A 487,587-nucleotide genomic window follows, 5' to 3' on the forward strand; every position below is an offset into this window, starting at 1 on the left:
TTATTCACCAAGTGAAGCAATCCAAGCTGCGTGTAACTGCACCTAGTTACAAAGCAGCGAACGAAATTGCTCAGCATGAGGCTTTTACTGTGGAATACTTTATCTACATTCCTGCACGAGAAGTCGAGGTGGAAGGGAAAATCATCGACGCGAGTCTGACATGTGAAGACATAAAGACTGGCAAAGGCGTTTTTGAGAACCGGTCAATTCCTGATGTGGCTATACTGGATTGCAAACAGTTGCAATCAGTTTCCATGGAAGGAAATAAGAAAGTTTTTTCGCCGTCCGCCTCGTTTCGAGTGACTTTTCCTGGTTCCGTCCTCCCGAAATTTGTTTGCATTGATAGTGTTTTTTACCCAGTGCGTCTTTACGTGCCGAAGGTATTCAATTGTACCAACTGCAAGCAGCTTGGCCACAGTGCTAGCTTTTGCGACAACAAGCCCCGTTGTGGCAAATGCAACCAAGCTCATTTAGAAGATGCCTGCACACAGGAAGCTGAAAAATGCAGCTACTGTAGCAAGGATCTGCATGACTTGCAGAAATGCCCGGCATACAAAAGACGCATTCGAAATGAGAGTCGCTCAATTGTGAAGCGCTCCAAGAAGACGTATGCGGAGATGGTGAAAGCTCTAAATCCGCCTGCAAAAGAGTCTTCATCAGCCATCCCAGTTGGTAACTCTTTTCAAGAGTTGTCTTCCGATGAAGCGAACGACGACGAAACCGATGGGGGAGATTCTTCGGAGGTACACGCACCCGGTAAAAGAAAGTCTCCATCTTCTCCGGGATTGCGCCGTAAGGTATTAAAATCTTCCCTCAGAAGTTTGCCTAATTCCAAAGGTGGTGGGGCAAATTTGAAAATCCCGAAGAAACAGGTCTTTGATGCTTCCGTTCCGTGCTGCAGCAAAGATCTGCCGCCCCCGCCTCCACAGATAAAATACACTTCGAAAAGAAGCTCTAGACAAGAAAGCAAAAGAAATGCTACTGAAGCTCCTCGCTCTTCCTCAAAAACCCCCAGGGCCAAGCGAGGTCTGATAACTTTTACGGCCCTTGTGGATCGCATATGTAATGCTCTCGGAGTTTCAGACTCATTCAGAGGCATACTCGACCTTTTTCTCCCCGCAATAGAAGAGTATCTCAAGGAATTGACTATTTCATGGCCCCTCCTAGCTTCGATCATATCTTTCGATGGCTAATTCATCAAGTGAGGTACAAGATATGATCACTGTGCTACAGTGGAACTGTCATAGTCTAAAACCTAAATTAGACACATTTAAGTTTTTACTTCACAATTCCGATTGTGATATATTTGCACTCTGTGAAACATGGCTTTCTTCTGAAGATGATCTTAACTTCTACGATTTTAACATTATACGCCAGGATCGAGATGATAATTACGGGGGTGTGCTTTTAGGGATCAAAAAGTGCCATTCATTCTACAGAATCCCCATCCCGACTCATCCAGGCATAGAAATCGTTGCTTGCCAAATAAACGTAAAGGGTAAAGATCTTTGCGTAGCTTCTGTTTATATTCCTCCAAGAGTTTCAATAAACCGCCGTCATCTTTGGAATGCAGTCTCTATGCTCTCATTCCCGGTTTTAATACTGGGTGATATGAACTCCCATGGTACTGGATGGGGCGAATCTTATGACGATTATAGAGCGGCTATTTTCTATGACTTATGCGACGATTTCAACTTGAATATTTTAAACACAGGTGAAGTGACACGTATTTCATCCGACGGCAAAGAAAGCCGTCTTGACCTGTCTTTGGGATCAAGTTCACTATCATTCGATTGCATGTGGAAGGTGATCGATGATCCCCATGGTAGTGATCACTTGCCCATAATAACCTCTATCAGAAATAATTGTGAAAGGTCAGAACAGTCAATTCAGGTTCCTTTTGACCTCACTAGGAATATCGATTGGCAAAAATTTGCATCAGCGGTAACTTTTGGTATCGAATCATTCAACACTCTCCCTCCGTTGGACGAGTATCGATTCCTAACAGAATTGATTTATAAAAGTGCATTAGAATCCCAAAAGCAACGAGTTCCAAGTGCATCCTTCAAAAGACGACCAGCCACACCTGGTTGGGATGATGAATGCACTCTGTTGCATCGAGAAAAATCTAATGCCTTTAAAGCTTTTCGCAGATATGGTACCTCAGAACTTTATTTAGAGTACTCGAAGCTCGAAAAAAGACTGAAGAATCTTGTAAAAGCGAAGAAGCGTAGCTATTGGCGACGTTTCATCGATGGTCTCTCACGAGAAACTTCAATGACGACGCTTTGGAGAGTGGCTCGCAACATGCGAAACCGCTCATCCTCAAATGAGAGTGACGAATACTCCAATCGTTGGATATTCAACTTCGCAAAAAAGGTCTGTCCAGACTCAGTTCCAGCTCAACCGCCATTCTGGGAAACCCAGAGTGACGATGCGTTGGACAGACCATTCACTATGCTGGATTTTTCTATGGCTCTTCTTTCATCAAACAATTCCTCTCCGGGACGCGATATGATTAAGTTTAATCTTCTTAAAAATCTCCCTGATATCGCTAAAAGACGGTTGCTTGACCTGTTCAACTCATTCATAGAGCATAACATTGTTCCACTTGAATGGAGACAGGTCAAAGTAATAGCTATTCAAAAGCCTGGGAAACCAGCGTCCGATCACAATTCATACCGCCCGATTGCTATGTTATCATGTTTAAGGAAATTGTTAGAAAAAATGATCCTTTTGCGACTTGACCACTGGGTCGAATCAAACAATATGCTTTCCAGTACTCAATTTGGCTTTCGCAAGGGTAAAGGAACAAACGATTGTCTAGCGTTGCTTTCATCAGATATTCAACTAGCCTTTGCGGACAAGGAGCAATTGGCTTCAGTTTTCTTGGATATCAAGGGCGCTTTTGATTCAGTTTCCATAGAAATATTGTCAGAAAACTTGCACAATAGTGGACTACCTGGAATATTGAATAATTTTTTGTACAATCTGTTGTCAGAAAAACACATGAGCTTCACTCTCGGTCAACTGACAACTTCCAGAATTAGCTATATGGGTCTGCCCCAAGGCTCATGTCTAAGTCCCTTGCTTTATAATTTTTATGTTAAAGATATTGACAACTGTTTGGAAGAACCATGCACGCTTAGACAACTTGCAGATGATGCTGTGGTCTCTATGAAGGGCCCACGAGCGGAAATCTTGCAAAGACCATTGCAAAATTCCCTTGATAATCTATCCACATGGGCTAGAAATTTAGGGATCGAGTTTGCTCCGCAAAAAACTCAACTGGTCGTATTTTCAAGGAAGCGGAATCCAGCCCAACTAAAGCTTAAGCTATTGGGAACAGACATCGATCAGTCTTTGACTTCAAAATACCTTGGGGTCTGGTTTGATTCAAAAGGCACTTGGCGAACCCATATTAGATATTTAACGGAAAAATGCCAACAAAGGATCAATTTTCTACGAACAATTACCGGAACATGGTGGGGTGCTCACCCGGAAGACCTCATAAAACTCTATAAAACAACCATTCTATCTGTTCTAGAGTATGGCTCTTTCTGTTTTCTCTCAGCAGCAAACTGCCACCTGATTAAATTGGAACGAATTCAATATCGTTGTTTGCGTATCGCCTTAGGGTGTATGCACTCAACACATAATGCGAGCCTAGAGGTTCTGGCAGGGGTTTTACCGCTACAGAACCGATTCTGGGAGCTCTCGCTAAGAATACTTATTAAGTGTGGAGTGAGCAACACACTCGTTATCGAAAACTTCGAAGAAATGCTCAAACTGAATACTCAGTCGAAATTCATGAGAGTTTATCTCTACTACATGTCATCTGACATTAGCCTTCCATGTTATAACCCTCCACGTGTACGCTTCACCAATGACAGTTCCTCTGTTGAATATGATCTGTCCATGAAACAAGCTATTCATGGAATTCCAGATCAACTTCGATGTATAACTATCCCACGTGTTTTTAACGCAAAGTACCAGAATGTCGATTCCTACAGGAGATATTTCACTGACGGGTCCCGTATAAATGGATCCACTGGCTTCGGTGTCTTCAATGAAAACTATTCCGCCTTCCGAAAACTTCAGGAACCTTGCACGGTTTATGTTGCTGAGCTGGCAGCAATCAACTTCGCTTTGGGGATGATCTCAAACATGCCCGCAGACCACTTCTTCATCTTCTCGGATAGTCTCAGTTCTATTGAGGCACTCCGATCGATGAAACCTGTTAAGCATGCATCTTACTTTCTTACAAAAATAAGAGAGCAGATGTGTGCACTGGTCGAAAGATCACATAAGATTACCTTTGTATGGGTCCCTCACATTGCCTAATTTATGGCAATGAGAAGGCGGACTCTCTCGCAAAGGTGGGCGCTGAGGAAGGTGAGATTTATGATAGACGAATTTCACACGATGAATTTTTTCATTTAGTACGTCAAAGTTCTCTTCGCGGTTGGCAAAGCGATTGGCTAAATGGCCAACTGGGACGGTGGTTACATTCCATAATTCCTAGAGTTTCCTTGCGAGCGTGGTGGAAAGGTTTGGAGGTAAGTCGAGATTTCATTCGCGTGATGTCAAGACTTATGTCCAACCATTACTCGCTAGATGCACATTTGCACAGGATTAACCTCGCGGTGAGCAATATTTGTAATAGGTGTGGTTCCGGTTATGATGACATCGATCACGTAGTTTGGCAGTGCCCGGATATGGACGCCTCCAGAGCGCAACTTTTGGATACCCTCGCGGCCCGAGGTAGACAACCCTATGTTTCAGTTAGAGATGTGTTGGGAACCCGTGATTACATGTATATGGTCGCAATTTACGATTTCCTTCGCTTGTGTGGTATAAAAGTTTAATTCTCTTGTATTTTCTTCCCCAGTTTTTTTTTTCTCTGTGTTGTCCCCTTTGTGTTGGATTGAGGATCCTGGCCATCCGGCAGACGAATACCGACAAGAAATTGGTACCAACGCCATGAGACGAAAGTTACGATATACCTCCCGGATGAGCTGCAGAGAACCCTAAACCCAATCCTTACCATGTCCTTCCTTCAACAATTGTGACCACTAACCTCGAGTTGCCACGAGTACCCTGGCTCCATCCCGTACTAATTTTGGCACTCAAAAAGTCAATACATTGTAAAAAATACAAAAGATGAATTTCGGCTCCGTAAAGCGTTAAACGCGATTGAGCCACAAATAAATGAACTAGATAAAAAAAAAAAAAAAGTGATTAGATTCAAACTTGGTGTCCTGGACAATGTTGATCAACTAAATGAGACGTATCCGCCTAAAATAAAGAGAGAGAGAGAGAGAGAGAGAGAGAGAGAGAGAGAGAGAGAGAGAGAGAGAGAGAGAGAGAGAGAGAGAGAGAGAGAGAGAGAGAGAGAGAGAGAGAGAGAGAGAGAGAGAGAGAGAGAGAGAGAGAGAGAGAGAGAGAGGAGAGAGAGAGAGAGAGAGAGAGGAGAGAGAGAGAGAGAGAGAGAGAGAGAGAGAGAGAGAGAGAGAGAGAGAGAGAGAGAGAGAGAGAGAGAGAGAGAGAGAGAGAGAGAGAGAGAGAGAGAGAGAGAGAGAGAGAGAGAGAGAGAGAGAGAGAGAGAGAGAGAGAGAGAGAGAGAGAGAGAGAGAGAGAGAGAGAGAGAGAGAGAGAGAGAGAGAGAGAGAGAGAGAGAGAGAGAGAGAGAGAGAGAGAGAGAGAGAGAGAGAGAGAGAGAGAGAGAGAGAGAGAGAGAGAGAGAGAGAGAGAGAGAGAGAGAGAGAGAGAGAGAGAGAGAGAGAGAGAGAGAGAGAGAGAGAGAGAGAGAGAGAGAGAGAGAGAGAGAGAGAGAGAGAGAGAGAGAGAGAGAGAGAGAGAGAGAGAGAGAGTGACAAATTTGTGTTCCTATCAATTAGATGTTTTTCTTGTGAACAAAAGTGTTTTAAATAATATAAACAAGTGTAAACGAAAATATATTACATCTATTTTCGATATGTGCAGCATGCAGACCAATTACGGATACTCAAAAGTGGAAACGAGTAAAAATTTTTTCGCGGTTCTGATTGTATCATCACCAATCGGTACTATGGCGGCATTTCTATTGCAGATAAGTATTAGTACTTTGTGAAACACCTTTGGACAATGCATTGAAACAATGTTTGACCACCATGAGACTCTCAAACAGCAACAGATTGTATTTTATTATTACACACAAACGAAGAGTTGCAACGGTGTATCGAAACAAGAGATTTATTTTCAAAAAGTTATCTCCTTATACAACTTGCACTTCGATTTGTTTCTCACACTATAATTAAAAATTCAATCACTGCTAAGTGTTGCATTTTATGTTTTTACTGTTAATAAATAATGACAACATGTGCCCTACTTAAAAGTATATGCATGCGCTTTTATTATTACGAACATTACGTTTCTTCGATTCTGTTGTGATAAAATCACGTTAGTACTGTACATATATACCTACATGTACACCATACACCAATTACTATACAGACACAATACGCGGAGTTGATTCGCAAGCTATGCTGTTCAACAGCATCCAGCAGTTGGAAACTATCCGTCGGGTGTATCACATTCTTTTGTGCACTTTTCAGTTGAGTCTATTGGCATTGTCTATTTTTATCGTAAGGTAGGCACAATTTTTTTTACAGATTGATTTCGTTCATTCTATAACATCATTGAATTTATTGCTTTTAGGATGATGGAACTTGAAGAAGACCTCTTGTTGCTGTCGCCGGTGGGAGATGTTCCTACGTATACGACGAAACGTGCAGCGGCTTCTCCGGCCTCTAACACCGACAAGAGAGGGCGTACGGACGATCCCAATGGTATGAGGTTGGTTGTTAAAAGACCAGAGAACGATGTGGACGGCGATTTTTATGATAAGCTGATGTCTGAGTTAGTGGCGCGACAAGTAGTAGTTTGGTTCACCGCTAAAGACCAATTCAGCTATGACTGGTTGAAAGCGACCTTGGCGACCATTTTGGTTAACAAAATAGTGCCCCCCTTTGAGATACTTGCTCAGTCAACACCTGATCCACTCCGTAGAATGATCATTTCAATTCCACTGATACCCAAACTTGGGAAGAATCCACAGGAAACAATATTGCAATTAATTTCAAAACTAAATAAGAATCTCAACACCAAGTACTGGCGTGTTTTCCGTTTGTTGCAGCCAACAAACGGCAAGCATTCAGTAATTCTTGGTGTTGATGAAGACTCAGTAACTAAAATAGAATCACAAAAGTGTAGTAGATATAGATTCTAATAATAATATTAAATAAAAATATGAGACATGACTTACACAATTTTAGCGTGTCTATGGTGAAACCGAAATCTGCTATAAAAAAAAGGAAATTATGCCTCGTAAAACAATTTTGGTAGCCATAGCACTGCCGAAATCGTTCCAATGTGTTTGCGTACATTATGTTCGGATCACTAAGTTAACAAAGCGTTCGGCTTCGTGAGGTTCGCAACAGCGATATCCATGTATGCCATGCGTCTATAGAGAATGTGAAATAGAAAGAGAGCGCATCAACTGTGACCACTCCGCGTCGGGAAGACGGTAGTCTACGAAGTTAATCGGTAGGGGAAGTGGTGTATCGGTATCTACCGGTTCGTAGCTGCTGCCATGATACGAAGAGATCAGTTTGTTGGAAAATGTTAAAGCGATTAGACGCACTTTTCGCTAGTTCGTTAGGGCCATCGTTTTTGGAGTCAGCGGATACCGGCCAAACACGCTTAGCGTTACTACAAAAAGAACAAGATATTTTACGCAATGTCTCAAATTTTTGTAAAATTCTACCCAAAGCAACAATAATGTAAATACAAATGTTTATCGTACGCACAACATTAACATGACAAATCATATATGGATAAAATTTTCTTGAATAAAAAAATTTGAACAAAATCAGATTCGTTTTACTTATTAGCAAACTGCAAGAAATTTAAAAACAGAATATATATATATATAAAAAAGAAAGAAAATTGTCATTTTAAACTAAAAAGGTTAAATACACATTTTTTTTCCTTTACCTATATGGAAACTATCTGGAAGCTTTAAGATACTGTTTTTGAGTTATGAAACCTTTAAGCTATCTTTTTGAAACCAATATGGAAACGGTGCGAACCAGGTAAGTGAAGACAATGGCTATGGATTGCGAGGTACAAATCTCCCAAATGAGGGGAACGTGCCGTTTGAGCCAATACTCTGATACCTGATATTTTGAAATTAAAAACACCTTGAATCGTGGAATACGCTTAAATCTAGGCAATTTCCTAAGGAAATTCTACGTTCTTCATGGCAATTCGTAAATTTTGCCGAATTAAAAAATATATATAAAAATTTTGACAACGAAATCGTTTTCGGCGATGCCAATTTTAGTAAACAATGCATTTCACTTGCTTATATAATTTACAAAACTAATATGAAACATGAATCTTTGTTAGTTTCTTTCATACTCATGGAAATCATTGTATCAAAAAGTTGAAAAATTTACCGATATTTTTAGATTACAGAAATGTTTTCATTATTAGGTGGCAAGTTTTATAATATCTTTTTGAAGACTTTTCTGAAACATTTGTAGGTTTTTTTATAATCAAAATTTTCGACCTAAGAGTTTGATTTATTTTTGATTTCAATGGTGTAAGCACAGACAAACAGACGTAACAATTAGAACAAATCGTGATAAAAATCTTAGTCACGAGAACATGTACGCTCAATGCTAAAATCACTGTATTTGGCTGATGGGCTAACAGGTGGCTGTAGTGTGTAAACGTCAAACATGAACAAAAACGATGCAAGCGCTGCGGTTGGTGGAATGGCCACCTACCATATGCACCCAACCTCTTTCTACGAGCGTTATCGGGGGTCGTAAAAAGAATCTGTCGTAAACAATATTAGGGTTTTTGAAAAATGCAACGTCTAGATGTGGATATATTAATACGAGATATTTGGCAAATTTGAAGCATGGATTGATAACTTTCCAAAATGGCCATTCAAGTTTTCATATTTTGGTAATAGATGGCAACACTGCTTGATTGTTATCAAAATATCCAAGCACAAATGTTTAAGTGGCTGGCAACACTGTTTAGGAAAAATAAAATAAAAAATCAAAACCATAAAACTTGAGTGGAATAGAAGAATAGAATGCTCAGCAACATAGAAATACTTTACAGCTTTAATCCAGTTTTTCATATAGGGTTCAAAATTTTGTCGTAGCTGGCAACACTGGTCAAGTGAAACTTTTGTTTTGTGGATATCTCAGGATCCTGACCACTTGGAAAGATGGCGTCTTCGGGAAGGTTGTTCAGTAGCTCAAGGACCATCATTATTTAAGCCAAGAGATTCGACATTTTGCCATCAGTCGACGCTAGTGTGCATAGAATTTTTGTTTTGCGGATATCTCAGGATCCTGACCACTTAGAAAGATGGCGTCTTCGGCGAAGTTGTTCAGTCGCTCAAGGGCTGTCATTATTTTAGTCAAGAGACTCGCGATTTTTCCACCAGGTGGCGCTAGTGAGCACGGTTTTTTTGTTTTGCGGATGTCTCATGATTCTGACCACTTAAATAAAGGCGTCTTCGGCAAAGTTGTTCAGTAGCTCAAGGGCTTGACTACCGGACCGCGGGGGGGAATTCTTTCGTATAAATAACCTCCAGAGCAAATGCGGTTTAGATCTGTATTGGGAGATTATAAATTTCCTACATGAGAGAGTTTGGAATACATGGGATGGAATGGTGTATACTTAAGTTTTGTAGCATAAATCCGCCACGAAACAGCATAAGTAGCACATAAGAGTTTCATTAGTCTAAAGTCTTAGTATTTGTCACTTACAAGACATTCTACATATTAAGTCTTGGAAAAAATAGCAGCTCACCAACTTTGCAATGCACGAAATCTACAATTCAGGTTTGGCACGCACTGTCACCTATTGCTCCCGAGTAGTTCGACTGCTATTCGTACTAAACAAACTATTTTCAATAATGCTAGGTTTTAATTCAAAAGATTACAAATTATCTGGTATTTTATATGATTTTAACCATTAGAATAATACATTTAGGTAGAATAATAAATTCGATAATATAATTCACTTGGAATGTTCTGATGCTGTATACATTCATCTGTTTCTTTCTTCAATCTCGCTACTCACGGTTTATGACACCTGTCACTGTCGCTCTAATCCTGGGCCGTTGTTGGTTTTATTCGGTTGACGTTCAAACTTACGGAAGGGCGCGTGCTGTCCAACAGGGGCTATCATTATTATAGTCAAGAGATTCGAGATTTTCCCAACAGGCGTCGCTTGTGAGCATAGAACTTTTGTTTTGCGGATATCTCGTGATCCTGATCACTTAGAAAGATGGCGCCTTCGGCGAAGTTGTTCAGTAGCTCAAGGGCTATCCTTATTCAAGCCAAGAGATTCACGATTTTTCTACCAGGCGGCGCTAGTGAGCACGATAGTTTTTGCGGATATTTCTGGATTATGACCACTTAGAAAGATGGCGTCTTCGGCAAAGTTCTTCAGTAGCTCGTGGGCTATCATTATTATAGTCAAGTGATTCGATATGTTTCCACCAGGCGGCGCTAGTGAGCATGAAACTTTTTTTTGCGTATTTCTCAGGATCCTGACCACTATAATTGTTTGAGCCATAAATTTCAAGATTAAATCACGAGGCGGCGCTAGTGAGCATGAAACTTTTGTTTTGCGGTTGTGTGACGTCTGTTTGTCTGTGGAGTGAGTGTGCATAATTGTGAATGTATGGTTATGTATGTATGTATGTATGTATAACTGTATCTTACTTGCGTGGTAGAGCAAAAAACTGAATTGAAGCCACTGAATGATTTAGCGCTGATGTGCATTTTTCGACTATGAATTTTTGATTCTTTATGTTTCAATTTCTTCATCAGTGTACGTTCATAAATTACGTCACGCATAGTTTTACCTATTCATTCTCCTCCTTTTTCCTCTATATCCGCTGTATCACACTTTTTTGCTGCGTTGCTTGCTCTGGCACGTCGGAATCGTAGCGGGGGCGCATTTGTTTGACGTGCGATATTACCAGGTTCGACCTCGTATTCATGTCCAGTGACACGACTTGGTGTTTCGGGAATGCTATTCAACATAGACCAGGTCATCTTCTTTGAAGTCCCGCTTGACTGCTGTTGAACTGGTCATTCTGCTTGGGGTTCTTGACTGCCGGTGTAAGTCCAACGTAGTACGTACCGGTCGTCCTAGGAACGCTTCTGCTGATGACACCGACTATGGTGTGTTTCGGTTTGGTGTTGAACGGTACACGAAAAGGAATGTCTGCAATTGCTCTAGTGTAAGCGGCAGATCGGAGAGGAGAACGGTCTTGAACTATTCGAAGGAATGCTGGCATCATTCTTGAGTTGATTGTCTAGGGGTGCCCGGCGCTTCTTCATCTGCTTGACGAACCGCCGGAGTAATTCACAGCGCTGAGGTAGGAACAGAGCTGTTGGACATCTTTCAGAGGCTGCATCTTCGTCGAATACCATCCTTATCCACGATGTGTCTGAGGAACTCAATCTGGGAGAGTGCGAAACGGCATTTTTCGAGACGTAAGTCAAAACTATACTCAAGAATACGCTCGAGAACGGCGTGGAGATTACGATCGTGTTCCTGCTTGGTACGACCAGCTCGGAGGATGTCATCCAGGTATGGCTTGACTCCACGGCCACCATGCCGTCGATGATGCGTTGGAAACTTGACTCCAGGGGGCAGCCGGTTGTACTGGAAAAGGCCACAATGAGTGTTCACAGTGAGCAGTTTTTTCGATTCCTCCTCCACCTCGACCTGCAGGTAAGCGTCGGATAATTCGAGACGTGTGAAGTAACGTGCCCCAGCCAGTTCCGCAAAGAGGTTATCAGGATGAGACAGTGAATGTCGGTCACATTCTAGCGCGTTGTTCAGCCCTGTCGAATAAATGATACCGTTTTTCTTCTATCGAGTTCTGCATCTACCTTTGGGAGTGCAGCGTACGCCACTGATCGCTTCAGGCAATAGGAAGGACGCGCGTAAGGCTTCAGGTACAGCTTCACTTGCGCTTTGGTGCCCTTACCCAGCGTTTAGTTCTGCGCTGTCCGAGATGAAAATGCGACTGGTTTTGGTAACATTCTTGATGGTAATCTCGACTTGGAACTATGCGAGCAGATCGAGGTTGCCATCAACAAGTGTGATAGCAGATTCATCCGTCGGTTGAGTGAGTGGCTGTCCGATGCTGATCAAAGCATATTTCGAAATGATGTTATTTTAGATGCTGAGTCAAACTGAACCTTTTTTTTAAGAGGTCTTTATTTCGCCTTTGGCTACACCATTGAGCTCGACCGGGATGATACTTCCAATGTGGCGAACCATGTGGATTAGGGTGCCCAGGGCTGATTGGGCACGTCAGGAGTTAATCATCAATGTTAACTTCCTTTTCCCGAACAGCCTAGATAGCCGTGTAGTGTCGGTAGCGGTTGTTTCAATTGGCTAAGAATTAACACTACGGACTGCCTGTTCCGGTGGTATAAGTCCATCTCACAGGTGACCCCTAATTCATGCCGCTTTAAGCTTACCGTGCCTAAGAATGAATGGTTAGGGGGGTCTAAAAAAACCTAACCGCAAACGGAGCCTGTGGAGTACCAGGGCGCCCTCTACAGTATTGTGCCCTTCCTGTGCTACCCGGAGCAATGGTGCAGGTGACCTTGTGTTTCTCCGAGACAGTCGGCTTCCCTTCTTCAGTCTCAAACCTGAGGCTAAATAAGGGTGGGATTATAAGGATGTTGTAAATTAGTTTAAATTTTTCACCCTTATGGCTTCGCATTATGCGTGTTTTTTTTGTTGGGGCAGCAGGGACGACAGTCCAGGGGCTTAACGGACCCCCCCCCCCCCCAGGATCTCTGCGAGTTGGGGAGTTGCCCAGGATGTGGTGAAGTTCGCAGTGGGCTCTGATGAACCTTCATAAAAACCACAAAAATCCGAATGCAACTATGTCACAGCGACCGGTGCCGCTTAAAGCACCCTAGCCCAAACTAACAGGAGTGCCAACCAGTGAGATCCTGATTATGGCATACTGGTCGCGATACAAACGGACAAGGCATGGAATTACGAGTAGGAGTGCTTCGAGCACATTGGGACCAACGCCAGTACGGCCCCAATTATGTATACTGGCAGCGTACGACAAAGGACAAGTAACGGTATATGTACTGGATAATATGCTTTGAGACTGACAGCGGCGACATTCTACTCCCTTAGTAGGGTCGGGTGACACTGGCCCGAAACGGCGAGTGGGTTAATGGCGCAGGCTGCCCCCGTCCCGTAAAACCGTGGCAGGCCTTAGAGTACGTTCCAAATCCGTCGCCTGGTTGTTCCAACTGGGCGGGAGTAGGCTCAGATGCCATTACCTGACCTGCGCCGATCCGGCTCTGAACATAGTACCCCATAAAGGACTATGTCAACCCTAGCATGGCCTCCCTGCTTGCATAGATAACCATGGGATTATAAAGGCGACTATTCCAGCGGAGATGGATAGCGGCTCTTAGGGGGACCCATAAGAGATGATCAACCAAAACAAACAACTAGCGGAATGTGAAGGAGAGGCTTCTGGACCTATCAGTAACCGGCTAAGGTTCCCGCCAAGGAAGGAGGCGACCAACTTTATTGAAAACAGTGTGGGCAAAAGCCTAGATACTGTGACGACGGCAGGCACTGGCCGCTCCAGTGCAACATGTGTGGTGACCGATGGCCCGGGACTAACCGAGGCCATGGATCGCAATAGGGAGTACCTCCCCAAAATGCAGGTAGCTGCTGAGCAACTTGATGTCATCATCGAATATGTTAAAAGCAAAACAAATATCAGCAAAGACTTGAAAACAAGTCTACTGAAATTGCGACAATCAGTCCTAGCTGCAAAGCAGGACTACGAGAAAGCCAAGGAACAGCTGGGCAAGGTAGAAGGCCAAAAAGACACTAGGTCGTGTCAGACCGAAGTGTTTTCCTTCACAGGCAACGCGAATATATCTGATGATATTATTCGATACGCGTTGCGGAAGAGGGAAGCTTCCGGGGATGAATACGTGGCGAAAAGACGTATGGTTGCTTAGGGAAAAGTGACCTACGCGGCCGTCCTCCAAAGCGGAAAAGCTGGCACGAGCCAAGCCCCGCGATCAAGAGGACATGGCAACAAAGGAGAGGCCAACACCAATCCTAAGGCCAAGAAAGCCAAGAAAAAGGAGCCACGGGTTAACCGGAACCAGGCAGTGCATCCACAGGAACCACGGGCGCAAGGCAACAGCAACCCGTGGATACGAGTTGGAAATAAGAAAAAACAGAGGAAACCGAAAACGGAGCCCAAGGAGAGCGCTAAACCGAAAACAGCGAAACGTAGGAATTTAGGCGAAGCCCTCGTTATCAAAACAGAGGAAGCAAAATACGCCGAGGTTCTGAAGGCGATGCGAAGCACAGAGAAGCTATCGCCATTGGGCGCAGACGTGCGAAGCATAAGGCGAACTAGGATTGGTGAAATGATCCTAGTCTTAAAGAAGGACGCCAAGGAAAAGGGTGCAGTCTATAAGCAACTGGCACAAGAAGTACTTGGTGACGAGGATGATGTAAGATCCCTTACTGCTGAAGCGACTCTCCAGTGTAAAAATCTGGATGAGGTCACCGATGCAGCGGAGGTCTCGGCTGCCCTCAAAGAGCAGTGTGACATCGACGTAGCCAGTAAGGCCATCCACCTTAGAAAGGGCCCGCAGGGCACCCAGGTGGCGGCGATCAGGCTGCCGGTCGCAGAGGCCAACAAAGCGAAGAACTTGGGCATACTCAAGGTAGGCTGGTCGGTTTGCCGGCTGAGCATACAACAGCCTCCTGAAGTTTGCTTCAAGTGTTTCGGGAAGGGCCATAAGTCGTGGAATTGCAATGGTCCCGACAGAAGTAAGATGTGCAGAAAATGCGGCGCTGAAGGCCATAGGGCAAGCGATTGTAAGCAAATCGCTAAGTGCCTAATATGTGTCGACAGAGCAGACAACGGACACTTAACGGGCGGACCCAAATGTCCGGGCACAAGCGGAGTATCAAAGCAGCCAAAACGGAAGTAACACAGTTAAATTTAAACCACTGTGATGCAGCCCAGCAGCTGCTTTGGCAGTCAGTCTCGGAAACCAAGACTGACGTGGTGTTATTATCGGACCCATACCGCATACCAGCCAACAACGGGAACTGGGTGGCGGATAGGTCTCAACAGCTAGCAGCTATAGGGACGACAGGACGATACCCAATCCAAGAAGTAGTCTCTAGCTCAAATGACGGTTTTGCGATAGCAAAAATCAACGGCGTGTTCTATTGCAGTTGTTACGCGCCCCCAAGGTGGTCGATTGAGGAATTTTCCCACATGGTTGACAGGATGATGGCCGAACTAGCTAATCGGCAGCCAGTAGTGATAGCTGGCGACTTTAATGCATGGGCAGTGGAGTGGGGTAGCCGCTGCACCAATCAAAGAGGCCAGCTATTGTTGGAATCCCTGGCCGCACTAAATGTAGAGCTGGCAAATGTGGGTACAGTGAGTACCTTCCGCAGAAATGGTGCAGAATCAATCATCGACGTGACGTTTTGTAGTCCTAACCTTTTAGGTACCATGAACTGGCGTGTTGATGACGGTTATACTCATAGCGATCATCAATCGATTCGCTATAGTATAATACCAGGCGGGCAGAAGGCAGCGCGATGTAACTCGACCCAAGCCCGAGGATGGAAAACAGCGCGCTTCGACGGCGAAGTATTCACTGAAGCCCTGAGGCGCGAACGAAACACTCTGGACCTAAACGGTGAAGAGCTAGTTGCTATGATATCACGAGCGTGTGATGCTTCCATGCCGAGAAAAGCCCCTCCTAGAGAGAACAGGCCGCCAGTGTATTGGTGGTGCGAATCAATTGCAAATCTTCGAGCAATCTGCCTTCGGGCTAGACGAAGAATGCAACGCGCACGCACAGAAGCACAAAGAGAGGAACGCGGTGCAGCATTCAGAGAGGCAAAGTTGGCTCTCAAAAAGAAAATTAAGAGTCGAAAACGGGCATGCTTTGAAAGTCTATGCGAGAGTGCCAATTCTAGTCCATGGGGTGACGCCTACAGAGTGGTAATGGCTAAGACCAAAGGAGCCATAGCACCCCAAGAGAAATCGCACGAGTTGCTGCGATCGATAATCGATGTACTCTTCCCGCACCATCCCATAAGCCCATGGCCCCCAGCGCCGTATGCGGCAGATGAAGGAGAAGAAGTGGCGAGAGTAACGAACGAAGAGCTGGCAGAAGTCGTGAAATCATTCGCGTCAAACAAGGCACCGGGACCCGATGGTATCCCGAATGTTGCCTTAAAAGCGGCAGTGAACACGGATCCGGACATGTTCAGAACCACGATGCAACGCTGCATTGATCAAGGAATCTTCCCGGATGTATGGAAGCGACAAAAATTGGTGCTACTACCAAAGGCGGGGAAACCACCAGGTGACCCGTCGGCGTATAGACCTATCTGTCTACTAGATACGACGGGCAAGTTATTGGAGAGGTTGATTCTCAACAGACTAGTACCGTATACGGAGAGTGCGGACGGCCTGTCCAACAACCAGTTTGGATTCAGAAAAGGTAAATCCACTCTGGACGCCATCCAGTCGGTCGTTCAAACAGCTGAGGTGGCAATCGAGCATAAAAGGAGCGGCATCCGTTACTGCGCGGTTGTCACTCTGGATGTGAAGAATGCGTTCAACAGCGCAAGCTGGGAAGCAATAGCACACGCGCTTCACCGCCTCAAGGTACCGGTGCAGTTGTGTAAGCTTCTAGAAAGCTATTTTGATGGTAGGATTCTACTGTATGACACAGAGGAGGGGCAGAAAAGCGTTCGAATTACCGCGGGAGTACCTCAAGGTTCAATCCTGGGCCCGCTGTTATGGAATGCGATGTACGATGACGTACTGAGGCTGCCCCTTCCGACGGGTGTTAAGATTGTTGGCTTCGCCGACGATATCACCCTAGTGGTCTATGGTGAATCGATGGAGGAAGTAGAGTTGACAGCAGCGCACTCTATTTCCCTGGTTGAGGAATGGATGAAGTCTAGGAAACTAGGACTGGCCCGTCACAAGACTGAGGTGGTGGTGGTCAACAACCGCAAGTCCGAGCAACGGGCGCTTATCTCGGTAGGTGATTGCACCATAGAGTCCAAGCGATCCCTTAGGCATCTTGGGGTAATGATCGACGACAAGCTGAGCTTCGCTAGCCACGTTGAATATGCCTGTAAAAGGGCATCTACGGCTATAGCGGCGCTTTCGAGGATGATGTCTAACAGCTCTGCAGTAATTGCCAGCAAACGCAAGCTGCTGGCAAGCGTGGCGCTATCCATACTAAGGTATGGAGGACCAATCTGGTCAAAAGCGCTTAGAACGAACAGAAACCTAAAGCGGTTGGAAAGCACGTACAGGATAATGTGCTTAAGAGTAGCAAGTGCATACCGGACGGTATCTAAAGAGGCCGTGTGCATCATAGCCGGGATGACGCCCATCGGGCTCATCATCAAGGAAGATGTTCAATGCTTCAACCAAAGGGGTATCAGAGGAGTCCGCGACACGTGTAAAGAGGAAACGCTCAGAAGCTGGCAGCAGGAATGGGATAACTCCACTAAGGGTAGATGGACCCATCGATTAATACCAAATGTGTCAGATTGGTATGGTAGAAGCCATGGGGAAGTGAACTTCCACCTGACGCAGTTTCTGTCAGGACATGGTTGCTATAGACAGTACCTGCATAGGTTCGGGCACTCAGAATCTCCTGCGTGCCCCAATTGTGCTGGTGTAGAGGAAACAGCGGAGCATGTCGTGTTCGATTGCCCCCGTTTCATTGTTGTGAGAGGTCGCATGCTCACTACATGCGGAGGGGACACGTCCCCCGACAATATTATAGAGAGAATGTGTGCGGATGCCGAGTGCTGGAATGCAGTAACTACGGCTGTCACTCACATTATGTTAGAATTGCAGCGTCTATGGCGCGCCGACCAAGAGTTGGCTGCAGAGGATTAGCCCTGCCGAGGCTGGTCCCTTGTAACATTGTTTAAGTCGGCTAGGAGAAGCAGTTTGCCTAGGCTACTTCTGCTACACGTGTTGTGCTATATGCACTGGTCCCTTCCCGAAGAAATACCGTAAGGTGGTTCCGGGGAGATGAGGGTCTGAGTCCAAGGGTCATGTCGATGCACTGTTCACCACTTGAGCAATTCTAAATGAATTGCTCAAGCACAGTGCATAGGCTGGTTTTAGCGGGTCGTCGTTGGTGCGTCATCCCCGCATTCCCTGAGTTATCTTCTCAGGGGATCTGTTTGCAGATTTCCCCCTTGTAAAAAACAAAAAAAAAAAAAAAAAAGGGTGCCAATGAAAATCGATTTTTCGAATTTCAAAAAATGGTAGTGCTCAAAAGTTTTGTCTCCTCGAAAAAAGTCCCCATGCAAAATTTGAGCTCAATCGGACTTCATTAAGTGGACCCCCAAAGCGGTCAAAGTTTGGCTGTTTTGACCCATGAAAAATGTCCGAAATCGAAATTTTTTTTTTTTGATGCCAGATGTCTTAGAAATGCATGAAACGTCGAGATCTGGTGTTATTTGGAAAAAAATTTTTTTTGAAAAAATCGACCATTGGGACTTAGTAAATTTTTGAGTTGGGAGAGTGAATTGAATTTGAAATGAACGATTTGAATTCAATTGCTGAGAAATTCAAGGCAATAGTATTGAAACATATCCTATATCATTGTTGGCCACTGAAAGCATATTATATGTGATATTTCATTAGGGTGGTTCATTTACTTTCCATTAGGGTGGTCCATTTTGTTGAAAAATTTAAAAAAAAATGAATTTTAATTGAATATTGAAGACAATAGTATTTGAACATCTCTCACATTATCGTAATCCATTTTCTACATTTAATATGTGGTATTTTATTAGAGTGGTTCACTTATTTTCCATTAGGGTGGCCCTTTCTGCCGAAAAATCATAATTTGAATGGGATATTAAAAACAAAAAAGTATTTTATCACCTCTTTCATCATCGTAGGGCATTTCCTTCATTAGATTCGTGATATTTTATTAGGGTGGCTCACTTATTTTCCATTGGTGTTTGCCGAAAATATAAAAAAAAAATCAAGAAATTTTGAATTTGATCTTTTTTTAGCACAATAGTATTTTAACACCTCTTTTATAATCGTAGGGCATTGTCTTCATTTTTGTTTAGAGAGGCTTTAAATTCCTCAGAATTCATGCGCCTCTAGTTCCATTTAATATGCGACATCATCGTAGGACACTGTTAACATATTTCATTAGGGAGTTTCTCTCATTTTCCATTAGGGTGCATCATTTTTCGTATAGTTTGAAACCATGATTTTTCGCAAAAGTCTCGTCCACTTTCCTTAATTATGGTGTCATTGTAAAAATTTCAACCTTAATATCTACAGACCAAAAGATTATGGTGTGGACTACTACATAATATTTGCGTAATGTTCAACGAAAAATGTAAAGGTAACTTAATTAACAACAAAAGAGTTTTCTAGAAAGCCTCTCATTGTTAGAAAGGTCCTTTTGAAAAGTTTTGCGTGATTTTCATTCGGAATGCAACACTTTACTAAGCTGAACCAGTTTGGAGTCTTCGTCTCATACAAAATCCGCTTGCTACTTCGTGATTTCAGATGCACTCATCTCAGAGATCAAGCATTGAGCCTCAGTGACCTTTCCAATTCAGTTTTGCAAGCTCAGATAAAAAAAAATCAGAGTGATTGGTGAGAAGACTCTGAACTGTAACCCCGGAGCGCTTAAGATGGGGAACTGTTAGATTTTGCAATAGTTGTAGTAGCAATAAGGTAAGCAACGAAAGGGAGAGGAAAGGAATTGTGATAATAAAAAAAATATCATGTTGGTTGTTTTTGGTACACACTTAAATTTTGTTCGCGAGCTCGGCATTTAAAAATGCTGAATCAACTCGGCTTCTGCACATTTTGCTGAAAACTCAGCTGAAAAATAATGTTAACCGAGGTTCGGCAACTTCTGAAACTGAAATCTCGGTTAATTCTACTTTTTACTCGTATCTCGGCAACTATGTAAGCCGAGCACCAACGTTAACAACGTTTTCACCGAATTCAGTTGTCTCGAGTGCTGATTAATCGGTTTCCACCTAAGTTTACCGAGATTCTCAGCATTTTGTTTTACCATCTGCCATCTTGTTTTCATTCACATCGGTTTTGTGTATACGTGGAAAAGTAGTGTAAATATCGTGGAAAAGTTCTTACAATAAACCAAGTGCTGGAAATTATGAAGCAGGAGGGAGTTAGATTATACAAACTCTTAAGTAAGTACGATCAAAGTTGTTGTTTTCATGAAATTTAGTGCTCAATATTGGATATTACGTGCTTTTTCTGCCGAAAAGTAATTATGGAATAACTAGTCGAATTTTATAGACACGTCATTAACCATTTCCATTTTTGATTTATGGACAGCTCCAATGTTGATATTGCTTAAAAACACCCCAGAAATCGCATGAAAGTTCATGTTACAACTCGTTTATTCATACTAATTACATCAAACTCGCAAAACACCGTTGATAAACTCGTCAGATTGATGAGCTTCCTCGCATAAAACACTTCTTTTCTGAGTTCATTTGTACATTTTGTTTCGTCCCGTACACTCGTACAAAGTAAGTCGAATCAATCCGTAGCAGCTGTCAAATCGACATTTGTTATCATAAGTTAAGTCGCATAAGATCACAGGTTAGGTCGGTGGAATATTTATACACTCGCATTGTATGTTATTATTCATCACATAATATATGCACGCATATCGCCTCCACTTTTGTACGTAGAAGGCCGTTTCGCGACATCTTATAAGTGAAATTTTTTTTTTTTTTTTTTTTTAATTTCTTTATTAGTATCATTCCAAACATTACATTCATTTCTTATATCTAGGTGTTCTGTGTTATTAGACAACACTATCATCCTAATTTGGTAAAATAAATTTAAGATTTAATTAACATTTTGTTAACAACATATTACATTTCATTTGCCGTAGCAGTTCAGTTTTTTTTACAGGTGGGTTGATTTCACCTGCTTATAAGAGAAAAAAAAACGCTTTGAATATACTTAACCTACCTTAACCTAAACATATAACGCATTAATCGTGGCAATAGAAGATTGTAACGATTTTTGCCTGAAATTATTAATGATTGTATTTGACATTTGTTCCAATGTTTCAACATTGGATATTCTATGTAACTCATTGGTACTATACCAGGGAGGAAGCCTCAGAATCATTTTCAAAATTTTATTTTGAATTCTCTGCAGAGCTTTCTTCCTGGTATTACAACAGCTAGTCCATATTGGTACAGCATACAACATGGCTGGCCTGAAAATTTGTTTGAATATCAAAAGCTTGTTCTTAAGACAATGTTTTGATTTTCTATTAATAAGGGGATAGAGACATTTTACATATTTATTACATTTGGCTTGAATGCCCTCAATGTGATTTTTGAAAGTTAAATTCTTATCTAGCATGAGCCCTAGATACTTAACTTCATCTGACCAATTTATTGGAACCCCTCTCATCGTGACAACATGTCTACTTGAAGGTTTCAAATAAAGAGCTTTTGGTTTATGTGGGAATATTATTAGTTGAGTTTTGGAAGCATTAGGAGAAATCTTCCATTTTTGCAAGTATGAAGAAAAAATATCCAAACTTTTTTGCAATCGACTACAGATGACACGCAGGCTTCGACCTTTGGTGGAGAGGCCTGTGTCATCCGCAAACAAAGATTTTTGACATCCCTGAGGTAGCTCAGGTAAGTCAGATGTGAAAATATTGTATAATATTGGTCCCAAAATGCTGCCTTGAGGAACACCAGCTCTTACAGGAAGTCTTTCAGATCTGGAGTTCTGATAATTAACCTGAAGTGTACGATTTGACAGATAACTTTGAATTATTCTAACAATGTATGTTGGAAAATTAAAAATTTTCAATTTTACAATCAAACCTTCATGCCAAACACTGTCGAATGCTTTTTCTATGTCTAGAAGAGCAAGACCAGTAGAATAGCCTTCAGATTTGTTGGAACGGATCAAATTTGTTACACGTAAAAGTTGATGAGTGGTCGAATGTCCATGGCGGAATCCGAACTGTTCATTGGCAAAAATTGAATTTTCGTTGATGTGGGCCATCATTCTGTTCAAAATAACCTTTTCAAAAAGTTTACTGATGGAGGAAAGCAAACTGATTGGACTGATTTGTCTGGTTTTAAAATTGGAACAACCTTAGCATTTTTCCATTTGTCAGGAAAATATGCTAATTGAAAACATTTGTTAAATATATCAACTAAAAATGATAAGCTACTTTCTGGAAGTTTCTTGATGAGGATGTAGAAAATTCCATCATCGCCAGGAGCTTTCATGTTTTTGAATTTTTTAATAGTAGTTCTCACTTCTTCCAAATCAGTCTCCCAGGCATTTTCGAAAACGTTCTCTTGATTGATAATATTTTCGAACTCCTGAGTAACTTCATTTTCAATTGGACTAGTAAGTCCTAAATTAAAATTGTGCGCACTTTCAAACTGCATAGCAAGTTTTTGAGCTTTTTCGCAATTAGTTAGTAATAATTTGTTTTCCTCTTTCAATGCCGGTATTGGCTTCTGAGGTTTTTTCAAGATTTTCGATAATTTCCAAAAGGGCTTAGAGCCAGGGTCCAATTGAGAAATTTTATTTTCAAAATTTTTGTTTCTTAATTGAGCAAAACGTTTCTTGATTTCTTTCTGCAAATCCTGCCATATAATTTTCATAACAGGATCGCGAGTGCGTTGAAATTGCCTTCTCCTCACGTTTTTAAGACGGATCAAGAGTTTAAGATCATCGTCTATAATCACGGATTCAAATTTCACATTTTGGAATTGCAATGCTCCGGGCTTCAACAATGGAATTTGTTAAAGTTTCAAGAGCATTGTCAATATCAAGTTTAGTTTCTAAAGAAATGTTAACATCAAGATTGGAGTCAACATACGTTTTATATATATTCCAGTCGGCTCGTAAATAATTGAAAGTGGAGCTGATAGGATTGAGAATCGCTTCTTGGGATATTTGAAATGTAACAGGAACATGATCAGAATCAAAATCAGCATGAGTTATCAGTTGGCTACAAAGATGACTAGAGTCGGTTAAGACCAAATCAATCGTAGATGGATTTCTAGAAGAGGAAAAACATGTGGGGCTATCAGGGTATTGAATTGAGAAATATCCTGAAGAGCACTCATCAAATAAAATTCTGCCGTTGGAATTACTTTGAGAATTATTCCATGACCGATGTTTGGCATTAAAGTCACCAATGACAAAAAATTTTGACTTATTGCGAGTCAATTTACGCAAGTCAGTTTGGAGCAAATTAACTTGCTGCCCAGAGCATTGAAAAGGCAAATAGGCAGCTATGAAAGTATATTTACCAAACTGTGTTTCAACAGAAACACCTAAAGTTTCAAAAACTTTAGTTTCAAATGATGAAAACAGTTGATGTTTTATACGCCTATGAATGATGATTGCAACTCCCCCACATGACCCATCAAGTCGATCATTACGATAAACAAAAAAGTTAGGATCTCTTTTGAGTTTAGATCCAGGTTTTAAATACGTTTCGGTAATAACTGCTATATGCACGTTATTAACCGTAAGAAAATTAAACAGCTCGTCCTCTTTACCATTCAGAGAACGAGCATTCCAATTTAAAATATTTAAATTATTATTTGGATCCATTAGAAAAACGTAATCCAATAACAATTTGATTTGTAAATTTTACACCTACTTGGACTGCTTCAGTCATAGTGGTGGCTTTGAACATTGCATCAATCATTAGATTCAATTGTTCAGTTAGAAAATTAAAATCAGAGCAGACATGTGATTTCCCATTGGAATTTCCGGTAGCCGAAGAAGCGGAGTTACCTGTGGCGGTAGGGTTTTTTCAATTTGATTTGAAACAAGTAGAATGGGTACTCATGGATCGAACAGGGGAGGAGTTCGAATTTCCTGCTACGATATCGGCAAAGGATTTACCGTGGGTAGATACATTCGAAATTGAAAGATTCGAACGGCTACCCGACGGATTAAAATTAGTTTGTGAATGAGCATCCTGATGGGTATGATTCATGATCAAGCGATCGTTAACTGAAAAATGAGCATTGTTCGATACTCTACCAGGCAAATTCCGGAAACGACCGTTATCGTAACGGATATTATCTTTCATCTGCCTGGCACGAGCCTCAATGACCCTTTTGCGTGAAGGACAATTCCAAAAATTGGACTTATGGTTAGCCCCGCAATTACAGCATATGAATTTGGTGGTATCTTCCTTCACTGGACAGACGTCCTTAGCGTGAGAAGAACCTCCGCAAATCATGCATTTAGCATCCATGCGACAATTTTTTGTACCATGACCCCACTTTTGGCACCGACGGCACTGAGTGGGGTTCTGGTAATTTCCTCCAGGTTTCTGGAAATGTTCCCATGTCACACGGACATCAAACAAAAGTTTTGCTTTTTCTAAAGCTTTAATATTATTTAGTTCTTTTTTGTTAAAGTGAACTAAATAAAATTCTTGAGAAAGCCCTTTCCGAGCAATGCCAGATTGGGTTCTCTTTTTCATAATGATTACTTGGACTGGGGAAAATCCAAGTATATCATTTATTCCATTTTTGATCTCTTCAGGTGACTTATAGTCACTTGAGAGACCTTTCAAGACAACTTTGAACAAACGTTCAGTTTTGTCGTCATAAGTAAAAAATTTGTGCTTCTTCTCTTCAAGATGTTTGAGAAGAAGCTCACGATCTTTAAGAGTTTCCGGCAAAACGCGACAGTCTCCTTTCTTTGCGATTTGGAAGGAAACCTTGATTCCCCTAATGGAGTTCAAGATCTCCTGCCTAAATCCCGCAAATTCGGAACAACTAACCACGATAGGCGGCACTCTTTGCTTCCTCACTTGAATCAAAGAGCCTGGGCTAGAGGCTGCTTCGATTTGGTGTTCGGAAAATTTGTCTAGAGCATCGAACTGATTGCTCATTTCGATACAATTATTCATTTCACCCTTGGAAGAAAGTTCGCATTCCGGGGAAACGTCCTTTCTTCCATTCTTGCCACGTGTAGTGACAGTTTTAAAACCCACTTTTTTGGAAGGAAGTAGTGAATTCAGAGACTCACCCTTCCTTTTGTTAGTTGTTGATACCATGTTTAATTAATAAACGAGAAAGACGTGACCTTCGAGAGGTTTTTTCCCTAGACGGTGTCCAAGAAGGATTACCACCGCTAGCTTTCGCCAACGGGTCCAACGAAAAATCGAAGGCACGGGTCCAAACAAGGATCGTAAAGGGATCAATAGTAGAAAAAATAGTACTGAAAAGTACTGTTTTAGTAGCACTGAAAAGTACCGTTTTTAATTTTAGCACTGAAAAGTACTGTTTTTGTAGCACTGAAAAGTACTGTTTTATTGCTTTAGGTAGTTTTTAAGAAAACTTCCAAGAGCAGAGAGAATTCGTGTACGCACAGCACGAAGGTACGATGCGCACTGATAAGTGAAATGTTGCACATACAAAGCCTCCAGGTGATTTCGTTATACGTACATTTCGGTTGTCTGGGACTAATGTAAACCTATGTAAACTAAATAATATTCTGCGTCTAAAAGCGCCTCAACAAAGATTGTTTTTCATTTTTGCTGAGATTTCAGTTTGTGAGATGCCGAGATTTTCGGTTAAACACGGTAGCTAAAACCTTTCACAGAAACCGAGTTAATCAGTTAAAACTATTAAGCCGAGATGACTGCCGAGCGCTCGGCTGTGCGGATCTCGGTTTCGAAAAGCCGAGATTCAGCATATTATTCTAAGTGTGTACATTACATCGCATATATTTCCTAAATTACATCTGATTTGTTTGGACGTTTATACATTTTTCGATATTCTTCGACTAATTGCAAAATGAACTGTTTCTGATTTTCATCGGTTGACAATTTCGAATTATATGTTTTTATTAATGCAATACCTCGTTCCGCATTGTCATTTACTACTTTTGGCATCTTCATATTCTTTTTTGCAATTCCACTGCGTAATATCAGTTTCCAACAAGGATTCCGGAATCTCTAGAGCATGGAACAATTTTTTAGTATCCTGACATCCTTGTACAAACGAGTGTAGCTCGAGTGTTGAAACGTCGTTTGATTCGATTATGGATTTAGCAGGTACAATTTTTTGGGTATCTGAAAATCAAAATATTGTTAGAAAAATAATAATCTCGGTACAACAAATTAAACAAAGTATTTACCTGATGTATGTAAGGCTTCCATAATTCTTTTTTTATCTGCTACATCCAACTTTTCGTCAAACAAACACAATCCGATGAGATTGCTATCCAAATACTGCAGATGATTCAAGAACCCTTTATGTACTGCTTTGGCAACTTCTTTGTCAACAGCCTCGTAAATTTTAAGCGATTTTAACAAATTGAGATCATTGTTTGCAGACATTGCAGCACACAAAGAAAGAAACCAGTTTTTTAGATATACTTTCACAATGAATACATTAAATCGTGCTAATCCATCTTTAGTTGCCTTAGGTAACGCAAAAGTGTATCGGTAAAGGAATATTTTTAAAGAATAAATAATTTTAGCCATTCATCTTGCATTATGGAAAGCACCAGGAGCTCTTATTTTCAAATTTTCATTAATTTTTCCACCCAAAAATATAATCGTAAGCTGAATAACTTCACGATAATCTTCGCGGTGATGATGTTCTATTAGTTGTCGCTCAAAAAATTCTAATAGAATCACCTTCTCGTTGTCTGTTATTGATGATTTAACGAACGCATCATTTAAACCAGAATGGTATTAACTCTTTTCTAAGCGGTGCCATTCCATCTGAAACCGCCTAAAGATCTCAACATTTGGAGATTGTGCTGTTTCAAATTGCAGTACCTTGAATGCCTTGCCAACTAACAGCTCGTGTATGTGATGTCTACAGGGAAGTCCAATAAGCTGTCTTATAAACATATTGTTTAGATGTTGACACGCTCCTTTCTTTCGACCAGTGTTTGATGCAGTGGTATCAAATGATGTAAACATAACCCTAAAAAACGAACGTTATATTTTAGAAATTATCAATAATTTGTTTGAAGCTAAAAAAACTTACCTGTCTTCAAGACCCAAATCGACAACTGCATTATAAACTGCTACTGCTTGTTCTATTCCTGTTGAATTTTGGATGGGGGGAACAGCTAACAACTTACGGATGCCATCACCAGATACAACTATAGCCAATCGTTCAGTTTTGGGGATGGCTTTAGACGACAATATACTAGGAAGCAGCTTTGAATCCCAGTTAACTGTTAAGTTAACCTGTGGCTTAAATGTTGTTTTCAGCTCATGGTGCTTTTGCTCACGAATTTTTTTTCTTGAACATCTAATGGACTCCTTGTTCAACAATAATGTTGAAACGTCGTGCCCCAAAGATTTCGCTATAGATGAAATTAGAAATACCGCATTTCGATCACTCACTTTGCAGCGGTCCAAAGCAGCAGCCACATCGACAGTAATAACATTTTTAATTGAGGTTTAAGAGTTGAAGATGATTTTGAGGAACCTAGAAGAAAATATAAAAATCAAAAATATTAGAATCCATGAAAAACATTTTAAAACATATTTGCAATGTATTCAATTCACACTTACCTGGTATCTGTAAATCTTCGCCGATAGTACCGATCGAAGTAAAGGACTCACTCTGGGTTTGAGATGAGGACTCAAAATCACTACCAGTCAATGTTTTCTTTTGTTGTAGACTTGCTTTTTTCTGCTCACTAGTTGGTGGATTAGTCTCTTCTGTTGCCTGTAGATTAGCTTCCTCCTTAAAATCACTACATGAGATACAGTGAGAGGCAAAATAAAGTGCCCACCTTACCAGTTTTCGAATTTCTCTCATTGATTTGGTTCAAATTAAAGTTAACACACCTAAATCTTTTGTGATATTTTATTTTTAATGTTCTTTTAAAGTTGCACTTACGAAATTTTGATTAAAAAAAGAATTTTACTTAAAGAAAAAGAAAATCAATTTGTATTGAAAAAAAAGTAGTGACAAAAATAAGTGCCCACTTCCTTCTTGGCCCCAGAAAAGATGATTTAAGAAAAATAAAAAGCAATTTAATAGTTAATGTGTCCTCCTTTGGCCTTAAGGACTTGCTGGAGGCTCTTCGGCATGCTTTTCACCAGGTTTTGTAGGTGTTGTGGATCTAGTTCTTCCCAGGCGCGCTCCAAGGCTTCAAAATAATTATTTTTGTTGGTAACACCAGTTTTTTCAACCCTAGCATCGAGAATCGCCCACAAATTCTCGATGGGGTTGAGGTCTGGGCTTTGTGGAGGCCATTCCAGCGGTTTAATCCGACAAGACCGGAAGAAAGACTTGGTCTTCTTTCCAGTATGCTTCGGGTCGTTGTTCTAGAGAAATATGAATTTCTCTTCAAGGCCCGTCTGGATCAGCGAAACCTCCAGATTTTCCAGCAAGATGTTAATGTAGGAATCTGCCGTCATTATTCCGTCGATTTTCACGACGCTTCCTACTCCACTCCATGAAAAACACCCCCAGACCATCACATTTCATCACATCACACTTCCATGCGTCACCGTTCCTTGGATGTGGCGCTCCTGAAGCTCGAGCTGTCTAACCGAGAGCGGCGGGCTCGTGTGTGATGCAGAGCACCACATCCAAGGAACGGTGAAGCATGGAGGAGGAAATGTGATGGTCTGGGGGTGTTTTTCATGGAGTGGAGTAGAAAACCTCGTGAAAATCGACGGAATAATGATGGCAGATTCCTACATTAACATCTTGCTGGAAAATCTGGAGGTTTCGCTGATCCAGACGGGCCTTGAAGAGAAATTCATATTTCTCTAGAACAACGACCCGAAGCATACTGGAAAGAAGACCAAGTCTTTTTTCCGGTCTTGTCGGATTAAACCGCTGGAATGGCCTCCACAAAGCCCAGACCTCAACCCCATCGAGAATTTGTGGGCGATTCTCGATGCCAGGGTTGAAAAAACTGGTGTTACCAACAAAAATAATTATTTTGAAGCCTTGGAGCGCGCCTGGGAAGAACTAGATCCACAACACCTACAAAACCTGGTGAAAAGCATGCCGAAGAGCCTCCAGCAAGTCCTTAAGGCCAAAGGAGGACACATTAACTATTAAATTGCTTTTTATTTTTCTTAAATCATCTTTTCTGGGGCCAAGAAGGAAGTGGGCACTTATTTTTGTCACTACTTTTTTTTCAATACAAATTGATTTTCTTTTTCTTTAAGTAAAATTCTTTTTTTTTATCAAAATTTCGTAAGTGCAACTTTAAAAGAACATCAAAAATAAAATATCACAAAAGATTTAGGTGTGTTAACTTTAATTTGAACCAAATCAATGAGAGAAATTCGAAAACTGGTAAGGTGGGCACTTTATTTTGCCTCTCACTGTAGTTTCCGTTGAACCAGTCTCAGTTGTTGTTGGAAGAGCGGATTGTTCTCGTTGTTCTTGCAAATAGATGAAGATGATTTTTCCTCCTCTTTAGTTTTTGGTTTATACTTCTTCGCGAAAAGGTTCCGCAATGAATGAGAGAATTCATTTCTCTTTTCAGTTTCTTTCGCCGACATCCTTAGTAGGGGAACTTACGTATTGTCGGCAGCCTAAGCAGCTGAACTTTTTAAAATGCAATTTTACGCAACAATAGAGCACTACAATTAGCAGGAGACACCTGAACTACACTTGAGCACTCTTCGTTTAATAATTATTATACAGCAAACACTATTTTGTTCTCTTAATCTTCTATTTTTCCTCACCAAAGTCACGAGGCACTTGTTCTTTTATCGGCAATGCAATTACTATTGTCGGCAACAAAAATATTCACTTCGGCAATCCAAAACTGCGCAAAAACTAGTTTATGTATTGGTAACATTTCGTATTTGTTGACAATTTCTGAAATTAAACGTCACTCATTATGTTCTACTCGTTGAAAGGGCCAATGCAGAAAAATACAGACTACACTGAATAAAGAATTGCAGTTAATGAGCCATTTTACGAGACGTTTCGGAACAGCTGATCGCCGCAACGGCGTCAATTGACAGGAGACCTGGGATTAAATCCAGCGTGATTTTCAATAACGCCTCATCTTACCAAACGAGGACATGGAGAAAATGACAAAAATGAGATCCAAAAATGTTCGTTACTGCAACATTACACCTAGTTATTGTATCAGCTACCTCTTTGTTACCCATATTGCACATAAAAAAGCACTTTTGTGATCAGAAATATTTTAATATTTTTTCTCCATTTAAGTTTTTGCCTGGATGAAAAGCTACGCTAGAAATGCGCACAGTCATCAATCATCATCATCGCGAAAACTGACGCCGATGATTGAAAAATCCCAGGTCTCCTGTCATTTGACCAGGCTTCGTAAAATGGCTTATAGAATAGCGGAGAGTCAACGCCACTAAATATAGTGGTTATCACGCCCAATGGTATGAGTGCCCTAGTGTAGATGTAGTTGTGAACCTTAGAGGAAAACATTATGCACTCTGTCTCGAAAAACACCCAGAATCCGGGTAAAAAATTTTCAAATGGGTAATATTCCCATATGCATTTTGATGAGTCTGGAAAGCGTGTGCAAGTTTCTTTGAGGAAAACAAAAACAAACTGTGTATGACGAGCCTATGCTAGTCTACGTGTGTTCAAATGTCACTAAGCTCTATATGCAGACTAAGGCGCCGTCCACAAATTACGTAACGCTCTAGGGGAAGAGGGAGTAGGCTCAAACACAAAATTTATTATTTTTTTTCATGCAAAGACCGTTGCGGAGGGAGAAAGGTCGAAAATTGTACATATTAACGTTATGTCATAAATAGACGCTGCCTAATTTCGTTTTCATTTATTTTTTTGAATAGTTTTTGTATTTAATCTCACTATGGCAGCATTTCGGCTGTATAAATTGCCATGTCATGATTATAAACTTGCAGCAGGTGCGAATCCAACCTAGAAGTTGCAGCGTGACGTCATGGTTAATTGATTCATAATTTTGGGCTCTGCAAGAAAAATCCACGGAATGCGATTATCGGATTACTTGAATTTCAGAGTTGCGTTTGAATGGGTTACATCCATGCTCCTATTTGCTATTTGCACATGCGCTACTGTCTATTAGGGTGCGGTTTATTTTTCAAAAGTTCTGAAAGCCAAAAATTCGTGTACTCTTATGAATTTGAATCATGTTAGTGAGGAATCTCAAAGTTTGAGCCAAAAATATTAAGATTTAGAGGTGGCGCAAGCGTCTTGAAGGTGAATTTTCAAGTTATAAAAAATGGCCTTCAGTGAAGTCACCATAGCTTCGGTAATTTCAGCACTATTACCTTAAAAATTATTTTTTTGAAAACTTTGTAGAACATCAAATTTGTGTAAAATCAAAACTAGTTGCAATAAAAAGTAGTTTACTCAAAAAAAAAATCTCATTTTACTAATAAAATATCTTTGTTTGACCATAACTTCATGAATACTTAATCGATTCCAAATCTTTTGGCATGGTTTAGAAGCTTATTTAATTGTGTTCAAACTTTTCATACGCCACATTTCACTGTTTTGACCAAGTTATTCAACAAAAACCGCACAAAAACATGATTTTTAACGAAAAACGCTAGTTTTATTTTTATTTTTGTCAGTTAAACAATATTTTTAAAGCTGAAACTGGTTTTCCTCATTTGCCAAACCTTTGAAAAGGAGTTAGCAACAATTTTTAAATAATTTTGAAACAATAATATATTTGCACATGTTAAAAAATATATGCACTATTCAACTTGTAATGGATCATTGAAATAACCAGAACGGCCGCTATGGAAAGCATAGATAGCGACACCGTAGCCTTGTGTGTTTGACAGAACAGCAATGCAGTCAGAATGTTAAATCCCATATATAGTGGCGCCTTTGTTTTGATGCGGTGAGCACTGTCAAAACTACCTTCAATGATCTATTAAAACCAAATGCTTTATAAACATAAGTTTTAAATGAAATATGTAATATGTGGCAAAAAACTTAAATAATCCAAAGAAATTCGATTTTTACTATAAAAAAAATCATGTTTTTAGGCAGTTTTTGTTACAAAACTAAGCCAAAACTATTTTTTAGAAAAATGTGTTGTATGAAAAGTTTGTAACAATTATTTTTTGCTTCAAAAACATATACAAATATTTAAAATCGCTTGAGTATTTATGAAGTTATGGTCAAATAAATATGATTTTTTTCAGTAAAATGAAGAAAAATTTGGAGAAAACTACTTTTAAGAAAGATTTGTTTCGATTTAGAACAAATTTGATGTTGTACAAAGTTTTCATAAATTTAATCCATATAAATAAAAAAGGAATGATTTTTGTATGTCACGAAATGGCTTGGGAACGGGTGATTGGACTTACATGATTCTTTCACTGTTGAATTCGTCCAGAGCTCCGACGTGTTTGTGCGAAGAAAAAAATTAAGAAAGTCTTCGGAATAGTGGGAGAACGGGAGAAAACTAATCTGACATTTTCTACATGGGACTTGCATAGCGTTTTTCAACAGCCTACTTGATGGCAAGACGGAGTTTGCCGGGATCACTAGTTTTGAATATAATTTAGCATAATTATATTCAAAACTAAATTTTCAAAATTGGTTAGAAATAACCGATGTTACTTCACTGAAGGCCATTTTTGTAACTTGAAAATTCGCCTTCAAAACGCTTGCGCCACCCCTAAATCTCCTTATTTTTGGATCAAACTTTGAGGTTTCTCTTCTTATGTTATTTGAATTTATAACAGCACACGAATTTTTGGTTTTGAGAACTTTGTTTATGCACAAAAAATGGCTAAAAGATAGCGCGAAAAATATTTGTAAGACGAAAAACATATAACGAATTGTTTCTCAAAATTGGGAACTATTTTCGAAAAAAATATTTGGTACCGGTTGTACGTGATGATAATGACTATCACACCTACCAAATGTTTTTTAGATTAATGCTTTTATTTACGAAAAAAATGTAGTAAGATTCCTTCCCCCATACAAAATGAAACGAATAAACTTCTGCTAATCAACTGTGGACAAGAGCAAAACAGGTAATCCATTGCGCATAAGGGCGCGGTCAGAGTAGACGCGAAAATTGCACGGGAAGGAATAACAATTATTAATAATGAAATGTCAAACTGCAAAGGATTTTCGCTAGATTCTGGATGCGTTCGAATGCGCCCTAGTAGTAGCTTTGCTGAAAGAAATAAACAAAACAAGTTCAAAAAGCAAGAAATGTTGGGTGGAAAATATTCAAAAAGTCAAAATAAGTAGTTTTTTAGAAGTCACTTGACATTAGCTGACATGCAACCATGATACAGTTTGTTGAATTGTTTTTGTATTGTACAACAATACACGAATTGCTTATCAAGACAATACATGAACAATATATCATATTGTGTTTTCAAAAAATTTGTATGAGAAAATATCTATATTTGTATTGTTACGATACTTAACCACCCATACATTATATTGCAAAAATCTCATATACCATACAGTGAACTGTTGAAAACAATATATTGTACTGTAATTGTATTGTCATTTCACAAAACACTGTATTGTATTTCCAATATATTGAATGGTACTGTTTTAATACGTTATATTGTTTTTGTATTGTATTTTTTATCCGGGCTACTTCCGAAGTAAAGTATCTTGCATAGATTCTGAGAAAGATCCAGCTTCGGCGAAATGCATTTTCTAACAACTTAAATACAATATTATCCTTTTTACCCGCTCCTGATCCACACCATCCGTCCCCATTCAAACAACACTCATGACTTATGTCGTTCAAGGGTGGATGGCGGCTGTCAAATGGGAGTAAAATTGAAAAACCTCCAACCAAAGTCCAGAACCAGTTTTAAGGCTTAACGCAGAAAAGGGAAAATCATTATTCGAAAAATTGTAGTCAATCAATGCGCTTGAAAAATATTGTTTGCAAGCAGTTATTTGTTACGTGCTGCTACAGAGCGCTGTTGGCAATTTAATCAGCAAAATTCCTAAAATGGATGCTTTCGAGAAAATTTATTACGCTTTTACCATTGTTTGGTCGTAATATTGTATGGCTATTTACATTTTAGAACCAGCGACACGTTGGGATAGCAATAAAGAGCCGCCAGTACCTCCGTTGATGTCGTTAGTTTTTTAATAAATCATCGAAAAAACCTTGAAAAAGGCCTTTTTAAATTGTCACTTTTGAGGTTTCATGGATAATCTTGCTTATTGAAAAGCTCTAGAAAACTTGAGAGGAACACGATTCTCTTGATTTGTTCTTATTGCGAATCAATTCTACACGCAGCGAGCATGACTATCGAAATTCATAAATTTTTCCTTAAAAAAGATGGAACGATAATTGCAATACGAAGCTTTATGTATCGTTTTAGCATCATCCCACATCAAGACGTCGATAGACGAGGAGTGTGCGCACGAGCCTATCGATTGCAAGGTCCTTGATTCGATTTCAGGTTGCCGCGAAAACTATATTTGTTTTCAAATTTCGGTTCCATAACGTAAATTTATGAATTTCGATCCGATTACTTGTGGCGAATTTTCATAAGGGGTTCCTATGTTTATCGATAGTTCATTTTCCTGAGTGTAGTTTGTTTGGCCCAATGTCACCTTCTCGAAGGGGTGAGTTTTGGGAAATTTTCAAATGATTCATCTAAGCCATTTTATGAGACGTTTCGAATCATCTGTTTTTTGTTTGTTTACCAGCTTTGAAACTTGCTGGCGGGCCCATTTATTTACGTTTCTTCTAGCGCCACATTTGGGAGGAGCTCATCCATTAATGGCGTGCAACGAGCTTTTCAATCTTCCCTAGTAAAATTAAAATCAGCAGGCAGGGAAAAAAATATTTTATTTACTGGTAACATCAGACATGTAACCACGTAGAAAAATAGCCAGCAAGAGAACGAAAATGTCATCACCAACAAAAATGTTACCAGCGCCATTCATATATAATTCATGTTTTGAAAACAATAACAATAAGCGGCCCGCCAGAAAACGTCAACCGACTGTCTCGTAAAATGGCTTATTAAATTTCAATTATTTGTTCAGCATTTGCAACGTATTCTTATATTTAACCGAACATATCAAGTCATATTGCGAAAATTATTGAAAAATTACTGAAGAGTTGCGCATTTTTGGCCAAATCTCACCCCCACATGCACATTATTTTTAAATGCGAAAAGTCAAGAATTTCACCGTGAATTGAACTATTCGCTGACAAGCTGAATGGCTCGATATGGTTTTGGTCTGTAAAGGTTGCTACTCTTGAACGCTCTATCACCAAGTTATTACCGAGGGAATGAATGGTATTATTAAAAAAATATCCGATTGCGATGTCCCACGATTTTTTTTTTGGTTCATGAATAGCACTCTCCGAATATGTTTCGATCAGCTAATTCGGATCAAAATCCAAACCTTGCCAGTAATTTTCAAGGTTCATATTGTTCTCAGTGTATAAGAAAATCAGAATAGACCCTTTTTAAATCTACTCACTTTTGACTTGACACAATTACATCATCCACTGATTGCCTGTAGAACAACAGGAGTGTTGCCAAAATAGATAACATATTAAAAGACGTATATTTTATATGTTTCTCAGTATATTGAAGTTTATGCGCTACAAACTTCAAATAAGGAAGGTATTGAAAGGCTCAATTATTACCCATGCATGCTTTGTTGCCTAATTCCAATAAATTAATTAGTTGTGTTCGATATTTTCTGTGAATTTAAATCGTGAATAATAAATACACCGCAATTGAATATGGTTCTCTGGCAACCTGGTGCAGTAATAAAAAGTGATTGCCGAGGAAAACAAAGTTCATTAATTTTAACTAGTGATTTGAAGCATAAAAATTAAGTATTTACGAGTGCTTTATAGACCAATCGAAAGTCTAATTGTGCATAAATGATCGGTGCGTAGATTTTGTGAAAAAATTGGCATTGGAGCGGAGAATTGGACCTTTCGAAGTGGTGAGTTTTTCTTAAGCTGTTCTTTTGTTGTTCTATTCGGCAGCTCACGAATGACGATAATTTCGTAAGCATTTATTTCATTTAATGATAAAACCCATGTCATATCATATTTTTTGTGAAGGATGTGATTTATATGGAAGATTATTGTTCAAGGAACATGTTGAGTACATTGAAGGTAACCCTTGTTCCGTAGATAAATTCTAACAAGGACGAGAAGTTAGTGTTGCCGAAAATACCCTCAGGGTGCCGAAGCCATCATTTACCCTATGTGCTTCTGCAAGCTTTTCCAAGTTTCATAGTATCGCAAGATTTTTTGTTCCACTGTCACGTCGTCGATCAAATGGTTCAAATGCTTTTTGTTCCATGATGTCTTTAAAGCTTGTGTTGTTAACTGTGCGCTAGCTCTAGGCTTTTGCTTCTCTGCTCGCAAATGAAACATGAAATTCCGGAATACTTCACTGTATGTCGGCAAATTTGCAGATTCGGGGAACAAAGGTAGATATTTTCCAACTAGCCGAATATCCTCCATTTTTAACAAAAAACGCTTGCACACGCCTTGATATTTTTTTGACACATGAATTGCTTTTCTTATTCACAACTGAAATATAATTTATTTGGAGCTTCTATTTTGAACACGCTTAGGTATCTATCGATTTGATTTGCTTCACTTTAGGTATAACTTATATTCTATGTAGGTAGAAAAAGCAGGAGCTTTTAGCTACATCTTTGAAGAATAAACGAGAACTGATTGTTAAAACTGGAATTCCCTACGTTGTCACAACCGAATCGCGTGTACTATAGCAATCAGAAGGCATCATTTTGTTTCGGGAATGAAGGAGCCCAAGACTGAGAGTTGCATGCCAATAAAGAATCATGATTCAAAACTATACAAAGTTGATTTGTTAGATCCGTTGAGAATATTTTTTTTTAATTTACAAATTAAATGATTACCCTTATGCAAAACTGAGGACAATAGCCCTAATGAAATATTACATATTATATATTAACAGTGGCCTACGATGACATAGGAATTTTTTTATTACTCTTGTATTTACTGTTCCATTCAAATTCTCAATTTTTTTAAAGGACCACCGTAATGGAGTATAAGTGAGCCTTCCCAATGAAATATCACGAATCTAATGAAGGAAATGGCCTACGATGATGAAAGAGGTGATAAAATACTTTTTTGTTTTTAATATCCCATTCAAATTATGATTTTTCGACAGAAAGGGCCACCCTAATGGAAAATAAGTGAACCACTCTAATAAAATACCACATATTAAATGTAGAAAATGGATTACGATAATGTGAGAGATGTTCCAATACTATCCAGCTTTTTACGCTCGTCATGCTATAAAATATTTGACACAAGCACACTACAGGGTGTCCGCAAATTATCCGTACAAACTTTGAAGACATGGCTCTATACAATCAAGCATAATAAATTCAATATTCTTGCATGGTTTTCAACATTAGCTTATTATATTCTTAAGAAGTAAGTTTGACACATTTCTGATTTCAAATAATTGCACAACCAACCCAAATGTATTGAGGTGTCTTAAAGGGAGCTGTTTTCCAAGCTTTATGACAGAAGAGAAATGTCCATACAACTCACTGGATTTGAACCGTACAATTTTCTATTTCCAGTCTAACTTGAAGCCACTTATCTGTAAATTACTTCAAATAATAATAGGACATTTGGATTCATCTCTTTTAGGTTTTAGGGATAACACATCTCCAGCATGACTAGCGGCCCTCAGGAAAAACGTCTCCGAAAAATTTGAATTTGCCTTTCTCAGTAACAAGCAATTATTTCGAAATTTTTTAAAATTGTTTTTAGAGTTAACATATAGATATATTATAAAAGGTACATGGACATTGACTTTTCATTGTTTTCAATGTGAGATCATCTTTCCAATATTTTGCTGTTCGGATAATTTGCGGACACCCTGTACCACCACTGAACTGAAACTCGAAAATAAATCCTTAGTAACCCATCAATAATAACGATAATTTTCATTGCTAAGTGACAACTCAAACTAAAATCTAATTCCGATTCGCATGTAGGTATAACTCTTTAATCGCCTTTTGCTTTTTTAGGTTTCATTTAGATCAAGTCCTCTTTGAGCTCCCATCGGAACTGACGCACAAGGAACATAGTACCTATTCCCCACAATTCCCAACAGACTGTCCGAGCAGCCAGGGCCCAACGGTGTGGAAGTCTTGGTCGTACCGGAACCGGTGGACAACCTCTGGCTCAACAAAAATATATAAACAATGACATACATATATACTATCTTTTTTATTTAAAAGCAAATGACGATCTCTCCCGGGATTGGAAACTCTAGTGTTGCTTCTTTCAAAGGGCAAATCTTCCACTAGAAGCATGAACGTGTCGGTGTCTTTAACTGTGACAAAAAAAATCTATGTAAAAAATTGCTGTAGGAAGTTCATAGTGAAACACCAAACGAATTTATTAAGACTTTCATGAGACAGTTCTGTAGGAATTCCTGGAAGACCTCAAGCAATAATGCTTGAAGTAATCGGCTAAAAATCGAGGAACTATCCGAGGATTCCTTGAAGGTTTTTGTGAAACAATTCCTCTAGGGTAAAATTGGCAGAAGAATTACCGGTGGCATCTGTGGAGGAAATTATGGAACGATCCCTGGGGTATCAGATATCAGCGTTGCTGCGTGAAGCGTTTTCTGGAGGAATCTGTGGATGCATTTCCTCAGAACTCATGGAAATATAACATTGCTTTTTATATGATTTTCCCAAGAAAAATCGTAGACCGATTTCCTACATGGATTCAACAATGATCAATCAGTATCCGACCTTTGGAACAGGGTTAATAGCATTCAAGGGAAAAGGCATGGCACTCAAAATCGATGGTATTACCACAAAAGACCGAAAACTCATTGCAGATGTTTTCGCGGATCACTTTCACGATCACTTTTCAATTCTCTAGTCGCTTCATCGCCCGCAACCCAAATCCACAATCTGCAATTTAGCGTTTCGTAGTTCCACCCAATCAGGGACAAAAAAAAATGAAGACTATAAAAATTAACTGTTTGTCATGGCTTGTTGAGGACATATTTCCAAGTTACAGTTCAGTGGTGGTTGCAAGCTTCTGTCAAATATTTTATAGCATATTGTTTTTATGGCGAGCGTAAAAAGCTGGATTGTCTTCGATATTCAATTAAAATTCATTTTTTTTTAAATTTTTCAACAAAATGGACCACCCTAATGGAAAGTAAATGAACCACCCTAATGAAATATCACATATAATATGCTTTCAGTGGCCAACAATGATATAGGATATGTTTCAATACTATTGCCTTGAATTTCTCAGCAATTGAATTCAAATCGTTCATTTCAAATTCAATTCACTCTCCCAACTCAAAAATTTACTAAGTCCCAATGGTCGATTTTTTCAAAAAAAAAATTTTTCCAAATAACACCAGATCTCGACGTTTCATGCATTTCTAAGACATCTGGCATCAAAAAAAAAAATTTCGATTTCGGACATTTTTCATGGGTCAAAACAGCCAAACTTTGACCGCTTTGGGGGTCCACTTAATGAAGTCCGATTGAGCTCAAATTTTGCATGGGGACTTTTTTCGAGGAGACAAAACTTTTGAGCACTACCATTTTTTGAAATTCGATTGCAAAAATTTTCCCATACATTCCATTGGCACCCTAATGTGGATACTTTTCGTCTTGACGTTCTCTTCGGGCTTCGAATGCTTGAATGACTTCGAAGGTGTGGCCTTGTTGCTGGAACAGTACACTTCCTTGTGTCCCTGATGCTTGCATCTTGAACGAGTGTGCGGATCGAACGGACACTAACGGACATAGTGCTGGTCATCACATTTCCGGCATTACATTTTGGATACTTTTTCGCTTTTCAGAGGATTCTTCAGATTGCGAGAGACAATGTTGATGTTACGTGATTCTTTGTCCTCCACCATCAGTGTGTCCTGCTTGTGGTTGGCCACGCGATGCCATTCTTCCACGAGATTCTCCAGGGTAACCTTGCTGAAGGCTTCTCCTAGTTCGTTGACTGCGGTTTCGTTAGCTTCCAGCTTCGAAATCAATCTGGCTCAGATGTCCCCATCCCATAGGAGTCCACAGACGAAACGGAGCGCTTTGAATTCACAGAAAAAAATCCGTTCTCGTATCCGTGAACAGCAGGCGTGAACTCGTCAACAACAAAAATACACCGTGAACTAGATCATGTATACGAGACCAATCATGGTAGTTCACGGTGTATTTTTGACAGTTCACGTTTTCCAGAACGCTTTTTTGAGCGTGTTGATCCGCAGTGAGTTTGGAAATTTAAAGCGCTTCACAGTGTCTGTTCACCGTGGCAGCATACGAGGTGAAGTCGTTCGCGCCACTTTTTGCGTACTGAAGACACTGATAACGGGAATGAAAGACTGACTTCGGTCGACCAAGCGGTTTCTTCAGCTTCAAGACGGTTCCCGCCAGCGAGTAGTCCCGGGGGTGCTTGGAAAGGTTTACTTAGCTTGTGACGAAGCAACCTCCCATGGGCGACATGATCCAGAGATCGGCCGTACTGCGTGACCTCATACCTTGCGTACCAGCCATCGAAGTAAACGTCTTCGTCCGGATCGTACTGAAAATCCTGAATTCCGCTTGCCAATGACTCGATGATCTGCTGCCATTGGTGGGCTCTTCAGATCCGCATCTGCAATTTTTTTGATTGGCGCTTGAGTATAAAATCTTGAGGGTCTTCGAGTTGCTTCCAAACTTTTTATCGTCGCCAGCTGTTATAGCCGTAACCAAGGCCGTAACCAAGGAAAGATGATTTTGTTGGTACGAGCTAATGTTTTACTGAACTGCATGGTTTATTTCAGATATTGATGCTACTGTATATTACGAAAGAAATTCCTTCAACGACTTATTCAGAATTTCTGCAAACAATTTCTCAAAGGATTTTTTGACAAGTTTCAGTAAATTTACGGCTCTTGAAATTTGATGATACCATAAATTTATATGAAGACTTTTTCAAGAATTTATTTAAGAAATCGTCCAGCTCTTGTTTTGTGAATTCCACTGCAAGGGATTAATACAAACATATTCCAAAAAGGAGACACGCTCCAGAGATTAACATTTACAGTGAACTCTCCGTTACTTGGTATTGAAGGGACCACAGATTTAGGATGGTATCGAGTTACAGCACACAAAACCCACAAAACCAGTGTAACTGCGATTCAAAGAACCATCGAGGTAGCCATGAAAACCAATTTTTACTGTGATTCTCTAATTCGATATCGAGATACTGAACAACGAGTAAGGGAAAGTTGACTGTATATCTAAAAACAATTATATTGAAAAAGTACAAAAAAGTAGCTTCAGAAAACATTATGTTTGAAAAACAGACCATGAAGACCTTCCATTTAAAATAGAGACTCATTAGAGACATCAAAATAGTGACAAAAACTCAAAAAAAGAGACCGGCTACCAGCCCTGCCCTTGCGACCAAAGCATTCGTGAACATGTGTACGAAACATCTATCCCCCGCTATAAAAAGGGCACTAATTTCTCAGCACTTTTGATCGGCTTTGATAAATCTGATTCGCGGAAAGAGTGCCCAAACAGCATCATTATCATCATCAACAACAACAATCGGGAATGATCTCAGCAGTCTGCAAGCCGTTAAATCAAATTTGCTTCAGGAGAAAATTTACATATTCATCAGGTTTCTTGGTTTCCCCGCCACTGACTGGCTCCAAAACCGCAGCAATCGAGTCCAGAGCCGAGAGAAGCCGGTTGTCACGACGACGACGGCGACCACAACGATTTAACAATGAATGAAAAACAGGCTCGAAAATGGCGTCGTCGTCGTTGTCTTGAATGGAGGAAGACCAGAAATCGCGAAGACGGCGACGACGGTGACATTTTCTGCGTGGGCGAACTCGAACCAATCTGTTGGGCTTCGGACTGTGTTCGAGTCGAGTGGGAAATGAGCGGATCGGAGAGAGGAAATTATTGAATTCATTGATAAAAGAGCTACAACCGATCGAGAGGTTCGGTTGGTGGGTGGGCAAAACGAACGAGTAGATGCAGAACCGTAGGCGGTTTTCTTTTTGAACTTTGATCAAAGCAAGCGTTTTGGGATTCATGATGAATGCTAGTATGATTACAAGATGCTAGGCGACTTGCATGCAAGTGGCTAGCGAAGTTTGAAGAAAAATCAATGATGATAACGACACCACGTGTTTTCGAATGTGAACTTCCTTTCATTACAAGATGTTTGACAAAGAAAATTGCTTTTATGCAAATTTGTGTTAACTGTAATTAATTCGTACAGTTTCCATCCAACCCGCAGAAACAAAGACATTATCATCTCCTATTCTTGTTGCAATAATTTTATTCTGCAATAAGAGTTTATCACCACTTGAGCAGAATATAACAAAGATCGATCACCACGTGCGCAGTGATTTTCTGAGCTTCACATTGGGGGTCGTCCATAAATGACGTAGCTTTTCAGGGGGGAGGAGGGGCTTCACGGATTTGTGGCGATGTGTGACGAGGGGGAGGGAGGGGTCCTAGCTAGTGGACGTAGCATTTTGTCGGTAAAAAGAAAGGCGATAAAAAAATAGCATACAAATATTTTTTATCAAACTTTTTTTTTGGTTGGCTTATAGATTTGGGTTATAAAATGATGATTGAGCTTCAAAACATTCATGACAATGAATCTAAATTTAATGATTATTGAAAAAAATCTATGAAATTTTAGATTTTCTTGATAAATGCAATCAAACAGATTCTTTAAAGCTTTAAATAATTATGGCAATATTATATTATATTCGTGTCTAAATTATTGAATTTTTAAATGAACAAAATAGAAGTTTAATAAATTAATTAAAAATCAATGCTTCAACGACTTGGAGAACGTTGTTTTGCCATTTATTTACAAGACATAATGTCAATCGTTTTAGTTTTATTCATATTTTCTTTTGGGGCTTTATGTCTTGAAGAGAATAAAATATGCCCTTTTTGGCAAATATTACATTAAAACAAGATATTTATTCCGTGAATTATGCATTCAATGTTGCAGGAGTTCTCCACCCAATCAACTCATTTATTTGTTTTGATATATCAATGTTCTTGATGGAAAAGCCTGAATACTAATGAGGACAACAGATTCGAGTGTTATCGAAATTGCCCTGTCATTTAATTTTCTTCATAACTCGGTAATTTGAAGAGAGATTATTTTTATTATATTTCATTATAGGTTGTGCAAGATTATTTCAATTTGGGAAACTATAATGAAGTTCAGCTGAAGTTTTAATAGAGATGAATAATTTATATAATAATCGCAAAATTTTTCTATACTTGGCCAGTGATTGCCAAATGGATTTGAATTTGGATAATAAAGATCCATTTCAAATCAATATATTTTGTTGATCATTTTCATTGAAATGTATTTCCTAACAACGAATAATTAAAAAAAAAATCCTCTAATATAACAAAATTTCTGTTCAATTTATTATAAAATATATTGTACGCTAACTCTTAACTGTTAACTTCATCAATCCAATCAAACATTTTTATTTTTCACTTTTTTTGTTGTACACTTGTTTTTTTATGGTAACAAAAGCAAAAGTAATACAATTTAGCCTATATGAAATTGGAAACCAAAATTATGAAACTTTAACAGGATATAAGTTCATTTAAAACTGTTTTCCAAATTACTTATGTCCGCTACTGTATATCTAACTGTTATTCGTTAGATTATCTTTACATTTTAGTCAGTAATTAACATCAAACTTTGCATAGAACTTCTGAATTCCGATTTTTTGCTTCAGCCCAGTTGCTAAGGAAAACAAATAAAAAAAATGTAGGGGGAAGAGGGTGCTTGATATGCTACGTATTTTCCAAGGGGGAGTATCAGCATTCGTGACAATATGCTACGAGGGGGGACGGGGGTGTAAAAAATCAGTGAAAAAATGCTACGTCATTTATGGACGGCCCCTTGCTATTTTCGAAAACTTTCTCCGTATTGGTAAACATTGACACTTTATCGAACAGCATCCATAAAACAAATTTAATTGTGAGTTTAATATAATTGATTAATCGCGAGTTGAAAAGGTTACAACAATGTTGTACTCTGTGATTGTCATGACAATTTCGCTTTTGATTGTATCCCAATCCGCAAAAGTTGGGACAAAGGGTTGTGAGCGAGCTTGCTTTGCTGTTTGTTTGTCATCTGTTCTGATGACAATTTGATTCACTGATTATGACAGTGAAATATTGAAGCTTTTGGGAAGTTTTTCACGGTAGATCGAAAGACAATGTTCTTGGCTAGCGGATCACACAAAAAAACGCAACATAAGAGGTTAATGTGCCTTTGTTATTAATTGAATAGAAAGTAAACAAAGAGAGCCTCTCAATCTTAAATAGGTCCTTCTGAAAAGTTACGCGAGGATTATAAACTAGTGACTTCTCCTTAAATGTCAAAAGTGACAGTTTTGTATTTTTGATCTCTCTTCCTTTAATGTTCTTATTCTCTGGAATGGTCAACCATTATTTGCATCATTGTATAAATTCATCTTTCTTTAAAATTTCGAGTATCAAAATATTATTTCTCCAGTTTTTTCCCCGTTCCGCCTTAAGTCGTTCGGTTTTATGGCTTGCAATCTTTCTTCATGTTTTCAGTATTGGATTACATAAAATAATCGGTTCGTATATGACTCTGTCTGTATCTTCCTATTCTTTTCTTGGTCGCTATTCCTTTCTCCTAATTGCTATTCTATCTCTCTTGATTTCTCCCTTTCTTTATCTCTCTATATTTTTGTTACTTCCTATTTCTATCTTTCGGTTTATGTCTCTTTCGGTCTGTATCTCTCTCTGTATTGTTCGCTCTCCGACTTTTTATATTTTCGTCTTCCATTCTCTCTATTTCATTTTCTTCATATGCTTTCCTCGTTATTTTTCTATTTTTTTCCATCCTCAGACACTTTCTCAATATTCTTTTCCAATTGTTTGCTCTTTATTAAACTTATCCTCTTTTTGTATTCTGCTTACACCATAAAGCAGGGTATGAATACCGCTTTTAAGAATAATAATCGCTTTTTCTCTGACTATATCCGATTTTTTCTCCAAGTACCTTTTGGCTGGCTTTGTCTGTACCCGAGTAACAAACATAATACAGTTGAGCCGAAGCATCTTATTCACAACCGCATCCGGTCATATGCCAGTTGCTACGGCTAAATAAATATGCGTGCTGCTCGAGTAAGATTTCTTTTAGATCTTGTCGGAAAGTCTTTCACGCTCTTTACTTAAACTCGTTCTCGCTTTTCTCCCATTGTTTATCTTGCACTTTCCTCATACTTCCTTTCGTTTTTTCCAGATCTTTCATGCAATACCCTCAAACTCTTTCTTGTTTCTATGTAATTCTTGTAACCCTGTCCAGATTTTCAAAAAAAAATCCTCTCAGAAATTCCGAAGAAATCCTCTCAGGATTTCCGAATAAACTCTCTAAGTATTTCCGGAGAAATCCTCTCAGGCTTTCCGGAGAAATCCTCATAGAATTTCCAGCAAAATCCTCATAGGATTTCCGGAGAAATCCTCTCAGGATTTCCAGAGAAATCCTCTCAGGATTTCCAGAGAAATCCTCTCAAGATTTCTGGAGAAATCCTCTCAGGATTTCTGGAGAAATCCTCTCAGGATTTTCAGAGAAATCCTCTCAGGATTTTCGGAGAAATCCTCTCAGGATTTCCGGAGAAATCCTCTCAGGATTTCCGGAGAAATCCTCTCAGGATATCCGGAGAAATCCTCTCAGGATTTCCGGAGAAATCCTCTCAGGATTTCTGGAGAAATCCTCTCAGGATTTTCAGAGAAATCCTCTCAGGATTTTCAGAGAAATCCTCTCAGGATTTCCAGAGAAATCCTCTCAGGATTTCCGGAGAAATCCTCTCAGGATTTCCGGAGAAATCCTCTCAGGATTTCCGGAGAAATCCTCTCAGGATTTCCGGAGAAATCCTCTCAGGATTTTCAGAGAAATCCTCTCAGGATTTCCAGAGAAATCCTCTCAGGATTTCCGGAGAAATCCTCTCAGGATTTCCGGAGAAATCCTCTCAGGATTTCCGGAGAAATCCTCTCAGGATTTCCGGAGAAATCCTCTCAGGATTTCCGGAGAAATCCTCTCAGGATTTCCGGAGAAATCCTCTCAGGATTTCCGGAGAAATCCTCTCAGGATTTCCGGAGAAATCCTCTCAGGATTTCCGGAGAAATTCTCTCAGAATTTCCGGAGAAATTCTCTCAGAATTTCCGGAGAAATCCACTCAGGATTTCCGGAGAAATCCTCTCAGGATTTCCGGAGAAATTCTCTCAGAATTTCCGGAGAAATCCACTCAGGATTTCCGGAGAAATCCTCTCAGGATTTCCGGAGAAATCCTCTCAGGATTTCCGGAGAAATCCTCTCAGGATTTCCGGAGAAATCCTCTCAGGATTTCCGGAGAAATCCTCTCAGGATTTCCGGAGAAATCCTCTCAGGATTTCCGGAGAAATTCTCTCAGGATTTCCGGAGAAATCCTCTCAGGATTTCCGGAGAAATCCTCTCAGGATTTCCGGAGAAATCCTCTCAGGATTTCCGGAGAAATCCTCTCAGGATTTCCGGAGAAATCCTCTCAGGATTTCTTGAGAAATCCTCTCAGGATTACCGGAGAAATCCTCTCAGGATTTCCGGAGAAATCCTCTCAGGATTTCCGGAGAAATCCTCTCAGGATTTCTAGAGAAACCATATCAGGATTTCCGGAGAAATGCTCTCAGGATTTCCGGAGAAATCCTCTCAAAGTTTCCAGAGAAATCCTCGCAGCATTTCCTCTCACGATTTCCGGAGAAATCCTCTCAAGATTTTCGTAGAAACCCTCTCAAGATTTTCGGAGAAACCCTCTCAGGATTTCCGGAGAAACCCTCTCAGGATTTCCGGAGAAATCCTCTCAGGATTTCCGGAAAAATCCTCTCAGGATTTCCGGAGAAATCCTCTCAGGATTTCCGGAGAAATCCTCTCAGGATTTCCGGAGAAATCCTCTCAGGATTTCCGAAGAAATCCTCTCAGGATTTCCAGAGAAATCCTCTCAGGATTTCCAGAGAAATCCTCTCAGGATTTTCAGAGAAATCCTCTCAGGATTTCCGGAGAAATCCTCTCAGGATTTTCAGAGAAATCCTCTCAGGATTTCCGGAGAAATCCTCTCAGGATTTCCGGAGAAATCCTCTCAGGATTTCCGGAGAAATCCTCTCAGGATTTCCGGAGAAATCCTCTCAGGATTTCCGGAGAAATCCTCTCAGGATTTCCGGAGAAATCCTCTCAGGATTTCCGGAGAAATCCTCTCAGGATTTCCGGAGAAATCCTCTCAGGATTTCTTGAGAAATCCTCTCAGGATTACCGGAGAAATCCTCTCAGGATTTCCGGAGAAATCCTCTCAGGATTTTCGGAGAAATGCACTCAGGATTTTCGGAGAAATCCTCTCAGGATTTCCGGAGAAATCCTCTCAGGATTTCCGAAGAAATCCTCTCAGGATTTCCGAAGAAATCCTCTCAGGATTTCCGAAGAAATCCTCTCAGGATTTCCGAAGAAATCCTCTCAGGATTTTCGGAGAAATCCTCTCAGGATTTTCGGAGAAATCCTCTCAGGATTTCCGGAGAAATTCTTTCAGGATTTCCGAAGAAATGCTCTCAGGATTTCCAAAGAAATCCTCTCAGGATTTCCGGAAAAATCCTCTGAGGATTTTCGGAGAAATCCTCTCAGGATTTCAGGAGAAATCCTCTCAGGATTTCAGGAGAAATCCTCTCAGGATTTCAGGAGAAATCCTCTCAGGATTTCAGGAGAAATCCTCTCAGGATTTCAGGAGAAATCCTCTCAGAATTTCCGGAGAAATTCTTTCAGGATTTCCGAAGAAATCCTCTCAGGATTTCCGAAGAAAGCCTTTCAGGAATTCCGAAGAAATCCTCTCAGGATTTCCGGAGAAATCCTCTCAGGATTTCCGGAGAAATCCTCTCAGGATATCCGGAAAAATCCTCTGAGGATTTTCGGAGAAATCCTCTCAGAATTTCCGAAGAAATCCTCTCAGGATTTCCGAAGAAATCCTCTCAGGGTTTCCGGAGAAACTCTCTCAGGATTTCCGGAGAAATCCTCTCAGGATTTCCGGAGAAATCCTCTCAGGATTTCCGGAGAAATCCTCTCAGGATTTCCGGAGAAATCCCCTCAGGATTTCCGGAGAAATCCTCTCAGGATTTCCGGAGAAATCCCCTCAGGATTTCTGGAGAAATCCTCTCAGAATTTCCGGAGAAATCCTCTCAGGATTTCCGGAGAAATTCTCTCAGGATTTTCGGAGAAATCCTCTCAGGATTTCCGAAGAAATCCTCTCAGGATTTCCGAAGAAATCCTCTCAGGATTTCCGAAATCCGCTCAGGATTTCAGAAGAAATCTTCTCAGGATTTCCGAAGAAATCCTCTCAGGATTTCCGGAGAAATTCTCTCTGGAAGTCCGGAGAAATCCTCTCAGGATTTCCGAAGAAATCCTCTCCGGAATTCCGGAGAAATCCTCTCCGGATTTCCGAAGAAAGCCTTTCAGGATGTTGATGCCATTTTGAGATTCGAATCAATAAGATATACCCTTACCTTTTCGAATAGTAGAAAAGAGTTTCCAATAAGATTCAATATATGCAGATCACGATAATAGTTTTTTATAGAACTTCGGCATTATTTCGGGTTTCCCTCTCAAATTATATTGTTCAAAAGAGTATAAATACCCGCCAAGTTTGTTATATGAGAGCATTAGCGTATTGGTCGATTGTAAATTACTGATCGTTAATATAGAGTAACTGTTACGTACCTCTTGACAATAAATGTATGTTTCGTGTGCAATAAACTATCCGCCATCAAAAGAATAATGTTCGAGTTACTGTGTCAGTGAAGAAAATCCGTGATACTTGTTCAGTTCCCAGTTAGAGGTCCATCATAACCAATTCCATCAAGTGAATCGCAGTTTGATCAGTTATAGCACCGACCTAACAGACGCTGGAATGTGCGCGAACACAGGATTTCCGAAGAAATCCTCTCAGGATTTCCGGAGAAATTTCTGAAGAATTTTTTTCCGGAGAAATCCTCTCCGGATTTCCGGAGAAATCCTCTCAGGATATCCGGAAAAATCCTCTGAGGATTTCCGGAGAAATCCTTCCAGGATTTCAGAAGAAATCCTCTTAGGATTTTCGGAGAAATCCTCTCATGATTTCCGGAGAAATGCTCTCAGGAATTCCGGAGAAATCCTCTCAGGGTTTCTGGAGAAATCCTCTAATGATTTCCGAAGAAATTCTCTCAGGATTTCCGGAGAAATGCTCTCAGGAATTCCGGAGAAATCCTCTCAGGAATTCTAGAGAAAACCTCTCAGGATTTCTGGAGAAATCCTCTCAGGATTTCCGGTGAAATCCTCTCAGGATTTCCGAAGAAATCCTCTCAGGATTTCCAGAGGAATCCTCTCTGGATTTCTGGAGAAATCCTCTCAGGATTTCCGGAGAAATCCTCTCAGGATTTCCGGAGAAATCCTCTCAGGATTACCGGAGAAATCCTCTCAAGATTTCCGGAGAAATCCTTTCAGGATTTCCGGAGAAATCCTCTCATGATTTCCGGAGAAATCCTCTCAGGATTTCCGGAGAAATCCTCTCAAGATTTTCGAAGAAATTATCTCAAGATGTCCTTAGAAATCTTCTCAGGATTTCAGAAAAAATCCTCTCAGGATTTACGGAAAAATCTTCTCAAAATTTCCGGAGTAATTCTCTAATAATATCTGGAGCATTCCTCTCAGGATTTCTGAAGAAATCATCTCAGGATTTAAGTAGAAATCTTCTCAGGATTTCCAAAGAAGTTCTCTCGGAGTTACCAAAAAAATCCTCTCAGGATTTTTGAAGAATTGTAAAACTTAAAGATAGCTCTAGTACTGCACTGCACACTGGTCCAAGAAGCTAATTTAGGTGGACATGAGGTTTTCGTCAAGATTTATTGATTTTAGAGCCATAGTTTATTCTGAGAATATGTTCAGAATTTTCAGTACTACAAAATGTACGGAACAAATTTTTTTTACGTATACGTCAACTTTTTTATTTTAACGATTCGAAAGTTGGTATGTTCAGCAAAGTTGTAGCAAATGATCATAGAAACAACTTTGCCGAACAAACTTTTTCTCGGTTTTGCTTCAGAGCTGAGATAATTAAGTATTTTTAATAAAAAATCGTTTTTTGCTCTTAAGTGTTTTATTTTTTTATTGGCCTACTATGTTCTACAAAGTTTTTATACTTATCATTTGCTACAACTTTGCTGAACATACCAAAGTTGTATTTCTTATGGTTTTCATGTTATTTAAGTTTTTCATCTTAAAATTAGCTATTTTGTATGCCTTGTATCTCAACTATGAGCACCTCAAAAAAATATATCTTTCCACCAAATGATTTTGCAGTCTTTCAAGTACCTGTGAGCAAAATTAGGAGAAGATGATATTTTTCTATCTCGTTTAAAATCGATTTTACTAATAGACGTTATGAGATAAACCCATATTTATTGAATATTCATACATGCTCAACTCACAAAAGTCATGGCTACCTAAGCATATCAAACCAAAGGTAACACGTGTATTTATATAGAAATATAAAGTACATCGTTTTTCAGTTGTTTTCGATTAACTTGGAAGCTTCTGCAAGATATTCATCGTCTTTTCCTCTACCAGTATTTAATCTATTCCTAAGCAAGATCACCAGGTTGGAAGCCAACATAAGCCGTATAAAGTACATATACAAAATTTACAGTCCGATTGAATTCTGTGGCATGATTTTCCCAGAATCTTCTGATGTATTTATTCCGCATTTTTTATGCTTCTTCGGCGGCATGCCGGACAACATTACTACATGCGAAAGTAGTTTTTGCACCGTAGGAGAGAGTACGTACCAATCGTAGAACTGGCGATACTAACAGTACGTTTCTGACAAAAACTGTTCAAATGCCTCCTAGTTTATCTTCCGATTAAAGTTGACTACTTTTAAAATGATTGAGATCCGTGAAAAGAAGTTATTACAAGTGCGGAAACGCTAACAAAAGTAAGCAATTGGATCAAATCGGGTAGGTGTCTTCGGGGGACTTATTCTTCGTAAATCAAAGAATAAGTGCTCTGAAGACACCAACAGGATTCAATGCAATCCCTCACTTTTATTCACACTTTCGGACTTATGAGGCCGCACTTCGCAGTCCAGTAGTGAAAGAAATACACAATTTCTACTTCCCGTAAAAAGCGGCATGCCGTGTTACGACCATTTGAGTTCCTACCAGCTGGAAGAGGTAGAGGAAAAGACGATGAATTTCTTGCAGAAGCTTCCAAGTTAATCGAAAACAGCTGAAAAACGATGTACTTTATATTTCTATATAAATACACGTGTTACCTTTGGTTTGATATGCTTAGGTAGCCATGACTTTTGTGAGTTGAGCATGTATTAATATTCAATAAATATGGATTTATCTCATATCGTCTATTAGTAAAATCGATTTTAAACGAGATAGAAAAATATCATCTTCTCCTAATTTTGCTCACAGGTACTTGAAAGACTGCAAAATCATTTGGTGGAAAGATATATTTTTTTGAGGTGCTCATAGTTGAGATACAAGGCATACAAAATAGCTAATTTTAGGATGAAAAACTTAAATAACATGAAAACCATAAGAAATACAACTTTGGTATGTTCAGCAAAGTTGTAGCAAATGATAAGTATAAAAACTTTGTAGAACATAGTAGGCCAATAAAACTAAAAAATAAAACACTTAAGAGCAAAAAACGATTTTTTATTAAAAATACTGGATTATCTCAGCTCTGAAGCAAAACCGAGAAAAAGTTTGTTCGGCAAAGTTGTTTCTATGATCATTTGCTACAACTTTGCTGAACATACCAACTTTCGATTCGTTAAAATAAAAAAGTTGACGTATACGTCACTCTTGCGATCACCGTAAAAAAAAATTTGTTCCGTACATTTTGTAGTACTGAAAATTCTGAACATATTCTCAGAATAAACTATGGCTATAAAATCAATAAATCTTGACGAAAACCTCATGTCCGCCTAAATTAGCTTCCTGGACCAGTGTGCACTGTTATAATCGAAAAAGAGCGAGAGAGGTGAGAATGCCAAATTGTTACATAGGTCCTTTAGTAAAGTTCAGCAAGAAATCTCGTCATGAATTCAAATTCTTAAACAATTGTATTGAGTGACAAAGACCGAGACATAATTGCAATGCGAACATCTATAAATAGATCTTCGAAGCTGACTACAATCCAAAAAATCTCCCCATCAACACTCGATGCTATCGTCTTTCCTGCAAATTCCCCACTAAGCCCCAAGTGACACATCAATCGACCAAAGAAAGAAGCCGATAAGCTGCACCCGCCGCTCTTATCTGCCCAGTACTGATAGACGACTCTAAATGAACAAATTCATTTGGAAGTCCGTGGGGGCTCATCCTCCAGAGAGAGAGAGCGAAAAAAATCCGCTTATCAGCAGTGGCACGAGCGCCGAAAAAATCCTGTTTACAAACAACTTGACAATGTACGCGTGTAACTAAGTCACGTAATTGACCGGGAGCCGTTATCACTCTCGACAATCGCATAAGTACGCACAAGTGACCAAATTTAGAGTGCATTAATTATCGGGTGACATTTGAAAAGGGCCTATCCGAGATGATCGTTCATATCATTCAGAAAGTAAGGACACTTGTCTAACGGTGATCGATATGGAAAGAGAATCAAGAGGACCAAGAGGATCAATCATCAATGATAAGCCCTTTGGAAACGTAAACTGAGAAATTCTGTCCAACAGGTGAAAACATCGCATGTCACGAATCTAAAAAATGCGATGTTCTCAGAAAGTGATTTTTTGTTTCAAGAATCCGTTGAACTCGAACTTTAATATCGATTTCCTCCGTTCATGAGTTTTGTGACATAGAGTGTTTTCAAATGTTGGTCTAGAAATATTCACGAGTCACGTCGCCTGATTCAGCGGAAGACACAGAACCAAAGCATGTTTTGATGGAAAATAACTTGTTGCTTTCACAGAAATGGAAAACTACGCACGCGGTACACAGATTAGATGCACCCCCGGTCAACAACGCGTGATGTGCGTGTTTTGTCTTGCCTAGGATGTTTTTCGTGAATGAACTTGAATAGACCGTTTTTACGAATCGCTTTAAAACAGCTGTTTCGTTTTACATGATCTATTGGATTGTCAGTATCTCAGTAATGATTCTTATTAAAACAATGAATTTATTCATCGAAAAATCTCTTAAAAATCTACTATCATACAATCTAAAATACTTTTAATCCTATCAGACTTTGTACAAAATTTACAATCAACATACTCGCGAGCTCCCATCAACCGATCACTTCTCAACCTTCCCCGCCCTCCTGCTGCCCTTCTTCATCAGAATATTGCCCAGCGGCTGTCCGAACTTCTCCTCCTGCCTGTAAACCGGCGAGCCGCGGATGAAACTCGCGTGAACCACCCCATGCAACTTCCGATCCATGTACGGATTGGCCTTATTCTGGAACTCGATGATATCGCTTGTCACCGTAAAAGTACCCTCCGGATCCCACACGCAAACATCTCCATCGTATCCGATCTCCAGCCGTCCCTTGACCAGATCCAGCCCGCACATCTTGGCCGGTTCCGTGCAGAGTAGCCTCACCACATCTGGAATTTCCAAACCGTACCGCTGGCAGTTGGTCCAGAACAGCGGCAGCCCAAACTGAACCGATGAAATGCCGCCCCAGGCTTTGAGGAAGTTGCCACGATCCTTACCGGACGTCAGCAGCTTCATACCGGGAGTGCTGGGCGAATGGTCGGACACAACCATGTCGATGTCCCCGTCGCAGACCGCTTGCCACAGGAGTTCCTGGTTGCTTTTGGCGCGAATCGGTGGACAACACTTGTACTCGGTGTGGGCATCGGGAATCTCTTCGGCGGCGATCGACAGATAATGGTGGCACGTTTCCACCGTTAACTGAGCTCCGTTGGAACGGGCTTCTCGGATTGTGGGCAGGGCTCGTGCCGAAGAGAGGTGGACGATGTGACACGGGACGTCATACTGCTGGGACAGGCGTGAAACCAACTTGATGGCATCGGCTTCCATCTGATCCGGACGAGCCTGGAGGAATGTCTGGTACTGTTTTGGGTTGTCCTCGCGGGAGTGGCTGTGGTTGTGCGAGTTGCACTCGACCTCGGCGTGGAACTGAAATTTGAAACGGGTTTAGAACAATCGGAAGATTTCAAAGCGAGTCTGAACACTTACTGCCAGCACCGATCCGGATCCTTCCATCGTCTGCAGAGCTTTGTGTAGATCCTCATCCCCAACGTGCTGGAACTCGTCCACCCCACTCGGACACAAAAAACACTTGAATCCGACGACTCCGGCCTGTATCATATCGCACAGCTCGTGGCTATTACCAGGAACAACACCTCCCCAAAAAGCCACGTCCACAAAGATCTTCCCACGGGCGGCGTTGATCTTGGTGCGCAGATTGGCCATGGTGGTCGTCGGCGGGATCGAATTCAGCGGCATGTCGCAGATCGTGGTGAAACCGCCGGCCGCAGCCGCCTTGGTGGCCGTGTGGAAACCCTCCCACTCCGTCCGGCCCGGTTCGTTGATGTGAACGTGCGAGTCGATCAGGCCCGGCATCACGACCAGGTCACCGAAATCGTATACCTGCGAGGTTTGAGTGGTGGAATTTCCGGTCAACAGGGTTTCATGTGGGTGATTCGATGAGGTGAGATGAATGGATGACGATCACAAGACGGTTACGCATGCATTAACTGGATCCCAGAACTATTCACCTTTCATAACACGTGCACAATTATTTGAAGATATTGCTGTTTGCATTTGAGGTGCAAATCTTGACTAAATGTCCTCCAAATGCGGTAACACAATAGAAATATTAGTAGTAGAACGCTAATGGCGCTGTTCTCACAAAACTGAATTAGTTTATTATCACCTTTAACTGTATCTTTTCATTGTTTGTTCGATGCCATGTTGTAATGGATGATTTTAAAATTTATTTGACACTTTGAGGACCGGTACTCAAGCTTGTAGGGATAGTGAAAGGCAAGGAATAAAATAATTCAAATTTAATAAGGATTTGCTCGATGTTGAAGAAAAGATACTGATTCAGATCATAGTAGGCAGTTGTTTCCGAGTATGAAAAGCAGATGTCAGTTTGTTGGTTTGTTTTGGGGAAAATAAACGTGTTTCTGTAAAACGAGTGAACATTGGTGTTTGAAATATAAAAAGTATTACCGAAACCGTGTGAAAAATTGGCCTGAGAAAAAGACAGTTCACCACATGGCGCAGCTGCTCCCACAACAAATAATGTATCAAGAAGAGCGGGTGGCTAAATCGTTTATTGGTATAGTTTTCCTTAATTGGTGTGAATTACATCAACAAGTGTTCCGAATCGCCTTATCAGACAATTTATGCTGCTTCTTTTTCCGAACTGGAAGTGAGTTATGAGTTTGGACAGAAATACTTCAACAATCTTTCATTTGCAAGTGCAGAAACGCGTGGATTTTTATGGAGTTCCAACGTCGGTAATGAAACGACAAAAAGGTGATCGTTGCATAGCAACCATTGATGCATAATAATTCTAAGGTAGGTGACACACAGAGCGTTGAATGTATGGAGACGCGGGTCAACAATCAAAACTGGAAGATCTAGCCACATCAGCACCTCGGTATGTAAGGAACAGTTGTTCTTGGTCAAAGGATCTATAATTTGCATAAATGACATATGTTGTACACATAATCGCAAAACTGCATCATGCGCCAATTTGATTATTTTCCATGAAAAAATACGAATTGTACCTAATTTACTGACGTAAGAAGTTTTATGCAAATATGTCACTTTTTACTCGTAACTGCAAAAGTGGCTTTTACGCCGTAATGATTTACATAAATATAATGATAATAATAAAAATAAAGATGAAATACATACATTATGAAGCAAAACTGGTTCAAGCAGTGTTTATGCAATGTTATGCATCCTTTTATATTGGAATGTGAGTATAACATGAAGTTGAAAAAGAAGTAGGAAAAAAAGAAAGCAGAAAATGTATGTATTCTTGGTTTTAATAATATAGTTCATCAATATGAAGCATTTATAATATATCAATACCTTTGGATACGAGTTAAATATGAAAGTAGTAATTATAGTGAACGTCAAAAAATATATTTAAAAATAAACAATTATGCTCTTTATATATTTACTAATTGGTGAATAAGAAATTTTGAACACTTATTTGGCCAATGTGGTATCAAAGAATGCATCTAAAAAAAATGAAAACAGTCAAAGTAAAGGCCAAAATCATAACATCTGTAAAAGTAGGTTCCTTAGCCGAGTGGTTACAGTCCGCGGCTACAAAACAAAGTCATGTTAAAGGTGCCTGGGTTCGATTCCCAGTCGGTCCAGGATCTTTTCGTAATGGAAATTTCCTTGACTTCCCTGGGCATAGAGTATCATCGTACCTGCCACACGATATACGAATGCGAAAAATTACAACTTTGGCAAAGAAAGCTCTCAGTTAATAACTGTGGAAGTGCTCATAAGAACTCTATGTTGAGAATCAGGCTCTGTCCCAGTGAAGACGTAATGCCAAGAAGAGGAGATTATAAACTAAAAAAAAAAGTCTCAAGAAATCTAAATATTGTAAAAGTTGAAACTGTTTCAGAACATGTCCCCTGAGAATGTAGAATATAAAAACCTTGAGATGGTAGCTCATAAAATGTGCATCTCCTGAGTATGTAGACAATGCATCAAAAAGGGACTGCCCTGAGAGCATAGCTAAAAAAACAAGTCACCTGATAGGGTAAAAAAAAACGAGTCCCCTGAGATGGTAGATTAGTAGATAAAGTGAGCCCAAGTAGTTGACTAGTAAGTGAGTTCCCTGATAGATTACCTCACAAGAAAAACGAGTCATTTGAGAGAGTGATTACTCAAAGAACCAAGTCCCTTGAGAGTGTAATTAATGAAAACAGCTAGGGTAACTAATAAAAAACCCGAATCCCTTTTGAGGGTTCCTAATAAAAAGCAAGTCCCCTGAAAGGGGAGGCTAATAAAAAAGCGAGTCACCTAAGAGAGTAGGCTACAAGAAGTGAGTCCCCTGAGAGGGTAGGTAATAAAAACGAGTTCCCTGAGAGGGTATCTAATAAAGAAGTGAGTCCCCTGAGAGGGTAGTCTGCACAAAGTGAGTCCCCTGAGAGAATAAGATGAAAAGCGAGTCCCCTGAGAAAGTAGGTAATAAAAAGTGAGTCCCCTGAGAGGGTAGTCTTCATAAAGTGAGTCCCCTGAGAGGGTAGTTTACAAAAAGTGAGTCCCCTGAGAGGGTAGGTAATTTAAAGCAAGTCCCCTGAGAGGGTAGTCTTCATACAGTGAGTCCCCTGAGAGGGTAGGTAATAAAAACGAGTCTTCTGAGAGGGTATCCAATAAAAAAAGAGCCCCTGAGAGGGTAGGTAATAAAAAAGTGAGTCCCCTGAGAGAGTAGTCTTCATAAAGTGAGTCCCCTGAGAGAATAGGTAATAGAAACGAGTCCCCTGAGAGGGTATCCAATAAAAAGTGAGTACCCTGAGAGGGTAGTCTTCATAAAGTGAGTCCCCTGAGAGGGTAGGTAATAGAAACGAGTCCTCTGATAGGGTATCCAATAAAAAGTGAGTCCCCTGAGAAAGTAGGTAATAAAAAAGTGAGTCCCCTGAGAGAGTAGTCTTCATAAAGTGAGTCCCCTGAGAGGGTAGGTAATAGAAGCGAGTCCCCTGAGAGGGTATCCAATAAAAAGTGAGTCCCCTGAGAGGGTAGTCTTCATAAAGTGAGTCCCCTGAGAAAGTAGGTAATAGAAACGAGTCCCCTGAGAGGGTATCCAATAAAAAGTGAGTCCCCTGAGAGGGTAGTCTACAAAAAGTGAGTCCCCTGAGAGGGTAGGTAATTAAAAGCAAGTCCCCTGAGAGGATAGTTTTCATAAAGTGAGTCCCCTGAAAGGGTAGAATAAAAACAAGTCCCCTGAGAGGGTAGTCTACAAGAAGTGAGTCCCCTGTGAGGGTATCCAATAAAAAGTGAGTCCCCAGAGAGGGTAGTCTACAAAAAGCAAGTCCCCTGAGAGGGTAGTCTTCATAAAGTGCGTCCCCTGAGAGGGTATCTAATAAAACAGTGAGTGAAGGATTTTTGATTGGATTACTGAAAGAATGAATCTTTTCCGTAGCGAAAATTGAAATTTATCAATATCACTGATGTGCCGCGAACTGAGACAAAGTAACAATTGAAAAAAAACCATGATTATTGCGACCGACACTTTTGAAAACAAGAATTTTCCAGGCCCCCCCTAGGCCCCCTCCAGAAAAATATCCTAGCTACGCCAATGGATGCGACGATTTCTTCAGTAGATACGAGTAACTGACACTGAAGAAGACTGCAAGTGGTAGTCGAAATACGCGTATCTGTCAAAGATAAGCATTTAGGAGCGGAATTAAAAGGATACACGGTACTCCATCTACTTTTAAGTTTCTCTATTTGAGATTCTGCTCAGAGGATTCGAACATTCATTAAAAAGAGATAGCATAGTATTCAGAACTTAGCATGACGTGCATTTTTTTATGGAAATATTTACATCTACAATTCCAAAAACTATTAGAACAGCAAGAATCCACAAAACAGCATATTATTGGAAGAAGGTGATTTTTGAACAGCCTTCTCTTCCAGATATTAAATTAAACGTATAATTGTAAAGAAGAGCCTATGATTCAAAGAAGGGATAATTTATGATGGAAGTATTAAGAGTAATGATGACATTAATTACTGAATAAGTATGTCTCGAAAGAACAGTTTAATTATAAAAGAAAAAAAATGCTGATTAAAACATTAGCAGCACTAACTCCAGTAATTTTGGCGACAGTATAACTATGAAGAACAGCCTTCAATTTAAAGAAGGGATAACCTCTGATGAAAAAATTGCCAATAATATGTGTACAACCAAACTCAAAAGATGAGCAGCAGTTCTTATTCTTGGCATTACGCCCCAACCCAAGTTCTTAGTTAAGTGTTCTAGGAGCACTTCCACAGTTAGGGGTCATGTACAAATTATGTAATGCTCCAAGGGGAAGAGGGGGTCAAGCCAAGAGTGACAAGCCTTACAAAATTTTCGATGGACTCATACAAATAACGTGACAAAAAAGGTGAGGGGATCGAAAAAGTCGAAATTTAAAGTGACATAATTTGTGTACCATCTCTTATTAAGCAAAAGTTTGCTCTGGCAAAGTAATAATTTTTCATTCTTATTTGTGCACGATACATGAGCACGATTATTCATGGCCAAGGATCATGGATCTATTTGGAACCGAACTAAAATACCTTCAGCATGGTTTGACTCTATGGTAACAGAAGTTACCACATGCTAATCATTTAATCAAGTGTTTTCCTAGAAATTGACCTCAAAGGATTCACAACTATGGGACGACTGCAAGACAATCGCATTTCAAAGGACACACTGTTATCGTTGGAGCCCTCTACAATTACCAAAAAAGTCAGCTCACATTTTTTACCAATTTCAGTTTTCATTTTGGAAATTATGCCTATCGTCCATTATGCCTAATGACCATTATGCCAAACATCCATTATGCCTATCGTATTTATGCCTATCGTACTTATGCCTAACGTCCTTATGCCTAACGTATTTATGCCTAACGTCGTGCACCCTCATTATTCTAGCCAAGAGATTCGAGATTTTGCCACCAGACGGCGCTAGTGAGCATAGAATTTTTGGTTTCCGGGTAGCTCAGGATCCTGACCACTTAGAAAGATGGCGTCTTCGGCAAAGTTGTTTAGTAGCTCAAAGATTATCATTATAAGAGCTATGAGACTTAAAATTTTGCCACCAGGTGGCGCTAGTGAGTATGAAACTTTTGTTTTGCGGATATCTCAGGATCCTGACCACTAAAAAAGATGGAGTCTTCGGTAAATTTGTTGAGTTGCTCAACTTTGCTTAAGACGCCATGTCTTTGTTGTCAAGATTCTGATACATCCGCAAAATAAAAGTTTCATGCTCACTAGCGCCACCTGGTGGCAAAATTTTGAATCTCATAGCGTTTATAATGATAGTCCTTTAGCTGATGAACAACTTTGCCCAAGACTCCACCTTTTTGAATGGTCATAATCAAGAGCTATTCGCAAAACAAAAACTATATGCTCACTAGCGCCACCTGGTGGCAGAACTTTGAATCTCATAGCTTCTATAATGATAGTCCTTGAGCTACTGAACAACTCTGCCGAAGGCGCCATCTTTCTAAGTAGCTAGGATCCTTAGATAACCGCAAAACAAAAGTTTCATGCTCACTAGCGCCGTTTGGTGGCAAAATTTTAAATCTCATAGCTTTTATAATGATAGCCCTTGAGCTACTGAACAACTTTGTCGAAGACGCCATCTCTCTAAATGCTCAGGATCCTGAGCTATCGGGAAAACTAAAAATCTATGCTCACTAGCGCCGCCTGGTGGCATAATCTTGAATTTCTTGGCTAGAATAATGATAAACCTTGAGTAACTGAACAACTTTGCCGAAGACGCCATCTTTCTAAGTGGCCAGGATCCTAAGCTATCCGCAAAACAAAAATTCTATGCTCACTAGCGCCGCCTGGTGGCAAAATCTCGAATCTCTTGGCTGGAATAATGATAGTCCTTGAGCAACTGAACAACTTTGCCGAAGACGCCATCTTTCTAAGTGGCCAGGATCCTAAGCTATCCGCAAAACAAAAATTCTATGCTCACTAGCGCCGCCTGGTGGCAAAATCTCGAATCTCTTGGCAGAATAATGATAGTCCTTAAGCTGCTGAACAACTTTGCCGAAGACGCCATCTCTCTAAGTGGTCAGGATCGTGAGCTATCAGGAAAACAAAAATTCTATGCTCACTAGCGCCACCTGAAGGCAAAATTTAGAATCTCATAACTTTTATAATGATAGCGCTTGAGCTACTGAACAACTTTGCCGAAGGCGCCATCTTTCTAAGTGGCCACGATCCTGAGATATCTGCAAAACAAAGGTTTCATACTCACTAGCGCCGCCTGGTGGCAAAATTTTGAACCTCATAGCATTTATAATAATAGCGCTTAAGCTACTGAACAACTTTGCCGAAGACGCCATCTCTCTAAGTGGTCAGGATCCTGAGCTATCGGGAAAACAAAAATTCTATGCTCACTAGCGCCGCCTGGTGGCCAAATCTCGAATCTCTTGGCTAGAATAATGATAGTCCTTGAGCTACAGAATAACTTTGCCGAAGACGCCATCTTTCTAAGTGGCCAGGATCCTGAGCTATCCGCAAAACAAACATTTTATGCTCACTAGCGCCACCTGGTGGCAAAATTTTGTTGTTGCATGAAAGTCATGGTAGTCTATGTGTGATTGTCACGCTCACTACAGTTTTTGACGGTACATTTCGGTTCACTGTAGTCGTTACTATGGCTACATAAATAACACGGCTCCGCTCAAACGTCAAATAACGAACACGTGCACAGGCTTGACAATTCTCCTCAACATCATCAGAGTTCGGTGACATACTCTAGAGCAGCGTGCTGCCAATGCCTCTCTGCGAGGGAGCCAAAAAATGCTAAGCAGCGAGGCAACGAAAAATGAGCGAGGAAGATGCAGCACAAAAAAAAACCGAGTTAAATTCCATCAAAAAAGGGTGCTCTCACAACTCCCCGAGGACTGTCTGTTCGGGCGGCAGACTCGAGAGTTCGTTTGAAGTGTGAGTGATGGTGAGCATCGCAACGAGAGAGAGAGAGTGTCTGAAAAAAATCCTCGCATTTTTCTGCACTCTCACTCGAATCGCTTGAGGATCTGTGTTGAAAATTTTGAGTTTATTTTTTTCTCCTCAGAAAAACGGCAAAATCGCCTCCTCTTTGCCTCGCAGAGGAGTTTCTATCAAGCCTGCTCGTGCATAGGCCCATTGGTGGTAGTTCATGGTGTATTTTTGACAGTTCACGTTTTCCAGAACTCTTTTTGAGCGTGTAGGTTTTTCTTGAACATTCATTGAATGGTTTGAGAGGTATTCCCATACAGTCTTTACACCCGAACTGGAAAACTCTGCATCGTCAATTTTTGGAATGTGCGGAAGCTGAACTGGCTTTGCTAACCAGTCGGAGTTTTGCTACACGAAGAATTTGTATGATCTTCCACATTTAGCCGATTTTTGGTTTATTTTGCTACAATAAAATTTGCAAAACGTCTCTAGCTCGTTCTCGAATATGTGAGATAAAGAACCAGTGCCATAACAACTGTACATGAAATTTAGAACATGATTTTTTTTTTCGATTGGGTTGATCGTCGGAACACCACGGCTCGAAACAATCTTTATTGATGATTGTGGCAGCATAAATTCGTCAAATTTTATTTTAAAGTAGATTCCAGAAAGGTACTTTGAGGTACTTTTTTGTACGGGCTAGAAGAAGAGAGAGGTTTAAATTTATTCTTCATTGAAGAGCTTATAGTTCAGAAGCATCTTTTTCTACAATTGTTAAAGTATATCACACAAAATTAAATGGAATGACTCCACTCACTTGTTTCAACACGGTCCATAACGATTTTCACTTTTAAAATGTAATTAGGATAGAGGAATTGAATTGATACGAAAAAAATAATGCATAATATATAACGATGAATCAGCTTGTCAACACGTTTTAGTTTGTTTTGATAAGCACACGAACATTCTGTTCTGTACTACACGCCAAAAACATATGTTAACATCATGGCCTACTTGAAACGATCAAATATGAAAGTTAATTTTTTCACTCTTGTCCAAGGGACGAAGCACTGTGAAAAATATGTAGCTCTAAAAATAGCTAAACCTTACTCCGTTTGGCGCAGATTCCAGGCCTTAAAGCCCGACCAATTTTAGTTTCCAGCTAAGATTCATTAAATTCATGAGATGACCATTCTTTTGAGTATAAAAACATGTAGAAATTTGATTTTTTGCCGAAAAATATATTCCAGGAAAGACAAAAAGTCAAGAAGTTTCAGATCGCTAGGTGGTCCCGGTCAAAAGTTTGGATTGGAAACAAAAAAGGTAAAAAATTCCAATTGATCAAAGTAGTCCCTTTTCGGTTAATTTGTGTCCTATCCTGTGTTAGATACGATTGCAGTCAATTCGATTTCTGACTTGCTTTGATTACACCGCTTCGACAATTTCTTGGTCCACGTTTTCTTATAGTGTTTGGTCGGCTCTTCTGACATTTCCAAACTCCGCATTGCCAGATCAGAGAAAACAAAGGAATACAACTAGGTCGAACATATCAATCGTTCTTCCGATGATAATTTTATTCCTTGAAGTAGCAACGAATCCCCCGAGTGCTTAAAATATCCCCCAAGAAAGCGACCTATGGACCTGCATTCACTGATGGTCTATTTTTACCCACCAGGCTTCCTTAAGGGGTCACGAGGGGTCCGTCAATGGTTTGCAATCAATCACAAAAAACAAATCCATTTCATGGATCACTTGATCGGTGTGTGGCGTCTTCTCAGTTGGTGGCGTCGAGCTGTTTTTTTTTTTGCACACTGAATTGCTAAATTGGGTGAATCAGAAGTCGAGCGATGATAACAACTGCCAACGTCCAATCTCATCCAAGCAACCGCGAGTCGGGGCAAGTTCAATAGCATTTGCGATTTCACCTACATACATTACTAGTCCCCAATCTTGGTACTATACGTGGTGGAATTTTTACTTATTTTACTTTTTTTTGCAATCAATGTTGTTTGTTGTCCAACGAGGATGATTCTATCTGTTCCCGGTGTACTATCTGTTCCTCGGTGTATGTTCATGTGAGCGTCCCGTGACCATTTGATGAGATAACCAGGCATCCGATGTGACCCCTTGTCAGAAACAAAACTGCCCTGCAATTTGTGTTTTGATGCGACAATGGCTTCGGAAACAGAAGTGCGAATCAATTCTAAGTCTATAAGGGAGATAAGAACCCGAAGAAGAGTCAGTCAGGTGCGGTGAAAGTCAAATTGCGAAATCTTATCGCGTTTAATTGGGTGTATTCGGCCGTTGGTTGGTTTATGGTTGCGCTGACGTCATTCGATGATTATTATCTTTCTGATAATGGTCATTGGATGGACATGGTCTTGACTATCTCGTTTCCCGAATTGTTGCGAATGGTTGCAAGATATTTCTAGGGTGTTCTGGGACCAGGGATTGAAATGGTGATAATTGATAATATCGATCACCAGAAGTCTTCTGCTTCTTTGTTTTAACATTTTCTTTTTCGATAATCGGGTTCTAAAGTTTTTAATGAAATCTTGTATTTATTTAATAACACGAAAGAGCATGTTACTGCAACTACTTAAGTAATTTTTCCCGCTCAAATAACGGCTATATCATGATTAAACTTCAATTCATAAATTGGATCCATAAATGAACCTTGACACTTTTGATCATGTTTGACGTTCGCTTAGTCGACAAAAACACCACAGGGGTTTTAGTTTGAACACTGGGGTTGTTCCTCTCTGACATTTCTGAAGGGACACGGAAAACAAAATACACCCAGAATTTGAGTTTAAGCCAAGGGGCGTGACAAAATCTTAAAAAAAAACATAAAAAATATGTTTTGGACTTAAACCAACGGAAAACATTAGAAAATTGAGTAAACATGTATTTTTGGCCTAAAGTTAAGCGTTTGGCACTAAAATTGGGACAGCGCTTCAGGACCCCATTGGACATGTTTTTAGTGAGTTTATCACAAAATGTCGACAGACAAACATCGAAAGGAAATGGTCGAAGGGCAGAAGGTCGAAGAGTAAAATAAAAAAAAATCCTAACGAAGCAAATCATTCCCGACATTTTTTTTCTTTCAAGCAGACTTCAAGGTAGCTGCGAATCTTTCATTATGTCTCTCTGTAGGGCCAACGCTTTCACTTTGGCCTGTACGGGTTAAGTGTCATTTTGGCATACTTTCAGTAAATGTACAGCAAAAGCTTGTTATTCGTGATCAAACGTCAACATTCCACCGCAAAATCGCTAGTGTTTGGAGGTGATTTTAACCTCCAAATTACCAAATAACCTCCAAATCATCACCTCCAAGTTAGTTCTAATAACCTCCGTTATATGAAATATGGTGGCGCGTCGATCGTCGCAAGTTTATCGTTAAACAGTCAATACAGCCATTCCATGAAAAACCGATCTATTGGGTCATCGAATTCCGTAAAAATATTTTGAGCCTTAGCCGGAATAAGGATACATGTGTTTTTTGGATTTTTCCGAAAAAGGGTGACCAAAAAAACGCGATTTTGCAAAATAACATTTTTTTTAATTAAAACTTTTGAGCTGTTTAACCGATTTTCAATTTTCTGGGACGAAAGGACAGCTATAGATTTTGACTTTTCAAAAAAATATATTATAAAATTCCACAAAAAATGTTTTTTACATGAAAAACAAAATTAAAAACTCCGTTTTTTCCTGAAGGCCTCGGGAAAAAGGGGCTATTACTGTTCTCTTTTTCTCATGAAAGTTCAGAAAATTTTACGTTTACTGTCAAATTTTCAGCAATGTGTGTTTTTTAGTTTTTGAGATATATTTTTTTGAAAATAAAACATTAGGCGCACAAGCTTTTTTTTTTAATCATAACTTTTGAACAGTTTAACCGATTTCCAATCTTTTTTATGGAATGAAGCTTAAGCTTAAGATTTCATTTTTGTCAGAACAAATATAAAACAATGAAAAAAAAATTACATGAAAAACTGTAAAAATGTATAGTTTTTTAGGAAATTTTTATATTTTTTCATGTAAAAAAAAGTTCATTCCATAAAAAAAAGATTGGAAATCGGTTGAGCTGTTCAAAAGTTATGATTTTTTTAAATAAAAAATCTAATGCGCTGAAACCTTCAGTGTGTGCCAATAAAAAAATGACTGATTTTTTATTTTCAAAAAAAATATATCTCAAAAACTAAAAAACATACATCGCTGAAAATTTAACAAAAAATATAAAATTTTCTGAACTTTCAAGAAAAAATGAGAACAGCAATAGCCCCTTATGTACCGAGGCCTTACTTGATATCGAGTTAGAGAACCGTAGTAAAAACTGATTATCATGGCTACCTCGATGGTGCCTTGGATCGCATTTGCATTACATTTGTGTTCAATAACTCGATACCTTCCTAACTCGATGGGCCCTTCAATATCGTGTTATGTAGAGTTAACTGTATTAATTAAACATGAGATATTCCGGTGTAATTTTAAGGTCAAATTTACTGCAAAGTCTGCTAGTTTTTCTACTGCAAATTCTGCTCTAATTTGCGAAATTCTTCGGGGATCTGCCAGATTTTTTGAGGAAATTTTTTAGTTGTTCTCAAAAGAAATTGTGCTAGAATTTTCGAGGGGAATTTTGCTGCAATTGAAAAGGGACATTCTTCTGCAATTTACAAGGAATATTCTGGTACAATCTCTGAGGATTTCTGTTTAAATTTCGAAAAGATTTTATGCTAGGATAGTGAAAGAAATTTATACCTATATGATATGCTAGAATTTTCAAGGAAAATTCGACATGAATTTCTTCGCAAAATTCAGCAGCATGAGAGCATAATTAACACTAGAAAGTTATCAGAATTTTCTTCAGAAATTCTAGCACAATTTTTCTTTAACATCCTAGCAGTATTTTTTTAGAAACTCAAACATAAAATTACTCGAAAATTCAAGAAGAACTTCCTTTGAAAATTATATAAAAATTTCACATAGAAAGCTTAGTTGAACTCCTCCAAAAAGCTCTAGAAAAAAATCCCTTGGAATCTAGGATAATTCTTCTTGGAAATTTAAGAATAATTTCCATTGGAAAGTCCAGATAAATAGTCCTATGAAATTCTAGAAGAATTTCCCTTGAAATTTTTTAGAAAAAATTTCTTTTGATTGTTCTAGAAGAATTTCCTTTGATAATTCTAGAATTCTTTTGGTAATTGCAGAAGAATTTCATTTGGAAACTGTAAAAAATCCATTGGAAATTCTAGTAGATGTTCCCTTGGAAGTCATATATCAAGCATGTGCTAGAATAAGGGCGTAAGTCTTCTATGCATAAAGGTGACAAGATGCAAGTTGGTCGGGAATTTTTCTTTTCAGCATGCAAGATTGCATAGTTGCCAAGCAGTCTGAAGTGAAAAATGCTAGCAAACCCGCATCTTGTCACTTTTATTCACAGAAGAGAACCTAAGTAACAATGAAAGCTGAACAGTAAGAGTATTTGCTGAACAATGGCTGAATAATGGTGTACAAGGCTGAACACCGTGACAGCTGAACAACAATTTGAAGAAAAGCTTATTAAACACTCTTATTCAGCAGTATTCTCAAAGCTGAATATCAAGTTGAACAAGCTATTTTCCATCTACAATTTTAACCTTTGTTCAGCCATCCTGAATGATATTGATTAAAGGTTATTTAAAGCTTTAATCAAATCAACAGCCATTGTAGAAAGTGTCCAGCTGTAAGTTGACAAAAATATACACACCAACATTTGGCTAAAACACTAAATTAATGATTTAAAAACTGTTCCATCGAACTCACCGAACAACAAATTTTCACATCCCGTAGCGGACATGCCGTAAATACACATGGGCCTAGCGTTTGTCGAAAAAGAAAACGCCTGAATTCGGCATCCATGAGCTTGCACAACAACAAGATAGAACAATACACTCGCTCATGAAGATTTCTTCATCACATTTGTAATTAATTGTACAGAATCGTAATAATTACCAACTTTCGTTGACAACAATTAAACAGCAGTAATTGAAGGTTATCGAGAATTCAATTTCAAAACAAAAATCACAACACACAAAACACTAACTTTAGTGTTTTTGCATAGCACTGATATCCCTTCTCCAGCCGCAATGCAACCTTTAACATAGCCCTTATTCAGACAAGTCAATAAGTTATTCCCTTGCTTTTAATAATGCTCACACAGTCTCATGTAGAGCAGATGTCAAGGTAAGTGGTTATAAATCAGTGGATCCCAGTTCAATTCTCAATTGTTAATATTTACAAATCTTCATCTTTAAAATCCAGCATACATCTCCCCTATGTGTTTGAAATTGTAAGTTGCGTTTATAAAATCCAAAGCTATGAACCTGTAAATATTTTAACAGTTTTTGGTTTATCGTTGAATAATGGATGAATAAGCGATTGTTAAGCTTTCGAAGGCTGCCATCTGTTCTAAAAATAGAATTATCGTTATTGAAAGGAGGTTGAATAAGCGCATGATAGACTTTTATTCAGCCTTCCATCGAGCTTCAATTAAGCTTAAGGCTGAATAAAATCGCCAGAATTAGATGTTTAACAGCTGTACAACAGTGTATGCAGGCTATGAACAGATTTTGTTCAAACAAAGGCTGAATTGAATTAGTTATAGAAGCGTTTGTTTAGCTTCAAATTGTTACCTGGGAAGATCGATGAAGATAAACTGATCATGCGACTTACGCCCTTATTCTAACACACGCTTGATATATAAAATTCCGGTTAACGTTATAAAGTAAACAGATAAAGCAACAGATAATAAAGTAATAGATTCTAAAGCAACAGATAAAGTTGTCTGCTGCCTGTCAGTGACGCTTTGAAATGTTTCATAGAAAAGTTTCACATGAAGCGCTACAACAGCAGTTTAAGAGCTATTTGACAGAATACCGTGTACGCACCTAACTTTGCGCAGCTCCAAACTTTGCGCATTTTTAAGAAGCACGAAAAAATGATAATGAATCATTGATTTTTTTAACAATTCAGTTTCAGCAACATGTTCGTTTATGTAAAATAAGTATTTGACATTCATTTGTTTACTAAGAAACCCTCGTTAATGTTAGTAAATAAACAAAAAACCTTATCGTCATACGCATAAACGTCAACTTTTACACCGTCTTAGAACAAGCGCTAAGGAGTGGCTCTGCAAAAAATCAACATTTTTATGAACAAAACTGTGTTGTGAAAAGTATATTTGCGGTGTATTTGCAAGAAAGGTAATATTCTAGTAATTCAATTTATTTTCCATATGATATGTTGAATTTTTATTTGAAAAAAGCGATGCGCAATGTTAGGACCCATTTTTTACACGAGGGTCTTAATTTTTCTTAAAATTCTAGAGTAAGTTAAGATAAAAACTGAGGGATAAAAGTTGACTTACAGTTAAAAAGTAATTTTACGAAATTAATTTAGTTCTCATCTTATTTGACTGTAACAATAAAAGTAAAAAAATTCAGAAACCATTTTGAATGTCCAAGATGGTTTATTTTGATTTTATTTAGTAGGAAGCATTGATTTAATGCAATATTAAACAAGAAAAATAAAAGTTCATGTGATTTTATATGAGAAAATTGCGGTGTCCCTCTTGCCCCATAAGACATACTGTTTCTATATATGTAAAACTTAATGTCAAAAGATTTTTTTCGAAAAAATATCCTAACAGCTATATTAAACAATTGAAAATCATCAATACTGTGCGGAAAAACAAATATGTTTTGTATTTATTGGGAGTCAAACCTTGTTTTCCAGTCCTACATTCTTATAATATTTCGTATTTTTGCGTTGGTGAGTTAAATACATTTTTCTTATTTTTTGTACTAAACATTTTTAACTGTCCCCGGCACTGTAGACGTAGTGCCGTAAGGAATTGGTTAAATGAGGCGTCGTCCCTCTTTGACGGCAATCGATACGGCCCAGGACGGTACCGGAGAGACCGTGCCGAGAGGGGAAAGCTCTTTTACGGTTAGGGGTGAGTACCCCGAGCTGTGGACCTCCTTAACAGTTATGACTAAAATGGGCAGAGGTCAGCGATGATCCTTGACGGGTTAGGCTTAGCAGACTTCCGTCTACTAGGCCGAAACGTGTGCTGCTGGTAGGTCACGCCACACCAGCCAGAATGGCGATATTTTAGCGGTAATGAGAAAGGTCCTGAAGAAATAAACTTCCTCTCCCAATTTAGACAGTTACCACTCACTTTTTCTTACAACTTTGAGGACATTTTGAATAATGTACTTTAGCACACGAACGCCTTTTTCAGAATGAAGCGATAGCGATTCTTAAATTTGGCCTAATCTTCTTGTCTAGTTTTTCCTCTCCTCCCCAATTTCCTCAATAATGGGTTGGGGGTTGTTACCACCTGTTGCGTGTAATACGCCTACTGGCCTACTTATCATTTATGTTGTACCCACAGCTTGCATGCAATTTTTCCATGTTTGTAATTCAAATTTAATAATTCTACTAATCTACTAACAATCATATTTTATACATTTTGACAATCGACTAACATTGATAACATTTACTAACCCTTTATCTACTAACCCTGTACTAATTCAACACTACTGAACACTAGAAACGTGACAGTATACAAATAAAAAATAGCACGAATTAAAAAAAAGACTAACAATTTCTAACAAACGGTTACAGCTACGCAGGCCTAATTTTTTTTTTTGTTTTTGTTTATAGAGACTTTACCCAGAAGGGGCATTTGTCTCTTAATCAAAAGGTTTTTATTATCAAAAATTATTTTGTTTTACAATTTGACTTATATACTACTGAACAATCCAATCATTTTTACAAATCTTATTACTTTGCCTTCTGCGTCTTTTTCATTGCTAAGAATTTCAGCCAAATTGTTGTTTATTCCTAGCTTTTGTCTTTCAGCATCGTATCGCTGACAGGCAGCAAGCACATGATGAACTGTTACTTTTCTATTACATAACGTACACACTTCAGATTCATTTTTCTCAAAAATATTCTTCTTATTAAAAATTGAATGACCTAATCGGTGCTCCTTTCTGTCCGTTCTATCTGTCAATTTTCCAACACCGCTTTTAACTATTTTCAAGGTAGTCCTGGGATTTTGACTCCATGTGTTTTGGTGGGCCTTCCAGATCATCTTTTGTATCCATTTGCTGGTATCCTGACAAGGAACTTCTTCAGTTGCAATTGATCGGTTTCTCCCACATCGTGCTGCGTCGTCGGCTTTTTCGTTTCCTGGGATTCCTGAACGTCCGGGTATCCAACAAAAACGAATGTCCTTCCCTTCAATATCAGCTTCAATAAGTTGGATGTAACGGTTCTTCGATTTTCCAGATTCCAATGCTGCTAGGCAACTAGCTGAGTCACTAAAGATGACTGATCTGTTTCTGGCATGTTTGGTTGCTTGTGATAGTGCCTTAGCTTCCGCAGTGAACACCGAACACTGTTTCGCTAGGCTGGCTTCTAATCTCGTGTCTGGTCCTACAACTCCGTACCCAACTTTTCCTTCGGCGAGGGATCCATCCGTGTACCAGTGAGCATATCCTTGGTATTTTCTTCCTATCACCCCTCTGAAAGCAATAAGTCCTAACATAGGGGGCTGTCCAGCTCTTACCTTCGCTTTTACGGACCAATCGATGCAAGGGACCACTTTATTCCACGCTCTTGGGTGTATTGTTGCGAGCTTGCATATTTTTGGTATTTCTTCGCCTGTTAGGTTTTGAAACGCATCTTGAGCTCTCCTCCAAATTTGATTAGAATCGTCATCAGATTTTTCTATCAATGCGCATGCTTTTTTGCTAATTTTCATTATAGCCATGAGTTCAAATGGTAGACATCCTGACTCTACCACTAGGGAAAGAATTGGGGTAGTTCGAAGTGCACCAGAAGCTATTCTAATAATTTGGTTGTATATTGGTGCAAGTTTCTCGATGTTTTCTTGCGAAGTATCTCTAACCCGTAGAAAAGTTTTGACGTAACTATGGAGTTTCCTATATACAATAGAGTCTTACGGTCTGCTTTTCTAGATATTGCTCTAAGAAGATTTAATCTGCTTCTACAGTCTTCTTTCAGTTTTTTAGTATGTTGGTTGAAGTTGCATTTTCTGTCAAAGGTGACTCCGAGGATTCGGGTTGTCTTATTTTTTGCTATTTCCTTTCCGTCTAGAAGAATTTAAGGTCCTTCGAGGTGCCAATTACGATGCTTTTTGAGCTTGCAGCAATGCATACTGGATGATTTGCCGGTGACAATTGAAAACCAATACTTGAGGCCCAATTTTCTACACTCTCTACAGCCTTCTAAAGTCTGCGTCGCAGGTAGCTTACGCGTTTGCCAGATGCAATGAAGACAATATCATCGGCATAGAGAAAAACTTTTACATTTTTCGGGGCAAACTTGAATACTGAATTCATTGCTAGAAGAAAAAGAGACACTGAGAGCACGGAGCCCTGTGGGACACCGTTTTCTAGATGCACTAATTTTGAGAGGACTCCAGAAAAGCTAACCCTCGCCGATCGTTGTTGCAGGAAGTTATTGGTGAATTTATTCATGTTCGTACCAAGATCACAGTCAATGACGGTTTCCATGATGTGCCTATGCCATACCCGATCATAAGCTTTGCTGATATCAAGGGTGACAATTTCACAATGTTCTCCTCTTTCGGCTGCCTCGGCGATAGTTTCATATAGATCTGCTAGATAGTGTGTTGTTCTTTTTCCTTTCCGGAACGCGTATTGTTGTTGGTTAAGTATTCCATTGACTTCTAGATGGTTCATCAGTCGGCGATTTACCATTCGCTCCATTGTTTTGGCAACGCAGCTAATTAAAGATATTGGTCGGAAGCTATTGGATTCACAAGTGCTTTCGCCAGGTTTTGAAATCGGAATTATGATACTCTCTTTCCAAACAGAAGGGATATTGCCACTTTCCCAAATGTGGTTGAACGTACGATAACAAATAGGCATAAGCTGCGGCTGTAAACTATATTGCTCAGATTGTAATCTTGTGAATATATGTATTATAAAAAATAAGAACAGAGTAAATCACTATTCGTGGGCACTCTATGTTTGAGGTGATTGAATAAATTAAATTGAAATTCACGGAAAAAAACTCTTGATGAAACTCATATTAGTTGACACCTTTTTATTTAATACGAAACCAGTAAAAAAGTAAAATTATTTAGAGTAAACGAGCAATTTAAGGCATGTGCAAAGTTAGGCACATCATGCGCAAAGTTAGGAACAATTCAGATATTGTGCGCAATGTTAGGCACAAGGTATTGCATCACCTTTTGTATTTTTTTAATTTTTTGTGAATCATTTTTATTTTTTTTCAAACACGCGTTCTACTGAAGGGTTGAAAGCCTATCGTTGGCAGAAGTTTGAATAAAAAGATACATATTTTAGCCTTATTTGAAGCAAAAATACGATGATAATTTCTTAACTGCGCAAAGTTTGGTGCGTACACAGTACTCTAGAGCTTTCTGGAACTTTGTACGTCGCAATTTGTAGAATGTTCTCGAACTTTTCTTCATTGTCGTTTTCGTTTGCAGGAACTTGATGGATGATCAAAACGTAAACAAACTAATTTCAAGCAAATTGTAGTTCGATCGAACTTGAATCGGGTGGGGATTGTATACGTTATTCAGAACGGGTTTTGCCAATTCAAGTCTAGGTTTGAAAACGAATTCGGCATATGCAAGAGCAAGATACACATGAATAAGATGAATGAGCGCTAAATACTCGAGTTTTATTTTTCAAATTTACAGTAAAACCGCCATGAATCGATGATCCATGACTCGATATCGACTCATGGAAGCATATTTCTATGAGTCGATGGTCCCTTTAATATCGACTCATGGAGGTTTGACTGTATGACAAAAACTGTAGAACCCTGCAATAGCTATTTAGCTGAATCTTCACGAATTTTTGGTATTGTTCGTTTCTCTAATTCATAGAATTTCCTTAAGCTTTTGAAATGTTTCACACAGAAGAAACACTACAACAACATTTAAGGCTGTAATTATTTCAGATCAGTACATTACAACAGTATTAAGTCCACGTGCTCAATGGAAAGAGAGATACATTTAGTTGATTTTTCGATTATTAGTACCGTAATCCGGGGCAAATTGATCAGTGGGGTCAATTTTATCAAGTCGGTACCGTTGGCATCACAGACATTCTATTTTTTTTTTAGTTCATAGATATCTAATGACGATTTTGAACTATTTCATTTTTATTAAGGTCAGTTTTTCATACAAATATTCACACACACCTTCAAATGTAAGCAATACTCTTCGAAATTTCGGTACCAAAAAATCTGCTGATGTTAAGCCTATGTAAAATAATTTCCCTTGCAAAGTCTAGAAAAGAAATCAAAGAATTTCCTTTGAATTTCTTTAAAATTTTATTTTGGTAATTCTAGAAGAATATCCTTCGGTAATTCTAGAAGACTTCCTGAAGTAATTCTAGCAGAAATTTTTGAATTTCCCTAGGAAATTTTAGAAGAATTTTCTTTTAAAATTTTAGCCATTTTTCAATAACTTTCCTTGAAAATTGTAGAAGATTTGCCTTGGAAATTCTGGCAGAATCCTTCAAAATTGAAAATTCTAGAGGAATTTCCATAGGTAATTCTTAAAGAATGTCACTTGGAAATTCTCCTTTGTAATTTTAAAGGATAAATATATATTTCTTTATCAGTAAATGGAGAAATCCACTCTAGGGTTTTAAAACACTCTAGTTGTGAAACTCCCAAGAGCCTACGAAATTTCGATTATTATTTATTGTACGACAGCCAACTTTGATCACTCTCCGCTAACAAAAATGACACATTTTGTAATCCCTGACTACATCGGAAACTCTTGTTTTCTAACTCTGAACAAATGAAAATGAAAATGGTTGCTTAACCTAAACCGAACTCCGTCGCTCACTCGATCGCCATACCTCAGCTTCATTGTACTCCAGATATTGATCCACGTCTTTTGGCGACTCCAGAATCAACGTCACTTTTCCATCAACGCCGGACACCAAAATTCCTCCAGCAAAAAAATCCGGATACTGTTCCGAATTGACAAATATTCGGTTACCGATGTATAAAGTGTCCATATTTGCTCAATAAATGTTTCGATAGATTCTCACTGAAGCCCAATAACTAACGAATTTCACTTTTTTTTGTAGAATAACTCTTAAGCGTTCTTGGCGCAACAATTGCTAGCAGCGTACTAAGGATTTCACCCGCGAAAGCACCCACTTATAAGTGAAATGCTCCGCGCGGAAAAATCCACCCAACGGCTATTGCGCTTGCTACAATACACATAACCTCTAGCACCACTATCAGCAACGATTCGAACATCTGCGGCTTGGCGCACATCTCTCCGCATGTCCTGCGCGCAACACACACAATACAACATCCACCGCAATACAACCGCACGCATCACTCACACCTCAACCCAAGTAGCCCGCACCGCCAGGAGATAGTAGCAGCCCGAGTCGAGTCAACAGAGCGCAGCATGCCATGACAACGGCTGTCGAACAAGGAGTTCGCAACACGGCGTAAATTTTTGGGCAATTTCGGACTGAGATATTGCAACACTCAGTCAGTGCCTGGCCGACGCCGTTTTTCGTCGGCAGATAACCAATTCATGTGGCGCAGCAAAACAAGCTCCTTCCCGTGCCCAGCACAGCGCTCATTGCCCTCGCTTCGCCGCTTCGTCGCCCGAAAAGATAGGCCAATAATAAGGTGCATCTTATCATGCCCGAGTGCCCGAACCAAAAAAAAAAAAGCGTGGTCATCGGGTCACCCGACTCTCATTGGGCGCACGATTTCCTGCCGACAGGGGGTTAATACTTGAGATATTGCGGAACAATTCAGCTGGGCTCGACGCAAACAAACAACGTAGGCTGTGCTGACCCGCCATAATTGCGTCTATTCTTCGGCTTCATTGGCGTCACCACAATCCAAAGCCCGCAGCGTCTCTATGTTTGTTGTTATTTTCGCGCAAAGACTTCGTCCTCGCAGCTGACGATCGTCTTGTCTTAGGCATCCGCCTCTATTTAAGCGATTAGTTTAAAATAGTATCAAGCGATCCCGGAGCGTAGTTGGCGAGCAAAACATGCCTTACCCTCGTACGTTTCTATGACGACAGAACGGAGATGTTGTTTGCAGGGAAACGCCCATTTGATCCTTCTATTTGTGGCGGCGAATATCTCTGTCCACACACTCTGGACGCATGTGAGAATCCCTTCCGTCAGACATCGTGTCGCATAAGATCTGGGTGTTATCACGGCTTAGAGAGACGGTGCGCTTCCTAATCTCTAATCATCTGACGAGAGCGCCGCCAAGATATTGTGGGATGTTTGTTTGCATACTTTCGCATTGTTCAACGGCGCCGCCGTCCAGTACAGCCTTATCGGACCGGATATATTATTCAATGGTTTCGGAGTGAACATTTTGATTAAAAGTCGAACGATCGATACGGATTTCAGGAATTTTGTAATAGATGCTGCAACAAAGTGCGAAATCACATCGTCGTTTCATGACAAAAGTCATGACCTCTTCATGTTTAAACGCATACCTAGTTTACAATCAGCCAACTTTGATGGGCTCATACCGGATCGAAGGAAGCGATGAAATCAAAACACCATATTAGCTTCACTATCAGCATCATGATTGTTGATAATGTCCACAACGGGATCGTAATCAATGTCTGGGGCTCGTGTTCGAAATTCCGCCTTTACCGGATCGATCCGGGACCGGGGAAAGGCAAGGCACATGCGTTGTTTGCCCGTAACGTAGGTCGCCGACGATGACGATGGCTCTCTCGCTATCAGCATTCAGCTATATGGCGGTTATCAGGTGAATACCAAACAGAGAGTAAACTGTAAGCAAAAGGGATGACTGCGTAAGTGTGGTAAAATGGGAAAGAAGACATGGCAATTTATTGATAATAAACAACAATAGGTGAATATTGCTGATTCATGTGAAGTTCAAGTTCAAGCTTCTATGGAAATCAATATGTATGTAGCCCAAAAACCCGTTTTCTTCGGAATAGGTATTCGTAGCAAAAAAAAACAAAAAAGAAAGACATAATAGTGGGACTCAGAAAGGGTACCAATTCTAGTACTACTTTCGGTCCCTTGGTACCTAAGTTTAACAGAACGCAGTATACTTTGATCATCATTTTAGATTTTGCTCTATCATCTCACGTGCTATATGTTGGGCAGCCACGGTGCTCCCCTGACCATTATTTTCAGAAAAAAAATCTCCATCAAATCTGCGCTCACTAGTCGTTTTCTATAGCTAAGTTGCATGTCTGTGCAAAATTTCAAAAAAATCGTAGGGCCCGTTTTGAAGTTACGCCCTTTTGTTTGTATAAGTCTATTAATTCAAAGGAAATCTGAGATATTTGATCGGATTTTCATTGGCCCTGATTATCACATGAAAAATACTATCAAAATTAGGTTCATATTTGGTTTGTTTAGTTATTTGTTACCTCTTGGTGGAGATTTGAATGAGAAAAAAGACGAAATTTGGAGTTACGTTATAATTTATAAGTTATAATTTTAAATGAAATTATTTGGCATTATAATACCGTTGAGCATGTTCAAATGTTTTCAATTACACATTGCACTTACATGCCACAAAAGTCTTTAACTATCAACTGATTGTTCATAGGCTCAAGTGATTTAAGGCATTACGGAGCCGATTTCATCATCTGGCTAGGTTGGTGAACCCATATACTTACGATTCAGATTTTTTTACATGCTACTTTATGAGTTGAGATTTCGATTATGGGTAGCAATGTATGGAATAAAATAAAATTAACGACGTAGAAAGCAGTGATACAAAATGGAAGAAAATAATGCAAAGTTTAGAACATCCGTTATTATTTTGTTTATTGGAATTCAAAATCGTAGCATTTACAGAGGTTAATTTTAAGTGTTTATCTTTGTCAGTTTGAAAACTTTGTGTAGCTTCCAAAGTTTGATTTTGTTTTTCGTTTGTAAAGGGTCTTAGCAGCTGGTGTATCTTTACTTCATAAGCACAGCTCGCGATCGAAAAAAAAGTTTACAAATTAATCTTCAGTTTGTGTAGGATTTAAACCATACTATGGTAAGTAGACCAGCAGGTTATCAACAGGGTCACAGAATAATTTACAACTTTTCGGTAACTAAAACAGGAATTCACGTAGAATTCATGAACAACTCTGTTTTTATCAATATATATATTTTTTAATTATACCCTTTAACTTTGAATTCCATTACCCCTAATACCTGAGGACTGTAAGTTTCGGTCAGCCAATCGGGAGCGTCTCGGAGACTCTCCGACTCAACTGCCTCAGGGTCGGCACGCTCACCTAAGTCTACCGCGGACAGGGAATCTTCGCACTAGAAATTTAGGAAAACCCAAGCACTTCCCTTAGCAAAACTCCTACTTTATTTCCTTCACTAGGTACAGTTTTATTGGGCTATAACCTTCCCCTCTCTAACCACTTCTTTTCCACTTTCTTATAAGCTAATCTGACCTTTGTTTCCTGATAGGGGCCCCTTCTTCTCGCAGCTACCACCACACTTCAGGCTGCTGTCCGGCTTGCTAATGGCCTTCGGTATTCTCCTACCGCTCTCGAATTCCTCGGCCACGTCTGGCCACGCACTCTTCGGGTTGGCTTAGGGGATTTCGGCTGCAGCCTTCCGGGACCCTTCTACGCGTCCTAGCTGCCGATATGTCGACGGATCGGTCTGCGGCCAACGACGAAGCCGGAATGTACCCGGAATAGGGCTCTAGGACGGTAATAGAAATTCGTGGTTCTATACCAAAAACGGCGGGGTCCTGGTGGAATGCAAAATGGTTTCAAACCACAGTAATAGAAATTGCGGTTTGGTAGATACCTGGTGTCCACTCTCCGCTCACTACTTTCACACAAAATCTTCCGTCTAACTTTGTAACTTTTAATATCCAAACTGTAGCTTTACGACTATTTTCTTCAGCTGTATTCGGCAAGTGAACGACCAGTCATCTGCATTTTTCCCAAGAGGTTCTTGACCTAGGTCGTCGGTCATTACCCTTTTTCGTACGGGATATCTACGATGGGCGCCAACCCTCATGGCCGCCCGAACGCCATGCTACCAGACATCTGGTGGTGGGTTTTGGGAGCTCGGTGGGTGGTAGCCTGCATGGTTATGGTTAGCTGACATACATTTGCCCTAGTTGTATGCCTATTGCTACTGGGGAAAAACCTGTACAACTACTACGAACATTTCCTGTCGTTTAAACGTACAAACAAAATACAAAATCACCTTAACACTATCAACTGACAAACCCAACACTTACAAGGCCATCACCGAGAAATCCAGTTCATATAATGGCATTACTTCGAATTTCTTTATCACGGGACAAAGTCATTCATTCATATATTGGAGACAATATCATTCAGAGTAATAGTACGTTCAGTGTGATGACACTCTTGTTAATGAAATTCGGAATTATGAAATCCGGGGTTAAGATTTATAATCTTTTCAAAAGAGCTTTGATACTTAAGAAAGACATGTTACATTAAGCTCTACAAGTTTTACGATTTAAAAATCAATGAAAACAAATAATAAAGCATGTTTCTTAGTTCTTTTAAGCGTATGTCAAGTACTGAGGCTTTCTCTTCACGAGTTAGCTTGAGAATGAGTTAATTGATTTATTTAATTCTTTCACTATTGTATACATCCATGTGTTTGTAGTGGTTTAGAGTTTTATAGTTTGGCCAATATCGTATTACACAGCGATTGAAGTTTAAGTTCTAGGGCAGTATAAAGATAGCCGGAACAGCCGGAGGGGTAGCTAGTTGGGCTTTAATAATATTTTTTTAGTAATAATATTGTCACAAACAATGGCTCCGTAATGTCTTACAGCGCTTGAGCCTTTGAAAAATTAATCAATTGTGAAAGACTTTGACGACACGTAAGTGCAATGTGTCATTGAAATTATTTGAACATGCTTATCGGTATTAGAATGCCTAATTAATCTATTTGAAACTATTTGTCCCGGCAAACTTCGTCCTGCCATCAAGTAGGCTGCTGAAAAACGCTATGAACGTCGCATACAAAATGACAGTTCCGTTCACTTCTGGTTTTTCAACTTTCCCGCCGACTATCCTAAGCTTTTTACACACAAAAACACGTCGAAACACTTCAGGAACATAACTAAGAGATAATCTTCAAAATCCGATAGTCCGTTCTCAAACCATTTCGTGACATACAAACACCATTTCATTTTATTTATATAGAAGATAGATAGATTAGTGTTTTTAATGGATACACCCCAAAAAGGGCGTAGCTCAAAATTTCATCTATTTTTTCATTCAAAACTCAAACATGAGGTTACAAATAACTAAACAAACAAACTTTGAATCAAATATTGATAGTTTATTTCTTCTAATAACCATGGCTAATGAAAATCCGTTTAAATATTTCAGAATTTTTTTGAATTAGTAGGCTTATACATTCAAAAGGGCGTAACTTCAAAATGGACCCTACGATTTTTTTTTTGTAATTTCGCCCAGACATACAACTGGTGAGCACAGAACTAATTGAGATTTTTTTCTGATAATAACGGTCAGGGGAGCACCGTGGCAGCTGGTAGGAACATAAATTTCAGGTATACGTCTTTGATAAGTCAGGAAAACGTAGAGCATCATCTTCATCGATCGTAAGCGATGTTCTTTCTTCAAGCGCACTACAGCCCATACATATAGTCAGTCCTCATGTCACAATCGTTTATAGATTCCACAAAAAACTTTTAACACATCCCTCGGTCTGATTGTATCTCTACCCGTCACCTCGTACTTTGTTTTCGTATAAACAATGGTCAAACGTATTCTTGGCATCTCACAAAGCCAAGAAGCACTATTTGAGCATTCCCCACTAGATAGTTGAACAGGAATTTCGACTTAATTAGAAGCTGAATACTGAATTTTCAAACACCAGTCAAATAAGTTTTGTCGGAAAACCATGTTTGAACCATGGCTATTTTTGACAGAATTCCCATACACCGACAACGTTTAATATGTTTAGATTTCATCCGCTGAGATCTCAGTTAAAATTTCAATTGCTGATATCTCGGTAAAATAAGTGCCAAGATTCACAATTGAAAATTTTAGCTATTGGGTTCTGAACAGTTTGTTTTCCTGAGGTCGGGGAATAAATGTATATCATACGGAAAACCGAAATGGATACGTGAAATCTCGGAGGAAAGCATGGACATTTTCTGCAGAAATTCCTGGAGATATCCCCAATTTGATTGCAAAATTAATCAATGCGTATTAAAAAATAAAATAAAAATAGATATTGATAGACTATTCCTGTAAACATTCACTCAGAAATTGCTCGAACAATTCTTTCAAAAATTCTTTCAGAATTTTTCACAAGTAATAGGAACTACTATGAGTTCTATCGACAAATGCTCAAGGATTGATGTTTTCGATGGATTCTGCAGTAATTAATTTGTACCGCTCCATCGGGCACACAGGATCAGAACATCGTCGTAATGTACACCCAAGCGTATGACCAAAGCACACAACCAGTAACAACAACAGCAGTTGAAAACGCCCCCAGCTAACATATGGTACCTCGAAGAAGTGCAGGATGCATCTAAGTCCACAGCTGTTACCATGAAGACGAAACTTCACAAGCATCGAAGCAACCCTCGGAAAAAGCCTCGGAAAAGGACACCGAGCACATGGAGGTTGATCACGAGGGCAGCCAGCATGAGACTGATTTGAGTGAATCAGTCGATGTCGATGACTCTAAACATGCAGAAGATGAAGATGAGCAAAAAGCTGCCAAGGAACGAGAGACACAAAAATTGATATTCGAGCTAGAAGGCGACTGGTCTGAGGATACGGAGGAACAACCAGCTACTAACAAAAGGAAGAAAAGAAGAAATTATCGCTACCTCCAAAAAGCACTGAAGCATCAACAAAAACCACAGGAAAGGAAGCAGCTAGCAAAACAGTCGCTGATGCAGAAGCAGTCACAGAAACGCCAAGTGAGAAGGAAATCAACCAACTGTTGGACGATTGGAACAGTGAAGGCGAACTGAACGAGGCAGAATCGGACGTTGATCTGAAAAAAAAGCTGGAAAAGGTCGACTGACACTGCAGAGAGCATCACATAATTTGGAGCACCTCTGCAGTGTCAGTCGTCTTGTCTTCGGTCGCTAAGGTCTCCATGGCGGTGGATCATCAGTGGGCTCTGTTGAATCTCTACAAAAAACCACATATCTGCAAGGAGCTCTGAACAAGCGACCTGGTACCGCTTTCAAAGTGCTTTAGCCATCTGGCGTGCCAACCGGCATCAGGATGCATGTCAGTAAAATCCTGATTAAGGTATATTGGCACTAACCAACTTGGACACGATGACGGTATACGTATAGAAACCGATGATTCAGAGCTGACAGTCATGCTATTCCACTTCCCTAGTAAGGATGGATGACACCTCCCCGAAACCGCGAGTGGACTAATAGTGCGGTTGCCCCGTCCCGTAACAAACAAATTGACAGGTCTCCAAATACCGTTTTGATTCATATTACGGACAGCTTCAAATTCACTCTCGTTTGTATGGGAGATTGTGCGATATTTGCCAGAAAACCATTCGCCAGAAAACTATTCGCCAGAATGACATCTGCCAGAAAACCATTTGCCAGAATGTACCATTCGCCAGAAAGTACCATTCCCCAGAATTATTTTTCTTGTCGATTTTGATCAATTAATGCAAGGTGAAATATCTCGGAATCCAAAGATGGCCGTCACAGTATTCGACTCGTGTCACTTTTCACATCTTCAAGAGCTTTGAATTGAACTAGTAGTATGGTAACAATCTCGTTCTTCTCATTTTAAGCTGTTTGCTACTGCACAGAATGGAGACAATATAAAATAAGTGGGTTCTATCCTAATACCACAATTTTGGGTCATTCGGGAGAATAGATTGCGGGGAATAGTGTCATTCTGATAGCTGGCGTTCGGGGAAATGATATTCGGGGGTACAACATTCGGGTAAAAATAAACCAAAATTTTTTTAGTGATAATGGTCACTTACATTTCAGTACATGAAAAAGTATTCAAAAAAGAGTCATTGTCTATAGCTACTTGATATGGTTTGGGGCAAATCAGAATTCTCCATTCTTCATATAGGGTAATTTGCCCATTATTGCGGTATTCCCTATTATTGCGGTATAAGAATTAAACCCTCATTATCAATCGAAAACTCTATTTTCTTTGGATATTATTGGTGATGATGAAAGCTAATAGTATTCCCAAGCTGTACCAGATGAATGCTTTAAAAATTAAACGATTTTGATCGTTGGAAGAACAGTTTTAAATGATGCATCAAGAAAAGCCTATATTTTTAACCAGTCTCTCTATCTACGGGTGGGTTTACATAAGCTTAGTTTTTTTAAGTTTAGAACCAAAACAATTATATGTAGCGGGTATATCAGTTCAATATGGATGTAGTTACATGATAGATATTGAATTTTGAATAAAAATTCTATATTTTTGAGAAAAAGCATATACCGCAATAATAGGACAATGAAAATAGCGTTTTGCGTATTATTGCGGTATCTGTAAATCTCATTCAAAAATTCGATATTTCAATAGTAATTTTAAATGCAATTGCTGGAAACATTAATTACATTATTAGGGTACTAATTAGGGACATAATTTTGAGTTATTCATACATTTATTTAGTCAAACAAAAGATTTATGTATATCTTTACCCTGTAGTTCCTCTTATTTAGAAATATTTTGCAAATAAGCACAATGTTTTACCAAAAAATCACGTAAACTGACTGAAAATCGGAACACATGCCAAAAATACGTTGAAAAACTGAGATATAAGATGATCGCAAGGAAGCAATCCTTTAAAATTGTGTAGCTAGTGGAAAATATGTTTATACTTAAGTCAACAAATTCATTTCTTATATAGCGACTAATGGTCTCAGATAGTAGAAGCATTAACCTAAGAATGCTAATGTCGCTGCTGTTCGTGTTACCAACATCTAGTTTGCCATGAACTGACAGCGTGAGTACCGGGCATCAAAGTGTCAAATTAATTATAAAAGCATAAACAACGACAAGGCATTGAACAAACAATGAAAAACCATAATTTAAGGTAATAATAATTAAAATCAGTTTTGTGACAATAGCGCCACTAGCGTTCTATTACTAATATTTATATTTCTCAGATGGAAGAACCTTTTCTATTCACTTTAACATTGTCCACCTATGACGAAAGTGGAGACGAAACCGGCAGAAAATCATTCGATTCTGTTGATTTGTTTTCAAATCGTGATATAAAGTAATGAATTAGTTTTCCTCATAGATATGTCCAAAGTCACACAAACTGACAGTACCGTGCAGTGTCATTAAAATGGAGGGAGCATAATTTCAATGCTCGAGCATTGTGTGGTATTGAATGTATATTGAATGTAATAAAATCTATGGTTTTTGGTATACCGCAATAATAGGACGGCACTACCGCAATAATAGGACAAAATACCGCAATAATAGGACAGAGAAAGAGCTTCAGATTTATATCCAGAAAATGTATGTATAATTCCAAAAAATACTTTTTTACTTCACTATACTCCAGATAAAGGATAGTTTTAACACTTAACATTGCAAAATACTATAATATTTAGATTTTAGACACTGCAATACGATTTTAATTTCAACACCTTGCTTAAGTCCTCCATAATAGGACGGATACCCTATGTCTTATTTGTCAGAAAGTTCCTGAAAGTTGTAAATGTAACTTTGGTTTACGAGTGGAGGCATTAATTACTTCATAGAACAGACGGCACAATTAGTTGCAACGTATATCGAAATCTTGTAAATATCCAATGAACTAGCCCTTAAGACGCAACAAAACTTTAAAGAACAGCTTATGGTGAAAAGAAGAGAGAACCACTTGTGAAATATTCCAAATCATTGATAATAAATCTTCGAGCTGTTTAGTAGAATACCTATAAGTAGATGAAAAAACCGAATTTAGTACTATACCATTTAATTCCACTAGAGTTTGTATCCTTTGACAGATACGCGTATTTCGACCTCAACTGTAAGGCCGTCTTCAGTGTCGTGTACTAGACTCGACTGTTTGCAAATTTCCAGACTCTCCGCCACATCCAGTTTCCAAGGAGAAGAAACATTTCTCAAAATTTTGATATCGGCCGTCGTAATTGTATGTCCTTCTGAAAAGATATGTTCTGCCACCTTAGATTTGAAATCGTATGTCATCCCCTTGTCTATCGTCTTCTGAGCTTTTCCTATTTCCGCTAAGTGTTCCTTGAATCTAACCTCGAGAGACCGCTTTGTTTGACCAACGTAGACCTTGCTGCAGTGGGAACAGCTGATTTTGTAAACACCAGCCTTGTTTAGTGTGTTTACCGGATCCTTGGTAGAGCCTAACGAAGTTCTAAGTTGGTTGTCTCTGCTGGAAAATACCAAATCGATTCCAAAATTCCTTAGCTTTGGGCGGAGCTGTTTGCTGATGTGTACGTCGTATGGGATGGAGACTCTCTTCATGGGTTCGGTGATAGGGGTTAGTGTCGTCAAAGCATTCCGAATTCGCTGTCTTTCCTTTTTGTCGATGATAGCTTTTATCGTCCTTTCCTTGTATCCGTTGATTCTTGCCGTCTCGTAGATATATTCCAGTTCCTTGGTCTTTCCGTGTTCGCTGAGAGGTAGAGTCTGCATCCTGTGGAAACAGCAATCATCCAAAACATACCAATAAAGGACCAGAACACAACGAGGAACATCGTAGCAAAGGCCATTACAACAGGACAACGAAGCAAGGCAGACAAGGACGAGACGAGGATCGTGAAAGAACTCAAGGATAAACCAGTATTCTACATCAAGGCGGATAAAGGCAACGCAGTCGTCATCATGGACAAGACGGATTACGACGAACAAATGGCGAAAAAGATCAACGAAGGCCCCTACCGACATTTGAGAGTGGATCCACTACCCGGACTCATCAAGCTCACGGACAAAACCCTGAAGGACTGCAAGGCAATTATTGGCGAGGCTCGTTTGAAAGAGTCAAACCCCATTCTTCCACGGATTAAAGGACTACCGAAGATTCACAAACCAGGAAAGGAAATGCGAGAAATCATCTCGGCCGACGGATCCCCCACTCATAAACTGGCGAAATGGTTAGTCAAGGAATTCCAGAGTATGCCGAATCCATTCCCCACTAGGTCAGTTAAAAACACCCAGGAGTTCTCCCAGAAACTATTAGAGTCAGGACACATCGAGGATGACGAGATGATGGTTTCTTTCGACGTAGCGGCTCTTTTCCCCAGCGTTCCAGTAAAGGATTCCCTAAATCTTCTCGAGGACTGGTTATTACCCCAAAGGACGGATGCAGCATGGAAAGGAAAGGTCAGGACATACATGAGGTTGGCAAGATTGTGCATGGACGAAAACTACTTTCAATTTCGAGGAAATTTCTACAAACAGACGAAAGGAGCCCCCATGGGAAACCCTCTCTCCCCGTTTTTGTGCGAACTATTCATGGCGAATTTTGAGGAAAATTTAAAGAAACAAGGAGTATTACCGGATAAATGGTGGAGATATGTCGACGACATTTTCAGCGTTATCAAGCGGAACGATCTGGCTAAAATTTTGGATACAATCAACAGCGTACACAAGGATATCAAGTTCACCCACGAGGAGGAGAAGGATGGAAAACTATCATTTTTGGATCTACTTGTCACCAAGGAAGAAAGTTCAACTTACAATTTCGAAATCTACAGGAAGCCTACAAACACCCAGCGAGTTATCCCTTACACATCGAATCATTCGTTCCAGCATAAGATGGCAGCGTTTCACCACATGATCCACAGGATGCAGACTCTACCTCTCAGCGAACACGGAAAGACCAAGGAACTGGAATATATCTACGAGACGGCAAGAATCAACGGATACAAGGAAAGGACGATAAAAGCTATCATCGACATAAAGGAAAGACAGCGAATTCGGAATGCTTTGACGACACTAACCCCTATCACCGAACCCATGAAGAGAGTCTCCATCCCATACGACGTACACATCAGCAAACAGCTCCGCCCAAAGCTAAGGAATTTTGGAATCGATTTGGTATTTTCCAGCAGAGACAACCAACTTAGAACTTCGTTAGGCTCTACCAAGGATCCGGTAAACACACTAAACAAGGCTGGTGTTTACAAAATCAGCTGTTCCCACTGCAGCAAGGTCTACGTTGGTCAAACAAAGCGGTCTCTCGAGGTTAGATTCAAGGAACACTTAGCGGAAATAGGAAAAGCTCAGAAGACGATAGACAAGGGGATGACATACGATTTCAAATCTAAGGTGGCAGAACATATCTTTTCAGAAGGACATACAATTACGACGGCCGATATCAAAATTTTGAGAAATGTTTCTTCTCCTTGGAAACTGGATGTGGCGGAGAGTCTGGAAATTTGCAAACAGGTACCTACGACGCTACTCAACAGAGACAACGGCAACGGCAATACATGGCTATTCAACTTGGTACCTACTAATCGTTCCCGTGATGTACCTTTCAGCATTTAAAGTTTCAACAAAAGAGGGATGGAATGTACCTAAAGCTCATAAATTTTAAGTTAAAAAATAATAATGGGTAGGGAAATACGTTTATACCTAGTGTTAATATATAATGTGTGCATACGATGGTTTTCTTCAAGTCGAGTCTAGTACACGACACTGAAGACGGCCTTACAGTTGAGGTCGAAATACGCGTATCTGTCAAAGGATACAAACTCTAGTGGAATTAAATGGTATAGTACTAAATTCGGTTTTTTCATCTACTTATTCCAAATCATATTCCCCTGTAAAACTTAAAAATATTAGAATGGAAAAATATTTAATTGAAACTGAAAAAATCAGAAAGAAAATCGTATGGAATTTACTAATTATAAAATAACAATCTCATGCTATAACATTTGTATAACAATAGTTGCAACGCATATAAAAATCTCGTAAATATTGAATGAATTCGTCCATGAGAAGCCACAAAACTTTGAAGAACAACATAGGTTGAAAAGAAGGGAAAAGAATCTCTTGTGATGTCTTCCAAACCATAATACATCTTTACATCAGTAAGCAGTATCTTTCATGCATAGTGAAACAGCTTCCAATGAATGGAATTGTGATTCTATTGTATGTTTTCTTCTTTCTAGTTCCACGGTCCCAAAGGATTAAGTGCTGTCTTTTCAATTCATATTTATAAAGCTTCAAATGTTGATGTTGATCGTTGAATGCACGAGAAAACGATATTTTTTTATGAACCGTAAGGAAGTCATGTGTACCTAGTCCAACAATTAGAATACTAGAACCACAATACTCAAAACGGATATTCTAAGCTGGCTCACTAAGTCAACTGGAGATGGTGTCCAAAATACCCTGTACTTTTTTAAGTAACTAACAAACACAATCTCACAAATTTGTTAACGCTCCGGCTCGATTATTTCTCCTACAATTGGTTAATCTGAAAAAATAAATAAATTTAGGGGATGGTCTATTCTGGGGAATGGTACATTCTGGCGAATGGTTTTCTGGCGAATGGTACTTTCTGGCAAATGGCTTTCTGGCATATGGTACTTTCTGGCGGATGTCATTCTGGCGAATAGTTTTCTGGCAAATGGTTTTCTGGCAAATATCGCACAATCGTATGGGAAACATATCACACGAAATGTTTCAATTTTCGCTGTCCAAAAGTTCTCATTTTCGAGGCTCGTTTTATTAGGTATTTGTCCATAAATATCATTGCAAATTTATAATGCCCAACTACCTTAGACGTCTCTCAAGTGGTTGAACGATTTGAATTGATGATTTGACTGTTCCATTAATGATTATCATGCGCTGTCCGTAATTCGAATCAAAGCGTCCGGAATATGAGGCAAAAGTGAGGGAGCATCCGGAATAAGAATCATGAAAAGGCCAAACGTTTTGATTTATTTAAAATAATTCAAGTTGCGGACGCGTATTCTTTACCCACCATCCGAAAGTTAAGGGCTTCCGACGCTCGATAACGCTAAAAAATCATACAGAATGATTTATTTTGTATGGTCCAAGATGGGTTATACTTCACTGAGGCCTTAAGTGTCCGTAATAGGGTAACCAATATATTTTGGACCCCCTTGGCCATTTTTCTGCAAATTTCCCAGTTTAAATCGAAAGACCAACTCAATTTGCATGCCATTTGGAAAGATAGGACTATTCCGCACTTGCATCAACCGTTTGTACAAAAAAAGTGTTTATTTTATCTGAAATTAATTTAATTTAATCGGTGCATCCATGCAACCGTTACAACTCGTTACACACAGAAATTGAAGCCGTCAGAAATTTTTCAAATGTAAACAAAAACTTTTTTCAAATTTCTGGACAAAAAGCGTAGAATTTGTTCGGTTTTCCATTGTCGATTGATTGATTAGACTATGGGCAAGCATATTATACATCCAGTGTCATGGACTTTGCCGCCAAACGATAAAAAAAAATGCCGGGGGTCCAAAATATATACTTTGAGGGTCCAACATGTATTGGTGTGTCCAAAATAATGAAAAAAACAGTGCTTCAAAATTCAATAATTTTCGCGGTTTTTTGGATCCTACATGACTGTTTGTGCATTTTTATCTCGTAGAAGAAGTTTTTCTTTACATTTTTACATGTTCTTTGACTTGATGACGCTGTGCAATTAATTAATTGGGACACAAAACTAAAATCACTTCCTTAGGGGGTCCAAAATACGACCGTTACCCTATGAATCAAAACGGTACATTCTGTTGGCGCGTTAACCGTGGCCAACTCCGGTCGGGTCGGGGTGGACTGTATTTTTCGGGATGAAGGGAATCAACACCACTGATTCTGTTAGTCCACTATAAAGTACACTACACTACACTACTTTTCGCTATTTATACTGTTCACTTCACTATACTCGAATTGTATTCGCGGCGGGTTAAAACAAGACTGACTCACTACGCGAAGGTGTCGCGTGTTTATAGCACCGCGCCACGTGTTCTAGGAGCACGCGGAAGCCTCTAGAAGCACGTGGAATAGTCGCGAGGCGCGCAGCTCGGTCACTCACTCGTGGTAATGGATCTCAAGGGTGGTCACTCGGTCACTCACGGAGTTCATTCATTCAAAGTCAATTAACTCAAAACAAAATGCTAATGAACAAACAGTTGCTGACGCGCTTAAAACCCTTAAGGCACATGCCAACAAGCCGTCGAAGAAGCGTGAAAGAAACGAGCAGGGTAACTACCTGCCGAACGGAGCAGGAAACGATGAAGAATGGCAAACGGCAAACACGGCGAAGGAAGTGAAAAGAAAAAGGAGGGTACGAAGAAAGTGAGTAACCGCCCGCGGCGAGAGTGGTCGAAGGGGGACGCCATACTTGTTAAGGAATACTCAGTGATTCTTCGTAAGGTCAGAGCTGATCCGAAGCTGAAAGACCTCGGAGAGAACCTGGTCAGAGCGTGGCGTACTGCTCTTCGGGCTGAAGAACGATCCGGTGATCAAGAGCTCGGCCTACCGAGAGTTGATTCGGATTCGGCTACCAGAGGACGCAGCTAACAAACTGGTAGACGAAGGAAAAAGTGAAAATTGGATGGTCAGTTTGCCCGATGAGACTCGTCTCCCGAGCCAAGAGGCCACCAATATTTTTTATTTGTCTTTTTTTACAGGGAGATAATCTGCAAACAAATCCCCTGAGAAGGTAACTCAGAGAATGTAAAGATGCCGCACCAACGACGACCCACTAAAACCAGCCCATGCAATTCTGACTAAATTGCTCAAGTGGTGTACAGAGTGCACCGACATTACCCTTGGCCTCAGACCCTCATCTCCCCGGAACCACCTTACGGTATTTCTTCGGGGAGGGGCCATGGCATATAGCACTTAACACATGCAGCAGAAGCACCCTAGGTGATCTGCTTCTCCTAGCCGACTTGAACAATATTACAAGGGACCAGCCTCGGAAGGGCTAATCCTCTGCAGTCAACTCTTGGTCGGCGCGCCATAGGCGCTGCAATTCTAGCACAATGTGAGTGACAGCCATAGTTACTGCAATTCAGCACTCGGCATCCGCATACATTCTCTCTTATATATTGTCGGGGGACGTGTCCCCTCCGTATGTATCGAGCATGCGATCTCTCATAACAATGAAACGGGGGCAATCGAAAACCATCTTCTTCTTCTTGGCATTAACGTCCCGTGTAATGTAAGTGTTCTTTTGAGCACTTCCACAGTTATTAACTGATAGCTTTCTATGGCAAGGTTGCCATTTTCGCATTCGTATATCGTGTGGCAGGTACGATGATACTCTATGCCCAGGGAAGTCAAGGAAATTTCCATTACGAAAAGATCCTGGACCGACCGGGATTCGAACTCAGACACCTTCAGCATGGCTTTGCTTTGTAGCCACGGACCCTAAACACTCGGCTAAGGAAGGCCTGAATCGAAAACCATACGCTTAGCTGTTTCCTCCACACCAGTACAATAGGGGCCGTACCACTAGGATTGTGCGGAATTAAGCGGACTACATATGTTTCGGAAGAAAGGTTGCTAATGGCACCGGTTTCCATAGGTTAACGTGTTGCTTTGCTATGCGCCAGACGCTAGATAGAAGGCATGATAATTGATCGAGTGAAAGAGGATTTCTTGTTCGTCTACTACAAGTTCATAGGCTTAGATATCAATCAATACACAGATTTCACAAACCCATTGTATCATTCATCATTTGTTTCCAAAATTTCGCAATGAAACCCTCATTCATCTGGTAATCTATCATTTTTCGAAACAAACACGTCTTTGCCAGATGAACAAAAAAATCTTCCTGTGTGATAAGTTCCCCAAAACGCAGTCCAACAAAACAAGCCGACCTACTGATACGGTTATTGTTGTTTGCTAAGTTATCTCTCGGCGACAGCCCAAAGAGCCGCCTGGCTGCACAACCTTGGTCAAATGTTACGAAAACGATTGTCAAAAGAAAGTGTTCGCAAACAAGTATCAAAGAGCAGGACCCTTCTCTCTCTCGCGTCTCGCGCTGATAACATAGAAAAACATTTTCGCTATTTAGTAGGTAAGAAGATTTCCAGCCCGAGGTAAACATTTTCATTGTTGACCAACCTGACGACTCCGGATGAACCTCTCCGAATCTACGTGGATAGGTCCGTGATGGTGGATGAGGATATCGCCACTACCAGACCCTGACATCGGGAATCCCTGCAATGAAATTACAGCGCAGATGCATTTCCTCAATATTCCGGTATCAACCGAATCACTTGTGCTTCACGTGATTGCACTCTATGTCTAGTTGCCCTCTCGTCGTCCGTACCTCCTTTCATCTACGCTGCACGTTACGACTCCCATACGCCACTTCTACGACCCGCACGTTTTTCAATGACCAAACAAAAACGTGGAATCTTCCTCCTCTTGTGCATTATCGCTCTTGCTAACCGGCGGCGTGCTCCAAACTGGATCGATCTGGCCACCATCAAATGCGGAGGCGCAAATCTACTTTGCGCAAAGTGTCATGACAGCTGTTGGAGTGTCTGCCGCGCCGACGCTAATCGGGAGCAAAGCCAGTAAAATCTCGGTTTTTCTCTGCGATAGTATTTACGGGGTGATCCATTCGTGCTACAAAGGCGGAGGCGATGGATGAGAGGAGTAGAGCAGCACTGATTCAGTTATGAATGCGGTCGAAGGATTATGTAAGTCACCACGGTTGATAGCAAATCTACGATGGAATTGTAGTGTACATACATTGTTGAGTTTTATGAATGGAGCCTGAAGGAATGGAAGGGAAAGTAGAGCAATGATTCCAGTGGACTTTATCTACTGGTAGAAGAAAGAATAGTGTTTGATGCATTACTTGCTCCTACGGGCGAGCGTTGAACACTGGTTCGAGTAGTATCGCGAATCCGGTAACAGGGTGTCTACTCGTTTACCGAAAGGAAATTCCCTGATATTTCCAGGTTTAAAAAAAAATGCATGTTCAAGAAATACTCTAATTTTATATGCTTACAACAAACTAATGACAAATTTAATAAACCTCTATCCAGAATATAAGAGACTAAGAAGTAACCAAAAAGAGACCGGAAAGAGACAAAACAGTAATCAAAAAACAAAATGAAACCTTACAGGAACCAGTATGAAATAGTTTGATCAGACAGGCATTTCTCTGAGAATATTTTTTTTATTTCTCGTGACATTATGACAACATATCAGCAAATCTGGTATATGTCAGTACTGGACAAACATTCATTGATCTATTATGACGACATTACGAGAGAGATGAACTGATATATTTATTTGAGATTTTCACTTTCCAAAAAAATTCCTAAGGAATTCCTTTAAAAATTTTGTTTTGGATATCTCGAAATAAAACCAGGATTTTTTCCAAAAAAATATCACAAAAAATACCTCAGGGCTTCCATCAAAAATTCCTTCATATATTATTTCAGATATTTTTCGAAAAAGCCCTTAGTCCTCTAGGATTTTATCGATTTTATCTGGGATTTCAATTCGGCTGGTGCGGTAGAATTATAAATCGGCTGATGTGAAATTCAAAAAGGCTGATTCGAGTAAAGCTGAGATTCTTTTTTCTAATATTATCGTATACAAGATTAAACCAAAGACAAACAGACGTAACACTTAGAACAAATCTTGATCAAAATCATAGTCACGAGGGCATGTACGACCAATTCTAAAATTAGTGTGTTTGGCCGACAGGCCAACAGATGGCGGTAGTGTGTAAACGTCAAACGCGAACAAAAACGATGCGAGCGCTGCAGGTGGCGGATTGGCCACCTACCATATTTTTGAATCGAACGTTAAAGAGGTGGTCGATGGACAATGATGAGAGTGTGACGTCTGTTTGTCTGTTAAACGTAGTGACGTGGTGTTCTAGCTTTTGTACGGCGAAACCAGAAAAACTGCAAATCCTCGCGTCGTACAAGTGTTGTACATTGAAAGCAGAAAAAGCGAATGTTTGCAGTTTCAAGAACAACTAATAGTATTTTTATTGAAGAAATGGTCGGCGTTAAGTCAGAGTGGACCAAGTGACATTTTTATTTTTTTGAGAAAAATGAGCTTGAAGTCTAACGCTTTGTAATTTTTTACCTCGTTAAAATTTTGGTTAAATATTTCTACACATCTTTTTGTTACTTTCAAGCAATAGAATGTGAAATGATAATCACGAAAAATCATAATCCAAACCTCTGATAGAACAATTTTTCGATGGACTATGTGTACTTGGTCCACTCTGACTGAACCAAAGACCACCGTTCATTGAGTTGGTTCACTCTGACTGAAGAATTCCTTGAAAAATAACAATCATTTAATAGTTGCATGGCCAATTTGGGTGCATATCTCTTAGATAAACAGATTATCAAGACCCTTCGACATTAAGATACTTCAATTCTTCAATAATCCATATCGTCAGTCAAAAAATCAGTGGCATTACGATAGCTTGAAAATTAAAGTTTTGCAGGGTCAGGGCATTGAAGACCAGAAATATTCAAATATGCGTTCAGTCAGAGTGGACCAAGTGAAAATCTTGAGTACCGACCAAAATATACTGGTCCAATAAGCGGGTTCTAGGACATTCCATACATACACCATAGAACTACAATAAACTTCTATCGGACTCTAAAATTGACTCAAAAATGTAATAATAAATCCAGGGTTGCGATGGATCTTCTTCGTGAACAATGATCGACGCATCTTCGCGATCCAACATTCGCCAAAATTCATTTTTCATTTTTGCGTCACGAAGAGCATCGCAAAAAGCGAACGGATGCAACGTCGAAGAAGCAAAATGAACACACCGATAAATGGTTCGCGAAGCCTCTCCCCTCGTAGGATTCATTTATCCACGTGCTGTTCATTCTCGTGATTCATTGCAAGGTTGCTTCTTCTCGTAGAGTCAAGCAAACACTCCACGCTAAGCCAGCTCCACGCAGCGCATGTGATAAAACTACACAGAATGAGGCAACCAATGCAGAACTGGCTGACTGAGTGAAAATTCTGAGTAGGTCGCACTAATTCTGTAAGTTGCCGACGTTTTCGCCTTCGGCTGTCCGAGATCGATGGAAAGGGAACTGTCAATGATATCCCGCGTGGCAGCAAACAGTTGGCCGTTGGTAAGATGGGGAGTTTTCTGAGATGTTTTCTAGCGAAAAGCCGGAAGGTGGTCGCAAATGCGAAAGTTTTTTCCCCATTTGCTTCCGCTTCGGCTATTCAAATGAAAAAATCTCTGAAAATCTTTAAAATTGGAATGTTTTTTCAATGTTTTCAGAAGCAAAACGAAAATGTAAACGAGTTCCGCATTCCAAGCGCTCCTCCACTGTGCGCAATTCACTCATTCAGTTTTGTTTACCACCGTTTGCACAAAACTGTGTACAGCCCCTTTGCACAGAATCTGTGCTGCACGAAAAGAGGCCAATTTTGTGCGCTCGGTACTCATTTTTGAGCGGAGCAAGTTTAGCGTGATTGTTGCAAGCCCACATGAAGATGATCGAAATGAATATTTTTCTGTTCTTCGCGAAGAGCAGGCGGCGTGGATCGTACCGTTCACATTACCAAGCGATGGAAAATCACCCGATGATAGCGTCGGGAGAAACAGCGATCCGAAAATGAAACACGAACGAATGAAGCGCCCGAACGGTTGTTTGTGTTTATTCGCAGATTCTGTTTTGATGCCTACGAAAACTCATCGTGCCTCGCGTTTCCGATCGTTGTTCAGCAACATTGAATAAATCAATTTATTGCTTTTCAAAACTTGGTCCGCTCTGTCCGCACAGAAATTGTTGCAATTGCTCACCACCCATCCAAATATGATAAATGGTCAAAAACCAAAATCGAATGCATTGAATTAAATAAAATTTATGAATTCCTATTGATGGATTAACAGAAGAATCATTGGATGTTGAAAAATCTGACAAATCTCTTGAAATGTTTTTAATCTCATCGCATTCCTCTGCGCGCTGATCATTTTCGCTGTTATGGTAATAAGCATTTGGTCCACTCTGACTGCATACTTTTATCGATTTTTATTGATCATACAATGTAAATTTATCACATATATCTCGCAGTTTACAGCATTCGTCAAATCTGATCAAAGTGAAATGGAGGTAATGTAATTTCGCATCTAATGGAAGAATAATCCAATTTTCCCAAGTTTTGTACTTGGTCCGCTCTGACTTAACGCCGACCAAATGAAGATTATACCTCTAATTTTGGTGAGATTGTTCCCTGCTTTATAATGCATTATATTTAAAAATATTTCAATTCACAACCAATTCTTTTTTTGCACGTGCAAACAAGTTTTCCGTTTGAATTTCAAAACATCAAGCAAGGCCTATGAAAGCAGTGTAAAAAGAGAATCGAGTGGAATTCCAACATGTAGAGTTTGGTAAGTTTCTTGCAAATCAGTAGAGATCAAGATGTTTATCAATTTGTTGTATGACGGCAAAGGACGGAATGAGTTTTTATCTCTTTTCAGAGAGCGAGCAAAGGCGCTTGAGCCAAGGCTCTAGAGCCAAGACATGAGGAAGAAATGCCTGTGTCCCATCACAGGAGAACTAAAGCTTGCAACGATGGAGTGTGTATTAACTTTCTTGGCTACGCCACTCCCAACGATTTGGTAATCCTTGAATCGAAACGGTTGGTACGGTTGTCCCCGTTTCTTCCTTCTTAAAATTGAAAATATTTCGCCTATCATATTATTCATTCGTGAATAACCTGATCGTCTTATTTTTTTTTTAGATTATCTTCAACCCCAAAGTGGCCATTTTAATATTTGTATCATACCGTTTATATTCTGCAAATATTAATTCTATAAGGAAATACCTAGGTATTTTCGGGATGCTTTTCAATGTTGGCTGTGCAAGCATTTAGAATAGAATAGAATAGAATAGTCCTAGGATTTTATCTGGTGATTCTCCACTCAGTTTTTGTAGAACATCCTCCAAGACTCCCGTTTAAAACATATTGTAATATTCAACCAGAAACTTCTCCAGATGTCCCAAGGATTTTTTTATGATCTTGACTATATTTTTTTCTGAGGATACCTTCAGGAATTACTTCAGAGATTTCTTCTAAGATTTCTTAAGAAATTCCTCCATTAGTTCTAAGAGATTTCCCAAAAATGACTTCAAAACTTTTGTTTAAGCATTCTTCCAGGAGTTTTCATTAAGGAAGTTTGAATGAAATTTTCCAGAAAGCTGAGAGATTGCCACGAAAAATTCGTGACGTATTCCTAAAGCAAATTTTAGGCTACCATCTGTTACAGTTACTTATGTAATTTCTTAGGTCACCCTTGATGAAAGAGGATTTTCAGGAAGACTCACTCTTGAAGAACTTTTAGAAGATTTCCAAGATTACTGCTAAAATAATTGAGAAAAAAAGAAAAAAAAAATCATAAGATATCGCAGAATATTGTGAAGGAAATCCTGGCAAAAAACAGGACGAAATTCCCATAAAAATGTGTAGGAATAATTATTCATACAATCGGAGGAATTCATAAAAAGGTGTGGAACATTAAACGAACTTTTTAATATTCACTGGGGTTTTTTTGAGAAATTCATTGAAAAATGTTTGGATGAGCTCCAGTTATCCTTGGACGATATGTTGGACAAATTCCTATTAAAAAATCTAAAGAAACTTAATAATAAAACACCGGTCGAATTTCAGGAATTATTTGAAATGTTCTTAATAGATTCACTCGAATAAACGCTCGAGGAACTTTTGGAGCTATTCTTTGGAATAACAGTAGATAAAATGGCGTTGAAATTCTTGTCGGCTCTTGTAAGAAATTCTGTGGGAAACTTTGGATATCTCTTAGATTAACAACTGTAGAATTCGGTTGATAAGTTAGTGAACAAATATCTGGAGGAAGTCCTAGGATAGCCTTTGTTCAAAGCACTCCCTGAGAAAATTACTAGAGGTAATAACGTTGAAATGGCCAAGGATTTCTTGAAGCAAGAGTAGAGGAAGTTCTTGCAGAATTTCTGATAAAATCTCGAGTTCGATAAATTTCATAGTACTTTTGATGCGGAAAAGTTATTTTTTGATGGTTTATAAAAGTATTATATTTCCCCATACAAGAGAAACGAAGAATTTTGTATGGAGACAGCAAGCATGTCGAAAAAATCGATTTATTCTCAATTGAATCGTGCAATTTCAACCAAATTATATCTAAAATGAAAGTTTAAGTGTAAAATAGCATGCTTGGCGGATTAGATCACTGAAAAAAATTGATAAATTATATTTAAAATTTTATGTAAACATCAATAAAACCAGTGTTTTATACAACTTTTACGACCTGTAGCAATAAATTGTGACGTGCTGGAACATTTCTGAAAATGGCATCAGATACAGCAACCCCAAATCTACGCGAGACACATAATATGATCCTTAAGACACGCAAAAATGTCATTTTTGTTACGCTGTGTTATGAATCGTGGTTTTACTGCTAACCAGCCGAGTGGAAGTTTAACTACTACCGAAAAGCTAAACATTACATATAATTTTAATCTAATCCAATTGCAAATTATATGTAATGTTTAGCTTTTCGGTATCAATCATGTGTTGGTAAGCTGATACAAATTCATACTCGAAAGGATCCTCACTGAGGATCAAAAAAGCTTATATAGTGTTTTGAAAGCATTTTTTTTGGAATGAAGAGAGTTTTCTATAATTATAGTAATAATGGTAGCTCTGGGTTATGACCCAAAACTCCGTTGTCGTGAACATCATGAATCTCTGTCTCAAAATAATTTCCCTGATCGTGGTCGAAATTCCCTGAGAATTCCAGGTTTTTTCCAGGTTGAATAAAATGCCCTGATAATTCCAGGTTTTCCAGGTTTTTCCAGGTAGTAGACACCCTGGGTAAGGCGTGAATGGATTATGGATCGCACCACCAGCTACAGGTGACTCCCAGATCCTTACCTTATCCCACTAACCCAATATCCTTTCCATGACAACTGTGGATATGCAGCGGCATACTCGGTATCTAGTAACAACAGTTGTCTAGCTAACATTCCTTCCCTTTCCCTGAGGACGTGGCCGGCGCCGTTATTGACTTTTATATGTTGAGCTCTCGATTTGTGCACATTGAGAACGGTAATCTAAGTCCATTTCCCATTCATTAAATCTCTGTGCAACTTCGATTGTTCTGGAGTAGGAACTACGAATTGTATGGTCATCTATGGTCATGTTCATTATCAGTTTTCCCTCGGAATTAAGACACTATTTTCAAATAAATCGTTTTGAACTTTATTAAGATATTCTAGAGCATCCAAACATACGCCTAATCTACTAGAAAGGTCATAGACTGGAGGCGCTAATTTCAGAGAGATTGCCCTGCTCAATATAAAATACTGTCACGCACTCTGTTCAACAGACTGAGACCCCCGGGGAGTCCTTTGTCAGCGAATACCAGGCTTGTTTTCGTTAGGGGCGATCGACAATGGACCAGATGTTTACCTTGTGAAATATATTTCGGGAGTATCATCATCTATTTATAAATTTAAAGGCACAATTCAGATAAAAGAAATGAGCTTTGGCCGATAATGTCTGAACATGGTTCTCCGGCGAAACTAACTAGGCTGATACGTGCAACGCTGGATTGTTTGAAACTCTCTTTTGATTGTGTAGCTCATCAGAGTGTCTGTTCTCCATGTTAGGGGCGACTCAAAACAGCGTCTGTTCTCCATGATAGGAGCGGCTGATCATCGTCCTAGCGTCAGCGTGGGATTCTAAGCGATTGGAAAACATCAGATCATGGAACTGTAAGTCTCTCAATTTCTTGAGAAGTACTCGCATTCTTTCCGATTTATTGAGGGTCCGCAAGCTCGACATCGTTGCACTACAGGAGATTTGCTGGAAAGGATCAACGGTACATACGTATAGGGATGGTTATATCATCTACCAGATTTGCAGTAACAGACAGTAACAGCTAGGCACAGCTTTTAGCGTGATGGGCGAAATGCAAAGGCGTGTGATTGGGTGGTGGCCAATCGACAACTGAATGTGCAAGTTGAGGATCAAAGGCCGTTTCTTCAATATCTGCATAATAAACGTGCACATTCCTTACCTAGTAAGTGAGGATAACGATAAGCACACTTTCTACGCGCAGCTGAAACATGAATACGACAGCTGCTCACGCCATGACGTCAACATCGTTATCGGTGAACTCAACGCTCAGGTTGGGCAGGAGGAGGAATCTAAGGAACGAAAACGGCCTTAGACTGATTGATTTCACCGTCTCCAAGAACATGGCCACACGTAGTACCTACTACCAAAAGTCTCCCGTATCGGTACACCTGGAAATCACCACAATAGACTGAATCGCAAATCGATCATGTTTTGATTGGATGGTAGACACTTCTCAGACATCATCGACGTCAGAACCTATAACCTACCTTGTGATGGTGGAAGTGCGCCAAAGACATGCAGTACCGACGCCTGCAACGGTACAATCTAAAAAGACTCAAGCTTCCCGAAGTCGCACCTGATTACCTCTTGAAGACTTCATGGAAGGAAATCGAGCGAACGGTTGGTTCGACGAGGAATGTCAGACGGTTTTGTACGATAAGAATGCAGCGCGGGCGATGATGCTGCAGCAAGGTACCCATCAAAATGGAGAACGATACAGAAACGAAGACATCAAATCCGTTTATTGCGGGATAAGAAGCACTGCCTGAAATAATTAGAGTGCGAAGAGATGGAACTTCTACAAGAAGCTCAATACATCCCGCAGATGCTTTGTGCCGCGAGCCGAAATGTGCCGATATAAGGATGACTTAACGGACGAACGTGAGGTGGAAGCAGCACTACGATGAACACCTGAATGGTGCAGATGCGGAAAACCAAGGCAGCAGGAGGAATGACAAAAGGCGATTTTAAGGATGCTTACAAACAGCTCAAGACCAACAAAGCAACTGGAAAGGATGGTATTGGATTTGTGGGAAGTTATCAAGCCGGTTTCGTGGACGGGCGATCGACAACGGAATATCTACTGGCTGGAGATTCTAGAGCGCACTAGAGCTCGCTTTGGCAGACGCGTGATGATCGACGGAGATGGATTCCAGGTGGTGGATGATTTTGTCTACCTCTGATCATTGGTAACGTCGGATAACAACTGCATGCAGAGTCTCATTATCGGAAGTCGTGCTCACTAATATACACTCCACAAGACCTTGCGGTCTGGTAAACATCACCTCCGTACTAAGAGCGCGCAACTCTACAGTGAACCCAGTATCCAGAATATCGCCATAACTGGAAGAGTACGATGAGCCGGGTACGTTGTTAGAATGCCGGACAACAATCCCGCAAAAATGGTGTACAGCTCGAATCCGGCCGGTACAAGAAGAACAGGGGAGCAACGTGCTAGTTGGTTTGACCAAGTGGGGCAGGACCTTGGATGTGTCGGGCGATCGAGAAACTGGAGGCAAGCAGCCATCGACCGAGTTTATTAGCGTAACATTGTGGTGCTGGACATGTTTTGAAGGTCGTAGCGCCATCAAATATAAAATACAGTAGAGTAAGTAACAGTTATCTTTTCGGGTAGGAAATTTTCTCGACTTCCCAGGGCATAGAGTATCTTCGTACCTGCCACACGATATACACATGCAAAAATGGTCATTGGCATAGTAAGCTCTCAGTTAATAACTGTGGAAGTGCTCATAAGAACACTAAGCTGAGAAGCAGGCTCTGTCCCAGTGGGGACGTAACGCCAGCAAGAAGAAGAAGAAGTAACAGGCTTCGCATTATGCGTTTTTTTGTTGGGGCAGCAGGGACGACAGTCCAGGGGCTTAACGGACCCCCCCCCCCCCCCAGGACCTCTGCGAGTTGGGGAGTTGCCCAGGATGTGGTGAAGTTCGCAGTGGGCTCTGATGAACCTTCATAAAAACCACAAAAATCCGAATGCAACTCTGTCACAGCGACCGGTGCCGCTTAAAGTACCCTAGCCCAAACTAACAGGAGTGCCAACCGGCACATCAGGATTGATACCAGTGAGATCCTGATTATGGCATACTGGTCGCGATACAAACGGACAAGGCATGGAATTACGAGTAGGAGTGCTTCGAGCACATTGGGACCAACGCCAGTACGGCCCCAATTATGTATACTGGCAGCGCACGACAAAGGACAAGTAACGGTATATGTACTGGATAATATGCTTTGAGGCTGACAGCGGCGACATTCTACTCCCTTAGTAGGGTTGGGTGACACTGGCCCGAAACGGCGAGTGGGTTAATGGCGCAGGCTGCCCCCGTCCCGTAAAACCGTGGCAGGCCTTAGAGTACGTTCCAAATCCGTCGCCTGGTTGTTCCAACTGGGCGGGAGTAGGCTCAGATGCCATTACCTGACCTGCGCCGATCCGGCTCTGAACATAGTACCCCATAAAGGACTATGTCAACCCTAGCATGGCCTCCCTGCTTGCATAGATAACCATGGGATTATAAAGGCGACTATTCCAGCGGAGATGGATAGCGGCTCTTAGGGGGACCCATAAGAGATGATCAACCAAAACAAACAACTAGCGGAATATGAAGGAGAGGCTTCTGGACCTATCAGTAACCGGCTAAGGTTCCCGCCAAGGAAGGAGGCGACCAACTTTATTGTAAACAGTGTGGGCAAAAGCCTAGATACTGTGACGACGGCAGGCACTGGCCGCTCCAGTGCAACATGTGTGGTGACCGATGGCCCGGGACTAATCGAGGCCATGGATCGCAATAGGGAGTACCTCCCTAAAATGCAGGTAGCTGCTGAGCAACTTGATGTCATCATCGAATATGTTAAAAGCAAAACAAATATCAGCAAAGACTTGAAAACAAGTCTACTGAAATTGCGACAATCAGTCCTAGCTGCAAAGCAGGACTACGAGAAAGCCAAGGAACAACTGGGCAAGGTAGAAGGCCAAAAAGACACTAGGTCGTGTCAGACCGAAGTGTTTTTCTTCACAGGCAACGCGAATATATCTGATGATATTATTCGATACGCGATGCGGAAGAGGGAAGCTTCCGGGGATGAATACGTGGCGAAAAGACGTATGGTTGCTAAGGGAAAAGTGACCTACGCGGCCGTCCTCCAAAGCGGAAAAGCTGGCACGAGCCAAGCCCCGCGATCAAGAGGACATGGCAACAAAGGAGAGGCCAACACCAATCCTAAGGCCAAGAAAGCCAAGAAAAAGGAGCCACGGGTTAACCGGAACCAGGCAGTGCATCCACAGGAACCACGGGCGCAAGGCAACAGCAACCCGTGGATACGAGTTGGAAATAAGAAAAAACAGAGGAAACCGAAAACGGAGCCCAAGGAGAGCGCTAAACCGAAAACAGCGAAACGTAGGAATTTAGGCGAAGCCCTCGTTATCAAAACGGAGGAAGCAAAATACGCCGAGGTTCTGAAGGCGATGCGAAGCACAGAGAAGCTATCGCCATTGGGCGCAGACGTGCGAAGCATAAGGCGAACTAGGATTGGTGAAATGATCCTAGTCTTAAAGAAGGACGCCAAGGAAAAGGGTGCAGTCTATAAGCAACTGGCACAAGAAGTACTTGGTGACGAGGTTGATGTAAGATCCCTTACTGCTGAAGCGACTCTCCAGTGTAAAAATCTGGATGAGGTCACCGATGCAGCGGAGGTCTCGGCTGCCCTCAAAGAGCAGTGTGACATCGACGTAGCCAGTAAGGCCATCCACCTTAGAAAGGGCCCGCAGGGCACCCAGGTGGCGGCGATCAGGCTGCCGGTCGCAGAGGCCAACAAAGCGAAGAACTTGGGCATACTCAAGGTAGGCTGGTCGGTTTGCCGGCTGAGCATACAACAGCCTCCTGAAGTTTGCTTCAAGTGTTTCGGGAAGGGCCATAAGTCGTGGAATTGCAATGGTCCCGACAGAAGTAAGATGTGCAGAAAATGCGGCGCTGAAGGCCATAGGGCAAGCGATTGTAAGCAAATCGCTAAGTGCCTAATATGTGTCGACAGAGCAGACAACGGACACTTAACGGGCGGACCCAAATGTCCGGGCACAAGCGGAGTATCAAATCAGCCAAAACGGAAGTAACACAGTTAAATTTAAACCACTGTGATGCAGCCCAGCAGCTGCTTTGGCAGTCAGTCTCGGAAACCAAGACTGACGTGGTGTTATTATCGGACCCATACCGCATACCAGCCAACAACGGGAACTGGGTGGCGGATAGGTCTCAACAGCTAGCAGCTATAGGGACGACAGGACGATACCCAATCCAAGAAGTAGTCTCTAGCTCAAATGACGGTTTTGCGATAGCAAAAATCAACGGCGTGTTCTATTGCAGTTGTTACGCGCCCCCAAGGTGGTCGATTGAGGAATTTTCCCACATGGTTGACAGGATGATGGCCGAACTAGCTAATCGGCAGCCAGTAGTGATAGCTGGCGACTTTAATGCATGGGCAGTGGAGTGGGGTAGCCGCTGCACCAATCAAAGAGGCCAGCTATTGTTGGAATCCCTGGCCGCATTAAATGTAGAGCTGGCAAATGTGGGTACAGTGAGTACCTTCCGCAGAAATGGTGCAGAATCGATCATCGACGTGACGTTTTGTAGTCCTAACCTTTTAGGTACCATGAACTGGCGCGTTGATGACGGTTATACTCATAGCGATCATCAATCGATTCGCTATAGTATAATACCAGGCGGGCAGAAGGCAGCGCGATGAAACTCGACCCAAGCCCGAGGATGGAAAACAGCGCGCTTCGATGGCGAAGTATTCACTGAAGCTCTGAGGCGCGAACGGAACACTCTGGACCTAAACGGTGAAGAGCTAGTTGCTGTGATATCACGAGCGTGTGATGCTTCCATGCCGAGAAAAGCCCCTCCTAGAGAGAACAGGCCGCCAGTGTATTGGTGGTGCGAATCAATTGCAAATCTTCGAGCAATCTGCCTTCGGGCTAGACGAAGAATGCAACGCGCACGCACAGAAGCACAAAGAGAGGAACGCGGTGCAGCATTCAGAGAGGCAAAGTTGGCTCTCAAAAAGGAAATCAAGAGTCGAAAACGGGCATGCTTTGAAAGTCTATGTGAGAGTGCCAATTCTAGTCCATGGGGTGACGCCTACAGAGTGGTAATGGCTAAGACCAAAGGAGCCATAGCGCCCCAAGAGAAATCGCCCGAGTTGCTGCGATCGATAATCGATGTACTCTTCCCGCACCATCCCATAAGCCCATGGCCCCCAGCGCCGTATGCGGCAGATGAAGGAGAAGAAGTGGCGAGAGTGACGAACGAAGAGCTGGCAGAAGTCGTGAAATCATTCGCGTCAAACAAGGCACCGGGACCCGATGGTATCCCGAATGTTGCCTTAAAAGCGGCAGTGAACACGGATCCGGACATGTTCAGAACCACGATGCAACGCTGCATTGATCAAGGAATCTTCCCGGATGTATGGAAGCGACAGAAATTGGTGCTACTACCAAAGGCGGGGAAACCACCAGGTGACCCGTCGGCGTATAGACCTATCTGTCTACTAGATACGACGGGCAAGTTATTGGAGAGGTTGATTCTCAACAGACTAGTACCGTATACGGAGAGTGCGGACGGCCTGTCCAACAACCAGTTTGGATTCAGAAAAGGTAAATCTACTCTGGACGCCATCCAGTCGGTCGTTCAAACAGCTGAGGTGGCAATCGAGCATAAAAGGAGCGGCATCCGTTACTGCGCGGTTGTCACTCTGGATGTGAAGAATGCGTTCAACAGCGCAAGCTGGGAAGCAATAGCACACGCGCTTCACCGCCTCAAGGTACCGGTGCAGTTGTGTAAGCTTCTAGAAAGCTATTTTGATGGTAGGATTCTACTGTATGACACAGAGGAGGGGCAGAAAAGCGTTCGAATTACCGCGGGAGTACCTCAAGGTTCAATCCTGGGCCCGCTGTTATGGAATGCGATGTACGATGACGTACTGAGGCTGCCCCTTCCGACGGGTGTTAAGATTGTTGGCTTCGCCGACGATATCACCCTAGTGGTCTATGGTGAATCGATGGAGGAAGTAGAGTTGACAGCAGCGCACTCTATTTCCCTGGTTGAGGAATGGATGAAGTCTAGGAAACTAGGACTGGCCCGTCACAAGACTGAGGTGGTGGTGGTCAACAACCGCAAGTCCGAGCAACGGGCGCTTATCTCGGTAGGTGATTGCACCATAGAGTCCAAGCGATCCCTTAGGCATCTTGGGGTAATGATCGATGACAAGCTGAGCTTCGCTAGCCACGTTGAATATGCCTGTAAAAGGGCATCTACGGCTATAGCGGCGCTTTCGAGGATGATGTCTAACAGCTCTGCTGTAATTGCCAGCAAACGCAAGCTGCTGGCAAGCGTGGCGCTATCCATACTAAGGTATGGAGGACCAATCTGGTCAAAAGCGCTTAGAACGAACAGTAACCTAAAGCGGTTGGAAAGCACGTACAGGATAATGTGCTTAAGAGTAGCAAGTGCATACCGGACGGTATCTAAAGAGGCCGTGTGCATCATAGCCGGGATGACGCCCATCGGGCTCATCATCAAGGAAGATGTTCAATGCTTCAACCAAAGGGGTACCAGAGGAGTCCGCGACACGTGTAAAGAGGAAACGCTCAGAAGCTGGCAGCAGGAATGGGATAACTCCACTAAGGGTAGATGGACCCATCGACTAATACCAAATGTGTCAGATTGGTATGGTAGAAGCCATGGGAAAGTGAACTTCCACCTGACGCAGTTTCTGTCAGGACATGGTTGCTACAGACAGTACCTGCATAGGTTCGGGCACTCAGAATCTCCTGCGTGCCCCAATTGTGCTGGTGTAGAGGAAACAGCGGAGCATGTCGTGTTCGATTGCCCCCGTTTCATTGTTGTGAGAGGTCGCATGCTCACTACATGCGGAGGGGACACGTCCCCCGACAATATTATAGAGAGAATGTGTGCGGATGCCGAGTGCTGGAATGCAGTAACTACGGCTGTCACTCACATTATGTTAGAATTGCAGCGTCTATGGCGCGCCGACCAAGAGTTGGCTGCAGAGGATTAGCCCTGCCGAGGCTGGTCCCTTGTAACATTGTTTAAGTCGGCTAGGAGAAGCAGTTTGCCTAGGCTACTTCTGCTACACGTCCCTTCCCGAAGAAATACCGTAAGGTGGTTCCGGGAAGATGAGGGTCTGAGTCCAAGGGTCATGTCGATGCACTGTTCACCACTTGAGCAATTCTAAATGAATTGCTCATGCACAGTGCATAGGCTGGTTTTAGCGGGTCGTCGTTGGTGCGTCATCCCCGCATTCCCTGAGTTATCTTCTCAGGGGATCTGTTTGCAGATTTCCCCCTTGTAAAAAACAAAAAAAAAAAAAAAAGCGCCCCTCGAACGCATGGGAGAAATGTCAAGTGGGGGAATGAGAATTGAAAAAAATACCTTCTCATTGTTGATTGATCAATGTGAATGCAAAATCGTTTATTAAGTGAATTATAATTTATATATTATTACTATATGCTTATTAAGGGGTCTATTTTATAACTCGAGTCGATCAAAATGACTCGAGTTCTCGACAGTTGTCACTCTATGTGACTGAGTTACTGTGGGAATCAACGGGTGACATCTGTAATAGACATGCTTACTTTGATCGACAGTGGGTACAGACGAGTCACATGAATCAGTTCGATTTACAAAATAGACCCCTAAAACTGAATAATTACAGATAGCGACCTGAATTACCCTATATTAAATTTAAAAATTTGAATTTCTTTGCCTAGTAAGAGACCAAATGTAAGTAATAAAAATATGCTATACGATTATCTCTAACCAACAAATTTATACCTTTGAGCTGATCTCATCTGGGACATTGATGAGTTTGTTGAACAGACCTCCGAAAGGCCAATACGTCGTAATAACTACAAAAACAGCTATTTTTTCATTCAATATAGTTGTATAAATGTTATCAATTTGGCATTTTATTGGTAAATATTATCAGAGTGTCCGGATATTGGTACCGTCCGAATTTTGATTCACTACGGTACACCGCGAATCAAAGCTCCTGAGTTTCCCTACAAAACTTCATATTTAGTTGTTTGAACTAGTTCGGTTGACAAAAATATAAGTCGACTTGAAAAAAAAAACTAATTTTATTAAAAAAAAATAAATAAAACAGATTTTTTTATCAATTTGAAACATTTTTCTAATCCAAATACCATGTTTATTTTGAAGTTCATATAACGTTAATTAAACATGCCAAATTTCATGCAAATTCGTTTATTTTTACTATCGCTATTATAGCACTTTAATTGATTTTGTATGTTTTTAAATATTAAGTCATTAGTGGTTATTTTGTACCACTTCTCCCTAATATAAAAATCTGAAATTTTGCGGAATATATTCTTTTATATACGAAAACAACTCCTGTAAATTTCAGCTCGATCAGAGAACATCAATACTACCTCTCTAGACAAGGCGGTTTCGGTACTCGCAAAATGGCTCAAGTTCAAACACTACCCCGAAAAAAATTTTTTTTTCGAAAATTTTTGAAACGGCATATCTGGATTACACCTCAAATGAAAGCCCATGAGTTACCCTACAAAACGTCATATTTAGTTTTTTGACCTAGTTCGGTTGGTAAGAAAAAAATCGACTTGAAAATCACTAATTTTTTTATGAAAAACTCATTTTTCTCGATTTGAAGTACTTTCAAAATCCATATACCATGCCAATCTCAAAGTTCATATAACGTAGAGTATTCATGCCAAATTTCAACATAATCCGTGCACTTTTACTATAGTTATATCAGTTTTTGTGATTTTGCATGTTTAGTGACATGAAATCATTGGGGGTCATTTTGTCCCACTTCCCCCAAATATAAAAATCTAAAATTTTGCAAAACATCATCTTTTATATAGTAGAACAATCCCTGAAAATTTCAGCTTGATCGGAGAACATCAATACAAGAAGGGGTTGCGGCTCTCGCGAACTAGCTCTTAATGTGTTGGCTGCCAAAAATCTGGAGCGTTGGTGAGCTTTGAGCTTGAGGTAATCAAAATTCATTATTTTTATCATCCAAAAATACTTACCAAAAATCATCTGAATTTATTCTCAGATGGCCTTAAATAATAATTCAGGATGTTAATTAAAAAAAATCACCTGATAATTTATATGAAATTATGTCATGGGTTTTACCACTTTTTTTGTTAATCTTATTTTAAGATTCCTCCAAGGTTTCGTTGAAAAAAGGGAAGATTTTTTCAAGAATTCGTTTAGGTAGAAATTTCAGGATTTTTTTTCAGAAATTTTAATTGAATTTCTTCAGAATAAACATTTGCAACAAATTTAGGGATCTTTTTCCAGTGCTTTCGTGTAAAGAACATTATGAGCAATGCTACCTAAAAAATTTCAATTAATTTCTGAGAAGAAATGCTTCGGGCGTAAAACCGCTATAAAATAGCTAGTAATAATCGATTTAACATTCCGATATGGACGGGTTTTAAAATAATGCCACAGAGCTTCCGACAATGATTACCCTGATTTTTTTCAACGATCCTTGAAGATTGCATACGAGAATAGGGTCCGAAAGGCTTTTCCCAATTTTGATACCAAACGCACGAGTTTAGGCCAAAAACACATGTTAACTAAATTTATAAATGATTTTTGTTGGTTAAAGTCAATAAAACATTTTTTGTCGTTTTTAAGATTTTGTCACACCCCTTGGTTTAAATTAAAATTTTTGGGTATGTTTTGTTTTCCGTGTCCCTTCCGAAATGTTAGATGGGAACAATTCCAGTGTTAAAACTAAAAGCCCTGTGGCATTTTTGTCGACAAAGTGAATGTCAATCATGATCAAAAGTGTCAAGATTCATGTTTGGAACAATTATTAAAATTAAATTTTCAATATCTTATAGTCGTTATTTGAGCTGAAAAAATTGCTAAAGTAGTTACAAGAACATGTATGAATTCATTAAACATTTTAGGACCCAATTGTTCTAGGAATTTATCAAGGTTTCAAGCAAGAATTTCATTGAGGGGACTTCTAAACATTTGCCCCTGAAAACCACTGAAGGAATTTCTTGGCGTACCCTTGGTCAAGTCCGACATTTTTCAGATTATTGGAAATCTTTTTGGATTCGACGTTAATTTTTCACTGGGAGCCTTTCTTGAATTTGTTAATTACTACAGGATTTCCGTAAATTACAAAACAACAAATTATGTAAAAGATTATCTCTCATTTAAAACAATAAAAAATCTATGTAGATGTATGGTTTTTAATACTTCTATGAAATAGCGAAAGATACGATGATTGATGGTTTCAAAATTCATGCTTCTTACTGAGATAATCAAATTTAAATTTATTGGAGCCGTTTTCTTCGTAGCGGCGCTAGCCATATTATATATAATTTCTATAAGATGCATTCAAATATTATATTTATTTTTGAAGTTATCAACAGAATATTGGCTTTAAGATAGACTGGAAAATTATTCAGTTCAAATCCATCAAGTACGAAGGGCATTTCTCTTCCATCATAAAGCTCGAAAAAGGCGTTTGTTAAGACAGTCCAACACGATTGGGATGGATTTCACAAATATTTGACATAAAAAATGGGTCAAATTTGTTGCTTGAGAATATAATATTAAACCATGTAAGAATGCTCAATGTATCTATTTCGGTTGCATAGAGGCATGTCTTAAAATTTAGTACGGACAATATGCGGATATCCTGTACGAGAAGATCTTCAAGTGATAAAATCAAAAATTTCCCCAGTAACTTCTGCCATTTTTTTTTATCAACAATTCTTCCAAATATTCCTGCAAAATGTCTTCTAAGACTTCTTTTACAAAGAGTTTTTTTTATCCAAGAATTTGAAGAATTTCGGTAGAGTTCCAGCAGTGCCAGATGTTCCAGAGGTTTACCTCAGAAGAATCTGTCCATGTTTTTTTCTTCAAGGGCGATCCATTAATTACGTAAGACAATTTTCGGGATTTTTCACCTCTGTCTTAAATATAAATTGTATGGCGCGTAATAAAAAACACATAAAAAATCAAGCATAATCTGCACAAAAAACCACAACAACAAAAATTTCAGTGGTTTGCGCAATACTATACTTTGTCCAGTGATTGCACCATGTATTTACCTATGAATTGCTCCAATTTTTTCACGAGTTTTCAAAGAAATCAAATAGGAATAACTGTAAACATACTACTAAATACCGTACAACATACAGGAAGGTATCCAATAATATCTTTAAAGATCTTTTTAAATAGAAACATATAGAAGCTTCTGAAGCAATCGCTTTATATACACTTAAATTATTTCGTCAACCTCAGCAAAATGAATAGCCGAGAATCCAACAGCTGCTATTTCGGTACTTTTCAATACAGAATCTCGGTTATTAGTTTACTTATTTTTCCGCAATCCAAGTTTTTTATTGAGATTTCGGCAATCGCTACCGATATTCGGTAAACACGAGATCTCAGTAAAAATATATATTTTTTTAAGATCCACAAGACGTAGCAACAAAAACTATTTCTTGGCGGAAATAATGATCTAGTGACAATTTTCAATCCGATATGTTGTACTGAAGCCTTCAGCAAGAAGTTATTAAACGTTGAGTCCAAAACTGATAAAGAAAAGTCGAAAAAACTTTCCTCCTTTTTTTCGACTTTTCTAGTACACGACACTGACGACGGCCTTACAGTTGAGGTCGAAATACGCGTATCTGTCAAAGGTTACAAACTCTAGTGGAATCGAATGGTATAGTACCAAATTCGGGTTTTCATCACTTTAGAAAAAGATTGGCAATTACAGTAAAAGGAATCCAAAATATTGGTGACCATTGAAAATGAATAAACATTTTGAAGAAATATAGTGTTGCAAACTAGAAATCGAATCAATGTTTAATGCATTCCATTGCAAGTTATTTGTCCAAAAACAGTTGCTCAATGACATTAAAACCAACCACCGGGTTGGTGGTCTAATGGTTACCGCTTCTGCTCCGTAAGCAGTTTCCCCTAACGCTTCCATTCTTCCACGCGCACGCCTGCCCGGATAAAAAATACAATACAAAAACAATATAACGTATTGAAACAGTACCATTCAATATATTGGAAATACAATACAGTATAATGTAAAATGACAATACAATTACAGTACAATATATTGTTTTGAACAGTTCACTGTATTGTATATGAGATGTTGCCAATATAATGTATGGGTGGTTAAGTATCGTAACAATACAAATATAGATATTTTCTCATACATACATTTTGAAAATACAATACGATATATTGTTCATGTATTGTCTTGATTAGCAATTCGTGTATTGTTGTACAATACCAAAACAGTTCAACGAACTGTATTTCAATTAGTGGTGAAAAGCATAGAATATGTATTTTGAATGGATTGTCCCCCAACTAACCGGATATTCGTGCCAACAATAGTAGAATAATTTAACTCCTATAGAAGTTAAGATATTTATCATGGTTACATTCGTCGTTACAGCTAATGTCAAGTGACTTCTACAAAACTACTTATTTTTATATTTTAATTATTTTTCAGCCAACATTTCTTGCTTTCTGAACTTGTTTTGTTTACTTCTTTCAGACAAGCTACACAGAAAAAAGCAACAGTTGTTTTAGGCAAAAATAAGAATTTGACCAAAATTGAAAGGTATAAAACCAACAAAAAACAATACAGTGTTCTGTTACAATATATTATATTGTTTTTGAATTGTATATTCAAACAAGAATAATGTTGCTTCGACATTCAATTACAATACGCTGTGTTGTATCCAATACGTTATATTGTACATTAATGGTTTATTCCATTCGCTGAATGGTACGTTTTTATCCGGGTGATACATAGGCAGTCTGCTAACCACAACAGGAAACCTCTCTGCCATGCTTTCCTCCAATCCATACACTCCCGCATGAACTGGCGTAGATGCAGTCGGACTCCACGGTCTACAGTGGGCCAGTATAAGTGCACCATCATTTCCACCCCCTTCCCCACATTGGTCTGTATTCTGACGTGGCAGGCGCCATCGTTGCCTAAAAATAGAAGATCACCAGCACTTCTACAGTGAGGGTGTCTGTTAGTCTCAAGCAGTCATTCGGTTGGTTCCTTGTGTAAGTGCAACTGATATGGCGATACTGGAGTAGCATCCACGGGCGGCCAATCAAGCTCAAGCTCAAGGCAAATTGTACACAATTCAAGATAAAATGATATACAAATCCCCAAACTAGGGCATTTTGTATGGCAAAACAGCATTTATCTCCGGTTATCTCCGAGAAAAGTGTAATTTTTTATAGAAATTTCTAATGTTCTTCAGCCCACAGATGTCGATCAGTTGGAAAGAAGAGTCCTTATTATAAATCAAATCGACTCATATTATGGATCAGAACACTACAACAGCAAACTATCTGCGAGGTAAACGAATGGTGTGTTTGGCCTTTCTTTCGGCCTTTCGTTTTGGCCTTTCTTTCGGAATCATCTTATCTTTGATTCATAACTGTTTAGTATGGTTTCTAATGCCCCACAGTTATGAACCAACGGTTCCCAATATGATTTAAATTTTATTTTCTATAATATTTAAGCATATTATAAATAATTGCGAGGCATGTATAGATTTATGGTTCACGTAGGTAAAATGTGTACTGCGTAATTGCAACTCCGTTTGATGAGATGTTCTCTGACCCTGATCCATATCTGAGTGCATAACTGTGAAGCACTTGTATTTGAAAGATTTTCTAGGACTTAGTAGGAAATTTCAGGAGATATTTCAGGAAGTTTCAGGAAAATTTTAAAATCGATTTCCTAAAAAAAAACTGAGAAGAATTTCAAAATACATTCTTGGATGAAATACAAATACATTATGAAAACCTTGTCAGAAAATGAATAAATCAAGATAGCATAGGTTCACGTTAAGAGAAATAAGTTGTGACATGTCTCAACACGGTTTTCCGGTGAAACTGATTAGGCTGATATATGTAATTTCAGTTTGGCGGAGAAACAAAGTGATAAGAAACTTATTATAGGTTTAACCACTTAAACTGAAAAACTTGGATTAAATCATGGCTATGATGAGCGAAGTTATCGCGTTTAAAAACATGCGTGCCTATTCTGCGCGGCGTGTGAGGTGACACGAGTCGAATGAGGTGACAATTGTCGACTCGCTCCCATTTGATTAACATTAGTCGTCTCACGTCACTCGCGGTGAGAGCGACTCGTCTCTACTCACACGCCGCGCAGAATAAGCACGATGATATTTCAAGTTTTTGCAAGTTCTGCGGAAAACACAGCGAATTGCGGTCACAATATTCATAACCAATAAATTTAAAAATTATCAAACTGGGTGACCTTTTTTACATTCATACAGGCAGGCATCGCCTTAAGGTGAAACATGTCAGTCTCTAAACATGACTGTCACAATGGCCGGCTTATACTGCCCATAAACAGTCCCATGCTCTATGGGATTTCCTATAAACATGGGACTGTTATGCAAATATGGGCAGTATACCTCTACAGCGATTTCAAAGGCACTAGTCTGCATAAATATTGAACGAACGAAATCGATCTTCTTAATTTGAACTTCTGCTAGTGCACAACACTTAAATAGAAATTACAGTGTTTTTCGATGTTTCTTTCGTGAGATTTGTGCCTATAACTCAATCCAGTAAGCTCTGACTCCAGTTTAAGAATCTGCTAATCTACTAATATCTGCTAAGGCCTGACTTCAGTTCCGAAAATCGTCTAAAATTTAAGCAATGTCATCATGTTATGTCATCATTTAAAACCAAAAACATGGGCTATAAATCGATTGAACCATCTGATTACGATACCTTTCGGTTTATCACTTATTTCGACCATCGAAATAAAAGACAATTAAGCGGCCTTTTCGGATGATGGAGGAATAAAGCTCTCAAAATGTTTAGATGCTTGACGCAGCATTTGGAAACAAATAAACGCTATCACTTCGAGGCCATATTGCAGATAATCAAATTAATTTATTTGTTTTGGTCGCACAGCTCATCTGATACCTCAATTGCACTGCAAGCAGACAAGCAGAGATAGCTTTGAAAAACACGCAATCGCTCTATGTATTTATTGCTGGATGTACTTCCTGACCTATGGAAGCAGCCTCAAAAATCCTGACCTTCTGGGAAGTTTGGAACACAGGCCATCTTTTGGAAACATGTTTCATAATTTTCTAGGCTTTCTTTTTGTTCCATCATAGATTAGTTTATACAAATCCAAGGTACTTTCAAGATTTAATTTCAATCAGAATCCCAGAATCGTTACGCAAGATAGTGCTACTGCTCGCCGCCGAGGCAAGGACGATGATACTCTATGCCCAGGGAAGTCAAGGAAATTTCCATTACGAAAAGATCCTGAACCGACCGGGAATCGAACCCAGACACCTTCAGCATGGCTTTGCTTTGTAGCCGCGGACTCTAATCACTCGGCTAAGAAAGGCCCCACGGTTGCAGTTATGTCAGTTATGATTGCCCAAAACCATTTTGAGAAAATAGGCTATTCGAGGAAATGGGCTATTCAGGGGAAACGGGCCATTCAAGAGAAACAGAGAATTTGGGGAAGTGTCTTTCGGGGAAACGACATTGGGGAAAGTAACACAAACATTTCGCAAGGAATCGTTCTTTTGGTTCTATCGCATAATACCACCCTCCGCTCGTTTTAGTAATTATTACTTTCATGCATTTCTCGGCGCCTTTATAATACTTTACAAAGATTCTTCGATCCCGCAGCAGCTTAGCTCTGGTTGCTGCACTAATTATGAGTTGTCTGTATGTAACAGTGTATTTTCATACCGTATGATTCAATAATTATATACTTTTTGATATAAATGTTAACATCTGTGTCGTCCCTAACAACGATTTAAGGCAACTATAATTAAGTAGATAACCGCTGGCCGTGGCGGCAGCGGTAAAGCACAGTGCGCCTTTTCCTAGCGATTTATATTGGTGTGTGTGTGTATGTAATCTGAGTTAAGTACCTTTATATTTTTCCCGGAGAAATCGCAATGGAATGTATGAGACATTCGGATTCGTCCGATCGACGATCCAGGGTTTCTCGATGTTAAGTAGCTTTGGAACGGGAGTGTTCCAAATTTCGATAATATTTACACGGTTGGAGCTTTTCTCGCTATAACATCTTTTCTAATCGGGTTGAGAACATTCGATTTCGTTAATATATGGGCTTTGTTACATACATGATAACAATAAAGCACTTTTCGTTTCGCGAGCTATAATAAATATGTACAGGCTGAACAATCGGATAATTTACAAGCGGTTCGTCGAATTCTAGTTTTTTTACATAACTTAGATGTGTAAAAAGATGGACGTTGAAAATCGTTCTGCGATTTTTAATCTAAAAATATGATCATATTACAGAATATCCAATCTGAGTCGAAAGATGGTTTGTTCATTTCGCTTAAAAAAAACAGATCGGGACAGTTGGAAACTTAGGCGGTAGTGGTAACTAAAAAAATGATCTAAAACATCACTTTTTTAATCGAATCGGATTTCTTCGGAAACGCGCGAAAGTCTAGTGAGTAAACCTAATTTTCTACACGGACCAATAATAATACAAAAAAAATAGCAAACGATGATGGCTTATATACTTTCGGTGAATGAGACGTTGCAATCATCACAGAACGTTTTTTTAGATTTCCCTAATTGGAGGATCACGCGTCGAGGAAACTGGCAGCACTAGTAGCTCTGGTGGTTGCCAGATTTCCTCTCGTCGTTCACTGATAGGACAGCTGGTTCTGAATTTGGACCTGGGTCACGAAGGGACCCCGGCTGCGAATCGAACCGTGATTTTGGTACCCCGGACCGGTTCCGGACGAGGAAGTCACGGTTCCGTTCCAATTGGCCGCCTGCTGATGTTGTTGTTGTTGTTGCTGCTGCAGTTTCGAAGGGGACGACGACGGTTTCCGCTGGGAACCTCCGAGGCCGTTGTGCTGGATGGTTTCGTACATGGCTCCGCCGTCGTAATAGCTGGACACGGGACGCGACTGCTTCAGTTTCGGATGCTGCTGATGAAGGGTGATGTCCACCGGGGCAGTGTTCCTGGTCGATCTTTGGGAATGATAATGATGATGACGTCGGCTGGTTTTTTTGGTGGAATGGTTTTTGGTTCGGGTTTTGTACATTTACACAGTTGGTTTTTTGTTTGGTTGTTGGTGGGACGAAAAGCAGAGAGAAAACAGATTCGAAACGTTTGATTTCCGGTTTGAAGCATGTTACAGAGCGGTTCGAAAATTTACACAGTGCAACGTTTTTGAGGTTATGTAAACAAAAATCTACCTTTAGATCCTGAAAGCACAGATCCATACCAGCAAAACCCAATTTGGGGTTTTAGAGATTAATTCAAAATTTGGAGTTAAGCCCTTTTCAATTTTTCAGCTTGATTTTCCTTAATACTGCTATATTATACAAACTATTGGGAATTTCTCAATGCAACCTTCGGACGAAATGTTCTTCACACAAAAAAGCACAACATTTGTGAAAATGTCGTAGTGGTATTATAATTGTTTCGTGGTGTTTTAGTTCTTCCGAAAAAATATCATTTATGTATTTTAATGTAACATATCAGCTTTTTAAACATTTGGCAGCGTTTTTTTTTTATTACGTGACGGTGTTTTTTTCTCTTTAACGGCACGTATGGGACATGTATGTTTACTGTATGTACCATTAGACTGATGCAAATTTTAAAGTTTTTCCTCCCCTATGCTTAAACGGTGTCAATTATGATGGAAATCATTCTCCCAAAATTTGAAGTGATTTGGAAGAAATTTGGTTGTGCACACGCCATTTGAAGTTTATATGAGAATTACTATGGAAAAGCCAAACCTTTTGTGTTCAGTCCTCTAACTGCTCGTCATAATAATATATGAAAAAGTGAACACACTCTTCTCATGTGAAATTCTTCCAGCTACAACTTTGCCGAAGACCACATTTTGATGGGACGTAAGGATAATTTGTTATTCTTGATTCCAAAGTTTAAACCATGTTGATATGATCATTCAATTACTTTCAGAGCAACACTGCTTTTTTGCTGTAGAACATAGTAGCCTGGATTACTTTGATCTATTCTTCCCGCCAGGAGCACCACTGTTGCCTGCCGAATAGTTAGTGAAGCTTACTAAAGGCAAACCCACTTTATGATGATAAATAACATTTTTTCCTGACGTCCAATCAAAATGTGATCTTCGGCAAAGTTGTAGCTGGAAGAATTTCACATGAGAAGAGTGTGTTCACTTTTCCATAAAATATTATGACGAAGAGATAGAGGGCTGAACACAAAAGAATGGCGTTTTCCATAGTAATCACCATATAAACTTCAAATTGCGTGTGCACAGTCAAATTTCTTCCAAATCATTTCAAATTTTGGGAGGATGCTTTTTACCATAATTTTAATCGTTTAAGCATAAGGGAGCAAAAATTTCGAAATTTGCATCACTCTAATGTACCATAGATGCAGGAAGATTGTCTTAAATTTGTGTTTAGTCATTAAACATCCATGTCGCTGACCTGATATTGAAAAATCGACATGTGCTTTTTCACAGGATTCATTTTTGGCTCAATATTACATAAACCTTTGCTTGTCAAAAAGATCAAAATCAAGCTCATATTGATTGGTTAATATAAATGTTGGGAAAGTCCAATCGTGAAGCTTTAAAAGGTACATTTTTTTTAAATTTGTCTATCTCAAAAGCTATCGAACAATCAAAATTAATCTTCTGTATGTGCAGAAAAAAGTTATGTTGTCATATTGAATCATATTGACCCTAAATTTGAATTGCGAAAAAAGGTGAAAAAGCGAAATTTTGAAAAATTGGACGCTAATATCTCAGAAACAATTTTATGTAAAATCATACTTTCTTCAGTGAAGTTTTTCAGCAGAGAAAAGGGCCACTATATTACCCATTTATTAGTTGAGAATTTTACCGCATGATGGAGCTAGCTCAGAGAACATTGTTTCTGATTCCCCTAAGCAACTATGACGTTCTGTAACTCTTAGGTTCTTAGGAAGGTTCTGATGATTTGAAAAATTGATATATTCGGCAATATTTCTTAGTTGTCTAAAGGCTGTATGTTTGCTTAGTTCAACATTCTACAACTATGAGGCGCCAGTGAGCTACAAATATTTCAAACTCACATATCTCATGATGCAGAACAGCTAGAAAGTCGGTGTTTTGGGCAAACTTGTTCGTTAGGTTTAGGATTTTGTGCTGTATGCTTGATAACTTCGAGACCAGGGCTGCCTAGTATCATGACCGACTTGCGACACTGACGAAACGATTCTTCTCACTTGCGAAGCTATATTTCATGCGCTCACTTCATCACGTCGCAATGACAGAGCTCTCACGAGAGCCATTTTAATGTTATTTTGCTATTAAAATTTCTATCTCATTTTGGAGAATTTTGGGAAGTGAATATGTTTGATAAGTTAAGTCGATATCCTTCCATGATTCCAGCAATTAAAATAACAATTATGCCCGATAATGAATTAAAAATTCTGTAAAAAGTTTACGATTCCATCACAAGCCGTAGCTACGAAAAAATGATAGAGATATTGGAAAAAAATCTCTGTCATTGTCTCGCCGTCTGATGACAGTGAGGGAAGCATCTATGTAAAAGTTGCACGACACTCTCGTTTTTTTTTTTGGATCGTTTCCTTTCTAGAATGATAAATGTCATGCGTGTTGTGTGAATGGAGGCGGAGAAATGGGAGTAAAATTATGGCTTGCGTGTTTCCGAAGCCTGAGTTCGAGATTCTACCACAAGGAGGCGCTAGTGAGAATATAAAATTTAAAATTTAAATATTGACCTTTGCAGTTTGTTTTTGGCAAATTTGTGCGGTGCGCTGCGTGTTTAATTATGGAAAATATTCTGCCGCTAGGAGGCGCTAGAGAAATCAAATATTTTCAACTCACGATGCAGAATTGATGGATGGATTTCGATGACACAAACGGACAGACAGAAAACAGTTAATATCCACGCTTAGCAATTTCTACTTATCGTATCGTGTATGATATAGTAAATTCCTTGGTTTTCTCATAAAGTTACCGCTTAATGTTGTTCAAAGTATTTATCTTAGTTGATCCGATTAAATAAATCATTTATTCAAGCCTCAAATGTCTTGCAATTTGAACCAAGAATTTCCATATATGATCGTAAAAATTTATCCGCGTAGATTTAAACCGTTCCCCGTTTGTCTGCTTTGTGCCATTATTTAAACCTAAGTTTGAACCGAAGTAACATGTAACGGGTTCGGTTTGAAAAACAATGTTACAGAGACGAAGCGCGTTTGCGGTTCAACACAAGTTGCAAGGTTGCAACCAAAGTTGCACATCGGTTCTGTTCATGGGAAAACGGTAGATTTCCAGTTGCCGATAATAGAACAACAGATTAACCCGCAGTTCTTATGGGAAGGACTGCCGAAGAAAACGAGGCAGCTGACAACAGGGCAACGGACATGAGAAGTTCAAAGCGTTGATAAAACTTTCTCGGAAAAAACATTGACAACTCTATCGGGTTGAATCGATAGAGGATTTGGCAACAAATAACTTTAAATCGGAAGACACGTTATTCGTTTGCGTATGTCCGACAAAACTTCAAAAGAAACACGTCATCGGCTTAGACTGCCGAGAATACGTGAATTCCTCTAATTAAAGTCCAAATTTAATCAATTTTGTAAACCGTGCGATTTTGGTACGGTGAATGTTGCCAAAATCGTTGCCTGAGTCAAATAGGCTAGAGAAATTTATAATTTATAAATTTAACAAATACCAGAAGTTCCGAAAACAAGCCATATAGGTTACGCAAGAACTGGGAGATGATTAAGATAGTGCTCCTCGGATTTTACGAAGCAAATCGAGCATAAAACCTTGGAACGTGCCTACTCAGTTGGGAACCATTGATTTTGTGTTTTCGGTTTTAGAAACACCTGTAATATTGCTTACTTCATCACATTTTCGTAATTTCCGATTATGGAGAAACCTAATATGAACTCGAAGTATATGAAGTGAAAAATTAAAGTGAAAAATTAAAGTGCAAATTTTCCGAAAACTCCAGCCTTCAAGAGTGAGTTAAGAATTTTGAAGCATATGGGTTTGAAAGATTTGATGGTCATTACTGCCTTCTAGTGGCACTATTCCGTACTAATCAGGTAAGCTAATCATTGCTTTTGGCTTAAACAGCATCATTACTGGACACACTAGCCTGCTATTTAATCCTGAGATATACAGTCAAACCTGCATGAGTCGATATCTGAAGGGACCATCGACTCGTGGAAATATCGAGTCATGGAACAGAAATGCTTTAGAAAGCTGTTTGAAAGCTATTCACGTGAATCGCAAGTCAGTCCCATCTGTAAGAAATAGGCATTGAGAAAATGGGCTGTGAAGTTTCCAAAATCGTTTTCCATACGAATATTCGAAAAATTTCAGAGGATTTGAACATGTTCAAATCTTAATGAAACTTTCTCAATTTGCGTTTCAAGACTATATCTTTCCGACAAAAATATAAAGATGACTGAAACATGTTTTTTTTTGTGTTACACGTTGCGGAAATCTGTAGTGGGACTCATATGCAGTTAATTTTCATTATGGGACAATTTGATTTGCTGTTTTTTTTTCCTAATTTTTCCGAATCAATCGTATTATCTCATTAGTGCAGCTGAATGAGCAATGAAAGATATGTTAAAAACTGAACTCAGCTCAATTTTGACGAAAATGCAGATGGGACTGACTACACGGCAGTATGGTTCAATGAGTCGATATCGAGGCATGGAACATCGACACATGGAGGTTTCACTGTATGTGTTTTTAGTTTTAATGCTCACTAGCGCCGCCTACACACAAAATCATTGAAATGTACGTCATGTGTGCCCGACATATTGAATCAAGTAAAATGACGTAAATTTAAATCACAAGTGACGTAATTTTCCGTCATATTGAACTGAATATTGTACGGATCACAATTTTTTCAGTCATATTCGAAGTAATTTTACAAGAATAACGTATTTTTAAGTTGAAATGCCATCAAATTTATGTCATCTCATGTTATACTTCGAAAATTTTGCTTACTCTGAAATTTACGTCATATGTAACACAAGTTTTTTTTAGTGTGTACTGGCAAAATACAGAACCAACTAAACAAGCAATTTGTAGCCGTCGGCAGCATCCGTTCAGTATGTAACGCCAAAATTGAAAACTTTTCATCCCCCTCTGTAACGGTTTTTGTATGAAAATTTTCAAAATAAGTATCAGTCGTAACGCTTGAACCTATCTGCTTTCCCTACCCTTCGAGCGTTACATAATTTGTGGACGGCACCTATAAACAAATGAAAAACTTAGCCAAAGACACTGTAACATAAAATTAAGTACCGAAAAGCTAAACATTACATATAATTTGCAATTGAATTAGATGGACAAATTGATGTGAAGATTTGCGAAAAAGTTACACGTTTTCTCAGTGAGAATCGAACTCACGACTCCCTGATCTCTAGTTAGGGCGCGTTACCACTACGCCATGAGAGGACTCATGAACGCAGAAGTTAACCTGAATTCGATTTCAGCTCAATAATCACGTGGTCCTCTTTCGCAAAGTGCACCTCTTTCGGAAGAATTAGATGCCAAGTATTTATCGAGCAACGGACTCATGTTCCGTAACCGGTCGTTTGAGAACGTCGCGACCCATTGGAAGCCCACACAATAGAAACCTCAGCCAGTACAGTTGATGGCTAGTGTTGTGTGCTATTTCATTACCTAAAAAATAATACGCTCTCGGGCTAGGCATTGGATATAAATAGAAAGCGTTGTGTTTGAATGGGCATCTAATTCTTCCGAAAAAAGTGCACTTTGCGAAAGAGGACCACGTGATTATTGAGCTGAAATCGAATTCAGGTTAACTTCTGCGTTCATGAGTCCTCTCATGGCGCAGTGGTAACGCGCCCTAACTAGAGATCAGGGAGTCGTGAGTTCGATTCTCACTGAGAAGACGTGTAACTTTTTCGCAAATCTTCACATCAATTTGTCCATCTAATCTAATTGCAAATTATATGTAATGTTTAGCTTTTCGGTAGTTGTTAAACTTCCACTAATTAAAAACAAGTATAAAATTAAGGATAAACACAAAAATACACAAATTGACATTTGTAACGTTCCCTATGTCTTCGGTGTATGGAAGGTAGATGTTTGAACCTAATGAATATTATGGGTCCTCAAGTCATTCCCGTAAATATTTATTTTTCAAAGCTAGATTGCTTCTAGTCACCAGCTTATGAGTTACTGTCTTTATAGCACAAATTTTAATCTGGGATTCCGATTCCAACAGGGTTCCTTTAATGTAATTTAACCGTTTGGCATCAGCAATATCCAATATGATGTCTGTAGTCGGAAGGTATCATACTGCACTAACATGTATCAGTACGACTAAATATTTTCTTAATTTCATTGCCTATTTTCCGGTTTTGCGACCATGGCTAAACCAAGTGGCTAAATACCTGGGTAGGATTCGGTCTTCCATTGTCCTACCCATAATTCAACAAGAACAAAAAAAAACATCGATCAAAATTTTGAATTGAGCTATTGATCAGTAAACTCGGTCAAGATAACATAAACAGCCTATAACATACGATAAGGCTTTGCATACTATTTTTTTATTTCAATTTCCCTCTTGATGCGTGACATAATTTGTACATGACTCACAAGTTTTCAAAAATGGGACCTGTTTGAAGAATAATTGAGGATTTATATCAAGAAAATACTATAGCTGAATATAATTTTCCGCTCAAGCAAAGTAAATTTTTTAACAAGAATGGTGAAAGAGTTTTCTACACCGCACTCCATTTTCAATGACGTTTCTTTTCAATTGAGTACTGTGAGGAAAAAGAGAAATGATTTTCTTGGCCATTTTTGACAAGAAATTTCCCACGCATCGAGATGGGCGGTTATTTTTCTGTTCAAATGCAAAATATAGGAATTTTTGCAGAAAAACCAGGAACCACGGAAAGTCCTCTAGAGAATTTTGCTCAGAATTTGTGCAGCCAACCATTAAGATTTTCTTGATATAATTGTTGTGAGTATTCCTAATTGTATTTCTCGAAAAAATAAAATAATATCCGTGGAAAAAAATCAGGAGATCTTTGAAGATTCGTTGGAAGAATAAATGGATTGGTAAGACCTGTTACATTATGTAATGAGTATACGCATTTCGAACCAAATTCACATGTTATGCACATCACGAAAGAGTGCTGCTGGCGATAGATAAGGGCGCGACGCTCTAGATACAATCTCTTGTGGCATTCCTGGTCATATCTCTTGACAATTTTTCGAGAAATTCCTACAGAACTCACCCTACAGAAGTTTTTGGCTGAATTGCCTTAGGAAATTCAGGAAGTAACACTCTGTTTACTCCAGATAAAACATTTGATCAAGTTTTCTCTGATGTTTTGGGGAATGATTTGTACATTTCTTATTTATGGCATTACGTCCCATTTTGGGACAGAGCCTGCTTCTCAGCTTACCAACCAAGAGCTTTTTATGCCAACTGACTATTTTTACATTCGCATATCGTGTGGCAAGTACGATTATACTCTATGGCCTGGCGAAAAAATCGGACGAGGTGAGATTCGAACCCACGACCCTCAGCTTGGTTTTGCTGAATAGCTGCGCGTTACTCTAGAAAACTTTTTTTCAAGATAATTGGAAAAAAATCCCCGGGCAAATAAAAACGGTGGAAACGCACAAACGTGTGAAAAAAAAATCACAAATCGGTTCACTAACAAAAAAATTACAGCTTTTCAAAGGGGTCTGACGTCATATTTACTCCATAGAACCGGCAAAGGTATAAAAAGCTGAAATATAACTTTGAAATGCATTAATTGAATACAGTCAACTCTTCCTAACTCCGTATCTCGAGTTAGAGTTAGAGAACTATAGTAAAAGTTGGGTTTCATGGCTAACTTGATGGTCCCTTTGATCGCAGTTGCACTGGTTTTGTGTTCAGTAACTCGACCCAGTAACCTAACTCGACCCCTCCTGTATGACTGAATCAAGAATTTTGACCAACAAATTTGAAGGTTTTACATTAAACACTACGGTCACGTTAACAAACGATGTGCCTTTTGGTATGAAGAACATTCCGTCCGAATATTGCATTGAGGAATTCCCAATAGGTAATGAGATATAGCCGTACTACGGAAAAATCTAGCTAAAAGCTGAAAAGGGTTTAACTCCAAATTTCCATCCAATCTTCCAAAATCAAAATTACGGTTTTGCTAGAATGGGAGTCTACGTTCAAGAACTGCATGCAGCCAGACTCTTGTTTGCATGTTGTGTGTTGCACTGTGTATTATGAGTATCAGTGTTCAAATGCGACTCTTATCGATCTAGTACTCTACTACTGAATGTTCGATCTAAGCGTGCGTTGAGATTTTTTTACGGTTTACGCCTACGGATAGGCAAGCATGCGTGCAACATTTAAAGCTACTACTACAGCGAATGTGAAGCGGCAAGGCATTAATCTAATGCTAATCTGAAGCGAATCTCTATCGAAATGGAAATACGTGCAGAAGAAGAAGAAGAAGAAGAAGCAGGACGACTCGGTCGCGCGGCCGGTTTTACCTTTCCTGTTCCACCTTTTCCCGCTGGTGGCGCACCTGTTGGCGCATCTGTTCCAGCGTGGATTCCGACAGGGAATCCACCGGACTGTGACTAGGACCACTGCTGGCATCGTACGACGGTGTCGTCGTACGTGAGACTGCTGGCCTTTCTCCAGGAGGGCTGCTTGGGTCGTTGGGGTTGTGACCGGTGGTGGTCATACGGGTTCGGCGGCTCACGTACCGACAGTAGTCGCTGCTTAGTTGACGTTGGTGCTGCTGTGGCTGGGGAGGTGGCGCCATCTGCAATCGCCGCAGAGTTCGCAACAAATCGATGGAAATAAGCTCTTCCAGCGTTGTTGCTTCCGGGGATTGGTGGCTGCTGCTGCTGCTGGGGCAGGTGAGTGGTACTGGTGGATCGGGAGAGGTCGAACGGGATCTTGGATCGGCTGGCGGCAAGGTTGCTGTAGCGTTAGGGTTAGCTTGATTGTTACTTGATTGGCATTGGCTGATAAGGGCATAGATATGGTTAGCGGAACCACTACCACCACTAGCGAGATTACCGTGGGATGACGACCGGGAGGCCAGCGTTAGTCGGTTACTGTGGAAGGAATCGGGTCAGTTCGATAGTTGGTTTTTGTTTGCTGTACAGTATTAGGGCCTATTTACAGTGGAAGTTTGTGGTGCTTTTGTCGTGTGCGGTTGGTTTAACTCTTGAATATCCAATAATACATTCGTCTGAATTTTCAAGATAAATTCGTCTGAGCTTCCAAAGGAAATTGGTCCAACTGAATTTCCAAATAAAATTTGTTTGAATTTCAAAAGGAATTTCGTCCGAATTTTCAAGAGAAGTTAGTCCGAATTTTCAAGGGAAGTTAGTCCGAATTTATTAATGAAATTCGTCTGAATTTTCAAGAAAAATTCGTCTCATTTTACTAAGGGTAATTCGTCTGAACTTCCAAGCGAAATTTGTCTGATTTTCCGTGCTTTTTTTCTGAATTTACAAACAAAATTCATTTGAACTTCCTAGGGAAATTCGGCCGAATTTACAAGGGACATTCATCTGAATTTCCAAGAGAAATTCGTCTGAACGTTTAAAAATTACTAATGAAAAACATGATATTCGGAAAGAATCGACAATGTTATTACACCCGATTCTGTTTTTGCACGGATTTTTTTTACACGGCCGTGCAAAAAAAGTTTCCATACATTTTTTTTCGGTCAAAACCTTATTTTTGCATGAAACTTCGAGAAACGGTGTTACTTTTTTTGCACGGTTTTTGAAATTTTGAACTGAAAACTTTTTTTGCACGGTACGCATCCCCCGTGCAAAAACAGAATCGGGTGTAAACAGATCAGTTAACGAAACGTCATACCCTTGTATGAAGGGCCAAAAACGAATGAGCAAACCCATCCCACATGGTCACTTACGCAAATGTTATGAAAATTAAAGAAATATTCTTCCCTGATGTTTTGTGATTTGCGTGACTGTTATACGAAGAGCCAAAAAGGATGACAAAACCAACGGGGACGGATTTTTTTGCGCGAGGCACCCATTGAGAAGGATTAAGAAATCAATTGTATACCAAAATATCTAAGAGAAAAAGGGCCTTGTAGGAAACTAAACTCAATGAATTTTAGCGATCATCCAGAAGTTTTATAGAAGTGTTTGCAGGATATTTCACTCTGCAAGGTTTTGCGATGACATTAACAATCCCTTTTACCAAGAAATTTTAAACCGTGATATCAATAAAAAAATTAAATAATTACTAGCTTGATACTCTAATTGATATAAAAAACAGCTATCGGGAGTGATAGTCAATAAATATAAAAGATGATAACAACATTTCTTATCTCCAAATTAAGCTCCAAATCCTGTTCGTAGGAAATTGCGAAGGATCCGTCGAATGTAATCCAACAATTGTTTAAACCAACATCTGAAAATATGTTTGAGAGAACTTTTAAAGCTGAAAGTAAGGCCTCCCTTCCCAATTATCACACATTCTAGCATACTAATGAGGGTCTGGAGCAGTATTAGAGGGTGATACGTAAAAAAAATCAAAGCATACCCCTCAGGAAAAAATCTTTGTTGAATCCCGGCTCCACAAGTTTGGTTAGAAATTCAGTGACGAAAGCATTTTGTTAAGATGGAAGCTGCGCTCGATGAGACAAAACCGACAAAAAATAGATGAAAGTATTAGAGACAAACGGAAGGTTGAGTTGATTAGCACAGATCCCGCCACATAGAACCACCATATTGGACGTAAAACGTACTTCTTCCAACTCTAGAGCTTAAAGGACTTACCTGATCTGTTGCTGCAGTTCCTCGTAGTTGACGTAGTGCGAATACCGGTGGTTGAACACGTCCGTGTGATGGATGGCGGATCCGTTCTGCTGCGGCGGCGGTGGAGGAGGTTGATACATGGGCGGATGGCTTACCACCACTCCGGAGCTGGCCGATCGCTCGATGGAGTTGGTTCGGGCATGGGTGGAAGTTCCATTCGTCAGACCGCCACCCAGCGAAGAAGGCCCATTGGTGGAGGAAGCACCCGGTGCGGAACCCTTGGAACTACTCTGCTTCACGGTCAGGGTTTGACCCTTCTGCTGGGAAGTGATACCGCCATTCGAGAGGGTTCGATCATCACCGGGAGCGCTTCCCCAGCCAGCGGTGTAATCCGCCGGAACGTTGTCACTGATGGGAGCGATTCCGTCCTTGCGGTGCTTGCCGAATCGGAACATGTGGCCGATTCCTCGGAAGAGGCCGCTCTTCTTCTGCCGGTTCTTGTGCTTGCCATCGTTGAGCGACGACTGGAAGGGTGACCCACGGGGGACGAATCCTCCGGAATCCCCCTCCGGTGCGGCGTCCTCCAACAGCCAGTGCTTCTTGGCTTCTGTGGATGGGAATAAATACAGTACAGTTGGGTCTTCTAGTAAACGCATTCCTTTAAGACACATTTGAGCATTGTAGGAGACCCTTTTATAGGATTTCATCAATTTAGGAATATTGATGAACTTCTGGTATGCGTTAAGAGATAGTACAGTATTATCTTCGACGAAGTTTTAGTTCTTAGTACGATCTAAGTTCATAAGATGAAGATCATCCTTTTAGTTGAGAATTGGGCCGGAAAGGCGCTTTTTTGAACTAACACTATTGACGAACAAAAGTTGGGTTTTGTTTCTGAAAATTTGGATATTGAATTAGCTAATTCTGACTTTCTGTCGCTTACATGATGAAAACGGGATCTTCCTTAGCCGAGTGGTTGGAGTCCGCGGCTACAAAGCAAAGCCATGTTGAAGGTGTCTCGGTTCGATTCCCTGTCGGTTCAGGATCTTTTCGTAATGGAAATTTTCTTGACTTCCCTGAGCATAGAGTATCATCGTACCTGCCACACGATATACGAATGCGAAAATGGTAACTTTGGAAACGAATGCTCTCAGTTAGTGTGGAAGAAGAAGAAGAAATTATGGAAAATTTGTCAATAAATAAAAACATTTTACTACATATTCATCACAACTAAAGTTATCTGGCATACGCCAATTTTGAGTTTTGAAAATAGATTTTGCAAAATTTAACCTGACTTTTATTCGTTAATATAAACAGTGAGGGATACGAATGTAATTATTTGGACACGGAGCCACAAACTAACCCCAATAGATCCTATAGCATTTCACCGAAAACCAAGGCCCCGAAATTCATTACCCCATGTACCATTTCCCTGAATGGACCATAACCCCGAATTTTCTTGCCACACAAAATCCAAAATGAGAATTCGACAAATAAACACCATATCATATGGAATAACAAGAAGTCAAGCATGTTCGTTGGAGGTTATAGTCCATCGAATTGTCTCGAACACATATGACAATGAAAATCTTAACTTCCGGGTATAGAAAACTTCCCTTGAGTAGGAGCAAGATTGCGCTAAACTTCTCCAGTCTTCGATTCCAGACTCAAGGTCTGTGACAGCAACGTTGACGTGAACTTGTTACTATGGACATATGCACGGGTTCACTATTTGACGTTTGAGCGGTGCCGTGTTATTTATGTCGATTTTTGGAGGTTATCAAAATTAATCATTGTTAGAAATTGGCTGGAAAATTCGACAGGATACAAACATACAATTTGTTCATAAATATGAAGATTTTTGTTTTGCGAAAAATAATGTTAAACTTTGATGATTTGCTTTTCTTAGGAGTTTTTGGAAGAACTATTTAGATCTTCAACCAAAAGCATTTTCTAAGGTCTTATATTTTCATAGCATTGTAGAATAATAGTTGAACGATGCACTGAAAACCAATTACGACTTTATTAATAAATAAAAAAGAGCGAAGGGTCGTAATGGGTGGGGAGTAGATCTCACTGAAGAACGTGTTTGATGTTGATGAAAGCTTGTTGGCAATCGGCAGTCCAAACGAACTTTGCCTCTTTTAGGGTTTTGTTCTACTTCGTCGTAAGCGCTACTATTCGTCGTATCAAACTTTAAATGTTCCACTACGGCGGATATTCAAACTTACCTGCAACATAGATTCATTATCCAAGTGTAATTTTGAAAAAGCTGTTATGGTTTGTACACTTGTACACCAAAAATGCAATAAAACTACTGTATTTCGGTAAAAAAAACTTCAGTTCAATTATCCACTTTGCACTTTTTCACCGAAATCGCATGGACGAACACGATTGGATAGAAATGCTTAGCGATCGACCATTGGCGTAAATAGGGAGGGGCCAGGGGGGGGGGCCTGGCCCCCCTGAATCATGGGATTGACCCCCCCCCCCCCCCCCCCCCGAAACAAAATGGAGAAGAAATGAGAATATAGTTAAAACAAGTTTTTAGTATAAAACTTGCACTTATGAAACTAAACGCGTTAAATGCATTTTGAATATAAATTTCTGGATAATCATTGTTTGACAGGCAATAGCAATATGTAATTTTAAAACGTCACATACTGCCATACTGTTTCCTTTTTGCCCTTTCCCGGTTTTGAAATTCATTGAAGCATGTTTTAGAATTAGCAGAACTGGCTTGATCTATTTGTAGTGGTATTATTGATTAGAAAACCAAAGTCTCTTCATATTTTAAAACTAGCTGCGATATTTTGTGATCAATTATCTAGAATGAATTGTTGCTACTAGGAAATGTTTATGTATGAGAATTGTGGTAAAGTTTTACAATAAAAATCTCAAAAATAAACAATGGTGCAGCAAGCGAACTATAGTTTCTTCACATTTTTCGCGAACCTTCAAATGTTTCATATTAAAATTTATGAGTCATTCGATGTATTTGTCTACAAAACGTCGGGAACAGATATGAACTGCTAGTAAGTTGACGACAGTGAAGCAGTTGCATTCAATAGTGACAGCTAAACTGTTAACATTGAAATTCCTTTACGTATAGTAAGATAGTGGTGGATTCGTATAAAAAACAACATCCAACCGTGTAAAGGCGTAGATTTCGCAACATTTTTTTTTTATTTTCAATTGACAAAAATGTTCTGAAGTGTTCAGATTGAAAAAATAATAAGACCATGTTACTATTTGTTTCTGTACAACAAGCGTAAAACCGTAAGAAAAATAGAAAAAAAAACTTGTTTCTAGAATAATTAGGAGATATCGATGATGTACTGCTTTTTTTTTATATGTTTTTATTGTAAGTATAAACAAATCTAGAAAGCCTAACTGCAATCAATTTTTTTAAGTCAAACTAACATTAGAATTTTATACGTGTAAAATCAAAAAACATTCTTAAATATGTCTTGGCTAAGATTGCTTATTTTACCAAGTCCAATGAAACAGCCGTTTGTTAGGCGACCTTTACTAACATCTATGTCAATCTACTGTATGAAAACTGATTGTTTTCCAAGCATGAGCTCACGATTTTTCAGTAAATATGTATTTCTCAGTCGTACATTTATATTTTAAGACCGGCCGGATTTGTTTTTAGATTTTTAGTAGCCCAAAATTAAACATTACTAGAGAGACTGGGACAAAAGTGCGAGTGAGACAAGATTTTGTTTTTAAGATTTCTAGCTCGATTCAAATCAAAGCTAAAAAAAAAACCATAGTGTACAAGAATAGATTGAGATTTGGAAAAATTATGGCTATTTGTTGTTTTTTAACGTAAAAATTAAATCTTGGTCAAACTTTCATTGCATGGAAATGAATAAGGATAAAATCATCTTTTATTATTTATGTAAGGCCGTTTTTAGGCATCATAAGGATGCTTTGAGGTGTATTGATTGCTACATAATTGCTTGGAATCAATTTTTGGCCCATAGTGTGGCAAAAGCTCGAATCAGCGGGGCAAAAGTTCAACTCATATAAGCTTACAGAGAAATTTACAAATTACTCCAAATTCACATATTATCTTTAAGTTTAACGAAATTTGTCTGATCGTGCAAAAAAAGTCATTTCACATTTTCATTTAATTTTGCAAAAAATTGCTTTTTTGGGCTTTGGGCAATTTTTCTTTTCAACTGCTATTGTTTTCCATCTTGCTTTCTTCAAACAACTGTTATCGTACGAATTTGCTGACAACAGCTTTATTTGAATACAAAAAAAACTTTCAATTCTTCAATATGATGGTAGCCAAGCAGCTTTAGATTTTGAAGTTTTTAACTCTAAAAAGGTATTATTCAATCCTATGTTCAAATTTTGGTTTCGTGAGGTTTAGAGAAATGAATCGTTCGCTACAGAAATTCTGAGCAACAATAATCCATATTTCAAACTAGCAAGCGTTATTTTTTTTCAAAGGCTTGGTTTTTTTGACTTGTCTGCTTCAAAAGGTTTGAATTTCACATTGATCTTGAACCTTAATTGAACTGATACATTTAAATCTTTATCTTGTTTTAAAACTTTGAAAAAGTTCTAGTTCAAATCTAATTGGAAAGGTAAATCCTGATTATAGTCTGTTTTTTAATTCTTGTACCGTAAATTCGGGTCAAATTGATCAGTAGGGTGAAATTGATCACCGTGTCACACGAAGTTATTTCTTCCTAATGGAGCACAAATATCATTGCAACCTGCAGTGAATTAATGTTGTTTGTCGGAACTATTGTCGAATTGTGTGCTGTGATGTTTTTTTGCGTTAAAGAATGCTTATTTCTATAAAAATACTGTAAAATTCAAAAATCATGTACGGTGCAGTATTTACAAACATCCATAAACTTCTTGTTCTAAACAAGGTTATGAACATGGTATAAACCTGAAAGTTTGTAAGGATGCTTAAAATATATTCCTAAACCAGATTTCAACATCAAAATTCGTACCAATTTGCTCATTCGTTTGAAATAATTGAATTTCTGTTCAATAACTGAAAATTCCTTAGGAAATTGCCTACATTTTGGCGTATTCCGCGTAAATCTTAAAATTTAATCATTCATTATTTATATAAATATTGTATTGTTTAGAATTTGGCAAGCATATTCGGATTCAGAGAACTCAATTTCAGTATGTAGAGTTGTTTTAAAAACTAACAATAATCATATTGATAAGTGATCAATTTCACCCCGAAACGGAATCGGCCGATTTTTTATTGTGGAGATGATTTTTAGCACCAAAATCACATTTGTTAGAAAATTTCGGTACACGAGTTAATTAACCTCACCGTCGTACTTTTTTCCATATACTTAGTTGTCTGGCAATGTCTACATTTTGGAAAATAGACAAGGAAAACCGGGAAAAATGATCAATTTCACCCGAAATTACGGTATTCTATTCGAGATCATTAGATTGGGTTGAAATCGTCATCTTGGAAATATAAAACGATAAAATAGATTTAAAGATGAAAGTGACATTTGGTATGTAAGAAAGTTGATCAATCGGTTTTGGACGATTTTTAGGTTTTGATCTACCTCTGTATGAAAGTGTGCGACTCGGTTCACAAATATGATCGAAACAAGCATTGTTAAGTTATCTAAATCCCTTATGACTTCTATCTCTCATAAGAAGGGGCCGTGGCCCCCCTCAAGTCTGATGGCTATTTACGCCCATGCGATCGACTGAGCCACACCACTTTCCAACACAAGTTTCTTTCCGCCCCCGTGGGTGACTTACTTCGCCGGGCACTTATTTTCACTATGGAAAACCTTCGTACTTCTTCACTTAAGGATTTCATTCCAATCACACGCCGTAAAACTTCAATAAATCACCAAATTTTACGAAATGTTCTCAACCGCCGCGTATAATTGAGAATGTAAACAAAGTTCAATCCGTCGTACTGAGAAAATAAAGCTTGTGCGCATCAATGTGTGCGCGCGCGACGCTCGACGTAAAAATACGGTTCCTTTGATTGTATTGTTTTCGCTATACTGTGAGCAAATGCCATAATTGTACGGTCAAAAAGTATTGTGTTCATATGTTTGGGCTAAATTATGATGACGAACAATTAATTTTAAAGGAAATTAGCATATTCCATCATGCTGAAGGAATGGAGGGAGATGCCCGTAGATCTATATATTCTAGTAAAACATTTTATTATAGCGTTGATATGTTGTGTTTTAACCATTTAATACACACAGTGAGCCGTAAGTTGTGAGACGAATCTGGAAACTGATTGCGACGGAGTTGAAAACGATACGACGGACTGAGAATATGGTAAGATGCATTTTCTGTGCATTATTTCCAAAAAGAGATCAAGATTTATCAAAATGTTATTGTACAGCCGTTTTGAGAAAGAATTGTTTGGCATCGATTTGTATCAGCATCATTCACCGCAATACTGGGAAAATTGCAGTTCTCACTGACCAATGCTTAATACGATAGATACTAGCACATCACCCTATCAGCAATTGATCCAGCGGTCTTCGAAGCTGATGCATTTCACGGATGAATTTCCCGTAAAAGTTAACCGCGCCCAGGAATGACCGCAGTGTGGAAGCATCAGTTGGACGTAGCATCGAAGAAATGGCAGTTGTTTTCTTCGGGTCTGGACGTAGTCCATGTTCATCTACTATGTATCCCAGATACTTGATTTTTTGCTGATAGAAAATGCATTAGTCTAGTTTCAGGTGGAATCCCTATTCCTGCAGACGGTCAAAGAGAATGCAGAGCGTTTGATAGTGTTTCTTTTCGGTTTCGCTGAATACTACGAAGTAATCCAGCAATACTTCGACGCCAGGAATTCCAGCAATTATGGTACCCATCAGTCATCGACTTCTACCTGTAAGTAGGCATCCGATAGATCGATGATACTGAACACCTTGCTACTGGCCAACTTGGAGAAGATGTCTTCCGGCGTTGGAAGAGGATAGTTGTGCGCTTCCAGCATGGCATTCAACCCGATCGATTAGTCGGCACAAATTCGAATTTTACCACCAGGCTTCCGAACCGCAACGATTGGTGCTGCCCAGTCGGACTACTTTACAGGTGAGATGATACCCTACTGCTGCAGACGATCGAGCTCGGCGTCGACTAATGGTATGGCGTTGTACGGTATAGGACGTTTGGGTTGGAAGACAAGCCTGGCATCTGGTTTCAGGTGAAGGCTGACTTTCGCTTTCTGGCAGTGTACAAAAGTATCCTGAAAAACTTCGGGGAACCGCATGAGGAAGTGCTTTCCGGAAAAGGAATTTGAGTTGGATGGTTTCAACCTGGGAGGGAGGCACCGATACTAAACACGAAATATATGACAACGTTATTTTGAACTGCAAGATAACTCCAGTATGCCAACAACAATCAAGGCAGGCTTCGAGAAAATCGGTAGTTTCCTTTTGTTGTGCACCTTCGATCTTTCCTGACAAACATGAAAAAAGGGCCACAGTTTTCTATGCACTAAATATTCATTTTCATTGGAAAAAGTAGAACGATGCGTTTTTCAATGCTTTATGTTCAATCAGATTAAATGGTGCTCACGTGACATTACTTGCATTATGTGCATGAATTGATTTATATTCGATTTTTATCACTTCTGAAGAAATACGAAAATGTGTTTTAATCAGTTACGCGCTTTTTTCATGTTAGTCCAATGTTTGAGATCTGGGCTCACAGTGACAGTTCGTGACAGCGGCTCACTATGACGTACAGAAATTTTGTATTGGTTTCTCCCTCCCAGGTTTCAACTGGTTGACGAACGATGACAATGGTTTCGTCCACATGTCGAAGCGTTAATGTGACGTACCGGTGTGATTCCTTTGTGAACGACGGTGGCTTGGTACTTGGTCTTCTTCTGTTGCTTCTCAACCCTTTCTCTGGTTTGTTTGCTCGATGGCTTGGTGAAACAATCTTGTGTTCCTCGGTTGCATGATATGCACAGATGGCTGCTGTATGTGCAATCCTTGACGAAGTGCATTTGCCCGCATTTCCAGCATGGCGTCTTCGGGGATTTGACTTCCGGCTTCAACGAAGATTTGGAAACTGTTAGGTGTTCAATCAAAGCAACCTGCGCGTTGCCCGAGCATAACTCGGTCTCTTTTGCCGTGAACCGTAGATTGGTGAAGACGTAATAAAATTTGCTCTGGTTAAGTTAATCAAATCCACGTTTTTCACTGTTTCGTCTGATCCCGAAACACAACATTTTTTGGCGACGAGGTGAAAAGTGAAGAAGACTGCCCTACCAAGGGGGTGGTCACTCTACGCAGTGTGCCTTGCGCAGCTATAGCAAATTTCGGCGCACTGATTGGCACAGCTTTCCAAAATGGGTCGCTATAAAAATCCCAGTGAACTGAAACTCCCGTCTCAGCAAACATTGAGTTTTCTGAGTTGTTTACCATCTATCAAATCGAAAGAATTTCACATTGGTTTCGGCTTCAGAAGGACCTCCTAGCAATATTTAATGCTCAATATCAATACCCTTTTCGCTTCCACCGCGCCCCCGTACATAATCATATACACTCCGTATCGCAATTCCCGTGGTGTCTTGCATTTAGTGTGGGCAAGGGGTGGATCAAGGTATCTAGAAGGGAGGTAGTCCAATGTGTCAGATTTCCCATTCCGCCATTTTGAAATACCAAGTGACAGCTTGCGAGTTTGTTTTGGTTGTTTGGATATCAGATGCATGGCATGACATAGTTGGTATAGAATGTTTCTTTTACACCCACATCTGTGCGGTATACGCGGCAAAGTATCTGAATTTACTTCACTGTGTAATGCACTGATAGTAGAATGACTTAACTTACGAGATAAAGTTACAAGAATACAACCGTCATCGTCAGACGGTGACAGCGTGGCGCATCCTCTCTTTCATCGTAGACCATCGGTGGTGGGTGGCTCTCACCCGCTGCATTATTCGAAATTTCCACATTTACATGCATTACATGCAATTGTAAACAAATTTTTCAAGTAATCTGCTTTTCTTCGACACAAAACACCGGAATACTACATTAAAGACGAAAATTTGATTCGCGACAAAATGCTGGAGAAAATTTTCACTTCACTTTGTTTATGTTTGTTGGAGTAAACATTCCCTAACAACCCCATAGAAACGGTTGAGTACACAAACCCGCCAGCTAGCCAAATCGCCAGCTGTCACTTCAGCCTTCCCCGCAGCTCACCACACCACGCACCCACTGACTGCTAAGATCGGTAAACCTGTCCTTATAATAATCTTGGGGTGGATCACTTCTGATGCATCTGATAAATTTGAATTATTTCATGCATTCAAATGCATTTAAATGCATACTCAACAAATTCGCATTTCATGGCATGCTCCAATGTTTATTTGCTATCCTAGTCTGAACGTCAAACTCATTTTTCTACAAGCTCAAGAAAAGCTGCTGCTCACCCAAGAAAATCACTACCTGTAAATAATCCTTCGATCTGATAGACAAAGGACTGACCCACTTAGGACCCGCAGTGAGGAAAACTACAATAACCTTACACTAACGGGATGGACGCTTCTGATCAGCTGCTGGCACTCCTCGGATTCTTTGGAACACCAGATATTATCATTTTTGGCTTCACTCTCCTATGTGAAATAAATATAATCCTAATCCTCTATCCGCTTATGACCTTAGAGTTTAATATTCAGTACCGTTGTCTCCAATCAGTCTGTAAGTTAGACCTCACAGTGCCAGGGTACGAATTTTATAGTGAGAGTTGTGATTTTGAAGATAGGTATGTTACTGGACGACCTATACACTATTTAATCCCTTTACCTACACTCGTGCCCCTTAATTTAATCCAAGCGTTGCAGTGATTCAACGCTCCGATAAGAAATATTCATTCTGCAAGAGATACTTGAAGGAGGAGAATACCAAGCTTAAGAGCTTATAGTTCTTTTCCTAACCCTAAGATTCTAGACCTACATTAAAGGAAATAAAACAAGTTATTAGTACAAATAATGTTATATTTGTTTTATTTTGTTGTCCTTTATTTAAGAATAGATGCGGATTTCTATTAGCCCCCAGTAAGCCAAAGACTAGAATTATCGGGAAGGAAATTCCGAGGGTTCCAATTAATCCTGATTAGTTTACAGGAGTTGGAACAATGTACTCCTGCACTGCCCATAACTGCATAACAGTCACATTCGACATTTTTGACAAATTGGAGTTAATACCGGGGAGAGTCATCTAATGATACATACTTTCGATCAACTTACTAAAATCTGTGAGTTTGTTCTAGAAAATTCGAAAAAAATACCAAGTTGTTTTGTCACACTGGCAAATGTAACCGCATAACAGTCACATTGAGATTATACATGAGCCTTATAATGTAGTAGCAACGAAATTTATATCAGAATAATTTTCTGTCTATTCACCCAATATGCGGTATGAGTTGTGCAAAATTTCAGCCTCAAATAAGCTGTTTTGAATTATTAATGATTTTTTGGAATTTTAGTTTCCTCCCATACTGCTGTAAAATACAATCTTGGTACCCCATTTACTCAATGCCTACTTTTGTCGAATGTGACTGTTATGCAGTTATGGGCAGTGCAGTCAATCATCATTTTCTGTACATCTAGCATATCCATAGATCGTTATTGAACTTCTTAGAGAACCAGATGGTTAGTGACCTAGATCTAGACTTTTAACTATAAACAGCTCTAATTAGGTTTCTGAATTGAAAATATTTTCTCGCTTCAAAGCTACATCTTGATCTTGATCTGAAATGAAGTGAATTTGTAAATATTTGAATAAAATGAGTGTAGAGTAAAACAATGATCAAACTTCCAAAACAAACAATGACGCGTTGCTATAGTCCGATACAATGGTCTGGTTCAGGGCTCAGTTGATGAATTTATTGAAAAAATGCATTTAATGCAAATCGATGTACATTAGATGTGCACCGAACAAGTGATCCACCCCTTGAGTGTGGGACATTTTCTAAATCTTCCCATTGAAATGTTACATATACATTACTTGTCATTCCCGTGTTCCCCTGCAATAATGTAAAACGCATAATCGAATACCACCGCCCCATTAGAAGCACTTTCTGACGAATGAGTAAGAGATAAACAAGAAGAAAATTATTGAAAATTAAATAAAATGTCAATGCTTGCTGAGAACGTTTTTCCATAATTTCAGTTCATTGAATTTTATGGCGTGTAGTATTACAGCATGTTTGGCGCACTTGGCACACGTTGGCGCTCTAAAGGCGCATCTGTGCCGACTGAAGTGTGTAGAGTGACCACCCCCTTGTGCCCTATGCAATGAGCTCCAGCAGACGCGGAAACGGAAATGGCGACAAATTCGGTGAGCCACTGGGGCTCATTGGTGAGTTCCAATGCGAAGTCACGCTCAACGGCACAACGAAACGTGACAAATGCTTTGTCACGTCATCCCCCAATCTCAACGTCTTCGGCATCGATTGGATCGGTATGTTCGATTTGTGGTCGTTGCCATTCGACTCGATCTGCAACAGCATCGCTTCGACTTCCAAGCCAGCGTTCGATGGCGAGGTCCAGAAGCTTCAAAGCGAACATCCGAAAGTTTTCGACGACTCGCAGGTTGAAGTGGACGACGAGTCGAAGAAGCTACTAACCATCAACCTAGGTGTTGAGGAATTAATGGAGAATCAATTGTTGAGAGAATCTGGCTCAGAGGACCAATCGTGTTCCTCTTCCATTCTCGATACCCCTAAACGTGTCGATCAAATCGATAGTGAAAGTGATGACGATATAAATGTCACTATCAGGCCTGCAGTAGCAGATAAGATAGATAGAGCATCATTGGAAAATGAAGAAGGCGTTAAAATTAAATGGCGAAAAAATCTGACTAATGGTCAACGGAACAAAATGAAGAAACTACTCAAATCTGGGCTATCCATAGAGGAAGCTCGGATGAAAGTACTTTCAAAAGATGCTCCTGAGACTCCAAATGTTGGTAAACGATCAAGAGATGGCGATCAAGGTGGTAGTGGCGAAAAGCCTGAGGCCAAAAGGACGAAATCTCATCTCTGTCCGAAGGAACGTGCTGGATTGACCAACTATGATAACCGGGCTTCGTCTAGAAAGCAGAATGACCGGAGTGTCAATGAAGCTGTACGAACTAAGGAAGTTAATGAACGTCCTAGAAGTTCAAAGGCTGACTCGAACTCAAGAGGTCACTCTTTCAGGGACGTGGCGAGCCTGGTTAAAGTTGGGATAATCTTGAACGGATTCCCTAGCAGGCAAATGTCGACAGCTCAACTCGATGCTGTACAAGACGCTCTGCTTCTAAAAATTGAAGAGCAAAGACACGCAACAGTGAAACCGAAGTTTACAAAATGTAGCTACAAACAAGGGCATTTGATCCTTGCTTGCAAGGATCAAGCAACGGCGTTGTGGCTTAAAGATGTTACTCGGTCACTGACTCCCTGGGAAAATGCGGAGCTACTTGCTTTGGATGAGAAGGATATTCCTCGCCCGGAGCTGTTCCATGCATTTTTTCCCGTGAGTGCGAACTTCAGTGATGAAAGACTAAAAGGGCTCATAGAGAGCCAGAACGATGGGATTAATACAAATGGCTGGAATATTCTTAATCGAACAAATGCGAACAAACATGCAGAATGGAAGTTGTACTTGGACGAAGAATCGCTAAGAACGTTAGCTGATCGCAACTTTGTCCTTAACTTTCGTTTTGGCGAAACGCAGTTGAGGAAAGTCAAAACCCAAGGCCGTAGCCAAGACGATGGCAATACGAACGGGAATGAGCCGGAACTAAATGTAGAGCAGGAAACAACGCCCAACGACTTGAAAACAGAAACAAGTGGAGCCAAAATAGAGGCCTTAACTGAAGCGGTAAACTACAAAAGATCCCAACTGGAAGTACACGATAGGCCTATCGCTCCCCCAAAAGGAAAACAGGAGCGTATAACTGGGAAAAATGAAGCTAATTAAGTTCCTGCAGGTGAACCTCCATCATGCTAAAGGCGCTTCTGCCGTATTAAGCCGGAGGTTCAAAAAGGAGGGACTGGACATGGCCCTACTACAAGAGCCATGGTCCAACAAAGGAAAAATTCTTGGAATTCAAATACAAAAATGTAAGTTGTTTTATGACGAGAATCAAAGTTCACCGAGAACTGCGATTCTTGTTAATAATACAATGAAATGCTACCCTATTACAGAGTTCATCAAACGTGACATAGTGGCGGTTGTGGTTGAGGTACCAACCTCCAGGGGAAAGACGGAAATCATCGTGGCTTCAGCGTATTTCCCTGGCGATGTTCCTGAGGTACCTTCTCCTGAAATTACATCTTTCATTTGATACTGCCGGGAAGTCAACAAGTCGTTCATCATCGGCTGCGATGCCAACGCTCATCACACTGTGTGGGGTAGCACCGACATCAACGGTCGAGGTGAGTGTCTATTAGAATTCCTATCATCGAATGGTATTGATATATGCAACAAGGGTAATAAACCAACAGTTCTAAATGCAATCAGAGAAGAGGTTTTAGATTTGACGTTGTGTAACTCTGCAATTTCTGAGAAAATTCGGAATTGGCATGTCTCAGATGAAACTTCATTATCGGATCATAAACACATTGTTTTTGAGTGGGGTGGAGGCGACTTATCACCAACAGCATATCGTAATCCTAGAAAAACGAACTGGGGTCATTATGCTAATCACTTGAAATCTGACACTTTTACAAATGAAATTAGTATTAAGACAATACAACAACTTGAATCATTTTCGCAAGAGGTAAACGAAGTGATTCTAAAAGCATATAATAATAGTTATCCTATCAGGCAATCGTCCTCTAGTAGGGACGTACTATGGTGGAACTCAAAATTGGAAAGCCTTAGAAAAACATCTCGGAAATTGTTTAATAAAGCAAAACGAACCTCAGATTGGGCTCAGTATAGAAGAGCTCTAACTGAATACAATAACGAATTAAGGAAATCAAAGAGAAGAACTTGGATTCATATGTGCGAGAGTATAGATAATACACCAATTGTTGCTAGATTACAGAAAACTCTTGCTAAAAACCATACTTCTGAACTTGGCAACCTTAAACGCCAAGATGGGGTGTATACTAAAACTTGTAATGAGACACTTGATTTGATGATGGATACTCATTTTCCGGGAGCGGCTTCAGGCGAGGATATACAGTATACTGGAGTGCAAGGAGGCTCTATGCAGACCATACCGGAGGTCTGCAGTATAGAAAATCCAACACCAGATAAAGCTGATAAAATCTTCACGTTTGCAAGAGTGGAAAATGCAGTGAGATCTTTCCAGCCTTATAAATCTGCAGGTGTGGACGGAATATTTCCAGCACTACTTCAAAACGGAGAAGCGGTTCTGATTCCGTCTCTTATGAAGATTTTCAAGGCAAGTTTAAGATTGAACTATATTCCATCAGAATGGAGGTTGGTAAGAGTCATATTCATACCTAAGCCTGGGAAACAAGATAAAACGAACCCAAAATCTTTTAGACCCATTAGTTTGTCATCAGTTCTGTTGAAAACTATGGAAAAAGTATTGAAGGATTACGTAAACTCAACTTACATGCAGACATATCCATTGTCTAAATATCAGTATGCGTATCAAGCTGGAAAGTCGACAGTCACAGCGCTTCATACGCTGGTAGATAAAGTCGAAAGATCTCTTTCAGTGAAGGAAATCGCACTCTGTTCTTTCTTGGACATTGAAGGTGCTTTTGACAACACTTCATATTCTTCAATAGCAAATGCTATGAAAAAACGAAATTTCAACACATGCATTGTCGACTGGATTCATACTATGCTAGAAAAAAGAGAAATCACTTCAGAACTGGGTGGTTCGTCTGTAACCATAAGGGCGACGAAAGGATGTCCGCAAGGTGGAGTACTTTCGCCACTTTTATGGTCTTTGGTTGTAGACGACCTTCTCAGAAGCTTAGAAGCTAAAGGTTTCGAGGTTGTAGGCTTTGCGGATGATATAGTCATCGTAGTAAGAGAAAGTTTGACAGCATAATATCGGAAAGAATGCAGCAGGCCCTAAAGTATACCCAATCATGGTGTATAAAGGAGGGTCTAAGCATTAACCCGTCAAAAATCGTGATTGTCCCATTCACTAAAAAGAGGAAAGTCAACTTAAAATCTTTTAAGATTGGAGAAGTTGAAATTCAAGTTAGCAGTCAGGTAAAATACTTGGGAGTAATCTTAGATGCCAAGCTTAGCTGGAATGCGCATCTTGACTCTACGATTAATAAAGCGATCAACGCATTATGGTTATGCTCCAAAACTGTCGGGAGGAAGTGGGGCTTGAGGCCAAAAATGATTATGTGGATTTACACATCTATTAAACGACCAAAAATTACCTACGCTTCATTAGTGTGGTGGCCTAAAACCAGGGAGGCTACTGCAGGAATGAAACTAGCTAAGCTTCAAAGACTTGCGTGCATTGCTATAACGGGAGCAATGCGCAGCACTCCATCGAAAGCGTTAGATGCTATTCTCAATCTGCTGCCTTTGCACGAATATGTGCAATTAGAAGCGGAAAGAAGTGCTCTAAGGCTTAAGAGGTCTAAAAATGTTTTGCCAGGTGATCTTATTGGCCACTTGAGCATTTTGCAACACTTTAAAAGAGGACCGGTGATGAGTATGAACGGAGACTGGATGAGACCTGAGGACAACTATGATTTTCTCTACAAGGTAAGCGAAATGACGCGTACAAGTTGGGATGTCGGAGGTCCCACGGTTCGTGAAGGCTCAATCATATTCTTTACTGACGGCTCAAAAATTGGAACAAATACAGGGGCTGGGATCTTTGGACCCGGAGTAAATATTTCAGTTGCAATGGGACATTGGCCAACAGTGTTTCAAGCTGAGATTTTTGCAATACTTGAATGTGTGAATGTCTGTCTGAAAAGAAAATACAGATATGCAAATATATGTATTTTCTCTGATAGTCAAGCAGCTCTAAACGCATTAAGTGCATATAAATGTACATCAAAACTCGTCTGGGAATGTATTCTCTCGTTGCGACAGTTGTGTGAATCAAACTCGGTAAATTTGTACTGGGTTCCAGGACACTGTGGCATTGAAGGGAATGAAATGGCAGATGATCTTGCAAAACGGGGCTCAAATTCACAGTTTGTTGGCCCGGAACCATTCTGTGGTATACCAAACTGTGCAGTAAAAATGGAACTTAAGTGCTGGGAAGAACAAAAGGTGATGACCAACTGGATGGATGTCAAAAAGTGTACCCAGTCTAAAAGATTTATAACTCCAAACGCAAATAAAACTAAAAAGATTTTAGAGCTCAACAAGAGGGCTCTTTGTACATACACTGGCCTAGTAACTGGGCACTGTCCGAGCAAATATCATTTGAAGAACATTGGCCAGGTTCAGAATGATATTTGTCGCTTTTGTAATATTGAAAGTGAAACCTCGGAACATCTGCTTTGCAGTTGTGGTGCATTATACAGGCGCAGATCAAAGTTTCTCGATAGCGGCTGTTTACAGCCCAGTGAGATCTGGTCTGCTGATCCGAGAAAGGTGATTGGTTTCATAAACCATATCATACCTGATTGGGAACGTGTCATGGTAAGCAGCTGATCGTCTAATCAATGGTGTTCGGCTAGCGTGACATGTACAGTAACCTGGGACATACTACAATAGTTCTAAATATTGGACGCAGTAGTTTCAACCCCCAACAAAAAAAAATGAACCATCAATACGCACGAGGGGCTGTTCCAATTCAACCGCCTCGCTCCGGGGGGGGGGGGAATCCGTGCCAGGAGTATTCCAACGGCTGATCGACGGAATGATTGCCGACATCCCAGACATTCGCTCCTTCATCGATGACGTCATAGTCTTCGGTCCCACCTGGGAGGCACACGCAGAGTCACTCAGCAAACTGCTGATTCGGCTGGAGCAGTACGGGTTCCACGTCAAGGCGGAAAAGTGCAAGTTTTTTCAAACCGAGCTTGGTTACCGTGGATCGCCATGGTATTCGTCCGGATCCAGAAAAGCTTCGAGCCATCGCCAACGTCCCAGGTTCTCTCGTGTCTTACAAGCGGATTGGTTCTCACTCCAGTTCATGTGTTTTTTTGATTTTCGGTTTGTCTCAATCGTTTGCGATTCATCGGGATTGCGCTCACCCTAGTTGCGTTCGGCTGTCAGCAGATATTTTGCTATTTTTATTGGTAGCGTTCAGGCTGAGTTAGTGAATTGTTCCATGCTTGATTATGGGATGATAATACGTGGACTGGTGGATAAGACACCACGAATCTCCGGCTGATCAACAAACTCACGGAAAACAGTATACTTTTCCATGCTGTAAAAGTTTGTCAAAGTGTCCCATGCTTCAGCGTAATTGGCATTTGAAATAGGAAACGAATTGATCAATTGTTTCGCGTCCTGATCGTAGGAAGTTTTAGGTTTAGCGATGCTCGGTTCAACAATTGTTCGTCACCACAGGCTGCGTTCATGTTGTCTCGATTCTGCATAACCAGCATCTGACACTCCTCGATTTCATTCTGCGTCTGCCGGAAGCTTTCAGCAAATTCCGCTAACTGCTGTAATCGATTGGCCGAAGCTTCTCTGCTGCTGAAATCTCCCGCTTCACTTGTGCCATGCCTGAAGAGCTTTTCTGTGACCGTATAATTTCGACATTTTACCGCGGTTTGTGAACAACTATCCGGGTTCAAAGAACTATATATTAGACCTTGAACTTAAAAACCGACGAACACCACAGATTACCGCGGAGGAAACCAAAAAAAATTAGGTACGAACTTTGTTTCTAGAGATATCATTTGTTACAAAGGTTTTATTCTTCCCTCAGGGTTCATATAGCACAAATTAGAAAAATCGGCCAAGTTCTCAACTAAAAGGGTGATTTACTCATAGGGTGCAGAGCTGCTTGGGCACTTCCATGACTTACTTTGACATAAGGGGGTTTCCCGTCCGAATTGTCTGAAACTTTGCAAAAAGAAGCACTTCAATACGACGCATATTGTGGCCAAATATGAGTTTAGTAGCTTTCAAAAAAACCTACTGCCGAAGTCAAAAAACGATCGATCAAAATCAACGATCAACTGATGGAACATACACTTCGTAGTTGCTACTTAGTGATCAATCAGGATAGTGATATTGCACAGAGAACCACTCACACGCTCAAAAAAGCGTTCTGGAAAACGTGAACTGTCAAAAATACACCGTGAACTACTATGATTGGTCTCGTATACATGATCTAGTTCACGGTGTATTTTTGTTGTTGACGAGTTCACGCCTGCTGTTCACGGATACGAGAACGGATTTTTTTCTGTGCAGATGAAGCTTGGGTTTTAGGTTTTTTTTCCATCTTCAATATACAATCACACTACCCTTGATATTTCTCGATTGATAACGGCGCCGGCCACCAGGGTTGCCACATATACAGATTTATCTGTATTTTACAGATTTTCTCGAATATTTTGTGACCAAGAATCTGTATGTACAGATTACAGATATTTTGGAGAAATACAGATATACAGATTTTGTATACAGAATTTTGTCAAAATTATACAGATTTGTACAGATTTTTGAACATAAATGAAAACATATTTCTGAAAACTTCAAAATTCATGCTGAGTTATGACAATTTACCATTGCAGCTACAAATGATTGGTATTTTCTTGAATTTCTTGTTATATTCTAGTGATTATATCAATTTTTTAGCGATACAGATTTTAAATACAGATATTTTGCTTCAGGATACAGAAATACAGATATTCCAAGAAAAAAAATACAGATTTTAATGTGGCAACCCTGCCGGCCACGTCCTTATGTCCACCGGAGAGAGGAAGGAAGTTAATTAGTTAGCTGTTGTTACTAGAAAACCGGAGAATCTCCTGCATTTCCCACAGCTACCTTGGAGGTAGGAGTGTTTTGTTAGTGATGGATGAGGTACTCGACCGTATGTATGGATACCACTGTGGTAAGCGGTTAAGTCGATATATTCAATTCTAGCGATAGATAGAACTGATGATGTTTGCGCCATAATGACGCAGAGAGGTAGAAAAAGACAGCTATTAGAAAGAGTGTTACAAATATGTGAAAGGGACGGGCCTGGGATTGAACCCACGACGATAGCCATTAGACCACCAACCCCATCTTCAAAAAAACCTACTGCCGAAGTGAATCAAAAGTGCCAAAATAGGATTCGACTTCCTATATGTAGGCTGTACTGAGAACTGAAATTAAGCTGTTTTATCTCTTAGCGCAAACGAGATATTCAACTGCACCCTCAAATTTATGGAATCCCATAAGTTCTGGGTCTCCTATAATGCCCCTCAACCATGTGTCTGAAAGGGCACCTGACGGTATTCAGGAAATAGACGAACTTTAAAAATACTTACGCGTCACCGGTGGCCGTTCGACGGCAGCCCTGAGCACCTCCTCCCGTCCTCGGCCGCGAGGCGTCCGCAGCGCATTCGGTCCCCTCGGTTCGTCGGCCATCTGAATCTCCTGCACCATGGTTTGCAACGACTCCAAACTTGAAGATTTTTTCATTCCCAGCGAAGGCCCAAGTTCCCCGAGCCGATCAAGCGCTTCCGCTCGCAGTTCGGACTTAGCCTTCAGACTGCTCATCCGGCCCATTTGGGTGACGGATTCTACGGAGCCAGCCGCCACGCCTGAGGTTAGCTGCCTCTCGCGTTCGCGTTCCTCACGAAGTTTCTTGTTGCGCTGATAGGTGCCCGTTTCCCGGGCATCCAACGCCGCGTGGTGTTTCTCCGACATCGAACGCCTGCCGATGGCGTCCCGGCTGAAAGCATCCGACGCTGGTGGATTCGTGTCCAGCGATAGCTGACTCGCGTACGTCACGTCTCCGTTGGGAGTGGAGGTTGAGTTACCGCCGTCCGATGGCCGCGTCAGATGGAATGTTCTGCGGGAAGATAGAAGAAGATTTGTTAGATAGTTCAGAGGGAAGGGATCAGTTGCGATCAGTTCATGACTTGTGTAACTCACGGTGAGGTCGGTTCCGGATCTTCCTCGATGAGAACGGCGTTGCTGCCGTTCAGATTGACCGCCGCCGGACTCCAGTTGTCGTTGGTGGCCATGTAGTAGCTTTCGTTGCGCAGGCCATGGCCCGCCAGAGGAGAAGGTCTTTGGTTGATGGTGGGACTTCCATTGGCACTCGTGGGATGATGATTCAGGCTGCCGTTGCTTCCGCCGACGGTTTGGCCAGTGCCACCCGTCAGCCTGTCCAGCACCGGATTGCTGTAGCGTTTGTGTTGCTGCTGTTGTTGCTGTTTTTCGCTGGATGACTGCTGTTGAGATTGCTGCTTGTCGGGACTTAGATAGATAACCGTGGCCCCGGATTGTTCACTGGAGTTGGAGTTGTCGATCGTTTCCAACAGTTCGCCTGTGCTGATCGGTCGACCAATACGACGCGCCACAGTTAGGATGATCTTTCCCGGATGATTGGTTCCACCTGAAAATTTGACAAAATCTACATGAACTAGCCCTGGAGAGCTGTCCAACTCGAAGTTCGACCTACCTGTCTGCAGCATGGCTCTCCTCAGCGTATCCATCGCTTCTGCGTTGGACTGCCCAAGCAGAGAAACCCCATTCACACTCAACAGCTGATCGTTCATCTTCAGCCTTCCATCCCTGCTGGCCGCTCCTCCGTGCAGCACACTCTTCACGAAGATCCCCAAGTCTCCATCGTGCTTACCGCCGCTTCCACCACTTCCCCCGCTACTGTTCCCGGATCCCGTCTTACCCTTCACACTAACCCCAAGACCCGCCTTCTCCGTGTCGTGAACCGGAATGTGCAGCGTCAGAATCTCCCGATTCTTCCATTGTATTCCTCCGGCGCCCGGCATCGACGAGAACTGGGACGGTTGATCCTGCAGAAGCTCCGAAACTTGATTGGTCGACGCAGACTTCAGTATCGACGTCAGGGGTTTCTTCTGGATCGGGGGTGGCACTGATGAAGAGTTGGTGTTCTTGGAAACGGTCGATCGTACATTGGTCACGGCTGAATCATGCGTGTCGAGCATCTCCTCTGATCGAGCCCGGGTTCCCTGCTTGAGCGATGACTTCGGCAGTACTGGCGGCGGAGGTTTCGGCGGCGTACTCTTCTGTTCGCTCTCCACACCACAACCCTGAAAATTGAACACAGAAGACTGACCAAGGTGTTCAGAAGACCTTTCCCCATTCAAACCACTTACAATCTCCCGCTCTTCAACCTCAGCCAACTCCTGTTGCCGCGAGACGACTATCCGTACGGTGGCTCCGTACTCCGTCGCCCGCAGAATCGCTACCACCTCACTCTGCGACTTGCCGGTCATCGGAACCCCATCTACCTCCAGCAACCGGTCGCCCGGTTTCAGTCTTCCGTCCTCAACTGCCGCCCCCTTGGACAAAATATTCTTGATGTAGATCGGACACTGCCCGCCGGCCTGATTGTCCCGGGTCGTCACCGAAAACCCAAGCCCATTCATTCCCTTCTTGAGGGAAATCTCGATGCGCTTGCCCAGCTTCCGGGTGTTGGCCGCCTGCAGGCTGATCCCCGTAGGCGCTCCCGGTACCTTCCTCGTGGGCGAAACCGTTGCCACTTTGGCTCCACCTACCGCAGTTGGCTTCTCCTCCGCTTCGATCATTTGCGAAACCCGGTTGTCTCGCTTGTACTTGGTGCCGACTCCGGCCCGGATTACCCGCAACCGCAACTCCGGCGACGAAAGGCTCTTCTTGAGATGTTCCTGCACGGAGCTCTCCGAGAGCCCCACCAGTTTGATGTTGTTGATTTCGAGAATGCGATCGCCCCGGCGCAACCGACCTCGATCTGCACGGCTGTCCGGTTCCACGCTCTGCACCAGCAGTCCTCCGTAGTCCGGGTCTGGGAGCGCCGTTAGACCCAGGGGACCACCGTTTTCGTTGACCACCAGGAGCATTTCACTGTGGGGTCAAAATGGATTATAAAATGCAAAATCCAACAAAATGGGTTTCAAGGATATATCACGATTGGGTCTTGGAATAATCAAGAAATCAGTAGATATATGAATATCCCGAAAAAGCTTAAGCTCTATAATACATTGCGGAAGATCTAAAGGATTATAAAACAATCTCAAATATGTCGCGGTGCAGATATGAAGTTTGGACATGAGTTCCCGAAAAAATTCAAATTTCCAAGGAAATTCGAAGGAATTTTCCAAGTAAATTTGGAAGAATTTTCCGAGAAAATTCGAAAGAATATCATTTTTCATTTTCATTTTGCAGCGTTTGGTGGGGCAATGAGAGCGCAAGTCAGTCCAAAGCCGGGGGAAGGGATAGGTAATGGCCGTAATAGTCTATGCGGACCACTTGAACACCATCGGAAATGATAGGAAGGGTTGGGGTAGGGTATAGGAAATTGGAGAAGACTTGACACAGTAATGCGATTAATGCTGCAAAATGTAAATGTGCTGAGAGCAATTTAATTTGAGTTTTGGAGTTTGGTTTGATTTATTAAAATTCCAAACAATTGTACAAGTAAGAAAGAATTAGCTCATCGCTTTATAGAAATTTATAACAATATGAGAGTGATGCTAAGAACTGCTGATGGCACGATGCGACGCTTTAGAAGCTTTTGCTAATGATTGAACATTACTAAAAAGAACGCAATTCAATCGATGGTGACAACTTTACAAACTTTGTCTGTTTTTATCATGTACAGATATAAAATTATAATTCAGTTCACTGATTGGCGGTGCTGATTTATATAAAAATATTTGATATTATTAACATGAAATGTGTTACTTACTCATGATGTTTATACTTCCCTGACCAGAATTATTCTGATTTGAGCACCATTTTCGAAGCTATTCTATCCAGTTATCCATTGACTGCTTACAATTCTGAAATTATTCTTATTGTGCATGCTCATGCATTATATTAGTAATTATCATAATCATGCAACAGATAAGAAGGTGAGAAAGAGAGAATATAGGAACAGTGATTAGTAATGAGTAATTATGCAGTTTTGTTAGAATAATAAACAATTAAACAGCAGTAATGAATAGCTTAAAAAATGACATTACAGCATAGCTGAGCCTTTCGGATCATAAGACCGATGTATAAAAATAATTTGTTTCGAAATTGTCCGCGTGGTCTTCTAGTGCCCCTATTAGAAAAGAATCAATCATAGACATACATACCGAATGCTCGTCATGACCCTATGACCAACATTTGTATATGTATAGCCTTAGCTGATGTGGCCTTTCTAATAGGTAGTTCTTTCACTCATTGATTGTCTTCAAAACCTTGTCAAGTATAGAAAATTGATTTTATTTCATTTATGATTACATTGAAGCTACATTGTACTTATTGAGTATTAGGTATTATTGTATGTTTTTATCACTATTGATATTGTCAAGGCCAGAATTCCTAGTGAGTGAAGAATTTCATAGTACTAGAACACCATAGAAGATCACTAAACAGTACCTAATCATGGAACGGCTTTTTGCTCTATTATTTTAAGTAGATGCTATTGATCTCCCTTTGCTCCTATCCGCAACCCGGTGCGCGCGCCCTGTTGGTTTTCGAAAACCTCGTAGAAGATTACAAACCGTCAATGGCATTCCCAATTACTACCCCACATTGCACATTCAAGGGTCTGATTGTGCTCATAACCCACCCTCAGTCTGTAATCTTCTCGCCAGTTTGAAATTATATTTTCCCGAAGTGAAAGTAATTTTGATGAGTGATAGCCGTACTATGCAGTAGTTTAACCAGAATCTTTAGGTCAGAAGACAAAATTTAATTTTTTTAATAAAAAGGTTGCCATTGCTTTGAAATTCACCAACATCTAATCAAAGCTACTAACAACAGCGATCAATTATCAAAACTCATCGCTCCCTGGAAAATATAATCCCAAGCCCAGGGGAGAAAATTCGAAAGAATATCCCAAGAATATTCGAAAGAATTTCCCGAGGAAATTTAAAGCAATTTTCTGAAGAAATTTGAAGGACTTTTCCGAGGAAATTCTAAAAAATTTCTCGAAGAATTTCAAAAAAAATTCTCGAGGAAATGGGAAGGAATTTTCCGAGGAAATGGAAAGCAACTTCCCGAGGAAATTCGAAGGAATTTCCCGAGGGGATTCGAAGGAATTTCCCGAGGGAATTCGAAGGAATTTCCCGAGGAAATTCAAAGGAATTTCCCGAGGAAATTCAAAGGAATTTCCCGAGGAAATTCAAAGGAATTTTCCGAGGAAAATCAAAGGAATTTCCCGAAGAAAATCAAAGGAATTTCCCGAGGGAATTCAAAGGAATTTCCCGAGAAAATTCAAAGGAATTTCCCGAAGAAAATCAAAGGAATTTCCCGAAGAAAATCAAAGGAATTTCCCGAGGAAATTCAAAGGAATTTCCCGAGGAAATTCAAAGGAATTTCCCGAGAAAATTCAAAGGAATTTCCCGAAAAAATTCGAAGCAATTTCCCGAGGAAATTCGAAACAATTTCCCGAGGAAATTCGAAGCAATTTCCCGAGGAAATTCGAAGGAATTTCCCTCGGAAATTCGAAGGAATTTCCCTCGGAAGTTCGAAGGAATTTCCCTCGGAAGTTCGAAGGAATTTCCCTCGAAAGTTCGAAGGAATTTCCCCTGGAAATTCGAAGGAATTTCCCCTGGAAATTCGAAGGAATTTCCCCTGGAAATTCGAAGGAATTTCCCCTGGAAATTCGAAGGAATTTCCCCTGGAAATTCGAAGGAATTTCCCCTGGAAATTCGAAGGAATTTCCCCTGGAAATTCGAAGGAATTTCCCCTGGAAATTCGAAGGAATTTCCCCTGGAAATTCGAAGGAATTTCCCCTGGAAATTCGAAGGAATTTCCCCTGGAAATTCGAAGGAATTTCCCCTGGAAATTCGAAGGAATTTCCCCTGGAAATTCGAAGGAATTTCCCCTGGAAATTCGAAGGAATTTCCCCTGGAAATTCGAAGGAATTTCCCCTGGAAATTCGAAGGAATTTCCCCTGGAAATTCGAAGGAATTTCCCCTGGAAATTCGAAGGAATTTCCCCTGGAAATTCGAAGGAATTTCCCCTGGAAATTCGAAGGAATTTCCCCTGGAAATTCGAAGGAATTTCCCCTGGAAATTCGAAGGAATTTCCCCTGGAAATTCGAAAGAATTTTCCCTGGAAATTCGAAGGAATTTCCCCTGGAAATTCGAAGGAATTTTCCCTGGAAATTCGAAGGAATTTCCCCTGGAAATTCGAAGGAATTTCCCGAGGAAATTCGAAGGAATTTCCCTTGAAAATTCGAAGGAATTTCCCCTGGAAATTCGAAGGAATTTCCCCTGGAAATTCGAAGGAATTTCCCCTGGAAATTCGAAGGATTTTCCCCTGGAAATTCGAAGGATTTTCCCCTGGAAATTCGAAGGAATTTCCCCTGGAAATTCGAAGGAATTTCCCCTGGAAATTCGAAGGAATTTCCCCTGGAAATTCGAAGGAATTTTCCCTGGAAATTCGAAGAAATTTCCCCTGGAAATTCGAAGGAATTTCCCCTGGAAATTCGAAGGAATTTCCCCTGGAAATTCGAAGGAATTCCCCTGGAAATTCGAAGGAATTCCCCTGGAAATTCGAAGGAATTCCCCTGGAAATTCGAAGGAATTTTCCCTGGAAATTCGAAGGAATTTCCCCAGAAAATTCGAAGGAATTTCCCCTGGAAATTCGAAGGAACCTCCCCAGGAAACTCGCGGGAATTTCCTCAGGAAATGCGAGGGAATTTCCCCTGGAACTTCAAGGGAATTTCCCCAGGAAATTCAAGATAATTGCTCCTGGAATTTCAACGGAATTTCCCCTGGAAATTCGATGGAATTTCCCCTGGAAATTCGATGGAATTTCCCTTGGAAATTCGATGGAATTTGCCCTGGAAATTTGTCGGAATTGCCCCTGGAAATTCGGGGGAATTTCCCGAGGAAATTCAAAGGAATTTTCCGAGGAAATTCCTAGGAAATTTCCGAGGGAATTCAAAGGAATTTCCCGAGGAAATTCGGAGCAATTTCTCGAGGAAATTCGAAACAATTTCCCGAGGATATACGAAGCAATTTCCCGAGCAAATTCAAAGCAATTTCCCGAGGAAATTCGAAGCAATTTTCCGAGGAAATTCGAAGCAATTTCCCGAGGAAATTCGAAGCAATTTCCCGGTTAAATTCGAAGCAATTTCCCGAGGAAATTCGAAGAAATTTCCCGAAGAAATCCGAAGAAATTTCCCGAGTAAATTCGGAGGAATTTCCCGAGTAAATTCGAAGGAATTTCCAGAGTAAATTCGAAAGAATTTACCTAGAGAATTTGAAAGAATTTCCCGAGGTATTCGGAGGAATTTTCCCTGGAAATTCGAGGGAATTTCTCCTGGAAATTCGAGAGAATTTTCCCTGGAAATTCGAGGGAATTTCCGCTGGAAATTCGAGGGAATTTCCGCTGGAAATTCGAGGGAATTTCCGCTGGAAATTCGAGGGAATTTACGCTGGAAATTCGAGGGAATTTCCGCTGGAAATTCGAGGGAATTTCCCCAGGAAATTCGAGGGAATTTCCCCTGGAAATTCGAAGGAATTTCCCCTGGAAATTCGAAAGAATTTACCCTGGAAATTCGAAGGAATTTCCCCTGGAAATTCGAAGGAATTTTCCCTGGAAATTCGAAGGAATTTCCCCTGGAAGTTCGAAGGAATTTCCCCTGGAAATTCGAAGGAACCTCCCCAGGAAACTCGCGGTAATTTCCTCAGGAAATGCGAGGGAATTTTCCCTGGAACTTCAAGGGAATTTCCCCAGGAAATTCAAGATAATTGCTCCTGGAATTTCGACGGAATTTCCCCTGGAAATTCGATGGAATTTCCCCTGGAAATTCGATGGAATTTCCCCTGGAAATTTGTCGGAATTGCCCCTGGAAATTCGGGGGAAAATCCCCTGGAAATTCGAGGGGAATTTCCCCTGTAAATTCGGGGGAATTTCCCTTGGGAAATGCGAGGAAATTCCACTCGGAAAGGCGAGGGAATATCCCTTGGAAATTTAAGGGAATGTGCTTTGCAAATTCGAGGGAATATCCCTTGGAAATTCGAAGGAATTTCCCTTGGAAATTCTAGGGTTTTTCTCTGAAGTTAGGAGGGAATTTTCCCTGGAAATTAGATGGAATTTTCCCTTGGAAATTCGAGGGAATTTTGCCCTGAAAATCAAGGGAACTAATGAAAATATCACTTGAATAGAGACATTGGGACTTGGAGCAACTATTTGAAGCTTTTAATTTGGATTACGTTAATAACGGCATCTCATCTCGTACTCACCCATCTTTCTCCCTCAGCGACTCGTACACGGAAGCATTGGCCTGCCCGAGGGGTTCCTTCCGCTTCGACTCCCTCGGCAGCGACTTGGAGCTAAAGCTACTATTCGCACTCGTTCCATTGTAGGCCGCAGTCGTAGCGACCCTCTCCGCCGCATCCATCCATCGGTACCCGTTGGCGGCTTCGGCCCCGAGAAACTGCATCGAAAGCCGCCCCGATCGGGAGAACTGCTGCGGAAGACTGTCGTGAGATTCCTCCTCCGGAAGGACATTCCACTCGGGTGAGAGATACGGCACTCCGTTCGAGGGCGACAGCAGCCGTTCCGGTGGTTCCGTGTCGCTTCGGCACACCGGCGCCGCCGACCACCGTTTTGTGTCCTGGTGCCCATTGGGACTGACGTTGTACAGCGGACTTCGCTGGTCCGTTACACCGATCTGGTGTAGAGATGGCTCGCTTCCTCGTCGAACCTGCAGTCCCAGTCCCATCGGAGGTTGCTCCGTCGAGGTGACCTCGATGTGTGGCGTTGAACTTTCCGGACCGTATTTGCCCGGTTCGGAGCGGAATATGTCGGGACTGCCGGTTCCTACGGAACTCCCACTAGCACCATCGCCTCCTCCTTGCGGCACTCCCGGATCGGGTCCTCCCGGGCAGTCATCGTAGCTGGCTATGATCTCCTCCCGGTCGTCCGCTACGTCGCCAATGTGATCGTCCGGATCGAGGATGCCGGACTGTGACTGGAGGTGGTGCACCACGACCCACGAATCGGGATTCTGGAAGAAGGGAAAGAAAACCAGGGAAAGGTGAGAAACTATTTGAAACATGGAAGGTAATCTGGAATTCGGAAATGATCGATTCTGAAGAGGTAATTCTTCTTGGACACCGTCTTGAGAAGAACCCTCTTAGAAGGTCTCTTATTATTTTGTTTACTCACTAAACAAGGTTACGATAACGAACAATGGGAAGGGTGAAAATCTGACTTTACAACTTTCTTCCAAAAAAGTGGGTTTAAAAACTGTCACTAAACTTGACAAAATTGGAAGAAAGGAAGCTTCTTCGGAATTGGCGCTTTCTTCCAAGTGTGAAATGGTTAATGTTGACTGTAATGTTTGAAATGGTACTAATAAAAAAGAATTAAAAACAGAAAAAAGAGAAATGCGAGAAACCATTCAATTAGGGTTTGTTAGGATTTTCACTTTTAGATAATTGCCGGTGTCGGAGCCGGCTCATCAGCTGGAAAGCAACTGGAGTGGAAATTGTGGGTAAACCAGCCGAGCACGAAAACCCATAATTAAGCAATTGCTGATATCAACCTAAATCTGGGATGCGTTTTCACCCACAGATTACATCACCATTCCAGATCTGGATGCGGTCAATTCTCCATAACTCTTCTGGAGTTACGTTCTATATCTAGTTATGAAGATTTGAATGTAATTAAACATTTTTCGGTAATACGATGTGACATGGAGCACCTGTTTGCGTCGTCGTCGCCTCTGTCGAATTCTCCGCAATTGACGAGCAATCAAACCGAGCGGCACTTTTTCCCATTTGATTGATAACGGCGAAGGTGATGGCGATGACGTCATTAGCCCCGCCGATATATTGCACGACTTTTGAACAAGCTTTGATTTTTATAGATGGGGGGGAGGGGACCGGCTCCAGCAAAACCACAAACCACACTAATGAGAAGCTCAAATAGAAGTGCCAATTCAAGGGGATCTATCTGTTTTTTTTTTTTTTTGGGTGGATCGTGCTGTGCCGGATTGCGGAGATAAGATAAGCGATGGAGAGCAGCTTTTTCATTTGGTATCGCGATTGTTTGTATGGATTTTATGGAACCTGGCACGTACGCGATGCACTTCATGAGCTATTGACTCAGAAACGCCGCAGTGCGAGGGTGGTTTGTTTGTTGGACGATTTGTTTCGAAGGGTCGTGAAATCACATGGATTTGTGATGAGCTAAGTTGGTTTAGCCTGTCATATTAAAGAAATCAGTCAAAGCAACGATTTGAAATTGATGAGCTCTTCCATATTTATGTGGTGAATACAGCTGTGTCAGGTCGATAACTGAAGGATTAATCAGTGAAATCATTGGTGAATGAATTTTATTAGATCTCCATTTCTTGGAATACCTAGGTAGGGGCGGTCCATTAATTACGTAAGACATTTCTCGGGATTTTTCAACCCCCCCTCCCCCCATGATAAGATTTTTTGTATGAAAATCCAAAATAAATTGTATGGCGCGTAAGAAATCTCAAACCCCCCCTCCCCCCATAAACCCTTACGTAATTAATGGATAGCCCCGTAGGACGCTAATATTTATATCGTATGTTCTAGCTCCTGGACAGGGTGTCTACTCGTTTAGCAAAATGAAATTCCATAATATTTCCAGGTTTTTTCCAGGTTTTATAAAAATAATTCCAGGTTCAAGAAATACTGTAATTTTATATGTCTAAAACAAATTAATGAACGGAACTTTCAAGTGCATCAGTATGTGTCTTCTTGAAATTATTTTTTGTACAAATTATGTACCATTCATTTCCATCGGTCGTTTGAATAACTTAGACAGCTTCATGAGCGCTAAATTAAACTTTATTTGGATATGTGGCAATATATCTACAGTCTAAATTAACACAAATAATTCGTAAAACTTTTGGATCCCGGATCCATTTTTTTTATGATAGAAACACGGATTATCAAGCCCCTGGGTAATCGCGTTCGACCGTATAACATTTGACTGTGGTAATATGATTAAATTATAAATGTTTGCATTTCATTCGGAAAAGTTCTAAATTAGTCATTATTGTTACGAAATTTCGAATTGATTGTTGTTCAAGTTCCAGTTTACTTTTCGAATTTTTGTTTCTGATGTTAAATATTTTCCAATAATTTAAAAAATGAATGAGTTTTTTGAAAATATGAGATTTAGAAACCTCTTTCCAGAAAAAAAAGATTAAAAAGAGACAAAACAGTAATCAAAAACCGAAACCTAACAGGAATCAGGACAAAATAGTTTAATCAGACCAGACATTTATCTGAAAATATGTTTAAAACTTTTTTTTTCAAATAATTTTTCGCGACATTACGACGACATACCAGCACATCTGGTATATGCCAGTAAAGGACAAACATTCATTGATGTATTACGACGACATTACGAAAGGGATGGATTCATATCTATATTTAAGATATTCACTCTCCAAAAATTTTCCTAAGGATTTCCTCCAAAAATTTTCTTTTTTTATATCTCAAAATAGAACCAAGATTTTTCCAAACATTATTACAAAAAATACCACAAGGCTTTCATCAGAAATTCCTTCAGATATTTTTTGTGAAAAATCCCTTAGTCCTCGAGGATTTTATCCGGTGATTCTCCAATTAGTTTTTTCTAGAACATCCTCCAAGACTCCCGTTTAAAACATGTTGTAATATTCAACTAGAAACTTCTCCAGATGCCTCCAAGGATTTCTCAGGATTTTCTACAAAATTGTTCTTTAGAGTTTTTATAAGATTTTGACTACAAATTTCTCTGAGGATTCCTTCAGGATTGCGCCTAGGATTTCTTCTCGGAAATTCTTCTATTAATTCTAAGATATTTCTCAAGGAAGTTTTCAAAACCTTTTTCTCAAGCATTCTTCCAGGAGTTCACCAAGGAAATTTGAATGTAATTTCCCAGAGAGCTGAGAATTAAAAAAAAAATCCTTGACGTAAATTTATGGCTATCTTCTGTTACAGTTACTTATATAATTTCTTAGGCCACCCTTGATTAAAGAGGATTTTCAGGAAGACTTACTCTTGAAGAACTTTTAGAAGATTTCCAAGATTATTGCTACGATAATAAAAAAAAAAAGAAAAATCATAATATCTCGCAGGATATTGCGCAGGATCTCCTGCAACACTGGACGAAATTACTAGAAAATTGTGTAGGAATAATCGTTTCTACAGTCGAAGGATTTCATAGAAAAAATTGCTGTGGTGTTAAAATGTGTGGAACCTTAAAAGAACTTTTCAATATTCCATGGGGATTTTTTGAGAAATTCATTTCAAAATGTTTGGATGAACTCCAGTGATCCTTGGATGAAATGCTGGAGAAATTCCTAGAAAAAAAAAACTCTAAAGAAACTTAATAATGAAACACAGGTCGAATTGAGGAAATTATTTGAAATGTTCTCAATATATTGACTCGAATAACCCCTCGAGGAACTTTTGGATCTATTCTTTGGAATAACCGAAGACGAAATGGCGTTGAAATTCTTGTCAAGTTTTCTTGGGAGAAATTCTGTGGGAAACTTTGGATATCTCTTTGATTAACGACTGTAGAATTCGGTTGGATTGTTAGTGAAAAAATATCTGGAGGAAGTCCTAAGATAGTCTTTGTTCAAAGTACTGCTTGAGAAAAATTTCTAGAGGTATTAACGTTGAAATGTTCAAGGATTTCCTGAAGCAAATTATGGAGGAACTCCTGTAAGCATCCTATGAAAAAAATGCTGAAGCAATTTCTTGAAAAATTCATCATAAAATCTTTGAAGAAACCACAAGGATATTTCCTGAGGCTGTTCTCGAGAAATACGAGAAGAAATTTTGCATCTCAGTTATCTGCAAGCAAGATAAGGAAAGAAAAGAGACTTTAGATACTATTTTGGTTAAAATAGAGACTTCAGACACCTTTTATCAAAAATAGAGACTTTTTAGAGACTTGCAAAAAAATTGTATGTAAAAAGAAACCTGCTACCAGCCCTAGATATGTTAATCCTTTACCGAATAAATTTAGATACATTTAAAACATCAAACATGTTTAAGCTGATGAAATTTCATACTCGAAAGAATTCTCACTGAACAGCTCATATAGTTTTTGGAGAGCGGCGCACAGTATTTCGATCGGCCGAAATCGTGAACTTATTTCTGTAGCACCTTTAAAAGTGATTTTTTCGGGATGGTGTCTTCGGACGAAAATTTTCTAAAATTATAGCGCATATATTGACGGTAAATGTTAGTTCGCAACTTTGCCACGGGTGGCGCTGCGAAACTATTTTTTTTTTTTAAATGACGATCTTTAAATATGATGTCTTCGGCATAGTTGTAGATAATTAAAATACAAACAACTTTGCCAAAGACACCTAGTGTGTATTCAGCCTCATTTCCAAAACTAGCTTTTATCGTATATTTTGAAAATGCGAAGTTTTCGGTAGCAACAATGTTCTACAAAATTGTGTAAACAGTCAAAATGAATCATTCTATAGAAGACACTAGGTTTCTAAAGATCAAGGAAAAGCAGTTACAACCATTTAAGTGCAAAAATCAGTCATTTTTGGGGTCCGTGTATTTATTCGGGTGGCGGGTGGTGGCAGATGTAACCTAGAAGGGTTCATAATACATCATTAGTAGTTGTAAATGTCGATAGTGTTATTAGTATCCACGAGTATCCCTTTTACTTAGAGGAAGTTTCATCAATGACTCTTATTACCATGTAGTACTTAGTTATATGATAGGTAGAGGGCTATGTGGCTCCATACTTCTTCTTTTTCTTCTTTTTGACACATTCTTCATCATTACGCATAACCAATAGGTTCCAAATACATTTTTGAAGAAAGCTCTTAGTCTCGAGAAATGACGCTTTACGAAATGGCTCGCCCCACAACTATTTTTTACTTGAGATTTTTGCGTTTTTTCGTACATTTCAAGTAACCAAATAGCACTTTAATCCGTTTAAAGGTGCTACAGAATTAAGTTCACGATTTCGGCCGATCGAAATACTGTGCGGCGCAGCCGAATTTTTTTCGAATGAAGATAGTTTTCTGGCAATTAATGATAGCTCTAGGTTATAACGCAAAAATTCTTTGTCGTGAACATATTCTATCATGAATTACTGCTTCAAAATAATTTCCCTGATTGTGATCGAAATTCCCTGAGAATTCCAGGTTTTTTCCAGGTTGAATAAAATTCCCTGATAATTCCAGGTTTTCCAGGTTTTTTCAGGTAGTAGACACCCTGCTGGAATCTATGACCGCTACTGGATTCTAGCGATCGGTTTTAAAAGGGTCTAGGGATACCAAGCGGAACTTCATGGATTCCTCCAGAAGAAGAAGAATTACTACTGAAATTGCAACAGTTCTTGCTCCAGGAATACCATACTTTCAGAAATTCCACCAGTTATTCTATCAGGTATTCCAAAAAAAAATCATTCAAAAATATTTCCAGGAACAACATGAGAAACTCCTCCAGAAATTTTTCCGAGAATACCACCATGGATTCCTCCACAATTCCACCAGGGATGCTTCCAGCCATTACCCCAGGTATGGCTCCAAGAATTGAACAAGAGGTTACTTCGGGAATTTTACCAGATATTCCTCTAGGATTAATTCCACCAGAAATTCTTCCAAGATTTCCACCACGGGTTGCTACAGAAATTCCACGAAAAATGCTTCAGAGATTTCTTCAATGATTTCTACAAAAAATCACACGCAGAGTCGACGGTGATCTAGCAAACATGCGCTCTTGAGTTGTTTCTATATACTTTACTAGCGTTTTCCCACAATCTTTGACCTATTTGTTTAGTAAATCCACCAGCAGTTCTAACAGTGATTCCATCTAAAGTTCAACAAGGAATTCCTCCAGGGATTGTACCAGGAATTCCTACAAGAATTCCAGCAGGAATTTCACCAGTAATTCCTTCAGGTGAAGCTGCAGGAATGTCCTTATCGGTACATCCTTAATGATTCCACCAGGTGTTCCTCCAGAAATCTAATCTAGATATTGCCAAGTGATTTAATTAGGAATACTTGTAAGGATTCCTTTAGAAATTCCTTCTGAAAGATATTCCTCCAGGAACTCCCATCGATATTTCCTACAGGGATTCCATCAGTACTTTCTCTAGGAATCAGGAGTTACTCTGGGGTTAAATTCCATCAGGAGTACTCCTAAAGATTCTATCATGAATTCCACGAACGGTTCCATCAGGGGTTCCTTCAGGGTTTCTATCAGGAGCCCTTCTAGGAATTCCATTGGTAGACCTCCTAAGATTTCTATCGGAAGGTCCTCTAGAGTTTCCATCGGAAGTTCCTCTAGGGGTTCTATCGGAAATTTCTCTAGAGATTCCATCAAGAGTTCTTCTTGGGAATTCAACAGAAAATCATCTAGGGATCCTACCAGGAGTTTCTTCAGGGATTCCACCTCTAGGGATTCTATCAGAAGTTCCTCTAGCATTTCTACAGGAGTTTCTCTGGGGATTCCATCAGGAGTTCCTTCACAGATTCGACGGGATTCTATCAGGAGTTCTTCTAGGGATCTCATAATGAGTTTCTCCAATGATTCCATCAGAACTTCCTTCAAGAATATCTTTTGAAATTCCTCTGAGAATTCCATCAGGAGCTCTTCCAGGGATTCCATCAGGAGTACTTTTAGGGCTTTCATCTGAGTCCTTCTGGGGATTCAATCGGGAGTTCCTTCAGGGATTCCATCAAGAGTTGCTTTAGAGATATCACGTGGAATTCCTCCAGAGATGTCATCAAAAATTCTTCTAGAAATTCCATCAGAAGTTCCTTCAGAGATTCCACCTGGAATTCTTCCAAAGATCAGGAGTTCCTCAAATACTTCTTTCTTCTTAGGGATTTTATAAGGAGTTCCTCAAAGGATTACCCTCCCCTTGGTTATGTGACCTTGCCGCGATGGGAGGGCATAATCCATTAGCCCATATGACCAAAGGCGTAACCTGTAGTGGTGGTATCACATTTTGGCATTTTTTGCTTAAAGCCGCGTCATAATTCATATGGCATAGACGCAATAATATCTCGGATGTGATCCAACGGACATTCTGCGTCATTGATAGAATTGATGCCCATTTCAAATAATTAATCTATTCGAAGTGGACATTAATACTATTGGTGACGTTCAGTTTGCCTTTTGCTAACCAGAATGATCCGTAGCCACTCTTACTATTAGCTAGCTAGACACATCTTTATCATATACGACGTAGGGAATGCTTAGGAACTCTTAAGAAAATGACTAGTAGATTCACTGAGTAGAAATAAGTGGCGACAATCTTATTTTAATATGGTTTTTACATTGCCATAATAAGAAATATTTCTTTTGTAACAACGGTTTAAATAATCTAATTTCATCTTCATTTTCACAAAATTTACAAGTAGAAAGTAGGCGTTGTGAAGCATTGCATTTGCCACCGAAAAGTGAATCTTGTACGAGACTGTAATAGAAGCCTAAGGTAACTTTACTCTTGCTAGTTTCGAGAAATTGAACAGACAAGGAAAGTGATTTTTTTCTTTAAGGATATATGAACGTAATGACCAATAAATACTTTTAACAACAAAAAATGAAATTAACTTGAACTACTACTAAATAGCCTAATTTTGTTAAAACTTGACGACCTAATCTTACGAAAAAGACAGGAGTAATCAGAATAGCACTTAAATGACAAATTATTCAAAACAATTTCGACTTGACAGTATAAGTAATGACAAACAAATTCTGATGGAGCTGCTGATTTTCACAATGCTTTCTTTTCTCAGAAGCAAGGGAATATGGGTATTTTACAAAAACTATCACGTCACAATACGAATAAAAAAACAGTGTTCATGTGGGCACCATACACAGAAAGAAAAATCCATGTGAATTTCAACGCAAAATCATGCACATGAAGGGAATGCCAGATATGTCGCAAATTTACATGACACATCGTGTAAAATTACATCAACATCATGTAAATTTATGCGAATTGTCGCGTAATCGGTTAGAGTCCATGCTAGATTACACGATGTGTAGCGGAAACTTACATTATGTTATTGTAATTTTACACGATGTGACATGTAAACTTGCGACATATCTGGCATTCCCTTTCTTCTTTCTGGCATTACGTCCCCACTAGGACAGAGCCTGCTTCTCAACTTAGTGTTCTTATGAGCACTTCCACAGTTATTAACTGAGAGCTTACTATTCCAATGACCATTTTTGCATGCGTATATCGTGTGGCAAGTACGAAGATACTCTATGCCCCGCTACGGCTATCTGGGCCCCCTTTATGGCATTCCCTTTATGTGCATGATTTTACGCTGAAATTTAAATACATGGTTTTTTTTTCTGTGTAGCCTAGTCCAACTGAGTATTGGTCCTGGTAGAGAGGAAACTTGGCAAAAGCCAGACCGAGGGTTCAGCCTTGACAAGTTAAGCTGTCAGGCAGCTTCAACTGGATACCATACAAAAAAAGAGTTCCTCAAAGGATTCCATCAGGGATTCCTTCAGGAATCTTATCAGGAATAACTCCAGAAATTTAAACAGGAGTCGCTATGAGGATTCCATCAGGAGTTCTTCTATAGGGGGAGATCCCCCAGTGCCGGACAGCACCCAATACCGGACAAAGTCGAAACATTGAGAAATCATGGTCCAATCAAGATGGTGTATTAGTAGAAAAGAAAGCTCTTATGTAGACTAATGTTTGCGTAGAATAACACATCCTTGAAATATACATGCCTTTTTAAATAAGTAGAAAAGTTTGAAAATATTTTAAAAATTGACGTATTTTCTTAATTTTGACCCTGTTTTATAATTATTTTGAGTATGAAAAATCCTAATTTGATAGTATGAATGTATTTTGTACCATAATTGAAGTAAATATGGCCAAATTACAATTTCGGTTAAGAATTTCCTGTCCCTCAGCTTCGGACAGCTTGATTTGTTATATGATATCTTTGTAATTATTACATCAGTGTCTCAAAATAAGGTACCCCGGGGCAAGTGAGAATACGGGGTAAGTGGGACCTTCCGTCATAGCTCGTTTAGGAAAAGTTTTCCAAGCAGGTATTCTTCTAGAAAGTTGAAGATACAATAAAAAGGAATGTATTTAGTACAAAAAATATTGTTATTTTTTTACCATGAGCTCTTTGTAACAGTTGTCAGTTCAGTGCCATTTACAACTTGCATGATAAATTGTGACACGTTTCACGTTCTGCATTGGCTAGCAAAAAATAATTGTGTCATACATCGAATTACCAACGGTAACGTACAACTTTAAGTATTATTCCAAGCCACTTATGATAAACAGGTATTTTCTTTTCATTTCATATGAAAATTTCTATGGTCTAACTTGTCCCAAAATATCTTAATACCCGGGGTAAGCGGGACCTATCGTGTCCGGTATTGGGTGCCACCTTTCAAGATCGATAAATTTAGTACTATAATTCATCATTAAAATGCAGTGTCAAAATTCATATTTATGTTTTCAAATTTATTTTTATACACTATAAAAATGATAATATTTATCATAAATGGGTAACACAAGCCCATTAAATTCAATATTTTTCGAATTATGAATTTAGTGGCTTAATAAGTGTCCGGTACTGTGGGATCTCCCCCTATAGATAATACAACATAGCCACCTGACTAATTTTATAGTACTTATTTAAATGATATTAGCGTAATTCTGGCACTATTTGTGGAAGATTGCATATTTTAGCTCCTAGAATTCCAAAAACATCCATTTGCAGGCTCAAAACTTTAAAAAGGAGCAGCAAAATTAACAGATGGTAGGGGAGGTGTACCAGTTTTGGCCACCTTAAGGAAAAATATTGTTTATACATAAATCAAAAGACCTTCGGTTACTATCAATACATTGAACAAACGAACACTTTCAATCCATGCTCAGTAAACTAATCAGAAACTTTGTTTTTGTATTAAAAATGGGGGTGGCGAATACTGGACCACTTGTACCAGTATTCGCCACAATTTTAATTTCGGTTCCTGAATTTGCCACCTACGTTGATTTTTTATGGAGGGTGGCGAATCAGGAACTTCATGGCGAAAAATAGGTGCAAAGGAGCAAACATTTTAAGGAAAATGATTTTTTTCAATTATTTTCTGAGAAAATTTTGCAGTTTCCAAGAATGTTTCCGTATCATTTAAAAGCAATTTAGCGAACACTAAGCAATTGGGCACCATATATGTCGTAAAACGGTAAATAATTCGGGGTGGCGAATAACTGGTACATGGCGAATACCGGTACACCTTCCCAATTTACAACGAATAATATTTTGAAAGCAATTTGTTTGTATTGCTCCAAATAAAAAAAAAAAAGATGCGGATAGCGTCTTCAGCCATTTAGCTGCACAGACTATAACTTAACACAAGACAACGGACAAGGGTGCTATTATGGCACAGCCGATTAACATTCTTGACGAAAAGCTTCAATGGCTGAAGCGGGAATCGAGCACTTTGCGTATTTTCTATCGAAACGTCTCAAAATTCCACAACTCGGGGATTCGAATATGTAAAATCGAACTTGATATTAAAATTTGCTTCGATGGCTTTCAGTTTCCATACAGTTGTGTTCGAAATAATAGTAGCTCTACTTTAGCATACTTGCAATCCGCATGTACTTTAGACAGATAAGTCCAAATGTGCTCAATTTCATGCCAAAGTTAAGCATTTTGTAAGAAAATTGTCTTTTACTACTATTATTCTGAACACAACTGTAGCAAATATTGGATCAAAACCCTTCAGGTCGTGGAGCTTTTCGAGGTAGGATTGTTTTGGCTTCCCAGGGCATACAATATACAGTCAGGTTTAGTATAATATTATGACAGCAACTTTCCTGTATTATATCAAACAATAGAAGTTTGTGCCATATTTTAATGAAAAAAAACCTTGTTAACTTTTGAAAGAAAAGAGATAGCTTAAAAAAACGGCAAATGAAATACATTCGACTTCAAAAAGTCATCCATAGACTAGTAGTACAAAGAATTTGAAGTTTAAGAAATGCTCTCTGGACGACCATTGTCATGGAAGTAATATGGAAGTTCATTTTTAAAAATTTGTCAAGATCGAAAGTTTTTCTGTGAGTTTAAAAGAAACTTATGCTTTATTGAATGCGAAAATTGTTTCATGAATGACATGAGATTGAAAAACTCTTCTTGGTTTACACCAGAAATAACAATCGATGTTTTGTAGTATGTACATCCTTCCATCCTTGTGCCTAGAAGTTTTACAATCCGGTTCCATCAAAAATTACTAAGAGAACCACGTTGTAAAGGAGATTCTAAAAAAATCATCAAACAATTTCTTTACATCTTACGTCCACGTTTTTTTCATGAGCTACTCCTGAGATTGATTTTATGGCACAAATCTCCCAATTGGTGGGGAACGTACCTTTGGAGCCGGTCTTCCATCAGAATTGTTGCCAAAAATCGTCAAGCAATTCTGCATAAAAATCTACTGGAGCCCTACCTAAAACTTCCAGACCAAGGGATTACTTCAGGATTGGAATTTTACTGGAAATTCTTCCACAAACTCTACCAAATTTTTCAGGGTAACATCTTTCAGAAATTTGTTAAACATTTTCGTATGTAATTTGTCGTAGAATTCCCCCTGGCCTGTCACCAGAAATTTCACATGTTTTGTCATCCACCTGTTATAAGAATTGTAATTGAACGATTAACTAATAAAATATACATACATATGTTTAAAACAAAAAAAGAAAAAAATCCTGAAATTCATACAAAATGGTTATGTTTGGAGGCCTGTAGTTCTGTGTAATTATCCGAATGACATAAAATTTTGGTGGAGAACTGACATGAATTTACCATGTTTGATGGATTTTAGCAATTGTATACAAGCCTTCACGTTTTAGACGGTTTCGAATCAATATGAATAAGAATGGAATGTTGTTTCTATGACTTAAGAACGGGTCAGTATTGCATTCATCCAAAACATACAATAATAATCTTGGTGAATTTTTATATTCCTAATATGTAATCCGGCCCAGTCCTAACACAAACAAATATAAGATGTATGATTTTGTAATATATTTTCGTTAAGCTTGCAGCAAACAAAAGTGTGCCCAACGGCCCCTTTTGTTTTTGCTGGGTAACGGTTTGAAACGGGAAACACGTTACGAAACGTTTCCTAGCAAAATCAAAGAGTTCCGTTGGGCACACTAAACAAAGGCTGCAAGTGCCCTATTTTAAATTGTCAAAACTTTGAAACATGTAATATATAGTATAAAAATATTAAAATCCAAGAAATGTAGTACAATTACGTTATTTTTTGCTCCCCGCCAAAATTTCATTCGGATCGTCACACACAAAACTACAGGTCTCCAAATATGGCCATTTTATATGAAAGTTAGCAATTTTTTCCTTTTTGATTACCAATCAATCACAGAAAACCAGCTTGGTGGCTCTTGGAGTAGACGTTGCACCTTCAATGTACAATCACAGTAGCCCTATTTATAATGGCGCTGGCCACGTCCTTGAATCTATTGAGGATAGAACTTTGATTATACTTCCACAGTATTCACATATACACACTCTTATGACGTAAGTGATGGAACGACATACAAACGCGTCCTTGTAGCTGTATTGAACAGAAAAAAATGTAACTTTCTGTGTTAAATGACGCGAAAGCGATGGAACTGTGATTAACATTATCCGAAGCAGATACTAACGTATTTTAAATTCGGCACAAAATTACGACATTTGACTCGCTTCTTCTATGTGCATCCAATTGACGTAAAATCACATAATTTTTCGGAAATGTGCTTAAGTCAAGTGAATGGTTTTGCTAGCGATGGATAGACTGTGTTACGCGGTTTGGTTGAATGTTTAGACCTGTATGTAAAAGAAACAACGATAATTCGTTTTTTTCCACTTCTAGCGATTGATAGAAATGATAATTATCAGAACAACCGAATTAACATGAATAAATCAAATCATGAAGGATGACAGAGAATGGATAGAGATAGTAGGGTTTTGATGCTAGTAATGGACTCCTTAGTAGCTGAAATTCGTTCTCGACGCTTTTCCGCAATTATATCTCAGATGGATATACAGTATTGGACAAAACATTTGCAACTTTTTCAATTTTCCATACAAAATAACCAACTTTGGTAAGCTAGAACTCAGTTATTTATCGTCCGATTTGAATGAAATTTTCACAGAACATCAGAGATAACTTGAATTTTAACATATATTTTTGAGTGATTTTTCCAATTACGGGTTTATAAATTATAACGGTTTATCTAAAGTGTAATTTTCGACGAAAAATTCAAAACTATTTATCTCAAAATCTGATAGCCCTACACAAAAACTGTCTTCAGCAAACTTGTTCACCTCGTTAAAACCTACAACTTTGCTGAAGATACCATGAAGCTATTCCTTCAATATGTTTAGTTACGTCATTTATAAAAAATCGACAAAAAATTGACTTTAGTCAAACCGTTACTGCTTTTGAACTTGTGATTGGAAAAATTACTCAAAAATATATGTTAAAATTCAAGTTATGTCTGATGTTCTGTCAAAATTTCATTCAAATCGGTCTATAAATAACTGAGATATAGCTTACCAAAGTTGGTCATTTTGTATGGAAAATCGAAAAAGTTGCAAATGTTTTGTCCAATACTGTACGTTTTGAGCAGACTAACATCAAGCTCCATGTTTTTACTTTTTAGTACGCCTCTAAAATATACAAAATCATTCGATTTTCCAATGAAATATGCACTCTTGTGTTGTTTCATTTACAAAACTGTTCAAATATCTGTATTTATGAACCTGAGATCAAATATTTTGTATGAAACTGCTGCCTAATACGCAAAGGGTCCATAACTGGCAACGACTCCCTACATTAGTATAAGGAGAATCACAAATAAAAAGAAGAAACGGACCAGGGATTTAACTCATGCCTTCCTGCTTCAGACGCTGAAGCAATAGTTATTACACTATCAGCACCGTTCGTTGTGAATATGGTAAGGCCATGTACATTTGTGATTCTGAGAAAAGTTTCTGCTGAATTATTGATTATGTAACAACATTATACCTTCTAGAGTTGACTATTCTGTATGAAATTTATACATACTGCTATTTGTTAGTGTAAGATTTTTATCGAGAACATTATTGTGTATGTCATCAAACAGCTGGCATCAAAATCAATACTCAACGTAAAAAATAACACCTCATACACTTCCAGAAGTTGATCTTACCGTCTTCCGCGGCAGGTTCAGCGAGTACGTCTTGTGCAGGTACTGGTGGCAGTGCGGGATGCCCTTCTGCTTCTGCGACACCCGGTAGGTGTGCCGCCAGCCGAAGATGCCGGTAATTTTATCCGCCAGGGCCGGACACTTGGGCGGCAGCTCGAACACGCTACTGGTTTTCTTTTTCATCGCACGGTGCTGCACACTTCCGGAAGTTTTGTTCAACACAACAGCAATTGATTAGGGGGGAGGGTCTCTCTCACGCGATCGAGGAAGTCACGCGCGCATGTTACCTTTTTTTTTGTTAGCTTTTAGCTACACTCACTCATTGGCTGCTGCATTTTTCTTTCTCCAACGTGAAAACAAACGAAAATGTGCCGATCTGTGTTTGTCTTGTTGTGCCACTACTCTACACTACCAGTGCTGCACTGCGCTGCGCTGAGCTGAAGGTATGGATCGAATTAATTTAACACTTTTTTCAACACTTCTTTCTCTCTTGTCGGAGTGAATGACGGTGGCCCGGCTGTCAGGGCAGGCTGTTTAATTCACCAATAAAAAAGGGAATATGCTCCATAGAAACTTAAAATCTGCTCCATAAGAAACAAAAGTTATCAAAATAAAAACTTCTCCATTTCCAGAAATTGTGGTAAATATCTTCATTTATCATAAAACAGTGTTTGCTCTTCTATTGAGCATTTTTATTTTTTCATGGTGCCAAAAACCTTTCGCCTGCTCTCAGGGGAAGCCCGGTTTTTCAATCAACAACTTCCTCATATCACATCACACACCACACAACCAACACAACACGATCGTGGACCAACTCCTTATATCGATGCACTGCTCATTTGGTTGGCTAGACCGGTTTTCGGTCGCAGTAGTGTCTTCGAGTTTGAGAGTAGACGAACAGCTGATTTGCCCGCTCATTACCGTACGACGAAGATAGTTGGAGTGACACACGCCTCCTCACTTCTGCACAACTCAGCCCCCTCAGAAAGTGTACTCGATCGCGGTGGACATTCTCTTCTTTCTTCGACTCTATAGCGTAGTAGCTAGTAGCTGGGGACCTGAACGAGAAACATGAATCAACCCTCCTTTCAAATTTCACAAACTATTTTGCCGACATTCCTCCCCCAACTAAAATGATTGCGGCTGTTTACGCTGGCACTACTTAAAACTATGAACGGGGAAAAGTGATCGTTGTTGGATATCGTTTTAGTTGGCGTATAGGTAATGTGTGGACACGCGTTCGCTAGCTGGGATCTTGAAAAGTCGTCGTTCGCGGCGGCGTAATTGGTTTCGACTTTCGAGTGCCAAGCTTGGTTCGAGTTACGAATGAATGCTGCGAATGTTTTCGTTATAGGTTTCCGTGTAAACATTAGTCTCTTTAATCTACACAGCCATTATCGTCGTCGAGACGTACGGGGAAATTAATGACGTGTTGAGAAAGATTCGAAAAATTAATAAGCTGACAAGTATTGATGCAAGTCTTGCCATTAACCTGATTCTTCTAGAAATTATATTCAAGATTATGTATTTGTAAATGATTATGTTTGAAATTTTGAATAACAGGAATTGATTGACGATGTGAATAGACAAGAAGCTGGTCTACCAAGACCAGAAACTTCCAAGACCAAATGGTGGTCCTTCATAACCAAAAGGTGGACTTCCAAGACCTAAAGGTTTTCCAGGACTTAAATGTGGTCTTCGAAGAGCAAAAGGTTGTCTTCCAATATCAGAAGCTGGTCTTCCAAGACCAGAAGCTGGTCTTCCAATATCAGAAGCTGATCTTCCTTGACCAGAAGCTGGTTTTCCAAGACCAGAAGCTGATCTTCTCCAAGACCAGAAGCTGGTCTTCTCCAAGACCAGAAGCTGGTCTTCTCCAAGACCAGAAGCTGGTCTTCTCCAAGACCAGAAGCTGGTCTTCTCCAAGACCAGAAGCTGGTCTTCCAAGACCAGAAGCTGGTCTTCCAAGACCAGAAACTGGTCTTCCAAGATTAGAAACTGGTCTTCCAAGACCAGAAACTGGTCTTCCAAGACCAGAAGCTGGTCTTCCAAGACCAGAAGCTGGTTTTCAAAGACTAGAATCTGGTCTTCTCCAAGACCAGAAGCTGTTCTTCTCTATGACCAGAAACTGTTCTTCTCCAAGACAAGAAACTGGTCTTCCCAGGCCAGAAGCTGCTCTTCCAAGCCCAGAAGCTGGTCTTCCAAGACCAGAAGCTGGTCTTTTCCATAAACAGAAACTGTTCTTCTCCAAGACCAGAAGCTGGTCTTCTCCAAGACCAGAAGCTGGACTTCACCAAGACCAGAAACTGGTCTTCCAAGGCCAGAAGCTGATCTTCCTAGACCAGAAGCTGATCTTCCTAGACCAGAAGCTGGTCTTCTCCAAGACCAGAAGCTGGTCTTCTCCAAGACCAGAAGCTGGTCTTCTCCAAGACAAGAAACTGGTCTTCCCAGGCCAAAAGCTAGTCTTCCAAGACCAGAAGCTGGTCTTCCAAGACCAGAAGCTGGTCTTCCAAGACCAGAAACTGGTCTTTCAAGATTAGAAACTGGTCTTCCAAGACCAGAAACTGGTCTTCCAAGACCAGAAACTGGTCTTCCAAGACCAGAAGCTGGTCTTCCAAGACCAGAAGCTGGTCTTTTCCATAAACAGAAACTGTTCTTCTCCAAGACCAGAAGCTGGTCTTCTCCAAGACCAGAAGCTGGACTTCACCAAGACCAGAAACTGGTCTTCCAAGGCCAGAAGCTGATCTTCCTAGACCAGAAGCTGATCTTCCTAGACCAGAAGCTGGTCTTCCAAGACCAGAAGCTGTTCTTCCAAGCCCAGAAGCTGTTCTTCCAAGCCCAGAAGCTGGTCTTCTCCAAGACCAGAAGCTGGTCTTCCAAGACCAGAAGCTGGTCTTCCAAGACCAGAAACTGGTCTTCCAAGACCAGAAACTGGTCTTCCAAGACCAGAAGCTGGTCTTCCAAGACCAGAAGCTGGTTTTCAAAGACTAGAAGCTGGTCTTCTCCAAGACCAGAAGCTGTTCTTCTCTATGACCAGAAACTGTTCTTCTCCAAGACAAGAAACTGGTCTTCCCAGGCCAGAAGCTGGTCTTCCAAGCCCAGAAGCTGGTCTTCCAAGACCAGAAGCTGGTCTTTTCCATAAACAGAAACTGTTCTTCTCCAAGACCAGAAGCTGGTCTTCTCCAAGACCAGAAGCTGGACTTCACCAAGACCAGAAACTGGTCTTCCAAGGCCAGAAGCTGATCTTCCTAGACCAGAAGCTGATCTTCCTAGACCAGAAGCTGGTCTTCCAAGACCAGAAGCTGTTCTTCCAAGCCCAGAAGCTGGTCTTCTCCAAGACCAGAAGCTGGTCTTCTCCAAGACCAGAAGCTGGTCTTCTCCAAGATCAGAAGCTGGTTTTCTCCAAGACCAGAAACTGGTCTTCCAAGACCAGAAGCTGGTCTTCCAAGACCAGAAGCTGGTCTTCCAAGCACAGAAGCTAGTTTTCCTTGACCAGAAGCTGGTTTTACAAGACCAGAAGCTGGTCTTCAAATACCAGAAGCTGTTCATCTCCAAGACCAGATACTGTTCTTCTCCAAGACCAGAAACTGGACTTCTTCAAGACCAGAAGCTGGTCTTCTCCAAGATCAGAAGCTGGTTTTCTCCAAGACCAGAAACTGGTCTTCCAAGACCAGAAGCTGGTCTTCCAAGCCCAGAAGCTGGTCTTCTCCAAGACCAGAAGCTGGTCTTCCAAGACCAGAAGCTGGTCTTCCAAGACCAGAAACTGGTCTTCCAAGACCAGAAGCTGGTCTTCCAAGACCAGAAGCTGGTTTTCCAAGATCAGAAGCTGGTCTTCCTACACCAGAGGCTGATCTTCCTAGACCAGAAGCTGGTCTTCCAAGACCAGAAGTTGGTCTTCCAAGACCAGAAGCTGTTCTTCCAAGCCCAGAAGCTAGTTTTCCTTGACCAGAAGCTGGTTTTCCAAGAACAGAAGCTGGTCTTCAAATACCAGAAGCTGTTCTTCTTCAAGACCAGATACTGTTCTTCTCCAAGACCAGAAACTGGACTTCTTCAAGACCAGAAACTGGTCTTCCAAGGCCAGAAGCTGGTCATCCAAGACCAGAAGCTGGTCTTCTCCAAGACCAGAAGCTGGTCTTCTCCAAGACCAGAAGCTGGTCTTCCAAGACCAGAAGCTGGTCTTCCAAGACCAGAAACTGGTCTTCCAAGACCAGAAACTGGTCTTCCAAGACCAGAAACTGGTCTTCCAAGACCAGAAACTGGTCTTCCAAGACCAGAAGCTGGTCTTCCAAGACCAGAAGCTGGTCTTCCAAGACCAGAAGCTGTTCTTCCAAGCCCAGAAGCTAGTTTTCCTTGACCAGAAGCTGGTTTTCCAAGAACAGAAGCTGGTCTTCAAATACCAGAAGCTGTTCTTCTTCAAGACCAGATACTGTTCTTCTCCAAGACCAGAAACTGGACTTCTTCAAGACCAGAAACTGGTCTTCCAAGGCCAGAAGCTGGTCATCCAAGACCAGAAGCTGGTCTTCTCCAAGACCAGAAGCTGGTCTTCTCCAAGACCAGAAGCTGTTCTTCTCTATGACCAGAAACTGTTCTTCTCCAAGACAAGAAACTGGTCTTCCCAGGCCAGAAGCTGGTCTTCCAAGCCCAGAAGCTGGTCTTCCAAGACCAGAAACTGGTCTTCCAAGACCAGAAACTGGTCTTCCAAGACCAGAAACTGGTCTTCCAAGACCAGAAACTGGTCTTCCAAGACCATAAACTGGTCTTCCAAGACCAGAAGCTGGTCTTCCAAGACCAGAAGCTGGTTTTCAAAGACTAGAAGCTGGTCTTCTCCAAGACCAGAAGCTGGTCTTCTCCAAGACCAGAAGCTGTTCTTCTCTATGACCAGAAACTGTTCTTCTCCAAGACAAGAAACTGGTCTTCCCAGGCCAGAAGCTGGTCTTCCAAGCCCAGAAGCTGGTCTTCCAAGACCAGAAGCTGGTCTTTTCCATAAACAGAAACTGTTCTTCTCCAAGACCAGAAGCTGGTCTTCTCCAAGACCAGAAGCTGGACTTCACCAAGACCAGAAACTGGTCTTCCAAGGCCAGAAGCTGATCTTCCTAGACCAGAAGCTGATCTTCCTAGACCAGAAGCTGGTCTTCCAAGACCAGAAGCTGTTCTTCCAAGCCCAGAAGCTGGTCTTCTCCAAGACCAGAAGCTGGTCTTCTCCAAGACCAGAAGCTGGACTTCTCTAATACCAGAAACTGGTCATCCAGAAAGCTGGTCTTTCAAGCCCAGAAGCTGGTCTTCCTAGACCAGAAGCTGATCTTCCAAGACCAGAAGCTGGTCTTCTCCAAGACCAGAAGCTGGTCTTCTCCAAGACCAGAAGCTGGTCTTCTCCAAGACCAGAAGCTGGTCTTCTCCAAGATCAGAAGCTGGTTTTCTCCAAGACCAGAAACTGGTCTTCCAAGACCAGAAGCTGGTCTTCCAAGACCAGAAGCTGGTCTTCCAAAACCGGAAGCTGTTCTTCCAAGCACAGAAGCTAGTTTTCCTTGACCAGAAGCTGGTTTTCCAAGACCAGAAGCTGGTCTTCAAATACCAGAAGCTGTTCATCTCCAAGACCAGATACTGTTCTTCTCCAAGACCAGAAACTGGACTTCTTCAAGACCAGAAGCTGGTCTTCCAAGGCCAGAAGCTGGTCTTTCAAGCCCAGAAGCTGGTCTTCCTAGACCAGAAGCTGATCTTCCAAGACCAGAAGCTGGTCTTCTCCAAGACCAGAAGCTGGTCTTCTCCAAGACCAGAAGCTGGGCTTCTCCAAGATCAGAAGCTGGTTTTCTCCAAGACCAGAAACTGGTCTTCCAAGACCAGAAGCTGGTCTTCCAAGACCAGAAGCTGGTCTTCCAAGACCAGAAGCTGGTCTTCCAAGACCAGAAGCTGGTCTTCCAAGACCAGAAGCTGGTCTTCCAAGACCAGAAGCTGGTCTTCCAAGACCAGAAGCTGGTTTTCCAAGACCAGAAGCTGGTCTTTTCCATAAACAGAAACTGTTCTTCTCCAAGACCAGAAGCTGGTCTTCTCCAAGACCAGAAGCTGGACTTCACCAAGACCAGAAACTGGTCTTCCAAGGCCAGAAGCTGATCTTCCTAGACCAGAAGCTGATCTTCCTAGACCAGAAGCTGGTCTTCCAAGACCAGAAGCTGTTCTTCCAAGCCCAGAAGCTGGTCTTCTCCAAGACCAGAAGCTGGTCTTCTCCAAGACCAGAAGCTGGTCTTCTCCAAGACCAGAAGCTGGACTTCTCCAAGATCAGAAGCTGGTTTTCTCCAAGACCAGAAGCTGGTCTTCAAATACCAGAAGCTGTTCTTCTTCAAGACCAGATACTGTTCTTCTCCAAGACCAGAAACTGGACTTCTTCAAGACCAGAAACTGGTCTTCCAAGGCCAGAAGCTGGTCATCCAAGACCAGAAGCTGGTCTTCTCCAAGACCAGAAGCTGGTCTTCTCCAAGACCAGAAGCTGGTCTTCTCCAAGATCAGAAGCTGGTTTTCTCCAAGACCAGAAACTGGTCTTCCAAGACCAGAAGCTGGTCTTCCAAGACCAGAAGCTGGTCTTCCAAAACCGGAAGCTGTTCTTCCAAGCACAGAAGCTAGTTTTCCTTGACCAGAAGCTGGTTTTCCAAGACCAGAAGCTGGTCTTCAAATACCAGAAGCTGTTCTTCTTCAAGACCAGATACTGTTCTTCTCCAAGACCAGAAACTGGACTTCTTCAAGACCAGAAACTGGTCTTCCAAGGCCAGAAGCTGGTCATCCAAGACCAGAAGCTGGTCTTCTCCAAGACCAGAAGCTGGTCTTCTCCAAGACCAGAAGCTGGTCTTCTCCAAGACCAGAAGCTGGTCTTCTCCAAGACCAGAAGCTGGTCTACTCCAAGACCAGAAGCTGGTCTTCCTAGACCAGAAGCTGATCTTCCTAGACCAGAAGCTAGTCTTCCTGGACCAGAAGGTGGTCATCCAAGCTCAACAAGTGGTTTTCAATGACAAGTATCTCTATATTTCAACTAGTTAATCTCTTCAAATCTCTTCTTCTAGTCTTTTCATATTGAGCTTCATCATCAATTAATCGAAAGCTTCGATTCGATCGCGGTCAACCTGCAACCTATTGAGGCACCTGCAACCTATTGAGCGTGTTACTCAGTTCAATTAGATCCCCAATGTCTATTGCCATTGCGTGTCAATTTATTCCACTTCTTTTATGGCCTGTTGCGACTTTCCTCTCACCTGAAGGCTTCGAGCAGTTGTCACCCATCCCCCTCGGGGATGTCTACCAATTGTGACACACTGACGACTACTGCAGCTCCAGTGAACTGTACACGAGAAAAAAAGACAATTGCATTCACCTGTGCACCCCTCGATTACCTAATCGACGAGACCAGCTCAATGACCGCTTTTGATCTTTGCGCGCAGATTCAACCCCTAGTTGCGTCATCATCATCATCGGACACTGAGGCGAAAAGTGCGCGTACGCGCTTGATCGCCTCGAATCAACTGCGACGACTTTATAAGCTTCGTCGCTTCTTTTTATCTTTGGCGACGGACCATAAATGAGTTAATTTCAGTTCGCTTGCTGGGTGTGAGCTTAAGCATCTTCAGTGCGCCTTTTTCCTTGCGACACTTGCGATGAATTCAACTGTGTAGAGAAGCACCAGATAATTACCGTTTTCCCATCATTAATCATGGTGGATTTCCAAGGAACAACTTTGAATTCATTCAAAGTGTATGACTTATAAAAATGTCATCGTGTCAGATGACACTCATTCTACAGTTTTTATCCAAACCATTTTGAAGTCTTGGTTCTGAGTTATAAAAATGGAAAGATTAATATAGAACGAGCTCACCACTTAAATTGATATTATTTTATATCGGTCGAAGTCATCTTATGGACAACTTGTTTTTAGCAATACTCTGTTCCCGATAGACAGAACAGTAATTAAATCTTATGGAAACTCTTATATTGGCATTCTTTTTGTTTTCTTGTATCCGATTTATCCTCTTTGACATCTCTTCGGTCTCGTTTGATCTTTAGTGATTCCTCTTTGGCCTCTTTTTGTTCTTATTTTTCAGGCATGAGGTCTCTAAACCTTTTGTTTTTGAAACACTCAGTCACAATCTGCCCTCAGATATAGAATCATAGTTAAAGTTTGTTTTCATGGCTACTCTTATGTTCACTTCAACCGTATTTGCACTCATTTCGTATTCCATACCTTGTCATTTTACATTTTCACATCTCGAGAAGAATAGACTGTATTTGCCTTTTCTGGACAACTTTTGCAGATTTTCTATGAAGGGTTTTCAAAGATATGTTCCAATCTAGACCATCCAATCCATTCAAAGTGTTGATTCTGAGTTATAAAATTTGAAATTAAAAATAGAACGAGCTCACCATTTAAATTGGTATCATTTTATATCGGTACATGTCGTCTTATGAGCGCATATTTTAGCAATAATCTTTTCCCGGCTTAGGACAGAGGACAGAAAAGTTCACACAATGTTCCACCAGTCCCCAGCTTAGAAATGTATCCTAAATAAACATAAATAACTCTTATGAAAACTCTTATATTAGCTTTTTTTGTTATCTTGAATCTTGTTTAGCCTCTTTTTGTCTTCTCTTTGGCCTCTTTTCAGTATCGTATAATCTTTTTTATTCCTCTTTAACCTCTTTATGGTCTTATTTTCCAGTCTCTAAAGCTTTTATTTTTAAAACATTCAGTCGCAAAAGTTGGATTTCATGACTACTCTTATGTTCACTTCAACCGTATTTGTGCTGATTTCGTATGCCGTTCCTCGATTATCATTTTACATTTTTATATCTCGGGATCCTTTTATGAACAACTTTTGCAAATTGTCTAAGAAGAGTTTTCCAATGGATTTTCCAATCTAGCCCATCCAAACCATTTTGAAGTGTTTATTCTGAGTAAAAAAAATAAAAGATGAAATAGAACGAGCTCACCATTTAAATTGGTACTATTTTACGTAGGTACATGTTGTCTTATGGAAACATATTTTAGCAATAATCTGTTCCCGGTTCCACAGTTATTGTCTGAGAGCTCTCTTTGTCAAAGTTGACATTTTCTGCATTCTGCAAAGATCTTGAACTGTACTGGGAAGTTAAGCAAAACAACTCAATTTCCAGCGAGTTTGTAAAATTTCCACTTTTGTTACTAATCCTAATTCACAAAATTGCCAGCTCACCTTCAGCAAAAACGACCACCACCGGGCCAGTAAAATCATCAATTTGCAACCCGGCTCAATCGCATTTTGCACAAAAATTTGCTTTGCCTCGAGAGAGGAAATTGATTCGATTCGAAAGCGCGCCCCCTTGAAAAACCGCAACCCAGTTGCAGCCGAATTGCAAATTTTCAAATGTGTTGCATTGGATTGGAACCGGTGGTCAAATTCTGCACTGAAACTGAGTTACATCGTGATCGCGAACTCGGGCTAAGAGCTGAGCTGCGTAACCGTCGTTTAGTGCACCATTTTTTTTGTTGTTGTCTTCCTCTGAAGTTTATTTTGCTGCGTTGAACAACAACCTCACATTTTCGTGGTAATTGCGTGGCGTAGAGCGATCCGTGCTGTTGTTGCTACGCTTTCGATTAAGTTTTTTTTAGCAGAGGTTTTGACCTTTTTGTGGGTTTCATAATTTGCCGATGATGCGTGCATAACTCCACAAGTAATGGAACGGGAAACGGTCGATGCAAATTTTGGCGGCAGCTGCGTCCGGAGAAAACGGGGTTTAATGGGGTTTGCGTGATGGTTTAGAGTTGAATAATGAATTACATGGTGATTATGTTGGAATAGTTGCATAGAAGCCATAACCGGAAGCTTCTATGAATTTTGTCTTCAGCAGACTCCAAACTTTTTCAATTCTTAAATCTTTCACACGTCACGTGTGTTATGCTTGATGTTGATGAAAATAGAAAAAAAAGTTTGAAACATATATCTGATCTGTCATAAGCACCAGAGACAGAAAATTATGAATGTTGAATGTCCATAAAAATTATGAAATTTAGTATTTATAAAAATATAATAAAACGAGCTCACCAAACAATGTAAAATCAGCAATTTTATCGATTTCTAAATGATTTGGATTTAATTGTAACTATTGAATATAAGAACATCAAAATAAAAATTGCCGCATGTAGCTAACTTTTGCAGGATGATCTTTCATTATTATTTTGATTATTGAAAAAAACAAATACTGAAAGAATTCTTAGAAGGAACTCAGTTAGTATTTCTTTTGTTAATTTTTGAAATTATGTTACATTATTTATGGAATGGTATTCGAAAAACTAATGCTACAATTTATAGTCCTAAGCAGAAGCTTTCCGAGCTTGAACCTTTGAGGGGAAATTTCCCGAAATCTGAGGAGAAGCTCTCTAAGATTCAGAAGAGAACATTCTAAACTTCTGATGAAATGCACTCCAAACTTCAAATATGTTTTCCAAGCTACGGGAACGAAGCTTTCTGAAGAGAAGGTTTCCAAATTCTGCTGGGGGGAGCTGCTGAAGAGAAGCCTACCTGACCATTTTTTATAAGAAGATTTTTTGATTTCTAAGTTTATGGAAGAAGTAAAGCTGCCCACGCTTCAGAGAAAAAGTTTTACAATCTTATAAGAAAAAATACTAGAGCTTCTAAAAAATAGTTTACCAAGCTGTTTAGAAGCTTCTCAAGTTTTAAAGGACAAACTATACAAGCTTCTCAAGCTTCTTAAGCTTCTATAAAGCTGCTAGGAGAAGCTTCCTATGCTTTTGGGAGTACTTTCTCCATTTAATGCGAGAATCTTGCAGGGCAAGTTCCGAAAGCTTCCAAACTTGTGAGAAGAAGTCTTCTATGTTCTTCTTCAATCTTTTGAGAGAAGCGATTCAAGCTTCTGAAAGATTCTTTCAAGCTTCTAGTAAAAACCTCTCAAGTTTCTAGAAGGAGCCTTCCAAGCTTCGAAGGAGAAGCTTCCCAAGTTTCTGGGAGAAGCTTCCAAAGATTCTGGGAAAAGCTTCCCAAGCTTCTGGGAGAAGCTTCCCAAGCTTCTGGGAGAAGCTTTCCAATCTTCTGGGACAAGCTTCCCAAGCTTCTGGGAGAAAGCTTCCAAAGCTTCTGGGAGAAGCTTCCCAGACTGCTGGAATAAGCTTTCCAAACTTCTGGGACAAGCTTTTCAAGCTTCTGATGGAAGCTTCCCAAACTTCTAGGACAAGCTTCCCAAGCTTCTGGAAAAGTCTTTCCAAGCTTCTGGGAGAAGCTTCCCAAACTTCTGGGACAAGCTTCACAAACTTCTGGCTCAAGCTTTCCAAGCTTCTGGGAAAAGCTTTCCAAGCTTCTGATAGAAGCTTTACACTTCTGGAAAAATCTTTGCAAGCTTCTGGGAGAAGCTTCCCAAACTTCTGTAATAAGCTTCCCAAATTTCTGGGACAAGCTTTCCAAGCTTCTGGGATAAGCTTTCCAAGCTTCCCAAACTTCTGGTAGAAGCTTTCCAAGTTTTTGAGAGTAGCTTCCCAAGCTTCTGGAAAAAAGCTCTCCAAACATTTTCAAGAAACTTCGGAGAAAATTTCTGAGGAAAAGCTTCTGTAGCTTCTGGAAGAAATTCAAAATTTTCTGTGAGAAGCTTTCCAAGTTTTGGAGGAAAAGCTTTACAGGGAAAACTATCCAAGTCAAGATTCCCAAGCTTCTGGGACAAGCTTTCCAAGCATCTATCAAGCTGCTATGGAAAGCTTTTTAAGCCCTTGGGAATACTTTCTCCATTGTATGCGACAATCTTACCTAACTTCCAAGGAAAATTTTTGATAGCTTCTGAAAGCTTTCAAACATGCGATGAGAAGTTTTCTATGATTCGGGGAAAATACTTTTAAGCTTCTGAGAGAGTTCTTCAAGCTTCTAGGAAGAACCTGGGTGGAGCCGGAATGTCTAGGAGGAGCCTTCCAAGCATCGGAGGAGAAGCTTCCCAACCAACTGAAGAAAAGTTTCTCCAGCTTCTGGAGAAGAGCTTCTGAAAAGCTTTACAATTGGGTCAGTGAATTAAGTTTGATCCTCATTTTTGGGGATAGAATTGCCCACAAGTAAAATAAGTGGACTTTGTAAAGCTCAACGCAAGAGGGGTTCGTCTTTTTTTGTATCGTCGGAGTGGAAATTTTGTTTCATTGTTGCGTCTCGGTGGGCAGCTTTTTGTTGGACAGTCGAGGATGAAATATCAACTGGTGAGCTCGTTTCATGTTTTTGTTTCAAATGTTTTGGGTCTGTGTGACCAATGAAAATAATTCTAATCATTCACATTTCCAAACTCCCAGTGTTTTCTCGTGGAAGTGCAGAAGACTCATCGGCTTCCATAAAGCGAGTAACATGCCAACATCTTCTACCCATCCCAAATTGCCATTTATTTTGGAGCAACATTTTGAAATCTACGTCAGAATTTAATATAGCTTCTCCCATAAGCTCGAGAAACTTTTCCTAAAGCTTGAAGTTTTTAAATGTTTGAATGGCCATGAATGCTTTATTTTCTGAAACTTATAAGGTTCTATCAGAACTTTGGAAACTCAGGATTCCATTCAATCCCGTCATATTTCAAAATACTTCAACCACACTAAACAAATCCGGACCAATTGCAACAATTGCAAGTTGCAAGCTGTCATTGAACTTCCCCCGGAACCGAACCGACCATCAGAGGGCACGCCAAATCAAACACAACATATGTGGTCCGTCTGACCATCGGCCATAAATCGAAAGTGACTGGGCATCAACGTTTTCTCTCTTGTTTTGGGCTTGCTTTACAGTGCCTCTACACTGTGCAACCGAAGCACACAAGGCACGGGTTTCGAATAAAATGTAGCCCCGAGTTGGATATGGCGGCTCTCGGTTCTGTCATAATATGTAGTGTAGGCAGTCGCCGCCGCCGCATAGCTAAGGCGGCGATTGACTGACTGATGATCAGCGAAAAAAGCGGTCCTACATTTTAATGGCCTGCAGTCGCGCGCGATCAAAAACAGCTGTTTCAGTACATCGACTTCGCTCGCCGCGACCAAAAACCGGACCAATTTCCCTCTATGGATACCCCGCTCTAGGACTTCGGCGACTTGTGGGAAAAATCGGCGCAAATATTTTATCGAGCGTTGAATTCCACGGTCCCATCTGGGCATAGGCCTATGAACTCAATCGCCGTGCGGAGGTTCAATGGTCTTTTGGTTTGACCATATTGCATTGTGATGTAAGAATTGGTCCGATCTGCGCCGGCTGGGGTCTTATGGGTCAGCAATCAGCGCATGATTGGAAATTGGGACTGACTGCAGCTGCCAAGGACTGTAGATGCTTCGTCGATTAGTCATTCGGGCCCCCTTGGTGGTGACGAATAACGGACTTTAAAGTGAATGGGGTGACCCCAAAAAAATAACGACACGACTTGATTGGAGATTTGCCGGGGCTCCATGCTGGTTAATATATTGATAATACACGTTGAAGTACTAATTTTTGTTGAATGGCTCGGAATACCAGTGTTACTGCTGTGCAGCCAAGGTTCTTTGAAAAGTATCTCTTCTTTCATATTGAGTTCAAAGCTTGTTAATTCTTTTTATCACGAGGGCATCACTGTTTTGCAGATTCAGATCATTGACGTGAAAAAGATTAGATACTTCTCAAAAAAATTTTAAACACTTCTGTTTCTATAGCATATCGAGTGATCTTAGATCAATTGGTGAGCTCGTTTTATACTATTATTTTTATACTAGTCACGTACCAACGGAATTGGGAAGCGTAAAACTATGTAAGGGCTTAAAAAAGTTTATACGTTTCATTTGAGTATTTTTTAATTCTCTTAACATACGCAGTATGGTGTCCCAAAATTTAACTTTGTCAAAAAAATTGGAGGCTCTAGCTAAGGGAGTTATAATCAAACTGTTGCTTGAGAGGAAATCTAAAACATAACGTTTAGATTTTGCCCCGTTCAAATTATTGAAAATAAAAACGATTTTCGTGACTTTGAAATAGAATTTTGAGGAAGCTTGGAAGCTTCTCTCGCAGAAGCTTGGAAGCTTCTCTCGCAGAAGCTTGGAAGCTTCTCTCGCAGAAGCTTGGAAGCTTCTCTCGCAGAAGCTTGGAAGCTTCTCTCGGAGAAGCTTGGAAGCTTCTCTCGCAGAAGCTTGGAAGCTTCTCTCGCAGAAGCTTGGAAGCTTCTCTCGCAGAAGCTTGGAAGCTTGTCTCGCAGAAGCTTGGAAGCTTGTCTCGCAGAAGCTTGGAAGCTTGTCTCGCAGAAGCTTGGAAGCTTCTCTCGCAGAAGCTTGGAAGCTTCTCTCGCAGAAGCTTGGAAGCTTCTCTCGCAGAAGCTTGGAAGCTTCTCTCGCAGAAGCTTGGAAGCTTCTCTCGCAGAAGCTTGGGAGCTTCTCTCCAGAAGCTTGGGAGCTTCTCTCCAGAAGCTTGGAACCTTCTCTCCAGAAGCTTGGGAGCTTCTCTCCAGAAGCTTGGAACCTTCTCTCCAGAAGCTTGGGAGCTTCTCTCCAGAAGCTTGGGAGCTTCTCTCCAGAAGCTTGGGAGCTTCTCTCCAGAAGCTTGGAACCTTCTCTCCAGAAGCTTGGAACCTTCTCTCCAGAAGCTTGGGAGCTTCTCTCCAGAAGCTTGGGAGCTTCTCTCCAGAAGATTGGGAGCTTCTCTCCAGAAGCTTGGGAGCTTCTCTCCAGAAGCTTGGGAGCTTCTCTCCAGAAGCTTGGGAGCTTCTCTCGCAGAAGCTTGGGAGCCTCTCTCCAGAAGCTTGGGAGCATCTCTCCAGAAGCTTGGGAGCTTCTCTCCAGAAGCTTGGGAGCTTCTCTCCAGAAGCTTGGGAGCTTCTCTCCAGAAGCTTGGGAGCTTCTCTCCAGAAGCTTGGGAGCTTCTCTCCAGAAGCTTGGGAGCTTCTCTCCAGAAGCTTGGGAGCTTCTCTCCAGAAGCTTGGAACCTTCTCTCCAGAAGCTTGGAACCTTCTCTCCAGAAGCTTGGGAGCTTCTCTCCAGAAGCTTGGGAGCCTCTCTCCAGAAGCTTGGGAGCATCTCTCCAGAAGCTTGGGAGCTTCTCTCCAGAAGCTTGGGAGCTTCTCTCCAGAAGCTTGGGAGCTTCTCTCCAGAAGCTTGGGAGCTTCTCTCCAGAAGCTTGGGAGCTTCTCTCCAGAAGCTTGGGAGCTTCTCTCCAGAAGCTTGGGAGCTTCTCTCCAGAAGCTTGGAACCTTCTCTCCAGAAGCTTGGAACCTTCTCTCCAGAAGCTTGGGAGCTTCTCTCCAGAAGCTTGGGAGCTTCTCTCCAGAAGATTGGGAGCTTCTCTCTAGAAGCTTGGGAGCTTCTCTCCAGAAGCTTGGGAGCTTCTCTCCAGAAGCTTGGGAGCTTCTCTCCAGAAGCTTGGGAGCTTCTCTCCAGAAGCTTGGGAGCTTCTCTCGCAGAAGCTTGGGAGCCTCTCTCCAGAAGCTTGGGAGCTTCTCTCCAGAAGCTTGGGAGCTTCTCTCCAGAAGCTTGGGAGCTTCTCTCCAGAAGCTTGGGAGCTTCTCTCCAGAAGCTTGGGAGCTTCTCTCGCAGAAGCTTGGGAGCCTCTCTCCAGAAGCTTGGGAGCTTCTCTCCAGAAGCTTGGGAGCTTCTCTCGCAGAAGCTTGGGAGCTTCTCTCCAGAAGCTTGGGAGCTTCTCTCCAGAAGCTTGGAACCTTCTCTCCAGAAGCTTGGAACCTTCTCTCCAGAAGCTTGGAACCTTCTCTCCAGAAGCTTGGAACCTTCTCTCCAGAAGCTTGGAACCTTCTCTCCAGAAGCTTGGAACCTTCTCTCCAGAAGCTTGGGAGCTTCTCTCGAGAAGCTTGGGAGCTTCTCTCCAGAAGTTTGGGAGCTTCTCTCCAGAAGCTTGGGAGCTTCTCTCCAGAAGCTTGGGAGCTTCTCTCCAGAAGCTTGGGAGCTTCTCTCCAGAAGCTTGGGAGCTTCTCTCCAGAAGCTTGGGAGCTTCTCTCCAGAAGCTGGGATGCTTCCCTCGCAGAAGCTTGGAAGCTTCTGTTGCAGAAGCTAGGAAGCTTCTCTCGCAGAAGCCTGGAAGCTTCTCTCGCAGAAGCCTGGAAGCTTCTCTCGCAGAAGCTTGGAAGCTTCTCTCACAGAAGCTGGGATGCTTCCCTCGCAGAAGCTTGGAAGCTTCTGTTGCAGAAGCTTGGAAGCTTCTCTCACAGAAGCTGGAAGCTTCTCTCACAGAAGCTGGAAGCTTCTCTCACAGAAGCTTGAAAGCTTCTACCACAGAAGCTTGAAAGCTTCTCTCGCAGAAGCTGAGAAGCTTCTCTCACAGAAGCTTGGGAGCTTCTCTCCAGAAGCTTAGGAGCTTCTCTCCAGAAGCTTAGGAGCTTCTCTCCAGAAGTTTGGGAGCTTCTCTCCAGAAGCTTAGGAGCTTCTCTCCAGAAGCTTGGAAGCTTCTCTCCAGAAGCTTGGGAGCTTCTCTCGCAGAAGCTGGGAAGCTTCTCTCCAGAAGCTGGGAAGCTTATCTCCAGAAGCTGGGAAGCTTCTCTCCAGAAGCTGGGAAGCTTCTCTCCAGAAGCTTGGGAGCTTCTCTCCAGAAGCTTGGGAGCTTCTCTCCAGAAGCTTGGGAGCTTCTCTCCAGAAGCTTGGGAGCTTCTCTCCAGAATCTTGGGAGCTTCTCTCCAGAAGCTTGGGAGCTTCTCTCACAGAAGCTTGGAAGCTTCTCTCACAGAAGCTTGGTAGCTTGGAAGCTTCTCTCACAGAAGCTTGGGAGCTTCTCTCGCAGAAGCTCCAGAAACTTGGAAGCTTCTCTCGCAGAAGCTGGGAAGCTTCTTTCCAGAAGCTGGGAAGCTTCTTTCCAGATGCTGGCAGATGCTGGGAGCTTCTCTCCAGAAGCTAGGGAGCTTCTCTCCATCTGGAGCTGGGAAGCTTCTCTCCATCTGGAGCTGGGAAGCTTCCCTCCAGAAGCTGGGAAGCTTCTCTCCAGAAGCTTGGGAGCTTCTCTCCAGAATCTGGGAATCTTCTCTCCAGAAGCTCCAGAGAAAAAAAAAACCAACAGTGCGTCGGTGCTTTCCAACGACCTATTTTACTGAAATTGCGGTAAATTGTCATTTTTACGAGTTGGAAACAATGCCGCAGTTTTCCATCATCAGTCTCACCATTAGAAGTTTCGCCATTAAAACCTCTAATTGATGCACCTTTTCTAGTACAAATTATCTATATTCTACATGACCGACCATCAAACGACCCCTTGATATCTCATCAAGGAAACAGTTTTCATCGTTACTTAACGAGCCGCTTCCGTCTTGGTTTTTTGCCCTTTCCCGAAAAAAAAAATCTGACTGCCTCGAAAATTCATTCAAAATTTGGCACTAAACTCCCGGAATAATGAGCCACCACTCATTTTGGTTTGGTCTTTTTTTCCCTTCCTCGTCAACTGTCTATGATAGTCGTCGTCTTCGCCATAATTAATTCGCGCTTTATGTAGCAGCACGATGCCCACAATAAAAGTAAAAAGTAACAGTAATCTCCACCGCTATCGGGTTTCTTTTTGGAGAAGATCTCCCCGTAGGCTTTCGCTTTGGACTCGAATTAGAGCTGGGGCGCTCCCTTTGGCAGTTTCAGTTCGGTTTGAAATCGTTGCTCAGTTTGGTTGGGATAATAGTGGGTTTCTATTTTTTGTGGATTTGCTTGACTTACGAGTGACAATGACGACCATTGCTTATTTTTTGTAAAATTTTTGAATGGGAAAGATTAGATAATTCATCGAGATGAGTTGATGGTCCATTTGTATTAATTGACTTTAATTTTCTTCTTTAAATTCCCAATTCAAATTCAAGTTTGCTAAGCGTTAATTAAGAGTGACATGGCGCTTCACTATTCTGAATTATTGAAGGTTAACTTCGTAAAATATTATCAGAAGTTTCTCTTCAGTATGTTGAAAAGCTTTTCCTAAGAAGCTTCAAAAGCCTTTCCACAGTAGCTTGAAAAACTCTTTCTCAAAAGCTTAAAAATGTTTTTTTTTACAAAGTTTGGGTGTTTCCGCAAAAGCTTAAAAAACTTCTTCTCACAAACTTAGGAAGCTTATTGTTAGAAGATTGGGAAGCTTCTCCCAGAAGTTTGGGAAGTTTCTCCTCACAAGCTCGACAATACTGCTCAAAAACTTTGAAAGCTTTTCCTCAGAAACTTGGAAAGCTTCAGAAGCTACTCTCCAGAAGCTTGCATTGCTTTTCCCAGATGATTCGAAAGCTTCTCCTAAGAAACTTCAAATGGTTCTCCACAGAAGCTTGGAAATCCCCTACTTGAAAGTTTGAGAAGCTTTAATTCAAAATATAGGGAATCTTGTCTCAGAAGCGTGGGAGGTATCCCCCCGAGGCTTGGAAAGGCTTCTACACAAGCTTGACAAGCTCAGAAAATTGGAAAGTTTCTCCAAAGATACTTGGGAACCCTCTCCTCAGAAGATTGGAAAACTTCTCCTTAGAAGCTCTGAAAACTTTATCTTAAAAACCTTTGAAGCACATCCTCAGACGTTCGGGAGGCATCTCCTCGGATATTTGGGAAGCCTCTCCTCCTTGGAATTTTCTCTTCAGATCGTTGAGAAGCTTTTCCTCAGAAAGAAGTGAACTTTCTCTTTAGTAGTTTGAGAAATCTTTTCTCAGAAGTTTGATAAGCTTTCTCTCTAGAGCTTGGGGGTTTCTTTCCAGAACTTCGGAAAAGCTCTCCCAGAAGCTGCAAAAGGGCTTCTTCAGAAGCTTGGGAATCTTATCTTTCAAGGATCAAGAAAATTCCCAGAATCTTCAATTTCAAAATGCTCCTTTGGCTTCTTTTCAGAAACCTCTTCAGGTATCTTGTCAGTATCCTCTTCAGAATCCTAATTCAGGATTCATTTCAGAATCTGCTTAGAATTCTTATCGGGATTCTCTTCGAACTGCTCTTGATGATCCTCTTCAAGACTTCCATTAGAAACTAGGATTCTCTTTAAAATCCCCGTCAAGCTTCTCTTTGGAATCCTCCCCTAGATACTTTTCAGAATCTTCTTCAGAATCCTCTCCATAATTCTTTTCAGAGTCTTCTTCATAACTCTTTCAATGATCCTTCTCAGGATTCTCTTCAGAATCCCGTTCAGGAATCTTTTTAGATCCTGTAGATGGATTTCCGATTGCTCTCATGTCTAGCATGTTTTCTCTGTCGGATGAAGAGTCACGAGTAATTCAAGCATCTTTTGAGTAATTAGAACAAGTATAATTCATATCCAACTGGTAAACCTAGTATTGTTTTGAAATCCACAGTGATTAATTAAATCAATTCCATACACCCAGACAACAATCTGCCCTACAATCAGCGCAAAAGTTATGTCTCATCACCCGAAGATAAATCGATTCCTCTTTTTCCTAACGCTCAATATCAATTCGCAGCTTCGGTATCTGTGTCGCTACTTCTGTCAACAATGAACCTCTCTGTGTATCCACTTGACTTCCAATCGAGTTCCCTAGTTTTCAGTTTTTTGCTCGTTCACTAGTGATGCTAATCCGATACGGTGTCGTCGTTGCAACTAGACTATGCGAACATCATTTATTGCAGAACAGCTCCCGCACCTGCACCGAAAGCGACCGGATTCTGCGAGAATTGGTGAACCCTTGCGGGATAGAGGAAGGGAGCAAAACGCGCAAATTGGATTCATTCAAATGTCAATCATGACACGACAAGCGAAATAGGGCCAGATCTTGATCAATAACCGTCGCGCACTTTTTTTGCATCGCCTTCGTCAGTTGACCGACCGTATCTACGACGACGACGACGATGGGACGCGGATGAATGCATTTTTCCCTGCTAGATGAGGCTTAGATCTAGGCAACAGCATCAATCATCGCAAATGGAACCTGTTGTCGTCGTCGTCGTCGTAGGGTTCAACAAAAGAAAAGCCCTCGGAGTGAAAGATGCCCAATCACCTGTTGTTCAGATCTTGAGTGGTGGTGCTCTAGCTGCTGTTGCACATTTGGTTGCATGCTTCGACTCACATGACACCTTAGGCCGTAGATGCCAAGGACAGGGCTGGTAGCGGCTGAGTGTCTTCAAAAGTTAAACTTTTCGACTGATGCCTGAAAAAACAGACCTTATCGAGACTTAACAAGAACCATAAAGAGACCAAAAAGTAACTAAGACAAAAAAAACTGAAGCTACTGGAGCCAAGATATTAGTTTTCATAATGATTCCTCTGAGATTCGGACCAGAAATATCTGTAAAAATGGAATGGTGTTTGTATGTCACGAGTTGGCTTGAGGAAGGGTTTCGAATTTCAAAAAATCTCTCTTGGTTGTGTTCCTGAAGTACTCCGACGTGTTTGTCAGTATAAAAGGCTCAGGATATTTACCGGGAATGTCGAACAAACGAGAGTGAATGGAACTGTCGGTTTTTCATGGAAATTTTCAAGGCATTTTTCAACAGCCTACTTGATGGCAAGACGAAGTTGGTCGGAACCACTAGTGTAAATAGGGTACGACCGCGGCAAAGACGAAAAATTTTGGTTTCATCATCTTGGTTAACCGCGAAATTTGCCTCGAGTTTCCATTGTCCGCAATTATCAGGTATCTGCCCAATTTTCTTCGAGGCCGTATTCCAAATATTTCTTAAAAGTTCATTGAGTGATTCATTTACGAACTTTTTTGAGCAATTTCTCTGAGAATTTCGTTCAAGATATCATCATGAAATAAACCTTTTTTTTTTTTTTTTTCAAAAAATTCATTCACAAATTTTCTCAAGAAAGACCATCTATTTGTACAAGGTTTTCGTATGAGACATATTCAAGAATTTAACTAGCTACAGTCGTTCAGAAATTCTTTATCTTTCAACATGGACTTTCTCCAAGGATACTTTAAGATAATGGTCCAGGGATTCCTTCTAGAATTTCTTCGAACCCCAAGTAAATTCTTAATATTTGCTTTGTGCGTAAAAACTGTGGAAATACAAGCCAATGAGTCAAATGGATGAGCCAACTCATGCATGATTTTTTGGCTACTGAGTTGCGTGAGTTACAACTCAAGCGTGAGAAATCTCAAGCATGAGAAATGAGAAATTGAGATTTTTGCAACGTTTTTCTTCGAAAATCCGGCCAGACAAATTTCTATGAACATTTTTCATTGTACACCACCGTATTTCCATCGGTTCATGGGAACATATGTAGAAAATTAAAACAAATTTGTATGAGTAAGTAGATGAAAAAACCGAATTTAGTACTATACCATTTAATTCCACTAGAGTTTGTATCCTTTGACAGATACGCGTATTTCGACCTCAACTGTAAGGCCGTCTTCAGTGTCGTGTACTAGACTCGACTTGAAGAAAACCATCGTATGCACACATTATATATTAACACTAGGTATAAACGTATTTCCCTACCCATTATTATTTTTTAACTTAAAATTTATGAGCTTTAGGTACATTCCATCCCTCTTTTGTTGAAACTTTAAATGCTGAAAGGTACATCACGGGAACGATTAGTAGGTACCAAGTTGAATAGCCATGTATTGCCGTTGCCGTTGTCTCTGTTGAGTAGCGTCGTAGGTACCTGTTTGCAAATTTCCAGATTCTCCGCCACATCCAGTTTCCAAGGAGAAGAAACATTTCTCAAAATTTTGATATCGGCCGTCGTAATTGTATGTCCTTCTGAAAAGATGTGTTCTGCCACCTTAGATTTGAAATCGTATGTCATCCCCTTGTCTATACGATTTCAAATCTAAGGTGGCAGAACACATCTTTTCAGAAGGACATACAATTACGACGGCCGATATCAAAATTTTGAGAAATGTTTCTTCTCCTTGGAAACTGGATGTGGCGGAGAGTCTGGAAATTTGCAAACAGGTACCTACGACGCTACTCAACAGAGACAACGGCAACGGCAATACATGGCTATTCAACTTGGTACCTACTAATCGTTCCCGTGATGTACCTTTCAGCATTTAAAGTTTCAACAAAAGAGGGATGGAATGTACCTAAAGCTCATAAATTTTAAGTTAAAAAATAATAATGGGTAGGGAAATACGTTTATACCTAGTGTTAATATATAATGTGTGCATACGATGGTTTTCTTCAAGTCGAGTCTAGTACACGACACTGAAGACGGCCTTACAGTTGAGGTCGAAATACGCGTATCTGTCAAAGGATACAAACTCCAGTGGAATTAAATGGTATAGTACTAAATTCGGTTTTTTCATCTACTTATAGGTATTCTACTAAACAGCTCGAAGATTTATTATTAAATTTGTATGATTTTCAAAAATATATAAAAAAGTCACATTTCTGCCCTCAGTAAATCGTGCTTAACTCTAAAATGCATAGAGTAAAAGGTTTGCTGTCTTTGGCAAAGTTTTTCCTTACAAAATTCGTTTCTTTTCATAGGTAAAGGAATTGTACTCCCGTTTGATTTTCAAAGGTCAAGGAATCTTACTAGTTTGATACCCACTTTTAGTGATTTAAAATAATAATGTACTGAAAAAAACATAGTTTTCGAATATTCGAAAAATCGATTTGCAAAATTTTCGTGCAAAACATTCTGTGAATATGTTTTCTAGATGATAGGTTTATCACAAAAGTTGGACTTTTTTCATAAATCTCAACGGGACAACCTCTATATGTCATTTCTCAGAGATCCTCCCATACAAAAGTTTGTTTGTAACATCCTTAGCTACCATTTGGAGGTTTTTTAACAAGGTGATATTTGTGGACACTCTACTCTCTAGACTCCATTATAAATTTATTCGAGAATTTCTCTAAAGATTCTTTAACAAATTTCCCAAGAAAATTGTAGAGTGTTTTTGAGTGGTTCCTCGAAAGATTTTGCTAGAAATTCGTCTAAGATTTCCGTATTGGACATTTTTTTTTTTTTTTTTTTTTGAAAAGACACCAACAGGTTAAAGCTTCCAGTGGTCGATTATGTCCTTTGAAGGAAGCACCACACTAGACAACGGACTAGCAATTTTAAGGGCTATAGCTATAATTCTAGAAATCGTCTAGAAATATCTCTACTGATCTTTCAGGATTTGCTCCAGAATTGTCGTTCAGTTTTTCAAAGATTTCATTCAAGAATTTCGCAAGGGATACTTTGAGAGGTTAGTACATAGATTTCTCTAAGAGTTTATTCATAAAAATCATAACACCAAAAATGGTCATTTTCGACACCCATCCACCCCCTGGCAAGGCTTTTTGTATTAACATTCTACAAATTTTGTATGAGCTGTAACACCTCAAGGACACCCACCCACCCCCTAGAGCGTTATGAAATTTGTGAATGGGCCCTAATAATTTCTTCAGAAAGCCCAAAATTCTTCGATTTTCCAAAAAAGTTTTCAACTAAATTATCCAGAGATTAGTGAAAGACAATCTTAAGGACAGTATTGAAGAAATCCCTGAACATAAGCCTGGAAGTATCGCTATAACAATTCCTATAGTAATATCTGAACAATCTTCTGTTAAATACCTAGATAAACTTCTTCTATAGTTTTCATTCCTTGAAAAACATTGAACAGAATTCACAAAGAAACTTATAAAAAAATGGTCGGAATCAGGGCTGTTATATGTCATCACGATGGGCCTTCCTTAGTCGAGTGGTTAGAGTCCGCGGCTACAAAGCAAAGCCATGCTGAAGGTGTCTGGGTTCGATTCCCGGTCGGTCCAGGATCTTTTCGTAATGGAAATTTCCTTGACTTCCCTGGGCATAGAGTATAATCGCACCTGCCACACGAGATACGAATGCTGAAATGGCAACTTTGGCAAAGAATGCTCTCAGTTAACAACTGTCACTAAGAAGACGCCAATTCCTAAAATAATAATGAGTTCACAAAGGAATGCATAAGAAAATGGGTGGAAAAATAACTACATTGAAATATACTTTACTGAATTTTTTTTAAAGAATTTCTTCAAAAAATCGAAAATAAATTATTGGGGATTTTTTTTCGGAAGAACTTCTGAAGAGATTCTGAAGAAAGGAAATTCAAGAATAGGATTTCTTAAAGGTAATAAGTGAATATTAAATAAGTAAAATTTCTTGGTTAGGTATTTCGTATCAGTATTCACTGCAGTGAGAAGAAAAACAGTAACTGTAGATACCATTTTGATAAAAAAGAGACTTTAGAGAACTTTAGAACAGAGACTGTTTACAGACTTGCATTGAAATAGAAACCAAGTCTTTTAAAAAAAGACCTGTGACCAGCCCTGTTATTGAAAAAACTCAAACAAGTCGCTGAAAAAAAAGGAGGAAATCACTGGAGATAGTAGCAATAGAGAACTCAAGGATTTCCTGGGCGAACTCTGAGGAAATTCCTCTAAGCTCTACCTTTCCTTAAGAATCTTTAGAAAAATTAACAACTACCGAAAAGCTAAACATTACATATAATTTGCAATTGGATTAGATGGACAAATTGATGTGAAGATTTGCGAAAAAGTTACACGTCTTCTCAGTGAGAATCGAACTCACGACTCCCCGATCTCTAGTTGGGGCGCGTTAACCACTACGCCATGAGAGGACTCATGAACGCAGAAGTTAACCTGAATTCGATTTCAGCTCAATAATCACGTGGTCCTCTTTCGCAAAGTGCACCTCTTTCGGAAGAATTAGATGCCCATCCAAACACAACGCTTTCTATATATATCCAATGCCTAGCCCGAGAGCGCATTGTTTTTAGATATAGGAATAGCACACTACACTAGCCAGCAACTGCGCTGGCTGAGGTTTCTATTGTGTGGGCTTCCAATGGGTCGCGACGTTCTCAAACGACCGGTTACGGAACATGAGTCCGTTGCTCGATAAATATTTGTTTTAATTATGAATCGTGGTTTACGGCCAGTCCTCTCATGGCGTAGTGGTTAACGCGCCCCAACTAGAGATCGGGGAGTCGTGAGTTCGATTCTCACTGAGAAGACGTGTAACTTTTTCGCAAATCTTCACATCAATTTGTCCATCTAATCCAATTGCAAATTATATGTAATGTTTAGCTTTTCGGTAGTTGTTAAACTTCCACTCGGCTGGTTGGCCGTAAACCACGATTCATAATTAAAACAAATATTTATCGAGCAACGGACTCATGTTCCGTAACCGGTCGTTTGAGAACGTCGCGACCCATTGGAAGCCCACACAATAGAAACCTCAGCCAGCGCAGTTGCTGGCTAGTGTAGTGTGCTATTCCTATATCTAAAAACAATGCGCTCTCGGGCTAGGCATTGGATATATATAGAAAGCGTTGTGTTTGGATGGGCATCTAATTCTTCCGAAAGAGGTGCACTTTGCGAAAGAGGACCACGTGATTATTGAGCTGAAATCGAATTCAGGTTAACTTCTGCGTTCATGAGTCCTCTCATGGCGTAGTGGTTAACGCGCCCCAACTAGAGATCGGGGAGTCGTGAGTTCGATTCTCACTGAGAAGACGTGTAACTTTTTCGCAAATCTTCACATCAATTTGTCCATCTAATCCAATTGCAAATTATATGTAATGTTTAGCTTTTCGGTAGTTGTTAAACTTCCACTCGGCTGGTTGGCCGTAAACCACGATTCATAATTAAAACAAATATTTATCGAGCAACGGACTCATGTTCCGTAACCGGTCGTTTGAGAACGTCGCGACCCATTGGAAGCCCACACAATAGAAACCTCAGCCAGCGCAGTTGCTGGCTAGTGTAGTGTGCTATTCCTATATCTAAAAACAATGCGCTCTCGGGCTAGGCATTGGATATATATAGAAAGCGTTGTGTTTGGATGGGCATCTAATTCTTCCGAAAGAGGTGCACTTTGCGAAAGAGGACCACGTGATTATTGAGCTGAAATCGAATTCAGGTTAACTTCTGCGTTCATGAGTCCTCTCATGGCGTAGTGGTTAACGCGCCCCAACTAGAGATCGGGGAGTCGTGAGTTCGATTCTCACTGAGAAGACGTGTAACTTTTTCGCAAATCTTCACATCAATTTGTCCATCTAATCCAATTGCAAATTATATGTAATGTTTAGCTTTTCGGTAGTTGTTAAACTTCCACTCGGCTGGTTGGCCGTAAACCACGATTCATAATTAAAACAAATATTTATCGAGCAACGGACTCATGTTCCGTAACCGGTCGTTTGAGAACGTCGCGACCCATTGGAAGCCCACACAATAGAAACCTCAGCCAGCGCAGTTGCTGGCTAGTGTAGTGTGCTATTCCTATATCTAAAAACAATGCGCTCTCGGGCTAGGCATTGGATATATATAGAAAGCGTTGTGTTTGGATGGGCATCTAATTCTTCCGAAAGAGGTGCACTTTGCGAAAGAGGACCACGTGATTATTGAGCTGAAATCGAATTCAGGTTAACTTCTGCGTTCATGAGTCCTCTCATGGCGTAGTGGTTAACGCGCCCCAACTAGAGATCGGGGAGTCGTGAGTTCGATTCTCACTGAGAAGACGTGTAACTTTTTCGCAAATCTTCACATCAATTTGTCCATCTAATCCAATTGCAAATTATATGTAATGTTTAGCTTTTCGGTAGTTGTTAAACTTCCACTCGGCTGGTTGGCCGTAAACCACGATTCATAATTAAAACAAATATTAGAAAAATTTCTGGGGGGATTCATGGAAGTATGCCTAAAAGGAGAAGATATATTTGAAAAAATCACTAGAAGAGATGCTGGAACTTTTCCTTAAAGAACCTGGGAAGAATTTCCGGAAGAACCAGTGGAATAATTGGGCCAGCAGTTTTTTTAGTAGCTGCTAAAATTTTGCACCAGCTATCACTGTGATCGCAGGAAAGAAAACAGTGACTTAAGTGACCATTAGGGTGCGGCTTACTTTTCGAAAGTTTTCAAAACCGAACATTGGTGCGCTCTTCTAAATTCAAATCACGTAAAAAGGCAAACCTCAATTTTCGAGGCCAAAAATTTCAAATTTTAGAGGTGGCGCAAGTTGAATTTTCAAGTTATGAAATATGATCTTCAGTGAAGTCTTAGTAACTTTGTTGTTTGTCAACCAATTCTGAAACTCCTAGTGCTATTCTCTTCAAAATTAATTTTTTGAAAAGTTTGTAGAATTTCAAGTTTGTCTAAAGCAAAACTAGTTTTAGTTAAAAGTAGTTTTCGCCAGAATTGTTCTCTTTTTACCGAACAATGTATGTATTTTCTCATTTGCTAAACCTTCAAAAAGGTCTTAGAAGCATTTTTTTTATAAATGTTATAACAAAAACATTTTTAAAATTTTTGAAAAATGTGTGCGCTATTCAACTTGTAGTTATAACGATTGTACCCCGTTTGGCAAAAAGTCGTTTAGCATAAGGTCGTTTGGCATAAAGCCGTTTGGCATAAAGTCATTTGGCATAATGGTCGTTTGGCATAATGGTCATTTGGCATAATGGCCGTTTGGCAAAATGATTGCCTTAAAATAAATATCAGCATTTTTAAAGCTTTTACCGAGATCAACACCACCGAGCCCATAGCAAAAAAAATGATATGTTCTAAACAAGCGTGGTGATCGTTCAGAGATTTTCCAAGCTAAGAATTTAAAAACTTGTTGTGAAATTAGAGAGCATTACTAACTAAAACTCGTGACGGGTCTCTACATCTCAGAAAAAAGAGTATCTTTGAGCTTGTTGCGATATACATATTTGAAAACAGTAAATTGGCAAAGAAAGTTCGCAGTTATTCATCAAGGGAACGCTCATAGAATATTTCACTGTAGATCAAGCTCTGTCCCAGTTTGGACGTAACACTCAATGATAATTACTTGATAAAAGAATGTTTTTTTTTTTTGCAAAATATCAAAAGCTCTAATCCAAAGATCTATCAATGCGACTTAATGCAAAAATAGCCTTTACACGAGAGCAGATTATTTTTCGTGTAAAATGTTTGAGGCTTTAACGCAAAAAAATCTTTTCACAGCATAGATCAAATCAACAACACATCTTTTAAACAAAATATATGTGGCAAAACTTTTGAACGGTTCAATATTAATTTTATGAATAGGAATATGAAACACCAAAAACATCGTCTATTTTCGAGAGAAGGGAAATTTTGTGATTTAAAAAAAACAACAAAGTATAATAATGGTTAACATTTAGCTTTACAAAATAATAAAATTTGAAACAGTATATATATATATAGAACAGCCTATTTTTAAAAGAAGGCAGGATTTATAATTAAACTAATAGAAGAATGGACGCCAGAAATTATTGCGGCATAATAAAACGAAAAGACATAAAAAGTGCGTTCAGAATCATCAAAGTGATTGTGCTACTTTTCCCCGAAAAGTGGTGACGAGAAAGAACGATAAACAGTCAAAAGAAGGAAGTATTTTGTCATTCTCGGTTATACCCATGTTGGCAAAAAAGCTTAGGACGGTAAAACTCGAAAGAACCGCCAATTAAATAAAGAAGGGTGCATATTAGATGGTCAGTTCGTTAACCACCTCGAAATGTATAAAGTTACGACAATTATGAGTGCTAAAAACTTTTCGGAAAACGCGATATTCGGGGAACTGGCATTCGGAAAAACGACATTTGGGGAAAAGTAGCACAACCCATCGAAGTAACTGCAGTAATCGATTTCTCATTTCGCTGATAATTTGAGCAGATCAGTTGTCAGTTGGAAACAAAAAAATACTTAAAAAATATATCTCCAAAGAACAACCTATACATAAAAGAAGGAAAATTTATTGAAATTTTAAATCAACAGTTTTCATACCTATAATTATGGTTAACATCATATTTATAAAAAAAAGAACAATTAAAAGAAGGGTAAATTTGTGCTAAATGTATATACATCTTCAGTGCAAAATTTTTTTCCAATAGCGAAACTCAAAAGAAGAATTAATATTTGAAAGAAGGGTAATATGTGGATAAATAATAAAATTTATTCAAGAGCAAATGATTGTTGAATAAAGTGTATTTCTGTATCAATTGACTCCAAAACAAAACTGATGCCATCAGAAAGATTCAATAGAAACGTAAAAACGAATGTCGTCTTAAGAAATTCTTGGTTTCAGACTCATTATGTCAAACGACTATTATGCCAAACGACCATTATGCCAAACGACCATTATGCCAAACGACTTTATGCCAAATGACCATTATGCCAAACGACTCTATGCCAAACGGCTTTATGCCAAACGACTTTATGCCAAATGACCTACCACCGTTTGTGACATATTCAAGAATTCAACCAACAATTGGTCGGTGTTCAGACAGACAGGACTAGATGATATTTCGACGTTATAAAGATACGGTAAGGACAATTTCGATTTTTGTGATGCTATTTAGATATAGACGTATCAAATATATAAGTTTGTATGTTGATATTTGGAATACCTAGGGCACGTTTTCCTGAAACTATGAAAAAGCACTTGATCTAGTCTGTCTGAACAACGACAAATTGTCGTTTAAAAAATCTTCAATATAGGAATTTCTCTAAAGATACCTTGAGAAATTGCTCCAGGGATTCCTTCTGGAATTTATCCGAAAAATTCCCAAGGAAGTTCTCAAAACAATTATCCAAAGATGTATTCATAAAAGTGTCAGACATATTTCAGAAATTTCAGAAAAAAATCCAGGAGGTATTTCTAAAAAAAATCGTGATGTAATCTTTGACAAAAATTCTGATAAACTCCTGCAAGAAAGTCACGAAAAAACACCCTGAAGAAGTCGTGAACGGTGTAGATAAATTATTAAAGCAACTATTATAGAGCTGTAAGCGACTATTCTCAAGGCATTTTAGAGCCCTTATGCTTGAAAAAAGGAACACAAAAGAGTTCGAATGAGAATTAAAATAAAAAACGTACAGGGATAAAAAAAAAATAAAAATAATCTAAACAGGAATCAAGAGATAAAGGTATTTAAAGATTTTTTAAGAAAACCTGGCCAGTTATGCTATGAATATTTTTTGCGAATTACAAGGGTTACTGCTCGTATTTTAGTATGTATTTTTTTCAAGATTCGTTTTCCAGGAATTTCATCAGAAGCTTTTTCACCCAAAGAATTTATAAATTAGTTTAAGATAGGGAGCCAGATCCTATTCTTGGCACTTTTGATTTACTTGGGCAGTGTCCTTTTTTTTTTTGGAAGCTACGGAGGTCATATTTGGCCACCATATGCTTTGTACTGAAGCGCTTCTTACTGCAAAGTTTCAGACAATTCGGCCGGAAAAAAACCCCATTCCAAATGAATTATGGAAGTGCCCAAGTGGTTCTGCACCCTACCTTCAAGCCTGCATTTCTTTAAGGATAACCCTACTCTGTGGATTCTATTATGATTTTTTTTTCGGGAATTTCTATAAAGATTCTTTCACAAATTTCCCTAGAAAATCCTGTAGTTCATCCAGTCATTCTTCAAACAATTTCGATAGAAATTCGATAGAACTCTAGCATTAATTTCTCCAGAGATATCTCGACTGATTTCTTCCAGAATTTTCTTTCGGGTTTTCAAAGCTTTCAATCAAGAATTGCTTGAAGTATACATTTAGAATTTTTATAGAAGTTTCTATAATTCTACAGAAAATTTAGCATAAATTCTCAACGATATTGTTGGGACATTGTTGAAGAAATCTCTGAAAAAAATCTTTGAACTATCGCTATAACGAATTGTATAGTAATATCTGATGAATTTTCTGATGAACTCTTACGAGGATTCCTGAAAAAAAAATCCTAACTTGTGATAAATTGAATCCCTGAATAAAATCCTATAGAATTATCTGGAGTTATTCCTTGAAAAACATTGAACAGAATTAACACAGAAACTTGTAAAAAATGGTCCGAATAACTTCTGTAGTATTTGGTAATAAGAACCTAAAATAAAATATTGAATAATCTATGGAGATTTTGCTTGATTTTCTTAGAGTATTTTCGAAGAAATCTGTGGATAAAATGAGTGAAAAGAATTTTCTAGATAAATTTCTGAAGGAACTTAATGATGAATCACTAGCCGAATTTATTAAGTTGTGCATAGATTTCATGGAATAATCGCTTGAAGAATTAAGGATCATTTTTTTAGATAAACCGTACATGAATTCACGAAGGAGTTCATTAGTTCATATGAAAATGGTTGAAGAAATAACTAAAAAAACGGCATTGGAATTCCTTGGGAAATTCATGTAAGAGTTTCTGGATTTTTTAAAGAAATTTCTTCAAAAACTCAGGAATAAACCCTTAGCGATTTTTTCGCAATAACTTCTGTAAAAATTTTTGGATGATCTTTAAAGTTACTTAATAAAAAATCAGAGGAAAACTTGATCTTGTAGAAAAATCTCCAAAGGAAATCCATGAATAGCAAATCGATTTTTTTTAAAGTAATAAGTATTAGTGAAATAAGTAAAATTTCTTGGTTAGGTATTTCGTATCAGAATTCACTGCAAGGAGAAGGAAAATAGTGATTTTGAGAACTTCCATTAAAAATAGAGACTTGCTTTAAAATACACAGAAAGGTAATTTCATGTATATTTCAGTGTAAAATTATGAAAATAAAGGGAATGTCAGATTTGTCGCAAATTTACATTACAAATCGCGCAAAACTTCATGAACATCATGTAAATATCCATCATACATCGCGTAATCCACTATGGACTCTAACCGATTACACGACAATTCGCATAAATTTACATGACGTTGGTGTAATTTTACACGTCGTGTAATGAATATTTACGACAATTCTGGCATTCTTTGTATGTCCATGATTTAAAGCTCAATTTTACATGGAACGTTTTTTCTGTGTAGAGACCAAGTCTCTTAAAAGAGATTTGCTACCAGCCCAATCGAATCGTTGACAAAAAAATCCAGGAAAGCTCTTTGGAAATCACTGGAGATAGTTGCAATAGAGAGTTCAAAGATACCTTAGGGCGAATTCTGGAGAAATCCCTCTAAACTCTTAATTTCCTTGAGAATTTTTAGAGGAATTTTTGAGAGGTTTCATGGAAGATTCCCTGAAAGTAGAAGAACTATCTGGATAAATCACTAGAAGAAGCTTGTTCCCGAGGAATCTGGTGAGAAATTTCGGAAGAACCTTTGCACAGAAAGAAAAATCCATGTAAATTTCAGCGTAAAATCATGCACATGAAGGGAATGCCAGATATGTCGCAAATTTACACGTCATATCGTGTAAAATTACAATAACATCATGTAAGTTTCCACTATACATCGTGTAATCTAGCATGGGCTCTAACCGGTTACACTATGATTCGCATAAATTTACATGATGTTGATGTAATTTTACACGATGTGTCATGTAAATTTGCGACGAATCTAGCATTCCCTTTATGTGCATGATTTGACGCTGAAATTTACATGGATTTTTCTTTCTGTGTGGAATAATTGGGATGCTTCAGAGTCCTGTCCATCCTTCTCATATCCATTAACTGTTCTACCAACTTGAAATTATAATATATCAGGTTTAATTATTTCAACTTTTGATTCAACTTCATGCACGGAGAACAGTCGATCTGGATCGAAAATACAAGAATGTTTGTTGAATATCAAACTGAAAAAAAGTTGTCTTCTAAACGTTGGTTGGCTTTGAAACAATCAGCTCTTGCTGAACTTACACACTGTTACAGATGAACAGATTAGGACGAAACTAAACTGATTTTTTCTAGTTTGTTGGAAGTATAAACAGGAAAAAAATGGTTTAAAGTAAACCAACTTTTTTGTTTGTTTCTTTTCGTCGTCATATTTCCAACTCAGATAAGTTCAGATTAACGAGCAACGAGTAATAAAAATGCTTCATGAACATTTTTTATGTGTTTTCTTTTTTGATTTGATAAAGAAAACAAGAATGCAAGGGTAAAAAGAAGCTATTGTACTCAACCGATGTGGTACCTATTTAGAAGTGCGGTCGAAGTATCAAATTAGTATGTGTGATAACATCAGTTTTGAAGTGGCAGTTTTGCAATGCCATCTTCGGCGGACCGACAGATCACGAAGTTACCGAAAATGACTAACTTTGGTATTCAACGAACTAATTGTTTTATTTCAACTAACTTGTTTGTTGTTTCAAATCAAACAAGTTAGCAGAATACAAAATAATTTGTTGAAACAACAAAACGATATTTCAAGTGTTGAGAAACACCCACTTCATTTCACTTTGATTTCCCAAGAAAGTTCTCAATGATATATCCAGGGATCAGCCAAGAACAATTTTTAGTACATTACTAAAGAAATCCCTGACAAATTCTGAGAGTATCGCTCTAACAGATCCTATGGTAATATCTGATTAATCTTTTGTAGAAAATTCTGATGAACTCTTGCGAGGATCTCTGAAAAACTCCCTTACTTCTGATAAACTGAGCCCCTGAATAATATCCTGCAATTTCCTATAATTATTCCTTGAAAAACAAGAAAACTTGCAAAAAAATGGTTGGAATAATTGCTGTAGTACACTCCAACCTCTTTTAATGACCGTTATTTTTACTACCATTTTTTTACGGCCGAAATTCAAATTAACGTCCGTTTTTTTTGAATGATCAATATGTTAAAAAGTGATCAAAATAGAAGGTCATAATATTCAACAAAACTGTTCAGCAGATAACGGGCCAACAAGCTGTAATCATTGAGATGCGGAATTTTGCCACTAGGCGGCGGTAGTGGGCATCAAAATTTTTTTTTTGAAGATATCTCAGGATCCTGACCTTTTAGAAAGATGGCGTCTTTCACAAAGTTGTTCAGCAACTCAAGCGCTATGATTATAAAAGTTATGAGATTCGGAATTTTGCCACTAGGTGGCGCTAATGAGCTTGAAACTTTCGTTTTGTGAATATCTCATGAACCTGACAACTTAGAATAATGTCGCCTTCGGTTAAAGTTGTTAAGCAGCTCTAGCGATAACTTCATAAAAGTCATCAGATTCGGAATTTTGCCACCAGGCGGCGCTAATGAGCTTGAAACTTATGTTTTGCGGATATCTGACGATCCTGACTACTTTGATAGATGGCATCTTCGGCAAACTTGTTTATTTGGTCAAGGACAATCATTGTTCGAATCATGAGATTTAAGATTTTGCCACCAGGGTGCGCTAGTTAGTATACAGCTTTTGTTTTCATATCTCAGAATCCTGATCAATCAGAAATATGACGTTTTCGGCAAAGTTTTTCAGTAGCTCAAAGGTTATCTTTATTGTAGCCGAGAAATTCGAGTTTTTACCACCAGGTGGCATTAGTTAGTACTTTTGTTTCGCAAATATCTCCGGATCTATACTAATTAAAAATATGGGATCTTCAGCAAAGGGCTAACATTATATGAGTCAAAAGCTTCGAGATTTTGTCACCATGGGCGCTAGTGAGCATGAAACTTTTGTTTTGCGGATATTTCAGTAGTTTGAACACTTAGGGTTCATTCACAAATTTCATAACGCAGAAAAAGTCCATTTTTGACACCCACGCGCCTCTCGTAACGCATTTTGTATGAATATTAAAAAAAAATCCCGGAGCTGTAACATATTGAGGACACCCACCCCTTTCAGCGTTATGAAATTTGTGAATGGGACATTAGAAAGATGGCGTCTCCGACAAAGTTGTTTAGTAGCTGAAAGGTTATCATTGTTTGAACCATTTGATTCAAAGTTTTACCACCAGGCGGCGCTAGTGACCAGGAAACTGTTTGTTTTGTCCTGACTACTAAGAAAAATGGCGTCTTCAGAAGAGTTGTTCAGTAGCACAAGGGCTAACATTATTCTATCTTTATTTTAGCCGAGATGTTCTAGATTTTTGCTAGCAGGCGGTGCTAGTGAGCATCAAAGTTTTGTTCTGCGAATATCTCAGGATTCTGATCACTTAGAAAACTTGCGTCTTCGGTAAAGTTGTCCAGTAGCTCACAATCGCCGTCTGGTGGCAGTACATAGAATTTCTTGGCTTCAAAAATAATAGCTCTGTAGCTACTGAATAATTTTGCAGAAGACGCCATCTTTTTAGCTGGTCAGGATAATAGAAATAGGGTGTTCAAAGATTTCCTGGGGCAAATTCTGGGTAAATCCCTCTAAGGCCTAAATTTTCTTGAGAATCTTTAGGAAAATTTCTGGGAGGATTCATGGAAGAATCCCTGAAATTAGAAGAACTATCTGGAGAAATCACTAGAAGAAGCTTTTTCTCGAGGAATCTGGGCAGAAATTTCGGAAGAAGCTGTGAATAATCGAGTAAAAGATTTTGAAGGTTGATTGGTAGCCGCTTAATTTTGCTAAAGGATTCACTGCGATAAGGAAAAAAGTGACTTTAGAGACCATTATGGTTCAAAAAGAGACTTCAGAGACCTGTCCATGAGTTTGAAGTTTTCTTATATCCATTGACTATTCTTCCAACTTCCAACTGATTCAATTTCATCAACTGAGAAGGTTCGAAACCACAAAAATGTTTGTTCAATTTCAAACTGAAAAAAATGGTTGTTTCAAAACGTTGGTTGGCTTTGAAATAAGCATTAGCTCTTGCAGTTTCTACATACTAGTCACATTAAGATAAACAGGTCGGACAGAAGCACAACAACTTTCTTCTAGTTTTTTTGGAAACAAAAACGGAAAAAAAATGTTTAAAGTAAACCATTTTTTTTGTTTATTTCTTTGTCGTCATATTTACAACTCGGATTAGTTTAGATTAACGAGTAATGATAATAATGCTTCATGCACATTTTTGATGCGATTTCTTCTCTAATTTTTGATACAGAAAACTGGGAACTGAACGAACTTTTCGTTTGATTTCAACCAACTTGTTTGTTGTTTCAATAGAAAATAATTAGTTAAAACAACAAACGTTTTGATATATTTCAAGTGTTGACAAACAACCACTTAATTTGTTAACCTCTCTACCGGCAGACCGCAAGAAAAAGATTCAAATCACGATAACTTTTTTTTGTTTCTCGGTATTTTTGCATCATGTTTTAACAAGTTCTCAAAAAACTCTTCTAGTTTAAGAATCTGTGTCAACATTGATCATTGATCATCTGGATCCAGAGATATTCCGAAATTCCTTGGGGGACCGTCGCGTAAAAAAAATCTCGTATCGTAATTTTTAGATATCTCTGAGAATACTTTACTAATTTGTATTATTATTTCAGAGTACCTCCTTATTACATTACATTGCATAGTTTACATTTTATTTTTTCGATAAATTGCCTAATACATTTTATATGTAAAATGTCGGTCCCTCAAGGAACATTGTAATATCTTTGAAATCAGATCACCAATCATCAATATCGATACGGATTCTTAAATTAGAATAGTTTTTTGAGAACTTGAGAAAAAATGGTGCAAAAAGACCGAGAAACAGAAAAGTTATAGCGATTTGAATTTTTTTTCTTGTGATGAAAAATGAAGCTGACGGTAGAGGGGTTAAATCATCAATGTTTGTTGAACTGAAGGCTAAATGTTCAAATCCAACAGTTGAAGGGTTTGTTTTAACGAGGAGTTGGCCAAATTTAACTAAAATGAAAATTGTGTTTGTGTCAAATTCAACCCGAAATGGTGATAGAATCAAACAAAAATTTGCTTGTGTTTACAATTTGTTTTGTTTTTCTCTATGTGCCAATGTTTAAACCTAAATTTTCTTGTTTTGGCTTGAAGTTTGAATATTCGTTGGAACTGTTATACCTACAGTTGAATCTAGCTGGCGATGATCTGTGCGAGGTTCAGAATAAGAAAAAATTAGGGTATTTAAATATTTGGATTAATTATTTCAGAGCATCAAAACAACGTCTCGTATATGTTTCACTGCACTATTTGACAAATAAAATTACACTCCTATCATGCTTCATTTCTCATGAACAAAAGTATGCACGAGAATCTTTAATTCAAAGAACAGTCTCACACAGTCTCACTAAATCATGAGCTGGATTGTCACACAATACTGGGCGCAAGTCTAGGGAGGAATTTATACAGACTCTATCACAAAGCATTGGGTCTAATTTTTCCAGGATCTTGGATATGATTGTTACGGAATACTTGGGCAAAATTTTCACAGAATTTTGCCCAGATCTTTCACAGAATATTTCACATGATTCCACAGAATCTAATAGAATAACATCATCGAATCTGGGACATCATTAAAATAAATCCTGAGCAGGGTTTTTGCATAATTTAAGTCAGGTTTTTAACACAGAGCGTCTACTCGTTTACATAAATGAAATTCCCTGATATTTTCAGGTTTTTTCCAGGTTCTACAAAATAATTCCAGGTTTACGAAATACTCCAATTTCAGATATACAAAAAATATTGACAAAATAATTTGATTCAAAAGCTTTCAAATTTTTCAATGCATTTTGAAGCTATTTCAAAGTGGAACAATATCAAAGCTTAAGTTTTTTTTTTTCAACTGAATTGTATTTGATACAAAGCCCTAATTATATTTGATAAGAAGACTCATTTTTATATCGCTTGTGAGAACTCTGCTCATCATAGTGAACTGAACGGAACTTTAAAGTGCTTCAGTATGCTTAACCCTTAAAGTTTATTGATTATAGCGTACTTATGCAAAAACAGATAATGTACTATTCATTTTTGGCCCGCGTTTAGTGAAGAAATCTCAAATGGTATTCATGGACAGTTTGGATATTTAAGACAGCTAAATGGGCGAAAATACTTACAGATGTTTGTCACAATATTTCACAATTAAATTTACATGTTTTACAGTTTTTCGACATTTTCTCAATTATTTTCTCAAGGAATTTTACCAGAAATGATTTCAAGTATTTGCCCAAAGATCCAGATGTTACTCCGAAAATTTACTTAGGCTAGAAAAGGTGGATTTGTGAGATTTGCAGCACGAGGCTAGCTGACATCTTATATGTCTTCATGAGTTCATGTAGTAATTATTATCCATGGAATCCACTCGAGAATTTTCCTAATAAATTCGTAAAATAATTTTGTTTTAGATTTCTCAAAAACACAACCTGTTTTTTTGAAAAATATAACCGCAGAAATTAACTCAGAGATCGTCAGGAATGTCTTTACTGATTCTTTCGGATGTTTTTCAAGAAAGCCCTAAGTGCTTCAAGATTTTATCCCGTGATTCTTCCATCGATTTTCTTAGGGCATTCTCTAAGACTTCATCTAGGGATTTTTTAAATATTATCCTTCATAATTTCTTTAAGATTTCAACTTCAAATTTCTCTAAGGATAACTCTAGGAATTACTCAGATTTCTTTAGGAATTCCTACAGTAATTCTTTAAGGTTTCAAAAGGAAGTCTTCAAAGATTTATCCAAGTATTCTTCCAGGAATTTTACTAGGCATTTCTGCATGGAAATGTGAATGAAATTTTTCAGAAATTTGAGAAAATGTTCAATTTATGAGGTATTTCTAAAGCAATCTCTGATGAAACTCGTTTAAGTTTTTAAGTCACCCGATTACTAGAAGAACTCATAGACCCTTGAGGATTTTCTTGATAAATTGTTGGGATAATTGAATAAAAAGCAAAAAAAATGTGTATAATTTTCTGGCAAAATGCTACAATGTTAATCAGTATGAAACCTAAACTTTTATCAATTTTGTAAGTTCCATGGGATTTTTGAAAAAAATGTTTGGAAGAACTGCAGTTGTAAGTGAATGAAAAACTGAATTTAGTACTATACCATTTAATTCCACTAGAGTTTGTATCCTTTGACAGATACGTGTATTTCGACCTCAACTGTAAGCTCGTCTTTGGTATCGTGTACTAGATTCGACTGCAGTTGTAATTATTCGGTGAAATTCTGGAGTAATTTATAGAAAAAAGTCTAGAAGAACTCCACGATGAAACACAGGATCAAGTTTGAGGAATTCTTTGAAAAGTCCTCAATTTTTTTGAGGTACCGTGGATAAAATGACGAAGAAATTCTTGTCGGGTTTCTTGAAAAAAAAAAGCCTTCGAACTATTTCTTTCAAAAACTCTGGAATTGACCTTTGCGGTTTTTCTTGAAAAAAAATACAGTAAACGCTCAGGTCGGAAGAGAGGATTTTTTCCGCCCTATAATTGGTACGGAGAGCCTTCACTCCGCCACCAATGACAACGGCCTAAGGCTAATAACTTTTGCTGCAGCTAGAGGGATGGCCATCAGCAGCACCTACTTTGCACGCAAAGACATCCGAAAGCACACCTGGATGCACCCAAATGGCGAGCTCTGCAACCAAATAGACCACGTTTTGGTGGACGGTCGGCATTTCTCGGATGTCATCGATGTGAGGACCTTTAGAGGCCCAAACATCAACTCTGATCACTATCTCGTTGTAAGTAAAATTCGTGCACGGTTGTCTACCGTGGCGAACACAAGAACACAGCGACCGTTGCGTTTCAATATCCAGCGCTTATCAACAGAAGGTGTAGCAGACGAGTACCGCCGGAAGCTTGATGAGCGGATAAGGGGATACAACGTAGGCGAAAACCTCAACAATCTGTGGGAGTCTATCCACGGTGCGATGAGCACAGCAGCGCGAGAGGTGATAGGTACTGCTCAGAGACGACCCAGAAACGGTTGGTTTGATGAGGAGTGCCAGAATGTGACGGATGAGAAGAATGTTGCCAGAAGTCGGATGTTAGTGTCTGGTACCCGGCAGAATAGAGAGCGGTACAAGGAAGCTAGAGCAGCCGAGAAACGAATTCACCGCAGAAAGAAAAGGCAGTATGAAGAAGACATCATTACTGAGGCGCAAAACAGCATCGAACAAAACGATATGCGGAGATTTTACGAAACTGTCAATGGCGTACGGAGAAAAACTGCGCCGTCTCCCGTCATGTGCAATGACCGCGAAGGTAACTTGCTGACAGACAAAATCTTGGTGGCTGCCAGGTGGAAAGAACACTTCGAGCAATTGTTGAATGGAGAGGACACGAGCGCGTCTGAGAACAGATTAATCATCAGCAAAGATGGACAAGCTGTGGAGCCCCCGACGCTAGATGAGGTTAGAAGAGCGATTAAGGAGTTGAAGAACTGTAAGGCTGCTGGAAAAGACGAGCTCCCGGCCGAACTTTTCAAGCACGGTAGTGAGCAGCTGTACGAAATGCTGCACCGTACTCTGTTAAGGATATGGGAGGAAGAAGAATTGCCTACTAGCTGGCTGGAGGGCCTCATCCGCCCTCTGTATAAGAAGGGCCACAGATTGGAGTGCGCCAATTACCGAGGAATAACGCTCCTCAATTCGGCGTACAAAATAATGTCACGTGTTCTGTTCAACAGATTGAGACCGCTGGAGGAGTCCTTCGTCGGCGAACACCAAGCTGGTTTTCGTGAGGGCCGATCAACGACGGATCAAATGTTTACCTTGCGACAAATCCTTGATAAGTTCCGGGAATACAACTTGCAGACACATCATCTGTTCATTGATTTCAAGGTGGCGTACGATTCAGTAAAGAGAAATGAGTTATGGCAGATAATGGTAGAACACGGTTTTCCGGCGAAACTGATTAGACTGATTCGTGCAACGTTGGATGGATCGAAATCAAGTGTGCGGGTTGCGGATGAGACTTCAACCTCCTTCGTAACCTTAGATGGATTGAAGCAAGGAGATGCGCTTTCGAATCTTTTGTTCAACATTGCTCTCGAAGGAGCTATAAGGAGAGCGGGCGTGCAAAGAAGCGGTACCATCGTCACCCGGTCGCATATGCTCCTGGGTTTTGCGGACGATATCGATATAATCGGAATTGATCGTCGAGCCGTAGAAGAGGCATTCGTGCCTTTTCAAAGGGAGACAGCGAGAATTGGACTTACCGTCAACACCAGCAAAACTAAGTACATGATCGCTGGTAGACAGCGTGGTTCCAATCGTGACGTTGGTAGTGAAGTGGTGCTAGGTGGTGAAAAATTTGAAGTAGTGGAAGAATTTGTGTATCTTGGTACTTTAGTGACTTGCGATAATGATGTTACCCGCGAGGTGAAAAGGCGTCTTGCAGCTGCGAATAGGGCTTTTTACGGGCTCTGTAACCAGCTTAAGTCCCGTAGCCTGCAGACGAAAACAAAATTCGCGCTATATAAGACTCTTATCCTTCCGGTTGCTCTATACGGCCATGAATCCTGGACGTTAAAAGAGGTCGACCGGAAAGCATTTGGAGTTTTTGAGCGTAAAGTGCTGCGAACAATACTCGGCGGTAAACAAGAAAATGGCATCTGGCGGCGTCGCATGAATCATGAGTTGTACCAAGTATATAAAGAAGTGGATATTATCAAGCTCATAAAACACGGCAGGCTGCGTTGGGCTGGTCACGTGGTACGAATGCCGGAAGAACGACAAGCAAAAATAATATTCAGTAGAGAACCCGGACGAGGCCGTCGGCTTCGTGGTAGGCCGCGCACACGTTGGCTTTTTGCAGTTGAAGAGGACTTAAGGGCACTTAACGTTCAGGGCGACTGGAAGCGATTGGCTCAGGACCGAGACCAGTGGAGAAGAATTATCCATTCGGCGTAGATTCAACGTAGCGGATTGTAGCCCATCAAGTATCAAACATCCTCTGAAGATCTCCTAGAGTAACAACTAGAAAATTCGGTTGGAGGATTGATAAAAAAATATCGAGAGAAATTTCTAATATAGTGTTTCCTGGAGCAAATTCTGCATAAACTACTCAAGGTATTCTATAAAAATCTCTGGGAGAATATCCAAGAGAATTGTTTGAGGAATCTCTAGAAGAATGTTGCGGCCAGGATTTCTTTCCCTACGTTGTGATAATGTTTACTTCATGAACGGACAACGACTCAAACGCACTTTCGATTATTTCTAATGTTATCTCTAGAAGAATTTCTGGAGAGATCCCGATAGGAATTCCTGGAAGTATTCCAGATGAAAGCTCCGGAGAAACAATTAGGATTATTCCTGAAGGTTTTCCTCCAGAAATCTGAGATTAAAATTTAAAAGAATTAGTTGAAGTCTCGTAACAGTCTCTGAAGGTTTCTCGGTACTTACATAATTTTGCATCATAATTTACTGCAAGCAAGATATGGTAAAAAGAGACATTAGAGACCATTTTGATTAAAAAAGTACTTCGAAGGCCCTTCATCAAAAATAGAGACAATCATGTCTTCAGAAGTCGATAAGATTCACTGAGCAGCTGAAAAAGCGTTTTGATAGCGGCGCAGCCGAAATTTTTTGGGGAGTTTCGACGTGAAAATCCACGGTCATATACACATTCCTACCATGAATTACTGCCTCAAAGAAATTTCCTTGATTGTTAGTGAAAATCCCTGAGAATTCCAGGTTTAACAAAATTCCCTGATAATTCCAGGTTTTCCAGGTTTTTCCAGGTAGCAGACACCCTGAGAATCCTTAGCGTCTAACAAGATTCAAAATGAAATTTTTAAACGACTCAGTCGAAGTTTTAGGCACTATTCTCACATAATTCTGGGCTAGGTTGCTAACATAATCAAGAATAGGATTCTTACGTAATATATTTGAATTCTGACATAGCTCTATGTACCTATAACATCATGATTTTTGGTAATGTTTTAATCATTTTTTTTAAAGAATCCTAGGTTACATTCTTCCTAAAAAGTATTCTTACAGAACAGTTTCGTTAGAGAATACGAAAATATTGACATTGATTGTGAACTAGCTAGGCTAGCCACACATTATCGTTTCTGAGATTTGGTCCGAGATGGTAAAAAGTTGAGCTACCGCTACCAGCCCTGCGAGGAGAGTGAGTGCTTGCGCGGACCACTTTTCTGGACCAGTGAGCCGGAATGGAAAGCACTACTCCCCGATGGCGGCAAATGGCGAATGACGACGACGACCTGAAGGGGCTAATTTCCCTACTTCACAAAATAATGTTAATTTCCTATCCCGAGCGAGAGGGAGGGGAGATTGAGAGAGCGAGTCGTGTGCTTCCTAAACCGTGTCATGTTGGCGTTGGGCGCACAAATTGCAACCTGGCCATCAGAGAGCCCAGGAGGAACTCGATGATAAGGAAGACATTACAGAAAAATAACTCAATTATATCAGAATTTGTTATTTAGATTAATGTTTGATATAGTTAGATATTTCCAGAGTACCAATCTGAAAAAATACCATTATTGCTTGGGTTGTTATAATTTTGAGAAGTGTACTATTAATAAATTCACATCAAAATTGTGTATCTAATTTGTAACAATCATTGTTCTAAATCATTGCCTTTTATAATTGTAATATCATTGCTCGAATTGTAGCTATATTTTTTGGCCATAATTTTAAACATATTTCTTCTCAAAATCCGTTTGAAATCTATTGAAAATCTGTTATCTTAAATTGTGATAACTTTGATATTCCTTTCTGATCGGGAAGTGGGAAACACGAAAAGTGGTCCAAGCCTCTTCGGGGAGGTGCTGCTGCTGTGGCTGATGGAACAACGACGCCGCGGGGGGTGCAGCAACTTGCATCGAGAGTTTCTGATAAGCGAAGCCCAGCCCGGCGCGCGCGGGCTGATGTACAAATTTGAGAAACTGGATTAGCTCGGCGGTGCGTGAACTTCCAGTTTTAGTAAAACCCATGTAGGAACATCGCGCCGGTTTGTTAGCACGACCACCTTTGGAAGGAAAGTGAATTAAATACGTATCGGCGGCTTAGGTAGGCGAGATAGAAACTCATTCAACACTCGTATGATCGTTTGGTGGTCGCTGGTTGAGCGCGTCTAATCAGCGGCGTCGAACCGCCGAGTTGCCTTCCAAAGTGCTGTATTTGCTGTTAGTTTGAAGTTACATGGAGGGAGGAGTGCTAACTGGTTAAGTGGAGTTGCCGCAGTGGCTACATTCCGTGCTGAAATGGAAAGGAAGGTCAGCCAAAGTGGGAAAGTTAGCTCGAGATTGTGAGTTTGCTGCAAAACTAGTTTCTCTACGGTGTTCTGAACAGAGTATCAGAACCTTTGAGCCACAACCCGAACTTCAATTGGTTTGAAACTGATCTTATCATACGTCAACTGACTAGACAACCAAATAAAAACGTTGAAATTAAAAAAAAAAACTTCAAGAGAAGTGCCTAACGATGAAACTTTACTTAGAATCTTGAAAGCTTCTCTTAGAAGCTTGAAAAGCTTCTCTTAGAAGCTTGAAAAGCTTCTCTTAGAATATTGGAAAGTTTCTCACAGAATCTTGTGAAGCTTATACTAGAAACTTGGGAAGCTTCTCCTAGAAGCCTGGGAAGCTTCTCCCAAGAGATTGGAAAGCTTCTCTCAGAAGCTTGGAAAGCTTACTCTAGAAGCTTGGGAAGTTTATATCAGAAGCTTGGGAAGCTTCTCCCAGAAGCTTGAGAAGCTTCTCCCAGAAACTTAGGAAGCTTCTCCTAGAAGCATGGAAAAATTCTCCCAGAAGCTTGGAAAGCTTCTCCTAGAAGCCTGGGAAGCTTTTCCCAGAAGCTTGGAAAGCTTTTCCTGCTCGACCAAATTGCCTGAAAGTTGACAACAAAAAGCATTTCAGTGCGACGATAATGTGCGTCAAATATAAACCTTAAAGCTTTCGAAAAACCCCCTGCCGAAGTAAATCAAAAGTGTCAAGAATAGTATCCGGCTTCCTATCTGGACCGTAACTCGAATCCCTCATTAGCAAACAATATTTTCACACCCACAACGGAATGCGTCCCTTACCCAAAATGTTAATTTCCACCCACCCTCGGACGAAACGACGACGATCAATTGTAGTTTCTTTTCCTCCACCAGCAATGGAAACTGTGCTCTTCTCTGCACTACTTAAAATCCCATCGGACACACCTCTTCGGAGTTTCTCGAGTGCAATGATGGGATCCATTTTACACCTCCACTTCCACTGCAATGAGCCGACGCAATGTTTACCGACCGAATGGAGATTCCAATGAAAATGGCATGTTTTGCATAAAACCCCCATTGAGCATTAGCAATTCAATCAAGGTGCTTTCATCTAACGAACAACGCCCATCATCAATGTATGGCTGGCTGGCTGACTGGCTGGCTGGAGAGGTTATCATCTGCGGAACGCAGAATGGAAATTCTTCCCGCAAACGATGAGTTCTACCCTTGACATACGCACACGCTCTCGGTTCCAGCCTCGACCGTTGAAAAGGTGTTATTTTCCTCGTCGAATTAGCACTCTGAGCTTTTGTTGGACTGTTTACATTTCAGTAAATTTAAAAAAAATCTCGCGCAATAATTAGAAAGGGCCAATGATGAAATGAAAATATTTTGAATTTTGAAACCATTTTACAACATATTACTCCAAAATCCACTAACCGTGCAAACATTGTCAACATAATCATAAAACTTACCGCTATAAACCTAATTTTCAAAACGGCCAATATTCGCTTTTATTCCAAATCATACATAGGCCTCTTGCTCAAAACTACCAACCAATGAACGCATCTCTTCTCATCCAGAGGGCCTTTTATCGAAATATTTCGTAGACTATCATTGGCCTTGGCATGGAGAGAGAAATTCTTGCTCCGAAAGACGGCCAATAACTCTCTTTTGTCTATTCGTTTCAAACAAAAGGGCCAAGCCTTTGACCAATGCACGCTAACAAAAATCAAGCTGCCCTTAAAAAAAAAGACCGATGACCTATGGGGCCTTCCTTAGCCGACCGAGTGGTTAGAGTCCGAGGCTACAAAGCAAAGCCTTGCTGAAGGTGTCTGAGTTCGATTCCCGGTCGGTCCACGATCTTTTCGTAATAGAAATTTCCTTGACTTCCTTGGGCATAGAGTATCATCGTAATTGCCACCGATATACGAATGCTAAAATGGAAACTTAGGCATAGAAAGCTCTCAGTTAATAACTGTTGAAGTACTCTTATGGTGGTAAGCTCCATCGAAGTTAATACGCCAATCGCGTATTAACTTCGATGGAGCTTACCACCATTAGAACACTACGCTAAGTAGCCGGCTCTGTCCGAGTGGGGACGTTAATGCCAAAAAGAAGAAAAAGACCGGTTGAAAATCGAAAACTCATTTTTTTTTGTTCCACAATTTTGGCAGTTGTCAGGACAAATTCGATTATTCACGTGTAATTACACTGGGAAATACGAATTGAAAATGTGATGAACAATATTGACATCGGATTTTTTATCGTTCTCAGGATTGGCCCTTTCTCATTGTGACACGAGAAGTAGTCTCATAGTTGCAATCGAGTGTCGCGACCGACGCAGCGAGCATTCGGAGCGATGCTAACGGAATCGGTTATCAGAGTAGGCCGCGAAGCGAACGTCGTCGTCGTCGTCGTCGTCATGCCCGAGACAATAGAAGTCATTCATCGCGATTACCTGCGGCTGTCCATCATAACCCCTCCTGGAGGAGAGTGAGGCCATTGTGTCACGTCGCCAACGTCGTGCACAGTGGTCGAATTTAGAACAAAAGGTGGCCAAAAGTACAAATATTTCTCGAGCCGTGTGAAAACATTAACTAATCGACAAGACATGATTTTTTAGTGTTGAAATTGCGACAAGAAACCACGTTCACAGGCGAGGATCGAACGCACGACTCCCTATTCGATAGATGGGCACTTCAACGTATGAGCTGCGGAGCCCTTTATCCCACTAATACCCAACCCCGCCTTTAGGTACCCCTTTAAAATTTTGTGTATTTTTTCTTAGCTTGGAATACAAATTGATTTTGTTTTTGGCTTAAGCCATAACACGCATATAAGGAAAGTTTAATACGACTTTTGAGATATTTTTGTATTTTTGAAAAATATTTGGAAAATTTTATTATTTCATAACCTACAATTTTATGGGTCTAATTTAACGTGTAATACAAGAAAAAGACATTTTATATTTTTCTATAATTCTATTCTGTGATAGGTTGCACAGAAGAAGATCCTGGTAAAATTGTAATAATTTCAAATCGATTTTTCCGTTAGTTAGGGGAAAATCACCAATTTTCGACCCAGCTTTAATTTTCGACCTATCCATACAATTTTGGCCTACTTTGTATGGAAATCTGAAAATCGGCACAGAATTCTTGTAGGTCGAAAATTGGTGGTTTTCCCCTACATGGAAATAAAATATGTTCCAGAAAAACATTAGAAATTTTATATTTTCAAAAGTACTGCAAAAACTCAAATTTTTATTTTTGTCAAATATCGATACCAAGAAGAGGCTTTAAGAAAAAAATGAAAAGGGATAGAGACATCTCTTAAAAATAAAAAATATAAAAATCAAAAACCAAACTTCATAACTTTGCAAATAAAAATAAATGAGTGTCCAAAACGTGTAGATTGAAAATAAAAAAAATGGATATTAAAGGATTGAAAGACTCCGTCGTTCGAAGGTGTACTGAATTCGTGCTTTGGAGTTGTGGAACTCAGTTCGCCTTCATACAGCGGAATCTCCACAACATGTCGGTTTGTACTCCATACCAAACATTTGTTTGACATTATCAGAATTTCGCTACAGTCAGTCCTCCTGAGATTCTATCAGGTATCATTTAAAACATTTTATTCAGAAATGAGCGTGGTAAATCAACGTTTCCAGGAACTTCTGGAAGAATTCCTAAAAAACAAAACCTATTTCTATAGGAAACATTTGAAGCTTCGTTGATAAAACACATGATATAAAAATACCCGGTAAATTCCTGTAGTATCTTCACGCATTTTTTATGTTTTCTCGATCGTAATCCCTGTAGAAATTTATGTATACCTACACCTCAATAAACTTCTGAAGAATTAATGAAGGATTCATTTGAGAAATACCATGTCGGAAGAAATCTCAGGAGTAAATAATCATGAGAACTTTATAAAGAATGCTTGGACGATTTTTTGAGGAATAGAGTTCCAGACAGAATTTCTAGACTAATTCATTTGAGAATTCTGAAAGTTGCAAAAAACGTCTTAGGAGACCATGTTAGAATTTTTGTAGGATTTTCTGGAAAGCCTCCTAAACGAGTTCCTTCAAAAACCCTTAAGTAACAACTGAAAATGTCTCTGGATGAAATTCTGGAAGAATTTTCAGAGCTCCACAGGGATGGATACCCCAGTAGGTTCTTTTCTTCTTCTTCTTTCTGGCGTTACATCCAAACTGGGATAGAGCCTGCTTCTCAGCTTTTCATGAGCACTTCCACAGTTATTCTTTTCTCTATACCCGGGGAAGTCGAGAAAATTCCCAACCCAAAAAGATCGTTAACCGGTACCGGATTCGAACTCACGACCTTCGGCTTGGTCTTGTTTAATAGCTGCGCGTTTGCCACCACGGGTACCTCCAGGACTGGTAGGAAATGAGTGTCTTGAAAATAGGAAAGAGACTCAAAAAAGACCAAACTGGAATTAGGAAAACAAAACGAAACCTAACTGGGACCAGAGGAGATAAGAGCATAGAAGAATCAGACCGGACAGTTCTCTAAATAATGTTTAATACCTATTTTGAAAACTGTTCGTGACATATTGACAAGTTATACTGCTCGTATTACTGGATGCATTTTTCATGATTTTCTTTACGAATTTCATCAGAAATTTCTTCAGGAGTTCATTAAGTTATTATTTCTCATGGTATTCATCCAAGAATTTTTCTAAGGAACTCCTCCAATAATTTTGTGTCGGATATCTTAAGAATACAACCTGAATTTTCCCGAGGATAAACACAGGATTTACCTCAGAAACTTCATCAGGAATTCCTTCAAAGATTCCTTTTGATATTTTTCAAGGAAGGGCTGTGTCCTCCAGGATTTAATCCGGTGATCCTTCAGGAGTCCCGTTTAGATCATTTTCAAAAATCCAACCACAAACTTCGCCAGAGGTGCCAGAGATTCCAGACTTTCCTCATAAGATTCAAATATTTCTCAGGTAAGTCTTCAAAGATTTTTCAGACATTCTTCCAGGAGCTTTTCCAGGCATTCAAAGAAACGAAAAAATTGAAATTTTGGAAAAAAAAATCTGTGACGTATTTCTAAAAACTGTTCTCAAGTACCATCTAACGAAATTTGTTGAAGTTCTAGAGTCACCCTTAAATAATAAGAATTTCTGAAAGAACCCATGGACTCTTGGAGTTTTAGAAACTTTTCTGGATATTCCCCGTAGGATTTTCTGAAGGATATCTTTGAACAACATCAGACGGAATCCCTTAAAGGGTTTTTTCGTAGGATTTTCTAAGAAAAAAAACGCAGAAGTGTTGCAATTTCTGGGAGTAACCGTGGATGAAAAGGCGTATGATAGAATTAGAATTGGTGGTAATATATCTGGACTAATTGTTCAACCGAATTCGCTAGTTGTTGCTCTAGGCAATCCACAGAAATTCTTTCAAAAGAATTTACAAGGGTTATCCCAGTTGCAGAATTTCTTTTTTTTTTTCAAAAGGATAGTCCTTGGAAAAATGTTCAAAGCATACCCTGATGAAATTACTGGAGGTAGTAGTATTATAGTGCTCAAGGATTGCCTGGAAGAATTCTGAAAAAAAAAACATATAATTTCAATATATCATTTCTGAAGGATCAAGGTAGGAGTTTTTGAAATCATTTCTAATGGAACTTCTGGAGAAATCACAATGATAACTCCCGAAGCTTTTTCTCGAATAATCTGAGAGAAATTATGGAAGAATCAGTTGAATCGTCGCATAATAGTCTCTGATGGTTTCAATTAGAGACCAAGTGAAGTCACTAAAACAAAACCTGCTACCAGACCCGCTATCTGGGTCCATTACGATGGTTTACTATTTGTTTTGATGTATGTATTTTTGTCCAGAAATTTGTGGTATTGGTTCAAATCTTCAGCTACTACAAAGATTTATTCAGTAGTTCAATCAATGTTTGACAGAGGCTGTTTCTTTAAGAATACCTTTAGTAATTATTCCATGGATTCTTCCTAAATTTCACTCAGGTAGTATTCCAGAAAACCAATCAGAAATGGTCATAGCAAAATCTCAAAGAATTTATCCCGGAATATCAACGCTAATTTTTAGAAATTATTGGAAGAGTTCCCAAATCCAGGAGGTATTTCCAAAAGGAGTGCTGCACTAATATCTGCTGACACTTCTTTAGAAATTCCTGATGAACTCCTGTGAGGATCTCTGAAAGCATCTCCTGGACTGCTTTTGAAATCTTGGTGTATTTTCTAGATGGCATAGATGATCCTTTAATGAAACGTTTTTCAGTTTCCCTTCAAAGTTACGCAGTTTATCAAAGTCTTTCTTTCCTATGTTGTACGCTTCTACGATATCTTTAATAGGATTGAAACATATTTAGAGAAGACTTGATTGGACTTGATTAAAGAACGGTGACAATAAACAGATCTTCACAAAAAGTGGCTGACAAAATCAGGTCAGTACTGTAGTTGGGAAGATGATTATTGAAAAGACACTCAATTGAATCCCTGGATAATATAAAGCAGAATTTCTTGATTATTTTTTTTTACATTGGGTGGAATTTCTGATGAAATTTGGAATGATCAGAGGAACTACTGGAATAATTGCTGTATAATTTGCTTGTTTGAAATCATAAAGTGAATTTTTGACAATCCGCGGTGTTTAACTCGAGAAATTACCCGAGCAATGTTGAAAAAGCTGCCGAAATAATCCTACATGAAATGCTAGTGAAATTCCAATAAAACTTATGGAGGAATTTCTTGAAGAATTCCTAATATTTTTCTGGATTACGTACCAGATTAACAAAGCGAGGAATAATTTGAAAAAAAAAATGTTATTAACCTGTTGTGATCTTCGATCCACTGTGCGGTCGTGTCCGCAGTGATGGACATGACAGCAACGCAAAAAAGAGCTGTATGGAAAACTATCAACCATCCATATCTGATTGTGTTCGAGTCGTATGTCAAGAATTTTAATAAATGCTCGAATCTGTATGCATGCATCTATCCACCATTATTGGCGGGTGTCAGTTTGTTGCTGCTGGCGTCAGCCGTGAATCAATAAACAGGTTTTGCACACACCTTTTTCCAATCTTGGAGCGCGGTGGATCGTTCGGTTTCTGATTAATTCTGGGTGCATCGACGACCGATTCCCGGCTCCAATTCCAATTTAGAAGATTGGAAATATGGCCACCGCCTAAGCTGACGACAATCGGCTTGCGCGCTTTCTCAAAGCGATCCGTTTTTGGGTGCCGGCTTAACTCGGTTGGAATACTTGAACCAGACTCTTACCGGAATAAAGAGAAATCAATTTCTGGACTTTCGGAGGAATATCCAAGAAGGCTTCGCCAAAAGTAAGAGATGTTCAATCGAAGCAAACCGGTTATGCCCGTGGTCATCCTTCAGAAGGTCAAGTCGAATACGAACAAGACCCAGCAGGTGCGCCTACTTGGCTTAAATACTTGTTGAACGTAAAATCCTCCCATTCTCTTCCGCTTCCACGATTTCACTAGAAACCCAGCAGGCTGTTAATTGCGTTTCCCGAAGCTGATGAGCTCTCTGATTGCTTGGTGTGATAGCAAATTTAGCAAAACTGATTCATCCGCCTCCACTTCTTCTTGTTCTTCTCCTTGGGACAGAGACAGAGCCTGCTTCTCAGCTTTTCAATGGGTACTTCCACAGTTATTAACTGAGATATTTGTTTGTCCATTACGAAAAGATTATGGACTGATCGGGAAACGAACCTAGCATGGCTTTGCTTGGTAGCCGCGGACGTTACCACTAGGCTAAGAAGGCCCCCACTCTACTTCTACTTTCGAAGGTAAATATCCAATTGCCTTGTCTCCATACTCATTTATGATTCACCTAACCAAACACCCAAGAGAAGGAAAAGCCTTTTCTGCCGATTAATGTTTGTATAAATTTAATTTTGGAAATCTGTGCCACCAGAGGCACTTGCCAGGCATAAATTGGTGGCCATCGTTTGGATCTCCGAAGCGCGCACTGGAAATCCGAAAACCAATCAACATCACACTAGCTACGGCAAAGGCGAAAGAAGCGCGAAGCAAAGAAGATGATGCTGCATTTTATTGGCCTTGCATCGCTGGTCGACCGGTAGAGAGAAGGCATCAGCTTGGGCTTCGCTACGATCCGATCGGATATAAATATGTAGGACAGTAGGTCTGTCCGTTTTCGGTGCAGCGCGTCAGGTGTTAATTTCGGGGATTGTAGATTTTTTGTTGCGAGAAACTCGGAACAATCGTTTTCTTCTTATCGGTGACTCAAGGTTTCAGTGGGAGCTTTGTCAATACATTTCCAAAGCTTTTGAGTGAAGCTTTCCGAGATGTAGGAAAAACTTGTCAATCTTGCCAGGCTTCTAGGTGAAACTATCCAAACCACTAGAAAAAACATCCCTAGCTACTGAGAGAAGCTACCCAAGTTTCTGGGAGAAGTTTTCCAAGCTTCTGGAATAAATTTTTCTAACTTCTAGGAGAAGTTCCCAAGCTTCTAGGAGAAGCTTTCCAAGCTTCACGGAGATGCTTCCAAAGCTTCAGGGAGAAGCTTCCTAAGCATTTGGGAGAAGCTTCTCAAGCTTCTGGGAAAAGCTTCCCAAGCTTCTAGAAAAAGCTTCCCAAGATTATGGGATAAGCTTGTGGTAGAAGCTTCCCAAGATTCTAGGACAAGCTTCTGGGAAAAGCTTCTCTAGTCTCTGGGACAAGCTTCTTAAGCTTTAGGAAGAAGCTTCCCAAGCTTCTAGGAGAAGCTTCCCAAGCTTCTAGGAGAAGCTTCCCAAGCTTCTAGGAGAACCTTCCCAAGCTTCTAGGAGAAGCTTCCCAAGCTTCTAAGAGAAGCCTCTCAAGCTTCTGGGAGAAGCCTCCCAAGCTTCTGGGAGAAGCTTCCCAAGCTTCTGGGAGAAGCTTCCCGAGCACCTAGAAGAAACTTCGCAAGCTTTCGGAAGAAGCTTCCCAAGCTTCTGGGAGAAGCTTCCCAAGCTTCTGGGAGAAGCTTCCAAAACTTCTGGGAGAAGCTTCCCAAGCTTCTGGTAGAAGCTTCCCAAGCTTCTGGTAGAAGTATCCCAAGCTTCTGGTAGAAGCTTCCCAAGCTTCTGGGAAAAGCTTCCCAAGCTTCTGGGAAAAGTTTCCCAAGCTTCTGGGAAAAGCTTCCCAAGATTATGAGAGAAGGTTGCTTATCTTGTGGTAGAAGCTTGGCTTGGCTTCCCAAGCCTCTGAGAGAAGTTTCCTAAGCTTCTGGGAGAAGCTTGTCAACCATCTTAGAAAAGCTTCCCAAACGTTTTCGAGAAAAGCTTTGTGAGCTTCTAGGAAAAGCTTTTCAAACATAAGATATAAGCTTCTTGACAAAGCTTTTTAAATATCCGAGACAAGCTTTCAAAGCTTCTTTCCAAATTTCTGGGGAAAACATCTCATACTTCTGTATGATATTCTTCCCACGTTTCTGACAAAAGTTTCTCAAATTTCTGAGAGTGGCATTCCAAGCTTCTTGAGCTTCAGAGGGAAGCTTCCTAAGTTTCTGAGGGAAAGCTTCCCGAGTTCCATTTTTCTGCAAGAAGCTTCCAAATCATTTTGGATAAATTTCATAATTTTCTGAGAGAAGTATTTCAAGCTTTTGAAAAAATTTTCACATGTTTCTTGAGCTCCTGGGAGATACTTCCCATGAGAAGCAGCAACAAACAAAAAAAAGATCATACAGGAATGAAGGAACACTATAAAAGATCTTTTCATAATGATTCCTTAGATTATCATCCAATCAGACAATTCTCTGAGGGCAATTCTGAGATTTTCGTTAGGCAATTTTCAGGATTTTTTCAAGGATTTCAACCATAAATTAATTCAAGCTTCCTCTAGGTATTATGTCAAAGATTACTTCTAGTGATTCTTTCAGAAAGCTAAGATTCGCAAGAAATTCATCCATTTTCGACTATCATGGAAATTTCCTTTGAAAATTTCACTTTAAAAATTAAAACAGTAATTTCTTTGAAGCCATCTTCAAAACAATCTCCAGAGAGTTCTTAAGAATTTCTACAGAGATACTTCCAGATATTTTTGGTTTTATTTTCAGGAATTCTACTTGGAATTTCTCCATAATTTCATCTAGTTTAACACCGAATTTCTAAGAATTTCCTAGAATACACTTGATCAGATTTTTTTCATGATTCAACTAGGAATATCTCCAAAGTACCTCCAGGAGTTTTTTAATAGATTCTTATTTAATTCCTTCGGAAATTTTCACGAAAAGTATGAATAAGAAAGTTCTTAAACAATTTATTTAGAAATTATTCCTAGAATATTGTTTTGATTTTTTTCAAACAAGGGAAGTTTACAGAAAGAAGGAGAAGAGTACCAATTTTAGACTCATCACTGGTTTTCGCTACGATTCATACGATTTTGGCCTATTGTGCATAGAAAACCGAAATTAACACATTGAAGTCTGTCGAAAACTAGTACTTTTCCACAAAAGTAACTAAGAAAAAATAACAGGAGGTGTTTCTTAAATAAATCTTTATATTATCTCTGATGGGGCTCCTTGAGAAGTACACGATGATTTCATGCAGGAGAGACGAGACATCTGGAAAAGATTCTGAAGGAACTTTTGGACCCTCTTTGATAAATTCCTAAAATATTTGTTTATTTATTTTTGAAATAGTCAGAAATCATGGAAAAATGTTAGATAAGAATAAACAGAGGAATAGGGTAGAAGCACCGGTTTTGGCCAACCTAAGATGAAATATGTTCAAAAAATAAATGGAAAGCCCTACACTGCAAATACGCCATATGAAAGCTTTCAATTCATGTTATGTACTAAAAATATAAAAACTGAGCATAAAATTCATTTTCGCAATAAAACACGGATTGGTTAATATAGGACACTAGAACCAGTTTTCGTTAAATTCTTATTTCCGTTCCCTAAATTGCTCAATCACATTGATTTCTTATGAGAGCGGCCAAATTAGGAATACCCTGGTCAAATTAGGTGGACGGAAGTTACAATCATAAGAATAAGAAAAATTACTTTTGGTATAATTTTCAAAAAATGTTGAACAAAAAAATAGTATTGCTCTCTCATGTGAATGTGTTCTTCTACTCACGAAATGTTTCATGCAAATTTTCTGTATAAAACGGTGTATAATCCACTATGGCTACAATTGGCCAAAACCGGTGCTTCTAGCCTAATTGTAGCTCTTCCTGGTGGAAACCAAAGATTTTTCATGGGTTCCCTCTTTGGGAAGAACCCATTGGAAAATTTACCAGTGTGATCCATCAAGAAACCTTTGGAAGAGTCTGCTGGAGTAATCCCTGGATGATGGAAAAAATCTTACAGAAATATCTGGAAGAAATTCCTGGACAAATTTTATGAGACGAACTGGACCACATTTAAAGATCTCCTAGGGGATTTCTTGGTGTAATTACTTAAAGATATGGTGGTAAAATTCCTGGAAGAGTTCCTCGATGATTCGCTGGAAAAATTCTTGGAACAAAACCGGTGCATCTAGCCTAATTACAGAATTTCGACAAAAGATATCTGAATATCTAGCCAAAACAAGTCTGATATTAGTCTCCGAAACAACGTTGTCAAGAATGATTAATATACTACAGCATCAGCTATGCTCTACTATCTTCCCTCTCACTTGCATTTTACATTGATTTCTGACAGCACGAAAAGCATAGAAAAGGAAGAAGAGTGATAACAAGAAGCCAATTCAAGTTTCTGTCTCCTTGGGAACTTCTGCCTGTGTTTTCTTAAGTCAGAAAGCTGGAAAGCTTGTGGATTTTTTCAAAACCCATCCCTGTAGGAAATGTTTGAAGATTTCATGGAGTAACAACTAAAGAAATTGAAGGAAGGATTAGCTGGATAAATATATGAGAGAATCTATGGGGAAAATTCTGGGGGAAAATAGTGTAGGAAAAATTCCTCCAAGGTCCCATTAGAAATCGCTGGAAGAATGTTTGACAAATCTCTTGCATAATAAGTGAAAAAACCTCTAGAGGAACTGCTGGAATGAACTATGAAACATATTTGGAGTAGCTTCCAGTACTTCATTATAAAATTCTTGAATGATTCCATAAATTTATATAAAGTCTTCTTTCGTAATTTATCTAAGGATTATATAGAAATGCGTCCAAATGTTGCTTTTTAATTTACACTCAGATATCTGCAGGAATTGCTTTAGAAATGATTCCAAGAACATTCATTCAGTGGTTATTCTAAGAACGTTTTCCAAATATTTACTGAGGTAAAAATTTCTTCAGGACTTTCTGAAGGTTTACTTTTAGCAAAACCTGGAAGGAACTGTCGAACAACTCCATGAATAAAAATTGAAGAATCTTCACAAATATTCTTTGAGAACTCCTTGAATAATATCTGGAGATGTAATGTTCTCTCATACATTTCAATAGTTATACATCATATCAAATTCTGATTGAGCTCGGGCCTCTGTTTGTCCAGAACGGTTGCACTGGTCTAGGACTTTGACCAAACCAAACTCTACGGGCAGATTCTAGGTAACTCCTTCCCCTTCCATCACGCTTTTTTGAATACCTATTACATACACTGAAGGACTTCTAAAGATATTTCCAGAAATCACTCAAGGGATTCTTCCAAGGATTCTCCAAAGATTCTTCTACAATTGTTTGAGTAACTGTTCGGTGAAACTATCTAGGGATTGTTGGAATTTATTTCATAAATGAATTCCCCGGACTTTTTTTTAGGATTAACTCCAGTTTCCGCCCGGGATTTCATTAAGATTACAACTAAAAAAATTTTCAGAAATCATTCCAGGGCTTAATAAAGGATTAATTCAGGAATTGCAACAATGATTCTTCCAGAAATTTTCAAATGAAGTCTTAAAGGAATTTATGAAGTCATGCCAAGTCATGAAGATTTTTCAAACATTTTTGAAGGATTTCCTTTAAAAATCCAGGAGATCTTTTTAAAGGAAATTCTAGAATAAACTGTTAGAGAAATGTCTGCTGAACATCGAAAAGGTTGGAACTTTTGAGTGAAAAATTAGCGTAGAAATAATCGGAGAAATTTCTAGTCCGAATACGCTTTTTGATAGATCTTTGGAAAATTTACTTGAGGAAATGAGATATCTTTAGAAGAGACTGCAAGAGTAATTCATAGATTATTTTTTGAATAGCCTTAGTGAAATCCGTAAAGGAAAATTCCATCAGAAATTTGAAAAAAGTTAAATTCCATTAAAAATAGAAACTTTTTATTCCAAATTTTTTTTATGAGTTAGGATATGTGTTGAAGTCATGTAGATTCATTATCACCTTGCTAGAAACAACATTGAAATAATTGAAGTATATTTGAAGCAAACCTCGATTTTTGTAGTTTTGAATTGAGAAACACATACTGGACGTTTAGATTAATGTTTACACTTTTGAAACCCCCATTTACATCTGAAGTATCCAGACAACTCTGCAGACATTACACACATACAGTAGCGTAGCTAGGGGGGTGCGGTGGGTGCGGTCCGCACCGGGCCCCGAGTTCATAGGGGCCCCCAAATCGTGGTAAGTGTTTCATTTACTATAAAGAATTTGATTCCTGGAAAACTAACAGGTTACAAGCAGATGAAAACTCAGTTTGACGGTGACCTTGATCGGCAATGTGTAAGGCCCCATAATCAATGGTACTAGTGATTAAAAAAGCTTAAATACCTCAAAATTAATTCTCGATAACTCGGTTCAATTTTGAAATTCATACAGATCTACCTAAATGTGCGGGGCCCATAACCGTATCTGACACTAATTTGGAGGTATGTTACAGACCTCACCGTATTTCATTTTAATTATAATTTAGAATAGAAATCAGTAACTATCTTCGGGACATGGTTTGTACATATTCAAGGCTGGTAGAAGATCTCTTTTTAGAGGCTTAGCCTCAATTTTAATGCAAGGCTTTATTTTTAAAGGCTCTATTTTTAAAAGATCTTAAAAATAGAGACTTTTTTAAGAACATTTTTTCACTGGTTCTTTAGGAATTTCTTTTCAGATTCCTCGAGAAAAAACTTCATAAATTCTGATAGTGATTTTTTTCCATAGATTCTATACAAATTTACAATACCCAGATGCCTCAGATGTCTATTCAATAGTTTGTCGATTTAAATTGATGATTTGACCGTTCTAACTACGATTTCCATGAGCTGTCCGGAATTCGAATCAAAGTGTCCGGAATACGAGGCAAAAACGAAGAGGCGTCCGGAATAAGAATCATGAAAAGGCCACACATTTCCATTTAAATAAAATTATTCCTGTTGCGGAATCAAAATCTTCACCCAACATTCGAAAGTTAAGTGTTTTGAAGGCTCGATAACGCAGAAGAATCATACATAATGATTTATTTTATATGCTTTCTGATGAGTTATACTTCACTGAGGCCTTAAGTGTCCGTAATATGAATCAGAACGGTATAGGAGATCTTTCCTAGGGGCTCTTTAAAAAATACTATACTGTTCATTTGCATTTGACGATTTTTCAAAGAATTCCTAAGAGAATTCCTATGCCAGTTTCTCCAGTTTGCCATACAGGACTTTTTACAGATATACTTCGATATAACATAACTCCATTTTTTTATTCGGTACGTTATATCGAAGCAAGTTTTTTTGTACCTAAATTTCGTTCAACATTTTTTTTTATTGTTACGTCTCTATTGCTGCAATCTTTGAAGAAATGTATTCCAGAAATATCTTTGGAGGAATCCTTGAACACTCAGAAAAACTCTGAAAGAAATTCATAAACGAGATCTTTCAGAAACCCTTAAAAAGTTAATGTTGAGCCGTCCATAACAGTTCTAGTAGGGTCGATGTACCAATAACCGCATGGCTAAGAACAAAAATTCGTATAAAATCGAAAAATAACGCTAGCGTCATTATTTTTACATCATCAGAAAGCTTTTTATCTTGGTTTTATGGGAAAAATATGAAAACTACGAAAACTCAAATGTTTGTATTTATTATCGCGTGTGCCACTATAGGAATACATGTGCCTATAGTAGCACTATTTCCAATTTCTGTTCCTATAGTAGCACTAGGATGACGTCGTTGGCAAAATACTTATCAAAACAGTGTTTTCACAAATCTTCTATATTTTTCCTACAAAGTGTAAATCAAAAGCTATCGTTTTATGTAAAAAAAATTTAATTCATCAATAATTTCGTAAAATAAAAAAATAGTTTCTCTCAGTAGTGCTACTTTAGGAACAATAGGTTCACTATAGGCGCAAGGGAGCTCAAATTTTAGGCAAAACTAATTATTTCGATTATTTTTTGGAACAAATTCAATCTGTGTATCAATGGTACTTAGATAAATGGCTCCTGACCTTCATGTCAAAAAATGTTTTGAAAAGATTTATATCAAAATGGCCGTAAAAAGCCACTAGTGCGACTATAGGGGACTGTCCACTAAGAGAACACCGACCCTAGGCAATTATGGGACTTGAAGAATTTTGTTATAAGGAACTCTTGAAATAAATCCTTTTGTTATTTCTTGACAGAATTTTAGAATAAATTCCCCAAGAATTCTTTAAAAAAACGTATCAGTAAATTGATGAAGGAATCACTAGAAAACTCCATTCAAAAAAGAACTAACGTTGAGAGATTTTTCATGGAAAATTTTCAGAACGAATACGTTGTGAGAGTATCGGCATTATTCCAGGAGAATTCTCTGGGGGATCTGGAGATCTTGATAAGTTTTTGGACGAATTCAGTAGGATATTCTATAGACGAAAACTTTAAAGATTACTTGGAGAACCTACTGAAAAAAAAATCCTAAAGAACTTTCGTAAGAAATTCCTGATGGAATCAAATGGAAGGATTTCGTAATGAATTTACTGACGATATTTCGAGAAGATTGTTTTTAAGGTTTTTGGACGAATACCTGTACAAGTTTTTAGAATAATTGCAAAGGCATTTCAAGAATCATTACTGGATAGTTCATCGAAAGAGTCGCTGAAAGAATTCATGATAAACTGCTGGAATAATTTATGAATTTCTATACTCCGGAAAAATTAAAGTATCATAGGCAGAATGGTTTGAAGAATTTATAGTTGAATCTTCTTTATATCCTGGAGAAATCACTTGGTGAAATTCTTGATCAAAGGCATAGAAGAATTCATAGATATATTTGAAAAAGAAACTATTGGGGAAATTCAAAATCCTTGAATTCAAAATCCCTAGAATCCGGCATTCTTTGGAAACATTTCTTGGACATATTCTGGATAAAATCTTGGAGGAAATTAATTACAATTTTCTTATGAAATTTCTCTAGAAATCCTTGGGACGGGAATCCGTAAAGTCAATACTGATCAAATGTTTCTAGAAACTCTTGGAGCAATCTCTGAAATCGTTTTGAAAAACAAAATCTGGTGGAATCCCTGGAATTATGTTTGAGGAATATCTCAGAAGTTTTTATGCATGAATATCATGAGGATTAACTAGTGGAATTCCTACAAGATCTCTGTCGCAATTAAAAAAATCTCTAAGAACTCTATATTCTTTAATTCCCGAAGTAATCTTAGGGACAATCTCTGGAGTAATTCCTGAAAGAATTCATTGGGTAAAATCTGAACGATAATTTGAAAAAAAAATTCTAGAAAATCCTATGAGAAAATACTATTTGAAATTATTAAAACGGGAAACTTGGTGGAAGATATGAGGAAACGTAAAACCATTGTAAACATTCCTGGAGTACTTTTTTTCTTGAACAATTTCAGGAAGGTTTTTTGAAGAAATTTATGCTGGAATCTCTAAGGTAACTTTTATGGTTATCCTAGGGAGAATTCTACATTGGATTTTTTAGGGTTTATTAATTTTTAGGAAGTTCGTGAAGATCACAAAATGAACTCTTGAGAAAATCTTTGGTGTTCATTTTGTAATTAGTTAGCATAATTTAAGGCTTTTCTACCATCAAGAATTTCAAAATCGAACAAAATTAGGGAATGTCAACATTACGCTAGAATTCCCAATTTAAGCTGTATATGGATCATTGCTTTCCAGAGCTACTCCGCCAGCTAATATATCAACTTACATGGCAATTCACTGGAAGTCCTCTTGATAATTTTAAGTAAACTAATGTATTTTTGAACAAGAATTAAAAGAGAAGAACTTTAGGCTCATTAACTGACATTTGTGTCATTTAACGACTACAGCAACATTATCAACATATCAACATAAGTTCCATCATTTTAGTCATAATACTATAAAAGCTATTTGGTCATCGTTTATTTCAACAGTTGATTTCACATTAGCGTTCGCATTTGAACGCATAGCTACGCCACTGCACACATAGTTGACAGTCTTGTCCGACGATTCTACGATTCTATCTCATCAATCTGATTCTCATCAAAGCAGCTCGTTGATACCTAACAGTTCATGAAAACTCGACCAACGTCCGATCTGCACACAGCATAGTTAACAGATTGCAGAACTTGGAAATAAACCGTACCACGACGACGACGATGCAAATTGTATGGCCCCTACACTCTGTTGCTATTGCTGTAGCTGGATGTTGTCGTTGATGTTCTGTTCATTCAACGGACCGCGACGATTCAACGGCCCCAGCCGCGCGTAATTACATTTATCAAAGCCACCAACAACCACAACCACTAACTCTCGGCAACCGTTCAGCAGCAACAAGTTGTTCTCTCTGCCCCTCAACACAGCGCACTATTCTACATTATTGCATATATTTTTTTCCAACAAGATTGCCGAGGGCCACACATAGCACACAATCCATCATTAGAGACTCCGAGACTACACTGCTCTAGGAGAGCACACGATCATTCCGTTCTTCGGCCGTTTTGCCAGTTGTTGGTCACAAAAACCGACTCGCCTTCAACACAAATCCCCAGCAGCTAGCTCTAGCTTGTTGTTCTGTTTGATTTTTTCGCGCACAGACACAAAACCGAGAACACACACTCCAGAGGGCGACGTCAGCAATTTTTGCCATTCGCGTTGCATTCCAAAAAATTATAAGCAATAACCCCAAGACCTTAGAACCGTTCCTTGCATTGAAGAGCTTCAACAGTTCACAAAACAACGATCACTTTCCATTCCTACCCATTGAGGGCAGCGAAATTCAGGTATCTTCCGAACCAAAATACGCACCAAATTCCAACCAATCAATTTCGATTTTATCACAACGCCAAACTTTCTACCCAATCGCAACTACTCGCGCTTCTGCCAATTTTCTGTCGCCGTTCGAGAGAAATCCACGAAAATCCGAAACGCAACTACGCGAATGACCACGAGCAACACACTACACAGCGACAACGACGACGACGACGTCTACGGACAGGTAGATAGTTTAGGGCCGAAGCAAAAGTCCAACCGCCACGACGATTTGTAAACAACTGAGCCAAACTTCCCATCGACCACGACGACGGCGGATGAATCGAAGAAGGGGGACCGGGGAGAAACGATGCACCCATACCAGCGCAGCTCAGCTGTTGAGCCATCGACGGACGGAAGGCCGTATTTCTCACACCCATACCAGGCACTGTGGGCTAGGAATAGAAATTTCGCGATATAAGTCCATTTTTTTTCGTAGAATTCGATGAACTGTTATAAACGACATAAATAACAATGAGAGATTCTCTTCTCTCTCGTTCTCTATCGATTACAACAGGGCAATACTAAAACTTTTAGTTTTAGTTTTTTATTCGTACAAAAAGCGCATCGATAGATGCCAATGCTGCTTAAACATTGATGGAAGAGAAAGTAAGCAATGGATAGGGTGTTTAGAAAAGTTCAGCGGGAATTTTATTAGATCTTCTTCTTCTTCTTCTTTCTGGCGTTACGTCCCAACTGGGACAGAGCCTGCTTGTCAGCTGAAGAATTTTATGAGATCAGAGGTTGAATTCTGAGAAAATTGAGAGTATCTTTCATTTATCGCTCTCTGTAAAAATCATGATCCGCAACACATCACGAGAGTCTGTTACAGTAAATCAATTGTCACCCAACACGCAGCAACAAAGACATTGTCATCTCCTATTCTTGTTGCAACAATTTCATTCCGCAACATCATTTTATCACCACTTGAACAGAATATGACAATGATCGATTACCACGTGCGCATCGATTTTCTGGGCTTCGCATCACAATTTCCGAGAACTTTCTCTGTATTGGTAATCATTTACACATTATCAAACAGGATCCATAAACAAATTTGGTTTTGTGTTTAAAATAACTGATTAATCGCGAGTTGAAAAGGTTGCAACAATGTTGCGCCCTGCGATTATCATGACAATTTTGCTTTTGATTGTATCCCTATCCGTAAAAGTAGGGACAAACGGTTGTGAGCGTGCTTGCATTGTTGTTTGTTTTTCGTCTGGTCTGGTGACAATTTGATTCTCAGGTCTGTTAACAGTGCATGGTAAAACCCATCTAAACAAATTTCAAATCTGGGGGACACTACTGCTATAGAATGTTCGGGTATTGTTTATCATGCCAGTAAAGTAGAACACCTCCCACAATGGTAAATGAGCGAGAGAAATGGATTTTATCATCGCTCTCACTCTTCGGGGCTCTCCTTCGCTGCTTGTTACAGCTTGCGAAACATTGCCAATCATGGACTGATACAGATGTGATGTTTTTCTTCGCTTGCTTTGATCGTTCTTCGAAATCAATAATTGAGAACGCATTCCTGGTTCTGTCAGTCGGCGTGTTGAATTGTATGTTATGGATACAAATGAGTTGATGCAAAGCTCTCCACTTAGTGTTGTCACTTTGGATGTTACACGCTAATGAGAGTCATGATTATGACTCCAGAAATCATGGTTTATCTTATAGCCATGATATCATGACCTAACATATTTATAAATTCCATAATTTCCTTAGATTTTTTCATCCGTGTATATATTATTCATGCTACCAGTAGTAAGGTGGAAGCGGATTGCCGAGATCTGTGTGTGATAGGTGACGGTAGCGGATGAGTTGAGAAAAATCATTTAACTGCTGACCATGGAAGTGAAACGAAAATCGGGAAAAATATGTCGAATGTTTACAGCACTGGTCGAGATCGGTTCAAGTGTAAACTAAAATTTAATCGTTTTTTTAGCTTATTTTTTTAACATCGCTGCTGTCATTAACCTTTCCATACAGATGAATTTATCAACACCAAATGTTCGTGGTCTTTTGTCTCCAATTTTCAATAACGCCGTCGTCGAATGAATCATACACACTTAAATTATTTTACGGATTCCTGTAAAACCTCAACAGCTGAACGGTTCGGTTAAATGAATTAACGGAGTACGGCAAATTTTCACTGTATTCGGTAAAAATTCACCGGAATCCGTAAAATTCCGACGAAATTACGGTGTTTTTTTTCACCGAACTGTTCAGCTGTCGAGATTACGGTGAAATTTACCGTAGGAGCTTAGTATGTATAGACTGCGTGTCATACGCTGATCAGCATAACGCCACCGATTTTGTGTTTTAACGCCGATAAATAACTTTAGGAAATATTTAAGCTATGTTTAAAATGATTGTTACAGGAATCCATCAAGAAGTCCTTAAAAAATCTAGGGGATTTGTTGGAAACTCGTTCAGAAACTCGTTAGGGATTTGTTAGAAATTACGTTACGAATTCCATCGAAAATCCTTCCGAAGACTCTTCCATATGTAGCTTATGGGTCGTCCAATAATTTCTCCAGGGATTCATCCTAGTATACCTTCGCCAAATTTTCTGTTATTATTCCTTCAGAAATTCTATAAGAGCTCCTTTATAAGTTATTCCAGCGAATCTTCCAATAATATTTTAAATTGTTCAGCCAAATATGCTTTACGGTATGTTTGCTTCCCGCAAGATTTCATAGAGGATTTCTTTAAATTATTCCAAGATTACCCCAAAGTATCCTCCATTAGTTTTCCCAACAATTTTCCCAAGAAGATCCCTTGAAGAAATTGTTCAAGTATGCGTTCAAAAGTTTCTCTATAAGATTTTTCCTATTCTGGAGTTCAATGACGATTTTTTTTCCAGGGTTTTGGAAGATGATCTTGGTATTACTTCAGGAATCCCTCCAGTTAGTGCGCTATGTCACCTGTATACATTTAGAAGTTTCTTAAGAATTTACTCCCACAGTATATCCATGAATTCCTTTTTGGACTTCTGCGGGGACTTCTCCAAACATTTCTGCTAGATTTTTCTTGAGCCTCTTCAAGGATTTTTCTAGAAAGAAATCCACCAGGAAATCCTCTATTTTTAACAGTTCTCATCCAGGAGATTCTAACAAGAATTTCTTCAAAAATACTTTCAAGAAATTAAAAAAATACCCATCAGAAATGATTTTAAAATTTAACTAGCGATTTTTTCATACATTTAGAAAAAACATTTTTTTTAAGAATTTTATTCCGGCAAACCAAGGTAAAACTTTTTTCCACGGCTTCAGATTTGTTTCCGTGGTATATCGGATGTATCGTTTTGGCTATCCTCTGGAAACTTGGTCAAAACTGATCAAATCTAGTGCCTTTTGGTTTGAAAACTACTAGAGATGGTCGGGTTTCACATTTTTCAAACCCGAACCCGACCCGTACCCGACTTATTTTATTTCTTCAAACCCGGACCCGACCCGAACCCGGGAAAATAATTCAAAGCAAACCCGGACCCGACCCGAACCCGAAATTATTCCACTGTTTAAACCCGAACCCGACCCGAAACCCGATTTTTTTGTAAGAAAAACCCGAATAAAACCAGAGCTCGAAAAGATGGTAATTCATCGTTTCTGATGCATAGGGAAGCTTTCAAGTTGCTATTCCGTTTACAATTCTCACGAAACCCGACCCAAACCCGACTCAACCCGACTTTTTTCAAGCCCGAACCCGACCCGTACCCGATAATTTTGTAGCCTTCAAACCCGAACCCGAACATTTTAAAATTTTCAAAATCGAACCCGACCCGAACCCGTCGGGTTCGGGTCGGGTTTCGGGTTTCAAAACCCGAGACCCGACCATCTCTAAAAACTACCTACTGAACATCATATTTTTTAAAAGATGAATGAACAAATTTTGTTTGGCACTTTCTTAATTAGAATTTATCGTTTACGGCTAACAAACCGAGAAAGGTTTTTTAAATTTTAATAAAGTATTCTTTCACGGATCCTACGAGGATTTTTTTGAGGAATTTTGCCGGTGAATTTCTCCAGAGGTTCGTTCAAGATTCATTCCAGGGATTCTTACACCGATTTATATTCTGAGATATTTCAGTACATTTCTTCAGGGATAACTCCAGTTCTGCGCAACAGTCATTCGGTGCAGACGAGTAAATGTGTTCGCTCTTTTGATAGTTTTGTTTGCCTTCAGCTTGTACCGCGTAGGTAGAGAAAAAACAAGCGCCCTTGATTTTGCTGTGTTTCTGCACGAGCAAGTTGTCGATCGTTGGTAGTTCTCGAACATAACATCCACTATGAATCCAAGTGAGATGTTTGTTAATACTGTCCAATTAAAGTTTTCAATCCCGGGAATATTTCCCGGGAAATGAGATTTTCCGGGATTCCCGTTTCCCGGGGAACCCATATTTGTCGGGAAATTCTACTTCATTAAAGAATTAACCATCTGTATTCTGAGAAAACTATCCCAGAATTAACTTTTCATAAGTAAATGAAAACTGAATTTAGTAGGGAGACTTACGGCTTCAGCACCTTGCGACTATTATCGGCAACCTAATTTCAAACGCCAAATACACAGTATTTTACTATCAAAACACACCATTCAGATGATTTTTCGTTCTGTCTACCCGCTACCCGCTAACCAGATTTCCGAGACGGAACAAACAATTTCGCCAAAGATGTAGGGGTCCTGGGGTAATATGCACCACTTAAGGAAAATGTGCCGAAATGAATACTAAACAACATGTATGTAGTGTTTTAATACACGAATCTAGTTGGTTTGGGTTCACCCTACATGGTGTTGAGCGAATTTTCATCATAATTAATTTACATTGTTGGGAAATTTAACTTTTTTCAAACACTACTTTTGCGTGAATTAGGATTTATGTGGGACACGATGCACCGCTTTTTGGGGCAAAACGCACCACAACATTGAGGCAAGACGCACCTAAACAAAGGGGCATGATGCACCACAACAATGGGGCAAGATGCACCATCGTGTTTTAAACGTAATTTTATTTATCGTAAAAACACGAGTTTTTGATAGTTTTCGTGTATAAGCTCTGGTTCCGGATCAGGATCACGCCCAAAGAAAAAGTGCGCGCGTAGAACTCTTTATTAAATACAATTGAGCTTATTGAATTGTTTGTTAACTATGATATCGGCTTCGTAAAGTTTTTTATTAAACAAATGAGCCTAAAAAATAAACCAGTGGCAAAAAAAAACTCCAAAAAATAGTCCAAATATTGATCTGTGTCCTGAAATTCCATCAAGAGCTCCTCAAGGTATCATCAATCTAATTATTTTACGTTTACGAACCCTCTGAGCACTCAGTTGAGGAAATCAAAAAAATAGATTTGAGTATTGTACCTTTCAATTTCACCCTAATTGCTTATATTTTGAAAAATACGCCTATTTCGACTACCACTTGTAGCCTTCTTCAGTGTCAGTTATAGACAGTGGATACGAGTAACTTACACTGACGAAGGCAACGAGTGACAGTCAAAATACGCGTATCTGTCAAAAGATAAGCAAATAGGGTGGAATTAAAAGGTACAATACTCAAATCTTTTTTGATACTCTTTACCAATCTAATGTCCAATCCAATCAAATTTTTGCAGTAATCAGGACTCGTTGCTCAACAATTTTCGAAAGGACTCAAGGAACAAGTAAATAATAATGATGCTGCAACAAGTAATCTATTTTGCATTATGTTCTCATAGGAAAAATTTAAAGATTGATGTGTCGCAAAACAAAATTAATCATAAAATTTCATATTTTTTTACGTTTCAATATCGGTTTAAATATTCAAGTTAGTTTAAGAAAAAGTTTTAAGAATATGAAAACAATTTGAACCTTTTTTAGAGTAAAAATATTTTAGGATTAAAGTGCTTATATTAAAAGCGGAATAGAAAAAAAGGGTGATTTTCAATCGTGAGCTCAATCCAAATTTCAACGGATATTTGGAATTTGTTGAAATACTATTTCATCACGTCCAGCTAAAAAGTAACCTTTTTCAGAAGTTCAATAGTATGTATGTACAGAGAACTGTTTGGTATATCATTAAAGAATAAAAAGTGTATAAATAAACAAGGCATCCACTAAGGTGTTTCAAAATTTTAAAAAGATTGAAACTTCAATTTCCCATATCTTTCTTACTATCCCTACCATAAAAAATTCTGTGAAATTTTCAGGTGACTTAAAGGTGTCCCACAGATGATGAAATTTTTTATGGAAATAAGTATTGAGAAATTTTAAAAAATAATCCCAACACGTTTGTACTGGGTCTACGTACAAACTTATCATCTCATAGTGAAAACTCATTCTTCAAACCATAATAAAGAAATTTGCTGAAGAGAGCAATTCAATCCGATGGATAGAAGAAGTGATATGCATGAGTTTGTTTCTTATTATTTAGCTCCATATGGGATTATAGCCCTGCAAACTTCTACAAAATGCCTTAACAAAATTAGCTCAGAAGGGATTTGTGTCTTCAGCAACATCCTTCATTGAAGTTTGAAGAATAAGTTTTCACTATGAGGTGATAAGTTTGTTGTTACATTACAGTACTAACGTATTTGGAACATTTAAAAATATCATAGTAATTTCCATTTAAACCTAATCTGAGCTAACTTTAAATCACCACCTTTATATGCATATTCCTGAAATATGCATCCAATGTAAAAAAAAAAATAATATTTTGATCTCTTCAAATCAGTGTTGATAGACTCACACTCAAAATCTCAATCAATACGCTCTCCCGTGAGAGCAAACTCATCTGAGATCTGCTTCGCAAATCTCACGCATGAGATTTTGATGCAAAATCAACTCAATCAACTCAAACCGTAAAAAATGATTCAGTCGCAAAACCCGGCAAAAACTCGTGAAACCCGAATTACTATAATTTTACCAGACTAACAAGAAATTATTTCCGTGTGTGAGTGAACTGTGGAAATACGAGACAATGAGTCAAAAAGGTGAGCCAACTCACCCATGATTTTTTGACTGCTGAGTTGCATGATTGACAACTCACGCATGAAAAATCTCAAGCGTGAGTTGTGAGAAATTGAGTTTTTCACAACACTGCTTCAAATACGACGTTTTAATGTACGTTTAAGTTTCTATCAAATGAATTTGTTGCTGACTGAATTTTTGTTCATCATGAAAGCACTTGCAATTTTACCGTCAAATTTTGATCTCTGGCCCACAGTGTCAGGTAAAGAGAGCTTCGACTGCTTGGCCAATGCGAGGGAAGCGACGCGGTGAAGGTGAGGGTGGTTGTACTGTGTGCTATCCACTGAATACGACCACCACCGATGAAACAAAATTGCATTATCTAGGTGCTGAGCAGATAGAGGTACGACGTCGTTTCGCGTCGTCGTCGTCGTCGTCGTCGTGACGGTTGGATGGTGATTCAGCAGGCAGCACCACTCACTGTAAAAAGGGTCGCCTCGTCCCCACTTGAATCGTCGTTCGTAACGAAATGCAATTTCAAAACGGAATTCCTTCAGCCCGATTGTGGATTCTTCTTCTATGACGAGGGCGAAATCCAGGAATTCCCACGGCGAATGGTGCAAGGCTGGTGGGTGCTCATCAGGATGGAAGGAATTTCAACGGAAGCATTCAAGTCTTTCGACGATTGTTTGGAATTATCTACATGAAAAGGTGAATAAGAGTAGGGGTCGCAGAAGTATTATCCGAGTTTTATCTGACAGGAAAAAGAACGATCGGTAATTCAGTAGACTTAATAGTTTACGTTTGACTGCGGTTGAAATTAAGCTTTCTGGTAACGAAACGTTATTTATGAAATTACTTATCATATCATATTCTATTCTTTACGCTTTTAGAATTCTAATTTCATTCACAAGTCTCTAAAGAATCTTCTTCAAAATTATCTAAAGAATCCTCTCCTCTGGAGATACCGTTTACCTCAGAATTTTGATAATAATCCCTTATGGATTCTCGTCATAATCAGGGTTTTCATGAGAGTCCTCACGACATTCTCTTTGAAATCCTCTCTGGATTATTATTACAAGCCTCACGTGGTTCGCATGAGAAACTTCTCAGGATTCTTTTCGAAATCCTATCAACATTCTCGTCAGAATCTTCCCAGTGTTCTCGTCAGAATCCTCTCAGGATCCTCTCAAGATTCTTTTTTGGAGCCTCTATGTGAATTATTTTCAAAATTCTCTCAGGATTCTCCTAAGAATCCTCTCATGCAAGAAATAATAGAATTCTTGTTTGATTTTGAAGCACGATCAACAAGCGAAGAAAACCATCCCATCCATATCGGTCCATGATTGGAGATGTTTCGCAAGTTGTAACAAGATTGATAAATAAGAGCAGCGAACGAGAGCCCCAAAGAGAGAGCAATGATAAAACTCGTTTTTCTCGCTTATTTACCGCCTATTTCCCGAACATCCTATAGCAATACTGTTCCTCAGGATTGGAGCTTGTTTAGATGGATTTTATCATGCAATGTTATCCCCTCGATTTAATAAGAGAAGCAGCAGAAGACGATAAACAGACTCTCATGATGAGTTGCGGATCATGATTGTTACAGAGAGCGATGGATGAAAGATATTCTAAATTCTCTCCGAATCCAATCCCTGCCCTCATGATAATCTCTAGAATCTTCGCTGGATCCGTTTCAAAATCCTTTCAGGATTCTCGTCAGAATCCTCTGAGGATCCACTTCAGAATCCTCCCAAGATTCTTCTCTGAATGCTAACACGATCTCATGAGAATCCTCGCCGCATTCTGTTCAGAATCTCTCCACAATCCAACCAGAATCTCCGAAGGATCCCTTTCAGCATCCTCTCTGTACTCCGTTCAGAATACACTCTGAATTCCTGTATGGATTTCAAATCATCTCTGAATTCTGATTTCACGCGTAACTTTTCAAAACGACCAATGTAATAATGAGAGATTCTATCCTCTCTCGCTCTCTTTATATTATAACAGTGCACAATACAGCTTTTGAGACAATTTTCTCTACAGATCTAAAGACAATGTTACAAATCTAGAGACGCTGTTATCAAAAGATTTTTTTGCCAGAGACATTTTTTTACGCAGAAAATCGTGTTTCAAAAGACATTGTTTTCCATTTCAAAGTGTTGTTCGAAAGTTTTCTGCGCCTGAGATTATTTTCCCTAAAGTCTTCAGTAACTATGAGACTGTTTCATATAGAGATTTAGTTTTTAGGTATCTTGGACCGCAACATATCGAGGGTTGAATAGATTCTATAATCTGTGGACTTCGATTTTTTGAGTCTTAGATGTTTGGTTCTTTATTCTGTTTTAAAAAAACTTTGTTATAGACTTGTCTAAAGTCTAATGGTAAACAATTCGTTTGTTCTCTAATTAATTATCTGTAATTATTTCAGATTACCATAATAAACTGATCCCAATCGAGAAACACCAACCTTACTTACTTCAGCGTTAACAAAACATGTCGAAATATAGCTTGGCAAGCTCACCTGTAAGAAAAAAAAAGAGGAGAAAAATGAATTAGACTTGGTGACATTTGAAATTGTTGGATAAAGAAATTCGACAGGAATATTCGACACAAAATCATTAAGTTCCTCGAGATCGTTTAACTTGGAAACAGAGTCAATGTTAACAAAAAATAATAATAAAAATCTTCGTTTGATGAGATCGTTCCAAAAATGGTTTATGCGTTTTCTATTCAAATTATTAACGCATCTTGTATTGTCCAATTCAACGGCTTGAACCCTTGCATTCGAAGATTTCGTAAGAACTTTGAACTAAAACTCCTTTTAGATGCAATTTAAAACGATTTTTCAACACTCTTTAAAAAAAACTGTTTTATTTTGCGAAATCTAAACCCTTATATAAACATAAGCTTCAGGGTATTAGAGCGGTTCCACGCCAAATCGGTAAACGATGAAACTCGACTACCTTGGATTCAAATGGAATTTTGCACATAGTTTCGATATAATAGAGTAAGTTTTTTCCACTGGTGGAGAGACCATTTAAAATCAAGAGTAACTTCTGATAAGGGCGCAAGTAATTTTAGCATCACCATTTAAAAAAAAATGTCCCTCGGAAAACGTTTGTTATAGAGAAAAAGTATCTGAGGAGGGATGGTAGACAATCAAATAGGCTTTGTAAAAAAAATATACACTGAAAAAAATACTTTCATTTTCATGAAAAAATCGAAATTAAACCTTAAAACACAAATTGCAAAAAATAGGTATCTTCGATTTTTTTTTTCAAATTTTTTCTGTAAAATTTCAATGTAAAACCAGATGTTTTAAGCACAGTTTCAACATGGTGCAATCTAAAATAAAAAAGTTTTTGTAAGAGCAACTTTTGGTGCATTTCTGAAAATTCAATTTCTGGCCGTAGAAAAAGACGTTTTGATGCTGTAATATGATTCTTCACTCAAAAAAAAATCAAAATGCTAATAACAATGATCTTTCTAAAACTAGCCGTTTTCTAGATATTTAGGATTCAATTATATTAATATCATAAAACTTAAGAAAATACGCCCGTTTCATAAGTTACTCCAGATGCTCCACCAACAATGTTACGTTTATCTCTTTCCACATTAATATCCCATGTTTTAAGGGCAGTTTCAACATGGTGCAATTTAAAATAAAAAAGTTTTTCTAAGGGCAACTTTTGATGTATTTCTGAAAATTAAATTTCTGGTTATTGAAAAGGCGTTTTGATGCTGCAATACGATTCTTTATCCAAAAACAATTAAAAATTCTAATATCAATGATCTACCTATAAGTAACCGCTTCAAGATATTTGGGATTGAATTATATTAATATCATAAAACTTTCTTAAGTTATACGCCCGTTTCTTGCATTATTCCAGATGCTCCATCAACAATGTTACGTTAATCTCTTCCCACATTATTGGGTATTTCGTTCACCACTGGACTGCGCAGTCAGTTTTCATAAGTGCGAGAATGTAAATAAAAGTGCGATCCTGCATCATATCTTGTTGGTGCACTTATTCTACGATTTATAATGAATGAGTGCGCTGAAGACATCAACAAGATTGGATGCAGAATCGCACTTTTATTTTCCTTCCCTCACTTATAAAAACTAACTGCGGAGCTCAGTGGTGAATGAAATGCGCAATAATATCCCATCAACTTTATCTTTGACACTTACACATCATTCATATTATCATCTTCCATCGTAATACCACAGACAAACAGAAGTAACACCTAGAACATTTTTCACCAAATTTTCTCGGCCACAAATACTACCACCATCTAGTGAGCTTATTGAACGAAATAACTTTTTGTGCCACAAGTCCAACAGGTGGCGGTAGTGTAAAATGTCAAAAACGAAGGAAAGCGACGCGCGCGCCTCTGGTTGTAAACTTGACAACTGTTGCATTTTAAACTGCACGTTAAATTCGTGGGCGATGGAAATTTATCCAGTGTTACGTCTGTTTGCATGTGGTAATACTTATATTAATTCTCAACAATATTCCAACAATCATCCTGTATCTTTCGAACAGTTCATCCAACCGTCTAAATGTCAAAGAAAAAGTAGATGGGATATTAATGTGGGAAGAGATTAACGTAACATTGTTGATGGAGCATCTGGAATAATACAAGAAACGGGCGTATAACTTAAGAAAGTTTTATGATATTAATATAATTCAATCCCAAATATCTTGAAGCGGTAACTTATAGGAAGATTATTGATATTAGAATTTTGAATTGTTTTTGAATAAAAAATCATATTGTAGCATCAAAACGCCTTTTCTATAATTAGAAATTGAATTTTCAGAAATACACCAAAAGTTTCCCTTAGAAAATTTTTTTTATTTTAAATTGCACCATGTTGAAACTGCCCTTAAAACATGGGATATTAATGTGGAAAGAGATAAACCTAACATTGTTGGTGAAGCATCTGGAGTAACTTATGAAACGGGCGTATTTTCTTAAGTTTTATGATATTAATATAATTGAATCCTAAATATCTAGAAAACGGCTAGTTTTAGGAAGATCATTGTTATTAGCATTTTGAATTGTTTTTGGATAAAGAATCATATTACAGCATCAAAATTTTGGATTGCACCATGTTGAAACTGTGCTTAAAAAATCTGGTTTTACATTGAAATTTTACAGAAAAACTTTGAAAAAAATCGAAGATAGGGAAAGTGTACCAGTTATGGCCATAGTGGTGCCCTATTTGGCTATACGTGAAATTCCGATAACTTTCACATTTTAAATCTTTTTGAATGTTTGAACATCAAGATAAATCTTAAATCTTACTACTACTACACAAAAAACCTTTCAAAATGTGGAGACATTCGAGTAATCCCGTATGACGAAAAAGGGAACTACTATGTCCATAAGTGGTACATCTACCCTACCTTTTTTTGCAATTTGTGTTTTAAGGTTTAATTTCGATTTTTTCATGAAAATAAAAGTATTTTTTTTTTTCAGTGTATATTTTTTTCACAAAGCCTATTTGATTGTCTACCATCCCTCCTCAGACACTATTTCTCTATAACAAACGGTTTCCGAGGTACAATTTTTTTTAAATGATGGTGCCAAAAATACATACGCCCTTATCAGAAGTTACCCTCGATTCTAAACGATCCCCAATTATATGAGATAATTTTCGTCTCATATACTTAATACATCTGCGCAGTTTCATTCAAATCGGAATGATACATGTCAGATTTCAGCATTTTATGGACGATTTCGCGTGGAATCGCTCATTATTAAACTTAGATTTTGAAGAAAATGTGTTGTGTTCCACAAAATATCGGATTAATACAGAAATACTACTACCCAGTTCATCGCCATTCTTCTCACAACTTATGTAAGCATTCCCGTCGAATTCCTTCATCCTACACCGTATTTCCTTTCAATTAGCAATAAACGCCATCCTGTCAGAACCCCTTTTCAAATACGTACCTTCGCTCTCGATCAGTGTCAATTGCGGTTCATATATCGCCTGCTCTCTACCCATAGATATGCATTTTGATCGGCCTTTACGTGTGCGATCGCATGGGTACTTGCATATATGAATGAATCGCACCGCACCTCAAAAACTGTCTGTGTTGGGTCGATTCTTGAACGAACACCCCCAGCTCCCCCCTCAAATTACACACAGACACAAGGGGGCGACCTCACCTCTACCAACGACGACGATCGAGCTTTAGATTGCTGTATAATTTATTTATATTTATTCGAATTAGGGTTCGCTACGTTGTTCTGGCTCAACTGAAACTCAAAAGGGATAAGCGTGCTCCCGTAATTTCTTCACGATGACACGAAGCTCGAAAAATGATGTGTTGAAATGATCTTCGGTCACACAAGACAGACAGAGGCGGTGCAGCCTCTTTGTGATCATCAATCCACGTCCCGAACGATGGTTTAAAACAGAATTGTAACTGATATCATGATTCAGTTGGCACTTTTTTAGAAACAGCCTTATAATAATATAACTGATTTTGTTTCAATTGTGTCATTATTCCTTCTCAGGCATTGCAGAATTCGTTCTCAATTGATTTCGAAGCACGATTAAAGCAAACGAAGAAAAACATCGCATCAGTATTGGTCTATGATCGGCCATGTTTCGCAAGTTGTAACAAGCTTGATGAACAGCAGCAGCGAAGGAGAGCCCCAAAGAGAGAGCGACGACAAATTTTTCTCGCTTATTTACCATTTTTACTTCACTGGCATGACACACAATCCCTGAGCATCCTATAGCAATATTGATCCCAGGTATGGAGCTTGTTTAAATGGGTTTTATCATGCACTGTTATCCCCCAGAAATAATCAGAGCTGTAGCAGAAGACGATAAACAGACTCTCATGATGTGTTACGGATCATGATTATTACAGAGAGCGATAAGCGAGAGATATTCTCAATTTTCTCAGTATTCAACCCCTGTTCCACCCATTTACTAGAAAGGCTTCTAACCAAAATCAAACAATATTTGTAATTTTTAACACATTTTGATCTTATTGGGATAGAACTTTGTTGTAATCCACTAGTCGGCTCAACCACCCGAAAGAAAAAAGCCGACTGCGAGATGGCTGACTGAGTAAATAATGTCAGAGCCCCGTTGAAATCTTCCGTTCTTCTGACGTCGGTCCGCTCGTCGTCACCCGGAAAAGATTTGAACGGCCGGGGTTACGGTAACCGACTCCACTACAATGTCGCATTTTGCTCGCAATTGTTCGAGTTTACATCGAGGGTGGATGGGTTTCGCGTGTCGGAGGTCTCCATCATTGCGTGCGGTTTGGGATGGGTTCGTGATTTGGACCAATTACACTAGGGAGCAGTGTTTCATGCATTTGGACTGATTTCGAATCTGTTCTCAGGACTTTCATAAGACGTAAGTTTTTGAGAAAAAAAAATTGGTATTTTGTTTACTAAATTGAACAATTTCATGAAATTTCAACTATTTTGTGCCACATCAATGTATTACATCTGCTTATCCAAATAGCATATTTTTTCACAAAAACTCCGTATTTGTATGTAAATTTAAAAGCTTGTTTTATAACTATAGATTCCAAATGTTTTTTATTGAACATACTTTGTGTACACTGCAGTGATGTGAAGTGCGAGCATGTCCGCTGAACAAGACCAAAAAAAAAAAAACAAAACAAAATTCTCGCGAGCATCAGAATGCTGATTTACTCGCAAATGTCGTGCTCGCGAGTAAACGAAGCTGAAGTGATTAGTGAACGTGTTCGAAGCTGTTCAGAGTCGCAATTTCACTTTTCGGCCAAAAAAGCTATTTACCCTCCGAGATTTTTTTTTTTTGGTTAGGACTACAAACTGATAGTTGACTGTCGATTCGATTAACAGGGTGTCTACTCATTTACAGAAATAGAATTCCCTGATATTTCCAGGTTTTTCCAGGTTCTGGAAAAAAATTCCAGGTTCAAGAAATCCTTTAAAATCCATAAGTGTTTGATGATTAAATATTTATTTTCAAAGATAGGAGTTTGGCTTTGAAACATTTAAAAAAAGTATAACGAAAAGAATTTTCAAAAAAAATATCTATTTGTTTTACGTGTGTAAACAACTCAAGAAAAAAATTGGTTATTTTGTAATAATTCCATGAAAACCAAGAATTATTATCAAATGATCTGAAAGTGCCCGTCATCGCCAAAGTCAGATATTAACAACGATCTATTTGAACTTAAGAAAAAAAAGACTTCCCTAAAATGGTATTCAGTTTTATGAACATCAAAAAACGTACTCGTGCCATTACGATTGCTCGTTGTGCTGTAAATTTTATTCACATATTATACCGATAATATTTCCAGGAGTATGATTTGTGATGTTTAGCGAATTTTGTGAGTAATTCTGCCAAGAATTTCGTTTTAGATACCTTCATGAACTCGATCTGGAATTTTTCTAAGGATCAGGAATCCGTCCAATAATCGTTTCATAATTCAATGAATCTACAAGTTTTCCAAAAAATTGATTTAGATCATCTTCAAGAATTCTAACCTCCTTCAGAAATTCCTCCAAGTTTTTTGATAAAGTATTTATAGATCAAGGGATGTCTCCAGGAAAGAATCAAAGAAATTTGTCAGATTTATTGTAGAAAATTTTGAGAAATCCACAAGGAATGTCAAAATTTTTGATTCTTGATGAAGCGCTTTCTAGGATTCTCCTCATAAATTGCTAATATAACTGAAAAAAAAAAAACATTTCAATCTCTGAATAAAGTCTTACAGTCTTGTTTTTGAAGAAATTCGGAAAGGAAATAATTTTAATAATTACTATAGTGTTAACTGGTGATGAAGTTGAGAAGAATCCATTGAGACTTGAAAATTTCATTTGAAAAATTATTCAAGAAATGGAACCACAGGAATCATATTTTGATGAAATGATGGAGAAATGCCGAGAGAATTTCTGGAGAAATTTTATAAGAAATCCCAAGTTATATTTATCAAGAAATTCTTGGAAAATTTATAAGTTTATAACTCCGATTTCACTGAACAATGCCTGAAGGATTTTTGGAGCAATTCTTGAGTGTAATCGTGAATGAATTAAAAAGGGTCCTTATGAAAATGCTTGAATAAATGAAAAAAAAAAAATGATGTAGAAATTATTAAAGGGTTTCTTGGAAAAATGTCGAAACATTTTTTTTCCAAAAACTCTGAATAAATCTTAGTGGAAGAGCTCCTGTAGGATCTGTGCGAAATTTTCTAGAAGTTACAAAAAATCAGTGGAAAAACATCTGGAGGAATTCATGTGATAAACGCTAGGTTTTTTTCAGGATAATCTTTGTGAAAATTACTGCAAGTTTTTTTTTGTTAAACTCTAGAATAAACCTTTGGAAAGCTCTAGCAATTTCTTAAGAAATTCTTCTAAGCATCCATTGAAAAATTGTTCGTAGCATTCCTGGAAGTATTCCAGAAGAAATCACTGGAAAAATTACTAGAATTCCTGAAGCATTCCTCGGGATCTGAGAAAAATATCATTAAGAACTTGTGGAATAATAGTATAATAGTCTTTTTAGGTTTCTCTTGAGTCTCTAGAATTTTGCATCAGGATTTACTGCCAGCAGATTAAATGTGAGTTTAGTGTTCATTTTGATCAATATAGAGACTTTAGAGACCTTAATCAAAAATAGAGACTTGCATTAAAATAGTGAGACTAAAATAGACAAGACTATAAAAAAATCTGCTAACCTTCAAAATATAGTATTTTTGTCCTTTTTTTCTCTTTACCTACAAAGTTTATTATTTTTGTATAACAAACGAAAAACTTTTTTTTGAAAAAATTGGAATGTTTTCAACTAGGTTTCATATGCTCATGAATGAAACCCAACTAGAACTGTACTAGTCTTTATCAACTTAGCAATCTTAAATTTTGCTTCATTGCCTAAACATTAGGGTGCGGCTTATTTTTCAAAAGTTCTCAAAACCAAAAATTCGTGAGCTCTACTAATTTTAAATTACATTAAAAGAGAAACCTCAAAATTTGAGCCAAAAATATTAACATTCAAAGGTCGCCACCAAGCGTTTTGAAGGTGAATTTTCAGGTTATAAAAAATGACCTTGAGTGAAGTAAACATAAAGTTGTCATTTATCAACCGACTTTAAAACTTTTAGCATCAACACCTTCCAAATTAAATTAATGAAACCTTTGTAGAACACCAAATTTGTCTTAAATCAAAACAAGTTTAAGTTAAAAATAATTTATTCCAAATTTTTCCTCATTTTAATAAAAATCTCAATTTTGTTTGACCATAATTTCATGATTACTCAACCGATTCTAAATCTTTTTACATGCTTTTGAAGCTAAATCAATTGTTTTCAAACCTTTCATCCATAACATTTCAGCGAAAACATATTTTTTTAACGAAAAATGCCAGTTAAATATTATCTCTAAAGCTGAAACTAGTATTTCTCATTTGTTAAACCTTTAAAAATTGTTGCAAAGCCTATTTTTAAATAATTTTGAAACAAACATATGTCTGCATATAGGGGCCCAGATAGCCGTAGCGGTAAACGCGCAGCTATTCAGCAAGACTAAGCTGAGGGTTGTGGGTTCGAATCCCATCGGTCGAGGATCTTTTCGGGTTGGAAATTTTCTCGACTTCCCAGGGCATAGAGTATCTTCGTACCTGCCACACGATATACGCATGCAAAAATGGTCATTGGCATAGTAAGCTCTCAGTTAATAACTGTGGAAGTGCTCATAAGAACACTAAGCTGAGAAGCAGGCTCTGTCCCAGTGGGGACGTAGCGCCAGAAAAGAAGAAGAAGATATGTCTGCATATGTTAAAAAACATATGAAGTTTTCATCTCGTAATTAAGGCAAGATGCTTTATATATTTAAGTTTTATAGAAAAAAAAACAATTTCCTGCGAAAAAATTAAGGTAATCCAAAGATATTTGATTTTTTCATTAAAAAATCATGTTTTTGTTGAATAGCTAAGTCAAAACCATTTTTTAGGAAAATGTGTTGTATGAACAGTTTGAAAACAACTAAATTTGCTTTGAAAACATGTGAAAATATTCGGAATCGATTTATAATTTTTAGTAAAATGAGGAAAAATTTGGATAAAAATATTTTTAACTTAGACTATTTTAGATTTTAGACAAATTCGGTGCTCTACAAAGTTTTTATAAATTTCATTCGAAAGATAATGGTGCTAAAAGTTTCAAAATTGGTTGAAAAATAACAAAGTTATGTTTACTTCACTGAAGGTCATTTTTTATAACTTGAAAATTCACCTTCATAACGCTTGCGCCACCTTTAAATGTTAATATTTTTGGTTCAGATTTTGAGGTTTCTCTTATAATGTGATTTGAATTCAGTAGAGCACACGAATTTTTGGTTTTGAGAGCTTTTGAAGAATAAGCCGCGCCCTACTAAACATGTTTATGTTGAATAAATAAAAATCGTTAAAAGGACTAAACGTGTCAACTAGCGTTTTGATAGCGGAAAATTTTTTGATTGAAAAGATTTTGTTTCACAAAAACGACATATTCTACCATGCACTATTGCTTCAAAATAATTTCCCTGAGTGTAGCCAAAATTCCCTGAGAATTCCAGGTTTTTTCCAGGGTGAATAAAATTCCCTGATAATTCCAGGTTTTCCAGGTTTTTCCAGGTAATAGACACCCTGATTAATATACAATTGATTTGTCTGGCAAAACCGTAAAAATCAGACCTTGTTCGGTTACTCGCGAGTAAATGTTCGCGAACTTTTTCGCAAATGTCAATGTTTAGGGAGCCGGATCCTATTCTTGGCACTTTTGATTCACTTCGGCAGGGTTTTTTTTTAAAGCTACAGAACTCATATTTGGCCAAAACATGCGTCGTACTGGAGCGCTTGTAATTGCAAAGTTTCAGACAATGCGACCGAGAAAACCACCCATGCCAAAGTGAATCATGGAAGTGCCCAAATAGATCTGCACCCTACTTGGTAAAATAAAAAAATAGTAATGGTAATAGTTTTAAAATGATTTGCATTGGATTGTAAATATGGTAAAATATCAGGTTTTAATACCGTAGAACAGGTGAAAAGTGAGGTTACGAGTCACCCCTGGTATCTAGTATTCTTACAAGTAATTTAAAACAGTTTGTGGATGTGTGGTTTTTGTCTGTTCTTTTTGAGTTATTTATAGTGATTATTACAGTTATTCTTCAATTATTCCTGACTTTGTCTGAAATTTTCAGGGATTCATCCAGAATGATTTCCATTATTTGCTGAAATTTCAAATATTCCAGAAATTTGACAACAGAATCATTCAAGAATTTGTCAACGGCTCAGAAATCTTATCAATGATCCTTGCAAAGATCTACTCTGCAAGACATTCATACCTATATCTTTTTTTTTTAAATCTACGAATAATCAGCATGATAACTAATTTAAATTTCATTGATAAATCAATTGTATGGTTTATTTTTCGAAAATTTTGCTGGTTTTTCAGTCTATTTTGGCTATTGGAAACGACCGTATGGTTTTTTTTTTTCAACGTTTCGGTCCTTATTGGACCTTTATCAAAGACTCTGAAATGGTTTATTTGTTAAAATAGTTGCAGTGTGACAAAGATTTATAAACTTTACCGAAATTGTATTTTAAATGACCCGGATTTTTTTTTTTATTAGAATTCGGTCTACCGTTCTACGTACTGGCGCAATTTTTCAAAATGACGGTTAATATTCAGTATGTCCCATTAGTGTTACGTTTGGTATTGTATGTGTGTGAGTTTGGGCTACTGTGTTGATATGAAATTCGCTCTATTTTTCTCTGTTTTATAAGTTTTTGACTGTGTGTCAATGACGATTAATTGTTCCAACATATCGACCAGAAACAACATAAAATTTCGGTAAAGTTTAAAAAAATCTTTGAGACACTGCAACTATTTAAATAGATAAACTATTTCAGAGTCCTTGATAAAGGTCCAATCAGGACCGAAACGTTGGAAAAAGAAAGCTTACAGTTGTTAAAAATTGCCAAAATTGCCTGAAAAGCCAGCAAAATTGTCCAGAAAGGAGTTCGCTTCAGTGAACTCTGCATAAAATGCTGGAAAGTCTTGATATTAATTTCTGTAGGAAACTCAAGGAGGAACCTCATTAGGTAGCGATAAACGAATTATTTGAGACACCCTGGAATTATTTCTGTAGTAAATCATGAAACATCTCTTGGAGTAATTGCTACGGCTCAAACATTTATGGAATGATTACTGGACAATTTCTCTAAATCTCTTATTCTGATAATGAAGGGGGCATTTCGGAAGAAACTTTTGTGGGATTAGTTTGAACAATTACTGGAAAATCCGCATAGAAACTCCTGTGGACATTTCGTTGAAGTTTTCGGAGGTTTTTCTGGAAGATTTTCTGTAAGAATCGAATAGAGAATCTGGTTGAAGTGTTTCACTAAGCGTTCCTTGAGCAATTGTAGGAGGAATTTCTTAACGAATCCACAGGATCTGTAAAGATATCTCTGGACGTATTCCTTTCACTAATTGTTGCCGAAATTCAATTTTGATCACTCAGGACACTTTTCCATTATTGTCCATCAAATTCTTTGAAAATTTCTCCAAGATTCTCCGCCAGGTCAGCTGCATTTACACAAGGAACCACCTAGATGACTGCTTGGGACTAAAAACCATACTCAGTGTATAAGTGCTGGTTATCTATTTTAGACAACAATGGCGCCTGCAACGTTAGGTTGCAGACCAATGAAGAGATGAAATAGTAATTGACGCTTTTTTTTTTGTATGGTATTCAGTTGGAGCTGCCTGACAGCTTAACTTGTCAAGGCTGAACCCTCGGTCTGGCTTTTGCCAAGTTTCCCCTCTACCAGGACCAATACTCAGACGGACTAGGCAATGGCGCCCACATGAACACTGCTTTTTTTTTATTAGTATTGTGACGTGGTAGTTTTTGAAAAGTACCCATATTCCCTTGCTTCTGAGAAAAGGAAGCATTGTGAAAATCAGCAGCTCCATCAGAATTTGTTTGAAATAGTAGTGTAGTAGTGTCATTACTAATACTGTCTAGTCGAAATGGTTTTGAATAATTTGTCATTCAAGTGCTATTCTGATTACTCCTGTCTTTTACGTAAGATTAGAGTCTTAAATGTCAATTGTCGTCAAGTCTTAACAAAATTAGGCTGTTTACTAAGAATTCCAGTTAATTTCATTTTTTGTTGTTAAAAGTATTTATTGGTCATTACGTTCATATATCCTTAAAAAAAAGTCGCTTTCCTAGTCTGTTCAACAATTTTTCGAAACTACAGTCGCCTCTCCACATCTCGATATCGAAGGGACCATCGAGATAGAGAGAGATCGAGACAAAGAACAAATTTTTGATGAATACTAGATTGAAAAACAGTCCGTTGCCAAGAAAGTAATACACAAACAGACGTCATTTAGCGCTTTTATTTTGTTTTGAATCCCAAAACTTTGGTCTAGTAACCTTCGATATTGGTCATATCGACATACGGAGAGAAAATTGAGAACAAACAATCAACAGAAACACATCGAGATATGGAGATATCGAGATAAGGAGGATATCGAGATATGGAGAGTGAAAATGTATGCAGACTGAAGGGACTTATGAAATCATCGACATAGGGAGAGATATCGAGATGTAGAACATTGAGATGTGGAGAGTTGACTGTAGCAAGTGTACCCTAATGATCGATCTCAGCGTCTTACTTTCCATAGTCATTTTTATAGTGAATATTGAAGACTAAAGTTACCTTGGGCTTCTATAACAGTCTCCTACAAGATTCACTTTTCGGTGGCAAATGCAATGCTTCACAACGCCTATTTTCTACTTGTAAATTTTGCAAAAATGAAGCTGGAATTAGATTATTTATACCGTTGTTACAAAAGTGGTATTTTTTTCTATGGCAATGTGAAAACCATATTAAAATAAGATTGTCGCCACTTATTTCTACTCAGTGAATGTACTAGTCATTTTCCTCAGAGTAATATTCCCTACGTCGTACATGATAACAATGAGTCTATCAAGCTAATAGTAAGAGTGGCTACGGATTATTCTGGTTAGCAAAAGGCAAACTGATCGTCACCAATAGTATTAATGTCCACTTCGAATAGATTAATTATTTGAAATGGGCATCAATTCTATCAATGACGCAGAATGTCCGTTGGATCACATCCGAGATATTAGTGCGTCTATGCCATATGAATTATGACGCGGCTTTAAGCAAAAAATGCCAAAATGTGAAACCACCACTACAGGTTACGCCTTTGGTTTCCATCATATGGGCTAATGGATTATGCGCTCCCATCGCGGCAAGGTCGCATAACCAAGAGGAGGGAAATTTCAGGAAAATTTGAAATTTCAGCTAATAATGCAAATCATTCTGGAGGAGTCCCTGAAAACCTCAGATAGAGTCTCTAAAGAAATTTGTTTTTCGAATAATTGAAGACATAACTGGAATAGCTATTTTAACATTTCTAGGTGGGAGGCTCATATGTGTTTTTTTTTTTAATCCATGAGAAATCAATATGATAACGATTAATTTTTCAAACAAACATATAAACAAAATCCAACATAAAAATTCGGTAAGGTATATAAATCTTTGTGACACTGCAACTATTTTAAACAAATAAACCATTTCAGAGTCCTTGATAAAGGAGGTCCATTAAGGACCGAAACGTTGGAAAAAGAAACTATACAGTTGTTTTAAATTGCCAAAATAGACTGAAAAGCCAGCAAAATTTTTCTGCATAGAATGCTGGAAAGTCTTGAAATTAATGTCTGCAGGAAACTCAAGGAGGAACCTCATGAGGTAGCAATAAACGAATTAATTATGACACCCTGGAAACATTTCTGTAGAAAACCATGAAACATCTCTTGGAGTAATTGCTACGGCTCAAACATTTATGGAATGATTTTTGGACCATTTTACAAAATCTCTTATTCTAACAATGAGCGGGCATTTTGCAAGAAACTTAAGTGGGAGTAGTTTGAACAATTTCTGTAAAATCTGCGTAGAAACTCCTGTGGACATTTCGTAGAAGTCTGCAGAGGTTTTCCTGAAAGATGTCCTGTAAGAATCAAATAGAGAATCTGGAAGAAGAGTTCCACTAAGCATGCCTTGAGACATTGTAGGAGGAATTTCTCAACGAATCCACAGGATCTGTAGAAATATCTCTCAACTAATCTGCAGGATCTTTCACTAATTGTTGCAAACAATTAATTTTGATCATTCAGGACATTTTTCCACAATTGTCCATCAAATTTAAGAATTTCTCTATGATTCCAGGCAGCTAATTTCGTTGGAATTTCTACATTAGTTCTTGAATGTTTCTTGGTCGCAAAACTAGAACGAATAACTTTGAACTTGAGCTTGATTGGCCGCCCGTGGTTGCTACTCCAGTATCACCAGATCAGCTGCACTTACACAAAGAACCTACCAGATGATTGCTTGGGACTACCAGACTGACTACATTAAGGGAGTGTATACGTGCTGGTGATCTTCTATTTTTAAAACAACAATGGTGCCTGCAACGTTGTGTTGCAGACCAGAAGAGAAGAAAGAGGAATTGGTGCTGCATCAATAACTGGTTCACTGTAGACCCGATATACCCTTACATCTACGCCAATTCATGCGGGAGGTTATGGGTAAGGAAACTTCATGGCAGAACGGCTTGCTTTTTGTTAGAAGATTGCCTATGTATCAGGCGTAAGCACAGGCGTGCTATAATGATGGAGAAATGGAAGCGTAGGGAAATAATTACTTGTCCGTCTCTGATTCTAGCGATGGCATTGAACGAAGATTTTAAATGTGATAGAAGAGTGGAAGCCTTCCTCAGCCGAGTGATTAGAGTCCGCAAAGCAAAGCCATGCTGAAGGTGTCTGGGTTCGATTCCCGGTCGGTCCAGGATCTTTTCGTAATGGAAATTTCCTTGACTTCCCTGGGCAAAGAGTATAATCGTACCTGCCACACGAGATACGAATGCGAAAATGGCTCTGTCCCAGTGGGGACGATAATGCCAATAAGAAGAAGAAGAGTGGAAGATAGAAGCAAGTGAAAGATACTACTACAAGGTACGTGGAAAAAGACGGGTCTGGGATTCAACCGATGATCTTATGCTTATAAAGCAGAAGCGGTGGTCATTGGACAACCAACACCGTCGAGGATAATGCAAGATTTTCGGAATTAATTTCTTGGGGAAAATAGAATGGAAACACCGAAGATATTGGATGAGTAATTGTTAGAATTCATAATCTAAGGTCAGCTTCAACGGTCACGGTTAATTCCAAATTTTGACAATTAAATAGACCAAACCAAAGTTTTGCTTTTCCACCGGGGCGCTCCAAATTCCATTTTAGAACAGTTTCGTTCCAAATAAAATTAAACTAACAAACTTTTTGTTTAATGTTGTGCAAAGTTCGGAACTAGCGCCAGTCCCTTCCAAATTGGTTGTGGATTGTTGTCATATCATTCCAGGAAAAAAAAACGGTGACAAATTCTTCTGTGATATTGACTGATTTTGTACGTTTTATCGTTGTATATGGTGATTAAAGAGAATTTTATTTATTCTCCATCGGAAGTGTTACAGGGAATGCAAGCGGATCGAGTGTGCCGGTAATAATTATATCAAAAAAATGTTTAAAAATCGATTGAGAAATTTTTAAGGAAGGCCATTCACGGTGCCCCGACAGACCGTTATTATGCAAAAAAATTGTCCATCAAATCTGAGCACAGGGCTCGATTCCTGAGGTCATTCTGCACCTCTGGGCCAATTTTTAAAAAAATCCCTAGGAGGAATCTCAAGAAATGTCGATTTGAAGTTTTTGACTAAAAATTTCAATATAATCCATATTAAAATTTTGCAATAGCACTGAAAAAAACTACAAAAACGCTAAAAAAGTTGGCCAAACTGTTCTCAACTAGTATAACATTGTTACCGTTATTATAATTAGAAATATTTACAGCTTTTCCGGCATTCGTATTAAATGACCAGCTCACTGAAGTTTGCCTATTTTATTCGCTCAATAGTTTTCGCTCCTGTTCTAAAAAAAAATGAGCTTAGAGAGCCAATAACAAGCGTTTTATACAGGGCAAATTGACAATGATGTTTCATTTAGGCAAGCTTGCATTAATCGTTGCTCTCTTTGCATTATTATTAAAAAACTGCTTTAGTTTTCTAAACACTTTTCAGTGTTCACGATAAAGGACCGCGAGGTGTATTGGCGAAGTTGTTAACGAAATAATGGATCTTTGAAGTCAGATAAGCCTTTATCAAGCAACAGTGTAGAAATGTCGTCTCCATTTGCAAGTTGCGGGTCCCTAAGCTTAAGGTTACGTAATCCATAAAAGAAGATATTCGCAGCTAGAACACGTGTTTTTACTGCACGGGAAACGTTATTATCATACGTCACAAATGTTATATGGCTCAGCACCAACACATCTGAACCTGTTTTTTTTCTCTATATGCGACCATATACGTTTGGGTACCCGAGGAGGGACAAATAACTCCCAAATAACTTATTAATACCATATTTAGGTATCATACCAAAATTAGGTATTGTTCAGTTGTCAATACCTCAATTTAGTATTAAAATGGAATTGAAAAAAAAACTTTAAAACAATTAAAAATACCTCATTAGACAGCTATTGAGGTCTGCTGAAGGTATTGAACTACTATTGAAAAATTTCACTTTTATATGAAAATCCATCAAGTATTATTTAGGTATTACAATACCTAATCTAATTATCAGTTTGGTATTCGTAGAATATGCTTGAGATATTATTTGAGGTATTTTACCTCTTATGCAGGGCTCATTCATACTTCGTTCAGGTTGTAAGTATTGGAAATTATCTGGTATGGAATACCTTAGTTTGGTATTCAGAAGTTTTTTTCTTCTGCTCGGGTAGAGTAAATCGTATTACAAGCTTATCTTAGTTGTCCATCTTTAAAATAGTGAAACCCTGCTTTACTGAACTGCGATCGATTCCAATAAAGTCATTGTCTTCAAAATCAAGGAATATAAGCAAGACAGACAAACATCAGATTCATAACCGACGAAATAAAAAAAATCATCGTCATCCAGTATAACAACACTGGCAGGTCGTCGTCTCGTCATCGACGAAAGAACGCACGACTAACTTTAACCCATAATCGTCAACGAGCAAATGTTTCTTCATTCCGCTTGCTACCCTTACATACATGAAGAAAGCGTTTACTGTATATTCGGTTGCTACGCACCAAACAACGAAAGGTATCACATAATTGTGATTCTACAATAGTTCTGTTGGTAAGCGCGTGGAGTTGACGATTGAGAGATCGTTTGTTCGATTCCAGACGCGTTTTGTTGTTTTGTTTTTGGTTTATTTTTGCAAAAAATACTCATAATCTGTCGAAGACACGATTCATATTTTTAGTCGGTTTGGTGCTCCCGAACGAAGAAATCGCATTTGTTCGTCATGGCGCCGAGCCTATGTGACTGGATCTCTGCGGCAAATCGTCATCCGATGCTGGTTGAGTGACGATGACAACGCTTTTTTTAGTTTCGTCGTCGACTTTTTCTATTTGACGGCGACGATTGTCTACGCTGAGTATAAGCGACAAAACGTTATATTAAACAGTAAATTCGGAAACTCATCTCTTTTCATTCCATGTAATTTACAAATAAAAGCTCCTCGTCTACAATTCTTACACTTGATTGTATTTGCAACAGCTAGATTTTTGTTACTGAGCCGAACGCGACCTAGAAATCAATAAACAGATTGAAGATGAATCTCGAAAAAAAACGAAGTAAATAGTTGCAGATATATAGAGTACAAGTCCTAGTGAAGTTGATACTTAAGTAGTACTCAATGTAAGAACGATAAGTGTTATGTCTTGTCTAGATTTGTAAGAACGATAAGTGTTATGTCTTGTATCCGTCGCGTCTCGTGAATGTCGTGTAGTTCTTACGTTAGTGCAAACTATAAAAATGAGTAGTACTTAATGGGGATTTGTTTGAAGTTGTTAAAGACTTTGTTAATCTTCAAACACTTGTGACATATGACAATCATGTTTCCCGTGTGGTTAGAATCCTGTTGAGGCTGAGAATGTTAAACAGGATATTTTACGTAAAGTGCTGAGGGCAATACTCGGTGGAAAACTAGACGTATACATCAAGAGTAATACCAGATGAACAAAGAAGAAAATTTTATTAATCAAAATAAATACGGCAGACTTTGGTGGGCTGGTCATTTAGTGTGAAAGTCGAAAAATAAGCTGTTAATTATTTATATTCAGCATTGAATGTTTCACGTTTATCGAACGTAACATCAATAGTATAATGAAATTTATTTATTGATTTTATTTTATTAAACTAAGCTAACTGGTTTACGCCATGTAAAAGCATACTTAAGCCACTCTGGTAAGTTAAGTCAGTTGTAAATAATTGTAATTATAACAACGGTAACAATGTTATACTAGTTGAGAACAGTGTGGCTAACTTTTTTAGCGTTTTTGTAGTTTTTTTTTTCAGTGCTATTGCAAAATAATAATATGGATTATATTGAAATTTTAAGTCAAAAACTTCAAATCGACATTTCTCGAGATTCCTCCTAGGGATTTTTTTAAAAATTGGCCCAGAGGTGCAGAATGTCCTCAGGAATCGAGCCCTGTGCTCAGATTTGATGGACAATTTTTTTGCATAATAACGGTCTGTCGGGGCACCGTGCCATTCTCTGGAGTAATCATTGAAGGATTTTTTTGGAGAAATCCCTGGAGAAATTGCAGAGTGCCTACTGGAGGAATCCCTGGCGGAATTATTGGCGAAAGTCTAGGAGAAACTCTGGAGGAATCTCAGGAAGAATTCTCGGAGGAATCCCTGGAAGAGCCTCTAGAAGAATCTTTGAAGAAATTTTTGAAAAAATGTGAAGATGAAATCTGTGGAAGAATTACTGAAATCCTTGTAGAAGTTTTCGAAATAAAATCTTTGAATTATTTAACAGTGAGCAACTGATTGAAAAATCCCTGGACAATCTCTTATGGAACCGTTGGTGAGTTCCTTTGGCATTCTTAGAAAGAATCCCTGAGGAAATCTGTGGATGAATTCTTGGAAAAGTCTCTGGAGGTATCCTTTCTGGAAAATAATAAGGTCTCTGTGGATATCCTTTCTTGAAAATCCTATTCGTTTGAATGCATCGCGTACTTGATTCTTCTGACATACACAGGAATGAAAAACGGTTTTCGATCGGAAGTGCATTTGAACATAACAAAAATAGGGGTGAATATTTTATGATGAAATTTCAAACAAATTTTCTGAAGGATCTACTGCATTCTCTGGAGGAGTTTTCGAAAAACAAAATCATCATATTATTTTCTGTTGAAATGTTTCTAAAGAAATTCGTTGAGAAATCCCTGAAGGAGCTTCTGAAGTAACTCCTGGGTAAATTCCAGGACAAATTCCTACAGGAATCCCTAGAAAAAATGCAGAAGGTATTCCTGGAGAAATCCCTTTTGGAACTTTTGAAGAATCTTATGGAAAATTCTCGAAAAAATTTCTGGATGAATTGGTCGGTGTTCAGAGAGACTGAGCCAAGTGTTTTTTAATGGTATCAGAAAAACGTACCCCAGGTATTCGAAATATCAAAACATTTGCATTATTTGCTGTAATAATGGAATTTATCTATTTGATGATACAGCTCTATCAAAAGAGCATCGGAAAAATTAGAATTCATGGAGTTCTAAACGTATCTTTAGAACGCCAAACATCATCTAGTCCGGTCTGTCTGAACACCGAACAATTCATGAATGAATTTTTAAAAGATGAATTCAAACACCTGTCCAGATTAAATCTTTGAAAGAATAACTGAAAAGCCAGAAGTATTTCGAGAAATTCTTGTAGGAGTTCTGAAGGAAATCTGTAGAGGAATTGCTTTGAAGAAATCTTTGAAAGAATTACTGGAGGTTTCTTTAGAGGAATTTCTGAAAAACATCTGAAATATGCCTTGAAAGTCTTTTTAATGAAATCCTTGAAGAAAGTACTATAATACCTGGAGAAGTTTTAGAAAATATCTCTGATTCGTTCGTAAATCTCTGAATGAGGTTTTGTAGGAATTTCAGGGCTGGTAGCGACAAGTAGTGCCAAAAACAGATATTTTAGTGACCAGATTTGAGAAAAAATGTGACCAAAAAGTTTCCTGAGCGAATCACTGAACCAATTCCTGGAAGAATCCTTTTGAGAAATTCTTTAGAGCAGTCTCTGGAGAAAGTGCAGATGGAACTCTTGGAGAAATCTTTGGAGGAACTCTGTAGTAATTCTTGAAGAAATCCTTTGAGAAATTTCTGGAAAATATCTGAATTGTGTCTAGGTGAAATCTTCGGAAGAATTACTGAAATCTTTGGATGAGTTTTCAAAACTATCTTAGATTTATTTCGTGACGAAATTTCCCTAGACAACTTGCGTGAGGAATTCCTGAAGAAAGCCTTGGTGATTCCCTAGGGGAATCTCGGTGGGAATTTTCGGAAGAATCTGTGATAGAATTTGTTGATTATTCTTCGGAGGAATTCTGGGTGGATTTCTGGAAAATATCTGAATTATTTTTTAATGAAACCTTTGCAGGAATGCTTGGAGGAATTACTGGAATACCCTGAAAAATTCTCGAAAACATCTTTTACTTCGTATGTTGTCACGATCTTGGAAAAACTCTCCGAGATATCCTTGAAGTGAATTTTGGACAAAATCCGCGTCTGTGCAGGTGCTATGCGACAACTCCTATCTACCTGCGCTCTCAAATATCTAAAGCACAACTTTTTTTGAAAATACACCATGAATTTTGTACAAAATGCTGGTACGCTAGATTAAACCGTAATTAAGACTTATGATTTCAAGAATAAAAATTAGAAAACAGAACATTTGTTCGTCTCCTGCACATTTGTTTGTTGCATTATTTTATTAGTTTTTGTAACAGTTTTGTTCACTTTTACAAGCATGGAGTTACATTTTCAGGGAATTTTTGAACAAATTTATAAATATCTCGCTACAAAACACTCGCTCAGTGTGTCGAACTAAAACTAAAGTAAGAAAGTTTCTAAACAACCGGGAAACGCAAAAGTTTGATTGTTGAATTGTCAAAATTCAAACGTGTAATAAAGCATCTTGTCAATCGGATAGAGCACAATTTTTTTTCAGATAAGTATTAATTGTTTTTTGGGCCCAGATAGCCGTAGAGGTAAACGCGCAGCTATTCAGCAAGACCAAGTTGAGGGTAGGTTCGAATCCTTCCGGTCGAGGATCTGTTCGGGTTTGAAATTTTCTTGATTTCCCAGGGCATAACAGTATCTTAGTGCCTGTCACACGATAAACGAATGCAACATTGGTCAATTAACAAATACAGCGATCAGTTAAAAACTGTGGAAGTGGTAATAAGAACACTTATCTGAGAAGCAGCCTCTATTAAAAAAAGTGTTTGACTAGGGCTTACATAATAGTTTTGATATCAAAGGTAGTAGCGATAATAAACAGGTGCTCCGCGAGCTGAAGACTCTGAAAACCCCTGCTCTAGAGGAATCCCTAGATAAAATATAGATAGTAAATCTTTTAAGAGTCTCTGGAGGAATATCAGAGGGAATTCTCGAAGGAATTGTTGAAGCTTCGGGAAAATATCTAAATTATATCAAGGTGAAATCTATGAAGAAACTACTAAAATCCTTGGAGGATAAAAAACAATCTCAGCATTATTTCGTGGTGAAATTTTTCTACACAAATTATTTGAGAAATAGTCGTAAAGAAATCTCTGGAGGAGTTTTTGGAAAGATATTTCGAAATAATCTAGCAGGAGGTATCCCTGTTGGAATGCTGGAGGAGTCCCTTTAAGGATTCTCAGAAGAATCTTTTGGGGAATCTGTAGAAGAATTCTTAGAGGAGTCTCTGGATGTGTGATAGTTAGAATTGCTGAAAAATATCTCACATATTTCTTGGTGCAATTTTTGAAGAAATCTCTGAAGAGCTCAATTTCCATGAAAATGTGGATTTTTGTGAACTGACAATTTTTCTCAAAAACTTTGAAAGATTCAGGAAAAGACTGGAAAAGAACAGGACAAAATCTAGTAGATCCAATCCAAGTGGTCAAATTGCGTGCAAACAGTTCTAATTTTGTCAACTAGTGTTACGGATCAGAGTTTGAGCTAAGTAGATTACAATCTACCGGTCGCGTGGGTTCGGGAAGATCGTTCTTTCGTTGGGTGGGGCCTCAAAAATCTGAGAAAAGACATTCCACAGAGTTTCCAGTCGAGTGAAATTTCCCCCCGCCGCCCGTAAGTGGATCAATTAAGCTCTCAACACTTTTGAGCTTCGAGGTATCACGTAACACCAGCCAACCGCCTGCTCCGGAATCCACCGAACGACTCCATCATGAAAGAAACACCTCGTTTCGTTACGCTTGGCTGAGGGCCTACACGGTTTTGCTCTAAAGGCGGAGGGCTCGGTGTTGACTCAAGGTGTTCCACGACCAAACCGAACCACGCACCGAAAACACAATAGAAGGTCAGGGGCCTCGAGGGCATTAGTTGCAGGGCGTCGTCATCGTTGTTAATTTATTTTCGACCAAGATTTGGATGTTTTTTTAGACGACGAACTCGAACTCTTCGTTTGTCAATTTTAGCGGCGGCCGTAAAATGCGACGTGTGAGTAAGCGCAGTCTCGGTTCGTGCCTTCTAAGAAAAAAAAAAAAAGCCGACCATCTCTGACGAATGGCTCCAACTTGGGTCGATGAAAAAAAGCGAGAAAATCTCCACTCAGTTCATGGGAGGCCTAATTGCAAAATGGTTTGTGATCTGATACTTTGGGCAATAAATTGTCCTAGGACTTTGTCAGCCGTCACGGTGAATTCCAATATAATCGTACACCAAATGGAACCGATGGAACAAATTAAAAGTGCGATCGATTGAGCTTGAGGATGGTTGAGACCCCCAAGTATTGATTGAACGGTGAGATGCAATTTAGGAGTGATGAATCGATCGATGAAATTGGTGTGGTTTGAAATAATGAAATTGGACGTTTCGGCAACAGATTCATTCATTATAACAAAATGTTAATTATTGTAATTCAATCAACAATTTTCACTGAAACTGGGTCACTAGTTTAGTACGATATCTTCAAGATAAATTTATTTCAGAGAGCTCAAACAACTTCTCCGAGAAGCAGAGAAAGCTTACTCTAGATTTCTTCTTCTTCTTCTTGGCACGTCCTCACTGGGACAGAGCCTGCTTCTCAGCTTAGTGTTCTTATGAGCACTTCCACAGTTACTAACTGAGAGCTTTCTTTGTCAAAGATGCCATTTTCGCATTCGTATACCGTGTGGCAGGTACAATGATACTCTATGCCCAGGGAAGTCAAGGAAATTTCCATTACTAAAAGATCCTGGACCGATCGGAAATCGAATCCAGTCACCTTCAGTATGGCTTTGCTTTGTAGCCGCGGACTCGAAATCTTTACACGATTCTGCGGAAATCTCTCCACGATTCTGCGAGAATCGATTCAAAATGTGTAAAAATCTTTACAAGGTTCCGCGGAAACTTCTCCAAAAATCTTCATGAATCTTTTTAAGATTCTGCGAGAATCTCTTCAAGATTCAGCGTAAATTACTCAAGGACTCTGCGAGAATACCTCTGTAAGATTCTGCGGAAAGATTTCGCTAGAATCTCTCCAATACTCTAGAAGAAGGTCTCCTACATTATACGAGAAATTCTCCAAGATTCTGGAGAATTTCTACAAAGTTCTGCAAATAAATATCTCCAAGATTTTGCAAGTATCTCTCCGGGATTTTGCAATAATCTCTCCAAAATTCTGCGAGATTCTCTCCAAGACTTTGCGATAATATCTCCAAGATTCTGCAAGAATCTCTCCAAGGTACTGCGTGTATCTCTCCGAGTTTTTGCGAGACTCTCTTCAAGTTTTTTTTTGCGAGAATCTCTCCAATAGTCTGCGAGAATCTCTTCTACAGTCGGTAAGCATCGTCCAAAAATACGTTAAATTACATCATGAAATTATCATCCAAATAGGTCCCTTCTACCGACAGCATATTCACATCGTCCAAATCGGTCATCATGCAAATTATGACAATCTCTGAAAACCCCTCCAAATAAAACACACCCTTCCCATTTATGCCGAAACTCAAAATATCCCGAGGCGTCGCCGTCATTTCAGCCACAATCTTCAAACGACCTTCACACAAAAAAAGATCGAACATCACTCAATCAATCAATCGACGCATAATCAAATCCCAATCACACGCTTTATCGACGGGGATTGCTACCGCAGAGAGATAGTGAGCGGTATGAATAAAAAGCATTGAACTTTACTACATGTAGCATCTACTCAAAAACAAAATCCACAAAGTTTACTACACTTTTGGTATGAATAAAAAACCTTTCGAACATGTAGTATCTACTACTTTCGAACATGAGCAGTGGCTGATGCTGCACGTTGAGAAAATTCTATTCAGAGTGCAGAGTGATCATGCACGTTAAGAAAATTCCATTCAGAGTGACACTTAAAATCAATAAAATCATGCATATATGCCAAATTTGTCACTTATTCACACGACAAAACATGTGAAAATATGTATAGTACTACATTCCCGCTATGCATCGAACACAAATTCATGTAGGTTATGTAACTTTACACGATTTGAAGTGTAAATTTGCGATAACCATTCCCTTTATGTTCATGTGAATTTTATAATGATTTGACAACAAGGATTTTTCTGAGAATTTTGGAATTTTAGCTAGAAATCTGCATCCTATGAAGGAATCTTGAGATTACAGAAATTATGGAATTATAAAGGTTTGGAACTTTTCAAGATTACAGTACTGAGAATTTGATGAAATAGCGGTAGAATTTTGAGCTTCCTCTGTGAATTAAAAAAAAAACAGCATGTTGAACTCCGATGATGGATATGGAATTCTTAGTATTTCTGTGAGATTCTCGTTATTTTGGTAGGTTCCCTGGTAGTATCCCTGGAATTCTTAGAAATAAAAATAAATTCCCACAATAGGGGTTGAATTAAGGATTTTCATTTTTACATTTCTACATTCAGACATTCAAAGCGTTATACTACAATTCAAGATTTCTTCTGAAATCCCCACCGAACTTGAAATCAAAGGGGTCTAATGTTTACAAGAATTCCAAATATACGGACTAGAGTTTGCAGGAATTTCACTGAAATCTCAGAAATCCTTACAGAAATACCATCTTGAAGATACCCGAATAATTTCAAAAGATTAATAGCCAGATCAAATACCGGATTTAAAATATCCCAAAAGAATCCCAGAATGGCTTCCAGAATCCCAGGATTGTTATAAAAAATCTAAAATGCCTATCGGACAACCCAGAATTACTATAGGGATTCCAGAATCAGTCATTCTTACATAAAATTAAGAATTACTGCCACACGATATTCACATGCAAAATGATCAATTGACATTGAAAGCTCTCACTTAAAAACTGTGTAAGTACTCATAAGAACACTGAGAAGCTGAAAATTAGGCTCTGCCCCAGTTGGGACGTAACGCCAGAAAGAATACCATATCTCTCAAATAAATTCAATATTTCTTACCGGAATCTCAAAATTCTTTTCGAAATATCAAAATTTCTACGGAAATCACAAAATACCTTTCGAAATATCAAAACTGACATCGTCTTCCCATGATATTTACTCAAATTTTAATTATTCCATTCATTTCAACAATCTCAAAGCATGAATAGCAACCTCTGAAGCTAACTACCAGTAGCTTTGTAGTAAATGCTACCTTTATTCATAGCAACGCGTTGTTTGTAGTATGTTCGAAAGGTGTAGAAAGAGAAATGACACAAACATGTTCCACTCGTGTTCCACATATAGCGTATACTACCGAGAATGTAGTAAACTCAACTTTACTAAATTTTATTCATACGGCCCAGTATGTGCAATGAGCTCCCCTGCTGCTGCCCTGCTAGGTGGCAAATTGCAACCATTCGCATCGATGGACGATCAATTCATCAATCACCTCCATCGTCGTCGTGCGATGCGAAAAAAACTTGTTTTCAAAAAATGGGGCATTAAAATTCTTTCGATTCGCCGGTGAACCACACTACTGGCTGACTGGATGCGACGACGGTCGACAATTATCATTGTGGCGTGACAGGGAGAGGCATGGGCGTAGCCAGGAGGGGCACCAAAACACCAGGCTCCCGCCATTTTTTTGCTTCAATTTGTTTTAGGGATTTTTTTAATATTGCTTATGATTCTTCTAAGAGTTCAACTGAAAATTACTCTAAAAAAAATATTTGAATTATTCCAGATATACTTGAAACAGAAAATTGTCGAAAAACAGCTCTAAATATTCATCAAAAACATATGTTTCTGTACAACTTGTAACGACAAGAAGTTGCTCTAGAATTTACTACAGAGTGTACTTTAATTTCTTTTTCAAATTAAAATAAATCATTTCAGAATTTTTTTTCTCGATTTCCAAAGAATTACCTTAGTATTTATTCCAGATTCCAAGCATCAATTTCTCTAACAACTTTTCCAGAAGTTTCTCTCAAAATTTATGGATAGAATGGATTACTCCAGTTACGTCTCCGTCAGGAAACTGAAACTCAGTTTAGGATACGCCATTCGCGAATTAACTTCGATGGAGCTTACCACCATAAGAGATAGTAATATGAACTCGTGTAATGATTTTAAGGGATAAGTCCTTCAATACCTTCAGGAATAATTGCAGATATTCATCCATCGATGCTTTTTACTAGAATTACTCGTAATTCGTAATTCTGCAAACCAAGATTTTTTTTAAAAATTACCTTCAGGTTCAGGTAATCCTTTATCAAGTCATTTAAAAGTTTGTTTTTAGAAAATTCACATTTTTTTTGTTCGGAAATCCTGGTAGAAATTTTCTGGGGACATTCCTGAGGTATTTTCTGTTGTACTTATGGACGATTTTTTGTAGGAATTGATTCAAGGAATTTCTTCCAAAATAGTCCGAGATTTTTTACCAATGTTTCTGGAATAATCTCTAGAGAAGTTATGAGCGTAATTTCTGCACGAATTTAATTCGTAACATCTGAAGGAATCTCTTCAAGAATATTATGAAGATATCAACAATGATGAATAATTCGAAGAATATTTAAAAACTTTCAGGTACAATCCGCAAAGACAACTATAATGAAAGTTTGTCAATGACACATATAGAGTTGTTTGGAAATCCAATCCGCATGCTTTTCAAATTAATTAACTCATTGCGCGTGGTAAAGATGGATAAATTATGAGTGAAATCATGAGAAAAATCCACGTGCACATGTGGGATTCGAACCCACGACCCATGTATGCAAGACACGTGCTTAGCCAACTAAGCTACCGAGCCACTTGGTGACTAGATAACTCAGAAGGTTACAAGTTTCGAATCCATGCGTCAAGAGCCTTCCACCATCTATACACTTTTATAATACAGTTTTTGGGACCGATGTGGATTTGATATTGACAAACAGTTTGAACACTTAAAAAATCGCACTCGATGTATACATGGGATGGATGGATGCGGGTTATGAGAAGGGTCTGCGTGAACTGTTGGGATTTGAATACGAAACTTGTAACCTTCTGAGTTATCGGGTCACCAAGTGACTCGGTAGCTTGGTTGGTGAAGCACTCGTCTAGCATACAAGAATCGTGGGTTCGAATTCCACCTGAGCACGTGGATTGCTTCTACCACGCGGAATATGTTAATTAGTTATTTAGTTTTTTTTTTTTTCAAATCTCTAGTTATTTTTTGGTAAAAAATCCTATTGATTTCTTGCAATACTGCTCCAAAAATCTTCAAGAGGAATGCCTAGTGAAATCAGAAGATTTATTATCGGAATAGAAAAAAAATGAGTACCTTAAATAGAGAATGCATAGGGTGATCAAAATAGTCATTTTCACTTGAAATATCTTTGCCAACCGTTGATGTTTTCGGACCATATTTGATGGGGTACCTATAGGGTGTCCCAAAAAGTATGGGCACGACTTTGATAACGAGAATCACAATATTTTTCCAAACAATTCAAATTTTTTATGTTTTTGTATTTTTTCTTGGAGCATTTTAAGTGCTTTCAAATTTTAAATTTAAATTTTTAATTTTTACGTTGAAATTTTTGATTAAAATTTCTAAAAACCATTTCTTATCTAGCCAGAAGAGACCCTTCTTTTGTGTTTTGTTGGAACTTAACTAGTAATGAATGTTTTTTTTTTTTTAAATCCTTCGATGTGGTGAGTTTAAGTACATTGTATCTATCTAAGACGTTCCACAAGATTTTTGTATAAAATTTTATTTAGCTTTGCTAGAAAACATTTGACAAAATGGTGAAATTCTAAAAAAAATCTCTAGTTTTCTCCTCACATACAATGATTTCACGAAATCATAGCTTTTCAGATATTTTCAATATAAATAAAATAATTTAATTTCAAATTTACTTATGTTAAATGCCTATACTTTTGAATATGCAACAAAAATTTTAGATTTTTACATGTTTTATTGGATATACACTGACTTGGTTTTCACCCTTTCAAAAATCGACCACAGCTGAAATCGGATTTCTAGTTTCTATTCACATTTCATATACTTAAGTTTAAAATTTTCAGTGAAATAATTGATAGTCTGATTATTTATCGTTTCGACAACGATAAATATATTTTGTCAGATTTTTATTGTATGTACTTTATGACCCAGCACAAATTTCGTACAACAAAGTCGCTCAGAAATAACGCGATTTGTGCAAAACTGATAAGAAGAGCTTCCAAAAATGTAACACCATCAACAAACAGGTAACAAAACAAATCGCTAAAAATTGTTAATCTCTTCTTAATAAACAATTTTAATTAAAAAAATGTATTATTGATATGTAAAAGAATAAACTGTGTGAAAATCAGATTTTTATCTGCATTAGTCTCGAAATGGCAGTATGGTAAGGTCGTGCCCATACTTTCTGGGACACCCTATATGGTATTTTGAAATTGAAATGATGGAAGAAATGTATGATCAGAAACTTTAGACCTACCAAGAATGCTTCAAGGTCATTAATGTCGAAACACTTGTAAAACACCAAGCTGGGAAGCAGGCTCTGTACCAGTTGGGATGTAACGCCAGAAAGAATAAAAATGATATGAGATGATGTCTATTCACTTCTGTGTGAAACAAATGATGCAATTCAAACTTGGAGCCCTATCGGTAATTATCATTGAGTATCAGAAAATGATCAGAGCCACTTCATAATTTATATCATGAAATTTATTCACTCATGGGAAAAAATTTGACTTTTGAGCCATCGAAAGATATCAACGCATGATATTCTGGAAATATCCCTTAAGGGCCCCTTACCGATATCGGGAGAGCATGTTTTCAGACTAGTCTCCCAACTGAAGCAAATGATACATTCTGCCATGTAAATCAATAGTACATAGATTTTTTGAAGCCCATCTAAAGATATCTTGCATTTATCCAATAATTTCCATTATAAAAGCTCTAGCTACCTAAGGCCTAGAAGGAATTCAAAATGTTTAATGCATGAAACAAAAATATTACTCATTTGTGATTTTTCATGAAAATTTCAACAATGGTGGAGTTAAATAATTTTGAAATTTGGATTTCAATCGAGGTTGGATTGTGAACTGGTGAGCTCGTTCCATGATTTTTTTCAATGAAGTGTTCAGATGGAGCTGCATGACAGCTTGTTTGTCAGTGCTGGACCCCGTAGTGCAAATTTACCTCTACCGCCCGCTTTAACACCATTTTGTTTAAATATTATGAGGAAGTAGTTTTATTAAATTGTTTAGTTTCTCTCCCGTAGTCATGTTTGTATAGTTAGCCTTTAGTCTTGAACAATTCTGTCTTCATAGAAGTTGTTCGTAATCAAGATTTACATCCTCCTAGAAACAAATGTAATATGGTTAGGTGTCTATTTTGAACCAAACTTTTTTGTTCGATGAAATTTGTGATTACGTTCTCCAGCAAAGTTATGAAAAACGTTATTATGAACAGCTTTGGTGAAAACACAAAAGCTGTTATGTGGGGGAGGGAGGGGGTCTGAAATAGGAAAATTTTTCGTTACGTAATATTTGAATGAACCCTTACGATATACTTCGTAGATTGGATACTAGCAATATTCATGTTTCTTTGTTTCTCTTAAGTAATCTCATCCAGGCTGCTTTCAGGAACAAGGCAGGGCAGTATACCTTGTTCTAATCATGAACAAGAATACTTAAAGCATGAATAACGCTTTTCCCGGCCACGGTCATCTTTACCGTAAAGTGGGATAGTGGAAGGATATCAGATATCAGATCTTGATGTTGCTACATATTTAGATGTCCATAGCTCATGAAGTTGACTCGAAAAAATTTTTCTTTAAACGGCATTCGAAAAGCAATACATTATGGAATTTGTGCTGCTAAAACTGTTTGTACCTAATTTTTGTTTCTAGTTGAAACAATTCACTACAAAAACAAACACTTGTAATGTGTTATTTTATTGATACTGTTGATAGTTTTAGCTTTTACATACAGTAGTGTTATAGGGTACTGAACTGTGACATCGGTGGAATAATCTAACATCATTGAAGAAGCAATAACTTTGGCTGGATAGGAATTATTGAAACCGTATAGATGCCACAGTAATAAGCGTATCGATCGATTTATTCAATGCAATGCAATGCAATGCAATGCAATGATGACGCAGAGAGATAAAGAAAGATAGCTATTAGAATGTTACAAATATGAGAAAGGGACGGGCCTGCAATTGAACCCACGACCTCCTGCTTAGGAAGCAGAAGCGATATCCATTAGACCAGTGCTTCCCAAACTTTTTCAACTTTCGCCCCCTTGAGGCCAATATTTATCTGGAATCGCCCCCCTGATATGTGATTCATATATTTTAATTAGGTGCTGTACGCCAAAAAAATGCCCTCGACTCGCACATCCATTAATCCATAATACAATAACTTTTATGTACATTTGAAAATATTTTTTTAATATCGATAACCCACAATTGCTATGAATGATTTATTGGACTGAAATTTATAATATGAATTTTAACAATATCTTGCGTGCATTACAGGCTACTGAATCAGTCGATAAAAGTTCGCTCCAATTTCAACTTATGTAATGTATGCATTGAAGCCTTATGAGGTAGTTGGGGGCAAAGTTCCCCACAACTGAACCAAATGCAATATTTTCCGAGTAAACGTCCGTGAATTGTGATTTCATACTGATGTATCTGCCATTTCTAAAATAACTGCAGTAATTTTCTGAAATTGTGAATAATAAATGTTCGATGTTTCTGAGAACGCATTTTTATCCAATCCAAAAACCGTGAAACATAAATGAAAATCCAGGATATTTTTCAACTCATTGTTAAATGCAATTTATTGGAAGGGTATTTTTTCTAACACCAAGAAAACTCGATTTATTCGGACATTCTGAAAGTTCAAATCTGACGTATCTCTGAAATTTCTTCAAATGTATTTCTAAAACATTATTGAAAAATACATTTGAAGAAAGTACGTTTTTGGCATCGTTGGAATCCGAAATTTGTCTGCTCAATTTTTCAAAATTTGTTTCTAAAATTATTTGTACCATAATAACTAATAAAAAACTAAAACAATAAACCGGAACATCAAAACGGGTTCATTAGATTTTTTTTTAAAGCTAGCGTCTGCAAAATTTTGTGAAAATCTCAAGTGCTGAATTCTTAAAACTCACATGATATTTAAAAACCTGAATATATAACACAAAAATTTTGTGTTTGACAATCATCAAGACACTTAGTGTTGTCTGTCATAATTTTAAAATGACCATGATTAGAGATATAACGGTTTAAGGTAAAATAGTCCTGGAAATAGATAAGTTTGGAATTGATTAACCATCAAATATATGTCCTCCAAAGAATATGAGTAATTATCCTCACATGCTCCCGTGCTAGCTTTTTCGCCCCCTTTCTGGATTTTTCGCCCCCCAAATTCTGTTTTATAAATTTTCGCCCCCTTGAGCCTGAAAATCGCCCCCAGGGGGGCGAATTCACCCACTTTGGGAATCACTGGATTAGACTATCAACTCCGTCTTTCTAAATATTTCATAGTTTTTAGAAATAAATGTCTATCATTACATAAAAAATGATTCTTCGGGTCCACCCTAAGTTAAAAATTTTCAAAATTAATTTACTAAGCTCAAATGAGGAGTTAGATCAAAAAAAGTCTTAAGCAAAGTTGTTGATAAAAACATTTTCTAAAAGATTGCTTAAGAACGCCACCACAAATTTCACCAAACAAAAAAGTTTGGTTCAAAATTTAAACCTAAATAAGGGTTATAATATTATTATTTTTTTCTAAGAATATGCCAATCTCAATTACGAACAATTTCTCTGAATACGTCTAAAATCAACGAGGACGGAGAAAAACATTTTTTTTTCCTGCTAAATAGTCGATTTGGACCATTGTGCAGCGGCGTTATTGGCTTTATCATTTAGAATTCTCGAGCCAAAAATGAAAGGTTATTCCCCAATCGAATCTATGACATTTGGTCGAATGACATTTAGTCGAAAGTACGTTTGATCGAATGGACATTTGGTCGAAAAAGATTTATTGCAGTAGAAAGCTTATTGCATTTGGTCAAATCGACATTTCTTCGAAAGGACATTTGGTCGAATCCAAATAGTATGAAAACGAAGTTTTACGGTTAGTTCGATTATCTTTGACAGTATAATTTTATCGATAACAAATTTTTTGACGCTTGTTCTGCTAGTCAAAATGCTACTCAAATGGAAGCAAGCCAAGTTTCCTCTGTCAATTCATCTGATCTCACCCGATATGAAGAATAAGCACAATTTTCACAATGGCACAAATCATCCAATTGGCGGGAAACTTGCCTGTGTCTTCGAAATGTTACAGCTCATACAAAATGCGTAGCATATTCATTCAAAAAGCTTTACGAAGGGATGGGTGGATGGTATAGGGAGAAAATGTCGAAAGCCAAAACGTCGAATACCAAAAAGTCGAATCCCAAAATGTCGGAAGGGACAAAACGTCGAAAGCGTCGAATTTTCAACATTGTTTGCCAGACATTTTTTTCACAACGGGGTCGATTAAATATGCTATAAATAAAGTTTGGCACATAATGAATTATTTATTCTTTCGGAAAATAATCATTCTTCCAAGAAATTTCGTTTCCTTCAATTCACTTTTCGACGTTTTGTCCTTTCGACGTTTTGTCTTTCGACGTTTTGTCTTTCGACGTTTTGTCACCCAACCTGGGTGGGTGTGAAAATGGCCATTTTCGGCGATATGAAATTCGAAAATGGCCTATAAATTTTTGTATGCAACTTATTTGAAAAATTCTAACTCCGAAACTGTTGATTTTAGAGAAAAATGTTCTATGAAGAAGTTGTAGTAAACCATTTGGACTATAAGAAAAAATATACACTGAAAAAATATTTTATTTATTTTCATAAAAAAGTCAAAAATAAAACTTAAGTTTTAAATTACACAAAAACCCCATTTTTAATATTTTTTTAAATTTTCACCATAGAATATTGATAGTAAACAGATGTTTGGGACAAAGTTTCATGATTGAGAAATTTTTAATAAGAAAGTTTTTCTAAGAACAACTTTTGGTCGATTTTCAAAATTTTGATTTTATGTCAAAATAAATACGTTCTGATGATACAGTAAGCATCTTGAAATGATTCTAAGCCATAATGATTACATAAATAATTTCTCTAGAAGTAGCCATTTTCGAATTATATGAAGTTTAACGGAAAAGTTGCTTAACGACTGGATATTATAGCTGGTAAACAAGATGTTTTCGGCCGTTTCAGTCTTAGAGAGCAGCGAGAACAGTATTACTTCACTATCCGACGGTTTCGGTAATTTATTTTACCTTTTTCAAGGATTAGAAACTACGTTCTCTTGTGTGTATATGGTAGTGCCCTACATACGATAGTCCATACATAATATTGTAATGGCGCCCGCTTTGGTGCATGTGTCGCAATAATTTTGTGTTTCACTGTATCGTGGGAGGCTTTTGCTATAAACTTAGACGCTTTTAAATTTTCGCTTTATGCTATAATCGCACTGCTTTTCGCCTACGCTTTTAATACGTGACAGCTTCTTCGCTGATTTACGCTAACTTAGCGTAAATCAGCGAAGAAGCTGTCACGTATTAAAAGCGTAGGCGAAAAGCAGTGCGATTATAGCATAAAGCGAAAATTTAAAAGCGTCTAAGTTTATAGCAAAAGCCTCCCACGATACAGTGAAACACAAAATTATTGCGACACATGCACCAAAGCGGGCGCCATTACAATATTATGTATGGACTATCGTATGTAGGGCACTACCATATACACACAAGAGAACGTAGTTTCTAATCCTTGAAAAAGGTAAAATAAATTACCGAAACCGTCGGATAGTGAAGTAATACTGTTCTCGCTGCTCTCTAAGACTGAAACGGCCGAAAACATCTTGTTTACCATATATGAAGTTTAATACAAAAAATATTGTTTAAATATTAAAATAGGCCATTTTCATAAGTTATTCGCGTTTGTTCATCAATAATAATACGATTTCGAGATCAAAGACCATATTTCTTTCCACTTACTTATTTTCCTTGATGGAGAATCGCGAATATCTAATGAAAATGGCCTAATTTAATATTTAAATAATATTTTATGCATTAAACTCGATATAATTCGAAAATAACTACTTCTAGAGAAATTATTTATGTAATCATCATGGCTTAGAATCATTTCAAGATGCTTACTGTATTATCAGAACGTATTTATTTTGACAAAAAATCAAAATTATGAAAATCGACTAAAAGTTGTTCTTAGAAAAACTTTTTTATTAAAAATTTCTCCATCATAAAACTTTGTACCAAACATCTGTTTACTATCAAGATTCTATGGTGAAAATTTAAAAAATATTAAAAATGCGGTTTTTGTGTAATTTAAAATTTAAGTTTTATTTTTTAATGTTTTATGAAAATAAATAAAATATTTTTTCAGTGTATATTTTTTTCTTATAGTTCAAATAGTTTACTGCAACTTCTTCATAGAATATTTTTCTCTAAAATCAACAGTTTCGGAGTTAGAATTTTTCAAATAAGTTGCATGCAAAAATTTATAGGCCATTTTCAAAAGTTACACTTGAGTCAAAATGATCAATTTTTCTATAGAAAACATTTATTCTACCATACCAAAAACATGTGCAAAATTTAATCCAAATCAAAGACTATCGAGCACGATTTTCATTTTTTTTCGACTCATTCTAGATGGAATTCGTCATATATGTCTTATTTATCAAATGATCTTTCAATAAGCCATTTTAAAATAAGCTCTCAACCAAAGTTTCGTTAGACCAAACTGCTTTAGACCAAATATCATCTGACGAAATGTTCTAAAGGTGTTTGATCAAATGTCCATTCGACCAAATGTCCGAAAGCCCCCTAATCACATCTATTTATACCTTGTTCAGTTTCGATTATTCTAGTCAATCGCGGAGTAACAACTTTCGCATAAGGACATTAAGTATAAGAACATTCGGCATAATGGACATTTCGCATAAGCTGTTTCATACAATAACAGGTAGCGTTTTGAAGAAGGCATTAAGTTTCCATTGTGAAAAATATCCATTATGCGAAACGTCTATACTTAAAATTATGCATAGAGGCAGAGGCGTCGCGTGCTCAAATAAGCCACTTGTGCAACAACAAGAAAAATATATTTTATAATTGGGTAAATAACGCCTATGTAAACGGTAAACTGGTGATTAACTGGATTTTGCACGTTTCAGCTACAAAACATATCAGAAATAACAAAATGTATGAATGTGCGCGTATTTGCATATATTCTTGCATTTAGTAAAATAACTGCAGTGTGCATTTTTTTACGATTTATTGGTACGTTTTACTTGATTTGCAAATGTTTTCATCTGCATATTAATCTCGTGTATCCGGCAGAAATATAGAAAAAAAACACTATTTTTTTAAATAAGGGACCAACCTTAGGCATTACAACTAATATGTGAATATGTGCGTATTGTGCTCTGCAAAAAAAATCCACGGAATGCGATCAGCAGAAAATGGTGGTATATCGTCGCAGTGATTCAGATTTAGATAATTACAAACATTCGCGTACTTGAAGAACGAAAAAAATCAAACCTACTTGAATGTTGACGTTGCGCGCATATCTGCGCGTTATCGCCGCCGCTGGATGTGGATTTAAAATGAGCAATACCGTCGTCTTTGGTCCATAAGGGTGACTTTGGGCCAAGATTTTTACAGCAAACTATAACCAGAATAATGAAAACAATGTGGCAAGCTTCAAGAATACGTTATTTATTTATTTATTTATTTATTTATTTATTTATTCGATTCTACCTAATGTTGTTACAAATTCGTTTATTTTTGGCAGAGATTTGTGTCACTTACAGCTGCGAGTAATGTCAAAAACTATTTCAGGAGGTCGAATACGTTATAAATAGCCACTAGATGGTCATGGATTAGTTTTTTGCCTCCCGTGCAATTCAAGAGATGCATGAAAAAGGGCGGTCAAAGTCAACCCCTAGCACCAATGTCACCCCACAAGGCGGTACTTGAATTGTATGAATGCAGCGTAAGAACACATCGCGAATGATTTGTACGCTGTCCGCTTCGGTGGCAAGCCGAAAATCCCGTTAGAAAGGTTAATCCTTCTTTAAAAACAACATGAATCCCACAATAAACTATAGAGAAAACAGATATGGAATCATCTATTATTAAAATATGGAAATTGGAGCAGTCTACGGAGCAAAAATAAATGCGCTAATTCCATTGATAATACATTCTTCCTGAGCTTTTATCATCTTCTTCAGCTTGTTCAAATCGGCTGGTTGAACCTGTCGAGAGAAACCGATTTCGTATTGCATGAAAGTTAGCACCGTACAGCAGGCAATTTGCACTCTAAGAACACTCTATTTCCATATTGACTGCGCTAACTTCACCAAAGACCAGAAATGATTAGTTTAACATTGGATTAATCGAATTTACGTATGCTTGGTATGCATTCGAATTGTTATAAATTTGATTTTAATTATTAAAACCTCTCATTTTATAATGTGGATATCCTTCTAAGTTGATGTAAATATGTCTGGATGGACATTGGACATCCGATCTATTCCGAACAAAATGCATTCTATTAGGAAACTGCTTAGCGTGCACCAATATTTCGGAAGGAGAAAAAGTAAAATCTGTTCAACTTCTTTCGTTGAACGGGTTGTTTCCACACATGTATGCTTTTGAGCGTGTACAGATTACTAAGCTGTGAATGTATGTGGGACCTTAGTTATATGGGATTTGGTTCAACAGCAGCAGTTGAACAGGCACAGTAGTTTCTCTTCAACTTTTGCGCTGCTGTCTTTGGTGAAATACCACGCTTGTGCTGTGGACGTCAAGCGAGCTTTTTACATGGTGCGTGAACTCAGCACACTACGCGATCGTTCTTGGTGCCTTGGGACAATTATTATGCTACTTTCTATGTAGTACGTATGAACCCACACTCATGCTATTTTAAAATTTGTTGAATTTGATTTACTTTTTTATATTAGTTGTACGATTTTGATTCAAATGGTCTACCTGTTCAATGAACAGGATGAACAGGCTGACCAGACGCCTCTGCATAGAGGTATTATGCGAAATGGCCCACCGTCATCAATGCTCATGCTAAAGTTTCTGCTCATTCACTAGGTGGGCTCAAGTGCAGTATAACTTGACAAAACCAAAATCATATGTTGATATCATAAAACTCTGATACACTCCAAACAATTCGATTAAGATATTCAAGGGACCATCGATTTATACATTCGTCGAGTTAAAGAGCATGTGTTGAAGAGTTAAGAGTCGAGTTAAAGAACGTTACATCGGGTTCAAATCAAGCGAATATCAGGGTGTCCATTCATAATCAGTTTTCCAAATCCCGGATTTTTCCCGGACGTCCGATAAATTGAAAACACGGTTGACAATCCTGCGGATGATCATCCTGCGACTTGCATAAAATGTGAATAAATTTGGAAGACTTGATCTAACTTATTTTTGAATTATTTTTAATCAAATTTATCAAATACTGTGAATTTTGAAAGAGTTCTGGACAAAGAGATTTAAACTATTTGTTGAAGTATCTAAAAGACCGTTCACTTCTTACAATTCATAGGAAGTTTAGAAAGATTTAGGAATTATACACACATTTCTGCTCTGTGTATCTGAACTACCACAAAAGAGCAAAGTTTAACAGCCAAGCCATTTAACTTTTAAGAATGCCTTCGGAAATGCGTTAAACATGAACCAGGGCTAGTTCCTGGAAAAAAATTGATGTAGTAAAATTCATGTTTTGAATTTATTTATCGGCATATCGGTCTATTTTGCTCGAAGTAAGAGGGAGCATGGAGAAGAAAGCAATGAATACTAGATGGATAGGTACCGTAAGGGAACGGCGAAAGAAATTGGATTAGATGTTGAAGAGGGCATACCATATAAAACAGTATTACTTGAAACGTCACTTCCATGTGGCTAACGTCCCCTATGGGAACGGCTTGGGTGTGTTTTGAGAATGACACTACCAAGACAGCCAAAAGGAAGGAGGTTTCAAGCGCCCTAATACTGTTTGGCGATCAAGCAGGTTCTATCGATCGATGGCTTATATTATTGGGGAATCATTACACAATCATGGATGGTTTGTCCATATCATGTGTATTTCTCCCCGATAAGCCACACACATGATCATTTATTTATGAACTGCGTTTTTTGTTTTTAGCCGGTTGTTATTATTTTACATACAAAGGTATCGACCGTGATAATTTTTATTTTGAATTTATTTATCGGCATATCGGTCTATTTTGCTCGAAGTAAGAGGGAGCATGGAGACTCGAAGTAAGAGGGAGCATAGGGGACGTTAGCCACAAGGAAGTGACGTTTCAAGTAATACTGTTTCATATGGTATGCCCTCTTCAACATCTAATCCAATTTCTCTCGCCGTTCCCTTACGGTACCTATCCATCTAGTATTCATTGCTTTCTTCTCCATGCTCCCTCTTACTTCGAGCAAAATAGACCGATATGCCGATAAATAAATTCAAAATAAAATTATCACGTTCGATACCTTTGTATGTAAAGTAAAATTCATGTTGGATTCAAAGAATGCCTTTTAACAGAAACGATATCATCAAACACATTGTTATCCAGTTTCATAACGAAACGGTTGACATAAATCTAAGATTGCATCTTCAAGTTATTTTTAAAAGTTTTGGTCAAGAATCTAGTCAAAAAATTAACAAGAATACATGAAAAGCCTTGCTGTTTATTTATTCATCGAAGATGCCAAGGAATTTGTTGAGCGAATTTGAGAAATTCGTTGTGAATCTCAAGGCTGGTAGCGGCCATATAGCTGAATAATAGTGACTTTACTGACTAAAATTATCAAAAAAATTACCTAATAACCACAAACATTAGTTCAAAATTGAAGTTTAAACACAAAACATAGTCTTCATAACCAAGAATATTACCAAGACTACACAGTATATAAAATAAAAATGAAATTACCTTTAATAATTCGAAATAGACATTTCGACATTGCCTTAAACAACAGTTAGTTGCTGATAATTTCACCGAATTACAGTAGATATTAAACATCATCAAGGGGCAGAGAGTGCCTATAAAAACTGGTCGTAGAGCTAGGCATACGCAGCAAATTTAAATTTCCAGTCGGTAGAGAAAATCTCCTGGAAATTCAAAATGCATCAACTCTGAAGAAAAAAAATCTGGCAAAATGCTTTCATTGAAACTGTTTTACATGCCTGAGTTGTGGAACAAATATCTAGAAACAATAAATGCTTTATTAATTTTTTGGGGGATTTCAGGAAGCGTTCGGGAGTAAGTTTACGATGATAAAGGAAGATTGTTTAACAGAAAAAATTCAGATAAGTTCCTAGATGTTCTTGTGGAAATTCCAGTAGAATCGAGAATTGGAAATAGAAGATGAAAAATACCAGTAAAAATATATTAAAACTTTACCCTCTCTCACTAACAAGGTAGCCTTATCTGTTTTCGATGAACTCGAGAAAAACTAAATGAGGTGATTATTAGGCTATAATAATTAGATATTTTTCAATACTTGAAGTATCCAAAACAACCGTATCATTAACGCCTCTACCAGCAGCTTCAACTTTTTATCATAGAAAAATATTCAAATCGCTATAACTTCTTTGTTTCTCGATATGTTTGCAACCTCAATGATTAAAATCAACACAGATTCCAAAAGTAGAAGAGTTTTTTTTAACTTGTGGAAAAATAATGCAAAAATATTGAAAAACGTTGTCGGAGTCGTAGAGATACAAGGGTAGGCTTGATCCGCGATTGAATGCCTGGCGGATTGGATCAAATTTCATGCACAATTTTTGAATCTATTTTTTTAATAAATTACTGAACTAGTTTCTTGGTTAATTATTATAGGACTAATTCCTGAACAAATTCCTTACAAATTTGAAAAAAGGGTGGTTGAAATTTCAGAGATGTATAGGTTTCTTTGTTGAGCTTCTTTCAAAAGTTAGGTCAAAGATCCCTTGAGGCTATTCTCCGTAGATTTCTCCAGAAACCCATCTAAATAAACTCAGCAGGTCTGTCAGGAATTATACTGACATTTTTAAACTTTATCAGAATATTTATCACAAAACCCAGCAAATAAATTCCAGTTATTCTGTTAGAAATGTCTGTACACTATTAATCTCTCCAGACCAAGCATGGGAAAATTCACTCACTCACCCGAACGCTACCGATAAAATATCTGCAAAGTATCTGCTGCCACCGAATGTTCAATGACTGCCGAACGCTACTAGGGTGAGCGCAATCCCGACGAATCGTAAACGATTGAGATAAACCGAAAATGAAAAGATATACGGAGCGGAGAGAGCACCTATCCTCTCTTAAATTGGAGACACGAAAGAACGCGTTCGCCATTCGATCACTGAAAGCTTTCTGCGAAATGTACAGGTTTTGCGTTCACTGAAACATTTCGCCTTGTGTATTACCAGTCAGTGAACGCTCTTCAGCTCTCAAATACGAATGCCACTCGTGCGGAATCGGAATGTAAAGAATCATTCGCTACAGCAATCGGATGCCATCGGCACAAGGAGTCGGTAGTGAATCATTCTGTTGCCGTTTTTGTCTAACTTGTCGCGAATATGCCATGTATTTTTTTTAGCTTAGCTTTTCATCAACAACTACGAATCTACTAGAAGTTACAAGCAGAATCAGCCAAGGATCTTTTCTACAATCCACTAAAAACCTTATTAGCAATCTACTAATAACAATTTCAGTGATCTTTCAGAAAGATCTTTCAAGAAACTGGTCAATTATCGATTCGAATCCCATTAGGATTCCAGGAAACAATCTCATTAAAAATTTACTATGAATTTGAACAGAAAAAAATTGCCAAGGGCCTTTTTATGAATCACTAAGTACCCCAATAAGTTAGGCAGTTGTGCACCTTCTGGAAGATATTTCGCCCACAGTGCTTAAAATTTAAAGAAACCGGTAGTCCTACGTTTGAAATACAAATTTTCCCGGGATGTTCTTTAAATTCCCGGGAATTTCCCGTATTTTCCCGGTCATTTGTAATTCCCGGTTTTCCCGGCTTTCCCGGATGGATGGACACCCTGGAATATCAGCTCAGTGATGCTAGTCCAGTGTCGGATCAAATGTCATCAATGTCGACTGTATTTCCAAACCACATAACACCACTCATTCGAATGAGACATTTTACCCTTCAGGTCTTTCGTAGCTCTCGACTGAAACAAGGACTATTTCACTTGAATACTTAAACGCTTTTTCTTAACAAATCCAATTTGCAAATGAGCGATTGCTTTCTACAATGTCAAGAAACAAAAAATCAATTGATTTTTAGAGATAGCAGCTCTGCATTAAATTAAAGATTTTTTTATCAGATTTGTATGGAGAGGAATCACTGTGCAACCCCCCTGATGGAAATCCTGACTACGCCCATGGCGAGAGCTGGTAGGTATGCATTTAATCGACGCTACGAAGCCGTGTACCGCTCGCGATCGCAAGGTTGAGTCGTGCCGAGTTGTGTCAATTGCGCGAAAAGATTCACGTAACATCATAATCATCATCATCAACAACAACAGCAGCAGCAACAGAAACGACAACAACTCCGAAGATCGTCGCCTGTGGCGATGAAAACCGCTTTTGGACGCTGTCCCCAGTCACAATGTTATGGATTGTGGCGAGTGTGCTCGCGCGAAGAACAATTTTTCAACGTCTAGGTACTTGGGATCTTGGGATGGGATGATGGATCGTTCAGTTCAACCCATTCGTCATGCTTCAATGAGTGTTTGTCTACTCGCCAGAGAATCAAAAGACTCGATTCAAAGGGATCGATCTAATTGCGCATTCCTCAGGAGATTAGGATCCACTCGGGTCGACTCCTAGGAATAGAATCCTCTATTCAACCGAAAGAGGTCATGTTGTCTTCCCAAACCGGCTTTTTAAGCTCTCGAAAAAAAAAAACAAAGTCTTTTGACGACTACCTGACCGAGTTTGGCCGTGAAGGTGAAGGTGCTGCGATTAGGAAGAGCATCCATGCAGTTAGGTTTGAAAAAAAAAAGCGGAACTCAACAGTTATCGCAATAAAGTTTGACCCTGGCCGTTGTCGTCGTTGACGGAAACTACGCCAAGCCATTGACGAAGCAGGGGACCGAGGGGAAGAAAAGTCTAATGCGATGGAACGATGAAACACAAAACACGGTAGAGAGGCATCGTTCCGGAAACTGAGCCCGGAAGCGTTTTTCGGTCGGATGGTTAGGTGAACAGGTCATTTCGGGTGGAGTGTAAACAAAACCGATTGTTTTTTCGGAGGGGAAATGATCGTTGGGATGAGCGTTTGCTGTAATTGTCAAATGATTCTTATGATGATCATGTGATCGATCCGTCCACACAATAGGATCGGGTAGAATTCCAACAAGATAAATGTTTTGAAAGGGAACTTTCTCGAACGCTTTATAAAACATATATCAAATTTTCAGTCGACAATGGTAGCGTCGATCAGGATAGTGATATGACAATGGAAGTGAGAGCCTTACTACATAGAAGAAGAAAAAAAAGGTATTGCATTTTTGTTCTCATAATCTATTGTCATTACTTTTCTTGTCCACCGAATAGCTGAGAGCTCAACAAAGAATGTGACTTGGAGACCAGGGGTTGAATTCTGAGAAAATTATGAGTATTTCTCACTTATCGCTCTCTGTAACGATCATGATCCGCAACACATCTTGAGAGTCCGTTTATCGTCTACTGCACAGCTCTGATAAAACCCATCTAAACAAGTTCCAAACTTTGAGACCTCTATTGGCTTATCATCGCTCTCTCTTTAGGGCTCTCCTTCGCTGCTGCTATTCATCGAGCTTGTTACAACTTGCGAAATATTGCGATCATGAATCGATACAGATGTGATGTTTTCCTTCGCTTGCTTTGATCGTGCGTCGAAATCAATTGAGAATGAATTCTACAATGCCTGTTAGACCCTCGTGCGTTAAAATACACTCAAATAAAGATTAAAAAAAAAAAAAAAAAAAAAAATGCCTGTTAGAGATCAAAATATCTTAATAAGGGCAAACCAGTTCTTCATTTTGATTCACGGTTTTATCAAGGCTTTTAAAGAGTTTTAAAATTGAAATAATGGTGATTGCTATTTAGGGTCGTGGGTTCGAATACTTTTGGTCGAGGATCTTTTTGTAAAGTAAATTCTCTCGACTTCCCAGGGCATCGAGTATCATCGTACCTGTCATACGATATACAAAATAATGCGAAAATAGTAAATTGGCAAACAAAACTCTTAGTTAATAACTGTTGATGTGCTCATAAGAACACTAAGCAGCAGGCTCTATCCCAATGGAGACGTAACGCCACAAAGAAGAGATTATTTATAATGTAAAGAAAATCTTCACCACTCTACTAGTGAAATCAATCAAGTTTTTTCCCTGCCATCACCGACGAATCGTAAATATTTAGCACCGCATATCGAATTACCTATTTGGCCGGGTCTACTCGGTATTATCGTTCCACATTTCTGAAAAAAAAGCACATTTCCCTCGCTTGTGCTCTAGGTTCGTCGTTTGTTTTGTCTGCGATGAGCCCGGACGACGGCCGATGGATACGGGATAATTCATTTGTTTATGGTGTGGTTTAAAGTTCTTATCGCTTGAAAGTGATCCGGCGCACTTGCTACGCTGTACAGGGCTTTGCTTAGCCGGGCGATTTGAATGAATTTTCTAAATGGAATTGGAAGCGCATTTCATTTGAAATTCTATGTCCCAAAAGAAACATAAGATGAGATTGTTAGAAGAAGCAAAGAACCTATCGCTGAATGATATATTCTCTCTTGGAGGTTTTGCTGGCAAACCAAATAAAAAAGTGTAAGTCGAATAAATTTCAATTTTAAATCGAAAATTCATCACCATATGCAAGCATTGGTGAGCTCGTTTCATACTATTTTTTAACGTTTATAAACGTTCATAACTAAACATCAATTCACATCAAATCAAATTATTGGGGTCTTCCTAGGCCGAGTGGTTAGAGTCCGCGGCTACAAAGCAAAGCCATGCTGAAGGTTTCTGGGTTCGATTCCCGGTCGGTCCACGATCTTTTCATAATGGAAATTTCCTTGACTTCCCTGGGCATAGAATATTATCGTACCTGCCACACGATATACGAATGCGAAAATGGCAATTTTGGCAAAGAAAGCTCTCAGTTAATAACTGTGGAAGTGCTCATAAGAACACTAAGCTGAGAAGCAGACTTTTTCCCAGTGAGGACGTAATGCCAAGAAAAAGAAGAAGAAAAACTACACATATTTTTTTTTTGTAAACATCATCCTCTACAATCGTCCGAGAGCATATTAAATTCATCAACAGTTGATGATTATAATGTAGTTGAAAAGTAAAACAAAAACTTGAAGGTTTCTTATCAGAAGCTGGAAAGTTTCTCAACAAAAGCTGGGAAGCTTCCCAATAGGAGCAGGAGAGCTTCTCAACAGAAGCAGAAAAGCTTCTCAACAAAAGCAGAAAAGCTTCTCAACAAAAGCAGAAAAGCTTCTCAACAGAAGCTAAAAAGCTTCTCAACAGAAGATGGAAAGCTTCTCAACAGAAGCTGGAAAGGTTCTCAACAGAAGCTGGAAAGCTTCTCAACAGAAGCTGGACAGCTTCTCAACAGAAGCTTGAAAGCTTCTGAACAGAAGCTGGAAAGCTTCTCAATAGAAGTTAGAACGATTCTGCGCAGAAGCTGGAAAGCTTCTCAGCAGAAGCTGGAAAGCTTCTCAGCAGAAGTTGGAAAGCTTCTCAGCAGGAGTTGGAAAGCTTCTCAGCAGAAGCTGGAAAGCTTCTCAGCAGAAGCTCGAAAGCTTCTCAGCAGAAGCTCGAAAGCTTCTCAGCAGAAGCTCGAAAGCTTCTCAGCAGAAGCTGGAAAGCTTCTCAGCAGAAGCTGGAAAGCTTCTCAGCAGAAGCTGGAAAACTTCTCAGCAGAAGCTCGAAAGCTTCTCAGCAGAAGCTGGAAAGCTTCTCAGCAGAAGCTGGAAAGCTTCTCAGTAGAAGCTAGAACGATTCTCAACAGAAGATGGAAAGCTTCTCAACAGAAGATGGAAACCTTCTCAGCAGAAGCTAAAAATCTTCTCAAAAGAAGCTAAAAAACTTCTCAACAGAAGCTGGAAAACTTCTCAACAGAAGCTGGAAAGCTTCTCAATAGAAGCTAGAACGATTCTCAGCAGAAGCTGGAAAGTTTCTCAGCAGAAGTTGGAAAGCTTCTCAGCAGAAGCTGGAAAACTTCTCAGCAGAAGCTGGAAAACTTCTCAGCAGAAGCTCGAAAGCTTCTCAGCAGAAGCTGGAAAGCTTCTCAGCAGAAGCTGAAAAGCTTCTCAGCAGAAGCTAGAAAGCTTCTCAGCAGAAGCTCGAAAGCTTCTCAGCAGAAGCTCGAAAGCTTCTCAGCAGAAGCTAGAAAGCTTCTCAGCAGAAGCTCGAAAGCTTCTCAGCAGAAGCTCCAAAGCTTCTCAGCAGAAGCTGGAAAGCTTCTCAGCAGAAGCTGGAAAGCTTCTCAGCAGAAGCTGGAAAGCTTCTCAGCAGAAGCTGGAAAGCTTCTCAGCAGAAGCTGGAAAGCTTCTCAGCAGAAGCTGGAAAGCTTCTCAGCAGAAGCTGGAAAGCTTCTCAGCAGAAGCTGGAAAGCTTCTCAGCAGAAGCTGGAAAGCTTCTCAGCAGAAGCTGGAAAGCTTCTCAGCAGAAGCTGGAAAGCTTCTCAGCAGAAGCTGGAAAGCTTCTCAGCAGAAGCTGGAAAGCTTCTCAGCAGAAGCTGGAAAGCTTCTCAGCAGAAGCTGGAAAGCTTCTCACAGAAGCTGGAAAGCATCTCAGCAGAAGCTGGAAAGCTTCTCAGCAGAAGCTGGAAAGCTTCTCAGCAGAAGCTGGAAAGCTTCTCAGTAGAAGCTAGAACGATTCTCAACAGAAGATGGAAAGCTTCTCAACAGAAGATGGAAACCTTCTCAGCAGAAGCTAAAAATCTTCTCAAAAGAAGCTAAAAAACTTCTCAACAGAAGCTGGAAAACTTCTCAACAGAAGCTGGAAAGCTTCTCAATAGAAGCTGGAAAACTTCTCAACAGAAGCTGGAAAGCTTCTCAATAGAAGCTAGAACGATTCTCAGCAGAAGCTGGAAAGTTTCTCAGCAGAAGTTGGAAAGCTTCTCAGCAGAAGCTGGAAAGCTTCTCAGCAGAAGCTGGAAAGCTTCTCAGCAGAAGCTGGAAAGCTTCTCAGCAGAAGCTGGAAAGCTTCTCAGCAGAAGCTGGAAAGCTTCTCAGCAGAAGCTGGAAAGCTTCTCAGCAGAAGCTGGAAAGCTTCTCAGCAGAAGCTGGAAAGCTTCTCAGCAGAAGCTGGAAAGCTTCTCAGCAGAAGCTGGAAAGCATCTCAGCAGAAGCTGGAAAGCTTCTCAGCAAACTCGAAAGCTTCTCAGCAGAAGCTGGAAAGCTTCTCAGCAGAAGCTCGAAAGCTTCTCAGCAGAAGCTGGAAAGCTTCTCAGCAGAAGCTGGAAAGCTTCTCAGTAGAAGCTAGAACGATTCTCAACAGAAGATGGAAAGCTTCTCAACAGAAGATGGAAACCTTCTCAGCAGAAGCTAAAAATCTTCTCAAAAGAAGCTAAAAAACTTCTCAACAGAAGCTGGAAAACTTCTCAACAGAAGCTGGAAAGCTTCTTAATAGAAGCTAGAACGATTCTCAGCAGAAGCTGGAAAGTTTCTCAGCAGAAGTTGGAAAGCTTCTCAGCAGAAGCTGGAAAGCTTCTCAGCAGAAGCTGGAAAGCTTCTCAGCAGAAGCTGGAAAGCTTCTCAGCAGAAGCTGGAAAGCATCTCAGCAGAAGCTGGAAAGCTTCTCAGCAAACTCGAAAGCTTCTCAGCAGAAGCTGGAAAGCTTCTCAGCAGAAGCTGGAAAGCTTCTCAGCAGAAGCTGGAAAGCTTCTCAGTAGAAGCTAGAACGATTCTCAACAGAAGATGGAAAGCTTCTCAACAGAAGATGGAAACCTTCTCAGCAGAAGCTAAAAATCTTCTCAAAAGAAGCTAAAAAACTTCTCAACAGAAGCTGGAAAACTTCTCAACAGAAGCTGGAAAGCTTCTTAATAGAAGCTAGAACGATTCTCAGCAGAAGCTGGAAAGTTTCTCAGCAGAAGTTGGAAAGCTTCTCAGCAGAAGCTGGAAAGCTTCTCAGCAGAAGCTGGAAAGCTTCTCAGCAGAAGCTGGAAAGCTTCTCAGCAGAAGCTAGAAAGCTTCTCAGCAGAAGCTAGAAAGCTTCTCAGCAGAAGCTGGAAAGCTTCTCAGCAGAAGCTGGAAAGCATCTCAGCAGAAGCTGGAAAGCTTCTCAGCAGAAGCTGGAAAGCTTCTCAGTAGAAGCTAGAACGATTCTCAACAGAAGATGGAAAGCTTCTCAACAGAAGATGGAAACCTTCTCAGCAGAAGCTAAAAATCTTCTCAAAAGAAGCTAAAAAACTTCTCAACAGAAGCTGGAAAACTTCTCAACAGAAGCTGGAAAGCTTCTTAATAGAAGCTAGAACGATTCTCAGCAGAAGCTGGAAAGTTTCTCAGCAGAAGTTGGAAAGCTTCTCAGCAGAAGCTGGAAAGCTTCTCAGCAGAAGCTGGAAAGCTTCTCAGCAGAAGCTGGAAAGCTTCACAGCAGAAGCTAGAAAGCTTCTCAGCAGAAGCTGGAAAGCTTCTCAGCAGAAGCTGGAAAGCATCTCAGCAGAAGCTGGAAAGCTTCTCAGCAGAAGCTGGAAAGCTTCTCAGCAGAAGCTGGAAAGCTTCTCAGCAGAAGCTGGAAAGCTTCTCAGCAGAAGCTGGAAAGCTTCTCAGCAGAAGCTGGAAAGCTTCTCAGCAGAAGCTGGAAAGCTTCTCAGCAGAAGCTGGAAAGCTTCTCAGCAGAAGCTGGAAAGCTTCTCAGCAGAAGCTGGAAAGCTTCTCAGCAGAAGCTGGAAAGCTTCTCAGCAGAAGCTGGAAAGCTTCTCAGCAGAAGCTGGAAAGCTTCTCAGCAGAAGCTGGAAAGCTTCTCAGCAGAAGCTGGAAAGCTTCTCAGCAGAAGCTGGAAAGCTTCTCAGCAGAAGCTGGAAAGCTTCTCACAGAAGCTGGAAAGCATCTCAGCAGAAGCTGGAAAGCTTCTCAGCAGAAGCTGGAAAGCTTCTCAGCAGAAGCTGGAAAGCTTCTCAGCAGAAGCTGGAAAGCTTCTCAGTAGAAGCTAGAACGATTCTCAACAGAAGATGGAAAGCTTCTCAACAGAAGATGGAAACCTTCTCAGCAGAAGCTAAAAATCTTCTCAAAAGAAGCTAAAAAACTTCTCAACAGAAGCTGGAAAACTTCTCAACAGAAGCTGGAAAGCTTCTCAATAGAAGCTGGAAAACTTCTCAACAGAAGCTGGAAAGCTTCTCAATAGAAGCTAGAACGATTCTCAGCAGAAGCTGGAAAGTTTCTCAGCAGAAGTTGGAAAGCTTCTCAGCAGAAGCTGGAAAGCTTCTCAGCAGAAGCTGGAAAGCTTCTCAGCAGAAGCTGGAAAGCTTCTCAGCAGAAGCTGGAAAGCTTCTCAGCAGAAGCTGGAAAGCTTCTCAGCAGAAGCTGGAAAGCTTCTCAGCAGAAGCTGGAAAGCTTCTCAGCAGAAGCTGGAAAGCTTCTCAGCAGAAGCTGGAAAGCTTCTCAGCAGAAGCTGGAAAGCTTCTCAGCAGAAGCTGGAAAGCTTCTCAGCAGAAGCTGGAAAGCATCTCAGCAGAAGCTGGAAAGCTTCTCAGCAGAAGCTGGAAAGCTTCTCAGCAGAAGCTCGAAAGCTTCTCAGCAGAAGCTGGAAAGCTTCTCAGCAGAAGCTCGAAAGCTTCTCAGCAGAAGCTGGAAAGCTTCTCAGCAGATGCTGGAAAGCTTCTCAGCAGAAGCTAGAAAGCTTCTCAGCAGAAGCTGGAAAGCTTCTCAGCAGAAGCTGGAAAGCTTCTCAGCAGAAGCTGGAAAGCTTCTCCCAGAAGCTGGAAAGCTTCAAAGCAGAAGCTGGAAAGCTTCTCAGCAGAAGCTGGAAAGCTTCTCAGCAGAAGCTGGAAAGCTTCTCAGCAGAAGCTGGAAAGCTTCTCAGCAGATGCTGGAAAGCTTCTCAGCAGAAGCTAGAAAGCTTCTCAGCAGAAGCTGGAAAGCTTCTCAGCAGAAGCTGGAAAGCTTCTCAGCAGAAGCTGGAAAGCTTCTCAGCAGAAGCTGGAAAGCTTCTCCCAGAAGCTGGAAAGCTTCAAAGCAGAAGCTGGAAAGCTTCTCAGCAGAAGCTGGAAAGCTTCTCAGCAGAAGCTGGAAAGCTTCTCAGCAGAAGCTGGAAAGCTTCTCAGCAGAAGCTGGAAAGCTTCTCAGCAGAAGCTGGAAAGCTTCTCAGCAGAAGCTGGAAAGCTTCTCAGCAGAAGCTGGAAAGCTTCTCAGCAGAAGCTGGAAAGCTTCTCAGCAGAAGCTGGAAAGCTTCTCAGCAGAAGCTGGAAAGCTTCTCAGCAGAAGCTGGAAAGCTTCTCAGCAGAAGCTGGAAAGCTTCTCAGCAGAAGCTGGAAAGCTTCTCAGCAGAAGCTGGAAAGCTTCTCAGCAGAAGCTGGAAAGCTTCTCAGCAGAAGCTGGAAAGCTTCTCAGCAGAAGCTGGAAAGCTTCTCAGCAGAAGCTGGAAAGCTTCTCAGCAGAAGCTGGAAAGCTTCTCAGCAGAAGCTGGAAAGCTTCTCAGCAGAAGCTGGAAAGCTTCTCAGCAGAAGCTGGAAAGCTTCTCAGCAGAAGCTGGAAAGCTTCTCAGCAGAAGCTGGAAAGCTTCTCAGCAGAAGCTGGAAAGCTTCTCAGCAGAAGCTGGAAAGCTTCTCAGCAGAAGCTGGAAAGCTTCTCAGCAGAAGCTGGAAAGCTTCTCAGCAGAAGCTGGAAAGCTTCTCAGCAGAAGCTGGAAAGCTTCTCAGCAGAAGCTGGAAAGCTGCTCAACATAAGCTGGAAAGCTGCTCGGCAGAAGCTGGAAAGCTGCTCAGCAGGAGCTGGAAAACTTCTCAGCAGAAGCTGGAAAGCTTCTCAGCAGAAGCTGGAAAGCTTCTCAGCAGGAGCTGGAAAACTTCTCAGCAGAAGCTGGAAAGCTTCTCAGCAGAAGCTGGAAAGCTTCTCAGCAGAAGCTGGAAAGCTTCTCAGCAGAAGCGTGATAGCTTATCGGCAGAAGCTAAAAAGCATCTTAGCAGAAGCTGGAAAGCTTCTCAGCAGAAGTTGGAAAGCTTCTCAGCAGAAGCGTGATAGCTTATCGGCAGAAGCGTGATAGCTAATGAACAGAAGCTAAAAAGCTTCTTAGCAGAAGCTGGAGAGCTTCTGAGCAGAAGCTGAAAAGCTTCTCAGCAGAAGCTGGAAAACTTCTTAGCAGAAGCTGGAAAGCTTCTTAGCAGAAGCTGGAAAGCTTCTCAGCAGAAGCTGGAAAGCTTCTCAGCAGAAGCTGGAAAACTTCTCAGGAGACGCTGGGGAACTTCTCAGCAGAAGCTGAAACGCTTCTCATCAGAAGCTGGAACGCTTCTCAGCAGTACCTGGAATACTTCTCAGCAGAAGCTGAAACGCATCTCATCAGAAGCTCGAGCGCTTCTTATCAGAAGATGGAAAGTTTCTCATCAGAAGCTAAAAAGCTTCTCAACGAAAGTTAAATAGATTTTCAATGATAAGCTTTCTCGACATAATCTTAGAATCTTCTCATCAGAAACTAGACGGTTCTAAACAGAATTCAATACACTTCACCACTTATCCTCCTAGAGTAATTGGTAAGCTCGTTTTATATCAATATTGTTTGTTCAGATTCCATGTGAAGCGTAACTCCGCGGAAGCGTCTTTCACAAATAATTGTAACAATCTCCAAATAATCATATTTGAAATAATTCCATGAAACCGATCAAACCTATCAAATCAAGCTGCACAATTTCGACAACGTGACATAACTGGACAAAGCCCGATCCGAACAATCCAGCCAATCAAATTGCTTCATTATTCGCGTATTTTCCAATTACTTGCTCCGTTCGGCCCGGGCAGCAATCGAATTAGTTACGACGACCATAACCCTGTCTAAAGCTATCATCAGCATCAGCCGCGGGGTTGGATTAATCCGGCGGCTAAAACACTCTCACTCTCGGTGTGTTACTCCCCAAGAAAATGAGGCCAGAAAAGCGCAACACCTTTTGCTATGGTTCCCGCATTATTTCCAACCTCCCCGTTCCCCACTCCCAAAGAAAGGTTCAATGTTTTACTTCCCAAACGATATGTAAACATCAATCTCTTTCGACGTAAGATTTTCCCTTCGCCCCAACACCCCCCTCTAACAGAAAGGGGTTTATATGGCTCATTAGTTGCACTTTTCCGTTTTCCGTTCGGTCGGGTCCAATTCAAATTCCATCATCTTTGGCATCAAGGTAGATGGAGCCGCAGTGGGGTAATCAAACCTATCATTATTTCCATGTGCATGCCCTCGTTGGACGAGTGAATTACTTTCCTCGAGCGTGTGCGCTCCACAATTGTGTTGTTGCTTGAAAAATTTCCCGTTTGCAAAGGGTTGCAAGTTCCTAAACTCATCAACATTGGATGAGTGCAAAATTTCTCATTTTACTCTTACGATTGCACCCGTGTGTATTTTTGCCTTCCTGCATACTTTGCTCGCTGCATTACGAAAACAAACACTTAGCGAGAGGATCCGGGGTGCACTCGAATGACGAAAGGGGCCGCAAATGGATCGAACACGTCAAGCTCTCCTCAACTAAATCTTACGTGAGTTTCCGAGAGCAACTGGGTGGACTACCGTAGCCCAGAGTTTTTCAAGATGATGTTTGCTAAAATAAACCACCCCTAAAACTACCCTTCGCAACAGCAGAGATATGTTTGCCAATAATGATGAGTATGGCACAGGTGAAAATATCTATGGAAAATCACTTCTTCAATCACGCAATCAGATCTTAAGCAATTGCTAGATATAACACGTGAATTTACATGACTTCAACGTAATGTTACACGAATTTATTGCGAAGTCTGCACTTTTGTGCTCTGTCAAATATGAAAGCTGAACTTTTCGAATATTTTTATCTGTGTAAAAAACGTTCATCAATGAGGTTTGGAGAAAGTTTCAAAACCAAACGAATGGAAGCGTTAAATTTTGCGAAACAGAATCAGCCACAGAGATTGAGCAGATTTATAATCGATTAGGTACTATGTTCTACGATATTGTAGCAGTGTAGGAAGATTGGTGGCCGATGGATACTATATCAGGGTGACTACTAATTTACAGAAATTTAATTCCCTGATATTTCCAGAATTTAAAAAATAATTCTAAGTTTAAGAAATTCTCCAAAATGCATTAATGATTGACGAATAGTTAATTTTACACGCATAAAAAATTATTTTAAGAGATAGGCGTCTTTGAAAAAAAAAATATTACGATGCATTCTGAAATTATTTGAAAGTGCTAAAATTAAAAACGATACTTTTCAGTGCTACTAAAACAGTACTTTTTCCTTCTTGGACACCTCTTAGGAGGTCTCGTCTTCTTTCGTTTATTCCCTAAACATGGTTGCAACTACCAACAAAATGAAGGGTGAATCTCTGACTTCACAACTTCCTTCCAAAAAAGTGGGTTTTCAAACTGTGACTTAACGTGGCAAGAATGGAAGAAAGCACGTTACTCCGGAATGCGAACTTTCTTCCAAGGGTGAAATAAATAATGTTGACAATTGCATCGATTTGAGCAATCAGTTCGACGCTCTAGACAAATTTTCCGAACACCAAATCGAAGCAATCTCTAGCCCAGGCTCTTTGATTCAAGTGAGGAAGCAAAGAGTGCCACCTAACGTGGTCAGTTGTTCCGAATTTGGGGGATATAGGCAGGAGATCTTGAACTCCATTAGGGAAATCAAGGTCTCCTTCCAAATCGCAAAGAAAGAAGACTCTTAAAGATTGCGAACTTCTTCTCAAACATCTTGAAGAGAAAAAGCAAAAAAAAAAAAATGCCGCATGGATGCTAAATGCATGATTTGCGGAGGTTCTTCTCACGCTAAGGACGTCTGTCCAGTGAAGGAAGATACCGATAAGTTCATGCGTGCCAATTGCGGAAGCAATCATAAGTCCAATTTTTGGGTTTGCCCTTCGCGTAAGTGAGTCGTCGAGGCTCGTGCCAGGCAGATGAATAGTAATATTCGTTACGATAACGGTCGTTTCCGGGATTTTCCTGGTAGAGTATCGAACAATGTTCATTTTTCAGTTAACGATTGCTTGATTAGGAATCATACCCATGAGGTAGATCATTATTATTAATTTATTTAGTTGGTATTACATCAATTAATTTGATAAAACCTCGTTAACGATGTTACGCCAATTCACTCGGTCCATGGCTGTGTCTCTCCAACTTCGATTTTGGCCCACGTTCTCCAGATCTTGTTGCACCTGATCAAGCCACCTCGCTCGCTGTGTTCCTCGCCTTCTTGTGCCAACCGGATTCGACGCGAACACCATCTTTGCAGGATTGTTGTCCGGTAGTCTTGCAACATGCCCTGCCCAGCGCACCCTTCCGGCTTTCGCAACCTTCTGGATACTGGGTTCGCCGTAGAGCCTAGCGAGCTCGTGGTTCATTCTCTGTACTCCACCAAAGATCGTCCTAAGCACCTTTCGTTCGAACACTCCAAGTGCTTGCAGGTCCTCTTCTAGCATGGTCCATGCTTCATGTCCATAGAGGATCACCGGTCTTATAAGCGTTTTGTACATGGTACATTTGGTGCGAGGGTGAATCTTTCTCGTCCGCAGCTTCTTCTGGAGCCCATAGTAGGCGCGTCTTCCACTGATGATGCGTCTCCGTATTTCACGACTAACTTTGTTATCAGCCGTTAATAAGGATCCGAGGTAGACGAACTCATCAACCACCTCAAAAGTATCGCCGTCTATCGTAACACTGCTTCCCAGGCGGGCTCTGTCGCGCTCGGTTCCGCCTATCAGCATGTACTTTGTTTTTGACGCATTCACCACCAGGCCGACTTTTGTCGCTTCACGTTTCAGGCGGGTGTACAGGTCTGCCACCGTTCCAAATGTTATGCCGACAATATACATATCATCCGCGAAGCAAACAAATTGGCTGGATCTTGTGAAAATCGTACCTCGGTTATTGAACCCGGCTCTCCGCATAACACCTTCTAGCGCAATATTGAACAACAGGCACGAAAGTCCATCACCTTGTCGTAGTCCCCGGTGGGATCCAAACGAACTGGAGTGTTCGCCTGAAACCTTCACTCAATTTTGCACACCTTCCATCGTCGCTCTTATCAGTCTCGTGAGCTTCCCGGGAAAGCTGTTCTCATCCATGATTTTCCATAGCTCTACGCGGTCGATACTGTCGTATGCCGCCTTTAAATCGATGAAAAGGTGATGCGTTGGGACCTGGTATTCACGACATTTTTGGAGGATTTGCCGTACAGTAAAGATCTGGTCCGTTGTCGATCGGCCGTTAACGAAGCCGGCTTGATAACTTCCCACGAACTCGTTTACTACAGGTGACAGACGACGGAAGATGATCTGGGATAATACTTTGTAGGCCGCATTTAGAATTGTGATCGCTCGAAAGTTCTCACAATCTAACTTGTCGCCTTTCTTGTAGATGGGGCAGATTACCCCTTCCTTCCACTCCTCTGGTAGCTGTTCTGTTTCCCAGATTGTGCCTATCAGCCGGTGCAGACAAATGGCCAGCCTTTCCGGACCCATCTTTATGAGTTCAGCTCCGATACCATCCTTACCAGCAGCTTTATTGTTCTTGAGCTGGTGAATGGCATCCTTAACCTCCCTCAAAGTGGGGGCTGGTTGGTTTCCATCTTCCGCAGTACTGACGAAGGCATTTCCTCCGTTGTCCCGTCCTTCATTGCCTGTGCTCTCAGCACCATTCAGGTGCTCGTCGAAGTGCTGCTTCCACCTTTCGATCACCTCACGCTCGTCCGTCAGAATGCTCCCATCCTTATCCCTGCACATCTCGGCTCGCGGCACGAAGCCGTTGCGGGATGCGTTGAGCTTCTGATAGAACCTACGCGTTTCCTGAGACCGGCACCGGCTTGTTGTGGAGGTCATAATTGATACAAAATGTCACTTTATTCTACAATCATATGCTCTTGAATAAACTAAAGCATATTAGGAAAGTTATTGTAAATAATATTTTATAATTTATGCAGAAATTATCCTTCTCTCAAATATTAATTCTTCTTTTGAGTTCCGCTATAATTTTTTGCACTGAAGATTTTGATATATTTAGCACTAATCTACCCTTCTTTCAAACATTGGATTTTTATTTAAATATGATGTAATCAAAATATAGGCATAAAAACTGTTGATTTGAAATTGCAACTAATTTCACCTTCTGTTCTTTTAAGATTTCTTTGTTTTTTAGATATTTTGTTGTTGCCAACTGACAAATGGCGGCAATTGATAACATTGATCTGCTCAAGTTATCAGCGAAAAGATAAATCGATTACTGCAGTTACTTTGATGGGTTGTGCTACTTTTCCCGTAATGTCGGTTCCCCGAATGTCGCTACTCCGAACGCCTTCAACAAAAAAGTCCACTTCCCCGAAAAGTTTGTGGCACTCATACTTTTCGTAACTTTAAACATTTCAGGGTGGTGAACGAATCGGCCATCTGATATGCACCCTTCTTTATTTAATTGGCGATTCTTTCGAGTTTTACCGTCCTCAATATGTTTGCCAACATGTGTATAGCCAAGAATGACAGAATACAGCTTCGGGGAGCCGACATTCAGAAAAACGACATTCGAGGAAAAGTAGGACAAGAGCTATGACTCTTAACGCAATTTTTTATGTCTTTTCGTTTTATTATGCCGCAATAGTTTTTGATCTAATCTTCTATTGATTTAATCATAAATTTTGCCTTTTTCTAAAAATAGGCTGTTCTTTATATTTATACTGTTTTAAATTTTATTAATGAGTCAAGCTAAATGTTCACCATTTATATATTTCGCAATTCTTGCAAGATGTGCTGTTAGAATGATAATTACTTTGAAACCTGTAAATATTCAACATATTTTTTGCAAACAGAAGATCTCCTTTCAAGATATGCTAGAAAGATATTATTTCAATCACAAATTTTCCCTCCTTTCGATAATAGATAGTGTTTTTGATGTACACTTTCAAAATTCAAATGTATATTGAATCTTTCAAAAGTTTTGCCACATACATTTTCTTTCAAAAATGTGTTGTTCTTTTGAGTTATGTTGTGAGAAGATATTTAGTTGATTATTTATTTATTTCGTCAATCAATAGTAGACTACATGTTTGCTTAATTCTATGTATTATTATATCTTAAGGAATTAAAATATTGTCATAGCTTTGTTCGCGACATGGTCAGATCAATTTCTGTGCAATGCAGATTATAAAGAGACATCATTCGATTCAGTGGGCCGAATTTTGCATAGTTAGTTCGACGATTATTTGATGCAAACAAATTCCGATTTCTTAACTGTCTAGCGGGCGTGTAGAAATTCAAACATGATAAAAGATTGGTGGAATCAATACGCTGCGATACAATATCATTGACAAATGAAATCATGGCTATTTCGCGACGCTCATTTAAGGTTTGAATATCGATAAGCATGCATCGAGCCTCGTAAGATGGCAGTGGAAACGTTGTTCAGCCTAATTTGCGTAAGGCATATGAAAGAAATTGCTTATGTACTGATTCGATTCTATCACCATGTGTTTTTATATGTGAAGACCACACAATACTACAATATTCTAGAACTGGTTTTAATCGTATATGGATCCCGAAAATTGTAGCTAAAACGCCTAATAAAGCTCAACATATTGGTAGCTTTATGGATAATCGTATTATAATGATCAGTAAAGTTAAGTGTAGAATCTAATATGACACCTAAATCTCTAATCTTATCGCACTTTTGAACAATTTGATTTCCTAAAGAGGCAGTAATCTGTGGTGTGTTCTGTTTTCTGCTATATGTGATTAAATTACATTTTTTGACGTTTAATTGAAGTAAGCTTTTGCTACACCATTTATCAAATATACTTATTTCATTCAGATAAATGTCGCTATCTTTGTTGCTATTGATTTCCATATAAAGTTTCATATCGTCGGCACAAATAAGAATTTTAAGATGTTCAAGCACATATGAAATATCGTTAACAAATAATATAAATAACAATGGACCTAAATGTGAACCTTGGGGAATTCCTGATGTAACGTGAACAGGTTTAGATATTTTACCCTCATATCTAACTATTTGTTGGCGATCTGTTAAATACGATTCAATCCAGTTGAGGAGTCTCATCGCAATTCCCATTTTATTGAGCTTGAAAATCAACATAGGAATGTCTATTCTGTCCTTACTAAAATCGGTGTAAAGTGCCTCTACGTGGTTACCTCTATCTATTGCATTCAAAGTGTAATTTACAAATTTCAAAAGGTTTGTTGTAGTAGAACGACCTTTATAGAAACCATGTTGTGTATTCATTATTCTATGTTTTATTTGGCTAAACACATTTTTATTTATAACTGATTCAAATAGTTTTGGAATGGATGAAATAATAGCAATTCCACGATAATTTCGAACATCAGATTTTCTACCAGACTTGTAAATGGGTATGAGATACGATCTTTTCCTTTTTAGTGTTAGAGCCTTAAACATTTTGAACGAAAAATAATCTGCTCTCGTATATAGGCTATTTTTGAATTATGCTGCAATAGTAGATCTTTGGATAAGAGCTTTTAAAATTTTGCAAATATTTTTTTCCTTCTTCTATCAAGCAATTTTCATCAAGTTATACGTACAAACTGGGACAGAGCTTGATCTGCAGCAAAATATGTGCGTTCTCTTTATTAATAACTGCGAACTTTCTTTGCCAATTTACTATTTTCAAATATGTGTATCGCAACAACTCAACGATACTTTAAGTTCTGGGATGTGGAGAAAATTATTATTCCGAAAAGATCTTCCACCAGACCCGTCACGAGTTTTATTTAGTTATGCTTTCTAATGTCACTACAATTTTTGACATTCATAGCTTGGATTATCTCTGAACGACCACCACGCTTATTGAGAAACTTCGAAAAAAAAATTGCTATGGGCTCAGTGGTGTTGATCTCGGTAAAAGCTTCGAAAATGCCGATATTCATTCTAACTCAATCATTATGCCAAACGGCCATTATGCCAAACGGCCATTATGCCAAACGACCATTACGCCAAACGGCCATTATGCCAAACGACCATTATACCAAACGGCTTTATGCCAAACGACCTTATGCCAAACGACTTTATGCCAAACGGGGTACAATCGTTTCCGTTTATAGCGTTCCACGTCCTGCCGGGTCCCTTGCTGCAGCATGACCGCCCGCGCTGCATTCTTCTCCTTCAAAACCTCCTGGCACTCCTCGTCGAACCAATCGTTTCGTCGACTCCGTCCCACGTACCCGACGTTGCTCTCAGCTGCATCGTTGATGGCTGCTTTTACTGTTCTCCAGCAGTCCTCAAGAGGGGCTTCGTCCAGCTCACCCTCTTCCGGTAATGCAGCCTCGAGTTGCTGCGCGTATGCCGCTGCGACATCCGGTTGCTTGAGCCGCTCTAGGTCATACCGGGGCGGCCGTCGGTACCGTACGTTGTGAACGACGGAGAGTTTTGGGCGCAGTTTGACCAGCACCAGATAGTGGTCAGAGTCGATGTTAGCTCCACGATAGGTCCTGACGTCGATAATGTCGGAGAAGTGCCGACCATCAATCAGAACGTGGTCGATTTGCGATTCTGTCTGCTGTGGTGATCTCCAGTTGTGATCTCTATTTGTAACGATATTATATAATTTTTGTGTTAGGTCTTGTTTTGGATGTGGATTCCATTCAAAAAGAGGACCGCGTTTTTTCGTAATGGAAACCACACGACAGATAGCGAGCAGTTATCTAAAAAATAGGGATTTTAGAGAAACCAAATGCTTGAAATACGAGGAGCCAAAAAGAGGTCTTAAGTTTTCCAAGAACTTGTTCAGTAATTTCTGCATAAGTTTTTTTTCTTGAATTTCTTTCGCAACTTGCGCTCAAGACTCCTTAAAGATTTCAACCAGTAGTTTATCTAGACATATCTCCAGAAACCCAGATATCCTCCTCGAATTTAGAATTTTAGCATTAAAAAAATGCACAAATTCGCAGGTGGTACAGTCCTAGACCGTTGTTCGAGGGTTGCCTTCTTCCCGTCCGTTACCAAAGTCAGAGACTTGGGTCTAACCTTCGACTCTTAGACAAGATGGACGCATCATCCGAATCAGTCCGAATGTTGAAGAATGGGAAGATTTTTGTATAATTACATAATCATAGAAATTACTGAAATCAATTGCTGTAGCATTTTTTGGTGGAATCCCTTGATGATCTTTGTAAAGAATAAATGTAAAAATTACTAGAGAAATAACTCGATTGTTGTTTAGAAGAGTCTGCTGGAGCAATTCCTCAATGACATGGTGTAGAAATTACTGGAAGAAAATGCTGGAGGAACTTCATGGGGAATGTATGGACCAATGAATTGAAAAATCCTGCAGAAAATTTCTTCACAATTTTTTCATCGAATTTACTTCAGAAAATTTACCAGGAATCTACCCATGATTATTTGCAATATACTATCAATTTCTTCTGAAATTCTATAAATAACTGCCCTAAATCAATGACATTTGATTTTCCAGAAATGAAAAGTCTCAAAAATTAACGTAACATCAATGTTGGAAAACATTAATGATTGAAATCATTTATATAATCTATTCTTTACGTAGTAAACCTGCATTTGGTAGAAAGTTCTTCATCCAAGTCTTTTGCCTGATGGAAGAAGGTTTACCTTCTTTCAGATATGTCCTTACTTGAATTTCTTACCGTGATCAATGATTTAGACCTAATATCACGTCAATTTTAGATAAGCTGGACCAATTAGCAACAATTTTCGAAATACTTTTCTAAAGAAGACTTCATTTGTCATACATGACCCAGTATTATATCCTACTACAAAAGGAAGCAATAAATTAAACCTTGATCTGTAAATGAATCCAGAAAAAAATGAATAAGTGGCTCTACTTCTTCTACAGCATATATCATCGTTTCTACTCGCTACGGAGCTAGGGTAATTTGCCCATTGTTGCGGTATTCGATATTATTGCGGTATAAGAATTAAACGCTCATTGTTAATCGAAAACTCTATTTATCATGGATATTATTGATGATTATGAAAGTTTATAATATTCCCATGCCGTACTAGATAAATGCTTTGAAAATTAAACGATTTTGATCGTTGGAAGAACAGTTTTAAATGATGCATCAAGAAAAGCCTATATTTTTAACCAGTCCCTCTATCTACGGACGGGTTTTAATAAGCGTGATTTTTTAAGTTTAGAACCAAAGCAATTATATGCAGCAGGTGTTCCCGCGGATACGATCCGGTAGGGAATAAATACACGAAGAGAGATACGTTCGAATTCACGGTTTATTTCAGACTGATTTTCTATAGCTAATGATGTCCTATTTATACTCCACTCTTCCCTATTTACTTGCATGGAATATTCTAGAAGTGTATTGTTGTATACAAGAATGTGTTGTGTCTAAACTGTTATACAACCTATTTGTACTGCAGAATCTTCTGGAACTGTCAGAGAATGATACAATGCGAAGGTAAACAATAATAATGCTTTTCAATGTTGTGATGAGGAATGATCTCTATTGTAAGTATAAAGTTGATTGAATAACTATGCTATGTCTAATAATGTATGTTTGTTTTAGGTATGAATATGAACGAATACATGAGGGATAAATTCAGGTGAGTAAAGTGTTGCCAGTATGGCAGATTTGCGGTGTGTTTGTGGCCTCAACATGAGGCATGATCGTCCACCGGTGTGGTGCGGCATGATGCACCCCGGTGGCTTGTTGTTGGCCACAACATTCCGCCCACCGAATTGGGTACCAATTCTATTTGGTCATGATGATGACTGATGGAACATCTGATAGTTGTTTTTGATGTGTCGCTGCTCATTCTTGTAGGACGAAGGGATGAGTTGTTTCATTGATGATGATAGTAGTGATGATCTTATTTATAATTGAATGGTGACGTGCCGCCCACCTTGGTAGAATGGCGGTCGAAGATGATGAAACGATGATGATATGCCGCCCACCTTGAGCAATCGTGTAGAGGCGATGATGATGAGATGAATGAATGACGAAGTTTGCATGCAAGTACCGGTAGTTGTCGGCGTGGCGTAGATCTCTGATGAATGATGTTGGGTTTGGACGTTATCGATGTTGATGTACGTTGATGAATGGGTTGTAGTTGACGTAGAATCGGTTTCGTTTGCGTTGTTTTGCCGCCCACCGTGTGGCGATCGCATAGGCAGCATGATACGATGTTGAAGCGATGAATTGATGTTTGTATGCTAAGAATGTACTCGTGTATCCCGAAGGCAATAGACACTGGCTGGCAGTGGCCGCTTCGGCGATATGGGGTGTTGAAGAGAATGACGTTAATCCCGAAGCAATAGTCGCTGTCTGGCAGGGACCGTTCGGCGATTTGAATTATAGATGACGTTGACGCACACCTCGAAAGCAATAATCGCTGGCTGGCAGGGATCGTTTCGGCGATGTGAGTACGTGGAGGATGAAGTGAATCCCAAAGCAATAGTCGCTGGTTGGCAGGGACCGTTCGGCGATTCTTGTGTATTTGTGCAACGGATTGTTGCACGATACGAAACGTGACGGTATCCAACTCGAAGGCACTAGCGCTTATTGAGGCCGCTCCGACGTTGAAATACACCGTGAATGTAGTGATGCGCCTTTCAGAGGCAATAGTTTCGGCAACGGATTGTTGCGCACTGGGAAACTGCTCCGACAAAGGTTGATGAAGAAAGAACATCCAACTCGAAGGCAATAACGGATTGTTGCGATTACCGTAGCCGCTTCGACGATGGGAGATGCAACGGATTGTTGCGATCGAAGATGTGCCGATTGATGCGATGTGCAGAGTTCTCGGCGGCACGAGTTCCACGCAACGGGTTGTTGCGCACAGCGAAACGGCTCCGACGAACATATGAAGAAGCGATGTACACGTTGTTCACAGCAAATTGTTGTCGTTGACGATTACGAAATGTTACCGCCGACATGGTCGTGAAGATGTCCAAGTAGAGTAGGCAATGGTCGTAGCGAAGCCATAGGGTATCAACGGCAGTCGAAGTATTAGCATGTTGGATCACACGGCGGATTCACGCAGTAACACTACTCGCAATAACTGTGTCGAACTATTCTTTACATTTCACTACTATTCACCAAGATACTAGTTAAGAACTAGTATCCTGTCTACAGCGCCAAACTGTTCCCGCGGATACGATCCGGTAGGGAATAAATACACGAAGAGAGATACGTTCGAATTCACGGTTTATTTCAGACTGATTTTCTATAGCTAATGATGTCCTATTTATACTCCACTCTTCCCTATTTCCTTGTTGGAATATTCTAGAAGTGTATTGTTGTATACAAGAATGTGTTGTGTCTAAACTGTTATACAACCTATTTGTACTGCAGAATCTTCTGGAACTGTCAGAGAATGATACAATGCGAAGGTAAACAATAATAATGCTTTTCAATGTTGTGATGAGGAATGATCTCTATTGTAAGTATAAAGTTGATTGAATAACTATGCTATGTCTAATAATGTATGTTTGTTTTAGGTATGAATATGAACGAATACATGAGGGATAAATTCAGGTGAGTAAAGTGTTGCCAGTATGGCAGATTTGCGGTGTGTTTGTGGCCTCAACATGAGGCATGATCGTCCACCGGTGTGGTGCGGCATGATGCACCCCGGTGGCTTGTTGTTGGCCACAACAGCAGGTATATCAGTTCAGTATGGATGTAGTTACATGATAGATATTGAATTTTGAATAAAAGATCAATATTTTAAAGAAAAAACATATACCGCAATAATAGGACAATGAAAATAGCTTCCTGCCTATTATTGCGGCATCTGTAAATCAAATTCAAAAATTCGATTTTTCAATAGTCATTTTGAATGTTACTGCTGGAAACATTAATTATATTATAAGGATACTATTTTGTGACATAATTTTGTGTCATTCATACATTTATTTAGTTAAATGAAAGATTTATGTTCATCTTTACCCTGTAGTTGCTCTTATCTACACATATATTACAAATAAACGCAATGTTTTACCGAAAAATCACATACACTGATTGAAAATCGGAACACATGCCAAAAATGCGTTGAAAAACCAAGATACAAGATGATCGCAAGGAACCAATCTTTCAAAATTGCATTGGATTTGTGAAAACTAGTGAAAAATATGTTTAAAAGTATCAAAGTTGTGGCTATACTTAAGTCAAAAAAAATAATTTCTTATATTGCGACTAGTGGTCTCAGATGGACGAACCTTGTCTAATGTGAATAACATTGTCCAACAACGACGAAAAAGGAGACGAAACCGGCAGAAAACCATTCGATCCTGTTGATTTGTTTTCGAATCGTGACATAAAGTAATGGATTAGTTTTTTGTTTTATGTCCAAAGTCACACAAATTGACAGTACCGTGCAGTGTCATTAGCAAAGAGGGAGCATATTATCAATGCTACAACATTGTGTGGCATTGAATGTATACTGAATGTAATAAAATCTATGATTTTTGGTATACCGCAATAATAGGACAGCACTACCGCAGTAATAGGACGAAATACCGCAATAATAGGACAGAGGAAGAGCTTCAGACTTATGTTAAAAAATGTATGTATGATTCCAAAATTTACTTTTTTACTTCACTGTACTCCAGTTAAAGGATAGTTTTAACACTTCACGTTGCAAAATACTATCATATTTAAGTTTTGGACACTGAAATACGATTTAAATTTTAACACCGTGCTTAAGTCCTCCATAATAGGACGGATACCCTACTGTTGAAACAAAAAACTACAACAACACAAATAAGCCACGCGTATCAAAATATGAAGCATAGAAAACCCCACAAACGATAATGCAACGCCACCATTCCATTACTGTGAGAGAAAAGAAAACCCAGAAGGTACGACCAGAAGTTGTAAATATCAAAAGCCAGCCCATGGACCATAAAATCTGGGTCACCTTCTCAGAGTCAGCGGCAGAAAAGGTTCGCTTGGCCTAGCGGACATGGACACGGTTTGACCGTCGTCGTCGTGATTTATCAATTTCGGTGAATTCCGACCGGTGGCTGACGAAGCCCGATAGATCTCTTGAACAGCGAAACGGCGATAAGGTCATGGTCTGACGATTCTGCGAAAGCTTGCTGCTATAATGAATCGACGCCATGTTTCTTTATTGTTATGATGAAGCTGTAATACGTGGTAAGCTTTATAGCAATGAGAGTCGAAACAGGGAGCTAGTTTCGCTATCGCCCGGCAGGGCGCTAAAAGCGCTTCGATTATCTAATGATTCGACCAACTCACCCGAACCCATTCAAAGCTTTCGGAAAAGCTTATCGAGCGAATTCTCTCACGGTTCTTCGTTCGAAAAAGCTCTCTCACTTCTCTCTCCGCTGTTCGTTCACTCGCTACTCTCACCAGCAGTCAACGACGGTTTGAAAACGGTCGTAACTTGTAGGTAAATCGCTCACCGAAGCACATTTCCTCACACACAAAGCCCACGAACAACTCCATGTGCGATTGCGGCGATGCACGGAGCGAGAACGAAACAGCATCATCGTCGAAAACTTGTTAAACCAGTTTCCAGCACACTGGCAATCGGCTTCGGCATCATCATGTGCTTCTTGTATCTACCCCCTCATTCTCCCGCTCCGCTCCGGATCCACAAGCAGAACGACCGATACTTGACTTTTGTCTTCTGTTTTGTATACTCCACTTGATGATCTCGACGAGGAGAGACGAAGAGCACCTTGGGGAGAATAAGGTGTCTCAAAATATCTAATTGTCAGATTTTAGAACAAAAAAGTCCTATTTTCGTAGCTAACATTAAAAATATCTCTAGTTCTGCAAAATTCTATGATACCCATTATTTTTATTATTTTGTGTATTTTTCAGATTACAAACTATCTGGGTCCTGTGATTTATAGCTACAATCGACATAGGATAAATTCGACCCGATATTGACTGGACATCGGCTCAACAACATTTTATCACTGACCCAACTTTAACCCGATGTCAACATGGCATGGGTCCGACATCGGGTACCATACAGATAGACTTGGACCCGACAACTGGTAGACATATCAGGTGGGAATCAGCCTGTAAACTAATCGGCCCTCCACCTATCAGTGTACGATCGTCTAAACCGCGGACAGACATGCTGAGCGGGGGAACTGTAGATGACTGAATCAGAAACAGTTGTAAAATCTTCTATTCTTATCAGTTCCTCATTTCTTTGCGTTAATAGCCTCAATGGTTGAAGCAGTGTAGGACATGTCGCAAACCCGAGTTCAATTCCCGTCTTGGTCACGTTTTAAAAGTCGGATTTTGTAACTATTGTGATATTCTAAAAATAGAATAAAATAGCACCACGGAATTTAGCTGAATTAGATTTTTTTTATATTAGTCACAAAATCGAACTTTTGTTTTAATCTCACGGGCATCCTCTAAACGTAAATTTTCAGAGTTCCACCTATACAAAAGTTTGTTCGTAACATTCTTACTTACTGTTTGGATGTTGAGTCCCTATGTTTTCTGACAAAGTTGGATGTTGGGATACCCTAGCGAGGAACCAAGGAGACGGCGACTGGCTCTCGAAAAGAACGCGCCGCGATGGATTCCTCTTGGTCTTGCGGCCACCACCGCAACGAAAGAAGAAGCGAAGGAACCGGGAATGTTGTGTTCACGTTGTGTTTCGTTGCGACGTAGAATATTTCCAGTATCGGTACGAGAGATGCGAGGGTGTAGCATGAGCGCACTTCTGAATCCGACGATGAAGCGACCCGAGGGGAAAAACAAGCAATCATGACGGTTGATTTGATGATTCGATGGCTCTCTTTTGGGCGGGTGACTGCTGATCTGGATTTGTTACGGTCGTTGATTGGGGTTTTTGGATGGAAATTGTTCTAGATCCTCAGCGGTAGGAGAGTTGATCCCATTATGACTTCGACTGAGACGATACACGGGAGAAGAAAGTTGGATGCTGTGATAGGAGGCGAACCGGGTTTCAACATTGTGATGATTCTCGAGATGAGATTTGGGGAAAAGACTTGAATGATTCGATAGGGAATGAATTCTGATAATGTCTTCCTATAAGCAGACATAATTCATATGTATCGAAAAAACCAAAACCAAAGAATCTCTTAATTATAAATTAAGAGGTTTCAGTTTTGTGATAGTGACCTTCTTTAGCCTGGTGGTTACTTTTTTTTTCTATCTCGGGACCAACAATTGTACTTCTCTTCCGAAGGAAGTTGTCACTATAAATCTCCGGGGTGGGATTCGATCCCAGGTCCTCGGCGTGTGGGGCGAGTGTTCTAACCACAACACCAGGTCCGTCCCATCCTAGTTGTTACGTCAGCGACTATAGTCCTGCTAAATGTGTGTCCCGGCCGGTTCATGATCTTTTTGAAATGGAAATTTCATTGACTTTCCTGGGCAAAGAATATAGAAAGCTTTCCGTTTAATAACTGTGGAAGTGTTCAGTGAACAATTAGCTAAGAAGGAGGTTCTATTCCAGGGAGAATGTTAATGTCAAGAAGAAGGAGAAGAAGAAGAAGAATGATAGTTCTGTCTTTGGGACCGTCTATAAATGACGTAGCATTTTAGGGAGAGGGGGGAGTCTACGAATTTGCTACGAACCATGTGTTGAGTATGGGAAAATAGGCTACGATGTGGGAGGGAGGTGTCGAAAATTGGCCAAAATATGCTACGTCATTTATGGACGCTGTTTCATAGAGACTTTTTCCAGAAAGTCCTCCATTTCTTTCGACATACTTATATACTAACTTACGTTCAGGATATCTTCAAGAATACATCTGTCATTTTTTCTAAGGATACCTTCAGAAATTCCTCGAGGAAGTCCTCAGTCCTCCAAGAATATAGCACTGGTAGCGACTAAGTGTCTTCAAAATAGAGAACTTAGAGACCATTAAATGGCAAATTTTGCCTGAAAAACGAGACCGAATAGGCTTCAAAAGGGGTCCAAACACGGATCAAGGGAACAAAATCAAATGTAACAGGGACTCAGAGATACAAATTTTATTCCTCAAAGAATCGGATTAGACATTTCTTTAAAAATATTTCCAAGACCACTGTTCAAACCCGAACCTGACCCGAAACCCGAACAGTTTTTGTAAGAAAACCCCGAAGAAAACCCGAGTTCAATAAGATGATAAATTCATCGTTTCTGATGCATAAGAAAGCTTTCACGTTGTTACTCTATTCTCAATTTTTACCAAACCCGATGAAAACCCGAATAAACCCGACTTTTTTCAAGCCCGAACTCGACCCGTACCCGATCATTTTGTAGCCTTCAAACCCGACCCGAACCCGAAAAAATTCAAATTTTCAAACCCGAACCCGACCATCTCTAATTTGTGACATAGCGGCAAGTAATATTGCTCGTATTACTACTTGCATTTTTCATGATTGTCTCTAGGAGTTTGCCCAAAGATTCAGATAGTACTCCGAGAATTTCTTCAAAGACTCCAAAAAATCCAACCACAAACTTCTCCAGAGATGCTTTAAGTATTTTCTTGGGATTACCTTCGAAATTGTTGCTCTGGATCTTTTTAAGATTTCAACTAGGCATTTCTCTAAGGATACCTTCAGGAATTACACCAGAGATTTCTTTTAAGATTTTTTCAGGATTTCCTCCAGTAGTTCATTCAAATATTTCCTATGGAACTCTTCAAAGATTTTTGCAGGCATCCTTCCAAAAGCTTTACCACGCATGTCTTCAGAGAAATGTTCAGGAAAATGTTTGGAAATTATGAGAGAAATTTTGAAAAAAAAAATCGTGAGGTATTTTAAAGAAAATTCAAAAGTAACCAAACTTCGTTGAAGTTCTAATGTCATCATTAAAGAATAAACATTTCTGAAACCAACTCATGGACTCCTCAGGATGTTTTAGAAAATCTCTTAAAACTCTCGGTTTTCATTTACTAACAGAAACTCTTTAGTGAAAGAAGACTCAAAAATTTATTATTTAGATCAGCTGCTAAGATAATTTGAAAAAAAAATGAATCGAATCTCTGGATAATATCCCGTAGGATTTTCTGAAAGAAATCCTTGACAAACGTTGGACGGAATCCCTTGAAAAAATTTTGTAGGGATGATCGGAGTACTTCCTGGAAAATTACTGTAATGTGAACAGGTTGGGAACTTCGAATAAACTTTTTAAGATTCCATGGAGATTTTTATAAGGAATTTGAGACATTTTTGGAAGAACTGCAGAAATAATCCTTGGATGGAATACTGGAGAATTCCATACAAAAAAAAAATCTAGAGGAACCAACTGATGAATCACAAGTAGAATTAATGAAGGAATTCATGGAAAAGTTCTCAAGAGATTTTTTCGAATAACATTTCGAAGAAATTTCTGAGCTATTCCTGGGAATAGCCATGGAAATATCTGGTGGATCCACTAATCGAAAAAAAAACTTCATCCGAATTCTCTAGTTGTTAGTCTAGGAGATCTTCCAAAGATATCTACAGAATTTCTTTTAAGGGAAGAACAAGGGACTACTCCAAAGATTTTGAAGAAATTAGTACAGGGATATAGTTTTTTAATCCTTGTATACTCTTTGAAATTTTTTTTAAAGTAATCCTTGAGAAAATTACTGCAGGTAGTAGCATTGGAGTGCTCAAGGATTCCCTAGAAAGCATTTCTGGGAGAATCTCTAGAAGAATTTCTGAATCGCCGCGATACCTGTAGGAGTTGCTCAAACTATTACTGATGAAGCCTCTAGAGAAATCACTACGATAATTTCTGAAGTTTTTCCTAGACAAATCTGGGTAGAAATTGTTGAACAGGGTGTCCATTCGAAACCAGTTTTCCAATTCCCGGATTTTTCCCGTATGCTTGAAAGTTTATAGCCGGGTGATATCATGGTTCTACGACTTCATATTGTTTGAACATATTTATCAGAAAGTTTTGAGACATTTTCCTTTTGACTTTCAAAGTATTTGTTTTCAATTTATGGATTATGAAACAATATTCTCGAATTCATAGTTTTTTTACCCTTCATAAACCATATGCAGTTTGATAATATCAGAACACTATTTCATTTGTATGCTATAAATTGTTAAATATTGGAAAATATTATAAATGCCATTGCAGTTTCATAAATATTGAATTTATTCAGAATAGTACTCTTTGAAGGATATCATAAATTCTCAATTTGCTTGCTTTTCTATGTCAAATATTAAAATATACAGAAATAATCAAAACATATGTAATTTTTTCGTTTAGTCATACAAAATTGTCAAATATCGACTTGATTTGGGTGCTTCGGGTAAGCACATTTTACGCAAACTCCCATAAACAGTCAGAACTAAAAGTTTGCTGCAGTTATCTTATATAACTTATTCTCTAATAAGAATACCTCCAAAATTATGCATAACACTTTGTCATAGCTACTTCCTTTGGAAATTCTTGATCTGGTGCAACTTTCGTCCAAAATGAGACCTTTATAACAGAAACGTTATCTTGCCCAAAAAAAGTTAATAGTTTGCTTGCGAAGAATAATGATATAACTCCAAACAAGCATATTCCCAGGAATACATTGAATATTTGCCAAGAAACAGAAATAAGACCAAGAATATTTAAAGGACATTAAGTAGATTAAAAGCCGAATTTAGCACTATGCATACCATTTAATTCTACTAGAGTTTGTATCCTTTGATAGATACGCGGTCCAAAATTGGTCAAGGTCGAGGGCTGTCTGGCGATGAATAATCTGATTGAGAATTCAACCGCTAGGTGGCGCTAGTGACAAATTTTACTCAATCGTCTGTATCTCAATATCCTTATCAGCTAAAAGGTTGATGTATTCGGCAATGTTTTTCAGCAGATCAACGGTTATCTGGCGGTGAAGAGTCTGATTGGGAATTCATTCGCTAGGTGGCACTAGTAAAAAGAAATCTGTAATCTTCTCTACGTCAAGGTGTCTTCGGCTAATATATTCAACTGATTGAGGACTATCTGGAGGTGGAAAAAATGACGCCAATGTATGGTCGATCGCAAATTATTACCAATGTGTTATTCAAACAATCATGAAGTGTGTCACAGGCTAAAGCTAACTAACTGTTCAAAACCTGATAGGACACATGACCATCGCAAATCAGAAACAATATGCAAACGTATTGTTGCTCAAGATCCTTGTCAACTAGAAGGTTTGAGTCTTCGGAAAAGATTGACATTCAGTGTTTTGACTGTGAAGAGTCTGATTGGGAATTCGTCGGCTAGGTGGCGCTAGTAAAAAGAAATCTTCAATCTCAAGATCCTTATCAGCTAGGAGGTTGGTGTCTTCAGCCAAGCCGTTCAACAGATTAAGGGCTATCTTGTGGTGGAAAATCTGATTAGAAACACATCCACTAGGTGGTGCTAGTAACACATTTTCTTCAATCTTTTGTATCTCAAGATCCTTATCAAGGGCTATCTGGTCATGAAAAGTCTGATTGAAGATTCAACCGCTAGGTGACGCTAGTAACACATTTTCTTCAATCTCCATCTCAATATACTGGAAAAATAAAGGATCGTGTCTAACGGTGGAACCTAATTGAAGAATAATCCGATAGATGGCGTTACAGTCATCTCTCCATAACTTTATATTCATAAACTTTATATTGAGTTATAGAACCCGATTATTATGAGTTATATAACCCTTATCTCTTGGAGCGCAGTTTCATTGATTTTGTACACTGAATACTGTTTCAAACGCTTTCAAATTTCTAGTTGGCCATACATTGGTGCCAATATTATTCACCTACAGATAGCCCTCAGTCTGCTGAACATCTTTACCGAAGACACCAACCTTCTATCTGATACGGATCTTAAGGTAGAGAAGATTAAAAGTTTCTTTTTATTAGGGTCGCCTAGCAAATAAATTCCCAATCAGACTCTTCACCGTCAGATAGCCTTGATCTGCTTTAAAATAGTGAACAGATTTTCCTACTACGGACGTTTAATTTTTTCATGAAGTTCTAAGTTTTCCAGAAACTTATCCATTGATTTCCCTTGGACCTTCACAAACATTTCTGTTTAGAGCTTGGAGATGCTCTTCAATATTCTTCCATTTTGTTAAATTTCCAAGCAAGTTTTCAAAGATTTTTTTACAATCATTCATAATGGGATGTCTCCTAGGAAGTTTTCCTGATTATTTTTGGAGAACATTTTTAAAAAATCCGGGAGGAATTTCTAAAGAAAATCATACAGTAATATCTGATAAAACTTGTGTGAATTCTAAGTATGCCTTGATGAATTCCTAGATTCTTGATGGAATTCTTTCTAGGTTTTTCTTAATGCATTGCTAAATTAACTGAAAAAGAACATTCGAAGCTCTGAATAATGTCCTACAACAAATTTTGAGGCGATTCGGAAACAATTACCGAAGAAATTACTGTAGATCGTACTGTAATAAATGCTATATTATTGACTGGTGTTGAACCTTGAAAAAAGTTGTGATGAATACAAAGAGATTTGCAAATTTTATTGAAGAAAGTTGGTAGCAATAATATATCGATGAAATGCTGGAGCAATGCCGAGAGTGGGAAACTTAATGATAAATACCAGGTCGAATTTATTAAAGAATTTTTTGAAAAGTTTATAATAGATTTTATCGAATAATGCCTGGAGAAACTTTTGGAGCAATGCATGAGAGTAATTGTAAATTAATTTTTATAATAACCCTTATGAAAATGCCTGTAATAAATGAAAAATTTACGTAGTAATTATTATAGGGTCTGTTGAAAAAAATGTCAATACGTTTTTTTTTTCAAAAACTCTGGCAGAAATACTGTAGGATCCGTGGGAAACTGGAAAAAATCGGTAACAGAGCCAGTAAGAAACCATGTGGAGGAAATCCTTGGATAATCTAGAGGATTTTTTCAAAGTAATCTCTGTGAAAATTACTGGAGGTGGTAGCGTTTGAGCAGAGTTTCTGAACCAAATTCTGAAGAAATTTCTGTAAGCAGCCCTTGAGAAATCACTGGTAACATTTCTGAATGGATACCTGAAAAGGTATTCCAGAAGAAGCTCTTAAGGAACCACTAGAATTGTTGAACCATTCCTCGGGATCTGAGCACAAATCATTAAAAACTTGTGTAATACTCGCGTAATAATCTTTGAATGTATCCTTTCGAATTTTGCATCAGTATTCACTTACAAGTATATTGATGCAAAAAAGTGACCTCAGAGGCCATTTTAATTAAAATATGTCGCTAAACCTTACATCAAAAACATACGTTTTAGAGACTTGCCATAATATAGTGAACAAGACTCTAAAAAAACACCTGCTAACCTAAAAAAAGGATTATTTTTCGTACTTAATGTAATTTTTGCTCTTTCCCTACATACTTATTCTGTAGAATCGACAAACAAAAAAATGCAAGAAAATTTGGAATTTTCTCAACAATGTTCTATAATATCATCAATGACACTCAATCGGAACTGGGAACAGTACATGTCTTCAAACTTGACAACCTTAAAATCTGATTCATTATCTAAACATGTTTTATGCTGAATAAATAAAAATGCTTAAGCAAATAAAGGACTGAACATCGTAAGAAAGATGTTTTTGAGTTTGTGTTTCCAGGTTCAATAAAATTCTCTGATAATTCCAAGTTTTCCAGGTTTGTCCAGGTAGTAGACACCCTGCCAAGGATATTCTTCAATATTATACTTTAAGATCTCTTGGAAACTACATCCAAATAAGTACATTAAATTCGTCCATTTTTAATTCAATGAGAAACGTATCAACATAGGCAACTTTGACATGACTGTGAGATCTCAAAATAGTATGAATTCACCTAAAAGTGAGATTTTCTATAAAACCTAAAAAATTGAAATTTGAGAATGACTCCTTTTTAAGATTTTTAAAACTACAAAGGACAGTATTTATGAAAAAAAAAATATCTGACAAAAAATCGGGCGGAACCCCTGGAAAAAAATGTATATTCAAAAATAATATTAAAAAAAACTTTTCAAACAATCAATTTACAATTTTTTGAAAATATTCGAAAAGTCTTTGTAAGAGTCTGTTATAGTAATCGTTGGGATCAATTCTGGGGAACTTTTGGAGTTTTTTTTTTTGTAGAAATTCCTGGAAGATCTTCTGGAGTAGAGTAAGGTGGGGCAAAAGTTCGACCTTAGTGGTATAATCAAAGTTTCCAGGAAAACAATAGCAATTAAAACAAAGCAAATACCATACAGTGAACCTTCAACATATTGGCTATAATTTTGCTGAACAAACTTATGCCAAAATATTTACCCTTTTTTAGTTATAACAGTTTCAAAATTGATTGTCTTATTCGAACTTTTGCCCCACCGGTGGGGCAAGAGTTCGAATCTAGTGTGGGGCAAAAGTTCGCTAGCTAAAACACAAAATATCGATCCTTTTATGACAGACATACTCTACACCAGCCGTAAACTTAAGTTTGACGAAAAATACACACTAAATTTTCATCAAAAAATTGCCCTAAACCGGGTTAATTGTAATATACTCAAAAATAGCAGTTTTTCGCAAAACTAAGTGGAAATGTAAAATTTTGGTGACAGTTTTTACACGATCAGACAAATTTAACTTAATTTGAAGATAATATGTGGATTTTAGGCATTTTGCAAATTTTTCCGTGATTTTATACATGGGTCGAACTTTTGCCCCGCTGATTCGAACTTTTGCCCCACTATGGGCCAAAAACTGTTTACAAGCATTTATGCAAAAACTAATACACCTCAAAGCAACCTTATGACAGGTCTAGAAACGCCCTTACATAAAATATTGAAAAAGATTTTATCTTCAATTGGTTCCATGCTACGAAAGTTTGACCAAAAATTACAATATTCACGTCGAAAAACAACAAATAGCCATAACTTTTCCAAATCATAATCGATTTTTATGATATTTGGATTGAAAGTCTCTTACTTGAATAGCATTCGAACCACCATGACATTTATAAGATTTGTTTTGAATTGAGCTAGAAATCTTAAAAAGAAACTCTTACCCCACTCGAACTTTTGCCCCACTTTACTCTAATTGGTAGAAAAATAGTTTGTATTAGTCAGGATTAATAGTAGAAGCATTAACCTAAGAATGCTAATGTCGCTACTGTTCGTGTTACCAACATCTAGTTTGCCACGCGCTGACAGCCTGAGTACCGGGCCTCAAAGTGTCAAACCAATTTTAAAAACCAAAACAAACCATTGGCATTAAAAAAACAGCGAAAACCCATAACTGAACGTAAAAATAATTAAAATCAGTTTTGTGATAACAGCGCCACTAGCGTTCTACAACTAATATTTCTATTGGATTAATACATGGAGAAGCTTCTGTAGAATTTCTGGAGGAATTCGTAGGAAAACCCTCGAATCAATCTCTGTGAAAATGGTTTAAAGATAATGTACTCTTCAAACCAGGAATTTAAAAACAAATCATCGAAGGAAAATCTTATCAGAATTCCGAGAATTCTGAAATAACCATACAGAAGAATTTCTGTAGGGATCGCTGGATAATCATCTGGACAATTGGTTGAAGAGTATGCGAAAGAATCTGTGGAGGAATTTCATAAGAAAATCTTTGGAAAATCCCTGGGGAAATTTCCCATCGTTCACTGTTGAATTCATGGAGGAATTCCTTAAAGCATTGCTTAAACAAAATATTAACCTTCGGGCTGTCGCGCTGTTGTACTTTGTACAACAGTTGTGATTTATATGCTATCATTTTGCAACAAAGATATCTATCGACACCAAACTAAAATGTATTCCTCAAGAATCTTCTTAAGAACAATACTCGACAGTTTTTATTTACAGTTTGGCCCTTTATAATACGGTAAAATCAACAAATGTACATGGAAGTCGCATAATAATGAACGCACTATGTACGGTTCGAGGAAACCACAGTTTGAAATCGTTATATCTTAAAATCCAGATAATACAGTAACTTGGGGCCTTTATTAAAGTTGTTCTGGAGGTGAAGCGCTATCTGATGGTACCTCATTTAATTCGGAATTTGACCGCTAGGTGGCACTGTGGGCATGGAAGTTTTACTTTTGTTTTGCAGATATTTCAGGATCCTGACTATTTAGAAGGATGTCGTCTTCGGCAAAGTTGTTTAGTAAGTTGAGGACTATAATTTTTCAAGCTAGTTGATTCAAAATTTTGCCACTAGGCGTCGCTAGTGAGCATGAAACTTTTGATTGCAGATATCTCAGGAGCCTGACCACTTAGAAAGATAGTGTATTCGGCAAAGTAGTTCAGTAGCTCAAGGGCTGTCATTATTTGAGCCAAGAAATAGGGTATTTTGCCACCAGACGGCGCTAGTGAGCATGACATTTTTGTTTTGCGGATACTTGCAGGATCTCGATTTTTTAGACAGGCACCTTCGGCAAAGTTGTTCAAAAGCTCAGGAACTAGCATTATTTTGCAAAATCTTGAACTTGAAGGATTAAACAAAGAAAGAATTTGAGCTACTGAACAACTCTGCCGAAGACACCATCTTTCTAAGTGATCAGGCTCCAGAGATATTTTCGAAATAAATGTTTTATGCTCACTAGCACCGCCTAGTGGCAAAATTTTGAATCAACTAGCTCAAACAATGATAGTCCTTGAGTTACCGAACAACTTTGCCGAAGTCGTCATCTTTCTAAGTGGTCAGGATCATGAGATCTGAGAAACAAAAGTTTCATGCTCACTAGCGCCGCTTGATGGCAATATCCCGAATTTCTTGGCTATAATAATAATAGCCCTTATGCTACTGAACAATTTTGCCGAAGACGTCATCTTTCTAAGTGGTCAGACTCCTGGGATATTCGCAAAACCAAGATGTTGTACAAAGTACAACGCACGACTACTCGCGTTACAAAAATTCGCGCGACGACCGAAAGGTTAAGAGGAATTTTTGGACGAACATCTGGGAGAATCGCTCAAGGAAGAATTATTGAAAGAATCCATGAAATGATCGTTATACTTAGATTCCGCTAGGGAGATGCTCCAAAAAGTAATGTTTTTTACTTCATGTAATTTATTTAACATAGAACATTTCATTTCATATCAAAATTATTTAACTTACGATTATGACATAGGACACTGGAAGTTTTCGTCAAATTTTACCTGAAAAAATAAAAAAACATAAAGCTTAATACAATTGTCAATGGTTATGAATCCAAACAGAAAGTTTTAATATTCGAGGAAATATTCGGTTCAAAAACATTCAATAAATTTGTGCAATGAGCATGGTCCAGAACGTCGCTCAGAAGGCAGAACATTTCTTCTTGTCTTGACCAACGACCACGCGCTGACCACCAGTCACAATCGCTGCTCCAAAACGAAGAATAAAACAAACCCGACACCGAGTGGCCAACTGGTCGAACGGGAAAACGAGTTGACTTTTTATGGTCAGCTATACTGCGCCATACAAGCATAGCTGTCCCATGTGTAACGAGTAGGAATTGAGAAAAGAGCACTTGAAGTTTGTCTTCTCATACAAATATACATAATTTTCTTATACATTTCTTTTTTTTTAATTGAACATGGCTGTTGCTATTTCTCGATTACATTTTCTAATCGACGTAACTAACTTTCACACATGAGAAGATTGATTAATCTTGTTTCTAAATCTATTTTAACATAAATCTACATTTTGACATTTTCACGACACTTTCGATGTTTTTGTACCAGTGTAAGATTGACTCAAATAATTGTTTAATACGTGGTTAAGTCACTTTGTCTCCCCATATAATAGAGCGGTAAAAGTAGCAGTTAGGTTGTGAAAGTTGAAAATCTTACTTACGTCGTTTTGTAATTCCAAAAATTAAACGTTCTATAAGTGAAAATCGATTTTGTTCAAAGTCAAACATCAATAAAATAAGTTGGTTTACTCTTCTGACTGACGACTGTTTTAATAAGTTTTCGAGATTTGGGTTTGAAGTTCTTAAAAAGACTGTTTTATCTTTATTTTCCAATGTGGGAGTACACCAAATTAAATGTTTTCCAACGTTTTCAAACAAAGAGCGTTAATTTTTGTATGCGTAGTAAATTATGTACATGAAAACATGAATGTTGAATCGAAAATCCACATGGGACAGATATGCGTCAATGGCCACTTCACAGCACAGCACCGCAGAACCTAATACTCCTCCACTACTGCTTGTTAGAACACACAGAACAAGCAAGCACCCGGCTCGAAAGAATCCGAGTTGTTCTAGTACTGATGCTGGAAAACTAGGATCTCAAAATGGAGTTGATCTCGTCGTGTCCATCCATGGCAGCGTGGTGGCAACTTGGATCGAATCCTGCTTCTTTGTTCCCTTATACTTACTTAGGTTCAAATCGGAAGCCCAATACACCTATGTCGAAATTGATTGATTGATGATGGATGCGCGGTTTCGATTTCATTGATTTTGAGAAACTTCATTACCCGCAAGAATCAGGAAGGATTATGCGCATCTATGGGAAAACATCTATTAATTCGTATGACTCACAGGAGATCACCGCCAGAGCTGCGCAATTTTTGAACTTGTATGAATACGAACACAGCTGAAAAGCTGACTCACTCGTATGATTGGCTAAATGGAATAACAACGAACATGCGAACAATCATAGGTGGACATGGCGTTATGTTCAGCTTTTTGATGAAGCACGTGAATCAACAGCTGGCTAGTGGATTAGATCTGAGGCTGATGGCTGAGAAGCAGGATTTGTCCCAATGGGGACGTAATGCCAAGAAGATGATGACGATCTAGAGCGGTTCCTTGTCAATATGCTTATCGGTTCAATCATCAGTCAGTCTGGGAATCCTAAGAATTTTTTTGTTGTTGCTTTGAAGAAGTTTATGACAGCTCCAAGGATTCTAATAGGGATCCTACTGCCCGTAGTGTTCTTCTTCCTAGAACTTTCGTAGACTCTGGGATTTATGGAAACATCGTTGATGGATTCCTAATAAGCCACACCTCAAATTTTCAAGAGCGCAAGGCTTGAGAACCAAACAGCGCTCCGCGTTGAAAATTTATCCCATTGGTCACCACCAGCAAGCAAGTAATTGGATTGATTTTCAACACGAACTGTCGTCAGATTCTCCAGTCTTATGCACTTGAAAATTCAAAGTTTGGCTTCGTTTTATAATCATCTTAACGAGATCAAAAATCTATTCCGGCTTAATATTAATTTCATGAGGATCCTTTGACGGAATCCGGTAAGATCCTTAGAATTATTTATAAGATTAAGAGAGGATTCTTGAAACAAATCTGTATGGCGGATTTCTGACGATTTTTGGAGGATTCCTTACGTTATCTTGATCAACTACCAACTATGCAAGATGGAATCCTTAAAGTATTTCTCACAAGTTTCTTGGCGAGACCTTTCGTCGATTTATGAAGAGGTCTGGCCGAGTCAGCTGTTACTTTTTAAACGGATTTTTTATATTCGTGTGATTCTAGGTAAATTTGCGATAAGAAAATCTACGGAAAACAGACAAAATTTGGGACAAACTTTTGACTGAGATCCAGGCTTCTGCAGGGCTGGTAGCGACTGAGTGCCTTAAAAATAAGAGCCAAACAGGAACCAAAAAATAAAACGAAACTTAAAAGGAGTCAGGCGATGAAAATTTTTGTTTTTCATAGAATCAGACCACACGTTTATCGCAGATCTAAGACTTTCTTGGAAATTCCTTGTGATATTACGACAAGAATTACTGCTCGCATTACTGTAATGTGGTTTATTCATTATGTTCTCTAGAAATTTCATCAGGAATTAATTTAGGTATTTTCCCAAAGTTGCAGTTTCCGAAAGTTTCTTCAAATGTTCATTTCGAGATTATTTTCCAAGGTATACTTCCAAGGGCTTTCTTGAGAAATTCTTCCGAGAATTTTGGTTCTGGATAATTTAAAAATTTCACCCGGAACTACCTCAGAACAACCGCAGAAATGACCTTAGGGATAATGATCATCAGAAATTTGTCCGAAAATTATTTCAGAAATCATCAGAGCCAGGAATTCCTACAATTCTTTAATTTTTTTCTCTCAAGAACTCTACCTTAGGAGGGTTTTTAGAATTTTACCCAGTGATTCTTCCATCGATTTCCCTAGGAAATCCTCCAAGAATTCCATTTAAAACTTCTTTGGAATTCAATCAATAAATTTCTTGGAGATGTCTCCAGAAATTTCTTAGGATTTATCATAAAAATGTTTGTTTTTCAGGATTTCTTTAAGATTTTAGCTGACAGTTTCTAGGTTAGGGATACTTCTAGAAATAATTCCTTCAAGGTTTTTTTTCAGGAGTTCCTCCAGTAACTCTTTGAAATTTTCTCAAGGAAATCTTCAAAGATACTTTCCAGACATTCTTCTTGAATGCCAAGCATTTTTTCCAGAATAAATTGCTAAGATAATCAAAAAAAAAAGCTCGAGATTGTATCTCTCAGCATTTTTTTAAGGAATTGTTCTAAACATATGGGACGCTCCTTAACAAAATTTGTGTAGGAATGATCGGTGGAATAGTTGGAAAATTTGCTGTTGTGGAACCATAAATAAACTCTTGAACTTTTTGTCATTTTTTGAGAAAATCGTTGAAAAATGTTTGGAATAACATAAGACATAAGGAAATTACTAGAGATAGTAGCTTTTGAATGCTCAAGGATTTCCTGGAACAAATTCTGAATAATTTCCTTCAAACATCCTTCGAAGAATCGCAAAAAAGAAATTTTGGGAGAATAGGGTCCTAAAGCCCTGTCCCAATTTCAGTACCAAACGCTTAAGTTTAGGCTAGAAACATATGATTGTACCCCGTTTGGCATAAAGTCAGTTTGGCATAATGATTGACTTAAATGAATATCGGTATTTTCGAAGCTTTTACCGAGATCACCAAATCGATGGTTGTCCATAGCAAGAATTTTTGGTAGGTTCTCAACAAACGTGGTGTTCCAAGCTATGAATGTCAAAATTTGTTGTGACATTAGAGAGAATAACTAAACAAAACTCGTGACGGGTCTGGTGAAAGATCTTTTCCCAATAGTAATTTTCTCTACATCCCAGAACATAGAGTATCTTTTAGCTTGTGGCGATATACTTATTTGAAAATAGTAAATTGGCAAAGAAAGTTTGCAGTTATTAATAAAGGGATCGCTCATAGAATATTTCGCTGCAGATGCTCTGTCCCAGTTTGGACGTTACAATTGATGAAATTTACTTGGTAAAGGAAGTGAAATTTTATTTGCAAAATATTAAAAGCTCTTATCCAAAGATCTATTATTGCAGCATAATGCAAAAGCAGCCTATATACGAGAGCATATTATTTTTCGTTTAAAACAATTGGGAAAGTTTTTGAACGGTTTAATATAAAATTTAATTTTGGAAGTATACGTCAAAAACACCGTCTACTATCGAAAGAGAGGAAAATTTGTGATTGAAATAGTATTTTTTCCAGCATATCTCAAAAGAAGATCATGCGTTTGCAAAAAAAAATGTATTGAATATTGGCAGGTTCGGAAGTAATTATCATTCTAACGACGTGCTTTTCATTCTGCAAGACGTGTTTTGCAAGAATTGATAAAACAACGAAATATAAAAATTGTTAACATTTAGATTTAGTAAATAATAAAATTTAAAACAGTATAAATATAAAGAACAGTCTATTTTTAAAAGAAGGTCAAATTCATGATTAAACCAATAGAAGATTGGATGCCAAATATTATTGCGGCATCATAAAACGAGAAGACATAGAAAATTGCGTTCAGAATCAGCGAAGTAATTGTGCTACTTTTCCACGAATGTCGGTTCCCTGAAAGCCATTTACCCGAATGAACCGTTTCCCCGAAAAATGGTGCAGTTTGAATAGGTGCTATAATAGTCTTCAGTGGCTGGATGGTGAGCGAGAAAAAACGATAACCAATCAAAAGATGGAGGTATTCTGTCAGTCTCGGCTATACACATGTTGGCAATAATGCTGAGGACGGTAAAACTCGAAAGAATAGCCAATTAAGTAAAGAAGGGTGCATATTAGATGGCCAGTTCATTCACCACCCTGAAATGTATGACGTGTTATGTTATGAGTGCCAAAACTGTTCGGGGAAATGGGCTATTCGGGGAAACGGGATATTCTTGGAACTTGCATCCGGGGAACTGGCGTTCGGTGAAACGACATTTGGGGAAAAGTAGCATAATCCATCGAAGTAACTGCAGTAATCGCTTTCTCTTTTCGCTGATAACTTGAGCAATGTTATCGATTGCCGCCCTTTTGTCAGTTGGAAACAAAAAAAAAATATCTAAAAAATATAGCTCTAAAGAACAGTCTATATATAAAAGAAGGTGACATTTATTTAAATTTTAAGGTGAAGATGAATCGAAGCCAAAGTTCAAATTTTCAAGAGCACGGATCTGGAGAACCAAACATCCGTTTGATCTGAAAATCTAATCGATTGGTCACCACCAGCTAGTGACCAATCGATTAAGGTTTTAAGCTTGAACGGATGTTTGGTTCTCCAGATCCGTGCTCTTGAAAATTTGAACTTTGGCTTCGATTTATCTTCACCTTAAATCAACAGATTTTATTTGCCGTTATTTGAGCGGGAAAGTAAAGTAGTTGCAAGAACATGCTCGTTTTAATAATTACAAACAAGGTTATGTTAGAAATTTTAGGACCCAATCAGTAGAGGAATCTTAAGAAGAATTTCTGCATATAGCAGCCCCTGAAAGATGAAATTGCTGAATAGATCATTAAGATAAGTTATGAAGCTTCCCATCGAATTAGAGATGAAATTCTATGGGAACCTGTCGAATAGTCAAATTATAGTCTTTGAAAGTTTCCCTTGAGCCTGTAGAATTTTGCATCAGGATTCCTTGCCAGATTCTTCTTTTTTCTTGGCATTACGTTCGCACTGGAACAAAGCCTGCTTCTCAGTTAACTGTTCTTATTGGCACAGTTATTAACTGAGAGCTATCTTTGGCACTGTATGCCCTGAGAAGCCGAGGGAATATCCTTAACGAAAAGATACTTAACCCGCGATGTTCGATCCCACGACCCTCAGCTTGGTCTTGCTGAATAGCTGCGCGTTTACCCTACGGCTATATGGGACCCTTGCAATCAGAATAAGTAAAAAAGAGACTTTTCTGGTTAGAATAGAAACTTTGGGGACTTTCCATTGAACATATCCAAATCCATATGACTTGCATTAAAATAGAGACCAATACTTCAAAAAGGAACCTGCTACCAGCCCTGGTTTTGTTCATTGCGATCTCAAAAGTAATCCACTCGATATGCATAACGAATTCCTTTCAAGATTTTCAACAGACCCCTTACCAATTTATGGAAGAATCAAGATTAAAAATACCAACAGAATCCTATATTGCTAGCGGGATCTTCAATGGATTCCTGGAGCTATCGGGACTAGCTTTGGGTGATTTGGGTTCGATTCCCGCATCAACCATTAAAACTTTTCGTCAGGAATGTCTCTTGGGTGTGCCATTGGAGCATGCTGATCCGTTGTCTAGATTGAGTTGGGGTCTTTGCAGCTGAGAGGCTGCAGACGGTGTCTGTGTCTTTTTTTTAAAGATTCTTTATAAATTAATGGTGAGATTCAGGGGTAACTATTAGGAATATGTTTAGCAGACTGCAGACGATATTTTGACGAGATCCTAGGCAGGTTTTTAGTAAAATTATCTACGGAGTCCAGAAGAGATGCTTGAAATACGTTCAGCGCATTTCTGGTAACCTTTTACGTTGCTTGAATAGCATCTAAGAAGTCGCCGAAATCCTCAGCAAAAGTTTATACAGAATCTAACAAGGAACCCCTGAGCTTGTGCTCATGTGGCCGTGCTTCAGTATCGTCAGATCAGCTGCAAGGAACTAATCAGATCACTGCTTGGGACTAACAGACACCCTCAGTGTGCAGGTGATCTTACATGTTTAGGCAACAATGACGCCTGCCACGTCAGAATGCAGACCAATGAGAGGAAGCGGGAGGAATTCATGTTGCATTTAAAACTGAACCGCTGTTGACCGGATAGACCCCTGCATCTACGCCCGTCCATGCGGGAAGTTATGGCGGTAAGGGTAATTTTATGACAGTGAGTCTTGCCTTTAGTTAGCAAACTGCTTATGTATCAGGCGTGAGAAAAGGCGCGCTATAGTGATGGTAGAATGGAAGCTCTGGAAGATTGAGAGTGGAAGATAAAAATTAGTGAAAGATACGACTACAAAGTACGAGGAAAGGAACGGGCCTGGGATTGAACCTATGACCTTCTGCTTACGAAGCAGAAGCGGTAGCCATTAGACCACCAACCCGTCTAGAATCTCACCAGGAATCTCTGAAAGTCAAAGTGCTTTCCCAGAATTTACGCGACAATTCTGTAGACTAGACCATAATTTCGAAAATGACTCAAAGGGAATATCGAATTACCGATAATTTCAATTCCTTCCATATCCACATACATTGTAAGCTCTCCCGGATCGCTATCTCGTCGCAAATAAAGTTCTAACCAGTCAGGATTAATTTGCAATTCATTAGTCGCTACCAGTCTCGTGCGATGCGACGCCAGACGAGCCTGACAAAAAAAATTCTAAAAGAAGAAGCATCCAAAGCTCGAGTGCAGCCTGTGATAAATCCAGCTGTACCACCAAAGTGCATCCAACTGGGGAAACGAACCGATCGACCAAAGACTACCGGGCTTTTCGCGGCCCAAAATATACAGATTAGCATTTTTTTTTTCTCGCAGCAAATGCGTGGTAGCAGCACCGACCAAACACCATCATCAATCATGCTTCTCTCGGACCACGCAACTTCTTGGCTGGAAATTTGGCGTTTGAGCTTATTTTTTCCATGTTTTGAATTCGTTCGAGCATAAAAAATGAGGCAAACAGAATCAACACGAAAAAATGGGCTCGAAGGCGAAGGGAAATAAGCGAAGGAGAAAAAAAACCGAACTGCTGAAGGTAGACAACCGATGATTACCTACAAACCTGAACTAACCTGAAAGCCTGAGTGAAGGTTTTCGCGAGAAGGTGAAACTTTTGTTTTAATGCAAAAAAAAAACAACTGAGGCGAAAATGTGATTTTTCCGGTGATCGGATTCGCTTAAATGGGGCTTTTGCTATTGTTGCAAGCATCAAAAAGAGAGAAATGGTAATTTCGGTGGACGTCACCTTCACGGTGCGACGCGAAAATTATGCAATGTCCAGTTGATTTTCGGGGGAGAGAGAGAAGAATGGGAAAGTACTGTCCCTTCAACTTTCAGGTGTAGATTTTAAAAGATTGTAATTATTTGTGAATGAAATGGAATGCGATCAAGCATCAACTGCGACAAGGCATGTAATTAAATGACTGAGTTTGACAAAAACTTGATGTTTCCAGTCAGATCTAAGAAATTTTCAATTTCAAATCACTGCAAAACTAAGCAAATTACCTAGAACCCGCTACAAATTTACATACTGAGCAATTTTGCACTTGCAAATCAATTCAATGTGTCATTTATTACCAACACTGACCCAGATTCCATCGCTAGAACTCAAATAAAAGAAACCATTTCGCAACCAATTCCCACCACGATTTTCGGTTAGGCAATTCTCAAGAATCTAGTTCAATCGAACTTCTTGCTTACTAATGTACCTTAATCCCCTCAGCAGCAACGGTTCCTTCCAGCATAAATCACCGTCACCGTTTTCTGTTCGTCGCCATGGACAATTTTACATACTTTATCCATGGTAGTAGCTCACTTTATTATCTCACACAAAAAAACTGACACCGCCAAGAATCGGTCAGGTTGCTCGGCGTAATATTTCAGCTGGGAATTCGCAAACAGCATCATAAAACAACGAATCGTGCCCACTTGATCCTCCAAACTCCGCAAACGTGATCGGGTTGCCTGATAGAGGAAGCAGAAACCCGGAGTGTTCTCGGACGAGATTCGAACGCGCAGGGGTTTGTTTATGCAAATGCGCGCCTAAATAGAGCAAACTCGGTAAACTTCTGGTTCTCGACTGATGGCTGGCCGTTTGGATGGATGACTCAAGTTTCCAGGCGTGCAGAAAAATGCTACCGGTTGGAGGACCAGGAGCGGTCCCCGGTGTGCCGCCTCGTAACCATTTCTACCACATCCCGATCGGAATCACAGAACAAGATGGTAACACATTTCTATCAACAGCAGTTAAAATAACATAAGTTGATAAAATTTTGTTAAAAACATGACTCTGTTGCTAATTTGTTATAAAAAAATGGAATGGTGTTTGTATGACGAGTATCACGAGTTGGCTTGTGAGTTATATTTTTGACGTTTATCATAGGAATATCCGAAGTTATGGACAGTAACATAGTTTGCAATAATTTTGTTATTGTGTAACATCCTTGAAACACATTCTGCAATAATCTCGTTTCATCCGTCTGGTCGGGATGGTCTACATCCACAGTCCATAGTCAGTTTGGGACGAAATTGTGAGAGCACGTGTGCTGGCTGTCGTCGATTGAAGCGGCGAAGCTGCAGGCAGACCTGTGGCGCAGGACGCGGTTCGTCAAGTTTCGCGACAGTCAACAACTTTTAAGGCTTCCTTGTCGTTGGACATCGTCGTCAGCTGGTTGGTTGTTGGTGTGACAATTTTATAGGTTACCTACTACTGTGGATTGATAGCCGGTGTGGACTACGAACTTTGTACCAGTGGTTCTCAATCACTTTACTAGCTCAAGCTTATCTTCACGTTGCCGTTAAATCACCAATCGTTAAAGTTCAGGAAGTTTTTATTTTTTAATTTCAAAATTTTTAATATTATCGAATTACAGCACTCTTCAATCATAACTTCAAGTTCGTTTTAAAAACCAAACATTTTCGGATAAAGTTCAAATAAAGCCAAACGAAAGATAACACTATCGAACATTAAAAATAATATAAAACGAGCTCACCATCAGGCTTGATAGGAACTCATCTGCGATGCAAAGAGGAGGCAATTTTTCCGATTTTCTGAGGAGAAAAAAAAAATGAACTCAAAATGCTCAACACAGATCCCAAGTGATTCGAGTGAGAGTGCGAAAAAATGCGAGGATTTTTCAAGTACCTACTCTTTCTCTTGTTGTGATACTCACCATTACTCACGCTTCAAAAGAACTCTTGAGCGTCGCGCCCGAACAAGACAGTCCTCGCTCATTTTTCGTTACCTCTCTGGCAGCACGCTGCTCTAGAATATGTCACCGAACTCTGATGATGTTGAGGAGTATTATCGAGCCTGCTCACCACACCAGTGACATTACACCAGGTTTACTTATAAATATTTTTTCATGATTTTGCCCGGAATTTCATTAAAAATTAAATCAGGCTTCCATCTAAAAAATTTTTCGAGAATTTCGCTAGAGATTCCTCCAAAATGTTCTTTAACTATTCAAACGGCAGTTTTTCTTAGAATACTTCCATACATTTCACCAAAGATTTATCCATATTCACTCAATGAAGTTCTCAAAGAGTTCATCCAATGACTCTTCCGAAGAGAATCATAGATACCACTTTAAAAGTTTTCGTGCAGATTTTTCTCAATAATGAGAAAAATGTTTTAAGCGCTTTTATCGACAAACACAATTTTTGTGGTCAAAAAACATGCTAAAACTTCCATATATGTGAGTGTTCGGCCAATAGATGACAATTGATAGATATGATGTGTTATGATGCTCAAGATTCAAAACTGCTTTCGGCTTCTGAAAAACGTCCTGTGTCCGAGTATAGTGGCTGTCCGACCATATATGACACTCTCCTGCCTTAGAAAGTCATTCAGTAATTTCTCAGTAGATTCTTCCATAAATTTCTTGATCAGTTTTTACAGGATTCTTCCAGAGATCTCTGCATAATCCATCTACCGTCGATGGGGGTGACAATGGATCTAGGGGGTGAGATTGGGTCAAAACGGAAAAATATGTTTTGCGAAATATTTCAGCTAAAAACGCTGATATTACAAAAAATAATAATTCACATGTTAGGAAACATATTATTACACATAATTCACAACAATATGCATTTTTAGAAATAGTAGTTTTTGTTTACTACATCAATAAACTTGCATGTTGAAACTAAATAAAATTTACAACTTTAAATTTCTCCTGTACAAAGTATCACGCATGTACTCTAGCCTCTATCGTTGTATTAGTAGAATGTTGAAAGTCTTTTCATTACACATCACAGGTATTTTCCGGAATCTGTTTGATTTTCCCCCTAAAAAATCATTTTTTTCGGTACGATGTCTAAAACATTGAAAATGGGGGTGACATTGGGTCATGCAAGAACAATAGTAAATGAAGCTCCAAGTCAACTTTTTTGACATTTTACGATGCCGGGTGATCTCTTTTTTTATTAAGATGTGTTTATTCTTTCTAAATACAGCATGTCTGAAACACCAAACAAGTCTACTTGAGTATTCCGTGCATTGAATAATAATACAACGCATTTTGACAACTTCTCAAACCAGCAACTGTGTTTCGTGCGCAGCAACATCGTAAATTTTTATAAAAAGGGTGTTTTATTCTCAATTTGATTATTTATCAGTGTTTTCATATTATAGAAACATCTCACGGAAGTACAAATGAGTTGGATCGCTGAAATACTGGGATTATGACGTCAACTTCTGCCTGAAATTTATTGATCGTGGAATGTCGCACCGAAATTTAACTATTTGCCAAGGTTTAAAATAATCACTGTTTCAGTACACCTTTGGGGAAACTGAATGGGCTTTATAGCAATGGGGATGAGACTTTGAAGACAATTTGAGGGGAAACACCAAGAAAATTTATGTAAACTTGACGATAAATGTTGGGTTTACATATTTTTCTCATAGCTCTTCAATTTTCAGTATAATCTTTCTTTTAAGCGGGTTTATCATACTTGTGAAACATCTTAGATATCTTTTTGTCTTGTTTGCATCTTTTTTTATCAATATTTTTCAGTTGTGAATGGTTTTGCAATCATATTCTCAAAAACAAGTTATTTCAATTACAGTGACCCAATGTCACCCCCTCTATGGGGTGAGATTGGGTCATTTTTCATTCACTTTTGGTGCCGCTGTGAATATATATTTGTCTTTAATTTTTTGAACAGTTGTTAATGTACCATCAAAGTACATACACACCAAATTTGAAGTTTATTGGAGTTAAATTGCGATAGTTATTCAAAAAATAAATCGCACATTTCCCTTTTTGACCCATTGTCACCCCCAACGACGGTAGTTTATCTTTTCCGGAAAAATAAGGATATCCTTCAAAATTTTCGTTTAAGTTTCCATAAAGACTTCAAGTTGGGATTTCTCCATTAATTGTTGCACAGAATTTTGTAAGGCTTCTTTACAGATTTCCCTTAGTAGTTCCTCCTGATTCTTTCAGAATTTTCCTTTGCTTTTCCTTTCCTCCTTCAAGGAATTCCTTCATAGGATTATCAAGGATTGACTTCAGAAAGTATTGGGAGGATTTCCTGACAAAATACGAGAGGTAATTCTAAAGACGTTACATCCGAACACCATCAGGACGAACGGATAAGTGGAGATCAACTTGAGGGAAAACTTTTCAAGATTCAAAACTGCTTTCGGCTTCTGAAAAACGTCTAGTGACACTCTCCTGCTTAAGAAAGTCCTTCAGTAATTTCTCAGTAGATTCTTCCATAAATTTCTTGATCAGTTTTTACAGGATTCTTCCAGAGATTTCTGCATAATCCATCTAATTTATCTTTTCCGGAAAAATAAGGATATCCTTCAAAATTTTCGTTTAGGTTTTCAAAAAGACTTCAAGTTGGGATTTCTCCATTAATTGTTGCACAGAATTCTGTAAGGCTTCTTTACAGATTTCCCTTAGTAGTTCCTCCTGATTCTTTCAGAATTTTCTTTTGATTTTCCTTTCCTTCTTCAAGGAATTCCTTCATAGGACTATCAAGGATTTACTTCAGAAAGTATTGGGAGGATTTCCTGACAAAACACGAGAGGTAATTCTAAAGACGTTACATCCGAACACCATCAGGACGAGCGGATAAGTGGAGATCAACTTGAGGGAAAACTTCAAAGACTTCTGATATTCGATCAATGGAGTGGTGAGTGAAACAAAGCTCACAACAATACAGCGCATAATCAAACTCTATGGATTAGAACAATCGTATATTACAAGAATCACAAAAGTATAGACTATAGTAGAATTGGTAAAACATTAGGACCCAAACTCTAGGTAGATTTGAATGACCAATATCCGATCTTATGTAGTTGATACCTCTTTTGAAACTTTGCAAATATTATAAAAAGATAGCAATTCGTTTCTTAATTATAAAAAAAATAAGAGTAGGGAAGTTTATCTGATTTTTACCTTACCTGACCTAGTGATGTTCTGGAATGACATTGTCTACAATGATTCAAATCTAGGATTTCCCATCACTCATGAAAATCACAACATATAGTGACAAAAACCTAAAGATTTTATGAAAAAGAAAAAAAACATTGATTCATGCTCAACTACAAGAAATTTAACACTTCAGTCGGCGCGCTGTTGTATTTTGTACAACACTGGTGGAAAAACCTCGCAATACAATACATAGCATCAGCGTGATGGTTTTGACGGTGACAAACCACGCGACGACTGAAAGGTTAAAGTTTTCATATCAGCCTCGTAGCTTTCGGGTCAATGATATCAAGATTTTTTGCAAAAAACTCTTACGAATTACCAGGAAATTTCATCTTGTTTACTGTAGAGATAATGTAGGAATTTCTATGTAACTTTTGAGGAATTTCTCTAATTGGAAAATATCTGGAAAAAATATTCATCAATGTCTGGAGATGGAGGTATCACAATTTTTTATGAATTGCAGCAAAAATTAATCCGAAGATTACTTAAGGAATTTCTACTTCTACTTAGATTTCAGCAATTTCTTTAAACAATTCGAAACACTTTCTAGCATTTTTTAATGTTTACACCAAATATTCCACCACGAAACTGTCGATATTTTTTCAAGGATAAGAATTTTACAAAGCACATTGCTGCGTATTTCTGTAGAGTCTGCCCATTTTTTAACAATTTTTAACAATTTTGCAGATAATTCGACCAGGAAGAATTCTTCAGCTTTCACCTCTGAAATGTGTCTAATGTCTTTCAGAGATATTTTCCAGGATTAATCTAAGAAATACATCAAAAATTCTTCATCGAACCCGCCCAGACATTTTTCTAGGGGAATCTCTTGGAATAACTTCGAAATCTTTGACAGGGTGTCTATTAGGGCGGTTCAAAATTTAAATTTTTTTGAGAATCCAATCTCCTATATGTTCCTTACCATCCTTACCATAAAAATAGTGTTCTGTGAAATTTTCAGCTTTCTAGGTGGTGATTTAAAGGTGGCCCAAAGACAATTTAGTTTTATATGGAAATTACTATGGAGAAATTTTGAGATATGTTCCAAACACGCTAATACTGTAATGTAAGTACAAATTAATTATCCCCTAGTAAAAACTCATTCTTCAAACCATAATAAATAAATTTGCTGAAGAGAGAAATTCAATCCGACAGACAGCAGAAGAGATATTCATGAGTTTGTTAGCTATTATTTAGCTTAAGGACTGTTCATTTTATAAAGTGGACACCTTGTGCATGCTGTATCTTTCTTATTAATCAATGAAATTTCAATCGGTTTTGTGCACATCGTTCGACTAGTATTGTACAATGTTGTGATAATAAAAATTCTCCAAAATAATTAAATTTCACACGAATATGGAACAACGATTAGATCGGTCGATTTTTTGAGGTTATCAAAATCAATGATTGTAAGAAATTGGCTGGAAAATTCGATAATTTATATTTTCTATTTTCAAAAAAGGCTTGTTCTTCGAAAGCATCATCAATCAGAAGCCTGATGGAAAAAATCAAGTTATTTTTGGAGCAACAATTTTACAGATATAATAAAATCAATTTTCCCGTATATTTTTAAAGAATTTTTTTTAAAATTTGATGGGAATATCAATTCCCATCAAATTTTAAAAAAAATTCTTTAAAAATATAGTAGAATTTTTTGTGTAAAAGTACGTCCTGACGGAAGTCCTAATATAGTATTAATATGAAAAATAACTTACGCCTTCATAGAGTTACTTAGTAAGTCCCCACGTCACATTCAAAGCACAACAGAAACACAATTGCTTTATTCTTAGAAGACCTATCAAAGTTCATTGACAATCATCAAAATTGGCAACACTGCTGTAATAAAATCGATTTTATTTTCCACATATTATTTTCATAATATGTTATTTTGAGATTACCAATTGAAAAATTCGGAGAAAACTGTTTACAATTTGCTGTAGATCGATAAATATGCGTACATGATTTTAAAAGTATGAGACTTTTTAGTAAAACTACCATAAACAGTAAAATTTATACTTAAGACTGTGGTTTAATCTCACGATTTAACTTTCGTTTATACTAATATAGTTTCTTTAGTAATCCAAACTAGTTTTGAACACGCTTTTTACTTTTCTCTTTTGCTGGGAGTGAAAGGATGGTGTATCAGCAAATTTGGCCATAAATGGGTAAATCACTAAAGTTACCTAATGTCATAGAATGGTGGAATATAATTGATATTTTTAAAGCTTTACCTTTTGTAGAATAGTAAAGGATACAAACATACAATTTGTTCATAAAAAATAAGGATTTTTGTTTTACGAAAAATAATGTTAAACTTTGACGGACAGCTTTTTTAAGAGTTTTTGGAAAAACTATTTAGCTCTTCAACCAAAAGCATTTTCAAAGATTTTATATTTTCATAGCATTTTAGAATAATAGGTCAACGATACACAGAAAACCGATTACGATTTAATCAATAAATAAAAAAGATATAGCATACACAAAGTGCCCACTTTATAAAATGAACAGTCCTTAATATAGGATTATAGCCTTGCAAACATGTACAAAAAAACCAAACAAAATTAGCTTAAAAAGGATTTGTTTCTTCAGCAACGTCCTTCTTTAAGGTATGAGGAATGAGTTTTCAATATGGCATGATAAGTTTCTACTTACATTACAGTACTAGCGTGTTTGGAACATTTCTTAAATTTTCTCCATAGTAATTTCCATATAAACCTAAATTGTCTTTGGGCCATCTTTAAATCACCACCTAGAGAGCTGAAAATTTCAAAGAACACTATTTTTATGATAAGGATAGTAAAAAGCATATGGGAGATTGGATTTTCAAACATTTTTAAAATTTGAATCGCCCTAGTGTCTATTCATTTACAGAAATGAAATTTCCTGGTATTTCCAGGTTTTTCCAGCATTCAAAAATAATTCACCAAAATAAATATAAGTGATTGATTAATATTTCATTTTAGATGACTAAAAATTTATTTTCAAGGGAATGAAATGGGCTTCGAAACAATTAAACAAAAAAAATCTAACGATAAATTTCAAAGCATTTTTCAATTTGATGAAATTAAACCTGTTTGTTCTAAGTGTGTATACAACTTAATAAAAAAATTGGTAATTTTTATTTAATATCCACGAAAACCAAAAATAGTTATCAAATGATCTGAAAGTGCCTTTGATCATCAAAGTCATATATGAAGAAAATAGTCTATTCAGACTTAAAAAATCCCTTGTCTTAAAATTAAAATCTTTTGAACAAACATTTCGTTAAGAATATTTCTAAGACTTTTTTGAAATTCCAAATTATATTATGACAAGTATTACTCTGAAGATCTCCTCAAGACATTTTTTTGTGATTTTCACGAACTTTCTGAGCAATTTTTCCAAGAATTTCGATACCTGGATACCTTCATGGAATCAATCTGGAATTTTCCTAAAGATCATTTCCCCTAAAGACCGTTTAATTTTTCAAGGAGGTTGTAAGCTTTCCAAGTATTCATCCATTGATTTCCCTACGACTTTCTTCAAAATTTAGTTAAAAACATCTTCAAGAATTCAATAAACTTCCATTTTTTTGATTTCCAAGGAAGTCTTCAAAGATTTTGTTCTAATAATTCATCATTTATACATCTCTAAGGAGATGTCAAGAAAATTTTTCAGATTTTTTCAAAGAAATTTTTGAAGAAATTCGGAAACAATCCCTGAATAAATTTATGTATGCATGGTCGGGCTGCAATAATTGCTGTAGTAACTTGGTAAAAAAAACATTCGCAGCTACAATATTTTGATGAAATGCTTGAGAAATGCCGAGAGAAATTTCTGGCGAAACCAGGTCGAATTTATTGAGGAATTCTAGAAAAAGTATATAATAAATTACATCGAATTATGCCTGAAGGAATTTTCGGATCAATTCCTGAGAATGATAAGGTAACCAATATATTTTGGACCCCCTGGGCCATTTTTCTACAAATTTACCAGTTTCAATTAAAAGACCAACTCAATTCGCAAGCCGCGAAATCGCTGGTAACAACCCTGAAGGAGTACCTGCAAAGAGTTCCAGAAGGAATCTCTGGAGAAATAACTAGAATTCCTGAACCATTTCTCGGGATCTGAAGTAATCATTAAGAACTTGTGGAATAGTCTCGTAATAGTCTTTTACGATTTCTCTGGAGCCTTCATAATTTTGCACCACGATTCATTGCAAGTAGATTGAGGCCCAAGTAAAAATGGAGAAAATATCAAAACAGAAAAGCAGTTTTCTGCATAAAAATCAACAAATCGAAACAAAACAGCAGTTTTATATTTCAAGCAGTTTTATTTTTAAAATAAAACAATAAAACACTTTTTAAAGACTTGCATTAAAATAGTACACAAGATTTAAAAAAATTCTGTTTACCTGAGAAATGCACTATTTTTCGTACCTGTTGTAATTTTTGCTCTTTCCCTATAATGTTGATTTTCGTAAAATAGGCTAAAAAACTTTTGTAAAATAATTTGGAGTTTTCTCAAGCATGTTTCATATTCTCATGAACGACACCCAACTCAAACTAAGCTACTTGCCTTTACTAACATGGCAATCTTAAGTTATGCTTCATTGTCTAAACATGGTTTATGCGGAATAAATAAAAATGACCAACAAATTTAAGAATTGAACATCGTAAGTAGCGTTTTGATAGCGCCGCAGCCGAAACATGTTTTGATTGAAAATATATTGTGTCACAAGAAGAACATATAGGGGGTCAAAGTGGCGTAGTTGGCTGCACGTTCGCTTCATAAGCGGATGATCATGGGTTTGATTCCCAGCCCCCCCATAACAACTTTTCGTCAATTCGCTTGGTCCCTCTTCTAGAGCATCTGCTCCAACTGATCCGGATAATTGGCAACCGACAAATGGCAATGAAAATGGACGTTTTTACCCCGTTCTCCTAATGGAATGATTAACAACAGCAGCAAGAAACTTCCATGAGCTCTTCGTCCCTACCTGTATGAGGCGGCTGCGCAGATGAAACGTAGCAATCAGATCCAAAAATAGAATTAGATTGTATTTGTAATGTATTCAGGTACTGTGCGTTCAGCCAGTGATCTAACGATTCTCAGCTGACGTGATGCCTAACGGCAAATACAGCTTAACAAATAAAGTTAGAGAATAAAATAAAAAAGAACAACATATTCTACCATGTATTACCAATTACATTTCTGAAGGACTACATACTCCAGGAGAAATTTGAGAAATTCATGAAATCCTAGAGAAACTTCAGGAGGAACACCTGCGTTGATCTTTGAAGGAACTCTTGGGAAATCATAATCCGGAATCTTTGGAGAAATCTTGATGAGTAAATAAACAGTTCTGAAGAAATCTCTATATAACATTTGAAAGTGTCCCTGTAAAGCAAAACTCCTTATGAATAATTGGAAAAATTACTAGCCTAGCATTTTCTGATGAAAACCATAAATCAACTTCTGATAGAAACCTACGAAATATTTAATCGAGATACTGTTTTAAGAAATTTTCGCAAAAACTGCTGCACTGTAGTATTTTGAAAATGCGACGTTTAGGTATCTCTAAATTTGTTCCTGGAGAAATCTGTGGATGACCTTACAGAGCAATCTGTGGATTAATTACTGAAGATTTTTATGTAGAATTCCTGTAAGATTTATTGGAAGAATTCCTCTAGATACTGAAAGATCTTTTAATGAGACACTTCATACACGCAAAATCATTGAAAGTGACTAATGGATTATCCCTGGAATAATCGCTGTAGACATTTTTAGTAGAATCTCTTAGAAATACTGGAAGCATCATTTATCGAATGTTTCAAAACATTCTGAAGCAATCCTCAGGAATGACAATTGATGAATTCGGTAAAGGCATTCCTGGAAGAACTTCCGAAGAAATTCTAAAATCCTGGAAGAATTCTATAAAGATATTTTGGAGCAAATCTTATTAAAATTACTGGAAAAATAAGCGCAAAAATTAAGGAAAGAGGGGGATAGACGAAGAACTACTGATACGATCTCTAGCAAAATTCCTAGAGAAATCGAATCGAAACTATGCTGTGAATCTTGAAGAAAGTTGTAACGGCCATTGGAAAACCCTGTCGCAGTACACCTCTCCGGTAGGAGTAGCATAACGAAGAAGAAAGTGATGAGCCCACATCGTCTACGGTTCAGTTCTTCATTTTCATGATCTACGGACTCGGGCATTTGTTTTGTTGATTTTTTCTTATTCCAGTGCTCCAGCAGTCAGTTTGTTTGCCACATACACATACCCACTTCTCGGCACTTCGCATTTCAAATATTTGATCAATTCGTCGCGTCGACTTCCAAGTTCCAGACCCAGAATATCAGACGTTGCGTCCCCTCCATTTCGAATTCTAAGATCCTAAATGGGTCTTATTGTGATGCTTCTCTCGGAAAACAAAAACCAACCTGCGAAGGTGGATGACAGAGAGATGCAGAACGATCATCTTCAACGGAAGGCATTGACAAATGAGCGATTCTTCCAGGAACAATCCCATTCCATTAACATTAAATCATCACGTAAGTCTTGCGGAGCTACCTGACAGCGGTGTTTAATTTCCGGTGGTGTTTTTTTTTTCGAATTTATCCGACTTGGATTCAAATCCTCGCTGCAAGCGACGCCGATTCTTGAGACGAAGTCAAACCGTGGAGGGTCAATATTTATCGACGTAGCTTCAGTTCCCAGAAATTGGAGCGAGCTCCGATAAGCGACTGATAAGCGCGAAGAAATTTAAGGAATTTCATTTCCAAACTTATGTTACATCGACAGCAGTTTGGAATCGAATATGCTGTGAAGTGGCTCCTAGGTACGACTTGCTCGTAACCATGATGACCTCGTAGCGAAATGCAAATAGAATTTAGGTGAAGAAACAGCCGCGACATTGCTGATAAGACCGACGCGCTGAGGTGCTCTTACATACAACTGGCAATAAATTAGTCACTTGTCGCTTTCCTCAACACTAGAGTGTATAATCACAACGATAACGAACGCTTGTTGATACGCGTGGTTGATAAGAAGGTTTGTTAATTAGTGCTTCTTCTCGATGTATCTATTTTCGGTGACATACCGCGATATCGTGCTTTGATGGAATCGTGTAGAAGATGGAACGAAAATTTTGATGTAACGATTGTTTTCTTACAGGGTTTTCGTCCTCTTCTTTAGTCTACTTTTTTCAATACTATACTGCAAATTGGCAGTTGAATTTTGTACATCTGCTATTAGCCTCAAGCCTGATTTTCGACTAACAGTGCAGACTGGAAAAAATCAGCAAATTTTTCTCCGCTCTGTATTCAACGGAGTGTTGAAGCATGGAATGGACTAAAAATCTGCTGTCACAGACATGCTAATATTGTCAACCGCATTCCGGAGCTCTAACATCGATTCAGTTGTTATTGCTATGTATAAAAACCGGCAAGGCACTTGTGGAGCATAACCTTACTAGAAATCGATTGGTTTGGTTTGGTCGATGGCGATTTGATTATGTGGGTTGATATATTGCACTGACTGCTTAGCTTAGCAATAGACAAACTGTAAGTTATCTCGATTGGTAGACAAAGCTTAGTGGGAAAACATTAGAGAAGTATTATTATTGTTTTAAGTGCTTTTTGCCTTTGGCGCGTTTTTCAAACAATAATAATCAATAATTTGAAAGAAATTGCAGCTCTCTATGCCAATTGTCAGCATATGATCATTTTTACGGAGTTTCCGGAGGACAATAAAATGGGCATTCGAGATATTTCGGAGACAATAATCGTTTAACCACGCGGACATCACTTCAAGCCGTTTAAAAATTCTCGACCAAACCGGTTCTATGGTTTCTCAAATTTAACTTAGTTTGTTAGGAAGCAATATCAATGAATCCGGATGCGTAATGCCTGAAGGTACTTAAGCCTTCTTAATAAATAAGATAAAAGCCGTTTAAAATATCACTGCTCTCAAAACCAAATTTCAAGAAATATCCGTTCTTTCGGATTTTTCGAAGGACCACAAAACTGCCATACAGGACCAGACGAAATAAATTATTTGGAAGAAATCGCAGCTCTGTTTGTCAATTGTCAGCATTTCATTTTCACCAAGGTGTCCATTCATAATCAGTTTTCCAATTCCCGGATTTTTCCCGGATGCCGAAGGAATTAAAAAAATGGATGAAAAAATGATCTTGCGAGTTGATATTTTTGTTGTTGTTTTTTTTTTCTCATGTAATATGAAAAAATTTGAAGGACTTGATAAAACTAGTGATCCCGGCAAACTTTGTCTTGCCATCAAGTACCGTTTTGATTCATATTCCGAACACTTAAGGCCAGCAGTGACTTCAAATGCATCTGATAGGCATAAATTAGTCGATATTTGTGAAAATATTAATTTCTTCGCAAAGCCTAACTCTTAGCTGTTGGGTGTACCGTTAGAAAAGTTTATTTTAACTTGTTTAGTATTGTTTTAACGCAAAAGCATGGAACAACATTTTGATTCAAATGCCGAACACTGTCTTTATTCTGTCTCATATTCCGAACACCTTGATTCAAATTCCGAACAGCACGAGTAAATCGAATTCAAATGAATAATTTCGCTAATAAATTTAACTGAGCTAGTCTAACTGGTCTTGAACTAGAAAATCATCACTACTCCCGAGGTATAAAATAGAATGGGAGACGTTGAAATTGAATTGTAATTGATGCCATTTCTTGGTTATTTGATGACATATTTCAGCGAAACATTTCAAATAAATCGCCATACAAAAACCGAGTGTTCGGAATATGAGTCTGTTCGGAATTTGAGACAAAACGGTAGGCTGTTGAAAAACGCTATAGATCGTCCCATACAAAATGACAGTTCCGTTCACGCTCGTTATTCCGACTTTTCCGGTGAACACCCTGGGATTTTTATACACACAAACACGTCGGAACACTTGACGAACAAAACGGAAAAATAATCATTCAAATCGGTTGACCCCTTCGGAAGCCATTTCGTGAAATACGAACACCACTCCATTTTAATAAATAAATAAATAAATAAATAAATATATATATATATATATATATATATATATATATATATATATACACACCCGATTCTGTTTTTGCAGCATTTGCTAAATGTGTCCTTTATGCCCCTAATCCCCCTAAATTTATTGAATACTTTGAGCTCAAAACGGTTTGGATTTCGAAAGAGTTTTGGTCAAAAAGATATAAAATAATTGTTGAAATATCTAAAAGATCGTCCCCTCCCTAGAATTCATAGGAAGTTCTGAGAGATTTTGCAATTATATAAATAAATTTCTGCTCTGTGTATCTAAACTTCCACAAAAGGGCAAAGTCTAATATCCAACACGTTACCTCCTAAGGATGCCTTCGGAATTATGCGTTAGCCATGGCCCATGGCTGATTCCTGAAGAAATTCTTGATCTGGTGAACATTATGTTGGATTCAAGGACAGATGTTTTTTTTTAACAGAAACGATATCTCCATGATTGCATCTTCCAAAAGATTTGATCAAGAATCTCTTTGGAAACAACAAAAATATGGCCAAGAATATCTCGCTGTTTAATTATTCATCACAAATCTTGAAATGGAATTTGTTGGGGATGATTGGAAGAATTCCCAGTGAATCTGCAGAAATCCATACAAAACCCAGGGCCTTCATAAGAATTTTGTCAAAGATCAATGACTAGTCAAACTATAGTAATCCAGACAAAGCATCATCAACAACCCCAGAAACCCGCCGGACGGAACTTTTCATTAGTAGATCTCCCAAGAAATAAATAACAGATTATTAGATTAGATTAGATTTTCGCCAACCTCTATGAATATACTAAGAATTTCAAGCAAAATCAGCCAAGATTCTTTACCAGTAAAAACCTTATTAGCAATCATTTCAGTGATCGCCTAGGATTGTTTTGCTGGGAAGTGCTTCGGAAGGCCCAAGCAAGACGCTTCGTTTTCGGGACGCCGGGAGTCTGGTTTTTGTTTCGCGTGTTTTGATGCGCAGTGTTTTGGAAAGCCCGAGCAAGACGCATCGTTTTCGAGACGCCGGGAGTTGGGTTTCGTTTCGCGTGTTTTGCTGGGAAGTGCTTCGAAAGGCCCAAGCAAGACGCTTCGTTTTCGGGACGCCGAGAAGTTTTGCTGTTCGCGCTGTGTGAGTGCGAAAAATATTCGTGTTCAATCTAGGATGGATTACCAACTGGTGAGCTCGTTTCATGCTTATGATAACACATTTTTTCATGAAAGCGTTAGTTTTATGTAATATTCAATCAAACTTTGTATGGTTCGTCACTACAAGTGTCGGCATTATGCTTGTTTTATACAATTCTAATATACATATATTTTTTTATATTACTTAAGATACTTCTTTGAATTGTTCGGCATTATGAATGTTGACGTATTTTTCAAAACTCCTACCAAAGACTTTTCTTCGTGAGACAAAAATGCACAGCAATACACTTATGTAATTTTCAAATAAACTATGTATGGTTCGTCACTACAAGTGTCGGCATTATTCCTGTTTCATATAATTTATAATATATGCATATATTTTTCTGTTTTCGCCAATAATAAAAACTTCTTTTGAATGGTTTGACATTATATATGTTGACGTTTATTTAAAATCTTTTACCAATAACTATCCGAAACAAAAATAAAAACTAGCTTTAAGTATAAGTCGTATTTTCCTCCTCATCCATGGATCGCATCACCGACCAAAGGTGACTCCCAGATCTTTTCCTGTTCCACTAATAAGTACCCTTCTCGTGATGATTGTGGAGATGCAGAGGTATTCTCGATGGGAGTTTCCGCTTACTCTCGAAGTGCAATTTTAGCAGATCTAATATTATTGATCAATAACGGCGCCGGCCAAGTCCTTACAGTCAGTTGGGATGGGGAAGGAATGTTAGGGTGTAATGATTGTTGCTTCTAGAGACCGAGAATACCTCTGCATCTCCACAATCACCACGGGAAGGGTGTTTATTAGTGAGGGAGGAAAAGATGTGGGAGTCACCTCTGGTCGATGATGTGATCCATGGACAGGGGAGAAATATACGACTTATATTTAAAGCTAGTTTTGTATTTTTGTTTCGAGAAGTTTTTGGTATAAGCTTTAAAAAATACGTCAACATCTATAATGTCGAACAATTCAAAAGATTTTTTATTAATGACGAAAACTGAAAATTACATGTATATATTTTAAATTATATGAAACAGGAATAATGCCGACACTTGTAGTGACGTACTATACATAGTTTGTTTGAAAATTACATATGAGTATTACTGTGCATTTTGTCTCGATATGGCAGAAGTTTTAAAAAATACGTCAACATTCACAATGTCGAACAATTCAAAAGATGATTTTTAGTAATGTCAAAAAGAGAAAATTATATGTATATTGAAATTGTATAAGAAAAAGCATAATGCCGACACTTATAGTGACGAACCATACAAAGTTTGTTTTAATATTACTTAAAAGTTACGCTTTCAAGAAAAAATGTGTTATCACAAGCATGAAACGAACTCACCAGTTGGTAATCCATCCTCGACTAAACACAAAACTGACACTGACAGCAAAACTTCTTGGCGTCCCAAAAACAAACCGTCTTGCTTGTGCCTTCCCAAAAAACTTACCCAGCAAGACACTCCAAAACAGAAAAAAAATTCTCCGGCAACGAAAACACGCGCGAAACCGTGAGCAAAATTTATCGGACGACGCAAAACCGAACTGTCCTGCTTGGGCTTCACGAAGCACTCCCACGGGTTGTACGGATGCGAAAGGATATTCGCGTTCAGTCGAGAATGGATTACAAACTGGTGAGCTCGTTCCATGCTTATGATAACACAGGCAACATTGCGTTTATGCCATTTTCGAAAAAACTATTGATGGTTAATCAGTACAAGTGTCGACATGAAGGCATATTCCTGTCTCATATAGTTTTTATAGTATACGTATATTTTTTTACAATCACGGAGTAGCAGCCATTGACATGTAAAGTGAGATAAACTGCAGTTATTCAAAATATTTCCTAATAGTCATCCGTCCGGGAAAAGTTTCAACTGTTTTGGGTAGCTTTTTTCTTAGAAATTAGGCCACCAAATTACAATCCACGAACAACGAAGAAAATGAAAGATCTGCTTGCGAAATCTTCTGAAGTGTTCTACGACAAAGTTGGTTGCATAAAATGAAGATTTTCAGATGTTGAAGAACAGGGTGTCTACTCATTTGCAGAAATGAAATTTCCTGAGATTTACAGGTTTTAAAAAATAATTCCAGGTTTGAGAAAGTCTCAAAAATATACGAATAGTCAATTTTAGATGATTTTTTTTATGGAGGGTATCTTTGAAAATAAATTGAAGCTAACAATAAATTTCAAAGTATTTTTTACTTTAATAGAAACATTTATCTGTTTTGTTTTCAACGTGTAAACATAGGATTAAAGAATCAAATTGAAGAATATTGTTGATTTTTTATTTAATTGCCGCCAAACCAAGATTTTTTTATAAAATGGCCTAAATGTGCCTTTAATCATCAAAGTCAGATATGAAAAACATAGTTTATTCGAAATTAAGAAAAATATCCTTTCTCTTGAATTGGGATTCAGGATTTCTAGAGAGTATGACTGTACTTAGTACAGTGTACTAGAAATAAGAATTTTAAAAACCTCTTGCTTGAGAAAAAAACGAGACCATACATGAATTATGGATACTAAAAGAAATTTAAAAGGAAGCACGAGATGAGAAATTGATTTCTAAGTCCAAAAGACATTTTTGTAAGTCTGATTCTAAGGCCGTTTTTGGAATTTCTCGTGAATTTACAACCAGTATAACAGCTCGATTTACTATAGCTTTTTTTTTCACAAATTGCTCCGTAAATTTTCAGGAGTTTGTTTTGAGGGTGTTCACGAACCTTCTAAGTAATTCTTTCAATATTTACATTTTCAATCTGAAATTTTTCCAAGGATAATCACATCAGGATCATCCATAAAAAAACATTCCATTGATTTCCCTAGGCCTGCCTCCAGCATTCCCGTTTGGAGCATCTCCAAGATTTTTTTTTTTTTTTTTTTGAAAAAAATCTCAATGAAGTCTTAGAATATTGTTTCTAGTTCAAGGAAATTGTTTAGATTGTTTGGAGCAAATTAAAAAAAACCGAATTGAATTTCGAAAGAAAATCCTAGAGAAATAAGTACGCCTTATTGAATTCCTACGAGAATCTCTGAAAGATCTCCTAAATTTTTGTTGAAATTCTTCCCAAAATATTTAAAAAAAATCGAATCTCCAACAAGACGTTCCGAAGAAATCACTTGGAGAAATTCGGACTGAATCCCTGAACCTTGAATAAAGTTTTGAAGAATCCATGGAGATCGGGAAATTTTATTTGAAAAATTATTAGAGAAATATTTAAACCTCAGCAGTAACAATATGTTGATGATATGTTGGAGACACTTCAAGAGAAATTTCTTTAGGAACCTTATGAGGAATCCTAAGTCAAATCTATCAAAAATTTTTGAAAAGTTTGTAATAGACATCATTGAATAATGCCAGAAAATTTTTTGGAGCAATTCCTGAGAGCAATTGTGGAAGAATATTTGAAAAAATCATTATGAAAATGCCTGGAATAAATGAGAAGATCGGCTTAGGAATTATTGTAGGATTTCGTGGAAAAATGTCAAAACGATTTTTTCAAAAACTCTGGAAAAAACTTTTGTGGAAGCGTTGGAATGCTCTAGGATTTTTTGACCAAAATCTGGAGAAATTCTTCTAAGCATCCATTGAAAAATCGATGGTAGCATCTCCATAGAAATTTCTGAAACTATTCAAGAAGAAATAACTAGAATTCCTGGAGCATTCTTCGGGATCTGAGAAAAATATCATTAAAAACTTGTGGAATAGTCGCCTAATAGTTTTCGTATTGCTATTTTTTGTGCCTGTTGTAAATTTTGCTCTTTTCCCATAAAGTTTATTATTTTTGTATCACGTTTTGTATAATGGGCGAAAAAACATGTTTGTAAAATAAATTGAATGTTTTCAACTTATCAACTGCTTATGTACAGTTCCTTTACCCCTTTGGCAAACTTAAGTTCTGATTCCTGTTCTAAACACGTTTTATGCTGACTAATTAAAACTCGTTAAAGGGCTGAACATGTCAACTAGCGTTTTAATAGCGGCACAGCCGAATTTTTTTGATCAAGAATATTTTGTGTCACTGAATAATTTCCCTGAGTGTAGCCGAAATTCCCTGAGAATTCCAGGTTTTTCCAGATAGTAAACACCCTGTAGAAGTGCTAAATTAATCATTTTCAGTGGTTCCGGTGAACTGCCTGTCACAATCCAGAATTAAAAATGGATCACTGGAGAAATTTCTGATACAGAATACTACTAGAAAAATTATAGTTTAAGCGAAATTTTAAAGAATTTTACCATAATTTCTTTTCTGTTTTCTGCCAGACGGATATTTCAATTTTTAACAAAACTACTAAGCGAATTTCATACTTAAATTTTGATCAAAATATAAGCGTAATTCTCCGGGGAGTTTCTGGCGAATTTCTAGATTTTTTGTTGGAATGGCAGAAAAGCTTTCGACATACCTTTAGCATTATTGCTAGTATTTTGTTGGACGATTATACAGAAATCTAACCTAGGTTAAGCTCAACTTTACAGCCGAAAAAATCTACTTTAGATATTTTCCAAAATATTCATCACAAATTTTCTGTTAAGAACCCTACAAAAATGCAGACTTTTGGGCAGAAATTGTGATACTGAAACCAGATAGCCTGAAATACTCTCTTCTTGACTCTTTAATTACGATCAGAAAGAAGTTTTGTTTCCAAAATTGATGCTCAATTTTGTAAAAGTAAGTGGAGTCAGTGCGAATAGTGACCAGTGACTAGATCGAAAATAGTAACCAAGTCACTAATCAGCCCTGCCATATAGAAAAAAAGCTACTGAAACTTTATAAAATATTCATGATTGTCGTGAAAATCTTCAGAAAAAAATTGAATCTAAACAAACTTTGTTCGTTAGCTCTGAGAAAATTGCTTCGGAAATTCTTGGTGGACGAATCGAAAGAACTCACAGTTTTTGACAATACATTTGCCACTTTGTGTTTCCCAATCAAATTGCCAGTTTTGGTGAGCTAGATCTCTGCACATTATGGATCAACTTGTATGAAATTTTCTCAGCACATCAGGCTTAACTAGGATTTCAACATATCTTTTGAAGTATTTTTTTTTTTCGTTCGCGAGTTCAAAAGCTGCGAAACCTGATAACCCTTTCTCAAACCATTTCGTGACATACAAACACCATTTCATTTTTATTTATTTAATAGAAAACACACCGGCAGAATTACCACGTTTGGTTGATGGATGACACTTCTCACTTCGACTCTCACCACTTGATAGACTCTGGATAATAAGAAGTGAACCCGCCTCAACTGAAAAAATGGTCTTCTGAATAAATCACATGCATGATGCAAACGTTAATTTTGAGACATTCAAAAACATGCTTATTTTTATAGAAAATCACACTGACACATTACAGCGCAAATATCGGTCGTAAACCACAGGTCAATGGTAATTAAAACATCAACCAAGAGAGAGAGAGAGAGAGAGAGATGGTGTAATTTCCACCTCTGGGGGGCTTCGCTCGCAGCCACCATCAGCATAATGTGTAGCAATCGCACCACCTTACCCACTGACTACTGACTAGACGTTCAAAACAAACTGGACGATAGAAGCACACTGAACTAAAGCCCGTTTACAGCTAAAGGTCATTGTGCGACTCTGATCGCTTGCCCATGGCTCCTTCTCAGACCCAACTGTGGATTCCCTCCAGTGACCCCAAAAATCTTCGCATCTAGCTCTGCCTGCATTGCGTGGGGCTCTGTCATAAAATATACAAACATTTTTCGTACATTACCGTTTTGGCGCTGCGGAAATTTATGGCGCTCTTCGCTGACTGGCCGCGATGATACCGTTGCACTATTTGCTCGAGTTTTCTCATGCATTTTTCATCAGCCTTCGACTCGGAAGCGGTTCGATTTGTGGTCTCTCAGAACCATGGCTTCACCAATGCGAAGCGTAGTGCCCCATCGAAGATTGACCACGGAAAATCCTATAGTATTGGATCGAAGCCACTTTCAGTTTCACACCGGGCCGATATCCATTACCTAGCGTAATTTACCGCTGCTGCCCCCGTAGAAAAATGACTATTCTCACATTTGCCACCGCAAGAAAATAAACGTAAAAATTCTTCCGATAGCTTTGAGGAAGAATCAAATTAAAAAAACCACCGATCGGCGGCGAGTGGTTTACCAACGACAAACGAAAAAAAAACTGTCCATCCGTGCAACTGTGTTGGCAGTTTGGAAGAACGTGTCAATGCATATTGATAATACTTCACCACAGTGGTCCATAGATCATGGCTAAAATTACGCATTCTTAATAATTCTCAAATTTATTTTTATCAAAATAAATATTATAGAACCTGTTTTAGAATTGCAGACCCTATTTTAGACACAGTTAAATTTTTTGATTTTATTTTTATTGCTAAAAACTAAATCAGCACAACTTCTAGTGAAGTTGGAATTGTTGTTTTTGTATTTCTTTTTTTTTAGATATTTAGGCATGTGCCCCTATTTAGGTTCCAAGTATAAAGAAAAACAATTTTCTGTTGATATTTTCGTATGTGTTCTACACTTAAGGTGATTATAGAACGAAGCCACACCTCCAATTTTCAAGAGCACAAGACTTGAGAACCAAACAGCGCTCCGCGTTAAAAATCTATCCCATTGGTCACCACCAGGAAGCAAGCAAGGTGATTGGTTTTCTATGCGATCTGTTGTCAGATACTCTCGTCTTGTGCACTTGAAAATTCAATGTTTGGCTTCGTTTTATAATCACCTTAAGTGCTACATCAACATTTCCTTCCCCTATCCCAAGTTACGGTAAAGATGGGCGTGGCCGGGAATAGCGATATTCGTGCTTTTAGTTTTCTTGTTTATGATTTGAACAAGGTATACTCCCTTGCCTTGTTCTTGAAAGTAGTCAGGATGAGATTATTAAAAAGAAACATGAATGTTGCTAGTATCCAATCTACGAAGTATACCGTAACTACGCTAACGCTAACGCTATATTTTCGTATGTGTTCTACACTATCCGATATTACAGATTAAAGTTTGACTTTGTTTTCAACTAAAAATATGTTTGAATATCGGATTTTTGCCATCTTTAAAAAAAACCGGACCTCCGTGCCCTTTCTGTATCTTACGGAACCAATCGGGTACCGACAAATGTCCGGTGCACACTGTGCAATTAAAACGCCACTTTGGTTTGCACTTTTTTTTGTTTTTCATTTTTGCATTTGTGGGACGCACATTTCCGTTTACGATTCACACTTGTTGTCAACCCCTAAGTGATGATGACGATCAGGGGCTGTCGGCATTGGCCACTAATGAGTTTGATTGCACTTCTCTTTTAATGATAATGCGAAAATATAATTTATGAGAGCGATATAGACTGCAATTTTAGATAAGGCTCAGTTCGTTCGTAATACCTGTGGTTCATTTTTGGATTGTTCGCGAGTATTTTGGCGCAATTTTTCGATACCAAAAATGTAATTTTATTTGATCACATTACGACGAGGGTATTCTTATTTCCGGCTTAATGTCCCAATTGGGGTAGAGCCTGCTTTTGAGCCTTCGTGGATTTTTTTTTCTGGATCTTTTAGATTTTTGTAAAATGGGGTCTTAAAAATCTGGAATATTTCAGACAAATCTGGAAGATTGGCAACACTTTTTCATTTGTATATCGTGTGGCCAAGAGATACACTATGCCTAAAATTTTCATTCTGAAAAGATCCTAGACCGGTGGGTTTCGAACCCACAACCCTCAGCTTGGTCTTCATGGATAGCTGGATTTCCGGAGAAATAGACGAATTCTATTCAGAATGTGTCGAAACAATCAGAAATCGATAATCTTTGATTTGAAATTAATGTTACACATGTTTTCAGTATGGTAGAATAAATGTTTGTCATAGAAAAATCGATCATTTTGACGCAAAAACAATTTTGAAAATAACCTATGGGTATTTGCATGCAATTTATTTGAAAAGTTTTAGTTCCCAAACTAATGCTTTTCTGGCAGAATGTTCTATGGAGAAATTGTAGTGAACCGTTTGGGCTACAAGAAAAAACTATACACTGAAAAAAGTCAGTAGAGAAATATGGCATATACTCTAAAAAAACCTATTGTTCTCGATGGAGAATCGCGAATAACTAAAGAAAATGGCCTATTCAAAACGTATAAATCTAAACAAAAAAAAAATTGAAAATCAATCAAAATTTGCTCTTAGAAAAAAAAATATTAACAATTTCTCCATCATGAAACTTTGGCGCAAACATCTGTTTCCTATCAAGATTCTATGGCGAAAATTTTAGAAATCAGGTTTTTTCCGTGATAAAAATGAAATATTGTTTCTCCATAGAACACTTTCTCCTAAATGTATAGTTTCGGAACTAGAATTTTTCATGCACATTACTTGCTTAGCTTAGCTTGACCACATAATATCAATGGTTGCTATTCCGTGATTGATCGAAGTCAGAGCGGTTCCACGCGAAATCGTCCATAAAATGCTGAAATCTGACATGTACCATTCCGATTTGGATGAAACTGCGCAGATGTATTAAGTATATGAGACGAAAATTATCTCATATAAGTGGGGATCGTTTAGAATCGAGAGTAACTTCTGATAAGGGCGTATGTATTTTTGGCACCACCATTTAAAAAAATTGTACCTTGGAAACCGTTTGTTATAGAGATATAGTGTCTGAGGAGGGATGGTAGACAATCAAATAGGCTTTGTAAAAAAATATACACTGAAAAAAAAAATACTTTTATTTTCATGAAAAAATCGAAATTAAACCTTAAAACACATATTGCACAAAATAGGTATCTTCGATTTTTTTTTCAAATTTTTTCTGTAAAATTTCAATGTAAAACCAGATGTTTTAAGCACAGTTTCAACATGGTGCAATCAAAAATAAAAAAGTTTTTCTAAGAGCAACATTTGGTGCATTTCTGAAAATTCAATTTCTGGCCGTAGAAAAGACGTTTTGATGCTGTAATATGATTCTTCATCCAAAAACAATTCAAAATGCTGATAACAATGATCTTCCTAAAACTAGCCGTTTTCTAGATATTTAGGATTCAATTATATTAATATCATAAAAATTAAGAAAATACGCCCGTTTAATAAGTTACTCCAGATGCTCCACCAACAATGTTATTGCTGTGTGCGTTTGAAGATTTTTTACAAGAAATGCGATGTCAAAGATAGATTTTTCTTGCTAGGGCGGTGATTTATTTAATCGTTGCTAGGTGTCCTTTGATTGTTTTGTGTTACCGCATTTGGAGGACGTTTAGTCTAGATTTGCATCCCAAATGCAAACAGCAATACGTTTATCTCTTTCCACATTAATATCCCATGTTTTAAGGGCAGTTTAAACATGGTGCAATTTAAAATAAAAAAAAATTCTAAGGGCAACTTTTGGTGCATTTCTGAAAATTCAATTTCTGGTTATAGAAAAGGCGTTTTGATGCTGCAATATGATTTTTTATCCAAAAACAATTCAAAATTCTAATATCAATGATCTTCCTATAAGTTACCGCTTCAAGATATTTGGGATTGAATTATATTAATATCATAAAACTTATGAAAATACGCCCGTTTCTTACATTTTTCCAGATGCTCCATCAACAATGTTACGTTAATCTCTTCCCACATTAATATCCCATCTACTTTTTCTTTGACATTTAGACGGTTGGATGAACTGTTCGAAAGATACAGGATGATTGTTGGAATATTGTTGAGAATTAATATAAGTATTACCACAGACAAACAGACGTAACACTGGATAAATTTCCATCGCCCACGAATTTAACGATCGGTTTAAAACACAACAGTTGTCAAGTTCACAACCAGAGGCGCGCGCGTCGCTTTCCTTCGTGTTTGACATTTCACACTACCGCCACCTGTTGGACATGTGGCACAAAAAGTTATTTCGTTCAATAAGCTCACTAGATGGTGGTAGTATTTGTGGTCGAGAGAATTTTGTGAAAAATGTTCTAGGTGTTACTTCATTATAAATCTTAGAATAAGTGCGCTGAAGACACCAACAAGATTTGATGCAGGATCGCACTTTTATTTACGTTCTCGCACTTATGAAAACTGACTGCGCAGTCCAGTGGTAAACGAAATACCCAATAATGTGGGAAGAGATTAACGTAACATTGTTGATGGAACATCTGGAATAATGCAAGAAACGGGCGTATTTTCTTAAGTTCTATGATATTAATATAATTGAATCCTAAATATCTTGAAAACGGCTAGTTTTAGGAAGATCATTGTTATTAGCATTTTGAATTGTTTTTGGGTGAATAATCATATTACAGCATCAAAACGTCTTTTCTACGGCCAGAAATTGAATTTTCAGAAATGCACCAAGAGCAACCAGAAAAACTTTTTTATTTTAGATTGCACCATGTTGAAACTGTGCTTAAAACATCTAGTTTTACATTGAAATTTTACAGAAAAAATTTGAAAAAAATCGAAGATATCTATTTTGTGCAATATGTGTTTTAAGGTTTAATTTCGATTTTTTCATGAAAATAAAAGTATTTTTTTCAGTGTATAATTTTTTTACAAAACCTATTTGATTGTCTACCATCCCTCCTCAGACACTTTTTCTCTATAACAAACGGTTTCCGAGGTACATTTTTTTTAAATGGTGATGCTAAAAATACTTACGCCCTTATCAGAAGTTACTCTTGATTTTAAATGGTCTCTCCACCAGTGGAAAAAACTTATTCTATTATATCAAAACTATGTGCAAAATTCCATTTGAATCCGAGGTAGTCGAGTTTCATCGTTTACCGATTTGGCGTGGAACCGCTCAGTCAGTGAAGACGCACAAAGAATCAACCTTGAAGTTCGGCTGGGATTGACCAAAATCTTCTACAATGTGCATAATTCAGTGGCTTTATTTATACAGGGTCAATAACGGTGTCGGCCACGTCCTTGCAGTGAGATACGATTGTGGGACGGAATGTTAGTGTGTACCTTTGCTATTTGGAGACCGTGCTTACCTCTGCATCTACATAAAGGATACAGCGAGGGATGTTTGTTAATGGGGAGGATCGTTGGGTCACAGGATTCACTTTGATAAGCGATTAGACTATGATAAACAATTATTTGTGAGCAGACAAAACATTGTTATCTCCTATTCTCGTTGCACCAATTTTATTCCGCAACATCAGTTTATCACCACTTGAAAAGAATAAGACAATGATCAGTAACCACGTGCACAGCGATTTTCTGGGCTTCGCATTGCAATTTTCGAGAACTTTCTCCGGATTTGTAAACATTGACACATTATCGAACAGCATCCATAAAACAAATTTGGTTTTGAGTTGAAAATAACTGATTAATCGCGAGTTGAAAAGCTTGCAACATTATTGCGCTCTGTGATTGTCATGACAATTTTGCTTTTAATTGTGCCCTTATCTGCAACAGTTGCGACAAACGGTTGTGAGCGAGCTTGCCTCTCAAGATTTCCGAAGAAACTCCTTCAGGATTTCCGGAGAAATCTTCTCAGAATTTCCGGAGAAATCTTCTCAGGATTTCCGGAGAAATCTTCTCACCGTTTCCTGAGAAATCCTCTCAGGATTTCCGGAAATCTCAGGGTTTCCGGAGAAATCCTCTCGGGATTTTCGGACAAATTCTATCCGGATTTCCGGAGAAATCCTCTCAAGAATTCCGGAGAAATCTTCTGCGGATTTCCGGAGAAATCCTCTCCGAATTTCCGGAGACATCTTCTCCGGGTTTCTGGAGAAATCCTCTCCGGATTTCAGGAAAAACCTATCAGGATTCCGGAGAAAACCTATTCCAGAGAAATTCTCTCAGGATTTCCGTAGGAATTCTCTCAAGATTTCCGGAGGAATTCTCTCAGGGTTTCCGGAGGAATTCTCTCAGGATTTTAGGTGCAATCCTCCCAGGAGAAAACCTATCAGGATTTCCAGAGAAATTCTCTCAGGATTTCCGTAAAAATTCTCTCAAGATTTCCGGAGGAATTCTCTCAGGGTTTCCGGAGGAATTTTCTCAGGATTTCCGGAGAAATGTTCTTATTTCCAGAGAAATCTTCTCAATAATTCCAGATAAATTTCAGAATTTCCTGAGAAATTTGCGAAGAAATTATCTCAGGATTTCCGAAAAAATCATCTCAGTATTTCCGGAGAAGTCCTTTCACGATATCTGAAGAAATCCTCTCAAGGTTTCCGGAGAAATCTTCTCAGGGTTTCCGGAGAAATCCACTCAGGATTTCCGGAGTAATTCTCTTTCGATTTCAGGTGAAATCCTCTCAGGATTTCCGGAGAAATCTTCTCAATGTTTCCAGAGAAATCTTCTCAGAATTTCCTGTGAAATCAACTTAGGGTTTCCGGAGAAATTTTCTTACGGTTTCCGGAGATATCCTCTTAGGGTTTCCGGAGAAATCCTCTCAGGGTTTCCGGAGAAATCTACTCAGGATTTCCGAAGCCATTCTCTCAGGATTTCAGGTGAAATTCTCTCTGGGAGTTCGGAGAAATCTTCCCAGGATTTCCGGAGAAATCTGTTAGGATTTATGATGAAATCTTCTCTGGATAGCCGAAGCTTAGGATTTTCAGAGAAATCCTCTTACGATATCCGAAGAAATCTTCTCTAGATATCCGAAGAATTCTCTCAGGATTCCCGGAACAATCCTTTCAGGATTTCCGGGAATGTTCTCTCCGTATTTCCGAAGATATTTTTCCGGAGAAATCCTCTCAAGATCTACGGAGAAATTCTCTCAGGATTTCCGAAAAAAGCTTCTCAGTATTTTCGACAAAATCTTCTCAGGATTTCCGGAAAAATCTTCTCCAGAGAAATCTTTCCGGAGAAATCCTCTCAAGATTTCCGAAGAAATTATCTCAGGATTCCCGAAGAAATCCACTCAGAATTTCCGATGAAATCCTCTCTGGGTGTCCGGAGAAATCTTCTTCCGGACGCGCAAAAGCGAACTCGAGCGTTTGGGCATTCGTTATGCACTCTAGAATTTTTTATATAAATTACACGCAAAAACTCATAGGCCACTTTCAAAAGTTATTCCTGAGTTCTTGAGTCAAAATGATCGATTTATTTATTTCCATTTCTACTTTGTTACTGCATAAAGGCCTAACTGACATAAGCGATTTCTCTTCATCTATCCTCTCTTTCGCTAAATTAGATACATCTGTTATAATTCTTCTTAATGAAGCAAGATGAAACAATGAAGATTTATTCTACCATACCGAGAACATATGCAAAATTTACTGGAAATCGAAGATGGTCGAATTTTGTGACCGACCGGTTTGACATGGAATTCGTCACATATTAATTACCGTTGATTTTTACGAGAAATTTGTGGAGAAAATTCGAAGTTGTTATATAGAATATCCGAGCATCTTCTTCTTCTTCTTGGCAATACGTCCTCTCTGGGACAGAGTCTGCTTCTCAGCTTAGTGTCCTTATGAGCACTTCTACACTTATTAACTGAGAGCTTTCTTTGCCTAAGTTGCCATTTTTGCATTCGTATATTGTGTGACAGGTACGCTTATACTCTCTGCCCAAAGAAGTCAAGGAAATTTCCTTTACGAAAAGATCCTGGACCGACCGGGATTCGAACCCAGACACCTTCAGCATGGCTTTGCTTTGTAGCCGCGGACTCTACCACTCGGCTAAGGAAGGCCCACAGCCCAAGCATCTTCTCTGTAAATTTGAAATCATTTCATTGATAAGATCAGAAGTTACAGTAATTTGTATATTTACCATTACACTATGTGCCAGAGACGCAACCTGGTGGGACAAAATTAATAACTCGGTAACGAAGCATTTCCGGCATTTGATGTCTGCGACAAAGTTTTTTGTAACAACGTGGATCATCTACTGACATATGTAAACGGATAGTTCATAAATCGTCCGCATAAGTGGCACCACAATCCAACTTTTTACTGTGACGTTCTAGATACTTGGCGTGTTCGCCAAAGTTGTTCATTTTCATAAAATACACAACTTTCTCGAAGACGTCAAAATCGCAAAATAAGCCAAAATTAATAAAAAAATATGGGGTTTTTAACCGAGTTTGACATTTTTCTTAAAAACCATGTCATATGATATTTGTTGCTGATAAAACTTGAAAAATTAAGCCTTTTTTTCAACTTCAATATCTCCAGAAGCGCAAAAAAAATCACAAGCTCAAATTTTCAGGCAACATAGAACAATACTAGATGAAACAGATATCAAAATTTCAGAGAGGTATATCTTGGTGTTTTTGAGACTTTTTATTTTTTTAATTTGGAAAATCTTCAAGGCTTCTCATTTGTGTAAACAAATAAAATGTATTTCACCCGCTTCAACTTACGTGTTTAATATTGAAATAAATAATCCATGGCATTTACCTAAACAAAAGAAAACAGAAATTATATAAACTTCGAAAAGAACGGTCGAGCGAATTGCAGTTGAATTAGAACTTAAAATCAATGACGTTACTGTTTCAAACTATATGAGCCACGTTTTCCCAGCTAGAACAACATCCCGATCCCGAGTAGAATCCTCAGTTAATTAAGTCATTCTCACGTCGATGGCCTCACGAACTCACGACCGAAGCGTGATGACCAGCATATTCCCTTATTTTGAACACGGGCTTAACAATCCGCAGCGATCTAAGATTGAACCTCGATCCGATTCTTGCCGGATCAAACACCCTAGTTTAATTCAATTGATGACTCTATAAATCACCGAGCTCTACAAGCGGTCATTGTTTCTTCGGATTGAATCGAATCGGTTCTAGCAGGTCATTGGAATCAAGTTATAAACAACGATCGAAAGAATAGATTCATTGGTCAATTGCGTGAATGACGGTTGATTGACCCCTCTGTGTTTTTTACTGTTTCGTTATAAATGCGGGTGCCGCATTTACCTGAAACATGCAACTGTACTGAAGCCAATGATTAGCAGTCGTGACATACGATTGAGGGCACGCATCGCACAGGGATGGTAGCGACGACATGTATACTTGAAGATTTCAAATTAACCCATTAACGCCCAGTGATCTATTTTGAGATCAGATGCCTCGAACGCCCAGTGATCTATTTTGAGATCAGTTACATTTCTGAATACAGTTAATTTTTTAGACAAAATGGATGGTTGGTATCTTTGGCAAAGTTGTGAAAGATATTATGGGCAGTCTAATGACAGGTTTTTTAATTCATATTTCTTCCTTAATAATCTTCTTAATTCATAATACATTTCTGTTTTGTCACCAGCTCTTGTCGGCATCACCACGCTCGTCTTATACTACCATAAACGTGGTTTGCAAATCAGAGATTCCTGAACAATTATAGAATGGTTCCTGTGCCGGAAGTCAGTGTGGATTCTGGGATTCCAGAGTAAATTATGAGATTTCAGAATATATCCTGGGATGCCAATGTGGAACCAGGGTTTCCAGTGCAGAATCCTGGGATTCCAGTGTGAATCCTGGAGTTATAGTGTGGATCGTAGGGTTTCAGTGTGGAAGCTGGGAATCCAGTGTGGATTCTGGGAATCCAGTGTGGATTCTGGGAATCCAGTGTGGATTCTGGGAATCCAGTGTGGATTCTGGGAATCCAGTGTGGATTCTGGGAATCCAGTGTGGATTCTGGGAATCCAGTGTGGATCCTGAAATTGCAATGTGGATCCTGGTGTTCCAGTCTGATTCCAAGTGTTTCAGTGTGGATCATAGTATTCTAGTGTAGATTGTGTTGCTGCATTGTGGATCCCTGGTTTCTAATGTAGATATTAAAATTCCACTAGGTTTGTTGTATTTTTGTGTATGGACTGTTGTTCCGAATCTTGGTATTCCATTGTGGGTATTGAAATTCCTGGAATTGAATCCTGCAATTCCAGTTTAGATCCTGGGATTGTAACATGGGTCGTGTAAATCTAATGTGAAACTCGAGATTTCAGTAGGGACCTTGGGGTTTCAGTATCTTGATACTCCAGTATGGATCTTGCGATTTTAGTGTGAACCGCAGGATTGGAACATGGGTCCTTGGTTTCTAATGTGAATGCTGGGATTTCAGTGTGGATTTTAGGATTTCAGTTTAGATATTTGAACACCAGTGAAGATTATGCATTTCCACTGTAGATCTTTGAAATTCACTGCGGATCCTGGTATATTCTAGTATGGATTTCAGATGTGGATCCTAGAGTTTCATTGATGGATACCAGTGAAGAGATTGAGTTTCCAGTGTGAATTCTTGAATTCCAGTGTGGATCCTTGGAGTCCAGCATAGATCGTGGATTTCTAGTGCGGATTTTGGGATTATAGTGTAGATACTTGTATTCCAGTGAGGATTCTGGCATTCCAGTGGGAATTGTTAAATGGTAACCCAAGGATATACTGAGGGATTCCTGTTGGAGTTATGTAGAAAGTCTGTGCAAATTTTGTAAAAAAATTGCGAAGATAGTGAGCAAAAAGTTTTAAAATACATTGGAAATCTAACGAAAATGCTGAGATTCTTGTGATGGCCCTGTTGAAATCTTATCTTATAGTTATATGACAAACAGTTGGTATTCCTGAGAGAATCACGTAGAAATACTTTGGGAATTTAGTCTTATTGGTAAGAATCAATTGTAAGAATTATTTGGGTATTATGTAGAAATACTGCGGGAATTGTCAACATTATGAAAATTCAGTGTGTTTTTGCATGAGCATCCTGGAAAAATTCCAATGGGGATTTTGTGATATTCTTCAAGAATCCTGAGGGAATTCTGTGCGAAGCCTTCAAGATTTCTGTAGAAACAATATGTAATTGTTAGGAATCCTGCTAAATCCTTAGTGGTTTTTATTACGACAAAAAATATCATATTCGTGGAAATTCTTGTGTACCCCGTGACCATTTGATACAAACGAGCCTGGCGTAAAATAAAGGAGGAGAATGCGACTACTGTGGCTATGTGTGTATGGATATATGCATGTTTGTATGTGCAAACGAGTATGTGTTGTGCATATACGTGTATGTGATCGTGTGGATTCTACCCTATTACCCCGAATGCCATTTCCCCGATTGCCATCACCCCGAATTCCATTACCCCGAATGTACCATTACCCCGAATTCCATCACCCCGAATGCAATTTCCCCGAATTTACAATTATCATGACATGATGATATTGATGACATTTTCCCGCGATATTGGAATTCGGGGTAATGTCATTCGGGGTGATGGGACGTTCGGAGTTTTGGAATTCGGGGTAATGGCGTTCAGGTTAATGGCATTCGGGGTAATGGGGTAGAATCGATCGTGTGTGTTTCGTATGCGTATCACATTCAGCATCATTCTGTGGTGTAGTTTTCAAATAAGCCTCGTTTTGTTATTTATATTTATGGTATCATGTTCTTACCGTTAACATTATATTTGTCATAATATCTTGTAACTTTTTAATGCACCATATCACCTTCAAACATTTGCAAAAATAATCAAGTATTTTATTTTTTTACAATATTTTGCGTACATATGACCCACTGTGTACTGTGACAAAATATGACCGTAGATTTCCATTTAAATGACGGTTTAAGTATTCTCTTATCATAATGCGATACTCCAGAAAGAATCAGGTGATTACTACAAATGTGAAATAATTCGGGCGTAAATGGGTTAAGTGCTTTTATTTATGTGGGAATATTATAAGCTGAGTTTTGAAAGCATTAAAAGAAATTTTCCATTTTTGCAAGAAGAAAATATATTTAAACTTTTTTTGCAATCTACTACAGATGATACGCAGGCTTGGTCCTTTGGTGGAGAGGCATCCTCGAGGAACACCAGCTCTTACAGGCAGTCGTTCAGACTTGGAGTTTTGATAATTGATCTGAAGTGTACGATTTGACAGATAACTTTGGATTATTCTAACAATGTATGTTGGAAACACTGTCGGATACTTTTCCTCTAGAAGAAGACCAGTAGAATAGCTTTCAAATTTGTTGAAACGAATCAATTTAGTTACACGTAAAAGTTGATGAGTAGTCGAATGTCCATGTCGGAATCTGAAAAGTTCATTGGCAAAAATTAAATTTACGTTAAAAGCAAGCTAATTGTACGATAACTAGAATCCCTGAAGCTTTTCCTAGAAGAGTGTGGAAACGAATTCCGGAAGAACCTGTGGAATAGTTGCTTAGGAATCTATGAAAAATTCTCTGAAATTCTATAAAATAATAAGTCTCTGAAAAGAGACCCGCTACCAGCCCTGATCGCACAATCGTGTTGCATTCACAGTTGGTGGAATGCTTTTGTGACACAGCTGTGCGACACACTTTCTGCGCAGCAGCTACAGCAGGTTTCCTAAACGATCAACCGCGACGATTTGGACTTTGGAGGAGATGTGTATGCACCATCATCGCAGATATGGGGCCCAACAATCCGTGCAAATCGCGTTTCACCCAGTTTCGCGTAGAATTACATGTTAGACATGGCATGGTGGTCCAGGTCCGCGCAAAAAACGCGCAGTATTTTTTGCATATGTTCGTGTACTTCTCTACAGAGCTTTGGAGATAGTAGAGATCGATTGGGCCGAAAACTAACAAGCCGTAGAGCCCAATTTCACATCTCATCAGAGGCCGGGGCGTTATTTTCACTGCAATGGGTGCTGAACGATCGGTGATCATCTCTCGTGCAGAATCCAACCTACCGTGACAAGTCATGAGCACCTCTCCAACTCGCAGATCGGAGCTGCTCATCAACAGCTGTTTTACGGCTTTATGTGCCAATTAATCTTACTGAAAAAACATTGTATTCCTATACAAACTTTTTCAAGCGAATACTAGAGTTATCTCGACTGGCATTTAGACAGACTACCTTAACTTTAGGTGAATCACTCAGTATTTTTTCTGATCTTCTTTCTACTTGAAATGATCCGTTTAATCGCACTGAAAATTGTAGACACTGCTCAGTGCACAATGGTCCAAATCGATATTTTAGCAGGAAAACTTTTTTTTTCTCTTTTATCCTTGATACTAGGCGTATGAAGTCTTGGAAGACAGTAACTGAGTGTTGCATTTCATTGGGAAAAACTTTAGATTCAGGGCTGGTAGCTAAAAAAGAGCCATAAACATTATTTTAGCAGGGTTCTGAATTTTCGTATCAATAATACGAAATCTGCGATTTTTCGCTCGTAAGAAGAATGCTTTTTTTGCTTCCTCATGCGAACATCTTTTTTCGCTCACACTAATTTGCCCTATAGTTACGATGGAGGATAACCGAAAATCATTCCGCTCTGGGGATAATTTCTTTTTCACTCCATCACATTTTCGCTCATCAACTGCTCCCGAGAATTATCACTATGTGGATAAACAAAAACTAGTGCCGGCGACGGGATTCAAACCTAGAACATTGCTAAAAACAATTGCGATGCGTGCACGCTAACCATGCTACCACATCAACTTGACGAAAGTAATGGTTAATTTGAAACATAAAAGCAACTGCTGCTCGTAACGATGGATACAGGAGTCTCCATGGATAGGAGACAGAGAAAACGAACTTTTCACAGATGTAAAAATGTGCAATTATTTATTTTCGCTTTGTTTTGTAGACGGATAAAATCGCTTATCGTTGAAAATTGCTTTTATGGATAAATCCATTATCGTGAGAGTGAGTGAGAATTCGGAACTTTGTGATCAGATTTGGGAAAATAGTGACCGAATAATGACTGAAGATTTTGAAAAGAAAACACTTTTGTTTGTTTTAACCTTAACAACCGAATTGTCGCGCAAATTTTTGTAACGCGAGTACTCGCGCGTTGTACTCAGAGAATGTCTGAACACTCAGTGCTGTGCCAAAACCATGCGTGCCGCTCAAAAATTAATTGTGCGTCTCCCATTCTTTGCGAGTAAACTCAAAGCAAGGTACAGAAGACAATTTGTTTTTGTGCGAGACAAAGCGAAGCACAATACCTACTCCTTCAACCTCTTTGGTGAAAGCACTCTAGAAAAATTTCAGCAAGGTATGCTTTGGAAGCGGAAAAGCTTAATAAGAGCTTTGCAAGAACTTATAGTTGTTGATCGTGATATATTTGGTAAAGCCAGAAACAAAAGGAGGTGATGAATTATGTTCATAGTGTTTAAAAATTTTGACAGTGACATATTAATGGAATGAAGTCAAGTGGTGTTTTTTACACGTGTACCGCAAAGAGTGAAAATGAGACAATTCGATACCACGCAGCCCAAAGCACATTGCGAGTCAGCTCTGCCAAAGTGCGATGCAGAAAAATTACTCGAGCATGTCTCCTTCGAATTTAGGGTGCTGTATCGCAATAGCGCGTTTAGCACCGAAAGAGATTTTAGTCACACCCCATCCCTGGTTGTACTTTGTATAACACCCTTGGGTTTCCATGTTCAACATGAAATACCTCACGATCTAGATTGAATATTGAAAAAAAAAAAATCTCCTGCAAAGTTCTTAAGGGGATCAAGGGCTGACATGAGGTGGTCACTCAGATACGGAGTTCCGTTACTAGGCGGGGCTAGTAAGCATAAAAGTTTTGTTTTGGAAATAACTCAGGAGCCTAACTATAAGAAAGATCGCGTCTTCGGCAAAGTTGTTAAGTAGCTCAAAGGCTTTTATTATTTAAGCTAGTAATTTCGAGATTTTGCCACCAGGCGGTGCTAGTGAGCATGAAACTTTAATTTACAGATATCTCAGGAGCCTGACCACTTAGAGAGATATGATCTTCGACAAAGTTATTTAATAAGCCAAGGGCTATCATTGATGTTGCCAGTTCATTCTAAATTTTACCACTTAGTTAGATAGAGTTTTCGACAGAATTGTACAATTCACTAAAACAATGAAAGCCCTTGAACTGAACAACTTTGTTGAAGACGTCATCTTTCTAATTAGTCAGGATACTAAGATACCCGTAAAACAGAAGTTTCATGCTCACTAACCCTACCTTGTGACAAAATTTTGAATCCACTAGCTCGACCAATGATAGCCCTTGAACTGTTGAACAACTTTGTCAAAAATACCATCTTTATAAGTGGTCAATGAAGAAATAAAAGTTTTATGATCACTAACCCCGCCTGGTGGCAAAATTTCAAAATTCCTGGTTCAAACAAGGCCGGAACAAATTTAAAATTTGTCACCCCCATCTCCTTCAGTTTTGTCAAAAATCCAGAGTGGAGAAATAAATAAAATGTCTTCTTTTCAGTGTTGGTTTTCATCATTTTCCATGTTTTTAGCTAGTTTTGTAATTTGTCCTTACAATATTACATAAGATAACAGGTGTTATTTAATTATAAGTCCTAAATGTTTGTTTATGCTTATAATGGTGGGATTTTTCTTGAACGTTTTTTTTTTTTGGAATAAAGTTTACGTAATTTTTACTGTAACATTTACATGTTAGCCTTTGGAAATATAATATTTTAGTGATTTTCATGAATAGTTTTTATATAAACCTTCAATAAACATCTTGTCAAATCAATTCAGCAATTGATTTTTTTAAATTTATTTGAATACACTTTTTCCTAGTGGATGTTCCTTCTGGATGTTTTTGATATTCAAGCTTCCTTTTGGATGTATAAATATCGTGACTCCAGTTGAAAGCGGAGGCATCGACTCGCGAAAATCGATTTTAAATCTACGCTTATGTTCAACGCGTCGGGCAGTGTGTTGGACAGCGGACCTTGTGAACTTCAAAGTGCACCTTGTTCGACGCAAATCGTAAATTAAAAAAAAAAGTTTTTCGTGCGTCAAAAATTTTGGTTTTTAATTGTGGGAATAATTTTGAAAGCGTAATCAGCATCCACAAGCTGCGTGTCAAATACAGTGAATCCACAATTAAGAATCACCCACAATTTATGAATCAGCAGCCTTTAAAGGACAAAATAACAGTAAAAAATAGCACAAAACATCACGGAAACATTTTCGCTTATAATTTATTTTGAGTAAAATTGTTTACGTGATGTTTTGTGTAGATTTTTGTTGTTATTTTGTCATTTAAAGTCAGCTGATTCATAAATTGTGGATGATTCTTAATTGTGGATCCACTGTATAATTGTGTTGTTTAAACGTTATGATTCCATTTTTTATTAAATGGGGGAAATTGATCTATAAAGATAAAACTGTACGTAAAATAAGTGCAACCAAAGCTACTTTTGAGGACTTTTACAACCTACTATACCGCCGTTCTTTGCATAATTATCTCACAGTCTCTAAGATTTGTAAAGAACATGTCACAAGTGGACGTAAAAGGGCAATATATTTCACAGCGTTGGCACTGTTTTTCAAATCTAGTGAAATATTGAAAATAAACACAATTTGAAAGTTCTTCTTGTTGGTTTTATTCATTCAATATTTTTGCTAACCAAACTAAAACGACAAAAAAAAATCTGGAAATAGCTGTTATGAAAAACATATAGTTAAGTTATGAAAAATTCAAAAACTGAAGTGGTTATCGATCAAAACATTTTTAATTGACGGGTATATGTGGCCAAAACATGATTTTACTGCATATGAGAATGAAAAACAATAAATTCCTTCCATTTTATAATTTGAACCCCTATCTGACACATTTTGATGGAAGGTGACAAAAGAAGATTGTTGTAAGAATTGTTCCGGCCTAATGATAGCCCTTGAGCTACTTAACAACTTTAACGAAGACCCCATTTTTCTAAGTGGTAATATTCCTGAGATATCTACAAAACAAAATTCTCATTATCACTAGCGCTGCCTGCTGGCAAAATTTTGAATCAGCTAGCTCGAACAATGATAGCCATTGAATTACTGAACAACTATGCCCAAGATGCTCCTGAGATATCTGCAAAACAAAAGTAATAGTTTCATGCTCACTAGCGCTACCTAGCGGCCGAATTCAATGAGGTACCATCAGATAGAAATCCACCTCCAGAACATTTTTACTGAAGACCCAAGTTTCGAAATCATCTGAATTTTAAGATATACATTTTGGTTTGGTGTCGATAGATAGTCGATTATCTGACGTAATGTATTGCCGGCTGGGGTTGAATCCTGAGAAAATACTTATTTAATATTTGACGCGCTATAATTCGCTACGACGAATCTATGGCGAATGGATGAATCTTCTTCACTGGGCCCTGGGCCAATCTAGTCGCCCTGAACACCCTTTAAATACTTATAAAAATAAGTCTTTCTCAAATGCAAAAAGTCATTGTGTGCGCGGTCTACCACGAAGTCGCCGGCCTCGTCCGGGTTCTTTGCTTGTCGTTCTTCCGACATGGTCACGTTGCTCTGACCAGCTTAATGCAGCTTGCCGTGTTTTATACGCTTGACAATATCCATCTCTTTATACACTTTATACAGTTGTATGTGATACATGCGACGCCGCCAGATGCCGTTTTCTAATTAACTGCTGAGTATATTTCACAGCACTCTACATTTAAAAAACCCGAAAGCTCTCCGGTCGACATCCTTAAATGTAAACAATTCTTGGCCATATGAAACAACCGGAATTGTATAACGCGAGTTTTGTTTTCCTCTGTATGTTACGGGACTTCAACTGGTTACGGAGCCCGTAGAGAGCCGGACTCGCAGCTGCAATACGTCTTTTCACCACGCGGGTAATATCATTATCGCATATCCCTAGTGTTCCAAGAAACAAGAATTCTTCCACCACTTTTAAATTTTCAGCGCCCAGCACCATTTTACTAACACGTCCGGACCCACATTGACCACCAGCTATAATGTACTTCGTCTTTGTGGTGTAGATCGTGAGTCCGATCCTCGCTGTCTCCCTCTTAAAAGGCTCGAACACTTAAAAGGCTTCCACTGCCCGACGGTCAATTTCGAAAATGTCGATATAGCCCGCAAAGCCAAGGAGCGTTATCCCTCGGTAATTGGCACACTTCGGTCTATGCCCTTTCTTGTTCGTCTTGCCCACTTTCGTGTCTGAAACACTCGGCCGGGAGCTCGTCCTTCGCAGCAGCCTTATTGTTCTTCAATCCATTAATAGCTTTCTTTACCTTATCCAGCGTTGGAGGTTTGCACAGCCTTTCCATGGTCGTCGATTTGAATTATGCTTTCAGATTCGTGGACTGACTCCCACAGATCGCTGAGGTTGATGTTCTCGTTGATTTCACTAAGCCGCTCGTCGAGCTTCTGATGGTAGTCCGCTACTACACCATCTGCTGACGGGCGTTGGATATTGAAACGCAACGATTGCCGATTTCTAGAACTCAAAACGTTGCTCACAATGAGATAGTGGTCTGAGTCGATATTAGGACGCCTGGAAGTTCTATCACCGATGGCGTTGGAAAAATGTCAGCCGTCCCCTAGAACATGGTCGATTTGATTGCAAAGTTCGCCATTTGGATGTCGCCAGCTGTGCTGAAGGATATCGTGGCGTGCAAAGTAGGGGCTGCTGATGGTCATCGCCCTGGTGGCAGCAAAGTTCACTGAACGTAGGCCATTGGGGCCCAGATAGCCGTAGCGGTAAACGCGCAGCTATTCAGCAAGACCAAGCTGAGGGTCGTGGGTTCGAATCCCACCGGTCGAGGATCTTTTCGGGTTGGAAATTTTCTCGACTTCCCAGGGCATAGAGTATCTTCGTACCTGCCACACGATATACGCATGCAAAAATGGTCATTGGCACAGTAAGCTCTCAGTTAATAACTGTGGAAGTGCTCATAAGAACACTAAGCTGAGAAGCAGGCTTTGTCCCAGTGGGGACGTAATGCCAGAAAGAAGAAGAAGAAGAAGGCCATTGTCGTTAGTGAAGAAGTGAAGGCTCTCCGTAGCATTGAAAGGGCGTAAGAAATTCTCTACTGACCTGCGCATTAACGTCACCGATGACAATTTTCACGCCTTGTCTTAGGGCATTCTCCATAGGTCTTGTCAAGACATTCGTACAACGCATCCTTTCCGTCGGGTTTGTCAGTGCATAGGCGTTGATGAGTCAGTAGTTGAATAACTTGCCCCGAATCCTCAATACGCTAGTTGATTCCACCTAATAAATCGCTTCACCTGCTTCCCGATCACTATGATGCCGACTCCGTGTGTTACCGCCACCGCTGTAGTAGATGTTATATTTGAAAGCAGTGTTAGCGACGGGATCCATCGCCCTTAATTCACTTACTCCAGATCTTAGCCACCTCTCTTCCTGAATAGCAATCACACATACGTGAAATTTTCGCAATTCACGATCCAAAAGGCTTACTCGTCTAGGTTCATTTAAGGTCCTGACATTACAGGTACCGAGTTTCCGAGTAGTTCTGATTTCGTGGCCATGTCGGTTGAAGAAAATAACGTTCGTTTCTTCTTCTTCCTCAATGGTAGCGCTACCTATGTCACGTATATGGGGCTGCCACCTTAGGTTTAGTTGACGTGATACAATATTTCATATTCAGCAGCTGAATGCCATAGCAGACGCTGTTTAAGCCGCACCTCCTGGTGTGGAGAAGCTCGAAACGTATCTCTTCATCCTAGCTGATGTCAGAAGGGCATCAGTGCCCAGGCTGCACTACCAGCTAAATACGCAATCCATAGCTGGCGGTTTTTGTCATCGTTTGACCCAAGGAAGCGTGAGGTAGGTTTTGTTAGGACCAGAGCTGTGTTGCTCGCTCATTTCTGATTGTCGACTCACCGTTTTGCAGCCCAGAAAACTGAGAGTATCTCTCACCAATCGCTCTCTGTAACAATCATGACCCGCAACACATCATGAGAGTTTATCTATCGTCTACTGCGATAGCTTTCATTATATCGTGGGGATAACAGTGCATGATAAAACCCATCGAAACAAGCTCCAAACCTCGGGAACACTATTGTTATAGGATTTTCGGGGATTATTTATCATGCCAGTATAATAAAACACCTACCTCCAATGGCAAATAAGCGAAAAAATGGGTAAGATGTACAAACCAGTTTATAATATCTTCTCTGAAGACATCATACGTCTGAAATCAACGAGAAGCGGCAAAAAGTTTTTTCCTACCAAATTGTCGATTCGGAACATTGTGCACTGCTCATGATGTTACACCGAACACGCAACATGTTAAATAAACGCTCAATCTCGATCAGTTTGTACGAACCGTCGAACAGACCGACCAAGTCATCACAAAACGTAGCTGTGTGAAGACAACACCGATCAAGATGAACCGGCCCAGACTACTAAGGCGATCGCCTCAGCTTCAGTCGGTAGCGGATTTGTTGTCTGTTTACGCGTCTTCTTGATTTAATTACTTCCATCGCACCAATTAAGATCATCGCCGGTCGATCGTGATGCGTTCTCTTCCTCTCTAAACATCAACCGCATTCTCATCGCGCGTCATCCATCCAAGTCGATCCAAGCACTGACTGGCTAAGCTTTGAGCAAGGTGAAGAACGACCGCCGTAATCCGAAGAAACCAATTAAACCCGTCCTAGACATTCTGATCAATTGCTCAACGTGTAAGAAAAAAAATCAACCCAAAGGAAATGACCGATCGTAAACACCAAACGGAAAACACACAAATGTGCAGCATTACACCCTTCTCGGAAACTCGAAAATCAATGCATCGCATCGCATCACATTGCAGGCCATCGATGAACTGCGAGGGGCGGTGTGGATTCAAAGTCAAACGAAAAGGCGCGAATCAATTTCCAGACGTTTTTCCCACACGTGAATGCAACCTGAGCAGGAGGAAGTTGCTACATAATGCCAAATTAAAGTATTCAGTACCAGATAAATGTCAATTATTACCACCTGAATAAGGTATTATTCGAAGAGCCCTGCATAAGAGGGAAAAATATCAAAAATAATTACTCATGTATATTCTACGAATACCAAACTGATAACTGGACCAGGTATTACAATACCTAAATTGTAATACATGATGGATTCTCATATAAAAGGAAAATTTTTCAATATTTCATTTTCATTCCATTTTTCATTATATAAAATATGCACGTATATCGCCTCCATTTTTATACATTATAAGGCGTTTAGACGACATATTATACGGAATCATAAGCATATATATGCATCGCATAGAGCAATATGTACAATCTAGTTGTCTGGGGTTTGTTCCTGCTGCTCGGGCAACGCAAACGCGGTCGAGCAATGATCGAGTGATCGGATGACCCGACTCGGCGACCGAACACACGGATACACGTGGAGGTTGCGCAACCCTTGACGTGAGAACCGAAACAATGCGTGTGTGTGCAGCTATCGGGTGAGCGATAAGATCGAAGCGTCGACAGGCGAAGTTCTTGGTAGGTTTAGATGTCGTAGATCGAATTGAAACAACTTGTTAACTGTTCAATGGTCAAACAACGAATGAATAACTTTATTGAGCTCTCCTCTATTTATACTCGTACATCACATTGTCTGTGTTAACTTGATCAACAAGACTTGGTTGCTATGTACAAGCTTTTCGTCGCCTACTCAACTCCTTCTACACTCCTCCTCGACGAAATTACTCTTGCTTGGTCCCGAAATTTTGAGAGCTTAATTCCATATAATGGTTTTGTCATCATGTCGGCTATCATGTCTTCGGTTGGCAAGTATTGAGGATTGATGATTCCGTCTTGTTTGAGTTGTCGGATGAAATGATATTTTGTCTCAATGTGCTTGGATCTTCGGTTGATGTTCGGTGCGCTTAATTGCTTGATACAGCTTTGATTATCCTCATTGATTTTCACCGGCAATGTTGTTACGATCTTCAAATCATTGAACAAACGAAGTATCCAGGTGAGTTCTTTACAGCAATCTGCCATGGCTACGTATTCGGCTTCCGTACTACTGAGTGTCACATTATCTTGCTTTCTTGCATTCCATCCAATCATTCCTCCAGCATAACGAAATAGAAAACCAGATGTTGACTTGCGATCCTTGGAATCTCCTGCCCAATCAGCATCAACAAATACTTCTAGCTGTGATGAATCGATGCCCAATACTAGCCTATGATCGATGGTTCCTTTGAGATAGCGAAGTACTCGTTTTGCTTCATTCCAGTCATCTTGACTTGGGTTACTAGTTTTTCGTCCAAGGATAGACACTGCCACAGCTATATCTGGTCTGGTATTCACGGCTATGTACAGCAATCCTCCGATCAGGCTGGCGAACTGATGATTGTTTGGTAATCTTTCTGTTTCCTCCTCCTTTGACTGTATATAGCCGGGATCAAGTGGAATCTTCGAAAATTTTGCATCTTGTAGTCCAAATCTTGTCAAAAGTTTTTGGATGTACGCCTTCTGATTCAATGACACACCATCTTGCGAACGTATTACATGGATGCCAAGAAAATGTGTTATATCTCCCAGAGATGTTACTTTGAAGTGACTATTCAAATTCCTGAAAATGGCCTCATGCTCCTTCTCGGACTTGCAAACAATGATTAGGTCGTCCACATATACAGCAATGAAAGACATCGTACCATCATCGTTGTGCTTCGAATACAAACACGGATCGCTTTCAGAGGGCTTGAATCCAAGTTTTCGTAAAACTGAATCGAGCTTCTTGTTCCAAATATTTGCGGCTTGCTTCAATCCATATAGTCCTTTCTGAAGATGACACACCAGACTTGGATCTTCATAATCACAACCAGGAGGTAGTTTCATATAGACAGTTTCCTGGAGTTCTCCGTTTAGGTAAGCCGTCTTCACGTCCACGTGTTTGATTAGCATATTCCTTTGGTGAGCCACAGACAGCAAAGTTCTGAACGTAGTTTGTTTCACCACGGGGGCAAAAACTTCATCGTAATCTGTTCCAAATTTCTGCGTAAAGCCTTGGGCCACCAATCTTGCCTTATAACGAACAACTTTGCCAGTTTCATCTATCTTCCTTTTAAAAATCCATTTACAGCCGATTGTTTTACGTCCATGTGGCAGGGGTACAATATTCCAAGTGCAGTTTTCTTTGTGCGACTGCAACTCTTCCTTAACCGCAGCTCTCCAAAGTTCGCTTTCCGGACTCGCTAGCGCTTCTTTGATTGTGCGTGGTTCAGGGATATTCTTCTTTATCATATCAGCAACTTCAGAATAACGTGTGGGTGGTATTCCCTTCGTGCTTCTCTCCGAACGTCTTATATTCGCAGGTGGTGTTTGCAGGGTTACTAGTTCATCTTCCGTATCGATTCCTTGACTACAGTCCAGATAAGATTCATCTGACGTTGATTGATCATCTTCCGTTTCGAATTCTTGATTACCTTCATCAATACTCAGATCGTTTGAAATACTTGGCTCTAGAATTGATTCGTACTCCACTAAGATGGAAGGCTTCGAAGAAATTTTCAACGGTTTTCCTTCATTCACAAATCGTACATCTCTACTGTGATAGACTTTGTTGGTTGCTAGATCCACGAAGCGGTATGCTTTTTGATTGTCCGAATATCCTACAAACGTAAGCTTCATTCCTTTTGGCTCCAGCTTAGTCCTCCTCTGGTCAGGAATATGGACGAACGCACTGCTCCCGAATATATGCAAATGTTTCAAATCTGGCTTCTTCTTATACCAGGCTTCATATGGTGTTCTTGCAGTAGCTCTAGTTGGCAACAAGTTTTGGATATGCGAGGCGGTGTTGATAGCTTCTGCCCAGTATTTATAATCCATACCAGCATCGATGAGCATACATCGCGCCATTTCGACTAGACTTCGATTCTTACGTTCCGCAACTCCATTTTGCTGAGGACTGTAGGCTGCTGTATATTGCGGAATGATTCCCTTTTGGCGGTACAATCTGTCCAGGTTGCTTGATTTATATTCTCCGCCGCAATCGGATCGAATGATAGCAGGTGTTTTTCCGAAACGTATTTCAACCATTCGGATGTATTCCTCCATCCTTTCTGTCACTTCCGATTTCTTTCGAAGAAAATACACAGTGCAATATCGGGTAAAATCGTCTGTAATCGTCATAAAATATCGGGCGCCTCCTGGTGTGACGGTATTCATAGGTCCACACAAATCGGTATGCACGAGTTCCAACATTTTCGATGATTGGGGGCCAGCTTGTTTTGGGAAAGGCAATCGCGTCATCTTACCCTCCAGGCAACATTCGCAGTCGGCGTCAACTTCACATTTCTGAATTTGAATACCAGTTACTAGATCATCACGTACCAGTTTACGAATGGCTTCTTCGTCTCGGTGCCCTAGGATTCGATGCCATTTATGAATACAATTTTCGGCATGCTTCACTGACATAGCGGTTATCGATTTGCTGTTGTTCAATGTTTCCAGTTGATATAGGCCTGACTTCTTCACTGCAATGGCGGCAACGTGACCATGTTTCAAAATTTTGCATGTTTCTCCAGTGAAAATCACCTCTGCATTCTTCTCAGTTAGCTTACCGACTGATACCAGATTTGCGTCCAACTTCGGAACGTGGAGAACATCGGTGATTGTTACTTGCGTTTCACGGTTGTCTACAGTACATTGCAGTGTTCCAGAGCCCTTTCCAGCAACACTTACTTCACTGCCATCGGCTAATGTGACGGTTATCCCTGAGCATGTCTTATATTGCTTGAAAAAACGTTTTTCTGCGCACATGTGTGTACTTGCACCAGAATCAATGACCCAGGAGTTCATCGTAGTTGGCTTGTTACGTACCGTGAAACAGAACATTGAACTTTCTTCTTCTTTCACAGTTCTTGCTTTAGGTTTGAACTTCCGGCGGGATTCATCTACCTTTTGATGGGATTGCAGTCGACAGTCTTTCTTGACGTGACCAGGTTTTCCACAGTTATGGCAAAGAATCTGCTTCTTCGAGGATTCGACGCGCAATAAAGATTCTCCTCGTGACGGATATTTTCTACGTTTCATGGATTCGTCCATCAATTTGCTCTTCACCAAATCCATAGTTAACTCATCATCTGAGCGACTCTCAAGAGCCGTCGTGAGAGTGTCGTATGATTCTGGTAGACTTCTCAATACCATCGCGACCATCAACTGAGAATCTAGCTTCTGGCCAGCGTTAGATAGGCGGGAGAAGAGCCGTTCCATTTCTTGGAGATGTTGTTCCATGTCGTCACCATCCCGGAACTGTAACTGGCAAATCCGCTTCAATAACGTAACCCGAGATGTGAGAGACACACTCTGGTGATGCTTCTTCAGAACTTCCCAAGTTTCTCTCGAAGTCTTGCACAATCCTTCACGAATCAGGAGCATTTCAATTCTGAATCTCCAAGCTTCATAATTGGCGTTATTCAGACGTTCCATCATGACCTTGCTAGCGTCCATCTTGAAAACAGATCCAAAGTTCCGACCAATCTTTAAATTTAGAGTTCTTCAGAATTGAAAATCCAAATTTCAGTTTCTTAAAAGGCCCATAACCTCTTGGTAGGTTTAGATGTCGTAGATCGAATTGAAACAACTTGTTAACTGTTCAATGGTCAAACAACGAATGAATAACTTTATTGAGCTCTCCTCTATTTATACTCGTACATCACATTGTCTGTGTTAACTTGATCAACAAGACTTGGTTGCTATGTACAAGCTTTTCGTCGCCTACTCAACTCCTTCTACAGAAGTTCAACGGAATTGCATGAGTAGAGCAGAGGCACCCCTTTATGCATGGTAAGATGTAGTTACTGTTGTTGTCACAACCGTTCAAATATTGAATGTAGTTTGCTTTATTACAAACTAACAATTCACTGTGATAACAATATGAAGAAAAAATCAATTGGATATTCCAGGACATCCGAACTGCTCTGGAGTACGAATTTTTAGAATCCACTTACACTAATTCCATTTCATACAAACTTGATCATAAATATTCATTTGAGTTTTCTATAGTCTATAGTCTATAGTTTTCCAAAAACGTCTTTGAGTACGATTTATCATCTTTTCAGATCAAATTCTGTTTAAGATCATCCATCGAACGAAGATCCCTAGCAAAAGTTTTCTTGAAAGCGGGTGTGGGACATTTCGCATAATTTCAAGCTTGGATGTTTCGCATAATGGACATTTGGCATAGTAAGAATTCTATGCCGTCTCTAATGCCACATGCAGTTGTACGAAACATTCATTAGGCCAAACGTCTTTATTCAAAACGTTCTTACGAGAAACGTCTTTGAAAAAAATAAAGCAAATTTCTTGTAGAAATTTGTGCACAATTTTTGCAAGGGACATGTATCCAAATGATGTTGGAGATTTTCAGAATTTCATTCTGCTGGCAGGTATTGCAGAATTCGTTCTCAATCGGCCATGATCGGCATTGTTTCGCAAGTTGTAACAATCTTGATAAACAGCACAAGTGAAGAGAGTCTCAAAGAGCTTACAGCTCTCGCTCACATCAGTTGCGGTAGATATTTTATTCTACTGACATAAACAGACATCCTATAGCACTATTGTGCTCCAGACTTGGAGCTTGTTTAGATGAAGTTTATAATGCACTGTTATTCCCCCGATATAATCAGAGCTGTAGCAGTAAACGATAAAAAAAACTCTTATTATGTGTTACGGATCATGATTGTTACAAAGAGTGATAAGTGAGAGATACTGATAGATCTTTTTTTTTTTCAGAATTCAACTCCTGTTCATTGACATTTCAACTGGATTCATGCATAGCGATGCCTCAAACCAGACAAATTGATGAATAGCATAAACGATATCAGCAGAGTGAGCGAGAGGCAGATTAAAAATAGTCAAAATTTAGTGATTCTGTGACTGTTTCTGGTTTCAAGTTTATCACAGCAGCAACATGTCTTCTCACTTCATGGTCACAAGTATTCCAAGGTAAACAAATTCTTCTACAACAACAAACACATTCCTAGCAAGCACTAGACTCCACATCAAGATAACTGGACTGTCTCTTTTTCTATCTGCAACCATGCATTTATGTATGGTAGAGTTCATAGTCAAGTTTTTTTTTTCCCATCTACTATAATTGAGAAGTCTTTGAAGAGTCCAAAAAATAGCTACATAGAACTACCTGCAGTCTGTTTATTTGTTGGCTCTCACGGAGTCGCCGTCCTTTACTGATTACCATTCGCACAGCGTGACCTGCCCACTGAAGTTTGTAATATGTTATTCGCTTGTCTACTGATTGAAGGATCTGCGTAATTTACAATTTCCTTATTTTTCATCGAGTGTTTGAGCAGCAAACAATTCTTCCCTTTTCACTATTCACTATTCACGCTTAATATCCACAGAAAGATATCGGAAGAAACAGTGTTTTTTACCGGGCGAATTTGGATTTCCCTTGAAAGTCGTGAGGCAAAACTAGGCGTAAACTAGTATGATCTAAATCACGTATTTTCACTGCAATACTAGTGTTTTTATTATTTTAAAATTGTAATTGGAACAGATCAGAGCGAATAAAATTTATTTATATTTCGTCAAGCATAAGTAGACTACACACATTAACTACAACCATTTCTTACGTACATATTATGGATTACTTCTATTGTCCTTAAGCCGTTTTAATGCTGCTCTTTGGACATAGTAATGCCAATAAATTCATAATGTACATTATACTGACGCATCATACTGTTAATTGGTCCGTTTTGAGCATAATTCGTTGTGTATGATTTTTCTGCAAATAATTTTCTTGTTCTTAAAGGCCGGAGAATTTTTTTTCCCTGTTTTGGAGCGTCTTGCTGGGTAGTGCTTCGTGAAGCCCAAGCAGGACAGTTCGGTTTTGCGTCGTTCGATATATTTTGCTCACGATTTCGCGCGTTTTCGTCGCCGGAGATTTTTTTTTTCCCTGTTTGGAGCGTCTTGCTGGGTAGTGCTTCGTGAGGCCCAAGCAGGACAGTTCGGTTTTGCGTCGTCCGATCGATTTTGCTCACAATTTCGCGCGTTTTCGTCGCCGGAGAATTTTTTTTTTCCTGTTTTGGAGCGTCTTGCTGGGTAGGTATTTGGGAAGGCCCAAGCAAGAGGGTTTGTTTTCGGAATGCCAAGAAGTTTTGCTGTCAGTGTCAGTTTTGTGTTCTGTCGAGAATGAATTACCAACTGGTGAGTTCGTTTCATGCTTATGATAACGCATTTTTTTCTTGAAAGCGTAACTTTTATGTAATATTTAAACAAACTTTGTATGGTTCGTCACTATAAGTGTCGGCATTATGCTTTTTTCTTATACAATTTCAATATACATATATTTTTCTCTTTTTGACATTATTAAAAATTATCTTTTGAATTGTTCGACATTGAGAATGTTGACGTATTTTTTTTTAAACTTCTACCATATCGAGACAAAATGCACAGTAATACTCATATGTAATTTTCAAAGAAACTATGTATAGTTCGTCACTACAAGTGTCGGCATTATTCCTGTTTCATATAATTTAAAACATTTGCAACTTTTTCGATTTTCATACAGAGTGGCCAACTTTGATAATCTATGTCTCGGTTGTTTGTGGACCGATTTGAATGAAATTTTTACGGAATATCAGACGTAACTTGGGTTTTAACATGTATTTTTGAGTGATTTTTCCAATCACAAGTTGAAAAGCAGTAACGATTTGACTAAATTGAATTTTTTGACGATTTTTTTTATAATTGACATAACTAAACATATTGAAGGAATAGCTTCATGGTATGTTCAGCAAAGTTGTAGATTTTGACGAGATGAATAAGTTTGCTAAAGACAGTTTTTGTGTAGGGCTATCAGATTTTGAGATAAAAAGTTTTGAATTTTTCGTCGAAAATTATACTTTTGTCAAACCGTTATTACTTATAGACTCGTGATTGGAAAAGTTGTTCAAAAGTGTATGTTAAGGTTCAAGTTGTGTCTGATGTTCTGTGAAGGTTTCATTCGATTCGGTCTATGGATAGCTGAGATCTAGCTTTCCGAATTTGGTCGTTTTGTATGGAGGGTCGAAAAGGTTGTAGGTGTTTTGTCCAATACTGTATATACATGTAATTTTCAGTTTTCGTCATTAATAAAAACATCTTTTGAATTGTTCGACATTATAGATATTGACGTATTTTTTAAAGCTTCTACCAAAAACTTCTCGAGACAAAACTAGCTTTAAATATAAGTCGTATATTTCCCCCTTGTCCATGGATCGCATCATCGACCAGAGGTAACTCCCAGATCTTTTCATCCCTCACTAATAAACACCCTTCCTGTGGTGATTGTGGAGATGCAGAGGTATTCTCGGTCTCTAGAAGCAACAATCATTACACCCTAACATTCCTTCCCCATCCAACTGACTGTAAGGACTTGGCCGGCGCCGTTATTGATCAATAATTTTAGATCTGCTAAAATTGCACTTCGAGGGTAAGCGGAAACTCCCATCCCTTATTCATTTTGATCGTAGTGCAATTCTTACCAGTTCCGATCAATCACGGAGTAGCAACCATTGACATGTACAGTCAGTCTATGCTATGCTATGCTATGCTATTCAAAATTAAGAAAAAAAAGTATTTCCGTTAAATTATTATTATCATTTATCTTGATTTGAGTGGCTCTTCGCCTTTGGCGAGTTCGTAACTTGTCTTTCCGTTAAAATGGAATTCAGATTTAGGATTTACGGACATCAGCGATGAACCCAGAAAATTTCTCTGGAGATTGTTTTGTATATTTCCATAATATCATTTATGAAAATGAAAACCACAGCTGGTAATGACTGACCGTCGAATTTCTGAAGAAAATACAAGATGATGATCTTTATAGGATTTTATTAATAAATTCTAAACTAACTAAAAAATCATTCGAGACTCTGAATGATGTTCTACAAGTCCTACAATCCCTGAAGAAATCTTATGTTGTGAAGAATGATTATTAAGAACTTGTGGAATAGTATCTGAAGGCTTCTCTGGAGGCTCTAGAATTTCGCACCAGAATTCACTGCAAGCAGATTCATGGAAAACAGAGCAGTGGCTTGATAAAAATAGAGTCTCTAGAGAGCTTACATCAAAAACAGATTTCTTAGAGACTTGTATTCAAATACTGACTAAGATTCTATAAAGCGAAATGCTTACCTGAGAAATGTGGTATTTTTTCGTACCTGCTGTAATTTTTGGTCTTCCCGTACAAAGTTTATTATTTTTGTAGAATAGACGAAAAAACATTTTTGTAAAAATAAATGGAATTTTCTCAACCATGTTTCATATGATCATGAACGACACCCTACTGGAACTGGGAACTGTGCTTGCCTTTACCAACTTGGAAATCTTAAGTTCTACTCCATTTTCTAAATATGTTTTATGCTGCATGAATAAAAATCACTATAAATTTAAAGGACTGAACACTGCATATGATGTTTTGGTAACGGCAAAGCAGAAAAAAATTGATTGAAAAGATTTTGTGTCGCAAAAAATATGCATTCTACCATACCTCCCTGAGAATTCCAGGTTTTTTTTCCAGGTTGAATAAAATTCCCTGATAATTCCAGGTTTCCAGGTTTTTCCAGGTAGTAGACAGTAGAGGTAGTAGAGTATATGGGTCTTAAAAATTGCTACTGAACCTCTTAATGAAGCCAAGCATGCTGTTTGCTTTGTTTATTATGGAATTATAATGTTCTGCTAAAATTAGTTTTGAGCCTAGGATTACGTCTATCCCAAACAATTTTACACTTCTGCACTATTTGATTCCCTTAAAGATACTTCAATTACATGTTTTCGACTAAATGCTATCGAATTACATTTTTTGACATTGAGTTTGAGTCGACTTTTTTGCACCAAGTGAAGAATAAATCAATTTAATTCTGAAATTCTTCTGCTTCGCTAGAATCAAATACTTCCATGAAGAGCTCCATGTCGTCTGAATGTATAAGAATTTATTTTTTAAGTATTAAGGAAATGTCATTTACATACAGAATAAAAAACGTGAAGCGAATAGCTGTACCTATGACGAAACAACAGCACGACCAAAATTTCGTTGCGAAACTTGCACTGGTACACATTTTTAGCAGGTTATTATTCCTTAAAGTGACCAGAAATGTTTGGCTTCAATGCGGGACAAAACTTATAGAATTTAAATCCGAAAAAATATAGCATTTCGAACTGAATCCTTGTTAGATTCAGGACTAAATATAATCCAAGAAAGCTTCTAAATCTAGAAGGATTCTGATATATATCCGATGAGTTGGTTTGCTCAATAAAATGCTCGGAGTCCAGACATGATTCTGAGCAAAATCTTTGCAGAAATAGAAAATATATTTAGAGTTCTTGAAGATACTTACTCGGCGCTGCAGTCTTGGGTAACCAAAACGACAGTTTTAGATTTTTCCCGACGTTTCATACGAAATATGACAGAACAGAATCCTCCCCTGAAGAAGAATCGGATTGAAGTCGAAATGTCGGGAGAAATCCAAAACATTCATTTTGATTACCCAAGGCCAAGAGAACAACGCTGAAATTAGTAGCTCCAATATTCCCATATCAGCCAAAATATTATAATATGTAGAGATCAGAACCATTGGAAATTATTGGAAAATTCTGAACAAAATCATTAGAGGTTTCCTAGCAGTGCTATGAGAAGATTTGTAAGAATTTGAGTTTTGTAAGAATAAGAAAATAATTCTTTTAAGATATTGGTTAGAATTCTGTTTGAATCCTGTTGAGACTTCAATTAGAATATCGTTTGTCGATGGATAAAGCTGACCAGTACATGGATGGTAACGTTGAATTTCCATATAACAATGAATAGTTCATTGTCTACATTTCAAGTTCAAATTTCATCATTTTTGGCTATTAATACAATCCGGGACGTTTTCCGGGACACTTGGTGATGCGGGACAGGTTACTCAAATCCGGGACTGTCCCGCACAACCCGGGACGTCTGGTCACTTTATTATTCCTTGACATCCAGTCAATCAATATCGGTCACAACATTGGGCACGATGGAAAGTAAAGGAGCAAGAACACTCACCGTTTTGTGTAAATTAAGATTTTTAAACTACAAAGGTATTACATTTTTTTCTCGAGGTTCTACACATAGTAATAATTGAAAAAGTAATGCCGTTAGGTCGATTCCACCAACATTTTATTTCTTTATTCTATACCCGCAGTAAAAATTGTGAAGAATAGAAGCTATCGATTTTAAGGCTTTTATGTAACTGTTTTCAATCAAATAGCATTACCTTATTAGAAACACATTCGTTTCAAACACCAAACAGCCCTTACATAATGGGCTCACGTTGTTCAACAAAGAATTTTACATCCGAAGCCATTCTCCAATGTAAACGCGGAGGATTATCGCCTTTCGGCTTTCAGAGGATCAAAAACATTTCAGTAATTTCCTTTGTTGGATCCCCTATTCACAACAGCAAAACAAGGCAAGGTAGCGGCGGCCCCACATTGCATCGAAATCCGTTAATCCTATTGGTAGGGTACGGTAAGGCGCGAGTGCTATTCATAGCGGTGCCACCCACGCTTGGCGAGAATGCGGAACACACCCCCTTAGATGTTCGACTGACTAGAAAATGCAACCGACTACCATTGGATCGGTGAATGATGATGCATTAGTCATATGAGCCCATATTCAACCAACACAATCGAACTCGTTCAGAGCGAGAGCAAAAGTGATCGTCGTAGGTATTCAAATTCGTGTTCTTTCTTGGCATGTACGCCTCCCATAATGGGATTCCTTACATTGCAAGCCGCAGTGCAGCGCTTTATCCAAGTAATGATCGTGACGTGACTCACCACGTCGTCGCCACCGACCGTCTCCAAAACTGAACCCCGTAGTCGTTGAAATCGACCAACCGTCCAACAAATCGCATAGGGTAGATGTACCAGTATTCCGCACCTTTAGGAAAACTTTCTATTTGAAATCAATCGTTAGATTTTTGAAGACTATCAATATGTTAAGCGACAGTTTTCAATGTTTAGTAGAGAACATGTAAGAACTGGTCAGAAATTTCGTTTTTGTATTGAAAACTTGAGTGACAAATACTGGATCAGGATCACATGCACCACGGTTCCTGAATTCGCCACCTACGTTGATTTCTTATGGGAAGAAGCGAATTCAGGAACACCATGGTGAAATACGGGGCAAGCGACCAGAAATTTCAAGAAAAAAATATTGTTTTCTTTTTGCATCACATACTCTTTGATATGTAATCTGGGGTTATACTGGTATTATGGCGAGTACCGGTGCATCTACCCTACATTTTCCATTTTGTTTCATTGTTTTTACTTTTTTACGATTCCTGGAAGAGTGGATGATTGTTGGGTTGGGGTTGCCAACTTTGCATTGCACAATTTCGTTTTGGATTGCGGACGCAAGCACACGGAGAACTATTAACCTCTTGACATTTCCCGGTGGCCAGCCAGTCCCGTCAAGACGTGGATCCCCCCCCTGAAGAGGAAGTCAGGCAGATGACCCAGCCCGTCCACCAGCGTGATTGATCTGAAGACGAGAGGGACCCAACAACGAAAGCAAAATAGCCAATAATTCTCGGTTTGTGCATACTCTACTACTGATCTGTAACTGAGGAGGGGTCGTCGATCGATGATGCCCAACAAATTATGCACCTCGATCAGTGGTGCTTAACCAGCGGTCTGCGGGCCACTTATGACCCTAAACATACATAACTGCGACCCGTAGACTAATTTCGTTAAAAATATAATTAATAAATGTTATAAGCTAACTGTATGGAATAGGCAGGGTTGGTGGTCTAATGGCTACCGCTTCTGTTCCGTAAGCAGAAGGTCTTGGGTTCAATCTCAGGCCCGTCGATCGATTTCCTCGTAGGGTGCCGGTACCAATGGGTACCAGTAGATTGGACTATGGAAAAAACGTACATTTTTCGATAAAAACGACATGTGCTATTTTTAGTGGATAGATCGCCTCTAGTTTAGTCGATTTAAAAAATTTCTTATTTTTATTATATCAAAAATTCATATAAATAATTAAGTTTACGCAAAAAATTTGTTCCCTTGCATCAATAGTTGCCGTCGTGTTCCAGTAGTGGATCAATGGATGGAAGCAGTTTTTAAAATGGATGTATAAAAATGAAGAAAAGTCCCAGAGATGATCTTTATGCTTCATTAAAAAGATATTAGTTTCTGTTCCGAGGGAAAAATGTTAAACCTATCCAAAAATTTACCATTTTGTTTAAAATTCCTTGTATCATTCCCGAACGTCTACTACTGGAGCACTAGCGCAACTACTGGAACACGTGTACCAATAGTGGCTCAAGCGATTTTATGTTAAAAAAATAGTTTTATCACTCTTTTTGTACAGCCTGTCTTGGTAGTGTCATTCTCAAAACACACCAAGCCGTTCCAATAGAAGACGTTAGCCACAAGGAAGGACGTTTCAAGTAATACTGTTTAATATGGTATGCCCTCTTCAACATCTAATCCAATTTCTCTCGTCGTTTCCTTACGGTACCTATCCATCTAGTATTCATTGCTTTCTTCTCCATGCTCCCTCTTACTTCGAGCAAAATAGACCGATATGCCGGTAAACAAATACAAAATCTATCACTTACTTCTATCTTCCATTTCTAATCTATTACACTTAGAATAAATATTCGTACATATCTATCGCTAGAACCAGATACTGGCAAGAAACCGTTTCCCTATGCCACCATTCTACTATCATTATAGCACGCCTGATACACAGGCAGTCTACTAAACAAAGAAAGCCTCTCTGCCATAAAATTGGCTAACACCCTCCCGCATGGACTGGCGTAGGTGCAGGGGTATATTCGGTCTACAGTGAGCCAGTTTTAAAAGCGACATCATTTCCTCCCCTTATTGGTTTGGTTTGCATTCTGACGTGGTAGGCGTCATTGTTGCCTAAAAATTAGAAGAGCATCAGCGGTTCTATACCATTTCCCGGAAAGACGTTTCCCGGAAATCATTTCCCGGAAAGACATTTCCCGGAATGACCCGTTTCCTGGAAAACCATTTCCCGGAAAGCTTCTCAATGGTAAAAAAATATGAAATTTCCGGTTCTATACCATTCTTTAAAGCAAAGTAATATCTGAACCGTTAAAACAATGTGATAAGCTCCAAGAATACTTTGTAAAGAGCCACTTAATTGTCATGGACTAGTTTTTCGACGTTCATACCAGCCACGAAATGCATCGAAAAGATTGATTCTAGTCACTCCTAAGCCCAATGTCAACCCCGCATGGCGGTAATATTTCATTGATATTTCAATGCTTAATTGCATCCTCATTTTTTATGTTGAATAAAACTATTTTAAAATTTTAAATTTAGCAACTGGAAATGTGATCATAGCTTTTGTTTATATATTTGATATTATAATTTGAAAAGCAGTTTTACCAGCTAATTTAGAAGCATAATAATTAAATATATTCCTGTGAAAGCCATTAAAAAACATTTGCAAATTTTGAAATAGTTTGAAATACAATATAATCATGTTGCTATCCACCATATTTTCAGTTTTTTTTAATGGATCGAAATTTTTAAAAGTTAGGATTTGTTCCAGACTATCTAATTACAAGCTTGATAAGTCTATTTATATATCATGTAGACCAATTATCTGGATTTCATTTCCCTTCTAAAGGTTTCAAGCTATAGGCTTACTTTAAGACAAAATTATCTCAAGACATCTTAAGCCTCTATACCATTTTTGTGCACCCTGTGAGAAATTTTTTGCCCGGTCCATTTTTGTGTTATTCTGGTATAATTATTATTGTCCCCACTGTCTACATTTTCATTGGACAATTGCCCTTCTTCCTTAAATAGGCTGTTCTTTCGAGTTATACTATTTGAACAATCAATAATGTTCAAACTGATATATAAAACAACATATAATTCAGTTAAAGCTACTGCCATTTTCATCGGAAATCAACCTTCTTTTGAAAATTTGCCGTTCTTCTGAATTATGTTGACAGAAACATTTTTGGCGAAAAGGCTGCTTATATTAAACATAAGAAATTTTCCCTTCTTTCAAACTAAGGTTATTCTATTAAGTAATTGGTTTTGATGGCTGCTTGGTCGTTCATAGAAGTTAATATTCAATGTTATCTTCTTTTCCAAGCAGCCTAGATAGCCGTGTAGTGTCGGTAGTGGTTGTCTCAACTGGCTAAGAATAACACTACGGATTGCCTGATCCTGTAGTAAAAATCTACTAATCAGGTAACCCCAATCCCTAGGTGTGATGCGACCCGTGCTGATGGATGAATGGTTGAGGGGGTTTAAAATATGCTCAATCGCTAACGGAGCCTGGAGAGCACCAGGGCGAACTCTCCAGTATGTAGCTCTTACTGCATTAGGGCGGGGCAATGATGCAGCGGACCGTCTTTCCCCAGCGACTCGTGGGACCAAAAAATGAGTGCAAATAATCAAACCAAAATAAAAGGTGTCGACTGCCTCCCTCAGTTCGAAAAAGGTGACGACTGCCTCTCCCAGTCGGACGAAACGGAAACAGAGAATGCTTTTGGTAAGCTTGGACTGACCGAAGATGAGCTTCTCAGTAGTTCGCATGAAAACATGGAAACCGACCTCCCTCTGACACTCCCGAACGACCCAGGACTCCATCCTTCGGTTGAACCAATGGACGACGAAGAGGATGGAATTACAGTCACAATAAACTTGTCAGGATCGCAGCCATCAATCACAGGATCGAACGTCACCTCGGGTCCTATTGATGGGAAGACCGATCAACATCCAACAGATGACGCGAACAAACAAAAACCTACTGGCACCAAAAAGATCACTCGGAGCCAAAGGAAGCAGCTAAAAGCACTCCGACAAAGTGGCTTAAGCCGCCCTGAGGCCCTATCCAGAATCACGGGGGGTGAGACTATGGTGTCAACTCCTTCGAAACGCACTCGGCAGGACCTTGACAAGTCTACAAATGCTGAAGAAGAACATAAGCAGAAACGGATGAAACAACACCTGAATCCGAGAAAGCGCGTTGGGCAACAGGAAACCAACAGCTCAACAGCCTCGACGATCAACAAACCCCCACCAGAAGATAAAAAACAGACTAGTCTAAGCTACGGTGAAATTACCAGTCGCAGGAGAGTCGGAATAATCCCAAAAGACTTCCCCACGACCCAACTTTCAACGACTCAGCTGGACGTTCTCCAGGAGGCACTGCTGCTTCGGGTTGAACAACAACGGAACGCGACAATGAAGCCCAAGTTCTCTAACCTTATCTACAAGTCTGGCCATATGGTTCTTATTTGTAAGGATCAGGAGACTGCGGAATGGGTAAAGGAGATAACACCTGCATTAAATCCCCTGGAAGGCGTTGAGGTGGTTGCAATGGATGAGGATAAGATTCAACGTCCAGAACTGATTCGAGCCTTCTTCCCTCAAAGCGCACAATACACCGATGATCGTATCAAAGCTCTCATCGAGAGTCAGAACGATCTGATAACCAACAACTGGCGTGTCATGCAACGGCTCACTCCTAACAACAAGCATGTGGTGTGGGTCTTTAATGTAGATGGACCGTCCATGGAAAAACTCATTCAATCCAAGTTCATCCTCAACTTCCGCTTTGGAGAAATACAGTTGAGGAAAGTAAAGAGCACAACCCCAAACTCCAATGACAATCCAACTGGACAGCCGACCCAAGAGAAATCTGAGGAGGCCTCTAGAAGCATCCCACAACCAACTCCCACCATACAGGCTAGCTTGTCTTCCTCTGATGGAAAAGATGCATATTTGACCTCACTTCCTGGCCCAAGCGGTGTCACCTCAATGGCTCCCAATAAGGGCAGTGGAAATGTCAAAAGTGTAAAATTGACCACAGGGGATAAGCCAGCAGGCCTAGGTAAGGGAAAGGACAAAAACCAAAATCTAAGACATCCCCCAAAATCAAAAGTTGATGATCCGCAACATCCAAAGAAGGACGGCAAACGTCCGGAAAATGCGGAACGCCTCAGCAATGATTAAAATCCTCCAAGTGAATCTCCATCATGCTCAGTGCGCAACAGATGTGCTTTGCAGGAGATTCACAAAAGAACACCTTTCCGTGGCACTGATTCAAGAGCCATGGGTCAACAAAACTCGAATACAAGGTATTCAACTAAACTCGTGTAGGTTGGTATATGATGACAGCCAGCTCTCTCCCAGAGCAGCTATTCTAATACGCAATGATACTAAATGTTTTCCAATTACAGAATTCATCAAAAGGGACATCGTAGCGGTCAGGATGGAGGTTTCTACTGCTAGGGGCAGTACTCCCCTTCGTCATCGGTTGTGACGCCAATGCTCATCACCTTGTATGGGGAAGCACAAACACAAATATCCGAGGTGAGCATCTTTTGCAGTTTCTTTCCTCCAAAAATATTGACATATGCAATGTCGGTGATAAGCCTACATTTGAAAACATCTTACGACAAGAAGTCCTTGATCTGACTTTATGCAGTCAATCCATCTCGGATAAAATAAAAAACTGGCATGTTTCTAATGAAATATCTATGTCAGACCATAAACATATAGTCTTCGAGTGGGAAGGGGGTCTAATGATTCAAAAGTCGTTTAAAGATCCCAAGAAAACTGATTGGGAAACCTACTCAGCTATTCTCCGTTCTGAAGACTATATAATAGAGCCGAATATTCAGACAATTATACAGTTAGAAGCAGCTTCGGATTCTATTAAAAACAAAATTCTAAATGCTTATCAAGAGAGCTGTCCGATCAAAACAGTTAGTTCGAACAGAGATGTTCCATGGTGGAACTTCAACCTTGATAAACTCAGGAAAACTGCTCGGAAGGAATTCAACCGAGCCAAACGCACTTCTGATTGGAGTCTATACCGAAAGGCTCTGACAGAGTATAACAAAGAAATGAGACGAGCAAAACGGAAATCATGGGTTCTCATGTGTGAAAGCATTGAGAAAACTCCCGTAGCTGCTCGACTTCATAAAACTCTTTCGAAGGATCACTCCAATGGTTTGGGAAGTCTTCAAAGGACTGACGGTTCACTCACTGTGGAACCTCGTGAAACACTGAGTGAAATGCTAAGAGTTCACTTTCCTGATTCAATCCCACAAACGAGTCTAAATGCTGAAGGTGCCAGACTTGACGTCTCAGTTCCACACGGGTTCCTATCAGGGGACTCAGGAGCAAAAAGGGACGCAATAAAGGTTGCCAAAGAAGCTTTTACTCGCGATAGGGTTGTTAGGGCAGTGAGATCTTTCGAGCCATTCAAATCTGCTGGCATGGATGGAATCTTCCCAGCGCTTATCCAAAAAGAGGAAGAGACACTGATTCCACACATGGTAGAGATTTTTAAGGCAAGTTTAGTTCTGGGACACATTCCAAATGATTGGCGTCAAGTTCGAGTTGTCTTTATTCCAAAAGCAGGAAAAAAGGACAAAACCAACCCTAAAGCATTCCGACCGATAAGCCTATCCTCGGTAATGCTTAAAATCATGGAGAAGGTATTATGCGAGTATATAGATTCTAAATTTATGAAAACTATGCCTCTTTCTAAATCCCAATTTGCTTATCAAAGCGGAAAATCAACGGTCTCAGCACTGCACACGCTAGTGAACAAGATCGAGAAAACCTTTAATGCAAAAGAAATCGCTCTTATAGCATTTCTTGATATTGAGGGCGCGTTCGATAACGCTTCTTATTCGTCTATAGGTTCGGCAATGTTGAGGAGAAACTTCGACCCATGCATTGCAACCTGGGTACATGCTATGCTAGCAAATCGACAGATCTCATCTGAGCTGAGTGATTCGCGCATTACTGTAATGGCTACAAGGGGATGCCCTCAAGGGGGAGTACTATCTCCCTTATTGTGGTCATTAGTGGTGGACGAACTGCTAGATTGCTTAGAAAGAAGGGGTTTTGAAGTTGTTGGATACGCAGATGACGTAGTCATTATTGTACGAGGCAAATTTGACAGCGTTATTTCATCAAGGATGCAAATTGCTCTCAATCACACACTCTCCTGGTGTCAAAAAGAGAAACTAGGAATAAACCCTTCAAAAACAACAATTGTACCGTTCACAAAAAGACGAAAGGTACAACTCCACCCTCTTTTCTTGAACCAAATACAATTAGTTTACTCAAATGAGGTCAAGTATCTTGGCATCACACTTGACGCAAAACTAAATTGGAACACCCATCTTCAAACAATCATAAATAAAGGTCTCAATTCACTCTGGGTTTGCTCAAAGACCTGTGGTAAAACATGGGGTCTAAAACCCAGTATGATCATGTGGATCTATAAAACAATCGTTCGGCCTAGAATAACCTATGCGTCCCTTGTTTGGTGGCCTAAGACAAAGGAAGCTACGGCTAGAGCTAAGCTGAACAAAATTCAACGTACTGCCTGTATTGCCATAACCGGTGCAGTTCGTAGTACCCCCTCGTTTGCCCTAGATGCTATACTCAATCTGCCCCGGCTGGATCAATTCATAAAGCTGGATGCTGAGAAAAGTGCTCTTCGGCTAAAACGATCAACAGTCCTACTGTCAGGGGACTTAACAGGTCACCTCAGTATATTAAACGAATTTTCGATAAATCCTATTGTTGAAAAATGTAGTGACTGGATGGAAAAAGTGGTAAACTATGACTCGCCATTCACGGTGGTCTTTCCTTCTCGTGAGGAATGGGAAGGAGGTGGACCCACCATTTCACCGGGATCTATTAAATTCTACACAGATGGTTCAAAAATGAATAATTTGACAGGGTCTGGAGTATACGGACCGAAAACCAAAATCTCTGTCTCTCTTGGACAGTGGCCTACAGTATTTCAAGCAGAAGTCTATGCAATCAAGGAATGTGCGCAGCTGTGTCTGAAAAGAAATTACAGACATGCCACCATATGTATTTTCTCTGATAGTCAAGCAGCGCTTCAATCTTTGAAGGCTTTCACTTGCAACTCAAAACTTGTGTGGGAATGCATTCTTGCACTGAAATCCCTAGCTGAACGCAATCGAGTTAAACTATATTGGATCCCAGGACATACGGGTCTAGAGGGTAACGAAATTGCCGATCAGCTAGCAAGGAATGGATCAACCAATATGTTCATTGGTCCAGAGCCATTCCTTGGCATTTCAAACTCTGCACTAAACACGGAATTGAACAACTGGTTGTTCGATCAAATTCAATCAAATTGGAATACAGTTTCCAATGCGAATCAGTCCAAAAGGTTCGTAACAATAAACACGACACAAACACAAAAACTTATAGGTCTCAACAAAAGGGATCTCAGAACATACATCGGTCTAATAACTGGTCACTGCCCAAGCAGATACCACTTATACAAGATCGGTGTCGTCCAAAACACAAATTGCCGTTTCTGTGACGAGACGGACGAAACCTCACAACACCTTCTCTGCTCTTGCAGTGCACACATCCATCGTAGGTTCAAAATATTTGGCAAGCACTACTTACAGCCAGCTGATATTTGGAACGCATCCCCCAGGGAGGTGGTTAGCTTTATTAGGCTGATCACGCCAGATTGGGGGAACTACAACACTGCAACCTAGGACTTCTGCCCATCAATGGCAGATGGTTCAAAGTTCAGTCAAATGCGCAAAGTATTCCGGAGGCACATTTGCTACTGGAAAACATTGTGTACATAGAGTAATAGGGTATATCACAATAGTCCTAAAAAATGGACGCAGTGATCCCACACCCGACAGAAGAAGAAGAAGAAGATTAAGTAATTGGATTATATCAGGGCTGGGAATGGTAATAGTAGTGGGCTTGAAGATAGGCTGAATTTCACTGGCTTCGCTGACTGCGATTTGCTCTGCATGGCTACTGTGTCGTGAATTCCATGACTTTTTGCAATCCTGGATTATACACAAATTATGTCACGCACAATTTTAACACATTAGACCAACTGTCTTCTTGTTATTTTTATAAGGCTTGTGATGCTTCTTTTAACTCCTTCCGCACCTTTGGAATTAGACACTAGCTTGAACTTTATGATTTGATAGTGTTTCAATTGGTATCATCTTCTTGTTTTTCTTCCTGGCATGACGTTTCAACTGCTTCTCGGCTCTATGTTCATATCAGCACTCCCACAGTTATTAACTGAGAATATTCTTCGCCAATTGACAAACAAACTCTATGCCCTCAAAAGTAGAAGAATTTTCCAATCCTAAAAACCCTCGACCGGCGGGATTGAAACCTGCTATACTTAGCTATGGTCTTGCTGAATACAGTACTGGATAGATACGCATTGGCCGTTTTTCCATACAAAATGGTCAAGTTTGGAGATCTGAATCTCAGCTTTTAGTGGTCCGATTGATCTGAAATTTTCACCACAGCCTAGATATAACATAGATTTTACTATATTAAAATATCACTGCATTTGAAACATAATCTTTTAAATTATTTGAAATCTCTCAATTTGCAAAAAATTGCAAAATTTAATTTTGAAAATATTTTGAAAACAATCAGTTTTTCCGAAAAATGATGTTCTGCAAACTTAACTGTCTTATCAAATTGTACATTTTTGCAGAAGAACATATTGCCCTAAATATTTTCATTTAAAAATTATTTTTACTGTAAAATTTTGTCATTTTTATCAAAATTTGAGATTTGCGATAACTTAAAAGTTCGTTAATGAAAAACTATGAATTTCTAGCCTAGCAAATTTGAGGTTACTTTCAAGCGGCAGTGAAAATTTCAGGTCAATCGGACTACTAGAAACCGAGATATAAGACTCCAAACTTGATCATTTTGTATGGAAAAACGGTCAATGCGTACTTTATTCTGTCCAGTACTGTAGCTGCTAATTAATCGCTATGAATTTTCGGGTTCCGCAAAAGTTTATTTTTAGTACATTCCGGGAAAAGGGTTTCCGGGAAACGGCATTCCGGGAAATGTCATAGAATCGCATCAGCACTTTTACACTGAGGATGTCCGTTAACCATAAGCAGCTCTCTGATTGGTTCCTTGTTTAAGTGCAGCTGATCTGGCGATACTGGAATAGCAACCACGGGCGGCCGATCAAGCTCAAGTAACACCAGGAGACCTTGTACATTTTTTATCATACTTACAAAAATAATCTCACAAAATTTGACAAAGCTCTGGATCAGTTGTTTCTCTAACAGTTGCTAGCTTGATTGGTCTAAAAAATCTAGGGAATGGTCCATTATGGCGAAAGGTGCATTCGTGTATAAGGTTTTCTGGCAAATGGTACCTACTTTCCGACAAATGATTTCCTGGCAAATATCGCACAATTATATTTTAAAGTGCTTTTTGTGTTTAATTCCTAGTTACATTACGACTAATATTGCTGCTCGTATCACTGCATGTATGTATTCATGATTTTCTCGTAGAATGTAATCTGAAATTAATTTAGGTGATTGCCAAATAATCCTTTTAGATATTATTTCTATGATTTTATCAAGAGTTTATTCAAGCTTTCTAATAAATTTCTCCTGAATTTTTACAAATAATAAAACTGGAATTCCACCAAAAAAAATCACAGAATATTCTCAGGAATAGCTTAAGTTCTGAAAGGCATACACCAGACCTCCAGAAATTGCTTCGAAGATTCATCCCAAGAATAAAATCCATGAAGATTGGAAATTACTCGAGAAATGTCTGGCAAAGCTACAGGAATAATCCCTGGACGATGTCTGAAAGCACATCACGATGAATTCTTGGAAAAATTCCTAATAGATTTCCTGGAGCAATCCCTAAGAGAAAACCGTTAATATATGGCTTGAAAAATAACTCAAAAAATCGGTATGGTAACTACTCAATACTTGAAGAGTTTCCTGACAAATTTTCAAGCGATTTTCATTAAAAACTCAATAAATCTTTGCGGATTACCTTGGAAGAACTCCTGCGGGAATCTCCTGTAGCAACAACTGGAAAAATCGGTGGAAGAGTAGTGATAAAATATCTGGACGTAACTCAGGGACAATCTCTGGAAAAAGTTTTAAAGTAATCCTTGTGGAAATTACTGGAGGTAATAACGTTGAAATTCTTACGGATTTACTGGCACGAATTCTAAAGGAATTCCTCTAAGTATCGCTGAATTGAAATAAAATAAATAAAGGAATTTTCAGACTAAATTCTGGAATAATCTGTGGAGTAGTCGCATAAAAGTTCCTGAGAGTTTCTCTGGAGCAAAAAATGAAAAAAAAAAATATTCAAAAGATTATAAATTTTGAGGGGCTCAAATTCAAAGTGACAAAATGACATTTTGATTGATTACAAAAAAACGGACACCGTCTTCAGCCATTTAGCTTTACAGACAACGGACACGCATGCTCCAGTGGCATAACCTAGAAACATTTCTGATGAAAAGTTTCAATGGCTGAAGCGGGGATCGAACCCACAAATGATGTGCCTGAATGCATGACGACACTAACCGCACGGCCACGAGGCGCAAAGGTTTTGATTTGAATATACTGAAAAATACTAATTTGACTGACGGCATTAGATAATTTTTCCGTCAAACAAAACAAAATAATTTGTAAAAGTTGGAATTCTTTTATGGTATCTATATAGTTTGTTGTTGCAGAAAAAAACTTTAAAATCGATTGCAGATTGTCAGTAAGCACTTAAAATGCATCTATTTAGCACTGTATTCACGTTTATTGCAGGTTATTAAATGGAAGCGTGCCGTGTATTTGACTTAAATACTACCAAAATGGAATTTGTGGCCCGATATACGGCTTTAAATATATATCCTTTAGGAGTTGGGGTTCGTATCCATCTGGCAATGATAACGTCTAGAACGTAACGTATTACATGAAGCTAATCGAAACAAAAATTTGAATAACAATGCTTTTGTAATTAAAGACACCTAGGCAATCAGTGTGTTATATTATCAGCCATTCCATGTGCCGATAAAAAATGACTGATTTTTTATTTTCAAAAAAATATATCTCAAAAAGTAAAAAACAAACATCGCTGAAAATTTGACAGTATACGTAAAATTTTCAGAACTTTCAAGAAAAAATGAGAACAGCGATAGCCCCTTTGGTCTCGAGGCCTTCAAAACACGAAAAAACGGAAACCATTGAGTTTTTTCATTTAAAAAATACAATTTTTGTGAAATTTTATATTTTTCCTGAAAAGTCAAAATTTTTAGCCTTCATTTCGTCCAAAAAAATTGAAAATCGGTCGAACGGTTCAAAAGTTATAATTTTTTTAAAAATAAAAATTTAGCAAAATCGCGATTTTTCTGGTCACCCTATTTCGGAAATGGTCACCCTAATCAAAAAATCCAAAAATACGTGTATCCTTATTTCGGATAAGGAACAAAATAGCAAATTTGCTCGGAATTCGGAGACCCACTAGATCGGTTTTTCATGGAATGGCTGTTATGCTATGCTCACTGAGAGCATATGCGATTAGAAGACTAATTTATTTATTTATTGATTCATAAATCTGTAGAGTAAGGACTGCCCCTTTTATTACATAAGTTGGGTCCATCAGAATTCATTAACTACTTAATTATGAAAAAAACATTAACATTACACTAACAAAAATTCTAATTCCTTCTACAGGGTGTCTACTCATTTACAGAAATGAAATTCCCTGAGATTTCCAGGTTTTTCCAGATTTAAAAAAATCCAAATTCTGGAAATTCTCCAAAAACATAAATGATTGATAAATAGTTCATTTTACATGACTAAAATATGTAAGTTTTTGGTGTGTTTCAAAGTGTTTCAAAGCACTTAAACAAAAAATACTCAAATTTACATAGAACATAAAAGTATTTTTCATTTTAATAAACAAAGAACAGCATTAGAAAAAAAAAGAATTAAAATTTATGTGATTTTTATTTGATTTCCACAAAATATAATTATTCTTTTCAAATGATCTGAAAGTGCCTTCAATCATCAAAATCAGATGAAGAAAATAGTCTATTCGAACATAAGGGAAAAAAACCTTTCCTCTAAAATGGGATTCTAAATCATGGACATTAGCGATACACCCAATTTCTTTAGAGGGCATTTTGTATTTTTTTTTTCAAGATAATATCGGGTCTGGTAGCGTTTGATAGTCTTAGAAATAAGAATTTTAGATACCTCTCGCATGAAAAATAAACAAATAGATGAGACGATTATGAATATAAAAAAAACACCATGAACCACGTCATGAAATTTTTGTTCCTCATTTGAACAGACATTTCTCTAAGGATAATTCTAAGACTTGTCGGAGTCCCTTGACATTACGACAAGTATAAATGCTCGATTTACCGTGGATTTCTTTCACATAATACTCCAACGATCTCTTCAGTTTATTTTGTGATTTTTCAAGAACTTTATAAGACATTCTTCCAAGGATTTAGTTTTTGATACCTTCAAGAAATTTCTGTATTTTTTTAATTTTCCAAAGAAATTAAAAAAAAAAACTAGTCGTTCTTCTAGAGATGTCTCCTCTCCAGGGAAATGTCAAGGATTTAGAAAGAAATTTACTCGGGATACGACTGTGATGATTATGTTGTAGGTTATAGCCTTCAGTCTATTATGCTGAAAAATGGATTTTAAGTTTTCATCCGACGTTTCAGGCACAATAAATGTGTGCGAAACGTCGGATGAAAACTTAAAATCCGTATTTGAGCACAATGTGGGTCCAGATAGCCGTAGCGGTAAACGCGCAGCTATTCAGCATGACCATGCTGAGGGTCGTGGGTTCGAATCCCGCTGGTCGAGGATCTTTTCGTAAAGGAAATTTTCTCGATTCCCAGGGCATAGAGTATCTTCGTACCTGCAACACGATATACACATGCAAAAATGGTCAATCGGCAAAGAAAGCTCTCAGTTAATAACTGCGGAAGTGCTCATAAGAACACTGATCTGAGAAGCAGGCTTTGTCCCAGTTGGGACGTAACGCCAGAAAGAAGAAGAAGAAGAAGAAGACTGAAGGCCATAACCTACAACGAAAGAAATTTAGAGAAAAATCCGCGTGGAATTTCTAAAGAAAATTTCTGTGTGAGTTCTAATATGCCTTGATGAATTCCTACGAGGATCTCTGAAATAACTTCTGCATTCTTGATGAAATTCTTCTTAGCTAAAAAGCTTAGCTGAAAAAACCCGTATCTCTGAATTTTGTCCTACAAGAAATTCGAAGAGACTCCCTAATACATAATAGAAATATAAGTATGAAAGAAAAACCTGTTAGAATAGCTATCTGTTTCGTCCAGGGTTGACCAGGCCCTACGTTGTGTTAATTTTGGTCCCGGAGGGGCAGACGAATAAACGAACGATTTGACTACTTCAACTAATTTATTACCCACCACCGAGAGGCAGTGCTCCTGCTCGGTGGGGGATACTACTTGTAACGAATACAACTTACAACTAACATTACACATGATACTGTGCCTCTTTTATACACGAGAGGTAGTACGGATTTGCTTTGCTTTACAATGATAATTTGCGCCGACAGCTAGCATCACGCAGCCCAATGCAACAGCATGAAAGCAGTTGGGCTGCTTGCTGCTAGCTGGGGGAGAAACAGTGAAATTAAATACGCTGCTGCGCATCTGCTGTAGCAGAGTGCGCCTAGCAATGAATGGGGAATCGTTGCGGTGAGCCCGAACACTATCTTATGTGGAACCTTGAATGAAGTATTGAAGAATCCAAGGAGTTTGGAAATATTATTTGAAAAATGGTTAGATAAAAGTTTGATCACATAAAAACGCGACGCGAGACGGAACACAACACTTATTGTTCTTACAAATAAAAAGGATATTAAAAATTACCTTTTTATGTCGACCGGTTTCGGGCTCGATGTTGCCCATCTACGGGACGATGTCCGACCTCGGAGTCGGACATCGTCCCGTAGATGGGCAACATCGAGCCCTAAACCGGTCGACATAAAAAGGTAATTTTTAATATCCTTTTTATTTGTAAGAACAATAAGTGTTGTGTTCCGTCTCGCGTCGCGTTTTTATGTGATCGTAGTGGAAGTTCTTACGTTAGCACACCCAAAAAATGGAATGTGAAATAAAAGTTTGAACCACCGCAATAACATTTTGACGAAATGCTGGAGATATTCTGAGAGAAATTTCTGGAGAAACTTAATGAGGAATTCCGGGTCGAATTTTTTTAGGAATTCTTGGAAAAGTTCATAAAAGATTTCATCGGAGTAAGGCCTGAGGAAATTTTCGGAGCAATTTCTGAAAGTAATCGTGGATGATTTTTTATAGAATCCATGTGAAAAATGAAAAAAAAGTAAGAATTATTGTAGGATTTCTTGCAAAAATATCGAAACTATGGAATGAACGTTTGTGCAAAGAAGGAATGTGTGGTGAATCTCCTATAACTAACAACTAAAAAAATCGGTGAATGAATCAGTGGAAAAACAGGAGTGGAGGAAATCCTAGGCTAACTGCTGTCATTTTTTTTTTCAGAGTAATCTATGTGAAAATTACTGGAGATAATGATGTTGCTCTACAATTTTCTTAACAAAATTTGTGCAGGAATTCATTTAAGCATCCCTTGAAATAATGCTGGCAGCATCCTTAGAGAAGTAATGGTATTCCAGAAAGAATCACTAGAATATCTGAAGCGTTCCTTGAATTTTTTTTTCCAGAAGTTGTAGAATAGTCGAAAAACATTTTTGTAAATAAATTTGGAATATTTTCCACCAAGTTTCATATGCTCATGAACGACACCCAACTGTAAATGGGAACTGTACTTGTCTTTACCAACTTTCCAATCATAAATTTATGTTTTATGTTGGCTAAATAAAAATCGTTAATAAAAAAAATAAGGACTCAATATTTCTAGCAGCGTCTTGATAGCGGCGCAGCCGAAAATTTTTATGATTGAAAAGATTTTCTGTCGAAAAGGACATATTCTACCTTGTATTACAGATGCAAAATAATTTCCCTGATTATTACCAAAATTCCCTGAGAATTCCAGGTTTTTTCCAGGTTGAATAAAATTCCCTGATAATTCCAGGTTTTCCAGGTTTTTCCAGGTAGTAGACACCCTGCTTCTATTATTTACGGATCATAAAAATGATCATTGGTTACCTGAGTAGGTTTCTGTCACTTACATCCCTTTTGTTGAGATAACAAAGAAAACTTCTTCTTCTTCTTTCTGGCGTTACGTCCCAACAAACCAAAGAAAACTTAGAATTCTAAAAAAAATAATACACAAAACTTAACATAGACAGTAAAGTAATAAAATTGATCCAGACAATCTTATTACTTTACTGTCTATGTGAAGTGTTGGGTTATTTTTATTTTTATAATTGAGCTTGAGCTTGAGCTTGAGCTATGAACGAGTAGGGTGTGAGTGTGATAGATTGAGAGTGGAAGATAGAAGCAAGTGTAAGACACAAGTACAAAGTACGAAGAAAGGGACGGGCCTGGGATTGAACATATGACCTTCTGCATATGAAGCAGAAGCGGTAGCCATTAGACCACCAACCCCATCTTCGGTTTTTTTATTTTTAGAATTATAAGTTTTGTATAAGTCTTTGATTCTGCATAAATATCTAATATGTTTGATGGAGTCCTTAGATATGTTTGGCCGCATTTTTAAAATTGTCTAAGAAAAAAACTACTAATTGAACTTTAACACTTCACTTCACGTTTGCAAAAGAAAAAATAAAATTCTAAAAATCACTAGTAAGGCGAGCAAATGCCTTAAAACTACAATATGTTGCTTATCTTGACAGATAGGCCTATTTCGTCTGCAACTTACAGACTTCTTCAATATCGAGCACTCGACACTGAAAATCCATACATATAGGGGAAGACGGGGTAAGAGCGCCCGCCGGGGTAAGACGGACCACCTTCAGATTGGCGTGAAAATGGCAATTTTCTTAAAAGTTCACCAGGCACTTTCCATGAACACAAGATTTTTGACATTCTGGAGCATTTAGTGTGATATTTACATCAAATTTTTCATAACAAATGTCAAAAACAAAGTTTCTGCTTGTCGATAGTGAATTTGATCTAAATTTAACAGATGCTCACTTAAGGATTTCGGAAGGGATTTTTTTTGGAAAAACATAACAAATTACCCGCTCATGCTTTAACAGAAATGTGAAATGTGCTTCGGCGAAGTGAAATATGAATTGTAAATATTAAGCTTCGAAATAAGGCCATAGTTGTGAAAATTACGCAAGTGGGGTAAAACCGACCACTGTTGACGGGGTAAGACCGTCACCCCTAATTTATACCAAATAACTGTGTAAACCATTTTAAAAGTTGTAACTACGTTGTACATTACTGTTCAAATGAAATTAAATCAATTTTGTGAAAAATACAAGCCGAACCCGCATATTTTATCCAAAATATGGGTGTTTCAAGGTAATAAAAAGTATACATTTAAGTTTTTTGAAATAATTAACCCTAAAAATGATTCAATATCCACGTTAACCAATGTATAATTCATAAAACATTATACTTTAAAGAATCACAGGGAACTGATATATTTTTTCGCAAAATTGTGTAGGAAAATCGTGGTGGTCGCTTTTACCCCGTGGGTGGGCGGTTTACCCCGTCGCTAAAAATAATCGTGATAAGACATCCCTTTTTTAAAGCTTAAAAAAATAAATCATTTTTAGAAATACAAAACTTGTGATATTTTTTGATTATGCCTAAGGCTTAAAAATACGACATGCTGCGTCGAAAAAGGATTTATTGATTCTTGATTTTGATATATGAATTATATTGCTTACGCGGGCGGTCTTACCCCGTCTTCCCCTACTTAGACATCTCATCTCGGTTGAAATCGATTACATTGGGTGACGGGGTCTAATGGCTACCACTTCTACTTAATAAGCAGAAGGTCGTGAGTTCAAGCCCAGGTTCGTCCCTTTCCTCGTACTTTGTAGTTGTATCTTTCACTCGCTTCTATCTTCCACTCTTAATCTATCACAGTTGATTTATTCGTTCGTAGCATTTGCTAGAACCAGATGGAGAAAAAACCCGTTTCCATACTCTACTACACTTCCGTTCTTCCATCATTATAGCACGTCTTTCCTTATACCTGATACATAGGCAGACTACTAACCAAACAACAAGCCTGCCTTAACATTACCACCCCTACACCTTCCTGCATGAACTGGCGTATACGCAGTGGTATATACGGTATACTGTGGGCTAGTTTGACGTGGCAGGCGTAATTGAAATAGAAGATCATCAGCACTCTGAATGTGTAAGTTAGTCCCAAGCAGCCATCTGGTTGTTTGCTTGTGTAAATGCAGCTGATCTGGCAATATTGGAGTAGCAGCGGCCAATCAAGCTTAAGCTCATCTCGGTTGAAACCTATTACAGTTATTTTACACCTTGTATAGATGTCAAAATCCTGCTAGTCTGAGTATTCCCGATGACTCATCAATATTCCCGAGGTTTCCCAACTTTTCCAATGTTTTCCCGATAATTCCAAATGTCAAAAATTGTCCCCGTAGATATTTCCGACCGGGTAGCCACCCTGCAATAATAAATGCTCAGGATCACGCATGAAATCCACATGTTCCCACTAGGAATCCACAGGGCTCGAGCATGAGCATGATTGACTGGCCGCTGTTGCTGGATCAAACACAAGCCTTTACTAGGAATCCACAGGACTCCGCTAGAAACTCTAGGAGTTTGATGAGGATTCCTAGAAATCTACTCAAGAAATTCCTAGAGGCACCCCAAGATATTGCATGTTCTTGCTGAGATTCTTCGAATTTCGCAAGGAATCTCAGAAGATAACTAGAAATCTACAGATTCCTCTTTAATCCTTAAGATTTGATTCATGAATCAGGATTTTTCTTATAATCTACAAAGCTGGAATAATACTGGAAGAATTGCTGATGAAATTATTGTAGAATTTTGCTGGTGAAACCCATAAATGAACTCCAGGAAGATTTTTAGCCATCCCTAGATGATGTTCCACATAAATTTGTGTTTTACAGTAGAGATGGTAAAGATGGACCTAAAAGCAAACCTAAAAGCTTCCTTATTCGTCAGAAACGATGAATTTGCTCTGGATTTTCACACAAAAATTTTCAAATTTCGGGTCGGGTTCAGGTTGAAACTACGAATTTTTTTCCTATTCGGGTGGGGTCCGGGTTTAGATTTTTTTCTTCTCGGGTTCTGGCGATAATCTGATATTCACGGCATTCCGGAAGGATTAGCCTGTCCTGCTAGGAATAAGGAATCCCAGGATTTTATTAGAAACTCTCCAGAAATTTGCAGAAACCAGTCAGGAATGCTTCTTTTCGTTCAGAATCATTAAACTTTTGCTGTAGATTTTTGGGATTAAACTACAAATTTACTGGATCGTTGTGAACCAAAAACTATTATCTTTCATTAACGATAATAATAACGATTTGAATATATTTATGCTGCCCCCACAGCCCTGATTTAAAAATCTCGATATGGCCCGCAATATGCTTAGACATGAGCACCACTGACGTAGATTTAACATCGCGTCATCATTGGGCTTCGAGAGTTGAAGGATGGACATCATGATCAACAGTATAAGAGTCATCCCTTACAACGTCCGCGAATCAATCGATCGACCCTTGCGATTCTAGGCTCGTTAAGGTTGCTGCTATATAATAGCGATCGGAATCACCAACTTCGAGGCCACTCGCTGAACCCAACAAGCATAGGAATCGATGGGGATGGTTCACCAATCGAACCGAGTCGAGTCAACGATCGAAAATTGGTCAATTTCTTCGTTGGGCACCACAACAATTTAATTACGAACACGGACAGATCAACGGTAACGTTCGTCGATTTCGGTGATTTGTGTATAGCCAGGTTGAAGATCATCCACCCACGTAGACCGTTGTCCAAATTTTCGCCATAATTTGGTGCGTCCTGTCGGGGTGTCTGCTAGATTGAAATTTCGCCTTCCGATTGAAAGATGAATGCCATTCATTTCCAAATTTATCAAATTATCAACCACTATACCAAGAGAGAGTGAAAGCTGGCACCGCGGAAATGAGCGAGACTTCAGGCCATAAGTCGTCAATTGTGACAACTTGCCTCAATCTAGCGACAATTGTCACGAACGATAATTACACAGTAAAGTAGAAGTACCAATTGAAAGTATGACGGAACACAAATGATCGGAGTCTTTTGTAGACCCGGGGATGCCCTCCTTACGCGTTCGAGGAAAAATAGCAGCACTCTCTACAACGACGCCAAAATTGCGATAAAAATGATTAGCGCAGAGCGCCGTAGACACGAATGGAAAACACGTTAAACGCTCCATTTTATTTCAATGTTAGGTCTATGTACCGTGAGCGGCTGTGTAAAGTAAGTACTGCCTGACTGCCTGCAAGTACAACAAAGAGAGCCTTGTAGTACAAATAAGCGCACCAACGACGAATGGGGTGAGTCGTAGTTAGATGCCGTGAAAAACGGTGCCAATTAGCTCCGGGGCTCTCCGGCTCAGATAAAATGGCTCAATTATGACGTGTCGGTGTGATTAGTCGCGTTTCTGGGATCACTTGTGACGATGACTATGGGTGCAATTATTTCTGATCCAAAACTGGATCATCTTTAAACGTGCATATTAGGTGAAATAGGACTAGTAATCATCTCTACTTAAAGTCCTATAGATTTAGCACACATGATTAGGATTCGATCCTTGGTCCACTTAACATTAATCAGAATAACCTTGAGAATTATGTGAGTATCTGGCCTAAATATTGATTTTGAATATCTTTCCAAGCTTCAGTAGTCATCTGTATAAATAGGGACGTTCCGATACTTCCGATATATCGAAATATCGATATTTTGCCTCCGATATTCGATATTTTTGTATCGATATTTTCTATTCAATATATCGGTGGTATCGATATTTCCTTCCGATATAACGTACACAAATATAAAGAAAGGCAATTGTAGGGTTTTCTCCAATTTTAATGTTTTATTCTACAGTTAAACCTCCATGAGTCGATGTTCCATTACTCGATATCGACTCATGGAACCATACTAAAAACAGAAAACCATGATTACTATGATGGTCCCCTCGAACAGCTTTCCAAAGAATAGCTGTTCCAGGACTCGATATTTCCAGGAGTCGATGGTCCCTCCAATATCGACTCATGGAGGTTTGACTGTATTTTTGAAAAAAGTTCATATTCTAATAATACTATTCTGTATTCTTAAATATAAATTGTATTATATAATCCTTGGTCAATATATCTGTATTTTTGAGTGTTCAAAGAATGTTTGCGAATCTTAGGAAACTAAACGGCAAGTCACAAAGTGATATAGGAATTTTGCTCTATTCAAATAGATCATATGATGTTCCGATCGTGGTATCGATACTTTGATTCGATAATCGTATCGAATCAAATATCGACACTTTGCAGTATTGGAACGTCTCTATGTATAGTAGGGTGCCAATGAAAATCGATTTTTCGAATTTCAAAAAATGGTAGTGCTCAAAAGTTTTGTCTCCTCGAAAAAAGTCCGCATGCAAAATTTGAGCTCAATCGGACTTCATTAAGTGGACCCCCAAAGCGGTCAAAGTTTGGCTTTTTTGGGGGTACATGAAATTTCCGAAATCGATTTTTTTTTTATGCCAGATGTCTTAGAAATGCATGAAACGTCGAGATCTGGTGTTGTTTGGAAAATTTTTTTTTTGAAAAAATCGACCTTTTGGGACTTGGTAAATTTTTGAGTTGGGGGAGTGAATTGAATTTGAAATGAACGATTTGAATTCAATTGCTGAGAAATTCAAGGCAATAGTATTGAAACATATCCTATATCATTTTTGGCCACTGAAAGCATATTATATGTGATACTTCATTAGGGTGGTTCATTTACTTTCCATTAGGGTGGTCCTTTTTGTTAAAAAATAAAAAAAAAATAATAAAAAATAGAATTTTAATTGAATTTTGAAGACAATAGCATTGGAACATCTGTCACATTATCGTAAGCCATTTTCTACATTTTATATGTGGTATTTCATTAGGGTGGTTCACTTATTTTCCATTAGGGTGGGTGGGTCGAAAAATCGTAATTTGAATGGGATATTAAAAACAATAGTATTTTATCACCTCCTTCATCATCGTAGGGCATTTCCTTCATTAGATTCGTGATATTTTATTAGGGTGGCTCACTTATTTTCCATTGGTGTTTACCGAAAATTTAAAAAAATAAATCAAGAAATTTTGAATTTGATCCTTTTAGTATTTTAACACCTCTTTTATAATCGTAGGCCATTGTCTTCATTTTTGTTTAGAGAGGCTTTAAATTCCTTTGAATTCATGCGCCTCTAGTTCCATTTGATATGCGACATCATCGTAGGACACTGTTTACATATTTAATTAGGGAGTTTCTCTCATTTTCCATTAGGGTGCATCATTTTTCGTACAGTTTGAAACCATGATTACTCGAAAAAGTCTCGTCCACTTCCGTTAATTATGGTGTCATTGTAAAAATTTCAACCTTAATATCTACAGACCGAAAGATTATGGTGTGAACTACTACATAATATTTGCGTAATGTTCGACGAAAAATGTAAAAGTAACTTAGTTAACAACAAAAGAGTTTTCTAGAAAGCCTCTCATTGTTAGAAAGGTCCTTTTGAAAAGTTTTGCGTGATTTTCATTCGGAATGCAACACTTCACTAAGCTGAACCAGTTCGGAGTCCTCGTCTCATACAAAATCCGCTTGCTACTTCGTAATTTCAGATGCACTCATCTCAGAGATCAAGCATTGAGCCTCAGTGACCTTTCCAATTTAGTTTTGCAAATTCCGAAGGAAATTCCAGAGAAAATTCCGAAGGAAATTCCAAAGGAAATTCCAGAGGGAATTACGAAGGAAATTCCAGTGGAAATTCTGAAGGAAATTCCAGTGGAAATTCCGAAAGAAATTCCAGAGAAAATTCCGAAGGAAATTCCAGACGAAATTTATTAGGAAATCCCAAAGTAAATTTCGCAGGAAATTCTAGAAGGAAAATTCCAGAGAAAATTCGGAAGGAAATTCCAGAGAAAATCCCGAAAGAAATTCCAGAGGAAATTCCAAAGGAAATTCCAGAGATAATTTTGAAGAAAATTCTAGGGGAAATACGGAAGGAAATTCCAAAGGAAATTCCGAATAAAATTCCAGAGGAAATTCCGAAGGAAATTCCAGAGGAAATTCCGAAAGAAATTCCAGAGAAAATTCCGAAGGAAATTCCAGAGAAAATTCCGAAGGAAATACCGAAGGAAATTCCAGAGGAAACGAAAATTATAGAGGTACTTCCGAAGAAAATTCCGAAATAATTTCAAAGCTTCAAAAGAAATTCCAAATGAAATTCCGAATCAAATTTAGCATGAAGCTCCAAAAGGAATTCCGAAGAAAACTCCAGAAGAAATTCCGAAGCAAACTGCAAAGTAAATTTCGACGAAAATAACGTCGAAAATTCCAAATCAAATCCCGAAGGTAGCTCCAAAAGAAATTCCAAACGAAATTCCAAAGCAAATCCCGAATGAAATTCCAAAGCAAATTCAAAAAGAAATTCCATAAAAATAAATCCGAATGGATTTTTGAAGAATGTTCCGAAGCAAATTCCAAAGAAAACTCGGACGAAAATTGCGCAGAAAATTCCAAATGAAATTCCGTAGCCAGCTCTAAAAGAAATTGCAAAGGAAATTCCATAAGAAATTTCAAAGGAACTTCCGAAGCGAATTCCAAAGGAAATTCCGAAGGCAATTCCAGAAGAAATTCCGAAAGAAATTCCAAAGGAAACACCGAAGTAAATTTTGAAGAACTGAAGAAGGAAATTCCGAAAGTAATTTCAAAGAAATCCAAAATAACTTCCTGAAGCAACTAACTGAAAGAAATTCATGAAGAAATTCCAGAGGAAATTCTGAAGTAAATGATATATGAAGTTCCGAAGAATACAAAGGAATTTTAAAGGATACTCCTAAGAAAATTCCGAAAAAACAATTCGAAGGAAAGTAAATTCCGAGAAAATTCAACGGAAATTCTGATGAAAATTACGTAAAACAGTCCAAAGGAAAATTCCGTAAAAAATTCCAATCAAAACTTCTAAATAAAATTCCGAAATCTCCATAGGAAATTCCAAAGGTTATTCCAAAAGAAATTCCGAGGAAACTTATAACAAATTTGGAAGTAAACTTCAAACGAAATTTCGAAAGAAATTTCAAAGAGAATTTCGAAGGAAGTAATAACGGAATTCCAAAGGAAATTCTAAAGAAAATTTGAGAAGTAGCCTCAAAGAAAACTGCAAAGGAATTTTAAAGGATACTCCCTAAGGAAATTTCGACGGAAATTCCAAAGTTAATTCCGAAGGAAACTAAAAAAAAAATCCAACGGAATTTCCGAAGCAAATTTCAGAGAAAATTCGGCCGAAAATTGCGTAGAAAATTCCAAAGGAAATTCCGGAAAAAATCCAAAGGAAATTCCGAAGAAAATTCCGTGGAAAATTCCAAAAACTCCATAGGAAATTCCATAAAAAAAATGCAAAGCAAATTCCGAATGAAATTCAAAAAGGAACTTCTATGGAAATTTCGAAGAAAAAATCAAATCTCCAAAAGAAATTCCCAAAGGAAACTTCGATGGAAACTTTCAAAATATAAGGGAAATCCCGAAAAAAAATTAAAAAAACTGAATAAAATTCTAAAAAAAATTCTGAAGCACATTCCAAAGGACATTCCGACGACAATTCTGAAAAATATCCAAAACATATTCAAAAGGGAATTTCTAAGGAAATTCCAAAGAAAATTCCAAAGCAAATCCCGAAGCAAAATGCAATGAAAAAAGGAAGTTAAAAGGAAATTTCGTAGAAAATTTCTAAGGAATTTTCTATGGAATATCCAAAGCAAATTTGTAAGGGAATTCTCAAGAAAACTCTGTAGAAATTCCAAAGAAAATTGTAAAGGAATTTTCTAAGAATATTCCGCACTAAATTTCAAAGGTCCAAAAGAAATCCCAAATGAAATTCCGAAGAAAGCTCCAAGGAAAATTTCGAAGGAAATTCCAAAGTAGATTTCAATGCTTCGAAAGAAATTCCAAATAATATTTCGAATAAAACTCTAAAGGAAGCTCCAAAGATAATTACACAGGAAATTCCGAAACAAACTCTAGAAGAAATTCGGAAGGAAACTCCAAAGCAAATTTCGAAGGAAACTCAAAAAGAAACTCCGAAGTAAATTTCGAAGAAAATTCCAATGAAAAGTTCAGAATGAAATTCCGAAGGACACTTCATAGGAAATTTTGAAGGAAATACCACATAAAATTCGAAAGGGCACTTCTAAAGATACCGAAGAAACATCCACATGATATTCCGAAGAAAATTCAGGATAAATTTCCAATTTTGATGAAAATTCCGTAGAAAATTTCAAAGGAAATTTCGTAGGAAAGTCCAAAAAAGAATTTTAAAAGGAATTTCGAAGGAAACTCCGATTAAAATTCCAAAGGAAACTCCAAAGAAAATTCCGTTGAAAACTCCAACAAAAAAATTCATATGAAATTCCGACGAAATTTCTGTAAGGAACTTTGTTACATCTTTGAAGAATAAACGAGAACTGATTGTTAAAACTGGAATTGCCTACGTTGTCACAACCGAATCGCGTGTACTATAGCAAACAGAAGGCAACGTTCTTTTGTTTCGGGAATGAAGGAGCCCAAGGCAGAGAATATCTTTTTAAAATATAAACTAAACACTTTTGTTGCCCTTCATCGTCGCCCATCAATCTATTGTCATAATTTGAATACGTCAAAAATTGTTTTATTCCTTTTTTATCTGTATTTTGATTATGGCAGTTAGAGTTGTGCTTCACTGAATTCACTGATTATTGTTATTGGAACGTTTTATTTTAACTATTCAAAAGAAAACCTTAATGAAAATATCTTAACGAAGAGTTGCATGCCAATGAAGAATCATGATTCAAAACTATACAAACAAAGTTGATTTGTTAGATCTGTTGAGATTTTTTTTTTAATTTACAAATTAAATGATCACCCTTATGCAAAACTGAGGACAATAGCCCCAATGAAATATCCGTGTATGTTAACCGTGGCCTACGATGACATAGGAACGTTTAATTACTCTTGTATTTATTATTCCATTAAACTTCTCAATTTTTTTAAAGGACCACCGTAATGGAATATAAGTGAGCCTTCCCAATGAAATATCACGAATCTAATGAAGGAAATGGCCTACGATGATGGAAGATGATAAAATACTATTGTTTTTAATATCCCATTCAAATTATGATTTTTCGATAGAAAGGCCCACCGTAATGGAAAATAAGTAAACCACCCTAATAAAATACCACATATTAAATGTAGAAAATGGCTTACGATAATGTGAGAGATGTTCCAATACTATTGTCTTCAATATTCAATTGAAATTCTTTTTTTTTTTTCACAAAAAGGGCCACCCTAATGGAAAGTAAATGAACCACCCTAATGAAATATCACATATAATATGCTTTCAGTGGCCAACAATGATATAGGATATGTTTCAATACTATTGCCTTGAATTTCTCAGCAATTGAATTCAAATCGTTCATTTCAAATTCAATTCACTCCCCCAACTCAAAAATTCCCAAAAAGTCCCAAAAGGTCGATTTTTTCAAAAAAAATTTTTTTTCAAATAACACCAGATCTCGACGTTTCATGCATTTCTAAGACATCTGGCATCAAAAAAAAAAATCGATTTCGGAATTTTCATGGGTCAAAAAAGCCAAACTTTGACCGCTTTGGGGGTCCACTTAATGAAGTCCGATTGAGCTCAAATTTTGCATGGGGACTTTTTTCGAGGAGACAAAACTTTTGAGCACTACCATTTTTTGAAATTCGATGACAAAATTTTTCCCATAAATTCCATTGGCACCCTAATGTATAGGATTCTACGTGGGGTTTGGCAAACATTTCTCGCGTAACTTTTCAAAGAGACCTATGAAACAATGCGAGATTCTCTCCTCTCTCGAAACGAATCGAATGTTCTGAAACACACTCTTAAAAATAATGAAAATTACTCTGGACGTTATTTTGGTTATGACTGAATGACGCATGATGTAAGTGATTGAACGACACAAAACCGTGTCCTTGAAGATGTATTGTACAAAAAATGTAATTTTACATGTTGAAGGACACGAAATCGATGGAACTGTAATCGTAAATTCCTTAATCGGATACTAACGTGTTTGAAATTCGACACAAATTCACGTCATTCGGCTTACTTCTTGTATGTGCATCTCAAAAGACGTAAATGACATGATTTTTTAGTAGTGTGCATTTTAAGAAATACATCCATCCTATCTAACGTTTCCATTTGACCTTAACCTTCATATTTCAACGCTCGAGGATAACGACTTGTCAACCTGTATTTCCCAGTCCTCATATGGCCATAAATTCGTTTGAAAATAAGACAGGTGTACAAATATAAATCGAAGCACAGCCGACACGGTCTGCTACCCAACCCCGAGAACAAAGAAAACAGGGCACCTTCCAAACAAAATTCGAACAATCGGAATGCTATCAAACGTCAGCCGCACCAAAAATATATAATATCCCGCTGAAACTTGAGATTAGGAGCCCCAGCGCGGACAACGACTGACAGTGCAGCACACTCCACAGTTCCGAGTCCCGGCTGTCGTGTGACCGTGAAATGCTTCCACACGGGTCTAATTAATTTCAACTGTACACTGCTGGTGCTTTGTCTCATCGTTCCTCGTCAGAGGTGCCCCAGTCTGATATCAATTTACATTTTCGTTCGGGCGTAGAGGAGGTCCCGAGCAGGGATTGAGAACAAAATTTGAGGTTTGATTAAGTTTAATCTTTTCAGGATGGATGAGTCATATTGATGCAGTTTGAATCTTTTATCTATATGTAAAGTTGTCCCTTAGTTGAAATAAGGAAAAATCGGCACATCTGGAATATCGAAAATGCCATCATTTGATATTTGTTTCCCAATCGGGATTGATCATCAGTTCCAGCTTATATCGTTGTAACGCACCAATGTAAACGTACGTCCACGGATGCATCTAGCCGGGCGATTGACGCCGGAGCTAATAATTAATCGCGCGAGAGAGAGAAAGAAAAATGACATAGGGGGAGATCCCCCAGTACCGGACACTTAAGCCACTATATTCATAATTCCAAAAATATTGGTTTTATTTGCTCATGTTACCCATTTATGATAAGTATTATCATTTTTATAGTGTACAAAAGTAAATTTGAAAATATAAATATGAATTTTGACATTGCATTTTGATGATATATTTTGGTACCAAATTGATCGATCTTGAAAGGTGACACCCAATACCGGACACGATGTGGAAACGCCTCGAATTCTGTAAATTTGAACATAATTGAATGCTTTTACTTTATCAATAGTATATTAGTGCCAATTCAATGCATTTGCAACATTTACAAGAACAATTTGAGTTTTTATTCGTTTGCAAGATGTCCATCAAAAACCTCTTTCATATATGATGAAAAATAGCACATTTTACGATATTGTTCTGAATGCTTATTCTTCTTAATTTTAATGCATGTTTGATACCATGATCGAAGGAATTCATGAAAAATGAATGTATTTTGAGACACTGGTGCAATAATTACAAAGATATCATATAACAAATCAAGCTGTCCGAAACTGGGGGACAGGAGGTTCTTAGCCAAAATTGTAAGTTGTCCATATTTAGTTCAATTATGGTACAAAATACATTCATACCATCAAATTAGGATTAGGTTCGATCATGCTTGCGTGATCCAAAGTATTTTTTCCATGTTCAAAATAATTACTAAATAGGCTCAAAATTAAGGCGATACGTCAAATTTGATAAGATTTTCAAACTTTTCTACTTTTTTAAAAAGGCATACATATTTCAAGGATGTGTTATTCTACGCAAACATTAGTCTCCATAATAGCTTTCTTTTCTTCTAATACACTATCTTGATTGGACCATGATTTCTCAATTTTTCAACTTTGTCCGGTATTGGGTGCTGTCCGGTACTGGGGGATCTCCCCCTAATCAATAATCGCTGCTAGCCACCGGCCTGGCTTCATGGTACAAAGCTGCTCTAGTTGGGAAATAATAACAAACAAGTGTGCTGCCAACGATGATGATGAATGGATAAGTAAGGACTGTATCAAAAATCAGTCGGAAACATTTAAGACACTTCATCATCAATTTTAATAGATATTTATGTTTTTGTCTGGTTTTCTGGCAAATCTTCACAATCTTATAAAGTTCATGATAAGCGATTAAGCTCTTTGAAAAGTCAAGTTTCGGTGAGGAAAAATCAGGACGTACTTATCCTCCAAAAAGCGTAAATTTTCAGAGCGTACGGTTGTCAGGTTCTCTAGATTTGTACTCTTAACCAAATAAGTTTGACATTGTAACACTAATACATCCTCCTTCTTGATCCATCGTGGTGCACGTATCCATCCAAACTCCAAATCCAAAATTCGTTTATAATCAGTTTTGATCATTTCACTGCACAGAAGTTACACTATTGGCGCCAAAATAATTTACAAAAACCATAAGTCAGTCCATTTTAGTTCCAGAAGTTTTTTTTTAATTTGTTTATAAGAATGAGTCAGCTCGGTGGGACTGCTTGTTCAAAATGTTCCCCACTTGTTTTCGATACAGTCCTCAAAATCGGAACGTCCGGTGCCCGACAGCGTCAACGGTGGATAATTTGCGATTGTTTGCAGCCATGACGCAGAGCTTTGGGCGTCCAACAAAACGGGGCGTCTTCGTCAGAGATAGAGATGATGATGACGACGATGATAGCCGCCATCGACTGACATTGGGATCGGGTTTCAATTGCGCGCGGAATTTGACAAGTTTCGAAAACACACTTGCCAATATTTGCATTCACCTCCAACCCACGAGCTGTTGCGACAGCTGTAAGAAGAGCTCTTATTCTCCATCCGCGGGGTACTCACCTGAAAGAAAACAGAAAGAATAAAACAAACGAATGAGTCAAGTCGTCGACTAAGCTGCGAGTGGGGAGTATGAAAATCAATATCACGACGGAGTGATCATCGTGCGGGGACGAGGGGGAGGGGCTTTAAAGAGCTAAGGAACATATTTATAAGCAATGGCCGCGCCGTCAGGCGGCGAGTCTAAACCTTATAATAACATTTTCAAGGTAATCCTTTCAGCACTTGCTTGTATCGGTCGCGGTTCTGGCACAGGTCGATTTAACTCATTGTAAGTATGTGTCAGTGTAAAATTTCAAATGAAACGAAATTCTAATAAATTTTGTACAGTTTCTGAGAAAAAATCTACTTGCAAACGAGGCTCTCGTTTCGATACACTTGTAGAAGATTATAATTACGATTCTATTAAAACTTGAAAGCTGGAAGCAAAAGTTTCATAAACATCTGAATGTATCACGATATACAACCACAAAAGACCATGACGATAGAAGGCTTTGGATTCTGATAGAAAGTGAAATAAAGTTTGGTCTAGACACTGCGATACGTCGGTCAAGTAATTCTTTAAGACCTTAACATTTTGTTTTGCAGAACTATCATAAGTACGGTTGTGTTGATTCTTAGATATTACGAGAAAAATGCAGTTTGCGGTACTGACGCCTGTTCCGGGTAAATGAGACAGAAGACATCTCAAGTCAGCATCAGAGAGTTTAACATTAAATTTTACAGACAAAATTTGGCGGACAATTCTGGGGATGTCATACTTGAAAGCTGGATGTAAGACTATGACAAACAACGGAATATTGTATAGAACTAAAGGGGTCTCCTCTTTCTCTTTCTGGCGTTACGTCCCCACTGGGACAGAGCCTGCTTCTCAGCTTAGTGTTCTTTATGAGCACTTCCACAGTTATTAACTGAGAGCTTACTATGCCAATGACCATTTTTGCATGCGTATATCGTGTGGCAGGTACGATGATACTTTATGCCCTGGGAAGTCGAGAAAATTTCCAACCCGAAAAGATCCTCGACCGGTGGGATTCGAACCCACGACCCCCAGCTTGGTCTTGCTGAATGGCTAAACTACTAAAGGGGTCACGACTATCGATAAACTGGTCGACATATGAATCCATATTTGCATCAGATACTTCACATTTATTAATTAGTCTTAGGTTGAATTTTCCCTTATAATGTCTATTATCTCTTCAAATACACCTCTCCAAATATATTATGCGGTCATTCTTTGAGTTTGCTGCACAATAGTCACAAACCCGTTTAAACATTGCCGAAGAAAGCATGTGATTATCTCTTATGGTTTAAGAGTTATATTTTTTTTTTTCGTAAGTATGTTGGGATGGTCCCTGACACATCGGGTTTCTCTTCCCAGAATAACAGTATTTCTTCTTTCTCCTATCTGCATTACTTTGGTAAGTTTTAGACCAAACCGCTCAATAATTGGTTGGTTTTAGACAGACAGTTATGAAGTTACTTCTCCCGACAAACACGGCATTCTTTTGAACAGTTCGGTAATAGTAGTTAACGCAACAAGTTGCATAATGATGACTTTTACCGTTGGATCATAACGACGAGTGCTGTAAAAATCGAGTTTAACATTTTTTGTAGTTTCGCAAAAGGCCACTTGAGTCACTTGATCTTTTTGAGCCACTCAAAAGAGTTGCGTAATGGAAAAGCGTTTTGCAATGAATCTTCACACAACTGAAATCATTTGCGTATACATCATTATGATACTGCATAGTTTAGTGCAGAAAAGTAGGCCGTTTCATGAAAAGTTGCCGTGATGAAAAACAGACTATTACGATGAGGAATTGCAAAAAAGCAAATTAACGAAGTACGGTAATTGTTTACAGTTTTCGTTAAAAATCCATCGGATGGTCAGCTTTTGAGGTTATGGCGAAATTCACAGATTCCGATAAAATTAGCTTAGTGCGAAGTTTCTTGTCAAATTGGTTGAGTTCTTGAGCATTTTTGCCAATATTCTTCATAGATTGAGTCTTCGATCTTGGTCATCGGATTTTTTTTTTGCTGTGGACTACTTGGGAGACAATTGATACATTTACTTTTACAGTGAGAATTTAACAAGAAGTCCACCCAAAGATCTTGGCAGAAATTCATCAAAAAGTCCTAGAGAACTTCTTAAGGAGTCTACTAAGACCTTATATGTAATCTGCTAAAAACCTTCTAAGAACACTATAAAACGTCTCGAAGCTAGTTTATCGAAGATCTGGTATTTTAGTCTAAATTAGTGTCACGTTGCTTTAGAAAACATCCTTTTTTTGAAATAGTGCGATAAAGCCATACAAATTCATCGTTTTTTCATTGAATGAAATCCTCAAGGTGTTTATTTTATCTCCACTTCCCATACTACGTTTAGACTACGGCTTATATTACGTAATAAAAGCTCTCAGAATCAGAATCCATAGGGAGCCGGATCCTATTCATGGCACTTAGATTCACTTCGGCTGTGGGGTTTTTTGAAAACTCTGAGCTCATATTTGACCCCAATATGCGTCGAATGGAAATACTTCTGAATGCAAAGTTTCAGACGTTTCGGCCAAGAAAAACCCCCCATGCCAAAGTGAATCAAGGAAGTACCCAAGTGGCTCTGCACCCTACATTGAGAATTCATTGAAAAAAAAATGACGTTTCATTTCATGTTCTGTATTTAGTGATGAAGACTAGATTATGCACTCTAACAAAATATGGACTGAGAGCAACGTAGAGAGCAGAGCAGATCAGAGAACATAGTAGAGCAGAGCAGAGAACAGAGAACCGAAAACATAGAAGAGCACGCTGACAATAGCGCAGAAAGCATAGCAGATAAAAGAGCTGATAAGAAAACAGAGAGCAGAACAGGGTCTATAGTGAAGCTGAGAGCAGAGTAGAGAAGAGCAGATAGCATATAGCAGAAAAAGGAACAAAGAGTAGTTTAGAGCCGAGAACATAGCATAGTAGAGGACATAGTTGAGCAGAGCAAAGACAGAGCAGAGCAGAGAGAGCATAGAACAAGTCAAAATTATCTGATAGTATTATCTGTGCGGAGAACAGAAAGCAGAGAGCAGAACAGAGAGTAGAGCAGAGAGCAGAGTAAAGTAAATAGCAGAGAGCAGAGATCATAGTAGAGTAGAGAAGATAGCATAAAAAAGAGAGCCGAGCCGGAAGCATAGCAGAGCAAAGAGTAGAGTAGAGCAGACAAAGTAGACAGCAGAGAGAAGACAGCAAAGCAAAAAGTAAAGCAGAGCAGAGAACAGAGCGGAGCATGGCCTTTAAAAGTCAGTGAATTTCAATTCAAATGATATTAAAAATTAGTGGATTTCATCGCCCCCTGAAAAAAAATATAATTAGTGAGTCTGACTTTACCATTCTGATGTCAACTATTGTAGTTGGAAATGCTTTCCAAAGTTAAATCTCCAATATAAAATGTGAAAATCAATTTTCTTTTTTTACATTTTTTTACATTTTCCGACTCTGGAGCAGACAATTGAGAGCAGAGCAAAGTAGATAGCAGAGTAAGGAGACCAGAGAGAAGAGAATAGAGCAGAATAAGAAAGTAAAGAAGAGCAGAGCAGAGAACAGAGAGAAGAGAGCAGAACAGAGCAAAGAGTAGAGCAGATAATTGAGAGCAGAACGAAGAAGATAGCAAAGTGAAAGCAGTGAGAGCAGAGTGAAAGAGTGTGAGCAGAAAGTAGAGATGAACAGAGCATAGCCGATTAGATACTATAGTCGAGCAGAGGAGTAAGTCGAGAGCAGAAAGCATAGCAGAGCAGAGAGTAGAGAGCACAAAAGTAAAGTAGAAATCAGAGAGCCGAATAGAGATTGCAGAGCAGATAAGAGAGCAGAGCAGAGCAGAGCAGATAACATAGCAGAATTGGAATTCCAAGCATTGTGTACGTAGTATACCAGACAAATTTTTAGTGTAAATTTAGCTTAGTTCGTTTGGAAATTTTGAAAATTCTACCGAGCATTAAAGGCAATCGTTGAAATGTTGGTAAACTTTCCGGGAAGTTCAGACTAATTCTCCGTGGAAATGTAAACGAAGTTTCCTTAAGAGTTCAGAAGATTTTTTAAACTGGATTAATAAGAACGATTTGTTTCTGGTAATTAACACAGATTTTCTTGGAAATTCGGGGGGTTTTTAATGGAAATTTCGAGGAACACCTCTCGGAAATTTGTATGAATTTCATTTTGAAATTAAAGCAAATTTGTCAAGGAAATTCATATGAATTTTCCCCAGAAATTCTGATGAATTTCATATGTAAGTTCAGATGAATTTTCCGCTGATATTCAGATCGATGCTCGTGCTTACAAACAAATTTACCGTAAAAATTGATATTGAGATAGTAGAGCAGAGAGCAAAGCAGAGAGCGTATTAGAGTAGAGAAGATGGCACGAAAAGAGAACAGAGCCGGAAGCATAGCAGAGCAAAGAGTGGAGTAGAGCAGACAACAGACAACTGAGCAAAGTAGATAGCAGAGAGAAGAGAGCAAAGCAGAAAGTAAAGCAGAGCAGAGAACAGAGCAGAGCTAAGTAGATAGCAGAGTCAGGAGACCAGAAAGAAGATAATAGAGCAGAAAAAAGGAAGTATAGACTATAGAAGAGCATAGCAGAGAACATAGAGCATATCAGAGCATAGCAAAGCAAAGAGTAGAGCAGCGCAGACAACAGAGAGCTGATCAAGTAGATGGAAGAGAGCAAAACAGAAAGTCAAGCAGAGCAGAGAACAGAGCAGAACGAAGTAGATGGCAAAGTGAAAGCAGTGAGAGCAGAAGCAGAGAGCAGTGTTGGGGGACGAGAAACTCACTTCGATAGCCTTGCAATAATTCCTCCAACACTCGAAGATGTATTCGACCTTGACCAAGGTCGATGTTGCTGGCAGAAGAACACTGGTCTTAGTGGTTCCAACTCACTCTCCTTGAGTTATTGGGCCTTTGGAACCTTTTCGAGGGCTTCTTCCGGGCACTTATAAAAACACTCACGTTTACTGAATTTAAAACACGATCTACACATCACTACATTTACTTTGGATCTTAAAAACTAACATTGAACGCTTAAGTCTAACACATTAAAATTCAACCGAGTGGGCTCTCCTATGCCCACATATCTGCCGACCGATCGAGATGCAACTGAACTTCCACTCTACAGTTGATCCTCGCCTACCTACGAAAGCAGCATTCTATGTTTTTATTCGGCTCAGTCCATCGGTCTTGTGAGTATCACTCAGTCTCATCTCCTCTCATAGATTATTCACCACTGCAGAACGTATCGGGTTGACGTCGTTAATCTGAGTATGCAGACTCCCTGTGTAAGAGATGATCCCCGATCCGATCTGCTCCCGCTCATGATAGCCGTCTGCGTAGATATCCCAAACATCTATTGTAGCTGGGTTTACGCTAGTGTTTATAGATGCCAGTTTGCTGCTGCGTTCGTTGGCCTAGTTAAGAAGCAGTTCTAGGGTTGAAGTAACAGGGGGGGTTGAGCCTGCTATCAGACACCCTCACCCACCCAGAAATTGGTATGATTTCTGAAATAAAAGAAAATCCTCTTCGAAGGGAAATGGGGAAAGGGTGGGATTCATTTTTGTTCTGCTGGGTGCTGGTTAGGCTGATCCTCTGAGATTGGTAAGAAACACAACTTCTCTACAGCTCTTTTCAATTCTCCTGAGCTGGTCTTCAATGTGACGACGCGTACAACTCCATCGGTGCCAGGATGAAGCTTGCAAATCCTACCCATCTTCCATTTCATGGGGGGCATGTTTTCGTCACGAATAATTACCATTCTCCCGACTTCGATCTTGATCGGACTGTTCCACCGTTTGAACCTTCCTTGAAGTTGACACAGATACTCCATACGCCAACGTTTCCAAAAATCTTGCAGTATTCTTTGCATCAACTGAAAGCGATCAAGTCTATTCAAGGCGACGGATTCCAAATTTGGTTCTGGTAATGCTTGGAGCGAAGTGCCAATTAAAAAATGAGCTGGAGTCAAGGGTTCCAAATCATTTGGGTCATCGGACATGGGAGTAAGGGGTCGTGAATTGAGACATCCTTCAACTTGAACTAAAAGCGTATTCAATTCTTCTGCCGAAGGACACGATTCACCCATGACCTTTAGAAGATGATTTTTTGCTGATCTCACAGCCGCCTCCCACAGTCCTCCAAAGTGGGGCGAGCTGGGTGGACTGAAATGCCACCGAATTCCGTCCTCATTACATTCCTTAGAAACCTTCTCGCGATGATTAGGACTTTTGAGTAGTTGTAGGAAATCCTTCATTCTATTCCTCGCACCGACAAAGTTAGTTCCGTTGTCGGAATAGATGTCTTGACATTTCCCTCTTCTGGCAACGAAACGACGAAGAGCTAATAAGAAACGATCGGTAGTCAAATCCATCACCAACTCCAAATGGACAGCCTTGGTGCAGAGACACACGAAAATCGCAACATATACCTTAATAGCTGGCTTACGTGGTGCAGGTCTGATGTACATTGGCCCGAAATAGTCTACGCCAGTTTGTGAGAATGGCCTTGATGGTGTGACACGTGATGATGGCAGGTCACCCATAAACTGTTGAATTGCAGAAGGTTTCGATCGAAAACACTTAATACATTGATGAACAACATGTCGTGCAAGGTTCCGTCCACCCAATGGCCAGAATCGAAGCCGAACAACTCCCAGAAGTAGCTGCGGTCCAGCATGTAGGAGTTTCAAATGGTAATGATTGAGGATTAATCGTGTAAATGCATGACGTGCAGGAAGGACAATTGGATGTTTTACGTCGTATGCTTCTGCCGAATGTTCGAGCCGTCCGCCAACTCTAATAACGTTGTCTTCGGCGATATGTGGATGAAACCACCGAAGTGGCGACCGTCTTGGAACCGTTCCGCTCTTCGTTAGAGCATTCCACTCATCGGCAAAGACTTCCTTTTGCACACGCCGAACCATGATCAATTCTGCCTCGTTAAGCTCTTCATTCGATAATCGACTATTGGCTACAACTCGATCTCGCATATCCTTTCTAAGTAGTCGCATTAACCGCAACCAATACGCGGTTTTCCGGAGCAAGTCGGAATAGGACGAAAATCTTCCCAAATACCATTCGTTGAATTCGGCATCTAACGTAATCGCACATGACACCATCGTACGGCGTCGCTCTTGACTCTCCTCATCCGGAAACGATTCTAAAGGTGACAGGGGCCAATACTCACGAGTTGATTTTAACCATTCTGGTCCTTCCCACCAAAAGGTGTTTTTAACAATATCTCCTGGGGCAATTCCTCTGGAGATCAAATCGGCTGGGTTTTCCTTACCCGAAACATGAAACCACTGGGACGGCTCTGTGATAGCCTGGATTTTTGCCACTCGGTTCGCTACGAACGTATTCCACACGTTTGGCGAAGCTTGTATCCACCTCAAAACACAGGTAGAATCGACCCAAAAGAAGGCTTGGGCATCAGTTCTGATGGAGTCACGAATCTTCTCGTATAGCTGTGCGGTCAAGAGTGCGCCACATAACTCTAGCCTCGGAATAGTCTGCGTCTTCAAGGGTGCTATCTTAGATTTTGAAGACAGCAGTCGGACTTTCAATCCTCCCTGTCCATCTTGGCTTCTTACGTAGACACATCCTCCGTATGCCTTGGTCGATGCGTCCGAAAAACAATGAATTTCGATCTTAATTGCCTCCGGAATGGTCACACAACGGTCTATACGAACATCGTTCAACAGAGGAAGTTGGTCATAGTAGGCTCTCCAAATCTCACCCACCGTTGAAGGCAAGGGTTGGTCCCAATCCAATGCCTGATCTCTCTCATTCCTGAATTTCCACAAGAGCTGCATAATTGTCTTTGCAGTGGTAATAACAGCACCAAGAAGTCCAAGCGGATCAAACAGAGTGGCAATCACCGATAAGACTTGCCGTTTCGAAAGTTGTTGAGAAAACGAACGTAATGGAATGTCGAATTTGAACCGTAGTTGATCGGTATTCGGCAACCACGTCAATCCAAGGGTTTTTACGGTCGAATCGGGATCCAAATCTATGCCTTCCGATAGTCGAATCGCCAGATTATCCTCGGAAATTCCTTCCAGTACTGTCGGGTTATTGGATGCCCATTTGCGCAGTCTGAATCCTCCCTTCATTGTCATTTCCTCCAGCTGTACACGAAGTTCACAAGCTGCTTGAATCGTATCTGCTCCTGTTATAACGTCATCCATATACGTATCCTCGGTGGCAGCCTTTGCAGCAAGCGGGTATTGATGTTCTTCATCCATTGCCAATTGGTTCAACGTGCGTGTTGCTAAGAAGGGTGCAGATTTCGTCCCGTACGTGACGGTGTTGAGTTCATACACGTCCACAGGATCAGCTGAATCAAAACGCCATAAGATGCATTGCAAATGCCGGTCCTCCGGCAGAATGAAGATCTGTCGGAACATCTTTTCTACGTCGGCTACCAACATTACCTGCTTCATGCGACTCCGAAGCATGATGGAACGTAAATCCTCTTGTACAATCGGGCCTACAAGCAAGGAATCGTTGAGGGAAACTCCAGACGACGTCTTGCATGACGCGTCGAAGACAACACGCAGCTTTGTAGTGGTGCTAGCTTCTTTAATCACTGGATGGTGTGACAAATAACACCGTTTATCCGATTCCGCCATTCCATCTACCTTGGTCATATGTCCTAGCTGCACGTACTCTGCCATAAACTTGTGGTACTGTTCCTTCAGACTGGCATCCCGCGCCAATCTGCGTTCTGTACCTTGAAAACGCCGGAATGCGATGTCCCGTGACTCGCCCATCCTAGAGATGGCATCTTCATCTTTTGGTAACGAAACGAAATACCGACCGTTGGAATCCCTTCGAACCGTTCTTTGAAAAAGCTCTTCACATCGTTTTTCCTCTGATGAAAGAATCTTAGTTCCGCCTACTTCTTCGCTAATCCAAAACCGAGTGACTAATTCTTCCAAAGTTGCCGTAGAAGCCGTGCTACAGTTGACACGTAGACCTTCCGTAGACTTCGTTAGTCCTCCGCAAACCACCCATCCAAATACCGATTCATTTAGTGTCGGCAGTTGTGTCCCAATGGAAATTCTTCGACCAGATTCGAAGAAATCGAAGAAAAACTCAATGCCCAACACCATGTCCACTGCACCAGGGCTGAAAAACGCAGGATCTGCTAGGCTGATTCCATTAGGTATTGACCATCCTGCTGTATTCACCTTCGCCGTAGGCAAATCCGCTGTTACCCTTGGAAGAACCAGGAAGTTGACGTTCCGAGAGAATTCCGATACTCGGGAACAAACCAATGCTTGGATTTTGTATTTCACCTTCATAGCTACTTGACCGATTCCGAGAACTGAAATGTCCACCTTCTCTCGCTGAGTTCGAATACGTTGGCTCAGACGTTCGGTAATGAAATTGCTTTCAGAGCCGGAGTCTAGTAGTGCGCGAGCCGGAAACTGACTACCTTCGTCATCTTCCACGATAACGACCGCAGTAGCCAATAGAACTTGAGAGGAAAACTGCTGAGATGAACCAGAAACCGAGGATTCGGTGGCGACCATGTTCACCACCTGGGATGTTGAACCAGAAGTCTCTACACATTCCGTTGGAGTAGAGGTAACCGCAGCGACCTTCGCTGTTTCGTTTTTCTCCGCCTTGAAGCACACCATGGTATGGTGGCGACCCTTGCAGCTACGACACAAGTATTTCGATGGACATTCCTTTGCTTGATGATTTGATTTGAAGCAATTTCTGCACAGTGCATTAGATCTCAATACCCCATCTCTCTCCCGCACAGACAACCGTTGGAATGAAGAACACATGTAAAGTGGATGGTTCTCCTTGCAAACCACACATCGTCCCCCAGACGACTGAACAGAACCGCAGCTGGCCTTCACAGCTGACGATTTGTACCTTGACGGTTGTTGAACTTGTTGAGATCCTTTAACGTCCGAAGCCTTCGATGGCAGTGATTCCAAGATACAAATCCGTCGATGCATGAAATCGGTTAGATCTGCCAACGTATCCTGATCCTTCGTTGAAGATTGTTCCTCCCATCCTCTACGAGTCACTGGATCTAGACGTGAAGTCAACAAGTTGACCAGTAAAAGGTCCTTGTATTCCTCGGGCTTGATGACCTGATCCAAATTTTGCACTATTCTTTCAAATCCGTCCATAAGAGTGTGCAAGTCTGTTACAGATTCTTTGGAAAGTGTTGGCAAACTGAATAAGGCCTGAACCTGACGTTTTTTCAACTGCTTACTGTTGTCATACCTCTTAAGCAACATCTCCCAAGCTACTTGGTAATTGTTCCTTGTTATCTTCAAGGGATCAATTAGGCCCTTTGGTTCACCTTGAAGACAACCCTTTAAGTAGTGGAACTTCTCTACTTCAGGTAAGTCTACCTTTCTGTGGATGAGAGAAGTATACAAATCTCGGAAACTGATCCATTCATCAATGTTCCCGTTGAAGATTTGGAGCTTAATTTGGGGCAAACGGACATGATCCATCATGCCATGCCCAGCTGACAACGTTTCGTTCCCTCGCATCGATATATCAATAGCATCATCAGGTCCCTGCAACTCCTTGGCCTTATCCATGAGAAATGATACACAATCGTAATATCTATCACTATAGATTAACCTAGCCTGATCAAATGTCCCTTCCTCATCTTCAAAATCGTCATGAGCTTGGATGTCATTCAAAACCGTGCCATATTTCTCCCACAAATTCTCGGCGCTGTGCAGACGAACATTTACAGCGCTTGCGGTACAGGTCGGCTCGTAGTTCTGTACAAATCTCAAGATGTCGTCCAGGGATGTCTGGATGTTTTTAAGCTGGACCATCAACAGCTTAAGGGTAGGTTGTTTCTTAATCCCGGGAGCCATGGTTGAAACACGTCACTCGATCCGGCAAAGAGAAATATGATGGTGTAGAGATCCAAAGTCCACGGCTTCGGCTGACATATACTGTAGAAGCCTACCTGACAGAATAGTAAGCTGCACTGGGATCAACTACACCTCATCCAAATGAATCCAGTCGTCACGGTGATTCGGTTCGGAAACGCCACTCATCCAACAGTATCGAATCGTTGGGGAAAGAGGAGAAGAGCCAAATGTAGTATCCGATAGTCCTTGCTTCGACAGACATATACTGTAGAACTCACCCACGAGAACTAACAGCTATTCAAATGCATTCCATCGTCGAAGGGATCCCAAATTCCAAGCTCAATTACAGCAAACTCATTAACAGCGATCAATTTCTCACCAACAGCAAATTTCATCGGGATTTAAGGGAAGAGGTCCAAGAAGAGGAATCGGGCATGTAGTATACAGAGATTGAAGCCTCGGCAAGGCATATACTTGTTCACTAACCCAGAAACCTTAGCAGCACCAATCCAATCAGAAAACGAATAAATCCAGCGAAATCGAGACAGTTGTTCTGGTAACGAACAGTTTGTTCTCAGGGATTCGTGGCCAATAAGTTGAAGAGGATGAATTCAAATTACAATGTGTATATTTCTGTGTCCCGCTTCGGTGACATATACAGTTCATAGCACTCACCAATATAGAAAATATACGTCACAGCCTCTTCAATTTTGGTGAATCAAGCAGTTGCCTCGGGTTGTTGAAGTACTAGAAGCTCATCCAAACCAGAGTGATGCGATGGAACCGATGTAAATTGTCTGAACGATTGTCCTCCAATACATTCTTCAGTAGTCGCCAAGGTCCATCGTCTCGACGGTTGATAAATCCATCCGATCCAGGGAAGAAACATCGAAATAAGGTGTTAGACTCATGCAATCCTAACGACGACTGGACATATACTGAACTTAAAAATATTTACCTGGAGAACCAGATTGTCCGCTGGTTCAGTAGTCCAAATTCGTGCCAGTGGTGTGATCAAACCGGGTAGCTCAATCAACAGTCCTTGTACCAGCCAGTCAATCAGTCAGATAAGCCTCGACCAACCAATCAAGCCAATTAGCCTCGAATCCGCAAACGATCCTCAAATTCCGGTTACAGCAGATGGTTTGTGTATCATGCAATATGATGACAGGTGTTAGAATCGAAAATTGCCTTGCTTCGGCTGGACATATAGTGATGGTTCCACTCACCTATGAAAAGGTTCCATTCGATGGATGTCCAGACCACACTATCCTCGATCCTTTGTAGCATGCAGTGATGGCGATCCGCTAATTGTTCGCGAAATTGATGGCTACTGCGACAATTGTCCTTGAGTGCGATGGCTTCCTCTAATTGTCCTTATACCATAGACGGATGCCACGCAATGGCGCCAAGTAGCGCACAATAAGTTTTCCAGGTCCTTTCTGTCCCTTCCCGGTCCATCCAATCCGGTTCGAAGGACCATAAATGTTGGGGGACGAGAAACTCACTTCGATAGCCTTGCAATAATTCCTCCAACACTCGAAGATGTATTCGACCTTGACCAAGGTCGATGTTGCTGGCAGAAGAACACTGGTCTTAGTGGTTCCAACTCACTCTCCTTGAGTTATTGGGCCTTTGGAACCTTTTCGAGGGCTTCTTCCGGGCACTTATAAAAACACTCACGTTTACTGAATTTAAAACACGATCTACACATCACTACATTTACTTTGGATCTTAAAAACTAACATTGAACGCTTAAGTCTAACACATTAAAATTCAACCGAGTGGGCTCTCCTATGCCCACATATCTGCCGACCGATCGAGATGCAACTGAACTTCCACTCTACAGTTGATCCTCGCCTACCTACGAAAGCAGCATTCTATGTTTTTATTCGGCTCAGTCCATCGGTCTTGTGAGTATCACTCAGTCTCATCTCCTCTCATAGATTATTCACCACTGCAGAACGTATCGGGTTGACGTCATTAATCTGAGTATGCAGACTCCCTGTGTAAGAGATGATCCCCGATCCGATCTGCTCCCGCTCATGATAGCCGTCTGCGTAGATATCCCAAACATCTATTGTAGCTGGGTTTACGCTAGTGTTTATAGATGCCAGTTTGCTGCTGCGTTCGTTGGCCTAGTTAAGAAGCAGTTCTAGGGTTGAAGTAACAGGGGGGGTTGAGCCTGCTATCAGACAAGCAGATTGAAAGAGTGAGAGCAGAAAGTAGAACAGAGCCAAACAGAGCATACCATAGCAGAGTAGATGCCATAGCCGATCAGAGGAGTTATAAAAGAGCAAAAAGCATAGCAGAGCAAAGAGTAGAGAGCAGAAATCAGAGAGCTGATCAGTGGATAGAGAGTGCAGAGCAGAGCAGATAACATGGATGAATTGGAATTCCAAGCATTGTGTCCGTAGTATATCAGACAAATTTTGAGTGGAAATTCAGCTTAGTTAATTTGGAAATTTTAAAAATTGTACCGAAAATTAAGGGCAATAGTTAAAATTGAGATGAGCTTGCCGGAGAAGTTCAGACAAATTATCCGTGGAAATGTGGAAGTTTCCTTAGGAGTTCTGAAGATTTTTTTTTTAAACTGGATGCATGGATTTTTTTCTTGGAAATTCGAAGGATTTTTAGTGGAAATTTCGAGGAACACCTCTTGGAAATTTAAACGAATTTCATTTGAAAAATGAAGCATGAATTTTCCCCGAAAATTCTGATAAATTTTATATGTAAATTCAGATTAATTTCCCGCTACAATTGAGACCGATGCCTCGTAAAAACTCATGGCTTATATTTCATGGAATTTCAAACGATATTCCCTTAAAAATTGAGATTGACATTGCGACTGAGACTGAGATTGAGATTGTTGAGATTGAAAAATATTCATACGAAAACTTTTTTCGGATCACGCAAAAGGATCCACTTTAGGAACCACTGAGAAGCTGGATGGATTTTGCCCCAATCTAGCTCCGGGTCCTTGAGCAGCTACTTTCCAAGGATTTTGGATGGTGTTTGTCAGAATAACTTCTAGAACTGTTGAAGGAATTCGACAACATCTCGGCAAGAAATTCGTTTGGAACAAATTAGCGAAAAAGTAGTACAGGAAAAATAGGAGCATAGGAGACCACATGCCTGAAAAAGAGACTACTAGGCAACAATAAAAAACAATCAGGTTGATAAACCAATCACTTTATAAAGTTTCCTTAAAGAATCCGAACAGGAAGCCGCTTCTAATATTTTGTTGGGAATTGGTCGTGACACTACAAGAGTGTTATTCTATGAATTATTGAAGGTTTTATCAAAGACGAAATTGTTACAGGCACTATTTTGAAAATTCGTCCAGCGATGGTTTTAAGGAGTTCTTTCAAGATTTCAGAAGTACCTTGAGTGCCTTCAAGAATTCAACCAGTTTTTTTTTTTCAACTACTCCAAAGATTCTTTTAGCTTTGTTTCATGTCCGCAGAGGAATGTGTTCAATGATTCTTCTATGTATTTTCCTTTGAATTTCTTCAAGATTTTTGTTTAGCATTTCTTAAAGAATGCAACCAGGAATTTTCCTCAGGTTACTTCCATTACTTCAAAGTTTTCTCAGAAAATTTCTTCACGGATTCTCCCAAAAGATTCTCAAGAAAGTCCCCAGCAAATGTGTACGGGGGTTCTAGTGATTCTTAAATTTTGTCAAGTTGTGGAATCCATTAAATTCCTGATGATTTTCGCTGAGAATTCCTTCAGGATTATTTCACAGATTTTTTACGATCATTTTCTCATTAATTCTCATTAATATATCTTAAAAATTATATTTGAATATTATATTCTATGGAAGTGTACAAAAGCCTTTATAAGAGAATTTCTACCAACAGAAAATATGCAAATCGATCATTTGTATTTCTAAACAAAATTCCCTCTCATGTATTCTCTACATTTTTAAGGAATATTATTATAAATGGAATAATAATTATAAATACTCTTGTATGTATCAACACACTTATTCAACCACAAGCATACCAGCGACAGAAATTTAAAATTCAATCACTCGACGATATCCGTATCATTGCCAGACCAAATAGGTTTGATTTGAGTTGGCGAACGGAACCGTACACTCAGTTAGACACCCATTTGCGAGGGGGCGTATGATCCAAAACACGAACGCCACTACCAGTGTCAGTCAGTAGCGTTGGGGAACACTCGTTCGTACAACCAATTGAACTTGAAACACTTAAACCTAGAGCAGGGCTTGGAATTGGTTGGCAAAACAACCAATCGCTACCACAAGAATAATTCATGAAACGGCAGAAAATTTGCCTAGACGGCGTTTCTTGTCTAACTCGTAACGCGAAACGTTTCGACGAGTGCGCTGCTTAGTCCCACACCCGCGATCGTTTGTACCCCCACACATATCTACCGTTTTGATTCGAATTACGGATACTTTAGGCTTCAGGGAAGTTCATCGAAAAGCTTATAAGAAAAATCATTCTGTATGATTTCAAATAGTGAGTAAAGATTTTCATTCTGAAACTTGTATAATTATCTTTTATCTATCTACCTATCTGTAAAAATAAAAATGGAATGGTGTTCGTATGTCACGAAATGGCTTGAGAATGGACTATCGGATTTTGAAAATTCTAGTTGTTTTTCTGAAGTATTCCGACGTGTTTGTGTATATAAAAAAAGTAATGATATTGAACAAGAAAGTCGGTAAAATAAGTATTCTTAATGTAAATAGATAAGTATCTATTAAAAATGCTTATTCAATCAACTTCTGACAAATATTGAAACATTTCGTGTGAAATATTTCCAATACAAAGTCGAGTGTCCGGATGTTCAACCAGAACGGTACGACCGTTCCAATTGTTACCGCGCAAGCATGTGGGCAGTCAACGAACTGTTTCCGTCAACTTGAACTAGAAAATTCAAATGACTGCCTTGACATTTCGCTCGATCCACTTCTGTCCGGTGCCATTATTCAAAGCGCGCAGTCTAATTCACGATCCCAAAAAAAGTCCGGACGGATCCCCACCCCCTTCCCATCATTACGCTGACCCTAATGACCAAAAATCCGATCGCCAAAGCACCCAATTACCGCGCAATCAAAAATTTTGGAAACACAATTAGCCCAATTAGCAACGCACTCACCAGAAACCTTCACGTCAATTCAGCTGTCAAAAGTGAATCCAATCAATCAATCTATGGCGGCAGTGTGATTCACGGCATCACCGGCTCATTTCACGCGCGATCAACAAATCAAAAGGGTCCAAAGTGATGTAAGCGCGAACCATCCCCCTGTTTCCCCGCCCCCCCCCGAGATTGATGCAATAACTCTCTTCAGTCGGTTTGTTGTTGTGGTGGCGCTTCCATCCATTGGTGGTATCATTTTCCCACATTCTTTTGTCTTTTCACGGCGGCACCGACCGCCGTCGTACAATGGGATCATTATAGAAAAAAGACGATCAAAACCTATAAAAAATATGCAAAACGAAATAATTTAGGAGGTTGGTGTCTTCAGCAAAATTGTAGAACACACAATTTCAAGCAAGATGCTGAAGATACTACAGTAAACTCTCCATAACTCGGAATTGGAACACCATGTTATAGAGATATCGAGTTATCTTCTTCTATTTATTTCAACGTGGCATAGCAGCCCAATTAGTTTCACCGGAAAACCATGTTTAGACTTTATCTGCTACATCCCATTTCTTGTTACTGAATAGAACGCTGCCCTAATATTAAGAAACAGATGATGAATCTGCAAGTTGTACGCACTGAAAATCATTCTGAAAACATGCTTGATATTCGCCAACAAAGGATTCCTCGAGCAGCCTCAGTCTTGTAGATTGGGCGTATGAGGCTATCCAACTATTCTTCATCTTTCCACACCTTCACTAGTACTCGGTGGTTGAACTGGTAATGCTGGTCACTTTCATGCTTTAGAGGCTCGACCGAGTATCAGAAGGTTTCTCAAGAGTTTGGGACCGGGACTTCGTCCTTCCCAGAAGCCTTACAATTCTCCAGTTCGCTGACAGACCGTTGGAGACATTTTCAAAGGAAGTCTCATGTTCTCAAGAATTATATCCATTGATTTTTCCATTGATATCCCTAGGACTTTCTCCAACTTTCCAGTTAAAAGCATCTTCAAAATTCAAAATGCATTTAGAAGTTCCTGTTATTTTTATTTTGATTTCCCAAAAAAATCTACAAAAACTCTAGAGACGTCTCCAAAGAAATGTCAAGGAATTGTTTCAGAAAATTTTTGGAGGAAATTTTGAGAAAAATCCGCGTGGAATTTTCAAAGAAAATGTTTGTGTGCCTTGATAAATTCCTACGAATATCTCTGAAAGAACTCCTGTATTCTTGATGAAATTCTTCTTAGGATTTTCTTGATAAAATGCTAACATAATCGAAAAAACTCTCAGCCTTTAAATAATGTCCTACAGGAGTTTTTGAAGAAATTATTTTAAGAAATTCGGAGAGGCTCTTTGGAGAAATTTAAGTATGAATAATTAGAATAATACCTGTCAGAATGACTGTGGTAATAATTGATGTGGAACTTTGGGAGCGGTTTTGAAGAATCCACGGAGTTTGGAAATATTATTTGAAACATTATTAGAGACATGTTTGAACCACACCAATAATATTGTAATGAAATGCTGGAGAAATTCTGAGCGAAATTTCTGAAGGAACTTAATGAGAAATTTCAGGTAGAATTTTTTGAGGAATTCTTGGAAAAGTTTATAAAAGATTTCATCAAATAATGCCTGAAGGAATTCTCGGAGAAATTTAAGTATAAATTTCTTAAAATAAAAGTAATCGTGGATGATTTTTTTTACTGAATCCATATGAAAAATGAAAAAAAATCGCTGTAGGGTTTCTTGAAAAAAATGTCGAAGCAATGGAATAAACCTTTTGGGAACAACTTCTTTTGGATGTGTGGTAAATATCCTAGAAGTAAAATCTCTGAATGAATTAGTCTGGAGAAAATAATCGCTGTATTTTTTTTCGGAGTGATCTATGTGAAAATTACTGGAGGTAATAATGTTGCAGTGCTCTTCGTTTTTCTAGACAAAATTTGTGAAGGAATTCATTCAAGCATCCCTTGAAAAATTGCTGGTAGCATCCCTGGAGAAGTTCATAAGGGTATTCCAGAAATAATCTCTTGAATACCTGAAGCATTCCTTGAAATTTTCTCCAGAACTCGTGGAATTGTCGAAAATCATTTTTGTAAACAAATTTGGAATGTTTCAAACCAAGTTCCATATGCTCATTAGGGTGCGGCTTATTTTTCAAAGTTCTCAAAATCAAAAATTCGTGTGCTCTGCTGAATTCAAATCATATTAAAAAAGAAACCTCAAAATCTGAGCCATGCCGGCAAGAAATCGCTACCATCGCCATGAAATCAAGATGCCACGTTATACCTCCCGGATGAGCTGCTGAGAACCCTGATTCCAATCCCTACCATGTCCTTCCTTAAAAAATTGTGACCACTAACCTCGAGCTGCCACGAGTACCCTGGCTCCATCCCATATTAATGTTGAACTGATAAAGCTAATCAATTGTATGTAATAAAAATACAAAAATAGAATTTCGGCTCCGTAAAGCGTTAAACGCATTTGAGCCTCAAATAAACGAACTAGCTAAAAAAAATCTGAGCCATAAATATTAACATTTAGAGGTGGCGCAAGCGTCTTGAAAGTGAATTTTCAAGTTATAAAAAATTACCTTTAGTGAAGTACACATAACTTTGTTATTTTTCAACTGATTTTAAAACTTTTAGCATCAATACCTTCAATTTGTAAAAACTTTGTTGAACACCAAATTTGTCTAAAATCAATACAAGTTTTAGTTAAAAGCAATTTATTCCAAATTTTTCCTCATTTTACTAAAAGTTTCAACTTTATTTGACCATAACTTTATGATTACTCAACCGATTCCAAATATTTTAACAAGCTTTTGAAGCTAATTCAATTGTTTATAAACCTTTCATACATCACATTTCACTAATAAAAATGTCTTGACCTAGTTATTCAGCAAAAACTGCACGAAAACATGATTTTTTAACGAAAAATGACAGTTTTTTTTTCAAATTTTTCAAGTTAAATATTATTTCTAAAGCTGAAAATGGTTTTTCTCATTTGTTTAACCTTTGGGAAGGACTTTGCCACAATTTTTAAATAATTTTGCAACAAAAATATGTTTGCATATGTTAAAAAATATATGCACTTTTCAACTCGTAATTAAGGCAAGTTGCTTTATATATTTAAGTTTTATAGAAAAAATGCAATTTTCGGCATAAAAACTGAAATAATCGAAAGAAATTTGTTTTTTTTTTTTCATTAAAAATCATGTTTTAGGGTAGTTTTTGTTGAATACCTAAGTCAAAATTATTTTTTAGAAAAATGTGTTGTATGAACAGTTTGAAAACAACCAAATTTGCTTCAAAAACATGTAAAAAGATTCGATATTAATTGAGTTTTAATGAAGTTATGGTCAAACAAAATGCACTTCCACAGTTATTAACTGAGAGCTTTCTTAGCCGATTGACCATTTTTGCATGAGTATATCGTGTGGCAGGTACGAAGATACTCTATGCCCTGGGAATCGAGAACATTTCCTTTACGAAAAGATCCTCGACCAGCGGGATTCGAACCCACGACCCTCAGCATTGTCATGCTGAGTAGCTGCGCGTTTACGGCTACGGCTATCTGGGCCCCTTGCGCCATCTCTAAATGTTAATATTTTTGGCTCAGATTTTGAGGTTTCTCTTTTAATGTGATTTGAATTCAGTAGAGCACACGAATTTTTGGGTTTTAGAACTTTTGAAAAATAAGCCGCACCCTAATGCTCATGGACGACACACAACAACTGTAAATGGGAACTACACTTGCCTTTACCAACTTTCCAATCTTAAATTTTGTATCGTGATCTAAACATGTTTTATGTCGGAAAAATGAAAATCGCTAAGAAAATGTAAGGACTGAACATCTCTAGTAACGTCTTGATAGCAGGACGCCTAATAGCAATGAGCCCAATCAGGGTTGGAGGAGGACTGCCTCGAAGCTGACACGATACAGCATCCGTTTGTTTTTATTCATAGTGACCCCGATCATATGCATCACAACCACCCACTTTTATCATTGAGTGTTTTATGGAATAAATCATATACCTTGGTGTGGAATTTGATAAAGCAATACGAAGAATTTCTTCGTATTATTCGATTCCAGACAATGAGAAAGCAGACTCGCTTGCCAAGGCGGGTGCTATGAAAGACGATGTTTACGACTGATTCTTTTCTTACGCTGGAATCGGTTTCTTTCGAACATGCTACTACTTAGGGCGAGCCGAGATTTAGTACAGTAATTTCTCGATTATATCACAGACCCAAACAATTTTGGCGTAATATAATGAATATGTACTTTCCGGCCATATAATTTTCATCGAAGTTTGAGCTTTGTATTGCAGAAATAAAGCTAATGAAATGAAAAGCACATAAGACATGAGCCAAATGAATATTTGTTAGAGAAACTTTAAAGTAGATGGAGTACCGTGTACCTTTTAATTCCGCTCCTAAATTTAGGAGCGGAATTAAAAGGTACACGGTACTCCATCTACTTTAAAGTTTCTCTATTTGAGATTCTGCTCAGAGGATTCGAACATTCATTAAAGAATATTTGTTGATTGTTTAGAGTTGTTTTTCAATGTGAAATATATCAATTTCCTGGATTTTTTGAGGCATGATAAAATCGAACAGAAAACGGTGCTCAAATCGAGAGTGAAATAATGAAGCGTTAATAAAACGAGCAGTGATAAAATCGAGACACTACTGTACAACATTTTGAAAACACCGATGCGATAAAACGCTAAGATTTCTTGGAGATTTTGACCGTATTTTTCATGAAAAAGTCCCATTGTGCGCTCCGCGTTGAAGTGAAGTAATATCGCTTCTGGCAGATATACTTTCGCTTTCATCGGCGCTTTTTGTTCGATCGAGTATCACCACGCGTGTGAAGAGCTACCGAGTTGTGCAGCGAGCGAGCGAGGCCGAAACCTCTAAAGTTCGCCACTAGAGAAGGCTAGGAGGAGAGACGGGCACCGATAGGCAAGACATGCACTTAAGGGTTGCAAATAGAATTAAAGAAGCACCTCGTCAATCTGTTAGCGGTTAATGGTATATTGCAAGCTTTTTGTTGGACCCCGCGGTCGTCGGTCGTAGTCTACAGGCAGCGTAGATGAGTGTAATTGAGCGAAATGCTGAGGTGCCACTAAGAGCGGCGGCTATTAGGGGTCAATTGCGCTTATATCATTGGCTGGAGGCAGTTTGTGCGTGATAAATTAGGGCTTTCCAATCGGTTTCGGTGCAATTACCGGACGAGTTTGCTGATTGTAGTTTTGGATCACGCAAAGGGCGTTGATCGCTTTTCGGTTGATTTCGTTGGATGACCTCGTTAGAAGATCAACATCTCGGCGTGGAGGCTGAGTTGCGTGTTTGAAGACGAGGCTGCTTATTAACTCTAAGGGTAAGTGCAACGCACATGTATTTTTGAGCAACTACGATATCAGGGCGGGAGTTTTCAAATCTTACAAAACATAGTAAAGTAGATACATTGAAGAGTAACACGGTACAAGTTAGATATATTCAACCATTCTATATAAGTTCTAACATAACATCCAGTTGTGACATGGAACACTAAGGATAGAAAATATACTAGCATTATTACATCATTCTTAGGAGATTCCAATTCTTGTCACGGTCGCCATGTATCACTCCTAAGTCTGACGTCGATCGATGTCCCGCGTTAATTTAAAATACGACGTAAAAAGGCTCGCTGATAAAAAAAAACGACGCAAAAAAAGACTTCATGTTTCTCGATGTTTCATGACCATACGAATCATAATGCAGGGCTGGTAGCAGTCAGACAGCAAAATAATAGTGACTTTAGTGACTAAAATGATTAAAAAAGTGACCAAATAGTGACTAAAAAGTGACTTAAAAACTGAGCATTTGTCAAAAAAGAAGACTAAACATGAAAATACTTTCTACATGTACATTAACCAATCTACATATTGTATGAAATTTAGAATGCAGTGGACTGCAAATATTTGGGATATTTCTTAACAGCTTTTTCCGGATTAAGACTTGATTGCGATTCCGGATTAAGACTTGATTGTAACATTTTCAGAAGATTATGTAGAAATTTATGGTAGCAACCAAAATTTAAAAACAAAAAATGAAATCTCAGGATAAATCTTTGACAGAATTTCTGAGAAATTAAACCTTTCCTTTCCCCAAAAAAAAATGAATCTAGAACGCCATTGATTTTTAACGAACTCGAGGTAACCTGAATTAGTTGAGTATTGTGCATAAGTTAATAGAAACTGATTACTTGCGCACTTAAAATATTAAAACTTCAACTGAACGTTTCAATAAATCGCGATAGTTAATAACAACTATAGCACTCAGTGACGTCTTGTTACCTCATGTTTTACCTGTTCTTCGAATCTAAAATGTACAAATTCTGAACTTCTGGCTCTTCAGAAGGAGTTATGTTGAGGTTCTTTCAGAAGATAGGTTTATGATTCATACTTTAGTCAAAGATTACGTTTCGATGGGTTTTCGGCTTTCAGTCCATAAGGGTAGTCAGGGCGGTTTGGCCAATGGGGTGGAATGAGCACCCCTGGAAAACTGCATAAATTCTTGAAATTTCATCTGAAATAACATACAACCCCAAAGCTGACGAAGAAATTAAACAATAGGTATGTTATAAGTCAGTGTTCAAAACTCACAGAAAAGTTCGAAAAAACTGGTCATATTGCCCTGAATGGCTCTTTTAAATTTCGTCTTTTCAGAATGATGATGTTGGACTGTTAGAATGTCCTAAAAAAACATGTCTTCTTGCACGGAGTGTTTTTAAATACTAATAATTTTAAAGTGTAGTAACAACATGATTAAATTTTTAGATTATATGAGATTATTTTGCAATCAAAAATGGGGTGCTCATATCGCCCCATCAGTAAAAAATCGACTCGAAAAATGACAAATTTCGAAAAATCAATCATTCATTCGTGAACTTAATAAGACAAAGGAAATAATGCGGATCTAGTGTATTCATCTAAAAATTGTTGAAAATCATGCAACAGTTGAAAAATTCATAATATTTTCAGCACTTTTATCACCTTTTCCTTAAAGTGGCCAAACTGCCCCACTTTCCCCTACATATCATAAACCGATTTCTATTCTACACCATTATGATCTGTATAGACCATGAAAGCCGAAAACCCATAGAAACATAACCTCCATCACAGTTGATTCCTGTACGTCGAAGATTACTGCAGAAAGTTCACAAGCATTTCATTGCTCAAGTGTATCGGATATTGGTCCTGGCTTTCGTCAAAATTTATTCGAATATCTGGCCAGATTTTGGCCCAAAATCGTTTCCTAAACTCTTCTTCAACATTTACTAAGGAATATTTTACATTTTCCGATGAAATCTTTCTTGACACTTTGATTTCCAAATCAAATCCACTGCGCTTTTCTGTAGACTAATATGTGTTTCTTGCTGTTTGGCTTTGAAAAGTTGACCCAGCATTTAGTTTCTTTATCTTCAGATCACGGAAATAGTGACTTGAGTGACCATTTTTTTCTGAAAAAAAGTGACTTTTTGTTGCAAATAGTGACTTTTTAGTGACCAATACAAAAAAAGTGACTTACTACCAGCCCTGTCGTTAAGATGAAAAAAAAACTTTTGTAACTTTTACAACAAAATTTGTGGTAAAAATGATAAAAAATTTAATAGAATAATGAAGACATTTCAACTACCGTGAATACTTACGGAATGCCTGAAAGATTTTCTCGTGGCTAGTTGAATCCCATGAGGCAAAACTAGTGAAATTTAATATGGATTTGCTGATGGAATCATACATTAAAATACTTGTGAAATCCCTGGCGTAATTCCTTATGAAATTTCTGTGAGACTTCATGGTGAGATCATTGGTAAATTCTATTAAAGAATCCCTAAAGGAAATACTAGTGGAGCCCTTGGAGAAACTGGTGATATCCCTGGATGAACTTTCAGGGCTGGTAGCAGTCAGAGGCCAAAATAATAGTAACTTTAGTGACCAAAATGATCAAAATAGTGACCAAAAAGTGAATGCACATATTGGGTAAATTTAGAATGTAAAGAACAGCAGTAATTATTGGAAATGTTTCTTAACATTTATCTGTCCAGGATAAGACTTGATTGCACAAAACGATGGTGCATCTAAGATGTAACTTCTTCATAAAAAGGATGAATTTCAGAACATTCTGAAAAAAAATCCTCGCTGTATCAAAAATTTAAAACAAGCAGAAAATAGAAACAAAGGTGAAATTTGTGGCAGAATTTCCGTAAAATTAAAACCTTTTTTTTTCCAATAAATGAATTTCTGAGAACAATCATAAACTCGTAAAACTCGTGAGGTTACGAAATTTAACTGTTCTACGACCCTGAAATTGAATAATTTTGCATACCGTGCACCCCCGCTAATTTGAACGGTACCTCATGCAAACCATTGGAACTTAAAACCGTGTTTCTGGTTAACCTTCTGGCTGTTTTGTTTTGATTCAACGTTTCGTTTTACAACGTTCCATTTGACTTCATTGCCTTCCATGAGCTAAATGACTGTTTAATCATTTTTTTTATCTGAATGAATCGGGGATCAAATTAAAAAGTGATCAGAATTAAAGCGGTCAAATCAACAGGGGTATCCAGTACTTAGATTATAAACAAACAGTAAACGATTGAAACCGCATATGTGTTGCTAAAATTCATGGACAGGTGTATTTGACGTTAGGGAATCGCCACTGATATCATCATCAATGAATCATAATTGTCTAACAATGTTTAAACATTCATTATAGAAATGTTTGTAAGGTTTTGAAGTTTCCATGTACACGACGAACAGGCTGGAATAGCCTAGAACTCGACAATTTAAATGTGCAATATAAGAACGTGTTTTTGTACAAAAAGTCGAGTGAAAACAATAGTAAGGGTTAATGAATGGAAAAATGTATATTTTATTGATTGGAATTTCTAAACGATTTCTAGGAAAATTATTACTCACATTTTAACAAACTCTTTTATATTATTTTGCTGTTTTCCAAACCGTCTCTGGCTAATCTCCCAGAGGAGTTTGATGATGATCTTTCAGAAAGCAGATTTAAGATTCCTTCTATAATTGCAGATTACTACAGAAGGTTCACTAGTAATTTATTCAGCAGATCTGACGGGTATTGGTCCTGATTTTCGCTTAAGTTTAGTAAAATATTTTGGTCGGAAAATTCAGTTTAAATTTGCTTTCTTCTGGAGGAAATCTCCAGAGGAATTCCTGGACAAAAACCCCGGAGAAATTCCTGGAGGAAATCCTCGGATAAATTATCTGAATAAATCCCCAAAGCAATTTGTAGAAGAATTCCTGGAAGAAATCTCCGGTTGAATTGCTTTTGAAATGTTTCTGATAAACTTCTGGAGAAAATTCCCGAAGGATTTCTTAGAATTCCTGGCCTTAAAGGATTTTCTAAAGGTAATTCCTGGAAGAAATTATGGATGAAGTCTACGAAGAAATTTCTGATCGGAATACCCGAAGGGATTCCTGGAGGACATCCCCGGAGGTATTGTTGTAGCAAATCCGCAGATGAATTCCTGAAAGAAGTCCCCGTAGAAACTGCTGGTGGGAATGCATGGAGTGGTTTCTGGTGGAAATTTTGTTAGGCACATCGGAACAACTTTGTTAGAATTTCTGGAAGAACTCCTGGACGACTCTGTTGAAGGACTTCGTTGGGGAATCTTTAGATGTATTCTCGTAGAAATTCTTGGTGGAATTCCTGCAAGAATTCCTAAATGATTCCCCGGATAAATAGCCTGATGTTCGCTTTTTTTCTTAAATCATTCAACTTTTGTAATCTCATCTCCTAGACTACAAAGCTATTTCAGGGACAAAAATCCGAACAAACACTAACAAACATATGTCAAACCAGATTTGAAACAGCTCAAATCTTAATCCAAATATGACCAAAAATGGACCAGGCAGCTAGCCTGTTCAAAAAAAAAAAAAAAAAATAGACCGTAAAACTGGTATAAAATAAAATTGGAACTTCATTTGCATCATCGGTTAAAACTCCATTTTTTACTATGATTCAAAAATTTGGACCATACCTGTGATTCGGTCCACCGGTGAAGTTGCCCTAAGTTTCGCCAGAATCTCCTGCATAAATTTTCTCAGATTGTTTTTTGTGGGAAACGTTTACGAAATATTCACCTGAATCTTCCAGAATGCTAGCCAGGATTCCCTATTTTTCTTGACACTTTCTTTTCCCAATCACACTCATTGTCTTTAAATATGACAAATATCTACTTCTTTTTGATGGAGTTTTAAAGGCTCAACCAGTCTTAAATTACATTTTATCATATCACGAAAACAGTGACTTTAGTTACCATTTTTCTGAAAAAAGTGACTTTAGTGAAATAGTGACTTTTAAGTGACCAAATCGAAAAAAGTGACCAAGTCACTTAAAAGTGACTACCAGCCCTGTCATAATGTAAAACATTGTTTTGTGTACTGTATAAAAAAATTGACGTTTTTACGTCAGTTTTTGGATTAGAGCGTTTTTTTGATACCTGCTCCCAGTGTTTTCCTAGAAAAATTCTGGAGTTGCTGGTAGAGCTAATCAAGTACAGTGGGATTCCGTTTTTGGCAACAAAGTTGAAATTTTCAGTTGCCAAAAACGGAACCGTGCCAAAATCGGAACCCATATTTCAAATTTTATTTCTTAACTACTGGTTATGAAAGCATCATTACAATGTTAATACATCATTTTTAATGGAATCATAAGGCGTTGAGACTTCGAAAAGGTTCACTTTGAAGCATTTTCCCGAAGGGTTATACTATGCTATGAATCTATAGCTCCGTAATATTAAATCTGGCAAACGATTTTCTGGTCGCGTTTTTACGCCTCAACGTCAACATTTTTTTTAGAAGTTTTATGCATAATTTTTGTATAAAAGGGCCTTGTAAAACCAATAATCGCATAAGTGACTTTTATTGAAGAACTGGACATTTTCTTAAAACTATGAGAGAAAACGAAAAATAAAAATGTTTTCTTTTAAAGACGTATTTGCGAATCAAAAGCGCTGGGTATTGCAAAACGGTATGACCTTTTTTTTTTTTTTTCTATCTTTATTAACGAGATTTTTAGCCCTGGGCTAGTTCATCTCGGAGGGCATGACCTTTTTTTTTCTAATTAAATGAACATTTAAAATCAGTTTAACTCTTGGACTTCAGCGTGAAATTTGAAAAATTCGGTAAGTTTGGATTTATTTCAATTGATGTTTCTGATAAAGTAAACCATTTTATAATGATTGGTTAATTGTATCAAAAGGGCAAACATGAGCATGAGAAGATGCATAAATGTCTTGTAATTATGTAGAATTTAATTTTTACTTGAAATAATTTTTAATTCAGCTTGATATATGTTTTACACCTGCCTTATGAAATAAACTGAAATTTACAGGATCCTGTTATGAAACCGCAAGAACCTTATAGGAATCTTCAGGTTCTCATAAGAAATCTACAGAAAAAACGCTTGAGCTCTGAAGCATCTTGCCAAGCATCCGTAGGATCTCGCATAGAGTTCTCAGGATCTTGCTAAGGATTTTGCTATGAGTTAACATCTTGGAATTCCGCTGCGATGTTGCCGAAAATTCTCAAGTCTCCGATGAAAAAATTTAAAAGTTTATTATTATTAGGCTACCACTAGCACACCTCAAATTCCGCTGGGAACCTTTTCAAAATCCTCAAGCTTTCGCCGGGAATATTAAAAATACTACTAGAAGTTCACATTATCCCGCTTAAAATTTACAGGACGCCCTAGAGTTTATTAGGAATCACCAGCTTTTGGACATAATACTCCATAACCAGTTATACACTCTAAAGATCCCTCAAGAAGCTCTCAGTGTCCACTTGAAATCTACAGATATCCTCATGAATTCGTTAAAATTTCTGAAAAGTCCCACAAGAACGAAGAATCCCTTAAGGGTTCTCCAGGTTACAGTTAGGAAACTCATAGGCTCAGCTCGTTAGGAACATTTTGATGATGTTGAGACCTGTATCCTTGATTAACAATCTTGTATAGAATTGTGGATCGTCTCTTAACAAATCTAACGCCTTATAGAGTCTATAAAAAAGAGAGAACGTAGCTTTAAATACTTGACGCAGAAAGATCAATATACACACCAATACCACAGACAAAAAGTAAAAACACTCTCAGTCGTATTTATCGCAGCTTCAACTGTATTATTGAAAATAAATTGTAATTTGGACTGTATTCGCATTTGTCATGTTATTAAATGAAATTTAAAAAAGTTATGATACACGACATTTTGCTGTACATATTTGTATCTATTATTGCGGTGTGTTTTTACATACGCAATGTATATAAATCCATAATAATAAAGACAGCGAGACAAAATTTATGATTGTAACTCTGTGTAAGTCATAGATTTTTCGTTGCTCTTATATCGGTGCTGGTGCTTTGTTCGAACAAGCTGTTCCAAATTTGAAGATTAATGTTTTTTTATTGTATCACCTACTGACAGACTCAAGTGGGCAGGTCACTCAATATGAATGCCTATGAAAAGAGATTGGTCTTAAGTTGAGATACTGGTGGAGATTATTGGTGTCATGAAACGTTGCCTATGTATGACCAATGACCATTCTGAAGTAATAAGCGCGTACGCGAGTCCTTAGTAGTTGGTGAGATTTGGGGAAACATCGACGAAAAAGGAGATCTGGAATGTAATCGGTGTGGAGTTGACATGCTATTCAAGTGACTAAAGCAACAGACACGATAATATTTACAAAAATTTACAAATTTTAATGGAATTGATAAATGTTGCCAAAAACGGATCCATTTTGTTGCCAAAATCGGGGGGTGCCAAAATCGGAGCATGCCAAAAACGGAGCATGCCAAAAACGGAATCCCACTGTAATACAAAAAAACGCATTTATTACCATTTCACTGGTTGTCAAATTTTTAAAACTCTATTTTCATGACACTTCAAACTTTCTCAATCCGAAGCCTTTCAGAAGTTCCCTTAAATGTTTTTTTCACGATGCAGTGTCACGCTTCCCGGCGAGCAGATCAAAGATTTAGTGAACTAATGGCACCGGTCATGCCGTATGAAAATCATCCAGCCAAAGTCCATTAAACGTCGACTTTGAAAAGGAATTGAAATTTCAGATTTCCTGTGCGGCAACTGCATTCTACTCTTAACCCACCGAAAACTGATTAGTTGTGGCTTCGTCTCTCATTCCTCGCTTACAGTCGCGTTTCTTCGATACCCTCTAGAAGAGTTTGAAGCTGTCGAGTAGGTAATTGAAACAGAACTAATTTCGTTGAAGAAACTTGATCCCAAAACTGGGTGGTTATTGAGAACCGAGAAGCTCACAGCAGGATGACGACTCGGCTTCAGTCTAGCCCGCAGTATCGGAAGGTGACGACAACTCAGCGAGACCCATTAATGCACTTCCAAGGAAAGCCGCGTCTCGCTGGGGCCAAAGACTTGCTCTATAAAAAAATATAATTAACGTCGATTCCTTTTCCGAGAGGAGGAGGTGTGGTGCCTCGTGGGCCCAATAATTGCCTACTATCGCCGCTGGCGCGCTGGTTGTTACTCCACATAAACAACGTAACCGAGAAATTAGTCAGTCAGATGGTAGGCAATGATGTAATGTAATTCGTGTTTCCGAAGACGCGCGCATCCAAATGCCAATGACATTGCGGCGCCTCGCTATCATCGCGATCGTTGTGGTCCTCGGCGGTCAAAGTCGAGTCGAACCGAACCGAAGAAGTGAAGCGAGCATGCTGATTGCAGTGACTGCAGATTTGCGAGTCTGTATTTTTTGCCATGCACCGAAAAACAATGCATTGTGGGCCGCGGTTGGATGTTTCCCATAGAGAGATCTCGGTGTTAGACGACGACTGGGTGGGATTCACCCCACACGAGGTGCACGAGTCTACGGGCTTCAAATTTCACTTTCATTGCCTTTGCGTGCAATTCACCGGAGCGATGTGGCTGATGCTTCTGCTCTTTCGGAGAAAGAAGTTCAGGAGGTACGGCAGTTGAAGTCACCTAGCAGGGTGATTTTCTTCTTCTTCTTGGCAATTATGTCCCCACAGACAGAGCCGACTACTCAGCATAGTGTCCTAAGAGCACTTCCACAATTGTCTTAGTTGCCGTTTTCGCATTCGTATATCGTGTGGCAGGAACGATGATACTCTATGCCTTGGGAAGTCAAGGAAATTTCAATTACGAAAAGATCCTGGACCGACCGGGAATCGAACTCAGACACCTTCAACATGGCTTTGCTTTGTAGCCGCGGACTCTAGCCACTCGACTAAGGAACCAGTACTTATCCACCGCAGAATCGTACCCACAAATCACTCAAGTAACCAAAGTCAAAAGAGCAGAGCAATACGTCATAATATTACCGCCAGATTGTAGGAAGTCGAAACCGTCAAGCTGGTTACTGTTTAGGGCCCAACAGCTACCACCCTTTGGTATCAGGTATGGATTCCCACAGCAATTCGCATTCATCATCAAGAGAGCATGTGCCCGTCCGTAGAGATAATCCATTACCGGAACGATTGTTTTCTCAAAACAACCTCCCTTTAAATTTCACCACCCGCGAACAGAAGGGGGAAAGAAATTTCCTCCGACATTAGTTTTAACGATATAGCGCTATTACATTACAATTACACACTTAGCAGCAGTAACAATCAACCATCAAAGGGCTATCGCTTTCTATGACGACTACTCTGGTAACTGGACACGTCGTTAGAAATTGCAACTTCGGGGTGTAAAACATTGATGGGCGCTGCTTCTTTGTGTTTCGTGAGATTAGAAAACGAAAGGGATGCTGCTTTCCCTTTGAGGCCTTAGTTGAGATGCGTTGTGGTGGCTTCTTCTTCACTCAGTTCAGCCAATTACCCTCCCCTCTGAAGATGATCGTAGGTGGATAATTTTGGCGCGAAATATGGAAGTGATGCTCGCCACCGTGTTGCCATTGAACGGTGAAGAGTTCAAGGTTCTGGCCTTGTTTGGGATGATGATGGAGAGATGGATGCTTCCATGAATTTACGAATCTGCTCGTAGTAATAAATATGCACAAGAGAATTATGAAGATTCATGTCCTCCATGGAAAGGCCACACAGGCTAGTGTGGCATTGTGTACAAATTGAATGTTAGTCGGAATCAGAATGACACATACTTTTCTTCTTCTCGACATCATTGCCCAAATTATACAGCTTAGCGTTCTATGAACACTTTTACTTCTTGGAAACTACTTTCAATAATATCTGGACAATTCCTCGAAACACATACACTGCGGAACACATTTTTGTCTCAAGCACCAACATACCGATATTTACTTAGTTAAGGGTTGCTGAATCCATTGCCGTTTTCAAAAATATCATAGCACGTCTAGTTTAGACTATTGAAAATGCAAAATTTGACTGTTTCATGCAACTTGCATGCAAGTTTGCCAGCTTGTATGGCAATTTGTTTGCATTGTTTGCCACAGAATTCAAACTTCATGTACATAACAATACTTATCAACAACGCTCATAATACTTTCGATGCTCAAAAGTTATTTTTTGTTAGTTCAGAAACGATGTCGTATGAAAGCAACGAAAAATGTTGTATTAATACTACAGACATGTTGAAAAAATCTATTTAAGCTAAATCCTATCGTACAATTTCAACCAAATTATATCAGAAACGGATGTTCTAGTCCTATTTTGCATGCTTGGTGGATTAGATCACCAAAAAAGTTCGAATCATACTTTAAATGTCATGTAAACATCAAAGAAACCAGTGTTTTATGCAACTGTTGCGACCTGTAGCTAAACATTGTGACGGACTGGAACATTTTTGAGAACGGCATGAGATTCAGCAACGCCAAATCTACTAGAGACACATTATTTGGTCGGCGTTAAGTCAGAGAGGACCAAGTACAAAACATGGGAAAATTGGATTATTCTCTAATTAGATGCGAAATTACCTTACCTCCGTTTCACTTTGACCAGATTTGATGGATGCTGTAAACTGCGAGAGATATGTAACAAATTTACTTTGGATGATCAATAAAAATCGATAAAAGTGTGCAGTCAGAGTGGACCAAGTGCTTATTACCATAATAGCGAAAATGATCAGCACATTGAGGAATGCGAAGAAATTAAAAAATATTTCAAGAGATTTGTCATAGTTTTCGACATCGAATGATTGTTCTACTTATCCATCAACAGAAATTTATAAATATTACTCAATTCGATGCATTTGATTTAGATTTTTGACCATTTGTATGGGTGGTCAGAAATTGCAACAATTTCTGTGCAGACAGACCGGACCAAGTGTTGAAAAGCACTAAACTGATTGATTATTGCATTTTTTGAGTCAATTTCAGAGTCCGATAGAAGTTAAGGGTAGTTCTATGGTGTATGCATGGAATGAGCTAGACCTCGCTTATTGAACCAGTATATTTTGGTCGGTACCGTAATCCGGGGTATCATTGATCAGCGGGGCAACATTGATCGGAATGACTCATCTCGTAAAAAGTTCGTATCATCAATTATTGATGAAACATTTAGAAATCACGAATGGTGCTTCTCTTTCTTATATTCATAAGCTAATGTATGTGACGATTTTTGCGAAAATTGCGTTTACATTATGCGTAAATTTGTCATCTTTTCGAAACAATGATTTCAATGGGTAAGGATGACCCTACCAAAGTTTCATGTCTCACATAAGTTCTGCAAACGATATGAGCAAGTAAAATGCGGTTCTTACTAAAAATGGCATCGCCGAAAACGATTCCGTTATCAAAACTTTCATAAGTATGCTCAATTTGGCAACATTAACGAATTTTTGTAAAGAATTTAGATATCCTTAGGAAATTGCCTACCTTTAGGCGTATTCCGTGGTTCGAGGTGTTTCTAATTTTAAAATAACTCAAAAAGTAAATGACTTGTAAGAGTTTGGCCTTCATATTCGGCTTCAGGGGCCATGATTTAAGTAAGTAACGATATTTTCAATATTACCGAAAGTTGTTTCCATAGGTGATCAATGTTACCCCATATCAGCTTAATCAAAAAATCACTTAAAACATTTTTTTAAACATGCTTAAACCTTTCAAAAAACAAAATGCAGTATATAGTCACGAGCTATGAGTGGCAGTACTTGTTTAAAAAATATAAAATTTGCAACATAAGCATTTTTAATCGAAATATTTAAGAAATATTCAAAAAAAAAAAGATCAATTTTACCCCAGATTACGGTAATCAAGATTTTCACTTGGTCCACTCTGACTGAACACATATTTGAATATTTCTGGTCTTCAAGGCCCTGACCCTGCAGAAACCTTAATTTTTAAGCTATCGTAATGCCACTGATTTCGGAATTGACGAATGGATTATTGAAGAATTAACGATACTGGTACCGAAGGGTCTTGATAATCTGCTTATCTTAGAGATATGCACCCAGTTTGACCATGTAAGCATTACATGATTGTTGTTTTCCTAGAAATTGTTAAGTCAGAGTGAACCAACTCACGAGTTCAAAAATTACAGAGCGTTAGACTTTAAACCCATTTTTCTCAAAATATGAAAAATGTCACTTGGTCCACTCTGACTCAACGCCGACCATTTGATCCTTGAGACAAGCAAAAATGTAATTTTTGTTACGGACAGAAAAGTCGTTTTTCTGATGATGATCAATATCAGATAGCTATATTTTCCTTGTTTCCATCTGATTCATTTAATTTTTTTATGAAATACAAAATACTTCAATTTTAAGAACACTATTGTACAAATTGTAGATATTGTATCAACGCATTAATTCATTCTCATGTCTTCGCCGCATTTGTTTCTCGCTAATACGATGCATAAATGAAATGCAGTTTGAGTGCTTTGCTAGCTGTCTGATTCATTTTGCGCGCGCTCGAAGCGATTTTTTTCAGTTAGTACTTCATTCGCGCGCCATCGGAGTGATTTCGTATCGTATGTTGACGCTGAGATTGTAACTGTTCAGGATTACCAACTGGTGAGATCGTTTCATACTTGTAATAACACATTTGGGTCCGTCCATAAATGACGTAGCATATTTTTACTGATTTTTTACACCCCCCTCCCCCCTCGTAGCATTTCGTCACAAATGTTGATACTCCCCCTTGGAAAATACGTAGCATATCAAACAACCCCCCCCCCCCCCGCACCCCATCTATATTTTTTATTTGTTTTCCTCAGCGACTGGGTTGAAACAAAACAATGGAATTCAGAAGCTTAATACAAAAATTGATATTAATTACTGACTGAGTGTAAGAATAATCTAATATAACAGTTTGATATACAGTAGCTCTCAAAAGTAATTTGGATAACAGTTTTAAATAAACATATTTCCTGTTTAACTTACATAATTTTGGTTTCCAGTTTTATATAGGCTAAATTGTATTACTTTTGCTGTTGACAAACAAATTTATTATAGAAAATGTATAAAACAAATGATTGAATTGATGAAGCTCGTTACTGTTGAGTTAGGGAACAATATATTTTATAGTATGTTGAACAGAAATTTCGTTATTAGATAATTGTATGTTTTTTTTTTCATTATCGTTCCTCATACTGAAACAATCTTACACAAATTATAATGAAACAGTTAAATAATAAAAAATCTTCATATTACCGAGTTATTAAAAAATTTGAATGATAAGGACTGTTCATTTAAGAAAGTGGACACGTGTTTTTACAGTAAACTGTTTATTTTCGAACAAATTCATGAGTTTACCTAAAATACATGGAAATCAACGTAATTTCGATCAAATTCACATAAATTTGAACATTTATTGAGCATTGCTGGAGAATGCTCTTACTTTTCTTTTGATACCTCCCATAAAATTCTGCACAACTTTTTTCGGTCGAACTGCTTTTTGAACTGCTGACCACATTTTCTTGAAAAAAATCGATGGAGCTTGCTTCTCTTCCATCCTTCTTAAGATGCCGTTTGATTATTGCCCAATATGTTTCAATGAGGCGTAGTTCTGAGCAATTTGATGGATTCGATCATTTTTCTATAGAGGGTCTTGTTTCCCGGACCCGAAAAAATCCCGGGATTCGGGATTTTATTTTTTAAAATCCAGGGATTTCCCGGGATCCCGGGACAAAAATCAAATGCTTCCAAAACGACTATAACGTGACCAGAGCGCGTATTGAAGCTTTGTTTAGTCTTATAGAGCAGTTTCACAATACCCGAACCTGTTTTCAAAGGTTTAGTTGAATTATAACAGACAAAAACAATGCTGTCTTAGATTTCATTCATCAATATATCCCCTATCTGCAGTTGAAGTCAACGGGCATTTATTATAGTTGATTTGAAACGAGAATCAATCGTGATGTATAAGGTATAGTATAGGTGATACCAATCACTCTCAAATTTTACCATATCTTTTAAAATCTACTCTCATGATTATGCAACTTGTTTACATTGTTGTGTCAAATCTTCATGCATTTAAATTGTTGGCATGACAAACACAGACAAATTCGTCCTGGAAAATTGTATGGTACACCGGGCAAACTAAAAAGGGTACGGAAAGATAAAATGGCAATAACAAAATTTTAATATGATGAATAATTCAAGTACCAAAGAATTTATTGACAAATGGAACAAACCGTAGAGTAACCTACAGTTTATTGGACAACACATAACTAATATAAAAGAGAAAAAAAGCATAAGTGGCCCTTAGCCTCAATAAAATGCTTATTGAGTAAGATAAATGCAATAACCAAAATGCATTCTTGTATCAACAGTCAGCGGAAAAAACATGCAGCTTGTTCTGTGCCACTATTTAAAAATAATACAATATTTTCTAGTTCAACATGCAATTTCGGGAAATCCCGGGATTTTCGAAAGTATCCCGGGATTCGGGATTTTTTAGATCCCGGGATTTCCCGGGATTTTTGTCCCGGGATTCCCGGGACAAGACCCTCTATTTTTCTACAAATTCGACTTATTCCTTCTTGAGCATCTCCAAAGTAGCTGAAGCATAGTGAACCGATGCTAGGTCTGGCAAAAACAATGGAGGCATGGTATGTTTTCAGTAGATGGGCAGAAGCCATTTTTTAATGCATTCAGTTCTGTAATTTTCGCCGTTGATTGAACCCGTCGTGAAATATGTAGTACTTTCATACCGCAGGAGCAAATTGCTTGCCATACCAAATCATTTTTCCCAAATTTTTCTGTTGGGGTGTATCGTACGTCGTCAGGAATATCTGTTTTGGCCACAGCGTTGAAAAAATTGAATTTGGACACTTCGCGATTTAAGCCAAATCTCGGAACGGCAGTTTTTCTGTACACCATTTGTGCAGAAAAAAATTGAGAATCGCCATGTCAATTCGACCCATCGTTTAGAATTTATAATTTTTTATGTCAACTTTTGTCTGCTGTCAAAATAAACACTTGAGATCACACTGAAACAAAATTTTATTTTTTTTTTATGGAATTTTTACACCAAAATGCTAATATTTCTTAAATTCTTTCTTAAATGAACAGTCCTTAGGACAATTTCGTTAACATCGAATTTATTGTCCTCATTAATATTCAGGCTATTCTATCAAAAGCATTGATATATCAAAAGAAATCAATGAGTTGATTGAGTGGAGATCTCCTGCAACATTGAATGAATAATACACAGAATAAATATTTTGTTTCCTGTAATATTTGCCAAAAAGAGCATATTTCATTCTCTTGAAAAAATAAAACCCCAACAGAAAATATGGATAAAGCTAAAAGTTAAAGTTAAAGCATTGATTTTTAAATAATTTATTACACTTTGATTTTGTTTATTTATAAATTTATTATTTAGACACGAATAATAATAATTTTATAACCCAAGTTTATAAGTCAAACAAAAATAAAGTTTGATCAAAAATAATTGTATGCCATATTTTTCAGCGCCTCTCTTTTTACCGACATGATTCAAAATGCTACGTCCACTAGCTAGGACCCCTCCCTCCCCCTCGTCACACATCGTCACAAATTCATGAAGACCCCCCTCCCCCCTAAAAAGCTACGTCATTTATGGACGACCCCTTTGTACCATGACATGTATTTTTATGTATTTGTTGAACAAACTATGGATGGTTCGACACTTAAGGTTCGCTTACCAATGTTTAAAAAAAATCGAGATTCAAACCTTTGAATAGTTCGATGTTTAAAATGTCGACGCATTGATAGATAACTTTTTAAACTGAGGTTACATGAATCGCATCACTTACCAAGGAGAATCGTGATCATGTAGCTTTTAAGCCCTCCCACTAACAAAACTCCTTCCCGTGGCAACCATGAAGATGCAGAGGTATACTCGGTCTTTAGTAACAATGGATGTCACACTAACATTCCTTCCCGTCCCCGATGACCGTAAGGACGTTGCCGGCGCCGTTATTGACAATACTAATTTCATAGTCCTCGAAAATGTACTTCGAAGATGGTATGCTGCTCCCAAGCTACATCTGTTGATTCTCTGTACAATTTCGATTATTCTGGTTAATCACGGAGTGGTAACTATGAATTGTACGGTCATCAATGCTCTTGTTCCATACAATGCATAAATGAAACGTATCGATTAAGAAACGACAGGAATACAACTATCTGAGGGGTTTACTGGAAAAAAGAATGAATTTATGACAGAATTTTTCCAGAACTCCTTGGAAGATTTCTTGGAAAAATTCCAGTAGAAATCCCTGGAAAACTCTAGCTAGCATCGTTAAAATTTTACAAAAGACACCCTTCGATGAATCTAGGAATGAATCACAAGAATCTAGGAAATAATTACATGAAGTTCTTGGAAAAATCCATGGAGGAACGCTTAGAGCGATCTCTGGTAGAATTCCTTTAGTAATTCATATAGAAATATCCACTCAAATATCTGGAAGGATTCACTAAGGAATACCTAGAAAGAATTCTTGAAGAAATACTTGGATAATAACATAAATATCTACAGGAGTTCTATTAGGCATCTATCAACCCTTCAAATCGATAGTGGTAATTTTAGGCCAGTTTGACATGGGGTAGCATATACAATATATAATCTAATCCATTTGGAAGGAATATGTAGAGAAATTACAAACCATACAAGATTTCATAGGTGAATTATTGAGGATTTCTTTGAAGAATTTCATTAGAGAATTTCTGAACAACTACTCGATGGAAATCTTAGATAATGATGTAGGAATCGCTGAACAAACTTCTGGAGGAAACCATTGAAAATTACTCAACTAGGGTTGTCATGTCTATTACGGCTTAAACCAGCCGACAGTATTTTGAAAATACCTGAAGGTCGTAGACACAAAAGTCAATTTGGACAAATTGAGATGTAAAATTGTGAAAAATAATAGAATCGTTCTGATGGGCTTCGATCTTACGACTCCCAATACGCTAGACTGGGCGCGATAACCAACTACGCCACAGAACGGGTAACGATTCTGCAGCGCAATCGGGCAATTTTGAAAAGTTTCGCGGTAATTGATCTGAAGCTTCACCCACCACTTCAAAATTTGAACAGCTGGCTCAGCGCTATTGAAGCCATGTGATTCTCAACTGCGGGCAAACTTATCAGCCAATTCATTTTCAGCCATGGCTAGGTACCCATACAAGGTTTACATAGTTATTGAGTTCCTCAATATCAGTTCGGCATGCGTCATCTTTTTTTTTTTAATTAACTTCCTCACTGGGACAGAGCCTGCTTATCAGCTTTAGTGTTCTTATGAGCACTTTCACAGTTATCTACTGAGAGCTTTCTTTGCCAATGTTGCCATTTTCGCATTCGTAAATCGTGCGGCAGGCACGATGATACCCTATGCCCAGTGAAGTTAAGGAAATTTCCATTACGAAAATATCCTGGACCGACCGGGAATCGAACCCAGACACTTTCAGCATGGCTTTGCTTTGTAGCCGCGGACTTTAAACATTCGGCTAAGGAAGGCCATGCGTCAGCTAGCATCGAATTTGAGATGGTCAAAGCTAGAGCTATCTGAATAGAAGTATATTACTTCACACATTACTTGCTGTTGAAAAGCTGATTGCACTCCAAACATAAGAGTAATTTTTTCTACCTGGAAAACGGTACAGTGTATACCAAATGAGTAAAACTGTTTCAGCCATGGCTCACGAGAATGTACATCAGTACATGTTTGCAAAACTTAGAGCAAATCCCTTCAGTCAACTGATTTCTCTCAAACTGGAAACATTTGTACAAAACCAGTCGGATCCTTTAGCCGATCAAAGAGCTTTCTTGTAAGTCTTGCGAGCCGACTTGAATGGTTCTGATCCAGGTTAACCGGCGTCTGTTCCAACTTCGTATACATTGTTTCCTGAGCCTTGTAAGATCGTAATTCCATCTTGGAGTTCGTCTTGTGGTCTTCGCAGACCGTAGAGGACAAGCTTCCTCAAAAGCTTCCTTAATGTAGGACAATGACATAATCCAAATCACTTGGATTTCCACTGGACGGAGGGTATCCATGATATTTGGTCGCTATCAATTCAATATAGTGTTCCCAGTTTATTGAAAGAGGATTCCTAACATGCGAGGTCATCTAGCAAAGAACATTTCAACAGGTATTACTCATAAATTCACTTTTTTTTTTGCAATTACAGCTGTATGGGATATACTCTATGGATTTCGGTCAGATAATTAAGCTGGTCTTTTCTATTTTCTGTTTTGTGTTTTAGGCGTGTATCATAGACCTAGGTCTAGCTAGAATAGAACTACAAGACCTGTAGAATAGAAAAATGAAGTATCTGTAATGCTTAATGTCTATGAATAATTTATTCAAAACATACTCTATAATCGCTTTTTTTCATATTTTCAGTTAATATTTTCTCCAAAAATTGTAAACAGAAGGTAGACACAATAACTATCCTAAGACTACACATCAGTCAATGTATTTATCAGTTCCACTATACAAACATAAGTTCCCCTATATGTGGTATCATTCAACAAACATCAAATGTAATCTGCTGAGATTCACAATGTAATAATTAATCAGCACTTTTTCTAACCCAACACATAACTCCTATCCACAACAACCAGAAATTACCTTTCACTATCGAACCGATTCTAGCGCCAACTGTTGCCACTTCCGGCGATTCTATCTCTGCAGCGCTGACAGATGGCACACGCTCGGCTAAACGGTTTCAATTAAATGTACACATACCGACCCCGCACACATTAATTACCCGACGAACCTTTCTTCCAGTTGGTAAGTGATTTCCCAGAAAAACAAACCCTTCTCCAGTAGGGGAAAGACATTTTTCTTTCCGAAACAATTCCCACCGTCAACCAGGCAGGAGTTCAAAGCTCGCCTCAAACCTGAACGCGCTGATTTCGCGCTGAACTTTCTTGCAGTCACCTCCCCCCGGCCAATGGGGCGGCTGGGTGAGTAGCAGGAAAACTCGGTGTCGTGGGAAAATGACTGTACAACAATAATTGTGTGAGTGCCATTTTACTCTCGTACTTGGTGGACGTATTATGAATTTGTTGTTTTGCTTCCACACTGCCAGACTGGGACGAGCTCGATTGTTGTTCGCTTTGCTAGGAAATCGCTCATCGCTTAATCACCGTGTTTATGACGCGGGGCGTATGGATATTTCCCTTTCGTCGTATTTGCGGTGTTGTTCATTGCGATAGTAAAAACTATGAACGAAATCAAACTACATAGGGAGTCGAATATTGTCTAGATGCACAACAAGAATCGCTGGAATTGGATTGGTGGTGTAACTCAATGTATATCATGGGATTTATCTCAGGAACTCAGTATTGCTTCTTGCAGATCGACACCTCTGTAGAACCCAGAGCTCCTCCAAGGATCCCAAAGCCTAATGCTCCTGTAAGGAGCAAAAAGCTCTTTATATGAGCCCCAGCTCTTTGGAGAGCTACCAGCTCTTCTGGAGAGCCCAGAGCTCATCTAGAGATTCTAGAACTCCTTCGAAGAATGGAGAGATCTTTTGGAGTCTAGATTTTTGCAAATAATCCAATATTTCTTTGGAGAGCCAAGAACTCGTAAAACGAGTTGAACGCTCTTCTGAAGAACCTCGCTCCTCATGGAAATAGCGCCAACCCAATGGCTTTTTCCCAAGGCTTGAAAAGCCACTCCTCGTTGTCTACGTCACATCGATTCAAAAAAATGCAATAATTCCCTTTCGAACGGACCAATCATGCGCATCTCATCAACTCGAAGGCACACTTTCACCTGCCTTCTAATTTTCGCATGAAACGTCTCTCGTTAGCTTCCAAAACGAAGCTGATTATTGAGCCATTATCGTTCGTGGGGCTCATTAAGCCCTCCAAACAAGCGCAGATCCGGATCCGAATTATGCTGCCACTAATAGAGCTCCTTTCGCGCAAAACACATCGACTACCTGTCTTCGCCGGTGCGAAGAAGTTAGCTCCGATTTAAGGCCCCCTCATAACCCATCAAACAAATCACTTTAGTGCGTGCGTAGCGCATCTGTCCCGGAGATGGAAGCTTTATGATGCGTGTGATGTAAACAGACTAATTTGAGAGGGATTTCAGCGTTTCGGCGCTACTTCAGGAGGACTCCTAAAACTACCACAACCACCGTTTCTAAAACGAAGCCAAAAAAGTGCACGTGTTGCCTCTCAACAGCAGCACTGGCTTCTAGCATATGCTTTCCAAATCGACACAGAACCTAAAGGGAGAAAATAGGGGACGAAAAATGGGAACCAACCAACACAATCGTCGAACATCTGTTTCTCGAACGAGTCATGTGTGACATTGAAAAGCGATACAACATCCCATCGATTGTATGGAAACTGAACGTATTCGGTCCGGAAGTGCCGTTGCTGCTAGAGGCTCATGTGGTTGTTCTAAAGTTTTTCACCGAGAGCGAAAGAGGGGTGCCATAATTATACATTTTATTGCCCCGTTGAAGTACCCGACGATAGTGGCCTGATACATTGTTGTCGTTTTGACAGTTGGAAGGAAAGCGCAGAGGGTGGAATCGAAGTTTGTGTGGCTCGTCAACCGGGAGAAGTTCCAAATCGAAATAGGGTTTATGAACTGCAAATGGCTCATTTTTGCTCGAAGGAATTTGATTAAAAATATGTAACGTAAGTCATGGAGGCCTTCCTTAGCCAAGTGGTTAGAGTTCGAGGCAACAAAGCATGCTGAAAGAGTCTGGCTTTGATTCCCGGTGGGTCCAGGATCTTTTCGTTATGTAAATTTCCTTGACATCCCTGGGCATACAGTATAATCGTACCTTCAACACGATATACGAATGCGAAATTGGCAACTTTGGCATAGAAAGCTCTCAGTAGATAACTGTGGAAGTGCTCATACAATACTAAGCTGAGAAGCAGGGTATGTCCCAGTGAGGACGTAAGGTTAAGAAGAGGAAGAAAAAGACTTCAGTATTGCACTGTTATAATAAAAAAACGACCGAGAGAGAGCGAGAATCGCTCATAGTTTCATAAGTCCTTTTGAAAAGTTACGCAAGAATTCTTAAGGGGAAGATCAGGGTGTCTACTCGTTTACCAAAATGAAATTCCCTTATATTTCCAAGTTTTACAAAATAATTATAGGTTCAAAAGATACTCTAATTTTATATAACCAATAGCTATTCACGCTACTAGACATTTTAAAGCAAGCTCAAGATTTATTCAAACGAATTGCAATACAATTATTGTATTTAATGATGATGCTGCCTTTTATGTTCATCATCGTGAACTGAACGAAGCTTTTCAAGTGCATCAGTATGTTTCTTCTTGAAAGTTTTTTTTTTTCCTCGTGCAAAAAGAAATTATCTGCCATTCATTTCCATGAGCCATTTGGATACCTAAAACAGTTTCATGGATGCAAAAGAAAAACTTTATTTGGATTTGTGACTAGCAAAAAAACAAATTCTTTAAATTATCTCAAATTTATTGAATCGTGTTAATGGTTGTTACAAAAGTCATATGTTACATATTTTAATAGGTAAATTCCCATCTAAATTAACACAACAAATCCGTGAAACTTTTGGATCCTCAGATTTTTTTTCACATAGAACCAGTACAACCAAGCCCTCGGTTAAACGAGTCCGACCTATTTGTATTAATGTATGCATTTTCAATGATTTCATCAAGTAATTTCATCTCAGATATTTGCCCTGAGATTCAGATAAAATTCCGAAGATTTCTTCAGATTAGAGAGATGGATAGATAATTTTATTTTAGCGATTTGCATTTTCTTCAGGAGTTCAATTAGTGATTATTTCCCATGAAATCACTCCAAGAATTTTCCTAAGGAATCCCTCTAAGAATTTTGTTTTGGATAGCTCAAAATACAACCTGATTTTTTTCAAAAAAAAAAAAATACCATAGAAATTAACTCAAGGATATTTTCCAAGAAGGACAAGGACTCAGATATTTTCCAAGAAAACCTTTACTCCTCGAGGTTTTTTTTTTCGGCGATTCTTCCATTGGTTTTCCTAGAACTCCCGTTTTAAACCAGAAACTTCTCCAGAGATGTCTCCTGGGATTTCTCGTGAAATCATAAAACAATTGTCCTTCAAAATTTCTTTAAGATTTTAAATAGGAATTTCTCGAAGAATACCTTCAGGAATTATTCCACAGATTACTCCTAAAATGTCTTTAAAAATTCCACCACTAACTCTGACAGATTTCTCAAGAAAGTCTTCAAAGATTTGTCCAAGCATTTTTTCAGGAGTATTTCGTGATTAATTTTTAAAGCAAATATTAGAGTAATTAAGGGGGGTCTGTAGCCTTGAGGTTACGCTTTCGCTTCATAAGCGGAAGGTCATGGGTTCGATTCCCAGCCCCTCCACAAAAAAAAAACCCGTCCAGCCACCAGAAGACGCCTCACGGAGGACCGTGCTTTGGGGAGCACATCCATCCTCCGTCAGTATCAGATGGTGACTGAGACAAACTGACTCTCTTCGCAGGCAGCTAGCCTCACTAACAGCAGAGCTCTCTCCTATCTGCTCGGTGTGAGAGTGAAAAGAGTAGGAGAGAGTGTAGATGTAAATATAGATAAGTTAAAAATAGATCTGTATCGGTTAAGAAGCTACAGATCAACTGATTCCGGCTCAGTAGTGGCCACGAGCACGGAGTGCCTTACAAGAAAAAAAAATATTAGAGTAACCTCTGATGAAACTCTTGAAAGTTCATAAGCTACCCTAGATAAATAAGAATTACTATGATAACTCTTGGCGATTTTCTTGGAAGATTTTCTAGATTAATTGCTAAGATAATCAATAGGATGATTACTTAATTACTAATAAAAAATAGATTATTTGCTAATAAAAAATATGTGTAGGATGATAAAAATTGCTGTAGTAGCGACTCTATGACACTACCCCGAACACCACTACCCCGAATGTCACTATCCCGAACGCCAGTACCCCGAAAGCCATTACCCTAAATGGGTCATTACCCCGAACGCCACTACCCCGAACGCCATTACCCCGAATGCATAACATTTTGAAACTTATTCTAGTTAGAAAGTGGGTATGATTCCTTATGATTATTAAACGAGTTTGGCTCAACTATGTATTTTCCAAATATTAGAAGATAGAAAAACAGCTAGTTTTTTAGCATTTTTTTCATACTAAGTTTTGTTTGGATTTCTCCTCTAATTTTGGTGAGATTCACACAGTCACATTGCAATGCTCTGAAGAACAGCCTATTTCAAAAAGAAGGGTGAACTTATTATGAAAAGGAGAGCTATTATATGCATAAATTTAGGATGTAGTAGTCACTTTTTGGACGTCGATACCCACTTCCTTTAGTTATTTCTGTAGGTTTCGGGCTACTAGCATTAAGATCTCCTTAAAGATTCTGTTTCATAAACGATGATGATGGAATATCACCCTAAGATAGTCACTGCAATTGTTGTTCTATGGAACCCGCTTAAAAACCAACCTGATAGACAATCGTTCCGCTATGGCAAGTGAACGTTACGTACAAGTGTATACATGTTAGAAAAACGGCGGCCTCTGATTGCCGCTACAGTCAAAACTTTCGTTGAAATATGGGATCATTTTTTTTTTAATTTCGATTATATAACCACAAAAACATATTTGTTTTTAATCAAGACAATGAAGAAATTATGATGGCAGAAAAGTGATGAGCAAATCTATAAGAGATCTGTCTGTTTTGACACAAGAGGATAAAATAAGGAAAAATGTCTGATAAGAATTATAGTAGGATTCACTATAATGGTGAAATGTTTGTAACTATGACGTGAATAATCACTGTAATAACGAGATGCTATGGCACAACCTATAATCATAAGAAAAGAAAATATTTGTTTAAAAACAAAATTTAAACATGAACACCACCAAAAAGTCCAAATACCGGTGATCACGCAGCTGTTCAGCAAGACCATATTGAGGATTATGGGTTCAAATTCCCCCGATGGTCGATCCTATGCATTGAACATTTCCTTGGCGTCCCTCGGCTAGTGGCACATGTACAAAAATGGTAAATTGACAAGGAAAGCTCTCAGTCAATAAAACGCTTATTTTATTAAAAGCCAAATTTCATTACACTGAAGGGGGCAAAACATGTTGTGGGTGGTTGTCTTCAAAATGTTACAGCCCATACACAATATGTAGAATTTCCATACAAAAAATGGTACGGGGGGTTGGGTAGGTGTCAAAAATGGCAATTTTTGGCGTTATGGAATTTGTGAATGAACCCTCGAACTACGAAAATGCCTACTGAGCTGATAAACAGGCACTATCTCAGAAAGAATGAGAGGAAGATAGTAACCAACAAAATATTTTGAAAAAATAGCTGACAAATAGAAGAATGGAAAATATATGATGAACATTTTACCGACGAATTTTGCGAGCTATTAATTACCAGTTTTTTTGCCCGCAAAACAAGATACTGCACTATATCTCATTAGAGTGGTTCAAAAAATCGTTTTTGCTCCACACCACTCATTCGATTCTAGATCAAATTCTGAGTGTCCTCCCAAAATTTGAGCTCATTTGGATGAAAACTGAGACTGCACAAGTCCTTTAAAGTTTATATGGGAATTACTATGGGAAAAGCAAGCAATTCATTCAATTGTTCATAGTATTTGCCCACGTGCTCTTGGGGACTGAAACTAAGTTGATACTGTGAGATACGTTCATCAGCTACAACTTTGCCGAAAACCGTTTTTAAATCGGACGCCCCAGTAATTAGTTATTGATTTTTGAATGAGTTTTAAAACTTTGGCTATAATTATTGGGCTGTTCTGCAGGCATCACTGGATATATGCAGTAAAACATAGTAGCCATGATTTGTGCGTGCTATCTTTCGCGCCAAGTGCAGCAATGTTGCCTGTTCAGAAGTTAAATGAGCACTGCTGAAGAATTTGTGACTGGATATAAATCAATAACTAATTACTGAGGCGTCAGATTTAAAAACGGTCTTCGGCAAAGTTGTAGCTGATGAATGTATCTTACTGTATCAACGTAGCTCAAATCCCCAAGAGCACATGGGGAAACACTATGACCGATTGAATGAATTGGTTGCTTTTCTCATAGTAATTCCCATATAAACTTCAAAGGGCTTGTGCAGTCTCAGTTTTCATCCAAATGAGCTCAAATTTTGGGAGGACACTCAGAATTTGATATAGATCAAATAGAATCGAATGAGCGGTGTGGAGCAAAAACGATTTTTTGAACTACTCTAATATCTCATACTATTCAGGGTAATGGCTCATTCGGGGTAGTGGAGTTCGGGGTAATGACCCATTCGGGGTAATGGCTTTCGGGGTAGTGACCCATTCGGGGTAGTGGCGTTCGGGGTAATGTGATGGAGCCGTAGTAGCAACTGGTGTAGAACCTTAAATAAACGGTTGAAGATTACATGAAGATTCCGAGGAATTTATTGAGAAACTAGTTTACCCAACGTGGCTAGCCACGTTCTAACAGAAATTGGAAGCTAAAAACCAACTTTGCAAAGTAAAGTTTGCACTTTGGAGCTTATAACAGAATTTGCCAATTAAAATTAAAACTTTGCATTCCATCTAGACTTACCCGTTTCAATTTGCCTCGGTGTACCTTAATGCCTTTCTAAAATAATCGCCTAAATGTATGCTGTAATCATACTTCTATAAACTATGATTAGATATTACATAATACATACAGTATCTATACTGTAGAATTTCAGGAGAGAACCCTGTATGAGTCCCAGAAAGTATTCCAGATGAAATCTCTGGAGAAACCACAAGGATAATTCCTAATGCTTTTTTTTGTTTTCAAGAAATATGAGAAAAAAATTCTTGGAGAATCAGTTGAATAGTCTCTGGAACTAGCTCTGGAAGCTACTTGAGACCCTGTAGAATTTTGTATCAGTGTCCACTGCAAGCGAGATAATGAGTACGGATACTTTAGAAACCGTTTTGGATAAAATAAAGACCTTCAATCAAATATATAAACTTTTTAGAGATATGCATAAAAATATAGAACAAGTCTTTAAAAATAAACCTGCTACCAGCCCTAAATATGTGAATCCTTTACTGATGGAATATATCCTAGAGATATTGAATAAAAATCATGTTTTAGCAAGTCGATAACGTTTCATATTTGAAAAGATCCTTACTGCATAGTTCAAGTAACGTTTTGATAGCGGCGCAGCCGAATTTTTTTTTTTTTCGATTAAAGATTATCTCTGGATTTTGACTCAAAAATTCTATATCGTGAACATATTGTACCATAAATTACTTGAGGTAGTAATTCATGGTATAATATAATTCTCCTGATTTTCCTGATTGTATTCGTAATTCCCTGAAAATACCAGTGTTCCGAAGAACAAGAACTCTTCACCGATTCTATTAGCAGATCGCAAACACGTTACTTTTTGCGAAACAGCTATAAGCTATAAATGTTATTTAATTAGTTTTTGTCCATAATAGTACACATACTTCGGTAGCTTACATATTTCGGTCTAGAGCCTAATTTAAGTTCCTTGATGATGCCCTATTGTTCCGTTCCTCAAGCACGTTTATTACAATTTGTGATTTAGTTTTTAGGTTAGGAATAGTATGACAATTCAATTTTAGTGTAACTTACTTCTTCCGTGATATAAACGGTGATACTTTTAGATTTAGGCCGAATTTTAAGATAGCGTGATTAGATTTTTAGCAACTAAACCAGGGTTTCCCAACCGGTGGTCCGCGGACCCCTAGGGGGCCGTAATGAGCTCTCAGGGGGTCCGCGAAGCCATTGAGAGTAAGTGTCGTTTATCCTGATTAATGAATAATTGTGAAGAATCCAACTTTATCCAACTTGATTGGAAGAGAACATTATTACTGAGTTGCAATTTTTTCTGTCAAACTATCTGTGAAGTGTTTTTAAACTAACACCTATTTTGTATCTTTTAACTGTGAAAATACTTTCATTGTGATGCTATCAGTCAAGGATTGCAAGTCTGCTTTAATTACTCAACGCACATCCAGTCTAATTATATCTTAAAAATTAAAAACTATGAAGCATCTATAGCAAGTTTCTGGAATAAATGCGGCCTAATATTTAGTAGATTTTGCCAGCTTACTGACAAGATCTAAGGTTTTCGGAGATTTCCTAACGTTTTTTTGATAACACTCCCAGATGTGTAGTTGGTTTCTAAAGAACCTATGAAATCTGAAAAGCTCCTGGAAATATTTTTAACAATTTATTGGCGACCTCGGAATGTTTCCATGTGATGTATTTTATTCGTTGCATTCCTGATTCACTATGGCAGTTGGTTTAGAACTATAGAACTACTGAACTCATATTTGGTTAGTTGTTTCCAAGCACTTCTTATTTGTCACGTTTCACACAATTCGGACGAAAATATTTTCTCCCGTCGAAAAGGATCTAAATTGCCTTATTTTTTTACTTCAATTGGAATCGTAAATGCGCCATATTGTTGTGTTTCAGACAATTGGATGGCGAAACACCCCAAGTAGTTTATCCTACTTGCCCTGCATGACTTGTTCAATTTTGTCAAAATCCTTTATGGAAGTTCCTTGTCGTATTATTGGAAATTCAATTTTTAGCGACATTAACATCTGTATGAACTACAGACATGATTTGTAGAAGTGTATTTTGTACAACACAGTTGAGAAAAACTCGCTTTTCGTTCACAGTAACAGCGTAGTGCTTCTCGCGATGGTCAACCGGATGCGTACATCATTTTGAGAGATTTGGCATTCCTATAAACATTGATTTCAAGAACATTCATGTGTTCCCGAGATGAACTAGCCCAAGGTTAAAAATCTCGCTAATAAAGATAGAAAAAAAGAACATCCATCTTTAGGGGTCCGCGAGACGTTTTTAGAGCTTCAGGGGGTCGCGGCTTCAAGAAGGTTGAGAACCACTGAACTAAGCTATAGAAATAAAGAATAAATTTTAGCAACAAATGCAATTCACAATCAATTGTTCTCCTTACGCAACTCCTGATCGATTTCAGTTCACAAATGATAATGAGTTCAGTTTCGCATTGACAGGTTTCGATGACAACTCAGTCAGTATGCGTTCACCCAGCAGTGCTCCCAGTTGGTAACAACCAGGTTTTCCAGATTGAATGAAATATATATAATCCTGATAATTCGAGGTTTTTCTAGGTAGTAAACACCCTAGAGGATTTTTTTCTGGAGGGGGCCTAGGGGGGCCTAGAAAATACTTAGTAATGTCGGTCACAATAATCACAATTTTCCTAAATTTCGTAGTTTTACCAGAATTGTATTGATTTTATTTGTTTATTATTTTGTCTCATTTCGCGGAACATCAGCGATATTTGTAAATTTAAATCTTCGCTACGGAAAAGATTAATTCTTTTTGTAATCCAGTCCAAAATTCTTCAAGAATTTTAGCAAAAAAAAACTTACAAAGAATGTCCTTTGTGATACTTCCACGAACTATTAGTATTCAACCATGTGCTTTAAAGAGATTCCTTCTTGGAAAAAAGCACTGAAAAGTACGAAAATAATTTCTGAAGAAATTCCTTCATAAATTATTTTCGTACTTTTTAGTGCTTTCTCCAAGAACTCCTTTACCGGTTTCCACTGAGTTCATCCTGGGATTTTCACGAAAAATCATTCCCAGACTTATTGATCACCAGAAAATTTCTCTATCAAATTGCTAAAAAAAATACTTTGTTGGTAATCTTTTGAATAATTGTAACTTAAACATAATTCGGAAAAAAATTACAGAATTTCTGTCGAAAAAATCAAGAATTGACAATGTATCTCACAGAACAGTTAAGAGGTCCTTGTAGGATTTACTACAAAAAATCTTGTTTTGTTTTCTTCGTCTTTTATGATAGAAAATTATTGGTGTTACGGATGGAATTTTTACTGAAAGCTTTTATAACTAAACTCTTAGATAATATTTTGTATCAACTCCGAAGTTTCATGATACTATGGTGAACATATTGATGTAGAATTATTTATTTTCCTACGTTCAGAAATTCAAAACAAACTTTTTTGAAGGGTCTATTTTTCTGTAATACTGTAAGAGTTTGACGCGAAAACATTGCCGGTATGTTTTTACAAAAAAAAAACGTTTTAGAACATTACCGAAGATGCACCATACGTATAACAATTCAAAACTGCTATAATTTATAATTGATTTTTATACGAAGTTCCTCAAAGCGTCATGCGAAGGAAGGAGAAACAAATAAAAGGTGGAAGCAGGTAGAGCAATAGATGGTTAATGGTAAAATGAAAGATAAGTGTTTATTTATAATCTTTTCTCTAGAGGTAAATTACAGGATTACCCGTAACGCGGGTAGATCACCTTTTCGTGGTGTGTCTGCGGGGTAAGATCTACCAATTTGAACTTTAGTTTCATCTTGTTTGTCGGGCTAGGGTAATATGTTCTGGTAATCCAAGGATTCGGGGTACAAAGTCCGGAAAGGAGCGGAATTAAAAGGTACACGGTACTCCATCTACTTTTAAAACATTTTTGTTTTTTCAATTCTTGAATAATCCGGGGATTTGAAGCAAAATTTCTAGAAAAAGAAAACATAGAAGAATGTTTGACGCATTTTTTATGTATTTTGGAAATATTTGTTAAGGACTTTTGATGAACTTTGCGGAAAATTTGTAGTAAAATTTATGGAAAAAATATTTAAAGGGATTCGCAGAAGAATTTCTAGTAGAACAATCAGCGAAATATCTTAGTATTAGATTTGACAGAATCAATGATTTTTTGAGGAATTGCGAGAAAAAAAAACTGAACTTGTGAAAGATTTAGTAATTCTGGATGATTCTGGAGGGGGCCTGCCCCCCCTGGCTCCCTCTGTTTTTACGCCAATGCCTAGAGGATACTTCGTTGCCAAACCTCAAATTTTCAAGAGCACAAATCTGGCAAACCAAACATCCATTTATGCTGAATCCATTGATCACTTGCTGGTTGGGGTCAATCGAATAAGTTTCCAGATCAAACGGATACTTGGTTCTTCAGATTTGTGCTCTTGAAAATTTGAGGTTTGGCATCGATTCATCTTCATCTTAAGAAGCAACTCAGCACAAGCAATATTGGGATAGTTTGGGGTCATGTCGTCAAAAAATGTACTTAATTGATCCATCTGCATGGGCCTAGTGGTAACGCTCGCGGTTATAAAGCAACGCCATGCTGATAGTGTCTAGGTTCGATTTCCTTGACTTCCTCGGGCATAGAGTATCATTGTGCCTGCCCCGCGATAAACTAATGCGAAAATGGCAACTTTGACAAAGAATACTGTCAGTTAACAACTGTGGAAGTGCTCATTAGACACTACAGTCAAACCTCCATGAGTCGATATTGAAGGGACCATCGACTTGTGGAAATATCGAGACATGGAACAACTATTCTTTGGAAAGCTGTTTGAAGGGACCATCATAGTATCCATGATTTTATGTTTTTAGTATGGTTCCATGAGTCGATATCGAGTAATGGAACATCGACTCATGGAGGGATGACATGAGAAGTATGCTTTATTATGATTTATTTCCGCCGTAAAAAAGCTTAATTCATTGATTGGAGCCTTTCTGGGGCTCGAGAATCTTAAGTTACAATGTAATGCGTTTGAATATGGGCACTGTGTTATTTGTTCTGTATTGAATTTATCTCATAACATGATAAAACGTCTAGAACCGAATCACATTCCGGTTAAGAACCACAAACCTAGAACATCTAGTAGATAACTGGAAAACGCAATTCGATAACGATGTCCCCTACAGGCGATCAACAAGACGACGTCACCTCTCCAGTATGCGATGCGATCGACCTCCGACCACCGTTCAACCTTGAAATTCCCGCATCGAGAATCAACAGAAGTAAGCAAACACAAGGCTCATCATCATCGTCATCATCGCTCAATCCCCGTTCGCTGATTGCAGGCAGGGGGGACCGCGCGATCCCCCATCGAATCCATCAACCCCCCGTTGCTGCTTGCTGTGTCGCTGGATCACACTTGGACTTGCAGCATAGCTAGCATGTCGCTTGGTACAGACCAACGACCGCTCGAGAGAATCAATCCGCTCCGAACCCACCACCCAGTGATGAGATGCGGCGGTCGCTATTTGTTTTCGTACTCGGCGGCGAATGATGTAAATGTTGAGACACTCGGACTCTCTGACTCAACCAGCAACAGCACGCAGCGCACAAGAGCCCAAATATTTCCTCCCTAAATAGTGGTCCGAAAAAAATAGCAGCTCGAACCCATCGCCATCGCGAACGTTGCTTCTTCGTTTTGATTCCGAGTTCGCCGCGCATGAATAGGCGAAAAACAGCATCTTCCACACGAGAAACCGGTTCCCGGTACGGACGGACTCTGGCTGGCTGAGGTCGTGCCCATTGCAAAAAGATATCCCAGACCGGAGCACGTCATCATCATCAACATGTTCGTCTTCGGCAAGCGCTCTTCAAGGCGATTTAAAGGCCTTGCTCGTCGTCGTCGTCGTCTTCGTTGGAATCTCGTCCCTTTTGTTCGGTTCGAGGAGAACCGTTCATTCGTATTCCATTCCGTAGGGCTGAGCGGGTCTCTATTCTAGGTCCAACCAGGCGGGGACCATAACTCGTTAATAATGATCCTCTTCCGGTGCGCCATTTCAAGAACAACACTCTCGATATCGTTCTTCGAAAGCCCGACGAGAACGTGTCACTCACTTTGATTGCCCTTCCCCTTCTCGTCTCCGTCCACACGAATCAACAATCCATGTCAAGGAAGGGTTGGGTTTAATTATATCATTTCCTTCTCTCGGATGAGATTGTTGTTGGAACAAAGCGAAATCAGGGTTCGTCAACGGGCGGCGTCGTATCCGATGGGGTCCCGGAATATCTACGATACGAAGCGATGAAATTCGGAACCGAGCGAGGGAGGCTAACGTTCCGTAACGATGCACCGGGCCCACGGCAGGATGTCATTCATCATCCGGACAGAGCCTTTTAGATGACCACGCACGCACACCTTCAACGGACTCCGAAAAGGTAGAACATTGTTGCCTTGACTGCTCCTAGAAAAGAGGGATGCAATTAGAAGGCATTCTTCAGAAAAAAAGGTTTGTGGGAAGAAAGCCGAAAATTTATTACACGAAAGCAAGTGCGCAACTATCCAACAAGACTTCGTCTCGTCTATTCCCCGTGGACAGGAGGCAAACGAGAGAGATAATTTTCGATGATTCTTTCCTTCCACCTATTTTCTCCCTGAGAAGGCCCCTTGAAACTTGGACGGTTGGTTCTAGAGCTGTCGTAGCGATGGTTTCACCTGCTGGAAGCCATTAGGCAATCACTCCAGATTCTAAGTCGACCGCGAACCATCGGAAATTTTTAAGGGTGCGTCTCGTTTCAAGAGATGCTGTGGAGAGTCCCACTACTGCTTGGATTCCAAATGTTGTGGACGGGAGGGCGGCCCGAAGAAGTGTTTAACAGCAAACCTTTTCCTAATGAGCGTTGAGTGCGTCGGAGAAACAGATAAAAGCACCGTCTGACCTTTTCTGGGGGTAATGAATTACTCGCCTCTGATAGTCATGGAGGTTCAGAAAAGGGCACTATTCATCTCAAAATGTATGCTACGCTTATTGGACATCAATGTGAAAGCTTTGAAAAGTAGTTGATGTAAGTTTTGAGTTAGCTGTTCCAACGCAGAACTAATAAGGATTCACTTGGATCGGTTTCAAGTAGCTGTCCAAATCAAGTGACAAAGCTTGTTCCTCAGCTTAGTGATCAATGAGTTGCCGTTTTGCACTCGTATATCCTGTGGCAGGCAAGTCGGAAACGTTTCCCTTAAGAAAAGATCCCAGCCCGTTCGAAAATCGAACCCAGACACCTCCAATATGCATCCACATTTCCATCTTAGCCAATTCGTTGTGAACATGATCTGCCCACGTAGCTAGCACACCATCCCTTCTTGTACTGTATTGCTAACCGGCATTCTTGCAATATGTCATGCCCATCGCATTTCTCCAGTTTTTGCCATTTTCTCAATACGGGATTCGCTGTAGCAGGGTGGCCACCAAATATTCATTTTGAAATTCCCGCTTTTTTCCCGGTTTTCCCGGTACGATTTTCAAAATTTTCCCGGTTTTTAATTGAGAGGCCCATACGCAAAAGGATGGCCCTTTGGTCGGTTTTTTAACTTATTATACTAAAAAATTCTACTTCAAGCTTTTCAACTGTATTTTTAGGAGATTTTTCCGTCCAATAAGAAACATAGTATTCGGGTTAGTTTTTTTTGGTTCCCATACAATTAATATGAAATGGCTGACAAAACTTAAAACTCAAAACTAGGTTTTCTCTGGAGGCTATTCGGTCAATGAAGCCGGTGAAGCACTCAACGTACTTCCTGAATTTAATACGCCAGGCATTGAGTGCTTTGTCAAATCGCTCTTACACAATTACCCTAGCTTGGGTCCCTTCCCATTGCTCCATTCCGGGCAATGAGAAAGCGGACTATCTGGCTAAGGTAGGCGCTACAGAAGGCGATGTTTACGAGCGTCAAATTGCCTTCGATGAATTTTTTGCATTGGCCCGTCGGGAGACCTTGATCAGCTGGCAACAGAAATGGAGAGACGAAGAAATGAGTAGATGGCTGCATTCCATATTTCCACAGGTGTCGAAACAACCATGGTTTAAGGGGTTGGGCATTGCCCGGCCTACTGGGTAGAGGCGTTGAAAATAATACCGAAGATTATGTCAAATTTACATTTCCCGTTTTCTCAACTTTCTTGGACGATTTTCAAAAATATTATTCCAATCAAACACGTCGGAGCTCTTGAGGACAACAAAAGTGAAAAAATTGTTCAAATCAGTCGTCCCGTTCTGAAGCCAACTCGTGACATACGAATACCATTCCATTTTCATTTATATAGATATGCCCCTTTTGTGCATCCTATTATACTATTTCAAATGTTTCAATCTATAATCTTTCGATTTTTTTCTTCATAGAAAAGAAAAGTTCACTAAAGAAAATAAAGTTTAAGATGAGAATGAAACAAAGCCCCACTAAACTAAAGTAACTAAAGACAGTTATGAATAAAATATGTTCAAGGTTTAATTCTGCCAGAAGTTTTTAAACTCTAATTCAAAGCTTTAAGTCATAAGTTAGTGAAAAAATCAAGTGAGAGAAAAAAACAAACGATTTCGAAACATTACCAATCAATTTGAAACATTTCTAAGAACTTTAATGTAGCAAAGTAGACTATTTCTACGAGAAATTGAATAAATAATGTTTAAATTTTATTTTTCCAACAATACAGATGCTTAATGCTTATATTTGGTGGTTTGTAAATTTAGAGCTTGAAGATCTTCGTTCAAAATGGTTTTCCCGGTGACTAACTCAAATTCCCGGTTTTTCCCGTCTTTTTCCCGATGGATTCAAATTCCCGTCTTTTTCCCGCTTTTCCCGTTTTTCCCGGTTCGGTGGCCACCCTGCTGTAGAGTTGGGTGATCTTGATCATTCTTTGGGATAGATGGTCCTCTAAACACGACGTTCAAAAACCGCTAGGGTTCAGGTTCTTTAAGGTTCTCGTCAAGACCACGATTCATGCCTATAGAGGCTTATCCTGGTATTACGGGCGTTTTGTAGAGGGTACATTTGGTGCGGAAATGAATGTTTTCTAACAGCAGCCTCTTCTGCGGGCCATAATAGGCCTGACTTCCACAAACAATGTTTCATCGTATTTCACGACTGACGTTAGAGTCCTCCCTTTTTTTCTGTTCGGAACATAAACCACTGCGCCCACAATTTTTGATCTACTGTAGTATATCCCGTATTCTTTGTTTAGTGCATGCCATGTTACCTTATCACTATCTATAAGTGATAAAGTATTCGATTTTCTTACAATTATAATTGATCGCATGAAAGGATTCTAATTGAAAGGTTCCGCTATTTATACACTTTGAAGAGTGTAGGTACACACTCCACAGGCGCGCCCTTTTATCAGTCCAAATCGGATCCCTTAATAAAGTCAAGAAATGACACCGATATTGTCCATGCATCAGAACCCTAATCCTTACTTCTTCAAATTACAGAACAATATAAATAAAAGATTAGAAAACAAATAGTTGAATTCGACTCCATTTTTTTTCCTTGTCCCAAAATCATTTTCGGCCAACTGGGAGAACCGAAACTTTTAACAACGTTTAACAACGCACAGTGAGGAAATTGGGCTTCAAAACGCGACTAAATGCAATATTTCAGCTGGGTAACGGTTCCAGAACATGATTTTGGCCATTCTAGATCGGAAAAAGTCGATTGCCGGTGGTCCCATTGACCGGAGACTTCGCCCTGGCCACCTAGAGCCCTGGAACCATCCTGTATTCCTTACAGCAAGTAGAATTAATGGAACTGATATAAACTGTCATGATTACGTTTTGCACGAAAATGAGGGATTTAGTGAAATGAATGATTGACCATTATGGCCATTTTATGGTTCCGGAACTAACCCGGAACATCCGTAAAATTGGAAATATTGAAAAAAAAAACAAATGTTCTGATAGTTCCTTTATGTCTTGTTGATAAGAGAGAAGTATTCTTACAAGTCGGATTTAGTAATCTGTATGTTTCACCATCATTGAATTTATGAGCATACCTTGGTTCTGAAACTTATTCAAAATTGAAAATATTATAAAATATATGTTTTGACAGTTCGTATGTTCCTTGTTGGTTAAAATAATGTGATTAACTAAATAACCCGGATCATCCGTATATTAAGAATAGCAAAAAAAAGCTCTTGTTTTTTGTCATTTGTAATGTTTAATCATTGATCAAAAAATGTCATACAGTCAACTCTCCTTAACTCGATATTGAAGAGGCCATCGAGTTAGAGGTTTCAAGTTATAGTACACAAAACTAGTGAAAATGCGATTTAAGGGACCTACGAGGTATCCATAAAAAACAACTTTTGCTATGGTTCGATATCGACATACGGAATATCGAGTTAGGGAGAGATGACTGTAGGGATATCTCCAGGAATTCTTCAGACATTTCTCCAGGAATTCTGCAGGAAGTGCTTTCAGGAATTCCTCCAGGAAATTCTACAGAAATTCCTCCAGGAATTTTTTGAGGAGTTCCTTCGGGAAAATACTCCAGGTATATCTTCATAAATTCCTCTAACAGTTTTTTTCAGAAATTACTCCTGGAGATCCATAAAGATTTCCTCTAGGGTTCGTTCAAGAATTACTCCGATCTTCAGGAATTTCTTCAGGTGTTCCTTCTGTAATACATCAAGAATTCCTTCAGAAGTTTGTACAGGAATTCCTTAAGAGGTTCCTTCAGGAATTACTCCAAGAGTACCTTCAGGAACCTCTCCAGGAATTCATCACGGAGTTCCTTCAGGAGTTCCTCCAAGAATTCCTGAAAGAGTTTCTTCTGAGATTAGTCCAGGAGTTCCTCCAGGTATTCATCCAGGAATTCCTCCAAAAAACTTCCAGAAGTTCCTTCAGGAATTCCTCCAGGAGATCTTTTAGGAAATCCTCCAGGGTTTCGTTCAACAATTCCTCCAGGAATTCATCCATGATTTCCTTCAAGAATTCTTCCAGGAGTTCCTTCAGGATTTATTCCAGGAAATCTTCGATGATTTACTTCAGGACATCCTACACGTATTCCAACAGGGAGTTCCTTCAGGAATTCCTCCAAGACTTCCTGTACGAAACCCTTCGGGAATTCCTCCGAAAGTTTCCTAGGGATTCCTCCAGGAATTCTTCTGGATTTTTTCCAGGAGGTTCTTCGTAAATTCCTCCAGGAGTTCCTCCAGAAATTCCTTCAAATGTTACTCCAAATATTTCTGCAGGAGTTCCTTCGGGAATTCCTTCAGGGTTATTTTCAGGAATTCCTCCAGTAGTAGCTTCAGGAATTTCTTCTGGAGTTTCTTCAGGTATTTCTGCAGAGGTTATTTCATGGATTTTTCCAGGAGTTCCTTTAGCAATTGTTCCAGAAGTTCCATCACGAATTCCTACAAGAGTTCCACCCTTAAGGGATTCCTCCAGGAATTTCTTCAGGAGCTCCTTCAGGATAATCCTTTAGGAATTTATTTAAGAGTTCATTCAGAAATTCCTCCACGAGATTTCTACAGAGTTTCAGGAGTTCCTTCAGGAATTTTACCAAGAGTTCCTACAGGAGTATCTCCGAGAATTCCTCCAAGAATTCCTTAAGGAATTCGTTCAGCAGATCCTACACGAATTCCTTCAGAAATTTCTTCAGGAATTCTTCCAAGAGTTCCTTCAGAATCCCTTCAAGAGTGTCTCCAAGGATTAATCCAGGAGTTCCTTCAGTAATACCTCCAGGAGTTCCTCTAAAAATTCCTCTAGGAGTTTCTCCTGGGATTACTCCAGTGGTTCCTCCATGAATTCCTCCAAGAATGGCTTCGAATATTCCTCTAGCAGTTCATTCAGGAATTTCTCCAGGAATTGGTCCAGGATATTCTTTAGGAATTCCTTCAGGAAATATTCCAGGAGTACTTTCAGAGATATCTCTTAGCATTTTTCCTGAACTATCAGTTTTTTTTCCAATATGGAATATTTTACGGTTGTTCCGGGTTAGTTCAGGAATCATAAAATTGGCATAATGGTCAAACATTCATACAACTTAATTCGACTTTTAAGAATACTTCATTAAAACTAACGAGGAACAACGAAACTATCAGAACATTTTTTTCAATATTGCCAATTTTACGGAATTTTCCGGGTTAATTTCGGAACCATAAGATGGTCAAAGTGATCAAACATTCATATAACTAAATCCAATATGTTAGAATACTTAATTTTAATCAACAAGGAACATATGAATAATCTTTTTTTTTCTATATGGAAAATTTTACAGATGTTCCGGGTTAGTTCCGGAACCATAAAAATGCCGTAATGGTCAAACATTCAGTTTTTCTTTCTAACAAACAAGAGACAATGTAACTATCACAACCTTTTTTTTTTTCAATATTGCCAATTTTACGGATGTTCCGGGTTTGCTCCGGAACCACAAAATGGCCATAACTGTCAACCATTCAGTTCACTAAATCCCCCATGAAAGAATATTTTCGTGTGCTGCTTCGCAGCAGAACGTAATCATGACAGTTTATTTCAGTTCCACTAATTCTACTTGATGTAAGGAACACAGGATGGTTCCGGGGCTCTAGGTGGCACGGGCGAAGTCTCCGGTCAATGGGACCACCAGCAATCGATTCGGCAGACTTTTTCCCATCTAGAATGGCCAAAATCATTTCACGGTACCGTTACCCAGCTGAGATATTGCATTTAGTCGCGTTTAGGAGCCCGATTTTTTCACTGTGTTTAGTTTAAAATGTAACAAGGACTAATGAGTGTTCCGTTGATTACTTCTTCTTCTTTCTGGCGTTACGTCCCCACTGGGACAGAGCCTGCTTCTCAGCTTAGTGTTCTCATGAGCACTTCCACAGTTATTCACTGAGAGCTTACTATGCCAATGACCATTTTTGCATGTGTATACCGTGTGGCAGGTACGAAGATACTCTATGCCCTGGGAAGTCGAGAAAATTTCCAACCCGAAAAGATCCTCGACCGGTGGGATTCGAACCCACGACCCTCAGCTTGGTCATGCTGAATAGCTGCGCGTTTACCGCTACGGCTATCTGGGCCCCTGGGATCTGGGATCCTTTGATTACTATAACTTCCTAAATTCTTCATTTGAAGCAGTCAGGACTAGGGTTCACGGTAGATCTTTACCCCATAACATACCACGAAAAGGTGATCTACCCGCGTTATGGGTATGGAGTCATCCGTTAGCAAGGTAGATGAACTCATCCACTATTACAAACGTATCCTCGAGGATTAGTCTTGTTGAGTCTTATTCCCAGTTTATGGTTATACTGCTTCATAGGCGAATTCTGTCACACTTATTAGCATGTATCAGCATGCATCGCCAGTCTGACTCAAGTTTCAGACAGGTGTACAGGTCTGTCGCCTTTTCAAATGTTCGCCCGACAATCTCCATATCATCCGCGAAGCAAACAAATTGATTGGATCTGTTGAAAATCGTACCACGGCCGTTGAACACGACTCTCTGCAAAATAACTCCTGGTCGCTTTTATCTATCTTATAAGCATCCGGAAAAAGCTATTCTGATCCATGATTTTTCATAGCTCTGCGTGGTCTATACTATGAAATCGATGAGGAGGTGATGCGTGATGACCTGGTAGTCGTAGCATTTTTGAAAGGTTACCTTACAGCCATTATAATAACTTTCTCTACAAACTGGATTACTACAAAAACAAAATATAAAACATGATGATCTGGAATAACACATTGTAGGCCGCACTTGGAAATGGTGATCGTTCGGAAGAACTCACCTTTCCTGTAGATGAGAGTTAGCATTTCCGGGCTCATCTTGATTGGTTTAGCTTTGGCAGGTATAACAGTATGGATTGTATATCCATACTGTTACACCTGATTACTGATTCCTTTTCCTTGGGTGGACTTTGCGACAATTTTGAAGGTTGCTTCCAAGAGGGGTTCTCACGTTGGCCCCTGCATGTTACTGCAACTACTTTAGCATTTTTTCCCCCTCAAATAACGGCTACTTCACTTTTGCTCGCTCTACGTCCTTCAAGACATGACCTGCGCCACAATGTTACGCCAACTAACTCGGTCCATGGCTGCTAACCTCCAATTCCTCGATCGCCCCACACTTCCAAGATCCTGCTCCACTTGGTCAAACCACCTAGCTCGTTGCGCTCCCCTTCGTCTTGTACCGGCCGGATTTGAGTTGAACACCATTTTTGCGGGATTGTTGTCCGGCATTCTCACAACGTGTCCCGCCCATCGTACCCTTCCAGCTTTGGCGACTTTCGTGATACTGGGTTCACCGTAGAGTTGCGCAAGCTCGTGGTTCATTCTTCTCCTCCATACGCCGTTCTCACATACTCCGCCGAAGATCGTCCTAAGCAAACGTCGTTCAAAAACTCCTAGCGCTTGCAGGTCCGCTTCGAGCATTTTCCACGTCTCATGCCCGTAGAGGACTACCGGTCTTATTAGCGTCTTGTACATGGTACACTTAGTACGGAAGTGAAGATTACCAGACCGCAAGGTCTTGTGGAGTCCATAGTAAGCACGACTTCCGGCAATGATACGTCTTCGAATTTCTCTGCTGCAGTTATTATACGACGTTATGAATGATCCGAGGTAGACAAATTCGTCCACCACCTCGAACTCATCCCCGTCGATCGTCACGCGTCTGCCTATGCGAGCTCTATCGCGCTCGGTTCCTCCAGCCAGCAGATATTTCGACGTATTTACCTTCAATCCAACCCGATATGCTTCACGTTTCAGCATGGTATACTGTTCAGCAACCACCTGGAACGTTCTTCCGACAATGTCCACGTAGTCAGCGAAACAAATGAACTGGCTGGATTTATTGAAGATCGTGCCCCGCATGTTGAAGCCCGCCCGTTTCATAACACCTTCTAGCGCAATATTGAACAGGAGGCAGGAAAGACCATCGCCTTGTCGAAGTCCTTTGCGTGTTTCAAACGGGTCCGATAATGCACCCGATATCTTCACACAGCGCTGTACACTATCCATCGTTGCTTAGATCAGTCTAGTCAGGTTCCCGGGAGAACCATTCTCGTCCATAATCTTCCATAGCTCTTCGCGGTCGATGGTATCTAGGCGACGCTTTTTATCCCGGAATAGATGGGTTTGCTGTCTTCGCTTCTGTTTGTATCGTTCCACGTTTTGACGGGTGCCTTGCTGCAGCATCATCGCCCGCGCTGCATTCTTCTCGTCTGACACTCCTCGTCGAACCAACCGTTCCGTCGATTTGCTTCCACGAACCCAATGACACCTTCCGCTGCGTTGTTTATGGCTGCTTTGAGACTACTCCAGCAGTCCTCAAGAGGGGCTTCGGTGAGCTCTCCCTCTTCCGGCAACGCTGCTTCAAGGCTTTGCGCGTAATCAGTTGCGACTTCGGGTAGCTTGAGTCGTTCCAGATTGTACCGTGGCGGGCGTCGGTTCCGAATGTTGTTCACAACGGAGAGTCGTTGGCACACTTTAACCGTCACTAGGTACTGGTCCGAATCGATGTTTGCGCCGCGATAAGTTCTGACGTCGATAAAGTCCGAGAAGTGTCTTCCATCAATCAAAACGTGGTCGATTTGCGATTCAGTTTGTTGGGGTGATCTCCAGGTGTACCGATACGGGAGGCTGTGCTGGAAGTAGGTACTACGTATGGCCATGTTTTTGGAGGCAGCGAAATCAATCAGTCCAAGGCCGTTTTTGTTCGTAAGCTGGTGAACGCTGAACTTCCCTATAATCGGTCTAAATTCCTCCTCCTGGCCAACCTGAGCGTTGAGATCTCCGATAACGATTTTGACATCATGGCTTGGGCAACCGTCGTATTCACGTTCCAGCTGCGCGTAGAAAGCGTCCTTATCGTCATCGTCACTTGCTAGGTGAGGGCTGTGCACGTTGATTATGCTGATATTGAAGAAACGGTCTTTGATCCTCAACTTGCACATTCTGTTGTCGATTGGCCACCACCCAATCACGCGCCTCTGCATTTCGTCCATCAGGTCGACAAAAACACCACAGGGGTTTTAGTTTTAACACTGAGGTTGTTCCTAACTGATTTTTGTACTCAACCAAACGAAAAACAATAAAAAATTCAGTAAACATGTGTTTTTGACCTAAACATAAGGGGTTGGCACTAGAATAGGGACAGGGCTTTAGGACCCTATTATCGAATCTCTCTCCATCAAGAGGGTCTACAATCGGAAAACTTCGTAAGCTGTCATCGACATTAGCATGGTGAGAGGTCAATGGCTCTCTCTACCTCATTCGTTGTAAACCAAATGGGCCTGACCTTGGGCCTATGCACGCTAACAAGAATCAATTGGGTCTATAAAAAAATGCCAAAGCTTGGTTGAAAAGCATTAAAACTCATCATTTTTTTTCCACATTATAGGTAGTTTTGAGAGTAAAATCGATTTTTAACGTGTAGTTATAGCAAATCGTCACTCAATTTGACGAGCAAGAAATTACATTGTATGATTTTAGTTCTGAAAAAAATAGGGACTGGAAATGTGGTGAACAATATTCACACATCTTCGGGGATGAACAAAAATATTCACGTCAAATATTTTCAGAACTAACGATTGACTAGGATTGACCCTTTTGAATTGTTACGCGAGAAATGTTTGGATAAGATTTTTTGCTGAATTGCATCGAAGAACTTTCGGCGAAACACAGGAGCTTTGAAATGATTTTTTGTAAGAAATCATGAAAATTCCGAACTCGTTGGGAGTACTATCCTTTGCATGCCTTTCCAGTGATCCGGAAAGATGAGCTATATGTTCCTATATGTGGGGGCCCAGATAGCCGTAGCGGTAAACGCGCAGCTGTTCAGCAAGACCAAGCTGAGGGTCATGGGTTCGAATCCCACCGGTCGAGGAGCTTTTCGGGTTGGAAATTTTCTTGACCTCCCAGGGCATAGAGTATCTTCGTACCTGCCACACGATATACACATGCAAAAATGGTCATTGGCATAGTAAGCTCTCAGTTAATAACTGTGCAAGTGCTCATTAGCATACTAAGCTGAGAAGCAGGCTCTGACCCAGTGGGGACGTAACGCCAGAAAGAAGAAGAAGATCTATATGTGCACAACTAACTTATTCTACCGAGATCTGATTGATCAACGTTAGATCAGACAATAATGGAAACGTCTTGGCGACCTGCAGAGAAGATTGTTGTGTTCCGTATGGCCAAGCTATCAAGAAGCACAGACAGAAAAACTTCACAATTACCAAACGAAACCTTGAATATTCTGCAGAATGTTCTAGAACAGCGGTTTTCATATTGTGCTCCGCAAATGCTTGGCAGGTGCTCCGCGATAATTTGAAAAAATGTAACATTGCCTTGAAATACAGTTGACTCTCCCTTACTCAATATTGAAGGGACCATCTATGTAGTTAGGGAGGTATCGAGTTACAGAACACAAAATCAGTGCAATTGTTTTCCAAGGGACCATCGAGTTAGCCATGAAAACCAACTTTTACTATGGTTCTCTAACTCGATATCGAGATACCAAATATCGAGTAAGGGAGAGTTAACTATAACTCATATCTCTGAAATATATTAAGCTACTTTTTGATACCAAATCAAGCGCGTGCTAGAATAAGGGCGTAAGTCGCATGATCGATTTCTCTTCATCGATTCTCTCTTCTGCCAATAAAGGTGACAATATGCGGGTTTGTTCGCATGTTTTCACTTCAGGACGCTAGGCAGCGATGCAATCTTGCGTCCTGAGGTGAAAAAATGCTGACAAACTTGCGTCTTGTCACCTTTATTAACAGAAGAGAGGATCGATGAAGAGAAATCGATCATGCGACTTACGCCCTTATTCTAGCACACGCTTGAAATACGGTTTTAATTATACCAAACCAAATCATATCTAGAATTTTGAAGAGTAAACATTTAGACAACAAAACGACCGACCGATCTGATAATTTGTAACTCGTTGGATGCGACTAATCGATCGAATTTACATTTAAAACCACTGTTTTATTCTCTAGATTTGCGCTTTTGAAAACTTAATTCATCTTCACCTTATGTAGTTTTCGACGGGCAATATTTTTCCATACATTTTGTATGGGACAGTTTTAGCTGCATAATTGAGTTTTCTTGAATTTTGAATGGAAAACAATTTAAGAGTTGAAGAAATCCAATTAACCCCGACAGAATATTTTGAAACTTTCTGAGTGTAAAAGTTTGATCAATATACTTATCCTCGCCAAAAAAAAAAATATCTGAAGATCTTGCAACTTCAATAATAAACGAAATTTTGATAATACCGTGATACAAAATTAAGAATATTTTACGTGTTTTATCAAAATTAATGCATTCAAACATGTTACTATAAAAAGAAATATTCGCTCCCGAAACTGGGTCAGCTCTTCGAATTAAAAAATAGGGTTCGAAAATTTCTCAACCGATTCTGTCTTTTTCGAACCACACATTTTTGAATGTTTGATGAAAATCATGTGTCATTAAGATGCCTAATTGTTACAGTTTGAGCCTGAAGGAAAATAACTTACTCAATCAAATTGAACAAATCATTTTAGACTACAATTAAAAGAATTAAAATATCAAAATTATAGTGAACATGAATCGAAGCCAAATCTAAAATTTTCCCAAGCACAAATCTAGAGAATCGAATATTCGTTTGAACAGAAAATTTGATCGATTAGTCGCCAACAGCTTAGTGGTCGATTGATCAAGTTTGCAGATTAAACGAAGTTTTGGTTCTCGATTACAAACTGAGTGGCGATGAAGAACAGCTGATCCGTGCAACAATTTTATTTTAAAAAGTGCTCCGCGAGCCAAAAAGGTTGAAACCCCCTGTTCTACAAGAACATAAGAAAGAGCACGCTCGGAATCCACGGACGGAAAAGAAAGATGTGTAGGATTAATTGGTGGAGTCACAGAAATAATTGCTGTATCATATACAGGTGTAACCTTGAACTTCCAAGTCAATGTAGATGAAAAATCCAAAAGCGATTTTTTCGAGAAATTATACAAGTAATTATTCAAGATATCTTAAAGAATGACTGAAGGATTGAATTTTGCATGGTATGCTGGAGAAATTTCTTCCTGGAGGAATTCCATAGGAATTCTTATCGATTTCTCATAGGGTGCAGATCCACTTGGGCATGGAGGTTTTTCTCAACCGAATTGTCTGAAACCTTGCAATTTAAAGCGTACAGTACAACGCATATTGTGGCAAAATTTGAGCTCTGTAGCTTCCAGAAAAGACACTGCCGAAGTTCACTGTGAATGACTACTGAAAAAAAAAATAAAAAATAACGGACTAATAAAGTTGATAATCCAAACAAGGTTTCTAGGAATCCACCAAACAGGAATTCCTAGAAATCTGTCCATATTTTCACCAACCGTTAGGAATTTTGTAAGAATTTCAATAAAATAAGCCAAGGATCTACTAATAATCATCAATTACATTTTCAGTGCTTTTTTGAAAAATTTTCAAGTAATTGGCTAATTATTGCTTCGATTTCCGTTAGACCTTATCAAAAATTTGCCATGATTCAAAAGTGCCAAGAATAGGATCCGGCTTCCAACACGTCTTGGAATAATCCCCGCGGGGGTGAGGGTGTGTTTGGGATCAATTTATGGGAGAATCCGATTTTTTCAGGGTTTTCTGTGAAAATTCCTGAGCAGAATTTATTTGTTTCTATATTAAACTTTTGTGGCTTTTCCTGGAAAAATTTCTGTGGGATTTTTTGGAATATTTCCGAGCGAAACAATTATAGGAATATGGAAACAATTCCTGAAAGAATGCCTGGAGGTTTTTTAAAAGTAATCTATGTGTAACTTACTGGAGGTATCAACGTTGGACTGCTGAAGAATTTCCTGAAGCAAATATCAAATATTAAAGAAATCCTTCTTAGCATTTCATGGGAAACCACAGAAGGTATTTCAGAACGAATTCACGGAGGAACTTATAGAGAAATATTTGGAGGCTTACTTGGAGAAGTCTCTGAATGTACCCTTGAGGAAAGCTCTGGAAAACATCTGAAGAAAAATAAGTGACTTTAAAGACCATTTTCCTTTGAAACCTTCAATTGAGCTTGAGCTTGATTGGCCACTCGTGGTTGCTACTCCAGTATCGCCAGATCAGCTGCACTTACACAAGGAACCAACCAGATGACTGCTTGAGACTAACAGACATCCTCAGTGTATAAGTCCTGGTGATCTTCTATTTATAGGCAACAATGACGCCTGCCACGTCAGAATGCAGACCAATGAGGGGAAAGGAGAGGAAATAATGCTACATTTAATACTGACCCACAGTAGACCGGATATACCGCTGCATCTACGCCAGTTTATGCGGGAAGGTGTAGGGGTGGAAATTTTATGTGAGAGTGGCTTACTTTTTGGTTAGCAGACACCTAAGGAAAGGCGTGCTCTAATGATGGAAGAATGGAAACGTAGGGAAACGGTATTTTGCCCGACTCTGGTTCTAGCGCTTGCTATTAACGAATAGATCAACTGTTATAGATTAGGAGTGGAAGATAGAAGCAGGTGGAATATACAACTACAAAGTACGAAAAAGGGACGGGCACTGGATTGAACCCATGGCCTTCTGCTACTGAAGCAGAAGCGGTAGTCATTAGACCACCAACCCCGTCTTAATTTAAGCTTTTGCTAATACTTCATCCATTTACATCGCAGACAAATGGTGGTTGTAGTGTTCTGATCTATAATATGGATCCATTTGATGTATATTTTAAATGTAAATTTGGCCTTGGCACCATGATCTTTTATCAGATTTTCTTCTAAAAAGTGACCCTTAGTTGAATCATAATTGTTGAGCGACTGTAAGTCCTGTTCTTCTAAGAAAAAATCATCCCTTCAACTTACCTTTCTTTTGTATCGAATAATGGCCTCCTGCTCCAGTTTCCTCACGGTCGTCCCCGGTGGGCACGGAACCACGAACCGTGCGGGCCCAAAACAAACCGTAACCTTCATTTTTCCAGGAGTTTGTGGCCGCCTGTTCCTCGTCCTTCGCTGATATGTCGTTCTTAGCTCTCGTCGTTCTGTGTTTCTGCACCCAGCTGACTCGCTAGCCGTTGCCCTCTTCTCCTTCTATACGGAAATCCAATCTCTTCACGAATCGAATAGTAAAATCACTGCTCACTCACCAAACAACACTCTTATTAATCACGGTGACCACACAAAAACCCGCTCACTGACTCGTAGGTAATTATTAATATTTCTGGCCAACAATATCATCTAATGGCCCACCATCATCGATGCCTGCTCCGATGTCGAATCGTACACACTTTTGAATCGCACATTCGCACTCTCGCTGCTGACGGTTGACATTTCGTTGCTCGAGCACCTGCCTTCTTCGACTTTGCCTTTGTGTGTGATTGTTGTTGATTCACTGCGTTGCCATAACAATCGACGTTTCAATAATAATACTCCTCACTTGCGCACTACTGAGCTGCGATTACCGAATCAATCATATTTTTTTTTCGCTCTACGGACCTACGGAAAACATTAGGCACCATATTTTTCGGTGTTCGGGACTTCTGTTACACTGTTTTATATATTGACATTAGGGTGCGGGTTATTTTTTTTGAAAGTTCTCAGAAGCGATAATTTGTGTGCTGTTCTGAATTCAAATCACATAAAAATCAATTTTTAATATTCGTATATTTTCGTTCTCAATTCAAATAAAAACAGCTCTTACATGAAGTGTCATATTTATATTCTTTAGTTTTCCATTCGTTTTGCTTAACCAATTAACAGAAATTGTGATATTTCGTTTAGTATGTGGTGGATAACGCACTATCGATTTGAAGATGACGCAAGCGACTTAAAGATGAATTTTCAAGATACACAATAGGACCTTCAGTGAAATTTTAATAACCAATTTTGAAACTCCTAGCATCAATCTCTTCAAAATTAAATTTATGAACAGTTTGTACAATACTAAATTTGTCTTAGTTAAAAGTAGTGTTCTCCAATTTGTTTCTGCATTTTAATAAAAAAAAAAAACTTTGTCCACAGTCAGTTACGATGGGGAAGGAATATTAGTGTTTAATGAGTGTTGCTTCTAGAGGCCGAGAACACCTCTGCATCTCCACAGCATCACGGGAAGGATGTTTATTACTGAGGGAGGAAAAAGAGCTGGGAGTCACATTTGTTCGCTGATACCATGGATAATAGGATGGAAATACGACTCTTCTATAATACAGTGAAACTTCCATGAGTCAATATTGAAGGGACCATCGACTCATGGAAATATCGAGTCATGGAACAGCAATCCTTTGGAAAGCTACTTCTAGGGACCATCCTAGTAACCATGAAATTTTGTTTTTAGTATGGTTCCATGGAACATCGACTCATGGAGGTATCACTGTATTAGTTCTGCATTTTTGTCTCGCTAAGAAAAGATATATTACCAATTTACCAAACAGAAGCTGAAACACCACCACAGATTGCAATGGCAAATTCGTCAATGCAAGATAATTCCATATAGGAGTCTAAAAATTGAGCCAGGATTCTACCTAGTTTCTTTCCAAAAGTATGACAATGATCTTGACAAAACACAACAAAAATCATGCCGGGCAAGTTGGATAAACCACTGGTGGGCAAGTCACTTTCACTTTAGCATTGGAGTTTCTTCACCATCTAATTGTCTGAGACTCAGCAGTAAACCACATTTATGTACGGTTTCAAAATAGAGGAAAAAACAGCTTCTGCAAGGGAGATTTTACTCCGCTCTCAGAAACTTTGTAATAAAAAGCACTTTATTTTTTTAACAACGCAGTGAATCAAAAGTATTAATAATAAGACTTAAACATTGGAACATGGCAAAAACCGCTAGTATTCTTCAAAAATATTCCCAAGAACAACTTGTTGAGATGTTGAGAGTGATTCAAAGACGACACTGATTTCTTATAGCAGATCGAAAGTCTGTTTTATGTTGATCTGCTTAAACTAAATAGATTTATTTGAATATTATAGTCATATGTTACTGGATATCTACTTACAAATCTCAGTGTTTCTATCCGCTAGGTTTCAAACCGTCTATCAACTAATTATTCTGAAGCTGCTTTCCAAACAATCCTTCTTGAGTTCATCTCTTTACAGACTGTTCCACAGATCTATTATTCAGCTGAACTATCTATAAGGTTATCAGTTCTGACTATCGCGCCAACACTACTTGGGAATTTTATCAAGGTACCTCCTTCTTCTTCTTTCTGGCATTACGTCCCCACTGGGACAAAGCCTGCTTCTCAGCTTAGTGTTCTTATAAGCACTTCCACAGTTATTAACTGAGAGCTTACTATGCCAATGACCATTTTTGCATGCGTATATCGTGTGGCAGGTACGAAGATACTCTATGCCCTGGGAAGTCGAGAAAATTTCCAACCCGAAAAGATCCTCGACTGGTGGGATTCGAACCCACGACCCCCAGCTTGGTCTTGCTGAATAGCTGCGCGTTTACCGCTACGGCTATCTGGGCCCCCAATCAAGGTACCTCCCAAAACCTTAAATAAACAGCTCTGGAAGCTCTAAGAACATTTTAAGAGACTTACTGATGAGTTTTTTTAGAAACCAACTATCTGTTGTGGGGAGAATTCATCAAAAATCCCGCTAAGAAATCTCGAAAAACCTTGTCAGTTAGCAATCTTTGCAAAAGTCTATTGAAGATCACTGCTGTAGACATTTTACCCAGTGGCGATTCCCTAACCTCAAATCTACCTGTTCCACGAATAGAAATTCTTGAATTTCAGCAACAAATTTGCATCTATTGAGAAGAGATCTGTTAGAAACGACGATTTCAATAATTTTCTGTTTGCTTTTTAATCTAATTCTGCTGAATAAATCATTTTTAGTTTTGTAGAACAGGTAAAAAGTGAGGTTACGAGTCGCCTCTGATTTTACCCCAAAACTCAATGATAGATTCAGAAGATTTTCGCGAAAGGTTTTTGAGGAAGCAGTGAATATTTTCGCATTGTTTGACCCTCTCAATATCACCCAGAGTCCTGAGAAATGTTTCGAGGATCTTGCCAGCCGCATAGGTTCCAACAATTTCCTAAGAATATCTTCAGAAACTCCAATTTTTTATAGTTTCCTTTCCAGCTTAGTGTTCTTAGAGCACTTTCACAGTTATTAACCGAAAATAACAGTTATTTTTGCTTCCTAATTCCGTTGGAAAGTGGCCACGTTGGGTAAGCTATTCATCATACATATATATACAATGTTGCTGAACAACGATCGGAAACGCGAGGCACGATGAATTTTCGTAGGCATCAAAACAGAATCTGCGAATAAACACAAACAACCGTTCGGGCGCTTCATTCGTTCGTGTTTCATTTTCGGATCGCTGTTTCTCCCGACGCTATCATCGGGTGATTTTCCATCGCTCGATAATGTGAACGGTACGATCCACACTGCCTACTCTTCGCGAAGAACAGGAAAATATTCATTTCGATCATCTTCATGTGGGCTTGCAACAATCACGCTAAACTTGCTCCGCTCAAAAATGAGTGCCAAGCGCACAAAATTGGCCTCTTTTCGTGCAGCACAGATTCTGTGCAAAGGGGCTGTTCACAGTTTTGTGCAAACGGTGGTAAACAAAACTGAATTAGTGAATTGCGCACAGAGGAGGAACACTTGGAATGCGGAATTCGTTTCCATTTTTGTTATGCTTCTGAAAACATAAAAAAAACATTCCAATTTTAAAGATTTTTAGAATTTTTTTCATTTGAATGACCGAAGCGGAAGCAAATGGGGAAAAAACTTTCGCATTTGCGATCATCTTCCGGCTTTTCGCTAGAAAACATCTCAGATAACTCCCCATCTTACCAACGGCCAACTGTTTGCTGCCACGCGGGATATCATTGACAGTTCCGTTTCCATCGATCCCGGACAGCCGAAGGCCAAAACGTCGGCAACTCACAGAATGAGTGCGACCTACTCAGAATTTTCACTCAGTCAGCCAGTTCTGCATTGGTTGCCTCATTATGTGTAGCTTTAACACATGCGCTGCGTGGAGCTGGCTTAGCGTGGAGTGTTTGCTTGACTCTACGAGAAGAAGCAACCTTGCAATGAATCACGAGAATGAACAGCACGTGGATAAATGAATCCTACGAGTGGAAAGGCTTCGCGAACCACTTATCGGTGTGTTCATTTTGCTTCTTCGGCGTTGCATCCGTTCGCTTTTTGCGATGCTCTTCGTGACGCAAAAATGAAAAATGAATTTTGGCGAATGTTGGATCGCGAAGATGCGTCGATCATTGTTCACGAAGAAGATCCATCGCAACCCTGTATATATATATATATAAAATACCAGATTTGTCTGTCTGTCGGTAACGATTTATTGAGCACAGCAACATAAATTTAAAAGCACTACAGTTGTAAATTTACATGATGGAACACTACAACAGATAGTCAGTATTATATTCGAGTTTTCAGTAACATTATTCTCCCTAATTTGTAGAATGATCTGAAACGTTTGAAAAGAAACACTACAACAACATTAATTGTACAGCCGTTAATTAATTTGAGATTCAAATCTCACAATAGCATTAAGGCAACATACTCGATGGAGTATGTCGATCTCGGGTAATGTTAAAAATCAACGGGTGCCAGTCGTAAGCATGAGACCAAGAAAGTTTTTCGTCATTCCACAGCTGGTAGCTACTGAGGACCTTAAAATAGGAAATTAAAGACCTCTTGCCTAAAAAAGAGACCTAAAAGGGGTCAATAAGAGGCCGAAAAATACCGAACAGGAACGAAGAAAACAAAACGGAACCTGGTAGGAACCAGGAGATAACCCGACCAACCAGCTTTCCGATTTCTTTATAAATCTTTGTCCAACGATGGCGATTGCCAACGATTCAAAACGAATCGGTATCGATCGCTATCGAAAATCACTGACTGGTTGACCGGGAATAGTCTGTTTCTTCATACCATCAGAGCAGATATTTATCTAAGATCTAAGACTCTTTTTTGAGAATTCCTCATGACATTACGACAAGTATAACTGCTCGTATTGTGTATGTTTTTTTTTTCATGGTTAGTCTAGGAATTTCATCAAAAAAATTTTCAGGTACGTTTTCCAAGGAGTAACACAGAAAAGGTATATCTCTTTATATTATCATATCCTCGGAATTTCTCCAAAAATTCTTTAGGACATTTTTAGGAAAGTCTTAACTCCTCCAAGATTTTATCTAGTGCTCCATACATCGACTTCCATGGGTCATCCTCCAAGATTCCTGGGTAAAACATTCTCTAAAATTCAATCAATTACTTCTCCAGAAACTTTAAGGTTTCTCTGAAGATACCTACAGCAATCGCTCTAGAGATTTTTTTTCGATTACTACAGATATTCCTGCCCTATTCCTTTAAGATTTTCTAATGTAAGCTTTAAAAGTTTATTTTTAAGGAATTCCTAGATTTTTTCTTTCAAAATTACTGTAAAGCACCCATACTTCGCGCGCGCTCCGAATTTCGCTTCCTGACATTTTAAACATGTTTGCGAAAGAAATTTTTGTTGACTTGTATTTTGAATAATTCTACGTCAGCCATGGTTACATAACATGATACTATATAATCTAATATGTATCGACAAATATGGGAAAAGTGGCAGTGAGCGAAATCAGGACCATGCACCAAATGTGATAGCATCACGGTATAAAATCACAGGAAATTTCAAAAGAAAATCCTAAAATAACCTCTAATACAAACTGTGTAAGTTTTAAAGTCATCTTTAGTGAACAAGGACCTCTGAAAAAACTCGTGCCTGGACTTTTGAAGAAGTTCTAGAAGATTTCATAGGTAACATTCTTTAATCTTTCATAGATAGAATCAATCTAATCTCGGGATAGTATTCCGCAGTATTTAGTAAAGGAACTTCTCAAAAAAGATTAGAACGAAGCAGTGGCGATTCCCTAACCTCAAATCTACCTGTTCCACGAATAGAAATTCTTGAATTTCAGCAACAAATTTGCATGTAATGAGTAGAGATTTGTTAGAAAAGACGATTTCAATAATTAACTTTTTGATTTATAATCTAAATTTGTTGAAATAGCCATTTTTAGAGTCGTAGAACAGGTAGAAAGTGAGGTTACGAGTCGCCACTGGAACGAAGTAATTTGTGCAGGAATAATCGGAGGAACTATTGGAAAAAATATGTAGTATTACCTGATGAAAAACTTAAATAGTGTTTTGAAGATTGATGGGATTGTTTTTTTAGGATTTTTTGGAGTTTTTTTTAAACTGCAGGAGTAATACTTGGATTAAATGCTGGAGAAATTCCTAGAAAAAATTAGTTTTGTTCGATGAACCTCTCAAGGAATTCTGGATTATTGAGAGGAAACATGAATGCTTGTAGGAATCGACATGAACAGGCGAAGGAATTCTTGCAGGATTATTTGAAAAAAATAAATCTCAAGCTATTTAAAAAAAAAAACTCTGAAGTAAACCTTTGTGGATTTCTTCGTGAGAAATTCCGTAGCAATTTTTGGAAGATCTCCTACAGCTACATCTGCAGAATTCGGTTGAAGGATTAGTGAAAAAATATCTGGAGGAAATTCTAAGATGATTTTGGGAAAAAAAAAATCAAAACAATACCTGAGGAGATTACTGGAGGTAGTAGCTTCGGAGTTCTCATTCTTCTGTAGCACATTGTTCTAAGCATCCCTTGAAAATTCGCTATTTCTGAAAGGATTGGTAGAGAAATCTTCAGAAGAATTTTTGGAGAGATCCCTTTAGGAGATGCTGAAAGTATTCTAAATCACTATAATAATTCCTGAAGCTTTTCCTCGCAGAATCTGAGACCAAATTCTTGAAGAGGCTTTTGAACCCATTATAGTCTCTGCAGCCTGTACAATTTTGCATCAACATTCAATGCAGATATAATATGGAACAAAAGGTCTAAAAATATTATATGTACACCCTTTCCAACGAAATTATTTAAAAAAAATATCAACAAAAATGGACCAAACTGCTTGCATTTACAACCAGTGGGGTTGTTCTAATTTCCTCATCTATTTCTAGATAACAAATGGATGAACAGCAAAAAATCAGTTAATTTGTGCATCAATGCTTTGATAGATTATATCAAGAGTGATAGCTCGCTCAGAAATCACTAGCACCATCATACTCGTACAGTGTATTAAAAGATGCGACTGGTATTAGCTTAAGGTGCAAGAAAAAATGGCACAAAAGTCAGAACTGAAAAAGCAGTTTTCTCCTTTTAAAACAACAAATTGATGAAAATAAAAACACACAGACTTTTTATTTGGCAAATAAAAGAGCTGTGTGTTTCTATTTTCTTCGATTTGTTTATTTTAAAAGAGAAAACTGCTTTTTCATTTTTGACTTTTGCACCATTTTTACTTGGGCCTTAAGCCTACTTCTTTCAAATATTCTTCAAGAATCTTCTGATAATTCCAGTGGCGACTCGTAACTCACTTTCTACCTGTTTTACGACTCTTAAAATGACTATATCGACAAATTTAGATTATAATCCAAAAAGTTTATGATCAAAATCGTCCTTTCAAACAAATCTCTACTCATTAGATGCAAATTTGTTGCTGAAGTTCAAGAATTTCTAATCATGGAACAGGTAGATATGAGGTTAGGGAATCGCCACTGGATAATTCCATAAACTTCTCAAGAATTACTTCCAGAAATGGATACGGTAATTTGCCCCAGAACATATAGAGGGTTGGGAGATATTTTCAAGAATACAAGAGAGGATAGCTCCATTTGTTTTTTCTAACGGTTGAGACATTAATTGTAACACTTCTTACAGTTAGTTTCCTAATATTTTCACTATGGATATTCTCAAACCAGGACTATTTGGGGTCATGCATAAACTATGTCATTAAGCATGAGAAAACAATGAAATACCATATTGTGTCTTGCATTCTCCATAAGAATAGGTATGATGTTGATATATTGAGCAGAAGATAAATAGTTGAATTTATTTTTCAAGCTTTCTGCTGATCTTCAATCCTGCTTTCTGCTGAGGACAATCCATTGACTGGTGTGATTGTGCCACTGGATAAAGAAATTTATTTGCTGATGTTGCCATTTTGCGTTCGAAGACATACATTATGAATCTTCGAACGACCATTCACAGTCTTTTACTTCAAAACTTCGTTGGAATGTGGCTAGCCACGTTGGATAAGCTAGTAATAAAATCATTTTCCAGAGGAATGTTTTATGTTGACACTTGTGTTGACAAACCATCCATAGTTAGAAAATTACATAAACTTGACGTTGACAGGATAAAAATGATTTATGATAAGCATGAAACGAGCTCACCAGTTGGTAATTCATCCTCTACTTAACACGAATATTTTTATCATACAACGTGAACCAGACACGATTGATCTCGTTTCAGTCTGCTTACCCCACAAGTCGTGCAACAGAATCAACGGATCAAATACTACTTAAACCATTTAAAAGGTTTGAAAAATGGGAAAAGGCAGTTTCAGCTTTAATTGACTGGCAAAACTTTGAAAAATGTGTCAAAATTTCTAGTTTTTGGTTAGTTTTTGTTGGATAACTAAGTCGTTACAATCGCCACAAGCATAAGGAAGGTATCGACCGCGATTGTTTTATATTATTTTTTAGTGCTATATCGGTCATGCGACTCAGAGGTGTTTTACAAATGATGAAATAAATAGGTGGATAGGCGTCGCAAGGGAGCAATAAGATTGAAATTGTATTAGGTGGTGGAAATTGAGCAAGCCTTCGGGGAATCAGTAAGCATCGAAGCGTCCTATATTTTGCCAACTTTTCTACTGGAGGAGGGTTGGCTCAAAGTAGTGGGCTTTACTACCAACTTCGTCACAAGTTCAACTCATTTTTTACATTTCCAGAAATTTCAAAATTACGGAAATGTAAAACATCAATATCGGCGACCACCACTGCAAAGTTTATAAGCATGCAAACATATCCATAAAGTTTTGTTCAAAGTTTTTTTTAGTAAAATAAGAAAAAAAATTAAGAAAACTATTGTTGTCGAATACTAGCTTAAATTCTGTACAAATTTGATGTTCTACAAACCTTTCTTACTCCTGATTTAGAAGAGAATAACGTTAAAAGTTTCAAAATTTATTAATACATAAAAAGTTATGCAGACTCGCCTGAAAAGCATACATTATAACTTAAAAATTCACCTTCAAATCGCCTTCGCCTCCTCTAAACCTCAATATTTTTGGCTTTAACTTTGAGGTTCATCTTTTTTTATGTGATTTAAATTCATAAGAGCACACAACATTTTGATTTTGAGAACTATGGCAAAATAAGCCGCACCCTAATCAACTGGCTGTTCTAATCCGATTTGCGGCAACAACTTGTCACGCACACTACGATCGATCATCAAAACACATCCTTCACAGGTAAATCGTTATGAGCCGAGAACCTTCGCGTATATTTTTACTCGGGGTGCACCCAAAAGGGATGCAATGATGATGATGATGACGGTTGATGATGATTGCAGTGCAGCAACACGCACACACACTCAAACATTGCTGCTGTTGCTTTTGCGATCGCAGCAGTCGTCGTCGCCTTTTCCAAACACCATCATGATGATCCTCGAGAACACGAACAAAAAAAACCACCTGCCGCCGTTTTTTTGGTTACGGGCTTACGGCTGAACACTGATCGCAACGATTAGGAAAATTCCTCACTATTTTGTTTGCACAGCACACGGAAGATTATTGTTTACCACTCACGGTTCACACTGTTTCTCAGACCATCCACACCAAACAATTTAGATAAAAACCGACGCGCAACCGGATTTTTGTTAGAATCGGAACAAGATAAAAAAAAAAGGAACGACAACGGACACCGAAAACTAACAAACCACGTCCTTCAACGGCGAGCTCACAAAACGGACTGATTCGAAAAAGCGTTTGCCGCCGCTGTCTCGGTTCGGTTCGGCTTCGGATTCGAATGAGCGGCGGCGGAAAACGGGCGGCTTCTCGAAGCAGCAACGATTAACGGAATCGCCGTTCAAAACAAAACGGTGGGTGGCGAAATGTATCGACTTTGGAGTTGAAATGTTTCGGAGGGGTTCGGATTCCCGGGAAAAGCTGAGGTTGAACAACT

General features: G+C 38.7%; 2 protein-coding genes across 21 annotated transcripts; both read right to left on the reverse strand.

The window, feature by feature from the left end:
* Positions 1 to 53,405: 53,405 nt before the first annotated feature.
* On the reverse strand, positions 53,406 to 75,158 carry LOC5569474 (allantoinase). The gene is made up of 3 exons (XM_001658510.2): positions 74,868 to 75,158; positions 54,451 to 54,864; positions 53,406 to 54,390 (listed from the first exon to the last, which is right to left on the reverse strand). Exons 1-3 carry the CDS (start codon positions 75,027 to 75,029, stop codon positions 53,542 to 53,544), a joined length of 1,425 nt encoding a protein of 474 aa, XP_001658560.1. The 5' UTR covers positions 75,030 to 75,158; the 3' UTR covers positions 53,406 to 53,541.
* A 40,464-nt stretch (positions 75,159 to 115,622) lies between these two features.
* LOC5569475 (partitioning defective 3 homolog) lies at positions 115,623 to 487,380 on the reverse strand. 20 transcript variants are annotated; one of them, XR_002499157.1, is made up of 11 exons: positions 231,799 to 232,053; positions 171,025 to 171,161; positions 170,107 to 170,633; positions 155,136 to 155,902; positions 149,061 to 149,787; positions 148,385 to 148,994; positions 147,853 to 148,318; positions 147,243 to 147,769; positions 127,869 to 128,454; positions 125,589 to 126,027; positions 117,039 to 117,063 (listed from the first exon to the last, which is right to left on the reverse strand). XR_002499157.1 is itself a non-coding variant. In XM_021839000.1 (11 exons), the coding sequence occupies exons 3-10, from the start codon at positions 170,284 to 170,286 to the stop codon at positions 127,678 to 127,680; spliced, it is 3,903 nt and encodes a 1,300-aa protein (XP_021694692.1). In that variant the 5' UTR covers positions 170,287 to 170,633; positions 171,025 to 171,161; positions 231,799 to 232,053; the 3' UTR covers positions 127,430 to 127,500; positions 127,633 to 127,677. The 20 variants fall into 20 exon arrangements, 19 of the variants coding, with proteins under 19 accessions (XP_021694676.1, XP_021694678.1, XP_021694672.1 ...); XM_021839000.1 differs by lacking the exons at positions 117,039 to 117,063; positions 125,589 to 126,027 and adding exons at positions 127,430 to 127,500; positions 127,633 to 127,717; XM_021838984.1 differs by lacking the exon at positions 125,589 to 126,027 and having other exon boundaries at positions 115,623 to 117,063; positions 170,107 to 170,540; positions 231,799 to 232,052.
* Positions 487,381 to 487,587: the final 207 nt, after the last annotated feature.

Source organism: Aedes aegypti, chromosome 1 (genome assembly GCF_002204515.2).
Source record: "Aedes aegypti strain LVP_AGWG chromosome 1, AaegL5.0 Primary Assembly, whole genome shotgun sequence".
Taxonomy (NCBI): Eukaryota; Metazoa; Arthropoda; class Insecta; order Diptera; family Culicidae; genus Aedes; species Aedes aegypti.

Bases quoted from the DNA above. Each gene is read 5' to 3' on its own strand.
- LOC5569474 (XM_001658510.2), bottom strand. From the start codon at position 75,029: ATGGACACTTTATACATCGGTAACCGAATATTTGTCAATTCGGAACAG. The intron at 54,865-74,867 runs GTATGGCGATCG...CAAACCTCGCAG, and splicing joins TGGAGTACAATGAAGCTGAG to GTATACGATTTCGGTGACCT. The intron at 54,391-54,450 runs GTAAGTGTTCAG...TTCAAATTTCAG, and splicing joins GATCCGGATCGGTGCTGGCA to TTCCACGCCGAGGTCGAGTG.
- LOC5569475 (XM_021838985.1), bottom strand. From the start codon at position 170,286: ATGAAAAAGAAAACCAGTAGCGTGTTCGAGCTGCCGCCCAAGTGTCCG. The intron at 148,995-149,060 runs GTAAGTGGTTTG...TTCAATTTTCAG, and splicing joins AGGTTGAAGAGCGGGAGATT to GGTTGTGGTGTGGAGAGCGA. The intron at 147,770-147,852 runs GTGAGTTACACA...ATCTTCCCGCAG, and splicing joins GATCCGGAACCGACCTCACC to AACATTCCATCTGACGCGGC.